General features: G+C 40.0%; 6 protein-coding genes, 1 long non-coding RNA gene, 1 other non-coding gene and 1 pseudogene across 11 annotated transcripts; 6 read left to right on the top strand and 3 right to left on the bottom strand.

Moving 5' to 3' along the window:
- Positions 1–18,735: 18,735 nt before the first annotated feature.
- LOC134217789 (uncharacterized) lies at positions 18,736–20,862 on the top strand. The gene has a single exon (XM_062696607.1). The coding sequence runs from the start codon at positions 18,869–18,871 to the stop codon at positions 20,783–20,785; it is 1,917 nt and encodes a 638-aa protein (XP_062552591.1). The 5' UTR covers positions 18,736–18,868; the 3' UTR covers positions 20,786–20,862.
- Positions 20,863–28,901: 8,039 nt separating this feature from the next.
- On the bottom strand, positions 28,902–45,023 carry LOC134217788 (uricase-like). Of its 3 annotated transcripts, none has more exons than XM_062696604.1 (4): positions 44,876–45,023; positions 29,876–30,166; positions 29,537–29,815; positions 28,902–29,469 (listed from the first exon to the last, which is right to left on the bottom strand). In XM_062696604.1, the coding sequence occupies exons 2-4, from the start codon at positions 30,075–30,077 to the stop codon at positions 28,973–28,975; spliced, it is 978 nt and encodes a 325-aa protein (XP_062552588.1). In that variant the 5' UTR covers positions 30,078–30,166; positions 44,876–45,023; the 3' UTR covers positions 28,902–28,972. The 3 variants fall into 3 exon arrangements, with proteins under 3 accessions (XP_062552588.1, XP_062552590.1, XP_062552589.1); XM_062696606.1 differs by having other exon boundaries at positions 44,833–44,968; XM_062696605.1 differs by having other exon boundaries at positions 44,781–44,929.
- A 12,053-nt stretch (positions 45,024–57,076) lies between these two features.
- On the bottom strand, positions 57,077–73,339 carry LOC134217787 (F-actin-capping protein subunit beta-like). Its single transcript, XM_062696603.1, is given in 5 exon segments — positions 57,077–57,427; positions 57,491–57,761; positions 72,511–72,860; positions 72,863–73,094; positions 73,201–73,339. Coding segments are annotated over 4 exon segments (825 nt in total). The 5' UTR covers positions 73,204–73,339; the 3' UTR covers positions 57,077–57,427; positions 57,491–57,521.
- A 6,674-nt stretch (positions 73,340–80,013) lies between these two features.
- LOC134213470 (bromodomain-containing protein 7-like) lies at positions 80,014–98,869 on the top strand. Its single transcript, XM_062692551.1, is given in 6 exon segments — positions 80,014–80,217; positions 80,270–81,182; positions 81,316–82,532; positions 82,535–82,594; positions 98,337–98,441; positions 98,527–98,869. Coding segments are annotated over 6 exon segments (2,553 nt in total). The 5' UTR covers positions 80,014–80,165; the 3' UTR covers positions 98,733–98,869.
- Positions 98,870–151,067: 52,198 nt separating this feature from the next.
- LOC134217786 (uncharacterized) lies at positions 151,068–276,800 on the top strand. The gene is made up of 3 exons (XR_009981164.1): positions 151,068–152,011; positions 215,966–215,983; positions 276,664–276,800. It is a non-coding gene; the product is annotated as an uncharacterized LOC134217786 (long non-coding RNA).
- Positions 276,801–277,788: 988 nt separating this feature from the next.
- LOC134217785 (uncharacterized) lies at positions 277,789–522,316 on the top strand. Of its 2 annotated transcripts, XM_062696600.1 has the most exons (7): positions 344,478–344,617; positions 358,054–358,345; positions 426,987–427,723; positions 453,924–454,090; positions 512,885–513,021; positions 513,088–513,264; positions 521,669–522,316. In XM_062696600.1, the coding sequence occupies exons 3-7, from the start codon at positions 427,577–427,579 to the stop codon at positions 521,785–521,787; spliced, it is 747 nt and encodes a 248-aa protein (XP_062552584.1). In that variant the 5' UTR covers positions 344,478–344,617; positions 358,054–358,345; positions 426,987–427,576; the 3' UTR covers positions 521,788–522,316. The 2 variants fall into 2 exon arrangements, with proteins under 2 accessions (XP_062552585.1, XP_062552584.1); XM_062696601.1 differs by lacking the exons at positions 344,478–344,617; positions 358,054–358,345; positions 426,987–427,723 and adding an exon at positions 277,789–277,894.
- On the bottom strand, positions 336,937–337,729 carry LOC134216717 (uncharacterized; annotated as a pseudogene).
- On the top strand, positions 410,413–410,487 carry Trnaa-agc (transfer RNA alanine (anticodon AGC)). The gene has a single exon. It is a non-coding gene; the product is annotated as a tRNA-Ala (tRNA).
- On the top strand, positions 433,569–434,493 carry LOC134216709 (uncharacterized). Its single transcript, XM_062695541.1, has 2 exons — positions 433,569–433,701; positions 433,789–434,493. The coding sequence occupies exons 1-2, from the start codon at positions 433,672–433,674 to the stop codon at positions 434,491–434,493; spliced, it is 735 nt and encodes a 244-aa protein (XP_062551525.1). The 5' UTR covers positions 433,569–433,671.
- Positions 522,317–576,716: the final 54,400 nt, after the last annotated feature.

The following is a 576,716-nucleotide window of genomic DNA, read 5'->3' as shown; positions in this document are numbered from 1 at the left end:
CGACGTAGAATCTTGCCCAATTGTTTCGTATTGAAAATTGGCCCAATCGGACTATGGATTTCGAAGTTATGGCCAAAATTCATTTTTTACATAAGAAACACGTACAAAATTCTCACTCATTTCTCAGGCACTTATCTTTAACGGATTGTCTCGCAACAAGTTGCATTCGACGCGGAATCTTGTCTCATTGTTTCGTATTGAAAATTGGCCCAATCGGACTATGGGTTTCGGAATTATGGCCAAAATATATTTTTTTTATAAGAAAAATTCTCACTCACTAGGCACTTACTCTTAGCTGATTTACTCGCATCGGTTATGGCCAAAATTCATTTTTGCCTTTCTCGTATTTCTCGTACTTTTTATAGGAGGCCCGGAGACCCATAGTGTTATATACCAATCGACTCAGTTCGACGAATTGAGGTGATGTCTGTGTGTTTATGTGTGTGTGTATATGGGTGTGTGTCTGTTCACAAAAAATGTCACTCATTTTTCAGGCACTTATCCTTAACCGATTTTCCGCAACAGATTGCATTCGACACACAATCCTATCCCATTGTTTCCTGTTGAAAATTGGCCGGATCGGACTATGGGCTCGGAAGTTATGGCCAAAATACATTTTTCAATAGAAAAATCGCGAAAAAATGTCACTCATTTTAGGCACTTATCGTAACTGATTTGCTCGCAAACAAGTTGCATTTGACGCGGAATCTTGTACCATTGTTTCGTATTGAAAATTGGCTCAATCGGTCTATGGGCTTCCAAATTATGGCCAAAATACATTTTTTACAAGAAAAGATCTCACTCACTTTTTACACAGATAACAGACATCCAGGCTAGAACAAATTTTACTCAAAAAGCTGTGTAAATCAAAGTACATTAGAATACTGACTGTGGCAATACGTCGTTTGGTGGCGCTAGGTGTCATTCATGGCGTCATGCGTACTAGCTGTCATATTTCATCAAACAAACATTGCGCGCCAAAATGATACCAAACATGCCTCTTCCAGCACATGATAACTGTTGATGTTTATTTTTCATGCACTATGGAACCAACAAGGTGAAAAAACAAACTCTGCAAAACGCATTTTCGTACCTTCAAACAACCTTATTCAATTGCCAAGTAAAGTTTCTGCTACTAATGCCACTTCTCATATTGTTTAATAAATAAATGCTTATAATAGTATTTTCAGATTGCGATTAGTTAAAATTGTTAACTACTGTCAAAGAGAGATAGTGTTCCAAATAATTGTCTACTGCCGGAAATGCTAATTATATTCTTACTTATACACAACCTGAATTGAATAACTAAACGGGACATGAAAAATTGAAGAATCATGAATATACTTGAGCACAAAGTATGGCCTTTTCATCCTTTTAGTGCTTCGCAGCTGGCTGTTACGATGACTGTGGCCTAATGGAAAGGATGGTAAAGATTCAGAAGAAGTAACAATAATGAAAATACAAACAAAGGCGGTAGCTGCTGTTCACAAAGTTTGACAAAGTTTAACGAAACATCTCAGGGAACATCTATAAATTCCATAACGTGGCCTGAAGTGTGAAAATTTATACAAAAATTCTAGATACCTAATTCATATACAAAGTGTAACATAGGAGAGAGGAGGTGTCATATATGATCGTTTTGGCGTTATGTAATTAATGGACCTTCCCTCATCACAAAACGAACTATGCGCTCCATGATGGCAGAGAAATCGCATGCGTAGTGTGAGAAAGAAACATCACATATGGAATTGAAAACAGAGTGAGGAGGAGGATCTGTTGTTTATGTCTATGGTCTATTTTGACAGCTTCTTGATGAGAGAAACTATGCGAAGCCAGCGCCTCCACGTGATTGCCACTTGTGTTGCGTTTCAAAATGTCCGTTAAATTCCTTACACACGATTGAGAACGGACTTGTATGTCTGTTCTCTGTGCTTTTTAGGCTCTTACTCTTAGCCGAAACACATACAAAATTCTCACTCATTTTTCAAGCACTTCTCTTTAACGGACTTACTCGTAGCAAGTTGCATTCATTCGGAATCTTGTTCCATTGTTTCGAATTGAAAATTTGCGGAATCGGACTATGGGATTTGGAATTATGTCCAAAAAACATTTTTATTTTCAAAAAAAAATCTCACTCGTTTTTAGGAACTAACCTTCAGCCGATTTACTCGCAACAAGCTGCATTCGACGCAGATTTCGGTCCCATTGTTTTCTATCTAAAATTGACCGGATCGGACTATGGGCTCAGAAGTTATGGCCAAAATACTTTTTTTTCATGCCAAAAGTGCTTAGAAATTACTCACTTGAAAAAAACGAGAAAGGCACCATCACCGCTAGGTGGATTAATCTGGGTTTTGTATTAATTAATTAGCATTGCCACTACCTTTTTGATTTTTTTTTTCTGTATTTCAATATTTCCGAAATGCAATGTCCGATCGGGCCAATTTTCAATAGCAAACAATGGGACTGCATTGCCCGTCGAATGCAACTTGTTGCGAGTAAATCAGGTAATGCAAAACTCCAAATGATTTGTCTACAGATTTTGTACACATACACACATACAGACATCACCTCAGTTCGTCGAGCTGAGTCGATTGGTATATAACACTATGGGTCTCCGGGCTTTCTATCAAAAGTTATGTAATCGTATAGCCTTTCGGTACAACCTTGTTGTACGAGAAAGGCAAAAAAGTTAATAAATATCTTGTCTCCTCATTATTTTGAAAGATGAAGATTTTAATTTTTGCCTTTCTCGTATACCGTAATCCGGTGAAACATTGATCATTTTTTTATATTGTTTTGTAAATATTTTCTCCGTCAGTTGCTTTTTCATACTTTTAAAACGAATACTGCTACATACCTATGTAAAACATATAAGGCTGTTATTCTTGATTATTCAACAATTTTAAACTTGTTTTTTTTTTAAATGTTTTTTTTTTCAATTCATTCATTAAAATTATTAAAATCGTTTCGTAACCCATCAATCGTTTCGATCATTTTCTAGTTTAAATTATATTGTAATCCCTGATTAATTCGGCGGGCTTGGTAGTCATATGGCTACTGCTTCTGCCTCATACGCAGGAGGTCGTGGGTTCAATCCCAGGTCCGTTGCCATTCTCCTACTTTGTATCTTTCTCTTTATTTCTCATGTTCTAGCAATCGCTAGAACTGGAAATGGACTTCTATACCGTTTCCACTACTATTCCAATACCTTCAACTTGAGTATTCTAACAGTAATCTGCTAGAATTGGAAATGAACTAATAGAGCTCGTTTCCTACATCCAATTAGAAATTCCATCAGTTACCTTCTCCTATCTATCACATTGGCAGCTCGTTAGCCAAGACGGAGCTCTGCCTCTAACCTAACCTAGAAATTCCCACAAATTCCGCATGAACTCGTGGCAAGTGCAGAGGTATATTCAGCTTACAGTGGGCGAGTGATTGCATCATCATTTCCTCCCCTTCCCTACATTGATTTGCATCCTGACGTGGCAGGCGCCAGTATGACTAACAAATGAGATCACCAGTACTTGTACATTAAAGATGCGTGCTAGTCCCAAGCAAACATCTGTTGGTTCTCCGTGCAAGAACAGCTGATCTGGTCATAATGGAGTAGCAACTACGAGCAGTCAATCAAGCTCAAGCTCAAGCTATTGTAATCCCTGATTAATTCACCTAACGGTGTGGGTGCCTTTCTCGTGCAATAAACCAAAAAAGGAGTGGATTGTTTCAGCGTGTTTATGTAGAAACCCAAATTAATCCATCTAGTGGTGATGTTGCCTTTATCGTTCAAAATATATCGAGAATAGTTCATTTGGGAGATCTAAACAGCACAAATTGGAATAATTCTTCTTCTTCTATAGACTTCCAAAACTCATTACAGAGTCAGTCTCAATTTGAACATGTTTAAAATCGGGCCATCACCGCAATTGTTTTTGCTATTAGAGACCGAGAATACCTCTGCATCTCCACAATTACCACGGGAAGGAAGTAGTGTTAGTTGGGTGGGGTAATCAGTAACATAGATCGGGATTCACCATGGAAAGTGATGTGACCTATGCAACCTACACAGCAGTATTAGCATTTCCTTAACTTGTTCAATTGTTCATTCCTCGCGAGAATAAACAATCAATCGCTCAAAGTGAGCGATTGTTCATTTGAATTTCGGATTAGGCGCCCGCGCCATATTTTTTTTAACGTAAGCAAAATAAAAAAGAAACGGGATTAAAATTGAAAATAATTGATAGTAATCGGAAAGCTAATGTCATTCAGCAACCCTTATTTTATCTCTATTTGAGGTTAAATAAGAATGTAAATTTACGTTCATTTTACATGCCGTTTATTTTGCATTACTTTCGCGCGCGTGTGTGTGTCGCTTGCCGTGACCAGTATACCGTAATCAGGATCTCACTGGTATTAATCCTGATGTGCCGGTTGGCACTCGTGTTGGGCTTGTGCGCTTTGAGCGGCACACGGTCGCTTCCCAGTTCATATAAAATCGCACATGGTGCAATACAGGATGCTAAATTGCAGACTATATATAAATGTGGAGAAGTACTCCTATTGCCTGCACTTCGGCATCCTACACGACACCATATACGTTCATGTGTTGACTTGGTTTGATTGGGCCTGCTTATAGACACATGCAGCTTTTTGTAAAGGTTTAACATAGCCCACTGTCAAACCCCACCACATCCTAGGCAGGCCCCCTAACTCGCAGTGGCCATGGGGAGGGGTCGTCAAGCCCTTGGACATAGTCCCTGCTGCCCCTTCTAAACGGGCAAAAGGTCGAAAGGGACAAAAAGTCGATCGTGACAAAAGGTCGAAAGAAACAAAAGATCAATTATACCAGAAGGTTAAACGGTCGGAATAGACAAGAAACTGAAACGGAAAATCAATCTCGTACCAAAGTTGCCCAGAGTTGGCAAAAACTCTGCTTTTGTTTTTTACAATTTTGGATCTTTTGTCCCTTCGACCTTTTGTCTTTTCGAACTTCTATCATTCGACCTTTTGTTCTTTAGAACTTTTGTCTTTCGATCTTTTGTTATAGATTCACATTTTATAAAACCAAACATTCTTGGTATGTATAAGGAATTGTGACAAACTATATCCTATTCAAATTTTCATTCGGCTAATTTTCTAACATCAATGATAGTATAATAGTAAACGCGTAGAAAATTATATCACCTCATAATTTTCCCTAAAAACTATAAACGATTATTATTGAAGAATTCGTTTAAAGATAACTCATTCTTCTTATTGGCAATACATCCCCACACTGGGACAGAGCCGCCTCGCAGCTTAGTGTTCATTAAGCACTTCCACAGTTATTAAGGTGACACGAGAAGCACAAACAATCATTAAATCGTCATCATTTCATCATTGAGTGCTTAATTTTTTTTTTCTTGAACAAATATGATTTTGGAAAAGTATCACCGGCGCGTGCTTACTCGCAATCTACTTGCTGATACATTTACAGTTACATCAAACTACTGAAAACCGAAATACGCTGCTTCAAAATTACGAGGTGGCAATGCTAGAAAGAGACAAAAGATCCGAAAATTGTCTAGACCGGCACCGGGAATCGAACCCAGCCACCCTCAGCATGGTCTTACTTTGTGGCCACGCGTCTTACCGCACGGCTAAGGAGATAACTCATACTACGGGCGTATATGCTCACAAGCCTATTCACGGTTGCACGTGAGGAGCTATTAGTAGATAGAATTGGGTTAAGCAGGAAATTAACCGGGTGACGAGATATTTTGAACTGCTCTGGTTAAAGCATGCCAACAAAACCAAATTAAAATTTTGATAGAAAATTTAACTTGACTGCTACTGATGCCATCCATGCGAGTGATTTTTGCAGCGTTCCATCCGCGCGCCGGAGCTTCCTCGGAGATGACTGGGTCCTGGTACTAGTTCACTGGATCCCAACAAGCCCAAGCGAAATCTGCCTAGGGGACGTGGCGGAAGTTTGACAGTGGGACAAAAAAACCACAGGTCTATAAACAGCTCTGTACAAGCGACCCGTGCCGCTTCCAAAGCACTTCAGCCCCATCAACAGGAGTACCAACCGGCACATTAGGATCGATACCAGTAAGCTGCCGTAATCTGAAAATATGGCGTATGCGCCATTTTACAGCATACATGTTTTCCATTTTTCTGTTAAAGAGTACGATGAGCACTACTCGTTAACACCATTTTTGGAAAATGGCGTATACGTCACTTTGCCAGATTACGGCAGTAAGGTCCTAATTACGATATACTGGTCACGGCTTACGACAACGGATATAATCTGGATAGTGGATTGGAAACGATGACATTGGGCTGACGGTCGTGCTGTTCTACTCTCTGAGTAAGGAAGGGTGACACCGGCTTGAAATGGCGAGTGGGCCAACAGTACGGCCACCTCCGTCCCGGTAAAAAAAACTAGCAGTCCTCCGAATACGTTCAATACTCGTCCACCAATTCTATTGGTGAGTACTAGGCTCGTTTGAGATTTTCCCGATTGCGCGATCGGTTCTGAACACGGCCATATAAGTGCGTCCATGTCAACCCTCACTGGACCTCACTGCTTGCAAAAGATAATCCATGGATCATAAGCGACTGACGTACGCGACTACGCGGGTGGAGATAACGGTTTGGAGGGGAGACCCTATAGAATGAATAATTCAACAAATCACGCAGAAGCAGAAGCAGGAGCAAAAGGAGCAGAAGAAGCAGGAACAACTGCAGCTGCAGGAGCAACGGCCAGGGCAGAGCGAGGTGGACAAGCCCCCACAAAACCGGAAAATAGGGGCCGCGAAGAGATTGGTGGAGGAACTGCACAATTTCGTGGATGGGAGGAACAACGTCCATAAGGAGATTAAGGACATGGTTCACAGGATCCGTAAGGCGTTAGTATCGGCAGTGAACGAATTCGATACAGCAACGCTGAGGGCCGATGTAGCGGAGCGCGCATTGATACAAACTAAGGCACATGCTGTTGCAGTTCCGCCGGAGCAGGGAGGTATCGAGACATTTCCGTTTTATCCTAAGAAGCAGGGGAAAAAGAAACTGCTCGGGGTGGAGAGTACACCAGCCTGCATGACTCCCAAATGGGCAAGGCAAGACACGGGCGAATGCTGTCGCCGTCGGAAGGACAGACGCTGCTCCACAGGGAGAAGGATGGAGTACCGTAGTAGGTCAGAAGGCGAAGAGAAAGAAACAGCTGAAGCGAAAAGAAGCAAGGAATATGGAGCAGAACGGAAAAGAAAATCCTCCACCTCGTAAAAAGACGACGAAGGGGGAAGCTGTGCTAGTAAAGGCTAACGACGCTACGACGCAACCCAAAAAGGTACACATTTATTGCTGCTACTTGCTGCGCCGGAAAAATACCATTCCTAAAGGGAAAATCCACGGCAAATGGTGCTATTTTCATTCACCGGAAATTATGGGAACTGGCTGTTTTGCCCCATTTACTCCTAAAAATCATATTTTTCTATGACAGCTACAATTTAAAATCGATTGCGGCTAACTATTTCTATGTTTTCTGATGCTAATTAAGTAGAAAATACTAATGGTATCTATTCCGACCTTATACCATGACTGGAAGTGGCCGTTTTGCCCCATTTACCCCTGGAATCGTATTTTTCTATGACAGCTACAATTTAAAATCATATTCGGCTGACTATTTCTTTGTTTTTATGCTAGTTTAGTGGAAAATACAAATGGTATAAATTCCGGCCATGAAAAATGACTGCAAGTGGCTATTTTGCCCCATTTACCCACGAAAATCGATTTATAATTATATAGCTATAATTTAAAATCGATTTTGACTAACTGTTTCTATGTTTTCTGATGCTAATTTAGTAGAAAAATAGTGTAAAATATACCGACTCTATACCATGACTGAAGGGGCCGTTTTGTCCCATTTACCCCTGGAATTGTATTTTTCTATGACAGCTACCATTTCAAATACGGCTGATTATTTCTATGTTTTTTATGCTAATTTAGTGGAAAATACGAATGGTATAAATTTCGGCCTTGGAAAATGACTGGAAGTGGCCATTTTGCCCCATTTACCTTTGATTTTTTTTCTGGCAGTTACAATTAAAAATTGATTGTGGCTAATTATTTCTATGTTTTCTGATGCTAATTTCGGTCTTGAATCATGACTTATACCAGGACTGGAAGGGGTCGTTTTGCCCCATTTACCCCCTGGAATCGTATTTTTCTATGACAACTACAATTTGAAATCGATTTACGCTAACGATTTCTTTGTTTTCTGATGCTAATTTAGTAGAAAATACAAAAAATGGTATAAATTCCGGCCTAGGTAATGACTGGAAGTGGCCATTTTTCCCCATCAGTGGCGTAGCCACGGGGGTGGTTTTGGACATAAATCCCCCCCCCCCCCCAAATTTTAAGAAGAAATTTGGGCCTGAAACTGTGCCCCATTATACCCCGAATTTATTTTTATGACTGTGACAATTTCAAGTCGATTGTAGCTAACTATTTCTATGTTTTCTGATGCTAATTTGAAAGAAAATACAATTGTCATATATTTCGGCCTTAAATCATGACTGGAAGTGGCCGTTTTGCCCCATTTACTTCTTAAAATCTATTGCGGCTAGCTAATTCTATGTTTTCTGATGCTTAAAGTAGCCTCACACCTCAGGAAGATTTTTCCGCTTTTTTAAATTAAATTAATTTATTTAATTAAATGGAACTAGTAACGCGCAATCTATTTCAAATAGTAGCTGAGCTAGAAAAATGATTATTAGAGGCAAATGGGGCAAAACGGCCACTTGTAGTCAAGTGGCTGGAATATGTAACAACCGTATTTTCTTACTAATTTGTAGAAATAGAAATAGAAAACATAGAAATACCTAGCCGCAATTGATTTTAAATCGTGGCGGTCATACAAAAAATGTTTTTTTTTTAAATGATGGCCATTTTTAGTCACGATTCCAGGTATGTAGTTCCTACTGAATTTGCATTAAGAATCATATAAATAATTAGCCAAAAACGAGTTTAAGTCTTAGCGATAATATGATAAATTGACTTTTAAAGGTCAAGGGGACAAAACAGCCATTGCTAGTGACAGTTCAAGGCCGGATTACCTATATACAATTTAGACCATTCGTATTTTCTACTAAATACGCATCTAAAAACACAGAAATCGTTATTCGAAATTGATTTTAAATTGAAGCTTTCATAGAAAAACTACGATTTTCGAGGGAGAATGGGGCAAAAAAGCCACTTTCAATTATGATCCAAGGCCGGAATTTATGCCATTCGTATTTTCTACAAAATTAGCATCAGAAACATTCAATTCATTCAATTCAGCCGCAATTCATTTTAAATTGTAGCTTATAGAAAAATACGATTTCAGGGGTAACTGGGGCAAAACAGCCACTTCCAGTCATGGTTTAAAGTCGGAATAGATACCACTCGTATTTGGTACTTAATTAGCATCAGAAAACATAGAAATAGTTAGCCGCAATCGACTTTAAATTGTGGGTGTCATAGAAAAAATATGATTTTTAAGAGTAAATGGGGCAAAACGGCCAGTTCCCATAATTTCCGGCGCATAAAAATAGCACCATTCGATTTGACGTGGATTTTTCCTTTAGGAAAGGTATTTTTCCGGCGCAGCAAGTAGCCGCAATAAATAGGTACCTTTTTGGGTCTGATTTTCCCCACTGTGCGACGTATGCAACGCTTCTCAAAAAAGTTAGAGAAGATCCTGATGAGTTGAGGGGCTTGGGCGAAAATGTGATAAAGACCAGGCGCACACAAACCGGAGAGATGCTCTTCGATTTAAAGAAGGGCCCTGTGGTTCATAGCTCGGTTATGCAGGAGCGCATTGCGAAATCATTGGGCTCAGAGGCGGAAGTAAAAGCCTTAACTCCAGAGATGGTGATTTTGTGCAGACACGGTGTGTTTGTCCGAAGAGGCTTATTTTCAAAAAGTCAGTGTCTCTAAAACACTCACTACACGAAAGTAAAAGTTTTTCTCTTTCACGTAGGTGCATTTTTAAAATGTTCTATCGGGGGTCATTTTTCCATACATTTTGGAGGGGGGTCCATTGATAGTCCATCGACTATCATTTGAGATTTCTATAGAGTTTGCACCAAAAATAGTGAAAAAAATAAAAATTGTTCTAGATCCCCCGATAGAACATTTTAGTTTACCCACTATATGAAAGAGGAGAGCATATACTTTCACGAGGTGGGTGTTTCAGAGATACTGATTTTTGAAAAATAATGTTTCCCCATAGAGACAACGTGCAGAGACCTAGACGAGATCACGCCGGAAGAAGAGCTGCGGGGTGCACTACAGGCGCAATGCAATCTAGGCGAGGTGCAAATGTCGATCCGGATTAGGAAGTCGTACGGAGGCACATAGACAGCGCTGATTCGTCTGCCAGTAACCGCTGCTCATAAGGCACTGGAAGTAGACAAACTGACGTTTGGATGGTTGAAATGCCCATTGAAACCCGCCTCAGAAATGAACAAATCTGCGGAGAGATGCTTCAAGTGTTTGGGCTTTGGACACCAGGTAGGAGCTTGTGAAGGTCCAGACAGATCTAGCATGTGCTGGAAATGTGGGGAAACAGGTCATCTTGCGAGAGACTGCACGCAATGACCATCAGATGGGTGGCTACAAATGCTCAGCCTACAAGAGGGCGATCGTAGGCCAGCAGTAGTGAAGATAATTCAGATTAATCTGAATCATTGTGAAACCGCACAGCAGCTGTTATGGCAGTCTACAGCAGAAACGATGTGCGATGTCGCGATAATTGCAGAGCCGTATCGAATTCCCTGATAACGGCAACTGGGTGACAGTTAGGACGTGTTTAGCTGCGATACAGGTTATGGGCAAATTCCCTATTCAAGGAGTGGTGGAGAGTTCATGCGCAGGCTTCGTGATTGCCAAAATCAACGGCATCTTCCTATGCAGCTGCTATGGACCTCCAAGGTGGACCGTGGAGCAGTTCAGCCAGATATTGATTAACCGATTGGAACCGATAAGCTGATCGGACGAAGGCCGGAAGTCATAGGAGGTGACTTCAATGCCTGGGTCGTGGAATGGGGCAGTCGACTGACCAACACAAGAGAATATATCCAGCAGGAAGCTCTAGCGAAGCTAGATGTAAGATTGTGTAATGAAGGCTCGGTGAGCACACACAGCGACCACCAGGCGATACGCTACCGTATTGGCCAACGAAATCCTGGTGCAACACGAAGAAGGATAACCAGTGAACGGAGGTGGAAAACGGAAGCCAAAGATCTATTCGTTGAGAAACTTCGACCGGACAGCAGTACCGAGATCATTGATGCGGCCGAGCTAACAAGAAGCATGGTAAGGGCTTGCGACGCTACAATGCCACGAAAACTAGAACCGAGAAGCAATCGTCGGAACCAGAGAGAGGAACGCAATGCGGTGTCCCGGGAAGCTAGGACCGCATTGAAAAGGGGCTATACAACTTAGCAAATCAGACTGCTACAAGGAGCTGTGCTGAGAAGCAGACGCCAACTCCTGGGGGGACGCGTATTGGGTCGTGATGGCGAAGATCAAAGGCCCATCGACGCCAGCAGAAATGTGCCCGGACAAATTGAAGGCAATTGTGGAGGGTCGTTTCCCGATACATAATCCGACCATGTGGCCGCCAAAACCGTACGACGAAGAACACGGGGAAAAATACGGTAGAATCAACCGGATTCAACACATCAACAATATTTTTGCATTGATTTATGAATAATAATATTTATTATGGATACAACCACAAATAGGATTGAATCAACCATACGCGATAAGAAAATTATTTTGAACTCTTTAGTGGAATGTCTTCACTTGTCATAAGAAGAGTTTATACATTATTCCACTTAATTGTTCTTGACAGATACGTATTTCGGTTCAACAGGCGTAAGGCCGTCTTCAAAGTCGAGTCAAGTACAAGACACTGAAGACGGCCTTACTGTTGAGGTCGAAATACGTATCTGTCAAGATACAATTAAGTGGTGGAATTCAATGGGATTGTATAAACTCGTCTTATGACAAGTGCATACGCGATAGTTGATTCAACTCTCGAATATATTTGTTTCAACTATGCTTTCCAGCTGTCACTGTCAAATAATACATCAGAAAACAACAATATTCATAGTTGTTTTTACATTCGAAAATGCTGTGAAACTACTTTATCGACAATATAATGACAACAACAAAAGAGGAAAAAGTGACAGAAGCAGAATCGAACTAGTTACATGGGGAGTGAGAGTCATCCCCTTTACCTCTGCACCGTGCTTACTTCTTGTAGACGGGATGATATATGTTGATCAGTATATACAGTTTTTACAAATCATGAAATGGTTGTCCAAAAGAACGATATTATTATTGTTTCAATCATGCGATACATGATTGAAACAACAATAAGGTTCAATTGAATAAAGCATGTGAACATGCTGAAACAAAAACATTGAAGATTGAAACAACAATATCCGTGATGTTTGATGCAACAATCGGAATAGTTGTTTCAATCTTGCAAGATTCTTCTGCGTGAAGGAGAAGCAAACCCCGTAGATCGACAAGTGTCTTGCAGAAGCGACTAAATGCCTGAAAGCGAAGAAAGCCCCCGGTCCTGATGGAATACCGAACGTTGCGTTAAAAGCTGCGACCCTGGCATACCCGGACATATTCAGGAAGGCGCTGCAAAAGTGCCTGGACGAAGACAATTTTCCAGAAATATGGAAGATCCAAAGCTGGTGTTGCTGCCTAAGCCAGGAACGTCACCCGGCAATCCGGTCCCATACAGACCTATATGCCTGTTAGACACGCTCGGAACGCTCATTGAGAGAATCATCCTCAATAGGCGAAGCGATCACTGAAGCACTTGGGAGTGATGATTGACGATCGGCTGAATTTCAACAGCCACGTTGACTACGCCTGTGAAAAGTCGGCGAAGGTAATGAACGCAATAGCGAGGATCATGCCAAATGTAGGCGGACCAAGAACCAGCACGAGGCGTCTGCTAGCTAATGTGCTAGATGACGAGATGGCAACAAGAGTGGGACAGTACGGAGAAAGGGAGGTGGACCCACCGGCTTATCCCAAACCTGTCGGTGTGGATGAACAGAAAGCATGGTGAAGTGAACTTTCACCTGACGCAGTTTCTGTCGGGTCACGGATGCTTCCGGAAGTACTTACATCGGTTTGGACATACTAATTCTCCGTTATGTCCAGAGTGTGATAATGTTGAAGAGACGTGGTATTCGATTGCCCAAGGTTTGCGGAAGTACGTAGAGGAATACCTGTCCTAAAGGCGGACAACATTGCAGAGCGAATGTGTCACGAAGAAGGCACGTGGAATGTGGTCAGCAGAGTCCTGACGTAAATACTGTCAGAGTTGCAGCGTAGATGGAGAAGTGACAAGCGAATAAGCGTAGTCTCGGGGGAAATCCAGTTTGAGTCCAGTGAGCAGTGTTTGGCCTCGAGTCGTCGAGGCGCCGGCGAACAGGAAGTCTTCTGCCAACCGGAATCGTCGGACCGACCTTGGCACTCGAACAGTCAACCTGCTGAAGAAAGAAGAAGAAAGCGCTTCGGGTATGTTGGGCACCGCCAGTGCGGACGTCATCCACCACCGGAACTGTCGGACCACCTCTGCAACCCGAAGACGAAGTAGGCGCAATACGCGATATCGAGATGTAGATAGAATACTCAAATGTATGTAGATTAAAGGGACCAAGGAAACCATCGACATAGGGAAAGATATCGAGATGTAGAACATCGAGATGTAGAGAGTCGACTGTTTATAGAATATTGAGATGTGGAGATATTGATAGTAATAAATTGATACTGATTTTGCGGGCAGCAGGGACTATGTCCAAGGGCTTGACGATCTCTCCCCAGGCCATCTGCGAGTTGTGGGGCTTGCTTAGGATGTGGTGGGGTTTGACAGTGGGCCCTGTTAAACCTCTATAAAAAGCTGCATGTATCCGCAAGTAGGCCCCACCAAAGCGACCGTGTGCCGCTCAAAGCGCGCAAGCCCAAGTCCTGGTGTTAGGTGGGACGCTAAACAGCCCTGACACGACGGCCCTCCGACGAGATAGGAGGTTTGCGCAGGCCCAATAAGCCGCCTGGAAAACCTAACATTACGAACAATATAAGAGATAATGCGATATAATCGGCAAAGACCTAGGCGACGAATAAAGGATCACGATTGGAAGCTTGGAACATGGAACTGCAAGTCGCTAGGTTTCGCAGGTTGCGACAGGATGATCTACGCAACTTCAACGTCGTGGCGCTGCAGGAGATTTGCTGGACAGGACAGAAAGTGTGGAAAAGCGGCTATCCTATCGAGCGGCTACCTTCTACCAAAGCTGTGGCACCACCAACGAGCTGGGAACCGGCTTCATCGTGCTGAGTAAGATGCGCCATCGTGTGATTGGGTGGCAGCCAATCAACGCAAAGGATGTGCAAGCTGAGGATAAAAGGCCGTTTCTTCAACTATAGCATCATCAACGTGCACTGCCCACACGAAGGGAGACCCGACGACGAGAAAGGAGCGTTCTACGCACAGCTGGTGCAGACATACGATGAATGCCCACTGCGGGACGTCAAAATCGTCATCGGTGACATGAACGCTCAGGTAGGAAGGAGGAATGTATAGACCGGTCATCGGACCGGATAGTCTGCACACCGTATCGAATGACAACGGCCAACGATGCATAAACTTCGCAGCCTCCCGCGGAATGGTAGTCCGAAGCACCTTCTTTCCCCGCAAAAATATCCACAAGGCCACATGGAGATCACCTAACCAAGAAACGGAAAACCAAATCGACCACGTTCTAATCGACGGTAAATTCTTCTCCGACATCACGAACGTCCGCACTTACCGCAGTGCGAATATTGAATCCGACCACTACCTCGTTGCAGTATGCCTGCGCTCAAAACTCTCGACGGTGTACAACACGCGTCGAAGTCGGACGCCGCGGCTTAGCATTGGGCGGCTACAAGACGGTAGACTAGCCCAAGAATAAGCGCAGCAGCTGGATGTGGCACTCCCAACGGAAGATCAGCTAGGCGCAGCGTCTCTTGAAGATGGCTGGAGAGATATTCGATTCGCCATTGGTAGCACCGCAACCGCTGCATGGTGCCCCCGGATCAGAGAAACGACTGGTATGACGGCGAATGTGAGCAGTTAGTAGAAAAGAAGAATGCAGCATGGGCGAGATTGCAGCAACACCGCACGAGGGCGAACGAGGCACGATATAAACAGGCGCGGAACAGACAAAACTCGATTTTCCGGAGGAAAAAGCGTCAGCAGGAAGATTGAGACCGTTAAGAGATGGAGCAACTGTACCGCGCTAATAACACACGAAAGTTCTATGAGAAGTTGAACCGTTCACGTAAGGGCCACGTGCCACAGTCCGATATGTGTAAGGACATAAACGGGAACCTTCTTACGAACGAGCGTGAGGTGATCCAAAGGTGGCGGCAGCACTACGAAGAGCACCTGAATGGCGATGTAGCAGACGAATATGGCGGTATGGTGATGGACCTGGGGGAACGCGCGCAGGATATAATTCTACTGGCTCCGGATCTTCAGGAAATCAGGAGGAGATTGGCCGGCTGAAGAACAACAAAACCCCTGGAGTTGACCAACTACCAGGAGAGCTATTTAAACACGGTGGTGAGGCACTGGCTAGAGCGCTGCACTGGGTCATTACCAAGATTTGGGAGGAGGAAGTTTTGCCGCAGGAGGGGATGGAAGGTGTCGTGTGTCCCATCTACAGAAAGGGCGATAAGCTGGATTGTAGCAACTACCGCGCAATCACATTGCTGAACGCCGCCAACAAGGTACTCTCCCAAATTTTATGCCGTCGACTAGCACCAATTGCAAGAGAGCTCGTGGAGTAATACAAGGCTGGTTTTATGGGCGAAGCTCCACCACGCAGGGACCAGGTGTTCGTCATTCGCCAAGAAATGCAGACTGCAGAAATGCTGCGAATACAACGTGCCCACGCATCTATTCATCGACTTCAAAGCCGATGATACAATCGATCGGGACCAGCTATGGCAGCTAACGAACACGGATTTCCGGATAAACTGACACGGTTGATCAAAGCGACGATGGATCGGGTGATGTGCGTAGTTCGAGTTTCAGGGGCATTCTCGAGTCCCTTCGAAACCCGCAGAGGGTTACGGCAAGGTGATGGTATTTCGTGTCTGCTATTCAACATCGCTTTGGAAGGGGTAATACGAAGAGCATGGATTAACACGAGTGGTACACAATAAGTCCGTCCTGCTATTTGGCTCCGCCGACGACATAGATATTATGGCACGTAACTTTGAGAAGATGGAGGAAGCCTACATCAGACTGAAGAGGGAAGCCAAGCGGATCGGACTAGTCATCAACACGTCGAAGACGAAGTACATGATAGGAAGAGGTTCAAGAGAAGACAATGTAAGCCACCCACCGCGAGTTTGCATCGGTGGTGACAAAATCGAGGTGGTAGAAGAATTTGTGTACTTGGGCTCACTGGTGACTGCCAAAAATGATACCAGCAGAGAAATTCGGAGACGCATAGTGGCTGGAAGTCGTACATAGTTTGGACTCCGCAAGACGCTCCGATCGAATAGAGTTCGCCGCCGTACCAAACTGACTATCTACAAAACGCTCATTAGACCGGTAGTCCTCTACGGACACGAGACCTGGACGATGCTCGTGGAGGACCAACGCGCACTGGGAGTTTTCGAAAGGAAAGTGCTGCGTACCATCTCTGGTGGGGTGCAGATGGCGGACGGTACGTGGAGGAGGCGAATGAACCACGAGTTGCATCAGCTGTTGGGAGAACCATCCATCGTTCACACCGCGAAAATCGGACGACTGCGGTGGGCCGGGCACGTAGCCAGAATGTCGGACAGTAACCCGGTGAAAATGGTTCTCGACAACGATCCGACGGGCACAAGAAGGCGAGGTGCGCAGCGGGCAAGGTGGATCGACCAGGTGGAAGATGACTTGCGGGCCCTCCGTAGACTGCGTGGTTGGCGACGAGTAGCCATGGACCGAGCCGAATGGAGAAGACTCTTATATACCGCACAGGCCACTTCGGCCTTAGTCTGAATAAATAAATAAACGATACTGATTTTCGACGGTCATGAAACCATTTGTCCATCTTCCGTTGAACGAGAGAGGGCATTCTCAGCAGCATGCAACATTGCCTACAAAATCCTAACTCAACAAGCAATGATTTTAACATTTAAAATTTGTCAACAAATACTGTTTTTCACCCAAAAGTCCAAAGCTGTTACCGGTATTGACTCCACCAAATACCGAATACCGGTATTTGTCAAAAATGGCCAATACCGACCACCCTTATCGAGTGTATTGAGAAAGGCATCATCCCCGCTAGGCCAAATCATCTGGGTTTTCAACATTAAAAATCTAGATTTTGAAACAAAAAGTATGGATCAACCAAGAAAATAAGATTATTTATCACACAATTATACACGACACGACACGAACTTAATTTATTTGTTATTAAATGTGTTTTTATTGATTTTTTGGCAGCTTGCTGTGTGTTAAAAAAATAATGATAGATTTTTTTTTCAAATTTTGGCGAAAAATAAATTCAAATTAAAGGCCGATGTCCACGTAGCGGTTTTGTTTTAAGCTACGTGGGTATCGACCCTAAGCCGATGGTTATATCACTAAGCAGCGAATTTAGTCAAGATTAACTCACAGAAAGAAATTGTATTAACAAAAAGTAGTACTGTCTAAGACAAGTTTAGTTCATTCCATTTAATTCCACTACGTTTTGTTTTTTTTTTACAGATACGTATTTCGACCTCAACTGTGAGGCCGTCTTCAGTGTCTCGTACTTGACTCGACAAGTCGAAAGTACTAAACTCGTCTTAGACAATTGAAGACATTCCACTAAAAGAGCTTAAATAATTTATCTCAGAAAATAATAATTTATTCATCTCTTGAAAATGGTTAACCCTTTCCATCCCACGACATTTTTCAAAGATATCAATAGGAAGGAATCACTTTTTAGAAAAATGCTAGAACAAAAGTTGTGTAGCATAACAGAAATTAGTAGAAAACGAAATAAAAGTTGTTGATTGTAAATTAATGGTTACTTGATTGTTTTTAATAGTTTCAATATTTTAACACAAAATATTATATTATATAAGCTATCCAGTTAAACTAAAAGTTGAGTAAAATATTGCTTTTTGTTGTTAAAACAAGGTGCAAAATAGGATGAAGCTCTACAGCTACCATGGGAAAGAAAAGGTCAAATTGATTAATGATACCCCGGCGTTCAAATTCTCCCCAGATCACGGTACATTTATGAGTCATGGCACATTACCGTTGAGTAAAATTCAAGAATAAACTATCTTATTTTCTTTTTTATGACACACCTATGTCCTACCAGGTGCTTGTCCCTACTTCCCCAATCCATGCATTTAAGTCTGAATCTTTTCTCAACGCCATACGCATCACGCGTCATCATCGGTTTCAGGGGAACTTCATCACACTTCAGAGCTGACACTGAACTAAATAAGTGTACCCATTACCCGGCAGAAATGTTGACTATTGTTGCTTTCGTCATAGAAGGATGGTTCGTATGTTTTGTTTAACCTTCCGTCACATGTTCCGTCCCACCCTCATAAGCTATCCGGTCTTAAACGGTCTTAAATATTGATCAACAAGTTGAAAAGTTTTGCATTCATCTTTCACCCATCGACCGGTGCCGAACAAGTCGTCGTGGGGTGTACGCACAGCATAATGGAAAAAGTTTAATCTGTTCAATAGCCGGTGAAGTCACCTCGACAACAATCGTTTCGCTTGTCTCACGTGGTAGCAGAATTGGAAGATATGAATATGGCGAGCAGGAAGACAATTAAAAAATTGCTAACTTTATGTATGTTGAAGTTGGTTGTTGAATTTGTGCGGTGTAATAAAGAAGACTTTCAAATGATTAACCAGTACGAAGAAATGGAGAAACACGAAAATTATTCACGAATTAGTTGGTACGTTGCAAGTGAGCGCAGTACGGTAGAATGCGGTGGAGTTTTCAAAAGACTGCAGAATGAAATATTATCGCCTGGATATCCTGATAAATACGGAGAAGAGCTACGCTGCGAGTATACCTTCAAGTCACCGTTTGTTTGTAGCAGTCAATACCATTTCCAGTTCTTGGATTTTGCGTTGGAGCCTTCCAGAAATTGTTACAAGGATCGCTTAGTGATTGGGGATGAGGAAATTCTTTGTGGAACCGTGTTGGGTTCGAAGATATATAACTCAACGGATGGAATTCTGAAGATAAAGTTTGTGACTGATGGATGGGGTAGTGATAGAGGATTTAGGCTTCTCGTTACAAGACAGCCATGTGAAGATCAAGAAGCAACAGAATCATCAACTAGTTACAATGTTTATACCACGATACAAGTGGCTGAAGAAACAACGGATCCTCCTTTAAGCGAAGTCGAAGATCAACAAACAAAAAATAAAACATTCAAAGTCAGTAGCCGTCAAGATATTCCGCCAGAATTCAATCCAAGTGGCAATGGTTATCTTCCTCCATCCGGAAGCACCGCTCCTCCTTTCTATCCTTCTACAAATGTGTGTCCAACGTTTTGCAATCCTTACCAAAATTGTTATCCGTATAATCCAGGAACCAACTATCCCACATATCCGTCATATTCTTCAAACGTACCCGGTACAATAACTCCCGTTTATCCTAGCTACCCAGGAAACAGCTATCCTACGTATCCGTCATATCCCAATAATCCTACACCAATATCACCTACATATCCTAACAACTACCCCACTAGTCCCGTTTATCCAGGAACTATAACTCCCACATATCCTAATCCAACCTGCCAATACACTCCATGTACCTCCGTAAATCCAATCAACCCCAATTACCCCGGGTATCCGACATACCCAAATAACCCTAATAATGGAGGGGGAACTAATTCCATCGGAGGTGCACCTCCTGGGTATCAGCCTAACGTCCAAGATCCAGAAATTGAGCTTGCGGAAAATGTTTCCTCCAGTAAACCCGAGCGCCAGGACATCCCGGTTCCACCATACCTACCCCCCACGCAGCCAGGTATTGCTCAATGCTGCCGCAACGTGTTTAACCAAAGACGCTTCTACTTGGTTAGTTCGAACTTTCCCAGCTATGAAACATACAACAGGGATTGCGCCTACCAAATCTATCGATACTCGCCCAACACATGCCGATTGGTTATCAGCTTCAAATACTTCCTGCTGGGAGATGATCGCCTGAACTGTGCCGAAGCTTTCTTAGAAATCGACGGACGCCGCGTTTGTGGTTGTCGTTCCGGAATGGTCTACACAACCCAATGGAACAATGCTCCCAAGTTTATCCGCGTTCGAACCACTCGAAATCGTTTCACGAATGTTCAAGGCTTCGTGTTGGATATCTCTCAAGAGAGCTGCCCCTACCGATACGTCCGAAGTGAGCCTTCGGTCCAGGATCGTTCCGACAATTTCCACGCACAGCAGCTAACTCCGGTGAACGTCACCACAGTCCAGACCAATTCCAGTACAACGTACAGTTATTATTACTTTAACATGGAACCATCGGTTAAACTAGGACAAACCAAAGCAGCTTCCACCATACGGAGTAATCCTGAGGGCCCATCATCTAGATTCTTTTATCCGTCCAGCGGGCAGCCATACGCAGCATGTCAATTCAATGCACTCGATTGGCTCAGGTTAAAGGTGGAATCTCTCTGGGTTGCAAAACCGCTTTGCTATTAGGATTTAAATCAACAGTAACACAAATAAATTATATAATAAGTGTACATAAAATAAAAATGTATTCTAGTGATAGGGAACACCAAGAGTTTTCAGTACACAGAAATAATTCCGAAAGCCATAACGTCATGTACGCCGTAAACTTGGTACATACTAACTACTGCGGTATGATACTTCGTTTTAAATGTTCCTCGTCTTAAATCTAAATTCGAACATCTTGAACGGATTTTAAACAAAGTTTCTAAATCCGTTCAGCAGTTTCCACAACACCAAGTGGATCTGTGGAAAACTTTTCGCTTCACGGAAAAGTTTACTGCTTACTTGGGCGGGAATCGAACCCGCACTTCACAGCATAATAAAAGTGTATAGACGACGCCGTGCACGAAGTCCTCATAGTCGAACATGAAAGTGGAACAATTTGCGTTGAGCAGGTGAAACGGAAGAAAACCACGTCTACTTCAAAAACCCAGCTGATCAACCTGAATTTCGGCGACTTTTTTTTTTGTCATACGTAAAAATATGTTTTGCCATCGCCATGTGCCTTTTGATCTGCTTCTGCTGTCTTAGCGTTTTCAACCAAACTAATGTGTAGATTTTGCATAGTACAGGTTTTGGGTTTACGTCGTGTTAGAGCAACAGTGAACGATATAGAATAATGTTATTTTATTGCACTTTAATAATTGGAGCGACGTATAGGGTAAGATTTTATCTAAAATTGGAAATTATTTTGAAGGACATTTGTTGAAATGTCTCAATATTAGAAATTCTATTCTTCATACAACATGGCTGGTCCAAAAAATTGTTTGTAAATAAAAAAATGTTCTTTCGACAAAGTTTTGAATTCCTGTTCATAAGTGGATATAGACACTTGTGATTTTTGTAAGTTAATTTTGATCTAGCAGAAACCCTAAATATTTAGCTTTGCTAGACCAATTAATTGGAGGCCCAATCATAGTGACAATATGTCTGCTAGAAGGTTTCAAAATAGAAGCTCTCGGCTTATGTGGGAAAATTATAAGCTGAGTTTTGGAAGCATTCGGGAAAATTTTCTATTTTGGCAAGTAAGTGGAAAAAATATCTAAACTTTTTTATGATCTTCTACTAATGACACGAAGGATTCGTCCTTTGGCGAAAAGGGTGTGGTAAAGTAAGTCAGAAGTAAAAATTATAAATAATATGGGCCCCAGTATGCTGCCTTGGGGAACATCCCAAGCAAAGCTTGAGAGCAGCACTTATTTTGGTTTTTGTTTTCGATTTCAAAAACAGTTAGAGGTGGTTAGAGGCTTCAAAACATATGGGTTCTTTGGGAAAGTTGACCTTAAATAGGTCAAAGAATCGACTGAGAGAACAAAACGAGATACAATTTATGACGGGAAAGATCAATTACATATTCCCAGACCAGCGATCAATTTAATTTGTGTAACAAAAAAAACTTAAACAACGGAAAAAATACTATTCCCGAAATTCAATAATATGCAATTAATTAACTTGATGATAGTAATTCTCAATATATTAGCAATATATTTTGACAAATTCGTTAGTTTTATTTTCTGAATGCTTGACACAATTTCTACGTACTTTTTTGGTTCCTATTTTAAGTGAAAACTACAAGAATGGCGCAAAGCATGATATCTACATTGTGTTTGCTCAGAAGCGAGTACTCACAGTTTACGCTTGAGTAATGAGTGAGAAATTTTTACTCATTATTAATATTTATTTATTCAGACTAAGGCCGAAGTGGCTTGTGCGGTATATCTATCGGTATATAGTCTTCTCCATTCGGCTCGATCCAAGGCTACACTTCGCCAACCACGCAGTCTACGGAGGGTCCGCAAGTCATCTTCCACCTGATCGATCCACCTAGCCCGCTGCACACCTCGCCTTCTTGTGCCCGTCGGATCGTTGTCGAGAACCATTTTCACCGGGTTACTGTCCGATATTCTGGCTACGTGCCCGGCCCACCGCAGTCGTCCGATTTTCGCGGTGTGAACGATGGATGGTTCTCCCAGCAGCTCATGCAACTCGTGGTTCATTCGCCTCCTCTACGTACCGTCCGCCATCTACACCCCACCATAGATGGTACGCAGCACTTTCCTTTAAAAAACTCCAAGTGCGCGTTGGACCTCCACGAGCATCGTCCAGGTCTCGTGTCCGTAGAGGACTACCGGTCTAATAAGCGTTTTGTAGATAGTCAGTTTGATACGACGGCGTACTCTATTCGATCGGAGCGTCTTGCGGAGTCCAAAGTACGTACGATTTCCAGCCACTATGCGTCTCCGAATTTCTCTGCTGGTATCATTTTCGGCAGTCGCCAGAGAGCCCAAGTACACAAGCTCTTCTACCATCTCGATTTTCCCTTGTCATAAGACGAGTTTGTACAATCCCATTGAATTCCACCACTTAATTGTATCTTGACAGATACGTATTTCGACCTCAACAGTAAGGCCGTCTTCAGTGTCTCGTACTTGACTCGAATACGAGTCGAGTCGAATTCGAAAACTCGTCTTATGACAAGTGAAGACACAAAAGCTCAAAATAATTTTCTTAACAAAATCTCGATTTTGTCACCACTGATGCAAACTCGCGGTGGGTGGCTCACATTGTCTTCTTTTGAACCTCTTCCTATCATGTACTTTGTCTTCGACGTGTTGATGACTAGTCCGATTCGCTTAGCTTCCCTCTTCAGCCTGATGTAGGCATCCTCCATCTTCTCAAAGTTACGTGCCATAATATCGATGTCGTCGGCGAAGCCAAATAGCTGGACGGACTTATTGAAAATTTGACCACTCGTGTTAATCCCTGCTTTTCGTATTACCCCTTCCAAAGCGATGTTGCACAGCAGACACGAAAGATCATAATTTTGCTGTAACCCTCTGCGCGTTTCAAAGGACTCACGAATGCCCCTGAAACTCGAATTACGCACATCACCCAATCCATCCCCCCTTTAATCAACCCTGTCACTTTATCCGGAAATCCGTGTTCGTCAGCTGCCATAGCTGGTCCCAATCTATCGTATCATATGCGGATTTGAAGTCGATGAATAGATGATGCGTGGGCACGTTGTATTCGCGGCATTTCTGCACTACTTGGCGAATGGCGCACACCTGGTCCGTGGTGGAGCGATCGCCCATAAAACCCGCCTGGTACTTCCCCACAAACTCTCTTGCAATTAGTGCAAGTCGACGGCATAAAATTTGGGAGAGTACCTTGAAGGCGGCGTTCAGCAGTGTGATTGTGCGGTAGTTGCTACAATCCAGCTTATCGCCAGCATATCTACTCCTGCGGCAAAACTTCCAGTGCCTCAACACCGTGTTTAAATAGCTCTCCTGGTAGTTGGTTAACCACAGGGGCTTTGTTGTTCTTCAGCCGGCCAATCTCTTCCAGGATTTCCTAGAGATTCGGAACCGGTAAAATTATGTCCTGCGAGGGTTCTCCCAGGTTCATCACCATACCGTCATCTTCGTCTGCCACATCACCATTCAGGTGCTCTTCGTAGTGCTGCCGCCACCTTTGGATCACCTCACGCTCGTTCGTAAGAAGGTTCCCGTTTATGTCCTTACACATATCAGGCTGTGGCACGTGGCCCTTACGTGAACGGTTCAACTTCTCATAGAACTTTCGTGTGTTATTAGCGCGGTACGTCTCTTCACGGTCTCGATCTTCCTGCTCGCGCTTTTTCCTTCGGAAAATCATGTTTGGCTGTTCCGCGCCCGTTTATATCGTGCGTCTGTTGCTCTCGTGCGGTGTTGCAGCAATCTTGCCCATGCTGCATTCTTTTTCTCAACTAACTGCTCACATTCGCTGTCATACCAGTCGTTTCTCTGATCCGGGAGCACCGTGCTTAGTGCAGCGGTTGCGGTGCTTCCAAAGGCGGATCGAATATCTCTCCAGCCATCTTCAAGAGACGCTGCGCCTAGCTGCTCTTCCGTTGGAAGTGCCACTTCCAGCTACTGCGTGTAGTCTTGGGCTAGTCTACCGTCTTGTATCTGGCCAATGTTAAGCCGCGGCGTTCGACTACGACGCGTGTTGTACATCGTCGAGAATTGTGAGCGCAGGCATACTGCAACGAGGTAGTGGTCGGATTCAATATTCGCACTGCGGTAAGTGCGGACCGTTTTTTGGTTAGATGATCTCCATGTGGCTTTGTGGATATTTTTGCGGGGAAAGAAGGTGCTTCGGACTGCCATTTCGCGGGAAGCTGAGAAGCAGGCTATCCGGTCCGATGGCCGGTCTATACATTTCCTCTCTTCCTACCTGTGCGTTCATGTCGCCGATTACGATTTTGACGTCTCGCAGTGGACATCCATCGTATGTCTGCTCCAGCTTTGCATGGAACGCTTCTTTCTCGTCGTCTGGTCTCCCGCAAACCTCCTGTCTCGTCGGAGAGCCGTCGTGTCAGGTCTGTTTTGTGTCCCACCTGACACCAGGACTTGGGCTTGTGAGCTTTGGGCGGCACACGGTCGCTTTGATGGGGCCTACTTGCGGATACATTCAACTATTTATATGAGTTCAACAAGGCCCACTGTCAAACCCCACCACAATCTGGGCAAGCCCTACAACTCGCAGATGGCCTGGGGACGGATCGTCAAGCCCTTGAACATAGTCCCTGCTTTACTCATATAAGTGAGATTCTCAACACTGTTCGTAACTCTTAATAATTGATGAGTGGTTGAATGCCTATGGCGAAAACCAAATTGCTCATCAGAAATTGCTTCGTTGCTCAGAATTGTCATTTTTATGAACCATCATTCTATGTAAAATAATCTTTTCAAATAGTTTGCTAATTGAAGAAAGCAACCCGGGTAGAAGAAAAAAGAAAAGAATAACAAATTTTACCATTAATATTCAGCCAAACCGCACCAAGCGGCTTTTTGACTAACTTTTGATATTTTGTTCGTATCAGGAAAACGGAAATCGTTTCTCATCAGGTCATACGTATATTTGTTGTAGGATATCCTCAGTTATGGGATTGAAAGATATCCGATACGATTTGCGATCCATTAAAGCTGTTAAACGGAAGCTTGGGCAGACAAATGAGATATTTTTTTGTTGGTCCTTGGTGCGATTTGGCAGAACCCCGACCATATGAATAACAGAATAGCAAAATCTGATATGTATTAGTTTGTTTGACAGCTATATTTAACTAAAATAACTAAAATAATAGCAAAAATTGTTCGAGCGATTAGCTCAAAAATAACTCATTTTACCATTATAAAGGTAAACCAATAGCAAAATATTTACAGAAAAGGAAGTATCGAAATCAAGTATTATTTATATGTCGAAAATGCAAATGATAAATAAATAACAAACTTTGCTATGATTGCATAATGTGTTCTTCATTTGTTGTTGGTTAGGATGCTATTTTATGTTTTGCATGATTAGCATAGGTATAACAAAACCTGATATCACAGCAAAAAAATGTTGTTATTTGTTTGTTATTCACATCTACCCGGAAACTGATTGGGCGATAACTTGAAGCCTCAGCTGAATTTTTGTCCGGCTTTTAAATTGGAACAGCTTTGGTGTTTTTCCATTTATCTGGGAAGTGTGCCAATTGCAAACATTTGTTAAATAAATTAACCAAAAAGGATGAAGAGCTCTCAGGAAGTTTTGATAAGTATTCGCAATTTGTTAATAAAATTTTATAAATTTTAGTTTCATTTAAATTATAAAAGCGGTGGAATTGGCTTTTTAAGTTTTTTTTAAAGAATTTTCGTTATTTTCCAAAAAAAAACTTTTAAACTGGGATTCAACATTGAGACATTTTTCTCAAAGTTGGTATTTTTCAGAATAGCGAAACGTTTTATAATTTCATTTTGCAAATCTCGTCAAATAACTTTTGTGCCTCACATTTTTAAGACGGATCAGTAGCTGAAGATCGTCGCCAATAAGAATGGAGAATTTAATTTCACATTAGGAATTATTTAGTAAAAGGGTGTTTTTTTTATATTAAAACTAAATTGATTGATGCTAATCGGAGTAAGAAGGTGGGTAATTTTAAGATTGTGTTGAATGGCACCGTCAGAGGCCTCAAATGAGCCTAAACCACGTAATGGTCAGAATCGTTATTACGGTGAGATTTAGATACACATTTTACGTTTAATTCACTCACTCACTCACTCATCCTGAGCATTTTACGTTACGGTTATCAAATAATTTCCGGTCGTTTCAACCATAAATACTCGACATTAACATGTTAATGACAATATATGAAACATGCTTTTCTTGAAATCTTCTTAAACTACTGCATTATATGTCAACATTTTAACAGACTTGGATTTTGCTCAAGAAAAAGGTCGATTTTTAATACTATGTCCGCACTACAGCCTAAATAACATGTTATTCAAATTACCGACAAAAGAAAGCTCATCAATAGATAGCCGAATAACATGTTACAAGGCCCTAGTGCGAACATAGTATAAAGGTGACATAACTTAACAACACATTCCAAACATACATTGTAATTTGTTCAATAACCGTATCACAAACTATTGCAACTGAATATAAGATTGTTCATTCGCAGTTTTTAACCTAACCTAAGGGGCCCTCCTTAGCCGTGCGGTAAGACACGCGGCTACAAAGCAAGACCATGCTGAGGGTGGCTGGGTTCGATTCCCGGTGCCGGTCTAGACAATTTTCGGTTTGGAAATTATCTCGACTTCCCTGGGCATAAAAGTATCATCGTGTTAGCCTCATGATGTACGAATGCAGAAATGGTAACTTGGCTTAGAAACCTAACCGTTAACAACTGTGGAAGTGCTTAATGAACACTAAGCTGCGAGGTGGCTCTGTCCCAGTGTTGGGATGTAATGCCAATAAGAAAACGTCGCAGCATGCTGTTGAATGCTGTTGTCGACCGTAAGGGGAAAATTCCATGCACAGTTTGTAATTATGCGATTATTTCAACGCTATACAACCAGATATTTCACAAGCATGAATGTTTTTGCCTTAGAAAGCTAATATTGTTTATGTCTCACCCACTGAAGGCTTCTAAAATAAATAAACGTACTGTTTTCGATTTTTGGGTAAAAAATCAACACTTCGTATAAGTGAGTTCAGTGCGTGATCTCTCATGTTTCGGACAGCAGAACGATCGCGTGGTCGGACGAAATATTGTGTTCTGCATTGCGCGGCCGGTAATAAAATTAATCAGTTCAGTGCATGATCTCTCTTGTTTCGGACAGCAGAACGATCGCGTGGTCGGACGAAATATTGTGTTCTGCATTGCGCGGCCGGTAATAAAATTAATCAGTTCAGTGCATGATCTCTCTTGTTTCGGACAGCAGAACGATCGCGCGGTTGGACGAAATATTGTGTTCTGCATTGCGCGGCCGGCCGCAGGAGGTCGTGGGTTCAATCCCAGGTCCGTTCCATTCTCCTATTTTGTATCTTTCTCTTTATTTCTCTTGTTCTAGCAATTGCTAGAACTGGAAATGGACTTCCATACCGTTTCCATTACTATCCCTATTCCTTCAACTTAAGTATTCTAACAGTAATCTGCTAGAATTGGAAATGAACTATAGAGCTCGTTTCCTACATCCAATTAGATAATTCCATCAGTTACCTTCTCCTACCTATCACATTGGCAGCTCGTTAACCAAGACGGACCTCTGCCTCTCCAACCTAATCCAGAAATTCCAACAAATTCCGCATGAACTCGTGGCAAGTGCAGAGGTATATTCGGCTTGCAGTGGGCGAGTGATTGCATCATCATTTCCTCCCCCTTCCCTACATTGACTTGCATTCTGACGTGGCAGGCGCCAATATGACCTTACAAATGAGATCACCAGTACTTGTACATTGAAGATGTGTGCTAGTCCCAAGCAAACATCTGTTGGTTCCCTGTGCAAGAACAGCTGATCTGGTCATAATGGAGTAGCAACTACGAGCAGTCAATCAAGCTCAAGCTCAAGCTCAAAAAATCAACACTTCGTATAAGTAGATACATTTCTTTCTTGGTTTCAAACGATATAGTTACTTCAGTATCTAGATTTCCATTGGTATTAATATCACTGCATAATAGACTTGAAAAAAAAGTTAGGGGCGAAACACACAACTAAGCCCACACCCTAATGCAGTTTAACGGATGTCCCATTAATAAAATAAAACTTCATTAAAGTAAAATTCTTCATTACAATTACTTCGAGATTTATTCCATTTTTAGTTTTCTTATGTACGCACTTAAAAAACCTACAGCTTGCTTTTGTGAACCGACTTGCGGTCCAATTGAGCATAAATGATACCTGCGGGCTTGTCCACCGGCAAGAAGACGATTTCTTCCTTCAGCTCCTCCCCCTGCACCAGCTTGGGAAACTTACTGAAGTCGAAGTTTAAGTAGTGCTTATTGGGCATAGTCATATCGATGGAGGACACCTCCGGGATGCTTTCCAGTACCAGTTTCTCCGCCAGGTAGAGCGTATTCTGCACACTGGGCGAGAAAATGCCCTTCTCTGTTTCGCCCGCGAAAGTGTTGAGAATGCATTGCTTCACCTTGTTCCAGCAGAAATCGAAATCCACTCCCGTCACGGTGGAGTACTGCCAGGAAGAACGAACCACGGTGCTGAAGATGCGGTCATGCTGATCCGGCAACGAACGGTACTCGTCGTTGACGAAGTTAACGAAGGCCGATTGGGTCGTTTTGAGCACACGTAAGTCGGTTAGACCGCTGATAACTGTGGGTGTCGTATCTAAATGGGGCATAAAGATAAGGATTTGAGATGCGACTCAATTTGTTGAAGTGATCCAAATACCTACCTCCTCGCTTTTGTGTAACGTCGCAGTACCGGATGGCAGTGGGGTTAAATACGAACGCATGATTGTGTAAATCCTGGTAAGGTCCCTTTCCGAAGCCCATACGGGACCACGGATATTCATCAATATGAATCGAAACTTCATTTACGTGTGAGTATTTGTTCAAGAAGTGATCGCACAGCAGAATGCCAAACTCCTCCGGTGTTTTGAGTCCATGCTTACGAGCCAATAGGTACACTGTATTTTTCTGAGAATCCGTAGCTATAATGTCGCTATTGTCACCTAAAACCAAATACTTTCATAAGATCTTGATTCGTACATTTCACTCAAAACCTGCAATACCTTGAAGATAGTCCTTCTGGCTGGACAGCTTCAGTTTAGTTCCCACCTCGAATTCCTTGATACTGTGAACCAACCCATTGCGTACCACGTGCAGTACTTTAACGCTGTCCTTTCCATACCCGTAGTTGCTAATCTGGAAGTGGTCTGGTACTTTTTGGAATCCAGCGTCACGTGATTGCTCGACTAACTTTCTGGACATCATCTTGAACGGCGGTGCGTCAACAGTTTCCTGCTACACTAGTTGTTATGCGCGCTCTTCCGATACGTCAGCAAATTCTTGTATAAATTCAACTACAAAAAATAGATTGGAAAATACTGGTTCAAGTTTGCAGAGTAAACACAAATATTTTTCTTGTTAGGATTACAGTCGTTACAAACAACAAGTTCAAATATATAATAAACATATTTTTCCCATCAATGGTCGCAAAAATACGTGTGTAGCCATCTCATAGTAACTGATGCGTATGTTTAACAACGGAATTAATCATATTAATATTTACAATTAAGGAAGACTGGTGATCATCATGCGTACGGCCACACCCATTGGTGTCTGCTCTAGATGATAATCGCTCTACATGGAGACCGAGATTTCATAGGTAGGACAACACCTGTTTACAGTAACGTAGAACTGATTTCTGAATTGATCATTGAGTAATATGGCTGATGCAATTCCTTATCAATTGGAACTTACGACTCACAAACGTAATATTTACAATTCTAGTGATATGTCTACCGCGCCAAATGATCGAGTTCTATAGAAAAAGCCGTTATGGAGGTCAAAGCGCCGCGCCGTGCTAGTTTATTGGCTTTCATTGCATTTATTATATGAAAGTGAATGAGATGTTCTTACTAAACCGGTTTTCCACAGGCGAGTGACAAACTAGCCAGATCTGGTTCATGGGTTTGAGTGCAATAATTCATCACCGCTCCGAGTAGCGGGGTTTGGAAATAATTCTTCAATTTTGTACAGAACTTCCAAATTTTAGAGGTACCAGTGAGTTTAAGAACATATACAAAATTTGGCATAAAACCATCGCCTCAAGTGGAGCGGGTGGAAAAAATGGAAATTTGGATAAGCTCTTATGTTCCTGCTGCTGCTTCTTCATCAATATAACTAACATTCCTACTGGAACTTGGCCTGCTTTTCAATTAAGTATTCAAATGTTGGTCATTCAAGAAGATCCTTTATATGTTTATATGATATGTTTGAAGATATGTTTCAAGAAATCAACGGCAACTTTGCGATTACAGAAAACAGTTTTATCCGAATAAGATCTTGGAACACTATTAAAAATACTGCTGTTGTTGACTTCGACTGTAGTGTTGATTTTTGAGGTTTTTCGATTGTGCAGAAATTACTTTGCCATCTAAGGACAACCACATTGACTACGCATCGATTTTGAGCGCAGTTTGGCAGTATTTTTAAATTTTGAGTTTTTACGGCTATGCAGTCTGATTTAATAAAACAAATTTTTAAATTTTGTCCAACGTTCCGACATAGGGTTCGATATCTTCTTCAGGGAAGACATGTTTTCCCAAACAAGGTAGGCTCGTAAGAAAAATTACACTTCAAGAGTGACGCTACCCTTCAGGGGGCACCAAAATCAATGCTTGCTCTATAATTAATAGAAAAAAAAATAGTTAGGGGCCATGTAATAACCAAACTGACTATGAATTGATCCAAAAGTCTATGAGAATACGGTAAAGAGCTAACAAACAATATTTCTTTATTTCCTCATCAACATTTTATATGAAATGGTTTTTAGTTTTGATTACTATTCCCGATTTTCAGGAACCTCCATGATAGGCGAATAAAATCTGAGAGTATCTTATTTAAAAAGTTATTTGGCAATCATGAAATTTAATACCTACATTGTAATTGGTGAATTTTTGGTCACTATTACGGCCACTATTACAAGGGACTCCCGGAATCGTTATGATGATGAAGAGGGTTCGATTGATGTTGGTATACCGGAGCTACTTCTAACGGCGTTGCAGTCTTGGATAATCAAAATGAATGTTTTGGATTTCCCCATCGGCTCTGTCTCGAGTCTTCTTCAAGGGGATAATTTTACAAGATCGTTTGTAGAATTCTTCCCTTGAAGAAAAATCCAAATAAAGTTGAAACGTCGAAGAAAGTCTAAATTATTCGTTTTGATTATCCAAGACTGCACCGCCGTTAGAAGTTTCTCCGGGAATAACAGCAATAAAGATTGAATAGTGAAGAAATGATTAAGCATTTCCAAGTGGTTTCCTTCAAGGACTACATTAATTACAAACCGATTGACCAAATTCCGAAGGGCCCTTTTCCCCCCGTTACTGATTCCAGGTATAAGGGAGGGTTTTTTTTAAGAATTGAGATAAATTTGCTTCATCGGCATTTCCATCGATGGATTTCAGTAACTCTTAAGTACCGTCAACTGGGGGGGGAGATGATCATTTTTAAGACAAAACATGCAATAACAATGTGTGTTTACATTTTAAATCGAAACAAATAGTTTCAAAACATGTACTGCTATACGTTGCAATAATCAACAACTTTAGTTTTCTGAAATGCAGTCGCATTTATTAAATTAAATTAAATTATCACACATTTTTTGAGTAATCTGGTTTGGGGTGAAGTTGATCAAGACAGCTCTACTAAAATCATTATGACCTAGTAGTCAAAATACACTAGGTTATTTGTATGAATGTTGAATTTACTACGTAAAGAAGTCTACGAAGTCAATATTTGAAACGAAAATAGCGTCATTTATGACTATCTCTCTTTCTTCCACAAAATACATTTTCATGATTATAATCGAAAAACTCGGATTTCTACCTAGCGGTAACATTACTTGAACGGAGAATATTGTTGACTACCGTTTCATAAAAAAATTGTCACTTTTGACTGACACATCAAATGATCATCTTCACCTCAATGATCATCTTCCCCCCAGTTGACGGTATTTGCTTTGTTAGAATAATAAGTGGTGCAATAAAATTGATTACAGAAGAATATCCGTAATGCCTATCTGTGTTCATTGCGGATTTTCCTTTTTTTGAATTATTTTGATTAAAAAACATGTGTAGATGAGGAGCCTAACATGTAGTTTTTCAAAATTCTAACCCTACGTATTTAAAAGTTTTCAACATAATATTATCACTGTTAATAACATTTTAAAAGCATTTTAAAATATACTTCCTATATTTAACCATGTTGAAAAACAGTGATTTCACGCACACTTCCGTCGCCGCTAGATGGTAACAGCGCGGCTGCGTCAAAGCGAATTCTCTTCGGTTTCAGCATGTGTACTCCAACATGTGATCTAGAGTTGGATTTTTTCTTTACCCTCCTGCTTTCAATGGCGCTTTCGAGCATCGACCAAACCACATCAGAACTAGTTGCATTTAGTTGACCCAACTAGTTATGTACATAAGTGCTTCCAAACCATGAACAGACCCAAACCAGAATTGAATTTTTCAACAACTCTAATTAATCCATCAAACGGGCTTGGTAGTCATATGGCTACTGCTTCTGCCTCATACGCAGGAGGTCGTAAATTCAATCCCAGGTCCGTTCCATAATCCTACTTTGTATCTTAATCTATATTTCTCCTGTTCTAGCAATCGCTAGAACTGGAAATGGACTTTCATACCGTTTCCATTTCTATACTATACCTTCAACTTGACTATTCTAGTGAAACTGCTAGAATTGGAAATGAACGAAAAAGATCGTTTCCTCTATCCAATAAGAAATTCTATCAGTTGCTTTCTCCTATCTGTCACCATTAGCAGCTCGTTAACCAAGACGAACCTCTGCCCCTCGAACCTAACCCAAAAATTCCAACAAATTCCGCATGAACTCGTGGCAAGTGCAGAGGTATATTCGGCTTGCAGTGGGCGAGTGATTGCATCATCATTTCCTCCCCCTTCCCTACATTGACTTGCATTCTGACGTGGCAGGCGCCAGTGTGATCTAACAAATGAGATCACCAGTACTTGTACATTGAAGATGAGTACTAGTCCCAAGCAAACATCTGTTGGTTCTCTGTGCAAGAACAGCTGATCTGGTCATAATGGAGTAGCAACTACGGGCAGTCAATCAAGCTCAAGCTCAACTCTAATTAATCCATCAAGGTCAAACCACTTACCAAGCCACGTCAGATTAAAAAAAAGTTTTTTGAGTTTGCGTAAATTTTTCTGACCGCTTCAATAATTTTCGATCATAAATCCTCTATATTACAAAAACCATAAAGGATATACAGGGGATGGACAAAATAATTAGGATAGGCAAATTTTAGGTAAAATTAGATGTGTTGTAACTACCTTAGTTATCATCCGATTTTGACAATTCAGGCATGCCTGAACTAGAAAATTAATGCAGTTTGACGGTATGTCCATGGAACTGACTATGGTCCCCGGATTCCGGAGATATTCCGGTTTTTTCGGAGGTAGGTTCAAAACCGTAAATTTGAGGTGGATATTAGGAGAAGTTGTAGTTAAAAATTGAATAATATTAGTAACCACAAATGAAGTAGGGCTCTTGCTGATTGGAACCATATATTGAGATTTGGAATCGGACCAGAATCAAGTGAGATATGGCCATTTCTTTAAAATCGGTTCCGATCGATACTTATCAAAGGGGTCAGGCCACAACTTCATTTGAATCTCGCTTTTTGATAGATCGTCCACTATGATTTTATTCTAGAAGGCCTCTAATGTGTCGAAAATGAAAAACCAATTGAATAAACGGACCCTGAAGTCGCTGGGATGTCCCCGGGGAACCTGTGAATAGGGACATTTAAGTTTTAGCACCAAAATAAGTCATTCGACGGCTCTTTTTTCATGGTTTTCGATCAGGAAGCGAAGTATGAATAGAAAATGGTCCATTGACGTCTCTGACCGCTTCCAGGATCTACGGATTGGCCCCGGGGAACCTGCGGAAGGGGACATTTTAGTTTTACCAAAAAAACAGTCGTTCGACGGCTCTTTTTTCATGGTTTTCGATCAGGAAGCGAAGTATGAATAGAAAATGGTCCATTGACGGCTCTGACCGCTTCGGATTGGCCCCGGGGAACCTGTGGAAGGGGACATTTTAGTTTTACCAAAAAAAAAACAGTCGTTCAACGGCTCTTTTTCATGGTTTTCGATCAGGAAGCAAAGTTTGAATATAAAATGGTCAATTTACGGTTCTGACCGCTTCCAGGATCTACGGATTGGCCCTGGGAACCTGTGGAAGCGGACATTTTAGTTCTACCACCAAAACCAGTTATTCGACGGCTCTTTTTCATGGTTTTCGATCAGAAAGCGAAGTATGAACATAAAATGGTCCATTGATGGCTCTGACCGCTTCCAGGATCTACGGATTGGCCCCGGGGAACCTGTGGAAGGGGACATTTAAGTTTTACCAACAAAATCAGACATTCGACGGCGCTTTTGTCATGGTTTTCGATCAGGAAGCGAAGTATGAATATAAAAGGGACCATTGACGGCTCTGACCGCTTCCAGGATCTACGGATTGGCCCCGGGGAACCTGTGGAAGGGGACATTTTAGTTTTACCAAAAAAAAAACAGTCGTTCGACGGCTCTTTTTTCATGGTTTTCGATCAGGAAGCGAAGTATGAATAGAAAATGGTCCATTGACGGCTCTAACCGCTTCCAGGATCTACGGATTGGCCCCGGGGAACCTGTGGAAGGGGACATTTTAGTTTTACCAAAAAAAAACAGTCGTTCGACGGCTCTTTTTTCATGGTTTTCGATCAGGAAGCGAAGTATGAATATAAAATTGTAAATTTACGGTTCTGACCGCTTCCAGGATCTACGGATTGGCCCCGGGGAACCTGTGGAAGGGGACACTTAAGTTTAAGCACCACAACCAGTCATTCTAAGGCTCTTTTTTCATGGTTTTCGATCAGAAAGCGAAGTATGAATATAAAATGGTCCATTGATGGCTCTGACCGCTTCCAGGATCTACGGATTGGCCCCGGGGAACCTGTAAGCATCATAACCAGTCATTCGACGTCTCTTTTCTAGTGGTTTCGATTAGGAATCGAGAAATGAATATAAAAGCGACCATTGAGGGCTTTGACCGCTTTCTGGACCTACAGATTGACCCAGGAAACCTGTGGAAGAGGACATTTTAGTGTTAGCACCAAAACTAGTCATACAACGGCTCTGTTTTCATGGCTTTGGATCAGGAAGCGAAGTATGAAATAGGCAGGTTCCTTATGAGCTATTCGTAGGTCCAGAAAACGGTCAGAGCCGTCAATGGTCCATTTCTTGTTCATGCTTCACATTCTGATTGAAATCCATGAAAAAAGAGCCGTCCAATGATTGGTTTTTGTGCTAAACCTAAAATGTCCCTTTCCACAGTTCCCCGGGGGCAATCCGTAAGTCCAGGAAGCGGTCAGATCCATTAATGGTCCAATTTATACTCATACTTCGCTTTCTGATCAAAAATCACGAAAAAAAAGCCGTCGAGATGAAGGTTTTGGTGCTGCAACTTAAATGTTCTTTTCCACTGGTTTTCCGGCGGGAATCTGTAGGTCCTGAGAGCGGCCTGAGAGTCATCAATGGTCAATTTTATATTAATGCTTTGCTTATATTAAAAACGAGCTGTCGAATGATTGATTTTGGTGTAAAAACTAAAATGTCCCCTTCCATAGGTTCCTCGGGGGAAACCAGTAGGTCCTGGAAGCGGTCAAAGCTGTCAATGGACCATTTTATCACAGACAAACAGACGTAACACTTCTCATTTTAACATCGTACACGTGTACAACGGTTGATTTGAAATACATCTATGCTACGCGATTGTGCCAAGAGAGGCGCTAGTGTTCAATCGCTTTGACATTTGATTAGTGTATATGCTGCTGAATGTTTTCTGTGTTGATGACGATGATGATGATGATTGATATAGATGTATGCGTTAGGAGCAAACGTCAAATGGTAAATAATCATGTCCGGCTGTGTTTTTCGCGATTCTGATAACAGATGGCAGTAGTGTTTTCCGAAAAGCGAATGACGATAATTTTTCAAACAGTTTGTATGAAGAGTTACGTCTGTTTGTCTGTGATTTCATATTCATACTTTGCTTCCTGATCGAAAACCATGAAAAAAGAGCCGTCGAACGATCGGTTTTGGTGGTAAAACTAAAATGTCCCCTTCCACAGGTTCCTCGGGGCCAATCCATAGATCCTGGAATCGGTCAGAGCCGTCAATGGACCATTTTATATTCATACTTCGCTTCCTGATCGAAAACCATGAAAAAAGAGTCGTCGAACGACCGGTTTTGGTGGTAAAACTAAAATGTCCCATTCCACAGGTTCCCTGGGCCAATCCTTGGGTCCTGGAAGCGGCCAGAGCCGTCAATGGTCCATTTTATTTTCGTTCTTCGCTTCCTGATCGATAACCATGAATGAAGAGCTGTCGAATGGGTAGTTTTTGTGCTAAAACTAAAATGTCTTCTTCCACAGGTTCCTCGGGGCCAATCCGTAGATCCTGGAATCGGTCAGAACCGTAAATTGACCATTTCATATTCATACTTCGCTTCCTGATCGAAAACCATGAAAAAAGAGCCGTCGAATGACTGATTTTGGTGCTAAAACTTAAATGTCCCCATTCACAGGTTCCCCGGGGACATCCCAGCGACTCCAGGATCCGTTTATTCAATTGGTTTTTTATTCTGGACACATTGGAGCACTTCTAGAATAAAATCATAGTGGCCGATCTATCAAAAAGCGAGATTCAAATGAAGTTGTGGCCTGACTCCTTTGATAAGTATCGATCGGAACCGATTTTAAAGAAATGGCCATATCTCACTTGATTCTGGTCCGATTCCAAATCTCAATATGTGGTTCCAATCAGCAAGAGCCCTACTTCATTTGTGGTTACTAATATTATTCAATTTTTAACCACAACTTCTCCTAATATCCACCTCAAATTTATGGTTTTGAACCTACCTTCAAAAAACCCGGAATATCTCCGGAATCCGGTGCCCATAGTCGGTTCCATGGACATACCGTCAAACTGCATTAATTTTCTAGTTCGGGCATGCCTGAATTGTCAAAATCGGATGATAACTAAGATAGTTACAACACATCTAATTTTACCCTAAATTTGCCTATCCTAATTATTTTGTCCATCCCCTGTATTCATTTAATGCATCACGCAAAAATAGTAATTTCGAGCTCCCCTCCTCTCAACCACTTGGTCACGCTATTTGTTTTATACAACTTTTATTTTTATTTTTTAAAGCTTCCCAAACCTTAAGTGAACACCTATACATTTGTTTTCGTGATTTAAGTAAATTAAGTAATTTAAAGTATGTATGTTGAAATTTGTATAATACATTCACTAACACGGTTAACGCTTGAACTGTAATTTTAGGTTTCGCGAAAAGTTGATTTTTGCATCCATAAAATTAATTCTTACTTGCATCAATTCTCGCTTAACTTTTCAAAAGGACCTAAGAAACATTTTTTTCATGATTTAATTTGAATAGCGCAATCAACAGAAAAACATGTTAGCTTTTGATTGCAGTACATATTCAAATTAATTCATGAAAAAAATGTTACTTAGGTCCTTTTGAAAAGTTAAGCGAGAATTGTCCCTTTTTCAAGTGAATTTATATCACAGGTGACCATTATAATACAATTGAACTAATCCCATTCCATTTATAGTGGTTTGTACCAAGAAAGCAAATAATTCAAACAATTTACACTTGGTGATGATGATGATGATGATGATGATGATGATGGTCCCGCCACATACCCCTGCAAAGGTTTGAGCTGGACGAGTTATCTTTAAGATAATTAAATAAGATCAATGTAATCGGTAGGGGCCCTCCTTAGCCGTGCGGTAAGACGCGCGGCTACAAAGCAAGACCATGCTGAGGGTGGCTGGGTTCGATTCCCGGTGCCGGTCTAGGCAATTTTCGGATTGGAAATTGTCTCGACTTCCCTGGGCATAAACGTATCATCGTGCTAGCCTCATGATATACGAATGCAAAAATGGTAACCTGGCTTAGAAACCTCGCAGTTAATAACTGTGGAAGTGCTTAATGAACACTAAGCTGCGAGGCGGCTCTGTCCCAGTGTGGGGATGTAATGCCAATAAGAAGAAGAATCGGTTTTGCAAACAAACGATCCGATTGTATATACAGATATAAAATCCAAAATAAAATTCTATTACCCCAGGTATCAAACACTGTGGGGGAAGTGGATAATGTTCTAATTACTCAATTCTTTTCTTCCCTCTAGGGTTTAAATCGATAGCTGTGAATCCTAATATATTCCTCTTTGTTATCATTGAGAATTCAGTAGTGATTGGACTAATATAAATGAGAAAATGCCTGATTAATCCACCTATCGGTACTGATGCCTTTTACATGTTTTACATGTGAAAAAAATGTATAAGAAAGTTAAAAATAGCACTGATAGGTAAATATATTCTATAATTCTCATTAATTTTTATTCATAACAAGTTTCGCCGTTGAATGCAATTTTTTTGCGAACAAATTGGTTAAGGACAAGTGCTTAAGATTAGCTGATAATTTTGTACGTGCTATGTGCACACACATACATACATACGCACATACACAGACATCATCTCAATTCGTTTAACTAAGATGATTAGTTTATAACCCTGTAAGTCCCATACTTCCTTTAAAACGTTCATCTTTGGGGCGAACATATAGATTTTACGTACACTTAGTGTTCGAGAAGGCAAAACCAGCCCTTCCCTAGCTATTACAAGAATTCCTTGAGGATATATTCCGTTTAGATAATTCCACAAAAGATACTCACAGCAATTATCGTATTGATTTTAGTTACATGTAACTACTCATCACTATTGAAGTTCAGGGTAACATGGGGTTTCCACTTACCCCATCCCACTAGGGTAAGTGGAAAAACAACTCCTAATTTTAAAATCTATTCCCATAACTTTCAAGCCACCAAAATGGTATGAATCACCGCACAGTTGGGGCAAAATTGACTGTTTTTGATAGCCCATTTTGATTGAACGCATTTAGATTATTTAAACTGGTTTTACACTAATTCAAACATGCATCTATCGATTTTTCCTTTTCCACTTCTCCCAGTGTACCTTATATTAATCAATTTGGTCCCACTATGCCATACTTATTTAAGTGTATTGTAGAAAGTGGTCAAATTGGTCCAAAATGCCTCCCTATCCTATATGGTATTTCGATGTACCAATATCAACCGAAACACCGAATTATTTCAACATAGACACAAACTTTACAAAACTAGCTACATAACAAAATGATCTCCTACTCAAAATAACTAGACTCTTGACATTCATTTAAAATTTGGTGGTACATGAAGCTGACGTAGGACTACGTCGCTGCACTTAATGGATGGTATTTGTAATTATAGCTTGTATGTCTTTATGGACATTTATATTCCTCTACTTTTAAAATCTCAAACTATTCAACAACTATCGATGAAAAATAATCAAAAATCAATATTTTAAAAGAAAAGGTATATAAAAGTGTTGTTGGGTCTCCAGTTAGCCTTCCAAGTAAAGGCGTAGGATTGCTAATCCAGAAATGGCGAGTTCGATTCTTCGTCCGGTCTGCAATGTTTTCGAGTGGGAAACATTCTCGACCTCCTGTACTCGCCACACAAGATACTTACTCATGCAATGGCGGGCATAGGAAAGCTTTCAATTAGTAACTGAGGAAATGCTAGTAGAATACTACCAAGAAACTGAGGCGTTTTACAAGGTAGGTTTATGTTGGCCTTTTGTACCGGAAATTCCGGGTTTCAGGAACTTGTTCCGTAGCCATCAAATGGCCAGTTTTACACTACCAAGAAACTTTGACATTTTCTTAACTACTCATAAGAAGATCTAAGAAGATTCATGTGTCGGGAGCCTTTAACTTCTTTTATGGTTTTATTTTGGTCTTTTGTACTGAAAATTTCGGGTTCCCGGAACCCGTTCCGTGGCCATCGAATAACCAGTTTTACCCTACCAAGAAGCTAACTAGCGTTTTCTTTACTCATGAATTTGTGAGAAGTTTGAGCTGTCGGTAGACCGAGTTATTCCGTGATTCTATGTTGGCCTTTTATACCGTATATTGCGGGTTTCTGGAACCTGTTCGGTGATCATCAATTTATGTCGATTTGGCTATTGTTGTCAACCATTCACATTGACCATTCATTACTTATACTAAAACACTGAACATTTGTTCAAAAAATTACTTATGCCACACTTCAAAACTCCCCCCTCTAAAAGAGGTAGCGTCATCCTGAGCATTACCCCGTCTACTCTCTGGAACTACTATTCCCCTTGGTCACAGTTGAAACCGCTTGCATTTTAGTTGAAAATTTACCGAGAATGAGCTGTTCTGAGTAGTCAAGATTCGTCCCGGCAGTTTAAAGGTTAAAATAAGTTTGTTGATAACTACAGTGATATTGAACGAATTGACAATAAAAGGAGGGTGCCCACAACCGAGTTTAGCAGCATTTTAGCAGAAAAATTGCAAGCTAAAATGTTGATGGCAATCGATATTGAATCTCAAAAAAGAATCAACTTACTGTCTGAATACGCATTACAACTCAATTTTTCAGTTAAATCCATTGGCGTAAATAAAGGGGAACTTAGCCCTCCATAGAAAAAAATGCTCCCCTAGGATTTGAAAAGTTAGTTAGCAGTGATTTCAATTTTCAACATATAGCATAATCAATTACTGAAGAAGTTTGAAGACAAAAGGGTTATCTCCCATGTTCACATTATCATAATGAAATGAGTGGTAGACAAATCAGCTTGTTTCTCATTTATGATAAAGATTCCTATGTGGGAGTGAAGTTACACTTCGTGTTAATTATGAAAATGCAATATCTAATTGATTTGAAAGCATCAAAGCAAGCTTCATATGAACAACAACGGAGAGCCACCAAATTATCAAACAAAGCAATCATGGCATTTCGCGAGCAGTCAAAGACATAGTCAACCATCGCGGACTGGAGTGACAGTTTATCAGCAGACTTTCGTTTGCCTAGCAGTATGATAATCTCCTCAGTTCCCACCAGCATTCGAGAAGAGTTCTCATCAGAATCCGAGAGGAATTACCATCAGAATCCGAGAAGAAATTTCATTGGAATCCCTGAAGAATTCGTTCCAGAACCATCGAAGTATTCCAACCGGAATGCAGAAGAATTCACACTGGATACCGTTTGGTGTCGTTGCGAATCTGTTAGGGATACCCTTCATAATCCATGGAGGTTTTTCTTCAGAATTTCGCGTTGATTTTCTTCGAAATTCCTCCGGAGTCGTATGAAAATTTGTTTCGGAATCATTCGGATATTTATTTCGGAATTCCTAGGCATTTTGTTTCAACGGTTTGCTTCGGAATCCCTTGAATATATAATTCGGAGTATCTCGACGTTTTTCCTCGGAATCCCTCAACGATTTGCTTCGGAATCCTCGACGCTCGGAATCCTTTTGAAGATTTGCTTCAAAACCCCTTGACGAATTGCTTCGAAATCATTCGACGATTCGCTTCAGAATGGCTTACTTCGGAATTCCTCAAAGATTTAGTTTGGACACCCTAGACGAATTTCTTCGGAATCATTCGACGATTTGCTTCGAAATCCTTCGATGATTTGCCGCGTAATCCTTCGAAAATTTGATTCGGAATCAACGATTTGCTTCAACATCCCTGGAGGATTCCCTTTGGAATCACTGGAGGATTATTTTGAAGTCCCTCGACTATTTGCTTCGGTATCCTTCGACGATTTGCTTCTACATCCCTGGAACATTACCTACGAAATCCTTGGAGCATTTATGTTGGAATTCCAGGAGGACTGCCGACGAAATCTCTGGAACATTCCCGTTGAAACTCCTGGGACATTCCCGTCGGAGTTCCGGGAAAATTTCAGCCACAACTCCAGGAGGATTCCATTTGAAATCTCTAGAAGATTCACATTAAAATCCATGAAATATTCCCGTCCGATTATCTGAAACATTCCCGTCCGAATCCCTGGAGGATTCCCGTCGACATCCCGAGAGGATTTGGAATTCAAGGAACATTGCGACCGCTACAACACTTAGATGCAATAGCCATACGCTATCAATTTGAGTCGTTGTAGAAATCATTCGTACCAAATCGTAAGCTCAGGAAAAACCTTCTGCTATAGTGGAGTTCTAGCAAATGGACTTTCGTTGGTTTCAGCCCCTATGACGATGAACGGAATTACCCGCAGTGTCCCTATCCCAAAATTGAATGCAACATTGTCTTCATCCTCTGCCAATAGTGACAAATACAATATAACTAGTCTCTTTTGTTGCCTGTTTTTAGCATTTTTCAGCGACAATTGCACTCCTTTCAGAGAACTATTGATATGAACTGCAGAATGTTTCGGTAAAACTTGAAAGCCAGAAATAGATTGAGGATCGAATGAATAGAATTCACAAATCTGCAGGACGTTTTGGAGAACCTGAGAAGTGGTGTACGTAAGTCCTGGTAGTCCTGTCAAAGATTAATAACTATATGACATTGAAGTGCGAATCCCGGAACGGCTAGCTTGTTTCTTGGTTCTTACGTTTAAAATACTTAGCTAACTACACTCCGTAGTACGATGCGGCTAAGATTGTCATGTGGAAAAAAATCTCAATCTGAACACAGTGAATCACTCTGCTTGCTATACAAAAAACAAATCCCCATTGTAGTATATGAAGCCTTTAATTATCTACTGAAGAATGCTAATAAATGTAATAAGTTGAAAGGCAGACCAACTTCTAGTTGGTCTATTGGAACAAAAGCTACTAGAATGCTCGGAATTGAAGGACGAGCGCTTTGGAAATATGGCCGGCACCTCACTTGGCACAAATCTCGAAAAATAGTCATTGATAACACGCTTGATAAACATGTTTTCCGCTTCGGCTGTCTCATGTTTTCTAGGATTTGTAGTTCTACAATCGTTTTTTAAATGAAATCATGGGGATTCTTAATATGTTTCCAGAAAATAAATTTAAAAAAATCATAGATCCATGGTCTAACTCTATGTTACCCAATGCCAGATTGATGTAAAAATCATTCAAAATCTTAGCGTTGCAGTCCTTTTGCGAGCTTATGTATGTCGATACGTTGTATGTTTCAATCCTCATTTTAGTGATCAGGTACTCATTACAATGTTTCGTTCAATCGATGCCAATAATCCAATCGGTAAATGCTCAGTGTTAACATTGCGGTGGGGCGGGTTTGATTCCCGGTCTAGTTGAGGAGATCTTTCTGCTTCTCTGATCATACATGAGCTATAGGCTCAGTTCGTCAGTACAAGCTTTTGTAATAATAGTAAAAGGGAAAATCCACAAAGTGCGTCAAGCAAAAATGATCAATTTTCAACCTTAAGCTTTTTGTATTGAATTTCTAAAAAAAATGGAATGTATCGTTGAAACTTATTAAAAACTCTCAGCAGTGATGTTCTTAATGACCGGACCCAAAAAGTTCATAGAAGAAGCAGAAATCGATGATGGATTTTTTTAACTTTTCAATGATGATGAAACATGTGCACGTTAGGATTGCATTTTGAACCATCATAATACACGGGATAATACTCTAATTGCGTTTCGTCTACTGCAATTACTGTGATAAGCAGTTCATCTTATTTTCACCTTAAATATTGTTTATCATATACACACTTCTACAATTCTAGCCTTTGTCGAATGGAATGTTTTCACGTCCCTAATTCATTTTGATAAGGAGCAGTTTTAATCGGTTCAGAGCATGTTTATTGCTCTGCGTTAATCACAAGCCACATGTCATCACTGATCCACCATTCATTCAAATACCGTTTGTCACGTATACCACAATTCCACATATTTTAGGACATTTTTATCAGCTTTAAGCATGCTCATTGGACGTCAACGATCAATTTTCTTCTGATTCTTTATTCACCCTTCCTCATAACTTCAAAACTCCATTCAGTTGACCTTCGCTTTAACTGTACCTTCATCAGGTTTGCTCCTATCTTAACATTTCAATTCACTTACACTTTCCACTCTTCGTCCTATTCGTTTTCTTTCAATTCACCACTTTCTTCCTTGCTTCTTGAGATTCGGACTACCCGCTTGAGCAACGTTCCCGTCAACGGCTACAACTGGACTGCTGCATCCCGTTCGTCATCTTAAATTCTTAACGAGCTCGCGGCAGCTCTCATTCGGACCAACAGCATTCAACGCATATCAGCATCAGTTCATCCGTTACCACACTTTTGTGGACCGGCAATGATTACGGCGATGGGCGCATTGCCGTGCGCAGCAGCATCCCGCCCCATCTCGTCCTCATCTTATAGTGCCTTCGCTACCATAATCACAACAAAACTGCCCCCCTCCTCCCCTTGCCTAACTTGTTGTCCGGCGGGGTCCGATCAAGTATGTGCGCAATCTTCCCTTTTTTGAAGAGCGGAGCGCTGATCAACAATCTTCGTGACGTGAGATGGTTTGGTAGTTGCTACGTCTGCAACATCTATCAGCTTGAATTTGTTCAAGGGATTTCATCAGTGGAAAGGATTAGAATCGGTTTATGCTGGATTTGATGTTATCAATGTTCAACCTGCTTTAGGAAACAAGCATCGTTCGTAGAAAAAGATTGTGCAACAAATGGGATGTTTTGTATGCAACCACAGTAATGATCACCATTTATAAGGTTAAGAACAGTAGTGAAGCGGATCTGCAGAAGTGAAAGAGACAATAAATAAATTAACTTATTATTATATGTTTTATTTTAGGCAAATATAATTAGGAGGGCATGTTAGAACACGCACGTTTCAGACAGGCATATGGAGTAAAATCTTTCTAGGTCGTGATACGCATATCTATACAGTGTACAACAGTAATGATAAAAAAATTATTTTGAGCTTTTAGTGTAATGTCCTCACTGTTTCGTACTATCCCAATTAATTCCACCACTTGATTGTACCCGACTGAGGTCGAAATACGTATCTGTAAAAGATACAATCAAGTGATAGAATATCTAAAGCGAAAATGATGCTATATCTATAAGAAAGACCCTATTTGGTATAACCGACAAATTAAGAACTTAAGAACTCGCAAGCCTAAGGCACACAAAATTTACAAAAATCATAAAAGTAATAAAAATATGTTACTTTATTTGGACCTCTGCAACCTCATCTATGCCCCAAAGAACGATAAGTCCAATGACGGGAAGTATGAGTTCTATAATTTTACCTTCAGTGGCTCTGACCGTTATAAATTTAATGGCCATGACCATAATGTTCTTCATATTTTACCAATCTATTTACGACACTTTTGCTACATCGTACAGAAATTGTACGCTAGAGCTTGGGCTAGTTTTACTTGTCAAGAAACTAATCAATAACTTCAATGAATGAAATGAAATTAAAATAATTATAACAAAAATAATAAATAAAACATTTATTGGAGGGGCGAGGGAGATCTACTGATGCTACTTTGAATTTCTCTGCTTGTATAGTCACCAGTGAGCTCAAGTACATGAATTTTTCAACCACCGATACAAACTCGTGGTGGAAGGCTTATATTGTTCTCTCTTTAGCCTCCTCCTATCATGTACTCCGTCTTCAACGTACTGATGATTAGTCCGATCCGCTTTGCTTCCCTTTTCAGTCCGATGTAGGTTTCCTCCATCTTGGTAAAAGTTACGTGGCGTGATATCAATGTCGTCGACGAAAACAAATAGCTGAACGGACTTCGTGAAAACCGTCAATCCCTGCCCTTCGTATATCCTTCATCAAAACCGATGTTGAAAGCAGGCACGAAAGACCATCACCTTGCCGTAACCCTCTGCGCGTTTCGAAGGGACTCGAGAATGCCCTTGAAACTAGAACTACGAACATCACTCGATCCATCGTCGCCTTGATCAACCGTTTATGTATTATATATTTATCAGTTTATCCGGAAATCCGTTTTCGTACAATTGCTGCCATAGCTGTTCCCAATCGATTGTATCATATGCGACTTTATAGACGATGATGTGTGAGCACGCTGTAATCGCGGCATTTCTGTAATAACTGTCGTACGGCGAACACATAAACAAATAAACAAATAATCAAATATGACACCTTCCATCCACTCTTGCGGCAGAACCTCATCCTCCCAAACCTTGGTAGTTACTCAGTGCAGCGCTCTAGCCAGTGCATGTCCAAGTGTCCACCGTGTTTAAACAGCTCTCCTGGTAGTTGGACTGGACCTGGAAATCGAGTTCTGTCCGCGCCCGTTTGTATCGTGCCTCGTTCGATTTGTGATTCAGTCTGCAGTGATGATCTCCAGGTGTACCGATACGGAAGGCTGTGTTGGAAGCAGGTGCTGCGAATGGCCATATTCTTGACGGCGGCGAAATCAATTAGTCGTAGGCCGTTTTCGTTCGTCAACCGGTGAGCGCTGAACTTTCCAATAGTCGGTCTAAGCTCCTCCTCTTGGCCAACCTGAGCGTTCAAATCTCCTATGATGATTTTGACGTCGTGGCTTGAGCAGCTGTCGTACTCACGTTCCAGCTTATCATCATCAGTGCTTCCGGAGTTTGGTCGTTGTTTATGCTGAAGTTGAAGAACCGACCTTGATCCTCAACCTGCACATTCTTTCATTGATCGGCCACCACCCGATCACGCGCCTGTGCATATCGCCCATCACTATAAAAGCTGTTCCCAGCTCGTGTGTGTTGCCGCAGTTCTGGTAGATGGTATGATTACCTCTAAACGTTCGCGCCATTGATCCCTTCCAACAAACCTCCTGCAGCGCTACGATGCCGAATCCACGATCCTTGAGCACAACGGCGAGTATGCGTGTGTTCCCGATGAAGTTGAGAGATTCGCAGTTCCACGAACTGAGTTTCCAATCGCTAGTCCCTTTTCGTCGCAGTGGTCATCGCCGATGGTTGCCGGTCCGCAACGAATAATCAACAAGAGAGTACTTGTTGATTATTCGTTGCGTTTTTTTTTTTGGTTGCCTTGCAGGGACTGACACCAAACCCCCTAAATTTCCGGACCATTCCTCCTTATTTCCGGTGGACCATGGTGCACAGTTTCATTTAGAGTCCCTAGCTGGCACTCGGACGATGATGAGCCGCCCCTAACATGGAGTACAGACGCAGTTGTGAGCCGCTCCTAACATGGAATAAAGATGCTCAGTAAGCTTTGCACCTCTGGGGAAAAGCAAACCTCCCATTCCCTGTCAGCATACGACCATAGTTCCCACCAGGGTTGGTTACCCGATCTTCTCTAAGGATGCTTGTATCCCGGCCAGCCCCACGAGGAGGTAGGGATAGGAGTTTATTTGTTTATTTGTATCAATCCAAATGACAAATGATAGTCTTATTGCAGGGCTGGTAGCGATCAATGCTGCTCAAAATAGTGACTTTAGTGATCAACGTTGACGAAAAAAGAGACCAAATAGTGACCTTCGTTCGTAGAAAAAGTGACCAAATAGTGACTTTCAGTTCGTGACAAGAGAAACTCAAGGTCGCAATGTACGATTTAAATCAAGGCAAAATCTTGCATGATTCGATATCCAAATGACTCACCTTAGGATTTTTTGTATTTTCGCCTTGATTGATAAATGAGTGAAATGAAGCAATTTTGCATGACAGACTTAAGCTCTTTTAAAATAAGATATGGAATAATTTAGCCAGTAACACTTATTGATGTAGAAAAAATGTTCAAAACATACTTGATTATGAAGTTAATAACTAGGCAGTGAGTAAAAAGTTGTTATACAGAACAATGTTTTTAATTGAAACAATAATTTCTCAGTAAGTTCTACACTATCGTAGGGAACAATGTTTTTCCAACAACCTCTGTATGTGAAAATGCTTTTTTACGACTGAAAATCATGTAAATAATTGATAAGTATCGAATTCCTTCAACTCACAAAGCTTATAAATCTAAAATAGATCTAATTTCTGGTTTGAAAAACTTTTAAAAATTGAAAAAAAATTGATGTTCAGAAAATAAGACTGTTTATAACAATTCTGTATGAGAACTTACCAAAACCTATATAAGAACTGGGAATATGTAAAATTAATAGACTCTTATACAAAAAATAAGAATCTAGCATTTTCGCATATACTAGCTCTTATACAGGTTTTGGTAGGTTTTTACAGAGAATTGTTAAAAAATCTAACAATCACCGGTTGGGTGTATAGTAACAAATTCCATTTTTTTTTTAGTTTAAAGGATCGATGTCAGATACAGAGATAAACTTTTGAAGCTCCTCTAAAATAAATACCGTGGGGCATCGAAATCCGTTCACTTAAGCACCTTACTATGAAAAAGTCATTAGAAAATAGGAATTGAATGTAAATGAAACGTTCGTCATTGACACAGGATCAAGAAGGCTTCTACTTTTGAAGTGTTTCACATTTACTCATTAAAAATTACGAAAAACATGATAAAATAATGAATAAAATCAACTACTCCTGACTCGAAATCCGTCCACCGTGGACGGATTTCGAATCAAAGGATCAAAATCCGTACAGCTATTTTTTAACTAAATATTTAAACTGAAGCAGTCTGATTGACTAAACTACCACTGTAAATAGTTCGATACGCACCTTGAGAAGCGATCCCTTCGATTTGTATTCCGCTTATCTTATGTAATGATTGGCAGTTAGCAATTAAAACATAGTTACTTTTGGTGCAATTATGCTCTACCCAAAAACAAAATGGCAGTAAAAACTCCGCGTTTGGTGGGCGGCTTTTTTTTTGATTTTTGTTGTTTTAATTTCATAGCCTTCTTTCCATTTCTATGGCCTAAAAGCTTACTGCCAAGTATCTGAACAGGATAAGATAAATTATTCCTACATTAATTACCTTTATCCCCCTTTGATTTATTGATATCTCATGAGGTGGACGGATTTCGGTGCTGTACGGATTTCGGTCCCGCACGGTAAGGGATTTCTTATACTTTATCTAAGAATTTTAGTAAACAATAATTTCTAAATGAGAGACTTAAACACGTTAAATTTTAGCATAAATTCGTGCCGGAGGCCAAAGAATCATTTTTAAACCTAAATAATTTGTTTAGGCTTTCAAAATTCTTTAAACATAAGTTTCTTAGGAATATGGAACGATTGTTTAAATGTAAAATTAAAAAATATTCAAAATTTCACAGTTATTTCATTGAAAATTTCAAAGTTTAGGCAATTTTAAATGTAAAAACTATCATCAGAATATATTTTGCGAAATCCTCAAGTACTGATAGTTTGATCATTTCAGCAGTTCCTCGCTCACCATTTGTTTTATTTGAAACACCAGGAAGTTCATGTAGAATTAAAAAGATTATATCTGAATAGTTAGATTATGGAGATTATTGATTAGAAAAACATTTTTTACATGTTAGAAAATCAGAAAGGTCTGCAGTTAGGCTCTCGAATATGTTTGGATTCTCGATCGCATTCTGCTTACCCCACAGTATAAATATTCATAAATAGTGACATAGAATCCGTCCATTAAATTATTATTGACATAACCGAGTTAACAGGCTGGCCAAGTTTTTTTAAAGACTGGAGCACCGTCTTCAAACAGTGGTCGTACATACTGAACACTTAAAACCTAACAACGGACAGGACACATAACACCCAGTGGACCGGTGGAGATCACGAAAAGTTTCCTCCTTTCGGGGTGGGAATCGAACCCACGCTCTATAGACCGTGCGTCTAGACGATTGACGTCGCTAACCGCCGACTTTCGGGTTAATAAGCTGTAGGAGTTATTTTTTCATACATCGATCAGTTTGTTGTAAAGCAAGTTTATCAATAAGTACACAAAGCGGTACAATATTTGAAATATCTTTGCCATGCTAGTTGGAGTACCCCACGAAACTTGGATTAAGAACCCCAACTTTTAATTTTGATCAAAATAGTTGAAAATAGTGACTTTTTACGAGAAAAAGTGACTTTAGTGACTTGAGCTCGAAAAAAGAGACTTTTTAGTGACCTACCCGAAAAAAGTGACCAAGTCACTAAAAAGTGACCCGCTACCAGGCCTGTTATTGAATCATTAATCAACTAACTTAATAGACTAACTCTTTTACATCGAATCATCACATCTAATTACATAAACCAACATTGAAAAACAATTACTAACATCAAAATTTAAACTAGTAGAACAGCATCATATCAATTTAAAAAGACAAACATCTTAATGTAAAACAAAAAAAAATCTTTTCCGCTATCTATCCGTTAAACCATTAGTAAACTGGTTTCCATGTTCTAACGCGTAAGCTCACAAATTCTATTAACTTCATTCCGGATGGCCACGTAGATGAATTCAAAGATACAGTTTTCCATCGGACGTTTAAAACTATTTTTAATGAGGTATAATTAAGACTTTTCACATCAACCCATCTTGGCACTACTTTGAAAACGTTAACTATTTCATCATTTCCAATTCCGATAGATTTGCGAACCCCCGCATAGTTTTGAACTATTAATGTACCCTCTCTCATATAATTCACAGCCATTAGAAACAATACTTGTTCAAAAGTACATATAATCCATCGCAACTATACGTCGACACTACCCTTAATTGTTTGAACAGTAAGACAAATGTTATTTGACCATTTTACAATATGACGAAAGGGCGATTAAGTTATGTTACTATAAAAAATTGATCGTTTTCTCGAACAAAATTTTTCACGTACAATACAACAGAAGGTTTGCATATAATCTTGTCTCAAGAGTTGGAACAGTAAGCCTAATTTTGATGTTATTATGAAACCATATTTGGAGAATTTATACAATGTACAACTTGCGTTTAATTTTTGTCTTAGATTTTTTTTTCATTTTCTTTCGTTGTACATATAATATTTAATACTTACGTTTGTATCGCATATTTGTATTTTATTCCAATAATTTTATTTGGATTGAAATATGATTGCATCCTGGTTCAAACAAAATTCGCATGGATTCTGGTTTATGTAGGCGCGAGGTTGTGAAAGGAGTCATCTACCGGTTTGCTCCTAAGCCTGCCGCCATGATTTTCAAACAACTCTCTAGAAAATAATAGAGTATTTAAGGATTGATAATATGAGTTTCAAAGTTCTCCTTACCTCAATACTATTTTGTCCATTGTAAGAACTTCCGTGGTGACCGAATATGTTTATGGGAAACCGCTGGTGGATTCTCATGAACGGTTCGAGTCCAATTCACCAACAATGTTTTGCTTCTGAGGAATAGAAACGAAATAGTCTTAAAGACACGTTAACTTAATTCATTACTTGTTATACTTACACCTGGTTTTGATTTATTCATCCAATTTTTAAACTTTACACAAGCCACTTGTCATGAGACGAGTTTGTGCAATCCCATTTAATTCCACCACTTAATTTTACCTTGACAGATACGTATTTCAACAAGTTCAACGAGTTCAACAAACAATATTGTTGATTCAACTAAGCAAAATTTCTATGCGTGTATAAGGTTTAGACAAACAGAAATTCATTGTTATGATTCATTGTTCAGATTTAATATATTGTAGTCAGATGGATTAGCACTAAAGAAATGTTAAACAAATCCGTTAAAACACAATACCGTTTGAAGGATAATTATTTATTTATGTATTCAGACTAAGGCCGAAGTGGCCTGTGCGGTATATAAGAGTCTTCTTAATTCGGCCCGGTCCATGGCGACACGTCGCCAACCACGCAGTCTACGGAGGGTCCGCAAGTCATCTTTCACCTGATCGATCCACCTTGCCCGCTGCGCATCACGCCTTCTTGTGCCCGTCGGATCGTTGTCAAGAACCATTTTCACCGGGTTACTGTCCGACATTCTGGCTACGTGCCCGGCCCACCGCAGTCGTCCGATTTTCGCGGTGTGAACGATGGATGGTTCTCATGCAACTCGTGGTTCATTCGCCTCCTCCACGAACCGTCCGCCATCTGCACCCCACCATAGATCGCACGCAGCACTTTCCTTTCGAAAACTCCAAGTGCGCTTGACCCTCCACGAGCATCGTACAGGTCTCGTGTCCGTAGAGGACTACCGGTCTAATGAACGTTTTGTTGATTGTCAGTTTGTTACGGCGGCGAACTCTATTTGATCGGCGCGTCTTGCGGAGTCCAAAGTATGTACGATTTCCAGCTACTATGCGTCTCCGAATTTCTCTGCTGGTATCATTTTCGGCAGTCACCAGTGACCCCAAGTACACAAATTCTTCTACCACCTCGATTTCGTCACCACCGATGCAAACTCGAGGTTGGTAGCTCACATTGTCTTCTCTTGAACCTCTTCCTATCATGTACTTCGTCTTCGACGTGTTGATGACTAGTCCGAACCGCTTAGCTTCCCTCTTCAGCCTGATGTAGGCTTCCTCCATCTTCTCAAAGTTACGTGCCATGATGTCTATGTCGTCGGCGAAGCTGGACGGACTTATTGAAAATTGTACCACTCGTATTAATCCCTGCTCTTCGTATTACCCCTTCGAAGTGATGTTGGATAGCAGCCACGAAAGACCATCACCTTGCCGTAACCCTCTGCGCGTTTCGAAGGGACTCGAGAATGCCCCTGAAACTCGAACTACGCACATCACCCGATCCATCGTCGCTTTGATCGACCGTGTCAGTTTATCCGGAAATCCGTGTTCGTGCATTAGCTGCCATAGCTGGTCCCGATCGATTGTATCATATGCGGCTTTGAAGTCGATGAATAGATGATGTGTGGGCACGTTGTATTCGCGGCATTTCTGCAGTACTTGGCGAAGAACGAACACCTGGTCCGTGGTGGAGCGTTCGCCCATAAAACCCGCCTGGTACTGCCCCACGAACTCCCTTGCAATTGGTGCTAGTCGACGGCATACAATTTGGGAGAGAACCTTGTAGGCGCTTTTTCCTCCGGAAAATCGAGTTTTGTCTTTTCCGCGCCCGTTAATATCGTGCCTCGTTCGCCCTCGTGCGGTGTTGCAGCAATCTCGCCCATGCTGCATTCTTCTTTTCCACTAACTGCTAACATTCCCCGTCATACCAGTCGTTTCTCTGATCCAAGGGGAACCGTGCCAAGTGCAGCGGTTGCGGTGCTTCTTCTTCTTCTTCTTATTGGCATTACATCCCCACACTGGGACAGAGCCGCCTCGCAGCTTAGTGTTTATTAAGCACTTCCACAGTTATTAACTGCGAGGTTTTTAAGCCAGGTTACCATTTTTGCATTCGTATATCATGAGGCTAACACGATGATACTTTCATGCCCAGGGAAGTCGAAACAATTTCCAATCCGAAAATTGCCTAGACCGGCACCGGGAATCGACCCAGCCACCCTCAGCATGGTCTAGCTTTGTAGCCGCGAGGTAAGACTCGCGGCTAAGGAGGGCCCCTAGTTGCGGTGCTACCAATGGCGGATCGAATATCTCTCAAACCATCTTCAAGAGACGCTGCGCCTAGCTGCTCTTCCATTGGGAGAGCCACTTTCAGCTGCTGCGCGTATCCTTGGGCTAGTCTACCGGCTTGTAGCCGACCAATGTTAATCCGCGGCGTTCGACTTCGACACGTGTTGTACACCGTCGAGAATTTTGAGCGCAGGCATATTGCAATGAGGTAGTGGTCGGATTCAATATTCGCACTGTGGTAAGTGGGTGGGCGGGCATTCGTGATGTTGGAGAAGAATTTACCGTCGATTAGAACGTGATCGATTTGGTCTTCCATTTCTTGGTAAGCTACCAAATTGTAGCTGTTCCACGCCCGTTTATATCGTGCTTCGTGCGCTCTCGTGCGGTATTGCAGCAATCTCGCCCATTCTTCTTCTCAACTAACTGATCACATTCGCCGTCATACCAGTCGTTCCTCTGATCCGGGGGTACTGTGCCTAGTGCAGCGGTTGCAGTGCTTCCTAGGGCGGATCGAATATCTCTCCAGCCATCTTGAGGATGAACTGCGCCTAGCTGCTCTTCCTTTGGGAGTGCCACTTCTAGCTGCTGCGCGTAGTCTTGGGCTAGTCTACCGGCTTGTAGCCGCCCAATGTTTAGCCGCAGCGTCCGACCATTCCGCGGGAGGCAACGAAGTTTATGCATCGTTGACCGTTGTCATTCGATACGGTGTGCAGACTATCCGACCCGATGACCGGTCTATAATTTCCTCCCTTCCTACCTGTGCATTCATGTCGCCGATGACGATTTTGACGTCCCGCAGTGGGCATCCATCGTATGTCTGCTCCAGCTGTGCGTAGAACGCTTCTTTCTCGTCGTCGGGTCTTCCTTCGTGTGGGCAGTGCACGTTGATGATGCTATAGTTGAAGAAACGGCCTTTTATCCTCAGCTTGCTTATCCTTGCGTTGATTGGCTGCCACCCAATCACACGTTGGCGCATCTTACCCAGCACTATGAAGCCGGTTCCCAGATCGTTGGTGGTGCCACAGCTTTGGTAGAAGGTAGTCGCTCGATGCCCGCTTTTCCACACTTTCAGTCCTGTCCAGCAAATCTCCTGCAGCGCCACAACGTCGAAGTTGCGGGGATGTAATTTATCGTAGATCATCCTGTCGCAACCTGCGAAACCTAGCGACTTGCAGTTCCACTTGCACTTGCACTTGCGGCACACGGTCGCTTTTGTGGGGCCTACTTGCAGATTCATGCAGCTTTTTATAGGAATTTAACAGGCCCACTGTTAAACCCCGCCACATCCTAGGCAAGCCCCATAACTCGCAGATGGCCTGGGGAGGTGTCGTCAAGCCCTTGGACATAGTTCCTGCTAAAAAGCATAACTGGTTCATTCTACTCTACTCTCCTCCTTCAATTTAACCTGATTTAGAAGAAACAAAGACTGACCATGTATGGATCGCATAGCTGCACTTATGCACGTTTTCAAATTTTCCTCATTACAAAGAAATGATGAATGGGTTGGCCCTGATTACAAAAGCAAAAAGGGGCGCACACCTATTACGTAAGGGCTCATAGAAAGAGAGGTATTTGTCATGTTCTTATGATCCATACAAACAAAAAATATTCCGAAAGAAAAAAGAGGTTGAAAAGGTTGAAAATCGCAGAAAAATCTCTTACGTAATAAGTGTACGGCCCCAAACAGTTGGGTAAATATGTGTGTAGGGTATGTACCACGTTCAACAGAACATTGTTATTTGGAGCCATTTATGAATCATGGCAAAAACACTTTTCAATTGTTTTAGATCCTTTGATTCGTGTACAACCACGATATAAAAGTAGAGTGTCTTAATTTTTGTTTGGTTTGTTCCAGTAATATGCCTACTAAATTTTTGCAAATATTTTTCTGGAGAGGCTGCTCGAACAGAAAATGTTCTGCATGGTATACTTTGCAGCTACGCCGCTTACCGCTCAGGAAAACAAATTACATTCATATTTTAATTTTTTGTTTTCAAAATGATTAGTTTTACACATCGTTTATTAGGCATGAGCACTTTTTATAATAATAAAATCTAGAGCCACTAAAAGGGAACGTCCACAAAATAGGTAACGCTTAGAGCGGGAGGGGGGGTTGAGTGAAGTGTGACGTTACATACAAAATTTTCAGAAGCTTCATACAAAAAGTGTGACATAGGGGGAGGGGGTTAAAAAAGTCCAATTTTTGCGTTACGTTATTAATGGATCTTCCCAAAGGTCCAATGATATATGTAGTAGAAAAACACATTAGATTTTATGGAATGCTGAAAACGAAAGTCGTAACCCTTTTTCAATGGTTACATTGGGTCACGGAATCAGGTCATTAAATTATCTAAATAATTACTTGCGAGATTGCTCCCGCATTATCATAGATTAAACAATTTATTCTAGACAGTGATATGATCCCGCACAATTTCTATCCAGCGATTGGGCAGTTGATGTGGAAAAACATTTCCCAGAAAAAACTGGTCTCAGAGTTACGTACCCGGTAACTTGTTGCAACTTAAATCCAAATGGGATTGCATCCTCCCACGAAGCGCGCGATCGTCATTATACACAAGAACTTACTGTTTTTGTTTGGGTTGGAATGATTAAGGCTTACCGCTTACTAATGCTCACAATCATGAACAACCTTAGTTTGGTACGACATGGGAACTACGTGAAAGGCTCCCATCTTCGAGAACGGGAAAGGGGGTAGGGTCAGCCACAAATTACGGGAAGGCGGATACGAAAACTGTAAACAAGCGTTAGATTGAAACCCAGCAGGATATCACAACAATTACAGACCCAAATATCAGAACTAGCTCCCCGAAGATGCAAAGAGTATGAGAAATTTTCACATACAAAACAAGATAAATAGTTAAACGGGTTGATTAAATCATATATTTATTAAATTTCGATTTCTAGAAAAAAAAATCATGGAAGCTATTTGTGCAAACAAACTAAATCAAGGTAAAAGTATACAAAAAAAAACACTACGTCCATACTTCACTTGTTAGGATTCAAAAAATAAGCTTGAAAAAACCTGAAGTTTTTCTATACTTAACACCATTAAAATATTGTTTATTTACTAAACTTAGCATTACAAACATCGTCATACGCCTGCATTTCTAAGATATTGTTCTTTTTTAGTAAGAGTTTCTCGGTGATTCCGCTTTTAGTCAAGCGAGCAACAGCACAGCAACAGCATCAAAATATATTGTTGTAAGCCCTGAAATAGGTGATAAATTAGTTTAATTACTGAATAGTACTTTCAAGTTGCCAGCTCTCCTACCATGACGATGACTTCAGTTGGCCTGCGTAACTCAGTTTTCCCCCTTGCCGGTTCGTCGTAAAAGTGCCGCCGCGAGTTCCTTCTTCATAGACGCCTGCTGGTTCGTGTCGGCCAACTTTTGAATGCTCCTCAGTCCGTTGACGATGTCCTTGGTCTTGCCGAAGTAAATCTCGTTCAACGTGTTGCGAATTTTGTTTTCCATGTCCTCCACGAGGCGCCCAATGTTGGCGATATGCGGACTGCTTTCGCTGACTGGTGCGTCTTGCTCAATCTGAAACGGGAGAGCGGAGAATGTTTGAAATACAGTCGCATCGGTTTCTATATAGCTGAAATGCACGAAATCAAAAGAAAATATTGCTAATGTCATTCCTATACTGCCAGTGGACGCATAATTGTCCCATGTATATAGGGAATCCCAGCAAACATAGGACAATTATCCGTCCACCGGTAGTAAACCTGTGACCGACATCTAGTTTGCATCGGCCTAGCAATCAAAGTACTGGTAATATAAATGAATATAAAAAAAAACATTTTAAAAAGAAAAAAAATATAAAAATATAAATAATTTTCTTCTGTCACCGCCCCCTCGATTTATTGCACTATTTGAGGAAGAATTCAAAATATGCTTGAAAAAATAAATAAAATATTTAGATTTCGCTAAAAATTGCTAAAGAAAACTGATTAGTTTTACGATTTTATCAATTTATCAATTTTTTTTATTTACCACCTTCTTCATATCCAGGTGGGTTTATGGGCAAACGCTCCACCACGGACCAGGTGTTCGCCATTTGCCAAGTACTGCAGAAATGCCGCAAATACAACGTCCCCACGCATCATCTATTCATCGACTTCAAAGCCGCATATGATACAATCGATCGGGACCAGCTGTGGCAGCTAATGCACGAACACAGATATCCGGATAAACTGACACGGTTGATCAAAGTGACGATGGATCGGGTGATGTGCGTAGTTCGAGTTTCAGGGGCATTCTTGAGTCCCTTCGAAACGCGCAGAGGGTTACGGCAAGGTGATGGTCTTTCGTGTCTGCTATTCAACATCGCTTTGAAAGGGGTAATACGAAGAGCAGGGATTAACACGAGTCGTACAATTTTCAATAAGTTTTCGACAACAAACCCCCCCTCACCAACCCCCTCCCCCCCCCAAACCAATTTTCAGGCTACGCCATTGCGTCCAGCTATTTGCTTTCGCCGACGACATTGGTATTATGGCACGTAACTTTGATATGATGGAGACGCATGGTGCATTCGTTCATCAACTCCCTATGGTGGGTGATTGATTTCTGCCTTGCAAAGTAGGAAATGGTTTTTGATGAAACATTACTTACATTCGCTTACAACTCTACAGTTCAGGTATTTATTTAAAGTTCATTACTTGTACTTTGTTATGCGTATGAGATTGACTTCCACAATTTGCCCCTTGTCAAGTTGAAGTTGTCATATTTGATATGACAAAAAAATCCAATAAAACCGTCATATGTTTTTTATTTTCAAAGTTTTCAAGTCACAATAGCCACCACCACGGCGTGTTTTAATATTATCTAAAACATTCTAAAACATGTAAAAAATGTAGAAATGAAAATGAAAAAGATATGATGAAAAACCCATTTTAAAGGGGTTGTCAGCATAAAACAATCTCAATAACAGAATTACGAACTTGATGTTTTCGACAAAGTTTTTTAGGAGAACTTTTGCTACAACTTTTATAAAGAATCAAACCTTATATGTTCTGAAGTGGAAAAAATAAATTTTTCATCTCACTTTAAGGAGATTGATCAGTAAGCTGAAGACCTCCAAAAAAGCACATGACGTTCCTGATTAAATGTCTCGAAGACATCATTACGCTCAATTGCGTAACAAAAGTACTATTAAATAAACGCGCTCAAAACACGATTTTAGCCACTGTGGGGTGGAAGTCGAGTGCAATCGGTTCCGGCGAATCAGTCCATCTCGTAAGTGCATCGCAAGCTTCTTCTTCCATAGCACTACATTCCAACTGAAACTTGGCCTGCTTTTCAACTTAACAATCTATTAGCATTTCTTTAGCTATTAATTGAAAGCTTTCTATGTCTGCCTTTGCATCTTTGCCATCTTGTGTCGCAAAGTCAATGGATACACTATGTCGAGAATGTTTCCCACCCGGAAACATCCTAGGATCCGATCAAGAATCGATCTCGCCATCTCTGGATTCTGCGCCATTGTTCGTAAGGCTGACTGGAAACCTCAAGCCAGCATAGACGTCAAGTTATTGCAACTTAGAGGGCTTTTAGCTGATGCCTGACGTCTATTGTTGCCAGTTCTGGTAAACTTTCTTCGGCTCGTTTTTGCTGATTTCTAGGTGTCCGTAGGAGTAAATGCCAATTCCGACGCAACTCACTTGAAGGAATAATAATTTGTATCAATAAACTGTCAAACTTCTTTGTCGCGTCGTGCTGCATCGCATCAACGCTGACTTCCTCCATAGGATAACCTGCCCACCAAACGCCGTTAACAGCCCAGCTTTTACGATGGGCTTTTCTGTAATGATGCACCGAGCTTTATGACTGACTTAGTGCTTCATCAGCTTCATAAATAGTAATAGCAGCAAGCTGACTTTCAACATATCGATGTTGAACTTGCTAACAACCACTCAGATCATGTGTTCCCAAAGTGTGGGCCGCGACTTCCAGGGAGGTCGTGGGCTGATCAATGATGGGTTGCGAAAGACGAATCTTGATTCATACTTTTGTACTTATTTTGTCCCGCAAATCTATCACAGCCATTAGATTTGGATCTATGTAGTAAATAGAGATATATAAAATTTGAGATTTTTTCAAATACAATGAAATCCTCAATCTAATTCCAATAAAAATCCAAGCCACATTCAATCCAATTCTAATCAACATCCAAACCTAATCCAATCTAAATTCAATCCAAATCCAATTCAAATCCATTCCAATCAAGTCCAACTCCAACCAAAATCTAATCCAAATCCTATCTAAATCAGTTCGAATTTCAAATAATTTTCAATCCATTCAAAGTAATATAATGGTGGGATATGAAGCAATGCATAATGGTTTGTCCAATCTAACGCGAACTCATTTTTATCCAAATTCTAAAAGCCAATGTGAGAGGGTCGCAAGCAATATGCGATTCCACTAGGTGGGTCGCATGTACAAATAGTTAGAGAACATTTGGCCTAGGATATGATATTTATCTAAAATTTCGCGGAGATATCATACTTAAATGAGATAGCATAAGTATATACCTAAATGTTAGACTTATGTTAACCAGTACTATTAGCCAATAACTCCAAACTTATGACTTTGGGAATGCTAGCAACATTTTTGAGCTTCGTGAATATTGAATATCTCATCCAACGGGTAATTCCGCTACGACTACTTAGTCAGTAAACTACAAAATAAACTTCGAGATAATATATTAAGCCTTCCAAACAACTTTGTAGCATACGATAGATCTCCATATCTCTCCGATTCCGTTAGCAACTAGCTTAACTGGTAGTCTCATGTACACTAAAGTCGTACAGCCAAGTTGTACATTTCAAACAAAATCAATGCTTCCATGACCCACCTTGGGATTTTCTAGATTTTCAACCCTTTTCTCGGCTGTCTCCTAGGCGCGCCTTGTGGTATTGCAAACCACAAACCATTTTCCAGAGATCTCCCGCGCTTTGTAATTTTCCAATTTCCAAGCCACAATCCATTTTCCAGCGGTCATCCGGACGCACTTTTTGATTTTCCAAACCACAATCCATTTTCGAGCGTTGTTCCAGACAAGCTTTGTGATTTTCCAAACCATAATTCATTTTCCAGCGGTCTTCCAGAAACTTTTTGTGATTTTTCAAACCACAATCCATTTTCCAGCGGTTTTCCAAACGCGCTTTGCGATTTTCCGAACCACAATCCATTTTCCAGCGGTCTTCCAGATGCAATTTGTGATTTTCCAAACCACAATCCATTTTCCAGCGATCTTCCAGACACACTTTGTGATTTTCCAAACCACAATCCATTTTCTAGCGGTCTTCCAGACGCGCTTTGTGATTTTCCGAACCACAATCCATTTTCCAGCGGTCTTCCAGACGCGCTTCGGGATTTTCCAAACCACAATCCATTTTCTAGCGGTCTTCCAGACGCGCTTTGTATTTGCCAAACCAAAATCCATTTTCCAGCGGTCTTCCAGACGCGCTTTGTGATTTTCCAAACCACAATCCTTTTTCCAGCGGTCTTCCAGACGCTTTGTGATTTTCCGAACCACCATCCATTTTCCAGCGGTCTTCCAGACACGCTTTGTGATTTTCTAAACCACAATCCATTATCCAGCGGTTTTCCAGACGCGCTTTGCGATTTTCCGAACCACAATCCATTTTCCAGCGATCTTCCAGACACACTTTGTGATTTTCCGAACCACAATCCATTTCCCAGCGGTCTTCCAGACACGCTTTGTGATTTTCTAAACCACAATCCATTATCCAGCGGTTTTCCAGACGCGCTTTGCGATTTTCCGAACCACAATCCATTTTCCAGCGATCTTCCAGACACACTTTGTGATTTTCCAAACCACAATCCATTTTCTAGCGGTCTTCCAGACACGCTTTGTGATTTTCTAAACCACGACGTGCTTTGTGATTTTCCAAACCACAATCCATTTTCCAGCGATCTTCCAGACGTGCTTCATGATTTTCCAAACCACAATCCATTTTCCAGCGGTCTTCCAGACACGCTTTGTGATTTTCTAAACCACAACCCATTATCCAGCGGTTTTCCAGACGCGCTTTGCGATTTTCCGAACCACAATCCATTTTCCAGCGATCTTCCAGACGCGCTTTGTGATTTTCCAAATCACAACCCGTTTTCCAGCGGTCTTCCAGACGCTTTGTGATTTTCCTAACCACAATCCATTTTCCAGCGGTCTTCCAGACGTGCTTCGTGATTTTCCAAACCACAATCCATTTTCCAGCGGTCTTCCAGACACGCTTTGTGATTTTCTAAACCACAATCTATTGTCCAGCGGTCTCCCAGACCCGCTTTGTGATTTTCTAAATCACAATCCATTATCCAATGATTTTCCAAACGCGTTTTGTGATTTTTCAAATCACAATCCTTTTTCAAGCGGTTTTCCAAACACGCATTATGATTTTCAAAACCACAATCCATTATCCAGCGGTTTTTCAAACGAGCTTTGAGATTTTCCAAACCAAAATCCATTTCCAGCGGTCTTACAGATCCGCTTTGTGATTTTTTAAACCACAATGCATTCTCCAGCGGTTTTCCAGACATCCTTTGTGATTTTCCAAACCGCAATTCATTCTCCAGCGGTCTTCCAGACGTGCTTCGTGATTTTCAAAACCACAATCCGTTTTCCATCGGGCGTCCAGGCGCGGTTTGTGATTTTCCAATCCACAATCCAATTTCTAGCGGTCTTCCAGACATGCTTTGTGATTTTCTAAACCACAATCCATTATCCAGCGGTTTTCCAGACGCGCTTTGCGATTTTCCGAACCACAATCCATTTTCCAGCGATCTTCCAGACACACTTTGTGATTTTCCAAACCACAATCCATTTTCCAGCGGTCTTCCAGACGCGCTTTGTGATTTTCCAAACCACAATCCTTTTTCCAGCGGTCTTCCAGACGCTTTGTGATTTTCCGAACCACAATCCATTTTCCAGCGGTCTTCCAGACGTGCTTCGTGATTTTCCAAACCACAATCCATCTTCCAGCGCTCTTCCAGCCACTCTTTGTGTTTTTCGAAACCAAAATCCATTTTACATCAGTTTTCCAGACGTGCTTTGCGATTTTCCGAACCACAATCCATTATCCAGCGGTTTTCCAGACGCGCTTTGCGATTTTCCGAACCACAATCCATTTTCCAGCGATCTTCCAGACACACTTTGTGATTTTCCAAACCACAATCCATTTTCCAGCGGTCTTCCAGACGCGCTTTGTGATTTTCAAACCACAATCCTTTTTCCAGCGGTCTTCCAGACGCTTTGTGATTTTCCGAACCACAATCCATTTTCCAGCGGTCTTCCAGACGTGCTTCGTGATTTTCCAAACCACAATCCATTTTCCAGCGGTCTTCCAGACACGCTTTGTGATTTTCTAAACCACAATCCATTATCCAGCGGTTTTCCAGACGCGCTTTGCGATTTTCCGAACCACAATCCATTTTCCAGCGATCTTCCAGACACACTTTGTGATTTTCTAAACCTACTACTATAATCGCAGCTTACTGCTCTTTAATCAATTTTGCAGCGGTCTTCCAGACACACTTTGTGATTTTCTAAACCACAATCCATTATCCAGCGGTTTTCCAGACGCGCTTTGCGATTTTCCGAACCACAATCCATTTTCCAGCGATCTTCCAGACACACTTTGTGATTTTCCAAACCACAATCCATTTTCCAGCGGTCTTCCAGACGCGCTTTGTGATTTTCCAAACCACAATCCTTTTTCCAGCGGTCTTCCAGACGCTTTGTGATTTTCCGAACCACAATCCATTTTCCAGCGGTCTTCCAGACGTGCTTCGTGATTTTCCAAACCACAATCCATTTTCCAGCGGTCTTCCAGACACGCTTTGTGATTTTCTAAACCACAATCCATTATCCAGCGGTTTTCCAGACGCGCTTTGCGATTTTCCGAACCACAATCCATTTTCCAGCGGTCTTCCAGATGCAATTTGTGATTTTCCAAACCACAATCCATTTTCCAGCGATCTTCCAGACACACTTTGTGATTTTCCAAACCACAATCCATTTTCTAGCGGTCCTCCAGACGCGCTTTGTGATTTTCCAAACCACAATCCATTTTCCAGCGGTCTTCCAGACGCGCTTCGGGATTTTCCAAACCACAATCCATTTTGGAGCGTTCTTCCAGACGCGCTTTGTATTTGCCAAACCACAATCCATTTTCCAGCGGTCTTCCAGACGCGCTTTGTGATTTTCAAACCACAATCCTTTTTCCAGCGGTCTTCCAGACGCTTTGTGATTTTCCGAACCACCATCCATTTTCCAGCGGTCTTCCAGACACGCTTTGTGATTTTCTAAACCACAATCCATTATCCAGCGGTTTTCCAGACGCGCTTTGCGATTTTCCGAACCACAATCCATTTTCCAGCGATCTTCCAGACACACTTTGTGATTTTCCGAACCACAATCCATTTTCCAGCGGTCTTCCAGACACGCTTTGTGATTTTCTAAACCACAATCCATTATCCAGCGGTTTTCCAGACGCGCTTTGCGATTTTCCGAACCACAATCCATTTTCCAGCGGTAGTCCCAACGCACTTTGTGATTTCCCAAACCACAATCCATTTTCCAGCGGTCGTCCAGACGCGCTTTGTGATTTTCCAAACCACAATCCATTTTTCAGCGGTTTCTAAACGCGATTTGTGATTTTCCAAACCACAACCCATTTGTCAGGGCTCGTCCAGACGAGCTTTATGATTTTCCAAACCACAATCCATTTTCCAGCAGTCTCCCAGACACGCTTTGTGATTTTCCGAACCACAATCCATTTTCCAGCGGTTTTCCAGACGCGCTTTGTGATTTTCCGAACCACAATCCATTTTCCAGCAGTCTTCCAGACGCGCTTTGTGATTTTCCTAACCACAATCCATTTTCCAGCGGTTTTCCAGACGCGCTTTGTGATTTTCCTAACCACAGTCCATTTTACAGCGGTCTCCCAGCCGCTTTGTGATTTTCCGAACCACAATCCATTTTCCAGCGGTCTTCCAGACGCGCTTTGTGATTTTCCAAACCACAATCCATTTTCTAGCGGTCTTCCAGACATGCTTTGTGATTTTCTAAACCACAATCCATTTTCCAGCGGTGTTCCAGACGCGCTTTGCGATTTTCCGAACCACAATCCATTTTCCAGCGATCTTCCAGACACACTTTGTGATTTTCCAAACCACAATCAATTTTGCAGCGGTCTTCCAGACACACTTTGTGATTTTCTAAACCACAATCTATTATCCAGCGGTTTTCCAGACGCGCTTTGCGATTTTCCGAACCACAATCCATTTTCCAGCGATCTTCCAGACACACTTTGTGATTTTCCAAACCACAATCCATTTTCCAGCGGTCTTCCAGACGCGCTTTGTGATTTTCCAAACCACAATCCTTTTTCCAGCGGTCTTCCAGACGCTTTGTGATTTTCCGAACCACAATCTATTTTCCAGCGGTCTTCCAGACGTGCTTTGTGATTTTATAAACCACAATCCATTTTCCAGCGGTCTTCCAGACACACTTTGTGATTTTCTAAACCTCAATCCATTTGGCAGCGTTTTACCAGACGCGCTTTGCGATTTTCCGAACCACAATCCATTATCCAGCGGTCTTCCAGACGTGCTTCGTGATTTTCCAAACCACAATCCATTTTCCAGCGGTCTTCCAGACACACTTTGTGATTTTCTAAACCACAATCCATTATCCAGCGGTTTTCCAGACGCGCTTTGCGATTTTCCGAACCACAATCCATTTTCCAGCGGTCTTCCAGACGTGCTTCGTGATTTTCCAAACCACAATCCATTTTCCAGCGGTCTTCCAGACACACTTTGTGATTTTCTAAACCACAATCCATTTGGCAGCGGTTTTCCAGACGCGCTTTGCGATTTTCCGAACCACAATCCATTTTCCAGCGATCTTCCAGACACACTTTGTGATTTTCCAAACCACAATCCATTTTCCAGCGGTCTTCCAGACGCGCTTTGTGATTTTCCAAACCACAATCCTTTTTCCAGCGGTCTTCCAGACGCTTTGTGATTTTCCGAACCACAATCCATTTTCCAGCGGTCTTCCAGACGTGCTTCGTGATTTTCCAAACCACAATCCATTTTCCAGCGGTCTTCCAGACACGCTTTGTGATTTTCTAAACCACAATCCATTCTCCAGCGGTTTTCCAGACGCGCTTTGCGATTTTCCGAACCACAATCCATTTTCCAGCGATCTTCCAGACACACTTTGTGATTTTCTAAACCTACTACTATAATCGCAGCTTACTGCTCTTTAATCAATTTTGCAGCGGTCTTCCAGACACACTTTGTGATTTTCTAAACCACAATCCATTATCCAGCGGTTTTCCAGACGCGCTTTGCGATTTTCCGAACCACAATCCATTTTCCAGCGATCTTCCAGACACACTTTGTGATTTTCCAAACCACAATCCATTTTCCAGCGGTCTTCCAGACGCGCTTTGTGATTTTCCAAACCACAATCCTTTTTCCAGCGGTCTTCCAGACGCTTTGTGATTTTCCGAACCACAATCCATTTTCCAGCGGTCTTCCAGACGTGCTTCGTGATTTTCCAAACCACAATCCATTTTCCAGCGGTCTTCCAGACACGCTTTGTGATTTTCTAAACCACAATCCATTATCCAGCGGTTTTCCAGACGCGCTTTGCGATTTTCCGAACCACAATCCATTTTCCAGCGATCTTCCAGACACACTTTGTGATTTTCCAAACCACAATCAATTTTGCAGCGGTCTTCCAGACACACTTTGTGATTTTCTAAACCACAATCCATTATCCAGCGGTTTTCCAGACGCGCTTTGCGATTTTCCGAACCACAATCCATTTTTCAGCGGTCATCCCGACGCGTTTTGTTATTTTACAAACCACAATCCATTTTCCAGCGGTCTTCCAGACGCTTTGTGATTTTCTATTGGTAGTGCGCAATAAGAACGACTTGTTCGATTGACATTTGAACACAAAGTGAAGTTTATTTAATATTACAATTACATAGCCTACTACTATAGTCGCAGCTTACTGCTCTTTAATACTCCTCCTTAAGCCGGCGTCATTAATTGAGCAAACCCATGGCTTCTCGATTACGCTCAAGTTTGATTCTCTGTAATGGTTTCGTCAGACAATCGGCAACTTGATCTTCTGTTTTCACATAATTGATAAATATAATTTTCCTGTCTAATGCATCACGGATGTAATGGTGCCGGATATCTATATGTTTCGTTCGGGGTGTGTATTCACCATTCCGGGCAATGCACATGGTACTTTGATTGTCACAGCGCAGCTCGATGGGATAATGTTGGCCAAACTGCGACACTAAGCCTCCCCACCATGCCGCCTCTTGTACCGCTGCCGACAGAGCCATGTACTCCGCCTCGCATGTTGACAATGAAACGGTGGGCTCACGGGATTTGGGATCCCACTTCCTTCGTTTTTGTTTTGGTACAAACGCCATTGCTTTGGTTCCAAAAATTCTTACATGGGACATATTCGGCTTTCTACCACACCAGGTCTCTTCAGGAGTAGTATTATGCCCTTGAGTTGGTGACCGATTCAACAAATATACCGCCGTCGAAACTGCTTCCGCCCAGAAAGCTTTTTGGTAGTCCTGCTTCGAATAGCATGCACCGAGCACGCTCAACAATCGATCGGTTCGCTCGTTCAGCCATGCCATTCTGCTCCGGGGTGTAATCATTAGTTCTTTGATGCCGTATACCGTACTGTTTCAAATAATTTTCGAAATCACGGTTCACGTATTCTTTTCCGTTATCGGTTCGCAATATTTTGAGTTTTGAACCGGAATGCCTCTCTGCCATCACGTGGAATTCTTTGAACACCTTTAATACATTTTCCGCAGATTTTGTTTTTAGGAAATAAACCCACATGCGCCGAGATTATTGTTGTTCTACGAACACTATGTAGTATCGACTACCTCCTAGGGAACTCACCTCCATTGGACCGCATACGTCGGAATGAACAACAGCGAGTTTTTCAGCAGCACGAGAGCCTTGCTTGTTAAATGGATGCCGACTCTGCTTTCCCATGGGACAGATTTTACAGTTGCCATGGTTACCACTGTTGATTTTCACGCCATCTACCATTCCATTGGCTAGTAGCCGAACGCTCTTGATGTTCAAGTGGCCCAATCTCCGATGCCAAACCTCCAAGCTTCCAGATGCCGAACAAGCTAACACGCTTCTCGAAACCTGTTTATGCTGTTCCAGTTTGAAGAGATTGTTATCATGGATACCTGTGGCAATAATATCGCCGTCCACATCGACCACTCTGCATCCGTCGTTGGTGAAAATCACAGTGTGCCCATTCTTGACAATTTGGCTAACAGACAAAAGATTTGCAATGAGTTCCGGTAACAGTTGAACCTCCTTCACCGGAATTGCCTTGAGCATCGCTGAACCTGTTGCTTTCACCTTCATGCTTCCTCCGTTTGCTGCTACAACTGTGCCGGAAGAATGCTTGATGTTCCCCAGCAACGCTTGATTCCGCGTCATGTGTACGCTTGCGCCAGAATCAAAACACCATTCGTCGTCCGCAGAATTGAACGTGGAAAGAACTGTGCAGAATGCGTCGCTTTTTGATGTAGTTTTGCATTCTTTAGCGATGTGTCCATACTTATGGCATTTTCTGCACTTTGGACCTTTGGGGTGGTCAGATTTCTTCACTGGCTTACCATTGCGTTTTGCTTCTTTTGTAACCAGCGCCGAATCCACAGATGGCACCTGGTCTTCTTGAAGCAGCTTTGCCTTGATAGCATATTCTGTAATTGGCGTATCTGAGTTATCGAGGGCCATGATCATGGGACGATACTCGTCAGGAAGCCCAGCCAGTAATAACGTTCCAACCCACACGTCTGAAATCGCGAATCCAATACCGTCCAATTGATGTGCCGTCATCACGATTTGATTCACATAATCGGCCATGGACTCACACGACGACAGCTCCGTCTTGATCAACTTATGCAGCAGCCCGACTCGTCTGGTCAGGCCCGTGTCCTCGAAAGCTTGCTCCAACTTTGACCAAACTTCGGTAGCTGTTCCTGCTTCCCGGACATGGATGTAATTTACCGGGTCCAGAAGTAGAATAATTTTTGCCCGCGCTTTCCTATCTTTTCCAGCATCTATAGCTTCGTCTGCTTGCAACTTCGGCTTCACCGCACACCATAAGTCTTCGAGCTCCAGATACGTTTGAACGGCAAACTTCCAGGTGGCCCAATTTTCTCGTCCGATGAGGCGTTCAATACCGGGAAGGCTTGAAATTGGCTGGACTTGACTACCACTTGATGCCATGTCTAATACTTGATAGAAAAGCTTGAAAAAATGTTCAAGAACTTCTAGAATCTTCTATAGAACGTCTATAAGAACGACTTGTTCGATTGACATTTGAACACAAAGTGAAGTTTATTTAATATTACAATTACACAGCCTACTACTATAGTCGCAGCTTACTGCTCTTTAATATTTTCGGAACCACAATCTATTTTCCAGCGGTCTTCCAGACGCGCTTCGTGATTTTCCAAACCACAACCCACTTTCCCGCGGTCTTCTTGACACGCTTTGTGATTTTCCAAACCACAACCCAGCGGTCTTCCAGACACGCTTTGTGATTTTCTAAACCACAATCCATTATCCAGCGGTTTTCCGGACGCGCTTTGTGCTTTTCCGAACCACAATCCATTTTTCAGTGGTCTTCCAGACGCGCTTTGTGATTTTCCAAACCACAATCCTTTTCCCAGCGGTCTTCCAGACGCTTTGTGATTTTCCGAACCACAATCCATTTTCCAGCGGTCTTCCAGATGCGCTTTGTAATTTTCCAAACCACAATCCTTTTCCCAGCGGTCTTCCAGACGCTTTGTGATTTTCCGAACCACAATCCATTATCCAGCGGTTTTCCAGACGCGCTTTGTGATTTTCCGAATCACAATCCATTTTCCAGCGGTCTTCCAGACACACTTTGTGATTTTCCAAACCACAATCCATTTTGCAGCGGTCTTCCAGACACGCTTTGTAACTTTCCAAACCACAATCCATTTTGCAGCGGTCTTCCAGACACGCTTTGTAATTCTCTAAACCACAATCCATTTTCCAGCGGTCTTCCAGACGCGCTTTGTGATTTTCCGAACCACAATTAATTTTCCAGCGGTCTTCCAGACGCGCTTTGTGATTTTCCGAACCACAATTAATTTTCCAGCGGTCTTCCAGACGCTTTGTGATTTTCCGAATCACAATCCATTTTCCAGCGGTCTTGCAGACGCGCTTTGTGATTTTCCAAACCACAATCCATTTTCCAGCGGTGTTCCAGACGTGCTTTGTGATTTTCCAAACCACAATTCATTTTCCAGCGGTCTTCAAGACGCCCTTTGTGATTTTCCGAACCACAATCCATTTTCCAGCGGTCTTCCAGACGCGCTTTGTGATTTTCCAAACCACAATTAATTTTCCAGCGGTCTTCCAGACGCGCTTTGTGATTTTCCGAACCACAATTAATTTTCCAGCGGTCTTCCAGACGCTTTGTGATTTTCCGAACCACAATCCATTTTCCAACGGTCTTCCAGACACGCTTTGTGATTTTCCAAACCACAATCCATTTTTCAGCGTTCTTCCAGACGCGCTTTGTAGCAATACAAACTCATTGCCTTGTGTTTTTTTAATCATCAAATATTTTAACACATTAGCACATGAACAAATTGTATTCAACTCACCTTTGAAATCAGGATCGCCAAAATGTGTGGCCCCAAATGGCCGGAGCGAATTGTTATGACAGCAACTCTCCGTGGGTGCGTGTGCACGCCACGGAGGTCTGACCAGAAGAGGCCGAGTCATGGCTTGCTGCGCACTGATCGACACGCTGAGGTGTTAATGTATAATCGCACGCTGATGGTGACTTACTCAAACCCCACAGAGTTAACAACTTGCACGTACAAGTTAGGTACTATCAACGACTTTCTGTATGGGCCTAATATGCAAGCGAAGATTACTTCTATTTAGGTAATCAAGGTCACGTTTGATAAAACAGTTGCAAAGTTCCTTCAATTTTTTTTAAAGGCGAAGTAATCGGATAATGACTACGGCGGAGATTTCTATGACCGTGACGTTTATTATGAACACGAAAAAAAAACTTATGTTTCGTCGGTCATGCGAACTTCTGCCATGGCTAAGACACCTTAAAAGCAGCAGTGTAAAAACTAAGGCTAATATAGGGACGAGGATGCCGACCTTGGTATATAATTCTTTGATAGGTACTTTTTTTAATGCAACATACAAAAAAATCAAACGTCGATTTATCTAATCTGGTAGTGCACCACGCCTATACAGGTAGTAAGCCTAGGCTACCTAGTTGTGCCGTAGGTGGTTTGCGTGGATGTGCCAACAGATTTGATAAATCACCGTTAGAATATCTGTTTACAAAACCCCATCGTCGTCGTTTTGAACAAAATTATCAGATAGTGTTTCCATTTCAGCCTCATTTATAAACTTTTAAAGCGAATCGTGATTTGTCTAACACTTTGAGTGCTTCTGGTTGTAGATTTTTTGAGAGTAGCCATTGGTCAAGTAATTACAGTGCATGTATTATTCATCGCGAAGGGAAGCAAAAATTTTTATTTGGAATTCGGCGGATCAACAAACAAATGGGATCTAACATAGTTTAGATATACCACCGGGCATTTATGCTGTGATTTTTTTTATCTCGTTGATGGACAACAAAGGTGATTGATTTACCGTTTGAAGGATCGTGTGTTAGTGCTGCGAGTCGCTTCGGCCGTCCAAAACGCAATCCTCAACTGTTTGCATATGCCACCGGTCATGCATGGTGAGGAGTGTTCATGCTCGGTTCATAAACACTTCGAACGATCTGGTATCGTTGTGCTTTGTACGGTCAAAAAGTAAATCAATTGATAATCCGTCCTGTGGTTTTTGAGGAGACGCAAATGTAAACATAGTCTTCAAATATCAAAATTCACCTAGTATTCCTTTCCTCTTTTTCTAACTAGCTACAAGAACGTGACAGGCTCCGTTATTGAACATTTGAATATTTGTCACTGAAACTGAGAATGCTTGATCATTCAGTTGATTTTTTGTGGAATTTCACTGATTCTGGTAAATCATGGAGTAGCACTATTAGTGTTAGTGGAGTAGTCAGTCAAAGCTTGTAGATTTTTTTGGCTTACTACTCTTAGAATAATCGTTTTAGCTCGCCAGCCTCTCCCACTTAACATCCTCTATATACCCCAAAACAGAACCTTACCTGTCTGGTCAGACTTCCCCCAAGGTTGATGGTTCCCGATCCTTGCTTGTGGGTCTGCAGCCACAGCATCGCCGTCGACGTCAGCTTATAATGGGCCGTTCTGCCGGAGCTTTTCTCCTGCACCTCCACCACGTGAATCGAATCCCAGCATCCTTTGGTTTTCTGGTGCCCTTCTCCGGCCTTCTTGATAAGAATCACTCCGGCGAAGCCGTGATCCAAATCCCACAGATAAGCGGACGACACGCCTCCCTCGTAGTACATTTCGCGGTACTGATCGAACGCATGATTCGCCTCGATTTCCAACTTCCGCAGCCGTTCCGATGGCATCGAACCATCCTCCAGCGGGGATCGTAGGTATTCGTCCAGGGGCAACGGTATGAGTCACCATCTCGGTTGTAATCACAAAGCAAATAGTCTTTTCCCGTTTCCTTATCTTTCGCTATTTTCAAAGGCTGATCCACAGATGTCAACAAGTCTTCGCACAGAGCTGGGGCCAGGTCTATCAGATCGATTAAGTTCTTTTCAATTTGCTGGGGAGGAAGTCGTCTCATCAAATCTAATGCACAATCCATTTGCTGTTCCGTCTGAAATTACGATAAGCGCAGGAGAAAAGGTAAATTTGTGACGAACTGGGCGTGACGTTTCCTAATATCAAAATAAGGTTTCTTATCAGGAATCGTTTGCACTTACCATTTTCTAGTTTCTTTTGGAGAAAACCTATCACTGGAAACAAAATTGAACGCAATTGAGCAAATTTTACAATCGTGCGCACTTGAAAACAGACGAAATTGATGATAAATTCAATATTTTCACGAGCAAAATGAAAGTTATTCGTGATGCCGTGACAAACTGGAAAAATAGGGTTACCAATTCTTTTCTGTCTAAATTTTGACGTTTGTACTTAAATCCGACAGATTCCGGGATGCCAGATGTTTTGATTCCGTATGATATACACGCTCATTTGCATCTAATAAAAACCATGAGCGAAACATTTTCTCGGATCATTTATTATGCACACCAAATTTTTTTCGTCGAAAATCAGCATAATTTTGCTGAATTTTGCCGAGCTGAATGATCAGCAAACATTTCAACAAAAACAAATTACTGAAAATTTCAGTGAGCTGAACTGTCATTACCTCCGACTACAGTCGCGATTTGCTGGTTGGGCCAGGACCTCGGCCCAACTAACGAAGTCGGTTTTTTTAGTTGGGTCAACTGACAGCCATTTGAACACGTGTATTTCGACTTGAACATCACAAATGATGTCCAGTTCGGTTACTTTTTAGTTGGGCCATGGCCCTACCAGCGGAGGCCCAACTAAAAAGTGACCCAAGTATTAAGATCCCAACCAGCGAATCCCGACTGTACTATCTACTGAATATTCAGCTAATTCAAAAAGTTTACTGAATATTCAGTTGGTTTGACCTATGCAGGATTTGACAGCATTATGCTGATAATATTCAGCAAAATGGATCAAATTGCTGATATTATCAGTATTTTAACCACGAATGAATTGTTTACAAAATAAAATTTGTTTTTTCTTTTCATGATTTTTTATTTGTCGGGAAATAAGAAGGAAATAAACGATATTGAATTAATAATCATCTTATGGTGTCTATCTTTGAATAACTTTTTTCTGGCATGGTCCAAATGGCATGACGCGATGTCCTCTTCAATTTGTTTTAATTGCCTGAAAAATATTTAAAATTGATTTTTAATTTGATTGATGATACTATGTGATAATATGCTTCACTTATTAAAATATATGCAATCCCAAGCAACCAAAAGCTCAGATTTTTCTTAAATTCGTTCCTAACCGAACCAATTGGTTCACTTTTGGTTCATATTGAGTACCAAGCCCCTTAACGGAACTTCAAAGTTCACTTCTCTGCTCCCACCATACAAAAAGTTACTTAAAATGCGAGCTGAATAAGCCAAAACATCCCATCTTATCCGTACTTTTGGTTGCTTGGGATGTGCTTCACTAGTTTAAAAACATGCAATACTTACAGGATTAATGTTGTAAAATACGGAATACGAGATAACAACAATTATCAGACCTTTGAAAGCTAAACTCAAAATGGGTGCTTTTTTAAGAATGACAGTTGATGGGATATGCTGAGAAATCAGTAAATTGGAAAAATTTGCTGATTTTTTGTAAATACAAATTAAATTGCTGACATTCAGTAAACTTCAAAATTGCTGGTTGCTTTTCAGCAAAGTACTTTTTAAGAAATTGGTGTGTATGATTTGACAGCTTGGTACCCAACATGTTCCGGACAGCAGAACAAAGGGAACCGAAGCGACAATCTTTATCTAGTAACTAAAATATCCTTTAGTGAAAGGAACAACTAGTGGCACGCTGCGCTGATCTGCGCCACCTTAGTAAAGTCTACCTCATTGACTTCAGACAGTAGTCGTAATAAAGCTTCCTTCTTATTGTAGGGTGCTGTCAATGCGATACACCGCGCGGCTTTTGTAATGTTCCCAAAAGCGCATTTGCATTAAGATTCCACGCGGCGTTTCCCATTCGAAAGGAACAACCGCACCCTAGGAAACGCCGCAATGGTATCTCCCCATAAGAATCGAGTATACGGACAGCAAAAAGTGCGGTGCGTCGTTTCCTCTGGGGAGCGCCGCATGTACTTTTGGGCAAATGCGTTAATATTAGGTTCTGCAGCATGACGTCACGAATGAATTCGGTCCTCGTGAAATGAAAATTTTTGACAGTTCAGTAGTACTTTCCACTGACTCCGACAAGAGTTGAGTTCGTGATTGGTTGGCTGCCCCTGAGTCCAACAAGAAGTACTACTAAACTGTCACCAGATTGAGGTTATATCAAGACAAAATTTTCAAAACGACTTATCTGCTTTTGTAAACAAAGATTCAAACGACGATTTGGCGAATCTGATAGCTCTCCCACGCAAACCAACATCATTAATAGGTAGGTGAAAGTTTCCGCTACCTGTTGATGATGTTGATTTGCGTGGGAGAGCTATCAGATTCGTCAAATCGTCGTTTGAATCTTTGTTTACAAAAGCAGATAAGTTGTTTTGAAAATTTTGTCTTTATATACAGTCGCTGCAGAACCTAATTAAGTGGTTAGAAGCAGAATGAACAATTTATTCTAGAAGTCATATTTTTCTACATATGTCAAGAATAAGCATTGCCTACTAGGCACTAAATAGAATTGTAGTTGCCGCGTTGCTGCGCTCCATCATGACGGGATGCTATATCTTGGAGTTTAGTAGAGTCACTGCCTAGCTTCCATCACTCCTCCTCAACGGATGAACTCCACCTGCTTCCCTTCCCTGGTCAGGGGCTTTATCAGCATATCGACCACCATTTCATCTGTAGAACAGTACTGCATCCGGATCATCCCATCCCCCTTTAGTTGGTACACGAAATGGTATTTTGTGTCCACGTGTTTGAGCGGTTGGTGGGACGTCCGGACCAGACATTGGAAGCGTGAGTGAAGCGGACGAACATTGATCTAATTCAATCATAGCATCCTACGCCAGCGAGTGAATAGCCTTGCTCAGATACCAAACAACGATTATGAGCGATCGTTGCTGCGTAACCAACGAGCAACAGAGTTCGCCAAGCCAAACTTGGTATGGTACGCTTGTAGCTAATGAAATAAAACTAAAACATCAAAACACATCAGGTGTTCTGCTTTATTCACTCTACTTGCAAGTTGCTGGGATGGAGGAGAGAAAGTATCAAAGCCTCCCATGCAATGTATCAGAGTTCCATTCTCATAGCGGACTAAATTTTCCTAATGTCTGAAAATATTTTTCTAACAGCGTGTGGCAACAACACTCATTGTTAGGTTACCAGGTGATTTGCCTCGCTCAGTTGTCTCCCATTGGTGAGCGATGAAGATCTTTGAACTTTGAATCAACGAACCCCAAATTTCAACGATCTAGAAAGCATCAGCGATTAGGCCACAGTAGAGCATCAAGTTGGCATGAATTTAGTCGATTTTTACTCATGATCTGATTTTTTTCAATGCCTGGTCCGGACTCCAATTGTTTTATACAAGACTGGTTGTCTTCATGGATTACTATCGGCTTGGCTGTTTTCACCTTGAAATCCGCTAGTAAACGATCAATCCATAGTAGTTCTTGGCAACCTTCTGCGACCGCTATGAACTCCGCCTCCGTACTGCTGAGGGCAATGCACGTTTGCTTTCGAGATCCCCAGTATATTGGTCCACCGCCAAACAGGAGTAAGTACCCGGAGTTGGACTTACGACTTTTCGCATCACTGGCCCAATCTGCATCAACGTACATCTCCAGGTCGGAATCAGATTTTCCCAAAACGAGTTCATGGTCCATATGGTAAACTTGAGGTAGCGGTAGTACACTGCTAGAAAAAACATTTTGATTTTCATAAGTTCTGCCTTATGAAACCCTATGAATTCATTATATTTTAATTCCATAAGGTACCAATGGAAACCATAAGTTTGCCTTATGAAATTCATAGCTGTTTATTGTGTAAAATTATCATAAGGCTTTCTTATGAAGAAGCCTTGTTCATTTCAACGTTCATTCTACTGACAGCTGCCAAATAAAAATGGCGTGCTTCCACCAACATTTTTATTGAAGCGAATCTCTTTTATTACGTTCTCGAAGTATCTACACAAACGTACTGAACAAAACTGAAGTGATCATTTCACAATTATCAATTGTTATTTCTGGCTAAATAATTCATTAAAGTGCACCGAGTGTACCACATCTTGAATAACAATCAACTGTAGTGTGCTGCCAGTACAGGATCCAGCGATCAATTTGAAGACACGCTTGAAGTTGCTTTCAACCTGCCTGATCGATGATTTCCCACGTCATCAGTGTGAGTATGTATTGATTAGACTCCCAACAACTTTATAATAATCAATTGTTGAATTTTCTAATATCCATTTCAGTGAAATTATGATCAACCTGCACTACCAGAACTCAAGGATGGCCAACTATTTATCTGGAAGCAACAGCCTGGGTCATGAATCAATTGGATCGAAATTCCTCCGAAAATAAAAACAACTCTATGAGTCACGCTGCTATGCCTTTTCTCCACGGTTTAGAATGTCCTCTACTTTGCCAAGTTTGCACACAGGCTCCAGGCGTTCAGTTCCTTAGTCATATAGTGCGAGTTGCATACGCTAAATCCGAACAGACAATACGAGAAAGTGACTTCTGTCAGGTTGCGGAGAAAATCGCCAAGGTAATATCTTGTCATCTTTTTAAATGCATCTTCTTCTTCTTATTGGCCCATCCCCACACTGGGGCAGAGCCGCCTCGCAGCTTAGTGCGAGCTTAGTCTTCATTAAGCACTTCCACAGTCCACGAGGTTTCTAAACCAGGTTACCATTTTTGCATTCGTATCCAGCTTTTCGCGCATGGTAATGGCGGCTCTGTGGGTTTAAAAGTGTATCCGTCCCTGTACTTCTTTGACATCTGGCTTGGGTTTGACATTTCGTTTTCCTCCTGTTCCAGGATGAGGGGAGAGGGTATTCGAAATGTCAAACCCAAGTCAGATGTCAAAGAAGTACAGGGACGGATACACTTTTAAAATCATAGAGCCGCCATTACTGAGCGCGAAAAGCTGGATTACCATGAGGCTAGCACGATGATACTTGTATGCCCAGGGAAGTCAAGACAATTTCCAATCCGAAAAATGCCTAGACCGGCACCGGGAATCGAACCCAGTCACCCTCAGCATGGTCTTGCTTCGTAGCCGAGCGTCTTACCGCACGGTTATAGAGGGCCCCATACATATATAAAAAAACTACATAGCCTTACATAACTAAATACAATCTTTTCATTATTTAGATCGGGAAAAAAAAAATGTTGTTGCAACGGACTGCATCATCAGTACCTTAAGCTTGTCGTCGTTGAATAGCAGCAGCAGCTCGGACGATATCAAGAAGGAAACTCTGGTACAGCAACCGTTCGCTAACTGGGCTAAAACACCAGCCCAGTTAACGAACGCCGCTTTTTAACTGGGCTGACGAGGGAATTCGCGATGCATTGTTGTGATCGTGTTTTACATGAAGCTTAAAAAATATGCCATTCAGAGTCCCCTCGTCACCGAGTCTTTGTTGTTGTTTTTTGACGGATAACTGCTTTTTAACTGGGCTTTGGCCAAGTTCGATCCCCTATCCTCACCAGCAAAAGATGTTCCGGACAGCGACGACAGCGACAATCTTTATCTGGTAATTAAAATATCTTTTGTCAAAACTCAAATGAGTCCGCTTCGGTGTAAAATTTCAACCACGATGGGAAAATAACCATAAAACAGTCAAATTTTACCTAAAAGTTAAACGAAACGGTGGAATGGTTCACAGACTAAGTTGGTGCACCTAGGGATCCTACATCAGAGATATGCGAAAGCGGCCATCTTGAGCCAATCGAGCATTGAGAACTGTCAAAGTCTGAGCCAAATGAACATCGTTATTGTTGCAGATCGAAAGGTATTGCGATTTTGGTGAAATAGATTTTATGAAAAGTTTTATCGAATGAACTATTTGTTTTGCTTTCGTAAGTAAAAGTAGTCTAGTTGATGCCTTATATCGTGTTCATTCGTATTGCTCTTTAATTTTAGCGAAAATGCACTGCTAGAGGATAGACAAAATAATCAAAAAGTGTCTTCGAATGTAAAGTCATGTGCAAGCCTAAACATTTTTCACTGCGGCAAGTGCTGGCAGCGTTTGTTTACGAAAATAACAGCGTTGCTAAATCGTCTGGAAAAGTATTCGCACATCTCTTAATATAGGATCCCTAGGTGCACCGTGAAACTCATCAACCCAAAATGAAGTTCAAAAAACTCAAAATTAAGTACAATTCACTTAATTTGGACCGTTGGTGGGGGAACCCAATTTTGAGTTGGATGGCCCAACTCGGATTTGAGTAGTTTCCGTTTGATCCCGTGTGAAAAAGTACCGAAAAATAAAGTTGTTTTCACCTAATGTTAAGTTCACATAAGTATAAACAACCTAAATTTGAGTTCAACCCCTTTAACCTAGCGTTGGTTTCCCCCATCGAATAGCTATCGTTGGGTGGTTTCTTTCTCTGTTTGTGATATCAAAGGATTGAATGAAAGAGATGTCAGATCGAAAACAACTCAAAATTTGGGTTGTTTGATCTACCCGTGTGCCGTATACGCCGACAATATTTTCCGGCCTTCCGAAAACCTTGCGAAAACTACCGATTTTTTTTACAGTTAAGGCTGCCTTACACCTCGGGAAAATTTTCCGCCGGATTTTGATCCCCGTGCATTTTAAATGGGGCCGGGATTTTGATTTTCCGTGCCCAAATCCCGAAAACATCGCATATGCAAAAATGCATGGAGAAAAAATCCGCGGATCAAATTCCCGAGGTGTGAGGCTACCTTTAAGCTATAGCTATAGCTATACCAATTTATCAAAATAAATATTATCTGGCCACCCTTGTGGGTAAATTGTGACGTCTGTCTGTTCTCACACCATGTTTACGTTTAGCTCTGTCAAAATTGTGCTGTCGGAGTCGGATGATTAGAAGCGAAGCGGTGTCGCATCATTTTTGTGTACAGGCGTTTCGTGAAATTTGCGTGATTAAAATTTAATTTAATCAAATTTTCGTCACGTTAGTGCATTTTCGTATCGTATCGGGTTAGTAATGGGGTCCAAGAAACACAAAAAGCATAAATCTGAGAGGAAAGAACGCGAAGGTAAGGATACTCGAACTTTTGGCTACTGTTTTCATTTCGGCTTTTTTTTTAGAGAAAGCCAATATGCTGTTGGATCGCCCACCAAGTTTAAAGCTAATCCTGAAAGTAAGCGGAAATAATTCCACTCCAGAACATGGCAATGATTCGCCGGCGTACGGAATTCAGCAAGATGTTAGCAATCCGGCTTTCTCCGGTGAATATTCCGGCGAGCGTCACAAGAAGTCTAAGAAGAAGAAAAAGAAGAAGGACCGTGAGAAGAAACACAAACATCACAAGGAGAAACGCCGACACCGAGATGATTCGAGTCAGGAGGATTTTAACAGCGTTGGTGATGAAAGTTCTCAGGCACCACCGGAAGGGAGTGGATTTTACATTCCTCCGGTGGCGACGACACCACCAATCAGTATGGGAAGCCCCGCGTCACAACCGGTAACGAAGCCGTTCATTCCAATAAAGAGTCCAGAGCCGGACATTTTTCAAATTGCGCAACCAGCGACACCGGCAACTCCGGCCACGCCGGCTACGCCAGCAACTATGATGAGAGAGGAAATCAACGCACCCAGTTCTGTAACAACGGAAGAACCCATCCCAAGCCCTGTCTCAATGCATTCCCTGTCACGACCGGGTAGCAAAATGGATTTCCACGATACCAATTCCAATCAGGCGCCGAAAACGCCCGGATCGGATTGCAGCGGTCGGGAGCCAAGAACTTGTGTGCTGAAACTGAAGCAAAGTCGTTCGCCGTTGGCTCGATTGTTGGATCATCTGTTGAAGGCACTGGAGAAACGTGATCCGCACCAGTTCTTTGCCTGGCCGGTGACCGACGACATAGCCCCGGGCTATTCAACGATTATAACGAGACCGATGGATTTTAGCACCATCAGGCAGAAGATCGACGACAATGAGTACACGTCGGTGTCTGAGTTCAGCGACGATTTTAAACTGATGTGCGAGAATGCTATTAGGTAATAATGTGTAACAAAATGCTGTACTACATTTAGGTTTACTAATTTGATTTCCTTAACACTGTTAAGGTTGATTTCGACCATATTATTATTTGTTTTTCTCTTATCTGACAATATTTTCAAATTGTTACAGGTATAACCATTCTGAGACAGTTTATCATAAAGCAGCTAAAAAACTACTTCACGTTGGAGCACGTCTGCTGCAGTCTGAGAATTTGATGCGTTCGCTTCGACCGTTGATGACTTTCATGCGTGAACTAACGTCGAAGGAGCTCGGATTCGAACTTCCTGCTTCGACGGATGGTATGGATAGCGAGCATCACACGATAGATTCGGCAGACGAAGCAGTTGCCGCGGCCGTCGACGAAGGACTTAATGCACAGATTAACGCTCAACTCGAAGAGGAGGAAAAACGGAAACAGATTCGATTAGAAAACAATCCGTCATCGAAGTTCGAACCATTTGTCGATGATTTAACGGCGGAAGAAGTACTGCAACAGGTACAAAGTGCGGCGCTGAATGCCAGGACGAAACTAATGAAGAAAAGATCGGCCAACAAGTTGGGCTTCTTGCGGCAGGCCAGGGATGGTACCACTTCGATGAATATTATTCTGGATAATGAAAACAATGCTCCTGAGAAGGTTGTTTCGCTGGAAGCTTACACTGGGAAACTTCAGTATGGCACAGCCTTGCTGCAAGGATTCCGAGAAGATCGGAGGAACTTCGCCAAAACCGTCAAACCACTGAGCTACGGAGCATTCAGTTCTTTTGCTCCAATTTTAGATTCTCGTTTCTCTAACCTCTCGAAAGAAGAATCTGAAATGGTGTTGAATACTTACGGTGATGAGACCGGTGCCGACTATGCGGAAAGTATAATGCGCTTCTCTAAAGATAGCCCATATGCGGGCGGAATCGCCCACAGTTTGTTGGACATCCTCACCGACAGAGAACACCGGACAACCTTCGGCACGCTGTACGAATCAGATATGCAAAGCCAGGAGAAGGATGCCGTAAAGCACACTTTCCCTGAACCGGCCGAACAGGAGGCAAAGCGACAGAAGTTGTCCGAAGTTAAAATCGACTTCGATAGTCTCCGCTCGCTGTCCAGCCTGGGGTTGGACGTCCAGTTTCTGGACGATCTCGAGCTGCAATTGGAGTGCGCCAAAATGACCAGCTCGTTGCAACAATCGTTGAACGACAACTCGGGTCTGATCCAGAAACTGCACCAGATTCAAACGGATCGTCTGTCTGCTCCGCTTCCGGCGCATTTGTCCTTTGTGCAACGGGCTGGCGAAAATGAAATTGATTTAGCAGCCCAGATCACCAACAATTTAGCGCACATTGCCAAACAGCGCCGCCGGTGGCTATTGCGTCCGCTCACGGGTTGCGAAAAGCGATGGGATTGAGTAGCGGTAAGTATTGTTATTGATTTGGAAATTTTCTCGACTTCCCTGTTCATAAAAGTATCATCGTATTAGCCTCATAATATACTAATGCAAAATGGCATAGAAATGATGATGATGATGGTCCCGGCCAGTGTTGTAAAATGTCATTTGCATTCGTTTGTATAATTTTCCCAGAACTTGTTTCAGAAGGTAGCTATCAATTCATGTTGTATGACGAACTTATAGCGGTTAAATGGGCCTACAACTTTGTCTAACGAGACTTTGCTGTAAATTTGTAATCTGGGGCGTGGGAGGCAAAATGTCATTCAAATGACATTATGTCAAATGACACGTGACATTTTGGAGAGTTTTCACTCTCCAGCCTTTGATGTTATACTTAGAGCAATGTACCCTTGGACAAAAATATAACCCTACTCAAGCGTTATGAGTACATTCAAAATTATGGAAGAAATTTTGCTTCTAAAGAAAGTTATGAGCAAATTAGTCAAATGACATGCAGATGACATTTTACAAGCCTGGTCCCGGCACATACCCCTACAAAGGCTTGAGCCAGACGATATTAATTGAATTTAATGTAATGACAATTTAATCAGATTTTCAAAGAACAAAAACGATCTGATTATTATCACAGGTATGAATTACATAACTATCCAAGTAACTATCCATTACTAGACAGCAAAAAAAATGTTAATTACAAAAAAACAGTAACAACTGTTGTTTTCATCTTCAGATTCTCATAAGCATCGGTAGTGATACTTCGAGTTTCGATTTCAAAAGTTCCACCAAGTAGGGTGGAGAACTATTTGGGTAGCACCCCCTATTCCCGTCAGCAACGTTCATTACTCGAGCTCATTACAATCGAATTGCTTGTTTTTTTAGTAGGTACATGGTTAGTTTCTGTCGATATCTAGTAGACCTCTTCATGTTTTCAAAAAGTATCAAAAATTCAATAGGTCAGCCCAGTATCACAATTCTTATGCTAAAATAAGTCTCCTGTCAAATTTTCAGCTAATTCGGATAAAATTTCGAGGTGGCTCAAGTCAATTGAGTGTTTTTGGGCAATTTTGGAAAAAATCTAACAAGAGATATACAGCAACCGTTCGCTAACTGGGCTAAAACACCAGTCCAGTTAACGAACGCCGCTTTTTAACTGGGCTGACGAGGGAATTCGCGATGCATTGTTGTGATCGTGTTTTACATTAAGCTTAAAGAATATTCCATTCAGAATCCCCTCGTCACCGAGTCTTTGTTGTTGTTTTTTGACGGATAACTGCTTTTTAACTGGGCTTTGGCCCAGTTAGCGAACGCCCAGTTAAAAAACAGTCCAGTTAAAAGGCGCCCAGTTAGCGAACTGTTGCTGTACTGCCGTCATACGCATATCTGTCCCATGTTTGCTGGGATTTCCTATGTACATGGGACAATTATGCGTAGAACGGCAGTATAAACGTCGAAAACTATCGCAGCAACCTCTATACGGAAGATTTTGGTGTGTTCTACAAGCACATAACATATAGGCATCTTTCCCGTGGAATGTGGTCCTTCGATGATTTTGGAACGCTAGCGAACCTAGCGGTGGAAGTCAAGCTTCACTGAACAACGCACATAAGACAGAGCAGCATCGCATGCTTTGCTTTCTCTTTCTGTCGCACTGGATATACGGGAGTGCCGTTCGTTGATTGTTGATATACAAAGAGCCTACTTTGAAATTTGCAGTTTGTTCTATGATGTCTATCTGTTTTGTGCTACAAGTCTTGTGAACATTGCGATTCGTTTCGTTCACGTTTTGACCACGTTAAAGTGATTTTCAAGCTTTTAAGTGCATAAAAATACTGTTTCCCCCAAAAGTCGTTGTTCTACAAAATTCTTGAGTTCATGACAAACTATTGTTAATTTATTTTATTATAGTTCTTTTTTCCTGAAATTTGAGTAATATAATTGCCCATGTGCGATTTACCGTTAAATTCTTAAAAAACAGAAGCTGAACATTTGTCCTAAATTTTCACGCTGAGATTTCTTCAAGCAAGTTGTTCGAACAAAACATAAATTGAATCATATGATATTTGATGCCTACAACAAACGACTTCCAAATTTTGTTAATTTTATCATATGTCTGCATGCTTTTAACATTGAGTGCATCTTAGTGAAATCGAAGCTTCTTTGTTTGGTCAACTTGTTTGAAGAAATCTCAGCGTGCAAATTTAAGAATTTAACGGTAAATCGCACATGGGCAATTATATTACTCAAATTTCCAGGGAAAAAAGAGGAACTATAATAAAATAAATTAACAATAGTTTGTCCTAAACTCAAGAATTTTGTAGAATAACGACTTTTGGGGGAAACATTATTTTTATGCACTTAAAAGCTTGAAAATCACTTTAACATGGACAAAACGTGAACGAAACGAATCGCAATGTTCACAAGACTTGTAGAACACACCAAAATCTTCCGTATAGAGGTTGTTGCGATAGTTTTCGACGTTTATATCTCTTGTTAGATTTTTTCCAAAATTGAAAATAGCCCAAAAACACTAAATTGACTTGAGCCACCTCGAAATTTTATTCGAATTAGCTGAAAATTTGACAGGAGACTTATGTTAGCATAAGAATTGAGAATGATACATTATATTTTAAAAATTAAGTAAAAACATAATATTTTATTTATTTTATTTTTTTTTATTTTATTGATGAATAAGGGGGCCGGGGGCCAAGTCACCGATGTGAATTTGAAATTCATATCGTCCATGATACACCAGGGACTAAAGGATAAGGCTTTACAACATCTTTACCCATGGGGGTTTTAAGTTTTACGGGATATACTGCTATATGGGCAGGTTGGGAGGTTTTTATGATAAATATTAAAGCTGTGGAGAGATGTCGGTTATAATATTTGATTATATGTATTAACTTTGATTTCAATTATAAATCACAAAGAGTTTCCCTTATATTTTGGGCGGTTAAACAAATGTGTTTGTTAGTATGTCGTGTTGATATCTAAATTCTTCCAGTTAGAGTTGTCTGATGTTACAAATTTTAGTTGTCCAGCAAGGTAACCCTTACAAATCCTTACTCCTAAATGATCAGACTATTCGTCATTACAGTCTGCTGTTAAGGCCTGATCTAAACAGTTCCTATAAAAAAGTCTCTTTCAATATTGTTCGGAGTATTCAGTGTGAGTGGTATTGTTTCGAAGTAGTTTTCTCATCAATAGCGTTTAAGTAATGTCCCCATCAAACAAAAAGAAGCTTTAAAAGTTTGTTCAAAATCTTTATTTTCAATTGCGAATCAGTGTTAATACAATTATGTTGATGTGTATGGTATAGGAATTTCGATACATCTCGTTAAATTTGAATTGCTGACTATATTTCAAATAAACACCTTTCATGAAAACGTATTTTGAAACTAAAATATCGTAGTACAATTTGATGAATATCAATAATTGTCCAAAGTTTTGAAAATTATTTAGTGAAAGCAGTCGAAACTGAATCGAAAAAGCCAAAATGGGCCACAGTTCAGAACCGTTCATCAAACAATCTTCAAAAATTTGAGCCTGCTATTTTAACAACTACATATTTTGAAGAACCATGTTCCAAGGAAACGCCTGATACTATTTTTGTGGACTTATGACGGACTTGCATAGCATCATCATTGTCTCGGAACTAGATTCAGTCAGTAAAAATGTCAAACCATATCGTGAGCTTCCATTTGATGATGGGCTTAAAAAGACATTGATTGATCCTCCTCACGACCTTAGGTGGTCAAACTATTAGTCATGTAGAGAAAAGGATAGTGGATGAAAGCATCATATGGTCTACTCTCATGCACATAGGTGGCTAAGGTCTCAATTAAACGTGACTCTATCTCTTGTTTTACCTAGCGCTGATCATGAGTTCATTCCCTATCGGTCATTTACTGTGTTATAAGGTAGTCAACTAATTTTATTTGTCTTTCAGAATACACTTAGTCACGTCTCCTATCTCCTTCAATCTTTCTTTACATTGGAGTATGTATTATTTTTCATAACCTGAAAAATGAAGAGCGAAACAGGTTTGTTTATACGTTGATCCATGCAGTGAAAGTAAGAGTAAAATAACAAAGATTACTGAGAAGAAATAACGGATACAATCACCATATATAATGCAAAATTAGTAAATCTACAGTATCTACTTTCACTACTTACTGTATACTTAACTATGAACTACAATTGGTGCAATGGATGATCGTTTGCTTCCCAGTCTTTTGTGTTAGTATTTTGTTAGTTAAGACTGGTACTAGACCCTGCCGGAACCTCCGCAGCATATACTCAAGAAAATGTTGTTAGATCATGCGACACCTTCTCTAAGTATGCAAGGAGGTATGATATATCAAGTGTTTAATTATTTTCTATATATTGGCAAAAAATACTCGACGGGTTTCTGTTAAATTGAAATGTTACCGGGTTTAAAGTACGGACTTCAGTACTGCTTAATAGTGTAACCATACTCGGATGCAATTAAATTCATCTCGTTTTTGTCGTTTTTGTCGTGATGCTGGGCTGATCGATTGAATTTTCGATACTTTTTGAAAACATGAAGAGGTCCATTATCTAGTGATGTACAAAAAATCAAGCCATTTGGTTGGAACACTGTCGAGTTATTAACGTTGCGGACGGGAATAGGGGGTGCTGCCCAAATGGTTCCGCTCCCTATCGCGTTTCATGTTTTCACCAAGGATGTTAACGATCATTCAGTAATTCTCGTTAGATCATTTAGTAGTTTGTCAATAACACATTCCAGAAGCTGAATTTCAAAATATGTTGTATGGTGGACTTCTAGTGCGAAGGTTTTTCTACAACTTTGCCTAATGGTTCGTTATTAGAATTCAACTAATAACGGAGTTAGAGCGTTAGTTGCAGTAACTCAAACTAAATGATTGGAATTTTGTTATCATTTAGTCTAAGTTACTGAAACTATAGCTATAACTCCGTTACTAGTGGAATTCAAACAACGAACCATTAGGCAGAGTTGTAGAAAACCTTCGCACTAGAAGTCCACCATACAACATATTTTGAAATTCAGCTTCTGGAATGTGTTATTGACAAACTACTAAATGATCGAACGCAAATTACTGAATGATTGAGTTTTCTACAAGAATTCGTCACGTTCATCACTCGTAAGCATCAGAACAATTTATAATCTAAGTCATCAACAAAACTTAAACTTGTGTTACTGCTCCGTCATTTAAAAATTTTCGGTATCAACCGAAAATTCTACCAGATAGCTGTTTACTAAGAATCTATGACAAAAGGTCGAAAAGACAAAAGGTCGAAAGGACAAAAGGTCGAAAAGGACAAAAAAGATTGTCGCTTCGGTTTCCTTTGTTCTGCTGTCCGGAACATGTTGGGTACCAAATCGTATGGATTTTCCTTCTTTGACGTTTAGCTCCCCTATCCTCGCCAGCAAAAGATGTTCCGGACAGCGACGACAGCGACAATCTTTATCTGGTAACTAAAATATCTTTTCCAAAAACGCGTTTACGTTTTGTTTCCGTGTTTGGCGGTAATGGGGAGGTTCCTTCATCAGTGGTGCCACCTGGAAAAGTTTAGAGAAAAAGTAGAGCCATGGAAATTTGACATGGCATGATATAGAAAATGGGAATTGAAATGTCTCTAGAACGTTAAAGATTTTTTTTTGTCAAACAATTAGTTTGTGGAGTTAGAAATTCAGCAATCTCAAGCATTAACTGCTTATTCGAAAAAAATATAAAAATCAAGATATCATGTCTATTTTATGTTTTTAAAATTCGAACCCCGTAAACCAAGATTTTTTTGAGAAACGTCTTTAATTTTTGTTTTATAACAAAAATATACTCCATTTTCTATACCACACCGTGTGAAATTTCAATGATTCAACTTTTTCTCTCGATGACAGCTGGTGGTCTTCTCCTCCCCTATGCAAAAGGTAAACAACATTGACGCTTGTCAACGCGCCCCAATTAGCGAATGGCATTCGCTAGTTGGGGTGAGGTCGTGCCCCGATTAGCGAACGATCACTGTGTTATCTGTTTAGATGTAATAACTAGATAAATAAAATGAAAAAATGAATGAACATTGTATTTACGCGAGACAGAGTTGTCTATACAGTTGGCAAAACAATTGCTCGTTAGTTTTTCACTATTTTTAAGAAATAAATAAGATTCATTTAATTAGTGCAAATAATTGATGGATATCTAGGTTTTGTAAATGTCACTTCGATCTGTCAAAATAAAGCACGCCGCAGCCACGCAGACGCATGCATTGATAATGCACCGGCATGTAATATACGCCGGTGTATTTGATGTGCGGCATGCATCATTTTGACAGATCGAAGTGACATTTAGAAAACTCAAATATCCATCCATTGGTTGTACTCACTGTTTAAGTCTCATTTAATTTTTAAAAATTATGAAAAATAAAAGAGCAGAGTTTTGTCCTTTCGACCTTTTGTCCATTTTGACCATTTGTCCCTTCGATATTTTGTCTTTTGACGTTTTGTATATCGACCTTTTGTCCTTCCACCTTTTGACTTTCGACCGTTTGTCCCTAACCCGTTTACTAATCCGAAATATCATTCAAACAGTTGAAAATACGCAAGTCTGTACATAAATTAAAAAAAAAATCATTCATATCTGATTTGCGCGCGCGAGATTCAAACTTTTGTAGACTACACAAAAAAGCCTAATATGACGCAGAACATTTTGGGTTGAAAAAAGCGTTCGAATGTTGCAATGTTCAGGTTAAAACTAACTTTTTGTATTTTGCTATTATTTTCATTATGTAATACAAAAATACTTCCACATTCACATAGTATGAGTAGTATTTAAAGGTTCCAATTGATTTTTAACCTTAGTTATATGTAGTTTTCTAGAAATCAAAGTGAGCGTTTTGACCAGGCGCTATACCGTCTCACGCTATGTTTAAAGGCAACTATTATGCAAAGTGAATTCACCTTGGATGTTAAACCGGTCGATAATAGTTTTTGATCTCTAGATCTGTGTGGATTAAAATATTTCATCGGTGAAATTTTGACTTTTTTACTATTTTTCTTCCAATATTTGTTTTATTAGGCCCAATTGTTTAATTTAAAACTCCACAGAGCCAAAGACTGTCTGCTATGAACTGCTACTGCTACTGTATGAACTGTAATAAATTTGTAAAACGAAGTTGAAAAATGTAGCGTCCCGTCTGATCACATTCATCTAAAGGCATCACAACAGATCATAGTTAGGTTAATTCACGAATTCTCCCTTGTTTTACCGAGAACTAAAGTAGTATTGTTATAGCCACTGGCGGAGCCAGCTATTGTTATTTGGCGGGGCACCACTTGGCGCAAGAACAATAGACTATGAAAACAATAGTGTGATTGCATCGTGTGGTGCCCCACCTCTGTCTCCGCCAGTTGTTATAGCGTATTTTTATAATAGATCCTCTAGACAAATGATCGTTATGTGGCGAGTTATTTGACAGCCTTATGTACTCTATTATTTACTGTGCTTTATCTCTCCTAAAGATGTTTTAGTGGCCACGCAAAATTGTCCAATAATGACCAAATGTTATCATTTTTTCACAGCAGAAAGCCATACATATCCTAAATGATCTTTACTGATAAAAATATCAACATTCCACCACAATTTCAGGATATTTGGATTTTAAGTTATTGCCTCAATATGAGGAGACTTGAAAATAGTGACTTTTAGATATCATAAAACGGAGATCAAGTCTCCCCAATTTTGAAGATTGCATGCGCTGTCGAATTTCATAGCAAAAATCGTTCATGAATACGCACAGCAAGTCGGAGAAAATCTGAGTATTTTGGAGGAAAAATATGTAAAAGTTCAGAGAGCGTTCAATCGGTCGAGCGTCGGAGGTCGAGCGTTCAATCCCAGGATAATTGTACATGAATCTTCATATTTTTTGTTTCGTTTTCTACCAAAACAATCCGTACTGTCGTTCTTTTCGCACTAAAAATTCCAAACACTTCCGCGTCATCTATGACAAATCGTAGAGCTCTCTGCATCTTCCTTAACCCTTATGCGGCCGACGGGGTCCCGTGTTCCTTTTTCAACTTCAAGTGGTGAGGTTTCAATGAATTTTTATAGCTGAAAGCTGAAACTCGGTGACATCTAAGAACTCCATAAAATGTAGCATCTGTGAGAAAATCACGTTGATACAGTGAGGAGGGACGTGGGGAGGGGCATCTGATTTTTTTACCACGTGGATGGCCGACAGGGTACCCGTGTTCCACTAAATTGATATTTTCATAACTTTAACAATTTTCAACCGATTTAGATAATTTTGACAGTTTTGGAAACAGAAACTCATATACTTTTTGCCCATTGTCAAGGTTTACAGCTTTTGTCCATGGTTATACAAGAAATCTTTGAAGTAATGCTTAGAAGTCTACACACGTAACCGAAGGACTATCAACCAGTTTCAAATATATTACATGCTCATTGCGCTTCTTAGAATAGTCGGTGTTCACAGTATATATTCTGGGTCTCCAAAAACCCCTGGAGTAAGGCCTCAGTCATCCAACAAATCCCTGGAATAAGATCTTATGGTCTGCTAACGTAACCAAAGGTCTATCGTGCAAATTCAAAAACGATACATGCTCTTTATGGTGCTTAGCATATAATGCTTTCACAGTATATGTTCCGGGTCATCCAATGACCTCTTCTTAAAACATGTTTGTATTCCAAGTAGTTCCTGTTGTTGTCGTGGGTTCCAGGTAGTCTACGGACTCCACACAGTCAATGTCTTCGAATCAATCTCCGTAATGGAGGCAGTTATCGAAGAATAAACAAGTTTTGTGACCCCTTCTTGGCATATGTTTGTATTCCAAGTAGTTCTTGTTGTTGTCGTGGGCTCTAAGTAGTCTACGATCTCCATTGATTCAAGGTCGGAGGAACATTCACCGTAATGGATGCAGTTATTGAAGAATAAACAAGTTTTGTGACCCATTCTTGGCATATGTTTGTTTTTCATGTAGTTCTTGTTGTTGTCGCGAGTTCCAGGTAGTTTACGAACTCCATACAGTCAAGGTCTCAAACAATCTCCGTAATGGAGGCGTTTATCGAAGAATAAACAAGTTGTGTGACCCCTTCTTGGTATATGTGTGTATTTCAAGTAGTTCTTGTTGTTGTCGTGGACTCCAGGTAGTCTACGAATTCCATAGAGTCAAGGTCTGGGGATCGACCTCGGTAACGGAGGCAGTTATTGAAGAATAAACAAGTTTTGTGACCCCTTCTTGATATATGTTTGTATTCCAAGTAGTTCTTGTTGTTGTCGTTGGCTCCAGGTAGTCTACGAACTCCATAGATTCAAGGTCTGTGGATCAACCTCCGTAATGGAGGCAGTTATTGAAAAATAAACAAGTTGCGTGACCCCTTCTTGGTATATGTGAGTATTCCAAGTAGTTCTTGTTGTTGTCGAGGACTCCATAGGGTCAAGGTATGGGGTTCGACCTTGGTAATGGAGGCAGTTATTGAAGAATAAACAAGTTGTGTGACGCAGTCATGGTATTTGTTTGTATTCTAAGTAGTTCTTGTTGTTGTCATTGGTTCCAGGTAGTCTACGAACTCCATAGATTCAAGGTCTGTGGATCAACCTCCGTAATGGAGGCAGTTATTGAATAATAATCAAGTTGCATGACCCTTTCTTGGTATATGTTTGTATTCCATGTAGTTCTTGTTGTCGTGAGTTCCAGGTAGTCTACGAACTTCATACAGTCAAAATCTTCGGATCAATCTCCGTAATGGAGGCAGTTATCAAAGAATAAACAAGTTGCGTGCCCCTTTCTTGGTATATGTTTGTATTCCAAGTAGTTCTTGTTGTTGTCGTGGGATCCAGGTAGTCTACGAACTCCATAGAGTCAAGGTCGATGGATCAACCTCCGTAACGGATGCAGTTATTGAAGAACAACTGGGAGGGATGGAAGGTAGCGGTTTTCCTCCAATACCTTTCCCGAACTTAATCTATCACATGTTGTGCATATGCATAATCGAGTTTCAGACATAGTAATTAATTTTCACTCCGGGTGGCTCAATACCCAGAACATAGGCAATTAACTTTGAATGTATTGAACTCGAAAGGCGATCTCTCTTCGCTTATGTGGTCGGGTTGGGATCTGACGACCAACTGGCACAATCTCACATAACCCTACTTCATCGAGCGCCGTTGGTGATGAAGCAAGTGTGTAGGAGCCAGATAATACTAAATACTCATCCTACTTGGTTGGCATTGTACAAAAACATATATGAGAGAGTTAGTTCTGAAAATGTATGGCGAGGGTTCGGCTACATGCCCAGTGCTGTGAATTTGGTTTCATCAGTTCCCGCTAAGCTGCGGAGGACGACGGAGGTTCTTCGTAGCTTAGTAGGGAAAACACCTGTCTAGCGTACTGGTTTCGTGGGATCAAACCCCACCGAAGTTCTGTAGATCAATCTCCGTAATGGAGGCAGTTATCGAAGATTAAACAAGTTTTGTGACCCCATCTTGGTATATGTTTGTATTCCAAGTAGTTCTTGGTCTTGAGCTCCAGGTAGTCTATGAAATAGAGTCTAGGTCGATGGATCAACCTTGTTAATGGAGGCAGTTATTTGAAAATAAACAAGTTGTGAGACCCCTTCTTGGTATATGTTTGTATTTTAAGTAGTTGTTTTCATTGTCGTGGGCTCCGTAATGAGGGCAAGGCAAAATACGTGAATGGAATCCGTATTTTTTTGTCGAAGGGACTTACAAACTTATTAACAGGTACTCATAAATGATTCATAATAAGCTACAGGCAGTGAAAGTTATTTCTTGAAAATCTTTATTGTTTGCGGCAAATTGGGTCGAAAACGTGATAAAATCGGGTTAGGCAAAATCAGGTAGACAAAATCTGGGAGTGACAAAATCGGGTCAACCTCATCTGAGTGAATGTACGCATTCCTAGTACAGTAGCCGTTCGATAACTGCAACGCACTCTAGACGTCAAACGGTTGTCAATCGACGTCAGATGCAATAAAAGTGCATCTAAATGTGCAGCGCAATGCAGCTGTCATTGAGTCTGACATCGGTTTGAAGTTTAGCGGTCCGATAACTGTAAAACTATCGAATTGCAGCTAGAAAGCATTGCAGTTAAATGGCTTGCAGTTATCGAACGTCTGCTGTAGTTTTTGTTTTTGCCATGGTACTAGGTAGTCTATGAACTCCATATAGGAATGATCTGCAGATCAACCCACGAACGGAAGGCTATTGGTATATGTTTGCATTTCAAGTAGTTCAAGTTGTTGTCATTAGCTCTGGGCAGTTATTGAAGAATAAACAAGATGTGAAACCTCATCTTGATATATTAGCATCTCCAAGTAGTTAGTGTTGTCTTGTTGTTGTTGGTTCCAGGTAGTATACGAACATCATTCATATCACTAATATGAAGTTGTCTATTCTTTAGAAATGCAAAATGTAAATAAATTGGAACGATACAACTTCACGCCGACAACGTGAGGGAAAAAACGGGCTAATATCGCAAAGATCATGTACCATATTAAAATTAGATTAAGGACACTCCTCACGGAATCCAAGTTTCAAAGTGCTCGCGTTTTCGGGGGCACACCAATCGATACGGAGGCGGCGCAAGGAGTGACCTTAAAGACCCTCTAGATATTCGTGTAAGCCTAGAAGTCTTACTCCATAAATTTCTAGGATGACCATTAGCATATGCCATGAACGCATTTTATTCATGGACCCCAAAGGCATGTACCAAATTTAAAACAGGCTGATATATCTCTGGTGTAGATCCTAATGCCTTACTTCAGGGTTTTCTTGGATGACCATGAACATTTGAAATGGGTGCATTCTACTCTACGTACCATAAAGGGCAGGTATAACTATTCAAATAGACCGAAAGAACTCTGGTTACGCGTGAAGTTCTTGAGGATTGTTCAAGTGTTCTCTTGGATACACATGAACATATGCAATGAAAGCGGTATATTATATGTACCACAAAGGGCATATGCCACTTTTGAAACAATCCGAAAGGTATCTGGTTACGTGTGAAGATCATGAGGCCTATTCTAGCATTTTCTTGGAAGACCATAAGCATATGCAATGGACGTATTCTATTCTGTGTACCACAAAGGGCATGTACCACTTTTGAAACAAGCCAAAAAATCTCTGGGTACCCAGATTTAAAGGCCTATTTCAGGGTTTTCTTGGATGACCATGAACCTATGTAATGGACGCAAACTATTCTATGTACCACAAAGGGCATGAAACACTTCATGCAAAAACAAAATATGAAAGATCTTTGGTTACGCGTGTAGATCTTAAGGCCTTTTCCAGGGTTTTCTTGGATGACCATGAACATATGCAATAAAGGCGTTCTATTCTATGTACCACAAAGGGCATGTACCAGTTTTGAAACAATCTAAAAGATCTCTGGTTACGCGTGTAGACCTGAAGGCCTTTAACAGGGTTTTCTTGGATGACCATGAACATATGCAATGAAGGCGCCAGAGGACTTATCCGAGAGATTTCTTCGATAGCGCAGAACATATGTAGTGATCACATTTGATTTCAAGATGCGCAAAGAGCATGTACCACTTTTGAGACAAGTCCATAGACCCATGGTTACGAGTGTAGACCTTAAGGCCTTACTCCAGAGATTTCTCGGATGACTCGGAACATATACTGTGAACGCATTCTATGCTAAGTACCACAACGAGCATGTACCGTATTTGAATTTGCATAATAGGCCTTTGGTTACGCGAGTAGATCTTTAGGCTTTACTCCAGAGATTTCTCGGATGACTAAGACCTCATGTCAGGGATTTTTGCATTACCCGAAGCATATACTGTGAACACCTTCAATTCTAAGAAGCGCAAAGAGCTTGTAGCATATTTTAAACTGGTTGAATGGCCTTTGGTTACGCGTGTAGACTCTTAAGCTTTACTTCAAAGATTTCTTGTATAGCCATGGACATAAGCTGTAAACCTTGACAATGGGCAAAAAGTATATGAGTTTCTGTTTCCAAAACTGTCAAAATTATCCAAATCGGTTGAAAATTGTTGAAGTTATGAGAATATCAATTTATGGGAACACGGGTACCCTGTCGGCCATCCACGTGTGTTTTTTTTGTTGGCCGCATAAGGGTTAAAAGCACCAGTCTAGCGTACTGATGGTCGTGGGTTCGAGTCCCATCGAAGGAAAAGTGATTACCTCTAATACATTTTTCAAATGAAAATCTTCCATATAATGTAGGGGAAGGTAGTCGGTTGTCGGCACCCTTTTGTTTTTGGTCCATAACTTTCGTCCAATTGCACAATGTGGTGATATTTGTATACCAATGGAAGCCAATAGGCATAGCTAATTTTGTTTGTTTCACGTCTAGCTTTCTATTGGTATAAAAATGTACACATAATACCAACTAGAAGCAGTTATTGTTAAGTTGTGGACAAAATTCAAAAGGGTGCCCACAACCGAAACTCCTCCCCTACATTATACACATTTTATCAAGATTTTAAAAATTGTTAGTTTTGCTAACAAGTTGGCTTATAGCCTGAAATTAGGAAATGAACTAATGATTTCCCCTGATAATCATCTGGGTGCCGACAACCGAAATAAGTGACCCTTTTGAAAATGAAAATAATAGTTAAATTGCGATCGCTACGGGGGTGCCGACAACCGACCACCTTCCCCTATATCAGCGGCTCTCAACCTTTTTCTTGAGAGGTACCCCTTCGAAATTTTCCATTAATTGATGTACCCCCTTTGTTTATTGCTGTAAATAGAAATAAGCTTAACTTCTAAGATATATGAAAAATGGCTCTCCAAAAAAATTTCAATTTTCATTTTCCATGAAACTTTCCAATTCAAATTAAGTTCATACATCGAGCTTCCTACAGAACTTTTTTGACTATTGAAGACTTCCGGGCCTCTTGAAAGCAGCATTAACGCTTCTCAAAAAACAAAAACTTCCGAGCTTCTTGAAGAGAGGCTCCCGAGCCCGAGGTTTCCGAGTAAGGAGGCTTCTAAGCATCTTGAAGGACTCCTCTGAACCGCTTGAAAGTATGTTTCCAAGCCTTTTGGAAAAAGAACTCCAAGCCTCTTTTTGAAAGGTCTTCAGAGCCTCTTAAAAGGAGGCTTCCGAATTACTTGAAAAAAGAAGAAAAGGAAAAATAAAGCTATCTCAGTCTTATAAAACAATTAAACGATCAGCGTTTTACTTTTCCCGACGTTTCAATCATCGATGTGGTTTTTTCCAAAGATGCACGTGGAGGACCAACGCGCACTGGGAGTTTTCTAAAGGAAAGTGCTGCGTACCATCTGTGGTGAGGTTCAGATGGCGGACGGTACGTGGAAGAGGCGAATGAACCACGAGCTGCATCAGCTGTTGGGTGAACCATCTACTATTCACACCGCAAAATCGAAAGACTGCGATTGGCCGGGCACGTAGCCAGAATGTCGGACAGTAATCTGGTAAAAATGGTTCTCGACAACGATCCGACGAGAACAACAAGGCGAGGTGCACAGCGGGCAAGGTGGATCGATAAGGTGGATGATATTTTACGGACCCTCCGCAGACTGCGTGGTTGGCGAAGTGCAGTCATGGATCGATACCATGGAAAAGAAAGTTTTATGAAAAAAGCTTGAAAGGGGCTTCCGGGGCACTTGAAAGGAAGCTTCCGAGCCTCTTGAAAGGAGGCTTCCGAACCTCTTGAAAGGAGATTTCCGAGCCTCTTGAGAGGAGAGTTCCGAGCCTCGAAGTGCAGTCATGGACCGAGCTGAATGGAGAAGACTTTTGTGTACTGCACAGGCCACTCCGACCTTAACAGTGTGATAATAAATAAATAGAGATTGAGATAGCCGAAACCTGTACATAATAAACTATTTCCAGTCGTCTCCAATACCATGGAAAATAAAATTTTAAGAAAAAAAGCTTAAAAGGGGCTTCCGGGGCACTTGAAAAGAGGCCTGCTGATACACCTAAAAAACAAATCTGATATTTATTATATAACATCCTGGCATATACATTTCTGTAAGCTTTTAATACAGATATTGTATTAAAATAATACAAATCTTTCAGATTTCAATACAACAATTGTATTAAAACCTTCCGGAATTGTATATGCCAAATTATTATAAAGTTTCTTTAAGGTTCCTTTGCAGAACTGTATTAAAATCTGCCATCCGCTGAATAGGAGTAGGAGCCTTCCGACCCTCTTGAAAAGACCCTTTCGAAGCTTTTAAAAGAAGGAGAAAAGGAAAAATAAAGTTTAAAGAAAAAGCCTAAAAGAAGGCTTCTGGACCCATTAAAAGGTGCCTTTCAACAGTTTCTGAACCTCTTAAAATAAGGCTTTCGGGTCACTTGAAAGGAGCCTTCCTGGTTTTGATTAAAATTGTAATTCATCCGCCATTACACATTTTTGTCCGAGGTACCCAAAGGGGCCCGGCGAAGGTACCCCCAGGGGTACATGTACCCCAGTTTGAGAACCGCTGCCCTACATATTTACATCTGAGTTTTCAGAACATTGTAAATTATTGTACAAGTTTAATACCCGGAACATAGGCAATTAACTTTGATTGAACTGAATGTAAATCTGTGGTAAATCTATTTCTAGGAGAACATTTAAAGTGAAAGTTTGAAGTATAAATCACGCAGATATCACCTTATTATCGCATTTTCATTAATTTAAATATTGTCCTACTACATGTTATGTTTGCATTCTAATTATACCACAATCATTCTCTTTTACAGTTGGCTTGGAAATGTTTCAAGTCCCTCCGGCTGGCATGGCGCATTCACAAGGACCTGCGGTACCTCCGCAGCATAATATTAATATGCATGGCGCACCGAATAATGGTAAATATCTTCTCTCCTACCAGTCATTGTAATGATAAATCATGAATTGTAAATCCAGCCTTTCAACATCTTGTTATTCCTTCAGCCGACATCATCGATACAACCCCGATGGACATGGAGCTGGAACCGGAGACGATTTCTCACCACCATCCCCATCACCATCCGAACCCCAATCCATCTCAGGTGGACATTGACAGTGAACTTCGGGAGTTACTCAACACCACCAGCTCAAATGGGGACGCCGGCGGTGCAGGACCGGACACAAGCATCGAACAGATGTTGATGGATTAGATATGCATGCGTCCTCGCATCAATTTAAGAGAACAGGATTTCTATTTTAATTGTGTTATGTCACACAACCAACTTTATATCCATTTCTATCTCCTTGAATAAAATAAAATTGGATTACCTAATTGCAAAAATGTGTAGCAGCAGTGTTCGTTTCTATGACCAAAACTCCAATTATCGTCATCATATAACAAGCATAACAATGCATTTCTGCTAATCTGATTATGGTAAGCAAACCTTGATCCTAGAGCGGGAGCCAGTGCACGAGCCCGCACTTGGCAGAGATTCCACAAATTGTGCGATAATCTTCTCTGGGTTTTGATGCTGCTCTGGTAGTCGTGTTCGACATGCATCATCACCCGGCCCACCACTCTGCTCGTCTGGTGCGTTTGCGCTTCCCGCCAATCCTTGAACTTGATCTTGCATCACTGCCAAGCTGCCGTCGTTGAATGCGTGTCGAAGCCTTCAGTCATCGTCGTTTTGAATTGCAGTTGAAGAAAGTCGTTATCGCTTCTGTAATCCTCCAGTGTGACATGAAATCGAGCGATAAAAGCCATAAAACGGGCGGGTTCACGGGACGTAAAATATCGAGAAGCAACTCAGTCAAACGACGAAAGTTTGAACGAACAAATTAAAGGTCAGAAAGTTGTACGATATTAAAATTGTTTTCTGTTCGTCTTTTCGATTTCTTGTTTTCACACCTTTCGTCAGAAAGTAGTAAAAGTCACATGGTCGTGTGCAATAATGAACCGTGAGAGACGAATATTTCGTCTGGGAGAAAAGAATTGCGTGTACGTTAAGGTTTTACACAGTGTTAAGCATTATAAATTACATCGCAACAACTAATCGCCGCTACATCTTAACACATATTGCGCTACTAATGAAGTGGATGCTAAAGGTTATGTGGTGGAAACCATTAGCAGCGTGTGATAAAATCGAAATAAAACATTACTTTTACGATTCATAACAGTGGCGACGCGGGATAACCGTGGGTGGATATGCGAGGTTTTTATGGATCTCGAAAGCAATTGACAAACTTTAAGAACGAGGTCGTAAATGATGCTTTTGTTAGACCAAGGAAAGTTGAATTTTTGATAGTCAGTCAGCCAGTCCATCAGTTGAACGATATATGAACCGTTGCTACAAAAAGTGGTACGTAAACCATTTTTGTTATTTTCGATTTCGAGTTTATTTTTTACATAAACGGCATCTAGTAAGTTATGAAACAGAGAAAATGTAATCTTTGATGATGATGATGTGCGCCGTTTCAAAAATCGTCGGTGGTGGCATTTGTCATACTATCTATTCGGAATAAAGTTAGTACGCTTAAAATACTGTAGTTGGATTTTTCTCCAAATACAGGCAAATTACTCAACCTCGGAAGTAGTGCACTGGATTCGCCTAAAGATGCGCTAAACAACGCATCAATTAGTTTAACAGATAAAACTTCGGAAGAAAGCTCGGTTCGGTCCCGACTTTTGAATTCTAATTTGGTGCCACGCCGACAATAATTTTAGTAGGCGGCGACGGCGTTTTCGGCGTCACGCCGAAAACCATTTCAGCCGACGGCGGCGTGAATCGGCGTGGCGTTTTTTTATTGCTTTCATTTCTTTAATATTTTCTTTTCTTGATTTTCCCGGACCAATTTCAAGACATTACAGGGAGAATCTTTTGAATTTTGCTTCGATATAAAAGTTCGATGAAAATCCGGTCGGGAACTCCGTGGAATTCTTCGGAATTTACATGAGAAATTGTTCTAAATTTTTTTAGGAAAATGTTCAGAATATGCACGAAAAATTCTTTTGAATTTCTGTTGAGAATTCTTCAAAATATCCACGGGAAACTCCAAATTTTTTGACGGGAAAGTCCCTGCAGTTTTCACGAGAAATTATCAGTAGTTTCCACGGAAAACTCTTAATAGTTGTGTGGATATCAGAGAAATATTTTGGTAAACGGAAAATGGTTCGAAATTTCTTTGAAACATTCTTTGGAATTTCCACGGAGATTGCACTAAAATTTCTGCGTGAAATTTGATTTTTTTTTACGGAAAAAAGATATTTGGTCCGAACATTTTTCTTGTCATTTGGCCGAACAGGTCATAGGTCTAAAATGTCATTTTATTAAGACCAGTCCAGTGCGGCCGTTTAATTTTTCGAAAACGGTTTGTCCGAAAGCGACATACAGCCGAAAAGGATATTTGGCAAAAGTGTGCCAAACAAATAGTTTATACCCTTACACGTCAAACGGCGTTTTCACCGTTTGGGTGAAATGGTCGTTTGGCCTAAAATGTCGTTTGATAGAAAGGGTCGGAAACAGTGATTTAGCCCGAAAATGTCCTTTTCGCTAAACAACCATTTGGCCAAAATGACATTTTCGGCCAAAAAAAAATGTTATTTTGCCAAATTAATCAGTTCCGCCAAATGACACTTTATGCTGAGTTTCATTTCGGCCAAATGGCCCTTTGTGCCAAACGAGCATTTTGATCAAACGGAATTTTCAGCTAAATGAGCTATTCATACATTTTCAGCAAAAGGAAATGTTCGACCGAACGACATTTTCGGCTGTATGTCTCTTTTGACCAAATTACATTTTTGGCCAAAAACTTTGCGCTTCGCCCATATTGTTTGTTTGGCCAAATGACATATTCAGCCAAGCAACAATTGACTCTCTGTTAAACAATCTATCTACGTCAAAAAAAAATCCAAGAGAAATTCTATGGATTTCAGACGGAAATCCATCGGAGGTTTTATTGCTAGTTCGTCTTAGGTTTTACGTAGAGCTTTTAGAAATTCCAACGGAAAATTGTAAAGAATTGTAAAGAGGCTAACATGGTGATACTTTTATGTCCAGGGAAGTCGAGAAAATTTTGAATTAGAAAATTTTCTAGAATGAGCCGGGAGTCGAACTCAGCCCCAGTCAGTAAGGTCTTTCTTTGTAGCCGCGCATCTTACCTCACGGCCAAGGAGGGATCTATGACCCAATTTAACGGCGCTTGCTTTCAAGTTATCCTTCAAAATGTTCAAATAAATGAAACGATTCAAAGAACTATTGATAAACCTTACGTCTGATGCCGTTTGCACTGAAAGCAACCCAAAGTATAACATGACCACCTCACCGTTACTCAGTCGGTGAACATTTTGTTGGTTCCAATCCTTTAACCTTCCTAATGCATTAGAAGATTTCAACACAATCACAAAAACTCAAATTTCAACCGACTTTAGATCTTTAGGTACCAAACGAAAGCTCATGGGGTGATTCATCCAAATTGACCACTCTAGTCACCGCCCGGGGAACCTGTACTAAAGAAGTACTATTGAGCTCCTCAATTTTGCACCAAATTTTCGAGTCTCGTTTCATGAAACATAAAATTGCTTGCAAATATGTGCTCTGATGATCCAAACTGTATTTGCTGTCTTGTATATGCTATTTCTGGGGAAATGTCCCTCCAGTGGTCATCGGAGAGCCCTCTGGAAGATCCGGAACTTCCGTGAAAGTGGCCAATTCTAAAAGTTAATCCCAGAGCTTAGAATTTTTCGTAATCATTTTTTCTGGCAAATTGAGGGTGCAATCAATAATAAATGTCTTCTGTGACCTCCAAATGCCCCAGAAATGGTTCTCCGAAAGATCCGGAACATCCATAAAATGACCAATTCCGAAAGTTCATCCCAGAGCTTCGCGATTTTTTGGTAACCATTCATTATGGAAAATTGTGGATGCAATCAATAGTAAAAGTCTTCTGTGGCACCCAAATGTCCCAGAAACGGTCCCCCGGAAGATCCGGAACATTCGTAAAAGTGGCCAATTCCAAAAGTTTATCTCAGAGCTTCGCGATTTTTTGGTAACCATTCATTCTGGCAAATTGTGGGTGCAATCAATACTGAAGTCTTCAGTGACCTACAAATGCCCCAGGAACGGTCATCCGGATATTCCGGAAAATCCGTAAAAATGGCCAGTTCCAAAAATTCATCCCAGCGCTTCGCGATTTTTTCGAAACCATTCATACCGGCGAATTATGTATGTAATCAATAGTGAAAGTGCTCTGAGACCAAATGCACCCAAAACGGTGCTTCGGAAGATTCGGAACATCCATAAAAATGGTCAATTCCAAAATTTCATCCCAGAGATTCACTTTATTTCGTAATCATCCATCCTGATGAAAAATGGATGCAATCAGTAGTGAAAGTTTTCCGTGATCCCAAAAAGCTCTCGAAACGGTCATCCGAATGATCCGGACCATACGTAAAAGTGGCCAATTTCAAAAATACATTTCAGTGCTTCGCAATTTATTCATAACCAAATTTCCTGTGCAATCAATTGTGCAAGTCTTCTGCGACCCGCAAACGCTCCCGAAAGAGGACGATAACACAAAATAATTCCAAAGCATTGCTATTTTATTCGTAATTATCCCTACGCGCAAATTGTGTACGCAATAAATTATGTCTTCTGAGATGACCACAAACGGCCTCCGGGAAATCCGAAACATCCGTAAAATAGGTTAACCCTAAAAGTTGATCCCAGAGCTGAGCATTTTTGTTAGCATTCATGTAGTTATGGTATATTATATGCGGAGTAAATAGTGAAAGTCCTCTGTGACCTACCAAAAGTTAATCACATTCGATTTTTAAGAAAACATTGTTAAAGGCTCCAGTTCTCCGGGAAATTTGGGACATTTGCTAAAATTATTAATTCCTGAAGTTTATCCCAGAGCCCCACATTTTATTTCGAAAACATCCATATCGAGGAAGTGATTGTGCAATCAATATTTGGAATTATCTATGACGTCTGAATGTCCACAAAATCGTCCTCCGGGAGATCAGGAAATCAGTGAAAATGGTCAATTCCATATGTTCATCCCACAGCTTTGCTTATTTTCGCTTTCTTTAATATGGGTAAATTATGTATTTTTTTTTGTTGGGGCGTAGAACCACTGCGTCCACTTTTGTGGTATACCCCTGATTACTCTTAACTATGTATTCGCATCTTGTAGGTTGATCACCATTTGTCAAGTAAACAACCTAAGACGCGTCTTTTCCCAGTCCGGTATAATTGAGTTAATAAAACCCACTACCTTTCCAGGATTTGCAGTCCAAATATCTCCTGATTGCATAAAGCCACTATTTAGAAATTTAGATCTACCCTTGTACAATGCATCGCAACTGCAAAGCAGATGTTCCGAGGTTTCACGTTCCATGTTACAGAAACGACAGATATCATTCTGAATCTGGCCAATATTTTTCAAGTGATATCTGCTCGGGCAGTGTCCGGTTATTAGGCCAGTGAAGGTGCAAAGAGCTCTCTTGCTGAGCTCCAAGAGCTTTTCGGTTACTTTAGCATTGTTAATTATAAATCTCTTTGATTGAGCACACTTTTCGGCAACCAACCAGTTGGTCATCAACCTTTGTGCTTCCCAGGATTTCAATTCCATTTTTATAGTACAGTATGATATACCGCAGAAAGGTTCTGGGCCAATAAACTGTGTGTTTGAACCTCGTTTTGCAAGCTCGTCTGCCTTTTCATTACCTTCAATGCCACAGTGTCCTGGAACCCAGTACAGATTTACGGAGTTCTCTTGGCACACTTTTCGCAATGAAAGAATGCAGTCCCAGACAAGTTTTGATGTACATTTAAAGCTACTCAATGCTTTGAGTGCCGCTTGACTATCTGTGAAGATACAAATATTTGCATATCTATATTTCTTCTCTACACAGATATTAGCACATTTCATTATAGCAAAAATCTCCGCTTGGAACACCGTTGGATAGTTTTCTATTGCCACTGAGATCGATATTCCAGGACCGAAGATTTCTGCTCCCGTTTTCGTTGCTGTTTTTGAGCCATCTGTGTAGAATTTTATGGAACCGTCTCGAACAGTGGGACCTCCGACTTCCCAGTCCATAATTGATGGCTCACGTATGTAATAAGGAATGTCATAGTTCTCCACAGGTTTCATCCAGTCTCCACTCATATTCATCACTGGCCCATATTGAAAATTTTGTGAGATACTCAAGTGGCCCACTAAATCGCCTGACTTGAATAACTTCAATCGTTTAAGTTTTTGCATATTCTTTTCCGCTTCTAACTGCACGAATTCATTCAATGGTAGCAGATTTAGAATTGCATCTAACGCTTTTGAAGGAGTGCTACGCATCGCTCCCGTTATAGCAATGGACACTAACCTTTGCAGTTTTGTCAGCTTCAGACTTTTACTATTGATTGCACGTACAATTTGTCAGTGTCAGTGTCAATGGATGCTTACGAAAAAACCGCAAACTCTGGGATGGGCTTTTGGAATTGGCCATTTTACGGATGTTCCGGATCTTCCGAAGAACCATTTCTGGGGCATTTGGGGGTCACAGAAGACATTTACTATTGATTGCACCCACAAGTTGCCAGAATGAATAATTATGAAAAAATCGCGAAGCCTTGGGATAAACTTTTAGAATTGGCCATTTTACGGATGTTCCGGAGAACCGTTTCTGGGGCATTTGGAGGTCACAGAAGACATTCACTATTGACTTCACCCCCAATTTGACAGAATGAATGGTTACGAAAAAATCGCGGAGCTCTGGGATTAACTTTCAGAATTGGCCACTTTTACGGAAGTTCCGGATCTTCCAGAGGGCTCTCCGATGACCGCTGGAGGGATAAATTTTCCCAGAAATAGCATATACAAGATAGCAAATACAGTTTGGATCATCAGAGCACATATTTGAATTTTATGTTTCATAACACGAGACTCGAAAATTTGGTGCCAAATTGAGAAGCTCAAACAGAACCTCTTTAGTGCAGGTTTACTGGGGACTAGAGTGGTCAATTTGGATGAACCACCACATGAGCTTTTTCTAGGAGCCTACAGCTTTCGTTTGGTGCCTAAAGATCGAAAATCGGTTGAAATTTGAGTTTTTGTGATCGTGATGAAATCTTGGGTCCAAATGGACCCCAATGCACAATGTGTCACTTTTTTGTGGCACCTCTCCTAGATGTCGCTGGAAGCTGATTTTCTCAGAGAATCTTAGTTTCCGAAAGTTAGGAAAAGTCAGAATTTTTCAGATTTTTATCTCGTTGCGTTACAAAGTTACAGCGTTGTTTTAGGTGTGCTTGGGTCGAAATGGACCCCAATGCACTAGGAAGGTTAACTGGTTTATGTCATTCTCGAACCAGTCCATCGGTCTCGAAATAGTTAAATTTTCTCTCATCCATGAATATGACATTCTGCTGGAACTTTTGCGGCTCAGTCATACGTTTTTGAGTATACTTCAGTCGCTTCATCATATTATTGGCAAATATGATATTCTTCCGCTGAATTACGAAATCGTGGTGTAAGCACAGTTTAGGGGCACTATTCTACGGATTTTGCCTAATTTCGTGAAGAAGAATGTGAACTTCGTCTTACGGCCAGTGTAGGAAATAGCATCAAGTGGGGGATGTAATGAAGTGTTTTTAAAATAAATCTAATAGATTTTAGTTCTTCAGTTTTAGACATTAGGCGATGGCAATTCTTTCGCCTTATAACGCCTTACCAGTCTTTGTTTATTTTAACGCTACGTACAATTGGCTTAAAAAAACAACGTGGACATCGGGCCTTAGTAAGAAAGGAGCACTCAATACAGATTTCGCCAAGGGCGCAGAAGATCCACGCTGCGGCTCTTATTGGTCTTTAATAAAAGAAAACTCCGTAACATGTAAAGTGAGAATAGCTTTCTGGTCCCAAGAAGACACTTCAATTGGTGAGCTGCGCATATTTCATGCTTCTCGGCCAATCACGACTGCAATTTTTGATGGGGTTGAACAGAATTAAAATTTTTAAAAGTTTACCGATAATAATAAAAAAAGTTTCAAAAAAACTGGCGTTTTGGTGGAGAGTTTTCTAGTCGATTGGTACATACATTGAAAATATTATACACTGAAAATATTATACATAATCTGAGGTTGTGAACCATTCCGTTTATTACTCGAGCGTATTACAACCGAATTACTTGTTTTTTAGTACATGGTTAGTTTCTGTCGATATCTACACGGAAGAAATAAACTACCCAATAGTGAGTTTAATTCACCCAACCTCGAACATCCGTACGGGAAGCCAAAAATGAGTAAGTAGGGTCGAAGTAGTTTGCCTTTACTCCCATGTTAAAAAAGTACCCAACGGAAAATTTATTTACCCAAATGTAAGTTTAATTCACCTAATTTAGACCTCTGGTAATAAAACTCAAAATTGGCTTCCCGTATTGAACTGGCGTCGTTGGATTGTTTGGCTCTTTTGTTTTTGACAACAACGTTTTTGCCCAAATGGTCCCGCTCCCTACATGGTCCCCAATTTTGAAATTTTTATTTTGCACTTTTGCACCAACTCTTCCTCTTAAACGTAATTTACGTCAAAATTGCAGAACGATTTGCTCAAGCAAATGTGAATCACTCGGAAGAAGCATATGAGGAAGATTTAAAAACTTTTCTCAAACATTCTAAAAGCAATTTCATTAGAATCTGTCATCTGTTAAATCGCAATAAATCAGTTCACGTTCACAATCAACAAAGTTATGTTTTACTTCTAACTTTCACAGCTTAAGTCTTCTTTTTAGTTTTACTAGGGCGGGAATCGAGTCCATACTCCATATTCTTTTTCATCAATGGCTCTGTACTAGAACTAGGCCTGTTTTAACAAATTAGTGTTATATTGACATTTCCACTGTTAACGTTTTTCTAAGCCCTGCAATTGCATGAATGTGTATCTGGGTGGCAATAAGTACAATCCAAATACTGTACCCAGGGCGCCGAGAAAGTTTCTTAAGGCTAACTGGAGACCATCAGTTGATTGCGTTTTAAATCTGTAACTTGCACTTTTTGAAATCCATTTTTTCACGACTTTTCAAAAAAGATTTATTACGTGTTCTCTGTAATATTTTATACGATTACTCACGGGCAATGCATTTGCGACTTCATGGACTACCAAATAACACAAAGTTTGCATAAATTGCGTTGAAAAGTAAAAAGTTATCAAGGAATTGCCTTAGGGAGGGCATATTATACCGTCTTACCCTATGTCGGTTACTTGAGGGCGCAACCAATTATACTTGCATCAACAGCAGGTGAGTTCAATTAGGGAATCCGTCACCGGTTGTTACGGTTATTGCCTGACAAGCACCGCAACCCAACTTTGCAGACATTCGATTGTGTTCCTGAACAATGCAACAAAAGTGTGAAACTTTATCCATTAGGAATCCAAGTTGCTCCTTTTCTCGGTTGCAAACTGTGTATGTTAAATGCATGCATATAATAGAACCAAAGTGTCACTCAAGAAAATTACATCAAGTTGTTTTCTTCACGATTGGCGGGGAAGAGGGGTGATGTGTAGAATAAGAGCAGATATAGTTATGTGAAACAACAAGGTGTTGCCAACAAGATGGGAACACGTGCAGAGTAAACCATGGGAACAGGTGCTTTCAAGCGTTTCTGTCTCGTTTGTTATTCTTGGATTCAAATACCTTTATAACATATCGTTTTACGTGGAACTACACAAAACAATTATCTAAAACTTCATTGAATTGCTGGAATTTGTCGGAATCAGTTTCCTGGTATGAATTTGCTTGATTCCGCTTTAAATGAAAGGGATGTCGCGAATCAAATTTCCAATATCGTAAATACCATCATCAATTATCACCAAAACCATTTCCATTAACTTTACTTTCCACGAATCCAACAAACGACAACTTCATTACAAACCGACAATTTCAGAATTTATCGCCCCGTAATCTCCACTAATTACCGACCCAATAGAGATTGCATGGAAGAAACGTCTCCCAACAAACTAACATCCCACGTGGAGCACATACCGAATAAACTGTAAACTCGTTTCGATTTGTTCGCTAGCTGTTCGCCGCTCCGTTTCCATCGAGCTGTCCAATATTTCACCGAAAAAGTTCAATTTGTGCAGGTTGCCGTTTTTAACCTCCCTCTACCCCAAAAGTTCAAGCATGGCGGCATGCTTGCCAACAGTTTCATTTATTTGCTCGCCTTACAATCTTACATCATCGATGTAATGCTTGTTGCATGGACGGTCCTGCACACAACTCCGACCAACGACCAACAAATGGTTGTCCATCGTGTAGCATCTCGTATTCATTTCACTTACCCAAACATCACACCGCACCACATCCAATCGTCGTTTTTGCTGCAAACGTCGTTGAAATTGTGTGCTGGACCCGCTGGACCCTGTAGGCATGCTTTGTTGTTGGGAAAATGGTTCATGATGCAGATTGTGGGCTTGTGCTCGTGGGAGACTATCTTTACGGGATTAATGCAGACATTATGAAAATGCAATTTATAATAGGTTTTTAATTAAGAAAAGATCAATTCAGCTTCATGGCCCATGTGCATCGGCGCGGCGACCGCTTTTTCTCAATGCATACCTGCTTTTTTAACGCTTCTGGCGTGTGGCGTTGAAATACGTGGGCATTTACCCTAACACACAAGGGAGCAATTCGCACAAATTCGTAGGTGGTACAATATAAGAGTAGCATCAGTTCTCCGTTACCACAGATATTGATTTGGGACTGATCAATATCTCCTAAATGGATGAAATGCACTCTTCTATAGTCGAAATCTGTCCTGGCCACGTCCTTGCGATTGCCTTATTAAGAAAGATGCAGAGAGCTAAACGACCTCTCATAAATGCCACGGAACGGACTAATTCAAACTAGGAAAGCGATGAGCCTGAAATTGAACCCACGACCTCCTGCTCGTAATGTAGCTCGTAATGACTTTAAGTTGCCTCCAAAATCTTGCAACATATTCCTAGAAATCAAAAAAAAATTCAAAGATTAGAACAGCAACAACAATCTTTGCAAGATTCAACTAAACAGAAAAAGGCTACTTATGCAGTAGAACATCTACAATAGACTGGCCTAGCTTATTAGTAGTACCTCCGTCACTCATTCGATCTGGAAATTGGTTCTGATTGCTCGATTGAGCTCAGAATTGCAGAAAGGGCAGTTGGTATGTTACAGAACAATTTCACAGAATATACCAACTACCCTTTCTGCAATTCTGAGCTCAATCGAGCAATCAGAACCGGTTTCCAGATCGAATGAGTGACGGAGGTGTATTTTCCTATATATTTTAACTGAAATCCCCATACAAACTTCAAATCAAATGCGCCAGCTTATGCAACAAGCGATTGGGCTGAGATTTTGAGAGATTTACTTTCTCACCAAAAGACGCAATCCTGAGGGGTGCCCCGTGGAGTTCGACAACTTTTTGTTTCCTGGGCTAATCTAATCAACAACAACAACAGTCCCAGCCAGACGTGACCAATAATGCAATCATGGACCTGTTTGCTGAGCGTCCAGCCTCCTGAATTGAGCAACGAAGTTCAATCGAAAAATGACTATTTCTCTGGTGGTTGGCGGATGCTGGATAATAAATGGTGTTGGAGGCTGGACTGGTCGACATACTACAAGAAGCTAAATAGGCGAAAGCTCCAAGAAAAAGCCGTTGATAAGGCTAGACAACGGAGGAAACGAAGAAAACAACAATACGCAAGACAAAGACATATGGGTAAAGACAAGGAACTACTGACTATTGCTAAAGTTAAATTTGCCAGTTCATCTCTATCACCGACCATCCTATTTCTGGTCTATCGGTTCCGAAACTAATTAATTATAGAAAGGGTGAAACTATTAAACCATATCGAGCAGAACCAGCAATTCAAAAAGAATAACATCAACCAGAAAACCATCAACAATCACAAAGCCAACAACAATAGCAATAGCCAGCACAACTTTCTTGCAGCTGTGAAAGCCGACTTCAAGTGGATATCGAGCACCCTCCTCTCCTGGACCCAATGCGACCACCTACACGGAAGAAAAAAAGTACCCAAAATTGAGTATTTTTAAACTTTTGAGTTATTTTTTCTCTTCTCTTTCATCCACTCTTTCTTTTGTTGTCAAAAACAAAAGAGCTAAGCAATCCAACGAAGCCAGTTCAATACAGGAAGCCAACTTTGAGTTTTATTACCTGAGGTCGAGATTGAGTGAATTAAACTTACATTTGGGTAAATCTTCCGTTGGGTACTTTTTTAACATGGGAGTAACGGCAAACTACTTCGACCCTACTTACTCAATTTTGGCTTCCCGTACGGATGTTCGAGGTTGGGTGAATTAAACTCACCATTTGTCTAGTTTATTTCTTCCGTGTATAGTCAGACTCACCGAGCAATCTGCGTCTGGTGATTGGCGGTTTTTTAAAAGCAGGAATACGGGACCAAAGAGACTTACAACTACTGCGTCAAATTTTCCTGGGTGTACACGAGGATCAAGGAACATCTCGTAACGACGCATTGGCAGACCTTCCATCACACCGTGCGTTCCTATCCAGAGAACGCACTCAACAACTTCAACAACGTACACACGGTCAAGAAATTTGACCAACATTGACTCCACCTCTCTTTTATTCAAACATCTACTCCTCACTACTTTCTCACCCAAGTCCTTGAGCTCCGGGTTTTCTCTCACTTTCCTTAAGATTGCTGCATACGTCGTCCTATCGCTCGCTTCGATTATCAGGGCGACCCCCTTGACCCTCTCCCGAGGAGATCGACGTTTTTCTTTCTTCTTCTGTTCCTTCTTCTTTTTCACAGTCACCTTCTGCTTCTTCCTCTTCTCTCACTGGCTTTCCACGGTTTGCCAAGCACCGTTCTTGATGCCATCCTTTAGTACGCTAGCAGAATCGCGCACGTTCCGCTACTTCTTCGTGACTTCCTGCTCTCCTGGCGAGTCCCTGCTCCGCTTCTCCGTGCTAGTATTTTGGATGCTCATTGGTGTATGCTGTATGCTCCGCTCTCTCTTTTCAGCTGCTTCAGCTCTTCTTTTGAGCGCGTTCTGTTCGTGCTCGGAAGCTTTAATGGCGGATTTGATGCTCGTCACTAGAACCTTTATCTTAGTGTGTTTGTCCTTCACGAAGTCATAAAGGTCGTTGACTCGCTTCCGCACCTCCATCAGGTTGGACCTCCCAAGTTGTAGTTCCTCCTGAATAACACTACTCGCCGACTCTATTCTCGGATCCTAGCTCCTGTTGGCCTGCCTGGTTCTCAGAAGTCTTGGCCATACTGCTGGTACTTGCTACTGCTGCCTGCGCCATCACTGGAGATCGCTGCAGCTCCCCACTTTTTGCGAAATCATTCGCTCCGCGTGCTCCTTCGTTGTTTTTTGTATTCGTTTCCATGTAAAAAGGCCCCCCTCCGAGCCGTTATCTCTACCTGTTGTAGATAGTCGCCTTTGTGATCCAATGGGTGCCTTTGTAAACAGTGATGCTAATGCAAGGGCTGACGCAAGTATAAACCAAAAGTTTTCTAAGAATTAAGGGCCCAGTCTAAGAACAGTCTAATCTTTTGAAGCTCTCTATATTTGACTTTAAAAATCTTGTTTTAGTCAAATCAGAGTTGGAAGTCATTGCATTATTAAGCCGGAAAGTCAGTTATGGGCCCATGTATAACTCGCCCAGGCCTGGTAGCAAAGGTATTATCCCTGTTCAAAGAGCACTCTGGAAAGATATTATCATTTGAGCATTTGATGATGATCCTGATAGCCAGCACGGTTCGGGGTTTGTTCACGTTGCGAGGGCGTTGCTACAACAAAACCAGTGGAAAAATTTTTCTCCATGGCGAACATTGCACTTTGTTTACTGAGCAGATAGATAACTAAGATCGATATCCCAGCATATCATCAGTATCTTTGCTTAGAAGATCGAATGATGGGATAAATTGCAATGCCTGGTCTAGTCACTAAAAAGTCAACACAAAGTCGTATATGATCGTATGAAGATGCAATAGTGGAGGCGATATACGTTCATATGGGAAAGTACATATATGGCATCCACTTTAGCATCTTATGTGATATCATATATGATCTTGTGTTGACTGGGTCGCTATTTGCATACAAAAAGGAACACTATCTCTCTTCGACAGTAGCTAACAATTTTAGGTAATCGAAATCTGAACATGACTTTGCAGACTTTGTTTTTTTGCCTTTTTGGTTCCATACTCAAGTAACAATTTCCATGCTTCTTGGATTTATCTAATTCTTATTGCGGACTTATGACAGCAATCTGATTGCTTAGTTTTATTAGCGCTCTTATTGCTATCAATAAACATCCCATAAATCTGCTGAAAAAAGCTTCAAACTCAATGCCTATTGACCATATGAACAGATCTATGGTAGTGATGAAGAGCGTTAAAAATCAATTTTCAACGCTCGAATAAAGCTACAATTTTTGGTCATAATGTGGTCAAATGAATTACCCCATAAAAATGTTTGTATTGCGAAGAGTTTATGACGGTGTTTTATACAAGCAAAATTTTCTGGTCAAATTCCATGATGGCCATATTGAAAACCGAAAAGCATTTCGCAGTCAATGAAACATATTACTGAAATGCATGATTTTACGAAATTTTCACTGCTTATCATACTTTTTTCGATAAATAATTTTATTAATTAATAGTTTGGGCAAAAATACTAATCGATTTGAAAGACATCCTAGATGTTGTGGAAATCAATATTTTTTATTTATTTCCCTGAACTACGTTATATTGCCAGCGCGTGGTGTTCAACCTTATTTTTTCACAACATTTGACCATAAAATCGGAAGCGCACTTCTTTTCAATGGTACTGAATCGAAAAAACAACCTTAAATAAAGTATTATTTTGTTGTCATCATCATAATTTTCATCAACAATCCATTTTGTTATTATTTTTCTGCAAAGATTTGTTTCTCTTTTTTTAAAGCAACATTTTGACAGCTGCCGCAGCCAAATTCCCTTTTTCGCGAGTGGTTTAAAAAGGGTTTCTAAATGCTCTTATAATAGGTTTATAGTGGTTATCTGGAGAGGGCCACTTGGCAATATCTTACTCTTATAGTGGTCATTAGAAGGTTGCCGTGTATTACTCGGTTTTATTGTTAGATCTTATAAATTGATCTTGAAAACCATTCTTAGAGCGGAATAAAACATGAAATCAAGACAAAATTTTCAAAACGACTTATCTGCTTTTGTAAAAAAAGATTCAAACGACGATTTGACGAATGTGATAGCTCTCCCACGCAAACCAACACCATCAACAGGTAGCGGAAAAATTCACCTACCTATTGATTGTGTTGATTCGCGTAGGGGAGCTATTAGATTCGTCAAATCGTCACTTGAATCTATGTTTACAAAAGCAGATAAGTCGTTTTGAAAATTTTGTCTTGAAATGTTACTTGGGTAGTGCATGAAAAATAAACATCAATAGTTACCACGTGCTGGAAGAGGCGGCAAGCATTGTATCATTTTGGCGCTCAATTTTCGTTTGATGAAATGTGACAGCTAGTACGCATGACGCCATGAATGACACCTAGCGCCACCAAACGACGTATTGCCACAGCCAGTATTCTAACGTACTTTGGTTTACAAAGCTTTTTGAGTAAAATTTGTTCTAGCCTGTTGCCTTATCCTGTCTGTTATCTGTGTTAGGGGCCATCCAGAAACCACGTGGTCATATTTTTGAAGATTTTCAAACCCCCCTCCCCCCATGGGGTCTATCGTGGTCATTTGGCAGACCCCCTCCCCCTCCTTATGACCACGAGGTTTTTTTCAAGTACAAAAAATAAAAAAAAAACTCAATAAACTAAAACATGTGGTTAATCCGATCAATTTTGAAGATAGACAAGTTCAACTGATTCAAAATCAAACTAAGCTCAGCATGGAAATTATAAATTTTTGGTATTTAACCCTTTCAGGAAGATTTTTTTTACATGGATTTAACGTACATATTTAGGGTTTTCCACTTGATCTTGCCAAAACTAGTATAAAAAGAACTGAAAAGTCGTACTTTTTTCGGGTGTAATAGGCCAAACTGCTCTGAAGTACATATCCTCGAAAATCATGTAAAGAAACAAAATGTCCTAAGACATGATATTACGGAGTATTGAAATGACCCGATCAACCAAGTTCTGAACGATGTATCCGTGCATCGCTAATGTGATTTCATTTATTACTCAGCCTAAAAAAAATTAAAAAATTTCCATAACAATTAGGAAATTTCCAATAAAGCAATCATGGTGGATGACTCATGGAAATGGAGTCACGTGGAAGCCAATGATGACATACTAAAAATATTTTATCGGTCACTCTGATGGTTCTTTCGAATAAATTTCCAAGGAACTTCTATTCGGATCCTTCGGTTTATCCAATTAACCAACTTATGAATGATGTATGATATAATAGCTCAGAAGGTTCATTGGGTTGATATGACTTTAATTATTATTTATACAAGCTACTACAGACACTTTAGGTTATACAAAACGTCCTGGAAGTCGTAATGTTTGAACTACTTAATCATTCAAGTCCGTGAACCCAGTGCTTATAAGGCCCTACAAAAAAGTTTGCGAACAAACCTCATTGTCATTGTGCAACTTAATGTTGACTCAAGATGATTTTGGGTACCTTGTCTCTTGGATATCATGTTAATGGAAACTAGGATCATATGCTTATTGCATCGGATTGGGTATATACCGATGATGAGGACATTGCAAATGTCTTGATTGATCTGGTAGATATCGTGGGCTGAACTTGAGAGCATTTTGGAGTACCTTGAACATCTCGTATTCCTGAATATTAATCACTGGCTTAACGTTCAGGATGACCCATCTTATCTGAGTGTTCAGAATGATTCAAACATTTCAACTTCATTTGCATGCTTAGAATCGAAATCTTCCCAAGGTTTCAGATATCTGAGTTTTCAGGGTCAGTCGAATTTAAGCTCCCATATTTTTCCTGTAATGCCAATATCTAGATGAACAATTTTGCTGAAGAAAATGGTGGCATAGCTTGCTGAAGAAAATGGTGGCATTTTATAGACAATCTAAAACGCTGGGCATATATGACCCATCCGTCCAGAAAGGGTTGAGATTAGTTTTGGAATTCAATTTCAATCGTTATTATAACACTATTTTTTAACCTAGATTGTTTTAGGAATTAGAGTGTTTTTTTTCTGGAACATTGCCACTTTTTTCATATCGCAGGAATCTCCTTAGTTCTAAGACCCTTTATGAATTTAAAAAGCATTTTATTTAGAATTTCATGTTGATTTTTTAAATGCAAGCTGTCTTAACCTTTTACATACGCACTACTAGAATTTTGTGTATTTAGAAAATTTAGGTGCATTATTAAATATTTCGATCAGTTATCCCAATTGTTCAATATCATAAAAAACTAGGCTTCTTAAGCCTAAATTATTGTCTACATTTATTGCTTGGATTAATTTTAAATTCCAATATCTTCTGAATTTTCAATAATAATTATTGTGAAGTTGCAAGGGAAACCCTTCGGAATATTGACGAGAAACTCTTCGGAGTCTCCACGGAAAAATCTTTAGAATTTCAACGACATTTTTTTCTGTGGAAGAATTCCGAAAAATGTCGATAGAAATTTCAAAGAACTAGAACAATCCGTAGAAGGATCCGAAATGCATATTTACGATGAAAACTCCAATAAACATCAAATTCCGAAGAATTTCCAGTATAAATTAGAAAAAAATTCCAGCTTACTTTTTTTTACAGAATCTCTCAAAAAAATTTCAAAATCCTAGGCAAGATTTATTTTTTGAAGACCCAAAGATTCTTTTGGAGATAATCCATAGACTCTTCTGTGGAAATTTCAAATAATGCCTCGAAAAAATAATTCTTGAGAAATTTAAAAAAAAGTGATAGAATTCAGAAAAAGCATAAATGTATTCCGGATTTTTTTTTTTGAAAAAATATGAAAAAAAAAATATCCAAAAAACAAAATGCAACGGAATATCAAAGTGTTTCATTGGCATTGTTTAATATTTTAATATTTAATAATTATTTTAATAAATTTTTAATATTTAATAATTTATATTAAATTATTAAATATTAAAAATTTATTAAAATAATTATTAAATATTAAAATATTAAACAGCCAATGCCACATGAAACACATGGAAATTCAGAAGAATATTTCTTGAAAAATGTAGAAGTCTTCTTCTTCTTCTTCTTCTTCTATGGCTCCACATTCCAACTGGAAGTTGGTCTACGTTTCAACTTAGTATATTCTATTAGCATTTCCTCAGTTATAAATTGAATGTTTTAATATGTCAGCCGTTGCACGATTATATATCTTGTGTAACAAGTACATACGATTGATACACTATACCTAGGATGTCGAGAATGTTTCCCACCCGAAAACACCCGGATTGGCAATCCTACGCCTTTGTTCACAAGGCTAACTGGAGACTGAACATTTTGAAGTGCACTCCTTAAAATGTTTCGAAAAACGAAAAAAGAACTTGTCGAAGGAATTCATTAGAATGTTAAAAAATATATAAAAATACGAACATGTTTTTCCACCGAAAATTATATGTATTTCCCACGGGACTGTTTTGAATTTTAAGACAGAATTTACATAGAATTTTTATCGGAGTTTTAAGGAAAATTTACGGAACTTACTCTGGAGATGTTTTGGTTTTATTTTCATTAACAATTTGTAGCAAAATTTCCAAGCAAAATTTTTCAGAGGGAATTGTTCATTCTGAATGCCAACACTTTATCAGGATTGTATGAAGTAATGTCAAAGTTTTTACAGGAAATTTTTACTGGATTTTTCCTGAATATCCACAAGAAATTCTTTTGAAGTTTTTTTCTCAAGATTTTTTCTTGGATTATTGTAAAAACATGAACATTTTTCAAAATTGTAGCTGCAGTCCGCTGATGCAAAAGTATCGGCGGCGTGATGCCAAAAACCATCTGCGGCGAATTTTTTTGTGGAAATTGAGACTGAATCGCAACCTGTTTTTTCGTTTATTTTTTTTATGGAAATAGGATCTAAGGCTAAGATGGTCAAATAACGCAGATATGCATCGGCGTTGCGACCGACGCTGCGTTACCGGTTTTTATCGATGCACACCTATGTCTTTTTAACGCTGACATCGGTATCGGCATCGGTCCTAAGATGCGTTTTGCGTTTAATGATTAAATCATTAAATTTTAATGATTTGTATTTTTGCCTTTCTCATATACTAAGTATACGTAAAGGCTATATGATCACTCCAAAACCAAACTTTTGATAGAAGGCTCGGAGACCCATAGTGTTATATACCAATCGACTCAGCTCGACGAATTGAGGTGATGTCTGTTTGTGTGTATGTATGTATGTGTGTGTGTGTGTGTATGTGTACAAATTTTGTAGACACACTTTTTGGAACTTAGCATTACCCGATTTACTCGCAACAAGTTGCATTCGACGGGGAATGCGGTCCCATTGTTTGCTATTGAAAATCGGCCAGATCGGACATTGCATTTCGGAATTATGTATTGAAAAAAAAAATTTAAAATGGAAAAAAAAAATTTTATAGGTATGGTGGGAATACATACAGTCGACTCTCCACATCTCGATGTTCTATATCTCGATATCTCTCCCTATGTCGATGGTTTCCTCAGTCCCTTCAATCTACATACATTTGGGCTTTCTACATCTCGATAATCTCCCTATCTCGATATCTCTCTATCTCGATGGGTTCTGATCATATTTTGCTCAGGATTCACTCTCCTTATGTCGATATGGTCAGATTTTTGGGCTACTAGACCATCTTTGGACAATAACAAACACATCAACAACAAGAAACGACATTAAATGAAAAAAATGTTACTTAGGTCCTTTTGAAAAGTTAAGCGAGATTTGTTTTGTTGTCGTTTTTCATAGCAACGATCTTTTTTGGATCTAGCACCCATTTCAATTTTCCTTCCATTCCTCGATCTCTCCCTATCTCGATGGTCCCTTCAATATCGAGATGTGGAGAGGCGACTGTAGTAATTAATGCAAAAACATGCAAAATGATAGAAAATATGCGATCTGTCCCCCCGAAAAGTGCTTTTTTGACCTTTCCTATGTGATATTTTCAGTCAATTTTACGATGCACGAGAAAGGCATTATCGCCGCTAGGTGGATTAATCTGGGTTTTTACACCGCTATTGTTATTCACCAAAAGTTTTTCGTGTAAAAACCACGTGGTTCGAGAGCAACACCCCTCCCCATGTGGCTTATCGTGGTCATTTTCCAACCTCCCTCCTCCCCATATATGACCACGTGGTTTCTGAAGCCCCATATTATGTTTTTTGTCGCCTTATAAAATAGAGCTTGCCGAATCTTTTGTGCCACTCCAAGTTTTCGTTGCTTGGCAGATTGAGGCTCACGTATATTGTTGCCATTCAATATTGCAATTCTGTACGACTTTTGTATGATTTAGTATTTTAGTTCAATTTCTTTTGCTCATATTTTTCCTCCCTCGTTTGTCTTTGGAATGGCCATTATTGGAATTTTCACAAAATCGTTCGATTACGGTGTGAGCGGAAACCTTGAGGACGATTTTACTGAAAAGAGACATGCATCAATATAGGATTTCGTTTTTACCATCTATTCCGAAGGAATATGCTGCACTCGACCGATTTCTACTAAATTACCGAAAACAAAGCTCAAAGCATGATAGATTTTTTTAATTTTCCATTCCAATTCCAAAACAAGCACATAATAATTTGGCACGGCAAATGCTGGGTAAAGCGTACCATTGGTACTTCGCGTACCTGAAGGAATAAAATAGACCCCATCTCGCGGTCCTTACCTCTTACCCAGCAACTCCTATCCCTACCTCCCCGCGGTGCTGGCCGGGATACGAGCAACCTTAGGGAAGATCGGGTAACCAACCCCGGTGGGAACTATGGTCGTATGCTGACAGGGAAGGGGAGTTTGCTCCTTCCCGGAGGCGCAAATCTTACTGAGCGTCTGTTCTCCATGTTAGAAGCGGCTCACAACAGCGTCTGTTCTCCATGTCAGGCGGCTGATCATCGTCCGAGTGCCAGCGAGGGACTCTAAGTGAAACTGTGCACCATGGTCCACCGGAAATAAGGAGGAATGGTCCTCCGGAAATTTAGGGGTTTGGTGTCAGGCCCTGCAAGCCAGCCTTTAAAAATCATAAGCAACGAACAATCAACAAGAGAGTACGGACCGGAACCATCGGCGAAGACCACTGCGACGAAAAGGGACTAGCGATTGGAAACTCGGTTCGTGGAACTGCAAATCTCTCAACTTCATCGGGAGCACACGCATACTCGCCGATGTGCTCAAGGACCGTGGATTCGGCATCGTAGCGCTGCAGGAGGTTTGTTGGAAGGGATCAATGGTGCGAACGTTTAGAGGTAATCATACCATCTACCAGAGCTGCGGCAGCACACACGAGCTGGGAACAGCTTTCATAGTGATGGGCGACATGCAAAGGCGCGTGATCGGGTGGTGGCCGATCAACGAGAGAATGTGCAGGTTGAGGATCAAAGGCCGGTTCTTCAACTTCAGCATAATCAACGTCCATAGCCCACACTCCGGAAGCACTGATGATGATAGACGCATTCTACGCGCAGCTGGAACGTGAGTACGACAGCTGCCTGCCACGACGTCAAAACCATCATAGGAGATTTGAACGCCTAGGTAGGCCAAGAGGAGGAGTTTAGACCGACTATTGGGAAGTTCAGCGCTCACCGGCTTACGAACGAAAACGGCCTACGACTAATTGATTTCGCCGCCTCCAAGAATATGGCCATTCGTAGCACCTACTTCCAACACAGCCTCCCGTATCGGTACACCTGGAGATCGCCACTGCAGACAGAATCACAAATCGACCACGTTCTGATTGATGGACGGCACTTCTCCGACATTATCGACGTCAGGACTTATCGTGGCGCTAACATCGACTCTGACCACTATCTGGTGATGGTTAAACTGCGCCCAAAACTATCCGTCATCAACAATGTTCGGTACCGACGACCGCCGCGGTACGACCTAGAGCGACTGAAGCAACCTGATGTCGCCACTGCATACGCGCAGCATCTCGAGGCAGCGTTGCCGGAAGAGGGTGAGCTCGATGGGGCCCCTCTTGAGGACTGCTGGAATACAGTCAAAGCAGCCATTAACGACGCAGCGGAGAACAACGTCGGGTATATGGGTCGAAGTCGACGGAACGATTGGTTCGACGAAGAGTGCAGACAGATTCTGAGGAGAAGGACGCAGCGCGGGCGGTCGCGCTGCAGCAAGGTACCCGGCAGAGCGTGGAACGTTATAGACGGAAGCGGAGACAGCAGACCCGCCTTTTTCAGGAGAAGAAACGCCTGGAAGAAGCGGAGTGCGAGGAGATGGAACAGCTGTGCTGTTCTCAAGATACACGCAAGTTCTATCAGAAGCTCAACGCATCCTGCAAAGGCTTCGTGCCGCGAGCCGAAATGTGCCGGGATAAGGATGGGAGCATCTTGACGGACGAACGTGGTGATCGAAAGGTGGAAGCAGCACTACGAGGAACATCTGAATGGCGCTGAGAGTACAGGCAATGAAAGTCAAGGCAGCGGAGGAGATGACTACGTCAGTTCAGCGGACGATGGAAGCCAACCAGCCCCACCTTGAGGGAAGTTAAGGATGCCATTCAACAGCTAAAGACCAATAAAGCAGCTGGTAAGGATGGTATCGGAGCTGAGCTCATCAAGATGGGCCCGGAAAATCTGGCCACTTGCTCGCACAAACTGATAGGCAGAATCTGGGAAACGAACAGCTACCGGAGGAGTGGAAGGAAGGTTATATGCCCCATCTACAAGAAAGGTGACAAACTGGAGGTGAGAACTTTCGAGCGATCACCATCCTTAATGCCGCCTACAAAGTGATATCCCAGATCATCTTCCGTCGTCTGTCAACATTAGTGAACGAGTTCGTGGGAAGTTATCAAGCCGGCTTCGTTGACGGCCGCGCTCGACAACGGACCAGATCTTTACTGTACGGCAAATCCTTCAAAAATGCCGTGAATACCAGGTCCCAACGCACCATCTGTTCGTTGATTTCAAGGCGGCATACGACAGTATAGACCGCGTAGAGCTATGGAAAATTATGGACGAGAACAGCTTCCTGGAAAGCTTACCAGACTGATCAAAGCAACGGTGGATGGTGTGCAAAACTGTGTGAAGATCTCGGCGAACACTCCAGTTCGTTCGAATCGCGCCGAGGACTAAGACAAAGGTGATGGACTTTCGTGCCTGTTGTTCAACATTGCGCTAGAAGGTGTCATGCGGAGAGCCGGATGTAACAGCCGGGGAACGATTTTCAACAGATCCAGTCAATTTATTTGCTTCGCGGATGACATGGACATTGTCGGCCGAACATTTGCAAAGGTGGCAGAACTGTACACCCGCCTGAAACGTGAAGCAACAAAAGTTGGACTGGTGGTGAATGCGTCAAAGACAAAGTACATGCTTGTGGGTGGAACCGAGCGCGAAAGGGTCCGCCTGGGAAGCAGTGTTACGATAGACGGGGATACCTTCGAGGTGGTCGAGGAATTTGTCTACCTCGAATCCTTGCTAACGGCTGACAACAACGTTAGTCGTGAAATACGAAGGCGCATCATCTGTGGAAGTCGGGCCTACTACGGGCTCCAGAAGAAACTGCGGTCGAAAAAGATTCGCCACTGCACCAAATGTGGCATGTACAAGACGTTATTAGGACCGGTAGTCCTCTACGGACATGAAACATGGACAATGCTCGAGGAGGACTTGCAAGCACTCGGAGTATTTGAGAAACGGGTGCTTAGGACCATCTTTGACGGTGTGCAAGAAGACGGTGTGTGGCGGCGAAGAATGAAACCATGAGCTCGCCCAGCTCTACGGCGAACCCAGTATCCAGAAGGTAGCTAAAGCCGGAAGGGTACGATGGGCAGGGCATGTTGCAAGAATGCCGGACAGCAACCCTGCAAAGATGGTGTTCGCTTCCGATCCGGCAGGTACGAGACGATGTGGAGCGCAGCGAGCGAGATGGGCAGACCAGGTGCAGAACGACTTGGCGAGCGTGGGGCGTATTCGAGGATGGAGAGATGCGGCCTCGAACCGTGTATTGTGGCGTCAAATTGTTGATTCAGTGTTATCTGTATAGATGTAGACTAAATAAATGAAAATGAAATGAACATACTAATTTAGCATTTTGAAGTAAAACGAGCATCCATCGTTGTTTTATTTCCATTTAATATGTATCCTGAGAGATAGGTGTATAGCCCGTCACAGCCTTTCAGTTCATTTAACAAGATAAATAAGTGAAATTAGAAAATAAATTACGATACAGTATCAGGCTCAGCATCTCACTACACTACACCACCATCACAAACCACCATTCAAACTGCTCTCAGCTTTGTCACAATTGCATGTTAAACCAAGAGGAATGAATTGACTCTCGCCAATCTCGGAAATTGATTCCATAGTAACACCTCATAAAAATGTGAACGTCGTCGTGATCGTCTGTCATGCTGTCTCCAGCTGAACCATAGCGTAATTTTCTGTGTTCTGTCGCATCCTGGAACTAGTAGAAAGCTCCAACCATGGTTGTCGAAATGAGAAACACATAAAAATACGAACTCCCATTCGTCTTAGTGATACAAATACATGAACTGGAAAGCGGATCGTAGGGTGGACAAAGTAGATGCAGATGGACAGCCATAAACCGTGACCACTTGCACAGTAACTGACCTGCGGGATTGTACGGTTTTGTTCCGTTACTGCTGAACACACTGATTTATATCGGTTAGGAAAACGGAAGAATCAGCCAACCCACAAAAAAGTGCCTGATTCTGTTCGGGTTTGGGAAAACTTTGTTTGGGGGAGGATAATAAAATTCACTGCACTGATGGAAGAAATGTGGAGCGGGGTTATAGTGCTAAAAGCGAAGAGTAAGGAATCCAGCAGGAAAGATTTATCTGTATTCTGGTCTGGAAGTGAAACGAACTGCAGCTGCAACTCAGCAGAGCACGCGAAGAAATAAAATAGGGACGAAAGGGAAGAATTTGACACCAGACTCGGAGCATACACAAAAAAATCTTAAATTGTTAAATCCACTTTCGTGTGGTTGAAGCTTTCTTTAATGCAGCAATGCATAAAATATTTCAATTTAACAAAATATAATGGATCAATAAGAAGGTAGGTACTTATTTTTTATTTCAAAACGATACGGCCTACTTTCAATTGAATGCTTTTTGTATTATATGACTTATGTTTTCGATTCTATCGTATGTATCAGATTTTGGAAATGAACTACCATGCGTTTCCATGGATTATATTATGTAGAAAAGATGCATTTACACGCTCGCAGAAATCATGCCTACCTACTAATAATAGTAATCTATACCTAAAAACTAAAACTGTGGGTGGCTTTTATAAAAGATATTTTAGTTAGCAGATAAACATTGTCGCTGTCGTCGCTGTCCGGAACATCTTTTGCTGGCGAGGATAGGGGATCTAAATGTCAATGAAGGAAAAATACATACGATTTGACAGTTAGGTACCACACATGTTTCGGACAGCAGAACAATGGGAACCGAAGCGACAATCTTTATCTGGTAGCTAAAATATCTTTTGCTTTTATCCAGAAGCTTGGATCACGGTGGCGCGTTTTCTTTGTTTCATAAACCAAACAGGATTAATTTCAATTTGGGTGGAATAGTTTCAACACGTAGCAGAAGTGCCAAATCCAGATAATCTTTCGATTTTGCAAATTAATCTGATTTACTCACAAGCATACCTACTAAAACTAATAGAAAAATATTGCCTACAGATTGTTCAGGGAGCATATTTTGAAGTGTTCCTATCATGTTTCTATTCTATGATGCGTTCACATTTCACATTTCCAATACTTTTTAAAGCAGTTTTATTACCATTTTTTTTTTCATAATATGTAGTTAAACAAACTCGAGACTCCACTTGTCATAGGACGAGTTGGTGCTGTTCCATTATTTAGATTTGAGATTGCAATTCCCCAGAATATCAATCGTGGAAAGAACGGTATCATTGGTCGTAGCATCAAGTTTCTTCCCGGAAGGAATGAAAGATATTACTAGAGCAAACCCCCGCGTCTGGCATTCTTTAGTCCTGCCATTGTTGCACCTACATTGATATTCCGGAGAAGAACCGAGCGCCGAACAAGCAGAAGCAAGATGCTTGTGTCTATATGCTTTGATTAAGGTTTCGATTTCAAATTCAATTCGATGGTTTTGCTCGTGGATTAAGTTCCAAATTGTTGATTAACTGCCACCATCATCGTTGCTTGCGATGATGGATGTTGGTGGAGGAGTTTGTGCGATGGGACAAGTCGACCCATAAAACCGATATTGCTTGCGGTTCACTGCACTCGCCTTGCTGCCGAGATTGCGAATCGTTCCAATAGTGGTGGTGATGGATTCTACGTTAGCTCGTACAGAAGTTGGTGGTACTCTACCAGAATCCAATGGAAATGGCATACATTTGTTCAAATATTCAGACTTCTGAGTTTTCAAGTCGTTTTTAATGCATATAAAGGAATGTGTAGAAAAGGTCAGAATTTCCATTAGACAAAAACGCCAAAAAATCACCAACGTGCTGGAATCGCAAATGTTTTACTTTTTTTCATTATTAACGTGAAAAGTTTAGATTTTTTGTATCTGTATTGAAAAATAAGAATTTTACATAATTTCGAGAACTGTAATGCCCAGGACGAACATTAAATTAAATAAACCAAGTACCTCGGAGCTTTTGCTTGGAATTTTCACTAAAACCAAGAGGAATAGTTATACTTTATGTACATGCAAACCCTCCCCTCCGCACCTTCCCCTTTTTTATGGTTCTGAAAGGTAGGTGGCCCAAAAGTGCAGTTTTTGGCAATTATGTATAGAACTGGTAATGTCTGACGATTTAATGGTCCGTTTATCAGCCCGTTTAAAAAGGCTCTTCAATATAATTCAATTGTATGAGATTTATGCAAATGATGTAATAAGAACTATCATAGAACCTACAATAATCCAACATGTCCATATAAGTCACTAGAGCCCTTGCGAATGCTTTGCCATTCAGATAAGTCCAACGCAGATGTTCTAGGGTCTCCAAATTGTCCAGGAGTTGAGTTCAATTGGTCTACCAGGTCAACTACGCGTGGTCTCAAACCGATAGCCACCCATAAGAGGCCTTGTGAATGGTTCACTATTCAAGAAAGTCCAAGCAGATATTCTAGGGTCTCCAAATTGTCCGGGAGTTGAGTTCAACAGGTCTATCAGGCCAACTACGCCCAATATTATACCGCTAGCAACCCAGCTTGTCCATATAAGTCCTGACAGCTTTTATGAATACTTTACAATTCAAATAAGTCCAACGCTGATGTTCTAGGGTCTACAAATTGTCCGGCAGTTGAGTTCAATTGGTCTACCAGGTCAACTACGCCTGTTATCAAACCGATAGAAACCCAGGTTGTCCATATAAGTTCCTAAAGCTCATGTGAATGCATTCAAATAAGTCCAACGCAGATGTTCTATGGTCTTCCAATTGTACGGGAGTTGAGTTAAATTGATCTACCAGATCAACTACGCATGGCATAGAGACCCTAGAACATCTGCGCTCGATTTGTTTGAATGGTGAAGCATTCACAAGGGCTCTATGGACTTATATGGACACGCTGGGTTGCTAACGGTTTGTTTATTTTTCATTTATTTAGCTTACATCTAAACATATAACACTGAATAAACAATTTGACGCCACAATACACGGTTCGAGGCCGCATCTCTCCATCCTCGAATGCGCCCCACGCTCGCCAAATCGTTTTGCACCTGGACTGCCCATCTTGCTCGCTCTGCTCCACGTTTTTTTCCATGGTTTTGAAAAAGTGGACATTGTATTATCGGCGAAACTATTGATTGCAGACTTTGACGTATTTTGGATGGTGTCTTGAATTTTAGAGGACTTTATAGGAGTAAGAAAACTGACTTAAAAGGTGCACCCTGAGATTTTTTTTATTTTTTGATAAATTTGTTTATATTGCATGGAGAAATTGTAGAAATGACAATTTCAAGACACTTTGTCGAAGACACCAAGTTTTCATCTCTGAAGTGGAAAAAGTTATAAGGATGCAAAGTTAGTAACCCCTTAAAATTATGTTTTTATCTTTATCTTTTTTATTTAAATTTTGACATTTTTACAATGTTCTACAAAGTTTAAGGTGCTTAATGAAACTTGGTGGGCATAAAGATATGGTATTTCTAAGCCACTCTGCATACTTAGTTTTTCAAATTGTCAAGAGTAACATTTGATGAGGGCCTAATTTTTTTCATGGATTTTTTATAAATCGATGTAACTCTAAAATGACAAGACCTACAAAAAGTGTTGTATGGCGAACTGTCGTGAAATTCCCAGAAGTTTTTTGGAAAAACATCCAAAAAATAAAATACCGATTTCTACACTAAAAAAAATAGTTTTAAAAATTAAAATCAATATTACAAAAAAACCTCATCTCAGAAATCGATGAAATTTTTTCTGCAGATAGGTATTTTAATTATCTAACTTTTCTGGGAATAATGTTCCTGTGACATATTTAAGGAAAAAAAGTTTTTCTAACAAAAACTTCTTTCATGTCCATATTGAGCGAAAATTTATCAGCGTGTTTTATGCCTACAGCGCCAATTATAGGTTCAGCAGCCTATCATCAACCAACGACACATTTTGGACGCATAAAAATTTGTTTGGGAAGCAATTTAGCATAATCTAACATAATTGTGGACCAACATTTGAAAAGGGTTTATGTTTAATTTGACTTTTTGTATCGAAGTAACTTAAAAACAATTACAAAAAAATAATTAAATTGAAAACGGGCAATGTTGCCGAAACAAAACTGAAGTGATATTTATTTGTAATAATGGAAAATAAGATGTTATTTTTCAGCAAAAGCTAACCACTGAACGGTGTAATTTAGAAACCGTTATAAAGCCTGTAGATGATTTTTTATCTCTCTGAAAATTATTCATTCATTATCCAAAATGCTGCTCAAGGTTGGAATAATTCCCAGGCAACAATACATCCATTCGAAGTTTACTTTAAAAGAAACGGTTGATTAGAAAACGTTAGCTTTATTAATCAGAAGTAATGACCCATGACACAAAAGCTGTTCACTTATTCATTTCAAAATTAATTGACTTTTTGAAACAGTCGATCGATTTTACAAAAATTACTTTTGTGTCTGGGTGAGCTGCAGCACATTTTGAAAATAAAAGGAACTTTGCAAGTCTGTGTAATTTAAATTCAAAACATAACTTAGAAGCAGAATGGCACTTTTTACAACATCGCACGGAAAAGGCCCTTGCGAAGCTATTGGTGGCACTCTCAAACGAATGGCAAAACGAGCAACTCTTGCCAAAGATTATGGAAATACTATCAAGACTCCTCGGGAGTTGTACGAATGGGCGAATGGGCACGTTTTCAATCAAACAAAAATATCCCTATATTACATTTCTGTTTTATCACGAATGAGCAATACCGCCATCGGGGGTGGCAATGGGTCTGGGGGTGAGAATGGGTAATCGCTCTTACCGCGAGCATGGAGGGCGTAGAGCAAAATCGTCCAAAAGGTCTCTTATATTTTTGTCTTCTTGTCCTCAGATACATCCATTCTACAAGCATCCTAAGTAGTCGAAACAGTGACCCTTTCTCACCCCCATTTGACCCATTGCCACCCTGACGATGGTACTCAACAAGAGTTTGATGAACTTTTCAAAAAAGCAAAAACTATAATTGGCACACAAAAGCTTCATTCTTTTTTACCAATCGCTCATAATAAAATCCTGGCTAGAAATATTCCAACTCAGATGAATACCCAAAAGTTTTTGAATTGTTCGACTAAGTTTACAAATTAATGAGTATTCAAGTAGAAATAAGAATTAAAATGTAGTAACAAATAAAATTGAATTTTTTTTTTAAATGCGGAAAATTTATTATTCTTTAAATGTGTGTTTACCGGAAATCCCCCTAATGAAATTACCTACCGAGCTTCATCGTTTGGAATCAAAATGTTTATCTGATAAAAAAAATGGACCTCCATTTTTTTTTCTAAGCCAATTTTAATCTTTACATTCATTAATTTATTTTCTCGGTGAACGAAACGCTCTTATTACGTTTCTTATGTTTCAGACTTCATAGTTCAGACAAATTTACAATAGTCCATCAAACATCACAATTTTGTAAATCTGGTTATTTGTGTGTAACATTGATATAAGCAATCTAGGAAAATATACGCCCTTTTCAAATGTTGGTCCACATTAATGTTAGATTATGCTAAATTGCTTCCCAAACAAATTTTTTCAATTATCACCGACGCTTCTCAGGTTATTATTATTGTACACGACACAATGAACCTGTATCGATCCATTTTTTGACGTATGATTAATGTGTTTAAAAATTATGTAGGTGTGTATGGATAAATATAATTTAGAAAAGGATCGAGCTTACCGAAGTCGTGAAGTTTGCATCTAGCCATATCTTCCCTGTATCAAACCTTTGAAATATTTCCGTTTATACTGTTGCTCCCATCGCTCAGGCTCGTCAGTTCGTTCACGGGGAATCCTCATACCTAGATCCAATTGCCCGTCACCGTAGATTCAGAAACATCCACAATGTAACCCACGTGAATGAAATAGATCTGCTGGATCATCCTGTCGAACTGCGTCAACTCTTTTGATGGTATTGTCTTGAGCAACTTGTGTACGAAGGGTAGAGTCCGCTTTCCACAATCGATGAAAATGAGCTGAGTTCATTGGCCAATTTGGATTTTTATTCAAAGAACTCCGGCTGATGAGTGATGGATGGAGAATTTGCATAGGAATTTTTACCATTAGCAAAAAATCCCGAAAACTGTTTCACTGCTAGATGGATTCCGATTCTAGTAACGGATGTATTCCGTTAGGTGTCGAAATAGATTCCAGCAAACATAGGGATCAGTGCTCTGCCTGGTAACTTCTATGAATGCAGAGCCCGCACTTTAGTTGCCACTACATTTTGCTTGCTTTTCCAAAATCAAAACTTCACAACTCAATACAGAAGAAAAGGTTAAAAAAAATATGACGGATGAAAAAACACTTCCGTTTCCAGCCAAGGCTTACTCGATTCTTAAAATTTAAAAAAAAAACTTAAAACTTTTTACTTCTGAACACAATATTTTTGTTGAATTTAATCTGCAATATCTATTTATTTGTTTCACATGATTTTTTTTTTACGAATTTGATGAATTCGTATACTGCCGCATATGGTCAATGGGATCCATATACAGATGTACTCGAGATGTTAGCGGCAGTATAACCGGTAATTAATTCAGTACTCAAGTCAACAATTTGTTTTGTTGAGTTGGAAATTCTAGTCTTGGCGCAAGATTTTTTCTATTTCCGAATTATTCTCTTTCTGGAATTTAATTTGTGGTAAATTATAAGATATTTTTTGAAATCCTTACATTAATGTTAATCGTTTACTTCAAGTCAAGTCATGTTTCTTGAAAGATCGAATGTGACAGAATTACATGAGTGATCAATGTCAAGTGTTAGTACTTTCTATTGAAAACCTAAGTAATCCTTAGGTATAATAATTCCGTTATAACTAAATTTATTACTTAAAATCACCCTAATATAGATTTAAAATGGGTATATCTTTGTGATAGAGTGATATAATGTTTTCGATAAGTTATGTTTGGACGAAGATAAACTAGTCGCATGGTGTCACTAGTCAGTTTGATAGCAGATAATACGTAAGTAATAACATTTCTTGATGATTTTTTCTTCCGTTTCTTCATTTTCACTCCTAATTCACTTTTCGCGAAACTGTGGTAAGCAATTTCAATAAATTGTGTTTTGACGAAAAAAAAAACGCTCCCAAGCACGGAAAATATGGAGATGTTGTAAGTAAAAATTTAGTATAATTTTAACGTCTTGAGTTTTCGCTTGATTTTCATCGCTTTTGTTTCTTTTTCTTTGTCTCGTTCCAGAGAGCGAGTAATGGCGCTTAAACTCTAGGTTTATATGTACACTGATATACATAAGTATTCGTCATGCTTTCTGTTAGTAATCTATCTGAATTTATGCGAATACTTTTGCCCATCAGTGTATAAGCTTGCGGCACTAGACTAAAAACTATGTCCCATCCCAAGACGTCGAGGACCCATGGAGTGTACATTAATCTTCTTAGCAAAGTCACTCCCAACGATTCGTCAATCATCTTTCCCCTTGAATGTGAAACGGTTGGTACGGCTGTCCCCGTTTCTTCCTTTCGTAGATTCAAAACTCTTCGTTGATCATGTTATTTATTACTAAATAATCTGATTGCCGGGCAGTTCTGGATTTTCTCCCAAATTCAAGCCTGCACGGTGGGCCTGGCCGTTTTAATACTTGTGTCATATTTATGATATGCTGCAAATATTAATGCAGACAAGAAAATGCTCGGGAATACAACCGACATTTCCAGGATGCTTTTCAATACTGGCTGTGCATGTGCTAAGACAAGACAAGACAAGACAATTGCTTCCCAAACAAATTTTTATACTTCCAAAATGTGTCGTTGGTTGATAATAGGCTGCTGAACCTATAATTGGCGCTGTAGGCATAAAACACGCTGATAAATTTTCACTAATATGGACATGAAAAAGTTTTTATGGAAAAACTTTTTTTTCTTGAATATGTCACAGGAACATTATTCCCAGAAAAGTTAGATAATTAAAATACCTATCTGCAAAAAAAAATTCATCGATTTCTGAGATGAGGTTTTTTTTTGTAATATTGATTTTAATTTTTAAAACTAATTTTTTTCAGTGTATAAATCGGTATTTTATTTTTTGGATATTTTTCCAATAAACTTCTGGTAATTTCACGACAGTCCGCCATACAACACTTTTTTGTAGGTCTTGTCATTTTAGAGTTACATCGATTTATAAAAAATCCATGAAAAAAAATTAGGCCCTCATCAAATGTTACTCTTGACAATTTTTGAAAAACTAAGTATGCAGAGTGGCTTTTGGCTTAGCTCGGGCGACGAATCAAAATAGACCGTCCAGAAGATCCAGCTGTGAATAAATCGTTCGTTGAAGTTCTAAGTATTCGGGTAGTTGATGTTTTGAAAGGTGGCAGCGTAGAAGATAGTTGGGCAGTGAAGAATGCTTTTATCGAAATCTGCAAGAAAATAATGAATTACAGATGTAACCCGACGGAAGATTGAGGAGCGTAGCGTAGTAGCAAACGTAGTGGCAAAGTAGGGAAGGGAAGAATCAGAGAAATAAAGTAGAGTCCGTCAACGGTATGTTTCCTGTAAGTGGGAGTCGGGTGCTGCTGCAGACAGAACAGGAGGGCATTGGTGGACTTCCTGACCGATGAAGAAAGGATGGCTGCAGCAACCGGAGGTTATTGCCTCATTTGCTCTTTGGCTTGGACAGCTGAAGTGTTGGTTCGAGAACTTCGAACAGCGTCTTCAAGTCTCAGCCAGTGTTCTTCAAAAACCAGCCATTCGAGGCATACAATTTGAAGTATTGGCTAATGATCACGAAACGCTATATTAAAGCCTGTCCACGTTAAATTTCGGACACTTGATTTGTCCAATTGATTTGTCGCCCTTTTTATCAATTTGGGCGTGTTCAAAATATATGAAAGCAGCACATAAAGCAGTAAATGTCATCTAAATTGATCGTCTCAGTGGTTTGCGGAAATTTTCAAAAATTTCACAAATTTCATCCATTTGCTTCAAAAATATACATGTTTATTTCCAAAATGGTAATATGTTTGAATCAAACATATTTATTTTTAAAACCAAATTAAATCTCTGTTTGTTTTATACATTCACTAGTGCCCACTAGTCGAGCCCCTCGCTCGCTCTTGCAAAAGTAAACAAACACTCGAGTTCGGATCGGATCCGATCGGAAGCAACAGAGGAGTAGAACCAAGAGTAGAAGCAGATGTTTTCTTGCTTCCAAATAAATGATAAGGATGTTTTTCAGGTACAGAAAGGTAAGTAAATGAAATATGAACGTATGGAAATGTGAAATCTGGTAGTCAAATGCTACCAGAATATGAAAATTGGTAGAATTGATAACAAAATATTATGAGTGGTCGAACCAAAACAATAATATCCATGTTTGCTTCAAACATTTAGCTGGTTGAAACAACTTGAAACGCACATTTGATTCAAAAAAAGTTTTCGTTCGCTTCAAATGCAACAAACAAATGATTCAAACATATTTATGCTTGATGCCAGAACAAACTGAATTTATGTTTGGATTCACCTAGAATATGTTTGTTCTTAACGTAGTTTTTTCTGCGTGTGTAATAGGTGTCTGAAATTTAACGTGGACAGGCTTTAGTACTGCGACGCTCATTTATGCTGAGTGAGCTCAAAGGGCTGACCATTTGCTTTTTGCGGCGTCTCACCATCAAAGTCAGCAGGACCATGTGGTTGAGCGTCAACGAGAAGAGCCCCCAAACTTTGTAGTAGCCGGACAATCGGAAGATTTAACCATCTTGACAATCTGATATCAGCAGATAGCGAAATCTGGATCGACATGGAACCACGAGCTGGGGATAACTTTGCGAGTTATCGACATATTTAGAAACCATACCGAATGTACCACTCGATCTTGAAACGTGTTGATAAGGCAAAGATAACGCAGATGATGTTTAAAATTTTCAATTCGGACGACTATTCAGCTGGATAGCGTGTGCCGAGCAACATGAAAACCATCAAATAACGATAACAGAGCATTGGTGGAAATGGGTAAATGGGTGATCTGATAGGATATAGAATATTTATACAGATAGATATGTATGCTGTTATTTTCATTTGAAATACTCTTGGTGACAAATGTATGGTCTATAAATGACTATTTTGTACCAAGATAAAAACAGTGATGCACATGTTCAAAATTTAAAAAATGGGCGAAAAAAATTTTTTCGCCCCCTCAATATTTTTGGGAAGTTGAAGGGGGGGGGGGTGACACAAAATAAATTTAATATTTGTATCGGCCTTACTTACAAATGGTCAAATAATTTGCTGAACTGGTGAACCGGATCTTTAAAAAAATCATCCAATCACTCACTTCAGAGATCCGGATTATTTTAACGGTTCCAGATCTGAACGCCCATCTCTAGTCCTTATTTCCGGACGATGATCAGTCGCCCCTAACATGCAGAACAGACGCTGCTGTGAGCCGATCCTGACATAGAGAACAGACGCTCAGTAAAATTTGTACCTCCGGAGAGGAGCAAACGCCCCCCTCCCCCTTCTTCCCTGTCAGCATACGACCATAGTTCCCACCGGGGTTGGTTACCCAATCTTCCCTAAGGTTGCTCGTATCCCTGCCAGCACCACGGGGAGGTAGGGATAGGAGTTGCTGGGTAAGAGGCTAAGGACCGCGAGATGGGGTCTATTTTATTCTTTCAGGTGCCGTGCCAATGCCAATTTGCCGAGCAAATTTCTAACAAATCCTATTGAGACGCCAGTAAACATGCTGGACTTCTTGATATTCGAGAAAAAAAATCAGCAAACATTGAGACAGACTTTTTTTGTTTTGTTATTTTCGGAAATCCTACGACATTTTAAGATTTTTTATGTCATGAGGGCTGAGCGTCGATGAACATTATTTGTAATATTCAAGTCCTCTACAGATGTGTTGAAAGAGCTGTCTGATAGGCCAACAAAGCAAAAATATGTAGTAGATTTTTGTGTTTTGACTGTAAAATAGTCCCTCTAGAATATTTCATTAGTTACGCCAATGCATAGGACCATCCTTAGCTCAGCCAAAAATGCGGGCCTATAGGGTTGTTATATGCAAACAAAAAAAAATTCAGTAAATTTGATTCATGGAAAATGCTCCAAATTTTTTAACTTTCGTGTGATACATATACATAAATATACGTGCCTATAAAAAAAGATCGAACAAATGTGCCTTCAACATCATGCTTGGAACACCGCTCTGACTTGTAACGCACGCAAATTCAATTTTCCTTTTCCATCGCGGGACTCCCCGCGGTCACAGAGTCATAATTAGGTTGACAAATAGCTAAACATAGACGCTATCCAATTAACTTACTACGCGAAGGACTCAAGCGGCAGTTCACTGTTTCTTCCTTCGTCTACAATATTGTGGTGACTTCGGGCGTTATTGTTTCACTCAGCTCGGGAAAGAACCTCCTATAAGTGGATGTCTTCGCTGCTTGTTCTTCTCGCCGCATTCATAAGATTTTGATTGATTTCTACTCAATTCCATCAATCACAGCTTCCGCAACCGTCGTCGATCGACAATGGGTGACGTGACGGCTCTATACATAAAGTGCGAGTGGGCGGGTGGATATTTGAAACGACCGACCCATACCGCCTTGGTGACAGACCGGGCGCGCTGGGACCGTTTGTACATGCAAGTGAAGGTTCAACCGCTCACAGCCTCTCGATAACACGTTTTCGTGGTTAACCTTTATCATTTTCACCGAGCGAACGCGTTTTTCACATTGCTCCTCAGACTGCAACTGGCTTTCGGTTGGCTGGCGGCCTGATATGAATGGTAACGTGAATTTGTTTATTAGGGTGAGCTATCAAATAGATTGTTGCAATGGAGAGCAGCGCGGTACTTATGGTTGAAGACAAATATCGTAAATATCAAAAACTGATGAAATTCTGTTGCTGGATAACTACAAAACAATGTAAAAAGGCGTCCCATTTTCTCATTCTAGGGTGGCTTCTGGTAGATGATATGTGGACTGTTTTTCAAAAGAGTTGTAGCATTAAGGCTCCCCCAGTCCTAAGCGATTTCATCGTCGCGACGGTGACAACTAGTCGCCGCGATTATATCGTTGGGTCTTCTTCTTCTTCTTCTTCTCAATAATAACTCTAAATTTCAACTGGAATTTGGCCTGTCTTCAAATTAAGGGTTCTGTTAGCATTACCTCAGGTATTAACTGAAAGCTTTTATATACCCGCCATTGCTTAGAATGGCATAGTTGAGATTGTATAAAACGTGGGTGGCTATACAATGTTCATTTTATTCCTATACAGTAGCTGTTTCCGACAGGGAAATCAAATTTTCTCAGTAGCTGATTTATTTTCAGCAACGCTAAACTGTAATTTATTTTGTTTTGTAAATTACAATAATTATTTGATTATCTAATTTACTTACAAATAAACTGGTTTCCTTTCTACATCTGCTTTTCGATCATTTTTTGTTTGAGTGTTGAGGTATGGTTCAACTACCCTTTCTCTTTATTGGTGGAATTGATCGTCACACTGCTACTCAAATATAATTTGTCAATTATGAATCAATATTCTTGCACTTTCCAGGTTCTACTTACGATCTACACAGAAGGGACAGGGAATCAACCTAATTTGCCGTCAGTAGTTACACACTTAAAATAAATTGTTGAATTCGGTAAAATTTTCCGAAATTCAGCAGTCTCTGTTCGGTAAATAATTTTACTGATTTTCGGTGATTTTGACAGTTGAACAATGGGAAAAATTACAAAAAATCTGTAAAATAATTACCAAACAGATCTGCTGTTGAGATTTCGGTAAAATTTACCGAATACTGTGAAATGAGTTAAGTGTGTACTCTCCGATTAGATACTAAGAGTTTCACCATATCTGCGGTTAAATATTTATAAATTGTTTATTTGTTATTGGGTATTTAATCTTTCTTTTCAGTTTCTACCCACTGGTATTCAAATCTCAACTGTTCCGACATTTTTTCCTGCTGATCGTAACATCCGGTATTTCCTTATTTACCGAATTTCCAACGCCACTAAATTCACCATACTTCGTCTCTGAACCGTCCGCTATTCGAATCCTTTATCACCACCACCACAATGCCTCGCCTCCAGGCTTCCTGTTCTTCTTATCGACCACGAATACCAGGTCGTCTTCGTCAATCGGCTTCTGTTCGTCGAATTATAGAAGATACTCCCGGACTCCATCTTTCCCACATTTTGTCTGTCAGAAGCTGGGACCGCTTGTAAACGGTCGGCAGAACCCGTGGAAAACTTCTCCACCTCCAAGTCAGCACCCGGCATCATTCCCTGTAAGAAATGGTTCGGCGTCAGTGCTTCTGCTTCGTCAGAGTTTTGCGGCAAGTAGGTCAACGGATGCGTGTTGATCATGTCCTCCGCCTCTGCCAGAGTTGTCGCCAAGATCTCATCGTTGAGCACCGCCCGTCATCGAGCGGCCCTCATCGCCTCTTTCACCGACTGCACCATCCGCTCCCAGACACCTCCCATGTGTTGGTTTGCCAGCCTCCCATCCATGCGCAATACACCTTCGTCGTCCAATGCCGGTGAGCTTTTGTAGATTTGGCTCCTTTTCTTGATGGTTTCCAGACGCGCTCCCGGCCGTCGTTTTAAATTGTTAGTTAACGTGCTTATCTCTTTCGAAAAGCTATCCCATTGAGCCTGCCACCACAGAATCGCCTTCGCCTTCTGGAGTTCTTCGCGCCGAAGAGGCGCTTTGACGGATTCGTAGTTTATTGCCTTCGTCTTCATCAGCTGCTGCTGCTTTGCTGTAGCCTGTGCAGTAACTATCGGCTTTTATACCACAAAAGTTCAACTCAATGGACACAGTGGTTCTACGCCCCAACAAAAAAAAAACTATCGACTCACCTCGTTTCTTTCGCCGACAGTTGGCGGTTAAGCGTACTACGGTCGCTGTCACTCGGAGTAGCTCGCCCTGTGGAATAAAACGACACCCCGAGCTTCTTCGTTGGTCTCTTCAAATACTTTTTCACGCGTTGGCCACAGTTCTTACAGCCGATATAGGACGAGGGTCCTCACTTTGTAACGGTGGACCTTGACCCCACTTCGTCAGCACGTCTGCGATGTTCAGATTGGTCGGAATCTATCGCCAGTCAGCCACCTTTGTCAGCTTCTGAATCTCGTCGCCTCGAAATGTAACGAACAAGGATGTTAACGATCATTCGGTAATTTGCATTCGATCATTTAGTAGTTTGTCAATAACACATTCCAGAAGCTGAATTTCAAAATATGTTGTATGGTGGACTTCTAGTGCGAAGGTTTTTCTACAACTCTGCCTAATGGTTCGTTGTTTGAATTTCATTAGTAACGGAGTTATAGCTATAGTTTCAGTAACTTAGACTAAATGATAACAAAATTCCAATCATTTAGCTTAAGTTACTGCAACTAGCGCTCTAACTCCGTTATTAGTTTAATTCTAATAACGAACCATTAGGCAAAGTTGTAGAAAAACCTTTGCACTAGAAGTACACCATACAACATATTTTGAAATTTAGCTTCTGGAATGTGTTATTGACAAACTATAGTATATAACTATACTAAATGATCGAACGCAAATTACTGAATGATCGTTAACATCCTTGGTAACGAATTACTTGTAACGATGTTGATCCGAGTAGAGACAACTGCACACGATGCAGGAATCCGTCCAGAAAACTGTGCGGGCAATCTGGTACGAGTGCAGGATCAGAATTGTCTGACTCATTCGCGCCCCCAGATCGGCACCCATCGGGGAATCGACTGCTGCTTGATAGGGGTCACTTTGGCCCGGGACATTATCAGGTTGCAGCGGACCTCGCCCTCAATAACAGCTCACAAATAAGCCACGCTACCGTATCCGTGTTCGCTGACATCGGTGAAGATGTGAACTTCCAGCGCATCTGACAACAGAATTCCCAGGAATTCTCGTCGATTTCTTCATTCCACCCACAGTTGGAGCGCCAGAGATGCTGGATGATGATTTTGCCGTAGATGGTGAATGGCGGCAGCAACCCTAGGAGATCGAAAAATCCAATCGCACAACTTGCGATAAGTCGTTTTGTTGATCGCTTTCCTTCTGGCAGGTACGACTGCAACTCTTCACGATGCATCGATGAGAACGAAAACTCATCTGCATACGGGTCCCAAATCGCTCCCAAAACTCTCTCTTTCGATGTTTGCTTGTCCTGGCAGAAGTGTACAGGCGCTGCCGGCTTTTCCTCTCCCAGACTTTATAGAAACGCAGGCTAATTGTACACTCAGTTCCGGCGCCCGGTGTACGCAACTTCCTGAACTCCGCGTAGCGTCGCAGCCGATGGTTCGTTCCACGACAGTTGTTCCACTGGCATCCGCTACAATTTCCATCGGGAAATCCATCAGCGTCCAATGCGTCGTCTCTTCTCGACCCTCCCGATAGTAGACTCACTCGCGCTTTTCCCGATCCGGCAGCTTAGCGACCAACAATTTGATTAGAAGCGGATTCACGAGGTGTTTCCGCAGATCGGCTGCCTCAAGATGGCCGCATAATTGCTGCACCGTATTCCCAAAAGGGACAAAGCTCCGGAGGTTGTCCGGCTTAGGAGGTCCAACCTATTGACCTTGTCCAACAAACTCTCGAGCGATTGCTCCGGGCGACCATAATGCCGACGCAATTTTTCTAGGACCCTTGGGATCGACTCCGGAAGTAGTAGCTGGCCCGACACTAGCTCGAGTGCATCACCTTCGAAACATTTGGTAAATGTCTTTGATTTTTTCTGTCATCAGTTTTTCGTGTTTTTTATAGCCACAAGCATCGTAGAACAATGGCCACTGAGGTGTTTTTTCCGAGAACTTTGGGAGCATATATGGTCGGGGTTCAGCCAAACCGCACCAAGCGGCTTTTCGACTGTCTTGTGATATTTTGTTCGTACAAGGAGACCGGAAATAGTTTCATATCAATTTAAGCATACATTTGCAGTAGGATATTCTCAGTTATAGGGTTGAGGCAGGTTCGTTGCGATTTGCGATCAATTAAATCTGCCAAACGAAAAATTGAGCAGAAAAATCGATAATGGCACTTGGTGTGATTTGGCTGAACCCCGACCATATGTCAGTTCCTTTCTTGTGGCCAGCTGGGCCTTCGTCAGTCCGGTCAGCTGTTTTCCTAGAGCCCATCTTGGCTTTCTTTCACCACCCGCTTCTTGATCTTCCGCGTATCACGCCATTTGGATCCCTTCTCCAGTGGTGACTCGGAGCTCCGTTTCGATGATTCCGTTTTTTCTTCCTCATCGGCATCCTCGTCCTCGTTTTCAGTGTCGTCGTCGTTTTATTCCAGCATTTTGACGTGCTTCTGGGTAAGCTTCCACACATTTTGTAGGATTTTGCTGGAATTTCCCGCTCGCTTCAGATTTTGACGACTTATGCGCCTTGGAAGATCCACCAAAAGATCCACCATCTCCTTGTCCATGGTCGCCATTTGCTGCTCGCCTTCTGGCTCGCCTACATTCGATCCATCTGCTCCTTCTTTTTCTGAAGCATCTCGGCTTGCCAGGCCCTCTGCTCTTCTTCTTTGGCACGTATTTTGAGCTCCATTTTCCCCTTCTTCCGCTCTAGGGCACGCTGCATCTCTTTCTCCTTCTTCCAGAGCTGCATCTTCACCTCCAATTCCTCCATCTGCCGCTTCTGCTGCTCCTCCAGCTCACGCACTTTTGCTTCCACACTAGAAGAAACCAATTGGGCATTCGTGCTGGATTTGTCGGATTCATATGCGCTCTTCCGGCTACGGGTCTGATGCTTCTTGACGATCTTCTTCCTTTGGGATTCCTTAGCCATCTCGTGACAGGCCTCGCTTGGGCAGAACCACTTTTTCGGCAAATTGCCCTCGACGATAACAACACAACGAGAATGGAACCATCCCGAACAACCGTCATACCGCATATTTCGCATGGCGTTTCCGTGAGATTTAGGACCGTTTTGTCATTCACGGTTTTGGGACCGGATTGCATGTTGCTACACTACAAACACTACAAACTGACTGAATACTATTTATTTTAGTTTATTTTTAAGTATGTTCCCGACAGGAAAACCAAATTTTCTGAGCTGCTGATTTATTTCAAGCAACACTTAACTGTAATTTAATTTGTTTTGTATATTAAAATAATAATTTGCATTTCTAATTTACTTACAAATAAACAACTGGTTTTCGATCCTTTATTGTTTTAATGTTGAAGTAAGGTTCAACTACCCAGCCTCTTGATTGGCGGTTTTGATTTTCATACTGAAATATAATTTGTCAATTATGAATCAATATTCTTGCACTTTCCAGGTTCTACTTACGATCTACACAGAAGGGACAGGGAGTCAACCTAATTTGCCGTCTGTAGTTACTCCGATTAGATACTAGGAGTTTCACCGTATCTGCAGGTTGTGTGGCCCAATTCCGCCGAATGAGCTATCCGTTGGTGTGATCGCTAGTGTGATATTTTATCGAGCGTGCAACTCTGTTACCCGACGAGGAAAGAGGCGAAGTCATGGCATGCTATTCATTGGTCAATGTTTGTTGCCGAACCGTTATACGGATGATATTTGCATATCTGTCATCAATGCACGATTTCCACAACTATTTACATCGCTTTTTTTTAAATTACAGTCAAGTCTAATTTTAAAATCCAGTATCCAATATCCGTATTCAATTCCCATATTCAAATACATCCTAATTTAAATTTGAATCATTGCGTTCTGTTCGTCCACCGCATTAACGTTTCTTTGGCGCGAACAATCCGCCCCTCTTCTACACAACCTTTACTATCAAAAGCTGCAACAATCCGATATTCTTCCAAAGCACCTTCGACAACGCAAGCAGAAAACCGATAAGAACAACAAATCATTCAATCTGGTACATTACAAATGAACATTACAAATGAAAACCTACTCAAGAGCTCTTACTCCTACTCCTACTACAGAGTTCTTCCGACATCTTAGCTCGTTTAAGTCAAACCGATGAGAAAACAAATAACTTATTTCGGCGCTCACGCTTCCAGAGCGTCTTCGACGTCACAAGCCAAAACTAATGGGCAAATCATTCAATCTTCAAATTCATTCATTCTTCCAGAGCGTCTTCGACATCACAAGTCGAAATCGATGACCAAATCATTCAATCCGACGCTCTTCCAGAACGTCTTCTACATCACAAGTTGAAACCGATGACCAAATCATTCAATCCGATGCTCTTCCAGAACGTCTTCTACATCACAAGTTGAAATCGATGACCAAATCATTCAATTCGACGCTCTTCGACATCACAAGTCGAAACCGATGAGAAATTAATTCACTCCGACGCTCTTCCAGGGCGTCTTCGACATTACTAGTCGAAACCGATGAGAAAACAAATAGTTTATTCCGGCGCTCTTCCATTACGCTCGACATCACAAGTCGAAACCGAAGAAAAAACTCTAAGGTGCAGCCCAATCGGGTTGTACGCAAACGTGACGTTGAACTACGTAGCTGTATGTAATGTACAGGTTTTCGACTATTCAGTGCGATTAGACTAAAGCTGTGCGTTTATCCTATGCTCCTGAGATTGATTTGAAAAAGAAGATAAAAATAAAAAAATCAAATAATCGAGGATGAACAACACTCTCAAGCGTTCATATATCCAAATTATCAATTGATAAAAACTCGCTAGAGAGTAAGAATCGTTCGATAATTGTATCTCGATTCGAAGCATTGGTAAATGCCACTGGCGGAGACAGAGGTGGGGCACCACACGATGCAATCACACCATTGTTCTCATAGGCTATTGTTCTTGCGCCAAGTGGTGCCCCACCCAATAGCTGGCGACGCCAGTGGTAAATGCTACTTTTGAACTTATTTTCCTACATAACACCAAAACACAATGCCAAACATCCGATTGAACTTCATTATTGACAATCAATTGGTATTAGTTAGGTTTACATAAATGATAATCGATTTCAAAATTTGAAAAGCACAACCCTGGCTGATAGTGTACGACGCAAACTGGAACAGAGACTAAGCACCCGTCACTAAGTCAGTCTAAACCCCTGGTGGCTCATTACAGAAAAACCCATTGCGATAGACCTGTGCGCCGCCGCGCCGCGCCGCCGCCGCCGGTGGTTTTACTCACGCCGCCGCCGCCGGCGATTTCGGATCGGCGCGCCGCCGATCATAATTTTGCCACGCCGATGACTAATCGCAATAAAAAAAATCAATTAACTTGAGTCGAGTAAAATAAGAGACATTGAAGATGGCCTTACAAAGACGAAATACGTATTTGTAAGACAATACAACGTGGTGGATTTGATTGGAATAGTACTAAACTCGTGTTATGATTGTTGTTGTTAGTTAGTTGTTAGAATGTTGTTGAGGTGGAACTCGTCAGAATTCAATTTCAAATCTACCTCAAGTGATGGTGCCTCTAAGACAGTGTGGTGACAAACATTGGATAATGAATTGGTTGGTTAATTAGTTGTGAATTTGAATTAGGCTGTATCTAGTAGATTTAATCTACTAAGTAGAATAATAAAAAAAATGTTGAAATGCTCTTTGGAATTCGTCTAAGCCAAAGCCTCATTCAGTCAGGCACCTAAATCTGTAGGCAGTTTTGTCCTACACTTTGTGAAAAAAATCTGCTCTTTGATTTTAAACCATCCAAACGATTTTACAATCTTTACTAAGTAAGTGCAACTAATAGAAGGCTATTTGAATTTACTAAATGCCCATCGTTTAGATGGAGTGAAATCAAAGAGCAGAATTTCTTTCACAGAGTGTAAGACAACACTGTCTGTAGGTGAATCACAAATTATGTTTGTTGTGGCACATAAGCTTTTGTGAAGACTTGAATACATCCCCAAAGCGCCAAAACCACTTAGTATATTTCCTAGTAAATTCCTCCAGTTATTCCTCCGAAAAGTTTCAATAAAAAACCTTGGAAAATTATTTTATGTATTCTTCCGGAAATGTCTTACAAAATTTCTCCGAAAATTCTTTCAGCAATTCCATTACGGATTTCTTCCGAAAATCCTCCACGAATTTCTTCAGAAAATTCTTTATGGAATAATACAAATGGCATACAAAAAAAAAAGTTTCAGTAATTTCTACGAAAATGTTGTTAAGAATTCCTTAGGAAAATCGTTAAGGAATTCCTTCGGAAGTTTCTTTAGCGATTCCTCCGGATATTTCTTAATAAATTTCTCAAGAAATTCCATTTGTAGTTTCGTCAAAAACTGCTTAGCAACTCTGCAATTTTTTAAAGAATACCTTCTCATGAATTTCTTCGGCAACTATTCCATGAATTCTTTAAATTATTTCTTCCAGATATTGCATAATGGATTTCTTTAAAATTTCCCTAAAGGAATTTCTTCCAGCAATTCCTTTAAAACATTCTCCTTCATGGGTTCTTTACGAAATTCTTTCAGTAATACCTTCGATTTTTCAGTGTTAGTTGTTTAATTTATTTGTTTTATTTTTCAAAACTCAATTAGCAACTCCACCGAAAACTATTTCATTATCTAATAAATTTTCAAGGAAATCCTGGAAGAAATCTAAGAAGGAATCCTGGAGGCTTTTCGAGGAAACTTTAAAGAAATCTCTGGTGCAATATCCAAAGGAATTCTTGGTGGAGTTTTTTTTAGATTATTCAAGGAAATTTTTTCAAGAGCTCTTAAATGAATTTTTGGAGAAGTTTTTGAAGAAATTTGTGCAAGAATTTCAAAATGTATTTCCGGAGGCATTTCTAAAAGAGAACTTGAATGGATTTTCGAAAATAATTCCTGTTTGAACTACTTTAAGAGATTTTGAAAGTATTTCTAAACAACTTCCTACAAACCACGCAGGCCGAATTTTCACATTTTCAAACCCACTCCCCTTCCCCTAGTAGACTTTTCCAAAGCCCTCCCCATCCCCTTGAAGCCTACGTAGACTTTTTAAATTTAACAAAATGTCATAGGGGAAAGATGAGGTTTGTTCTATTATTGGCAGGGAGGTTTTTGTCGATCAAATTTTATGAAATTTGGCCACAATGTTCTTTGATATGCAATGTTTAGGCCAAATTTGAGCATAGTCAGACATAAAAAACCCCCTGCCAATAATAGAACAAAACCTGCCAAAGCCGTCATTCCCCCTATGTGATTTGAAAAGAATTGGAAATCAACCACGTTTTCAGCAATTCAGATATACAAATCCATTTTCAAATCCATTGTACACACTACAGTAAAATTCAAATTTCAAACCTGACAAAATCAAACTGAACAAAATCCAACTCAATATCAATTATAAATTCAAAACGAAATCAAATTCATTCCTCTCTCCATAGCTCCTGAAACCAAATCTCGAAGCCAAATAATTTAATTTCTGTTGGATTTGATTCTTCTTAGAGGTGTGCGCCACCGGCACTTGCATAGGCGCACCACTGCTTGAAATCTGTCACGCATCTGAATTATAATTCTTCATGCCGGTTCAAATTTGTAGAAAACCCAAGAATTTTCAGAATTTCGAAAAATTTCGAGTTGAAATTCCGAGAACGTCAAGTCTACATTCCAAAAAGTTTGTCGTAGAATTTCCGTAGAATTTCCAGATTGATAACCTTCAAAGTTTCCAGGTAATACGCCAAAGAACTCTCCCTGATAATTCCGATATTTTTCTTGAAAATTCCATTCCATTGAAATCTCAAGAATTTCTGAATTCCAAAAGTTTTCCCGTTAAAATGTCGAGTAATTTTCCGTGAAAATTTTGAATTATTTCCCGTTGAAACCATGCTAAAGGTTTCCTACGATATTTTGACATTTCTCTTGCAAAGTAGGAGTGATTTCCTGAAGAAATTAAAAAAAAATCCTATGGACATTCCAAAGAGTTTTCCACGTAATTTTCAGTGGAAATTATGGAGGATTTCAGTTGAATTTGTGTTGAATTTATTGTAAAAAAATAGAATAAATTTTCATGAAAATTACAAATACTTTCTTACAAGAATTGCAATAATTTTTTTGTGAAAACTCAAAGAGTTTTTGGTGGGAAATTCAAATAATTTCTCCTGAAAGTTTTCAACAATTTCATTTCCATCGCTAATTCCAAAGAATTTTCATTAGAACTGCCGAAGAATTTGCCGTTAAATTTCGAAGAATTTAGCTTATATGTATGTCCAAAGAATTCCTCGCGAAAATTCCAAGAATTTCAGAAATTAAGAAAAAAAATTCCCGTGACTTCCCAGAAAATCTTCAGTGGAAATTCTGAAGAATTTCTCACGGAAATTTCGTAGAATTCCCCTTACAAGTTCCAAAGAATGCCTTTTGGAAATTCCAAAGACTTCTTCTTGGATATTCCAAAATGCTTCCTTTGTAAATTCTAAATAATTTTTCGTCGAAGCGCGACATAATTCCCCGTGGAAATTCTAAAGAATCACTTGAACTTTCTAAAGAAGTTCCTGTCGAAAATCAAAAGATATTTTAAAATCTACAATGTAATTAATGTAATCCAAGCGGAAATTTTGAATTTTTTTCGAATTTTTGTGTAGAATACTTTGGAAAATTTTCCTGCTCAACACAGAAGAATATGCTGTTGAAATCATGATATTTTTAAGACGTAGTTCAGACTATTACTTCAGTGAAATCCATAAGAGATTCGAGAGATTATTTCGGTAAAGTCTTGCAAAAACACGGAAAAATCGAAATTTTAGATTTCCCAGATTTTTTTGTAATTCTCCAAAAATCATATGGAGATTCGTCCAGGAATTCCCTCGGATACTACGTCAAGAAGTTCTACAAAACTCCTCCGTATACGAATTCCAGAAAGTCTTTCGGCTATATTCTATCAGCTATATTCTGAAATTTCTTTCAGGAATTAGTTCGGAAAAGTTCCTTCAGAAATTTGTTTAAGAAAACGTCAGGAAAATCGTTAAGGTGTTTTCCCGAAAATTCCTCAAGAAATTCTTCTATACGAAATTTCCTTAAGAATTCCTGAACAAGTTCCTGAAGGAATATCCGTAGAAATCCCTGCAGGTTTTTTCAAAGTAACTCCTGAAGAAACTTCTGACAGTCTTAGATATCTCCGTTCAGAAATTCGGATATACCTTCTGAAAATGAAAAAAAATATCTACAGAGAATGTTTTAGGAGTTCCTTAGGAAATTGTTTCAAAATTCCAAAAAAATCTCTAGAAACTCCTTCAGAAATTTATTAACAGATTACTTCGGAAATTTCTGTCAGCTTCGGAGTTTTGCTTTGGAATTTCTTTGTAAATCAATTTGATATTCCTTCGGATTTTTTTTAGTAATTCCTCTAGGAATTCCTTAGCAAGTTCCTTGAGAATAATTGTTCCTGAAATGAATAATTATGAGAATAATTGTTCCTCCAAAAGCTCTGTACACATCGTTGATTCCTCCAGTCGTCCTGTACGGCCATGAATCATGGACGTTAAAAGATGCAGATAATCAAATTCTCAAAGTGTTTGAGTTGAAAATACTGTGATCAGTACTTGGCAGCGTGGTGGAAAATGGTAAATGGAGCAGACGAATAAATGAACCACGAACTCGGAGACGAGCCAGCCTCGGGCTGAAAGTCTCTTTAATAAAGACAAAAAAAAATTAACCACGAGTTAAACCAAGTATACAAAAATGCAGACATAGGCAGGTTGATAAAATAAGACAGATTACAGTGGGTTGGACATGTAGTGCGTATGCAGAAAGAGAGACCAGCAAAAGAACTTGAAGAGAACCTGGAACAGGACGTTGGCTCTGGGGTGTGCAATCGAGGAAGATGCGGAAGCAGCCGCTGATGCATTTTGGATATACTGTTAGGAATTCCTTCGAAATGTCTGGGGATTTGCTCAAAATTTTGTTAAAAGGTTCCTACTACACTTTCCAACACTGCTTCAGGAATTTTCTCGGAAAGTCCTTTAGAAAATTCTCTTAGGAATTCCATCAGAAAATAGCTCGTTCTTTAATAAATTTCCGAATGAATTCCTGCAGGAATATTTTATGTCTTACTAAAGGAATTTCCCAAAAAAAAATCTGAATGGATTATTCTTTCTAAAATAGAAAAATTCTGCAGACATTGTCATAGGATTTTACGAAGGAATTCCTAATGAAATTTATTGAGAAAAGCCTGTAAGAATTTAAAAAAATCATAGTTTCCTCCAAAAATTCTCTCAGAAACTCCACCAAGAGCTTTGTTGACATATTTAGGCGAATTTCAGGAAAATATTAGATTTTTTCTGAAACTTTGTTATTTTGAGATCAAAACGACTGAAGTGTATCTAAATCCTAAATTGGAAATAACTTTTGAAAAAAGTTATTACCTATTTTTTCTATGACTCCGAAATCTAATTCTTAACACTTAGGGGTCACGAAAAAGTGAAGCAGGATTTATTGTTAAAATTTGATTAATCAAAATCAAAGAGTAACAAAATAGTGGTAATTCAAATAACATTTTGAAATCAGGTATTTATTAGTATCGGCGGCAATTGACTATTTTGAATGTGCTGTTTGATGATCGGCAAACGCAGAATATTGCAATTTTAATCCACTGAAGTCGGTTTTTATACGGGCGATTCCTACCGTGTGAATCAAACCGCGTTAATCCAAAAATCCACGGTAAAATTGATTTTTTCATCCACGCCGGTTCACGCCGCCGCCGCCGCCGCCGATAAAAGTCAACGGCGCGCCGCCGTGACGCCGCCGCCGCCGGGGCAAAAGTGACCATCACGCCGCCGCCGCCGATGATATGACCGGCGCACAGGTCTACATTGCGAAAGCTGGGCTGTCAACGGCGTTTGGTGGTCATCCTATGGAGGAAGTCAGAGTAGACGCGACAAAGAAGTTTAGCAGTTTATTGATAATAATAATTATTCCTTCACGTGAGTGCGTCGGACCTAGCGTTTACTCTGGCAGACACCTACGAATCAGCAAAAACGAGCCGAAGAAAGTTTACCAGAACGCAATCATTGCAGCAGCGAAGAAGATTTCGAGCCCCTCTACTGGCATCAATAGACGTAAGCAAGAAGCTGCCGTCAAACGCCCCCAAGCTTTCGAGAGAAAACGCACGTTTAAGTTAGCAGAAACGAACTGCACCAGCTAAAAGCCCTGCAATGGTGGACATAAAAAGCTTTTAATTAATAACTAAAGAAATGCCAATAGATTACTAAGTTGAAAAGCAGGCACAGTTCCAGTTGGAATGTATTGCTATGGAAGAAGAAGCTTGCGATGCACTTACAAGATTGACTGAATCACCGAAACCGAGTGCTAAGCTGTTAGCAAGTTTTTAATAGAAAATATTATCATACATTGATATTGTAATACACTAGAGTCGGTTTTTACGCAGGGGATATGAGCCGCGTAGATGAAAACAACGTAAAAAACCGCGTAAATTCGAAAATATGTCTGGATGAACCACGGAAGTCCAGAAATTCGAGTGAAAAAAAATCGCATAAAAAACAATTCCTGTAAAAATAACCGCGTAAAAAACAACTTCAGTGTACATTGGGTATGAAGCGTTGACTCTTCCTTGATCGAGTGGTCCAAGAAAATTGAAAAACCATCGAGAAACGGCTAAGCTTAATAACGTTCAAAGTTCTATCATATTTTCGTGACGTTTTTCAGTTTTTTTTTGCAATCGTAAAGTGTACCCCAATATAGTAAAGACAGACGTAGTTCTACGTCAAAATGTCCCAATCACGCCCACAGGGTACTTACAAAACAATAATTTCCAACCTGGCAGGATCGCCAAATCTGGGGCCCAATTCCGCCGAATGAGCTATCCGTTGGTGTGATCTCTAGTGTGCTGTGAGCTGTCTGATCGAGCGTGCAACTCCGTTCGTTGCCTGACGAGGAAAGAGGTGAAGTCATAGCCTGCTATAGACGAATCCAAGTAAAAATAAGAAGACACACGACGGTGTTAACTTTGACAGATCCTACAGCGCTATGCTGCGTTCTGAACTGTATGATAGAAACATTCCAAATATGTACTTCAGAACTTTTTCCGTATCGTACATCAATCAGATTTTAATTACATTTTGTCTAGAATTTATTAAAAGCATTTTAAAATGATCTTCATTTGCTGCGCTGAAGGATCTGTCAAAGTCAACACCGTCGTGTGTATTCTTTTTTATTTTACATGGATTCGTGTATTCACTGGTAAATGTTGGTAACCAAACCGTTATATCGATGATATTTGCATATCTGTCTTCAATGCACACTGGAAGTGGATTACTATTATTATTATTTATTCAACTAAGGAAGTGGAAGGAAGTGGAAGTGGATTACCCATTCTATAATATATCTCACCCTCACACAGGTAAGTATTAACAAATTGTTTATTTGTTATTGACTATTTCATTTTTCTTTTCAGGGTCTACTCACTGGTATTCAAATCTTAACTGTCCAACACTTTTTCCTGCTGATCGTAATCAATTAATTTCGAATACAATTCCACCAACATTTTCATTTTGCTTATTCGATAATAATCTTTACATTGAACTACGATGGCGAAGTTTGTTTATTTTTGCTCATCTCGACACTACCTACACTATCTACCATCACCATTGTATCTCTTCTCTTCGCATATCTTGCACTACTACTACTAGGCGCAAGCTGTTGTGTTGTTGTGGCTGTTAATGCGTCGTCGTAACAGCAGCAGTTGTATACCTGGCCACGTCCTTACAATCATGGAAGGAAGGGAAGGAATGCAAGTTCAACATTTACTAGTGAAGAGAAGGAGGCTCATCCGAGTAGCACACATGTTGAAAATTAGTTGCCGCAACTTACACCTGTGTTCAGAATTATAGCAGCGGAAGCCGTTTTCATACAAAATGGTCAACTTTGACAGACTGTAACTTTGTAACCCCGATGACCGATTGAGCTGAAATTTTGGCAGTGAACTACAAATATATTGAAATTTACACATATTAAATATCATTTTTTTAATGACGCGTTTAAAAATTACGCACTAGGTCAATTTGTTCAAAATAATAGCTGGCCAGATTGAACTATGTGCTAGGATGTTATGGCCAAAATACTATTTTGTACATGAACCAGGTGGATTAATCAGGGTTTTTCAATAACTAATTATTTTGTTTATCAAATTCATCTAAAAGCGTAAAAATTTACGCATGTTGCATCGAGAAATATCCAAAACAAAAAAGTGGGGATCATGTGTATCCAGTTTCCTCTATGCGTTCGAGAGATTACTGATTACTTAGCCGTCGAAAAGGCACAATCCAAAAAAATCTAACAATATATTCATGCTTTATTGACTGAAAAGTGAAGGACATTGTTCTATCGGATTGAATAAATCTTAGCTATGTTTTATTCATGTGGCATTTGCATGCGTTTACAATGTTCTTTCTCATCTTCTTTAGCAATAGAAGCTCCTTCTAATTTATTCTTATCTCACGCATCCCTGACGTTCATTCTTATCTCACGCACTGACCCACCCTAACTCCCGCTTCTCCCCAGCATCAGCATCCGCATCCTGTCCTGACGCGGAACCAACAACCCCAGTATACCAACCCAAGTGCGCCAACTTTCACCTACCGCAACCTCCCATGATGATGGTAACGACTTTGACTATGGCGGTGTGACTACCAACCGGACTGCTGCTGCTGCTTCCATTGCCATGGCTGGTTGTCGTTCCGCGCGCCGGCTTCAAACTTTATTGGAATGCTGCGACCACCCGATGAAGGCATGGCAAAGGACTTCTATTCAGTGCTGCGCTGGAACTCGTCGGAAGCGGACGTTTTTACTTTTTGCGACATCGTGTGGGGTTTTATCCTCGAGCCCAGAACCGTTCATAAAACGTGCGAGGATGTGTGTTGACTGTTGTTGGGACGTCGCCGCCGTCGCGTGAATCCGTTTTGGTGTGAACAATCCCCGTAAGCCGAGTTGGACAATTGTTCATCCATAGCAGGGCAACGCCGCCAGGACGGTGGATAAGGCGAAGACGGCGAGCGCCAGAACCGTGGAAAAGTGTCATCTTTATGGAAAATCGCGCCGTCAGCGGTTTTAAGTGGCGCGCAAAATCATAATAAAAGGCGTGCGAATGTGCAGAGAACGCGGGTACGGGGATTGCCTTTTCTGATTTTTTCCTGGCCTTGATTTCGGACGAAACTGCAGCCATAAAAAAGACATTCAACGTGTGATCGCCGTTTCGATTGTCCACCCGAAAGAAGGAAAAACGGACAACAATGGGTGGTAGCACTGGGCGTGGGAAGGTTCAGTCATAATATCTCTTTGAGAGGGCGCATCAACAGTGGAATTAACAGTCAAGAAAAAAAAAACGATTTTTCGGCTGACATCCAGTTCAACAAAGGATTAGTACAATAGCTCGCAATGGTACAAAAAGTGAGGGATGAATGTGGAGGTTCCGATTGAGAAGTGTTATCCTAAGTGGTTGAGAGAAGCGGAAGAAGTTTTACTTTCACGCACTGATGGAAGAGCTCGGCACAAATCGCTCGAGAAGCTGTTAAATGGGTCGGGAAAATCGTTGCCGGAGAATAGTGCTGCGGGGAAGTGAGCTCTAGACGGTAATAGTAAACCCTCGGGGTGATTGATTTGAGTTTGTGTTTTGAGTTATGGACTAGAAGCTTACCGGTGATGGAATGGTGAAAGCGTGAAGTAAGATGGATATGGGAAGTGCACGTAATTGAGATCAGCATTCTACAACTTCCAAGAGGTAAGTTTTGATGGCGAATTCAGAATCTTGTTATAAATTATGGCGATGACAATTTCATGTGAAATTGTTTCGCAAGGATATTCGACATAAGAAGTTTTATTTTGTTTGTCTTAATTCATTGGCTTCAAAGCAAAACCATGGTTAGGGAGGTGGATTCGACTACCCGTATATAGTTAAGAAAATTAATTTGAGCTTTTTATTGGAATGTCTTCACTTGCCATAAGACGAGTTTGTACAATCCCATTTAATTCCACCACTTAATTGTACCTTGCCAGATACTTGTTTCGACCTCGACAGCAACGTCGTCTTCAGTGTCTCGTACTTGACTCGAATTAAATGGGATGGTACAAACTCGTCTTATGACAAGTACCCGTATATAATTTTTCGAATTGGAAACTTTCCCGACTTCTTTGGGCACAGAATATGAGACACATTAATCTAAAAACGGAAACCCTTGTTCGTTTTAAATGATTGAGTAAATAAACACAAAATTAAAAGCTGGGAAAAACCTTGTTTTTGGGGCATGCGATGCCAGAAAAAAAAATAAAAATATGGTTTTTACTAATTTAAATTTAGTAAAAATTAAGTCGGAGGTATTTAGTTTGCCTAGGGCCGAAAATCTCGTTAATAAAGACAAATAATAATAATAATTTAGTTAATATTATAAGATATTAATATATATAACTAGTACAACCAAACACAATCTCTCGCAAACTGCAAAATAGAATTTCAATAGGATATTTGGTCTGGAGACTCATAGTGAAAAGTCAGTCCATGTTGAGTTTCGGTCACTTACATAATATCCAATTTACTGATATTTCATCGAGTAAGCGTTTTAAAAATATTTTTACCGACTGCTCGCTCAGTCATACAGTTTCACAATTTTACAGACGTTGGACAAAGTCTAACCCGAAGGAACTGGGTATCAAATATGAATCTAAAATTGAGGACCGTCACAAAATCATGTTAGATTTTGGACGTTAATAGAGCCTTTATCTTTTTATGGATTTTAGATATTTATATATCAATGGACTTGGAAACTATCCAGCAATTTGTCAATTTCTTTGAAACTAACGATTATTTATGATAAACTATTGAAAGCTTCGGTATCGTACCCAGTGAAAATTTCAAAACCAACCAATCCTGTTCATGCATTCCCAACACAGACATCAGATCGATGTATGTAACGGGCTTTTTGGTCCACCGCTAGATTTTCTTTGTGTACAAAAGAAGCTGTGTCTGCCACGCGCATCGAATCGAACGGACTGCACCGGCCCGGACCGAAACGAAGCAATGCATGGCATCAAAGCTGACGGAGGCAAGGAAGCGAAAATAAGACGAGGACGAGTCATTGGCCGTAATTTTGTTTACCACATGCCAGAGATGATAGGTGGACATTACAGTAATTTGTGTGATAACGGTTTGTGACACCAAGTTTAGCGAGAAGGTTTGCAGAGAAAATTTTTCTTCATAGTCCAAACCAACCGTGAGTAGCAGAATCATGAGCGCGCGTCAGAGGAAAATGCTGCAATAATTAATGCGCATGAATGGCATCAGTAGCAGTCAAGTGAGATAGAACCGCTCTCCGCGGAATCTAGAAAAACTGGCTAGCGTGCGCGAAAAAGCAGCTTTACTGTGTTAAATGAAGTAAGCCTTTAAGTCCCGCTCGTTTAGTTTCCATTAGGCGTGCAAATACTATGGGCACCCATGACGAATAACGAAGGGGCGGCGTTATTTGGCTTACTATATAAGATACGCACGAAAGCCATTTTATTCCATCCGTGATTCCGCGGAGAGTGATTCCATCCTAGCTTCGGTTTTGTTGCTGTTTGTGGCGTATTATTGAAGATAAATTGGTTATTTCCAGGACCACTATTTTTGTAGAAGAGAAGGTTGAGTCGAGACAAACTTTCTTAAAAGTGCAAGTTTTCTACAAAGTGCAAAGTGCACTCATAATCGCTTGGCGTCGGTAGAAAGCTTCCGTCGGTTGCAGGGTCATGAACTAACGAGCGCGCGTATGCGGGAGACGCTGCAAATATTAATTCGTATGGATGGCAGTAAGGTGAAATTTTCTCTCGAGATTTTGTTTTGTTGTTGTTTGTTTTTGGGAAGACAAATCATTTAAAATAAATCGGTTATTTTCAAGACCATGGGTTGTTATATAGCAAATGACTGAGCTCGACGAACTGAGCAAATGTCTGTCTGTCCGTGTGTATGCATGTATGTGTGTGTGTATGTGCGCACAGTTGCCCTAAAAAACATTAGCCAATTTTCAACCCATTATCTCGTAACAAATTGCATTCGACAGAGCATAAACGTAGTTGATCACTGTTGAATTTCTTAACGATTGCGCATCGAAAAAAATCTAAATATTAAAACTAAATTTCATAACTAATATAGTGATTAAGTTATAATATGGGAAACATGTTTCTGATATTTGTCGTCGTGAGTTTGGTCTAACTTGAAACATACAACCAAACAGACGGTTATTCGATGAGAATCGACAGGAATATACAGGAATAGAGAATAACAGAATAACATAGAGAATAACAGTATCATCGCGTCGAAATGTAAGTTAAATATAAAAAACTCGATGTGAAATTGTAAGATTAGGTAGCCGTTCAATAAATATTAAAAATGTGCAACTAATTTGATGCCATTCAACCAATTTGAACTAGAATCAAAATACACGAAGATGAAGTAGAGGAATACAGCTGTCATTAAAGTATTTCAGTAATAAACTATAAAGGAAGATTGTTGTGCGGTAAGACGCGCGGCTACAAAGCAAGACCATGCTGAGGGTGGCTGGGTTCGATTCCCGGGGCCGGTCTAGGCAATTTTCGGATTGGAAATAGTCTCGACTTCCCTGGGCATAAAAGTATCATCGTGTTAGCCTCATGATATACGAATGCAAAAATGGTAACTTGGCTTAGAAACCTCGCAGTTAATAACTGTGCTTAATGAACACTAAGCTGCGAGGTGGCTCTGTCCCAGTGTGGGGATTTTAAGTATTTCCTCCAGGATATTCTTCGGAAATTCTTTTAGAAAAGCCATATGGAATTTCTTCTGAAATTCGTGCAGGAACTATTCCGGAAATTTTGTTGGAAGAAATTTTCCGAGTATATATTAAAGAATAAGACAGGAAATACTAAAGGAATTTTCGGAAGAGTTTCTAAAGGAAATTCAAAGAAAATTCAGATTAAATTTACGGAAGAACTCAAAGTAATTTCCGAATGATACTAAAAGAACTTATGAAAGAATTTCAAAAGTGATTCCCGAATTTTTTTTAAAGAAATATCCGAAGTTCTCAAGGAATTTCCAATTAAATATCCGGAGGATTGTTCGAAGGAATTAAAGAAAATCGAAAAAATTTCTGGATGAAGATCTGAAGAAATTTCGTATAAACTACAATAATTTCTTCCTAGAGTTTCTTAGTGAAAGAATTTTTTTTAAAGATATTAAAAAATTCCTGAAATAATTGCTGAAGCAATTTCTAAAATAAAATAGTAGGACTTCCTAAGCCAATTTCCGCAGCCATTCTTTAAGCCATTTTTAAAAGAAATCAGAAAGAAATTTCTGAAGGAATTCTTCTAAGGAAATTCAGGCAGATTTTCCTGAAGCAATTTCCTTGGGTATTTCCGCAGAATTTTTCGTAGGAATCCGACCAAATTTCTAAATTGTACAATAATTTGGTAAGGAATTTCCGAAGAAATCTCATGAGGAATAGACGCAGGGGGGTCACCTAGCGTAGTTGGCTACACGTTCGCCTCATAAGCGAATGGTCATGGGTTCGATTCCCAGCCCCTCCACCAAACCGACACGGCTGCCTGATGACGACTGACGAAACTGTTCTTCTCGGAGGCATTCCTGCAACGTTCTTCGATTAATGGCAACCGAACAAAGCAACGATCACTGGATTCATCACATGGACAAATGAACACAATGGACTCACGACGTTATGGACTGGCAACGACAACGAATTATGGACATCTAAAAATAGATTCTGTGTAGACTCTGTACATGGAAGAAAAAAAGTACCTAGCGTTGAGTTTTTTAAACTTATTCTTGAGTTATTTTTTCTCTTCTCTTTCTGGAACACCATAAAGAATTTCTGAAAGTATTGCTAAAGGAATTTCTGAATGAAATCGAGGAGGGGTTTCTAAAGGAATTGTTTGGCAAATTTTTAAAAGAAGTTTCAAAAGAATTCCATAAGACATTTTTGAAGGTATTTCTTGATTGACTTGCGTAGGATTTTTGAAGAAATTCCTTGTGGAGAGAGAAAAAAATCACGATGGAATCTTTAAGGAATTTTCGAATTTATGCCTGAAAGAATTTCTGGGTGACTTACCGAAACAATTCCTGCGGGATGATTTTTCGAACGAGCCTAAATTATGAAATATCACCTGAATAATTATTGAAGAAATTTCCGAAGCAGCTCCTGAAGTAAATTTCTAAGGCATCCTCAAGAATATCCACAGAAATATGATGATGGATCAACAGGAATCGCGATATTTTTGTTTTATTTTGGCAATTTTTATTTCCATATTGACAACATAGTTTTGTTTTACTGCTGTCTTAATTGTTTAGACTTCCCGGAGGGATTTCTGGCAGATTACCATAGGGATTTGTTTGGAAATTCCATTGGAAATTCTTTCGAAGATTCTTTTAATAATTCATTAGGAAATTTCTTCAACAATTCCGATAGAAATTCTTGTTTCAAAAACAAAATTCTTCCTGAAATATTTCTTCTAAAATTGCTCCAGTAAATCATTCAGACATTCTTTCGGGAAATCTTCCAGGGATAATTAATTAAATTTTCCCTGTAGTTCATTTGAATATTCCTTCAGGGATTCTTTTGTAAAAGTTGTAAACCCTTGTAGGGGTATGTGGCAGGACCATCATCATCATCATCATCCTAAGAAATCCGGAAAATTATGGAAGAATGAAAAAGGAAATTTCAAAAGAATTCTTGTAGGAGTTTCTAGAAGAAATTTCTTAGGATTTCCTGAAAAAAAATCTTAAGAAATTTATAAAGAATTCTCGAAGAAATTCCCAATGAAATTTATGAAGGATTCCTAAAAGAAAGTCTAAAGGATTTTCTGAAGAGCTTCCCGAAAGAAAGCGCAACAAAATTTCGAAAAAAATCGAAAGGAATCTCCGAATGTCTAAAGGAATTTCTGTAAATATTGCTAAATAAAGGAAATAGCCGAAAGAATACCTGAAGAATTGTCGAAAGAATTCCTGGAGGAAGATCTGAATAAATTCCTGAGGGAAATTTTAATGGAACTTCCAGATTTTCTGCTTAGAGTTTCCAAAGCTATTTCTTGGGAAAGAATTTCCTAAAAGAAGGATTTTCCGAAATTTTCTTATAATTGCTTCTTTGAATTTTCGAATATTATGAGGAATATCAAAAGAAATTACTGAATTATCTCTGAAGCAATTTCCGGAGGATTTTCAGAAGAAATCTCAAAAAATTCTGAAAGAATTCTTGGAGAAATTTTTGCAGAAATTTAAGAATGTCGGAAATTCCTACAGAATTTCATGTCAATTCCATCTGGAAATTCCTTTGATAATTCTTCTAGAAAATCCTTTGGAAATTCCCCTAAAAATTCCTTTGGAAATTTCTTCGGAAATACATGTGGAAATTTTTTTTGAGAATTCCTTCAGGAATACCTACGGAAATTGTTTTAGACATACATTCGGAATTTGTTTTTAAAGGAATTCAGAAATTCCCTCGAAAAAGCTTGTGGAGATCTCCGTTAGAATTTTTAAAAGAATTTCTTCCGAAATTCTTCAAGAGATTCATTCGGTAAATCATTCGGTAATCCTTTTAGAAATTTGTAATTTACATTGGAAATTTGTTTGGAATTCCTACGGAAAACCCATCGGAAATTCCTTAAAGAATACCTACGGAAATTGTTTCAGGAAAGCCTTCCAAAATTTCTTTAGAAGAATTCTTTATATGAATTTCTTCATGATTTCCTTTCGAAATTGCTTTAAGAATTCCAGACGAAATTGAATAAGGAACTCATTTCAATTTTTAAATGAATTACATCAGCAATTATTGCAGTTTTTTTAAACAAACTCTTCCAGTAATTTCCGTAAATCTAGGAAGAAATTCTTGGAATTCCTTTGAAATTCCTCTTAGGAATATCTTCATAATTTTACCCAGGAATTCTTGTGAAATATCCTTCAGGAATTCCTTCGGACATTCCGCCAGTCGTAGCGTCCAAAAAAGCGTTGTTCAATGTAATCCAGTTGACGATGCCGCAGCTTTCTGAGTCCTACTTCACAATTATTGTTTAGTTTCAGCTGCTTCCAAAAACAATTCAAGTTCTTAATGGCTTTCTCGAATTTGTCCTGTGGCTAACTTCTTGCCGTTATTTTCCAACAAAGCTACATCTCCCTAACATGGTAGTGACACTGTTATCTCCATCTCATTGAACATAGGTACATATATAGGCTGACCAGATCATGCCGGTGAAAAAACGGGACAAACGCACTTGCAAAACGGGACATGTCAAAAAACCTTGTGACAAAATTCAAGAGCTGTGGAAATTTCAAAATGTGTAAGCCTTATTTAACTCCTCAAAGGGGCGCGGAAAAACCCCAAAGGAACAAAAAAATACGCAATTATCAAAATATAAAAAAAAAGTGGAATTTTTAAATTTTATTTTTAGCTCACTCGTCAACATGCATTAAGGAAAAAAGTCGCAGCAAGCATTTGTGCGTGAACGGTCGCAGTTTGTTTCTGCTGCCATATTTTTTAAAGTTTTTCGGCCGATTATCAACCATTCAGCAAACCACACAAACCGAATTGATGGACATGTGACAAGGAAGGATTAGAAGCTAGAAATTCAACGTGCTATCTGGACGCAAATCCAGACGCCGTTGCAAGTCGCCTGGAGGAAGCAGTGCCCATGAAGATGATCTGCAAGCTGACGGCCATCGTTTTGTATCGAGACTTCCCTATCGTGTTCGAAGACATATTCGGATTTGCGCGTGGTATCGAAGACGGGATGTCGGTTCGGAGGATGTTTCTCGATTCAAATGGCTGAGTGACACCATTTTGCAGTTACTTCGAAGCTGCTAATAACGAAAGGACAAATTACATTGGTGAGCCAGTTCCAGTTATTCTATTTTAGCGTAAAACACAACTCCAATGTGGAAGCATTATGTATTACATAATGGAAATAAATAATGATTACATTTAAAGTTTAACGTTCGATTGCGCAGCGTTTCGGAGCGACGCATTATTATTTGCAAAACTTGCAATGAATCACTTAGTTAGACAATAAATAAGATTTCATCAACCACTTCCTTCTTTAAGAATGTTCCGTTCCCAAAAATACATTTAACTGGTCATATTGCCTCAATGTAGGAAGAAAGGCATATCCTTCAACTAGAATAATATGCTTCATATCCAGTAGCAGATGTCACTTCTGGAGCATATAATCTGTGATTGTTATTTGGGACATAATCCGCTAGAGATAATTGAAACCAAATTATTCATGACTTCTTAAATGCTTTATTACGCGTTCTTTATAAAATTTCAATTTGAAAACTCACAATGCATGTTCGACTATCAAATAACACATCTATTGCGTAAATTACATTGAAAAGTTATATGACATTAAGATATTGCCATAAGAGGGGGCGGCGAATTACACCATCTTACTCTATTATGTTTATTATGCTTCATAACTTAAATCATAAATACGCACAGGGCATCGTCTGCTACTATTGCCGCGGATATTGTGGGAGTCCCAGATATCCGGTTCACGCTTTAGTAAGCAACGGTGGCTCTTATCGACCTTCTATTCCCTGAGTAGTTAGTGCGAATAAGGGCGTCCTTGTGATGTTTTGCTGTACCTGTTATGAACAACTAGTAGATCCCATTACCTACACTTCCAGAGGTTCCTTACTTCATAAAAGTGATTCCTTTTTATAGTACTAGTCTTCATAGGGCACCATTACGAAACATGCGATATGATCAAATTATTCGTAGTACTACTTGATCAACACCCCCAGCTGGGTGAGGGATAGAGGATGACTCTCTCTCTCTCTCTCTCTCTCTCTCTCTCTCTCACACACACACACACACACACACACACACACACACACACACACACACACACACACACACACACACACACACACACACACACACACACACACATCACGATGAAGATACGTGGAATGTGGTAAGCAGAGTCGTGAGGCAAATATTGTCAGAGCTGCAGCGTAGATGGAGAAGGGACCAGCAAACAAGCGTCGGCTCGGAGGAAAATCCAGCATAGTGAGCAGTGTTGGCCTCGGGTCGTCGGGGCGCCGGTGAACCGGAAGTTTTCTGCCAACCGGAATCGTCGGACCGACTTCGGCACTCGTTCAGTCAACCTGCTGAAGAAAGAAGAAGGAAGTGCTTCGGGTATGTAGGGCACCGCCAGTGCGGACGTTATCCACCACCGGAACTGTCGGACCACCTCTGCAACCCGAAGACGAAGTCGGTGCAATGCGCGAAAGCGTCCCCTGCGATAGCCGCCGGTAGTCGGGGCACCATCAGTGCGGAAGTTTCCTTCTCCGGAACTGGTGGACCACCCTCGACGCCGGGGGAGTCAGGAGGATTCGAGTGAGGAAGTTTGCGGCACGACCGCCGAGGGATCGAGACGACGTAGCAGTAGATCTCAGCAAGCCAGTCGGCGAACTAGCCTAAGCTAGGGGCCGGAATTTTAGAAGAAGTGCATGAGCTCAGCCCCCGAAGTAGTCGCAGCATCCAGTGGTCCTGGGGATCGAGGCAAGGAGGATAAAGGGACCCGGTTTATCCGGGAGGCACATTTTTAGCAGGTCGGGAGGAGCCCATCCCTGTTCGCCTTCGAGCATAGTGTGGATGCTCGAGGTGTCTGTCGCGCAGATTTTTGATGGCCTTTAACCCTTGTAAAAAAAAAAGAAAAAAAAAACACACACACACCCACACAAACACACACACACACACAAACACACACACACACACAAACACACACACACACACACACACACACACACACACACTCGTCAATATGCATTAAGGATTTTATCACTGATAAATATTAAAATCTTTTCCACTTCTGAACAATTGAAAATAACAAAAAATAGTCAAAGTACCCTGCCTTTAGCCGGTCTGAGCATTAGAAAGATAAGAAAAAATCATTTTAAGAAAATTAAATGTCAAAAGAGAAATGCGAAAAGAGCAGTAGGGTAGGATTAATAATTTTTACTTTTTACTTACTTATGGATCCTGTACACCGCCGGTGGTGCAAAGGGCCGACTTGAAAGATCTCCATCCTGAGGATTAATAATTCCTCGTGCTAAAACCCTTTTTCATGAATATAATTGATGGAAAATCTGCGGATAAGAATAACAAGAATCTCAACAATGAAAGAAAATTATTAGAAAATTTAAATGCCTTCAGAATAAGCAAAAAAAGTCATTGAAATGGAGCTGTATGTAAAAAACTCACGTTGTCACCTGTTGTCATTAACTGTTAAAAACCTTAAGAAAAGTTGATCCATGCAAAATACATAACGGCATAGATAAATAGCATCAAAACCAACACCAATAATATTGCCGATTTCACCAATTTGAAGAGTTATGTGTAGATTGTGATTTGCCCGCTTCTTTTTCTCATACTCACTCTCATTTCGGGTTGATCGATTTTTGTTACTGAAATTTACCCAATTATAACCCATTACTCGTTAGTCACACGTAAGCGTCCCTAGTAGCACACATGTTCTAGGTCGCTTGCCGTAACTGATATTCGACCGAATTTGGTCACCATCAAGTTGCTGTAACCAGATTCGATAGAAATGTGCTACTTGGGGTATACACTAAATCGATTCCCGCCATGATTTGACGTCTATTTGTTTTCAGATTGAGCACTCACACACAAATATTATTCACGGAAAATCAAACTTTTATGAGTGTATTGAGTGTGAGAAAAAGATGACTGTGAGAAAAAAAATCTCGCAAAACTCTTATAAAGTGCAAAAAGCGCAATATAACTTCCCACCCTTTTTTATGGGTTTTCTATGTATTTGATTTTAGATTCCTGCCTAAAATATTGAATTTGTTTGAATAATATGGATCTCTTTGAAAAAATCAATGAAAAAACGGGACAAATTGAGGATTTTTTAGATTACGACGGGACAGCACAATAAGGTCTAAAAAACGGGACTGTTCCGTTAAATACGGTACGTATGGTCAGCCCAAAACATATATTAATCTCATCGCCAAACAAAGAAATACAGCACCAATTTCGTCGCTTCTTTTTGTCAACACGCGTGCTCACTGCTGAAAAAAATCACAAAAATAATAAACAAACCAAATTTCTTTCCATTGTTTTGTTTTTGATGGGATGAACATCGGAGCCATGCGATGAATTTCAGGAACAGTTCCCCTACATCAGTTCCACCACTGGCCTTTTTTACTGACAAGAGATTTTTACGAACTAAGGTACCCCGGGGCAAGTGAAAATACGGGGTAAGTGGGTACTATGGCTGCCAATTAATCGGTGAACGTTTTTAATGGTAACAATGTTCTAGAAAGATGAAGCAGAATTATCAACGAATTCGGATGACACAAAAAAAATTGGAATCAAAACCATTTGCGGCACCATACTAATCGTATTGTTTAATCATGACTTTAAACTACCGGCAAAATATATCTCTTTTATTTTAATTCAATGGATTTTCAACAAAATAGACGTTCCTTAATTCGTCATTGATGTAGAAAGTGAATATTTTGAACAATTAAATAATTGTGTGACATCAGAAACGATTGAAGAGTTTTAATTAAAGCCAAATTCTGCAATTTTCACTTTCCCTTGAGTTTTAACATACATGGGGCAAGTGGGGCATATTTGAACAACATTTTCGATAGGGCCATTTTACCTGTTTTTAGATTGTTGTCTTGTGAAAAATAACTTCGAGACTCATATAGCATGTGGATCTGAATCAAATGCAGTTGATATCGTTGGTTTAGTTGTTAAGAAGTAGTGTACAGTTGGTTTACCAAATGTGTATTTTACTTTCTGAAAATTATCTCCCTCATGGAAAAGAGCAATGGTTATATCTATGCAAAATTTTCCGTTTACAGTGCAAACAATCTACTTATTCTACAATAGGTCAACAGGTTTTGTCTTGTGTTTTGTTATTTTTAAACTTCGCATCAGATTAACAGATTTTAAGATAAATAAAGTGCTTAAGACATAAATTGGTTATTTTGTTCTATTACAAATTTACAACACCGCCTGAATAAAAACGTTCCTTTTGAGGTTCTAATTTATGTAATAATTTGTGTTAAACAGAGAAATATTTATTCGAAAAGTGAACAAAGATTTGCTTATCTCTTCCATCTTACATATTTGGTAAGAAAGTAAGCTAATGTAAAGCCAGACAACAGACAATTAAACGGTAAACCGGCTGTTGCCTTGATTTTATATCTGCTGACATTGTAATCCCTTTCTTTTGCCAAAAACAAAAGTCTGACAAGCAATAAACCTCCATCCATGATCTGGAATACTACGACTCAGAAATTACATGGGCATTATATCTACATTTTTCAAATTAGTTTCGTTCGACAGTATAGAGCAGAATAGGTCCCACTTGCCCCATTTGAAGGGGTAAGTGGGTCCAACAGGTAAATTTATTTAAGTCACTACCAATATTTTTATAACTGAATAAATTGCTTACAACACGTCTACACTTCAACAACGGAAGCATATAATGATGTATCCGTGGTTAATGTCCAGAAATACCTTGTTTTCTAAGTATGCTTTGGCGATTTTGCTGAACTAGCGTTTTTTTAGGTCCCACATGCCCCGGGGTACCATATGGGATATAGAGCACAGAGCACAATGGTGCAATGCTTGCCCTTTTTTTAGCGACCTTTATCTACATTCGATGGGTCATTTTCTTTCAAAGTAGCAAACATGGTCTTGTCCTTGTCGCTAACAATGTGGTCACTGCACACGGAATGCATTTTTAAAGTGATCCGCGTAGGTTTTATTTCTGCAACAATTGCTTAGGCCATGAAACTTATACAATCTTTCTTTTTCTACGACAATGCTTTTTCACGTGTCAACGACGTCAATACTCCAATACTTGGGGCACTTGCCGACAAACTTCTGGAATTTTCATTTTGAATCATCAAGTTCTTGTTGGAATGTAGAGCCATTAAATAAGTAGTTTTAATCTTATTATGGCATTCATGGAACTTTTTTTTCTTCATCCGAGGCAAAGAATTTATATTTTTGTAATGTATAATTGGTTGGGCTACAGCTAAAGTAGTCCCGTATTTCTCAGTTTCCGTACAAGTCCGTCAGCAGACACCGCAACTTTTATGAGACAAAAGTTAAACGAACGATGGTATAATAATTCAACTGTAACGATTTTCATGGGCATTCACGTAACAGTTTACTAACATTACCAGCTGATGCCTTCTTAAAATTGCGTAGATAACATTCACATTTTTAGGGATGTTAGCCATGGATCAGAGAATTACATTTGCAATTAGGAAATAGTAGGAGAAGAATACAGCGAAGGTGAGATTGCTGAAGAGCCGCACGAGGGCGAATGGTTTCCGGAAATAAAAACGCCAGCAGGAAGTTCGAGAGGAGCAATTATACCGCGCTAATAACACATGAGAGTTTTGTAAAGAAATAAACCATTGACGAAAGGGCTACGTGCCACAGCCTGACATGTGTACGCACCCAAACGGAAATCGTCACACACACGCGTGTATACACGACGTGATGCAAAGATATGGGGATTTACCTGGAAGGACACGCGCAGGTCATAAGTTTCCCAACCCCGTGAGTTTGTATCGCGCGGTGGTGACGAAGTCGAGGTGGTTGATGAGTTTGTGTACTTAGGCTCACATGTGACCGTTGACAGTGATACTAACAGAGATATTCCGACACACGTTGTAGCAGTCAATCAGCCAATCGTACGCACTTTGATCCGCAAAGACACTTCGATCGATTGACCCACTGCAAAACGTTCATCAGATCGATAATGTTCTACAAACACGAAATCTTAACCATGCTCGTATATAGGGGTCTAATGGGCCACTTGGAGTCTTGGAAAGAAAAGCTCTGCGAATCATAATGGGGCAATATAGAAGACTGTACGTGGAGGAGGACATGACATGCAGCAGCTGTCATCCATCGTTTACACCGAGAATTTCGGAAAGCTACGATGAACTAGGTACGTAATAAGAATGTCCAGAATTTCAGACAATAACCCAGTGAAAATGTTTCTCAATAGTGATTCACAGGCTAAAGATGGAGGCGCGTGGTTCATCGTAGGTTAGTGTCGCAGAGTACACACTAAGTGGGAAATTGCAATTTCTCACACCTTCGATAATCGAGACTGCCATTTCAGTACTTTTCCAAATAACCTACTTAATTACAGGTTCGGAAAAGAAAATTATTTTAAGCTTTCAGTGAAATGTCTTTACTTGTCATAAGACGAGTTTGTACAGTACCATTTGATTCCACCACTTTATTGCACCTATGACAGTTACTTATTTCGACCTCAACAGTAAGGCCCAGTTTCGATCTGTCGAGTCAAATACGAGACACTGAAGCTTTTAGCTAGTTAGTGATAGGCCATAACACAATAAAAATAACAAAAACGACGTCTTTGAAATTTCATTGGGGAAGCAAGGTAGTGAAGGAATTTAAAGCAACAAGAATTTGTATTTCTTTTGAATTTTTATTCAATCATACCTATCATTGAAACTAGATCCTAATCAAATGTACTCAATATTCAATTTATTCATATTCGTGGGCCTGAAAACCAATTATTGGTGCGGCGAAATGAATATTCGTTGAACCTATTAATTATTCCAAAAGTGTGAATTTCGTTTATCCCTATTGACATAATGCCCGTCACTGACAGTTCCCGCGCAATGTTTTCCACACCGAAATATTCCCCATTAATATTCAACAATTAATTCCGACAGCGTTTCGGCTAGTATCTATAAATTACTTCTGTCGAGTTTCCGCGTGAAATAAGCTGAGTAATAACCAGACACCGAAAGGATGTTTACCAACCATTCCGCTAAAGTATGCCATGTCATCAGACTTGTTTGGCGAAATTAGCCTCTCTTCCTTCCATTAATACTAAACTGATGGAGACCTTTGTTGCCGAAAGGAACAACGGCAATGGTCTATGTACAACCACAACTCGTCGGGTGGCGCTCGAACCGGACCACCACCCGTGGTCGTCCGAGCCAATCCTGGGGAAAGGGTTGGAATTAATGCGCTGAGATGATTCTCTACCACCACCGGTCTCGGTACCTCGGTAAGGACACAAGGCGTAAGTCCAAATTTTATCCATCCCCGCTAAAATCAGTGAATGAGAAATGAACGAAAAGGTCAAAGCTATGGGTAGCAGAAGAATAATTTCGCTTCAGAATGCTGCTTCCCAGGGCAACACTTTGGGATGGCACATCACAAAGGATGTATTAGCAGGGTCGGTTGTACATCATATATTAGGAATATTTAGTTTTGTTTCTACGAACACTTATTTTTATAAAACACTGAGTAGAATATCTCCGGTTGTGGGCCAACCATAATAATTTTTAACACTTGAAAGATACGACAAATCTGAGCAATGTCAAACTTGTAGTTTGACAGTATAAATAAAGAAAATAAAATAAAATAATAATAAATAGGAAAAATAAGCAAATAGAATGGGTAGAAACAGAAAGAAGAAGTAGCAAACCCGAGCAAAGCCGGGCACATAGAGCTAGTAGAATAATATTTTCTCATAATAATAAGAGTGCATAACTAATTAACGATTTGCCATTACTGTCTTCACGCTATTAGTCAATTTTACGCATATTCACGTTTTCATTAGATACAAAAATCCTAATTAATTCACCTTATAGTCTTTCTCGTCTTGAGCAGTGTTGGTAAAAACTCAAATTTCTCAAATCTCATCCGCGATTCAAATCAAGTGCGAGGTAAACCTCATTCCGCTACCAATGATAATGGTCTGTGACTTGTAACCTTTGCTGCTGCTAGAGGGATGGCAATAAACAGTACCTATTTCGCACGTAAGAATATCCGCAAACACACCTGGCAACATCCGAGTGGAGACACTTGCTCACAGATAGACCCAGGGATTGAATCCTAAAGAGAAAGAGCAAGTCTCTCACTTATCATCTCTGTACACTGCCAAAAATATGTATATAAGATATATGTGTCGCCGTTATAAATTTTGGCAATAGCTCCACCCTAATATAATTGATAAAGAACCACACATCTTTATATATAAAAATGAAATGGTCTGTGTTCGTATCCGCATAACTCAAAAACGGCTGGATGGATTTTCTTCATTTCTCCAGCAAATATGTTCGTAATCCTTTCCGACGGGTTTATATAATATTTCTTCATGCTAAAATCAAGGGTAAAGTTGACTAAACAATGAAAAACTAAAATTAAGTATCGTATGGAAATTTTGCATGGGCACTTCACAGCACGCATTTTCGCCTACTATGCAGGACAACGTCTGCCGGGTCGACTAGTAAATTATATAATTGCTTATTCGAGACCACACATAAAGTTTATTTGGGTATATATATTCTATTAGTAGTTCGCGTGGAGAATGGTTATGTGTGCTCTGATATACATCATAAGTTAAATCTATGGATATTTGCCAATTAATATGTGTGGATTTTTAGTAGTGTAGGGGAAGTGGGGGTAGCACGCCCATAGGGGTTAAAACGCGCCACCCCTGAATAAGGTTAAATATCCCCATTTTGATTATTTTCAATAGTCTATACGATAAAGCAATGAAAAATATTGCCATTGGATACATATATTTCATGATTTTTCTCTAGTTATACATGAAAAACTCGAAAAAACGATTTTTGCGTGTTTTGATGCAATTCTAGCTCGGTGGAATTTAGTCTTTCTGTCGCTGTTATACATTGATAAATTAATAATTGAGCCATGAGCCATGCTGCTTACTCGTGTTCTTTATGTTCCACACGAAATCGTCGTCAAAAATGGTTTTAAAACGATTTTATGGGCCTTCAAACTTCTGAGGTCGGTGTGGGGCATTACGCCCATGCTCATTTCGTATGACCGAAACAGCTGAAACATTCGGTTAATTGCCTTAATGTAGGCAATTAAAATGAAAATCAGTACGATAAGCACATGCGCGTTTTAACCCATCCACTGGCGCATCTCACCCCGCATGGTTTCAAAATCATTTTTTTCGGGTGCTTTTTTAAAATCAAATTTCTGTGCAATAAAATGGACAATTAGATATCTGTTATCGGTAGTCAGTCGCAGATATGCTGTTCTTCAGTATGCGCTGATGAAAACTGGCTGAAATGGTGGTTTTCATTGATAAAAATGGCATTTTCCTTAACGTGGGCGTCCTACCCCCAGTTCCCCTATACATAAACGATATGTAGCATACCGCGAGAAACTTTTTATAGATAGATAGAGAACTGATTCGGGATGTTATAGGGACACGGCAGGTATTTCCGTCCATCGTCGTAGGGGCTATAACCAACGAAAGCAACGTACATTTGCTAGAACTCCACTATAGCAGAACGTTTCTCCTGAGCCTACGATTTGGTACGTATGAGTTTTACAAAAGCGTCTCTTTTATTGGTTTTCGAGACTATGACGAACAGATGAAAATACCTGCCGTGTCCCTACCCCATGACAAATTTCTTTTAGAAAGCTCCAAATGCGGGGAGCACTGGCTCTGACGATGCATTTCAACTTGTTCTACACAGCTGTGCAGTAACCAACACGAAAGGAGCGAAAACAAAGCGAGAATCGCCATTTTTCTGTGGGCGGCTGCCTAGCTGATTTTGTTTTTACGGACTTGTATTGGGTAAGACGGTATAATGCGCCCCACCTGGCCAAAACGCCCCTCTTTGATTTCTAGAAAACTATAACTAACTAAGGGTCAAAATCAGTTGGTACCTATAAATATTTGTAAAACCATCGTACTATGTGAATGTGGAAGTATTTTTGTATTACATAATGAAAATAATAGCAAAATACAAAAAGTGACAGTTTTGATGTAACTTTTCGTGTTTGTTTGTTCAACATTCTGGAGCGACGCTAGCATACTGTCCGCAAAACTTGCACGGGAACACTCAGTTGGGCAACAAAATAACTTTTCTCAGTGGTTAATATGATATAAAATTGCTTCCATCTTCAAAAACGTAACGATTTTCGAAAATATGTTTTACTGGCCAAAACGCCCCAGTGTAGGCAGGACGATATGCCCTTACCAACTGGACACAAGCGCGGCGAGCTTGCAGCAGTTGCATCCAAATTGTATGGAAATTATTGAAATGTAATTAAAACCTGATTAAATGGACTTATGTTGGTTTTTTAATGTCGAGCACATAAGGATTTGTAACCTTTTTATTATGGGATTGATGAAATACTGATGAAGGGCTATGGAACGTCTTTGGCTAAGGTGGGGCGTATTGCCCAGGCACCTTTTGAAAACCATTTTTAAACGACTTTTCAAAAAAGCATTATTACGTGTTATCTGTAATGTTTTTATATGACTACTCACGGGCAATGCATTTGCGACTTCTTGCACTACCAAATAACACAAAGTTTGCATAAATTGCGATGAAAAGCAAAAAGTTATCAAGGGTTTGCCTTAGGGGGGGCATATTATACCGTCTTACCCTACAAGTTTGATAAATTTGTTATGGCTTGGTATGATTAGGAACAGTTCAGTACATTCAAAGTTAATTGCCTATATGCCGGGTATTAAGCCACCCGGAGTGGAAATTAATTAGGGACACGGCAGGTATTTCCGTTCATCGTCGTAGGGGCTAAAACCAACGAAAGCATCGTACACCGCAACTTAGTGGGTACTGATGAAACCAAATTCCCAGCACCAGGTATACCAGCCGATATTAGGAAATCTGGCGTGCAGAGGAACGGCACTATCATCACACGGTTGCATAAGCTCCTGGGCTTTGAGGACGACATTGACCTTAATGGAATCGATCACAAAACAGTAGTGAAGGCTTTTGTCCCAATGAAGGGGGAGACGGCGAGGATAGCCTTAACCATTAACTCTACCAAGACAAAGTACATGGTAGCGGGTAGAGATAGAGGTAGACCTAGTGATGTTGGTGCTGAGGAAGCACTTGATGAGGATGTGTTTGAAGTTGTTGAAGAATTTGTTTACCTTGGAACGCTTGTGACATGTGATAATGACGTTTCCTGTGAAGTGAAAAGACGTATTGCTGCTGCGAATAGGGCCTTTTACGGATTACGTAACCAGCTTAGGTCCCGCAGCATGCAAACGGAAACGAAATTTGCTTTACACAAAACTCTGATTCTACCAGTGGCCCTTTATGAACATGAAGCATTAATCCATCGAGAAGTCGAGTCAAGTACGAGACACTGAAGACGGCCTTACTGTTGAGGTCGAAATACGTATCTGTAAAGATACAATTAAGTGGTGGAATTCAATGGGATTGTTACAAACTCGTCTTATGACAAGTGATTAATTTTTAATTAGATTTGAACAAGCATTGAAGTTAAATATGATAATAAATATAATAATATGATCCACATCAAACACTTTTTGAAATCTGAACAACTAAAAATTGTAAAAAAAAAATCAAAGTATCCCGTCTAAAGGCGGTCTTGGGCGTTAGAGGGTTACTAGTTGATATCAAAATGAAACACAAACGTTCACAAATCACAAACGCAAGTTTGAGCAATTCCATACACCTCCCTACTTTACAGCGGAACGTAACGGTTTCTGATAATAATAATAATGAATGCTTTATATTCGTTTAAAGTTACCTAAAAACTAATTTTGTAAACAAAAATGTATCATCTTTTGAGCACATTAAAATAAAATAACTGTCATTAGAAGATGTTATGCCTAAATGATATATTTCGAATGATCATTTTGATGAAAATGAGTGAATAAGTGGCGTGTAAAAGTAAAAATCAATTGTGGTGAATTAAATTTGTTGACGGGAATGGCCGCAATTGTGCAATAGTCTTACTTCTCATTTACAATTTCTCATTTTTTGCTTCTCATAATAAGAAGTGAGAATTAAGAAGTAAGAAATGAATCGTGAGACTCTTTCCCATTTCTCAAATACTCATTCCAATATCTAACTGTCTCACTTCTCACTTCTTACTGTGAAAAATGAGAAGTGCGAAGTGGAAAGTAAGAAATGAGAAGTGAGAAATAAGGTTTTAGACGTCGGAGTGAAGAAGTGAAGTGATTGAATGAACTTCTCACTTCTTATTTCTTACTTGTTACTTCTCATTTCTCGTTATTACTTCTAACCGAGAGAAGTGTACAATGAAAAGTTTTTAGTGGAAAGTGAAATTCTCATAATACGCAAGAAGAAATAATTTAGAAGTGACAAGTGAAAATGTTAGAAGTAAGAAATGAGAAGCAATTTTGGCTTAAATTAAAATGTGATAAATATTTATCTTGTTTTTCAACACACTAGAATAGCGTCACGGGGATGAAACAACAACATACTTCAAAGTAATTAGTACACAACATTTCACACCAAGATTTATTTACTGTGATTATTTCATCATTTGTTTTTATCTGCTCTGCATCTAATCACTTAAATGTTTTTTTTTGTAAAACAATATATTTGGCTTTATCTGAAATTAATCTTAATCTGTTAAATGACCTTGTTGGAATGTTTTCTTGATCAAATAATCTGTTTAACCTGTTTAATCTGTTCGGCAAATGACATTTTCGGCCGTAAGACCCTTTTGGCCGATTGATATTTTCAGTCATTTGACTTATTCGACTGAACAACATTTTCGACCTTATAATCTGTTTAGCTTAATGGCAATTTCAACCGTTCAGCTAAATGGCTTCTTTGGCCAAACGTCTTAGTCGGTCAAATAATTAGCGGCTTAGTGACCGGAATTCAGCTAGCTGACTTTAGACCTGACGTGTTGTTCGATCAAGTGGCATTCGGCCAAATGGTTTTCAGATGGATAGTTTTCAGCCAAACGATCCTTCTCCCAATCCTCTAAAAACCAATTTACTTTTAATAATGAGCCTTATCAACTCCTAACAGCAACCAAACGATAATACGAATCCTGGGAAGGAACTTCACTTGAATGCAGCTGCCTCCCACGACTGCCACTGCTTAATGTCTGAAGTACGAATTGCGATTTTATTTTCATAAAATTTTCTGCAATTCGCATTCCACACGCAAAGTTGTTTTGCACTTTGCAGAACACTTTGAGAGGTATTCAAATTACACAAACATAGGGACTGCAGACAATCAATTTTCATTCATTACTAGCAGACCCGACGAACTTCGTGTCGCCTAAAATTGAATTATTCTCTGATTAAATCTCGAATTATGAAGAAATTGGTGTTTCATTTGTATGGGAGCCCCCCTTTCCAAAGCGGGGAGGGGTCTCAAACCATCTTAAGAACCTTCCCCGGCCCCAAAAACCTCTGCATACAAATTTTCATGCCGGTCGGTTCAGTAGTTTCCGAGTCTATAAGGTTCAGACAGACAGAAATTCATTTTTATGTATATAAGATGGTCCTGAAACTACTATCAGCAATCTTGCGATTAGATTTCACTAAAAGCTCGTGCCATCCATCGCTCATTTACTTCACCACCACCTAACATGTGTGACGCAGAAAGTGTATTTGGGGATTTTTTTTAGCGCGCGCTCCTGCTGCTCTACGTGCATTTTTTCATTGCTGTGATTTCATAATTCAAGACAAAATTTTCAAAACGACTTATCTGCTTTTGTAAACAAAGATTCAAACGACGATTTGGCGGATCTGATAGCTCTCCCACGCAAACCAACACCACCAATAGGAAGGTGAAGGTTCCGCTACCTGTTGATAGTGTTAGTTTGCGTGGGAGAGCTATCAGATCCGTCAAATCGTCGTTTGAATCTTTGTTTACAAAAGCAGATAAGTCGTTTTGAAAATTTTGTCTTGAATTAATGTTGAATATTTTTGTATAATCCATATTCACTTCAAGAAATAAACCAGCCTTGGACTAAAAATCTCCTAAATAAAGATATAAAAAAATGTCGCTTGTCTGTCCGCACATTCTGTTGAAATGGGAAAAGTTTACGTCGAACTGAGAAGATGACTTCATTCCAACTCCCACATTAAAATGTTATTCATCCAGCTTCTTCACAAATTATGTCACATTTAAAAGAGGAGATAATCTTTCTTATTATTTCTTATTGATGCGATTCTAGATTTCATAAACTGATATTATTAAATCGTTTCCAAACGACCTCGAACCATCCCTGACTAATGGTCCATTTTTTGTATGCTCCATCCTTAATGCGAGAAAAGTTTGCTCTTTTACTGAACCGACTAGTCAGTGCGATCCACATTTCGTGAAATGAACCGCTAAGGAAAGACACGAAATTTATGTCTACGAATGTAATTTTATCATTCATTCAAAAGAAAGGACAATCGAGAAATTCCCACACACAGACAGACAATCTCCATTTCGGCTGGTTTTGGGTGGCATTATCAATTCAACCACAGTTCAAATTATCTCGATTGTCTTCGGGCCATTCTGATATGCGTTTTGTTCGGCTGCCCGATGCCCATTCTCATCCGTTGACCGTAAGAGATTGCTCCCTGCGGGTCCGAAAACTATCTTCATCCGTTCCAGTGGCAGGACGAGGGGCATAAAAAGTTTGCACCATGTGTTAAACGATATTAAATTATACATAATCTTGTCCGGAAGTGAACGCTCACATTTGCACTGAATTCCATACTGATTTGATGCTCGTTCGTGCTGCATGAGTTAGAAACGAAGTCCTTCGGGCAGTCAGGATGCTAGGAGTAAGTGATAGTGCTTCCCGGGTGCTGAAAAGTCGTAACTTTTGCGAGATTGCTTAATTTGGTTATATTGTAAACTGAGTCTGGGTTCTATGGAAATGAGAAGGTTACACAGTTATTTGGGAATTAGTTTGGTTCAAGTTCCTTAGAGTGCACTGATGTTGAACAAATATCAAGAGGAAATGGAAATTTGAACGACCTGTTTGGAGCAAGTGTTTCGCTACAATTAGCATACAGGTCGACAGTGGAACAACTTTTTTGCGAGCACTAAGCTTATATGTATGAAAGTTTATACACGGTGATTCATATAGAACGCAGACAATTTTTGTTACTTTGGTAATTGAAACTAGAAGTTGTAGCGATGGTGAAGGGTGTTTAAGGCCAATTGTTCAATTATCTTGGATCCAGTATCTTGAAATAATCTGCTCAAAATGGGTACCTAGTACGGTGTACTGTTTTAATTTTTCACGTTGAAATGTGTAAATCGTTCAAATCGTGTAAATCCAGAAGATCCGGTATTCTTGTTCCACATTTTTACACAAAAGTTGAATGCGAACATTAAACATGTAATATCTATTTTTATGCATATTTAATTTTATTTTTCAATTTTCAGAAAAAATGCTAATTCCTCGATATTGATTGATAGGGGTGAATATGCCCCATTTGATACCTTAACGTTCAACATCACCTGATTCACTTTTTACGTTCTTTTTACAATTTTCACACTCATGGTGCAATGATGATGCTCAAATTTCTCGCTCACGTCCTTCTATTCCAAATTAGTTACAGTAAGTAAGAATCCGAGTATGTCCTTCGTCGATAAAGCGAGGTTGTACATTCATGTGAGTCATATGCTTGCGAAGTCGGTATGACCCGGCGGCACTAATAAACTGAATTGCTATCAAGTAGCACGCATAAAGAAAGACTCCTGAAACGGTCCCCGTGGGATATGTAAGCAGAAGTGTAGATATAGTAGACGTGCCGTGCCGGGTGCTGTTGATTAGCATTAAGGGTATGCGATAACACACTTTTTCCTAACGAAACGAAACGAAACGAAATTTAAAATGTCTATGTTGATTCGGACCGAAACGAAACGAAATATAGATTTCTTTCGAGACTTCGAAACGAAACGAAATCAAGGTTCATTTAATTCGAAATTTTTCGAAACGAAACGAAATTTTAATTTTTTTTCCGCGGAATTTTTATTAATTTCATCTAATTTCAGTTTTTCAAAGTCGAATAACTGTTTTGCGTCCAAAAGAGTTATAATAACAGAAGAGGCAATCTGTGATAAATCGCCACATTCTCGCCGCATATACCATTGGCGATAAGGCAATACCCCAGCATTTGTGCCGCTTTCAAAGGAATTCATCGTGGAGCGTGTGCTCCCGAATCTGATCAATTTTATATCAGTTTTATATCAGTAAGTATATAAAAATAAAGAAATTGTGGGATTTTTCATATACGGATTCAAATTCCGTTTAAAACCTTAGTTCACCTAAGAATTATAACTTTTAGCTGAAGCATACTTCATATTGTCTTGTCAGCGTGGTTTTACAGTATTGACTCAGTCAAAATTAGAAAATGAATGCTTAGATTTTTTTTTATTTGAGTATCCCCAATTATGTATCCTCATCTGCCAGGCGTATACGCAGATAGAGAATTGATATTACTAGACCAAAATTTGAAAAGGGCATTCAGCCAAAATTTATTCCTTTTTATTCTTCGTCTACATATATAGCATACATTTGCTCACTAGAAGAATCCTGTGCACCTTTCTAAAATGGACAAAGATATGTATTTCAGATTGAATTTCAAAGACTCATAGTCTTATATATAATCAGCTCGACAAACTAAGCTATTGTCTGTGTGTTCTTGGCATATGAGAACAGCTGTTATGGTCAGTATGAGCTGAAAGCAATCATAAGTAAAGAACTTCCTTTAAGCAATTTTAATGATCTTTCAACTCGTTCTGGTTTTTTTTGACGTAGGACTACGTCTGTGTTTTCTATATTGGGGTACACTTTACGATTGCGAAAATCGGGGACCGTCACGAAAATATGATAGACTTTAAACTTTAATATCTAAGCCGTTTCTCGATGGATTTTCAATTTTTTTGGACCATTCGATCAAGGATGAGTCAACGCTTCTTTGTATTTATTTGAAAATACTGATTTTCAACTATTTATTATCGATAATTGATAAAAAGTTTAGAAATAGGTAAACTAACCAATCACGTACATGCATCACTAGTACAGACATCAAAAATCAATCACTTGCGGGTTTGGATCTAATCCTCAGTTTGAACAAGATTTCACGCAGAGCAGACGCATAAAAGCGATCGTAGCGGAGCGGACACAGCATCATGGAGGCGCTAATAACATTTTCAAAGAAAATCCATCGCATTGGTGGTGGTGCTCGATGTGTTGCTGCAGATCATTCAATCTCAACGAACCAGAATTTCAAGAAAAGATTGACCATAAAATAGCACTGTGGCGATCCAGCACCAAATTATCAAAATTTATTACAAATTGTGGTGTCAGTTAGTTGGAAAGGAACATTGAGAAAAAAAAATTGGTTCTTCTCAGAACCAACATTTTATAAAAAAAAAGAGTTAATTGCGAAAATGGACTGTTTCGGTGGCATCGGGTTTGGCGTGGTAGCTTGGTTGCTGTTAGTGATCCCATCCATTAAAATCATCTCCCTCCGACGCGCTATCAAATTAGCTATTTACGATTGAGTTTTGAACTTTGAAGAAAGTTTATTTCGAATCAACTTTCTTTTGTATAAAATCCATGAAAACTATCTACCTACAGCAACTACCCATTAGTGAACGTCGCTTGGACAGACATCATCTCCCTCCGACGCGCTATCAAATTCGCTATTTACGATTGATCTCATACCCAAATTCAGAATCTTTCGAGAAAGTTTCATTGGATTCTTAGAATTCATAATTCTCCGAACGAGTTCGTTGTTCAGGAAACCCGATCGAACTGGCTCGCGCGCGGAAAGCCGCTTTCTTATATCTAATGAAGTAATCCCATTAGCCCAGCCCATTCATTAATCGTTATGAGTGCACATTATATTTACACTATATCAGCTCACAAAGGGTGGGGCTTACGGGTTTAATTTATTAAATACAAGAAAGCTGCTGTTCGATGCGCGCGAGCCATTTTGATCGAGATTCCACAGAAGGCGGTTCGACATCGGATGCAGCGAAGCGGACACAGCAGCACGAAGTGGGTGGCAGTGTGGCAATGCTGCAAATTTACACAAGCGATTGGATGCAGTTAGTGATTGGAATGGGAATTGGGAAAAGAAAATCGGTTCTTCTCAGGACCAACATTTAACGAAAAGGAAGAGGTAATTGCGAAAATGGACTGTTTCGGTGGCATCGGGTTTGGCGTGGTAGTTTGGTTGCTGTTAGTGATCCCATCCATTAAAATTCACTACATCATCTCCCTCCGATGCGCTATCAAATTCGCTATTTACGATTGAGTTTTGAATTTTGAAGAAAGTTTATTTCGGATAGTCGGATCAACTTTCTTTTGTATAGAATCAATAAAATCGCCACATTTGTGAAAACTATCTACCTACAGCAACTACCCATAAGTGAACGTCGCTTGAATAGACAGATGCCAAGAGATAATGTTTGGTAATATGAAGAAACTTTGTCTTGAGTCGAATTTCTGTTGTCATTCCTCGCAACAATACGCATCTTAGATAAACAACATCTCATAACCAAATTCAGAATCTTTCGAGAAAGTTTCATTGGATTCTTAGAATTCATAATTCTCCGAACGGTCCGTTGTCTCAGGAAACCCGATCGAACTGGCTCGCGCGCTGGTAAAGCCGCTTTCTTATATCTAATGAACTAATCCCATTAGCCCCGCCCTTCATTAATCGTTATGAGTGCACATTATATTTACACTATATCAGCTCACAAAGGGCGGGGCTTACGGGTTTAATTTATTAAATACAAGAAAGCTGCTGTTTGAGGCGCGCGAGCCATTTTGATCGAGATTCCACAGAAGGCGGTTCGACATCCGATGCAGCGAAGCGGACACAGCAGCACGAAGTGGGTGGCAGTGTGGCAATGCTGCAAATTTACACAAGCGATTGGATGCAGTTAGTGATTGGAATGGGAATTGGGAAAAGAAAATCGGTTCTTCTCAGGACCAACATTTTACGAAAAGGAAGACCTCTTCCTTCCTTGCGAAAATGGACTGTTTCGGTGGCATTTGGTTTGGCGTGGTAGCTTGGTTGCTGTTAGTGATCCCATTCATTAAAATTCACTACATCATCTCCCTCCGACGCGCTATCAAATTCGCTATTTACGATTGATCTCATAACCAAGTTCAGGATCTTTCGAGAAAGTTTAATTGGATTCTTAGAATTCATAATTCTCCGAACGGTCCGTTGGCTGTGAATCCCGATCGAAATGGCTCGCGCGCCGTAAAAGCAGCTTTCTTATATCTAATGAGGTAATTCCGTTAGCCCCGCCCCTTAATTAATCCTTATGAGTGCACATTACATTACCACTCATATCAGATCACAAAGAGGCGGGGCTTACGGGTTTAATTTATTTAATACAAGAAAGCTGCTGTTAGGCGCGCGCGAGCCATTTTGATCGGAATTCTACAGAAGGCGGTTCGACATTCGATGCTGCGAAGCGGACACAGCAGCACGAAGTGGGTGGCAGTGTGGCAATGCGGAAAATTTATTTCAAATTTTAGAGGCTGAGCGAAAAATCATCAGGTGGCGGTCGGACAGTTTCAACGTAAGGTGCCGGCAAGCGTTTGGATGCAGTTAGTTATTAGAAAGTCGCATTGGGAAATGAAAAATGGTTCTTCTTAGGACCAACATTTTATGATAAGAAAGAGGTTATTGCGAAAATGAATTGTTTCTGTGGGATCGGGTTTGGCGTGGTAGCTTGGTTGCTGTTAGTGATTCCATCCATTCAAATTTACTGCATCATCTCCCTCCGATGCGCTATCAAGTTTGCTAGTTACGATTGAGTTTTGCACTTTGAAGAAAGTTCATATCGGATTGTCGGATCAACCTTTTGTATAAAGGCCTTTTTGGAGGACATCATCCTCAAAAATTTACGAAATAAAGGAGAAATAAGCAGTGGCGTGAAACCAAACGGAAATATTTTTATTAGCAACGTTTGGTTTTCGCTCGCGATGTAAGCGTACGTGGCAAAGTAAGGATTGTGATGTCCCCGACTGGAAGCCAGTCGAGTGGCTTTAGCGGCCGATGAGTCATGTTAATTCCACGGTTAGAGACTCAAAGTCCATCCAACTGGGAGCAACTAATCGACTTCTTGATTGAGTTGGCCTCCGAGCAGTTTGCTCAATGTTAATAAAACGAGACAAATTATTATGGCAAATACAATCATTTTCGAATAGCTACGTAGTCCTACGTCACCTTTGCGTACAACCCGATTGGGCTGCACCTTTGAGTTTTTATTGCAAATTCCGAGCGAAGATCTAGAAATGCCCACAAATCTGCAATGTTCCTTACATATTGTGCAAATATTCAAAGAGAGCTTATTAGCTTGATTAACTATACACGTCGTAGTTGCTAATCATGATTGGACGAGAAAAAGCAAATATGCACAGCTCACCAATTAAATAATATTCTTGGAATACAAAAAAGTTATAGTCATATTATATATAGTCAATTTAGGATTAGGAGAGGAAAATTAGTTTAACACTCATTGTTATAAGAGACCGAGAAATGCTCTGCATCTCCGTGAGCGCTACGGGAAAGGAATCGTTGGTTACTTGAGAAGGTAATTCATGTGAAACCCCTTGTTAAGCGACAAAATATTTATTACATACGAATTCGTTAAGAATTAATGCTTGACGACTGTGGGTATATAACGGAACGTGTAGTTTTCTGGCTTTAGCAGTCTTCTAACGCAGCAAAAATAAGTCGAAAGACGCATTGTGAATTGAAAATCAACTATTTCAGGACCAGCATTTTATGAAAAGAAAGGGTTGACAGCAAACAATGGCGTCGGTTGCATTCCCGCAGTACTAAAGGAAGTTTCCGTCAGTAAGAAAATCACAAACGCTCGTCGGAGAGCAACGCTGCAGAAACGTTGGCGTCAGTAGCAGTCAAGTGATATTCTCTTTCAAAATTTTATTTCTGTTTGTAATTGGAAAGGAACATTATTGAAAACAAATCGTTTTTTTCTCAGATACACTAGAGGAGGTTGAGCCGAAACGAACATATTTCAAAGTGCAAATCATAATCGCTTGGCGACGCTGCAGAAGTTTTTTCTCCATGGATGGCAAATCATCTGACGTTGATGTCAGAGTAGACAAAAGAAATTTTCTTTCATTGTCGGTTCGTCTCAGAACCATCATTTCACAGGGAGTTTAGTGTGAGTGACGAATTTTCTGTCGTCAGATTTCAGAATAGCTTTATGGGATTAGAAACCCAACAAACATTGGAGGCTGATAAAGAGCTTATTTCGCCACAATTTGGCTTGTTCAGCTTAAAAACTAGCTTATTCAACTTAAATTGTTGTTGAGTAGTAAGACGCCTGTGGAGTTTTATCCATCCGAAAAAATCCAATTTCTTTCTCATTTAAATTTTTATTACCTCTTCTTGAAAACTCAAGATTTTGCCTACACGCTTAAAATGAATTACATATTTTTGTGTTCCGTTCACACAAAACGGGCCTCTCCTGGAACAACTCATATTACGAGTAACTACCATGTTACTCATTTTTGTGTGACCGATGGCCGACGATTTTCGGTGAGTTCATTTCACACAGCGAGAGCAGTCGGAAACCGGACCTAACCTGAATTGTATGACTTCAAATTAATGCTAAAGGAAACCAACTTTTCCATACTTGTTCGGAGGCTTCTCCAATCGTTTCGATCAACAAAACAAAGTGCGATGATTGTATTCGCACATTTTGTTGTTTCGCCATCGAAGCAAAAAGAAAAACCTCCGAAAAAGTTCGAATCCTTGCGGTACATTCTGCACACGTTCACAATCATAGCGACCCGAAGGGACTTTGACAGTTCGAGGCAAACTCACTTACACATATCATGCGTATGTGAGACAGTACACAGTAGACTGGCCCAGATTTGTATGGGGAGAAAAAAATGTTGTCGAATTCCACGGGGCACCTCCCAGAAATGTGTCTTTGGGTGAAAAAATCAATCTCTGAAAATTTCAGCTCAATCGCTTGTTGCATAAGCTGGCGCATTTGATTTGAAGTTTGTATGGGGATTTCAGCCAAAATGTATAGGAAAATACACCTCCGTCACTCATTCGTTTTGGAAATTGGTTCTGATTGCTCGATTGACCTCAGAATTGCAAAAACGGCAGTTGGTATGCTACAGAACAACTTCACAGAACATTGCATGATGATTAAATAAACTTTTATATGATTTTCGGCTGATTTATTAGGAGCTGATTTGTGTATTTTTGGGTTTTTTGATCGAATCGCATCAGCCGAAACCTATATAAAAGTTCATTTAATCATCATACAATGTTCTGTGAAATTGTTCTGTAGCATACCAACTGCCGTTTTTGCAATTCTGAGGTCAATCGAGCAATCAAAACCAATTTCCAGATCGAATGAGTGACGGAGGTGTATTTTCCTATACATTTTGGCTGAAATCCCCATACAAACTTCAAATCAAATGCGCCAGCTTATGCAACAAGCGATTGAGCTGAAATTTTCAGAGATTGATTTTCTCACCCAAAGACACAATCCTGGGGGGTGCCCCGTGAAATTAGGCCACTTTTCGTTTCCTGGGCCAGTCTAGTACACAGCGACTGCTCGTGTTTCACACAAAATTTTCAATCATTGTGAGAGTCGGTCAAGGCGTCACTGTGATGTGTGAAAATTATTCATGCGATGTGTACTTGACTTTAAGCGTGTATCTGGAATCTCTCGTACACATATTACGTAAGCACTTATGGGGGGAGTGGGGGCCGGTCAATATCTTATACTCCATATAAATAAAAAATCATTTGTATGAAAAAAATCTTACATGGGGGGAGGGGGGATCGAAAAACCCAGAAAAATTGCTTATGTAATAAGTGTACGACCCCTTATTGATTTTCTGGAATTAGCAGAAAAATCCCCCAATCACCATTCAAAACTACAGAAATAAATGCTTTCAAAATATCTGGATCGATTCAGACATATGATACGTAGTATTTGGCTCTCACTTTTTCGAAAGGTTTATTTTGATAATTCTTTCAGAAAGGCCATGCATCTTTTTTATTATTATTATTATTGTTTATTGAAATCATGTAACTTAAAACATTTATCTTTTTTAACGTATTAAACGCTGAATTCATTGCCGTATTCTTAAAACTACACCCAAAAAATAAATCTGACAATTATTGTAAAAATCTGGGCATATACAATTCTGTAAGCTTTTTATACAAATATTGTATTAAAATAATACAAATCTGTATTATTTTAATACAATTTTTGTATAAAAAGCTTACAGAATTGTATATGCCCAATTATTATACAGTTTCTGTAAGGTTCTTATGCAGAACTGTATTAAAATCTGTCATCCCCTGGTTGGGTGTATCTGTTCTACTGCAAGCTACGTAGGAGTTCTCTCTTGAAGTTTGCATTAGAATTATTCAATTTAATAAAATTGGGTAAACTGTTCAAGTAAACAACGACTCTGACGAAAAAGGATTGACTATAGTACGCAGAGTTATGCTGTGGTACTCTAAAACTTTTTGTACAAGTTCCTCTCATGGGTACGAGCTTGTCAAAAAGGTATACTGGAGATGAAATAACTTTCAATTAATCTAGCAGCTGGGGTGGAAAAGTTGTATAAAGAAATTAGTTTATTGATCAGCTTGCTATGTACCACACGATCAAAGGCTTAGCAAAATCGATCAGCAAAAGAATGGTGACTCCATTTTTATCGATAGATTTTGCTATGTCGTCATGTGCTTCCAACAATGCCGTCTCAGTACTATGTTGATTTCTAAATCCTGACTTTATAGGATTAAGGTAATTCATTTTGCTAATATAATCAGTAATTCGATTTGTCAGTATTTTCTCTAAAATTTCAGATAAGGTAGACAATAAACTAATTGGCCTTAGGTTCGAATTTGTATTCACATTTGCTTTTTTATTGATTGCGATGACCTTAGCACGTTTCCATTCTGTAGGGAACTTATTTGTTGTTATTATTGAATTAAAAAGGTGCTCTAATAGAGGCAGGGCATATGGAAGGGCAGGGTTTATTCATCTTTAAGAACTATGAACACGCTAGGTTTAATTAAATATATTCGCAAAGCTCTGTAAAAACTTTTAAATATTTAAAGATTAAATACTTGCTGAGAAAACCAATTTTAAATCAGGATTTTTTTTAGAAATATGCCGATAAGCTAAGCACCCTGTGTTCCTTAAACAATGTGTCCAACATTTTGTGCTGTGTCAATATTAAGACCATACAGACAGTTCAGTATACCACTAGAACTTTCTTTATCCAATCAAAATTTTAGAAATTATATTTGTTTTCTTTGTCTGTTGCTTCTATTATTTATTCAATCAGCTTTGCACCAGCATGGAACCACTGTAGTTACGCCAATGGTAGTTAGCGTTAATAGGAAAATTTGTATAACCTAAAGTTTTGAAAACAACTTTACGCTTTTGTTGAGCGGCGCAGCCAAAATGTTTGATAATATAAAATATGGTTTAAGTTTAAATTTGTTTCGAAATTCCGCGGAATTCCGTTAAATTTCGTTAGAAGCTGTTTTTTTGTAGCGAAATTTTTGTAATTTTACGAAACGAAACGAAATCAAGAAATCAGATTTCGCCATGCTCAAATTCCGCGAAATTCCGCGGAATTTCGTTTCGAACCACCTGAAACGAAATTTTCCGAAATACCGCATATGCTTAATTAGCATTATACGCACGGTTGCGCCCGTCTAGCGATGCCGACTGAAACTAAATCGTCCTTTGTGCAAACGCTTAGTTAGAATCTGGTCGACATTATTGTAGGCGAAACGCGTCATAATATGATAGTTACGTTTAGCAGCGGGAACCAAACGGTGCACTTGGTAGGTGAGAACGAGCCAAATTGCCTCGCCACTGAGATCTTTTACTAATGAAGCCGAATAGTATTAGCATAGCATTAAGGGAGCTGAAGTCGGGGCTAGCTGGCTCCGTTTGTGCTGTTGAAATAAAGACAGCAGCTAGAGGTAAAGTGTATCGAAGGATTCGGTGCAGACTGGAAAAAACGGTAAAAATTAATCCAAAGGGTTAAAAAGACAGGATCACCCTTGAGTAAAAAAGAGGTGATTCAGTGGTTACAAAGCCTATATCGATGTAATTTTAAATTCGTAATATGGTGTCATAAAGTTTTAAAGGGTGCAAAAGATTTTAAAACATGGAGTAACACCCAGAGACTTTAATAAGTGTCTAGCAATTCAAACAGGATTTTAGCATCTCATAGAAACTTGAAGCGTTTATCAAAGAATAGACCCATAATGTTATATTCTCGATTAGCTCGACGAATTAAGGTGATATCTGTCATGTGTGTATGTATGTACGTGTGGGTGTATGTGTATAGGGGTACAAAGTTTAGTAAACACACTTTTTGGAACTTAGCATTGGCCGAATTACAGGTTTCAATCAACGGGGAATCCGGTGCCATTGTTTGCTATTGAAAATCGACCAGATCGGACTATGGGATCAGAAGATATGGCCAAAATACTATTTCTTATGCGCAAAACGCGCTAAAAAACACTCGCTCACCCATCAGTAGCAATCACGTGTGTTTGCCATCCATTGTTCATCGGTTGTTCATATTGTTTTTCGATCGCCTTTCATATTCGTTAACAACGTTTACCCAAATCTTGGTACAAATTTCACCGTTCGTAACACTGAATCAGGAATTTGACGTCGTAATGCACGATTTGAGGCAACATCCCTCCGAATCTGAATATTTGCAGGGTTGCTTTCCGGCATTCTTGCAGCATGTCCTGCCCATCATATTCTTCGAGCATTTGCCATTTTCTGAATATTGAGTTCGTCGTAGAGTTGGACGAGCATATTTGAACTTCGGGAGTTCCCGAAGAATATTCCGGAAGAATTCTTGGTAGAACTTCTTGAGGAACTTCCAAAGACACTTCTGGAGAAGCTTTCGAAGAATTAATGCACTAAATAAGTTCATACCGCCTCACGCGTAACGCCGCCAGCGACGGCTGAAAATAACCTATTACGTGGTTAATTTCGCTCTAAACGTACAGAATCTATATGTAATGTATACATAAAACAGAATTTCTGTCTGTCTGAACCTTATAGACTCGAAAACTACTGAACTGATCGGCGTGAAAATTTGTATGCAGAGGTTTCTGGGGTCGGGGAAGGTTCTTAAGATGGTTTGAGATCCCTCCCAGCTTTGGAAAGGGGGGCTCCCGTACAAATGAAACACTAATTTCATCATAACTCGAGAAATAACTAAGCAAATGGAACCAAATCTGGCATGTGGAGGTTTAGGAAGGGAAGATATGCTTCTGTGTTGGTTCTCTTTGTATGGTGGGCTCCCATACAAATGAAACAGAAATTTCTGCATAACTCGAGAACTAATCAGGGAATAAATCAATTTTAGGCGGTGTCAGGCCATTTGGCCGAATGCCGTTTGGCCGAATAGAAAAAAAATGACCTCAGTTTACGAGTAGTCCTTTTTCCTACTTCCTTCTTCTTTCATCTTCTTTCATCTTCTTTCTTCTTCTTTCTTCTTCTTTCTTCCTTCTTCCTTCTTTCTTTTTATTTCTTCCTTCTTTATTCTTTTTTCCATCCTCTATCTTATTTCTTCCTTTCTCCTCCTTCCCTCTTCATTATTCCTTCTTCCTTCTTTCTTTTTTCTTTTTTCTTCTTCCTTCTCCCTTCTTCCTTCTTCCTTCTTCCTTCATTCTTCTTCCTTCTTTCTTTTCCCTTCTTCCTTCTTCCTTCTTCTTTCTACCTTCTTCATTCTTCCTTCTTCCTTCTTCCTTTTTCCTTCTTCCTTTTTCCTTCTTCCTTCTTCTTTCTTCCTTCTTCCTTCTTCCTTTTCTTTTTCCATCTTCTTTCTTCCTTCTTCGTTCGTCCTTCTTCCCTCTTCCTTCTTCCTTTTTCCTTCTTCCTTTTCCTTCTTCCTTCATCCTTGTTCTTTCCTCCAATTTCCTTCTTCCTCCTTTTTTCTTCCTTCTTGCTTCTCACTACTCTCTTCGCACTTCGTAAGGAAACGTATTATAATTATTCGGCCAAATGACCCTTTCGGCCAAATGGCATTCGGCCAAACGGCATTCGGCCAAATAACCATAAACCATTTTAGGCTAAACGAAGTTCGTCGGGTCTGCTAGTAATATAATAAAGTTAGAAAAACTATCATTATAATATCTTTTTACAATGAAATAGTCTTGCAAACAAAATGTTTAGAAAGTCGCTCAAATAAAGACTAGAAAAAAGGAAAACAAAATGTTAACAAGTTTCCTCCCATCTGTAAATGTGCGAATGAAGTATAGACTTAGTACTATCTAGAAGTGAGTAAATGGTTGGAAAATAAACGCAATTATACCAAGCAAAATTTTGTTCTCTCTATTCTTCACGAACTGTGGAAGTAAATGAACAAAAAATAGTTGTTAAATAAATGTCGCCCAAAGGGTTGAAATTTTCAACATGAAAATTAAAGTTTTCTTCACATAATACCTAGTTGTTTGAGAAATTGCAGAAACTGTGAAATTTTTTGGTCAACATGAAAATTTTACATATTCTGAATCCTTAATCCAAAATATGAAAAATTTTATGTTTATCCTTTTTTTTCTTTGTAATAGTTTTTTTTTTGTGAAAACTCATATGTAAAGATATTGATTTGAAAAATGTTTTGGAGGTAACCACTTTCCCTTCGATGGGACTCTAACCCACGACCCTCAGTACGCTAGACTGATGTTTTTAACCAACTAAGCTACGAAGGACCTCCGCCTGTACTGATCAAGTGGCTTATACAACCTCATTTGATCAGTACAGTTGCTGATGAAGAATGTGTGTAGCCGCCAGACATTCTAAATACTCACGCTCCTCTAATGTGAACGTGTACTTCATTCCATTCCTCCCTGAGGCATTCCTCCGATAATTCCTCCAGGAATTCTTTCGGAAGTTCCGCAAGTAATTCTTCCGGAAGTTCTTCCAGAAACTCCTCCAGGAATTTCTCCGGAATTTCCTCCAGGAACTCCTCCGGAAGTTCCTTCAGGAACTCCTCCATTAATTCCTCCAGGAATTTCTTCGAAAAACTTCCTGCTTCCTGGAGGAACTTCCGTAGGAATTTCTGTGTTAGCTTCTGGTGAAACTCGTGAAGGAACTTCCGGGAGAATTCCTGGAGGATTTTGCGGAGGATTTCTTTGAAAAACTTCCGGTAGAACTCCTCCAGGAACTTCCGGAAGAGCTCCTCCACTTCCAGAGGAATTCATCAAGAAACATCCGGAGGAATTCCTGAAGAAACTACACTACTACCACTAGTTGAAGAATTGCCTTGGTTTTCCATTTTGGTCCCACGAGTTGCTCGGGAAAAGAGGTCCACCACGGCAGAGCCCAGCATGACGCGGTAAGGGACAATTACTGTGGAGGGTGCCCAGGTACCCACAGGCTCCGTTAAAGGCCTAGCTTATTATTTCACCCCCCTGGCCATGCATCCCCTCGGCACGGGTCGCTTGACGCCTTGGGATTAGGGGTTAGGGACGATGGTCCCGGTCTAACTCGCAGTGGCCATGGGGAGGGGTCGTCAAGCCCTTGGACAAAGTCCCTGCTGCCCCGAAGAAACTTCCGGAGGAGTTTTTAAAGGAACCTCTGCAGGAATAGATCAAGGAGCGTCCTGGGGAATTTCTCAAGGAACTTCCGGTAGAATTCTTAAAGGAACTTTCGAAGGAATTCTTCAAGGAACCTCCAAAGGAATGCCTCTAGGAAGTTCCGGAAAAATTCCCCAAGGAAATTCCATAGAAATTCCTCAAAGAACTTCCAGAGGAATTCTTCAAGATACAAGAATTCAAGAAACAATCCTTGGAAGATTTACTGAAGTAATTTCTGGCAGTATTCCAGAAGAAAATTCTGAAATGCACGAAAGAGTTTTTGGAAGAATTTCAAAAGAAATTCTGGATATTATTTAAGAAAGAATTCTATTCGTTATCCCTAAAATATAGTTTTCCGCCAATTCTTAGCGGATTTAGTGAACGGGTTACAAGGCAATTTCCAAACTAATTACATTCACCAACCTAATTTAGGACACAATCCGTGAGGAAAACCCTGAATGAACTTCTGAATAACTTTTTAAAACTGAATCAGGACAACAGTTCCGGATTAACTTCATTTAAAACTACAATAACAAATATAACAAAATTCCCGAAAAAAAAAGAATTTCAACGCGCATTTTATTTAAACGAACGGACAGTTTAACACACTACACAGTGCGAACCCGACAGCTTTGGGGTTGGAACTAGAGTGAACTTAGTACCAACTGTAACTGTCTATGACGTCCACACGTCTTGGCAGTGGACGTCCTCACGCCCCAAACTAGCTCACCTCTAATTCTCAGGGTCGACGCTTTAACCAGCTCGAAGGGACACACTTGAACACAACGAACAGAGGAAGACCTTAATGGACCAACGGACAGTCATGCACTCTTTTGACCAATTGAGAAAAGCTTGAAGTACATTTTTGTTTTTGTTTTATTTAAAGTTCATGTTAATTTTAGTTTGTTTGTGTTCTTAAATGCTAGGGTTAGTTTTGGTTAATTGTATAGTTGCGGCCGATCGATAGGTTGGAGCTCATAGTGGCATGCAGAACTTACGCCACGGGACGGAAGTACGGGAAGGTGTCCGTACATACCTGGAATAATCTCGACCGGTTGCCGGGGTCAAGGTATATTCGCGCTGGGGCCACCAACAGGGTCGGCCGGGGTACTGGTCGGTTTCTTGACACGGCGAATCTCGGCGAATCGACCTGAGCTGGTATGACCCAAGGGAGCGGGCCGCCGTGACCAGACTGGTTCTATTAAGGTTGGGCTTGGCTGCGAAGTTCTCGAGGGTAATCAGGAGCGCTGTCGAATTTCAGGCGGGGTATGCCACTCCACGCGATATTTTCCAAAATTGGGACTCCGTCGGTTGGACGCGTTGACGGACGAGAACGATGGACCGTGGAAAGGACACACGGTGCAGCTCACTAGCGGAAATCCGGGGAAGCGGGTCTGCCACCCCACACAGAATACATTCTTCGGAATTAGATCTCCGTCGGTTGGACGCGTTGGCGAACGGGCTCGAGGGACCCTGGGAAAGATACGGTGCAGCTCACTGGCTGGCGTAGCCTAGCGGGAATCCGAAGAAGCGGGTCTGCCACCCCACGCGGTATTGGCTCGGATTTGGTCAGAATAGGTTGGACTCGGCGACGGACGAGCACGAGGGACCGCGGAAAAGACACACGGTGGGGCTCGCTTTGCTTGGATGTACAGCACTGGAACAAAATTCCGCGTGGTGGGGAGTATACGGACCTCGTGGAGCGGCGGATTCGGCAGAGCTGGAGCCGGATTCGATTGGTTCTGTCGGCCACAGTTGCACGTCCTTAACGGAGGTTTTTCGAGCTAGCGGTTCGGCGGGGTTGGGTACACCAAAACCCTGGTACTATCCAGAACGACCGATCGAGCCGGAGTTATTCACCAAATCCCAATTCAAAAGTTGTTCCAAAAAAAAAGGAGGTTCGCGGATACACGACCGTTTTGCTTCACGTTCCAACTTGCAATCCCTCACCGTCCCAAAGTCGTGCTTCTTCCTTCTTTCTTTTCGTTTTTTTTTCTTCGTTCTTCGCTCCGGATCTAGGTATCACTTGTCGAAAATTTCGCCCTCGCTAGAGCCCGGAGCCAATGTTGTTCTTTTAGTATGTTAGTTTTTTCTACATTTCTGAAGGGTTCTACATGCGAAGATTCACATATAAGTTCAAATATTAGTCCGTAGAAGTGGATGGCTGTTGAATTGGTCTATTGTTATCGTGGACGGTAACACAACCTGAGCGAATAAAAATACACTTTGACAGCACTTAGGTTGGAACTGGTTCCAACCTAGGTTGGAACTTTTTTAAAACGAATTCGACATAAGTCTCGCCCAAAATTAATTGAGACGATGAAGTATTCAGAAGGGGCAAATGTAATCGCAGACCAAACGTCAAGACTTTTGTTTTTCAAACGTTCCAAATACGATAGACGGGGACACCTTCTAGGTTGTCGAGGAACTCGTCCACCTCGGATTCTTGCTAACGGCTGATGACAATGTTAGTCGTGAAATATGAAGGCGCATCATCTGTGGAAGTCGGGCCTACTACGGGCTCCAGAAGAAACTGCGGTCAAAAAAGTTTCGCCACCGCACCAAATGTGTCATGTACAAGACGCTAATAAGACCGGTTGCCCTCTACGGACATGAAACATGGACAATGCTCGACTTGCAAGAACTCGGAGTATTCGAGTATTCGTGCTTAGGACCATCTTTGGCGCTGTGCAAGAAGATGGTTTGTGGCGGCGAAGAATGAACCATGAGCTCGCCCAACTCTACGGCGAATCCAGTATCCAGAAGATAGCTAAAGCCGGAAGGGTACGATGGGCAGGACATGTTGCAAGAATGCCGGACAGCAACCCTGCAAAGATGGTGTTCGCTTCCGAACCGGCAGGTACGAGACGGCGTGGAGCGCCTCGAACCGTGTATTGTGGCGTCAAATTGTTGATTCAGTGTTATCTATTTAGATGTAGACTAAATAAATGAAATGAAATGAATGAACGTTCCAAATTCGGAACCATTTGCTTGATTAGTTCTCGAGTTATGCAGAAATATGTGTTTCATTTGTATATGAGCCCCCATCTGCACTTCGGAGCGGGTAGGGGTCTCGAATAAACTCAGAAAAATATCTTGCCCTCAAATACCTTCACACGCTAAATTTGGTTCCATTTGCTTGATTTGCTCTCGGGTTATGCAGAAAATTTTGTCATAATCGTATGGGAGTACCCTCTTATAGATCGGGGAGAGGTCTTGAACCATCATAGAAGCTTTCCTTGTCATCAAAAACCTCCGCATGCCACATTTAATTCCTTTTGCTAGAGTTATGTATGTAGAAATTTGTGTTTCATTTGTATGGGAGCCCTTCCCTTTTATACAAATGAGCCATCTTAAGAACCTTCACCGGCCCGGGTTCGGTAGTTTCCGAGTCTCAGACAGACGAATATTACTTTTTATGAAGAAGGAGAAGAAGAAGAAGAAAAAGAAGAAGAAAAAGAAGAAGTTGATGAAGAATAAGAAGAAGAAAAAGACGACGAAGAAGACTAACAGAACCCTGCGTTGCTCACTATAGTTCGGTTATGTACGATCCTTCTAGATTCAGTGAGCAAATCTTGAAAAAAATTGATCAAAGGAATTGCAAATTTATTTTTATAATAGAGATTTATTGTCGACCATTACATCTTGCCACGGTGTTACAAAAGAGAAAACTCTGATCAGTTCAGAAAGGGCGTAACAAACATTTTTCTTCCTTCTGATTCTTTGTCCACACGCCCTTTTCAAATATTGGTCTAGATATGCAAAGAATAATGACTAGTCGATAAATTAATATTCCATTATTCACGAGTTAGAAGTGGTAATAAACACAAAAATAAAGCAGATATTTCCGGATTGGCTTTCAGTCACGGGTAATAGCGTTGACAGTTTTACTTCATCGCCGATGTTTCGATCCGGGATGGGATCTTCTTCAGGGCTCGATGGCAGTCAATTAGTTAATTACCGCTACTTTCTTACGGAGATTTGTCCTGTTCAGTTTGGTGTATAATGTTTCTGGCCTCATTGACAAAAATATAGATCACTTTTCGAATTTGTTCACTATCTTTTGTCACACACTATAGTCAACGCTATTACCCGTGACTGAAAGCCAATCCGAAAATTAAGTTACAAATTTCACAGTTGTAATCCACTAGCAATAAAGCAGATATTGCACACTTCCATGCGCTATCACGGAATAAAAATTGGTTTTTTAATCTCAAAACCTCCCATGCAGACTTCCTAGTTCTCACATCCTCTTGTAGACCGCTACAAAACCATGTCACGGCTAGTTAGCCCAGTTTTATTGAAATCATTTAAACCTGATATGCGTTCGAGTTCAGGAGCAACGATTTTATAATACACTTCAAGTCTCACATAAAACATGCTTTATAAAACCTCCTCCAGACTTGGTGGCTTTGAGAACCAACATATATAAGAAGGATTAGGAACAACAAGGGCTGCAAAATGGCGGGATGACATCAAGGAAGGAGCGCCAAACATAGCTCTGGTCCCCACAAGTTCCTATCTCACGCTTCCACGGGTCGTCCGATGACAAAAGACCGCCAGGTAAGGGTTGTATGCTTAGCTGGTAGTGCAGCCTGGGCACTGTTGTCCTTCTGACATCAACTAGAGTGAGAAGGAACGCCTCAAGTGTTTGTTCACCTGGAGGTGCGGCTCAAACAGCGTCTGCTTGGTACCCAGCGGCTGTTTAATGAAATGCTGTATCGCGTCAGCTATACCTAATGTGGCAGCCCTACCAGTGCGATGTAGGTAACGCGACCCCGGTGAGGTAGCTTACTGAAGCCTCTCAAATACCACGAAAAATGGAGATAGAAGTGAACGTTATTTTTGGCAACCGACCCAGAAACGATATAAGGACTATGATTGGAAACTCGGTACCTGGAATGCCAGGACCCTAAATGAACCTGGACGAGTGAGCCTTCTGGCTCGTGAACTGCAGAAGGTTGGAGTGAACGTGGCCGCTATTCAAGAAGTCCGATGGCCCAGATCCGGAGAACGTGAATTCCGAGACGAGTACCACACGACCAATACTGCATTCAAGTATATCATCTATCACAGCGGCGGTGGAATAACAGAGCATGAAGTTGGTTTCTTAGTGATGGGCAAGCAGATGAAGCGAGTGGAAACCCATTAGCGAACGAATCTGTGTATTGAGGATACGGGGCAAATTCTTCAATAACAGCGACGTGAAGGACACATTTTATGAATGTCTTGATAAAGCCTATGGAGAGTGCCCAAAGCATGACGTGAAAATTGTTATCGGAGACGCTAACGCTCAGGTCGGTAGAGAGAACTTTTTCCGTCCCATAATCGGTAGAGAGAGCCTTCACTCCGCTACCAATGACAACAGCCTTCTTCTTCTTCTTCTTCTTATTGGCATTACATCCCCACACTGGGACAGAGCCGCCTCGCAGCTTAGTGTTCATTAAGCACTTCCACAGTTATTAACTGCGAGGTTTCTAAGCCATAGGTTACCATTTTTGCATTCGTATATCATGAGGCTAACACGATGATACTTTTATATGCCCAGGAAAGTCGAGACAATTTCCAAGCCGAAAATTGCCTAGACCGGCACCGGGAATCGAACCCAGCCACCCTCAGCATGGTCTTGCTTTGTAGCCGCGCGTCTTACCGCACGGCTAAGGAGGGCCCCAACAGCCTACGGCTAGTAAATTTTGCTGCTGCCAGAGGGATGGCCATCAGTAGCACCTACTTTACACGAAATAATATCCGAAAGCACACCTAGAGACACCCAAATGGTGAAACTTGCAACCAGATAGACCATGTTTTGGTGGATGGGCTCCATTTCTCGGATGTTATCGATGTGCGGACATTCAGAGGCCCGAACATTGACTCCGATCACTACCTCGTTGTCAGTAAAATTCGATCACGGTTGTCAACTGTATAGAACGAAAGATCACAGCGAACGATGCGTTACAATATCCAGCGATTGTCGGCGGAAGGAGTATCGGCTGAGTACCGCCAGAAGCTCGACGAACGGATAAGTGCAATCAACGAAAAACGAACCCACCGCAGGAAGAAAAAAGAGTACGAAGAACAAGTTGTTATTGAGGCGCAGGAAAAAATGGAGCAGAACGATATGCGGAGGTTCTATGAGTCTGTCAATGGCGTGCGGAGAAAGACAGTGCAGATAGATAAAACAGAAGTGGCTGACACTTCGAGACTTTGTTGAATAGAGGAAGTGACGGTGCATCGGTGAGCAGAATAAATATTAGCGACGATGGACAAACTGTGGAGTCGCCTACACTAGATGAGGTTAAAAAAGCCGGTAAAGAGCTGAAAAACAATAAGGCTGCGGGGAAGGACCATCTTCGGCTGAACTTCTCAAACGTGGCAGTGAACAGCTTTATAAAGTTCTGCACCATCTTCTTCTTCTTCTTCTTCTTATTGGCATTACATCCCCACACTGGGACAGAGCCGCCTCGCAGCTTAGTGTTCATTAAGCACTTCCACAGTTATTAACTGCAAGTTTTCTAAGCCAGGTTACCATTTTTGCATTCGTATATCATGAGGCTAACACGATGATACTTTTATGCCCAGGGAAGTCGAGACAATTTCCAATCCGAAAATTGCCTAGACCGGCACCGGGAATCGAACCCAGCCACCCTCAGCAAGGGACGGGAATGGTTGACATTTCTTTTTACCATTCTTTCTTCTATGCAAAAAAATAAAAACAAAACCACGGCAGCCACAGCAGCAGCCACGCCAAGCAGACGACAGTCAGCACATGCTTTAACCATTTTCTCTCCCACAATTAATGTTTTCGTACAATAATTTCACAGCGTATAACCGTTTTTGGTGGGAAATATTCATTTCATTACTACTTGCTTGATTTAGAGACAAGAACGAATAAATCAGTACCTACTGATAGCACTCCTTCTAGGCTTTGCGCCACAGGTAATTGAACTCGATTCTGTGCTGTTTGCGCTGCGCACGAGCCGAAACAAAAAATCTCACGCAAATGTTGACCGCGCGCCGGCACGACTCTAACGTAGCAGCAGGCAAACAGTTTGCTTCATCGGAAAAATAAATGTCACGATGTTTTTGGCAAACTGTTTCGGCTTGTTTGGCGCAAGAAATTTGACTGAAAAAAATATAAACATTCGCATAATCAAAGTGTTTTAATGTACATTTTCCAACACTGCTCAGCATGGTCTTGCTTTATAGCCACGCGGCTAAGGAGGGCCCATATTATGTCGAAAATATGGAAAGACGAGGAAATGCCTGCTAGCTGGTTTGACGGGCCTCATTTGACCTTTCTTTAAGAAAGGGCACAGAATGAAGTGCACCAATTACCGAGGAATAACCCTCCTTAATTCGGCGTACAAAATTATGTCCCGTATTCTGTTCAACAGATTGAGACCGTTTGAAGAGTCCTTCGTCGGCGAATTCCAAGCAGGTTTTCGTGAGGGCCGATCAACGACGGATCAAATGTTTACCCTAAGACAAATCCTTGATAAATTCCGGGAGTACAACTTGCAGACACACCATCTGTTTATCGATTTCAAGGCGGTGTACGATTCAGTGAATCGGAATGAATTATGGCAAATTGAGCTTGAACATGGTTTTCCGGCGAAACTGATACGGCTGATTCGTATAACGTTGGACTGATCGAAATCAAGTGTAAAGGTTGCGGATGAAATATCGACGTCATTTGTTACCTTAGATGGATTAAAGCAGGGTGATGCACTCTTGGATCTACTGTTCAATATAGCGCTCGAGAGAGCGATTAGAAGAGCTAGTGTGCAAAGAAGCGGTACCATTATCACAAGATCGCATATGCTCCTGGGATTTGCGGACGATATCGATATTATCGGGATTGATCGCCGTGCCGTGGAAGAGGCTTTTGTGCCTTTTAAGAGGGAAACAGCGAGGAGGACTATCGATCAATACCAGCAAAACGAAGTACATGGTCGCTGGCAATCAACGTGGGCTCATTAGTGGTGGTGGTAGCGAAATGGTGCTAGATGGTGAAAAATTTGAAGTGGTAGAAGAATTTGTGTATCTTGGAACATTAGTGGCGTACGATAATTATGTTACTTGCGAGGTGAAAAGGCGTATTACAGCTGCAAATAGGGCTTATTACGGACTTCGTAACCAGCTTAAGTCCCGTAGTCTGCAAACAAAACAAAACTCGTGCTGTATACTACTCTGATTCTTCCGGTGGCTCTATACGGCCATGAAACATGGACGTTAAAGGAGGCTGATCGGAGAGCTTTCGGAGTGTTTGAGGTGCTGTGGATAATACTCGGCGGTAAACAGGAGAACGGTATCTGGCGGCGTCGCATGAATCACGAAATGTACCAGGTGTATAAAGGGCTGGATATTATTAAGCTTATACAACACGGCAGACTACGGTGGGCTGGTCACGTTGTTCGTATGCCGGAAGAACGTCAAGTGAAGATAATATTTAGTAGATAACCCGGAAGAGGCCGCAGGCTTCGTGGAAGGCCACGTACACGATGGCTTTTTGCAGTTGAAGAGGACCTGACGGCTGAGGATCGAGTCCAGTGGCGTAGGTTCATCGAAGAGCTGTAGCCCATCAAGTATCAAGTAAGTATTTAACATTAACTCTCTAGAGCCCAAGACCGCCTTTAGACGGGGTATTTTGATTAGAATTTGTAATTTTCAATTGATCAGATTTCGATTTTTTTTATGTTATAAATATTATAAAATATTATAAAAATATATTGAAAATTGAGTAATATTTTGCTCCTCCGTGTTTTTGCTCGTATGCCTTTAAAGAGTGAAATATGTCTAGTTTAGTATTTTGCTACAATTTACATTATTCAATAGAAGGTTATAGTTGAGAATGTTACACTTTAAATAATTTATCCAACTCGCAAAATAAAAAAATAACCCTGAAATTTTAAAAATTGCAATAAGTCAGCATTGAATAAGAATTTTCAAACTCTAGATATGTTGAAAAATCAAAAAAAATTAATAGATTCAAGAAATAAAAAACTTGAAAATCAAAAATCTAAAAAAATCAAAGTATGAAATGGAAAAATCGCGAAATAAAAAATGTGACTGCCCAAACCGTGTTTAGATCGATTTTAGAGAGCAAAATAGTGTCAAAACAAAAATTTGGGTTGTTGGGGTTAATTAACATTTTGTATGGTAAAATTATATTAAAAAGCAGGTTTTTGTAAACTGTATGGTTTTGGAGTGAGCCATTTTTTTTTGAAAAAGAAACTAGAAAAAAGATTTCAGTTGAGGTAAAATATTTTGTGCATGTCTCTATTATCTGTTTGTACTGGTAAAGACTTCTTAATTATTGTTGTCTAATGACTTCAGGATTCTGTAAATTCAGGTTTTCCGACCTGTCGTTATTTTGAATCCCTATCCTCATTCTATATAGTATTTCTTAGCGAGCTTCTGCCTACTCTCACGAACAATATAATAAAGAATGAAATTTATATCATAGCCGGCTTACCCAGCTTTATCTCTGCCTAATACATTCTCAGCAAAACACGGGTGCTAATGAGATGAGAGCCGTCGTAAGAATCGTTCTCATTTTCAACGTTGCTAGCTTTGATCACTATATAAACCAAGGACAATCCCCAGACAGTGCAAATTAAAGGCACAAAGAAATTAGACCCAAGATTGTAAGCCTAGAAGTCGGGACACTGAACCCACTGACCACCAAAATCAATTTCAACCCCATAGGGACCAAAAATCCATTAAATTCTTGATTGCTTTGTATCCTGTTTCGATCGGCGCGGCCCAGCGGCGGCGGTGTTGTGTATCGCAAAGTTTAGCCTACTCAAGCGTCGACTTATTAAATTTATTTGATCAACTTGGCGAAAACGCACTTCCGTTTCGATTACAAATTTGGAATGGAAAGGATGGAGTTTCTCCATTCAATAATAATCAACTATAAAGGACGGGAATAACTCTATGCAGGCATGTTTTGAGAAAATTCTCATGAAGATACTTCTAATTAACAAGCTAGACGTGAAGTAGCAAATCGTCGTATATTTAAGTTGGAATTGAAATTGTTTGCCAGAATGAACATAGTGAAAGCTGTATTAACTTGACAAGTAAGTTTTGACGAATTTTGCTAGATCGCGTGTTTAATTGACATGTTGGCTTTTAAAATCAATTACTTCGACCAAAATATTTATAGATTGTTACATTAAATGAAAGGAAATCCAATTTTATAATGAATTCAAATGAAAGCTGTAGTTTGCAAAATCATTTAATCACTCTACTATTTCAAGTCATGGCTTGGGATTGACATTCCATTTTCTTCCAGGGAATGGGAAAAAAATTAAAAAATGTAGAGTGGTAAGTTAATTTCCGACCTACGGAGGGCGCAATTATCGTGCGTTAAAAACTGAATATGTACGAAAAAATATCCATCTCAACCCCTACCTTTTATTTTACCTCCATTGAAGCGGTGTTAAAAAACGTAACATCACCATAACATGCCGGAAACTTCTGCGCGTTTCAATGAGAATTGAGAACTTTTTACAGCCAAATTAAAAAAACTAAATCAGAATGAAACCTGAAGCATACACCAAAATCTAAAAAACATAACCAATACCAAAGTCAAAATGGCGAATAGAAAAATAAAATAAAAACCAATCACAAAATCAAAACCAACACCCAAACCAAAACTAACTCAAGTCAAATTTGAAACGAAAACAAAAGTGAAAAATTAAAATAAATTTAAATCGAAACCTTCCGCATATTTTTTGTGGACCTGTGCTCTTCAATCAAAGCATAGAAAAGTTTATTTGCCTTTAGCTTTTCAACGAAAACACACATGTTGTACCTAACACTCTAGTTGCTCGGTTTCTCAGTAGAGCACTTCAGGTAAGCAAATAAGTTTTTTTCACGGGTTTTCTGTGTGAGCGATTGTCAAATTTTCCTTTACGTTCAATAGATATATGTAAATTTTGAAGTTTTCTTTTTTCTTCAGAATGGGAATTCAATTTTGAGTCTTCCAGCAGAGATGTACAAAGAAAAGGAATCTTAATCTGTGTAAATAAGGTTTCTTTTATCAAACAGCAGTTACGTAGTATAACTTTTTTGCAATTGTGCTTCGTATTCTTCACGCCCCTGTCGTTACATCATCCATCAAAGGAAAGTACAGATACAATTTTGGTTAGTTTTTGTTGGGTTCGACATCAAAGCTCTAGTTCAGTACGGATAATCGTTAGTATGCCGAGTAATCTATTTTTGGAATAAAAAACCCTCGAAAAAGAGCAACCACCGTTCCAATTGTGCTGTTTCAAGTGCATGTACTCGACGAAAAATTAAATGTTAAATAGATCCAGTTTTCTTGGTAATTAACAAGATGAGCCCAGTTTCCTTTAGAACCACAAATTGGACTTGTAATTGACACCTGCTGGGCATCTTAGGCGAAATTAAAACACAATCACTCTTAGCATTAATCACCACAAGTGCTCATTACGACCCATCAAGGTGAATCATGCGCTTCGTTGATCATTCTTTTATAATTTTTTTTTCGGGCAGGGGAAGTCCCAATCCATTTTTAACGTTTATCCAGTCATTATCCTTCTCCACAGCTCCATTACTTCGTTGCAAGTCTTGGCGATGGGTCTGTTAATTAAGCACGACCGAAAAAAAATCCTTCTAGGCGGCACCTTAAGTTCGCGATACTGTGTAGGTAAGTCACGCTTCAATTATGGGAGTTCCTTTCTGAAACACGTCAACATAAATGATCGCCTGACGCAGGATATGGAAATCCACAATGCGATAACTGGCACGAATTGTTCGGCTAATATTCAGCACCGTTCTGATGTAGATTAGGCGTTCAAATTGAGACAAAACAAATGGGCACTGGTTTTCCTTTTTAGCTTCGAGGGGAAAGCATGTTCGTGCTTTTGAATGATTTATTTGCTGTGTTCAATTTTTCGATGGAATACATGGTTTGGCATTTATTGTTTTTATTTGCCTTTCTCGTGAACCAAGGTGTACTGTACCGAGAAGCAATATTATTACTTCAAGAAAAAGTTTTTCATTGGATGCCCGGAGGACCTAGTGTCAGCTTGACGAATGGATGTGATGTTTGTCTTTGCATGTGTCTGTAACAATCATGTACTCAAAAACATAAGTAAGTTGAATTTCATAATAAAACAGGGCGACAACTTCCTTTAGGTGGTTTATTCAAGATTGTGTGCATGATTCAGTAAACGTTATTTACACCACTCGCAAGTAGGAATGTATTCTCGCACTATAACCATGGAAAATAAAAGTACGAAGAAAAACCTAGCCCAATAAATTATCTTCTGTCGTGCAGTTAGTGGCGGATCTTTATCACATTATGGAACTATGGGGAGCTAAGTTAGTGAGTGAGTTATGGCGGTGGTTTAATGCCAATGACTCCCGTAGAACAAAGAAAATTTAGGTTTTGTGAAAGTTGGGTATATTCCTTCACTAATTACTTGATATTACTGGCAGCGAACACGTGGAATAATTTCTGGAAGTATGAAGTTTTTTTTTCTGTATTTAATTGACTCCAGAAGAATTTGTTATTAGGTCAGTTACGAGCCATTGTATTAAAAACAGAGGCAAATATTGACATCACTATGAAGGGAAGGTAGAATAGTAAGGTAGAGTGAAATTTCAAAACCCAAAAAACATATCTATCGTCATTTTCTGCAATGCATTAAAATAAGTCCAATAACCAAATCAAATTGCTTCTGAATTTCAAATGAAAATTTCTTTACAATTCCTAAAACAAATCTTTTGAAGTTCTGTCGAGTTTTCAAGAGATTTATTTTTATTTAGTTAAGATAATTCTACTGAATTTGATCCGAATAGGAAACAATGGGAGGATTTCCCCAACTTGGTGAGTCCGGCACAATCCGCTGCCAAACTATGGGGCAGAGTCTATACTCTCTGTGGCAAACAGAGATCAGCATTTACCTCGATTTTCAATATTGAACAATCTCCGAACCTCTGGAGGACTTTTCCAGATGAGTGACGGCAACATTTTGTGATACCGATCCCGAGGTACACCGTCCCCACCCGGGACACATCCAACTACATGCCAATCTCGCTGAGCTCATGTACCTCTAGGATAGTAAAGAAAAGTAAAGAAAATCTTATTCGATTGCCTAGAAGACCATACCAGGACACGTCTAGTTCTTCTGCGACTTTTCGAATGGGGATTTCCGGGTAACATCCTTACCTTTAACCTCAAATTCCTTTTGGGAGCTTTAAGATCCTTTCAGGAAGAAGTGGGTAAACCCCAGGGGCTGGTTTTGGTGGTGTAATGTTGACTTTCGGTGCCACCATGTAAAGTAGATCTTCGTTACGCCAATATGCAGAAAGGATGGTGTGATAATCACTAATTGAACCGTTTGTTTGAGAAACTGCATATGTAACATTTTTGGCCAAAATGAGATTTTTATATATTCTGAATCCTCTTCCAAAAATACGTATTCTGGCAAAAAACACGAAAAAAAAGTTTGTTCAGGAATGTATGAAATTTTTTTCGTTTGTTTGAGAAACTACATATGTCCACGCACTTTGAAGAGCAATTGTGGAGTACTGCTTACAGTTTTTACACGGAAAGTGCCCCAGGGTGGTGAGTTTTGCCGAAAACTATTGGTCTGTATCGAAGAAATCGGAAGGTTCGGTGCCAGTTTGTCCAAAAACAGATTTGTTGTTTTCTCGAAATTGTGTAAAATGGACTTATGCAGTTTCTCAAACAAATGATTCATTTACAATTAAAGACCGGATAGGCACTTGATCCGAAGAACAAAACTGAACTGATTTATTCTGGCCGTACGCTTTACATCGTTGCAATAGATTTGCAAATGTAAGCGTTGAGATGTGAACGATCGCACATTATCGCGATTCTAGAATTTGTCCGTAAATGCATTACACATTCCCATGCCGCCATGGATGGGGTTTTCCCAACTACCCAACATATACTAACCTGAATACCTGTTTGGCATCAGCGCCAACCAAGCATTCCACGTATCAGCCTTATCAGTTCCGTCGGAAAACCATGTTCAGACATTATCCGCCATAGCTCATCTCTTTTCAATGAATCGTACGCTGCTTTGAAATCAATGAACAGTTGGTGAGTCTGCAAGTTGTACTCCCGGAACGTATCAAGGATCATCCCCAGGCAAATCATCTGATCCGTCGTTGATCGGCCCTCATGAAAACTCGCCTAGTATTCGCCAACGAAGGATGGATCTTAGTCTGTCAAACAGAATACGCGACAGCATTTTGTAAGCCGAGTTCAGAGGGGGATCCCTCTGTAATTGGCACACGATATTCTATGCCTTTGCTTATAGATTGGGCATAGATTGATGCAGCTGCTTACTTCCAAGTTTGAAAAGTTTGACCCGGATTTCGTCCTTCTCAATATATTTACTGTTTTTCAGCTCATTCAGATCCTTTTTATTCTTATCCAGCGTTGGTGGTTCCACAACTTGACTTTGTGTTGTTTTTTCGACTTTAATGTTACCAAATTAGTTTTTAAAAATAGGATTAAGTCAAACAATCAGTCTGTGCAATTTACAAGTTGAAGACCATGTACAATAAATAAATGTCTATCCTGCTATTTGATACACCTTCGTTCAACTTTTTTTTTATTTCTGTGAATTCTGAAATGAATTCAGTTCTTCACTTGTCATGGTATCGTCACTACAAAGGAAGCAACTGGCAGGGGATGAGGTGAACCTCAGGTCCAACCTAGGGATCTTTCGCAAGCCAATGTACAAGCCAAATACAGTACTGTCCAATTAACAAAGCAAATTAAACTACAAACTTAAAAAAAAATACATTAAAATTAGTTGAAAGTTTAATACTGGACGAAAAAGCGAGACAAAGACGTAGATCACGATTGTATTCTACGGTGCGGTGGGGAGTCCGATGTACCAGCGCCCCTATCCAGAGCATCACTGGAGCTTTGTTCGTCCGATGCCGTCATCGAATGCCGAAGTGGGTCCAAAGGTTCCGATTGGGGTGTAGCTTCCGGTCTTATAGTGCTCCTGATGTGCGAATCGGACATCGGTACATGGGTTGCAGTAGTGAGGTTTGTTTTTGGCACGTTGGAAGCGGCAGCAGGCGGAATGTGTACGTTCGAATTGAAGATATGGTTAGGTTTTCGCGGAAAGTCCACCACTCTTCATATTGATGGTTTTTGGGGCATTCTTGGTTTTTTGGGCTGAGGTGTTTGTTAGACTCCTTTTGGGGGTGTAGGACAAGCGAGTGCCGACTCCAATACTGAGAGGAGAATTTTGGCCTTGGTGCCATCTTCCTTATTTCTTGTTTTGACTTAGGGAGAGTAGAAAACATCCTGCTCAGGAGATACTTTGGATGAGTTGATGTTGTGGCTTTGCGAAGTCTGGGGAGCGGCGGAAATAGTGGCAAAATCACCATTCATGGCTACGACGGATGCAGAGGAGCTAGAAAGAGACTTAGATGGTTGAGCAGCGGTTGAAGTGAAATCAGATTGCGTGTGGTCGTGACTCTGGGAGGAGGCATATCGGCTGTTTTGTTGCCTTTTTAAAAGATCATTCTCAATCCTCAAAGTCTGGACTTCGAGCCATTGGAGCTCTAGCACGAAAAGCATGGCTCTCATTTTTTTTAGAATAGCAGAAACGTCTTCTGCTGCTAGTAATTGCTGAGTAGGCAGGTTTGTGGAGATCTGATTTCTTTGTGTGATTTCGGCGTATGACCCTTCTACCCTTCTCCCCGCTGGAGGATTCTTCTCAGCCTCTCGGTAGGTGCAGTTGTAGTCGACCTTTATTTTCTGCTCTTCTAAGGGGCTGTCCACAAACCACGTAGACCGAAATTTCACTTTTTCAAACCTCCCCCGTCCCCCCTAGTAGACTTTCGTAGACTTTTCCGAAACCCCTCCCCCCCTTGAAGTCTACGTAGACTTTACCATATTTTACAAAACATCATATATGATTGGAAAAATATGGAAAACAACCACGTTTTAAGCAAATCAGCTATTCAATTTCCATGTAAACATTACAACAAAATTCGAATTTCAAAAATAACAAAATCAAACTGAACAAAATCCAACAAAACAAAAATCAAATTGAAACTAAATCAAATTTATTCCTCTGTCCATAACTCCTGAAATCAAATCTCAAAGCCAATTAATTTAATTACTGTTAAATTCAATTCCTCCTAGAGGTGTGCGACAATTTGCATCGGCACGCCACTGATAAAATCTGTCACGCATCTGACCTATAATTCTCAATGCCGCACAGTGGCTAAACTCGGGTTTCTAGCGGGTTTATTTAATAGTTCCTTTATTATGCAATTGACGTAATGGTGTCTTTAAGACATTCAATTAGTAAATTAATGCGCTTCTTTGGAGGAATTCAGCTTACTGATCAATCCCCTTAAAAGTGAGATGTTAAATTATTTTTTTCCACTTCACAACATAGGTTTGATTCTTTATAAAAGTTGTAGCAAAAGCTCTCCTCAAAAATTTTGTCGAAGACACCAAGTTCGTAGTTCCGTTACTTTTGGAGATGTTTTACGTTTTATGCTGACAACCACTTAAAATGGGGTTTTTATCATATCTTTTTCATTTTCATTTCTACATTTTTCGCATGCTCTAAAAAGTTTTGGATAATATTAGAATACGCCGTTGGGTGGCTATTGTGACTTAAAAACTTAAAAAATAAAAGTTTTTTACCTGCTACTTGACACTGGGCAAATCGTGGCAGTCAATCTCATATGCATAACAAAGTACAAGTAATAAACTTAAAATTAATACCTTAACTGTAGAGTTGTCAGCGAATGTAAGGAATGTTTCATCAAAAACCATTTCCCAAGGATGTTAACGATCATTCAGTAATTTGCGTTCGATCATTTAGTAGTTTGTCAATAACACATTTCAGAAGTTGAATTTCAAATCATGTTGTATGGTGAACTTCTAGTGCGAAGGTTTTTCTACAACTTTGCCTAATGGTTCGTTATTAGAACTCAACTAATAACGGAGCTAGAGCGCTAGTTGCAGTAACTTAAACTAAATGATTGGAATTTTGTTATAATTTAGTCTAAGTTACTGAAACGATAGCTATAACTCCGTTACTAGTGGAATTCAAACAACGAACCATTAGGCAGAGTTGTAGAAAAACCTTCGCACTAGAAGTCCACCATACAACATATTTTGAAATACAGCTTCTGGAATGTGTTATGGACAAACTACTAAATGATCAAACGCATATTACTGAATGATCGTTAACATCCTTGCCATTTCCTACTATGTAAGGTAGGAATCAATAACTCCTCACAAGGAGTTTATGAACCAATGCACCATGCGCCTCCATGCTTATACATCGAACATGTTCAAAACTTGTTGGCATAAAAAGCAATATATCTCCGAAAGTAATGAAATAACGAACCTGGTGTCTTCGACAAAGTTTTTCAGGAGAACTTTAGCTTCAACTCTCGCGAAGACATATACCTTCCATGTTGTAAAGTGGTAACAAATGTTTTTTATTAGACTTTTAAGGGGATTGATCATAAGGCGAGGACGACATTACGCTAAATCACATAATAAAGGTACTATTAAATAAACGCGCTAAACACGATTTTAGTCACTGTGCGCCTGTTCAAAATTGTAAAAACCGAAAAATAATATTAAAATACGCCGAATTCAGTAAAATTTCGAGTTGAAATTCCGAGAATGTCAAGTCTACATTCCAATAAGTTTCATGTAAATTTCGTAAAATTTCCCAATTGATAGCCCAAAGAACTCTCCGTGATAATTCCGATGCTTTTCTTGAAAATTCCCTGCAATATCCCGCTGAATAATTATGTGTTGAAATCATAAGATTTTTCATCTAAATTCAACAAGGTTCCCTGTAAAAAAACTCCGTGAAAATTTAGAATTATTTCCCGAGATAATTTTAAGTTCAAACGGATATTCCGAAATATTTCCCGTGGAAATTTAAAATGGTTTCCTACGATATTTTATATTTTTCTCTTTCAAATTCGAAGCTATTTATTAAGGAAATTCAAATAAATCTTTTGGGCATACCGAAGAATATTTTATGAATAATTTTTGGTGGAAATTGTGGAGAATTTTCAGTTGAAATTTTTGTGAACTTCTCGTAAAAAAACGAATGAATTTTCATGAAAATTAGAAAGGCTTTTTAAAAAAAAATTGCAAATTTGTTTTTTTGTTGAAACTCAAACTGTTTTTGATGGGAGATTCAAATAATTTCTCGTGGAAGTTTTCAACAATTTATTTAGAAATTCCGAAAATATTCCATCGATAATTCCAAAGAATTTGCGTTAGAACTGCCAAAAAAAATTAGGAAAAATTTCCCACGGGCATTTCGAATAATTTTGTTTATATGTCCAAATAATTCCTTGGGAAAATCCCGAATAATTTCCAAAATTAAAAAAAAGAAATTTCGGAGAATTCCCTTTACAAGTTTCAAAGAATAACTTTTGGGCATTCCAAAGACTTTTTATTGGATATTCCAAAATGCTTCTATTGTAAATTCCAAAAAACAAATCCGTTGAAGTAAGACATAATTTCCATAGTTTGTAAAGAAGCTCCTGCCGAAAATCAAAAGAAATTCTAGTAGAATCAGCAGTAAAATCCAAGTGAAGTTTTTGAAAAAAAATCGAATGTTTTTATAGAATACTTTGAAAAATTTTCTTGTTCAACACACCTGTTCAAAAACTTTCCTGGTGAAATTCATAACATTTGTATGGAGAAACTCAAGAGATTATTTCGGTAAAGTCTTGCAAAAAAAAACCGGAAAATCCTAAAAATATCAACCTTGTGAACTCCGCACAAAGCTGCTGTGTAAATCTATTTAAAAAAAAAATTAAAATAAAAAAGTCTACGTAGACTTTTGGTAACCCTCTCGTCCCCTCTCGTAGACTATCGTAGACTTTTTCGAAACCCCTCCCCCCCTCAAGAGTCTACGTGGTTTATGGACAGCCCCTAAGCTCAGTAGCTAGAGATGCCATGCTATTCGCTGTTGCATTTTCTGCAAAAACTCGGAAGATCACACCTCCTATCTTCTGCGAATAGGTGAATACCCAAGACGGGCTTTGATGTGGCCAAAATACCAGCAGCCAAAGCACTGCATTGCAAAGGGATAGTAGGGTCGGCTTGGGAACTTCAAGAAACCGAAGTAGATGTATTCCGGTCTTGAGGTTCCGCAAATGGTGCGTAGCAGCGGGGGTGTTAGTCCTTCCAACCAACCTTCTTTGAGATACGATGTACCTCGTTAACACCTTGTTCGTCCAGTTTGCACACAATTCTTCAGTGTCATAGTCGATAACATCCCGACAATAAACAATGCATTTGACCCGGTTGTGAACCGGGTGGGGAATGATCTGAACCGCAGAACCATCGTCTAGCTTTTCCATCTTCAACAGCTTTTCGAAGTGACCTTGAGAACGTAGGTCCTGCCTCCAGTATATGGGAAGGCTGAGCCAATATTTCCGCCAAGGAACCGGTGTATGGACTTAAGGGTGGCTCAAAAAACACTTTTTCAAATTTATTGATGGGCCGCCATTTTATTCGGTTCTATTTGATGCCCTGATGATCTGGACAAAATTTCAGCCAAATCGTTCAATGTTTGGGCGGTGCTAAACTCGTTGAAAGTTTTTATGAAAAAATGTATGCAGACACATCAAAAAACAGTGATTTGCAGTTGAGCGGCAAAATTTACGATCAAGAACCATGATACTCATTCAGTTCTTGTAGAATTAAATACATAATGTTATGCTGAAAACCGCGAGAAGATTTGAGTTCATAAGGCAAAAATATTAGCATTTTACTGGAGTGTTGTAAGGGTGAATTTATTTCTTTTCAAAGGTAAAAGAAACGAAATTTGCTCAAACCCCACTTCAGAAAAATGCTAATAACGGGCAAACTCTAATTTTCTCACGGTTTTTTGCATAACATTCTGTATTAAATTCTTCAAGATCTGAATGAGTATCATAGTTGGTCGGGGTTCAGCCAAAGCACACCAAGCGCCAACGAAAAATTACCCATTTTTCTGCTCAAACTTTCGTTTAGCAGCTTTAATTAGTCGCAAATCGTATCGGATATCCCTCAGCCCCATAACTGAGGATATCCTACTGCAAATCTACGCTTAATTTTGCATGAAACTATTTCCGTTGTCTTTGAACGAACAAAATATCACAAGTCAGCCGAAAAGGCGCTTTGTGCGGTTTGGTCGAACCCCGACCAGTTCTTCATCGTAAGTTGTGCCGTCCAACTGCAATTCACTGTTTTTGGATGTTTCTGCATACATTTTTGCATATAAACTTCCAACGAGTTCAGCACCGCCCAAACGTTGACCGATTTGGCTGAAATTTTGTCCAGAGCATCAGGGCATCAAATACAACTGAATACGAAGGCGGCCTATCAAAAGAAATGAAAAAAGTTTTTCCCATACTAATTTGACCCACCCTAATGGACTTCTAGATCATAAAGTGAGCTATTGGGAGGAATCTCCCAACAATACCTTGGAGACGCAATACCATCAGATCGCCGCGAACATCGCTGGGATCCATAAACACGGGAAATGTTCGTCCTGTATGGCTCCCGTCGATTTTCCTGGAATGTGGAAAATTTCGATAGAGAGGTCCTCTCCCAGGGAGAGCCTCCAGACCTAGCAGATATCCTGAAACCCCAAGAAATGACCCAAAAGTTGGGAGTGATAAATAATCAAAGCCTTGTACCTCTTTTCCGACGTTGCGATGGTGCGATGAAAATACCCGAATCGGTCCAGAGATGGCAAAATTCGGAAAACGCCCTAACTTTTGTTCGTCGTAATTTGGCGACTACAGCAAATACGACCTTCGAATTTTGACCTGTACGGAGCGCACCTTTAGGAGAACCGATCCGAGGAGTGTTAAGGGGTTATGATAACCGAAGGAGGGGGGGGGGGGGGGGGCGAAGTTTGGCGAGAAGATTCATGTTCAAATTTTGTAGAAAGGAGGAGGGATGGGTTAAGTGTCCCACAGAATTTGAGTGAGGGAAGAGAAATTACAGTTCAGTACAGTATTTAGTTTTAGTACCCCCCCAACCCGCGTGGGGAGGGTGTTAAACCGTAGTTTGTCCGCCTCTCGGTGAGGGAAAACCGGCTTTACGGTTTCAAAACGCGAGTGACGAAAATTTGCGCAAGTATCACACCGTATCTAACGGTAACCCCGTGATCTACCCGTAACCAACTTAATAAAACGCACACAAATTTACACAAATACAACAAAATAATCATTCAGCGATATAAAAGCGTTCGCACGATAACAATGCTCGGTGCTATGGCCGTGCGACAAATATTCGAAGTGCTCTTCCACCTGGCTGCCACCATAGTTGCCTGTCAGCAAATTCCCTTATAGGGGAGCGTATACGCTCATTGCACATGGCGGGCACTTTCTTGCGCGTTATTGACAATCGAATAAAACCTCCGCATATCGTTTCTATCTGTATTCTCCTTATCACATTCATGGGCGTAGCCTTGATTTCGAGTAGGGGGGGGGGGTCTTCTAAATTGTCAATTTTTAGTAGTTTTATAAAAACACATGAATATTCGTGTTCGGCACTATTTCCTTCTAAATTCCAAAAACTTTGACACCAAATTCACAACCAACAGTAAGGGCTGGATCACAATAGCACGTTGCGCGTCGGCGTTGAAGTCAGCGATTTGTACTAAAATGCAACGCCAATGAACTTGACGCACTTACGACCAAAATGCAACGTTCACGCTGTGCGTTTATTTATCAACAATAATGATTAAAACAATAATGATATTAAAAAATGCATGATTTATTGAACAGATATTTGTAATTATTTAAATTTATTTAAAATTATTAACGTACCACCAATTTCATCCAATTTATACATAAATTATACCTCAAATGAAATTATCAATGGAATTTTCAGAGGAATTTCTAGATTAATTATCGAAGAGATCCTGAAAGAACTCCAGTGGAAACTTCAAGATATTCACCGGGAGATCCTGCAGGAGTTTCCTCGGAAATTCCTCCGGGAGTTCCTCTGGGAATTCTTCCAGGAGTTCCACCTCCAGTTCCTCCAAGAATTCCTCCAGAATTTCCTCTGAGAATTATTCCGGTAGTTCTATCGGCAGTTCCTATGGGGGTTCCGCAGAATTTCTCCAGAATTTCCTTCGGGAATTTATTCTGGCTATCTTTCTGGAATTAATTTAGTCTTCTTCAGGAATTCATTAAGAAATTCCTCTAGAAGTTCCTCCGACAATTTATCTGGGAGCTCCTCAGGGAATTCTCCGGGAGGTCCTCTGATGATGATGATAATCCAGCTACATACCCCTACAAAGGTTTCAGCTAGACGAGATTTATCTATAAGATGAATTCTCCAAAATCTTTTTGGAGAATTCTTCTTCACAAGTTTCTTCTTTCGAAACGAGCCAGCCTTGGGCTGAAAGTCTCGATAATAAAGACATTAAAAAAAGTTTCTTCACAAATTCTTCCAGGAGTTACTTCGAGAATTCCTCCGAGAGCTCCTCCGGGAGTTCCACCGGCAATACCTCCGGGTGTTCTTCTGCAAATTCCTCCGGGAGTTCCACCAGTAGTTCTTCCAGAAAATCATTCAGGCTTTTTTCAAAAAATCATTTAGACTTACTTCGGAAATTTAGCTGGAAATTCCTCCCGAAGTTCTTCCGATAGTTTCTCTGGGAGTTCCTCAGGGTGGTCCTCTAGTTATTATTCTAGGAGTTCCTCCTGAAATTCCTCCGGGAGTTCCTCTGGCAGTTCATTCGGGAATTCCTCCGGAAATTTTCCTGTAATTCTTCAAGAAATTTCTCCACAAATTCCACCGGCAGTTCTCGAAAGAACTTACGAATGAACTCTCAAATGAACTTCCGTAAGAATTCCAGGAGAAACTCTTGGAAGAATTCTTAGAGGACCTCCCGGAGGAACTCCCAGAGAAATTCTCGGAGGAGCTTCTGGAGGAATTTGTAGATAAATTCCTAAAGAAAGCCTAAATGAATTCCTGAAAGAAAGCCTGAATAAATTCCTGGAGGAACTACTGGTGGAATTCCCGAAGGAATTTTCAGAGGAACAGCCGGTGGAATACCCGGAGTTGAATTTCTTGAGGAACTTCCGAAATCCCATTTCCCGCGAAATTTCTGCCAAATATCCTCCAGGAATTCCTTGTGAAGTTCCTGGAAGGATTTCCGGAGGAATTCTTGGAAAAACTCCCACAAGAAGTTCCGGAGGAATTCCCTCAAGGAAGTTCTGATATAATTATTGGTGAAGTTACTGAAGGAATTTCCGGAGAAAAATCGAAGGAATTCCAGAAAAAATACCAGGAAAAATTAATGGAGTAGTAAGTATTCGCAGATGATTTGCTGAAGAAATTACCGGATGAAGTCCCGGGAGTTTGTGCAGAAGAAATTCCTGGAAGAACTCTAGGAGGAACTCTCAAATTAATTTCCGAATAAAATTCTGGAGAAAATTCCGTGTAAAGTTCGGAAAGAATTCCAGGACGGTTCCGCGGAAAAACCTGAAGGAATTCCTGGAGAATTACCTGAAGGAATTCCCGAAAAAATACCTGGAATAATTTCCGGGGAAATACCTGGACGAATTCCTGGAGAAATTCCTAAAGAAATTTCTACAGGAATTCTTGAAAGATATTCTAAAGTAATTGCGAAAAGAATTTCAGAATGAAATCATAGAGGATTTCGCTGTATAATTTATGGAGGTATTCCCGGAAAAAATCCTGGAAGTTATCCCGGAGGTATTAAAGGAAGAGTTCTTATAGGTATTCCCGGAGAAGTTCTTAGAAGAATTTCCGAAAGAAATTTCTTATAGATTTACAAGTGAAATTATGGAGCAAAATCGGAGGATTTCCGTCATAAATTTCTGAAGAAACTTCTGGAGGAATTATGGGAGGAAGTTCCGTATATATTCTTGATGGAACTCTCGAATGCATTCCTGAAGGATTTTTTTGAAAGAATAGCCTAAGAAATGTCTAGAAGTAAAACTTGGAGCGAAGAATAGAAATCTTCAAGGAATTCCTCATAAATTTCCTAAAAAAAATTAGTGAGGGGTTTCTGAATAATTTTTATCAGGAATTACAATTATATGACAAGGTTTTTTCAACGATTTTCAGATGAACTTGTGCCCAACTTTCCGGAGGAATAGGTAAAGTTCTCGGGGGAGCTTCTAGAAGGATTTCTGGTAGAAACATATTATTTTGTAGAAGGTAGAGACAAGGAAAATATCACATCAAGTATATGAAATCCTTAAGGAGAAAACGAGATAACGACAAAGTAGATAAAACAAAAAAAAGCGATTCGTGAATTTCTTAGTGAAGACCTAGAAAGTCTTAGGGAAGTCACTAGATAAGATTTAAAACTAGGTTGGATTATAAATTATGTATGGATCTGCCCCCTGCCCCCCTCTGGCTACGCCCTCACACTCTTATCGTGCCGCCTTTTCTTTCTGTGGTGGGTTCATTTCTTTCAGGTACTTGCTATATTGTACCGTTTTCCAATGCATCGAGTACCAGTTCGGAATCCTCGGGATCCACTGCTCGGAATTCACGTTTTTCGGTTTTAAGGCATCGTGTTTTCTAGATTGCTGCCGGACTCTCACCGACCTTCTTCAGCTCACGATCTACGAACCCAACACAATCGTTGTCCTCTATTCATTACCGGGTCTGTTGCCGTTGAATCCATCCATTTGCTCTACTTTTACCTGTAGAAACTTCGGTAGGCTACTATACCAGGGTTGCGCTACCTACATCGAGGGGAAGGGTCGTTTGGCCAAAACCCGTTTGCCCGAAAGCCGATTGCCACTAGGCCGAACAAACCATTAAATCGAAACCCATCTGGTCGAAAGTCATTTGGCGGAATGGGTTATACAGCTGAATAGATCATTTCGGCCGAACGGATCATTTGGACGAATAGGTCATTTGGCAGAAAAGGTCATTCGGCCGAGCAAGTCATTCGGCCGGATAGATTATTTGTTCAAATGTGTTTTGTTATTTGGCCAAATAGGTCATTTGACATATCTGACTACTCACTACTCAATGATCATTTCTTACTTCTCACTGCAAAAGTAAGAAATAAGGAGTTGGAAATTATGAGTGAGATAAGAGGCGCCTCCCTTCTTACTTTGCTCTTCCCACTTTTCACAGTGACGTCTCTCTTCTCACTTCGCACTACTTATTTCTCACTTCTTACTATGAAAAGTGAGAGGTGCGAAGTAAGAAATGAGACGTTTCACTACTCACTTCGCACTTTTTACTTTTCACAGTGAGAAGTGAGAAATTATTTGTGCAAAGTGCGAAAAGAGACGTCTCATTTCTCATTGTGAAAATTGAGAAGTGCGAAGTAAGTAGTAAGGAGAACACAGTGAGAAATGAGAAATGAGACGTCACCTCATTTTCACTTATCACTTCTCACTGTGACAAGTGGAAAGAGCAAAAGAAGAAGAAAGTTGTCTCTCTTCCCAATGAGAAGTGAGAAATGATGATTGAGAAGTGAGAAGTGAGAAGTGAGACGTCAAATGATAAATTTGGCCAAATGACATATTCGGCTGAACGATCTATTCGGGCGAATGTCTTGTTCGGCCAAATGACTTATCCGGCCAAATGACCTATTCGGCTAAATAACCTATTCGGCTAAATGACCTATTGGGCAAATGACTTTCGGCCTAATAGACTGTTCGGTAAAATGGTATATTCGGCCAAGCAACTTTCGGCCAAGTGTCATTTGGCCGAATGATTTTCGACCAAACGTCCCTCTCCCCAATTTATCGACCTGTCATTACACGGAATAAAAGAAAACAGGTTGAAAATTGCATCAAAATCGGTAAAGTATCATCAAAATACCTAATCTTTTTCTGTGCTTTGCACCAATACCTGCGGTAGTGTTTCTTTAGTTGCGAGTCCCGTATGAAGCAGCAACATAAAATTTCCATAGAGAATTAGAAATTTTCCATAAAAATTAGATAATTTCCAATAATGAAATCAGGTTATTAACAACACATAAGTATAAAGTTCCTACATAATGCAAAATAATATATATAATGCAAAATTTCTATGAACAAAATTTTCCACAAAATGTTTTTTTCCCATATTTATTTAATTTTTTATTGAAAAAAAGTATTAATTTTGTGTAAAATTTTGTAATTGTTTTTGCTATTTGTTTTTACTAAATACTTAATCAAATTTTCCATGAACAATAAACGCTTTTAAAGAAGAAGTCATCTATGGGATTCGCATCTAAGTATAGGAACACGAATCAAAAAATATTTCAACTATTGGAACACTACAGCAATAGTTGGAGGTACCATTTTAGGCAACAATGATGGGTTCTGTTGCAATTGGGTCAATCTTCGTTTGAAGTATATTTGATGAGCTTTCGAATACACATTAAAGGTAAGTGAAATTAAATACCGACTTGGTGTAAGCGAAGAAATAGTGGTTGAATTTTCTTAATTTCTCCACTATTGGGTCTTTTACTCTATTGACAATAAAAGCGAGTAGATGTAGTCGAGTCTATCACTATCTAGGATTCTTTCACGAACTGACTGTGTATGTGTAGACTAGACTAAAAATATAGTTAAGGAGTAAAATACATCTTTCCTCATAAACCTGCATTCTGAACCATAGTTCAATAATGAAATTTTATTATTCTAGCTTGGAAAGATCCAACAGGATCATAAATATCCCCTTTTTTGCTATCAAATTTAATGTTCATTTGGCATTCATTCTATATACGAAATAATTTACAATCAACACTGACCAATGCCAGGTTCATCATCATTTTTCTCACGTACTACGGACTCCCATTCAGAAGAATGAGGCTGGATATATAAGCCCCTGTTTATATTTTGAATCCTCCTGATGGCTTTGACCTTCATTATCCTTTTCATCATTCAAGCTTTTCAAACAACAGAAACTGCTCTGCATAACAGAACCAAACAACTCACCTAGGTCAACAAATTCGGGTTGCTGTTTATAGCTTCCCCCAACCGCAGTTCCCAGTCATTCGCTGCGGACGATGCTGTTTACGAGCAACCTCTGAATCTCAGTACCAGGTGCACCGATAAACAGCCTCAGAAGTAGCGCATTGCTAAAGACGAAATTCTGCCATGTCGAGGGCAATAATGGGATGGGATGGGCTGCATTCAAGTATCGTCGTACACACATCGGACGTAAAATCGCCGTCATTTTGCAGCTTATAGCTCTGCGCAATAACAAGCTCAGTTTATATCTCGTTAGGCGACCGTTGGGACGTTTTGGCGGACGTTGGAACATTGTAGGTGTATGAGGGAGTGCTTAGCTATCAATATGCAATTGATGTTGACAAATTCGAAGGCATAAATCTGACTCCGGATTATATTGCCGTGGTATCTGCTTGCTGCAAAATATGGCACAGCTATCGAACTGCAAACAATTTCATCAACGAGAGACGGCATCAATTGCCGCGCCGTTTCTCCTGTGTTTGCAGATGTTAGATGACTGCGTCCTTTTATTAGGACTGTAAACTTTTACTCTCATCACAAAGGCTCGTTTTGCTAGAGCTCTTGCTTCATAAAGAACCAGAAGAAATCCAAACTCCAAAGAGAAACCAATATTCAATCATGCGGAAAAGATTAGACGTAATTGTATTATGTTTCCTATGATCCAACAATCCGAACTTGAGTCAATTTGTTCCACTGAAAAATGAAGCTATCATATAACGAAAATGGATGCTGAAGAACGTCTATAAAAGCAGTGTACTGTGAAAGTGATGCCAAAACTTATAAGATTTCAGAGGGATTGGAAAATTTCTCGAATACATTCAAGCCAAAAATAAGTGTCACAAATCACATAGGTAGTTCACATTATGTCATATTTGAATGCCAATATTATCGCTCTTAATTTAAAGATTTCACATCTGAATTTACTGATCAACTTTGGAATACTTTTAAATTTGTTTGTGGTTAACGATTTTCAAGAGCGTACTATTGGTAAAGTCAACAGCTGAGCCATTTTACCTGGTACAAATCTCCTTTTATAGCTACTTTAATTTATGCCGCAATCACCAAGTTTTCCAATTAGAAGTTCTGAATTATATTATGCCAAATATCGAAGCTTCATCGAAATGTAACTGAAATAACAAAATCCATTTAGAAATAGCATTGACTCGAACTTCTTGTATACTTGCGTTCTTCATATTATACAACATTTTTCAACTTTTTCATCATCCCAATAATGTATTCATTTCTGCTCTTTTTTCAGTTTTCGGAATATCAGTCGGTAAGAGAGCAATCTAGTGGACCATACCGAACCATTTTAGATTCCATCTTTTTATGACTCATATATCAGAATGTGGCCAACGTTTATCGGACTGATAGCATTTTATGGCTGTGCCATACGACGGCCCGTACCCTTATCACCACAAAACACAGAGGTTTGTTTTTCTTCCGCACTCCGGCTCCAAACCATTCATGATGAAGATGATGACGATAAAAGCCATCACATGCAACAGCAAGCAGAATTTTTTCCATTCCAAAAAGATAGTTTTTCTTTCCGTTTCCGGTTTCCCTTCTGTGTGCGGGCGTGCGTCTTTGTTTAGCATTTCCTCTGCCTCCGACGCGGCGGCGTTCGTTGAAAACAAAACAGTTTTGCTGAGGTGGAAAAGTACCATGCTGCCACACGCTTCGTTTGCACCCAACCTTTCCGTTCGTGGCGGGTTGAGGGTGGTGATAAACGTGCCCATAGCGTGAAGCAGGCAGAATAACAAAGGTTCAAAATGCTCTAGTCCTGCAATAAAGAAGTTTGTTATCCTAAAAGAAAAACGATTGTTGCTACACATATTTCCATTCTGGAATTTCGAATTTCTCGGCCAAAAATTCTCTTTTAATAATTCATGTTTGCCTTGTTCGTTCTTGTAAGAAAGGCTATATAGTGGATTATTTCAAAGCAAGGTTTTTGATTTCAAAGAATCGTACTGCTACGTGTTAAAATGAGTTAAAGGGAATTTGTGTTTGTAAAGAAATGGGAGTTTACCCATTTTCAAAATGGTCTTTTTACATTGAGCTTGATTTATGGAATAGATCGTATAAATCACATTATTATTTTAATCAGTTGAAAATTTTTTTATTTCAAAGCAAGGTTTTTGATTCCAAAGAATCGTATTGCTATACGCAAACGTGTTAAAATGAGTTAAAGGGAATTTGTGTTTGTAAAGAAATGGGAGTTTACCCATTTTCAAAATGGTCTTTTTACATGGAGCTTGATTTATGGAATAGATCGTATAAATCACATTATTATTTTAATCAGTTGAAAATTTTTATTTGGCGATTACTTTTTTGTTTTCATTAAATATTTTCATCTTTTTATAGTGTATTCACTTGGCTGCCGCATTAAGTGGAGCAAACATTTTCTCGTCGGATTCCCTTGGTCGCTGTAATGAAATCCAGTACGCGACCATTTAAGCTTCATGAAGAAAAAAAAGGGGAACAGTGGCTGCGTGACGATACTTTCACACTATTATTTTGATATTTATGCAGTTATGGCGCGAGCAGTTATTAGGTACCAAGCAATAGCTTTGCGTGCTGAAAAACAAAAAGAAATATTCTCCGGCATAAATATGCGCTCCCTCCGCCGGCATTGCGATGCGAGCGCAGGATTGTTTGTCGGTACGAAAAATGGAAAAAGTACGTGGTAATTAAAATATAGAGTTGAGCAATAAAATCCAGACCAATGACTTCACTTGATGACTATGGTGTTCGAGCCATGCAAAGCGAACTGTACACCACTTTAAATTCTAATATGCTTGGGGTGGTGGATGACGATGGCGTACGTTAGTGGTGTGCTGCTCGTCTGATGTTCCGATATAAATCACAGAGAAAGCTTACACCCATGTTTTAGGATAAAGCTTGATTAATTGTAGTACCTTTTCGTTATTTTTCATTTTTATGTGTTCCACATAGGCTTAAAGTCTTTTGTAACGTGAAATGTGTCAAAATAATTCAAGTAAATTGGGAGGATGTATTACGTTGTTTTCTCTGCATGGTAGACGCTGTCTAAATTTACTGTAGATAAGCACTGTAATGTAATGTGCTTTCCATATATTAATATATGAAGCAGTTGAGCCCTGTTGATAATTTGTAACATCTGTACATATGTCAAGTAAGTACTTGCGCAGTATTTTCCGCTCAAACACTCCGAGAATTCAATAGTCTGCATCTTTTATCGTCCATGCTTCATGGCCCTACAGGTCGACTAGGTTTTTTCGTGTCTGTAGGCCTGCAGGACTATAGCCACAACACGTCTTTTCATTTCGCGGCCAACGTCATTATCACATGTAACGAGTGTTCTAAGATACACTCCCGGTCAAAAGTTTGTGTTCACCCTCGAAAAATATAGGCAAAAGTTTTTGGTCGTATTTTCGCCGTCTTATATCCGATTTCGGGTTGTGTTAACTCGATACAAAAAATACGAGTAGATCTTGCACCGTAGGTATTTTAAACTAACACTTTTAAATTTTTTATGTACTAATACAGCGGTTCTCAACCTTTTTCTTGAGAGGTACCCCTTCGAACTTTTGCATTAATTGAGTGAAAGTAGGTTTCACTCCCGAAAGTAGGTTTCCAATCCTCTTGAAAACATAGTTCCGAGCATTTGAAGGGAAGCTCCTTTCAGCTTTTGAATCCCTTTAAAGTAAGCTTCCGCGCCTCTTTATTAGAGGCTTCTGAGCCTCTTGTAGATAGGCTTTCGAGCCTCTTGAAGGCGGTTTTCAAGCTACTTAAAAGGAAGCTTCCTTTGCATCATGAAAGGACGCTTATGAGTCTCTTTATAGTATGCTTCCAAGCCTATTGAAAAAAGAAAGTTTCTTGAAAGGAGGCTGCCGAACCACTTTAAAGTAGACTTCCGAGCTTCTTGAAAGCAGGCTTACGAGCCTCTTGAAAGAAGGCAACCTAACCACTTTAAAGGAGGCTTCTGAACCTCTTGAAAAGAGGCTTCCGATCCTCTTGAAAGAAGGCTTCCAAGCCTCTTGAAAGGATCTTGAAAGGAGGCTTTTGAGCCTCTAGAAAAGAAGGCTTTTGAGCTTCTTGAAAGAAGGCTTTCCGAGCCTCTTGAAAGAAGGCTTCCGAGTCTCTTGAAAGATGGCTTTCGAGCCTCGTGAAAGAAGGCTTTCGAGTCTCTAGAAAGAAGAATACCGAGCCTCTTTAAAGAAGCTATTCAAGCCTCTTGAAAGGAGGCTTCGGGCCTCTTGGAAGGATGCTTTTGAGCCTCTTGAAAGGAGACTTCCGAGCCTCTTGAAAGGAGGCTTCCAAGCCTCTTGAAAGGAGGCTTCCGAGCCTCTTGAAAGAAGGCTTCCGAGCCTCTTGAAAGGAGGCTTCCGAGCCTCTTTCATTTATTTCATTTATTTCATTTCTTGAGGGGAATATAGATGTTATTGCGAACTCTGCCTACTGAACTTGTGTTCTTTAAAAGGTGTTGTTCTTACTTAACTAAAATCCTAAAACTATATAAGCTTAATGGATAGTATTATTAACATCAAAAAATATTAGACCTCTATCAAATTCACAGAGTTATTAACTATGTAACTTTTAAGATTACGCTTGAACACGAAAACGGATGGAGCACTTTTCACGAGCTCGGGAATTTTATTATACACATGTGGCCCAGTATTGGAAAATCTACGCCTTCCTATTTCTGTTCGAATCCAACCCGTTGAAGCTGATCCGCATATCTTGTACGATGTCGATGTTGGGCACTTCCAAACGACCAGTTGTGGAGGGTACCAGAATCGTTGATAATTTTGTACATGCAGATGCCGACTTGAAGCATGTATATCCCTGATATAGGTGGTACCGTATGATATGGCAGACGGAACAAGTCGCGTGTCGGGAAACGATATGGTAAGTTGAATATAGCTTTGAGGCAGCGGTTCTGTTGAATCTGAAGCGGTTTCAAGTGACCCTTGGTACATGAACCCCAAGCAGCAATGCCGTATTGGTAGCGGGTGTGTATAAATGAGTTGTATATTTTCATTAGCACATGAGTTGGAGCAAACTGGGATAGTTTTCGTAGTACTCCACAGGGAAGCGCACTTAGAGATAATCACCTGCGTATGCACGTTCCAGTTAAGTCGATCGTCGATATGTATTCCCAGATATTCGTATTCGGGTACTTTTTCAATTATTGTATCGTTGACAACCAGATTTGGACAAGTTTCTCTATCTTTCTTAAGCAAACTGAAGATCATCATCTTAGTTTTCCTTAGATTAAGTGCTAGAAGGTTATTCTCTAAATAGGCTGAGATCAGAATCATATCTTGCCTCATATCTTGAACTACTTTCACAGCTTGTGGACCTTTATACGAAATTGCCGTATCGTCGGCAAACAGTCTCGGCTTCCCCTTTAGTCGTAGTTTAGAGATGTCATTGATATATGTGAGGAAAAATAGAGGCCCTATGTTGCTGCCTTGGGGTACTCCACAGGTTACCGGACATTCCTTACTTTTAACTCCGTCTATCATAACTCGTTGACTTCGGTTAGTCAAATAGCTCTTTAGAAGCACAAGAGGAGCACCACGTATGCCATACGCGTACAGTTTTTCAACAGCATACTATGATTTATTATATCAAAAGCTTTTGATAAATCTAAAAAGACACTCCCAATACAATTTTTCTGATCCATAGAACACGCGATTTCATCCACTAACTCCAAAACTGCCATCTCGGTGGAAGCTCATTGTCGAAATCCATCATTCTAGTGTACTCGAAGAGTTTTTGAGTCGATTACAAAGTACCTTCTCGAAGACCTTGTTTATTGCAGGTAAGACTGAGATGGGTCTGTAATTTGTAGCATCCATGGGATCACCTCCTTTGAATACGGGATATACTAAAGATCGTTTAAGGCATGCTGGATAATCCGTCACACATATGCTATCGTTGATGCAAGCTGCTAATATAGAGGACAGAAGTGCCGAATGTTGTTTCAAAGCTGCTACTGGAAATCCATCAACCCCGGTTGCCTTAGATACGTCTAGACTGTTGATTATCGACAAGACCTCGATTTCTGATGTTGGTTCCAGGAAAAAGGAAGAATTACAATTCTCCATAGTGCTGAACTGAACAGAGTGCTAGATAGATTTTCACCAACCGATGAAAAGAAGTCATTGAAGGCATCGCCAACTCTTGCCGGATCTATTAGTTCATCACCGTTAGCTATAAGTGAAATCGATTTACACTTATTAGCTTTATTCCCAATCAACTCGTTGATTCTTGACCACAGAGCTTTAGGGTTATCAGCGGATAAGATTCTCCTATAGTAGGCTGCTTTGGCACGTTTCTTACAATTCGCTAGATTTTTATTTGCACGGTCCAACATATTTTCTAAAGGTTGATCTTGCCGATTGCGTTTCCATCGCTGATACAATTTGTTGGAAACACGACTCAGTTCCCATATTTCCAGGTTGAACCAGGGACAGCAGTTATTTTTAACTTTAATTTCAACGGACCTACTGTTTGATTGCAATTGACGAAGATGCAAGTATTGCTTAGTGATTGCTAATTTATTTATTTATTTATTCACTAATATACGATCATTGGGTGACAGTGATCTAAAGTCGAATGTGTTTAGGAACGTGTGAAACAGTTCATCCAGTCGCTTGAAGTTCGTGTTGACTTTTGTAAAAGATTGAGAAGATCTGCGGATTTTAGTTTGGTACAATGTAAGAATGTACTGATGATCACTCAAGTTGCTATCCAAAGTATAATTAGAAACCAGATGGGACTGCTCAGCATTAACAATGACATGGTCCAAGATATTGTTACTGCTGGGACGAGTAATTTCAGTATTGGTAATCATCATATTGTACGACGCCAGCAGTTGCAGATACGTTTGGACTCCTCGAGAAGAAGTATTGTTGATTGGCAAGTTCATATCCCCCAGTATGAAATGCGTAGATTTTTATCAGTTAGAGATAAAATATTATCCATCCGATCAATAAAACGACTGAACTCGTAATCTGGAGGTCAGTAGAATCCATGTACAAAGACATCGCTAGGCTTGATTATTAGTTTCAAACCAATATAGTGGCACCCAAAATCCATTGAGGTGGCAATTTCAATGAACTCCAGTTTCTTGTTGACAAAAATAGAAAGCCCTCCAGACGAAGATGCACGACATAAGTGTACGCAGTTATATCCTTGGATGTTATAAAATTTAGATCGGTCCTCCTTAATCCAAGTTTCACCAACTAGCAGCACATCCACCGCCACAGGCAGCATTCGTAGAAATTCACATAGCGTATCAAATTTTTCGAAGCGATTCAGACCACGAGCATTTATTTGAAGCAAGCATAATCCTTCAAATGAATTTTGTAATGTTATGCCGTCTGTCGATTCCAGATAAAAGTTTTTCGACTTATTAACCTCCATAATTATAGTTTATATGCTCAATGAACTGCTATTATTATAAGTTTGCTCTAGATGCCTTCAAGAAGCTTATTCAGGTCTTCTCTTGATTTTATTGCAATTGGTTTCGAATGATCGTAGTGTTTAATTAGTATTACTCCGTTTCGACCTGGCCATACGTAGCGAATATTCAAGGTGGTTTGATGTTGTTTAATGGTCCGAAGTATCTCCAGCGGCAAAGGCGACAGATCTTCTCGGATTATAACTTTATGAGTCCAACCCATTGGCCATTGGTCCCTTGTATCATGGATACTGTTAAAGGTCCAAAGATCTTTTTGGCTTGCAAAAAAATTTCTTTCACCTGAACATCCTTGAAGGTAATTCTAATAGGATTACTGCCTTTTTTAGTGGAAGAGACTCGTGTACAAGTCGCAACGTTGCGTCTATCCAGATCATACCCTATAGTCTTACAGGTTTTTGACACGAGATCAAGGGTGTTTTCATTGGGAACTCGAGGAACTCCTAATAGGATAGCATTCGAGGACATTTCAGTTCGTAATCGAGAATCGATTTCAACTTCTTGTCGATGAACTACATTGGAAACAAGTTCCGTTTTATCCTTCAATGCCTTTATCGAAAGTTTTAGAAAATCATTCTCAGCCTTCATTGTTTTTTGTCATTTCAAATTTCAATTTGTCGAGTTGACAAATGAGATCGTCGAATTTAGCAGATGAAAATTCTTGACCAGTAACGATTTTATCCACCAATTTTGTCGAATGAAGTTCCAGCATAGAAGAAAAGATAGCTGGCAACTCTGGAACGCTAATATTTGATTTCGAATCCATAGCTTGATGTTCGCTAACAGAGGCGCTGATTCTGACGTAAACAGATATGACCGGTCTGTTGTTTAGTCAAATACCACGAAGCGGTTCCTACTTACATACATATAGGTTTCTCCGTCCGCGATCAAGCTTGCATGTATGGAGATTCACACTATATCAGAGGTGTTATGATGCGGATGATGCGCCTTCGATGAATTTGATGAGTGCTATGACGTCGTCTCTCGTTGTTCGCGCTGGTAATCAACACATATAATAATGCGGCAAATGTTTGCACAGGGATCCGATGGGGTTGCAGGGCAGCAGGGAGAATTGAAAACACCAGCAGGACAGGATAACTTTATTTCATCCAGATAGTTACAATCTCGGTACAGTTCGGGTATGTATGTTTCAGCCGTGTCAGCATTACAGATGAATGCATGGAATGGACAGCAGAGCGTAAATAGTGGGTACATAATCTATTGCGAGGAGCAGCATAGCAGCGTTTGTTGGTAGTGGTGGCAGCGGTGGCAACAGGCAGCAGATATGGCAGCGGAGAGCAACAGCAGCAGCAACGATTTTGCAAATGGAATTATTCCTTCAAATTGACTCACAATTTGGCAGCATAATAAGCTCAGCAGAGGTGGCGGGTGCAGCAGAGTAATCTAACGGTGGTGATGATAATAATCTTTGATGATAACACAGCAAATTATTGTTGAAGAACGGAGGAACTCTTAGGTGGCAACCAGAGCACAAACACAAGCACAACAAGTGGAGGCTTCCGAGCCTCTTGAAAGGAGGCTTCCGAGCCTCTTGAAAGGAGGCTTCCGAGCCTCTTGAAAGGCGGCTTCCGAGCCTCTTGAAAGGAGGGTTCCGAGCCTCTTGAAAGGAGGGTTCCGAGCCTCTTGAAAGGAGGCTTCCGAGCCTCTTGAAAGGAGGCTTCCGAGCCTCTTGAAAGGAGGCTTCTGAGCCTTTTGAAAGGAGGCTTCTGAGCCTCTTGAAAGGAGGCTTCTGAGCCTCTTGAAAGGAGGCTTCTGAGCCTCTTGAAAGGAGGCTTCTGAGCCTCTTGAAAGGAGGCTTCTGAGCCTCTTGAAAGGTGGCTTCTGAGCCTCTTGAAAGGAGGCTTCTAAGTCTCTTAGAAGAAGGCTTCCTAGCCTCTTCAAAGAAAGCTTCCAAGCCTCTTGAAGGATCTTGAAAGGAGGCTTTTGAGCCTTGAGAAAAGAAGGCTTTTGAACTTCTTGAAATGAGGCTTCCGAGCCTCTTGAAAGAAGGCTTCTGAGCCTCTAGAAAGGAGGCTTCCGAGACTCTTGAAAGGAGGCTTGAGCCTCTTGAAAGGAGGCTTGAGCCTCTTGAAGGAGGCTGAGGCCTCTTGAAGAGGCTTCTGAGCTCTTGAAAGGAGGCTTGAGCCTCTTGAAAGGAGGCTTCTGAGCCTCTTGAAAGGAGGCTTCTGAGCCTCTTGAAAGGAGGCTTCCAGGCCTCTTGAAAGGAGGCTTGAGCTCTTGAAAGGAGGCCTGAGCCTCTTGAAAGGAGGCTTCCGGCTCTTGAAAGGAGGCTTCCTGAGCCTCTTGAAAGGAGGCTTCCTGAGCCTCTTGAAAGGAGGCTTCTGAGCCTCTTGAAAGGAGGCTTCCAGGCCTCTTGAAAGGAGGCTTCCGAGCCTCTTGAAAGGAGGCTTCTGAGCCTCTTGAAAGGAGGCTTTGAGCCTCTTGAAAGGAGGCTTCTGAGCCTCTTGAAAGGAGGCTTCTGAGCCTCTTGAAAGGAGGCTTCTGAGCCTCTTGAAAGGAGGCTTCTGAGCCTCTTGAAGGAGGCTTCCAGGCCTCTTGAAAGGAGGCTTGAGCCTTTCGAAAGGAGGCTTCTGAGCCTCTTGAAAGGAGGCTTCTGAGCCTCTTGAAAGGAGGCTTCTGAGCCTCTTGAAAGGAGGCTTCTGAGCCTCTTGAAAGGAGGCCTGAGCCTCTTGAAAGGAGGCTTCCGAGCCTCTTGAAAGAAGGCTTCCGAGCCTCTTGAAAGGAGGCTTCCGAGCCTCTTGAAAGGAGGCTTCCGAGCCTCTTGAAAGGAGGCTTCCGAGCCTCTTGAAAGGAGGCTACCGAGCCTCTTGAAAGGAGGCTACCGAGCCTCTGGAAAGGAGGCTTCTGAAGTGCTACCGAGCCTCTTGAAAGGAGGCCTTCGAGCTGCTTGGAAAAGGCTTCCGAGAGGCGTAGAAGGATGCTTCTAATCCTCTTGCAACGAAGCAACCGCAGCCGCAGTTCCGCAGCCCTTCACACATTGTCCTGGTTGTGGAAGGCAGGATCCAATTGCGATTTATTGATCGCATTGCATATTATGTACAAAATATTTTTTTGAAATAGAAAATATGCAATTATCAAAACTTTATCAATGAGTTTGATTGGAATTGTAATACGTCCGCCATTACGCATGAGAACCGCTGTACTAACATATTACATTAAGATACATATTTATATTTATGTTTTAAAAATATGTTAATTTTTCTCAAAATTGAGCCCACAAAATTCGAAATGAAAAGTGAAATGGAAACCAATTTTAATCATCTTTGAGAGGCATTGATGATTTTTCGGTGGAAAAATTTGGCTTTATTTTTCAAAATCAAAATGTTTACTCAAGTGCATAGTATGCAACGACCAAAAGTTTGGATTCACTGTTCTGATATGTCTATCTTGTATTTCATTTTGAAGTTCTTGATGCAATAGTTGTTGTTGCTTTTCTGTTTCTACGATGCTTGACTGAAGCTGAGCTATTTTCAGCCGAAAAACTGTTTTTCTTCTAGGTTACCGGTTGCTTGACCTTAGCGATAATCTTCAATCTGCTGCAATGTGTAGCAAATCTTCTCTAAATCTTTTGGCGTTGTCCAAAATCATGGGATCCGAGATTTACGATAATCTAAATGTGTAGTGTGGCAGTCTTGATTTTAATGATCACAGATAGAAAAATCCACTGAAATTTACGCTAAAAATCATGCACATAAATGGAACGCCATTATTAGCGTAATTCCAGACGGGATATAGCCTAGATGTATACAATATTTGACATGAATCGTCAATATTATTCTGCCTCGCTCATTAGCAATTCACATCACGCAACCGTTGCAACCGTTGGGGGCCTCATACAGCATCCGATGCATCGCCTTGTCGCACGCCGCCTCGCAAGATAGAAGTCGCTCGCACAATGTCACAGTGATTGTAAAACAATTCACCGAAAACCATTTCGCCGAATTCATTTTCGCGGGTGAATAATTCGCGGAATAACATTTGGCGGTATGTAACCTTTCGCGGTACGGCATTTGGCGGATTGTATCATTTCGCCGAATGACTTTACAATTATTACCTGCTAGGTTCCTCAGCCAAGTGACCATTTTTTTTTGCATTCGTATAACACGAGATTAACACGTTGAAACTTTTATTCCCATAAAATCGAGAAAATTGCTAATCGATGATAATCAATGTGTTTCGCCTTATATCGGGCAGACGCATCCATTCAAATAAGGCATTATCTTTCCCCTTTGCTTTATACCGGACCAGTGGCGTAGCCACGGGGGTGGTTTTGGGGTTAAAACCCCTCCCAAAGACAACATTTTTGTAAGAAATTTTTTTTTTCGAAAAAAAAATGTTCAGAAAACCCCCCCCAGACCAATTTTCTGGCTACGCCACTGTACCGGACATATGCGTTAATTGATAGAAGGGACTACCTCCTTTCTTTTCTTCATATCGAGCAAACGTGTCCATTTGAAGAAAGCATTCTTTTCTCACTTTGCCTTATACCGACCTTCTTTCATTGCTTTAAATTACAATTCAAAAGAATTTAGACCGGATTGCATGTAACTAAGCAGAATTCAGTAAATATTTTAATGATAATTATTCTCACTGAATTCCGCCAAAGACATTCCGCGGCATGACTTTCGATGAAAAGGTTGCATTCCGCGAAGTGTCTTTCGGATAAAAGGTGCATTCCGCGAAATGTGTTTCGGAGTTTTGGTACATACCGCGGAATATCGCACCGCGAAAAAAAATTCCGCGGAACATTTTTCGGCGAAATAGTATTGAGATTCTCACGTCCGAATGTGTGAGTGTCGATAAAAGGAAAACAAACACTCCTAGATGGTGCAACTCAGCAAAGATTGGGTAAAAATGAGTATATTTCCATATATTTTTTGACTCTTTTGAAATCATTGTGATGACCCGATCATTTTTGAGGTTATGAGCGGAAGGAAAACAAACATGTTTTTACACATGACGAATTGCACATTAGTGTGCGAGCGTTAAACGTCACTCATCTCTATACAACCGTCACAGTCGGTGCACTGTTTTCTCTTGGCCCACTGCCTGCAACAATCTGTGTCGCACCAGTCCATGTCGCAAAGTTGCCGTCGATACGCCGAATGTATCCGTGAGTACGTTACGTTGTCGCACTATTGCACCGATCAATTCCTTAGTTTGTGGCGCGCCTTCACTGTGCTTGACCCCGCGCCACCACTCGCTCTCACAGCCGGCAATTGTTTCCTTCGACGAGATAGTGAGCAGTGTGCTTGCCATGCGATCCGATCGATAAGAGGGTCATCCCTTGTGCCGATGCACTAATCGTTTGAAACTGCAAATAAAAGACCTTCTGTCGAAGGGCCATCGAATTATGCTTAATATCTTTTGCCGATTTGCCGGAAAGGGAAGATCCCGGCTTCGACACAAGCTGCTTCTGCTGGTGTGGAGGGAAGGAGACCGGAAGCTAGTCGGACGTATTTATTAAAGACTGGGGAAAGCACGCTGATGAGGTCCCTTCTTGCAGCAGCGGTCAACTCTAGACCATACAGCAGGCGACTATCGATGGTGGCTTGGCCTATGTTTAGCCTGGTGTGCCGATTGTTGGTACGATGTTTAGTGGCCAGAGTTTTCATAAGGCTGATTCGCGGTTTGCAGGCCACCTTCACAGCCCGGAAGTGTGGTAGGAAGGTGAGCCGTCCACTTGCGACTGTGCCACAATAGCCATGCGCTTCGATTGTCGACTATACTGAAGGTGCGACTTGTATAGTTGCGAGTGTGTGCGGTAAGGGTATGCGATAACACACTTTTTCCTAACGAAACGAAACGAAACGAAATTTAAAATGTCTGGGTTGATTCGGTTCAAAACGAAACGAAATAAAGATTTCTTTCGATATTTCGAAACGATACGAAATCAAGGTTCATTAAATTCGAAATTTTTCGAAACGAAACGAAATTTTAATTTTTTTTCCGCGGAATTTTTTAAATTGTTTTCACATTATGTACGCAATTCTGATTTCACTTTTTCGAAGTCGAATAACTGTTTTGCGACCAAAAGAGTTACAATAACAGTAAAGGCAATCTGTGATAAATCGCCACATTTTCGCCGCATATACCATTGGCGATGGTATATGTTTCTCAAGATACACGCAAGTTCTACCAGAAGCTCAACGCATCCCGCAAAGGCTTCGTGCCGCGAGCCGAAATGTGCCGGGATAAGGATGGGAGCATCTTGACGGACGAACGTGTGGTGATCGAAAGGTTGAAGCAGCACTACGAGGAACATTTGAATGGCGCTGAGAGTACAGACAGTGAAAGTCAAGGCAGCGGAGGAGATGACTACGTCAGTTCAGCGGACGATGGAAGCCAACCAGCCCCCACCTTGAGGGAAGTTAAGGATGCCATCCAACAGCTAAAGACCAATAAATCAGCTGGTAAGGATGGTGTCGGATTTGAGCTCATCACGATGGCCCCGGAAAAGCTGGCCACTTGCCTGCACAAACTGATAGTCAGAATCTGGGAAACTGAACAGCTACCGGAGGAGTGGAAGGAAGGGGTTATATGTCCCATCTACACGAAAGGCGACAAGCTGGAGTGTGAGAACTTTCGAGCGATCACCATCCTTAATGCCGCCTACAAAGTGATATCCCAGATCATCTTCCGTCATCTGTCACCATTAGTGAATGAGTTCGTGGGAAGTTATCAAGCCGGCTTCGTTGACGCCCGCTCGACAACGGACCAGATCTTTACTGTACGGCAAATCCTTCAAAAATGCCGTGAATACCAGGTTCCAACGCATCATCTGTTCGTTGATTTCAAGGCGGCATACGACAGTATAGACCGCGTAGAGCTATGGAAAATTATGGACGAGAACAGCTTCCTGGGAAGCATACCAGACTGATCAAAGCAACGGTTGATGGTGTGCAAAACTGTGTGAAAATTTCGGGCGAACACTCCAGTTCGTTCGAATCGCGCCGGGGACTAAGACAAGCTGATGGACTTTCGTGCCTGTTGTTCAACATTGCGCTAGAAGGTGTCATGCGGAGAGCCGGGGTACGATTTTCAACAGATCCAGTCAATTTATTTGTTTCGTGGATGACATGGACATTGTCGGCCGAACATTTGCAAAGGTGGCAGAACTGTACACCCGCCTGAAACGTGAAGCAACAAAAGTTGGACTGGTGGTGAATGCGCCAAAGACAAAGTACATGCTTGTGGGCGGGACCGAGCGCGACAGGGCCCGCCTGGGAAACAGTGTTACGATAGACGGGGATACCTTCGAGGTGGTCGAGGAATTCGTCTACCTCGGATCCTTGCTAACGGCTGACAACAACGTTAGTCGTGAAATACGAAGGCGCATCATCTGTGGAAGTCGGGCCTACTACGGGCTCCAGAAGAAACTGCGGTCAAAAAAGATTCGCCACCGCACCAAATGTGTCATGTACAAGACGTTAATAAGACCGGTAGTCCTCTATGGACATGAAACATGGACAATAATCGAGGAGGACTTGCAAGCACTCGGAGTATTCAAGAGACGGGTGCTTAGGGCAATCTTTGGCGGTGTGCAAGAAGACGGTGTGTGGCGGCGAAGAATGAACCACGAGCTCGCCCAGCTCTACGGCGAACCCAGTATCCATAAGGTAGCTAAAGCCGGATGGGTACGATGGACAGGGCATGTTGCAAGAATGCCGGACAGCAACCCTGCAAAGATGGTGTTCGCTTCCGATCCGGCAGGTACGAGACGACGTGGAGCGCAGCGAGCGAGATGGGCAGACCAGGTGCAGAACGACTTGGCGAGCGTGGGGCGTATTCGAGGATGGAGAGATGCGGCCTCGAACCGTGTTTTGTGGCGTCAAATTGTTGATTCAGTGTTATCTGTTTAGATGTATACTAAATAAATGAATGACCATTGACGATAAGACAATACCCCTGCATTTGTGCCGCTTTCAAGAAATTCATCGTGGAGCGTGTGTTACCGAATCTGATCAATTTTATATCAGTAAGTATATAAAAATAAAGAAATTGTGGGATTTTTCATATACTGATTCAAATTTCGTTTAAAACCTTAGTTCACTTAAGAATTGTGTAATTACCCAAGTAACATTTTTAGATTTATGATTTACTGCAAGAGTATTTGAATCCTACAACAATAAAACCATAGTCAAGGCATTTTATTCTTCATCGCTTACACCACAACCTCTTGAAGAGTAGTATTTGCCTAGTTGGCCCACTCTTGAAATGGTTTTGAAGGGTGAATGCAAGACGGGTTTCAAGATCGGAATATGACTGAACACGAATACGAATCAGGCACCAAAAACCTTTCGTAATATATTTGTAAACCATTATAAAAGATAGTTGGCACCATTTAAAACCCTTTTTAAGCCATTTTATCTTGATCCCTGCGGAGATCTCTAGATCTAGCTTTATGCAAACATTCACATGAAGTAATAAAATACGTTCAGTCCCTATTCTGCATTTTATTTTTGCAAATTCCGTGCGAAGATCTAGAAATGCTCACAAATCTGCAATGTTCCTTACATACAGCGCCGTAGCGTGCCAGGTGCGTTGGCCAGGTTGGCCTCCGCTATGGGCGCCAGTCTTTAGGGGGCGCCGAAATCAAGGATTTGGGATGAAAAGTTAGCAACAAGATTGTCTTCTTTTTTGTTGCTGACAAAATTTTTCGGATTTTTCGGATCTTTGTCGATCTTCATCTCCGACAAAAACAAAGCTTTGTCGTTGGTTCTCTTTTGTCGCTTGTTTCGCATGCTTTACTTACTTACTTACGGATCCTGTACACCTCCGGTGGTGCAAAGGGCCGATTTGAAAGATCTCCATCCTGAGCGTTGCCCGGCTATCGCTTTAACCTGTTGCCAGGTTAGATTTCGGTCGACTTCTTTTATTTCTTTATTGAGGCTTCGCCGCCATGAGCCTCTGGGTCTGCCTCTGCTGCGATGTCCCGCTGGGTTCCAGTCTAATGCTTGTTTACAGATTTCGTTTCCGCCCCTACGTAGAGTGTGGCCGACCCAGCCCCACTTCCGATCCCGAATTTCTGTTGCTATCGGCCTCTGGTGACAACGACGATGGAGCTCATTGTTTGAGATCCAGTTGTGAGGCCACCAGGCCGAATTATATACCGCAGGCATCTGTTAATGAACACCTGCAGCCGTTGAGTGTTCTCCACTGATACACACCATGTTTCGCTAGCGTATAACAGCACAGATTTCACGTTAGAGTTGAAAATTCGTATTTTGGTGCGTTCACTTATCTGCCTGTTTTTCCAGATATTTCTTAAACTCGCAAAGGCAGCCCTTGCTTTCTTGATCCGTGCGCCTATGTCGATCTTGGTACCGCCGTCCGACGCCATTTGGCTACCAAGATATTGGAAGCTTTCAACATTCTCCACTGGTTGCCCGGCTACTGTGAAACTGGAAGGAGTCGCCGTGTTTACATCCAACGATTTGGTTTTGTTGACGTTGATGACTAAACCTGCCGAAGAGGAGCGCTCAGCAAGGTCGTTGAGCTTACTCTGCATATCAGAGCGCCGTTGCGCGAGGAGTGCAACGTCATCAGCCAATTCGAAGTCGTTTAGATGCTCCATGGTTATAGGCTGCCATAACAGCCCGCGGTTTGGTTCACGGTCAATCGCACCTACCAGAATCTCATCGATTACGATGAGGAACAGTAACAGTGATAGGATACATCCTTGCCTCACACCAGCTACGACCCGGATAGGGTCGGACAGGACCCCATTGTGCAGCACTCTACACGAAAAGGCCTCGTACTGTGCTTCGATGAGGCCGATGATTTTCTCAGGAACTCCCTTGCGTCTCAGGGCGCCCCACATATTCTCGTGATTGAGACGGTCGAAAGCTTTTTCGTAGTCAATGAATACCAAGTAAAGGGACTCTTGGAATTCGTTGACCTGCTCCAGAATGATGCGGAGCGTGACAATATGGTCCACACAGGATCTTCCGGCACGGAATCCGGCTTGCTGCCGCCGGAGAGTCGCATCGATCTTCTCCTGAATCCGGGCTAGGATAATTTTGCACAGAACTTTGAGAACGGTACACAGCAACATAATGCCTCGCCAGTTATCGCATACAGTCAGGTCACCCTTTTGGGCACCTTTACTAAGATACCTTGCATCCAGTCGACCGGGAAAGTTGCGGTGTCCCAGATATTATGAAATAAACGATGCAGTAGTTGAGCGGATGTCATGGGGTCAGCTTTGAGCATCTCGGCTGATATGCGGTCGACCCCTGGGGCTTTATTCGATTTCATGCTTTGGATGGCTGTTTGAATCTCTAGCAGTGATGGAGCTTCGGTATTGACGCGTGTTATACGTCGGATCCTAGGCAGACCATGCCGAGGTGGTGATGGCCTGGCTGGCACTTGAAAAAGTTGTTCGAAGTGCTCGAACCAGCGTTTCAGCTGGTCAGTTGGGTCGGTCAATAACTGATCATTCGCGTCTTTCACAGGCATCGTTGCATTCAACTTCGCCCCGCTTAAGCGTCGTGAGATATCGTAGAGGAGGCGAATGTCCCCGGTTGCGGCGGCTCTCTCTCCTTCGTCGGCCAGAGAGTCTGCCCACGCTCGCTTGTCCCGTCGACATGAGCGTTTTACTTCCTTCTCAAGAGCCGCGTATCGTTGGCGGGCTAGAACTTTGGCTCCTCTGGTTTTTGATCGCTCTATCGCGGCTTTGGCTTCTCTTCGCTCCTCTATCTTCCTCCAGGTCTCATCGGTGATCCATTGTTTTCTCTGGGTGCGTAGCTCGCCCAGATTGTTCTCGCTGGTGGCGATGAAGGCATTCTTGATGGCGGTCCATTGGTCTTCCACGCTGCCACCTTCCGGAATATCTGCAGCACGCGTCTCCAGTTCTTCAACGAAGGACCGTTTCACCGTGGCATCTTCCAGTCGGCGTGTGTTGAATCGTCGTCCAACTCTGTCCTCCTGCCGACGAATCCGCGCAATGCGCAGGCGTATTTCGCCGATGAGGAGGTGATGATCAGACGCGATATCGGCACTACGTTTATTCCGTACATCAAGAAGGCTCCGTTTCCATTTTCGGCTGATGCAGATGTGGTCGATTTGATTTTCTGTAAAGCCGTCACGGGAGACCCACGTGACCTTGTGAACCGGTCGATGAGGGAAGAGCGATCCCCCGATCACCATGTCGTTATTACCACAAAATTCTGCGAACAGCTCTCCGTTTTCGCTCATTTCTCCGAGACCATGGCGTCCCATAATGCCCTCATGGTTCGAGTTATCGGATCCGATCTTCGCATTGAAGTCGCCCAAACAGATCTTGATATCACCCTTCGGAATTCTATCTACGACGGCATTGAGTTGACTGTAAAAGTTCTCTTTGTCTTGCAGATCGGCAGCATCGGTTGGCGCATAACATTGGATTATAGTAAGGTTTCGGACCCGTGTTCTAAATCTGGCAACGATTATCCTTTCACTTATAGGTTCCCACTTCATAAGCGCAGAGTGTGCCTGAGCGCTTAGTAGGAAGCCAACTCCGCGTTGCCGGGGAGCGTGTTCACCTCGTAAACCAGAGTATAGCAGAACTTGTCCCGACGGCGTTCTGTGTTCTCCAAAGTTTGGCCAACGGACTTCACTCAGTCCCAGGATCTCAAGCTTCATGCGGCGTGCCTCATTGGCAAGTTGTGCCAATTTACCCTGCTGGGCTAGGGTTAAAACGTTCCATGTTCCTATTCGTGTCCGTTGTTTCGCGCTAAGAGTCGTCGCCGTAAAATCAGTCCGTATTCTTTCATTATCGGATTCTCGAACAAATTGATGTTTCGGGAACAGTAGGTTGTTGGCCCAAGGTTCCCTATCCACCGGGATGGGGCTGCCATCTTAGGTATAGCTTCCGGGGAATAGCATTTCATACTCAGCCGCTGGATGCCAGAACAGACGCTGTTGGAGCCGCACCTCCTTGGTGGACAGACGCTCGATCAGTCGGGTCAAATTTGTTTAAAGTCCTACCCAACACCAGGACTAGGCTAGTGCGCTTTGAGCGGCACACGGTCGCTTTGATAGGGCCTGCTTGGGGTCGAACCCCACCACATCCTAGGCAGACCCCACAGGACGCACCCTCTCACTCTAGCTGATGTCAGAAGGACAACAGTGCCCAGGCTGCACTACCAGCTAAGTACGCAACCCTTAGCTGGCGGTCAATTGTCATCGGAAGACCCGTGGAAGCGTGAGTATTGGAACTTGTGAGGACCAGAGCTATGTTAGGCGCCCCTTCCCGGATGTCAACTCACCATTTCGCAGCCCCTTGTTTCACATGCGCATTCAAAAAAAATGATTCCCTGGTCCTGAGTTAAATTTTCCTTCATCCAAACAGATCCGTTGGCGAATTTGACCACCAACCAATCTACACACCATACAGTTATTTTTGATTTAATTTGTCCTAACTGGGTCCAACTAGACCCAGCAGTGCGTAGGCTCTGAAAAAAACCTTAACATTTTAAATGAACTTCCAGCACGGCTCTAGAAGGTCGCTTAAATAACTTGTGAAATAATCAAAAAAAGTATCACCAAATGGAAACAAATCTTAGATGGACATTCTGCAATTCAAATGAACTTCAGGAACAAAAGTTCTTGTCAGTATTGAATGATGTTTAAAGCATCTTTAAACCACTAAACCTTCTTATTTTACTGTTGATGCATTTCAAATTGTCTAATTGTTGTTAAATTTTCCCATTTTTATAATCAAAAGAGATTTCGCCAAGGGCGCTAGCAGTCCACGCTACGGCTCTGCTTACATATTGTGCAAATAGTCAAAGAAGAATTTATTAGCTTGATTAACTGTACACATCGTAGTTGCTAATAATGATTGGCCGAGAAACAGCCAATATGCACAGCTCATCAAATAAATAATATTCTTGGGATACAAAAAAGTTATTCTTATTGTATACTTGCTTCGGTGTTTCCAATTCATGACCAATAATGATGCTGGTCACATGCTTATAGTCAACTACATACGAATATGTTGACTAAGAATGAGGTTATGTAGTAAGCGTTAATAGGAATATTGTATAACCTAAAGTTTTGAAAACAACTTCACGATTATGTTTAGCGGCGCAGCCAAAATTTTTGATAATATAAAGTATGGTTTAAGTTCAAATTTGTTTCGATATTCCGCGGAATTCCGTTAAATTTCGTTTGAAGCTAGTTTTTTCTAGCGAAATTTTTGTAATTTTACGAAACGAAACGAAATCAAGAAATCAGATTTCGCCATGCTCAAATTCCGCGAAATTCCGCGGAATTTCGTTTCGAACCACCTGAAACGAAATTTTTCGAAATACCGCATATGCTTAGTGTGCGGTTTTGCGAATTGGTAGCTTTTATGGAACGATGCGCGAAATGGAACAAGGGATGCTGCGATCTTCATTAATCTGCTTACGGTTTGCACTCTAAGAAATTTATTTCACATTTTGTCGGCATAATCTCGAATATTTGTAACAAGAGTTTATGATCAGTTCGATTCCTTTAGTCTCCCATTTGAAAGAGACGAAAGTCTCTTCCAGTGTACTATGGTCCAGGATACAGATCTACGCGGAAAAATGCATTTTTCGACAAAACCTTATTTTTCAGAAAAAAAATGTTGTTCTACAAATATGTTTGAAAAAGTAAAGCTATTATTATTGTGCTATCAGAAATTAGGGATGCCCATTATATAAAAAATAAAAATTATTTTTTCTATTTAAGGGAATACTGACATGTAACGTTCTACAAAGTTGTAGCGTAGCTTATTCCAAAAAATTTTGCTAAACACTTTTTTAAAACTCCCAAGTCTTACCGTACGCCTGAGGAGAGCCCACATTTGGATTGGGGCGTCCCTAAAAAAACAGTATTTTTGATCAACTTTTTTTACTGTAGATTTTTCAGAAAAGTCGTCTTCGGGTGACTTTAAAAGCTAGAAATAACATATCTCCAATTTTTTGCCATACCTAATAAAGAATACGAGTTGCTCTTTCAAACGCCGTGCAGTAATGTTTTTTTTGGTTTGCCCCAATCGGAAACATTAACTTTTTTTTTTAAATGTTATTTTGACAGAAAAACGATTAAAACTTTTGATCGGCAAAAGATATTGAGCATATTTATACATCTATGCAACTTTTGAGCTCTGAAAGTCACATGAAAACGACATTTCCAAAAAATCAAAAACAAAATCAAAGTATAAGAAAAATAATGTTTTTTTAGGGACACCTTAAATAAAGTAAGTAAAATTGCTCTAAATCAGCTATAGAAAGCTATAGAGCTATAGAAAAAGATAGTTTCTGTAGATTGATATGTAGAACATTACATGTAAGTATTCCGTTAAAAGATTTTTTTCTGTTCGAATGGACATCTTATTCTTTACAAATCCGAACAGCATTTTTTTCCTAAAAAATAAATTTTTGGCGTAAAATGCATCTTTCCGCACAAAACTGTATCCTGATGTTGATGCCATTCGCAAAACCAAGGACTTGTTAATGATGGTTCCGTTTCTTTGCACACCAGATCTTCGAATTGCACCTTTCAGAGCCATGTTGAATATTAGATCGGAGAACGCATCACCCTGCTTCAATCCATCTAACGACACGAACGAATCGGATGTCTCATGCTTGATTTGGATCCATTCAGCGTCGCATGAATCCGCCTAATAAGCTTCGCCGCAAAGCCATGTTCTAGCATTATATGCCACACTTCGTTCCGTTTCATGACCAATAGATGATGAATCCACAAGTTGTAAAAGAATCCGCAAGGATTTGTCGTAGAGTAAACATCTGGTCCGTTGTTGATCGTCCTTCTCGAAAACCGCTTTGGTATTCACCGACAAAGGTCTCCCCAAACGGACGCAGTCTGCTAAACAGAATTCGGGAGATTACCTTGTATGAGGTATTCAGGAGTATATCTCGATAATTAACACAATCGAATCTGTGCCCTTTCTTGTAGATAGGACATATGAGGCCATCAAGCCAGCTCGAAGGTATTCTTCTCCTTTCCTAATCATTTCCATCACTTGGTGGATCTTTTCGTTCAGATCGGCCGGCGGCCTATCGTTCTTTGGCTCACGAACAGCCTATTTCACTTCGTCTAGCGTTGGTGGCTTCACTGTTCGTCTATCATCTTCATTCCTGATTCTGTTTGTTTCCACTTTATGTGATTGTCCGTTCAACAATAACACAAAGTTTTCCTTCCACCTAGCAGCCACCCCTGCTCGGTCGATCGACAGATTTCCAGAGCTGGCATTTTCCATCCCTGGCTTTTCTTGCGCTTGTTGTTGTCGTTTTGTAGAACTTCCGTGGATCGTTGCTGGCAAAGCTTCCCTCTGCCACCGCCGGTGGAGTTTTTTCTCGGCTGGCCTAAGTTCTTTATATCGTTCTCTATTTGGCTTCTGGCCTGGTTTTTCTCATCTGTCGCTCTTTGGCACTCCACATCAAACCAACCTTTCCGTTGGTTTCCTTGTGTGGGACCTCGTGGACTTGTTGTCTCAATGCGTTCAAATTTTATCCAGTTGGGTGTACTTTGATTCATTCGTCGAGCTTATGAGCAAAATGCTCCGCAATGCCCTCGCCCGACAGTAGCTGTACGAAATCAACTCCTTGCTCCGCCTTCTCGCCGCCACTGTAACAGATTATTATTATTATTTAATCAGACTAAGGCCGAAGTGGCCTGTGCGGTATATAAGAGTCTTCTCCATTCGGCTCGGTCCATGGCTACACGTCGCCAACCACGCAGTTTACGAAGGGTCCGCAAGTCATCTTCCACCTGATCGATCCACCTTGCCCGCTGCGCACCTCGCCTTCTTGTGCCCGTCGGATCGTTGTCGAAAACCATTTTCACCGGGTTACTGTCCGACATTCTGGCTACGTGCCCGGCCCATCGCAGTCGTCCGTTTTCGCGGTGTGAACGATGGATGGTTCTCCCAACAGCTGATGCAATTCGTGGTTCATTCGCCTCCTCCACGTACCGTCCGCCATCTGCACCCCACCATAGATGGTACGCAGCACTTTCCTTTCGAAAACTCCAAGTGCGCGTTGGTCCTCCACGAGCATCGTCCAGGTCTCGTGTCCGTAGAGGACTACCGGTCTAATAAGCGTTTTGTAGATTGTCAGTTTGGTACGGCGGCGAACTCTATTCGATCGGAGCGTCTTGCGGAGTCCAAAGTACGTACGATTTCCAGCCACTATGCGTCTCCGAATTTCTCTGCTGGTGTCATTTTCGGCAGTCACCAGTGAGCCCAAGTACACAAATTCTTCTACCACCTCGATTTCGTCACCACCGATGCAAACTCGCGGTGGGTGGCTCACATTGTCTTCTCTTGAACCTCTTCCTATCATGTACTTCGTCTTCGACGTGTTGATGACTAGTCCGATCCGCTTAGCTTCCCTCTTCAGTCTGATGTAGGCTTCCTCCATCTTCTCAAAGTTACGTGCCATAATATCTATGTCGTCGGCGAAACCAAATAGCTGGACGGACTTATTGAAAATTGTACCACTCGTGTAAATCCCTGCTCTTCGTATTACCCCTTCCAAAGCGATGTTGAATAGCAAACACGAAAGACCATCACCTTGCCGTAACCCTCTGCGGGTTTCGAAGGGACTCGAGAATGCCCCTGAAACTCGAACTACGCACATCACCCGATCCATCGTCGCTTTGATCAACCGTGTCAGTTTATCCGGAAAACCGTGTTCGTGCATTAGCTGCCATAGCTGGTCCCGATCGATTGTATCATATGCGGCTTTGAAGTCGATGAATAGATGATGTGTGGGCACGTTGTATTCGCGGCATTTCTGCAGTACTTGGCGAATGGCGAACACCTGGTCCGTGGTGGAGCGTTCGCCCATAAAACCCGCCTGGTACTGCCCCACGAACTCCCTTGCAGTTGGTGCTAGTCGACGGCATAAAATTTGGGAGAGTACCTTGTAGGCGGCGTTCAGCAATGTGATTGCGCGGTAGTTGCTACAATCCAGCTTATCGCCCTTTTTGTAGATGGGACACACGACACCTTCCATCCACTCCTGCGGCAAAACTTCCTCCTCCCAAATCTTGGTAATGACCCAGTGCAGCGCTCTAGCCAGTGCCTCACCACCGCACAGTGGCTAAAATCGTGTTTTTAGCGCGTTTATTTAATAATATCTTTATTATGTGATTGAGCGTTATGGCGTCTTCGAGACATTTTATCAGTAAGTCGACGCGCTTCTTTAGAGGTATTCATCCTTATGATCAATCCCCCTAAAAGTGATATGAAAAATTTATTTTTTGCACTTCACAACATATAAAGTTGGATTCTTCATAAAAGTTGTAGCAGAAGTTCTCCTGAAAAACTTTGTCGAATACACCAAGTTCGTAACTTCAATACTTTTGGAGATTTATTGATTTTTATGCGAACAAGTTTTGAGCATGTTCGATGTATAAGCATACAAGCACATGGAGACGCATGGTGCATTAGTTCATCAACTCTTTGAAGGGTGATTGATTTCTACCTTGCATAGTAGGAAATGGTTTTTGATGAAACATTCCTTACATTCGCTTACAACTCTACAGTTCAGGTATTATTTTAAAGTTCATTACTTGTACTTTGTTATGCGTATGAGATTGACTGCCACAATTTGCCTCTTGTCAAGTTGCAGTTCTATCAAATATGACTAAAAATCCAATAAAACTGTTATAAGTTTTTAAGTCACAATAGCCACCAAACAGCGTATTTTAATATTATCTGAAACTTTATAGAACATGCATAAAATGTAGAAATTAAAGTGAAAAAGATATGATGAAAAAACACATTTTAAGGGGTTGTCTGCATAGAACGTAAAAAAATCCAAAAGTAACGGAATTACGAACTTGATGCCTTCGACAAAGTTTTTCAGGAGAACTTCTGCTACAACTTTTTGAAGAATCAAACCTTATATGTTGTGAAGTGGAAAAAATAAATTTTTCATTTCACTTTTAGGGGGATTGATCATTAAACTGAATACCTCCAAAGAATCGCATGAACTTACTGATAAAATGTCTCGAAGACATCATTACGCTAAATTGCATAATAAAGATACTATTAATTAAACGCGCTCAAAACGCGATTTTAGCCACTGTGCACCGTGTTTAAATAGCTCTCCTGGTAGTTGGTCAACCCCAGGGGCTTTGTTGTTCTTGAGCCGGCCAATCTCCTCCTGGATTTCCTGGAGATCCGGAGCCGGTAGAATTATGTCCTGCGCGCGTTCTCCCAGGTCCATCACCATACCGCCATCTTCGTCTGCCACATCGCCATTCAGGTGTTCTTCGTAGTGCTGCCGCCACCTTTGGATCACCTCACGCTCGTTCGTAAGAAGGTTCCCGTTTATGTCCTTACACATATCAGGCTGTGGCACGTGGCCCTTACGTGAACGGTTTAACTTCTCATAGAACTTTCGTGTGTTATTAGCGCGGTACAGTTGCTCCGTTTCTTCACGGTCTCGATCTTCCTGCTGGCGCTTTTTCCTCCGGAAAATCGAGTTTTGTCTGTTCCGCGCCTGTTTATTTCGTGCCTCGTTCGCCCTCGTGCGGTGTTGCAGCAATCTCGCCCATGCTGCATTCTTCTCTTCCACTAACTGCTCACATTCGCCGTCATACCAGTCGTTTCTCTGATCCGGGGGCACCGTGCCAAGTGCAGCGGTTGCGGTGCTACCAATGGCGGATCGAATATCTCTCCAGCCATCTTCAAGAGACGCTGCGCCTAGCTGCTCTGCCGTTCGGAGTGCCACTTCCAGCTGCAGCGCGTATCCTTTGGCTAGTCTACCGTCTTGTATCCGCCCAATGTTAGGCCGCGACGTTCGACTTCGACGCGTGTTGTACACCGTCGAGAGTTGTGAGCGCAGGCATACTGCAACGAGGTGGTGGTCGGATTCAATATTCGCACTGCGGTAAGTGCGGACTGTCGATTAGAACGTGGTCAATTTGGTTTTCCGTTTCTTGGTTAGGTGATCTTCGGACTACCATTCCGCGGGAGGCTGCAAAGTTTATGCATCGTTGGCCGTTATCATTCGATACGGCGTGCAGACTATCCGGTCCGATGACCGATCTATACATTTCCTCGCTTCCTACCTGTGCGTTCATGTCACCGATTACTATTTTGACGTCCCGCAGTGGTATCCGTCGTATGTCTGCTCCAGCTGTGCGTAGAACGCTTCTTTCTCGTCGTCGGGTCTCCTTCGTGTGGGCAGTGCACGTTGATGATGCTATAGTTGAAGAAACGGCCTTTAATCCTCAGCTTGCACATCCTTGCGTTGATTGGCTGCCACCCAATCACGCGTTGGCGCATCTTACCCAGCACTATGAAGCCGGTTCCCAGCTCGTTGGTGGTGCCACAGCTTTGGTAGAAGGTAGCCGCTCGATGCCCGCTTTTCCACACTTTCTGTCCTGTCCAGCAAATCTCCTGCAGCGCCACGACATCGAAGTTGCAGGGATGTAATTCATCGTAGATCATCCTGTCGCAACCTGCGAAACCTAGCGACTTGCAATTCCATGTTCCAAGCTTCCAATCGTGATCCTGTATTCGTCGCCTAGGTCTTTGCCGATTATATCGAGTCGCATTATCTCTTATATTGTTCGTAATGATTGGTTTTCTAGGCGGCTTATTGGGCCTGCGCAAACCTCCTGTCTCGTCGGAGGACCGTCATGTCAGGGCTGTTTAGCGTACCACCTAACATGAGGACTTGGGCTTGTGCGCTTTGAGCGGCACACGGTCGCTTTGGTGGGGCCTACTTGCAGATACATGCAGCTTTTTATAGAAGTTTAACAGGGCCCACTGTCAAACCCCACCACATCCTAGCCCCACAACTCGCAGATGGCGTGGGGAGGGATCGTCAAGCCCTTGGACATAGTCCCTGCTGCTGTAGCAGATGTGATACTTGAATACGCAATGGGCTTAAATGCGCGGAATTCCTGATATTCTGTTCCTCGCCATCGAACCTTCTGAAAAACTGCAACCTCTACCTTAATTTTTTGTAGCTCTCGAGCAAAGAGGGCAAATTTTGCAGGTTCCAAGAGGGTCTTAACTTTCCAAGTACCGAGTTTCCAATCAGTTTCCGTTGAACATTGTTGTGTCCTTTATCGATCCTGTATTTTTGATTACATTTTTCGGGGTTGATTGTTGGTTTTTCGGTATGTCGCTTTACCAGGGTTGCGATACGTAGCCACGTGATGGGAATGCCATCTTAGGAATAGCTGACGTGACACCGCATTTGTCGTCCAGCCGCCGCTACGGGTCAGATGCTGCTTTGGGCCGCCCCTAACATGGTGAACAGACGCCTATGCAGGTTTGATTTACAACATTTACAATTTACAACATGCAAGGTATACCGTTTTGACTCAAATCCCGAACATGACTCATTACCGAACACTGGCGTTTTAGCACCCTCAAACTAAATTTTCATCGGTTTCCGCACTGATGATCAAGATTACAAACGAATTCAAGATCCTAAGGAGGAAATTACACAAAAAAAAGCCAGAATGGTCATTTAAACGCGATTGTTCGGAATTTGAGTCATGTTCGGAATTTGAGTCAAAAAGCTTTGAACATGTTCTACGTATAAAAGAATATGGAGACACATGGTACGCTAGCTCATTAACTCCTTGTGGTGGGACATTGGTTTTGCTTTGCATAGTACGAAATGTTTTTTGAAGAAACATTCCTTACATTCGCTTACAACTCTACATTTTAAAGTTCATTAGGTACTTGTGCTTTGTTATACGTTTGCGATTAACTGTCACAGTTTGCCCGTTGTCAAGTTGCAGTTAAATCAAATATGACTAAAAATACAATAAAACTGTTACACCTTATTTTTTTTCCAAGTTTTAATGTCGCAATAGCCACCAAACGGCTCATTTTGAACATGCAAAAATGTGGAAATGAAAATGAAAAAGATATGATGAAAACCCCATTTTTAAGGGGTTGTCAGCATAAAACGTAAAAAATCTCCAAAAGGAACAGAATTACGAACTTGGTGTCTTTGACAACATTTTCAGGATAACTTTTGCTACAATTTTTATGAAGAATCATACCTTATATATTGTGAAGTGGAAAAATTATTGTTTGATCTCACTTTTAGGGGGATTGATCAGTAAGCTGAATGTCTCGAAGACACCATTACTCTAAAGCACATAATAAAGGTATTATTAAATAAACGCGCTAAAACACGATTTTAGCCACTGTGCGATCTTTTAGAGTTATTGAAAAAATATCGTTCATTTTATTATTAAAATAAATATACAAAAATACTATGATGAATTTTTTGCATTGATTAATGCAACAAATGTAAATCAAGTGCTATATTGGATCTTTGTTAAAAGATTGTTTTCATTATCTTCCAATGCATCGAGGGAGGCATCATCACTGCTAAATGCAAAATGGTGCCCATAGCCAAATCTCTTCCCCTACTCATGAAACTACTCATGTGAACTTGATTTACCATCCAATTGTTTCGTAGGAGAATTGACGACACATAACTTTTTCTTGGTTTTCACCTACATATTATTTGCCGTAATAGTACATCACTAGCCCTCGCCCCCACGAAGGAGGAAGAGTGCGTGTGAACCTGGATCATGCGTGTCTCGAATAGGTACATGAATCAAGCCCAACGTCTGATATTTTTTCCAACCCTCTTCATTATATCGGTAAACCGATGTCTAATATACCGTTTATGAGCGAACAAGAACACGTACCACACATTAATCTTCTGCATTCATGGTTACCTCCTCCACCTGACGATACTTTTTCTTCATGATAGAAGCTCAGAAATGTCATCGCAGCTACTTGGTTTCGCAATTTCTCTTCATTTCATAAACACCATTAAGATGGATTTATCACTATCTTCAACAATTTTTATGCTTGCGTATAGATAGCTTTATGCAAACACATTTGGACCTGTTCATATATTACGTAGCAAAATAAGGGGTGGGGGCTGTTTGATTTTTATTGGAGAAGATGCTCTTGAAAACAACATTTTCTGAGACAACATCATTCGAAGAGCTGAGATCAACAATGAATCTACTTACACTTGTTGGATTTTCCGTTGAAAAGTAATCAAGACGATGACTAAGCTTGGATGGTCAAAAGCCGTGTCATGGTGGCGTGATACATGAAACCTACCACCACCCGCTTAGTTATGCATTTTTATCTAGTCAAAGTCAAAAAGCGTTCTACTTGAACTGTCTGATATAATGCTACGCTGTGTGTATGTTCCATAATTTACATACAGCATACACTTATCAACTTGAAAAGCGGTGGAAAACTGAAAGAGTTCTGAAAGCTTTCTTGGTGTTGCTTTGCTGCTACTTCATGGATCCGGTAGGATACAGTGATGGCAGTCATACGTAATGTTCTTTGTTGATGTTGTTGGTCGTGGCTGCCACGAGTGCTGCTAAGGTTGACAGATGAAAGCGTCTCCTGCTCCAGCCGGTTGGATGCCGCTGTAATTCTTGACGTGAGCGCACGATAAAGCTAGAGGAATCATTTCACAATAAGTGCTGCACTATATGAACCAGGTGAGGCATCTAACGAAGTTGCGTACTAAGATGGTTGGCTTCCGGTGCTGCCGTTTCGAGCAGAGATGTAAATGGGTTGGCAAATTTATGTCGACGTTATTGCAGTTAAACGAGCGGAAATTAGGTTAATTTATTCGTAAAGTTTTACTTAAGGTTCAAATGGACAGGGGTGCTCGAACTTTCTAAGACTTCAAATCTTTAAGATAATTGATGGCAGGATAAGGGGGAAAAGTGAGGAAAAAAGGATAGGAGAAAAAACAAAGACAATTAGTAATTTTTTTGAACGTCCTCGTTTTACGCTGATTTCATGGGTTCTGACACCCTCAAAATTTACTGCCTTGACTAGGGATCCTACATTCAGAGATATGCGAAAGCGGCAATCTTGAGCCAAATGAACATTGTAATCGTTGCGGATTGAGATGTATTGCGATTGTAATAAAAAAGATTTAACGAAAAGTTTTGTCGAATAAACAAATTGTTTTACAATGGCAAGAAGAAATAGTCTAGTTTATAAATGGTAATATGTTCATTTGTGTTGCACTTTTATTTTAGTGATAATGCATTGTTGGACGTTAGATAACAAAATCTAAAGGTGCCATCATACGCAAAGTCATGTTCGAGCTCCAACATTTTGTGCCGCGGCGTTTGGCAGCGTGCTGGTAGCTTTACGAAAGCAACAGCGTTGCTAAATCGTCAGGAAAAGTATTCGCACATCTTAATATAGGATCCCTAGCGTTGACCAATCTGGAACTCCATATGTTTCGATAACTTGAAAAACCAGCCCTAGCCTTCTTGAACCGTGTTATTGAAAGTTACCGACTTTCTTCACTGTTTGCCAGACTACTGTAGGGTTGGAGGAGTTGTTCGTGAGGACATGTGGACGATTGCAAATAGTGAGAGGTAAAAAATAAGAAGTGAGAAGTGAGAAGCTAGGGAAGAAAGATGTGATCTGTGTGTAGAAAGAAGTGGGTAGTAATAAGTAGGATGTAAGACGTTTCGTTTATTTGTAGCATTTCTCACTTCTCATTTATCATATCTCACTGCTCATATCTTACTCTCCATTTTTCTTTTTTGACTTCTCACAGCGTGAAATCAGATGTTAGAACGCAGATTTTAGACATATGATGGCTCACTTCTCACTTCCAACTTCAGTATTCCACCTGCTCACTTCTCCTGCTCATTTCGCATCGGCCATCGGCTAAATGGTTTCTTCAGTCAAATGTTTTACTTTCAATAGTCGACCAATTAGTTTTAAGCCTAATAATCGTTTTGGATAGGTGACTTTCGACCTACCGTGTTATTCGCAAGGGGCTGCCACTTGTTTTCCACCACCACAGTTCGACCCGTAGCCAATTCCGCACTGACAGCCATAAGCCATAATAATCACTGGAAGAAAAGAGATAGATGCGTTCCACGGTGACAAGCGACAAGCAGATAAAAGACTGCATTTAGACTATATACTAAAACAACCAAAATATCAGACCCATAGTTATTCGGTCAAGTAGCAGTAGAGGTCTCCAATAGCCTTGCGAGTAAAGGCGTAGGATTGCCAATCCGGAGATGGCGAATTCGATTCTCGGTCCGGACTAGGATGTTTTCGGGTTGGAAACTTTTTCGACATACTGGGCATAGTGTATGCATTTTGCTTGCCACACAAGATACATACTTATGCAATAGCGGGCATAGAAAAGTAAATAACTGAGGAAATGCTAATAGAATACTAAGTTGAAAAGCAGGGCAAGTTCCAGTTAGAGTGTAGAGCCATTGAAGACAAGAGAAAGAGAGCATTTGGTTAAATGATTTTCAAATCATTATTGATTTATTGAAAATTTATCGGTGAGTTACATCAAAGTAAAGAGGGACGTTAGGATGGACGTTTGTGGGTGGACATTAGGCAAAATAACAGCGAATTCAACAATGCCGTTCTTACAACTGGCCCTCAGTTAAAATTTCTATTTCTGTCCGCTTCATACTCGTCGCTCGCTTGCGACACCTATTCATACTGTTTTTTATTGTTGCGCTTCCTCTTTACTTTGAGCTTTAGATGTTGTACTCACCGATAAATGCCAATGAATCAATAATGATTGAGTCATGTACGGTGATCAAAAAAACTTTCCCGAATCAAATGACTTTCGGCCGAATGACTTTGCTGTTGAACGATCATTTCTTCTTATGTATTGCGTAAAAAATGTTCAAGATTTATATGGTTTGAAGGGATCCAGATATATGCCTCCAGTTGGTGCTCCGGAATCAGTTCTGACCAACAGTAAATTTGACCAGAACTTCCTTTTTTGGCTTTCTTTTTCCTTTTTTGGTGCACGAAAATGACGTTTATTTCGTCTCTGTTTCGGTAGATTTGAATATAGGGATAATATAGGGATAAGCATAGCATAGCATAGCATAGCATATGTGATTGTACAAATCGTGGGTGGCTATACAATGCTCAATTGAGCAATCTACTGTATATTGTCGCAAATTAGTACTTGGGATTAGTACCTTTTCCTATACAGTAGCAGTTGTATACCTGGCCACGTCCTTACAATCACGGAAGGAAGGGAAGGAATGTTAGTTCAACATCTACTAAAAATAAGATGCAGGGAACCCATACTACCTTCATAGATGACTCGGGAAGGAAAATTTGTGTTAGTGGGAAAGGTGAATAATAGGCAGCTCTATTCGACAATATAGAGCGTTTGTCAATAACAGTATATGCTGTAAAAATAATAAAATATGTTCATTAATTTACTTACGTACCATCCTAAGGAAAAACAAAACAAAACACAGAATTTCGGCAAATCACGCTATCGTTCTGCTGTCCGAAACAAGAGCCAACTCGCACTGAACTCTTGAATATAGGGATAATATTAGAACCAAAAATCATGGTAACACTTGTTTCAGAAATGGCTAACAACAGGTTTCTTTGAAGTGAACCTTTGAGAATCGGCCCCAAAATGGCCAGTTCAAGGCCCGATGCCCACGTAGCATCTTTTCAACGCTGCGTGCACACGGCGTTAAAAGGACGCATGTGTGTATCGGGAAAAAGCGGTAACGCAGCGTCGCCGCATCGATGCACATCTGCGTTTTTTCAACGCCACGTGCCCGCAGCGTTGAAAAAACGCTACGTGGGCATCGGCCGAAAGATTTTCGATCCATATTAGCAATAGGAATATCAAACTTCAACATTTCGCAAGACAAGTGGAATTATGACATCCGGATATGATTCTGGGCCTTTGGCCACCTTTGGCCACCTTTGGGTCAGTTCCTTGACGAAACATCAAAATCGGCTATTTTCGAAATGTCACAAACTATGGCAATATGGACATCAACTTCAGAACTTTGCAAGACAAGAAGGATTAAGACATCCGGATATGGTTTTGAGGACATTTTCTACCCTGGGGTCAGTTCCAAGTCCCTTGAGGAATCATTAAAATCGGCCAGAAGAATCCTTCTTGTCTTGCAAAATGCTGAAGTATGATACCCATATTGCCATAGTTTGTGACATTTCGAGAACGCCCGTTTTTGATGCTTCCTCAAGTTCCTCGTAACTGACCCCATGGTGGCCAAAGTCCTAAGAATCATATCCGGATGTCATAATTACACTTCTCTTGCAAAATGCTGAAGTTTGATACCCATATTGCTAATATGGAGCGAAAATCTTGAACTGGCCATTTTGGGGCCGGTCCCCAAAGGGTCTTTTCAAAGAAACCAGTTGTTGGCCATGTCTGGAACGGGTATCACCATGATTTTGGGTTTTGATATAATCCCTGTAGGGTGTCCTAGAAAGTATAAGTACAATTAAAAAAAATAGCATTACGACTTTTTGAAAATATTTTTTTATTCTTTCGCTATTATGTTCTGTACTATGCTTTACTGCCATTTAGCATCATTTATACGAGATCCTTTTAATCGTACGCCAAGGAGTAGGATTTTGATCAGATGGCATTCAATAGCTTCTGCAGTCTGCACGGACCGGTTGTCAACGATTTAGACTTCATTTTTAATATTTTACAAAAAAAATATGACGTACACATAAACTGTTATTGTATCGATCGCTACAAATGGATTTGAGAACATTCCACACTTACAAATTGCTTACAAAATCATTGCTTTTTTTCAGAATTTTCCTAAATAAACTTGCTTATCAACATCGTCAATATTTTACCAACACGGATCATGTTGAACTGGTCCCGTAGAAGCGTCTTATAATCGTATTTCACCTATAGTTCATCATCATCATCACCTTGCATGCCCTTGCCACGATTTTCCACACAAAAGGTTATCGTTTAACTTATGGGCCAGATTCTAACCTATATATAACATATATGCGGCAAGTTATTGACTTTTTTCTTCTTCTGCTTCCGTAGTTCATTTTGTGTCTTGTTTGGTACACTTTATTCTTCGACGTTTTCAGATTTTTCCAAATCTTGACAGACGAACAATTTCAAAGGGAAAATATTGAACAATTTTCCAATCGAGCAAATAGCTCATATAGACCGATTTACTTACAGATTTTTTCTTGTCCTGAAATGAAAACTCCTCACCATACTTCCGAATCGCTTTGCAAACTACTCTGATGCTCTTATCTTCTATTTTCGCAATCTGACTGATGAATGTTGGACATAGTGCACCATTCGTGCAAGGTCTGTTTGCTGTTTGTTTTAAGAAAAAAGCTTCGCATTTCCATAAAAGCTTTTGAATCACAGAGCTACAGATCATAAGCTAAACAATGATGTTCAGTAATTACCTGTTATTTAAATTTCATCAGAAAGAAATAGGAGCGCATCGAAATCGTGCTTATACTTTCTGTACAAATTTTCTGAAATGGTATAAACAGAGACGAAATAAACGTCAGTTTCTTGGACCAAGGAAGTTGTAGTCAAATTTACTGCATCTGACTCAGTGACCCACCGGAATAACTTCGGATAGGTGGTCACATCACAAGTCCCAACATGTATTCTCAATTCTGGGATCCGTACGGGCAGAAAAGTGATAAAACCAAGTCAATAAGACATAAAATGACGAAATGGCAGCAATTTGATTTTTTTTTTCTTTCACTCAGGCCGATACGGGTTAAAAAGATGAAATGTGCGTACAACTAATAGCATTGTTGATGTTGGACATAAGACATATAAAACGAACTTCAAAACGACTTCCTTTGTGGACTTTCCCGGAAATGGCCAGAGGTAGTCTCGATACGTAGAAAATATAGGCCTACATTTTTTCGTGCAGAATCATGAAGTTTGATGTGTCGCATGTTATGTTTTTTTTTTTTAGATTAGATTCAAGTCTCCGGAATCTGTTTCGAGATGTTTCCTTTAAATCCAAAGGGGATAAAATTGATAATAGAACTACGAGCCGCGGGACCGACTCCAAAGTTCACAAAACTGGCCATCATGCTTCCAAATTCGTTCAGAGGCATCGCAAATTAGTTTTTGTCTTTTTCGTGCAACAAAGTTGTACTGAAAGGCTATCATTTCACTCCGAAAACGAACTTTTTATATAAGCGTCGGAGACCCATAGTGTTATATACCAATCGACTCAGCTCGACGAGCTGATCAAATGTCTGTCTGTCCGTGTGTATATGTGTGTGTATGTGTGTGCACAAAAGCTAAGAAAAACATTAGACAACTTTTCATACAGTAATCCTTAACCGATTTTCTCGCAACAAGTTGCATTCGAAAGGTGGTAAAGCCTAGTGGATCACTATTGAATTTTATAACGATCAACAGTTGCGTTTAAAAGTTATTAAGAAAATGGTAAATCGAACTATATTAGCTTCATATTAGGTTGGTGTCCTGGCTAAATGCGCGAAAGGCAGTATCACTACTCGGTGGATTAAGTTGGTTTTTTTTTATATGATACACGGGTTTGAAAAGATGATGTTTGTACGAATAACAAGCAAAAAAAATAAAAATGTCATAAATGGCAACCCGACATACTTCATTGAAATTCCGTATAATTCCGAAACCGTTGAACCGACATATCCAATCGATCGCCCCTTTTAAACTATGATAATTTTCGGTTTGTTTCTGAAAATTTTAAACAAATTGAACAAAAATTGAATGAGTGCAAAAACATCATCAAAAATATTAAATTATGCGGATACGAGCACAGACCATTTTGTTCAGATAGTTATGAGTTAAACCCCATGTCAGTTTACATTTCAGAGTAAAAAAAATGTGTATGGTCAGCTCAAGGGTAAGCTACCTGAAGAGATAGCAGTCGAACAAGATTTCAAAATTAAATAACGAAGTGAACGGCGAGATAAAATAGATATTGCGTGGGCTTAGTAAACTAAATCAACAGAACGAAATAACATATTTATGGGAAATAGAAATGCAAAAAAAAACAACAAACAATGGATTCCGAAACACCAAAGATACCGACAGACACAACGTATCGCATCTGAAGGGAAGTGCTGAATACGTGACAGCACACTAAGGGGTAACTGGACCAAAATCCTGGCCAAAATTATATTTCGGCTTTTTCTGGTAGTTTTTGCATTTATGATGCAAAAACACAGTAACAATCGATTTTCGAACATTTTTACAGGTGCAAATTCACCTACCAGTGATAAATGACCTTTCTTGATATGATCAAAAATGAAATTAGAAACTGATACAGAAGCGACAGCTCCATGACAGTTCATTCTTTCACTCACTTTTGTCCTTAATTCGCGTTGGAAACGTGAAAAATGAAAAATCTCGCGTAGCATTTGATAAGGGCCTATTACAGAAATGTAAACATTAATCGATTCAAAACAAAACATTAGATTTTCAGCTCCCATTTCACAAGTTTATTATATTTTTAGCAGCGAAAGCTACCCAAAACGTACAATCAACACTGATTACTCACCCATAACATCAGTTGCATCGGAAAATTTGGAATTGATTAAACAAAAGTCTGGCTACTGTTTTTGCACCCTTATGGGTCGTTCATAAACTTTTTGCTCAAATCATCTTCATCTTACAATAACATAGAATCGATTATTTTTGGAGAGGAAATGTTTCTTTCTATTTCCTGTTTGGGTCCTATATACAAGGTTGCCTCAAGTGGTTACTTCACTTCACAGTTTTTTTTTTCAATCGGCTCCGTAACGCCCTACAGCATTTGAGCCTACCAAATGACCGAATGAATAACAAAAAACAGAGTATGTTACTATTGTATTCAATCATGTCTATGTGTCAAATGCCTCGAAAACCAGAAAAAGTTATCTGCGGAATTTTTCTGCCTATGTACTGTTGAAAACAATGGCGGAAAATATGAAAACAACCTATTTTGAAATTACTCGCAAATTCGTTTGCGGGCGAGTGCGGATGATCTTTAACCCGCAATGGAAAGATGAAAGCCTATATTTTCATGTGTGTACAATCTCGTAGCGGAATACGAGGGAGTACTTCTACTTTTTTAATAATGAAGTTTGTTAAAAAATGTCAAAAACTCCATGTTATTTATGATTATGAAATAATATCTTAATGTTAAATATAATTCATTTCAACTCATGGAGATCCTAGGGCAGTCTATAAATGATGTTTTGTGTACTATAAACCTAACATTATATTTGTTGTTTAGATTAGTCAGCAGTGGTAACTGATCTTTGTCTTACGGCACGCTAAAAACCATCAAATTAACATGATTTTTGATAGGTTGTCATTAATACTAATAAGGAACAAACGTAAAAATTTCAATGACACATAATGGAGATAATATTGAAGAGTATTCTAAAAATATAATACTATGCAAAGGTTCGAAAAACGAGAAAGGGTTTTTGGCCAGCCATTTGTTCTAGCTACTCCACCGTGCAGCACATCATATTCAGGTGCTGTTACGATTTCGTATTTCCAGTACAGCATCAATTTGACGAGTTTGTGCAAAACGGGAAAAATAATTTCGTAATTGATTTTGACCCCGCTTACCAACGATAACTTCCAGCTTCTCCTGCCATATCTGTCCTGTATCTGCAGTGGATATCCTGTTTACTGACTGCCTATTTGCGCCATTTTGCACCACGTAGCAATCTGTTTAGCTCCGTTCGGTTCGCTTGATTCGTTCGGATGCTGTCGATTTTGGCATCACACGTCCGCCGTTCCTGTCTCACTGGGGTAGAAATTATATCGAGTTCCTGTTGGTGTGCGGTGGGTGAATTAAAGTTGATTTCCCATCGAATATACGATCGTCAATAGTATAACCAATAAACCATAGATACCCAAATCCAGATAGGATGGGATGAGCATGAGGACAAGAGGGATCGATCGTGATGAGTTGTTGTTATCGTGAAAATTGACTCCGACATTCATTCCATTTCATCACTCGCCAGTGCCCTGCCTATGCTGTTATGAATGGGAGAATCGGCTGGCAATGATAAATTGATAATACAACTGTAAGGTTTCCTGTTGGCAATGGACGAGGGTAGAATTGCTCCCGAGAGGGGCCTTTAGGTCGAATGTCGTTGAAAAAAAGTTCATTGCACTAAGGAAGTGACATAATTACAAAATATTTCTATTTACTAATTAGTCTAATATTATGTTCAATAATTGGGATTGTAGCTGGGTAACCAGTTTTCAAGCGACTTAACATAGCATAACACCAGTAAAACCATACCATCTTCTTCTTCTCTTTTGCTGGCACAACGTCCCCTACTGCGACAAAATCCTAAAAAATCAATGTTCCTAAAATATGTTTCAAGTTGATCATTTTTGCACCCGGAGGCTAGCACGATAATATTCTTACACCCAAGAATACGAAAAGTTTCTCAACCTGAAAATATCTTTGGCTGGATCGAATCCAGCCACTTCAGCATAATCTTGCTTTGTATCCGCGCATCTTACCGATACACTACGAAAGTTCCCATACCATACAGATGTCTAAATTATAGATCGCCGTCAACCCTATTCAATTGCCATAGCGGCAGGGAACCAATTTCCCATCGCCATTTGTTAAACGGAAAACTTTTCCTATTGCTCTCTGACAGTTTGTTAAGCGATGTTCACCGCAGAGACAGTCAGTAATTCAGCTCATTCCTATCCGTAGCCCGTTACCAGTTGTTTCCCAGTTGTTCCCAGCCCCCATCGTACATCCTCAGATAGTGAATTCAGCACAGTGGCATAGCGGAAATGTTACAAATTACAATGTGATGAAATGCATCAATTTGTACTTTTCCTCGCCGCAGCGCGCCAGTCGAGAGCTGGGTATTCCGGGTTCATCACTTCCCATTGCTCAACAGAACGCCTCTGGTGGTGGCAGGGTGACGATGAAAACGAATGCTTTTTTTTCTCGCACAGTTACTTCCTCGAGGGTAATCTGTGAAAAGTGCGGTTTAAAGGAAGCGAATTTCACGGCCATAGATCTCCCCGAAGCCGACAATACTGACAGTGGGAATCCTCTTGTGACTGTAACAAATTTCCTTTAATTTGCATTCATATCCGGGATTGTAGAAATTCCTGTAGACGGCTGGGCAAGAGCCATTAGTGGCGGGTAGAAATCTTATCTTTTTTTGCCTTTTTCGTCCGACTTTGTTGTGTCGGAAAGCTGTAAGATCACTCCCAGTAGAAATTCTGAAAAGAAGCCAAGATGGCTGAGTGCTATAGCCAACGCCAGATATTTAGATTAAACGCACATATTTTTTCATGATTCTACTTTTTTCTTTAAACGACAACATCTATTCACCGCGAGTTGGATTAATCCGAGTTTTTTTTTTCATTTATCCAACCACAGACAGAGCTAAACGAAGCGAATAGAATAAATTTCGAGTTTTTCATGGTCAAAGAAAAAGATGGAGAAGGCAAGAAGATGGGGTGTGACTTTGTTTCAACTTTAAATGGGGAACGTAAAAATGAAGTTATCCTGTGACATCTCGATTGACCTCTCTCGAGCATATTAGAATGAATTGGGTTTGGAACTTATCCTAACTTGGAAATAATTCGTGAGGGCTTCGACTGGAGTATAAGTATTAGATGCTAATGGTGCTTCAAATCTTGTGAGCATCATGTTTTGTTCAAGACGGCACTTTATGTGACAGACGTGCATGTTTTTTATCACAACAACCCAATGTAAGAAGCAAACCAAAATGATAAATTTAACATGCAATGTACTGACCGTACCCTTTAGGCAAGATTCGGGTAACATATTTAGCATTAGCATTAGCATTGTTACGGTGTAATTCGTAGATTGGACACTAGTGATACTCATGTTTTACTTTTGAGATCCTTATCTAGATTGCTATCAGAAATCAAGAAAGGGAGTGGTCCTTGATTCCAGTCTTAAACAAAAATAACAAAAGCATGAGGATTACTACTCCTGGCCACGCCCATCTTCACCGTAACTAGGGAGAGGAAGGAAGTGTTGATGTAGTACATACTTAACGAGAGGCCACCGACTTTGCGACACCCTCATAAGTACCACGGAGTTGGATAATGAGGAAGGTAATCGTTGGGTCAAGATTTGCCTGTAGCTGGCAATGTAACCGTGGTAGATCTTACCCCGTAACACACCACGTAAAGGTGTCTACCCAGCATTACGGGTCGATTCGGGTAACATATTTAGTTGATCACAAATGCTGTATGGCGCCTCTAGCGTTCTAATCGAAACGTTGGCAATTGTTGAAAATTGCCATCATTGGCATGACTGAAAGCCGAAGCCAGCTTATTAACTTTTTTTTTCTATTTCTTTATTACTAAGACTTTGAGCCCAAGGCTGGCTCGTCTCGACCCTATTAACATGGAAATAATACCTCAATGAACATATGCATTAACTACCAAAGTTTTCCTATATTTTCGATAATAATCAAAACTTTTCTTTTTGCCTTTCTCGCACGCCCACGTTACTATAGCTACCCACTAGCTTCAAACCTCGTAACTAGCTATCCAATCCACTACTTTTACAATCCCTCGTTAGAAGTGGGGTGTCTCATGTCTCGCTAATCATTTCTTACCTTTCACTTCTCACTGTGAAAAGTAAGTAGACGTCTCACTTCTCACTTCGCATTTCTCACAGTGAGAAATGAGAAATGAAGAGTGAGATGAGAGACGTATCTTTTCTCACTTCGCTCTTATCATCTCTCACTTCTCACTTACAATTATGAAAAGTGAGAAGTGCGAAGTGAGTAGTGAAATGATGCACTTCTCACTTCTCACTGTGTGGTGTGAAGTGAAAAGTAGGGCGTCCCACTACTTACTTCGCACTTCTCATTTTACACGGTGTGAGAAATGATTAGTGCGAAGTGAGAAAAGAGAGTATCTATCGGGTTGAATCAATCTTATTTTATTTATGCAATTTACTGTAATAAATTATGTAATTTCATTAATTCATTAATTTATTTAGTCTACATCTAAACAGATATCACTGAATCAATAATTTGACGCCACAATACACGGTTCGAGGCCGCATCTCTTCATCCTCGAATACGCCCCACGCTCGCCAAGTCGTTTTGCACCTGTTCTGCCCATCTCGCTCGCTGCGCTACACGCCGTCTCGTACCTGCCGGATCGGATGCGAACACCGCCTTTGCAGGGTTGCTGTCCGGAATTCTTGCAATATGTCCTGCCCATCGTACCCTTCCGGCTTTAGCTACCTTCTGGATACTGGGTTCTCCGTAGGGTTGGGCGAGCTCGTGGTTCATTCTTCGCCGCCACACACCGTCTTCTTGCACACCGCCTAAGATGGTCCTAAGCACCCGTCTCTTGAATACTCCGAGTGCTTGCAAGTCCTCCTCGAGCATTGTCCATGTTTCATGTCTGTAGAGGACAACCGGTCGTATTAGCGTCTTGTACATGACACATTTGGTGCGGTGGCGAATCTTTTTTGACCGCAGTTTCTTCTGGAGCCCGTAGTAGGCCCGACTTCCACAGATGATGCGCCTTCGTATTTCACGACTAACGTTGTTGTCAGCCGTTAGCAAGGATCCGAGGTAAACGAATTCCTCGACCACCTCGAAGGTATCCCCGTCTATCGTAACACTGCTTCCCAGGCGGGCCCTGTCGCGCTCGGTCCCGCCCACAAGCATGTACTTTGTCTTTGACGCATTCACCACCAGTCCAACTTTTGTTGCTTCACGTTTCAGGCGGGTGTACAGTTCTGCCACCTTTGCAAATGTTCGGCCGACAATGTCCAGGTCATCCGCGAAGCAAATAAGTTGACTGGATCTGTTGAAAATCGTACCCCGGCTGTTACACCCGGCTCTCCGCATGACACCTTCTAGCACAATGTTGAACAACAGGCACGAAAGTCCATCACCTTGTCTTAGTCCCCGGCGCGATTCGAACGAACTGGAGTGTTCGCCCGAAATCTTCACACAGTTTTGCACACCATCCACCGTTGCTTTGATCAGTCTGGTAAGCTTCCCAGGGAAGCTGTTCTCGTCCATAATTTTCCATAGCTCTACGCGGTCTATACTGTCGTATGCCGCCTTGAAATCAACGAACAGATGGTGCGTTGGGACCTGGTATTCACGGCATTTTTGAAGGATTTGCCGTACAGTAAAGATCTGGTCGGTTGTCGAGCGGCCGTCAACGAAGCCGGCTTGATAACTTCCCACGAACTCGTTTACTAATGGTGACAGACGACGGAAGATGATCTGGGATATCACTTTGTAGGCGGCATTAAGGATGGTGATCGCTCGAAAGTTCTCACACTCCAGTTTGTCGCCTTTCTTGTAGATGGGGCATATAACCAAAAGATATTTTAGTTACTAGATAAAGATTGTCGCTTCGGTTCCCTTTGTTCTGCTGTCCGAAACATGTGTGGTACATACCTGTCAATTCGTATGGATTTTCCTTCTTTGACATTTAGCTCCCCTATCCAGCAAAAGATGTTCCGGACAGCGACGACAGCCCCTTCCTTCCACTCCTCCGGTAGCTGTTCGGTTTCCCAGATTCTGACTATCAGTTTGTGCAGGCAAGTGGCCAGCTTTTCCGGGCCCATCTTGATGAGCTCAGCTCCGATACCATCCTTACCAGCTGCTTTATTGGTCTTTAGCTGTTGAATGGCATCCTTAACTTCCCTCAAGGTGGGGGCTGGTTGGCTTCCATCGTCCGCTGAACTGACGTAGTCATCTCCTCCGCTGCCTTGACTTTCACTGCCTGTACTCTCAGCGCCATTCAGATGTTCCTCGTAGTGCTGCTTCCACCTTTCGATCACCACACGTTCGTCCGTCAAGATGCTCCCATCCTTATCCCGGCACATTTCGGCTCGCGGCACGAAGCCTTTGCGGTATGCGTTGAGCTTCTGATAGAACTTGCGTGTATCTTGAGAACGGCACAGCTGTTCCATCTCCTCGCACTCCGCTTCTTCCAGGCGGCGTTTCTTCTCCTGAAAAAGGCGAGTCTGCTGTCTCCGCTTCCGTCTATAACGTTCCACGTTCTGCCGGGTACCTTGCTGCAGCGCGACCGCCCGCGCTGCGTCCTTCTCCTCCAGAATATGTCTGCACTCTTCGTCGAACCAATCGTTCCGTCGACTTCAACCCATATACCCGACGTTGTTCTCCACTGCGTCGTTAATGGCTGCTTTAACTGTACTCCAGCAGTCCTCAAGAGGGGCCCCATCGAGCTCACCCTCTTCCGGCAACGTTGCCTCGAGATGCTGCGCGTATGCAGTGGCGTCATCAGGTTGCTTCAGTCGCTCTAGGTTGTACCGCGGCGGCCGGCGGTACCGCACATTGTTGATGACGTACAGTTTTGGGCGCAGTTTTACCACCATCAGATAGTAGTCAGAGTCGATGTTATGTCCTGAAGTCGATAATGTCGGAGAAGTACCGTCCATCAATCAGAACGTGGTCGATTTGTGATTCTGTCTGCAGTGGTGATCTCCAGGTGTACCGATACGGGAGGCTGTGTTGGAAGTAGGTGCTACGAATAATGGCCATATTCTTGGGAGCGGCGAAATCAATTAGTCGTAGGCCGTTTTCGTTCGTCAGCCAGTGAGCGCTGAACTTTCCAATAGTCGGTCTAAACTCCTCCTCTTGGCCAACCTGAGCGTTCAAATCTCCTATGATGATTTTGACGTCGTGGCTTGGGCACGGTCCTTGAGCACATCGGCGAGTATGCGTGTGCTCCCGATGAAGTTGAGAGATTTGCAGTTCCACGAACCGAGTTTCCAATCGCTAGTCCCTTTTCGTCGCAGTGGTCTTCGCCGATGGTTCCGGTCCGTACTCTCTTGTTGATTGTTCGTTGCTTATGATTTTTAAAGGCTTGCAGGGCCTGACACCAAACCCCCTACATTTCCGGAGGACCATTCCACCTTATTTCCGGTGGACCATGGTGCACAGTTTCACTTAGAGTCCCTCGCTGGCACTCGGACGATGATCAGCCGCCCCTAACATGGAGAACAGACGCTGTTGTGAGCCGATCCTGACATGGAGAACAGACGCTCAATAAGATTTGCACCTCCGGAAGAGCAAACCCCCTTCCCTGTCAGCATACGACCATAGTTCCCACCGGGTTGGTTACCCGATCTTCCCTAAGGTTGCTCGTATCCCGGCCAGCACCGCGGGGAGGTAGGGATAGGAGTTGCTGGGTAAGAGGCTAAGGACCGCGAGATGGGGTCTATTTTATTCCTTCGGGTACGCGAAGTACCAATGGTACGCTTTTCCCAGCATTTGCCGTGCCTTCCTATTTCCATATGGGACAAATATGCGATTCACGGCAGTACATTCCATAGGGCAATGCATGAACTCGGTCCTCGCCAAATAAACTTTTTTGACAGTTCAGTAGTACGTTCAACTGACTCCGACGAGGACTCCGACAAGAGTCGAGTTCGTGATTGGTTGGCTGAGGTATTATTAATCTGTCACCAGATTGAGGTTACGTACAGACGCTGCAGAACCTAGTTGTTTCGTCGGTGACGCGCGAATGCAAAATTTAGACATAAGATTCGTTCGCGAACCGTTCGCGGTGCTTACTACGATCGAACTCCTGAAAGTCCCAAACGGCAAATCGGTCAAAACGACACTGTTGTTTCATAAGGGCCAATGTCGCAAACGTAAACAATGCCTTTTCCTGCAAATTTCTCAACAACTAGGACCGCTCCCAGCTAACAACCACTTGGAACTGGTGGCGCTCCGCGTCTTCTATCGAATGGAAGTGGAAAATAGCGCCAGAAGTCTCTAATCTTCCTGAAATCAGCAAAAGAAGTCAATGTTTACGTTTGCGACTTTCGCCCTTTTGAAACAACAATGTCGAAAAAGCGTTTTTAAAGTGTGATTTCTTCAGAGAAGTTGTTTGTCACTTAATTTCGATGAACCTAGTTGAAAAAATTCTTAATTCCAGAGCCTGCTGTGATGATTTATTTGCACGTATAAACCTTATGTGTTATGGCAAAAACCATTCGAAAATACTTATACTCTTCATTATGCCATCTAATGAATGATCCCATATCAAAAAGCTAATAACATTCATAAGTTAATGAAAAGTATAAGTTTCGGAATGTATGTGACTAATGCGATGTATAAGTTTTTTCTTATACATATTATTAAGCGCCTGCTTTGGCAAAAAAGTATTAGAAATCTTAATAATAAATAACATAAAATTTTTTTACGTGTGCTTATTTTGAAGAGAAAATGAAATTTGATCAGTAATTGTACTTTGTCAACACATTCACTGATTATCATTATTCAAAATCAAGGATAATGACAAAATACACGATTCGTGACGTTGATCCGGTTAGAAACAATATTTCTGGCGATTAATCACGGGGCAAATTTATAGAATTTTCCACATATGTCGTTTATGCGATGGGGAAAAGTAGGACAGGCGTTTTGATCGGCAATGGACAGAAAAACTCATGTCCCTTCATACAGATATTATACCAAAGACACGATTTACGATGATTTAAAAAAAATGAATTTAACTGAAGATCATTTCAAATGCTAATAAAAAAAACCTCCTAATGGTTTTCGATTAGTCAGGGTGGTAAATAATAAATCAACATGATACAATAAACAAAGTTAAAATACGCATCGCTCTTGTTGAAAAGTTATACAAGTACTGATGAAATTTTATTATTGCCCCTTTGGAGGTTAAAGTAAATTGCATCGACCTAGAGGAAAATGGAGAAAGGTTAAATATGTAAATATTGTATGGATAACTCTTAGTCCATGATTTGTTATACTAAATGAATGGATACTAGTATTTTTAGACTTTCCATTAAGCGCAACTTTCAAGCAACAAACACACGTGATGCGACTGTCTCCATCGCTTAGTGAATGCAATTCTATCGACGTAACGCCACCAGTCCCCAGCATTACATTACAGAGACAGTCGTGTCGTTTGTGTTTGGGAGAACCTTTCGGAATTAAGGTGACTCGGGGAGGCACTACACACCGTGTTATTTTTCCTATCTTTTGTCTCTTTGTAGCATTATCACCTCGTAATTTTGCAGCGGCGTATTTCGGGTTTCAGTTGTTTGATGTAACTGTAAAGGTATCAGCATGTAAATTGCGAGTAAGCACGCTCCGGTGATAGTTTTTCAAAATCATATTTGTTGTAGAAAAAAAGTTAAGCGTTCAATGATGAAAATGATGACGATTTGATGGTTGTTCATGCTTCCCGTATCACCTTAACATTCATGTTTCTTTCTCCTTTAGGAACCTTTTCTAGCTAATCGGTAAGATGTGAGAATGAAAGAAACATAGTACTGATGGCAGTTGAGTTAGATTTCCGGTCCTATAAAAACGATTTGGAAATGCATTCCCGACTTTTTATACATGAACTATATGAAGCGGTAATTTGGTTAAGAAACCTCGCAGTTAATAACATATGGAAGTGCTCAAAGAGCACAAAGCTACGGGGCAGCATCACCCTAGTAAGGGATGAAAAATGTCGAATTTGGCGAACATTTTTTCAAAGTCATTTTTATTTCACGAACTTTGTTTCACCTAAAATTGATTCATTCTCTGCTTAGTTTTCGGGTTATGCAGAAATTTCTGTTTCATTTATATGGGAGCCCCCCCCTTCCAAAGGAGGGAGGGGTCTCGAACCATCTTAAGAACCTTCCCGGCCAAAAATACTAGTTTTCACGCCGATCGGTTCAGTAGTTTCGGAGTCTATAAGGTTCAGACAGACAGAAATTCATTTTTATTCTTTCAATATACTTTTATAGTTCTTGAATGATACTGCCAATGATTTACAGAACAACTAAGACGTAATAATAAATAAAATACTGTCAGTCTGGAAGTACGCAAATGAATACAGTTGGTTACTACGTCCATAATTTGAACTGTAGATTTGTATCATTGAAATAAAGTTTCTGTAACTTCAGCTGGAAACAGTTCTGGAAATATATAAATAGACTCAGAAGCTATCAGGCAATTCCATGAAATGCACCTTGGAGGAAAACTATAAAACTCTGATAGCAGCCAACAATACTAACCGAATATCACGCTTCAACCATCGTTTTTTCATAGTACTTTTATGGCTATAATTAATATGAACTAAACCTGTGTACCTTCATCATCCATCGCATCCAAATCACATCCTCTGATACAAATCGCAAATAGACAACGAGACCGAGATCGATTATCTTCGTTGTCGTATTTGGATACCAATCTGCCATCGGTTCTCGCAAATCATCCATGGTGAGGGGTGGGATAGAAGCGTGCTTCTCGGGATGATACCCGCCACAGCTTCGAGTTCCGCATGACGAGCTTACCGGGGATCCCACCTTCGCTTCTTTTGGCTTGGAAACTAGTCTCGGCTACATAAACTGTGCATCATGCACGGTGGTGTGGTTCATTCACATCAAGTATTTATACATGTATTCACCACATCCACGTTCCCACGGAACACGCCATGGTTGAGAATTTTCGAAGGATATGGATCATCAATAGAGTGATTCAAATTTAAACTTTTTCGCTTGTTTGTGTTTTAAGTAATGTGATTGATTGCACGCCATTCAAAGTTCACATGAAATTTGTTTTAAAGGGGTCTTAGTCCTTGATTTGCCGAGAAAACATTTCCCCATGCATCTCATGAAATAAATCAACACGGTGGTTGTGTATACATATAGAAACATCAGCCAAATATCTTGTAATTCATCATGGCTTTACTAATTTGATATCAAAGAAAAATATATTAAGCTCTTTTAGTGAAATCGACCCGAGACAAGTACGAGACACTGAAAACGACCACACAGTTGTGGTAGAAATACGTATCTGCAAAGATATCGAAAATAATTGGTGGAATTAAATGGAGAGTACTTAATTCGTCTTAGACGGTTGATATCAAAGTTCAGAACATTTGATCCTAAAATCTCTTGGCAGTAATAAAATAAAACCATGTGTATATGAATTTTCGTTATTCTTCTTCATCTCCAATGGCTCGACATTCCAACTGGAACTTGGTCTGCTTTTCAACTTAGTATTCTATCAGTATTTCCTCAGTTATTTATGGGAAGCTTTTGCATGCACGCCACTGCATGAGTATGTACACTATGTCCAGGGAGTCGAGAATGTTTCCAACCCAAAAACATCGAATACCAAACCGAGAATCGAAATCGCGATCTCCGGATTGGCAATCGCAAGCCTACTGGAGACCCCAGAAGTTTTTTTTTATTATTACGTCTTTATTCAAGAGACCTTTCAAAATTTGAATAAAACTTGATTTATTGATTGCAGTGAAACATTTTCCGGCGACTAAAACACGTACTGTCAACTAACATTCTTCAAAAAATGTAGTATAAAATCGAAATAGCAGTTTATTTTTGCAGGGTTGCTGGAACAAACATTGTTTTTCACATATATTAAGCAACCGTGTTATTATTTTTAGATGTACCTACATAATCATAAAAATTGATGATATTTGAGAGCATCAAACATAAAATTGTTATCACTCTAATCTCCGAATTCCCGGCGGAACAAGAATGATCCAGTTGATGGGAGAAAAATTCAGCTACGGGATGATGAGAAAAATCGTTCCTGTCGAATGGAAAATAAACAACGTCACCCCCGGAGAATAAGATTGATGGTTTTGCCGGGATAAAATGGGAGAAAATATTCCCCATCTTGGCAAACGTATCAAGTTAAACTTGGATTTGCCGTGAGCTCTGTCCTGTGCTTCATGTATGCGCTCTGCTCCATCTATCTTATGTGGTGAGCTGATATTCCTTAAACGTTGTATTCGCAAACTAACGATAGACGAAAAATTTTAAACCCATGATGCCTCCTTAAATAGGTTGTCAATGATGAATCTCATGCTGGATTCTGATAAATTGTAGGTATCTCATACAGGGGATGTCCAAAATAACTGGGATAGGCAAATTTTGGGCATAATTAGATGTGTTGTAACTATGTCAAATATTATCCGATTTGGACAATTCAGGAATGCCTGAACTAGAAATTTAATGTAGTTTCACCATATGTTCATGAAACCGACCATGGCCATCGGATACCGGAGATATTCCGGGTTTTTCGAAGGTAGGTTCAGAACCGTAAATTTGTGGTGGGTATTAGGATAAGTGGTGGTTAGAAACAGAATAATATTAGTAACCACAAATAAAGTATGGGTGTTTCTGATTGGAACCATATGTTGAAATTGGAAATCGGACCAGTATCAAGTGAGATATGGCCATTTGCTTAGAATCGGTGCCGATCGGGAGTTTTAAAAGGGAACAGGCCACAAATTCATTTGAATCAAGCTTTTTGACCGATCTTCCATTATGATTACATTCCAGAAACCTTCTGTCACGTCTAGAATGAAAAACCAACCAAAAAGACGGATTCTGAAGTCGCTGGGGTGCCCCCGGGGAACCCGTAGAGGGGACATTTCAGTTTTGGCACCAAAGCTAGCCATTCGACGGTTCGTTTTTCACGGTTTTCTATCAGGAAGCGAGGTATGAGTATAAAATGGACCATTGATGGCTATGACCGCTTCCGGGACCTACGGATTGTCCCCGGGGAACCCGTAGAAGGGGACATTCCAGTTTTAGCGCCAAAACTGGTCGTTCGACGGATCGTTTTTCATGGTTTTCTATCAGGAAGTGAGGTATGAGTATAAAATGAACAATTGATGACTTTGACCGCTTCCGGGACCTATGGGTTGTCCCCGGGGAACCCGTAGAAGGGGACATTCCAGTTTTAGCGCCAAAACTGGTCATTCGACGGTTCGTTTTTCATGGTTTTCTATCAGGAAGCGAGGTATGAGTATAAAATGGACAATTGATGGCTTTGACCGCTTCCGGGACCTACGGATTGTCCCCGGGGAACCCGTAGAAGGGGACATTCCAGTTTTAGCGCCAAAACTGGTCATTCGACGGTTCGTTTTTCATGGTTTTCTATCAGGAAGCGAGGTATGAGTATAAAATGGACAATTGATGACTTTGACCGCTTCCGGGACCTACGGATTGTCCCCGGGGAACCCGTAGAAGGGGACATTCCAGTTTTAGCGCCAAAACTGGTCATTCGACAATTTGTTTTTCATGGTTTTCTATCAGGAAGCAAGGAATGCGTATAAAATGGACAATTGATGGCTTTGACCGCTTCCGGGACCTACGGATTGTCCCCAGGGAACCCGTAGATGGGGACATTTCTGTTTTAGCGCCAAAACTGGTGATTCGACGGTTCGTTTTTCATGGTTTTCTATCAGGAAGTGCGATATGAGTATAAATGGACAATTGATGACTTTGACCGCTTCCGAGATCTACGCATTGTCCTCGGGGAACCCGTAGAAGCGGACACTTCTGTTTTAGCGCGAAAACTGGTCGTTCGACGGTCCGGTTTTCATTGATTTCTATCAGGAAGCGAGGTATGAGTATTTTTTTTTTATTGACTTTAATAATGAGGTTTTCGGCCCTTGACCGGTTCACCTCATGAGGTATGAGTATGAAATGGACCATTGACGGCTTTGACCGCTTCCGGGACCTACGGATTGTTCCCGGGGAACCCGTAGAAGGGGACATTCCAGTTTTAGTGCCAAAAGTGGCCATTCGACGGTTCGTTTACCATCGTTTTCTATCAGGAAGCGAGGTATGCGTATGAAATGGACAATTGACGGCTTTGACCGTTTTCGGGACCTATGAATTGTCCGTGGGGAACCCGTAGACATTTCCGTAGGGGACCTTTCTGTTTTAGCGTCAACACTTGTCATTCGACGGTTCGTTTTTCATGGTTTTCTATCAGAAAGCGAGGTATGAGTATAAAATGGACAATTGACGGCTTTGACCGTTTCCGGGACCTACGGATTTGTTCCCTGGGAACCGTCGAATGACCAATTTTGGCGTTAAAACTGGAATGGCCCCTTCCTACACGATCCCCCGGGTACATTCCGTAGGTCCTGGAAGCGGCCAAAGCCGTCAATGGTCCATTCTATATCAATACCTTGCTTCCTGATAGAAAAACCATGAAAAACGAACCGTCGAACGACCAGTTTTGGCGCTAAAACAGAAGTGTCCGTAAGTCCCGGAAGCGGTAAAAGCCGTCAATGGTCCATTTTATACGCATTCCTCGCTTCCTGATAGAAAACCATGAAAAAAGAACCGTCGATTAACCAGTTTTGACGCTAAAACTGGAATGTCCTCTTCTACGGGTTTTCCGGGGACAATCCGTAGGTCCCGGAAGCGGTCAAACCATCAATTGTCCATTTAATACTCATACCTCATTTCCTGATAGAAAACCATGAAAAACGAACCGTCGAATGACCAGTTTTGGCGCTAAAACAGAAAAGTCCCTTCTATGGGTTCCCTGGGGACAATCGGTCCCGGAAGCGGTCAAAGCCGTCAATGGTCCTTTTTATACTCATACCTTGCTTCCTGATAGAAAACCATGATAAACGAACCGTCGAACGACCAGTTTTGGCGCTAAAATAGAAGTGTCCCCATCTACGGGTTCTCCGGGGACAATCCGTAGGTCCCGGAAGCGGTCAAAGTCGTCAATGGTCCATTTCATACTCATACCTCGCATCCTGATAGAAAACCATGAAAAACGATCCGTCGAATGACCAGTTTTGGCGCTTAAACTGGAATGTCCCCTTCTACGGGTTCCCCGGGGACAATCCGTAGGTCCCGGAAGCGGTCATAGCCATCAATGGTCCATTTTATACTCATACCTCGCTTCCTGATAGAAAAACGTGAAAAACGAACCGTCGAACGACTAACTTTGGTGCCAAAACTGAAATGTCCCCTCTACGGGTTCCCCGGGGGCACCCCAGCGACTTCAGAATCCGTCTTTTTGGTTGTTTTTTTCATTCTAGACGTGACAGAAGACTTCTGGAATGTAATCATAATGGAAGATCGGTCAAAAAGCTTGATTCAAATGAATTTGTGGCCTGGTCCCTTTTAAAACTCCAGATCTGCACCGATTCTAAACAAATGGCCATATCTCACTTGATACTGGTCCGATTTCAAATTTCAACATATGGTTCAAATCAGAAAGAGGCCTACTTTATTTGTGGTTACTAATATTATTCTGTTTCTTATCCTCCACTTATCCTAATACCCACCACAAATTTACGGTTCTGGACCTACGTTCGAAAAACCCGGAATATCTCCGGTATCCAATGGCCATGGTCGGTTCCATGAACATATGGTGAAATTACATTAAATTTCTAGTTCAGGCATCCCTGAATTGTCCAAATCGGATAATATTTGACATAGTTACAACACATCTAATTATGCCCAAAATTTGCCTATCCCAGTTATTTTGGACATCCCCTGTACAATAAAACTGCTTACTGCTCAAGCTATATTATATTAATCATACTTGAGCTTCTGTTACAGTGTAACTAATAGAACAATGTTTTTATTTTCTGAATGCATTTTAAATTTGTCAAAATACGACACACTGATGCTGTGTGTAAAATAGTCAATTGTATTGTTAGTATATTTGTTCCGCATGGCAAATTGGAATGAAAACAATAACCGACGCCTAAAATCGCACATTTTGCTAACTCCAACTCCTATAACATAAACTTCAATAAAGACAACACTCGGAACTGATACCCACGTTACATCAAGTCCAACAATCACTGCTGCCTCGACGCTCGGATGAAAACTTCCTGACAGCAAATTTTCACGCACCACAAATCTCGAATAACTTTTCCTGGGCGTACAGAAAGAAACTTTGCATCCCACAATTTATCCCTCGTATTCTAATCGCCGTGTCGAGTCTCTGCACTTCGCCGCTCGACATTGAGTTGAGCGGGGTAATGGTTCCCGGATGGCACCTCGCCCTTTTCCCTATTCGGTGCGGAACATGACCCTGGGCACGGTTTGACTAACTGTTCGCATACAGAACGGTGGAGCTTTCCCCGAGTGGAGTATAATTTGCGCTCTTTTCTGCACATGCTTACACAACAATAGGACCGGGACAGACAGGACTGCCTGGCGGCAGCCGTCAGTCGTATAAAAAAGCAGTTTAAAGCCAATTTAGATGCAAATGTATAAAGTCGAAAACTTTCCGGGTCATAACTTGGAGAGCTCTCAACATGATACGGTTGAAGTGCGATTAAAATAAGAGAGAAAAACACGCGTGTCAAGCGTGACCCTTGACGGTAGGCAGAGTGAAGAATGTATTGGCCTGTTGGGAAATGTAGACTAAGTTAGCATCTAGTTTTGTTCGGAGTTGTAAAAAGGTTGCATATGTCACAAAAACAGGCTGAAGATTGAGCATACTATTTAACTTCATCTTATTTTCCACATAATATGATTTTTGTTCGGTATTATTGCATGCGTGCTAGAGATAAATATACGGTATTTCGTAAAACTTTGTTTTAGTTGATATGAAATGAAATTCATCGGAATTTGAGAATGACGAAAACTGATATCTTAATTTCGTTTAGTTTTGTTGAATTTCAAAAATTTCATCACCTTTAATTATTTCTCTAGACGAGCTCGGTGGTCTAGTGGCTACCGCTTCTGCCTTGTAAGCAGGAGGTCATGGGTTCAATTTCAGGCTCGTCCCTTTCCTACTTTGTGCTATCTAAGTTCTTTCTGTATTTCACGTTCTACCAAAACGATTCCTACTGTTATAATCTTCCACACAATCCCAAAACCTCCCGTGGCACCTATGAGAGATCGTAGAGTTCTCTGCATCTTTCTTAAGTAGGTGTCCAACTAACCATCCTTCCCCTTCCTCAGCATTCGCAAGGACGTGGCCAGGACAGATCTCGACTATTGGAAGGTGCATTGCTTTCATCTAAGAGATAATGATTAGTCCCAAATCAATATCTGTGGTAACGGATGAAAGTGATGCTACTCTCATACAATAGTCTTGGCTTGTACCACCTACGAATTTGTGCGAAATACTCAATGCTAATGCTAAAGCTAACTTTAATTATTTCTCTACATAATGAAGCAAAGTTCAACAGAGATTCAAGATAAAAATAAAAAATATATCAAATAGTTTTAGCGTTTTAGCGTTCGAGATATCAGTGTCAGAAACAGTGTTGTAAATAAATAAGTAAATGAAATTGTTTCAAGCGAATTATTCTGGACAAATAGGAGATTCTGCATGTCTAAAACAATGTATTCTCTTTATCTTACATACTTATAATATGCAGCCTATCTAATTTTATGTTTGTGTTGTGTTTCTGTGTTCATGCTACAGAAAGCATGGAAATAAAACAGTGAAGACGATCGAATTCAAAATTAAAGCATATTCTTCGGGAGATTCTCAATACTTTTTCTGACCACCGTGATTCTCCAGACCTGTTATCAAACGTTTTGATGTCTAAACAATTATTCAATGTTTCCTCAGGTATCAAGCTTCAAGTCAATTGAACTCCTTATTAAAAGTTATTCACATTTTTTCAAGAATCTGTTATGCGATTGTGAACAGATCTAGGACGATGGCGCCATCTACTTATTTTGCATCGACAGTTTTTGCCAATTGATTGCTATTTGAATCTGCATTCACGTGCTCGCCCGTGATTCCATGGAGAGCGAATTCAACATCTTCGGCAGCGATAACCCTTTGGAGTCTCTGTCGCTATTACCACCACAGCTACTACTGTTGGCACGCAAGCTGAAATAAAGAAAAGCATCCGCCATGAAGCTAGTCGAAACCCCCAGCGGCTCAGGATGAAAAAGCACTTCGGCAAATTTAGAACGCTGTTTGGTAGCCATCCTAATAGAGGAGAAGTTAGTGTACAAGGGAAGCTAGACGCGACCACGCGATACGACACGACGCGACAGGGAAATTTGACAGTTCATTGGTAATAATTGTTATTCCTTAACATAAGTCACGTCAAAGGGAGCGGGCCATTTGGCATAAAGTCATTTGGCATAAGGTCATTTGGCATAATTGTGACCAGCGTCAAAAGTGAGGGTCTTTTGGCATAACGGACATTTGGCATAATTTTTCTTTGCGTTCGCTAAATGGTGACTAAGTTGTGCGGGAAACAATCGGAATAGTAATTATAACACCCGTCGATAACAATATTAAAAAGACATTATCCTCTCGTGGAAAGAATGCTTTTGCAATGCAATGCTAAAGTAGGCGCATGCGCGGATTAGAGTAATGGTGGATGTAATCCCTACTTTAAAAGTAGGCATGTGGCCGTAGGGGAAGAGGCCCCAAAACGCCCCCCCGGGGCAAAACGACTTTCGGGTATTCACTTATATTTACCATGTTTGAGATAGCCTTTATGAAACTAGACGTGAAATTATGTAGGTTAGGCGAAAAAAGTGTCAAAATAATAGATAGGAATGTAGAAAAAATAGAAATTTTCCACATTTTGATGAAACATCTAACATTTCGGCGAGGCAAAACGCCCTTGTGAAACTATTCTACACTGTACTCGCGTCTCCACGCACTGTCCATACCAGAATGCTGATATGCCGACGCATGGTACGTTGTTCCCTAGATGCTTCCGGCTAAAAGGCGTTTTGCCTCATGAATTTTCCGGCAACGAAATATCACAACTTTGTTGAAATGTGAATATTATCAATATGATTTGGATTTTTCTAATTTTAATATGGCATAAGCTAGCTATATTGTTTATTTGTTGCATGAGGTAGAAACACCCATGAAAATCGTTACAGCTAAGGCATAAAAACAATCTATGCTTAGCTAGGGCATATTGCCCCTCCTTCCCCTAATAAGTCAATGATGGATCTGATGCCTCCCTCGGAAGTAATTCTGCCGTTTTGTTTTTTCGTTCTTCCGGAAAATGTCTACCATCAGTCTAAATTTATCAGAAAATACTTTATCTACGCTAAACAATACATAAAATATCCCTTTCGCTTTCACAGTTTGAAAGTATGCTAAATGTCCGCTATGCCAAATGACCCACTCTTTTCTTGCAGTTCAAAATTATGCCAAATGGCCTTTATGCCAAATGACCTTATACCAAATGGCGTCATGCCAAATGGCGTCATGCCAAATGTCAAACGTGCATTTACTCTGGCCAGACACCTAAGAAGCAGCAAAACAAACCAAGGAAAGTCTCACAGGACGCATCCACTGCAGTAGCGAAGAAGATTTCGAGTACCTCCCCTGCACTATAAGGCGGCTTCATACAAGCAGTTGGTCGAAAATATTTTCACGTCATTTCTTTAATATTTTACACTTATTTCGAAGCTTAATGTCTAAAATATGTAAAAAGCATGTTTTGCGGTCATTTGATGTTTATTTCATTATGGCGCAGACTTAAAGAATTTAAACTAGAAAACTATGTATTGCTCTATGTTATACAGATGTTCTAATTCGCTCAAAGACTCCATGGAATACAAACATTTGCATCTAGAGGCGTAAATAATTATCTTTGTTGAATATTTCAGTTGGTACAAACTCTTAACTCTAAAACATGAAGATAGAGAGAATACAATCAAAAGCTCCATGACAGCTTCACGACCTCCATGTAATAAAGGCTTTAAATGCACAAGTATACGGCAACAACATTTATTTATTCACTAGCTGATCCGTCGAACTTCGTCTCGCCCAAAATTGATAAGTTTGCAGAAATGTTTTTTTGCCTTCCTACTTTTTTTGGAAGACTGTTTCGATTCTCCAGAATGTTTTTTTTTTTCATTTTTTCCGGCTTTACGAGTAATAACTAACTACCGTGAAGCTGAAGATTTTGCTGCAAATTTGACCATAGTTCAGATATATCTTGCAGTTCATTATACCAAAATTTCAGTCAAAAATGATTTTTTGGCAGACATTCATTGTTTAAAAATATTTTCAAAACTACAGTTTTCCTTTTGGAACCAGCAGTTGACCTGGTAGATCAAATAATCCGGTTTCCAAAAATATTTGGAGAACCTTGAACAACTGCATTCAACTGCAAATTCAGTTGTTCTAGGTCCTCCGAAATTTTCATTTATTCATTATCAGCGCCGTAGCCTGTGGTGGGGTGGGCCGGGTTGGCCCCGCTAAGGGTGCCAGGCCTTAGGGGGCGCCGAAATTCTGAATTGCGCTATGGGAAATATAATTTGTGTGATTTATAGCCTACTTTTTTAAAGTCGATTGCTTTGATTGAAAGTTTCAAATTTATTCAAATAGTTCTTGCTTTTATTCAGTACTTGCAGACCCGACGAACTTCGTTTCGCCTAAAATTGATTTATTTTCCGCTTAGTTCTCCAGTGATTCAGAAATTTCTGTTTCATTTGTATGGGAGCCCCACTTTTCAAAGGAAGGAGGGGTCTCAAATCATCTTAAGTACCTTCCCCGGCCCCAAAAACCTCTGCATACAAATTTTCACGCCGATCGGTTCAGTAGTTTCGGAGTCTATAAGGTTCAGACAGACAGAAATTCATTTTTTTGTATATGGAATAGATCTTCGTTTATTATTCTAATGCAATATGCTACTACCACAGGAAATAATCACAAATTATTCAACCGTCTAAGACGAGTTTAGTACTTTCTGAATTCTAAATTACTGAATTCGATTGACTTGCCAAAAGTTGAACTTGTTCAACTTTCTTTCGTTCGAGTCAGTTGAATGAAGGTGTTTAGACGTTCAATTCAAGCGACTTGTTGAATTTACTTGTCATGTCTAAACTTAGCATTAGACTAATTTCAAAAATAATAACTGATATTTGTATCAGACCGGCAGGCTCAGGAAGCATGTTCTCCTTAACATGGGAGATTTGTGTCATCGCCTTTACCTGACAGAAATGGATGTGAAAAAAAAAGAAAGTAGCAGGAAATGCAAATGGAACTTGAATACGAGAATCTCCATCGAGAGATTTTAGTAATGATGGGAACGGACCTATTTTAATGTTGAAATTTACTGGTCTAACTAAATAAACCAGTGTCAACTACCGATAGACCCATTCCAGAAATGTACGTATCTTGATCCGAGTTGGTTGGGAGTAGGTTTTTTTATACGACTTGGTCATCGCTATTGCTACCTTCTACCACCACCTACACCTACACCTAAGACGTCAGTTTTCCAGTTTGTTTGCTTCTCGTGCAGTTCTACGATTCTGTATATTTTTGTAACATGTTAAACCGCTTTAGAATTACTTATTGTAACCTTATTTAATGGATGGATTTTTCTTCATCAGTAGGTCCAAAGTAGGGTTTTTCTTGATGTAATTAGGTTCGATAATGATCCAATCACCGACCGGTGCACTTGAGAGTTAGATCTTTTTTCTCTAGCTAGATCTAGTTCCTCAATTCACAACCAGAAAGTCTGGATTTTTTTGTGGGTCCACGCACTACTGGATCTAGTTTTTTTTTATTATTTGCTTAGGTTTATTAAATCTTCAAGAAAATTGTTAAAATTTCTAGAAATGTTCTGGTCTTTAAATAATCCTTACTTCCTCCCTATTGGAACATATGCCGGTTATGGAGGCTTAAGGTCACTCCTGACGGAATCCAAGTTTGAAAGTGCTCGCGTTTTCGGGGGCACACCACTCGATACGGAAGCAAGTACCTATAACTTCTGCTTTGGACATATGTAAATAGGCATCATTCGCATGGGATAGTCTACATTGTAAAATTATAGAATATTATTCTAGTGCGAAGGTTTTTCTACAACTTTGCCTAACAGGTCGATGTTTGAATTCAACTTAAAACGGAGCTATAGCTCTAGTACCAGTAACTTATCCTAAATAATAACAAAATTTTAACCTTTTAGTAAAAGTTACTGCTACTAGAGCTATAGCTCCTTTAATAGTGAAGTTCATACAACAAACTGTTAGAGCAGAGTTATAGATAAACCTCTTACACTAGAAGTCCAAAATACAACACTTATTGAAATTTAACCTCTGGAATGAGTTATGAACAAAATACTAAATGATCGATAACATCATTGCTTTCAAATAATGAGCATCTTTAGAAACATAACGAACTACTTAGCTAGTAGATGAAACTGAAAACTAAAAAAAACCAATCTCAGGTGAAAGAATAATGAGAATCGTCCAAAAGACGCCCGAAAACTAGCTATTTGAACTTGAAGTTCGCACGATTTTCTAATGGCGGTATTTAAAATGTTTCAAAATAATATACTTCCCAACATATATGTAGGTTCAACTTTTGCTTAATACAAGTTGTCATTCAAATGTTAGTATATTTGTACAATTATTTAATTAACAGATGTGATGGAATTCGCTCACCAAGTTTATTCACATAAAATTTATGCACCAATGTACAAATGTACCATGCGTCTCCATCTCCCCGTATTTAAAAATGATTATGCACATTTTCAATATTCCTGCCTATCCTGCCGCTTGGAAGGCCAACATTCTCTTGAAAAGCACCCATGAGGAGATAAATATTTCGAAGGTTGTAATAACATTGTGTTTCAACTTCTATGAAAATAAAATACGTATTTGATTTTACGGTGACAAAAAATCACAAGCGACGAACCCCCCGTATTTTGTGAAGGAAAAACCTCGGAAGTTCCGTAATCAATCAGCCAATCTTCCATCGATTTCTGAGATCGTAAATTAGGGGAAATATGAAACTAAAAAACATCACTGAGGTACTGGCCCACCCGATTTCCTAATTTGGTAACACAAGTTTTGCCACAAAATCAAATGCGACTGAATCCAATAAACATTAAGAGACATAAAAATACTTGATCAGAAAATTTTTACTGTGGGGCATCGAAATATGAACAACTTACCACTTGAGTAAATGTTTAAGTCTATAGAAAATACAAATTGAATGCCAATAAAACGTTCGTCGTTAATACAGGCTCAAGAGGGTCTCTATATTTGCAACGTTCTACATTTACGCATTGAAAGTTACGAAAGCCTGAGTAAAATCCAAGGTAAAATCAATACCTCCTGAATTGAAATCCATCCATCTTGTACTAATAATAATCTAACAGATTATAGTGGAAGTAAATGTATTAGTGAAGTCTTTTGATCCAAGAAATGTTATTTGATAGTTAATTATAGTCTCAGTTGTTAATTCCTTCGTTCCCAAAATATTGGTCTTCTTCCAAATAATATATCGTTTTTTGATAGTTTCTCCCACGTGTCATCAGACTTGTCTGTGCTGACAGCATTTACCAAATCCATGACACTAAAACGGTTCGCAAGCTGCAAAAAGTGGCCATTTGCGGTGAGTCGACAAAAAGGGTTAACTTTGAGGCTTCGTCTCCCGTCTGCTTCGTTTAATGCTTCGTCCAAGTGTTTTAGTCGATAATCGATATGTCAACTGTGATTGCACCGTCCTGACAGATGACAAGCCCCTTCTATTGAGTCGAGTAGCTATGCGACGGACAGCACGAAGGGACATTTGGATGAAGTAAGGCATTGTGTCAGCTTGCTTCATTTTTTTTGGTGCTGGAGGAGAGCTGACTGGCAGCTGGCATGCCATCAACAGACTCTATACTATCATGTCATTGATGACTGTCTTCTTTCAGCATCGTTTGTCGTCGTCATCGTTAACGACACTGCGGATGAGGTAGGTGCGCTATACGTTAAACGATTTCCAATCGCAGCAGGGCAATTGGTTTTGCTCCTCGGAGAATCGGGGCTGGGACCAATCTTTCGATACCACTCGACCGTTTGAGTGAATTTGATTCGACTTTTTAGTGACGTTTGAACATTTTTCCCATGTGGCCGTTCAAGATAAGTCTAAACGATTCGTTCATATTAAAACACCACCATCGACGAAACGTTGAGTTGTCTTTTCCCATGTGATGTATAAAATCATCAATGCAATAAACTGTGTAGCGAGCAATTAGAGTAGCAATTCCCAAGAAAATCAAACTAACTTTTCAAATTTTTCAACTGTTCCATTTTATCGTACCGTCGTCGGGGGTCAAATGGGGGTGGGAATGGGTCACTGTTTCAAATACTTAGAATGCTTGTAGAATGGATTGAATGTATCTGAGGGCAAAAAGACTAAAATATTACAGACCTTTTTGAACGGTTTTGCTCTACGACCTCCAGGCTTCCGGTGAGAGCGATAACCCATTCTCACCCCCAGAACCATTGTTACCCCCGATACCGGTACTCCAAAGAGTTTTTAAGAATCTATATATTCACTGCAGTAAAGAGGTTTTGATAGATATCATATTCTTATTGTCTCAGCTCGACAAATTGAGGTGACGTCTGGCTTGTGCGCAAAGAAAGCATCAATTTTATGTCCTTATTCTTAACTGATTTGCTAAGGATTTAACAATTACTGCAAGAAATTTTAAAGTCGAACTTTAACGTAATTTACAGTCTTCATACAATTCCATTTCTAAACATAGTTCCATATAGTTAACATCGAAACGTTGAGTTTATTTACAATGAAGAAAACTTACTATGCAATATTTATATTCCGCTTGAATTTACATTGATAAAACATTTTGATATAAATCACCCGATAATTTGATTTTACTTATGCTCCATTGTGGTTGGCTGCTGTTTTTGTGGAACAAGCAAGAGCGGATATCATGAAGTGGTAGAGCAAGAAAATAAATTCTGATCCGATTTCACCCCGGATGAAATTCACGGACTAACTCCCATCCAATTTCATCCTCATAATTCCAGCACGTTCTCCCACTCATTGATCAGTCAACCGTTCCGTTGAACAAATTCAATAATGCAACATTCTTCTTTTCTCTTTCTTATCCCTCCCGGTTTCTTTCCAGATCAGCACTTTTACACCTATCCAATTTTCTGCCAGAACATAAAAATTAAGTTCCTCCTGGTACCGGTGCAACAGTCGGTGAAGGCAGCTGTTGGAAGGTAGCATATTTCCCACATCTGTTACATGCATTGAGAGTACAAGACGAATATCAGGAGCAGCCGCGAACACATAATATAATAAAGTTGAAAGCATAATTTCAAACTGTTTTGAAAAGAAGTTATTTTAATTTAACCTTTTAACCTTTTCATAGATCAAGCATAAGAAATGAATTGTGCGAATTAGTCGAAGAAATAAGCATTTTTATAAGCATTATTGATATCACTTCAGTTTTATATCTTTTTCCATGCAGAATTTATTTTTGTCAAAAATGACAACAATCATTTTTTTAAATTTTTTATGAAATTTCAAAATATTTTTTAACGGTCCGATGATTTTAATACTTTTTTGGTTGCTTCTCGTGAAAAAGGTTTGACTTTAAACAAGGTTCTGTCTATGATATGTTAATTTTATTTCTACATAATTTATGTGTTGCTTATCCCATAATTTTAGTATTCACAGTTTGGGAGTTTTCAATAAAAAGAACTGCTTCGTAATGTGACGTTTGTATTTTTGGTCATTTTCTGGGTGCATCTGCCAGTTTTGGAAAGCTGCAAAAAAATCAAAGAAAAAGGTGAAAATCCAATTGAATTAAAGTATGCAATCCTGGTGTTTGAGCTTCGGTGATGCGGGGTGCTCAATGTGACCAGAATAAAATATTCAGTTACATACATCTATATAGGAGAACCATTGAGTGAGGGGTGTGAAGTGTAAGTGTCTCCACCGTTCAGGCAGCTCTAGGCGGGTGTGAACGAAGAACGTGCTCTAGTGAAAATATTTGATTTATTCGACAAGCGGAGAAATTTGCACAAATATCCGATCCATTGTGTCCAGTGTGGTAGCTGTGTGCCGATCCCTTTTATTCCGGAAGGCGGAAGCTTTGGGAGATTTGTCTGCGTTTTTTTTTCATCCCGTGTTTTAAGTTGCTGGAAGCGATAAAAAGGGCGAGAAGTATATTGTGTGGGAGCACCTCGTGTTTAAATTTGCTTTTGGAGCAGTCAGCTGCCAGAATGCTGCAGGTAACGGCAGATCGGATGTCCGGACGACGGAGCAGCTCCATCGGGTGCCGCTCGATTATCGGCCGAAGGACGTCGATGTACATCAACCAGACCCAGCACGACCGGGATCCCTTCAAGGTAAGTGTTCAGTGGGCGAGGAGCTATATGGTAGGGCTTATAGAGGTAGAGTTGAATTTATGAAATGCCTTCTTTCTCAATAAAGGGATATGAGTTCAGATTTATGTGAAACGAATAATGGATTGTTATGCTAATGGTGCATTAGATTGAATTTATTCCATGGTTGAGGCTGGGTTTAAGGAAGAGATAACATTTTCCAAAAATTAAAAGAAATTTGAAAAGTGTTTTAAACAGGTTGTGAAATTGAAACAATTATTCATGCTATCGAATTCCACAACGCAACAAGATTTTGTCCTCATGACCAAATAATTTGTCCCTATAGTGAATTTTTGTTCGCTGAATCCGTGTTTGACTCCAGATTTGCTCATATACTATATTTGGATACACCTCAATGAATATCGTAGAATAAATTATATTGACCATTTAGGAACGGCCTTCGTTAAGCCTACAAAAAGAATTATCAGTCAATCAAAGTCCAAAATGGTTCACACACGTCTTATGTTCCAAAATGTGCTGAGTTTATCATAGTAAGTGTGTGACCCCAAATGGCCGGAGTGAAATGTGATGACAGCAGCTCTCCGTGAGCAGGGATGGGAAACATCAAATTTTCACTTGTCATAAGATGAGTTTATACAATCCCATTTAATTCCACCACTTAATTGTATCTTGACAGATACGTATTTCGACCTCAACAGTAAGGCCGTCTTCGGTGTCTCGTACTTGACTCGACTTGATCAAACTCACCCGCGATTTTACTTTTAAATTATCAAGTGATAAAAACTCGCCAGCGAATAATAATCGTTTGAAAATTGTATCTTGATTTGAATTTACCGTTTCATTTTGAATTCTTTTTCCTTACTTCCATGCAACCATAACGCCAAATAGAAGTTATAACGGGACTGTTGACAATTAGCTGATGTGAGTGAAGATTAATGATTGAATGAAAATTCTGCGTTTATTATCGTTTGAGTACAAAATTTGAGAAGTTGTCGCCGGCGACAACTCGCCTACTGTTTTCACGTGAAAAGTTTTCACATGAAAATTGAAATCATGATTGTCTGATAATGATTAACTGTCCGTGAGTGCGTGTGTATGCCACGGATTTCAGACTAGAAGAGGCCAAGCCATGGCTTGCTGCTCACCGATTAACACGCTGAGGTGTTAATATATAATCACACTCAAACCCACATTACCCTTCCTCTCTCATAAAAAAAACTAGATGGGTTGTGTACAAAACAAAAATATTAGTTTGTATACATGACACAATCGCAAAATTTTAACCAAAAATAATGCGAAATAAATAATGCGAAATGTAACATACTTACATTACAAACAGATCGTAATCTGTTCTCAGCATAAACATTTTCTTCAACCACCGCCGACGGCCATCACAGATGTTACTTGGACCGCTACCGGCGAAGACATCGTCTCAAGTCAATTCAGAAAGCTGCTTTCTCGCGCGCGTTTGCGGTTTTGCTGGAAATCATCGTGCGGTCGTCATCAGCATCGGCAGTGCTTTCAAAATTGTAGTAAAGCGGGATTATCGGCAGGGAGTGGAAAATGAGAGAGAACATTGCACTTGCACAAATTTGCTGTCACCGGCGACGGCCGCAACTGGCAAAAAATTCTCTCAATGCCCCTTTCCACTCACCACTGATAGTTTCCAATATGGTAAACAAAACCTTCTTCTTCATAAAGTGATGCCTTTGCAATCACTCTCAGTACGCGAGCAAATTTCGCTTTAGTATTGCTCCCACCGATCTTGCTGACAAAGGCTGCACGATTATTTACAGAAAATCGGATTTGCAACAACCGCCAATTACGCGAGAGAACACCACTGATATCGATGCTGGGACCGCTTTCCGAAGAATCTCAAACTAATCGGCTTGGTTGCTGGTTGAAATGCTGGGAACGCTTTGGACCGTTCTCTGCGAAATCTCGAACTAAATGGTTCGCGCGCGCGGAAAAGCTGCCTTCTTGTATCTAATGAAGTAAGCTCATTAGCTCCGCCCATTCGTTAATTGTAATGAGTGCACATAAAATTTGCACCCATAGGAGCTAATGAGCTCACAGCAGCTCTCCCGCGCGCGAGCCATTTTGTCCGAGATTCCACGGAGAACGGTTCCTGCATAGGCATCAGTAGCAGTGGTCCGAGTCTGTTGCGTACGACGGATTGCGGTTCCAGCATCGGCATCGGCGTGTTGCTGAAAAATCATCGTCGCGTGGCCTTCATCAGCAGTACTCAAGTGGAATTTTCTTTAAATCGTGGTGAATCATCAAGTGGCTATCGCAACAATCGTCAGCAGATCTGTATCGAGGAACATAAACCAGTCCTTTTCAGGATCAGCATTTCAAATGGAAGACAATGAATGTGTGACGAATATTATTTACACAATGAAGAAGAGAAATATATCTATCAGCTGAGGGTATTAAAACGAATATTGGTGTCGAAAACTCTCCGTACGACTTGACCAAAGTAAAATTACACTGCGGCCCGTGGGCTGCACCTTTGTTTTGCTTTGATCGTTTCGTACGGAGTGAATTTATCACCAATATCCATTTTATTACCCTTAGCAGATAGATTTGAAAGCTTTCGACAAAGTACCAATTTGTATGGTCGAAGTTCATATTTATTGAGTGAGAAGCAAATTGAGGAAAAAAACGCCCAAAGTGCTGAGCACCACTGATTTACAGGAACAGAACATTTGGGATTACTATTGTGGTAGCATCAGTGATGGCCGTCGGCGGTGGCTTCGGCAGTAAATTTAATCGCCGCGGTGTAGCGTCTGTAACCATTTTGCGTTGGACAGTGAAACTTTATAGCTAGATTGTGCTTAATATTTGGAAAGGCGCATCCTTGGGTATATTTTTCTGTTGCATCTCTCTGATGACGGCCGTCACAGATTTATCTGCGTTGTTAGCGATCCCAAAGGCATCAGTGATGGCCATCGACGGAGGTTGTTATAGAAAATCTATTAACCGCGGTAGCGTCTATAGCTATTCAACGGTTAAAGGTTGAATTTTCTCTTCAGATTCGGAGAATCGTTTGTTGCTGTCAATGGTAGTGAAAGCGCATCGAACCGCGTATATCGCTTCTTTTCATGACCCCCACTATGAACGGAACATAGTTGATTTTTCTTAAAATTTGAAAGTGCCGATCATTGCGTCGATAGCGTTCCCAGCAGCGTCAGAGCTGTCGGCGGTGGCTGCAGCAACAAAAAAATTGCCGCACTGTCGTCTGTAGCGTAGTAGTATAAGGGGAAATCTTTTCGTAAATTCAAACACTGTTGCTGCCACGACCGCCATAGATGACACCGAAGCGAAAAAAATTCTTCCGTCAACGTCACCAAGCCGTTGTTACTGGGACCGCTTCCAGAAGGATCCACGTTCCAGCTGAGCGAATCGCTCGCCGTGAAATCTAGAACGAAAATGACGTACTCGCGCAAGACACGGCTTGCGGTAGGCCAAAGGGTGCCGTACCTTACATTAATATGGCGTCCGTGTTGGGGATGCATGAACGGGATTGATTGGTTCTGAAGTATGTGTCGTGCGTGAAGAATTCAAAGCTTCAATAGTTTGACGATGGATAAAATACTAATGGTCTTATAAAGGTTTAACGGTATATTCGTGTCACAGAAAAATGGACGCAACACAGATTTCCTAAAACGATCAAAAAAGCTCTTTTAGATTCTGGTGTTGAAATTCACTGTGTAGAACTCATTAAACTAACAAAGGAAGGTAGAACAGATTCAATCAGCGTTATATTGTGACATCAACGAACTGGAATTTTATTTATTTGAAATTTCATTACGATTTCTTATATAATTATAAACAGGCATTGTGGCAAGGAGTTGTTCAGCACACTATTCATCCAACACGTTATGGTTAAATCTATAATTCGCTTTTATTATGTGGTAATGTCAAAATTATAAATTTTGAACGCCTTCCCTTTTCACTGCGTAACGCTTTTTATATGATAGATGATTTTTTTTTCTTGAATGAGGCGCAACGTTAAGATATAACCCTCCACCCAAACATCCACTCCACAACCCTCGTCGCCAAATTCAATTAAGGTGGTTATACAACAAAGCCACAAATCGGCCATCTTGGAAACCACGTGCTTTTTCTTGTGATTTTTCAAGAGCACGAATTGAGAGAACCACAATGTCCATGGGGATGGAACATTCGTAGATCGTTTGCTTACTTGTGCTAAACAATCGACTTCAATTTCAGCATTGTACGAAAATTATTACGCTAGATTTGATCTTTTGATGATAGGAGTAGAAAATCGTGTGGTGAATTTGAAATTCACCACATGGCTTGATTGTATAATCACCTTAAAGTGGCATTATTGAGTAACTTAGATGAAAATTGAAAAAAAAAGTTTAACGTAAAACCTGAATAATCCTCCAAACGGTAATGTTGTCTTTCTCGTGCATTATGAGAAAATGTATTTTGGTCATAACTTTTGTGCTCATAGTCCGATCCAGCCTACTTTCAATAAGGAATAATGGAACAACATTCCCTGACGAATAAAGCTTGTTGCGAGTAAATCGGTTCAGGGTAGGTGCCTAAAAAAGTGTTAAGAATATTTTTGTTCACACACATACAGACATTCACACACCCATATAGCTTCTATGTAAAAAATTCATGTATTTTACAAAATGGCGAATTTAGGCAGAATTTTATTCAAGGTCCTCAAAGCTTAAGAGTTCAATAGTGAAGTGCATGTTGTTTTATTGCGTAGTACCAAACTGTTTTGTTCGTTAAATATTGCGTAAAATATGTTTTTACAAAACTACTTAAAATTAAATTCTGGAAGGGGCTATTATTACATTATATAGCCTTTTGCATAGATCTGTTTAATAGCTTTTAACGATATATAAATATGTTACTTTTGAGACAATAATATGGAAAAGCTGCCGGTTTTCTTAAAAAAATCGCAAAAATGTTATTTCTAGGAGGGGCACTTGGAACGACCCCACCCTTCCCTAAAAAATCTAAAAAAAAATAACAAACCGCCCTGATACTAAAAACATAGGTCACGCTTAAATCGAAAATTGGCCTTTTGGTAATTTTGGCCACTCCTTTATATGGGGCTGTCCTATTGTGCATGTATCCGAGCTTTCCCCTTTGACATAATTTACATCAAAAAGGCAAAACCAAAATCCTTAAGCATATGACGCAATGGTTTCCTATATTATTTGCGGAAGACGAAGTTGAACATTTACCTTGTTGCATTTGAGAAACTATATAGTTCCTTTAAAAACTGAACTACAAAATAAACTTGTCTTAATATCGTTGTTTACAATCGCAGAAGATCGAAGTTATGTTAATCTATCTATCTATCTTCTATCTTCTATCTTTTCTTCTTTATATATATATATATATATATAAAACTCAATGTTTGTATGTTTGTATGTATGTTTGTATGTATGTTCCAGCATAACTTCTGAACCCATTTACCGATTTTAACCAAATTTGGAACACACATTCTTTATCTTAAGGAGACGACGATAGGGGGGTTAGGCATGCTCTTTGGAAAAGGGGGAGGGTGTGAGGGGAGGGGTATTGCTTAGTTATCGATCAACTCAGTGAAAATTCTGAACCCCTTGGCCGATTTCAACCAAATTTGGAACACATATACTTTATCTTACAGAGGGAACGATAGGGTGGTTGAGCATGCTCTTTGGAAAAGGGGGAGGGTGTGGGGGGAGGGGTATTGCTTAGTTATCGATCAACTCAGTGTAAATTCTGAACCCCTTGACCGATTTCAACCAAATTTGAAACACAAATTCTTTATCTAACAGAGGGAACGATAGGGGGGTTAAGCATGCTCTTTGGAAAAGGGGGAGGATGTGAAGGGAGGGGTATTGCTTAGTTATCGATCAACTCAGTGTAAATTCTGAACCCCTTGGCCGATTTCAACCAAATTTGGAACACAAATTCTTTATCTTAAGGAGGGGACGATAGGGGGTTGAGCATGCTCTTTGGAAAAGGGGGAGGGTATGGGGGAGGGGTATTGCCTAATTATCGATCCATGCAGTGTAAATTCTGAACCCCTAGGCCGATTTCGACCAAATTTGGAACACAAATTTCTTTATCTTAAGAAGGGGAAGATAGGTGTTAAGCGTGCTCTTTGGAAAAGGGAGAGGGTTTGGGGGGAGGGGTATTGTTCAGTTTCAACTCAGTGTAAATTCTGAACCCCTTGGCCGATTTCAACCAAATTTGGAACATAAATTCTTTTTCTTAAGGAGACGACGATAGGGGGTTAAGCATGCTCTTTGGAAAAGAGGGAGAGTGTGGAGGGAGGGGTATTGCTTAGTTATCAATCAACTCAGTGAAAATTCTGAACCCCTTGACCGATTTCAATCATATTCGGAACACAAATTCTTTGTCATAAGGAGGCGACGATAGGAGGTTAGGGATGCTCTTCACAAAAGAGGGAGGGTGGGGGGAGGGGTATTGTTTAGCAATCGATCAACTCAATGTAAATCCTGAGCCTTATGACCGATTTAAACCAAATTTGTACAAAATATTGTGTGTCCTAAGGAAGCGATTTTAGTGGATGTGGTTAAGTAATTTTAAAAGGGGGAGGGTGTGATAGAGGGGTATTGTTTAGTTATCAATCAATTCAGCATGACTTCTAAACCCATTTATCGATGTCCACTAAATTTGGAACCCATATTATCTGTCTATATCAGACTGGGTAGGAGTGCCATAGCTTAATGAGAGAGAGGGTATATTCATTAAACGAACAGTTTAGAATACCTTTTTATCGCATAGGTCAATTCAAACCAAACACGTAATACCTACCCAAAGGAAAATATTATAGAGATGCTGGAAGGGACTTTTGGGATGGAATGTATTGGGATTGGGTATTGTTTAGAAAACGACTTAATTCATAATCCCTTTATTTAGAACATCCGAGGTTCTTTGACATTGTACAATGCTCCGAAAACAAATTGCCCGAATTCCTTAAAAACAGCAAATCCTCGACAATAACATTTTCCAGGTAATAACATTTCCCCAAAAATGATATTTCCCGAAAACGATACTTCGCTATACACATATCCCAGAATATGACATTTCGCTGAAAATGACATATCCCTGAATGAAGCAGGCCATTAACATAACACTATTTGGCCTAAGGTCATTCGACATGAAGGACATTTGGGATAATTATGAACAGCATCAGAAAAATCTTGCATAGAAAGCAAGCATTTGCTGGGTATAAAACAATGATAATTATTGTTCATCGGAATAATGGTATGCCCAGTGAAAAGCAATGATTAATGTGTTTCCTTCTGAATGGTGGGTGTGATCCCTTCTTTAAAAATATGCGTTGCCCGGAATATGGCATCGATGAATGTTTTTCCTTCTTTAGAAATAGACGTTGGCCTATCCGTGGGTTTGAAATCCCTTCTTCAAAATCAGTCAATGTTTCCAAAACCTTTCTTTCAATCAAATGATAAAGTATGAATAAGTAAACACAATTACCCTGTTGACCAATTGGTTTTATCATTTCCGATTGTAAAAAAAACTGCAAACCAAACTGGCAATTCCGAGCAAGGCCGGGTACATAAAGCTAGTGTTAAACTAAAGAAGAACCAGCGTTATGATATTGACCTTTCAAGAAACATTAGGAAATCCAGCAATAATCTAAATATTTTATTCCGTTCATTTCATTCAACTGCTCTCAGCCTCGTGTATAGTAACACCATCAAGTTGAGCTTGAGCTTGATTGACTGCTCGTAGTTGCTACTCCATTATGACCAGATCAGCTGTTCTTGCACAGGGAACCAACAGATGTTTGCTTGGGACTAGCACACATCTTCAATGTACAAGTACTGGTGATCTCATTTGTTAGGTCGTACTGACGCCTGCCACGTCAGAATGCAAGTCAATGTAGCGAAGGGGGAGGAAATGATGATGCAATCACTCGCCCACTGCAAGCCGAATATACCTCTGCACTTGCCACGAGTTCATGCGGAATTTGTTGGAATTTCTGGGTTAGGTTGGAGAGGCAGAGGTCCGTCTTGGTTAACGAACTGCCAATGTGGTAGATAGGAGAAGGTAACTGATGGAATTTCTAATTGGATGTAGGAAACGAGCTCTATAAGTTCATTTCCAATTCTAGCAGATTACTGTTAGAATACTCAAGTTGAAGGTATAGGAAAAGTAATGGAAACTGTATGGAAGTCCATTTCCAGTTCTAGCGATTGCTAGAACATGAGAAATAAAGAGAAAGATACAAAGTAGGAGAATGGAACGGACCTGGGGATTGAACCCACGACCTCCTGCGTATGAGGCAGAAGCAGTAGTCATATGACTACCAAGCCCGCATACATGCAGCTAGTATACCATATAAAAAAATAACCATCAGGGCACCCGATTGAAGCGATTTGTATAGGAAGTGTGAAATCGCCAACTTCCTGTTATTAACATCTCGTGGATAAAGGGCGGGCTCTTCTCCCCATCTATTGGGTCAATCTGGGAAACGAGGGCTAGATAATATTACTGTATGTACGATCTTTCTTCTGGAAGGAGATTCTATATTGATTCCGTGGATTCGCATAAGTGTTTCTGCTTATGGTACCACCCCACTCATTTTTGGCCCTTCACACAGGAGTTTGATGAAATACATACAATAGTATAATCATGATCAAATCGTTTGTCAGACATGGCCAGTGCTATCGGCAGGTGCCTTGCTACAATAGATGGTAGTATCATCATCATCATCATCATCATACAGGAGTTTGAAGAAATACAGAGATCAAAGTAGGACGCGAAAAAAATCGGATGCAAAAATTTCATCATGCGTCATTTTTTTCTCGTTTTTTGTGAAAAAAAATCAAACTCCAATTTCCAAAAGATTCATGAACCTCAACTTTTGGGTACCCTTTGGAGAGATGCTGCTAGAAGACATCAACAACGGATTCCCTGTCGAAATGGTAGATTTTTCGAAGAATGCAGCCTGCACACCAGTCAATCAGCAAGTTCAACATCACTGGCAGCTCAAGTTCTGTTCCGACGACGTTCTGTTCCGGAAGACGGTGTGAAGGTCGTAAAGCCTTCTGCCTTACTTTCGGGTACAACAATGATGCCTCTAATTTTTACCCGATGGTAGATTCAAAGTTTTTCCGAATTCAAATTCAAGATTCTAATAAGTTTAATTCAAGCTAATTTAACAGGAATCATGAGGAAGGTATGTGAAGCATTCATTAGCAGATTTCGAGCCTATAGTGGATTATGACTACTATTTTGTGTTTTGGATGATGGTATCTACCTTCATCAGCAGATGATGCAGATGCAGATCATAAAAATATACTTGACGTACACAGTGAGTGGGAGGCTTGGTGGGTGGTAAGTGCCGTTGAGACTCTGGAAGGTGAGTATTACTTTCGGTTTATCATTAACATTTACATTGAACTATACCAGTGTGTGTCTATTTAAACAGAAGTTAATGCTGAAAAAGAAGTGACAATATTAGAATATCAGTGTCTTTAATAATCGTCTATGGCTTGACATTTTTTTTCAGTTTACATTGCTTTAAATTACATATCAAATTACCGTCGAACGAAGTGACATTCTTCTCGAGTTAGATGAAATTATAAGTGCAAAAAGTATGTTTTTCCATAGTTTGAATGCATGTTGTTGCCTATTATTTAGAAAAAAAAAATAGCAGGGGGTGTCTCCGTTTGTGGAGCTACTAGCGTTTTTTGCTTATAACATTTTTCAAATCAATATTATGTAATGATATGAACATCAATGGAAGCCTGGTGACCTTAGCTAACATTGAAATAACCATATGGTTTCACACAATCAGAAAAAATCGCAGCTGTTTAGGCCGTTACAAATATTTAATTGACTTTTTGTCCTACTGGTCTCCGAAAGGTCAAGGGGGGGATAATAAAAAATAAATAATAAAATGAAAAAAATAAAAAAAACTCCTCGGATTTGTTAAAGAATGTTTTGAAAATCCTCAAATATATCCGAATTTTATTTTGTTGCCCCCTCAAAATATTATTTTTTGGCAAAAAAATCCGAGGGGAAGGGAGACAAAATGGATTTTTAATATTTGTATCGCCTTTATATAAAATTTTTTTTTTTGGCAAAAAAATGTTTAGTTTTCAGAAAAAAATATATATATATATATATATAAATTATACATTCAAATTTGATTTTAAACATAAACACTCATGTTATTATATTTGATACTGCCTTCTATCTTCTCATATCATCTTTTCAGCATTTAGAATTATGTTGTTCAACCAATCAATCAAAGGAAATGGGTTCGTTTCCCTGATTTTAACCAGAATATTCTTCGACGGATGGTTTTCCATTTCCTAGTAACAATTGGTTTCAAAACATACTTGTTGGGTGTAGTCTTTCACGGCAGAACACTTATTGACAGCAGGAATTCTTCGACCAGCTTCAATGCTGTAAATTTATTCCATTAAATATAATCAAACTAATTACTAATTACAAAATATTTCTTACATTATAGTATTCTCCGTATTTTTCCGAAGGACAATCTTCCCAACACTCATCACTTTTCTTCCAATTTCCACTCCTTCAGTGTTGCCAGTTTCACCGAAATATTCTTCTGAACAATACTGGTGATGAAGAAAAGATTTCGATTTTTTGGTGAGAAAATTCCATTGCATATATTATCATTTTACATTACATCTATTTGAAACTATATGCTTATATAAAAAAACCATCAGGGCACCCGATTGAAGCGATTTGGATAGAAGAGTGGAATCGCCAACTTCCTATTGTTAACATCTCGTGGATAAAGGGCGGGCTCTTCTCCCCATCTATTGGGTCAATATGGGAAAAGAGGACTAGATTATATTATTGTATGTACGAACTTTCTTCTGGAAAGAGATTCTGTATTTATCCCGTGGCTTCGCATGTGTCTTTGATTGTGGAACCACCCCACCCATTTTTGGCCATTCATGCAGGAATTTAATGAAATACAAACAATAGTATAATCATGATCAAATCGTTTGTTAGATATGGCCAGTGCTATCGGCAGGTGCCTTGCTACAATAGATGGTAGTATCATCATCATCATTATGAATCCTGCAATAAATGGTGGTATTCATCATAAAAACATAGATAGAAAAGAAAAGGAGGACCAAGAAGAAAATAAACTCTGGTTTGATAGTAAATATTTAATTGTCAAAATCCTACTACATATGCGGTTGCCCCTGTCTATCAAAATCGTCAGATAGCGACAAAAGAGATTATAAACTACAGAGAAAGATTGCAAAGAAGTGTCGTTATTGTCGTTGTCCGGAATATCTTTTGCAGTATGGGATGTCTGGTAGCAAAATGTCATTGCAAAATCCACACGGTTTGAGAATTCTGTACTCTTGAACCCGGCTAACCTCACGCTACCACACTGGCTATGACCTAAATACTATTTTTATAATCTACGAGAAAGACAACAGTACCGCTAATTGGATTGAACAGGGTTTTTATATACTATTCTTAACAAAGCATTCGTCAAACTGCAGAACATTTTGATATGTTTTGGTACACCACTCCTATAGGAGTATAAGTGCATAGGAGTATACTTTTGGCATCATCACCATCAGTTCGATTCATCCTTCCATTTGCTGTAATCCACCCTAACATTTGCATTATTACTGATTTCCAAATTTATGAAGGGACAAAATATTCCTAACCAATAATATCTGATATAGATATGCATATTTGTTGTTGAATTTAGTTTGAAGTAGTAAATCTAATTTCCACTGATTAAAGGAGATGTTACATCTTTAAAGGACATCTTAAATTGGTTTGCGCAGCGATTGCAGGTATCAGAACCCAACAGTCACAATAAAGTTCAGCAGAGTGTCATTTCTCCTCCCTTGATTAGCTCAAAACAGGCTGAATCGTGGAAAATGGAAACTCAGTCGGTACACAATTCCCGCACGGCCGACAACAACTCCCCAATGGCGAAAAAAGTTTTCTCGCATTTCGCCGGTGCGGCAGCTTCATCGCTGCTTGATGATCGAACAGAAAGTCTCAAAATCTCCCATCGATGCGGAACGCTGCAGAATAGGTATGAATAGGTAGATCTATGGCGTAACTTTTGGCTCGGAACGACTGGCAGCTTTGGGACCTTGCTGGCATTAATACTCTGTCTGATATGAAGTGTAAGAACCGTCGACGACGCACAATAGGACAGCATATAAAGGAGTGGCCAAAACTACCAAAAGGCCAATTTTCGATTTGAGCGAGTAAAATGTGATGAATACACAGCTTATAACCTATATTTTTATAATCAGGACGGTTTTTATTTTTTAGATTTTTTTGGGAGGGGTGGGGGGCGTTCAAACTAGCCCCTCCTAGAAATATAATTTTACGTTTTTGGGAAAACGGACTGTTTCGCCATATTTTCGTCTCAAAAGTAACATATTTATATATCGTTACAAAGCTCTTAAACAGATCTATGCAATAGGCTTGATAATGTAATAATAGCTCCGTCCAGAATTTAGTTTTAAGTAGTTTTGTGAAAGCATATTTTACGCAGTTTTTAACGAACAAAACAGTTTGGTACCCCGCAATACCCCGCAGTAAAACATCATGCACTATACTTTTGAACGTTTAAGCTTTGAGGACCATGAATAAAATTCTGCTCGAATTCACAACTTTGTAAGATACATGATTTTTTTAAAATGCCTATTTTTGCCTTTCTCGTGTACTAAGTATACGTAGAAGCTCCAAAAGCATTAAAAAGAACGACCAAACACTCATAGTGTTGTATACCGATCGTCTCAGTTCGACGAATTGAGGTGATGTCTGTGTGTACGTGTATGTTAATGTCTGTATGTGTGAGAGCAAAAATTATCTTAACTATTTTTTAGGCACTTACACTCAACCGATTTACTCGCAACGAGTTTCATTCGTCAGAGAACGTTGTTCCATTGCTCCCTATTAGAAATAGGCTGGATCGGACTATGGGCTCAAAAGTTATGGCCAAAATACATTTTCTTATAATGTACGAGAAAGATAACATTACCGCTAGGGGGATTAATCAGGTGTTTTGGTAAACTTCTTCTTTTTCAATTTTCATCTGAGTTACTCAATAATGCCACTTCAATTGAAAATGGTGACGAACACAATTTACATAACATTTGAAGGGGGAGGGTTATGTCTTAACGTTGCGCCTAATTCAAGAAAAAATCAACTAACACATAAAAAGCGTCACGCAGTAGAAGGGAAGGGGTTCAAAATTTACAATTTTGACCTTTCTACATAATAGAAGCGAATTATAGATTTAACCATAACGTGTCATAAAGTGGTGGATGAGTAGTGTGTTAAATAACTCCTTGTCACAATACGTTTTTATATTTATGAAAGAAATCTTATGGAAATATCAAATAAATGAAATTCCATTTCGTTGATGTCAGAATATGACGCTAATTGAATCTGTTCTACTCTCCTTTGCTGGTTTAATAAGTTTTATTCAGTGAATTTTCAACACCAGAAGCTAATAGTGCTTTTTGATCATTTTAGGAAAACTGTGTTGCGTCCATTTGTCTGTGACACGAATATACAGTAAAACCCTTTATATGACCAGTAGTATTTTATCCAGCATCAAGCGGGGTTATTGCAAGCCAAAAAAAGTGACAAAATTCCGTTGGTTTTGTAGAATATGACTAAAATCGATACTATGCCAAAAATTGGTCCCATACCCCATTAAAGGCTCGAACAAAATATTTTTCGTTTCTATCTATGTTTTTATGATTAATACCACCATTTATTGCAGGATTCATAATTTTGGCCAAAAATACCTCCTTTTTCCTATTGTGCGACGACAGCGACGAAGCGACGACGGTAGTCGGGGCACGTGATGGCTTGGCATAGCACAAACAGGATGAAATAAGCAGATCAAGGTGCGAAAAGACAAACAAAAGATAGCTTCCGGTTTTCCAATCGTTGATTGTTGTTTCTGTTGGTGTTGCGAGTGTTTGTGATTCCAGACCAAGAGGCAATAACAATAAATTTATCTAGCAACTGTAAGCCATTCCCGAGTTTAGCTCTTCGAACAAAATGGCAATTGAGGCTTCAAATTATAGGATGATCCAGTGTTCTTCCTTCTATAATGGAGGCGTAAGTTTTCTTTTGTTTAAGGTTCCAGATGAAACAGTTCTCCTCTCCTGGCTTCGACAACATTTTCCTTTCCTACAGTGGTGGAACGTACGCCCATAAAAGATGTTATTGAATATGGAAATATGAAAATGTTGAAAATAAAACAAAATGACTCACTTAATGATGAAAATTTCAAAGCTTGTGGAAAAAATCAATAAATGTTAAATTTATTAAAAGAAATGTCTTCTGATATTTGATAACTCCAATCATTAAGTTAATCTAGTCTGCTGTGATGGAATATTGAAAAATAATGAAAATTATAGACATACACAGAAATAAACATACAGCTTTTAGAAAACTAGGCGCGAATTTCCACAAGACTAAAAAAGAACGAGAAAAACACATAATTTTGGAACTAAATCAAAAAATTCATCGTGAATGTTAAAAAAATCAACCAGAATACCAATTTTGATGGAGACTCATGTTGTTGTGTCAGATAGTTTATATCAATATTTTTTTAAGAACTTTAAATTCATGCTATAATCAACTTCTTCAATTTCAATCTAGTTCAATCGTAGTATAACGACAGGGAAAACGATGTAATGTTAAATAGTTATTAGACATAATTTATTAAGTCACCATGTAGATCGAAAATAGATTCTCGCTTCACTCTCTGCTAGATGCATCGCTCGGATTTCAACCATCGACACATCAACTATAGCATTGGACCATGATTGACAAACTGCAATTGAATTTATTTAAATTCATTCTATTTGATTACACTGACTGGACGAGAGCGCAGATCCGGCCGTGCTGATTCCTGGATTCCAAAAAACAGACAGCATGTCGTCCAACGATTGCAGGCATTGCATGCCGTACAAATAAATGCGAATTGCTGACGATTGCTTCCGCTTCAAACGGAAATAATTTATTTTGTTGATTCCGGGTAGGAAGTAGAACGTAATAATAATCACAAATAAGTCGAGAGCGGACTAATCTGCACAAGTCGGACTAAACGAATGAACGCCTCCGAGTAATCCAATGAAAAAGCACGCGATAATGCCCAGATTTACGATTTAAATTTTCATCTTGAAGCTGTGGTTATGTTTCCGCTTGTTTTCATATAGGAGGAGAGGTACAAACAAGCACCATTTAGTTTATTTTGGAAATATTTCCTTTTTCGATAAAATCTGTTGCAGCGTGTTTAGCGGCATGTCTTCAAAAGTATGATCCCTCCCTTATTTGGATCTGATGCGATTCAAACACAATACAATGAAGACGACTAACTACATTTTTCTACTTATAGTTGATTAAACATTGGAATATTGAGAATTTGATACAAATTTGCATAGCTCTACTTTTTTTTTGCCAAACTCTCCTACAAAACAACTTGGTGATCTCATCGGATTGTAATTCCCATCTGTATTCTCATCAATGAAGCGCATTCAATCCGCTTCTTGTATAATCCCCGGAGATGGCATCCAATCATCGTTTTCCCCATCAGCAACAACATCATTTGCTGTTGCTTCTCCCTTTTCGAAGACATTTTTCATTGTTCGGAAGCTAAATGTCTCAGAATAGGAAAATTAAAACATCATCCATCATTTTTCGCTTCAAACGTGATCGCTATTCCTATGTATATATTTTGTTTTATTTTCCGCATCGCCATATTTTGGCGCCCTTCTGTTTTTCCTGAACCATTTACCAATCGTCAAATTATATTTCACCCCGGTTTATTTGCTTATCTGTCCTGACGTATTTTCCAACTTTTGCGTCGGATTGTTTGTTTGTTTCGAGAGAGACAGAGATGCAAACCCCATGATGGAACGCAGACACCCAGCCAGCCAGCGACGATGACGAGGACGATGGATTGAGCAGCTCCGGGACCGTAAAACAAATTCACTTGGATTAATCTAGTGGAAGAGAAAAAAAATTGCTCAACTGAGTGCTTTTTTTTCAGCCTTCTGCTTTCCATTCCACCACCACATTCTCTGCCTTTGGTAAACAATTCGTTAGCTTTTTTGGAGTGGAGTTTTTTTTTGCGTATTCATATGTGATGATTTTTATATCAGTTGGCATATGGTTACTGGATGAATTAAATTTTCCTAACTGAATAAAACTTGCCAAACGGGAAAAATGCATAATAATGCTTTATCTTTCAAAGAGTATTGATAATTCGAATTATTAAATCAGAGGGCTACTGCCAACCATCGTTTGCTGCGATCACGAACTTAGACGCGTCGTCTACTGGTCAGGGATGCCAGATACAATTTTTATAAGTCTGTATCAATCTCAGCTCAGCAAAATGTCTGTATTTGTCTGTATGGAGTTAAGAAGGTACAAAAATTAGAAAATTAATAAAAAATCTTGATTAATTATTTTTAGAGCGTCTTAAAATCTTGCTTTTCAACAACGTAGAACATCGAGGTCTCAATAATTAAAAAGTTAGTGAGTCGAGTCCAGTATGAGATACTGAAGACAAGTAAGATTGAGATACAAATACGTATGTTGGAAGTTACTGTAAAGTTACAATCAAGTGGTGGAAATAAATGGGATAATACTATCTCGTCTTATGACGAGTGAAGATATTCCACTACAAAACTCTGAATAATGTTATCAATATGTATGTTGTTACATTAGCATAAATTGACAATATTAACGCGATTTTCCAAATAAAAATCCGTTGGGAAGTCCAAAAGAGTTCGGTTCGGAGGAGAGGCACAGAAGGAATAAATCCATTTGGAAACCTAAGGAACGGAACGGACATCTTTTGGGTTAACAAACGGAGAACCTTTGGACTTTCGTACTTTTTTGGGCTTCCGAACGGAACTCTTTTTGCGCTCAAAATCCTTTTGGCTTCCAAACGAAATCTTTTTAGGCTTCGGAATCCCAAAAGGATATCCCTTGTACAGAAAAAAAATCCATTCAGAAGCCCTGATGGCTTTTCCATCTTCCTATCCTTTCTTTCGGAAGTCTAAAAGGAATTCGTTTGAAAGTAAAGTCCAAAATAATTTCGTTCAGAAATCCAAAAAGGTTCCGTTCGGAAATCCAAAAGAATTCTGTTTTGGAAGCCCAAAAAAGTTGTGTTCATAGAATTCCTTCCACAATCCCAAACAATTTCGTTCGGATATCAAGATAAAGACCTTATTTTGGGTTTACAAACCGAGATTTTCTGGTTTTCTTAACGGATCTTTTTTGGCTTTCAGGATGAACTCTTTTGGGTTTTCCATTCGCTTCCTAAAAAAATCCTTTTGGAGCTTCGGTAATAGGAATCTCTTGTCCAGAAGCGAACAAAGATTCCGTTCAGAAGTATTTCTTTCGAAAGTCCAAAAGGATTCCGTTTGGAAGACCGTTCGGAATTCTAAAATGATTTTGTTCAGAATCCCATCAGAATTCCGTTCAGAAGTCCAAAAAGATTTTTTTTGAAAGCCCAGAGTGATTTCTTCCGAAAGCCCAAAAGATTTTCGTTCAGAAACTTCACATAATTCACATAATTCTGTACGGAAATCCATTCGAACGGATATCTTTTGTGTACCGTAATGGAATTATTTAGGTTTTCGAACGGGATCATTTTGGGCTTCAGAATGGATTAATTTTGGGCTTCTGAATGGAATCTTTTTAGTTTTTCGAAAGGAATCAAACAATCTTTCCGTTTGCAATTCTAAAAAAATTCTGTTTGGAACCCAAAAGGAATCCCGTTCAGAAGTCTAAAACGCTCCGATCGGAATTCCAAAATGATACTAGGAAACCTTATAGCACTCCGTACGAAATCCCCATAACAATTTTGTTTGAAAACCCAAAATTGTTTGATTGGAAAGCCCAACAGGATTCTGCAAACCCGCATAATAAAAACCAACACGTTATATGGTCAGAATCAGAATTATTAGTTACTTTGCAACCTATTAGATTTTATTTATATACCTTAGCTTAGTGATCTTCAGTGTGTAAATACTTGTGATCCAATTCAGTGTAAGGTAATACTGGCGCCGGCCGTGTCCGAGTGCTGATAAACCGAGGATTGGGAAGGAATTTGATGTAATGAAACTCGATTGAATGAAAACCAAGAAGTCATCTGCACTCTCCCGAGTTAGCAGTAGTCAGGAGAGGTTTATCTTAGGGATCGTGATCTGTGTGGTGAACTATCTGCAAAACTACATTAGATAGTAGTACTTTTTTTGATTGTCCAAATGGTCATTCTCGGAATGCCATTTGGCGACTCTCGGTTAAGATTCATTAGCAATTATCCTAAATTACATTATTACATGTTAATAGTTTTTTTCCCATCCGATCCTAGGTATCTTATCTCTTTTTGAGTGCGATATAGAGAGATAAGGCTCGGTGAGAGTTAATGCCTTCGTTAAAAAAACGTGTATGCTTGGTATGAGGCGAAACAGGAGATAACTTCTTCTTAAAAATTGCGTCTATTCGGAAAAGCTGAAGAGGGAGATAATTTCTTCTTATAATGATATTGCCTGCCCCAGGAGGAGTATATTTATTCCTAGATCATCACTTCTATCCGGTATACAGCGAAGGGAGAACTCTCGGACAATCTTGTTCTCCCTCTCCAGAGGTGAGTCAGCCTAGGGCTGCAAGCCTCTTTAATAAAGAAATAAAAAAAAACTCTCGGACAACTTCTTCTTCTTCTTCTTCTTCTTATTGGCATTACAGCTCCACACTGGGATAGAGCCGCCTCGCAGCTTAGTGTTCATTAAGCACTTCCACAGTTATTAACTGCGAGGTTTCTAAGCCAGGTTACCATTTTTGCATTCGTATATCATGAGACTAACACGATGATACTTTTATGCCCAGGGAAGTCGAGACAATTTCCAATCCGAAAATTGTCTAGACCGGCACCGGGAATCGAACCCAGCCACCCTCAGCATGGTCTTGCTTTGTAGCCGCGCGTCTTACCGCAAGGCTAAGGAGGGTCTCGGACAACTTGAAGAACCTTAAACATCTGCGTTGGACTTTTTGAATTCTGAAACATTGAGACGAGACGAGCTCGTTTCCGGCATCCAATAAGAATATACACCGCCCTTTCATTACTATCACATTGGCAACCCGTTAACCAAGACGAACCTCTGCCATAAAACCTAACCCCAGATTCCAATAAAATTCCGCAGGAACTCGTGGCGAGTGCAGTGGTGTACTCGGCTTGCAGTGGGCGAGTGACTGCATCATCAATTCCTTCCCATCCCCGAAGACCGTGAGGACGTGGCCAGCGCCGTTATCGACCATCCAAAAATACTTAAGCTCTCGGACTGTGCACATTGATGTTGGAGAGCAAATCCCATGCTTCCATCCATTGGTTCCCTGTGCAATTGCGATTGTTCTGGTCGATCACGGAGTAGCAACTACGAAATACACGGTCATCATGCTCATGCTCATCCTCATTAATAATAATCTAACCGGATGACTTGAAATACTCGTAAAGTTAAAAAGTCTTCGTAAAACAAAAATCATGCGGAATATTTTAGTTGGGATACCAATACTTTCACGCAAAAGTCTGCTGGCTGCAATGCAGCAATATGGGTCAAGATCGATGAACAGAAATCAAAAATCGGTTTTGACGTCATTTTAAAATTCAATATGGCGGACTAAAATTAATGCTAATAGCTATTTCGTGAGGATCTCAGCAATAAAATCATGCAATATGGATGAATATCAATCGATATCGACTATTATATCGATATTTGACGCCATGTTGGATTCCAAGATGGTCGACCAAAATTCAAGTTTGGCCGACCAAATCACAACTTCGTACAAATCTCAATAATGAAACCATGCAATATGGGTTAATCGAGATGGATGAACAGAATCGAAAAATCGATATTTGACGCCATTTTGGAATCCAGATGGTCGACCAAAATTCAAGTTTAAAGCAGTTTCGTGGTGATCTCAACAAAGAAACTATGCAATTGTCTGTCAATTGGTTTTAGGGATTTACAAAGATTAAAAAAAAAATCTACGTGGTTTTTCAAAAAGGGCGGAAAACACGTAAAACACACGAAAAATCGGTTTTCAGTGAAGTCGTTTTTTACGCGGTTTTTGGGATTTACGCGGAACGTATCCCCCGCGTAAAAACCGACTGCAGTGTACATGGCTTTCAAAATGTAAAAAAAAGCCCTGGTTACGGGTTAAGAATGCATGGGGGAAAAGCCGTATGGCCGAATACCACTAGGCCGAAAGTTGTTTGGCTGAATATACCATTTGGCCAAACAGACAATTAGGCCGCAAGTCATTTGGCCAAAAGAGTCATTTGCCCGAAAAGGTCATTTGGCCGTAAAGGACTTTTGGCCGAATAGGACATTTGGTCGAATAGGACATTTGGCCGAAAGGGTTATTTGGCCGAAATGGTTATTGGGCCGAAAGGGTCAATTGGCCGTAGACAGAATGTAAAATAATCGAAATTTTTTGGTGACGTCCACCTTTCTTCACTTGTCAGCTCACTTTCAGGCACATTCATAGTCGGCTGTAGACTATCAATATTCAGTTGAATTTTGGTCATTGAATATTTATGCACATTCTATGATAAATTATCTCAAATCTGAACACGTTTTTATCGAGTAAAGTAATTTATCGCATAGAACAAAATCCGATTTGCATCCGCGAGGCACTTTCAAGTGTATGTTAATTATGTTTTTTACTGCACATAGTAAGCACTGGCTATATAGTCATTTGGCTATATAGAACATTTGGCCCAATAGGTCATTTGAAAAAGAGTGATAGAGTGTGAAAAGTGAGACGTGTCACTTCTCACTGTGAAAAGGGAGTAGTAAGACGTCTCCTTACTCACTTTTCACAACGAGATGTGAGAAATGAGGAGTGAGAAGTGAGACGTCTCATTTCTCACACCTCATTTCCAACTTTTTAAAGGACATGTTCGGTAAAATGTCCCTTTCGGCCGTATGACCCTTTCGGCCAAATGTCCTGTTCGGCCAAATGTCTTATGCGGCTTAATAACCAATTCGGCCAAATGTCACATTGGGTCGTATGACCCTTTAGGCCAAATGACTAACGGTTTGTTCGGCATAATGGTATTCGGCCAAATGGCTTTCGGCCGAATGGGTTTCGGACAAACGACCCTTCTCCCCATTTGGACGAATGTCGTTTGGCCGAATGCTATTTGGCCGATTAATTGAAAAATTAACCTTAGAACATGAGTAGTGAAGAGTGAGAGATGAGGAGTGAGTAATGAAAAGTAGGAAGTGAGAAGTGAAATATGGAAGAGTAAAGTGAACTGAGAACTTCTTCCTTCTGACTTCTTCCTTCTTCCCTCCTCCTTTTTTTCTTTCGTTTCCAAGGGCGTAGCCAGGGTGGAAAGATTGAACGGGTACTGAAATGAATTCCCTCAAACATGTGCACTTTACGATCCAATCATATACAGAAATGGGTGGTTGAAATTCAAAAGATTAGGGCATCCAGGATCAATAATATATGAAAGTTCAAAACAACTCGAAACATTTCGGGCTAAAAAAATCTCCTTGAAATCCTTCTAGAAGCTCCCCTTAGAACTTCTGAATTCCTCCGGAAAGTTATCCACAAATTCCTCTGAAAATCGTTCGAAAATCCTTCTCATGTAATTGTAATTCCTCCTTATCTAGAAACCCCCCACTAATTTTTTTTAGGAAATTCACGAGGAAATTCCTTGAAGATTTCTTTTCTTCTCTCCAAGATTTACTTCTAGATATTTTTTCGGCTATTCTCTCTTCAGGAAGAATCCGGCATTTCCTTCAGGCATGCATTCGAGAGTTCCGTCAAGAATACATACGGAATTTCTTCCCAAAATTCTACCAGAAGTTTCTTCAAAAATTTATGACGGAAATCCTCCGATTTAGCTCCATAATTTCACTTGTAAATCTATAAGAAATTCCTTCGGAAATTCTTCTAGGAACTTCTCCGGGCATTCCTCTCGGAACTCTTCCTTTAATTCCTCCGGGATTACTTCCAGGAAATTTTCCGGGAATACCTCCAAACATTCAATAGCGAAATCATCTAGCATTCCAATCTGGAATTCTTTTCGCAATTACTTCAGAATATCCTTCAAGAAATCCTCTAGAAATATCTTCATGAATTTCTCCTGGAATTCGTCCAAGTATTTCCCCAGAAATTCTTACAGGTATTTTTTCGGGAGTTTCTTCAGGTACTTCTCCAGGAATTCCTTCAGGAATTTCTCCGGGAGATTTTCCGCGGAAGTGTACTAGAATTCCTTCCGGACTTCACTCGGAATTTACTCGGATATCTGCCAAGAGTTCTTCCAGAAATTTCTTCGGAACAATCCGCAGGGATTTTCTTCAGCAATTCATCTGGGAATACTTTCAGGATTTCATCTGGGAATTTCTGCATTAATTCCTCCTGGTATTTTCTGGGAATTCCTTCAGATATTTTTTCGGAAATTCCTTTAGGAACTTCTCTAAGAATTATTTCAGGACTTCCATTAGGGAATTCCTCCGGAAGTGCTTGTGGAATTTCCTCCGGGAGTTCTTCCAGGAGTTTTTCCAAGAAATACTCCGATAATACCTCCAGGAACTTTCAGGGAATTCCTGGACGATATTTGGCAGGAATTTCACGGGAAATGGGATTTCGAGTTCCTTCAGAAATATTTTTCTCTTCCTCTAGGGTATTCCACCAGATGTTCCTCTGAAGTTTCACCAGTAGTTCCTTCCTAATCAGGCTTTCTTCCAGGAAATCATTTAGCATTTCTTTAGGCATTTATCTACAAATTCCTCCAGAAGTTCATCGGAGAATTTCTTTCGGAATTCCTCCGGGAGCTTCTTTTAAGAATTCTTCCAGGAGTTCCTCCTGGAATTCTTACGGAAGTTCCTTTGGGAGTTCATCCTAGAATTCTTACGAGAGTTCCTCCAGGATTTCTTCCGGAAATTCTTCCTGTAGTTGTTCAATAAATTCCTCCAGCAGTTCCATCGGCAGTTCCTCCGAGAATTTCTCTGATAATTTCTCCGAAATTCCTATAGAAAATCCCCAGGAGTTCCTCCGAAATTACTCTGGAGTTCCTCCGGGAGTTCCTTTTCAGAGAAACACCCGGTGTTGCGTACACCCTAGCTGATACACGGCACCTACATTGCCTCTTTGCCTTAATAGTGAAGTTGACTGCTGTACTTGTTGCGAATGACATCCAAATGTTTATGATAGTTGACAAGCTATTATCGAGGAATGAAATCATTGTATTCTATAGTGGATTAAACCTGAGTGTATGTAGTTAAGAGTGGCGACACTGTCAGAATTGGAACAAAATTCATCTGTCATTCCCATACAAAATCGTGTTCCAAACGAGCAGGAGACCTGTCAAATGCGGCATATGTCGCCACTCTTAATTACATACACTCTGGATTAAACGTTAAATTTGTTACTTTCGTTGGATACATAGTCAGTTATAATCAGTTTTGGTGATATACTTATGCTATTTAAATCTAAACCTGCACAGAAGAAGTGAGAATGCAGTGATCATAATGTAGAGTCAAAGCTCTTTAGAATAACCTTTCAGATTCTTATAACGGCTTTATTAGCAGCAACTTTATAGAAGAATTTGGGCCTGTATTCATAGTCTAGGGATGTTTGAATTCAATTACACAAAATAAGGAAAACTTACAAACGTAAGTACAAGAATGCTAAGCTAATTACATCGAATCCAAACTAGAGCTTTATTATAGGAAAATTTTAATCGCTGCGTTTACCGCCGCGACAATAAACAACGATTAAAATTACGGAACTCTCTTTTCTTCTCGTTGCGTTCGCAACACCCGGAGAAACTGCCAGTGAAACTCCTGGAGGGATTTTCGTAGAAACTGCTGGTGGATCTCCCTGGGGAATTCCCGAAGGAACTGCCGGAGGAGCTCCCGTAAGAACTCCCGGAGGAATTTCAGGAGGAACTCCTAGAAGAATTCCTAGAGGACCTCCCGGATGAGCTCCCAGAGAAACTATCGGAAGAACTTCGGGAGGAATTTCCAGCTTAATTTCTGAAGAAAGCCTATATAATTTCCTGGAATAGCTTCTGGTGGAACTCCCGGAGGAATTTCCGGAGAAACTCCCGGATGAATTGCTGGTGGAATTCCCGGAGGAACTCTCGAAGGAATTTTCTGGAAGAATTTCGGGAGAATTTTCAAAGGTACCCCGGGGAAACTACCAGAAGCATTCTCGGAAACAAGAGAATTCATCTTATAGACAAATCTCGTCTAGCTGAAACCTTTGTTGGGGTTTGTAGCTGGACCATCATTATCATCAGAGGACCTCCCGGAGAATTCCCTGAGGAGCTCGCAGAGACATTCTCGGAGGAGCTTCTGGTGGAAAATCTATATAAACTCCTGAAGAAGCCTAAATAAATTCCAAATCTGCCGAAATTCCCGGAAGAATTTTCAGAGGAACTGCCGATAGAACTACCGGAATAATTCTCGAAGGAAATCCTAGAGAAATTCTTGGTGGAAATGCCGGTGGAACTCCTGGAAGAATTCCAGGAGGAATTTTCGGAGAAACTCCTGGAGGATCTCCCAGTGGAAATCTTGAAGTTTCCACCGGAATTCTTCCAGGATTTCATTGCGAATTAATCTAGGAATTCCTCCGAAAATTCCATTGTTGATTTCATTTTCGGTATAATTTCTGTATAAATTTCCGGTGGAATTCCTGGAGAAATTCTTTGAAATTTTTACAAGAAATTATTCGAAACAATTCACGGAAAATTTTATAGAATTTACACAAGAAATTCGAAGATTTTTCGTGAAATTCACAGGAATGTTTACTGGCAATTCTGCGGAATTTCCACGGAATATTCTATTTCTTAAAAATTATGGGAAACAGCAGGAAATTATTTGAATTATTGCAGGGAATTCTGCAGAACTTATAAAGAAGTTCGTGAAGGTTTTCTTGGAGTAAATAATGATGGAATTTTCGGATCAATTCCCGGCAAAATTTATGGTGGAATTCCTGAAGACACTGCCGAAGAAGCTGATGGATGCATTCCTAAAAAATCCCTGATAGAATTTTGGATAGAATGGAGAAAGCTTGCATATTGATTTTTCTGCCTATTTTATAATAAATATTATTTCAGAGAGGATTTGTTTAGAAATTCAGATGTATGGTTTTAGTTTTCTTAAACTTATGGAAGAATGCGGGATTTTTAAAATAATTATTATAGCCGATTTTATATTCTTTCTGAATACCAAGTTCGTTAATATTTTTCTCACTTTATTTAAAAATATCTGATGATCAATAAATCACGCATTTCTAAATCCATTATTGTTTTAATCATTATTGTTTCGATTTGGTTTGGATTTGGTTTCATGTGTTAATATTCATGTGTTTTTATAAAATATAGTAGTTTTAACTACAATTTAGAAGACCAAAAAAGTTGGCCCCCCTTCTCGAAATCCTGGCTACGCCCATGTTCGTTTTCCTTCTTCTCCTTTTTTCTTCTTGCTTCTTTCTTCTCTCTCCTTTCTTCTTTTTTGTTTATTCTTTATTCAGATATGATCTTGCTTTGTATTGCTTGCTGCTCGCCACCTCACTTATCACATCCCAATTCGTACCAGTAACTTCACACTAATCATTTTTTGATTTGTCACTTCTTACTTCTTGCTTCCCACTACAAACACTTCTTACCTCTTACTACTCACTGCTCACTTCTCACTACACACACTTAATAACACACGTAACACGGCATTCGGCCAAACGGCGTTCAATCAAATGCCTTTCGGCCAAATGGCATTCGGCCAAATATCCCTAAACCGTTAGTCTAGTCTAAAGGACCCCAAATTAATCAGATATTAGAATAATTTAACTAGTTTACAAATGAAAGAAATTTTTAATTTCTCAAATTGATTTACAACTGTTCATTCTTTGATTTACAACTGTTCAGTTCTTTGACCTCTGACTGTAAGGTTACTTAATTGATTAGGATGTTCAACTATTTTTCGCCATACTTAAATAATATCCAATTGATTCTTATTTCTCATCAGAATTTGGGAAGGTTACCCTAAAGAATTATCGTTAAATCTATAATTGGTCGAAGTCAGGTGGAAACCGGAATGTCCATATTACTTGGACTTAATATCCTGCAACAACAAGTTTGATACTTTGCCGAACACATGATCAGGGTTCTACTGAACCGCACCAAACGGCTTCTTGACTGACTTGTGATAATTTGTTCACAAAAGGAAAACGGAAATCATTGCATATCAATTCATTAGTCTACAATAAAAAGTTTGTAGTTCTGTAGCAGTTTTTAGTTTGCAAACCTCGTACATTTTGATAATAAATACGTGAATCGTTGTTTCAGAATCGCTGGTTCTTGTTTTGTACCATAGACAATACAATGCTTTTTTGACGTAAACTACGTCTAAGGGGAAGACTCGGATACAGGGTGACAAATGAAAATTTTCAAATTCGAGACCGTCACGAAATCATGTAAGATTTCAAACGTTAATAGCTCCTTTATCTTTCAATGGATTTTCGAGATTTTATTATCAATCGAATCGGAAACTCTCCAGCAATTTTTTAAGCCCATTGGATCTATTGATTATCAACCTAAAAACATTGAAAATTCTAATTCTTTACCAACCCAATAAAATTTCAGAGTTTCGTTACGACCGCCGGCTGCGGTTGGTTCTTGCGCTCTACTTTTGTGCGGTGATTCGCACAAAAAGTAGGCTACAATAGAACCAGAGCAATGACTACGGTCGGAGCAAAAAAAGTAGTGTGTATGAAAAAGTGCTACAGATGCTGGACATGTTCATGTCAGCAAGAGGTGATTATTAAAATTGATAATCAATTTTATACAAGGTTATCTTACTATTTAGGCAGCACCCCTTACAATAACACTTCAAAAGCATTCAATCGCCATTTCATAGGCAATTAACTATGAGATGTATTAATCGAGTCGAATAACATTCGGAGAAAGGCATCATCTCCACTGCGGAATAATAAATTTGGGGTTTTTAATGAAAATCTTAAATTGTCATATCCAACCATTTTCATATAGTGAGTTACGTCAATTTTGATCGAAACATAAATGGATTGGTGTGCGATCGAACATGATTTACGGAAATACTATACACATTACACGCGGCAAAACGTTTACCAAAACGAACCTCGCTACCTTCCGACCCAATATATCCAACATCCTATTGGTTGTAATTTGACTAAGCACACACGCGCGGTTTGAAATTTGTATGAGAATTACTATGCAAACAGTAATTTTTTTGGAAAACCGTTTTGCAACGTTGCTCATTAATATCTAAAAATATATGAGAACGTTGACAACATGGAAAATTTAGCAAGTGAATGAATCGTCTTTGCGAAACAATTTGCTGCTTGCAAGAAAAATTATTAAGGAAATACTAAATCGTGGAAAATTTAATAGAGCACGTAAAAGAATAACATATCCATAATGAGCATTTTTCTTCTTTTTCTTCTTCTTATTGGCATTACATCCCCACACTGGGACAGAGCCGTCTAGCAGTTTAGTATTCATTAAGCACTTCCTCAGTTATTAACTGCGAGGTTTCTAAGCCAGGTTACCATTTTTGCATTCGTATATCATGAGGCTAGCACGATGATACTTTTATGCCCAGGGAAGTCCAGACAATTTTCCAATTCTTGCTTTGTAGCCGCGCGTCTTACCGCACGGCTAAGGAGGGCCCTTCAGCATGAGCATTTTTATTTTCTTTATAACTTTGCTAACAAAAATCCGATCGGTTCGCAACAACAACCGTCTTACAGATTTAGAAATATTCTACAAAGTCTTCGGGTTGATTATATTTAGGGGGAGATCCTCAAGTTCCGGCCACATAAGCCATCTAACAACAAAAAACTCTAACTATCCGGATTATGTTTCTTTTTATACCTTACCAGCAGAACGTATCCTGCGTTGCTCGGGTTTTCACGTTTAATGTAATTTTCTGCGTTGATTGCGACGCCGTACTCTAGATAATTTTTCGAGCGATCGAATTAGGCTTTATCCAAACTCGCCTTAATATTGTATTATGACAATTTTCCCAACTTTTCCTTTGAAATTTACTAACCTTCTACATATAGAAACACAGCTGATCCCAATACGAATCGATTAGTGAGGAAATCTCGCAAATCGGTCATCCTATTCGTGAGTAATATTGTCTCAAAGGAAAATAGATAGAAGAAAGATACACAAAATAAGACCATTGACCATTGATGATTCATACAAACTATATTTGGTCATTCGAACACGTTCTGCGACGATGAGTTTTGGTGAAAAATTTCACGGTTCAGAAAATTGTCTCCTAGTAATGGACACTATTGCATCATGTTCAAATGTGACTAAGTTCCTGTACATGACTAAAGACATCATTCAGAATAGTAATATTTTTCACGTGCTTTAAGTTGTAAATACTAAAAATTGTTAGTGGAGCTTATTTGACTCTTCAGCTAAATTTTTTACATCCTAATCCAAATTCCCACCTTTTTCAATGTCCTCTTCAATTTTTGTTTCTGCTAATTTCTGTGGCTTTCTCTGCAAGAAGAAACAATTGAATTGAAGTAATTGTAACAAAACAGGTGTGAAGAATTTTTATTCAACTTCAAATTTTGTACAAAATTTATCACATGAAGATCTGATATTCCTTGCCGTTAGAAGCCTTTTAATAGCTTCCTTTGTACTTAATAAGATGAAGGAGGGTCCTCTGCAAGTAGTATCGTTTTAAGAAGTGTCCGATATTGGGAGGTGTCCGGCGCTGGGGGATCTCCCCCTAAATAGTTAATGATCCGCCTCACGAAACGGTCTTTCACAGACGGGGCGATTTCTATAGTAATTTCCATACAAACTTCCAACGGCTCGTACTCAGTTAAATTATAACCAATTCAGTTGAAAATTTTGGAGGTTCATCAAAACAGCAAATGTTAACGTTCAAGCATAGATGAGCGCAAAAGTCAAAATTTCAATCCCTCTAGGCTCTAACCAAAATAATTATCTTATGATCTGTTTTACGTAGTTTACGTCGGGCGGTCGTATCTTGTATATAACCCTTCTGATTTTTTAAATAACTCTTAACGATAGATAAGATATAAAACATGCTGTAAAATAATAAGTTGAATGAAACTGTACACATACATTTATTTTTTACTAGCAGACCCGACGAACTTCGTTTCGCCTAAAATTGATTTATTTTCTGATTAGATCTCGAGTTATGAAGAAATTGGTGTTTCATTTGTATGGGAGCCCCCCTTTCCAAAGCGGGGAGGGGTCTCGAACTTTGTAAATTTTGTAAGTAAAACCTCCACATACAAATTTTCACGTCGATCGGTTCAGTAGTTTCCGAGTCTATAAGGCACAGACAAACAGAAATTCATTTTTATGTATATAGATTTGTAGTGAAAATTTTATGTAACATGCGTCTCCATGTGTTCTAATGATGATATGTAGTATAAAAACCTGGGTAGCTGAATAACAAAACATAATATGGACAAAAATTTGCACCGAAATATTCTTCAACTATCAATTTTCTGATCTCTTATAGCAATCAAATCCTCATTTTGCTGTCTCATCACGTTTCTTATTATCGAGCTTTGTTCGTCTTTACTCAACAAACTCAAGGTCTCAATGTTGTGTTTAAACAATATTGGGATTTCACTAATCAATCAAATGATGGCAATAACTTTTCCAACTGCCATTGTGGCTCATGACGAGTATCCCGAAAATTTAAAATTTTCGGGCAATGTCGACCATCACTTTCCTTGAACTCTGCATATTCAAATTTCTATAGCTGTCAACCTTGAATCGAAACGATGTTGACAAAGTAAAAAATAAACCTAACTTACACTTCAAACTAAGTGACGATGGAATGCTACGTTGTGAATGGAAAAAGTTTGGCCATTTCCTGAAATGCGTCCCGTTCCAAAGGATGTTAGTTTCAGGCTGTTGTTTGCAAAGAAAGTGGCTAAGGGAATATCATCAATCATTGGCAACACTGAGAGAGGGAGGTGTTAACTTGGACGTGTTGAAAATGTTATGAATAATCTTCCTGGTGTTGCTTAAGAAATATTGATGAATTTACAACTCATAAATCATTCAAATTAAAGTTGCTTCAAAGCCCAAACAGTTTCCGTTCAATTCAATTAAAAGGGATTATCCTTTCAAAAAGTTAACAATGTTACTAATCCTGGTCATTCTTAAATACCAACTCCTGCTTCACTATCCGGAGATTTCGTTTCCGCAATCGGAATCACTGAAGAAAACGAATCAGAACAAAAAAAAACTTTATTCCAATGAACGTGCTACCATGTTCGTACACGAAACAACATCCAGCAGCAGCAATGAAAGATACTATGGCAGAAGTGAGTGTGTGTGATCTAACTAAGAGCCGGATATAAAAGCTGGGATTTTCATCGGGTGGACTGGCTGCTCTCAAGTATGGTGCTGGCTGCCTTCCACACACAGTATCACCAATCCAACCCCTGAACAAAGCTCCTGTCTATTTCTTTTGTGCAGGCGTTGAGATGGAAAAGCATGTTCTTTTATTTTCCATATCTACGCAAAAGTAATACATATCCCCATTAATGTAGTTGTTGTCAAGAGTGGAATAATTGTTAGTTTTATTCACAAAAAGAAAATTGTGAAAAAATTTTCCATGCAGATATATTGTATGAAAAAACGAAATAAATTACACTTGTAAAATTGAATCTAGATCTGAAGTCAAGAATCTAGCCAAAAAATACAGATTTTGCAAATTGGTTTATATTGAACTGATAATAAAATTAGCTTCCACTGTTTGGGAAGAAGAAGAAGTTTGGGAGTAACTTTTTAAGCAATTATCGAAGCTGTTCTAAGAGGTCTAAAAAGCATTACGCAACGCAATTAGATTAATTTTTAAACATTCAGAAAGCTCTGTACTATTTCCGATTTACTAGAGTAATATTAATAATTTCGATAAATCTAATGTTTAGACAACATGTACCACTCTGCCTTTCAATGAGTTTTTTTTATGTATAATAACAAGCTGTGATGTGGTGCATCGAGGGCAGAATGGCAGATTACAGGAAATACACAGAACAAACATATTTGCTCAGATAGAGGAAATGTAAATTTAATTATGGTTCTATATGATCCGTAGAAAGGAGCAAATATTTCTTTCGAAATAACAATGGCATCCGGTTTCTCTGGTTCGTCAAGCATGCAAATTGGCGCATTTCTAGGAGCTGATCAACTGGAACGATTCATCTGAGATTGGGATTAAGATTCTTCCATCAACTTTCGGCACGTGGTGATAAAATCCCATTTCACTTGTCAATTGTGCGGTTTAAACTTTTTCCATCAGCTTGACTAAGACCTATCACCAGTCAACTGATTAAATATGCTTTTCGACGTTACTGATAGGTCAAAGAATGCCGCAGTCGAATACTTTGTTATGTAAGACAAATTTTAGATAGACACCGACCGGTGCTGTTACGAAATAATGGCAGGCCCTTTCTGTATTTAATGCGAGACTAGATCCATCTTCGTGATATAAGAGACCCCGGTGAAACTTTGTTCAAAGTGGATTCTTCCGTTGTTTGTTGAGAGGATTGTCGAGAAATAAAAACCATCGCTCACCAAACTCAAATACAGCTCAAGATGCGTGAGGATAGGGGCTGAAACTTTAACATCTTCCTTCTGTCATGACCAAATATTTTTACTTCGGGAAATTTGCTGGCCATGTGTGAGAATCAAACAGAAAATCGAGCTCTCCGAACAATTTTTTTCTGGCTAGTATAATCGAAGCTTCGGAAAAGTTTTTGACACGGGTAGATAGATCGGAAAACAGTTTGTGTATGATAAAAAGGATTTACATGATGTCGCTTACAAAATGATTCGATTTCAGCATTAATTACCATTCGAGTGGACCAAACGATTTTACATTTGTGAAAGGAAACTAAGATATTCCAGCCGAATACCCTTCAATCAAACTTAAAAACAAAGTATCCGGTCGGCTTTTTACAGGAAAATAAGCTCTGTCAGTATCACTCTCTGTCGCTATATTTCCTTTTACCACTCCATCCATGGTAATAGCACATCCTCATCGGCAAACACAACGGACGAGGACCAATTTCTTTTCACCTAGTTATCATTTTCCAGCCTGACTACCACTTTATCTTCAACCTTTTCCAAATATACCCGTATGAAGTCACTTTGTTCAGGTAAACAAACTCCAAAGAATTCCAGTCGAAGGAGGAAAAGGGTACTTGTATCAATTACACCCATCCCCCGCATAGACCGCACATTTTTTGCGTGTGCTCGCTCGTGCTGTCTGCAGCTGACGATCCTACTCCAGGGAAGAGTGCAGCAGGTGTAGTAGCATTCCTGCGGTTTGCCAAAGAATGAAGATGACTCTTTCACCGAAGGAAAAACAGAGTCTATGGGAGAATGATGCAAAACGTTAGCATGTGGGTGCAAATCTACTGTTCAATATTATTAGATATTTGTGGAAATTTCCTCAACTTCCTGGAAACAATACCGTCGACGAGGGTGACAAGGGGTCAAATGGGGCGAGAATAAGTCACTGTTTCAACAGCTTAGAACGCTTGTAGAATAGATTGAATGTATCTGAGGACAAGAAGACTAAATTATAAGAGACGATTTTGCCGGTACCGGTATTTTTGGCTATTTCAGTCATTATGATAAGCTAAAATGGGTTTTGCGTCAACTATCCGACGTTTTGGTGTGTATTACATCTTATTCAGCCTCTAAATCCCTGAAGAAGGTGTAATAAACACCGAAACGTTGGATAGTTGTCGCAAAACCCGTTTTAGCTTATCAAAAAGACTGAAAGAGCCGAAAAATACCGTCGTCAAAGGACTTAATCACAGCAGGTAATCCGTTCCACAGTGGAATCCCGTAGGCCAGCAGGTTTTTATTTTGACTTGTGGAGTGCATAGGTAGTACATACGTTCTTGCATGCTCCATGTTCCAACGTTGAAGATGTTGCAGTATGTATCCGGGAAGCATCGTGTCCCAGGCTTGACGGAAGAAACAGCAAATTCGAAGTCGGTAGTTGTCGGGTAGATCATGGCCCAGTACTACATTGCGGACCGCTGCAGTAGTGTCGAACCGATTCATTTTGAAGGCGAATCGACGATTTAAAACACTTATGCAGCCTCTCCTTCAACTCCATAGTAAGTCACAGTAAGTATTACAGTTAGCACAGAAATAATTTTAAAAATATTTTAAAATACTCTAATGCGGCAGGGACCTTGGGGACCAGAATAAGCATGGTCATATCACACCACCCTGAAGCACAGAAATAATTTTCAAAAATATTTGAAAATATTCTAATGCAGCAGAGAGCATTAGTGACCAGAATAAGCTTGCAGGATGGTCATACCACACCACTATGCAGCACAGAAATTATGTTCAAAAATATTTAAAAATATTCTAATGCAGCAGGGACCTTGGAGGCAAAAAAAGGATTGACTTGCCACACCAATCTGCAGCAAAGAAATTGTTCTTAGAAATATTTAAAAATACTTTAATGCAGCAGGGATTTTGAAGATCAGAATAAGCTTCCAGGATGGTCATCGAGGCACAGTACGAGGCCTTCTCGTGTAGAGTGCTGCACAATGGGGTCTTTTCCGACCCTATCCGGGTCGTAGCTGGTATGAGGCAAGGATGTACTCTATCACCGTTACTGTTCCTCATCGTAATCGACGAGATTCTGATAGATGCGATTGACCGTGAACCAAACCGCGTGCTTTTATGGCAGCCTATAACCATGGAGCACCTAAACGACTTCGAATTGGCTGATGATGTTGCACTCCTCGCGCAATGGCGCTCTGATATGCAGAGTAAGCTCAACGACCTTGCCGAGCGCTCCTCTTCGGTAGGTTTAGTCATCAACGTCAACAAAATCGTTGGATGTAAACACGATGACTCCTCCCAGTTTCACAGTAGCCGGGCAACCAGTAGATAATGTTGAAAGCTTTGGGATCGGATGTGGGGCTGGGTCGGCCACACTCTACGTAGGGGCGGAAAGGAAATCTGTAAACAAGCATTAGACTGGAACCCAGCGGGACATCGCAGCAGAGGCAGACCCAGAGGCTCAAGGCGGCGAAGCCTCAATAAAGAAATAAAAGAAGTGGACCGAAATCTAACCTGGCAACAGGTTAAAGCGATAGCCGGGCAACGCTCAGGATGGAGATCTTTTTTAAGTTGACCCTTTGCACCACCGGAGGTGTACAGGATCCATAAGTAAGTTAGTAAGATGGTCATATCACACCAACCTGCAGCACAGAAATTGTTCTTAAGAATATTTAAAAATACTTTCATAATAAAATATTCTGGTCCCCCAAAGGTCCCTGCTGCATTATTTTTTTGACCCTTCCTTCGGAAGTGTCTATAATTTCACTTTGTATGAGTTACGCAGGTGTGTTACGTATTGATCTATCAAGAAATCTCATGAATTATTAAATAAAATGTATGGTATTTTAAACAAATTCACTTTGACATTGAAAATATAGTTATAACAAATAATATGACATGGAAATGTGCCTATTTTTCTGATTTGTTTCAAAGAAACAAATGATTTTAATTTAGGAACATATATGTAGAAGCATGTACAAGAAAATCTTCTCAGAAAAGCAAAAAACGTAAAAATTGAAAGGGATTTCAAAAATTTCTTCACTGGAAGCTAAAAAGCAAATGTGAGCATGTTTTGAGACACTAATAGATCACTTGTATGCATGTATGTGTGCGTATGTGTGCAAATTCTGAAATTTACTACCATAAAAATCTAGCTCATTTTTAAGGTATTGAATAAGTTTAGTTTTACCAAATTAGGCATCCATAAGGCGAAATGTATGTTATTATTGAACGCTATTGAGTTTCGCTCAGATCAATGACTGATTTAGTTAGTTCTGGATTAATTAATATCGAGGTCTCTGGAAATTACGAGTACAATATATGAAACCACTGTTACGATAGTTACTAACCATGTCACAATAGTTATTCAATCTGACGAGCGCCTTGTAGATAGGCAGCATGTAGTACAGTACGTTATCATTCGTTAAGTTGTTACTCAACCCATGACATCCGCCTTTGGCTAGGCAATTATTTTGTCACTTTCACGGTAAATCACCGTGGGAAGCTGAGTAGTTTTATCTCGGTTTAAATACTGGAGTCTGGAAAAAAATCCTTATAACTAAGGAAGGGTCAAAATCTCACTGTAGGTGGATTAATATGGGTTTTTTTAAATATTTTTAAGAACAATTTCTGTTCTGCAGGGTGGTGTGGTATGACTATCCTGCAAGCTTATTCTTGTCACCCAAGCTGTCTGTTGCATAAAAGTATTTTAAATTATTTTTAAGAACAATTTCTGTGCTGCTTGTGCTGCTCCACCCTAATGGTATGCCATCCTGCAAGCTTATTCTGGCTCCCAAGCTCCCTTCTGCATTAGAATATTTTTAAATATTTTTGGAATTTTTTTTTCTTTGCTGCAGGGTTGTGTGGTATGACCATCCTGCAAGCTTATTCTGATCACTAAAGCTCTCTGCTGCATTAGAATATTTTTAAATATTTTTGAAAATTATTTCTGTGCTTCAGGGTGGTGTGGTATGACCATCCTGCAAGCTTATTCTGTTCCCCAAATTCCCTGCTTAGACTGGCCCAGGAAACAAAAGGTTGTCGAATTCTACGGGCACCCCCTGGATTTTACCTTTGGGTAAGAAAATCTATCTCTGAAAATTTCAGCTCAATCGCTTGTTGCATAAGCTGGCGCATTTGATTTGAAGTTTGTATGGTGGTTTCTGCCAAAATGCATAGGAAAATACACCTCCGTCATTCTTTCGTTCAGAAAATTGTTTCGGTATGCCCGATTGATTGAGCTCAAAATTGCAACAAAGGCAGTTGATATGTTAAAGATCAATTCCATAGAATCGTTGGTCAGATGGCCCTTCAAAAAATAATTTGGTAAATCGTACATAACTTTTGATAGAAAAAACATACACCTGAGATTTTCGGACACAATGCACAATATAAGCTAAGCTTTCCATCGATGTATTGATATTCAAAATCGGTGGTTGCGAATCTGGTGGCAAAATGGGTTTTAAAAAGAAATTCAAGATGGCGGCCAAATTCAATATGGCTGCTCATGTTTTTATTATTGCAAATTGAGGATACACTCTTCCTCTTTCCTACGATATGCTGATCTCTATGATCGATTGAGAAATGTTGGAGTCATGACAGTTTTGGTGAGTCAAAAATTGACAAAAATCGATGTGTCCATTTAAATGATTTCGTGTATAACTAACGATGGGTTCATCTTTCTGAAGAATTTAACTCAGATCCTTAATATACTCGCCGAAAGCTTTGGAATGAATATAAATGTATGCATTTTTAAGACCCTCGTACAAATAGTGGCCCGGTTTCAGCGAGAATTACTCAAGTGCGCTTTAAGCGGCACACTTAGGTAGGGCATACTTGCGGATATATTTGCACCTTTTAAAATCAAGTTTTACACAACTTATAGTGGTCAGGGGGCATGTGCCGTCAAGCTTTGTTGCCCGGAAGATATATGCCACCGGATATATAGACACCTGAAGAAAATTCAAATAGGAAAGCATATCACACCATTCTCCCTTTACTAAAAAGAACACACCGCAACAACGCAACGGCAATGTGGGCATAGTCTTTGCACCCATATCCTACTTTTTCGTTTTCCTGAAACGTACAACTTTGTCAATGGAGATTGCGCTACTGGAATGTGCCATTTGGTTTTGCTCGAGAGTTCTTTGCTAGAAAAAGGACTGGTTGAGGATCAAGCAAAATAGCAGAAAAATGTTTTCCTTGGTATAAGCAAATGCATGTGAAATGAAATCTTTGGTGGGACTGATCCATAGGACCATTTTATGTTTGTATGTGGTTGCTTTCGTCGACAATCGAATTTGCCCAATGGAAGTTTGTTTACCTCTTAAGCGAGGTTCAGCAAAAGCTTTATAAACCTGGGAAACAGGTACCCATGATCTGTTGGGAGTTTGCAAATGATTTCTTTTGCTTGAAAACTTTCTCAGTCAGAAGAACACAATTTGCTAAACAATTTTGCGAGAATTGAAAAATTGTATGTCGCACCAAAGTTGTTTTCAATTTATCTCTCCAAAAATATATTTTCCATAATTGTGAACATAACGGACGATGTCTCAATTTAGCAGACTACTCAGATAATTAGAAAAGCGTTAGCACTTTGGTATCGATTAACGGACAGTATGGTTAAAGATTTTTCTTGTCATGACACACATATCAGTGAGGATTAAAAAGTGGTGGAATTGTATAGAATAGTACTAATTCGTGGCATTACAAATAAAAGCTTGTAACATGGTGAAAGGGTGATAAACTTAAGTACAAAAAAAAGTCACAAATAGGACATAAAAAGGCATGAGCTCGGATTGCATAATAATAAATTTTTCGTTGATGGATAATGTGAATTTTGATTTTCCGAGTGGCTTTCAGTCATGAATAATATTGTTGACAATTTTATTTAATCGCCGACGTTAAATATAGCGGTAATTAACTAATTGACTGCCATCTAGCCCTGAAGAAGGTCCTATCCCGGTTCGAAACGTCGGCGATGAAATAAAATTATCAACTCTACTATTCACGACTGAAAGCTTCTCCGAAAATTGAACTAATATTTTTTTTCGGTAGTCGAAAATCCTAACAATAAGTGCATCAGTATCTGCCTAACGGTAAGACCAAGATGAGTACAGTAGTAGGTGCTCCAACCTGCCAAGTTTGGAATTCAGAATATGAAGAATCTTCGATACAAAAGCCCTAAACAACTCAATTCTTAGATTTAGCAACTTAAAACTTTATGGCGATTCTATTTTGTTGCCTATACCAGAGCTTCCCAAACCTTTGGGTATGCGACCCACCTAGCAAAATTCTATATGTCTCGCGACCCACCTATGAAAAAATGCATTTTACCAAGTAGTATTAAGCATTAATTGAATCAAAATGTCATCTGTTTCCACTTCTTCCACATAAAAAATATTCACGTTACCTTACATGTACAAATGCAAAAAATGACGATGGTATTGTTTGTCAAAATGTTAGCGTTTTTATTTTACTTCATTAAGGGGACAGCTTTAAGGCATAAATATTTAAATAAAATAGCGTGGTTATGGATATCTATATACATAAAAATGAATTTCTGTTTGTCTGAACCTTATAGACTCGGAAACTACTGAACCAATCGGCGTGAAAATTAGTGTGCATCGGTTTTTGGGGCCGATGAAGTTTCTTAAGATGGTTCGAGACCCCTCCCCGCTTTGGAAAGAGAGGCTCCCATACAAATTGAACATCAATTTGTTCTTAACTCGAGAATTAATCAAGCAAATGGAATCAAATCTAACATGTGGAGGAATTGAAAGGGAAAATATGTTTCTGTAGTGGTTCGAAACCCTCCCCTTCTGGAAAGGGAGTCTCCCATACAAATGAAAAGAAATCTCTGCAATTTTGGGCGGAACAAAGTTGGTCGGGCCTGCTAGTTTAAAATAAAATGCGTTTTGAACTTGAAATAATGTTGCTGAAAAAATGATCAAAAGGTTCGGCATTCGAGCTGCAATTAATATTTGTTCTGTGCGACCCACCAACAATCTGCTCGCGACCCCCTGGGGGTCGGGACCCAGTTTGGGAAACCATGGCCTATACAATACTATGCCCAAGATGAATACACAGCTAGGAGTTTGAATCTGACCAATTTATGGACGAGAAGAAGGCGGGGGTGAAAAATTCATTTTCAGTGCAAAACGAAAACAAATCGGCTGGCTCTCCCATACTAAAATCCAAGATGGCTGAATCGTGAATTTGGTAGATTGGAACACCTAGTGGTGTATTCATCTTGGGTAAGACTGTATACTGTTCCAGGAATTATAAGCACAGTAACAAGTATTCGGCAAATTAAACTGTATGTAATATTCTATGAGAATTTCAATGCATCCTATAAATAACATCTATTTAATAGATGTGATTCATACTTTTCGAATATTTTGTGTCGAATTTAGAAAATATTTAGCTGCTATTTTTGGTCAGCAAATTTGTTTTGTACAAACTGAGCATTTCTCGGTCAGGTCTAGACAATTTTCCTGACAACCTTGGCACAGAGTTTTTATCATTCAGTTAGCGCTCAACTACCGAGCCAAGCGGTCGATGTTTTCGAACAAGCGAATCTCGGGAGTCGTTCACAGACTATTCAGTACGTTTTTTGTTGGTTTAATTCACCGTCGCTGCAAGTGTCGCATTCGCCGCGTCGCATTGTCCGCGCGATGCCGCGTCGCGAAAATACGTTTCGCGTCGACTATTCGCAATTCCCAAAATTACTCTCCCATGATGAAATTCATAAATTCATCGGGGAAGAATTGGGGCTCACGCGCGAGAATGTTCTTCTCCTACAGCCAAGCAGGCGGCTTGGCTGTACCTTCGTAGAGGTCACTAGCCTCGAACTTGCAGAGGCAATCGTGCAACAGCATGACAACAAACACGAATACATCTACGACCGAAAGGCTTACAAGCTACGTATACTGATGGAGGATGGAGCAGTGGAAGTGAGCCTGTTCGACCTTTCCAATGATGTCTCGAACGAGCAGATAGCTGAATTCCTCTCCGAGTACGGCGAGGTTCTCAACATTCGCGACCTGCTGTGGGATGAACGGTCCCGATTCAGCGGAATCAAAACCGGAGTTCGTATCGCTCGGATGATAGTGAAAAAGAATATCCCATCTCTCGTAACGATTCGTGGGGAAGACACATCGGTCGGCTACAAGGGGCAGCGGCAGACGTGTTTACATTGTAAAGAATACGTACACGTCGGCATTCCGTGTGTTCAAAACAAAACTGTTGGTGCAGAAGCTCGTAGCAGACCAATCATACGCTAACGTCGCTAAACAGCCGGCGCTGCCAAAGAAACCGGCCAAAACAAACAACTCTTTACCGCAAGTACAGGAGACACAATCTCATTCCGCAGCAATCCAGCCTGCAAAACCAATGGCTCCCCCTACTGCACCAATTATCCACCGCAGTCGGCCAACAGAAGCGCAGCCATCTAGAAAGATAGACGGCAACGAAACTGACAACTCGCAAGCATCAAATGACTCTATCAGCCGGCGTTTACGTAGCAGACGATCACCCCCTGGGAAGAAAATGCGACACAGCGACGAAGCCGCTTTCGAACACGCACGAGCTGTCGGAGACGACGTACAGCAACAATAGAGCACATCAGCGTAAACATCGGAGCCATCAACATCAACACAATAACCAACACTACCAAGATCAACGCTCTACGAAACTTCATACGAACGACTGAATTGGACATAATATTCTTGCAAGAAGTAGAAAATAATCAGCTTTCCCTCCCCGGTTATAACGCGGTGTGCAATATCGATTATGCAAGAAGAGGAACGGCAATCGCTCTCAAGGAACATATAAAGTTCACACACGTCGAAAAAATTCTGGATGGAAGACTTCTTGCCTTGCGAGTACAAAACACAACCCTGTGTAATGTGTATGCCCCATCGGGATCTGCTCTCCGAGCCGAAAGAGAGCGTTTCTATAACAGCACCGTTGCCTAGGGGAAGTGGGGGTAGCACGCCCATAGGGGTTAAAACGCGCCACCCCTGAATAAGGTTAAATATCCCCATTTTGATTATTTTCAATAGTCTATACGATAAAGCAATGAAAAATATTGCCATTGGATACATACATTTCATGATTTTTCTCTAGTTATACATGAAAAACTCGAAAAAACGATTTTTGCGTGTTTTGATGCAATTCTAGCTCGGTGGAATTTAGTCTTTCTGTCGCTGTTATACATTGATAAATTAATAATTGAGCCATGAGCCATGCTGCTTACTCGTGTTCTTTATGTTCCACACGAAATCGTCGTCAAAAATGGTTTTAAAACGATTTTATGGGCCTTCAAACTTCTGAGGTCGGTGTGGGGCATTACGCCCATGCTCATTTCGTATGACCGAAACAGCTGAAACATTCGGTTAATTGCCTTAATGTAGGCAATTAAAATGAAAATCAGTACGATAAGCACATGCGCGTTTTAACCCATCCACTATCTCACCCCGCATGGTTTCAAAATCATTTTTTTTCGGGTGCTTTTTAAAAATCAAATTTCTGTGCAATAAAATGGACAATTAGATATCTGTTATCGGTAGTCAGTCGCAGATATGCTGTTCTTCAGTATGCGCTGATGAAAACTGGCTGAAATGGTGGTTTTCATTGATAAAAATGGCATTTTTCTTAACGTGGGCGTCCTACCCCCAGTTCCCCTACTATCTACGGCATCGTACCGACAACGTCATCCTCGGAGGCGATTTTAATTGTGTTATTCGGCAGTGCGATGCGACGGGTGCGAATTCCAGTCCAGCACTTCAATCCACTGTTCAACAGCTTCGGCTAACCGATGTGTGGCAATGTCTCCGATCGCGCGAGACGGGTTACACATATATAACTCACAACTCTTCATCCAGGCTTGATCGAATATACGTCAGCACTAGCCTTCGGGAACATCTGAGAGAAACAGCTGTTCATGTCTGCTGCTTCACGGACCACAAAGCTGTAACTGTTAGAGTATGTCTTCCCATTCCCGACAGAGCACCAGGCCGTGGCTTTTGGTCCCTACGTCCACATCTCTTGACCCCCGAAAACATCGAAGAGCTTCAAATAAATTGGCAATATTGGACCCGACAGAGACGCAATTATCGTTCATGGATGGATTGGTGGATATCATTCGCCAAGCATAAGATCAAATCTTTTTTTCGGTGGAAATCGAAACTTGCTTTCGATGCTTTCCACCATGAGCAACAACGTCTCTACGTACAACTACGTCTCTCGCGTATGATGGCTATCATCACAACCGTGCCATGCTTGCCACCATAAACCGTGTGAAAGCAGAAATGCTTTCTCATCAGCGTCGCTTCTCTGAGATGTTTGTCCGGATCAATGAAACTCTGATTGCTGGTGAGCCACTATCCACGTACCAGCTAGGAGAACGCACAAGAAGAAAGACCATAATCGAGCAGCTACGAACGAACGAACGAGACGAGGAAATCAATGATCCTGGTGCTATCCGAAATCATATGGTGCAGTATTTCTCCGATCTCTACGCACGAGAGGATTTAGCAGAAGCAGAAGAAGAAGAAAATACTTTTCGATGCGAGAGAATAATTCCCGCCGAGGATGATACAAACGCAGCCTGCATGAGCGAAATCTCAACAACCGATATTCTCTTAGCAATCCGAACGAGCTCTTCCAAAAATCGCCTGGACCCGACGGACTGCCAAAGGAATTTTATCTACGATCGTTCGATGTGATTCACCTGAGCTAAACTTAATTATGATTGAGGCTCTCAATTCAAACTTCCCAACACAATTCGTCGACGGAGTAATCGTGTTGGTCAAAAACGCGATGCAGGAGATACTGCTCGATCATACAGGCCGATCAGCTTGGTAAATTTTGATTATAAAATTCTATCAAGAATACTGAAGAGACGACTTGAAATGTATTTCGTACCCACAACATTCTAACCGGCTCACAGAAGTGCTCTAATGCCGGAATAACATTTTTCAAGCGACTCTCACTTTAAAAGATAAAATTGCTCAGCTGAAAGCAAACGGTAGAACAGCCAAGCTGATCGGCTTTGATCTAGATCACGCTTTCGATCGGGTAGACCATAACTTTCTGTTTAACACAATGCGTGATCTTGGTTTCGATGCAGGGATGGTAAATCTACTATCTCGTATAGCAAACTCGTCCTCATCTCGTCTGCTTATAAATGGATTTTATCTGCTCCTTTTCCGATACAGCGATCGGTCCGTCAAGGGATCCGCTCTCGATGCACCTGTTTGTTTTATACCTGCATCCCTTCTAAAACAGCTGGAACGTGTGGATGGCGATTTAATTGTCGCATACGCCGACGATATCAGTGCAATAGTAAGCAGTGTGGTGCAGTTAAACTCAATGAGAGATTTATTCAGGCGTTTTGGAAAAATATCAGGAGCACGCCTCAATGAATTAAAAACGACATCAATCAACGTAGGCTTGATAAATAATCCCCCGACCGTTACGTGGCTAAGAACAGAGAATAAAATCAAAATTCTTGGTGTTGTTTTTACCAACTCAGTCGTTGAAATGGTGAAACTAAACTGGGATACGCTTGTCACAAACTTCACTCGGCAAGTATGGCTCCATTCTCAGCGAAATCTGTCGCTTCATCAGAAAGTTACACTTCTGAACACCTTCATATCATCTAGGATGTGGTACATTTCCGCCCAATTGGCTCCAACTGCAGCTCATGTGGCGAAAGTGACGGCTACTATGAGACGATACCTCTTCCGCGGAGTACCTGCAACGGTTCCAATGCATCAACTTGCACGCAGCAAGGAAAACGGCGGTGTCGGATTGCAGCTTCCAAAGATTAAAAGCACCTCCTTGCTGCTTAACAGGCACATGCGCGAACTGGATATCATGCCTTATTATAAATCCTGTGTAAATGCCGCAAATCCACTCAACCCAAATTCTCTCTCTGATCTTCCTTGCCTAAAAGCTCTCATAAATAATTACCCTATTATACCCTTCCAAATCCGTCAAAACCCCTGCGCCAGCCATCTGCATCGTTTTTTCATCGAGCGTATGACAGACACGCCAAAAGTAGAAACTGATAATCCAAACTACAACTGGATTCGAATTTGGAAAAACATTTCAATCCCTGATCTTCTGCCTTCCCATAGAAGTATTCTCTACATGTGGGTAAATCAGAAAGTGCCACATCGTCGACTGCTCTTCAGGATGCAACGAACGAACGGAGAACAGTGTACAAACTGTGTGGGGAACATAGAAACAATACAACACAAATTCTTTCAGTACATTCAAAGTTAATTGCCTATATGCCGGGTATTAAGCCACCCGAGTGGAATTTCAGGTTACCTGAAATCTCGCAATACATTAGCAGATGAAGTTTCAATGGCGATGTTTATTATCGCAATTCAGGATGAGTATTTAATATTGTCGCGCTCCTACACACCTGTTTGCTTCATCAGCAACGGCGCTCAATGAAGTAGGGTTGTGAGGTTGTGCCAGTTTGGTCGTCAGACCACCCTACCCTACTTCATTGAGCGCCGTTGCTGATGAAGCAAGTGTGTAGGAGCCGGACAATATTAAATACTCATCCTACTTGGTTGACATTGTGTACAAAATACATTTGAGATAGTTAGTTCTGAAAATGTATTGCGAGAGATCGGCTGGTACCTGGTGCTGGGAATTTGGTTTCATCAGTACCTGCTAAGCTGCGGTGGACGACGGAGGTCCTTCGTAGCTTAGTAGGGAAAGCACCTGTCATGCGAACTGGGGTCGGGATCAAACCCCACCGAAGGGGCGGTTACCTCCAATACCTTTTCCGAACTAAATCTATCACATGTTGTACATATGCATAATCAAGTTTCAGACATAGTAACAAATTCTTTGCTTGTCCAAGAGTAATCGACGCTTATCGCCTACTGAAACGAAAGTTGCATGAGATAACAGGCGGCCAGTGTTTCAACCATGAAAATCTGATGCGGCCCACACTGTATCGTCTTCGAAAGATGACGAAAGTATCACTATTAAATTATTTAGTGAATTATATTAGTTTTATTGATAGAAGCAATGGAGGAATAGATACTGATGAACTGAATTTCATTCTTGATGTCGGAGTTTAAACAATTACCTATTTGTAAATAGTTTTATAATCATAAATCGACAAATAAACGTATTAAAAAAAAATCATTGTGTAAACTGCATGATAAATGAATGCATGTATGATAGCTTGGCTCACAAACTCCGCAGTTAATAACTATAGAACTTCTAAATGAATACTGGTTAGGGAAGATCCATAAAGTACGTCACGCAAAAATGGGCGATTTTCAACCCCCCCTCCCCCTTCGTCACACATTTTGTATTAATCCTCTAAAAATTTTATATGAGTCGTCACGTTGCTCGGAACCCCCCCTCCCCCCTAAAAGCGTGACGTACTTTGTGGATGGCCCCTTAAAAGCAAGGAAGATATACAATTGAATAAAATTAAGTTTGTATTGCATCAAAGTGCTGTAGCGTTTGATAAGTAGTCAGCAAAAATCAATCGCTCAACCAATAGAGAAGCCCTTCTTTTTCATTGAAAAAGGAATCACAATTATAAGCAAATACACACCCCAAATCATTTGAATAATCTTCATTATCACTTTAAATGCTGCCAAGAAATCAGTTTCCATTTCAGACAAGCTCTATCATCCATAAGTAGGGTTACATCTCCGAGACTTCTGTAACCTTTTCGATTCTGTTAAAGAATTTATAGCAAGACAATAAAATTGCTTTCAAGAATATTATTTTTGTGGACTCTTTTATTAGGCCCTGCAACTAGAAAAGCCTAAACTGAGGATTCTACGGACCATCCCTTGTTCTCCATGCCCATAAATCATTCCTACCACTCCCCTAATGCAAAGTTATAGAATGTGGTATCATAGGGTTTCGACTAATATTCCCATCCGAAGTCGCAATTTCGTCCCACCAAAGCTCATAGAGTGTCGAAACGCAATAGCATATTTCCGAAATAGTCCTTTTCCCTATCCCCTCCGGCGACAGCAATAAGTTGTTCCGAGAACCGAAAAAAATGTATCTCTCCACTGTTCCCAACACCACATCTCAATTACCCACAACCACACGACCGCGCCAACCACCGACAAATAAGAAAATCCTTCAGCATTGTCATGAACTTGTTATTTTTCATTTCTGGCACGGCATCGCGTCTCGTTCAAAGTGGGACAGTGGGTACATATCTCAAACAGCTCGAGCCCCATCTTGAGACATCCTAATGAATGCCACTGCTAGCACCGTCTTCGCTTGGACTGATTTCAAAACGAATGCCTTGGAATCAATTTTCTTTAGCGCAAACATTTCCAATCCCCAAATGGCGAGACGACAACGGAGCAGCACGGTCCCTTGATTGGGAAAATCTCTTTTTCGATGAAGGTCGCTCTACCGAATAATCAATACGGCGGAATGTCTAACCCTTGGAATCTGATTAAGGTGCCTTTTATGGCAGTATCTGTTTAATTTGGAAATAGTATTCATTTCGAGATTCCGTTGCGAATTAAATTATTCACAATCATCGTGTTGGAGGTATGTAACAGTGTTTCAACAGCTCAAAGCAAAAGCACATTGCAGAATACAAAGTAGTTTGCAAACAGGAAACCGTGCCAATGTGACTGTATTGTTGTTTCCAAAGTTGGCCGGATGTAATCAAAAAGCTTTTTCAAATCCGGCAGATGACCGCAATAAACAAAGGGGTGGCAGATGGGATCGAAAAACAAGAGATAAACTTATGAAAACAGTGCTTCATTGCAATCCGTTTCCGAAATTTGACTCATAAAATTGAAGTACTTCCAACTTGTTTTCGTGGTGCCACAAATGTGACTTGAATTTGTCGGCCAACTCCTCTTTCGCGTTTCTCGTACACGAGCTCGACGAGTAAGGTGATGTCTTGCTGGATCATTAGGCCGAAGGCTATTGGGCCGAACTGTCATTAGGTTGAATTGTAATTATACCGAACGGTCATTAACCGTAAAGTGGGAAGTGAGATGGGAGAAGTGAGAAAACTGAAGTGAGAAATGAGATATGAGAAGTGGGGACGTAAGAAATGAGTAGTTTGTAGTGAGAAGTGAGATGTGAGAAGTGAGGAATAAGAAGTGAAAAGTTAAAAATGAAAAGTGTATGTATGACGTGAGAAGTGATAAGGGAATGGTGAGTAGTGAGAAGTAATAAAATGGAAAGTGAGAATTCAGAAGTTGAAATCAGGAAGTGAGAAGGGGAAAGCAGAAGAAAGAAAGAAGAAGGGAGAAGGATTAAGGAAAAAGTAATTAGGAAGAAGGAAAAGAGTAGAAAAAAGGAAGAAGAAAGAAGGAAAATGCCAGATGGAAGAAGAACGAAAAAAGAAGAAGAAGAACAGAAACAAAAGAAGGAAGAAGGAAAAGGGAATAAAGAAGATGATGAAGAAGAAGAAAGAGTAAAGTAGAAAGAAGACATAAATAGAAAGGGGCAAAAGGAAAAAAGAAAAGAAAAACACCGTAGGAAAAAGAAAGAAGAAGGAAAAAGTGAGAAGGATTAATTAAAACCTAGAATAATTCACCAAGCGGTGATGGTGCATTTCTCGTGTATTATCAAACTAGTAACAAGAAAAGCACAAAAGCACAAAAATTGAACTTAAAGGTGATAGATCTAGGTATTTCAATCAATTCACACTTATTTGCGTTCATTTGAATGCATCGTAGCAGTTTTTGAAAAAAAATCCGATTTTGATTTGTTTTTCCAAGGGAGGACCTTTGGGATAAATGAAAAAAAAAACAATGTTAACTCCGGGCCAATTTTCAATAGCGAAAAATTAGGAAGGTTTCCGCGTCGAATGCCACCTGTTGCGAGCAAATGGAATGAGGCTAAGTAAAAAAAAGTTTGTCTCACAATTTTTTGCACACACACGTACATACATACATACACACATGCAGACATCACCTCTATCCGTCGAGCTAAGTCGATTGGTATATAACACTATGGGCCTCCGAGCCTTCTATCAAACGTTCGGTTTTTGAGTGGTCCTATAGCCTTTACGTATACTTACACCCAAAAAACAAATCTGACAATTATTGTATAAAATCTGGGCATATACAATTCTGTAATCTTCCGAAATTGTATATGCCCAATTATTATACAGTTTCTGTAAGGTTCTTATGCAGAACTGTATTAAAATCTGCCATCCGCTGGTTGGGTGAGTATACGTGAAAGGCAAAACGAGAAAAGAAGAAGGAAGAGGAAGAAAGGAAAATGGGAGAGCTGACTTCTCACTTATCACTTCTCATTCGGCTTAGTGACCTTCGGCCTAATGGCCTTATACTGTCATCGTGTGTTTGTTCGGGTGGGTATTAGACCTCTTCATGTTTTCCAAAAGTATCAAAAAATCAACCGGTCAGCCCAGAATCACAATTCTTATGCTAAAATAAGCCTTCTGTCAAATTTTCAGGTAATTCAGATAAAAATTCGAGGTGGCCCAAGTCGATTTAGTGCGTAAGTCAAGTCAAAAACAAGGAACTGAAGATGGCTTTACTGTTTAGGTCGAAATACGAATCTGTATTTATTATCAAGTGACGGAATTGAATGTGATGGAACTAACTCGATTTATAACAAGCTTAATTGTGAATTATTTGATCGTACAAAATGAAATTGCTAACAGAACAATAAGTTGACAAACAGGTCAAGTTCCAATTGAAATGTTGAGTCATTGAAGGAAAAGAATAATAAACGAAAAATGAAATTGTTCAGCAGACCCTACACATCACGTTTACCTGATCGAGTGCAGAGGCGTAGAACGTGCTATGGCTTTCAGGCGATTTTTTAATCTAAAATATTACAACTGACTAGCTAAAATAATGTAGTCTTTATCCCATACTAGCAGACCCGGCGAACTTCGTTTTGCCTTAAATTGATTTATTCTCTAATTAGTTCTCGTTTTAGTTTCATTTGTATGGGAGCCCCTTTTTTCAAAGCGAACCATCTTAAGAACCATCCCCTGCCAGACAAACCTCTGCATGCAAATTTTCACGGATCGGTTCAGTAGTTTCTGAGTCTATAAGGTTCAAACAGACCGAAGTTCATTTTATGTATATAGAAGAAGAAGAAGAAGAAGAAGATTAATCGGTAAAAAATTGGTATGACGAAAATGGACTTTTCAAAACATCTGACCATAAATGAGATTACCACTGAGTTGATTTAATCATATGCTTATGGTTTTTCGCGCTACGGTGCTAAGTGCCTTCTAATACTGGTCAATCAAGTACAAGCTCAAACAAGGGACTTTAAGGACAAGCATCTCGGAAACCAAAACAAAATGCACTCGCGTTTTCAAGGGCACACCACTCCATACGAAAGCATTGCACAACTGTCATTTTCATTATTCCACGCATGCTGTGACGCAGCAAAGCTGGAATAATAAAAACAAAAGTTGTCCGTTGCCTCCGTATGGAGTGGTGTGCCCTTGAAAACGTGAGTGAATTTAGTTTTGGATTCTGTGATGCTTGTCCTTAACAGAGCCATTCTACTTTTTATAGTAGATGCAAAACCAATCGACTTCACTGCAGACGGTTTTCAACCCTTCATGGCAAAACTTTCAAGACAAACTTGAAAGTGGATTACTGTGTTTTTCTTGATTAAATTTGATATGTGGCGGTATGATTGGTTTCTTTCAATCTACCATAACACAATCTGACTATAAATGTATAGCAAGTATGGAACCATTATACTTGTAGCGGTAGTAAATATAATAAAAATGTCACAGTAAAATTATCAATTTCTATTGCTAGGATGAAAGTATCATTAATTACAATAAACAGCAGAGAGCAATAAACCGCCTCCTGATATTTCTTTCTAAACGGTTTTTTATTCCCATTTTCTGGAAAACAGAAAAGAGCGATGGGCCATTCTCTTTCCCTAGTTATCTTCGATGCTGGTAACTCAAATATTTTGGGATGATTCCAAAATGCTATTGAGCCATAAAAGTAAATTGAACTTCTTTGGGAACTATTCTACTGCTTTGTCTATCAAATTTTCTGCCACCCGTCATTTCACACAGCATATTCAGGCGAACACACTCATGTTACACCGAAACAGTACTAAAGTTGCAATCAATCGAGTGAATCCTCGTTTTCCAATCAAGGATCGAGCAGATTAAGCACAATTTGCGAAGACACAAAAATAACCATAACCATAACCGAGGGGAGAACGGTTTAGTTCACACCCACGTGCCACGGCAACACTGCGCTAGCGAATAGCCACACTATAACGACAGTGTCAATGGCCTCACTTGGTCATTATTGTTAGGGATGATATCGTTATTTGTATACACTAGCCACGAACAGTGGAGCATAAAACGCATAACCCACATCACGCGTCACGCTCAATGGCGCCCGCCCAGACGGCAATCCAATATATTGCGATTAGGTTGAACTTGTTGAGTTTTTTTATTAGTAACCAAATGTTCGATTTAACTGGCTGTTCTACAAATTGTTGTAAGATACGATAATTCGAAATGGAAAAGGTTTATCAAGTCGCACTCGATAAATCTTAGCATTCCAATCATCCAACCAGAATGACGCTACATTGCATTGGCACTAGCCAAAGCGAAAGTTTCTCAACGCAAGCACGCTTATCCCACAGGGGGAGAAACGCTTTCCGTGGATGGATGCAAGCCGGCCAGTAGGTCATTATCACAGCCCATGGGAACTCACAGTAACATCGAGTAGACTTTTCCAAGAGAGTAAGAGAGAGAACATTCTCGCATTGGAAGCAGTATCTCTTCCGGAAAGGAGGGGAAAATCGATGAAAGCTTCGTGTGAGTGTACAGAACAGCTGTTGGAAGCTTTTCGAATTCGTCGATTCGAACGCATGGTTGTAGGGAGAAACTAAATAAAAATGAGAGGTTTATAAAGTGTAAAAAGTTCAAACTGTTTAACTTCGCACTTTTCATCTTTCGTGGCTCTGTTGAAACCTGCCGTTCTACAAATATTCTCATTGCAAACCCTGAGTTAAAAAAGTCATCACAGTTAAATGCTACCAATATGTAAAAATAGGATTTTATACACAGAGCAAAGGAATCAAATCGCATAGGTAGGTTTTGATGGCTTGGATGTTAGATATGTCTTACTGTTTCTCAAGGAAAATATTGATTGAATGAAAACGTTGAGTTATTGAGATGACTAATCCTCTCGTAAATACATAGGAGAACATAGAATACCGATGTGGATATTGAATGTTGAATCTCGCAAGCTTGCGCCCAAATAAGATAAGAATCTTAGACAAACGCAAAATCTCAGGTAACAGATATTAGGATTGGTATGCGATACATGTGAAAACATCCGCAGCCGGTGATTCAATCAATTGCTAATCAATTGCCTCCGTATGGTTTAGTAGATGGCAGTAGTTAGTCAACGTATGTATATCAATTCAAAAGGTTAACATAATTTTCAATAAAATTGGTTCTACACTTTTATTTGTGGTTAACTTATGAATTATGTGAATTGGATCCACAAGGAATAAATATGAAATTTCCGTAAATAATGCAAAAAAAAACAAATTCACCTGCTATAAGACGACTTTAGAATTATTCCATTTATTTTCCATCTCGTTGTTGTACGATACATTAGTTAAATCGGTCATGCAAAGTTCAAATGTCAGAGACAGCAACATACAAATTTTCATAAAGAATACGAAAATCTCTATAAATAAGGAAATTGATAATAAAGAAATAAACGTAGCAGCAATAAAAAATATAAAATTTTTCCAAATAGTGCAAAGTTTCCATTAACAAAAACAAATTGTCCAAAAACTGGAAATATGATAACATTTTTAAATGTAAAAATTGCAATTTAAAAAAAATAATTTTCCATAAAGAAATCAAAATCAAAATTGGTTGGTTAAAGCACGTACAGCGTACTGAGGGTCGTGGGTTCGAGTCCCATCGAAGGGAAAGTGGTTACATATTCACATATCAGTTTTCACAACATTGTAAATTAATGTCCAGTCGGGTGGTTTAGTCCCCGAAATATAGGCAATTAACTTTGATTGAACTGAACTTGAGTGGCGTGCTCTTGCCTACGCAATGCGGTCGGGTTTGAGCTTGATGAACGACTGGCAAAAAGCTCACACAACCTCACTTGATCAGTACAGTTGCTGATGAAGAATGTGTGTAGCCGTGTGTAGAAGTGTTGGCTCGACAAATGGATTGCGAGTGATTAGACTATGCGTCCAACTTGGGAATTTCGAGCTCATTCAGTAGCTGCTAGGTTGCAAAAACTGACGGAGGTCCTTCGTAGCTTAGTTTGTTAAAGCACCAGTCTAGCGTACTGAGGGTCGTGGGTTTGAGGCGCACCGAAGGGAAAGTGTTTATCTCCAATACATTTTTCAAATTAATATCTTCCACATAATGTACATATTCACATATGAATATTCAACGTTATTGTTTTTTCTATTTTTCATATATAAATATCCATATATAAAGCTATTCATTGATTCTTTTGTGGAAATTTGTTATTTTCTTTGCCGAAATTTTATTTTTGTAGAAAAAATATTTATTTTGCAAAATATGTTGTTTTTTATTTTTTTTTGCCTAATTTTATTTGCTAATTATCTAATACATGCATTCATCTCTTAGACTAGGTGTTCCGTGTTTTCTTAACACTATCATCCTTATTTGCTATGTTACTTTTTAGTTATTATTACACTTACATTACATTATTTCAATTGCCTCTGGCAGTTAGGATTTTTCCTCTGGTTTAATTGAACCATGTAGGAACTACAATGTTTTCTACTTAAACTAAACTTAACCTAATTTAAACTAAGGGTATAAGGAGCTAATCGTTGCAATAGAAGATTGCAACGATTTTTGTCTAAAATTGGAAATTATTTTGTTAGACATTTGTTGCAATGTCTCAATATTAGAAATTCTATGAAGTTCATTGGTACTATACCACGGAGGCAACTTCAGAAACATTTTCAAAATTTTATTTTGAATCTTCTGAAGTTCCTTCTTTCTGGTATTGCAGCAACTAGTCCATATTGGCACAGCATACAACATGGCAGGTCTAAAAATTTGTTTGTAAATCAAAAGTTTGTTCTTAAGACAAAGTTTTGATTTTCTGTTTATAAGTGGATATAGACACTTAATATATTTATTACATTTGGCTTGAAGGCCTTCAATGTGATTTTTAAAAGTTAATTTTTGATCTAGCAGAAGTCCTAAATATTTAGCTTCGCTAGACCAATTAATTGGAACCTCATTCATAGTGACAATATGTCTGCTAGAAGGTTTCAAATAAGAAGCTCTCGGCTTATGTGGGAAAATTATAAGCTGAGTTTTGGAAGCATTCGGGGAAATTTTACATTTTTGCAAGTAAGTGGAGAAAATATCCAAACTTTTTTGCAATCTACTACAAATGACACGAAGGCTTCGCCCTTTGGCTGAGAGACCTGTGTCATCTGCAAACAAAGATTTTTGACACCCTGGTGGTAAATCAGGTAAGTCAGAAGTAAAAATGTTACACAATATGGGCCCCAGTATGCTGCCTTGGGGGACACCAGCCCTTACAGGTAATCTATCAGATTTAGAATTCTGATAGTTTACCTGCAGTGAGCGATCTGATAAATAATTTTGGATCAGTTTAATGATGTACAGAGGAAAATTAAAATTCATCAATTTTACAATCAAACCTTCATGCCAAACACTGTCAAATGCTTTCTCTATATCAAGAAGAGCAACTCCAGTCGAATATCCTTCAGATTTGTTGAGCCTAATTAAATTCGTTACTCTTAATAACTGATGGGTGGTTGAATGCCCATGGCGAAAACCAAATTGCTCATCAGCAAAAATAGAATTGTCATTAATATGAACCATCATTCTATTTAAAATAATCTTTTCAAACAGTTTGCTTATTGAAGAAAGCAAACTGATTGGGCGATAACTAGAAGCCTCAGCTGGATTTTTGTCCGGCTTCAAAATAGGAACAACTTTGGCGTTTTTCCATTTATCTGGGAAGTATGCCAATTGAGAACATTTGATAAATATATATACCAAAAAGGATGAAGAGCTCTCAGGAAGTTTTTTGATAAGTATGTAGAATATACCATCATCACCCGGGGCTTTCATATTTTTAAATTTTCTAGTAATAGATCTCACTTCATCCAAATTAGTTCCCAACGAAGGGTCAAAAACATTATCTTGGTTGAGAATGTCTTCGAAGCTTCGTGTAACCTGATCCTCAATTGGACTAGTGAGACCTAGACTAAAATTATGGGCACTCTCGAACTGCTGAGCAAGTTTTTGAGCCTTTTCGCCATTTGTTAATAAAATTTTATTTCCTTCTTTAAGCGCTGGAATTGGCTTTTGAGGTTTTTTAAGAATTTTTGTTAATTTCCAAAAGGGTTTCGAACTGGGATCCAACCTCGAGACATTATTCTCAAAGTTGGTATTTCTCAGAATTACGAAACGTTTTTTAATTTCATTTTGCAAATCTCGCCAAATAACTTTCAACGCGGGATCGCGAGTTCTTTGGTATTGCCTTCTTCTCACATTTTCAAGACGGATCAGTAGCTGAAGATCGTCGTCAATAATAATGGAGTTGAATTTAACTTCACATTTCGGAATTGCAATGCCTCTGGCTTCGACAATTAAATTTGTCAAAGATACGAGAGCATTATCAATATCACTTTTGGTATCGAGAGGAATATCAACATCAAAATTCCTATCGATATACGTTTTAGAGAATCCCAATCAGCTCTATGATAACTAAAAGTAGAGCTGATTGGATTATAAATGGCTTCCTGTGAGATTTCAAACGTCACAGGAAGGTGATCAGAGTCAAAGTCAGCATGAGTTACCAATTGGCCACACAGCTGACTTGAATCCGTTAAAACTAAATCAATTGTAGAAGGATTTCGACTGGAAGAAAAACAAGTAGGGCCATTGGGATATTGAATAGTATAATATCCCGCAGAACAATCTTCAAATAAAATTTTGCCGTTGGAATTGCTTTGAGCATTATTCCATGAACGGTGTTTGGCATTGAAGTCACCAATTACGAAGAATTTTGATTTGTTGCGAGTCAGAATTTGAAGATCAGCTTTCAACAAATTCTTCTGCATTGCATTGAAAAGGCAAATAGGCTGCAATGAAGGAAAATTGACCAAAATTTGATAAGAAAATTATTTTGAGCTTTTTAGTGGAATGTTTTCACCTGTCATAAGACGAGTTTAAACAATCCCATTGAATTCCACCACTTAATTGTATCCTGACAGATACGTATTTCGACCTCAACAGTAAGGCCGTCTTCAGTGTCTTGTACTTGACTCGAGCCAAGTACAAGACACTGAAGACGGCCTTACTGTTGAGGTCGAAATACGTATCTGTCAGGATACAATTAAGTGGTGGAATTCAATGGGATTGTTTAAACTCGTCTTATGACAGGGGACCAAAATTTGTTTCAACAGAAACTCCCAAGGTTTCAAAAACTTTGGTTTCAAACGAAGAAAATAATTTATGTTTGATACGTCTATTAATGACAATGGCGACACAGGCGCTGTCAAGACGATCATTTCTGTAGATAAAATAATTTGGATCTCTTTTAATGGAGAGTCCTGGTTTTAAATAGGTTTCTGTTATAATGGCAATATGCACATTATGAACTGTTAGGAAGTTGAATAATTCAGCGGGCATTCCAATTTAGAACTTTCACACAATTATTTGGATCCATTAAAACGGAGTCCGATAACAATTTTTTGTGTGTACTTTATACCAACCTGAACAGCTTCTGGTATGGTATTTGCTTTGAACATTGCATCAATCATGTGATGCAATTGTTCAGTTAAAAAATCAAAATCGGAAGCTACCTGAATCGGCAACATGACCGTTATTTTCCGTTGGGACATGGGTATAAACCTCACTTTGAGAAGAGAAATTTTGTCTACCAGCAGCGATGTTTGCATACGCAGGTACATTGGAAAAATTGGAATTTACTGAAGTGCTTGCTACCCGTTGGCGAGCGGCAAAATTTGTTTGTGAATTGTGGTGGGTATGAATTGCTCGACCGGTAACCGGTTTCGAAATTTGAGCGTTTGAAAAATTTCTACCCGTCGAATCTGGGATCCGATTGGAATTTCCGTCATCAATTTTGCACGGGAATTCAAAACTTTTGCGTGAAGGGCATTCCCAGAAATTGGATTTATGATTGCCCCCACAATTTGCGCACTTAAATTTATTGAATCTTCTCTCACAGGACATGCGTCCTTGGCGTGAGAGGTTCCACCCCAAATCATGCCTTTAGCATCCATGTGACCATGTTTGGTTCCATGACCCCACTTCTGGCCCTTACGGCACTGGGTGAGGTTTTGAAATTTCCCCAGGCCTGCGGAAATGTTCCCATGTAACACGGACATGAGACATAATACAGGCCTTTTCCAAACTTTTCATATTATTTAGTTCACTTTTGTTAAAATGAACTAAATAAAATTCTTGAGAAATGCCTCTCTGGGAAGTACCAGAGTGGGATTTCTTTTTCATCTTAATTACTTGGACTGGTGAAAATCCAAGTAATTGAGAAATTTCAATTTTAATCTCATCCAGTGATTTGTCATCACTGGGGAGACCTTTCAAGACGACTTTGAACAATCGCTCAGTTTTGTCGTCGTTTTGTTAAATACTGAAGAAGACGTTTGCGATCGTCAAAGGATCCCGGCAAAACGCGGCAGTCACCCTTCCTAGCAATCTGAAATGAAACCTTGATCCCCTGAAGGTTACTCAAGATTTCATTCCGAAAGCCAGAAAACTCAGCAACAGATACCACAATTGGCGGAATCCTTTGCTTTTTCGCATGAATCGAATCACCTGGGCTAAAGGTAGATTCCATTTGCTCAATTTCATCATTAATCAAATCGAACTGATTGCTCAGTTCGATAGGAGAAGAAACAATGTCAACATTAGATTTAGAAGGAATATCTGAAGTCTCCAGCTTCCTTCTATTTTTTCCGCGCTTAGGCAGGACGGTCTTGAAACCTTGTTTCTTTGAAGGAAGTGGAGAATTCAGAGACTCCCCCTTCCTCTTGTTTTTGTTAATACTCATTGCTGAGCGTGGAGACGTGACCTTCTAAGAGGTTTTTTCCCAGAACGGTGTGCCTGCAGGATTACCATCGATTGTCGGAATTTTACTTCCGCAAACGGGTCCAACGTATCGTAACGGGATCAGTGGGTACAAATAGCGCTGAGAAGCACTGTTGAAATTAAAATAGCTTCGGGTAGTATTAATAACTTCCTTCCGCAAAGAGAGAAAGAACCGCACAGCACGAAAGCACGATGCGGTCTGATATGTTGTAATTCTTTATTGCTAATATTCAACTTTGGCATTTTTTTCAATGGAACATTTGTATTTCCTTATGGATAATAGGTACTTTGTTATGGAATTTTTTTCATTATTTACGGAAATTTCAATGCCTCTGGCACGAGAGCCTTGCGTGGGCAATTCAACTGATGTGTCATAAAATGTTTCAGCAAATTTGAATTTAATTCGACTTCTGACTGAGTAAGTTTCTAATTGAATGATTTCTTTATCATTTTCAGGTATGCCTCAACTCACGTTTGTCCTACATTACAAATATGGTAAGCAAAAGAAAACACATTGGCTATGTATTAATAATTTGTACATTGTATTATGAACAGAGTGCCATGGAAAGCAGCTCCAATTGTATTTAAACCATTTGTTCTCTAAAGTGAAATGGTGTCGGGCCATTTGGCAGAATGCCGTTTGGCCGAATTGTTGAAAACAATCCTTAGATTGTGAGAAAAAAAGTGAGTAATAAGACGTGAAAATTGAGAAGCGAGAAGTGAGAAGTGAAAATTGTGGAATTATTCATTATTGCCTTCTTTCTACTTCTTTTCTCTCCCTTCTTTCTCCTTACATCTTATTTCTTCTTTCCTTATTCTTCCTTCTTCCTTCTGCCTTCTTCCTTATTTCTTCTTTCTTCTGCCTTCTTCATTCTTCCTTCTTTATTCTTCTTTCTTACTACATCCTTCTTCCTTCTTCCTTCTTTCTTCTTCCTTCTTCCTTCTTCCTTCCTCCTTCGTCCTTCTTCCTTCTTTATTCTTCCTGGTTCCTTCTTCCTTCTTCGTTCTCCCTTCTTCACTCTTTCTTCTTCCTTCATATTTCTTCCTTCTTTCTTCTTCCTTCTTCCTTATTTCTTCCACCTTCTTCATTCTTCTTTCTTCCTTTGTCCTTTTTCCTTATTTCTTCTTCCTTCTTCCTTCTTCCTTCGAACATCTTACTTTTTACTTCACTTAATAAGGAAACAAATTTTAACCATTCGGCCAAATGACGTTCGGCCAAATGATCCTTTCGGCAAAACGGCATTCGGCCAAACGACATTTTGCCAAACGGCATTCGGCCAAATGACCCTAAACCAGTAAAATAAAACATTTTTAGTTTATATTGTATTGCTTCTTGCTTTCGTTAATAGACTTTTCGACAAACTGTCTACTATGACAAACAATTTTCACACTGCCAAAATTGGCATTTTGATAATGACAGCAGCTGTGAATATTAAGGTCACTCCTGACGGAATCCAAGTTCCAAAGTGTTCGCGTTTTCGGGGGCACATCACTCGATTCAGAGGCGGCACACAACTGTCATTTTTGTTGATTAAGCTTTGCTGCGTCGCAGCATGCGTGAAATATTAAAAATGACAGTTGTGCGTTGCTTCCGTATCGAGTGGTGTGCCCCCCAAAACGCGAGCACCTTTAAACTTGGATTCCGTCAGGAGTGACCTTAACAAAAACAAATTGGATCATTGTTATGTATTTATCTGATGGGTACAAGAAATCAACCACAAATTGAATCCGTTCTAGTTCCCAATGGCAGCAATAATTGATTCCGTGAAGAAATGTCGTGCATAGTCTAGTACGGTGTACAATGCGCTTTATGGATATTACTTTATAGGTATCCTACGAAGTAAACTCGCGGTCATTTACGGAAAACACAAGACAACGTTTAGTAACTGGATTACTGCATATGAAAGGAATGGATCTTACGGGGGAAAGCACAATGCAAATGTGACTCGAAAGTTTAGAGCTTACAAACGTAACTGGCTGGTAGATCTATATAAACGAAGACCTCTGCTCTACCTGGACGAAGCTGGAAAATTATTCGAGGAACAGTTCCATATGAAAATATCAGCGACATCCATCTGTCGCATAATTCACAGTGAAGGATTAACGTGGAAGTGTATTGAAAGAAGAGCACTGTAGGTTAGACAAGACGATCTATACATATTTTTCATGGAATTGAACTCACTACCATGGGATTATTCGAATTTATTGTTTTGGATGAAGTCTCATTTGATAACCGCGGTATGCTTCGAAACCGAGGGTATGTTGAGAAGGGATGGCATTTACGTGTTGTCCTTCTTTAGCTCTGAACAAGTGAGCTAGATGCTGTGGGGGATGATTCTTAAGTGTCTCTCGCAAGTGAGCCGTTATGGATGGAATTTGCCCAGAATGACCACGCCAGTCCATGTGCATCGAGATAGCTGTCATGCATGCTTCTCAGCTCACTTGTTATTCTATGACAGCCTGTGTTGTGGCTGCACCCGATCGATCACGATCAGAAGGATCAACTAAACTTTCTTTCAATGAGTTCCAAATCGTACGGTTGCTGACAGATAAGGAGTAAACATGCAGGAGATGTGTTATTTCTTTATTCCGCCAGCTGTGCAACAAACTGTCTCTTTCTATAACCCGGTCTAACGTGTAGTGCCTACGACCTGACTGGAAGAGCACAAATTTCCCGAACTCTTCTTCTGCTCCCCACGCTGGACAAGTTGTTCCGTCTGTCTTTACAATGAAAATTACCTCACGATACAGATGCTCCTCAGCAAGAATCCAAACCTTGTGTTTGAAACTTGCAGTGGTATTAGCCGAAATTTGCCATCGTACGATATATGATCCGGATTGGCCTTTGAACTGACGTTTATACACCGAGAACACAGAGAACATATCCAAAAATGTCGCCTTCCGAATCATCAGCACCAGCGTCACTTGCATGTTCCATTTCGCTGGTACTGTTGCTTAAGGGATCCATCAGTAACTGGGTACTGCAGGCATCAGGGAATCAGGCATTTGGGATTGCTTCGTCCATCGTGCATTCCTTGATACGTAGTTTTCTTTCCTGTTCAATTGGATTTTCAACAAAAATACACTAATAAGCGATTTAATTCACAGGATAGTTTTAATAATAATGAATAAATACTTACATAACAACAACAAAATCAATCGCAATAATAAAAACGCAGATAATATTTGGTCAATTCCAGCAATACAGATTTCTGTATTCAGTGTTTTTGAATCACAATTAAGTTCCATCAATATAGCCTTTATTGTATACAGGTGGGAACATCCCTAATAACATTTTGGTTTTATGCTGATTTTATAACACTCTTGAAGAGTAAAGTATGGTCTTCAAGAGGGTTATAAAACTTAAAATGTTATGATATTATGTTGGGACAATATTTTCTGAGCAGGGGTCTAATCGGACGTAAAATTTGCAATAGAGTAAGAGGAACTTTTTGATATGTATTTCTATTGTAATCATCAGTCGTCTGCAGGGTAGATTCGGGTATCAAAAGAGTCTTGGAGTTTTATCTATCATTAACTATTTAGCAACTTTGGAGGCCAAATAGTCAAGATCAATGATCAAACTTAGAACTTCACAACAATAATCAATTATTTAATTAACAGATATGATAGGATTTGCTCAACACGTTTAGCCAAAAGAAGTTTTAGGGTTCCCCCAAACACACACGACGTGACCGTCGCGACGCGATTCTATCGCTTGGCGACAGCGATTATGTCGCCATTGGTATGGAAGCGTAAATAGAAAATTGCCTGCAGTGACTCAGCGATAGAATCGCGGCGACTAGTTGTCGCCGTCGTGGCGATGAAATCGCTTAGGTCTGGGGGAGCCTTTAATGCCCTAATCTTAGTAACACAGGTCAAAAGCACCATGCGTCTCCATATGCGAGCGCCAGCACGCCTTGCGGCGAAAGATTGCAACAGGTGTTTGTTGATGCGACAATTGATAGTCACCATGTATTGATTGGAACTGTTTACATCCCGTCTGACCGCAGTAACGATGCGGCTTTATTATACGAGCATGTGGCTTACGATCGTGAACTGTGTGAAAACGATTCATATAATGACCGGAGCTTGATCTGTGGTGATTGCAACCAACCCCTCCTTCAATGGGCACGTCGTACGGGCGGTAATGTTTGCTAAAAAAACGTATCTATTCCCTCATCAAGTGCGGCTCAAATTGATGGAATGAACTTCTTAAACTTAACTCAAGAAAACTGGCATCGTAATCTGGGACGGGACTTGCAAAGAGAAAAAATGTAACTTCAACTGCAACCAGCAAGCGCTGTCACGAATTGTCAGATGCAACCAGCACCTTTTTTGTGTGAAAGTATTGATATCCCTCAAAAACTATTCCGAATGATTTTGTTTTACGAGTACTTTTTCACTTTGAAAAGTATTCTAGAATAGCCGGACAACTTAATATAGAACAGTTATGAATACGTGTTTTATTCCCGATAGGAAAATCTTTATAAAAATAAGTTTACAAATCCATAAATTGCAAAAACTTTTATTCTGCTCAGCAGATTCTATCCGGGATTTAGGTGAAACACTCAAGGAAATAGTTGATAATCGATGATCAACTGTGATGAAAAGAAGACCAAGTGTCAAAACAAGGAAAAAGAAGCCGTCTTTGCAGGTCTCGTCTCAGATCGTAATCAGCATGATCGTATTTTGAATCTAGTCTTCTGCTCGAACAGTTTCAAATCCAACATCAACACGGCGACCGTTTCACTGTTGCCTATCGACTTGCACCACCCTCTGTTAGAAATGATTTTTCCTATTCAACGTATTTTCCACTCTAACGACATCCATCCTGTGGATTTGGAACCGGTTCCCGATTGCTATATGATCGATTGTGCTGCGTTATTTGATTATGTCCGTGCCTTTGATTTAGGCTACCTGAGTGATTGCCAAGATATTCATGATATGGCGGACAGTTTCTGTAGTATCGTTCAACAATGACTGCAGCTAGTAGAAGCATAAGTCATTGAAAGTTAGTGGCGCTGTAGTCATTTGAATTATGTTGCCAAATTTAATTAATAAGCTTCAATTGGTCATAATTTATGTATCATGTTGAAGTGCATGTTTGGTTTCATCATCAACATACTTTGGCTGCCAGATCGAAGTAACCTAAATGTTTGTCACGCGAACAGGAACGACATTGGCAATTTTATACTTTTGAAACAACTCTGCAACTAAACGTGCCTCCAAAACGTCGTCCACTTTCGCTCATCTGGAGTACACCTTTTCTTCGGAACTTGAACGTGTTTAAAATGCCAGTTCGCCATTTTGTTTTGCATCAGTATTCGAGCCAGTGCAAGCAAACGGACGCCAAAGTTAAGGCTCTATGAACCGTAAATAATCCGATAATGACGATGATTTTATTCGAATACGCACTAACACTAATCAAGTTTTGAACTAAATTCAATATTTTGGGGCGATTTGCCGACTTACCTTCATCATTGCATATTCAAAACATTTTCATATTAATTTTTCACTTACCCAAACTAACAATTACTGAGGAATTGCTGGAAAAACGCTGAAAACTGCTTTTTTCCTGGGCCAACATTCGCATACTAACTCCGAAAGTTCGGAGCAAACACATACACACTCTCTTTATTTTTCACTTGATCTTTTTTCCATTGTTTCCTTGATTTTATCACTCCTAAAACATATTCACTAACCGACATTCACATTTTTCTTCAATCTTGACTACCAATTAATTCACTTCACGTCCAAAAACTAACGAAAACTGCTTTCCAAAAATCGAAGTGAGAGACAAATTTGACGACCGTATTGTGAATGCAATAAAATGCGGAAGACTCAAATTCACTAGCGCAATATGTGAAATAGTGAGTTCAAAATCTACGCGGTGCAACTTCATTCAATCCGAACAATACAACGTATACGCCAGCCAACACGCAAACAAAGGTGTGCATACACAAGAAAATAATCATCTCTTCGCCGTTGCCAGATTTATTTTTTGGAAAAAATCATAACTTTTTCTCGGATTGAACAAATAAACCAGAAATAAATTTTTAAACAAGTCTGGCAACATTATGCATCAGCTGGCATATTTTTAACACCCCCATTTCCACCCACCCCAGTTGTAAACAAAATTTGTTTATCGCTGCTGCGCTTTTCCGTACCAATTGCATCACTATTACAAACAAGCGATACAGTCATTAATTTTCAAAACATTGTGATGGAGTCTTGAGCCTTAAGCCTGCATCATTAAATGTACCTCTGGACCATCTCAATTTTACAACATTCGTGGTTACTCCTGAAATGATTATCGCTGCTGCCAAAAAGTTGAAAAGCTCCTTCTCTTTTAATCCTTATGGCATCCCATCTGTTGGGTTCTGCCATTGTGCTGCTGTTTCGCTGAGCCACTTTCCTCAATTTTTAATCGATCATTGGACGACGGCATTTTTTCGGATATCTGGAAGCAATCCTATATGTTTCCGGTCTACAAAAATAGTGATAGAAAGGATGTCAAGAGCTATCGTGAAACAACCAACTTGTTTGCAGCGTCAAAGTTATTCGAAATAATTGTCAGTGATGTTATTCTTACCCAATCGAAGAACTACATCTCTACCGATCAGCATGGTTTTATGCCAAGTAGATCAGTCACTACGAACCTCCTTAACTTCACTCACACTTGTATTACTGCCAGGATCAAATTTAGGCGGAAGGGGGCCCCGGGGCCGACAGTTTGTGGTGCCCCAAAATGTACAAAAAAGGTTGGTTTTGGTACATAATATTTGTGCGGAGAAATCGACTCTCCTCGGTTACTCGGGCTACTGGATATTCGTGTAATTCAGCGACCTCTTCGACAACGATCACTGCTGCAAAATCGATTTCATCGTACGTTATTTGCAAATAACGAACTAGTCTCTGCAATGATTGAGGAGCTTTTGACTTTTGCGAACCCCCCGAACGTTTTTAAATTATGGTTAAGAGGTCACTACTATTGTAACCGTTAGTTTCAGTTTCATTCATTAAGACTAAGTTGTCAGATGAATTATAACTAAATAAATAAATAAAATGCTCGTAGGGATAAAACAAGAAGGTTGAGATAGTTGATGCATAAGTATTAGAGGCCCCATACACGCTTCGACATGTTCTACAACTTCGACTCTGCCCTCAGGAAAGTTGGTTCTGTCGGAGTAGTCAGACACAAGTCAGTAGACACATGAGTACTAGAACGCTAGTAGCGCTGTAGTCATTCAAATTATCTTGCCAAATTATGCTTCAACAAGCTACAATTATCCATAATTTATGCATCATGTTGTAGTGCATGTTTGGTTTAATCACCAACATCGGTTTGACACTAAGTCTTGTAGTACCGGTGCTTTGGCTGTCAGGTCGAAGTATCCTAAATGTTCGTCACGTGAACAGGAACGACATAACCTGGATACCTGGTTGGCTAAAAGGTCGATACACCTATGCCTGGCATATAGTAGATCTCCATAATCGTCGGTCTTGGGCGATGTTCCTCCAGTTTCCCCGAACGCTTAGGGTCCCCAGGCTCGATTCCACCGCCTGCAGCCAGCGTGTTCGTAGCCATCCACGAAGTTGCCGGCCTCTATCTGGTTCTCTGTTGAATATTGTTTTCGCTATTCTTTCTTCCGACATTCGCACTAAGTGACCAGCCCACTGAAGTCTGCCGTATTTTATACGATTTACAATATTTTCTTCTTTGTATACTTGATACAGCTCATGATTCATGCGTCTGCGCCACACACCATTTTCTAGTTTCCCTCCGAGTATTGTACGCAGCACTTTTCGCTCGAAAATCCCGGAAGCTCTCCGGTCCGCCTTTTTTAACGTCCATGCTTCATGTCCATAAGGGGGCCACTGGTAGAATCAGAGTTTTGTATACAGCAAATTACTTTTCCGTCTGCATGTTGTGGGACCTCAGCTGGTTACGTAATCCGTAAAAGGCCCTATTCGGAGTCTTTCAGATCGCTAATGGTTTGATGTTTTGATCAACATGTTTAATTCAAGGAGGTATTTTATGTGTCAGATGTCCTCGTTTCTCATCAAAGTAGCCCAATTTCAAAACTTAAGAACATTCGAGATATCGTTCAAACTCAAACTAATCATGTCGATCACAATAGCTATATGAGATAACGTTGGCGTTGCATCACGTCTACTCTAAGATGAATAAAAACAGGTGATGCAGTATGTCAATTTTATGTAACAGCCGTCTTGGATTTTTGTATGAAACAACCACCGAGTTTGTTTACGTTTTTCACTGAAAATCGTTGTTCGTTTTATCGTTGTTCGTTATCTAATAAGAGCGATTTCTACAAACCCTGATAATGATATAGGCTAGATGTACCAGTTGTGGCTATAGCACCAGTTGTCGCACTAGTATTTTATATGTCAAATGGCCAATCAAATCACCGCAAACCAAGTTCATATCGATAAAACATATTCATATGATACGATAACACCTTTGATCTCCTCCAAAACAAGCGAAACCTAATAGTAAAAATTGATTTTGCTTAATTTTTGACGTCCTTTGCACCAGTTATCGCACTAGTGGTCCCTATTTGGCCAATCCCATAAGAAAACAATGGAATTTCTTAAGATTAGATTTAGAGACTAACAGTAAGATCGTGGGAAATGACGCGTCTCGGAAAACGGCAGATATTCCGTGAACTATTCGAGATATTTCCATTCGAAAGAAATTCAACTTGCAAAAAAGAGCTAACCGCGGTGGAGGTTGGTACTCGGATTCTGATGTTTTTTTTCGCAAACGTGACCTTTAAGAGGTATTATTGTGTAGGGGTTATCACGCCTAACTAGATAGTAGGAGGTAGAAAGGAATTTGATGAGCCGAAGTGTATGGAAGTGTAAACTTTGGACCGAGACTAAGCATAATCTCGACTTCATGTGGTAATGTTAAAGTGGTGGCATTGTGAATGGCTTAACATTACCACATGAAGTCGAGATTATGCTTAGTCTCGGTCCAAAGTTTGCACTTCCATACACTTCGGCTTATCAAGTTTCTTTCTATCACGTCATTGCCGATAGTAGGAGGTTCGAGTCCCTCCAAGACACGTGGATTCTTTTTTGCATATTTCATATCAATTTGTCCATTTCGAAACATGTGCAGTCCAACTTTAAATGTGTACTTCAACGCATTCCTCAAAAATATTGTTTCCTAGAAAGTTGTAGTTATCACTGCTCGGGTGCAACTACAAAATCTCGCACCGATTTCAATTATCCTTTGCTTTACTACACACATCAGCATCGTTATCAACTCTCGCCATCATCATTACCTGATGTTTTTGTCCGCCAGTGAAGCCCACAAGAACAGAAGTAAATGCAAACTCAAAACAAACCACCTGCTCCACTTCGGGAAAACTCCAGCTCTCCTTTCATTTATCCCTTTTCTCTGTGGAGAGTCATCAGAATCCTTTCTCTCTCCACCAGTAAGAGAAAAATATCCTTTTGGCCAACCACCTTTCGCTAACGATGATCATGGTGATACTGACGATGATGATGATGACTCCCACCGGGAGCCTCGTGCATACGAACCAGCTGACTAACGACGGTCAACCTGTCGCGGCGAAGGCCCACCAAACGCCGACTACTCCGCAGGTTGCAACCGACGCTGGCTCCGGCAGTTAATTCCGGTGCTTCGTGCGAAACTGAGGCTCTTCGAAGCTGTAGCCCACTTGCGAAACGAGCGCGCGTGTGTACCGACCTCGGACGTGGTAGGCGGAAGCGTTCCGAAATCTCGGGATTGGATTAAAGTGCCACCGTTGTTGGTCGTTCGTCCGGATTCCGGGAAAGGTGCGAGCAAGACGTGACTGACTGACAACAGCGTGATTATAAATAGATTAATGTGCGTTGTTTTGTGTGTGCAGAAAATTGCCACTGCAGAGCCTCGGTGGGCTGCAAGGGTCTTGTTGGGCGAACCCGATCGGAGCACTGTGACAAATGAGTGCATGCTGATGGATTGGAAGAATAATGTCAAAGTTGAGATGATTGGTTCACTTGGAAAACACTCTTAAAAGGGTTTGCGAAAAGTCTTAAAAGGGTTTGCGAAGGGATCGAATGAATGACCTATAGTTTTTAAATTGGACCGAATCATATTTTATTATATTAAACAGTTTCCTATTTAATTAGATTAGAATTTAATTAGAAGTAAATGAACGGATCGTGCACAAAGTCAAAATGTGAAAGTCGCAGAAAAATTAAAATCATTTGAAAAAATATGAATCTGGTATGTTTTTTAAAATATTGTTGCCACCAAAATGATTTAAAAACGCCATTACTTAGTTCGGGATATAAATTCTACCATGAGCAAATTAACTTAGCTTAGACTGACTACATGGTTGCTATTGGATTATTGATCTGAGCTATGATGGCACCGGTCAAGTTCTTAGAGTTAGTGGGAAAGGAGAGAACTGTTAGTGTGTTGTTTTTGTTGCCAATGAAGACCGAGAATACCTTTGAATCCCTACAATACCACAGACAGAAAGTTTTGTTAGCTGGATGGAATAGCATAGATCCTTGGTTCATCTTGGAAAGTGATATGACGGCAGTGACTAGACCACTAAGCACGTCTAGAGAGTCCATTTCCCGAGATACGGGATATAAAATATCGCTTGTCTCGAGATATCCCGGCATCCCAAGATTTTTTATTCAATATGAAGCATAATAAATCTTGATAAGGATTCTTTTCAATAATGAAAATTTGTAACAGAAAACAATTCAGCATACACGTGCATTTGTGTTTGAATTTAGTTTCAGATGATAATAATATAATAGAAAAAATTCCGCGAGCTTATGAAGAGATTTGCAATTCATATTTATTTGTATATACAAACTAGCGAAAAATACCCAGCTTTGCCTGGGAGTTGCAAATGTCACAATGTTCTTTGTGGCACCGCACTCTAGATCAATTTCCGTGCGTTTGTTTTGTTTTCCTCAAGAGCTGATCCAAAATTGTGTTTTAATGATTTTTTTTTACATTTCGTCAAATTTACTCAACTTTTTGTACAAACTTTATATACAAAACCTTGACGATTCCAAAACGAATCGATCAGGGTAAAAATCTTGCAAATCGGTCAACCAGTTCGCGAGTTAAATCGTCAGGAAGGAAATCTCAACTCATTTTTATTATATAGAAGAAGATTAAGTTTTTTATATATTAGAATACCCATCCCAAAAAGTAGCTAGAACATCTATAAGGAAATTTATTTAATCAAAAGTTCGATTTTTCCTGTAAATTTTATTTGATATCAGTTATGTAGGTAGGTTTTAATTCACTCGCGACTTACAGAAGTATCATCATAGTAATGATTGTTTCCAAAAATAACCCGACCAGTAAATGGTAACAGATTTATAACAAATCTTGTTTTCTTTAACTAAATATGTTTTCAACTGAACGAAAATAGTACTCGATGTGTTACCTGAAAAGTGATGAAAATAACTAAAATTATTACAAATTATGTTATTGAAAAGAACAAAGTTTTCACTGGTTGTGTTACAAGTATTGCTATTACACGTCTGAGCCTGTAAAATAAACGCAATATTAAAGTATTGCTATTCATAATTATTAAATCACATTGTGTTACAATCGTCAACACGGAATATTCTTTTCATCATTCGGGACAGAGGATTTATAACAAAATTATTGCAGATTTTGTTTTTTGTAACAAATATTATTATTGTGATTTTATTTTGTTGGTCGGGAACCCGGGGAGAAGCCATGAACAGAGTAACAAAACATGATGGGGACTTGATTGATATAAGAAATAAAACAACAGGCAACAATATCACAAATTTGATCCGAAATATCATTCAAATATGGAAAAATGCTATGGATAAGGACAAACTAATGGCACATGATGTGGACTACTTCTTACAAATAGCATAACTTGATCTCCTCATAATATTTTATTGCAAAATATTGATATTGTCGTCTGATATTTTATCTCTTATATCAATCCTGTCTGCTGTCTCATTTTGCTAAATCTCCATAACAAAATTTGTTAGATACTTGCAGTGCAGGATGTTGTAAAAATATCTTAATTTCTATCAAAAATTCCACTCCTTGAAACAAAAAGCTTTCACCTTTTGTTACAATTTTATCACAAAAATAACGCTGGACGGGCTTGGTAGTCATATGGCTACCTCATACGCAGGATATCGTGGGTTCAATCCCAGGTCCGTTCCATTCTCCTACTTTGCATCTTTCTCTATATTTCTCATGTTCAAGCAATCATCCCATAAGAAATTATATCATCTGCTTTCTCCTATCTGTCACATTAGCAGCTCGTTAACCAAGACGAACCTCTGCTACTCGAACCTAACCCAAAAATTCCAAGAAATTCCGCATGAACTCGTGGCAAATGCAGAGATATATTCGGCTTGCAGTGGGCGAGTGATTGCATCATCATTTCCTCCGCCTTCCCTACATTGACTAGCATTCTGACGTGGCAGGCGCCAGTGTGACCTAACAAATGAGATCACCAGTACTTGTACATTTAAGATGAGTGCTAGTCCCAAGCAAACATCTGTTGGTTCTCCGTGCAAGAACGTCAATCACGTTCCAGCTCAAGCTCAATTTTATCACAAAAATAACATATTTTATTAAAAATTTAGTACAGAATCGGATACAAAATATATTGTTTACTGTGCAGTTGGAAATTTTTAAAGGAACATGGAACTAAGCGCATTGCAAATTAGGCAACCTTTCCCAATTGTATCAGCGTATTGTGATCTCTATGGCTATGAGACTTTGCTGCATCAATTTTTTTTTCAACACCAAGAGCTTTTTTTTTAAATCATATTATGTTAAAATATTGTTACACCATTTGAACGATAATGTGTACTACGAACAAAATTTTATAAAAATAAGTTACAAACAGCACATTGCGTTGAAATTGTGTTCAGTTTCTGCTATGTTCTTCTAGTCGGGGAGATATGGCCCATTTCAGTGAAATCAAAGTGGTCATAGATAAACTTTATTATTTAATTATTTAAATATGGGTATCAAATTTCAAGGTTTTTAGGAATATTTGCATTCATTTAGTCAACTTTTTGCGTACAAATTCTCGCTCGTTGAGTACCCATTTAGACTTGAAGCCTTGATTTTATGGAGTTCATAGACTACTAATAACCCATGACAACATGTAATACCCCAGACCCCAGTCAACACAAATTAATCGTTGATCTGTTTTTTTATTCGCATGAGGTTCACCAATATAACAGTATTTCAACTCCATATGTGTGGAATAAACAAACAGAAGGGAAATACAAACCAGAATAAAAATGATATTGTGTGTATTCAATTAAAATGTGCGTAGTAATCCGTTTTTACGGGATTTTTTTATTCCTTCTAAAAATTATCTTTATTTCGATTTTTTTAAACTTCCTAAAGATTTCTTCCAGTAATTTCAATAGTATGTGTTCGAACGGAAATATATGGGCCTTGGATAATTCATTTGGAATTTGTTCGAAAATTTTCCCATTGATTGTTTAAGTAGTTCTTCCAAAAATCGTACGAGTTTTCTTTATAGAATTCCTTCGTGAATTCTTTCCGCATTTCTTTAGGGAATTCTGTCAAATTCCTTCTTCCTTAAATTGTTGTATGCATTCCATTGCGAATTCGTTCAGGAATTTCTTATAGAAATCTTTCAGGCATTCCATCATATTATTTTCCAAGAATATCTTCGGTAATTTTTCCTTTGATCTTCTAGAAATATCTCTGGAACTTTTCCAGGACTTTCTTTAGGAATTCCTCCAGGAATTTATCTGGAAGCTCCTCCAGATATTCCTCTAGAAGTTCATTCACAAAATACTCCGGAGGTTCCGGCAAAAGTTTCCCAAAGAGTTCCTCCAGAAATTCATCCTGACATTCTTCCTGGAATTCCTCCGGAACCAGGAATTTCTCCGGAAGTCCATCCACAAATTCCTTCGAAAGTTTCTGCAAAAATTCCTTTGGAATTTCTTGCAGAAATTCATCCTGCAGTTTCTCCCGGTATTCCTCCGGAAGTTCATCCACAAGTTCTTTCGGAAGTTCCTGCATAAATTCCCCAGGAAGTCCTTCCAGAAAGTCCCCAGGAAGTTTCCAAGAAATTCATTCTGAAGTAACTCCAGGAATTCCTTCGGAAGTTCCTCCAGGAATTCCTTCGGAAGTTCCTCCAGCAATTCCTTCGGAAGTTCCTCCAGGATTTCCTTCGGAAGTTCCTCCAGGAATTCCTTCGGAAGTTCCTCCAGAAATTCCTTCGGAAGTTCCTCCAGGAATTCCTTTGGAAGTTCCTTCAGGAATTCCTCCAGTTCCTCCAGGAACTCCTTCGAATGTTCCCCCAGGAATTGCTTCGGAAGTTCCTCCAGGAATTGCTTTGGAAGTTCCTCCAGGAACTCCTTCGGAAGTTTCTCCAGGAATTTATTTGGAAGTTCCTCCAGGAATGCCTTCGGTAGTTCTTCCAGGAATTTCTTCGGTAGTTTCTCCAGGAATTCCTTCGGAATTTCCTCCAGGAATTCCTTCGGAATTTCCTCCAGGAATTTATTTGGAAGTTCCTCCAGAAATTCCTTCGGTAGTTCTTCCAGGAATTTCTTCGGTAGTTTCTCCAAGAATTCCTTCGGATTTTCCTCCAGAAATTTCTTTGGAAGTTCCTTCAGGAATTTCTTTGGAAGTTCCTCCAAGTATTCTTCCGGAAGTTCCTCCAGGATTCTTTCGGAAGTTCTTCCAGGAATTCTCCCGAAATTCCTTCAAGAATTTCCTTCAGGTATTTCCAAAATTCTTCCAGGAATCTCCAAGAGGTTTTCTGTAGCAACTTCCGGGTTAATTCATTTTCAGAGGAATTTTCATAGGAACTTCCGGAAGAATTTTTGAAGGAATTTCCGGAGGGATTTTTGAAAGAACTTCCAGATTCTGTAAAAGAACTTCCAGTAAATTTTTTTAAGAAACTTTGGATCCTTCTTAAGGCACTCTCGATGGAATTCCTGAAGCAATTTCAGAAGGAAATTGCTACAGAATACTTGGCGGAGCTTCCGGATGAATCCTGAAAGAACTTCCGGAGTAATTTCTGAAAATTTCTTTAATGAACTTCAACAGAAATTCCCGAAGGAACTTAGAAAGGATTAACTATCAGAATTTCCTAAGGAATTCGATCTTTAGAAGGAACTACTCATGAGGAGTTACCAGAAAATGCTTTTGATAGCAATTCCATGATTTTCATTACAAGTTTTTGAATGATTTTCAGAAAAAAAAAACTCTTGCAAGAATATTGATTGGTATTTCAGGAGGAATTCTTAGATGATTTTCTGTAGAATCCGGGGTACATATCTTTGTCCAAAAGTAAATATCGCAATTTGCAACAATCGGTGCACACAAATGCTCACAACTGCCCACAAAAACGCGGGGCACACAAAAATATCCAATGACATATAGAACTGAATAGGAAAATCGACATTTCTTCAAACAAAGCCATCTGTGAAACAAACAAAAAATCGGACTGTATTATTCACGATTCCGTCGAATCCGGGTGAGATTCCACACCTCAGAGGGAGATGCCGCACTAGGGAAATGTTTGAGAAATGGGATTAGGAATATTTTTTTGCGATAAATGATATTTTTCAGTAAAGCATTATCATTTATATTTGTATTTCAACCCAAAAACAAACAAATTTATCGCGTGAACAATTTCTCATTTCTACTGTGTAACAATACACAGTCGAGCATATTAGGCTTTTATTTTTCAGTTTTTTTTTCTCACAATCAATTACACAAATCGTCAAAAATTGCACATATAGCCATTTTCTATATTCATGACCTTTTTTCAACTTGCCTAGAATTTTAAGATGGCCTTATATTATTCGATGCAATGTTTTTTCTTTCCTGGTTTTCTTTCGTAGTGTAACTGCTCTTTTTTCATATCATGTACCCATATTAATATCAATCGAAAACGAAGGAATGGGGCGCAAATTGATCTGTTTCTCATTATTGTGATGTTTTTAGTATAGTGGGCGCACATGATAATAATAAATAACGACAGAGATTAAATCGAAATCGTTCCTTGTGCAAATATCTTTAATTTTGGAGCATGTTATTAAGAAAGGAACAAATATCCTAGGACGTCTGAATTTTCTGGGCAGAATTCTCCTCCTAATCCCTTGCAATATCTTGGTCTTCGTATTTCACATGATTTTCCCACTTAAAAATAATATCTCATTGAAGTGCTGATAGTAGGCAGGTGCGGCATATCACCCTGATTTTTTCGCGGCATCTGTACCGATTGTAAGGGATAGACGCCACATCACTATAATTTTTACTAAAAACCATAAACTGCTTAAAAACATAACCTACAAGCTTTTTAGAGGATCTAAATAGTGAAATAAACATATGAATTCGTTGAATTTTTCACGAAACCGTACGAAGAATCTTTATTAAAAATAACGTTGGAAATTATACGGCCTCCGTGGCCTCCGCGGCATAAATAAAAGTGTGTAACAGTTATATTGCTTTTTAAGCTTATAAGAATGAGCAGTTACTACTTATGTTTTTGTTTTTGCTACAAAAGACACGCTTTCACATACATTTGCGTCAATAAATCAAGTCTGTTCTACCACATCTCTGAAGTGTGGCATCTATACCGCCGCGGCATCTTACCCGGATTTACCCTACGTTTTTTTAAATCAGAGCTTGGGTTGGCACGTTGGCACTGGCACAGGTTTGAAAAGGAATTCGACATTGATCTACAAAAAAACTCTGGAATTAATTCAAATTTGTCTCATACAAATGGTTTTCAAAAATTTGAGCTCCTAAGGCACAAAAAGAGAAGGAGTGTAAAAAGAGGCATCGTAAAAAGAGAAAGCGTAAAAAGTGGTTTTACAGTATAACTTAAAATAAAACTTCGTCAAGTCTGACAACACTATGTACTAGCTGACATATTTTTACCACACCATTCCCAAGTAGCACACTTGTCACATATCAGTCACTGTGACTCATATGTCACAATGGAATTGCTAAAACCAAATCGATCTGAACTGTGCTACTAGTTGGCGTTTCCACTTACCACACTTTTTCATCACTTTTTTGAGCTATTTAGTTGCATTACCAACATCAGATAACATCATTAATTTTCAAAACAGCATGATAGAGTCTTGAACCTTAAATCAAGCTCAACTGATGTTATTTAATATTTTTAATAGTCTATGTCAACAAAAATGATATTTTTGTGTATGAAACAATGTAAGACATGTTTGGGCTGAGTAACTTCTGTTGATAAAAAACAACATTCCAGAACGAATGAACTATCAGCCTAAAACGTCGGATCGAATATTATGGCTTTGGTCCAATTCTCGAATTAAAGTCATATTAATATTAAAAGTGACAGTTCAATAATTTTCATAATTTGTTGCAAAACAAGAATACTTTTGACAGATTTCGAATATTTTTTTTTAGATATTTCATTGGTATTGCTAGCCATTATTATAACCGGGTGATATTGTAATTTTCGTACTGTCAATATTAAGTTTAATCGTCGTTACGGAAATTTTAGGCGTTGGCGTTAGCGGCGATTACCGCGGCGGAGTGATTCAGCGTGGCTATATTTTTAGAACATTTGATTCTATGACATTTTTTTATTACTTCCAGAATTTTTATTTTTCATATTTTTTTTTCGAGGATGCGTTTTTTAAATTTCCTCATGACATTCTTCCAAATATCATGAGAATCAAATTTGGAATTTTCTCGGCATTCTTTCGATGATTCCTCGGGATATTTTTCGGAGCTTCCTTAGAAAATCCTTCGTAATTACTTTTGGAAATTCTTTGCTACTTCCTTGGGAAATTTTTCGGAATTCTGGAGATTCTTCTGAATATTCCACAGAATTTCGTAGGAAAAATCTTTGAAATATCCTTGAGAAATTCTTCAAAACTTCCCCAATAAGTTTTTATAAATATCCGCGAGATATTATTATGAATATCCTCATGAAATCCTTCATAATTTCCAGAACATTTTTTTTTAATTTTGTGCGGGAAATTCTTCTAAACTTTCATTCAATATCTTTCCCAATTTCAAATTTTTACGTTGAATTAATAATCAAAATAATTGTTATATCCATGCATGATCGGATCATTTATGCTGATTCTATAGCCAACGATGTTATCGATCATTTAGTAGTTTATCAATAACTCATTCCAAAGTTGTATTTGAAAATGTGTTGTATGGTGGAGTTCTAGTGCAAAGGTTTCTCTACAACTCTACCTAATGATTCGTTGTTTGAATTTCAATAGTAATGGAGTTATAGCTACAGTTTCAGTAACACAGACTAAAAAATAACAAAATTCCAATCATTTAGTTTAGGTTACTGCAACTAACGCTATAGCTCCGTCATTAGTTGAATTATAATAATGAACCATTGGGCGGAGTTGAGCTTGAGCTTGAGCTTGATTGACTGCTCGTAGTTGCTACTCCATTATGACCAGATCAGCTGTTCTTGCACAGGGAACTAACAGATGTTTGCTTGGGACTAGCACACATCTTCAATGTACAAGTACTGGTGATCTCCTTTGTTAGATCATACTGGCGCCTGCCACGTCAGAATGCAAGTCAATGTAGGAAAGGGGGAGGAAATGATGATGCAATCACTCGCCCACTGCAAGCCGATTATACCTCTGCACTTGCCACGAGTTCATGCGGAATTTGTTGGAATTTTTGGATTAGGTTCGAGGAGCAGAGGTCCGTCTTAGTTAACGAGCTGCCAATGTGATAGATAGGAGAAGGCAATTTATGGAATTTCTAATTGGATGTAGGAAATGAGCTCTATAGTTCATTTCCAATTCTAGCAGATTACTGTTAGAATACTGAAGTTGAAGGTATAGGAATAGTAATGGAAACGGTATGAAAGTCCATTTCCAGTTCTAGCGATTGCTAGAACATTAGAAATAGAGATAAAAATACAAAGAAAGATAATGGATCAGACCTGGGATTGAACCCATGACATCCTGCGTATGATGCAGAAGCAGTAGCCATATAACTACCAAGCCCGCTAATAATGAACCAATTGGCGGAGTTGTAGAAAAACCTTCGCACTAGAAGCCCACGATAACCATACAACACGTTTTGGAATTCAGCTTCTGGAATGAGTTATTGAGAAACTACTAATTGATCGAACGCAAATTTCTAAATGATCGATAACATCCTGGTATAGCTTCATATATTAGAAAGGTCCAAGCACCACAAGTTTTCGTACACTCTGTAGCCTAGTACCTACCACTTTTGTCTCTGATTGTGATCAAACATCGCGATCGAACGAAGTTGGTATAAATATTCGTGACGTTTCTAGGTTACGCAACTGGATACGTTTTGGAGAAAAACAAGACTCCAGTTTGTAGACGAAGTTACGAACGGAATATCGCACTGCGATTCAATAGCGGTATAGCCCAGCTTATTTTGGCTGGAATACAACACGTTGAGAACCGTTTTGGAAATTCTTGGAGAAATTCCTGGAGAAAATAATCAGATATTTCTGAAAATATTTCCCAAAATTTCTGAAAAAAAACTCTTTAGAGGTGAATGAAAAAATCTTTAAATTTCCCGGACAAATTCCAGGGTTATAGGGTTATAGGAAAAAAAATCTACAATTCCCGGAGGTGTTCTTCGGGATTTTTGAAAGAATTCTTTTGGGTTTCCGGAGAATTTCCCCAAGATTTCTAAAATTTCCAGAGAAATGCTCAAGAGCTTATTGAAATATACTAGAATTTTCAAAGGAATTCTCCAGAAGCACATAACATATGTGTAACTCGGGTAGCAAAAGTTGTACCCTTATAACACTTTATATTTGTTATACGGAACATCGAAACGTCAGAAGATAGTATAACAGTATTTGATCTAACAAGGGGTCACGCGACTTATATTGTATATCTGAATACGATTCGTGTTGGAATTATACAAAAGATTTTCCTAGTGGCGTTAGGTGTTTAGGAGCTGAAATAGTTTTTTTATAATTAATTGGAGATTTGGGTAAACAATATTAAAGTAGAAAAGAAAGGAGTTTAGGGTATGTAACAGATTTTAATATTGATATTGATTCGACAAACTCGAACAAAATCCATTCGTACGCCACGCACGGGCTCTTAACCAGTAAACGATGAATTTGTTTGATGTTTGGTTGAAATATGTATGAAGGTTAAATACTTCAAACTTCCATTTACTTCCGCCATATTCACTTCTAAATGGAAGTTTGGAAGAATGGAAGTTTGAAGTATTTTAACCTTGTAACATTTTCCCCTAAGACGCTCAAGATTAATTATTTCATGAAATATTATGTTTTTATTCGAAAACTGTATCAAATGCTCATTCATTGCTTTGAGCATATTTATTATCCACATTTTTCAAACATTTCCCATGTGTGCCGTCTCTCCCAGTGGTGTGGCAGCGCACCCGAGTTTGACTTTTTTCTAACATTTATGTAACCGACTTTTTGTCTTTCAAAAGTTTTCTACACTATGTTTCCTTAAACTATCAATAACAACAAGTAGAGTTTCATTTATCGGATTATTTTGAAGAAATATTGATTTTTAAAAAGGTGATGCCTCACCTGGAATTACCCTCAGTTAAATGTTCAATGCACAGTTTTGGTGTTTTCTGTTTCTGTTTTTACATGTCGTTGAAATTGCTCTACTTTTGGTATAGAGTATTTGGAATACTATCAACCCAAAAGCAATGTTCTAAAAAGTAAAAGAAGGGCATGACAAGAGATGACGTTAATATCGTACATCGTAATTACCTATTCAGATTACGTGCTTCATGACATGATAAAGATAATTTGATTTCAATGTTGAACCATCACATTTTCATTTAATATGATATCCGAATTGGAATCACCTCACAGTTGCGATGCTCTCCTGCATTATGGAACGTACACACGGTCAAGCAGTTTGACCAACATTGACTCCACCTCCCGTTTATTCAAACATCCATCAAGTTTTACCAACCGCGGCACGAACAATCAATTTATTCGACCAACAATATCACACACGAACGACCGAAACGCCAACTTTGAGCACCAACCATCAAAAAATATATGGGGGTTTGTGCAACTTCACTACAAATGCTCAAAACATGTTCAGCAAACCTTGACTCCACCCTCGACAACTCAAACCAAAATCAAACCGTTTTAATTTTTTCCAACTGAGCCGCCAACTGTCAAATGGTTGTTCGAACCAGGGTTCGAACAACTTCACACGTTCAAACAAAGCAGCAACCGAAACGTTTTCTTGGGGGCGGAGTCAATGTTCGTCAAACTGCTTGACTGGTGTGTACGTTGCATTATGATAAGCGAGTTTGCTTTCGTACGATTGATAATTTATAATGTTGCTTCTAATCTATCTATTTTGTGATTGTTACGCATAGTAGACAAACATTGGTGTATCCCTCATCATCCTTTCGAAAAAACCGAAGACTGCGTATATAAAGATTCGTTCCCAATGTAGAACAGTCCTAAGGAATATACTTTTCAACACATGTTGAATAAAATCTAGATTTTACCATGCTGACTCAAAAATATTATATCAATTTTGAAGGAATTTTATTTTCGTATGATAAATAAGTTAAAATGGATAAAAGACGAGCATTTCATCAAAAATCGCCTGAAAATAGAAGTTAACCCTACAAATAAATCAAATTAGATTTCATCAAATATAAATTCAAGCATAATTTTTCATAACGACGTATGTAACAAAAGTAAACAAAACGGGGTTTTTAATACAACGTGACAATCACACGTGGCTTTATATAATACGCATCGATTTTACTGATTTCAGATCTTAAAATTCTTTAATTCAATCTTTTTGTGAATCGACGTATGTAAAATTTCTATTTTGAAGTCTCACTGTTACATACGTCGCTTTAACATATGGGAACTAAGAGCGACCTATGTAACAAAAAAAGCAAAACAAAACAAAACTGCAGTTGCGTCAATCGTGCACTATGGAAAACCGACCAATGTACACCGATGTACGTGTAGCATACCGGTGTATGTATAATTTTATCGTTTTTCACAGTGAATTTGAATGAACTGAAGCTTTACTGTGAAGCACGCTTATTACGATGTCTTGTAATGATGCATGCCAGCGGAAAAAGTATTGAAAAAAAGATTTAGTTTTAAAACAGTTTTAGAAAAGTTTTGCCAACTTTCAGCAAAGGATTTCTCGAATCCTCCATATTTGTTACATACGTCGTTATGAAAATTATGCTTGAATTGGTTAGTAACAGCATAGGAGAGACCTTCTTTTGGATGCAATCCGTCATTTTTAAAAATAAATAAATATCATTATACTTTGGCTACAGATCTTGCTCTTTGTAGTCTTGGAAAAAAGTGTTATAATTTTCTGATCATATGGTATTTGTTTACACTTGAAAATGACAGAACGATGTTCCCGTTCCCAATTATAACAGTTTTGGCTCATCTAAAGGGGGTCAACTTTTGGATTGGATTTTGTTCGAAGATCCACTTATGTTATGTGCCAGAAGTCTCGGAATAATTCTCCAAAGTCATGTAGGTATAGGAGAAGGTCCCTTGAGAATTACATTCCAATTTTTAAAACAATCTTTTTAGCCCTCTATCCAAGAAATTTTCGTTTTCGCTCTGAAGAACTATTTTTCTTTTAAAAACAGAACTAAGCAAGCTTTGGGCAATAAAAATGATCGATTCGTGATTTTATCGATTTCACAATTCGAAATTTTGGAATTTCGTTTTCCCTGCTTTTTATTACTAAAATTATTTCTAGAATCCTTTTCAATTGCTGATTTTTTGACGCTATTTACGATTCAATAATATTCTCTACCTTATTCATAGCAAATTTATTACCGTCTCAGAATTCTATTAAAGTCGATAATATACTCAGCCACACGCACTAGGATGAGCAAAAAACGAATCACTGAGATTATCAGCTCCCGGGATTTATGCTTACTTTTATTCTTAACAACATTGGTGTTGGCTTCTTAATAACAGCTAAATACGTGTAGAATAATACGCTTAATATTGTTATTGATTGCCTTTATTGAACCTAACAAATATATTAGCAACTGCCTGAAATAAGCACATCACTTAAAGAAAGAGTTGCAAGGATGTCAAAAAAGGCGTTTGTGCCAGTTCTAGCTCTTATTAGACATAATCCGTCGATTTAAAGCCCAAACCAATTTTCCAACAGCTTAATCCATCAACATGATACTCATTATTACATCCTGCTAATCGGGAGGAATCCTATCCCGGCACACTGAATGAACAGTGACGATGGTTTTTGGTTCTTTTCCCGCAGTAAGATATCAGAAGCACACTATCTCAGATTTATGGTGATTAACTGGATTGCGGATGACGTGACGGATAGCGATTAGTGAGCGAGCGACGCTGTTAGCGAATCTACGCAACGATATCTGTTTGAAGTAGTAATTTATATTAGCCAAACGACGCGCCGGTGTGCCGGTTGATGTTGTTGGCTGTACAGTGGGGGTGTGTGCTGTTGTATACCAATCGAGTAAAAGTTGAGAAAGAACCAGAAAAGTTCGGAACTGGATTATCTCACATGTGATCAACGTTGGGCGATGCAGCCGGTAAGCAAACATATCCCCTTTACCTTAATCGCTTCTCTCACGGAGAAAATGGTGTTCGTCGTCGATGGCACACACTGGGTGGGGAGGGATGCGTCAGTAGAATTCAATTACCACAAGTCACCCCACTTGAGAGGGTCGTGCACGAGAAAGCGAAAAGTGAAAGTGTTATCCAATAACGTTGATTGGCTTCTGATAGGAACGCGGTGCAACAGTCGTCGTCGTCGTCGTCGTCGCAATCGTCGTTATGAGGATAAAAGCACCACAGGAAACGGAATTGTCGATGGATGGAATAAAGGGCACAATATTTCAACCTGATCACGCAGTTTCCGCAGCTAATAAATATTTCAAAGAGGATTTTACGGTGCCTCGAATGCTGTGGAAATTTGTGCAAAACGAATCGTCACATGCGTCTCTTTCCCTTCTGGGTATGGTTTTTCGTATTTCGTTTCAATGTGTTTGACAGCTCCTAACGGCAGAAATTCGACAGCAATCATGATATGAAGATATACACCTGGCTATAGGCAGCAGGATCTGGGAAAGCTTTTGAGAAAAGCTATAAAATATTTATATGCATCATTGAGTCAGTTATTAGGAAATTTTATTGAAGTGTTCGAGAGACTAATGTTTTGGGTTTCATTTTTTCTTTATGTTCACCGAGGTGGAAAGAAAGGGCTATACATATATGCTATAGAAGGCCCTGAAACCCCCAGTCTTATTTACCACTTGACTCAACCGCAGACGAAATGAGGTGATTTTTGACTGTGTGCGTAGGTGCGCGTGTATATGTGTATTAAGATGGTTAAAAAAATAGATTTTACTATGAGGAAATATCATATAAACCCGTGGGAAACTATAACAAACCAAACTGCTGAGGGAATGGAGAAAATCCATCCAGCCGTTTTTGAGTTATGCGGATACGAACACAGACCATTTCATTTTTATTATATAGATTTAGGAGAACTGTTCCGTTTCTATCTCACTGAACGTATATTCATCTCATCGTAAAATAAAGAAATACAGCACCAATCTCGTCGTTTCTTTTTGCTAACATGCGTGCTCACTGCTGAAAAAATCACAAAAATTAGAAACAAACCAAATTTCTTTTCATTGCTCTGTTTTTGATGAGATGGAAAGAGGAGCTATGCGATGAAGTGCCGAACTACTTGTAAGTTGTATTCAACGGGGAATCCTACCTCATCATGTTAAAAATGAATTACTCAAAAATGAGTCGAATCCGACTCATTTTCACCAAAAACGGGACTACTCAAAAATTTAGTAAACGATACTTCAATAAAATGATGATGTCGTGAATCTTAAGCATTGCATTATGTCATTCCTTATACGACTGATGGGAAACAATTTTACCTATTTATCTGAGTGAATTTAACGTCGAACAGATTCCTAGTTTGAGCACATTAGTAATTTTATTGAAGTATATTTCACTCAAATTTTCAATAGTCTCGTTTCCGAAGAAAATATTTAAAATCAAATTTTGAGTAGTTCATTTTTAGCGTGCATAACGGACTCAAACGCTATGGCCAAAACACTATCCACATCTCACTTCTCACGAGAAATGAAAAATTATTCTCACTTTTTACTTCTCGCTTTTCACAGTCAGAAGTAAGAAGAGATGTAATTAGTGAGACGTCTCGTGCTATGTGACCATAAGACATAAAATTTGTTTTTAAAATGCTTATTAAAATCAAGTATTAAATAAACGTAAACTATTTCAGGGTGTCCTGGAGATCAGAGCATGCGATCAACCATGTCCTGAATGATATATCCGAACATTGCGCTCAACATCCCAGCGAGTCCTATGAGTACTTAGTATTTGTTCAGATTCCCCGAAAGGTCCATGAATGCAAATATGCAATCTACTCGATCAAGCAAGTCATGAACGATGTACTTACTTGATGGGCTACAGCTCTTCGACGAACCTACGCCGAATGGAGTATCCTTCTCCACTGGTCTCGATCCTGGCCCAATCGTTTCCAGTTGCCCTGAACATTGAGCGCTCTCAGGTCCTCTTCAACTGCAAAAAGCCATCGTGTACGCGGCCTTCCACGAAGCCTGCGGCCTCTTCCGGGTTCTCTACTAAATATTATCTTCGCTTGACGTTCTTCTGGCATACGAACAACGTGACCAGCCCACCGTAGTCTGCCGTGGGCTGAACGATGAACGATGTATCCAAAGACTAATTAAGACGTCACTGTTGAGCTCTTTTGAGGGACCACTTCTGGTACTGCATTTGGTCCCTCGTTACCCAAGTTTGATGTTTTATTGAATACCTTGCCTTTCATCGACTTTGCCATGCAGTAGCCAATCACGGGACTGACACTTGTATCCCACCACCACAGTACATTCCGTAGCCAACATTAAAAATTCCGCACTGACAGCCATAAGAATAATCGCGGGATGGAAAGAGATGGGTGCGTTCCACGGTGACAGTTTCATAAACGGCAAGCAGAAGAAAAGAGACGTCATGTATACTACGAAAACACAACCAAAACATCAGACCCGTGTAGCCAATGGCAACGTGACAAAGTTTGAAACGAGACAGTTGCGATTGTTTTGGTTGTTGGCAGAGGCGTCGCGTCCGCATGTGCAACCTGTGCACTGCACATGTTGCAATTTTATCCCCAACATTTAAACTCTAGATAGATTTCTTGTCTTTCTAATCCAAGCATGTATTTGAACTATGAGCATTTGATGTTTCATGCAGATTTGACTATTTGACTGTAACGGAATGTATGCATGACTTTTTATAGGCGGCATGTGATGTGAGGCACTGAGGCAACCAAATGCTGGGATGGGGACGCGTTATATTTTTCTCTACGATACCAAACCGACCCACCGACACCACATATAGACTAACGCAAAATTAACTCCCCCAAGAAATTATGACGTTTGAGCGGGTCGCATAATGAACGCAAAATGAACTTTTGTTCGAGAAGACGACCCGCTCAAATGCCAAAATTCATCAGGTGAGTGAATTTGAACTCCTGCACAGGTCTATTGTATCAACACGGAACTTTCAGCCGAGAACGGCTTGTCATGCATCATACACGCATTATTTTGTATGTGGATCATCTGCTCTAACCGCAATCGGCGATGTATAGGTAGTCAAAGCGTTCCTCGCAGGCAGGGCACGGGGCAGCAGGACAGCAGGGACAGCATGATGTCCAAGGGCTTGACGACCCCTCCAGCTGTCTGCGAGTCAGGAGAACTGCCTAGGGCGTGGTGGGATTTAGCAGTGGGCTCTGCTAAAATCCTCCCAAAAACCACAAGTGCCCGTAAGCGGACTCTATCAAAGCGACTGTGTGCCGCTTTAAAGCACAAGCCCAGGGAGGAGTGCCAACTGGCATGTGGAGTGTCCCCTACTTCGGTAGGGTAGTGCGTGAGCTGCTTCGGCAGGAGTGAGTGATCTGTTTGTGCTGAGGCAGGAGTGTCATAGCGAGTCGCCGCCGCTATGGCAGCCTCGAAGCGCAGCAGAAGTCTGAGTATGGACTGCACATGCTAAAGGCAAGCGTGACGTAGCGTTGCTACCGCTATCGACACCTCGAGGCATGGCAGTGGAGTGTTAGAGTGAGTTGGGGGTGTCCCTACTTCGGTAGGGTAGCGCGTGAGCTGCTTCGGCAGGAGTGAGTGATCTGGTTGTGCTGAGGCAGGAGTGTCATAGCGCGTCACCGCTATTGTCACCTCGAAGCGCAGCAGAAGTCTGAGTATGGACTGCACATGCTGAGGTAGGAGTCGAGGGACCTATCGACACCTCGAGGCATGGCAGTGGAATGTTAGGAGTGAGCACCCGAAAAGGGTCACATGGAGCGAATGGTCTTTGGAGAAGCTGCTTCGGCGGCAGGGTAGCAGTGGGTTGTACCCACACACCTACAGTTTTGCACATGTGGTGCATGGGGAGTGTCCCTGCTTCGGCAGGGTAGCGTGTGGTCTGCTTCGGCAGTGGTGTGATTGATCTGCTCGTGCTGAGGCAGGAGTGTCGTAGCGCAATATCTGTAGGCCCAGGCAGTTACCGCTATTGACACCTCGAGGCATGGCAGCGGAGCGTCCGGAGAGCATCCAAGTAAGACTCAAATGGAGTGAATGGTGTGCGAGCACCCAAGTCAGTCTCGCGTGGGACGAGTGCCTGTGTGAGCGATAATGAGCGAGTACGCAGTACTGCCGTCCCCCAGAAGTAGTACTGCGAGGTAGTTCCTGGGGAAACGATGGTGGAGCCCAAGGGAGTTTAGTCAGGTATTACCGGTATGGTCGAGTCCGACACTCCAGTACACTTCCGTGTGGTAGTTTGGCAACTACAATGCACGTGTACTGGGTTAGTGTAAATGCATTCTCCTTGTAAAAAAAAAAAAAAACGCAGGGCACGGTTTGGTGCCTATCGAGAACCGCTTCAAACAGCGCATGCGCGATTCGGTGAAGAGAGCGCGATCGGAACAAAATCGAAAGAGAAGAGTAAAGCGCGAGCATTTCTGCTTCCTCAAAGCGTTCCATGACGAAAGTTCCGCTTTGTATAAGCAACGCGAAGCAAAAGCGCTTTTGATATTTGATGTTAAATGGGATGGCCTGTTTACATATCCACTAATTCTGACGACAATGTACGCGACATTAGCTCAATTTAAAAAGAAATTGTCATCTGCTAATAAGCGCAATAAAGCCCGTTTACAAATACGCCTATTATATTAGACTAGTTTATTTGTGGACGCAACAACGCCCGTGGCAAGCGTTTATTTTTATTTTTAAGAGTCTTTTCTGCATTTAAAAAAAAATCAAAATTTTCAACATCTGTTTTCTGTGATTTTTTCATCAAATGCTGTGTCTGGTTCTCTAAAGTTGTCACTGGCTTTGTTTTCTGCATCCGATAGTAAAAAAAAGAATTGAAGTGTCAAATATTTTATTTTTTTGTTAGAATTTCCCCGCGGGTTGTATGACATTCGCCAGAAAGTCATTTGCCAGAAGGCCTTTTGCCAGAATCAATTTGCCAGAATGGACCATTCCCCAGAAAGTCGTTTGCCAGAATGCACCATTCCCCAGAAAGCCATTCGCCAGAATGTACCATTCTCCAGAATGGACCATTCCCCAGAATTGGTCATCACCTATTGCCATGCACGCGTTTGCCCTGTATGCGCAAAAACTCTTAACGCCATGAGCTTTTGGCATAACTATGAACAGCGTTAAAAGAGAAAGTCATTTGGCATAAGGGACATTTTATAATTTTGCTTTGTTGTTGTCGATAATAGAATTGAGAATACCTAATCTGTACATAAAACGTATAAGCCGAGTATAGCAGCTTGCCTAGATTGAGCCAAAAATTGCGGACGTGATCATTTCTTTCAAATAGGTGTTTGCGGATTAAGGCAATGGTGGGTGCGATCCCTTCTTTCAAAATAAGTGCTTACCCGGATTAAGGTAATGGTGGATGTGACTCCTTCTTTAAAGCAATCGCTTGCCGGGATTAAGGCAAGTATCGACTTCCCTGGGCATGAAAGTATCATCGTGTCAGCCTCATGATATACGAATGCAAAAATGGTAACTTGACTTAGAAACCTCACGGTTAATAACTGTGGAAGTACTGAATGAACACTAAGCTGCGAGGCGGCTATGTCCCAGTGGGATGTAATGCCAATGAAGAAGAAGATGTTTTCCCTTCTTTAAACGTAGGTGGTTGCCCGTGTCCGTGTTTGAATATGTCAATTGTGCATATGATTCCTTCTTTAGAAATAGACATTTTGCCTAGACTTGTAGATATAACTTCTTCAATGAAAGCAAATGGCGTCTAGTATGACTTAAAATGATATTATCCAATTGTAGATATGATTTAATTTTTGAAATAAAGTCTGCGTCTGGAATGAGATGAAGAAATATGATATCCATTCGTAAACAGTTTGTTTGTATTAGACAAATATGATTTTTTTTATATATAGGATCTATCTTTCTGAAAATTGTCTAATATGTTGAATAATCCCTTTTATGAAAATTAATTATACAGCAAATCCCTTCATTACTAAATAATGCCAAATCCATTTTTTTTTTCTATTCTTTAGCCATCAATAATTATTGGAATTTCCAGTTTTACTATTTCTGGGGAATGGTACATTCTGGCAAATTACATTCTGGCAAATGGTCTATTCTGGGGAATGGCTTTCTGGCATATGGTCCATTCTGGTAAATGGGTTTCTGGCAAAAACCATTCTGGCAAATTGATTCTGGCAAATGATTTTCTGGCAAATGTCATACAATCTCCCCGCGTGCTACGTCTGGTTGGCTAGTCACCGGACAGACAAACAGGGCTATTATATATATGACTTTGAAGTATCCGACAATATTAACATATTGTAAACAGACATTTCATCTTCTGATGTAAATCTATATTGTCGCAGAATTAGCGAATATGAAACAGGTCAACATTTTTAAAGAAATTTATTTTAAAGTTTTTTTCGAGAAATCCAATATATTTAGTTAGGAAGGGGGTAAGTTAAATGCCAATGGTCCACACAAATTTATGATTTTTTTTTATGAGCAAGATTCCATGCTGATGGACACAACATCGACATCTGTCCAGTCCAGAATATTGATATAAATTGTAAATAGAATAATTATTAATTGAGAAGAGTAAGGACTATGAACTTCATTGTTCTCTTTATTGTACAGACATTATTATTCTGATATGACATGCTAATTACAAATTACTATTAGAGCCTTTGCATGATTGATATATTCCAATTTCCTTTTCTGTATTTAAAACTTCGTCTCATTTTACTCAATAATAGAATTGAAATAGAACTCAAATTAGAATTGAAAGTGCCAGCTCAATAATTTCCGAATAGATATATGTATTGTTTATTTGTCACATTAGAAACGATTCTGATGATAGTAATTTTTAATTTTACTTAAATCTCTTTGAAGCTAAGTTAAGTTTGAGTTTGAGAGAAAAACGCGCTGGAAAATTATTTGTTTATCATTTCAGGTCCCTTTTATGTGTTTTTCTCGAAATATTAAAATAGTGCACAGGTTGAAGAATTGATCACGCGACGCCTCTGGTTGTTGGTATGTTGCACATAAGAATATCAACTGGAAATTCACAGGAAATTTATGTTGAGCAGATGAATACTCATCTACTGTTATATCTGTTAATATTCAAACCTATGTCTGTTGTAGTACGATATAAAGTAATTTACTCTAGCGAGTTTATACAAAAAAATCCAACTTAATTCACAGAGTAGTGTTACTTAACGCAAACTTTACAAAACGCAAACCAGGCGATGAGATACCTCTACCTAGATAGGAGTAAAGATCAAACGCGCTCTTTCGTGAGGGATGAGTACTCAAGCCAGAGGTAGTGCAACAGAAGCCAGCAAGGATGTTATCGATCATTTAGTAATTCGCGTTCGATCATTTAGTAGTTTGTCAATAACTTATTCCAAAAGCTGAACTTCAAAATGTGTTGTATGGTGGACTTCTAGTACGAAGGTTTTTGTGCAACTCTGCCTAATTATTCGTTGTTAGAATTCAACTAATAACGGAGTTGTAGCGCTAGTTGCGGTTACTTAAACTAAATGATTGAAATTTTGTTATTATTTAGTCCAAGTTACTTTAACTATGGCTATAACTTTGTTACTAGTGGAATTCAAACAACGAACCATAAGGCAGAGTTGCAGAAAAACCTTAGCACTAGAAGTTCACCATATAACACATTTTCAAATTCAGCTTTTGGAATGAGTTATTGAAAAACTACTAAATGATCGAACGCGAATTACTAAATGATCGATAACATCCTTGGAAGCCAGAACGATTTAGTCTTGTGGCTTAGTTATGATAGACGTATTTTAGTTATTTTTTGGCATGATTTTTTTCCGCAGCCAGGGTTTTCTTGGGGACATCGGGTTTGATCTGTCTGTCGGCTGCCACATCGCTATGGTCACCTGCAAGTGGTATTCCGCTTGATTCCCCTGTCCGTAGCCAGCATTCTTGTTCGGCAACCGCAGACCGCAGTGCGACCCGGCCCCGATATAGCATGATCGGATCTCCGCTCGGCCACTTGTCGGACGCAATTGCATGTACGGTAACCTGGTCGCCGATTACTTTCTGGTATCATCACCATCCGGCCACGAGATGGCTGCATTCTCATCTGGCCTCTGGAATTTTGAGTAGTTCCACTTTTTACGAAAATTGAGTAAGATTTCCGTGAGAAAAAAAAGAGACGGCAATACAATTTCACTCAGTCTCTGAGTGATTTGAAACGGGCGTGTAGAAACACATGAAGAAGTACTAGTTACTCAGATCTGTACTTGAACCAAGGTGGTAACATAATGCTTTGTGATAATGCGGTTGTTCAAATCTCTACTCTGGTACTCAATGAGCACTTGTATGGGACATGAACGTCTTAATTAGTTTTTGATGTATCCGCTCAGCGCTAAATATCCCAGTAGATCCATCTTGCTGACAGGAATCCACTAATTCCTTTCAAAAGCTACAGCGAACCCTCAATGTGTCGACTCGTAGAAGCAAAATATGCTGCACTAAAAATGTTTTCTTGGTTGCTCTGATGGTCTTTTTTTAACAATATTCCATGGAACTTCTCTTTCACACCTCGATATATACTTGAGTAAATGAACCTTGCATTTGCGGCTCATGGAGGGTTCACTGTATTACAGACTCTTTTTGGTTCTTCAAAACGTCCTGGAGCTCAGATTATTCGATTCATCCAATAATTCAACTTATGAATGATAATCCAGAAGGTCCATTGAGTTGACATGACTGCAATTATTACTTAATCAATATACTACACTGTCCATGATTTCATAGTTGACGTATCAACCATTCGAAATTTCAGCGAATTTAATTTATTACGCGTTTACTAGGATAATTGAACTACTGCAACATCGATACGTTGCTTGTTTCAAGCCTCATTTAACCCGTTTCATTCTGACCTTCTTCTTCTCCTTATTGGCATTACATCCCCACACTGGGGGACAGAGCCGCCTCGCAGCTTAGCGTTCATTAAGCACTTCCACAGTTATTAACTGCGAGGTTTCTAAGCCAGGATACCATTTTTGCATTCGTATATCATGAGGCTAACACAATGATACTTTTATGCCCAGGGAAGTCGAGACAATTTCCAATCCGAAAATTGACTAGACCGGCACCAAGAATCGAACCCAGCCATCCTCTTGCTTTGTAGCCGCGCGTCTTACCGCACGGCTAAAGAGGGCCCCCGAAAATGAAAATTGAAATAACCCGTTTAGACTCATTTTTCGTTCGATTGCCATGAAATTTTCAGGGAAGAAGCGTCATCATGTCTATTTTTGGTATATAACTTGATTTGACCATGGTGCCAATCCGGCCGGATTTATTAAGGGGAGGGGGGGGTCATGTCGCAAGATGGATTTCGGAGCCAATCGAAATTTGACCGCTTCCCTGAGAGAACCAGGTTCCCGGGAACACTCCCCGACGTGGCCAATGTGTCCAAAATCTCTCAAAAATTCATGTATTGTGCTTGTCTTTCAAAATCATGGAGTTGGACATGTCGCAAAATGAGTTTCGATGCAAATCGAAATTTGTCCGGTCCGCTGAGGGAATCAGGCTCCCGGGAACACTTCCGGATGTAGCAAATTTGTCAAAAACCTCTCAAAAACTCATCTATTGAGCTTGTCTTTCAAAATCAATGGCGCCGGAGTGGGTGGGACAGGTAGGACATGTCCTACGCATGAATTTTCCTGGTGGGACAGTCAAAGCATTGTCCTACCCATGATTCTGGTAAGAACATATGAAGAAGAAGAAGATCATATTGGATGGCAAGAATTTGTGTGTTAGCAGAAGATGATTTTAAAGTTAATCAGAGTCCAAACAATAATCATAGAGGTTTTGGTATCCTAAAGCAATAGACTACTGATTGATTGTTGTTTAGGACTTCAGGCACTTTAAAATCCCTAAAGCGCTCAAAGATGTCTATGTTTTACAGAGGTGAAATAGATGTTGCTGAAATCTGCAAATGCGAATAAGCGATTAATTAAATATTTTAGACGTTATGATTAAGTACGATTGAATGGATTATTCAAAGCCCACGGAAAAAGACTTCTTCAAACCTCAAAAGGTCTATTGAAATCTGAGGAACCAGAAACACACCGAAGACCGCTCTTAAAGGGTTCTGAGCTCCGAAAACAGATTCTTCGAGACGAGCCAGCCTCGGACTGAAAGTCTCGGTAATCTATATCAGCGGTTCTCAACCTGGGGTACATGTACCCCTGGCCCCAGGGGGTACCTAGGACAAGAATGAGTAGTGGCGGCTCTACAGCCGCATCTCCACATCTCGATAATGAAGCATCGATATAAGGAGAGGAAGGAAAATTGAAAGAGGTTCAAGATCGATAAAAGCTCGTTGCAATGAAAAACGATAACAAAACAAATGTCATCTCTTATTTTGGTTGTGTTTGTTATTGTTAATAACTGGTCTAGTAGAAAAATATATTAAGCTCTTTTAGTGAAATGTATTAAACCGTCTAAGACGAATTAATGGACAGTACTTAATTCGTCTTAGACGGTTTTTTGGTCTAGTAGTCTAGAAATTCGAATATATCGACATAGGAATTGAGAATCCTGAACAAAATATGACCAGAAGATATCGAGATAGAGAAGTTAGCGAGATGTAGAAAGCCCAAATGTATGTAGATTGAAGCGAGGATTGAAGGGACCGATAAAACCATCGACATAGGGAAAGACATCGAGAAATAGAACATCGTAATGTAGAGAGTCGACTGAATTACAATTCCAATCAAACTTATTGATAAAGTTTGATAATTGTGATTTTTTTTATTTCAAGTCTTGTACATAATAGTAAATCAAAGCCTATTGAATCCTGTTCTCCAAAACGAGCACAGTGTATAAAGGGCGATAAAAAGATCAAAAGGGCAAAACGTCGAATGAACAAATTAAAAAAAAATCAATGCAATCAATCTATTCGCTTCTGAACTAAAATCTAGAGTCTGATGGTACGAAAGTCTCCATTTGAAAGGCATAGATGTTTTTTTTTAGAAAAGTTCAGTTGCTTCGTTGCAAGAGAATTAGAAGAATCGTTCTATGCTTCTCGGAAGCCTCCTTTCAAGAGACTGGGAAGCCTCCTTCAAGAGGCTCCGGAGCCTTTTTCAAGAGGCTTGGAGACTACTTTTAAGAGGTTCAGTAGCTTAGAAACGTACTTTCAAGATACTTAGAAGCCTTTAAAGAGGCTCGAAATCCGCTTTCAAGAGGCTCTGAAGCCTTCCTTCAAGAGGCTCGGAAGCCTTTTCTCAAGAGGATCAGAAGCCTCCTATTAAGAGGCTATGAAGTCCCTTTGTCAGGGCTCGAAAGCCGGCTTCAAAAGGGTCGGAGGCCTCCCTTCAACAGGCTTGGAATCCTTCCTTCAAGAGGCGCGGAAGCCTCCATTGAAGAGGCTAGGAATTCTTTTACCAGAACTCTTTCCCATTTCCTATTTGTCCTACCCACGACTCGGAACGTGGATGCGCCTCTGTTCAAAATCATGGAGTTTGATATGTCGCTAGATTGGTTTCGGTTTTAATCGAAATTTGTCCTTTTCCCTGAGGGAACCAGGCTCCCGGGAACACTTCCGGACGTGGCCAATGTGTCCAAAATCTCTCAAAAAATCATGTTTTGTGCTTGTCTTTTAAAATCATGGAGTTTGAAATGTCGCAAGATGGATTTCGGTGCTAATCGAAATTTGTCCGGTTCCCTGAGGGAATCAGGTTTCCGGGAACACTTCCGGCCTGGACCAATGTATCCAAAACCTTTCAAAAACTCATCGATTGAGCTTGTCTTTCAAAATCATGGAGTTTGATATGTCGCAAAATGGGTCTCGGTGCTAATCGAAATTTGACCGCTTCCCTGAGGGAACCAGGTTCCCGGGAACATTTACGAACGTGGCCAATGTGTCCAAAACTTCTCAAAAACTCATCTATTGAGATTGTCTTCCAAACCCATGAAGTTTGATTTGTCGCAAGACTGGGTTTTACACCACTTGAAAAGTATTCACTACCCCAGGGAACCAGGTTCCCGGAACATCCGGAACCATGTCCAGGTGATTCAATTGTATCAAAACTAACTTCTGATGTTGGGCAATGATGATTGACCACGTTTGCATCAACATTCGGTGCACTTTTGTTCATTTATCAATGGTTTTAATAAAAAATGACCTGTTTTTGACTGCACCTGACCCAGGACCAGGGCTGGCATACTCCTCAGAGTAGTCGAAATGTGCGTGTCTTTTGGACTCCTCAAAAAGACCGGAGAGAGTGTGTTTCGATTACCGCTCATCTTTTCTCTTCCTCAACGCAGTGAGGCCTCTTTGTGTTTTTACTGTGCAGCGAATGCATTTGTCAGACACGAAGAGTTGAGGATAAATGATGAAATAAACACACCGTGTTCCTCATTGAGTTTTGATATAACGGTGAATCGAACAAAATGCAAGTAAACATTGCTAAAGTTTAACGAAGCTGTTAATACTTTTCATGCGTAATAAGATGTTTTTGTTTTGATTGCTTTTTGGATGTCTGTTGGCAAATTGTTACTGACAATTTCTAAATACAATTTCCGTCAGGTAATCTCAGGTAATGAAATCGAAACAAAAACAGAAAACATGGAACTTATATAAAGTTCCATTATTTCATTTCAGTGCTATATTTTTTCTTGATGCATTATGCCCAAAATACTCCTGCTCTGATAACGGGTTTTTGTGTGTTTGCCGTCGAAGTATTGATTCACCCTTATTATTTGAACGTCACCCTAGGTGAACGACCCCTAACCGCTTTTATCTAAATTCCTTCTAGAATTATTGAGAAGCGTTTTCAAAATTCCACCGTTTGCTTTCCCGTGCCATTCCTTTCGAATATCATATTTTGGCTTCTTCTTCTTCTTCTTTGTGCAACCCTTATTTGCCAATGTTATACTTTTTAGCATGGAGCGCCAAACTTCATCAAACATATTTCTGCGAGCATCATGGAAAACAATATCATTTTAAAGAATATTGCACCAAGTGGCACAACTTTGTGTTGGCACAACTCTCACCAGAATAATTCTCTCACTCTTCGTCTTCGTCCTCACTCATCGTGTTGGCTTTGTTACACGATGAGGATCAGCGTCACTCTCTGTGTTGTGTATTAAAATCTCCTCATTGTGCACAGTGTGTGAGGAAATGCCAGCTCTGCCCAGGACCCCCCCCCCCCTTAATAAATCCAGTCGGATTGGCACCATGGTCAAATCAATCATGTCATGTACCAAAAAATAAACATGATGACGCTACTTCCCTGCAAATTTCATGGCAATCAAACGAAAAATGAGCCCACACGGGTTATTTCAATTTTGATTTCTAGGTCAGACCGAAACGGGTTAAGTGCTTACGGGTTGAAATGTTTTAAATTTGCGATGTTGATCCCTAAATTATTCGAAATACATGCGAAAATGCAATGGTTGCTACGTCAACTATGGAATCATGGGCAGTACAGACCTTTTTGATTCGCCTAAACATCAAGTAATACATATTTAATTTACCCAATCTTCCAGGTCCATTCCTTCCACGCCCCAACAAAAAAGTCCGCGGCTGCATTCAAATAGAAAAGGCATTGTGTATCTGTAGGATATCTTGGGTTGAGCTCGAGAACGTTTTGGAGTACCTTGGACATCTCGTAGTCTAGCAAGTTGGTTTACTTGATGTACTTATGCTTATGTAATCGGTTTGGATATATGCCGATGATGAGGACCATTGAAAACAAAGCAATGTTGTTTCATATTTTTGTGATTTCAGCAGTGAGCACGCATGTTAGCGAAATGAAGCAGCGAGATTGGTACTATATTTCTTTCTTTCGCGATGAGATTATTATATGTTTAGTAAGATGAAAATGGGAACAGTTCCCCTACAAACAATACACCTAGATTGGGTTTTGACGCCTTTTGAAGTGACGTAATTTTTGGGTGAGTGAGCGAAGTGATGCGATTTCGCCTAAAAAACTTAACCGCGATGTATGACCTGTAGAAACGCAAGCGAGTGCTGGCCTCGATGACTGAGATTTGAGTATGATTCTTCCAACACGTCCTTATGGAATGAAGTAAAGTTGGCAACAAACAACCACGTGTTCTATGTGTTTGTGCTGCCGCTCGGTGTTGCACTGAATCTATACTATTTCTTCGAATGACATTACGTCGAAGAGACATTTAGTCCACTAGAGATGTAGGACATTTGGTCTAAAGGACACTACGTCGAATGGGCAATTAGTCGAATGGACATTTAGTGAAATCAAATTATAGAATTTAGAATCTTCGTACATTTGGTCGATTGGACATTTGGTCGAAGGCGGATTTTCGAATGAATAATCTTGATACATTTAGTCGAATGGATATTTGAAAGAAAGAAACTAGTCAAAAATAATGAAATAGTATACGAGAAAGGCAAAAATAATTTATTCATTGCGGTATTTCAAAAAGTAACATAACTATTGCTCCAATATTGTCCAAAGAATGGCCCATAAAAAGAATAAATAATTGAAAAACGGTGAATATTCTCGACAGGATATTGACTTTGGCGAACCTTTCTAACCAATTACGATAAATCTATACCACCTGGTCAAAAGATATTAATCCAATAGACCAAAGCAAAATGAACTACCCTAAGAAATTCTGATGTTTGAGCGGGTCGTATAATAAACGTCGAATAGTTCTTAAGTCATATGACCATTTCGTCGAAATTAAATCTTCAATAACCACCGAATTATGGTTGAAAGTGAATTTTATTCCAAACTAATTATGACAGGAAAATAAAATTTACATAAAGAATCAGAAGTTTTCCATAAAAAAATAGGAAATTGCCAATAAAGAAATCAGAGTATGAGCAATAACCGAACCCAAACTTTTGGCCGATGCATACCATGCACTTGAGTAAACATTTTGATTTTTTTTAATAAAACAAGATTTTTTCGCCGAAATTTTATCAATGCATCTCAAAGATGATTAAAATTGGGTTCCGTTCCACTTTTTATTTCGAAATTTTGTGGGCTCAATTTTGAAAAAAATCCACATATGAATTGTTAGTTTAAAATACTTAAGATGCAAGATCTACTCATATTCTTTGTATTGAGCTAACAATTCCCGAAATTGGATGAAATACGGCGAAAATACGGCCAAAAACTTGTGCCTATATTTTTCGAGGGTGAACCCAAACTTTTAGCCAGGAGTGTAGTTCTTCTGAAGCCTATACAGATTTTTTTTCCAAATCATTCGAGCTCATAGATACTATGAATCTTTGTTCTGTATCAAATCATCTTTTGATCGAGTTTTAGAACTTTTATGTTCAGAAATCCTTACCAGTCAATTCCCAAACATCCTTAAAACTATTGAAGTTTCTTTCTAGATCCTTTTTATAAATGCATTCGAATCAGCACACGGTGCTTAGTATAGTCAAATATTAGACAGATCTTTTATTATTAAAAAACATAAAAATTACGAACAACTACAAACATATTACAAACAGGTTTGAAATACGTTGGAACATAATATTAGCAGGACATGCAAGGATTTGCCTGAAGCCTGAAGCCAGTATACGTAACGGGAAAAATCATATCTCGCGCTTACGATCATAGGGGCGTAACTGCATTGATCGATTTCTCTTCATCGATGTTTTCTACTTATGAATGGATTTCATGGTTCGGGGCGATAAAGGATAGTTGCAGCTTGAACCTATCCTTGCCTGCCTTGCTTGCCTCTGCTGCGATGTCCCACTGAGTTTCAGTCTAATGCTTGTTTACAGATTTCATTTCCACCCCTATGTAAGGTGTGGCCGACCCAGCTCCACTCCCGATCCCGAGTTTCTGTTGCATCGGCCTCTGGTGACAACGACGATGAAGCTCGTTGTTTGAGATCCTTTTGTGAGGCCTTGTCCCATCGACATGAGGAGCGTTCCACTTCCTTCTCCAGAGCCGAGTATCGTTGAGAACTTTTGCACAAAACGAAAATAAATTAGCACTTTTAAAAGCAAAAATTTGCAATCTTAAAAGCTGATTTTTCGATAAAAAAAAATCAAAATGTTCCACAAAAAAAAATCATAATTTCCATAAATAAATCAATATTAGCAATACAAAATTACAAAATTTTCCACAAAATATTTTACTCTAAAAAAATTGAAAATTTTCCACAAAAGAGATGATTTGAATATGACGTCCACTACTTTTTCAGAGTTATAGACCCCCTCTCCCTCTCCTGTCACGTTTTTTAGTATACCGAGTGTACGCACTGTCACAAAATCTTGACCCTGCTCCCTCTAACTATGGACGTCCTTTTTGAACAACCTAATCAATATAGAGCAATAAAAAATAAGAAAATTTCCATAAAAAATACAAAAAAGCAATAAAGTTGATCAAATTTTCCAGCAATAAAATTGATCAAAGTTTCCATGAACTTTAAACAATTTTAAAGAAGGGTCATCTATGGAAAAATTCTCAGTTTTATTGCTTTTTACCCTTCCTCCATCCTAAGAAGGGTATAAAGATCGATTGAAAACCGAATTTTTATATGAGGCTCGGAGACCCAAGTCGTATATACCAATCAACTCAGCTCGACGAACTGAGCACATGTATGTATGTGTGTGTGTGTGTGCGTGTGTGTGTGTGTGCGTATGTGTGTGCGTTACAAAAATGTCACATCAAGATCTCAGCCGTCCGTACAAGTTTAATTTTTTTTGCAATCGGACTTTTGGTTCCAGAGATATGTGAGAAATACGAACATGAAGTGTATTTTCAGAAAACTAACAAAATAATGTCACATGAATATCTCAGCCGTCTGTGAACCAATTTGCATGATTTTATCTTTAAACGAAAGCTATGACTTTGCTATTGAACCCATTGTATTTTGTTTTTGCAATTAGATATTGGGTTCCGGAGATATCTCTGAAATACGAACATAAAGCATTAGACGTATCAACTTCACACATTGGTAAAATATGTCCCATCAAGATCTCAGTCGTCCTTGGACCGATTTGTGCGATTTTATCTTCAAACGAAATCTATGTTTTTGTCATTGGACCCATTGATTTTTTTCTGCAATCGGAAATTCGGTTTCAGAGATATCTGTGAAATACGAATATGAGACATATTTACTACTAATGAAGAATTGTCACACCAATATCTCAGCCGTCTATGATCCGATTTGAACTCTTTTGGGCTTAAACAGAAGCTGTAATATTGCCATTTAAGGCGGCAAATCAAATCTGCAGTCTTTTTGTATTTTTTAAAAAATGTTAAATTTCCAGAAATATCCCTTTTTGCCTTTCTCGTACAACAAAGTTGTACCAGAAAGGCTTTCATTTCACTCCCAAAACGTACTTTTTATAGAGCGCTTGTAGACCCATAGTATTATATACCATTCGATTCAGCTCGACAAACTGAGCAAATGTCTGTCTGTCCGTGTGTGTGTCCGTGTGTGTGTGTGTGCGTATGTGTGTGCACATTGAAACATTAGCCAATTTTTCTAGTACTAAACCTGAAACGATTTTGCTACAACAAGTTGCATTCGATGGGGAATGTTTTCTTCTTGTTCACTATTGAGTTTCATAATGATGGCACTTCTCAAAAAATAGTAAATATTCAAAGAGATATGAGACATCATTATTTCGTAACAAATAAGCTATCGATTTTCTAGGTTATATTCTCCCAAGACACAATTTATTCGAAACCGGCACACTGACAGCATAGAATACACAGCTTACACGGAAGAAAAAACTTCACAAAGAAACATAGAAACCCATTAATGAGTTGAAAAGTACCTATTTTAAGATTTCATGTATACACTGAAAATTCTCGTTTATTTTTTCAAAATGACCTAAGAAACATATTTTCATGAATGAATTTTAATATTGCGATCAACAGACCAATATGATAGCTTTTGATTGCAGTACACCAATTAATTCATGAATAAAAGGTGACATATGTTCTTTTTAAAAGTTAAGCGTCATTTCTACCATTTCTTTCCCCTATGGGCCGATGTGAGCAGTGAGAAGTGAAAAGTGAGACGTGAGAAGTGCGAAGTGAGGAGTGAAAAGTAAGAAGTAAGAAATGAAAATGAGAAATGAAAAATCACCAGATGATCCGAAATGAAAACAAAATGTTTTTCCAAATTTAATCTAGACTATCCTTTGAAAAGAGCTGAAATTTTTTGCTAATATTTTCAAATGGATATAATAGAAAAACGACGCATCCCACAAAAAGTGTTGTATGGGTGACCATCGCAAAATCAGTCAAACTTTCTAGTGAAAATATCGGAAACAATCCAAATTGAGCCCTACACTGAAAAAATCAGTTTAAAATTTTAAAGTCGATTTGCGAAAAAACGCCCTTTTTATTTAAATGAAATTTTGTCTCAAGATAGGTGATTATGTTCCCTACCAACCGTCCATACATCGCAAGCTGGGCACTCTTAAGGAAAAAAGTTTTTCTAACAAAACTTTTTCTTGTCGGAATTATTTTCAGTGTATTTTCATCTGAAATTAAACCAATGAAAGCCATCGTTATAGAACCCCAAGCAAATCTATTTTTATGATACATTGTCTAATTTAGCCACTAAATATAGTTTGTTTTTAAATTAAGAGTAATATTAAGAAGGGGTTTATATCTTCAAAAAAAATATTATATTCCATTATTAGCTTCTTTAGTTGCGACCAGTTACTACCAAAACATTGTACTCTGCCTGACTGTACAGGAATACTTAATATGAGTATATTATGTATACATATGTTAAATCCACCCTTAAAGACACTGAAAAATCAATTCCGTCAAGAGAAAGTTTTTGTTAGAAAATTTTTTTCCTTCAAAGTGCCCAGCTTGCGATGTATGGACGGTTGGTAGGGAACATAATCACCTATCTTGAGACAAAATTTCGTCCAAATCGAAAAGGGCGTTTTTTGCAAATCGACTTTTAATTTTTAAATCGATTTTTTTAGTGTAGGTTCAATTTTGAGTTTTTCAAAAGTTTTATTAGAAAGTTTGACTGATTTTGCGATAGTCACCCATACAACACTTTTTGTAGGAAGGTTCTTTTTTCCATTATATCCATTTCAAAAAAATCAGTAAAAACAAGTTTGACCCTTTTCAAAAGATAGTCTGAATCAAATTTGAATAAACTAAGTATGCACTTTTCTTTTAACTGCACCTCTTAAATATTGACCAATAAATTTACAAAAAGTCAACTTAAACAATCAGAACACTTGCAAGTTCCCAAAAAGTTCTATTTTGGCTTTACGCATTTTATTACATTTCCCGCATAACTTTTCAAAAGGACCTAAGTAATTTTTTTTCATGAATTCTCGCTTAACTTTTCAAAAGGACGTAAGTAACATTTTTTTTCATGAATTAATTTGAATACTGCAATCAATATTGTGATTCTCGAGATATTATAGCATTTTGCTCATTCACCTCTGCTCTGCTCTACCTCGCTTAGTTGTGCGCCGCTAAGGTATTGTGTCATATTATGGTACTTTACTCAATTTAAGTGTAGAATATTACATCACAAATTAAACATAATTGCACTACTAATATCCACTTAAACAATATCCCGAACGCAACACAGGCGAAAGAAAAGCAAAAAACTAGTAAACCTCGAACAATTTCACTTAAAAATATCTTTTCGTAAAGGGACGACAATATGCTACATACCTTACAAGCGAATGTGGAAAAGCTTACCGAAAGCTCACATCTATTTGACATTGGTTTATTTACTTTTTGCATGGCGCACAACTCGGCGCATGGGACCCGGCGCGTAACTGGTGAGCCAGTATGCTAATTTTAGAAAAGAATCGCAATAGCTTTCATGTTGTTCTGTTGATTGCAGTACTCAAATTAATTCATGAAAAAAATGTTACTTAGGTCCTTTTGATAAATTATGCGAGATCTATAGTACAGCAGAAAGTCCATTGCTGATAAACGTTCATTTCGAACAATACACCGCAGATTGCTGGTTAATTTTTTTTTGACATATACTTTGTCTCGCTCAAACCAACAGCGAATAATCTAGCGACTACTTTAACGAACTATTTAAGGAACAGCTACTTTAACCGACCGTGTCCATTTAGCAAGTACGGTGTTGAACATAATCTGGAGATTAAAATAACACTTAATAAAGTTTAAAAAAACTTAGCATGTAACCGCACAATATTGAGTAAAACAAATTAAAGGGTGTAGCATTTCTGCATGCGGTGAATAAATTTCGCACCGTGTATATAACTGACAGCATGAATGTTTGTGTTGCTTCTTTCGTGCTTTATTGATGATGCTAACCTCTCAAGCAAAGTTTTCCAAAGCTTCAAATGTGGAACACGAAAACTAATGGACGAACACACACGCGCTAGAGACCCGAAGCCGATGACTTCATCCGCCTCAACACAGCTGTAAAAGTTTCGTCGTTGGAAATAAAAATCGCATACCTACGTACATGCTTTCTCGTGCGCTCGTTACGTTTGCTGCCATTTTGTTTCATGCTTTGGAAGGAAAGAAGAGGCGTGTCATTAAGGCTAACTGCTTTTTGGTTTGGGTGGTTTGGTTGGTTTGGGTGGAATGATGGTGTAGTTTGGGCATATGGGTGATTTGAACATAACGTTCGTTTTCATACACCTCCTTATTTCCATATTATGCGGCTTTTTTTTTCATTTATATTTATGTGAATTGTTGGTTTCATTTTCACAAATGTACTTGTACAATTATTACACAAAGGGATGCAAAATCAATGTATGACATACAACTATGTAGTATGATTGAACTTTAATATTACATTGGTGAAAAAACACTACGTGGGAATCAGGAAAGTTGGAAACATATCGAATTTTAATCCATATGTATTTTTCAAAACGCGCCGTTGCGCTAATCATTGTATTTACTATCGCTAATCATTGTACTACCGCACGATCGCATATTTGTAACATATGCATTTTTTCCTTTCTCGTACAACAAAGTTGTACCGAAAGGCTATATGATTGCTAAAAAAAACTTGATAGAAGGCCCGGAGACCCATATACCGATCGACTCAGCTCGACAAACTGAGGTGACGTCTGTTTTTTTGTGTATGTGTGTGTATGTGTACAAATTTTGTAGGCACACTTTTTAGAGCTTAGAATTATCCGATTTACTCGCAACAAGTTGCATTGGACGGGGAATTGTTTGCTATTGGATATGGGCCCGATCATTGCTTTTCGGAATTATTGAAAAACATTGTTTTTCCCCAAAGGTCCCCTTGAAAATTCAAAGAACAATTTTTTTGAATGGTGGCAAGGCAAAAATATTAAAAATGATCGAAAAAATGTGATCTATTCCCCTAAAGAGCTTTTTTGACCTATCTAATGTGATTTTTTCAATATATTTTATAATGCACGAGAAAGGCATCATCACTGCTAGGTGGATTAATCTGGGTTTTTATTTTGAAATCGACAAAAGCATGATAATATCAGTTATTTTATATTCAATTGAAGGTCATATGCATAGAAATTGTAATTTGCACTGGGCACACACAACCATTCAAAAGTATAAGAAGGGTTGCGTTCACTGTAGGTGGATTAATTCGGGTTTTTATATTTCTTTACGGAAATTTTCACTTTTTTTATTTTGTGGAAAAATTATTTGTTTTGTGGAAAATTTTGTAATTTTTTATTGCTAATATTGATTTGTTTATGGAAATTTTGTATTTTTTCCGTGGAACATTTTGATTTCTGTATGAAAAATTATTCTTCTATAATTGAAATGTTTGCTTTTGAAAGTGTCAATTTTTTTTTTGTTTTGTGGAAAATTCTTAATTGTTGCACTATTTGTGGAAATTTTATATTTATTCATTGCTCATACCCTGATTATTTTATTGGCAATAACATTTTTCTTTTGAAAAATTTTCTAATTTTTTAGTGGAAGTTTTTATTTTAGTCACTAATTATTGTTTAAATATTAAGTGAAAGGAAGAGTATCAATGAAAAGAATGAGAAAACCATTTTCATTCGACCATATGTCTCTTCAACTAAACGTCCTTTCCACGAAATGTCATTTGACCAAAAGGGCGGGTTTCTGTCAAATCGCACCAAGAGCCAAACAAAAAAATTCTATTTTTCTGCCCAAGCTTTTGTTTGGCATATTCAATTGATCACAAATTGTATCGGATATTTCTCAACCTTATAGCTGAGGATAACCTACAATAAATATAGGTATGATTTGATATGAAATGATTTCCGTTTCTCTTTCATGAAAAAATATAACACGTCAGTTAAAAATCCGCTTGGTCCCTGGTGCTTGTCATTCGATTAAGGTGGTTATACAACAAGGCAACAAATCAGCCATCTTGGAAACCACGTGCTTTTTCTAGTGATTTTTCAAGAGCACGAATTGAGAGAACCACAACGCCAATGGGGATGAAACCTCCGTAGATCGTTTGCTTACTCGTGCTTAACAATCGACTTCAATTTCAGCATTGTACGAAAATTATTACGCTTGATTTGAACTTTTGATAAAAGGAGTAGAAAACCGTGTGGTGAATTTAAAATTCACCACATGGCTTGATTGTATAATCACCTTAACGGGCTGAAATTCGCCTTTTAACATTCGACTATATTTCAATTCGACTAAATGTCCTATCGACTAACTGTCTTTCGACCAAACGTCATTCGACAAAATTTCATTTGACGAAATGTCCCAAAGCCGTTATTTTCCCAATACTTCATCGTAGTCGGCATTGGGGCTTTTCGTTGATTGACATTTAAGGTGATTGCCAATAAAATAATCAGGGTATGAGCAATGAATAAATATAAAATTTCCACAAATAGTGCAACAATTAAGAATTTTCCACAAAACATAAAAAAATTGACACTTTCAAAAGCAAACATTTCAATTATAGAAGAATAATTTTTCATACAAAAATACAAAAAATACAAAATTTCCATGAACAAATCAATATTAGCAATAAAAAGTTACAACATTTTCCACAAAACGAATAATTTTTCCACAAAATAAAAGGGTAATAAAAAGGTAATTTAGTAAAATCTATAATTCGTCAATAGATTTTAGAGGAATTCAATGGGCTTGATGAAGATCAATCAATAGCGGAAGAAAAGAATACGGAAGCTACTGAGGATTTTTCACCTGAGCTAACGGAAACTTCCGAAGACTCTGATGGATTATACAAAAAAATAAGATCCTACAGAAATAGTCAAATATTAGGAACTGATGGTGAAATACCCTTTATTCTATTTTTCGTCACAAGCTCAAAAAATCATTGGTTTTTGTTCAATGTTATTTTGCCAATACTTCATCGTAGTCGGCTTTGGGGCATTTCGTTGATTGACATTTAGTCGAATGACATTTTGAAAGGACGCTTAGTCGAAGGGGCATATGGTCGAATAGAAATGGTTTCCTTATTTCACAAAGAAACAGACGTCTCACTTGGAACAAAATACAATCAAAATCATCGTCACGGAAACATTGTCGCTCATTGCTAAAATCACTGTGTGTGGCCAAGCGGCAATCAGATGACGCTGCAATCGCCATCGGTAGCTAATTGACCACATCTTCTTCTTCTTCTTATTGGCATTACATCCCCACACTGGGACAGAGCCGCCTCGCAGCTCAGTGTTCATTAAGCACTTCCACAGTTATTAACTGCGAGGTTTCTAAACCAGGTTACCATTTTTGCATTCGTATATCATAAAGGCTAACACGATGATACTTTTATGCCCAGGGAAGTCGAGATAATTTCCAATCCGGAAATTGCATAGATCGGCACCGGGAATCGAACCCAGCCACCCTCAGCATGGTCTTGCTTTGTAGCCGCGCGTCTTACCGCACGGCTAAGGAGCCCCCAGGGATTGACCACATACAAAAATTAAAATTGACTTAATGGTGATTGATGGAACATGTGTTGAGTGAGACGTCTGTTTCTCTGTGCTTATTCTTTTCATTGATACTCTTTCTTTCAATCAATATTTATACAATAATTTGCTCAGTATAAAATTCGCCGAAAATTTAATTTTGACGAAATCATCTATTTGGTGTTCGGTGGCTCATGTGCATGTATTGCGCTTTGCTCCAGTCGAAACAAGCGCGATCTTCCATAGTTTGCAGTAGCTATCGGGCTAATAAGTACAGAGTACTGGTCGTCCAAAACGCGATTCTCCTCAGTTTTTCCACCGAGCGTGCATAGTTTAACCTTTTTCTCGTGGCGAGACAGCGAATTATTGTTATTTCTCATCCCATAGATCGCATCACTTACCGAAGTGAATTCTGATAAATTATCCTTTGTAATTAAAACGATATCCGATCCCAAGACAATCGGGGAGATGCAGAGGTATACGCGGTCTCGAATAGCAACGAGAGTCGGACTAATAATTCTTCCCTTCCTATAGGACCGTAAGGATGTGGCCGTAATTGACTTTAAATATTTGAGCTCCCGGAACGTGTACATTGAAAATGGGTAGCTAATCCCAAGCCCCATTCATTGCGTTCTCTGTACAATTTAGCAAGTTCAGTCAATCACGGAGTAGCAACTACAAATTATGCGGTCATAATGCTCATACTCATGCAAGTGTCATTTGACGATACATCATTCGATTAAATATCTTTTGACCCGGGGTATAGATTCATCGTAGTCGGTTAGAAGAGTTCGCCAAAGTCAATAGCCAGTCAGGAATATTCACCGTTTTCCTATTATTTATAATGTTAATGAATCCATCATTCTTTGGACAATATTGAATCATTCATATATATCATATAATTTTGAATTATGATTGACTTAAGTCGATTTCTTTCAAATTATAATTTGACTACACGTACCAAGATTATTCATTCGAAAAGCCGCTTTCGACCAAATATCCTTTTGACCGAACGTCATTCGACGAAATGTACGAATATTCTTCACTCTAAAACCTGATTTCGATTAAATCTCCTTTCGACCAAACGTCATTCGATCAAATGATCCACGTCTCTAGTGCACCAGAAATTCATTTTCGACTAAATGTCCCTTAGACCAAATATCCATTCGACGAAATGTCCTTTCCACCAAATGTCATTCGACGAAATGGTATAGATTCCACACCGTCGATGGTGTGAGGACAGTAAAGTATGGGAACCCAACGTTGAGTAATCTAATGTTTACAAAAGTTAGGTAAAATTTACTAAACTTTTAGTTAGTTTCTATTCAAAATAAAGTGAATTTTACTTATTAAAAAAAATATTTTGTGTCCTTACACTAAACCCCCGATTTGAGTAAAAAGTACCTAATATTAGGTACTTTTTTCTAACCATGTTGATTTCCCGTCGACTTAGTGGGGACGCATGGCTCTTTTTGACGAGCTAATAGGAATTGAACATCTTAATTCTTAACAGCACTTGCACTTGGAGATATCATTGCTAAATATCTGAGAGCAAATATCAAATATAAAATATAATATAAATAATATTCCCAATAAGAATAAGTTACGACGAATTGCAAAAATTAAAATAAAAGGTTGATGCGCGAATAACGAGAAAAAAACTCATCTCTTACAATGAACTTTGGAATGTGAGTTGTCTGCACTGAAATACATTGCTTCCTTTTGCAGATATCTTATAAAAATTACAAAAGATCCACCAGAAAATGTACTGCATGTCCCAATTTAATCCTATGGAACCAAGAAGGTATTCTATGAATTCATTTTTGTGCACTTGGGTTTTATTTTTTCTTCTTTCCCGGCTAAAACCCTCGTCACTTTTGAAGCTATCCAACAGCTGACCATCTGGTTGACAAATTCCTCCATCCGATTTCCCTTTAAAAATCAATTAGGTAAAGCTTCCCAATCTCCATCGGAGATAGCTCTACAGCTGAGTAGCCGTCTAATGATGATTGATACGTCTGGGAAGCCTGTCTTGGATTGGCTTTTGACCAGTCACGGTGAATTTCGGTCGTCATTTTTCCGAGGAAGTAAAATGAAGCTTTTCCACCCGGCCGGTTTTTACTAATTTGCCTTCAAACCCCGCAAACCAACCAGTCGGTGGAGATTATTGACCGATTTGAATAATTCACAGCGTAAACAAACGGAAAAAGGAGACTTGTCAGCTAATTAATTTCCTGCAGTATACCAAACGGTGAGCGCGACGAGGATGTCTGCTTCTGTGGCCAGTTTTTATACTTCTCGCTTGAGAAGAATTAAATCGTTCTGGTGAGAGTAGGATTGTTGGGCGATAAAGTTTTTCATTTATTATGGAAAGCTGAATTAATTTCGTCACATTTGGCTGACTCTCCGATATTCCGTCGTTGGGTATCATAGCAGCATATTTCTCAAGACTTCTTCATATGTCCCATGGGTTAAATACTTTTGTTTGAGTACAATCAAAACTGAAATTATATTTTCTGTCTAGTTATTATTAAGTTTTTATGATATTTATATCGCATTCGCAAGCTATTAAAAATGTTGAACTCCATTCAAAATTAAATCAAGCGCTCATGAAATTGCGGATATGACTCAAACGAGTTTTGTCATTCTTAATAACATATTTATCTGCCTTCAAGCGTGATAACCAACCATTTGACCGAGATTTGATGTTTTCTAGAAGAAAGCTTATTTCGTTTTTCTCGGAAGACAACCAGATTTCGTTAGCAAATTTTTCGCTCCAACGCGTTTTCGTTACCACCATGCCTTTGATACTTCGTGGATATAGAAAAAGCAATGGTTCGAGTTTGTTCCGACGACATCATTCACACCAATCACACCACAATGAAAGGACGTAATGGCGACGAAATACTTTGTGATGGTACTCTGCTTGGACGGTACGAAATCGAAGAGTGTAATAAAGCGTAAACCTCGCATTCGTCGTAATCAATTTGATCTCACGGACCGGAGATGATGGGAATGACGACGGAAATGGACTTCCATTTATTAGGATCTTTTTAAGCGGATAGTAGGGATTCGATGCTACTGGTTGATAAGCACATCCGCCATCCAGCAATGCTAGTGGCGAGATCGTTTAAAGTTTGCTAGAGTGGAATAAGTGAATTTTCATTCACATTATCTTCGTATTTATATGTTAGTCTTATTTTTCTATCTAAATTTAATCGAGGCTAGAGATTTCAACTATGAACAATTTATTTTAATTGCTAAGCAGCTCAAACAATATATCACATGTACGACATATATAAATAAAAATAATATCATGGATAAAATATGCGTAGAGCAATAGATCATTCCTTGCGGTTGTATTAGTCAAAGTATAATTTGGTTTTATTTATCAAAGACTGGTCGTAGTCGTTGAACTAAAGCTTTTCTTTTTATTCAGACGAACTTCCAGCATTCTTAGAAAAAGGTGAGTTCCTGAACTTCGGGTGCCATGTACCCCAAGCATGCAAAGATCGTTCGTAACACCGGGGAATGTCGAAAGGTGAACATAAACACGTAGAGCGACACATCAGCAACTGAGAGAATTCCTGCAAGCATCGGGTCAATTTCCCGCGTTTTCCACCATGTGCCATGGTTGAACGAAACTTCTTTTCCGTTGGGAAATGTCTGCGGAACGTGAGCAGGTAAAACTTTGTAAACGCTTCATGCCCTGGAACTGTGTCTAGGAGTTGAAGTTTTTGCGTTATGATATTTTTTTCTGTCGTGCTTGTGGAGGAAAACTTTCCATCCAGTACAAAGTAGGTAAAACCAATTGGTGAGTGAAAAAAGTGTGCAGTTGGCACACCTCATGGAGTCGAAATCGGAACGATTGTTATTGAGCTTTTCATACACATGAGCCAATTCGTGGAGGAAACACCATCAGGCGATACGGATCTAATATCAAAGACCTGCGGCACTTTGAGCAGCGTGATAAAGTTTCGCTAAACTCAATTTCATACGTCGTTCTTGCTTTCAGTGAGCTTCGGAAAGGATAGTCAAGTTTCTCACAGAAAAAGATTTCAGATTGAGTGGAATTATTTATGAGCTTACTAAAGTACTTGGAACAAAGAAGACTTTTAAGATGCGAAGGTGGAATGGAAACATTGATTCCTATTACTATCGTCTTTAAGAGTCTAGAAATATATCGATCTCGAGTGTAATCTTAACGCATGAATATTGATTTTAGCAATAATTGCGATCAATAAATGAACCTATAAGCATTCAGCATAGATTCTTTGGAGTATGCTAATACTTTTCTTTTACGGGAAAATCAGAAAATATAGAAGCAAATTAAAGAATACAAACATTTTAAAAATTTTGCAAACGTAAGTCGTGTATAAAGAAAATTTACCAAAGACTGTTTATCATAGCATTTTACAACGAAACTCAATAAGCCTTATTTAAAAAGTAAAAAAGGCAAAACAATCATTTGAGTTATCGGTGCCACCGATTCGGTGGTACAAAAAAGACAAAAAAAATCATAGAAAATTTAAAAAAGAAGTTTTTGTTGAAACTGTTAACTGTTAACGAAAATTACTTTGATTTCTATGTGGAGAATATAAATATTTTCGGTTGTAGGTCAATGCCCAGAAGACCAATCCCCAGAATCAGTTCCCCATAATGGTATTTCCCAGACTTCCATTTCCCAGAACGACCAATTCTCCAGAATGATATTCCCAAGAATGCACCATTTCCCAGAAAATAAATCCTCAGAATGACCCATTCCCCAGAAAAAAAGCCCCCGAATGACCCATTCCCCAGAAACCGAAAACCCAGAATGACCCGTTCCCCAGAAAAAGGTATCAGTCTAAAAAACTATGTCTTTCACTGTCATTTCTATAGATTAAAAATACTAGATACTATATTTCTATTCAAAAATACTTATATTGAAGCACGCATTTGCCCGGAATAAGGTAAAACGACATATGCTGCCTTCTTTAAGTGACACTCCTCACGGAATCCAAGTTTCAAAGTGCTCGCGTTTTCGGAGACACACCACTCGATACGGAGGCGGCGCACAACTGTTATTTTTGTTGATTTAGCTTTACTGCGTCGCAGCATGCGTGAAAGAATAAAAATGACAGTCGTGCGTTGCTTCCGTATCGAGTAGTGTGCCCCCTAAAACGCGAGCACTTTGAAACTTGGATTCCGTGAGGGTGACCTTAAAGCACGCCCGGAATGGAGCCCATTTGATTTGTTTGTTAAGGCTCACATATAATACATTCATTGTTCATTGTTCACATTGGAGGAAGCCCTTATGACATAAAGCCGTTCGGCATAATGCCATTTGGCATAATCGTTGAAAAAAGTATCAAATGTAATGGGTCGTAAGAATATATGATTTCCATTTTTAGAAGTATATATTTACCTGGAATAAGACAAAAGAGTAGATGACTCCTTCTTTAAAAGTATGCGTTTGCCCAGAAAAAGGCAAACGAGTAGATACCTACTTCTTCAAAAGTATGCAATTGCCCGGGATGAGGCAAACGATTAGATGACTCCTTCTTTAAAAGTACGCATTTGCCCGGGATGAAGCAATAGAGTAGATGATTCTTTCTTTAAAAGTACGCATTTGCCCGGAATAGGACAAAATAGTAGATGGCTCTTTCTTTAAAATTGTAACAAACAAATTACGCATTTGTCCGGGATGAAGCAAAAGCGTAGATGACTCCTTCTTTAAAAGTATTTGCCCTGAAAAAGGCAAAAAAGTAAATGACCCCTTCAAAAGTACGTATTTTTCCGAATGATCCATTTTTCAAAAGATCGCAAAACTCGAAACGTACATGATTTCATTTCTACGCATACGAACCGAATAAGACAAATGAGCTGATGATTCCATCTTTTAAATCAAACGATTTCTCCTTATAACGAGAAAGCATGCACGCATTTGGTTGGATGAAATCTAATGAGTAGATAATTCCTCCATTCAAAGTACGCAAAAAAACTTTAAAAAATCTCATTTTTCAGGAATAAGGCAAATTAGCACATCATTACTTCATTTAATGGCCCCTGGCCATTCAACTCGGTATGCCAAATGGCATTATGACAAACGGACTTATGCCAAACAGCATTCTGCGGAAAGGCATTATGCCACTAAGGATAGCCCCGTTCATATTTAGTATTCATACAAACATTTTTTGTGGTATTTAGTCTAATCTAGGAAATGGTGCATTCTGGGGTATGGTATTCTGGGGATTAGGACATTCTGGGGAATGTCTTTCGGGGGATGGCGGCATTCTAGGGAATGTCTTTCGAAGGAGGGGGCATTCTGAGGAATGTCTTTCTGGGGATTGTGATATTCTGTGGAATGGTTTTCTGGGGAGTAGTGCATTCAGGGGAATTAATTTCTGGGGAATCACTTTCTGGGCAATGGATTTCTGGGGTATGACATATGTACAATCATATTTTCGTAACATATTCCTAAGAATTATTGATGAAATTTTCCGACAGTTTACCGTGGAAATTCCAGAAAAAACACAGAATATCCCATTAAATTTTAAAGAAAATTCTATGGGGAAATTTTTTCGCGAAATTTCAGAAGAATTTTTCGGGGCAATAAATTTGAATTTGTATTTGTGATTTCGCAGAACATAAATCATAACATATTTCTAGCAGCAGCTATGCTTTTCATAAGCTTCTAAAAGACAAAAGGATCGAATGAAAGTCAGCAGGATTTTATTACAAGACTTTTATAGTGCGTGCATCGTAAAACCCTAAACATGGGCACACCATTTGTGCATCGTATTCGGCTAGCCATAAATTGATCAATGACCATCCATCTAAAATAATCTTTACCAATATTGCACGGTCTACGAAGGAGCATCATGTGAAACAACCTACAACGCAATGCCGAATGAAAACCTGAAATTTATGGATTTCTGCCAATCCCACAGTTGGGGCCCGGCAGAATCGATCAAAATTGGGACCGTAGCCAGTGGCAACGGCATCATCAACGGGCGTTTACAGCGCTCCCCGGTCAATAGCAGTCAGTACCGTACCTACGCATTATGGACCGCTAAAAAAGAGAGAACAAGATTTTCGAATCCCCACTGCGTGGCTACGTGGGACCATTTGTGTCACATGACGACACTTTTATATTCATCTTATTTTTTTTTGTGTGCCGTCATACTTCAGACGACGAAGATGGTACATGGCAAAAAAACACGTCGAAATCGATTCCCATTGCTCCCCATCATGTGGAGTTTGTTGGCTTTAAAGGTAGATAGCACATTGAGACGCCAGCTGCAGGCTTTGAATCAGTAACGATGTTTTCACGAGGGATTAACTGCTTTCAAACTTTCAAATCCCTGCGAGAATTGGTTGCTGAATAGAGCTTCATTTCGGTCGACAGTCTTCTTCTGGCAGCATGGTGTTTTTCAACCATAAATTTGGGCGTTCGGTTGAATATCCTACAAAACCGTAAATAAGCAAAAGCTGCTGATAATCTTCAATTTTTCAAATTTATAAATTTAAGTTTACCTGAAGTGAAACAACAAACAAAGCTAGTTGACCATCTCAGAATTGAAACAAATCCTAATAATATTGATAACATTCGATGATCCTTTGTTGCCGGAATACTTATTGGAGACAAAAACACCTTCGGGTGCCAGCTATTAAGGAATATTAGTACAATTTTCCCTAAAAGCTGGCAGCTTCCATGGTGTCTATGATGTCTTCTATATATAACTGAGGCGAATAACACATGAAAGCGTGTGGAGGTGTGCGCCGCCGCCGACATTTTTGCATCGGAGCGCCGCCATTTCAAATTTGTTACGCCGATTCTAATTTGAAGAATTCCGCTGAATTTTCTGTGGGAGCTCCGAATATTCAATAGAATTTTCGTTGGATTGATCCCAGCATTATGTATTTTGAAACTCCAGAGAAACTAAGAAAAACTTCGAGTGGGAATTTTGAAGGATTTCGGAATTTCTCATTGAAATAGAATTTTTGAACGGAAAAAGTCATTAGATAGAAAGCTATTTGGCCGAAGTTGTTTTGTCGAATATGTCGTTTGATCGAACAGACCATTTGGTCGAAAACCATCTAGCTATTTGGTCATTTGGTCAAACAGTTCCTTTGGCTGCAAAAATCGGTTGGCTCAATATCTCAGTTGATTGAAAAAAAAAACATTTTTAGCTGAGATGGACATTCGGTGTGTGTCGTTCGATTGAAGCGGTCAATACTAAATACTCATCCTATTTGGTTGGCATGTGTACAAAAATACATATGGGAGAGTTAGTTCTGAAAATGTATTGCGAGAGATCAACTTGTACCTGGTGCCGGGAATTTGGTTTCGTCAGTACCCGCTAAGCTGCGGTGGACGACGGAGGTCTTTCGTAGCTTAGTAGGGAAAGTACCTGTCATGCGAACTGGGGTCGTGGGATCAAAGCCCACCGAATGGGCGGTTACCCTCCAATACATTTTCCGAACTAAATCTATCACATGTTGTACATATGCATAATCAAGTGTCAGACAAAAAAAGTCGTTTATCCGAAGCACAACAAACCAATTTTATAGCCGTCTTGGGTTTATGAAACTATAAAACTGTTATCACTGTATATGCCTTGGTGTTTCATCAATACCAAACCAATAACGATGTCGGCCACGTTCTCACAGTCAATTTAGGAATTTAGGAGAGGAAGTTAAAAAAAATTATTATAGTGACTGCATAATAATTTCCTGCCAATCCTCGATGATCGTAAGGACGTGATTAAGCTGGTACCCTAATTGACCATTGAAAAATTTAGGTTGAAATGCAACTCCCATGTTTCATCCATTCGTTCCCTGTGAATTTACGATTGTTCTGGTCAATCACGGAGTAGCAACTACGAAATGTATGGTCATGAAGCTCAAGTTCCAGCTCAAATGATTATTCCGACCAAACGGCAGTTTCAGCCGAATGACCTGTGAGGGCAAACAACTTTTTCGGTCAAATGACATGTTTGGGCTTGGTAGTCATATGGCTACTGCTTCTGCCTCATACGCAGGAGGTCGTGGGTTCAATCCCAGGTCCGTTCTTTTCTCCTACTTTGTATCTTTCTCTATATTTCTCATGTTCTAGCAATCGCTAGAACTGGAAATGGACTTCCATACCGTTTCCATTACTATTCCTATACCTTCAACTTCAGTATTCTAACAGTAATCTGCTAGAATTGGAAATGAACTGTAGAGCTCGTTTCCTACATCCAATTAGAAATGCATCAGTTGCCTTCTCCTATCTATCACATTGGCAGCTCGTTAACCAAGACGGACCTCTGCCTCTCCAACATAACGCAAAAATTCCAACAAATTCCGCATGAACTCGTGGCAAGTGCAGAGGTATATTCGGCTTGCAGTGGGCGAGTGATTGCATCATCGTTTCCTCCCCCTTCCCTACATTGACTTGCATTCTGACGTGGCAGGCGCCAGTATGACATAGCAAATGAGATCACCAGTACTTATACATTGAAGATGTGTGCTAGTCCCAAGCAAACATCTGTTGGTTCCCTGTGCAAGAACAGCTGATCTGGTCATAATGGAGTAGCAACTACGAGCAGTCAATCAAGCTCAAGCTCAAGCTCAAATGTCATGTTCGGTCAACCCATTTTCGACCTGATAACCGTTTCGAACAAGCGTTTCATCTGGCCGAATGGATGGCCAGATTACATTCGGCGGACAAATGGCTTTCCGTCAAATGACTTTCGGCTAAACGACCAAAAGGACCATTTGGACGAAGGTTGTTGGCCGCTTGTTGCATAAGCTAGCGCATTTGATTTGAAGTTTGCATGGGGGTTTTAACTCAAATTCATGTCCGATTGAGCTCAGAATTGCAACAAAGGCAGTTGATATGCTAAAGTTAAATTCCGGCTGATTTATTATGAATTTGGTTATGTGCTTTAAAATTCATTGATTGCCATGAAAAACGTGCACATGTTATCAAAGGTGGCTGAGATATGTGATTTGTCGCGCGTGCGTTTTCATATGTTTGGATGCGCCCCAAAACACACATCACAGGCATCTTTGATTACATGAGTATGTTTTTCATGTCAATCAATAATTTATTGGAATTCAACCAAAAACTATGTAAATCTTCAATTAATCATCGAATAATATTCTGTGGAATTGATCTTTAACATATCAACTACCTTTGTTGCAATTCTGAGCTCAATCGGGCATACTGAACCAATTTTTTGAACGAAAGAGTGACGGAGGTGTATTTTCCTATGTATTTGAGCTGGAACCCCCATGCAAACTTAAGTTCAAATGCGCCAGCTTATGCAACAAGCGATTGAGCTGAAAATTTCAGAGATTGATTTTATCATCCAAAAGCACAATCCTGAGGGGTGCCCCTTAGAATTCGACAACTTTTTTTCCTCTCTATACAATCTAGTGGACATTCTTGACCATATTACTCTTTCAGAAATTCAACATTTGGAAGCAGTTTATTTACAATTGTGTTTTATATACAAACATGTAGCCCTTGAAGAATCCTTGAACTTTTTCTAACTGGTCATTGAGAGCCGTATTAGTGTCAAATGATATAAATGTCATGACATTCCATGACATTTTTTATTTTCGTTCTCATGCCTCACACTTTGAATTTAGAACAATGATCTGTTTGACAAAGTTCTAGGATCCTTTAAGCATTACATCTGAATCAAAAAATCTGAATTGTAGATATCTTATGAAAACAGAATGAGAATGGCAATCTCATGACATTTCTTTGACATTTACATCACTGTCTGGAAGTATGACCGGATGTGCCAAATGACATTTTCGGCCAAATAACCCTTTCTGTCAAACGACCATTTCGGCAAAACGGCATTTTCGGTCTGTTAGGGTTAACAGCTGTCGCTTTGGCCAAATTAAATTTTTCGGCCAAACCGTTTTCGATGTATAACCGTGTCGCCCAAACATTCAGCCAAATGCAAATCGGCTAGATGGCTTTCGGCTTAACGTGCTATTCTGCTAAATGTCTTTCCGCCGAATATTATCGGCCAACCAGCCCTTCTCCTTTTTTAATAATATCTCATTGGATTCCCGAAGAATTTCCTCTAGGCAATGTAAAGCGTTTCCCGTAGAAATCCAAAGAATTTCCTTTAAAATTCCGGAAAAAATCCGTTGAAATACAGTTTTCCATGAAAATTTATAAAATTCCAATAAATTTGGAACAAATTCAAAATGGAAATTCCAAACAATTAGAAGATTTCAAACAAGCTTGATTTGGAAGCTCTGAAAAATTTTCGTGTAAATTCCAGGGAACTTCTCGAGACAATTTCAAAGAGATTCCTGTGAAAACTCCTTAGAGTATCCAGCGGATATTCCTGAAGAATATATGTTTCTAGATATTTTTAGAAGGATACACAATAGAAACTCAGCGGGAACTTTCCGTGGATAAAACATTTTCCTGCAGAAATTTAGTAGAATTTTCCGTGAAAGTTCTGAAGATTTTCTTATGTAAATTTCGAAGAATTTCTTTGAGAATTCAAAAACCTTTGAAATTCCAAAGAATTCTCGAAACTTCAAAGTAGTTCCGCGGAAAATCTGAAAATAATTTCCAAATAAATATTTTGTAAAATCTTTGAGAATTACATCATAAATATCATAAAAATGTTGACAAACGCTGCCGCCGTTGATTTTCGTACCAATGCACACGTCTAGTGCGTGGTATACCAAAGGTTATAGTGTCGCAAGAGGGTAGTTTCCTCGTCAATTCTTTAGATACTTCATGACAAATATGGAGTTTTCAATTTTTATTCGGTGCCATTATTTTGATACATGTTTGCATAACCTACATAATTTGAGAAGTACCACAAAAGTCGTTTTGTCTCAGAAAAAGGGGCCGAATGTAGGATACGACGCACCATAGGGATATAAAGTTCAGTCTATCAGCTTAGGGTCGATTCTAATGTGGCGCAGACAAGATTCACATTCATATGGGAATTACCATGAGAAAAAAATAAAAATATATAGTTTTTAATCTTTTTCTATATAGGTATAAAAATAAGTTTGCTTTGGGGCAATTTAACTCACGAACGGGGTGACCGATTTTCAAGATTTCCTCACTGATTGATTCGTCTTGGGATCAGTTATTATTATTATTTATTCAGACTAAGGCCGAAGTGGCCTGTGCGGTATATAAGAGTTCTCTCCATTCGTCTCGGTCCATGGTTACACGTCACCAACCATGCAGTCTACGTAGGGTCCGCAAGTCATCTTCCACCTGATCGATCCATCTTGCCCGCTGCGCACCTCGCCTTCTTGTGCCCGTCGGATCGTTGTCGAGAACCATTTTCACCGGGCTATTGTCCGACATTCTGGCTACGTGCCCAGCCCACCGCAGTCGTTCGATTTTCGCGGTGTGAACGATGGATGGTTCTCCCAACAGCTGATGCAACTCGTGGTTCATTCGCCTCCTCCACGTACCGTCCGCCATCTGCACCCCACCATAGATGGTACGCAGCACTTTCCTTTCGACAACTCCGAGTGCGCGTTGGTGCGTGTCCGTAGAGGAAAGAGGACTACCGGTCTAATGAGCGATTTGTAGATTGTCAGTTTGGTAAGTTGGGATCAGTTGTGTTTATATATACCAAGATTTCATCAATTAGGCATAGACAGTTGGAAAATTGTTGAAATACAACGCCTTTTGAGTTCTCAAGCAAGCCATCAAGCTCGAACTGAAATCGATCTAGAGTGCGACGCTGTAATCAACTAAATGATTGACAGATCAAAAATAAAACCCGAGCGAGATCGGGCAGGTTCACCTAGTGATTTATAATTCGTTGCTTTAATTACCTACTCATGTTGAATGAAGTTGCGATTTTAATACGCACCAAAATAATTTCAACTGCCCTCTATCCTTTTGGCTCAAATCCCGAACATGACTCATATTCCGAACACTACACTGGCGTTTTAGCGCCCTAAAACGTTCATTAGTTTTCCGCACTGAAGATCAAGATTACCAACCTCCTGTGGAGAAAATTACACGAATAAAGTCAAAATAGCCGTTTAAAAGCGAGTGTTGGGAATATGCGGCATATTCGGAACTTGAGTCAAAACGGTAATAGTTTAGCAGAGCAGAGTATTCAATGAGCAAAGTTTACAATTTTGAATTTGAATATGGACTAGGAGTATTGTTGGCCGACAAAAACTAAAATCCTCCCGGAGACCACTAGGCCTAAAGTGTTTGCGGAATATTTTATTTAGCCGAACAAGCCATTAGGCCGTAACTCTTTTGGCCAAAAGACATTAGATCGGATAAGCCATACGGCAGATAATGTCGTATGGCCGAACAGGTTATATGGCTGCATCTCTCATTCGACTTTTTTTTATTTTTTTTTTTATTTATTGTCGTCAATCAATTTTGTAGACCTAGTTACATTGGTAGCCTTAACTGATAATAGTTCTTTGAAATATTATATAATGTTCTTATGTTCTAATAGAGTGCCATTAACTTAAGATACGTGGAAAGAAGTGTTTTAGTTGCATTTTTGACATAGTTAAATCAATATTATTACAATATTTATTAAAGTGAGCATCATCTGATTCAAAGGTCCATATTTGGCATAGTTTGTGCGATGATAGTTTACGGAGAATATTTGTCGATATCGCAGTTGTCGTGACGGTATAGAAAGGTTCAGTTCTGATAATAGCTGTGGGGAATCAATTCTTTGGGAGACAATATTGTTTATAAAAGATACCATGGCATAGTCACGACGTACTTTCAGTGTTTGAATATCAATAACCTTGCTACGAGCTACATATGGTGGCAATGAAAATACGACCCATCCTAACTTACGAAGTGCATATAATAAAAATTGTTTTTGAACTGACTCTGTTCTATCTAGAGATGGGCAGAACGGATCACTTCGTTGAACGGATGAGATTTAGTTCATTCAGTCTAATGATCCGGATCTTTCATACGGATCGGATCTTTAGATCAAAACATAAGGAGAATGCAAAATGGTGAAACGGGTGTCATTCAGGACCACACTTCTGACCCGTACAGATAATAATTTCACTCCTCACAAGCGAATAAACCATGTATAGAGAATAGAGGTGAGCCTGCATAGGGCTGAAAAAATCTCAAATAAAGACAAAAAATATATAGAGAACCTACAATAAACATTTAATTTTGTCATTCGATTACAAAATGTTAGATAGTTTACTGATCTGGTGAACCGGATCTTTCAAAAAGTGAGCCTCGAATCATTCACTCACTTCAAAGATCCGGATCATTTAAACGGTTCCGGATCTTAAAGCCCATCTCTAATTCTATCTGCATGTATAGTTGAGAAAGGGGATCAAACTATGCTACAATATTCTAAAATTGGCCTTACGTAAGCAGTATATAATGTCTTTATGGTGTATGGTTCCAGGAAATTGTAACAAAATCGTTTTATGAAACTTAATATGTTATTGGCTTTGCTTAAAATAGTGTTATAATGATCAGTGAAAGGGAGTTTTGAACCCAATATTACTCCCAGCCCCAGGTCTCTTACTCTATCACACCTTCCTACACTTTGATTGTCAAAACTGATATTTACGCTAGGTACGTTTCGTTTTCTACTAAAGGTTATTAAATTGCACTTCTTGATATTTAATTGTAGAAGGCTTTTGTTACACCATGTATGGAATACCAGTATTTCGGCTTTGAATATTACGATATCCTCGGCAATTTTAATTTTCAGAGACAGTTCCATGTCATCTGCGTAAATTAAGACTTTCAAATTATTAAGAACGAAGGGGAGATCATTCACAAATAATATGAAAAGTAATGGTCCTAAATGAGATCCTTGCGGAACTCCAGAAGAAGCTTTTATAGAGTCTGATGTTTTTGTTTTGAATCTTACTATTTGAACACGACCGGTTAAATACGAGTCAAGCCATTGAAGAAGTTTAGGTTGAATTCCCATCTTCTGTAATTTGAATAGAAGCATGGGTATATCAACGCGATTAAATAATTTGCTGAAATCTTTGTATAAGGCTTCTACATGATGACCCTCATCCATAGCTTCTAAAGAATAATTAACAAATTCTGTTAAATTTGTGGCAGTTGAACGACCTTTGTAAAAGCCGCTGCATAGAAGTGATTCGATTTTTAATTTGGACGAACATTTTTTCATTAACAATTGCTTCGAACAATTTAGGTATGCACGATATAAGGGCAATACCGCGGTAGTTACGGACGTTTGATTTTGCACCCGATTTAAATATTGGAACTAGAAATGAATTTCTCCATGTTTTAGGGAAACATCCAGATTCCAGCGACTTGTTGAAAATCCAGAACAATGGGGATGTGAGTTCAATTGCTAGAGTTTTAATAAACACTGGAGGTATCACATCAGGCCCAGAGCCCTTAGATGCATCCAGATGTTTCAAGGCATAACTAATGTCATGCACGTTTATGTGATTGACGCCAACGTCATTTGAGAACTCTGGGTAAAATAAAAAGTCACGATCTCTGTCTGTTTCTGAGTGTGTGGTGTATACTTCTTGAAAAAATCAGCAAACAGATTACATATTTCCTCAGAATTGTTGCCTATTCTACCATCTGTGCTATAAAATGTGCTATAAAATATTTCTGTCGCTTTATCTACATTCGATTCGTTCCTTAAAACTGCTTGCCAGTTGATATTCTTCAATTTTTGTTTAATGTTCTCATAGTTGGCTGATTGATAGTCGAGGGTTTCTTCAAACTCACACTCGATGGGTATATCATTAACGTATACGAACAAAGAAAATTCTATTGCTATGTGAAATGCTTCATTTCTCCACTGAAAGGAACATACGTCAGAAAATGTCTAGCGGCCGAACTGGTTCATTCATTTCATTTATTTAGTCTACATCTAAACAGATATCACTGAATCAACAATTTGACGCCACAATACACGGTTCGAGGCCGCATCTCTCCATCTTCGAATACGCCCCATGTTCGCCAAGTCGTTTTGCACTTGGTCTGCCCGTCTCGATCGCTGCGCTCCACGCCTTCTTGTACTTGCCGGATTGGAAGCGAACACCATCTTTGCAAGGTTGCTGTCCGGCATTCTTGCAACATGCCCTGCCCATCGTACCCTTCCGGCTTTAGCTACCTTCTGGATACTGGGTTCTGGGCTGGGCGAGCTCATGGTTCATTTTTCGCCGCCACACACCGTCTTCTTGCACACCGCCAAAGATGGTCCTAAGCACCCGTCTCTCGAATACTCCGAGTGCTTGCAAGTCCTCCTCGAGCATTGTCCATGTTTCATGTCCGTAGAGGACAACCGGTCTTATTAACGTCTTGTACATGACACATTTGGTGCGGTGGCGAATCTTTTTTTGATCGAAGTATCTTTTGGACCCCGTAGTAGGCCCGACTTCCACAGATGATGCGATTTCGTATTTCACGACTGACATTGTTATCAGCCGTTAGCAAGGATCCGAGGTAGACGGATTCCTCGACCACCTCGAAGGTATCCCCGTCTATCGTAACACTGCTTCCCAGGCGGGCCCTGTCGCGCTTGGTTCCGCCTACAAGCATGTGATTGTCTTTGACGCATTCACCACCAGTCCAACTTTTGTTGCTTCACGTTTCAGGCGGGTGTACAGTTCTGTCACCTTTGCAAATGTTCGGCCGACAATGTCCATGTCATCCGCGAAACAAATAAATTGACTGGATCTGTTGAAAATCGTACCCCGGCTGTTACACCCGGCTCTCCGCATGACATTTTCTAGCGCAATGTTGAACAACAGGCACGAAAGTCCATCACCTTGTCTTAGTCCCTGGCGTGATTCGAACGAACTGGAGTGTTCGTCCGAAATCTTCACACAGTTTTGCACACCATCCACCGTTGCTTTGATCAGTCTGGTAAGCTTCCCAGGGAAGCTGTTCTCGTTCATAATTTTCCATAGCTCTACGCGGTCTATACTGTCGTATGCCGCCTTGAAATCAACGAACAGATGATGCGTTGGGACCTGGTATTCACGGCATTTTTGGAGTATTTGCTGTACAGTAAAGATCTGGTCCGTTGTCGAGCGGTCGTCAACGAAGCCGGCTTGATAACTTCCTACGAACTCATTCACTAATGGTGACAGACGACGGGAGATGATCTGGGATATCACTTTGTAGGCGGCATTAAGGATGGTGATCGCTCGAAAGTTCTCACACTCCAGCTTGTCGCCTTTCTTGTAGATGGGGCATATAACCCCTTCCTTCCACTCCTCTGGTAGCTGTTCAGTTTCCCAGGTTCTGACTATCAGTTTGTGCAGGCAAGTGGCTAGCTTTTCCGGGCCCATCCTGATGAGCTCAGCTCCGAAACCATCCTTACCAGCTGTTTTATTGGTCTTTAGCTGTTGGATGGCATCCTTAACTTCCCTCAAAGTGGGGGCTGGTTGGCTTCCATCGTCCGCTGAACTGACGTAGTCGTCTCCTCCGCTGCCTTGACTTTCACTGCCTGTACTCTCAGCGCCAATCAAATGTTCCTCGTAGTGCTGCTTCCACCTTTCGATCACCACACGTTCGTCCGTCAAGATGCTCCCATCCTTATCCCGGCACATTTCGGCTCGCGACACGAAGCCTTTGCGGGATGCGTTGAGCTTCTGGTAGAACTTGCGTGTTTCTTGAGAACAGCACAGCTGTTCCATCTCCTCGCACTCCGCTTCTTCCAGGCGGCGTTTCTTCTCCTAAAAAAGGCGGGTCTGCTGTCTCCGCTTCCGTCTATCACACTCCACGTTCTGCCGGGTACCTTGCTGCAGCGCGAACGCCCGCGCTGCGTCCTTCTCCTCCAGAATCTGTCTGCACTCTTCGTCGAACCAATCGTTCCGTCGACTTCGTCCCACATACCCGCTGTATTCCAGCAGTCCTCAAGAGGGGCCCCATCGAGCTCACCCTCTTCCGGCAACGCTGCCGCGAGATGCTGCTCGTATGCAGTGGCGACATCAGGTTGCTTTAGTCGCTCTAGGTCGTACCGCGGCGGTCGTCGGTACCGAACATTGTTGATGACGGATAGTTTTGGGCGCAGTTTCACCATCACCAGATAGTGGTCAGAGTCGATGTTAGCGCCACGATATGTCCTGACGTCGATAATGTCGGAGAAGTGCCATCCATCAATCAGAACGTGGTCGATTTGTGATTCTGTCTGCAGTGGTGATCTCCAAGTGTACCGATACGGAAGGCTGTGTTGGAAGTAGGTGCTGCGAATGGCCATATTATTGGAGGCAGCGAAATCAATTAGTCGTAGGCCGTTTTCGTTCGTCAGCCGGTGTGCGCTGAACTTCCCAATAGTCGGTCTAACTCCTCCTCTTGGCTAACCTGAGCGTTCAAATCTCCTATGATGATTTTGACGTCGTGGCTTGGGCAGCTATCGTACTCACGTTCCAACTGCGCGTAGAATGCGTCCTTATCATCACCAGTGCTTCCGAAGTGTGGGCTAAGGACGTTGATTATGCTGGCCTTTGATCCTCAACCTGCACATTCTTTCATTGATCGGCCACCACCCGATCACGCGCCTTTGCATATCGCTCATCACTATAAAAGCTGTTCCCAGCTCGTGTGTGTTGCCGCAGCTTGTAACTGCTAGTGACGTCCGCCGTCTATGCAGTGGACGTCCAAACGTCCCAAACTAGCTCACCTTTGGGGTTCTCAGGGTTGCCTTACCTGCTCAAGGGATTCACGAGGGAATAGCAGAAAGAGGACAAGACAACGACGCACTTACATGCATAGGGATAGCGTATGAAAGAAATTTACCGTTCAAATACATTTTTATATAATTTATTTTTTCCAATTCATAGTGCCAGGAGTGGGTTAGTAAACAGGGATAAGGAATGGATGCGGCCGATTAAAACGTAGGGGCCCATTGGCGACATGCGCGCGGGTGACGTACCTTGGACGACTGTTCATTATCGCCGATAGCCGGCTGGGCTGCTATTTGGGCACGAAGGCTAGGGTGGTGGGGTTCGACGAGCGGGTTGGCCTGCTGGCGGGATCGGATTTCGGCTTCACGAAGTGAACAGCCGGCGTGGCCGAAAGGTTGACCACGATGATGAGGGCTTTGCTGTTTGTCGAGGCTTCTTCTCGGCGGGTATTCGAGGCGGCGGCTTCTTCTCGTTGGTTTGACTACCGGCGAGGCCGGATTCTGGCTTCGCGAAGTGAACAGCCGGGGTGGCCGAAAGGTTGAACACGATGACGAGGGCCTTGCTACTTGTCGAGGCTTCTTCTCGGCGGTACCCGACCGTGGATTCGTGGCGAGAACAGCCGGCGGGGCCGCAGTCGGACAAACACGAGGACGAGGGTTCTGCAATTTGCCAACGATTCTGCTTCTCGGGTTGGCTTTCGGCGGTACCGAGGCTTCTTCTTCTCGACGGGTTCGCTGTCGACGGGACCGGATCGTGGCTTCGTGGAGAAAACGGCCGGCGTGGCCGTAGTTATAAAACTCGGGTACGAGGGCTTTCTACTCGCCAAGGCTTCTTCTCGGCGAGTCCGGATCATAGATTTGCGGAGGAAACAGCCGGCGTGGCCGCAATGGACAAGCACGAGGACGAGGGCTCTGCGATTTTGTAGACGGGACCGGATCGTTGCTCGTAGAGGGAACAGCCGGCGTGGCCGTAGTGGTAAAACACGAGGGCGAGGGCTTAGCTACTTGTCGAGGCTTCTTCTCGGCAAACTCGGCACCACTTAACGACGCGCAAGGGTTTCTTTGTCGGTCCTGCACCTTTCCGGGAATTTAACCCTTCGATGATTGTAAGCCACTCACGAACACTGTCTGCACTACTTGGCCAAATCACACGATCTCAGTACCACGTGAGTATGGATCACTGCCTTCTACGGGAATCTTCTTAATTTGCAGGTCTTTACTCGACGGCTTTCTGATCACGACTCCCCGCTCAGTTCATCGCTACCTCTTCGGATCCCCGATTTTTTCGATTATCTCCTACCCCATTCATTGTCGGCTTCGGCAGCGGATATGGTGTTGCCTTTTTTCTTGTTGAATCAGGCGAAAAGTGGGAAGGGGGATAGGACAGATTTGCACTCTAAATATCAAAGTAGGCCAAATGCCTAGAAATTATTCCCTAGAATTTTAACGGTATGCAACTGTGCCGATGTTTGCTCGTTGGTACCATTTTCGGTAACAAGCTCTGGTAGATGGTATGATCACCTCTAAACGTTCGCACCATTGATCCCTTCCAACAAACCTCCTGCAGCGCTACGATGCCGAATCCACGGTCCTTGAGCACATCGGCGAGTATGCGTGTGCTCCCGATGAAGTTGAGAGATTTGCAGTTCCACGAACCGAGTTTCCAATCGCTAGTCCCTTTTCGTCGCAGTGGACTTCGCCGATGGTTCCGGTCCGTACTCTCTTGTTGATTGTTCGTTGCTTATGATTTTTTAAAGGCTGGCTTGCAGGGCCTGACACCAAACCCCTTAATTTCCGGAGGACCATTCCTCCTTATTTCCGGTGGACCATGGTGCACAGTTTCACTTAGAGTCCCTCGCTGGCACTCGGACGATGATCAGCCGCACCTAGCATGGAGAACAAACGCTGTTGTGAGCCGATCCTGACAAGGAGAACAGACGCTCAATAAGATTTGCACCTCCGGAGAGGAGCAAACCCCCCCTTCCATGTCAGCATACGACCATAGTTCCCACCGGGGTTGGTTACCTGATCTTCCCTAAGGTTGCTCGTATCCCGGCCAGCACCGCGAGAGGTAGGGATAGGAGTTGCTGGGTAAGAGGCTAAGGACCGCGAGATGGGGTCTGTTTTAATCCTTCAGGTACGCGAAGTACCAATGGTACGCTTTACCCAGCATTTGCCGTGCCGTGTACAAAAATTCATATGAGAGAGTTGGTTCTGAAAATGTATTGCGAGAGATCGGCTGGTACCTGGTGCTGGGAATTTGGTTTCATCAGTACCCGCTAAGCTGCGGTGGACGACGGAGGTCCTTCGTTTTCGTAGCTTAGTAGGGAAAGCACCTGTCATGCGAACTGGGGTCGTGGGATCAAAGCTCACCGAAGGGGCGGTTACCCTCCAATATCATTTCCGAACTAAATCTATCACATGTTGTACATATGCATAATCAAGTTTCAGACATAGTAATTAATTTCCACACCGGGTGGCTTAATACCCGGCATATAGGCAATTAACTTTGAATGTACTGATATTTTTTAGATTTCCAAGATGAAATTAAAGTTTATGGAAAATTTTGCGTTTTGAAGGCAGTTTTTACACAAAAATTTCTAATATCTTTGCATTGAAATTTTACTGTAGCCTTAGTCAAATACAGCAAACTCCAAATTATCATTATTGCAGATTTACTATACATTCAGCATAACCCATCAATTTTCTTCTAAATTGCATCAATCTTCCCATCATACACCAAATTGAACATCACAGTAACCTACCTACCTAGTGGCAAAGGAAAAGCATCGTCGAAGCCAAGGTGAATAATAAGAATAATAATAAGAACCCTGGTCGAAGCCTTTGCAAAACTCAGGTTACTGTCTCTGATGATGCACGGTGGTGTTGCTGAGCCAAATGGGTAACCAGAATTCAGACAAGATTTTACGCACGTATTTCTTTAATGTTCCATCGTAAACTAATGATCCAATCAAACTTTTGAATAATTGCAACCGTTGCTTTTATCGCAACAATTTTGCTCGCATTCCATCAAAATTTCAAACAATTTATCGTTACTCGACAAAATACAAATAGTGACATAAAACAATAATAATTGTGGCAATTATTTTGACTATTCACCCCGCAGTGTACCGCGTTGATCGCAAACGAGCAGAACGAATCACACCAGCACCGACTGACTGACTGACTGACTGACTGACTGCTGCTGTCGCTGTTATTGCGGTGACGGATGGTTCACATTTGTTGTCAAATTTATCAAAAAATGTTTCCATCTGCCGCCTTCCTGGTACAATCCGGGTCTTGCTTTTTTGCTCGATTTCGCAACACCAGTTAGGAAAACCGACAGCAACTGACGCAGCAACGTGACTTTAACTGAGGATGCGAATCACATTTTGATGGCACTGATTGTGGTGACAGTGGTATACTTACAATACGAAGAAGATTACTGATAGATATTCGAGACATTTTACTAATCGAGGTTAACCAACTTTTCGATTGTATTGTTTTAGTTAATTTCTGAACGTTCACGAGAAGCTGTGAAGCTTACTGTGAGTGAACCCTCAACACCGAAATTGAGAACCTCTTCCAATGCCACGCTGCTGCAGACGGTGATGTGTTCTTTCCGCCGAACACAAGTCTCGAATCGTTTCCGATCAAATTGTGGCATCGAGCTGTGGCAAGGCGTGAGTGAATTCAAATTGCCAATTAAGTACGACAATATTTTGATTAGATTCCCTTGTCTGCGCTGATGTTCATGCTTCAGACACTCGGTGAACCGGAAACCCGCACCACCGTACTATTTGCGAAGGTAAATTGCTTTGCGTGTGCAGTCGAAACCTGACCGATGGAAAGGTTCACTTCGAGTGATTGCGTGAACCGGAAACAAGTACTTTCAATTGAAATTGCATGGGGATTTAGGTTTTGATACAGATTGACGCAACTTTATTCTATGAAAATCATAGAGAGAGATACCCCAAATCAAGGATTTATACTTTCTTATTATACATAAGGCTTAATCCATGAACATTACCTAAATTCAATTAAAAATATGGCAAAATAATTCGTTGGAGCTGAATCAAATAGTATTTGAAACTTGCGCGCAAGTATAATAAAATTTTGCTAGATTTTTCTGTTCTGTGCGACAAAGGAATAAAAATTAAACAATAACTTACATTGAACCAATTGAACCTAGACCAATTTTCTGGCTACGCCAGAATGCGGTCCTAATAGGGTGGAATGCGGTCCTAATAAGTCCAATGCACCGAAAACTACATGAACTTATAAGTACAGAACAAACATCTAGTTTAGATGGGTTTTGTGTTTTGTGGATTCTTAAAAAAAAAATATTTAAAGCTCTTTTTAGTGGAAAGTATTCAACCGTCTAAGACGAATTTAGTATTTTCCATTTAATTCCACTACAGTTTTGTTATCTTTGCAGATACGTATCTCGACATTAACATTAACTTAGACATCGACCATTAATAAATCCCATTCATAAAATCTCGGTTCATTTAAACTTGAAAGTAATTGAAAAAAAATTGGAAGGAATCAATATATGAATGAGAACAGACAGGCCTGCACGCTTCAATGTTCCCAACATTCGCAGCTAACTTCGTTTAAAGCAACGCAAAAAAATCGTAAACAATTTTTCTCTCCAATTTATCTTTTTTGGGTCAAACCATGAAGCAATCAACGGAAAAGGAATTCCTCGTTGTCCCATTAAAAATGCGAAGCAATTTGATGAAAACGGAAAATGAAAAAACGGCATTAAATGAGCCCTAGAAAAAGTATTCATTTCATTTCGTGGTCGGTCAGTGTGTGGGGATGCAGACGGTCAATTTTTCTTTCCATCGTCAGTCATACTTCCCTAGCAGAAATCTTATTTCCCAGAACACGGATTAATCGTAAGTATGTACGAGTACGTTAAACGTTTTGAATTGCTATCTAATTATCAAGTATCCACCTATTTACGCCATTGAATAACGAACATCTTCATTCCCCGACAACTCGTTTAATTCTCCCTAACTGCTCATCTTGGCGCAAGATAGAACCTTGCGATGGAGAGGGAAACATTTCCAGCACTGCGCAATTTACGGCTTTTCCACGATCCTGATTCAATTAATGAGGATTGTTTTTTATTTTTTATTTTGCTATGGTAATGATGCTTCCGGTTAGCAAGAAGTTGCGATTCTTATACCCGTTCGACGGTTGATCCAGCTTAAAAGAGCCGAACTTTTTTGATGAATCATCTTCCAGGGCACTTTTCAACGTCTTTTCGAATAAATCACAAAGTTGAAGTTTCGCTGCCGGCGATTTCGGCAGCACTTGGAAATAGTTATTTGAAGTGGTGTGAACTTAAGTCTAAAAAATGATAGCGATTTAATTACTAGGTAGTAGGGAAACTGTTCCAATTTCTACCACACATAACACCCAATCACGGGGATACCTTCGAGGTGGTCGAGAAATTCGTCTACCTCGGATCCTTGCTAACGGCTGATAACAATGTCAGTCGTGAAATACGAAGGCGCATCATCTGTGTAGTAGTCGGGCCCTACTACGGGCTCCAGAAGAAACTGCGGACAAAAAAGATTCGCCACCGCACCAAATGTGTCATGTACAAGACGTTAATAAGACCGGTTGTCCTCTACGGACATGAAACATGGACAATGCTCGAGGAGGACTTGCAAGCATTCGGAGTATTCGAGAGACGGGTGCTTAGGACCATCTTTGGCGGTGTGCAAGAAGACGGTGTGTGGCGGCGAAGAATGAACCATGAGCTCGCCCAACTCTACGGCGAACCCAGTATCCAGAAGGTAGCTAAAGCCGGAAGGGTACGATGGGCAGGACATGTTGCAAGAATGCTGGACACAACCCTGCAAAGATGGTGTTCGCTTCCGATCCGGCAGGTACGAGACGACGTGGAGCGCAGCGAGCGAGATGGGCAGACCAGGTGCAAAGCGACTTGGCGAGCGTGGGGCGTAATCGAGGATGGAGAGATGCGGCCTCGGATTGTGGCGTCAAATTGTTGATTCAGTGTTATCTGTTTAGATGTAGACTAAATAAATGAAATGAATGAACAGGCCTGGACTATTGTATGATAGTGGCATCTCTTACATCCGTTACCACAGATATTTATTTGGGATTATTCATTTGGAATTCCAAATAAAAGGATCAAAATCCGTCCAGCTATTTTTTTTAATTAAATATTTAAATTAAACAGACTGATTGACTACACAACTACTGTAAATAATTCAATAAGCACCTTGAGCAGCGATTCCTTTAACTTTCATTCCGCTTAAGATTCGCAAGATGCACTCAAAATACAGTTACTTTTAGTACAATTATGTTCCACACGAAAAAAAAACGGCGCAAGATATTCCGCGTTTCATGGGTGACGATTTGTTTGAAATATTTGTTCCGTGATAGGTCATGGAAGTGTGCAATATCTGCTTTATTGCCTTTCTCGTATACTAAGTATACGTAAATGCTATATGTTCACTCCAAAAACAAACTTTTTATAGAAAGCTCGGAGACCCATAGTGTTATATACCAATCGACTCAGCTCGACGAATTGAGGTGATGTCTGTGTGTGTGTGCGTGTGTGTGTGTGTGTGTATGTGTGTGTGTATGTGCGCACCAAAAGAGCAAAAAGTCTCGCTCACTTTTTTTGTACTTCCCCTTGACCGATTTCTTTGCAACAGGTTGCATTTGACGCAGTATTCTGCCCCATTGTTTCCTATTGAAAATTGGCCAGATCGGACTATGGGCTTTGGAGTTATGGCCAAAATACTTTTTCTCATAAAAAAGCGCGTAAAAAAGCCTCGCTCACTTTTTTTGTACTTACCCTTGACCGATTTCTTTGCAACAGGTTGCATTTGACGCAGTATTCTGTCCCTTTATTTCCTATTGAAAATTGGCCGAATCGGACTATGGGCTTGGGAGTTATGGCCAAAATACTTTTTCTCATAAAAAAGCGCGTAAAAAAGTCTCGCTCACTTTTTTTGTACTTACCCTTGACCGATTTCTTCGCAACAGGTTGCATTCAACGCAGTATACTGCCCCATTGTTTCCTATTGAAAATTGGCCAGATCGGACTATGGGCTTGGGAGTTATGGCCAAAATACTTTTTCACATAAAAAAGCGCGTAAAAAAGTCTCGCTCACTTTTTTTGTACTTACCCTTGACCGATTTCTTCGCAACAGGTTGCATTTGACGCAGTATTCTGTCCCTTTATTTTCTATTGAAAAGTGGCCGAATCGGACTATGGACTTGGGAGTTGTGACCAAAATACTTTTTCTCATAAAAAAGCGCGTAAAAAAGTCTCGCTCACTTTTTTTGTACTTACCCCTGACCGATTTCTTCGCAACAGGTTGCATTTGACGCAGTATTCTGCCCCATTGTTTCCTATTGAAAATTGGCCAGATCGGACTATGGGCTTGGGAGTTATGGCCAAAATACTTTTTCTCATAAAAAAGCGCGTTCAAAAGTCTAGCTCACTTTTAATGCACTTACCCTAAACGGATTCCCTCACAACAGGCTGCATTCAACGCAGTATTCTGCCCCATTGTTTCCTATTGAAAATTGGACGGATCGGACAATGGGCTTGGTAGTTATGGCCAAAATACTTTTTCTCGTAAAAAAGCGCGTAAAAAAGTCTAGCTCACTTTTAATGCACTTACCCTAAACCGGTTGAACAGGTTGCATTCGACGCAGAATCTTGTCCCATTATTTCCTATTGAAAATTGGCCCGATCGGACGATGGGCTCAGAAGTAATGCCCAAAATACTTTTTTTTACCGCACGAGAAAGGCATCATCACCGCTAGGTGGATTAATCTGGTTTTTTTTTGTGTATATTTTCACTTTCAACTCGGCGAGTTATAGAAGTATGATTAATTTATCGACTAGTCACTGTTTTTCGCATGTATCTATTAAAATAACTTAGAAATAACAATTTTCCAACGCAGACTACCTATCTAATACAGTCGCCTCTCTACATCTCGTTATCGAAGGCACCATCGAAATAAGGAAAGAACGAAGAATAGGAGGAAAATTGAAATGTATACTAGATTGAAAAAAAAACTTGTTGCCCCCTGACGAAAAAATAAATGAAAATGAAATTAAATTAAAAACGACACAAAACAAATATCATATCTTGTTTTGCCTTTTTTATTGTAGAAAGATCTTTCTACCTGTAGCCCACGAATTTGAATATATCGACATAAGAAGAGAGAATCCTGAACAAAATATGACCAGAATACATCGAGATAGATCTTCTTTCTTCTTATCTCTGCAATACCAGTAGCCTGCAACGATCATCGTAGGACGGCAGATTCTGCGGATCACGCCAAGGATGGTTCCGGGGTGCCTACCTGACAAACTTTCTTCGAATATCCTCAAATCTTAAATCCACGACGTCTGAAATGGACACCATACGACGGAACACGATTCCAGTAAAGAGCGAACTAGTGCACAGCATAATGACCGGAGGCATAGAGGATCAAGAAACTCGCTAGTCCATGGATTCCCAAACTGTGGGTCGCGATCCTGATCAATGGAGGGTCGCAAGAATCAAATTCTTGAATTTTTATTTTGTACCACAAATCTATTCCAGCTATTAGATTTCGATCTAAGTAAAGAATGGGTGACTAGAGAACAACAAATTTTACAAAGTCGATGGCCTTCTTGTTTTATCTGAGTAAGAAGAGAATATGAATACTGGAAAGAGGGAGAAATTTTGGTAAATACAATGAAATCCTACACAATCTAAATCTAACCCAAATCCACTCCAAATCTATTCGAAATACATTTAAAAAAATCCCAATCATATCCAACCCAAATCCAATCTTAATCCAATCCTTATACAATCCAAATCAATACAAAACCAATTCAAGTCTGTTCAAAATCCAATCCAAATTAATTCAGTTCAATCAAAGGTAATTGCCTATTTCCGGGATTAAACCACCCGACTTGGACGTTAATTTACAATGTTATGAAAACTCATATGTGAATATGTACGTTATGTGGAAGATATTGATTTGGAAAATGTATTGGAGGTAACCACTTTCCCTTCGATGGGACTCGAACCCATGACCCTACAGTACGCTAGACTGGTGCTTTAACCAACTAAGCTACGAAGGACCTCCGTCGGCCTTCGCAACCTAGCGGCTACTGAACGAGCTCGAGATTCCCAAATTGGACGCATAGTCAAATCACTCGCAATCCATTTCTCAAGCCAATACTTCCACATGTGTATTGTACACGTCCACATTAGAGGAGCGTGAGTATTTAGAATGTCTGGCGGCTATACACATTCTTCATCAGCAACGGTACTGATCAAGTGAGGTTGTGTAAGCTATTTGCCAGTCGGTCGTCAAGCTCAGACCCGACCGCATTGCGTAGGCAAGAGCACGCAACTCAAGTTCAGTTCAATCAAAGGTAATTGCCTATTTGCCTATTTGCCTAGTGACCTCACAATTGCTTGAGAAATGGATTGCGAGTGATTTGACTATGCGTCCAATTTGGGAATCTCGAGCTCGTTCAGTAGCCGCTAGGTTGCGAAGGCCGACGGAGGTCCTTCGTAGCTTAGTTGGTTAAAGCACCAGTCTAGCGTACTGTAGGGTCATGGGTTCGAGTCCCATCGAAGGAAAAGTGGTTACCTCCAATACATTTTCCAAATCAATATCTTCCACATAACGTACATATCCAAATTAATTGTTAGTCCAATCTATGCCCAATTCAAATGCAAACCAAATTCAATCCAAATCCAATTAAAAACCAACTCCAATCCAATTTGAATCCTATCCCAATTCTATCAAAACCAAATATAATCCAAACAAAACCCAATCCAAACCAAATCGTATCCAAACCAAACCCAATCTAAATCCAATTATTATAATTCACTCAACATAAAGCGAACTAATTTTTATTCAATTTCCAAATATCAATGCATTTGGAACCTGAGACCTAGCAAGCAATATGGGATTCAGCTAGGTGGGTCGCATTTCTAAAAAGATTGGGAACCTCTGCGCTAGTCAGTTTGAAGATAAAACCCAATGGGCTGTTGGCCTTGGTTATAATGTTTTCATAGTTGAGTCGGTATGAAAAAGCTTGATCAAGGATGACTCCTAGGTCACGAATATGATCCGCGCGCTCGAGATGCTGATTTATGGTAGTATAGTTAAATTCGATTGGTCGTAGCTTCCGGTGAAATGTTAGGACGTTGCATTTTACAATACTAAGAGAGCACCATTGAACGAAAACATTCAACAGCTCTTGCAACAGACAGTAGTCTTGGATGCTGTTGACCACAATGAAAATTTTCACTTTCACGTCATCTGTATAACATAACCGATAACCTGGGAGTAATAGCCTGGACAGTTCGTTGATGAAGGTTAAAAATAGCGGTGGGCCTAGGTTGCATCCTTGAGGAACGCCGGACTTATTTGAGACGAATACCGATTTTAACGCTCAGCTCACTGTTGGTAAAATAGGACTCAAACCGGTCAGAAGAAATCCCCAGTTTGTCCAATTTTGCTAGAAATATCTTGTGATCCACTCGGTCAAATGCTGATTTTAAATCGGTATATACAGCGTCGATTTGAGATCCTGCATAAATATTTTGTATTTAAAAAGACGAAAAATTCTTAAGGTAGTAGTAGCTCTAGATGATGATCTCAAAGACTTTTGAGATAGCGCATAACGATGTTATTCCACTATAGTTTTCTACATTTTGTTTGTCCCCCTTTTTGCCTTTCGCGTATACTAAGTATACGTAAAAGCTATAGGATCACTCCAAAACCGAACTTTTGATATAAGACCCATAGTGTTATATTCCAATCGACTCAGCTCGACGAATTTTTTTTTCAAAAACTGGTGCAATGCATTTAAATGAACGCAAATAAATGTAAATTGACGGAAATAGCTGAAATCTCCCTAAAGTGCAATTTTGTTTTATAATACATGAGAAAGGTACCATCATCGCTAGGTGGATTATTCTGGGTTTCGCTGCAAGCTTTTTTAACTACGTCATTGGATGGGATGAGATTTTTGAAAGCCCGTTTGAAATGTGAAAACAATCGTTTTCAAGAAACATTTGAACCGGTAAGTCATTTTCTTTGCGTTTGGAGTTGACAAACCTCTAGAATTGTTTGGGGTTTTGCCGAAGATTTTCTTGCGCCTTGTGTACCTTTAGTATAACAGCATACTGTAAATCCGGTAGTTGTTGCCTACATTGTTAAATTGATTCTTGACATATGGACATCGTTTTCTGCAATACTTCCGAGCATCACGAGGCTTGAGAGTGGGCCTATGGACTGAAACATAATCAAACAAGGTGCTAGTTATCAGTTGTGCGAACAGAGTAATGCCGTCATCTACGTTACAAGATGCTTTCAAAATGTCCCAATCAATTTGGCGAAGTGCTTCGCTCAGCCCGAAGAAATTTGTTTTTCAAAAATTCAAATCATATCCACTTGGCATATTTTCAAAAAACAAGCAATGCTTCCATTTGTACGAAACATTGCTTCCATTGACTTTAACGGTAAGAGCAGGATGATCAAGATCAAGAAAAATCAACGGTTTAAGGTGACACGGGAAGCACGAACAATCATCAAATCGTCATCATTGAATGCTTCATTTTTTATCTACAATAAATATGATTTTGAAAAAGTATCACCGGCGCGTGCTTCTTCCTTCTTCCTCGTTTGTCGGGTGAAGATCACTGCGTCCAGATTTTAGGACTATTGTGATATACCCTTTTGCTGTGAAATACGCAAGTTATCTCAGTAACATGTTTGTCACTGAGATACCTTGGTATCGACTGAACTCAAGACCATCTATTATTGATGAATAGAGATCCTGAGTTACAGTATGTGACTCCCCCATTCTGGCGAGACTAGCTTTATGAAGCCAACCACATCCTTGGGGGATAAGATCCATATGTCAGCAGGCCCTAAAAAGGGCTTGCTGAGAACTTTGAACCTACGTTGGGTGAGTGCACTGCAATAGCAGAGAATGTGTTCTGATGTTTCTCTCTCCTCGTCACAGAAGCGGCAATTTGAGGTTTGGATTGCTCCGATCTTTTGTAGATGGTATCTGCAGGGGCAGTGTCCAGTTATTAGACCGGTGTAGATGTTGAGATCCCTTTTGTGGAGACCTAATAGTTGTTGGGTTTTCGTGGGGTTAATCGTTACGAGCCTTTTGGATTGGCTCGTATGGGAAGTGCATTCAGTTTGATGTGATTTGACTGACCATATATTTGTTCAGTTCCATTTTTACAGAGCAGTCTGAGATCCCGCAGAAGGGCTCAGGGCCAATGAACCTTTCATTAGATCCATTCCTGGCTAGCTCGTCAGCAATCTCGTTTCCCTCTAGACCCGTATGTCCTGGGATCCAATATAGGTAGACTCGATTGCGTATGGATAAGTTTTTCAAAGCCAGAATGCATTCCCACACTAGCTTTGAGTTACAAGTGTAGTTATTAAGCGACTTAAGTGCCGCTTGGCTGTCAGAGAAAATACATATTTTTGCAAATCTATACTTTCTCCTCAGGCATAATAACACGCATTCTAATATTGCATATATTTCCGCCTGAAATACTGTGGGCCACTGTCCTAAGTGGACAGACATTTTTGTTTTAGGGCCATAGATTCCGAATCCTGTCAGATTATTCATTTTCGAACCATCTGTGAAGAAATTTATAGAGCCTGTTGGAGCGCTGGGTCCACCTCCTTCCCACTCCTGGCGGGAAGGAATGAACACATCGTAAGGTAAGTCATAATTGACTTCCGTTTCCATCCAGTCACTACAAACTCCTATTGCGGGATTTATGGCAAATTCATTTAATATGCTGAGGTGACCCGTAAGGTCTCCCGACAGCAGTGTTTTTGTTCTCTTTAAGCTTAGAGCACTTTTTTCCGCTTCCAGCTTTATGAATTGATCTAACCGGGGCAGGTGAAGCATTGCGTCTAGGGCCAAAGTGGGTGTACTACGAACTGCACCAGTGATGGCTATGCAAGCGGTGCGTTGGATTTTGTTGAGCTTAGCCCTTGCAGCAGCCTCATTAGTTTTAGGCCACCAGACAAGGGAAGCGTAAGTTGTCCTGGGACGGACAATGGTTTTATATATCCACATGATCATACTTGGTTTTAGGCCCCATCTTTTACCAAGGGTTTTTGAACAAACCCAAAGTGTATTGAGACCTTTCTGCACAACTGATTGGAGATGAGAGTTCCAATTAGGCTTTGCGTCGAGTATGACACCTAGATATTTTACTTCACTTGAATAAACTAATTGTGTTTGATTCAAGAAAAGGGGTTTCAGTTGTACCTTTCTCCGTTTGGTGAAAGGGATAATGGAAGTTTTTGTAGGATTTATGCCTAGTTGATACTTTTGACACCAGGAAAAAAGTGTGATTAAGGGCAGATTGCATTCTTTCCACGATAACACTTTCGAATTTGCCTCGTACAATAATGACAACGTCATCAGCATATCCAACCACTTCGAAGCCTCTTCTCTCTAAGCTGTCTAGAAGCTCATCCACCACCAGTGACCACAACAAAGGAGAAAGCACTCCGCCTTGCGGACACCCCCTTGTTGCTTTAACAGTGATGTATGAACCGCTAAGCTCAGAGGAGATTTTCCGATTAGCTAGCATAGCATGTACCCAGCTAACAATGCATGGGTCGAATTTTCTCCTCAACATTGCTGACCCTATAGACGAATAAGAAGCGTTATCGAATGCGCCCTCAATATCAAGAAATGCTACAAGAGCAATTTCTTTTGCATTAAGTGTTTTTTCGATTTTTTGAACTACCGTATGTAGTGCCGAGATCGTAGATTTTCCACTTTGATAAGCGAATTGGTTTTTTGACAAAGGCATTGCTTTCATAAATTTGTGATTTATGTACTCGCATAGTACCTTTTCCATAATTTTGAGCATTACAGAGGATAAACTTATCGGCCTGAATGCTTTGGGGTTGGTTTTATTTCTCTTGCCTGCCTTCGGAATGAAGACAGCCCGGATTTGACGCCAATCGTTAGGAATGTGCCCCAAAATCAGACTCGCCTTAAAAATCTCAACCAAGGGTGGAACCAGTGTTTTCTCCTCTTTTTGGATCAGCGCTGGAAATATTCCATCCATGCCAGGAGACTTAAATGGCTCGAAAGATCTCACAGCCCTCTCAACCCTGGCCCGAGTGAAAGCTTCCTTTGCAACCTTTATTTGCAACCCATGATTGGATCTCTTGTGGATCTGAGACAGCAATTCCAGTGCCTTGGTCGCCGATGCTCGACTCAGGGATTGAATCAGGGAAGTGGATCTTTAACAATTCGCTCAGTGTATCGCTAGGCTCTACAGTGAGCGAACCATCCGTCTTTCGGAGGCTACCCACACCATTGGAGTGGTCTTTTGAAAGAGTTTTTTGGAGTCTGGCCACTACGGGTGTATTCTCTATGCTTTCACACATTAGAATCCACGATTTCCGTTTGGCTGACCTTATTTCTTTGTTGTAGTTCGTCAGGGCCTTTCTGTATAGGCTCCAATCGCCGGTTCGCTTAGCACGATTGAACTCCCTACGCGCAGTTTTCCTAAGCTTCTCAAGAGTTTTATTCCACCATGGAACGTCTCTACTCGAACTAGTTGATTTAGTTGGACAGCTCTCTTGGTAGGCGTTAAGGATTTTGTTTTTAATGGATTTGGACGCATCTTCCAATTGTGTTATGGACTTGATGTGACTTTCTATGATGTACTCTTCGGATCGTAGGATAGCTGAGTAGGATTCCCAATCAGTTTTCTTAGGATCTTTAAACGTTTTTTCCATCGTTAGACCCCCTTCCCATTCGAAGCGCGTGCTTACTCGCAATCTACATGCTGATACATTTACAGTTATATCAAACAACTTAGAACCGAAATACGCCGCTCCAAAGTTACTAGGTGACAATGCTGGAAAGAGACAAAAGATAGGAAAAATAACACGATGTGTAGTGCTTCCCCGAGTCACCTTAATAAATTTGAATAGTTTACATTGGCTTACGAGACGAGCCAGCCTAGGGCTGAAAGTCTCGCTAATAAAGACAAAAAAAAAGTTCATATTGGTGCAATAAAGAATCACTAATAAGTGTGAGATCGAGAATTCTTCCATTTCTTTTCACAATTCCATTGATTTGATTCAAACCATTGAGACTAAAACCATCAAGAAGGGCGGCGCATTGATTAGATATGTTAATGTACAGACGATTTCGTGTCGTGTCGTGGTCCCAAACAAGTGCAGATTGGTTGTAATCGCCAAATAGAGTAGCATGACCCTGTATTCCAAGATTGTTTTGAATGGATTGCATGGAATCGATCATCAAATCATCAACTTTCAACCGCAATCACCGAACATTCGGTTGAATTTCGGCTAAATAGCGTTAATAAGTTATGAGCCTGATAAAGGTGGCAGCAATATTTGGGCAACAGGTACACCAGAAGTAGTTGACTTAGCACTTTGAGCTGCTGTGTTCAATAACAAATTTGGCATATTCTTTGAGTTGTGATCCACCGACGCTGAATGAAAAGGTCAATTACCTCTCATACAGATTTTTCGAGAGAAATCTGAAGTACTGATCCTTAATTCTGTATCGGGAGTTCAAGTTTATATAATTTTACCATTATGTGGTATGACACCATCTAAATTCAATAGAATATAATGTTCTAAGATTTCATGTTCTGTTGCATAGTATATGGAACATTTAATTTAAAAAATATATTGGGGTTGATTACTATGCAGATCTTTTCATGTTTAATTTGTTTTCTATAATTGGTTTTCTTCACAAGAGAAAGTGAACCGAATCGATGGACATCAAGAGCGAAAGCTCACTAAGCTGATGGAGACGCATGGTCATTATTGTGGTTCGATTGCTAATGGGTCAAAAAAAACTTGAATGAAATAATGCTACAAACCAATATCACAAGAACAAATGCGGGAAGGTGACGTTTTTGTTCCTTACGTTCTATATAAAAATAAACTAACTTGTATGAGTAAAACGATACAATGTAAGGGATGGGTAGTTGAAAAGTCTAAAAAAATACTTGATACGTTACAAAAATTACACAATAGGTGAATTTTGCGGGGAAACTTAGCTGAAAACCAACAATATTGGATGAAAACTATTTTATTTCATAGCCGTATATTTCCATTTTAAATAAACTATGGTAATTGATCACCTTGGCTTGGCTTGCACAGCACTTGCTTCGAAAATTAATCAAATTTTATTATCCTCTTGGTGAGACTCTAACCCACATTTTGTATTGCTTTATTTTTATTATTATTTTTTATATTTGTTACAAGTATAAATTCACAATCTTTTACCTAGATATAAGCATAAACCATCTTCACGCAAAAATAGATACGAATTATACACCGTTTTTCCCTTACGAACAAAGTATCACAAAAAGTGTGTGGTGGGGTTTCGCCAAAACCCGAACACATGAAATAGAAAATTTCTGCAACGTTCATACAACTGTACAACTGTCAACTGAGCAGAGTCCACCCAAAAGCACAATAAATTGAGATGCCTAAATTAGGCTTTTTACAGTTGTTTACTGCCTTGCGTACGTATCCTTATAAGCTCTTTGTTTAGTGCCAAGCGCTGTAATGTAGAGGAGAAAGGTGCAAAACGTTCCAATGGAAAAAAATGGCCCAATTCATAAAATCACCCATATAATCGTTTGTAATACACTTCCGAGTGATTACAATTCAATTACAATTACAATACAATTGAGATTCTTTTTTTATTTTAGACGAAAATCAACAATCTGTAATTCTTTCAACTAAAATATCATCCAAACACACGTGACGCGACAACCGCGACTTGTTTGGCGACTGCGGTTCTGTCACCGTTGGTATGGAAGCATACATGGAATATTGTCTGCAGGGACTCAAAGATAGAATTGTGGTGGCTAGTTGTCGCCGTCGCACAGTGGCTAAAATCGTGTTTTTAGCGCGTTCATTTGATAGTACATTCATTATACAATTAAGCGTAATGGTGTCTTCGAGACATTTTATCAGTAGGTATATGAGCTTCTTTGGAGGTATTCAGCTTACTAATCAATTCCCCTGAAAGTAAGATGATTATTTTGCACTTCACCACATATAAGGTTTGATTCTTAATAAAAGTTGTAGCAATAGTTCTCCTGAAAAATGTTGTCGAGGACAACAAGGCTGTGAACCATTCCACCGATTCGTTTAACTTTTAGTTAAAGTTTGACAGTTCGATGGTTATTTCTCATGCTCCGGATCATGTTTAGATTTGACAGTTCGATAGTGACGAAATTGGCATTTTGCTCCGAATAACTATCAATCTGTTAAGAAAATTCTTTTGAGCTTTTTACTGGAATGTCTTCACTTGTCATAAGACGAGTTTGTACAATCCCATTTAAATCCATTTTTTTGACAGATACGTATTTCGACCTCAACAGTAAGGTCGTCTTCAGTGTCTCGTACTTGACTCGACTTTCAATCTGTCAAAACTCAAATGGGTCGGCTTCGGGGTAACATTTCAGCAACTATGGGATAGTAACCATCGATCTGTCAAATTTCAACTAAAAATTAAACGAATCGGCGGAATGGTTCACTGACCCAGTTCCTAATTCCGTTACTTCTGGAGATTTTTACGTTTTATGCTGACAGTCCCTTAAAACAGCTTTTTAATTTGTCATTTTTAGCATTCTTTAGAAAGTTTTAGGTTATATTTAAGTACGCTGCTTAGTGATTGTTGCGACTTAAAAACTTGAAAAATAAAAAGTTATAACAGTTTTATTAGATTTTTTGGTCATATTCGATTTAACTGCTTGTGACAAGCGAACTGTGACAGTCAACCTCAACTAAAAAACTAACATTTTTGAATGTTGATCACAATCTGGAGATCTATCACGACCTGTAACTGCACAGTAAACAATATATTTTGTATCTGATTCTATTATAAACTTCTAACAAAATATGTTATTTTTTTGAATAAAATTGTAACACAATTTGATAGTTTTTTTGTTTCGAGTAGTGTAATTTTTGATAGAAATTTAGATATTTTAACAACATCATGCACCATATTTCTAACAAATTTTGCTATAAAAATTTTGTATAACATAATAACATATGATGATATAATTTTGATATAACCTTCTAGTCGGGTACGTTTGTATACTTAGTACGTCGAACAAGATCGAAGCTTGTTGGCATAAAAAGCAAGAAATCTTCAAAAGTAATGAAACTACGAACTTGGTGTTGCCGACAAAATTTTTCAGGAAAATTTTTGCTACTACTCTAGTGAAGAAATAAACCTTGTATGTTGTAAAGAGGAAAAAAAATATCTCACTTTTTGGGGGATTGATCATACGGCTGAATACCTCCAAAGAAGCGCATCGACTTACTGATCAATTGTCTCGAAGATGCCATTACGCTAAATCACATAATAAAAGTACTATTAAATAAACGCGCTAAAAAAAACGATTTTAGCCACCATGCGTCGCGGCGCTTTGCTCTGGGGGAGCCAAATTATCGACATATTTGAAATACTTTAAAAAGTAATAAAACTATTTATATTGAGTGAGAGTTAGAAGATAATTGTGATATATAGCTAGTTTTCTAAATTATGTATCTGCACGTTGATATGATTCAGAATTCCAATTAATAATAGTTGAATCATCGAAAAAGTCTAAGGGGACCATTTCGAACCATACTCCTCTAACTGTAAAAGACAAGCATTAGAGTAAAACCATTACCAGAACATGCTTGACTAATATCTCTTGTGTTGTAGCAGCACTACACAGCATCGCTGGAATTTTCGTGCCTATAAGCATCGTATACCATAAACATCGTTGCCTGAGTCATCTGTAGTGTGTTATTGTTTGATATATTGTGACTATAATGTGGCCAAACTTGTTTGAGTTTTAATAATGTTAACCAAGCACTCTAGCTTTGATAATGTTAATATGGCACTAAACAAAATAAGCTTATCGATTATTAGAAGGATTTCGTAGTTGAGCCGAGATACATTTTAATGAGATTCCATTACTTTAAAAAAGGATGATGTTTTCCTAATTGAACATTCAATCTGCACGTATAACGCAATCCATAATTTATTGAAATGCTTGAATTGTTGTGTAATTTGAGTTTGCCCCTCCACCGACTTCAAGAAAGTACATTTCATAGTCCTTCAACTTCAGTGTCCTGGAATCACTAAATGAATACAAAATAGCTATAAGGTGACTTGATAAAATTTAATATGAAACATTTTCTAAATTTACTAGGAGATTTATCTAAATCATTTTACTATTATTGTATTTAACACTAGCAGACCCGACGAACTTCGTTTCGCCTAAAATTGATTTATTCTCTGCTTAGTTCTCGAGTTATGCAGAACTTTCTGTTTCATTTGTATGGGAGCTCCCCTTTTCAAAGGAGGGAGAGGTCTCGAACCATCTTAAGAACCTTCCCCGGCACCAAAAATATCTACATACAAATTTCCACGCCGATTGGTTCAGTAGTTTCAGAGTCTATAAGGTTCAGACAGACAGAAATTCATTTTTATGTATATAAGATAGATTGGCTGCTGTTTGGTATTTAATTTCAAAGGTTCGGAATATTAGGAATAGAGTTCAGTATTTGAGACAAAGTGTGGCGAAAGAATATCATGATCGTTGATAATTACAATCAATAAAATATAATTTTAATGTGACTGTCCGGAAGTACAATTTTTCAATTACCAATGGTAGCAATTAATCTATTATTATATTGAAATTTATGTGTTATGAAGACCTTCTGAGATAAAATGTTCTTCAGTTTTCGTTTTATGAATCAAAAAGAAAATCATTTTAATATCATTATCCGCTAGAAAATAAAATCAATTGAGTTGAGAGGGACAATCAATGGCATGTTAAATCAGTTGATCGAGTAACATCAGTACATCACAATTGGTTATTGTGTTAAAAGTTAAGATTTTGTGACAGTACATATACTAGGTATAAAAAAAAGCGTGACAGAGGGGGGAGGGGGGGTCTAAAAATCTCAAAAAGTAGTGGACGTCATATTTGAATCGCCCCAAGTAAAATTGTCAATAAAACCACAATGCAATGGTTAGATTCTTTATTAAATAAGAGAAAGGCTGTACTTGATAACTAATTTGATTTTCAATAATTTATTTCAACTTTCACTATTGGGCTGACATTCTTTCAGCGTCTAAACATACAAAAAAGTTTCCTTTGTTCCCCTGCAGAGGCTCGTTCTCGATGGATTCAAAGTTCAAATTCTTCCCGCCAATCGCCACCCCGTGTCTGGATTAAACGATAGTAAATCAGACTTGCGGCAGACTGGCAGGTATCTGTTTCGTGAAAAGCCTTGGCAGACTTTCCATGTTCAGTAACCGGGCAGTGCAATGTGGTGTGGTTTCGGCGGTGCTTGATAATGATAAATCGAGTTCAGGTCCCCAATTCAGGCTGTACAGTGTCACCGGCCACGCAACCGGCCGCCTATCCGACAGCAGAAATCCGTTCGTGCCGACAAAGAGCGTGAGCCGCAACTCAATGTTGAAAGTTTCATTCGACTGACAAAGCGCCAAATCGAAACATTAGGGTGGTCTTAAATACATAGGATGGAAAAATACTTGACGGCTGTGGGCATAAATATCATTTCTCTTGTTAGATGTCACGAATAAACAAAAATTTCTTTTTTTCTCTCTAACTTTTCAATTGACCCTTTGTGCTTTGGATATTTGTGTAGGAGAGATGCGAAGTGTCAAAGGACTTACATAGGATTGCTCAAGTACATAATTTAGCACCAAGTGGTGCTTCTGGCTGTCGGTGAACAAGTGGGTGCTAGTTTCGAAAGAGGATAAAGGTAACTAGCATGCCATTGAATGCGAACGAAAACGACATCGGCCGTTGAAAGGCTGTGGTAGAGGGTATAATACCAGCAAAATAAATGTTTCTGCTAGGGAGCATGTGGCCGTGTGGTGTTACCACATGGATGACATCCAAGATTTATGGTGAAAACGGAGATATATTTCACCAGATGGGATTAGTGTACGCTAGCATATCGGTTACCAAATGTGCATAAGTTGCTTGAAATATTTTTAAGCAGAAGATTTAAAAACATCATCATGTGCTGGACTAGTAATAAAAAAGCTTGACGTTGTGTTTTATTAAGAAAATTATTTTGAGCTTTTTAGTGGAATGTCTTCACTTGTCATAAGACGAGTTTTTACAATCCCATTGAATTCCACCACTTAATTGTATCTTGACGTATACGACCTCAACAGTTTTCGCTCCACATTTCATGTGATTCCTACTACTCGTTACTCACAATCATTATCAAACTTGTATACAGACATGAGCATGAGCATGAGTATGATGACCGTGCATTTCGTAGTTGCTACTCCGTGATCGACCAGAACAATCGCAATAGCACAGGGAACCAATGAATGGAGAGCATTGGATTTGCTCTCCATCCTCAATGTGCACAGTCCGAGAGCTCTAGTATTTTGGATGGTCGATAACGGCGCTGGCCACGTCCTCACAGTCATCGTGAATGGGAAGGAATTGATGATGCAGCCACTCGTCCACTGCAAGCCGAGAACATATCTGCACTCCCACGAATTCCTGCGGAATTTTATTGGAATCGGGGTTAAGTTTTATGGCAGAGATTCGTCTAGTCTTACGGGTTGCCAATGTGATAGTAATGGAAGGGTGGTGTATATTCTAGTTGGATGCCGAAACGAGCTTTTTTGCTCATTTCGAATTGTAACAGTTACCTGCTAGAACTAATCAAGTTATAAGTATAGCAGGGTTCGGATTTCTCACTCACTCACGCGACAACTGATCACTCCACCATGCATTTTATCCGGATAAATTACAGTGCGATAAACTCCGGCACAAGCGATGGTGCGAAAAATTGTTATCCTTCTTCCCATGTTTCGCGAAAATCAAATGCTGCTTACTTTGCCTCTCCAAGCTGATTGAATCTGACCATGCGCCACGATAAGTAGAAGGTTCAATACAGCAGTTTTTCCCCTCGCTTTCAATCAATTCATGTGGTGGTGTGGTTATAGTGGGCGCTCTGAACATTTTAAAATTGTTTTGGGTTCGAATCCCGTTGCGGTCCTAAATTTTTGTAAATATGCTTGTAAAATTTATCTGGAGAGGCGACGAGAAGGAAAATTTGTGGATTAAAATTAAATTATCCGGCGATCCGGCGCTCACGAATTTATCACCCGCTATTCTATCCGGATAAAAATGTTGTGTGAGAATACTTCCTCACAGGGGGACCATGAAAAATCACACTCCGCTTAATGGATTAATCGTAGGTTTTTATTCATATGAGTGAGAATTCCGAAGCCTGAAGTATAGGGATAGCCCATTTCCAGTTCTAGCGCTTGTTAGAACATGAGAAACATATGAAAAGATACAAAGTAGGATGAATGGAACGGGCCTGGGATTGAACCCACGACCTCCTGCGTATGAGGCAGAAGCGGTAGACATATGACCACCAAGCCCGTTCAATTTATCAAACTTGTATACAAGTGCGAAAAAACAGAATCGTATAGGAAGCCCCCACCGAGAAGTTATTATTCTCGTTTTCTTGCTCAGTTTGTGTTAGGGACCGCACAGCTTTGTAGAACTAGTTTGGAGCTTTTTAAAAAATATATATTGCGGATCTTTTGAAAATTTTCCATTTTGCGGATTCCGTAAAGTTCTTCCGCAGCTGTCAAAGTTCTTCCGCAAGCTTGAAAACCTTTGAAACACTGAAACAAAAAGCAGATATTTGGTGTTGTCATCGTAGTATGCCATGCGAAACGACAGAGAAAATGTATGAAGTGACAGCTGCGGTAGATTATAAATTGAACCGGAAAAGGGAAAGCTTTCTCTGGAACAGCAGAACAGCAGGTATAGCACCCAGAATCAGTTCTTTATCATGACAGCTTGGGAAAAAAAATCTCTCGCGGTATGCTACATATCGTATATGTATACAGAGATGATCAGTAAGAGACTTTTTCATTCACTTTTGAATTCAATCTCTGCTCACAATATAAGTTTTTTTTAATTTTTCGGCCAGACGGCATTCGACCAAACGGCATTCGGCCAAATGGCCAGACATCGTATATACTGTACATGTGAGCTGAAAATGCTTTGGGAAATTACTTCGACTTAGAGAATATCGAGTAAGAGAGGTATCGACTTACGGAGGTAACGCAGTATGCAAAATTCAAGGGACTTTAAATTTCATCGAGTAGGAGAATATCGAGTTAGAGAGAGTTCACTGTATGTGCTTTTTTTTAACGTAGGTAATGGAAATCTGCAACCAGACACCTGGGGAGGCGAACCCAGGTAGTGTGGGGATGGGATCACCACTCCCGACCAACTAAAACCAACTCCTTCCTCTCCAGTCATTCCCCCGGCCCGCAATTAAGCAATACTTCGGGGGATGACTATTGGGCATTGCGCCCCCTCCATGACGTACACAAGTGCACATATGCGCCTCAACTCTTCGACACTCCCCATGCAACACATTTGCACAAGACATACTGGCACCACATGTGCCCCAACACTCACCTGCCTTTGCCGCTTGAATGACTGCAAGAGGAACGACAGGTACCCTGCAGGGGGTACCCCATGCCGCCATCTCACAACATAGACAGTCCTCACTCAGTATGGTGCTCACCCCGTCCTGCAACAGAATGGCACCACTTGTCTACCAAGCCGGTGGCGACCCTAGGTTGGTGGCTCCTATGCCCCTCCTACTACGAGGCAGACCCTTTCATGTCTCCTATTTCTGAGGTGCCGCAGAGGCATCAACCCCCCGACACTCCTGCCAGTCATAGCGAGACTTTCGTGTCCCCTACTTCTGAGGTGCCGCAGAGGTATCTGCTCCCCGACACTACTTCCAGGCCTAGCGAGACTTCACTCATTCCGTCCCTGACAGCCGAATCACACTACTGCCTAAGCAGCCACTCTGACCATATGTACCATGCGAGTCTGACTTGTGTGCTCGCTCATACATTCAGTCCCAATCGCTTGCACCACTTGTGCACCACTCTCTTGACATTCTGTCACTCACTCAGTGGGGGTTGTAATACCCCCATCTCCCATTTTTATCCACTCTATGCACCTCCTGTGCATCGTTTGGGCGTGGAGCACCCAGCACGTCACACGTGCCTAACACTCACCTACCTGGGCTGACATTTCGAAGCCCAGATAGTCCTCAGCCAGTGTGGTGGTCTCCCCATCCTGCAACGGAGTGGCACCACTTACCTTACATGTCTCCGATTTCTGAGGTGCCGCAGAAGCATCAACCCCCCGACACTCCTGCCAGTCGCAGCGGGACTTTCGTGTCCCCTACTTCTGAGGTGCCGCAGAGGTATCTGCCCCCCGACACTCCTGCCAGGCCTCACCAGACTTCAGTCATTCTAACACTACCGACCATGTGTACCATGCGAGTCTTACTTGTGTGCTCACCCATACACTCGGTCCCTCACTCTATGGGGGTATTACGAGTAATACCCCCAACTCCCATTCGCTTACACCACATGTGCACCACTTGGGGGTGTGTGGGTACCACCCACTGCCACCCGCTTGCCGAAGCAGCCCTCACTCTGTGGAACCTCCACAGGCTCCGATAACGACCTGGCTAATTGTTTCACCCCCCATGTCATTCATCCCTCCGGCACGGGTCGCCTGACACCTTGGGATTCGGGGTTAGGGGCTTGTATGCTTTAAGCGGCACACGGTCGCTTGATAGGGTCTGCTTGCGGATACTTGTGGTTTTTGGGAGGGAATTAACAGAGCTCCCTGTTAACCCCACCACCTCCTAGGCAGAACCCTGACCTACAGACAGCTGGGGAGGGGTCGTCAAGCCCTTGGACATAGTCCCTGCTGCCCCCAGTTCACTGTATGTGTGTGTGCGCAAAAAGTATCACTCTTCTTTTTGGGATCATCCTATTCCTATATTTGAATGTTCGTAACAGGTAGCATTCGACGCAAAATCCAGTCCCATTGTTTTTTTTATATATATCTTTATTTGTGCGCTGAAGTCCCATTGTTTCGTATCGAAAATTGGCCGAATCAGAAATTATGGCCAAAATACTATTTTTTACAATGCACGACAAAGGAACTATTACCGCCAGGTGGATTTTTTATGACATGCCCGTTCCTTGCTCACTGCTGAAAAACAGTCATAAAAATGAGTAACAAAACAATTTACGATCCAACATTTAATTTTCGATTGTTATTGATTTCGATTGTTATTGGTACCTATACCATGTAATGAAGTCAAGAGAGCAGTCACTTTATGTTGTGAATCATAGTTAAGCGATAATAGCAAATAGGTATTTCTATTATTTACATTTATATATTAATCAACACAACATATCATTTATTTGGCGCGCTTGGCACTTGAGCGCTAGAGAATTCAATCAGGAGCAACTGCCCCTAATAACCTGTTTCCTTCGTGTAATTTCACCATCCAGAATGTTAACAGCGGAATCTTTCGTATCCAGCAGAACCAACGACCACCGGACTGGCAAACCACTTACGGGGAATATCCCCATTCCGGCATCATCAGGCTATAATCCTTGTCCACACGGAATCCTAGTTGCAGCAGCAGCAGCTGCGGTTAGACTTGGCATGGCCAAACGGCCAAGTCGATCCGGTCGGTGGTAGGTAGTTGCTGTAAGTGCACAAGCTGTTCCGAACACAGGCAGAGCTAAAGCAACACAGTCCGGTCCCCAGAAGCATATAATGCTTTGGTTTTATGGTCGAGCTTCGTTCGATGTATAAAATTCAGGAGCAGTTCTGCTCATCAGTGGCACAACACTGCGCTCATTCAGAAGCCAATCACAAGTCCTTGGAAGAGCCGAACCGATCGTATATGTGCAAGACCGCACTAGTAGGGAATCAATTGGTCAAAAATAATGAAGATTGCTCTCTGAAACGCCACCAATTTGGAAGATTTTAGATATCTTTATGGTCAATAGTAGATGACGACGACGGCGACGAAATATTCGAACAGTTCAGAGAAATGATTTTATGGGGCATTCCCATAGTGGGCCATCCCGACGAAACACCACAGATTTTACCGACATTAGTTCCCATTTGCCATTTTCCTGTTTTCTTTACAGTTGCAGTAGCAGTAGCAGGGACCATATCGTGGTCCACCTAATGTGTATTAAAGAGTGTGTTCACGTGGGAGTGAGTGTTGCTGGCCCGAGCCAATCCCAAGTCCGTGGAATGCTGCTGAAGTGCTGAGGCCGTGTGAAATGTTGTGATGTTGTTTATTGAATATAGTGGCCTAGCAAAGCCGACGGCGGCGTCATCGTCGTTCTGCAGCAGAGCGATTCCTGCAGTAATCGTCAGCAATCTTCAAAAGGAGTAGAAGAAAATTAGTTCAGTGAAAAGTGAAATCAAATTTTCAAAGGCTGCAGAACAAGCACGGGAAACGCGAATACAATGGAGTATCCGTTGAAAGCTAGAATCTTGAGCTGAAAGCTAAAGCCATAGCTTGAGTGTGTGTGCTTTTTATTTGTTTTCTTCGATGATGGTTTGGGGTTTCACAATATAATGGGAAGAAAGGCGAATCGCTCATTGGAAAATGTGATTGAGTGGGGTGAAATGGCTTTTAGAGCTAGTTACAAACATTGGTCCCATTGTAGTCTCTGCTACCTTTGGTTTAAAAAGGTACAGTGAAGAAGTGTTCAATCTGTTGCCTTTCATGTGGAGGAATTGTAACTGCAACGTTGCTGTTTTCGAAAATAAAAGGAAAAACGAAGGGAACAAGCCAAGCATATCATTGGAAATTATGTTAGCCTTACATCACATGACGCCGGGGGAAGTGACGCAGATATCGAATTTGCACACAGTGAGTATATCAATAATAAAATTTCTATCAATGATTAACTATATTCGTACGTTTGCGAGTCATCCTGACCGGAAATGGGAACTATCCTCCGAAGCATGTTATTTTTTACCTTTTACCAAACACACGAAAACGTTATCCAAACCACAATTAATCCACAACTCCGCAACCGAAACGATCGCAAATTGCTGTGTGACACAACTAATCTAGCTCTAAAGCGTATATTTCTCTTCGTGACCGAAACCAATGTGGAAGCACGACAGCCTTGCACACCACAATTATTGCGGTTTTGGAGGTCTGTATTATTCGATCTCAAAACGCATTGCGGTCCCCAACAAATGGCTCATAACCAAGTAGCAACGTTTGTTCCACTACGAACAAACATATCTACACTAATTGTTTTCCACATTTCTCCACTAATTGTCACGTTTCGGTGTGTCGCTGGAATTATTTTGTGGTTCCTACCGAAAGCACGTTGTTTGTAGATTTAAGGTACAATGGAAATCATTTATCTTCCTTCTGTAAGGTAAAATTTCCAATTTCTAGAAAACATTTCAAATAAAAAGTAAATAAAGCTATTGATAAATATACGTTTAAAACAATGCTCCATAAAAGTTTCAATTACTCTATTAAATATGTCTTTCTGCTTGCCTTCGCCTAGAATTTTTCTCATTTTATGGTCATGGATAGTTTTGATAGAGAAAATTGCCTGTCATAAGACGAGTTTAAACAATCCCATTGAATTCCACCACTTAATTGTATCCTGACAGATACGTATTTCGACCTCAACAGTAAGGCCGTCTTCAGTGTCTTGTACTTGACTCGACTCGAGTCGAGTCAAGTACAAGACACTGAAGACGGCCTTACTGTTGAGGTCGAAATACGTATCTGTCAGGATACAATTAAGTGGTGGAATTCAATGGGATTGTTTAAACTCGTCTTATGACAGGTGAAAACATTCCACTAAAAAGCTCAAAATAATTTTCTTATAAGAGAAAATTGTCCATATGAAAATTCTATTTCTTGCAAGCTTCAGCTTTTCGCAGCACGTCGTGCTTCTAAGCCACGAAAATCCTCTAAGCTCAATGGGGCCTTCTATTTCATAGTAAGCTAATTTTCAACTACAAACAGAAACTTTTACATTCTTCCAAGAATAATTGATGATTTAACAATAATTGTTCGGTGTTTTGGAGGGATTCTGAAATTTCGTGAATTTTTATTATTTTATGTTAATAACCTTCATCTGCATTTACGTCATGTTTCATCTGTGGCCATTGTACCCAATTCTAAGCAAACCAATGGCACTGTTGTAATGCGCTATTATACTGGTGCGATGTCTAGGAAAACTTTGTTCTGTAGTTATATATGTGTAATATGGACAAAGTGGAAACGATTCAAGACTGACGAAAGCTACTATTGGAACGTTGAAGAGATTATCGCAGTTTGTTATGCTGAATTATTCAGTAAGTAATTTATATTGCTTTCGAGCAAGGGGTAAAAATGGAACAAATTCGATTACATTCTCTGTGACACGTGTTCATTGGTTTACCTTCATGCCTATTATGTAGCCACATGGCCGATAGTAAATATAGATTACGAACGCGTATAGAAACTAATAAAGTAATGAATGTAAATCATTCTCACTTTTCTAAGGTCAGTAGTCTTACCCTAGCAGCACACATATTCCACATAGGTTACTGCAACCCATATTTGACCAGATTTAGTCACAATCAAGTTGCTGCAACCAGATTTGTCTGCCTTGTGCTGCTCGGGTAGTGTCAAAGTACACGCCGAACTAGTCCAATGCCATTGAATGGCATCTATTGTCGATTCGATGGAGTTCCTGATCTTTTATTCATAAAACATCGGAAGGAATCGAGGACCATGACAAGATCCCGCTATTTGAATCATTTGCAAAGAATCAATAATCCCAGCTGAGGTAATCTCAGCACGAGTGATTCTGAGCTAAATCTACGATGGATTCTGAAAAGAATTCGTGAAGCATTCTGGAAAGAATTCTTGAGGCATTCTGAGCAGAATCATTGAAGGGTTCTTAGAAGGATCCTTGAAAGAGTTTCGAAAAGAATTCCTGATGGAACAGAAACATTGAAGAATGCTGAGCAGAATCCTCGGAAGACTATGAGCAGAATCCTTGGAAGGTTTCTTGGCAGAATTTTTCAAGATTCTCACCAGAATCCCTGAAGAATTTTGAGCAAAATCTCTGAAGGATTCGGTACAGTACTAATGAAACATTCTGAGCAAAATTCATTAAGAATCCTTAGCAAAATTTGTGAGGCATTCTAACCAGAATCTTTGAAAGAGTTTAATCAATTGCGCTGTTATTTTAGTTTAGCTACTCTTTCCCGTATCGGTTACTGTTTTCGGCTATCAATTTGGTTGCTGTACTCTTTAAAAGTGACATTTGACGTTTGGTAGTCAATCAAATGGTAGCGCTCTTACCACGCTACCAATTGTGATCACCTTTGGTCAGTTGCGCTACTGTTTGAGCAGCGTGTTTATTAGCGACTGCGCTGCCAAACGACTAATACTTACGCCCGTTGATGCTACTCTTAGAATAATCATAAAAAAGATTCTGAGAAAAAATCATGAACGATTCTGAATAGAAACGTGGAAGAATACTGAGCAGTAACCTCGAAGGAATCTTCGCTTTCGATAATAAACAAAATCACTAACGAATATCGATTCGACATTCTTCATACCTTGCCTTCAAGGTATTTTGAAGGATTCGGCTCTACTGGAACTTGGCCTGCTTTTTAACTTGGTATTCTATTAGCATTTCCTCAGTTATTAGTTGAAAGCTTTCCTATGCCCGCCATTGCATGAGTATGTATCTTATGTGGCTAGTACAATGGATACAGGGTGTCGAGAAAGTTACCAACCCTAAAACTTCCAAGACCGGACCGAAAATCGAACTCGCCATCTCCGGATTGGCAATCCTACGCCTTTGCTCTGGAGACCCGAATTCATCAAATATTCTAATTAAGGATTAGGATTAAGGATTCTTGGCAAAATCTGTTGATATTTTTTCCTATTTTTCCTAATTGTTCTTATAACTTATAACTTTCAAATGATTTACAAAAATTGAAGAAAAAGTTAGTCCCGATTCCTACCAAAATTATTCTTGTCCTCAAGCTAAACAAAACGCATACGGGATTCGTCCACGGCCACTGTCGATATTCATCAAAAAGTGAAAAAGTGAATAAAAAAAAGTGAATCATTACATGTACGTGAAATCGGAATTCGGAGCTCGATTCGTTGGATCATCGACACTTTTCGGTGGTCATTCGTCCATTATTGAAGCAGCTCCCCGCTGCTGATGCAGTAAAGTCGAACGGCTTTCATCACACGCAGTTCTTAGCTGTACCCAATTTAACCCGGCACACGCTAAATCTGTTAATGAGCACACTCCACAATATTGAGGCAGCTGGATATGTCAGAAGGAGTCCAACTAGAGAAGTAAAATCTGAAATCTGCTCAAATCCATCCAGTGCTCAAGCATTTTGCAAAAATATCTGAAACGAACCCATCAACTGAAACGTTTCCCCTGCTAACTAAAGCATCTAAGGTGCTAAACCAACCTCTGAAGCCGGCAAATGAAAACCTTCCAACGATAATGATTCTTTGCTGTGAACCCCACGAATACTTTCGCAGCTGCCAAATGTGCCGCTATTGGGAATTGCCATTAAAGTTCCATACAGAAGCAAAGGAGGATAAGTACTGCAATACTACAGAACATCATGCGGTCTCTTATGGATATCACTGGTTCTTCCAAATTGAAGGAGTGGACAGCTTGATGAAGAGCTTGGACGAACGTGGACGAACTAATTTGGTGAGCACGTTCCAGTACTTTTTCTTTATTCCTATCATTGATTCATCGATTTGTAATTTCATAAAATCTAACACTAAATACGTACAGGGCATCGTTTGCTTCTATTGCCGCGGATATTGTGGGAATCCCAGGTATCCGGTTCACGCTTTAGATAGCAACGGTGGCTCTTCTCGACCTTCTACTCCCTGAGTAGTTAGTACGAATAAGGGCGTCCTTGTGAAGTTTTGCTGTACCTGTTATGAACCACTGGTACATCCCATCCCCCGTACTACCTGAAGAAACCTTTCTTTCTTCAGATGTACATCCTTTTTGTGGTACAGGCATACCTCGATAGTACGTACCCTCGATAGTGCGTACCCTCGATAGTGCGTACCCTCGATAGTACGTACCCTCGATTGTACGTACATTTTACCTCGATAGTACGTACATAAATTTTTTTTATTTCGTTCAATTTTCTGTACGATTTTAGTAAAAATTTGAATGTGCTTTGATCATGGCACATGCAGAGGTCCTTCATATGTTACGTAATAATTTCATAACTGAATTAAACACCATCGTGAGCTTATAACGAATTTAGTAGCAAATCTTTGAAAAAGCAATAATTGAAATTTTATGAGTATGATTTTCTTAGAAATCAGATTAGCTATCCACTTTATTGAACAATTATTATGTTTATGAATTATTTTATCTATCAAGGAAATTAGTTCCAGCTCTAAAACCCTTCCCCATGCATTAGTTTACCTGATAGACCAGAAAATATTTCCCCGAGGAGTAAATTAATTCCATCATGGGAATGGTGATTCATAAAATTGAATTTTCGGCAAGATATTTTACTGTTTAATTAAGTTTACATTTAGTTTAGTTCCATTCCATCCACTATCCACCACTATTTTTTTTATTAAGAAACAAATACAGGGGTTAGACAAAAAGGTTGAGATAGGTAAAATTATGTCGAAATTCAAATCATCATAACTTTGCGTACAATAATCCGATTTTGATGAAATCAGGACCATCAGAACCGGACGCTTTTCTAGTATACTGCCCCTGCGAAACCTGGAATTGGTCCTTGGCCACCGGAGATGTTTCGGGTTTTCCGAAGGTATGTTCAAAATGCATTTTTCCACTGCTTGTCATTTTATGTGACGTTTACTTTCATCATGTTTTATGCTTTCTCCAAAAACTAGATGAATCGACGGTTGTCGTGCAGTGTTTGTGAAGCGTGTGCTCAATCGAAATTGATTATTTCAAGTGTTTAAAACGTGCAAAAATAGAGTGTATATCTTTAATGTGATTAGATTATCACATTCTAATCAAAGTTGTTGCAGATTTGTGAAAATATTTGCGTAGAACGGAAATATGTTCAATTAATCGGTGCATCTTACTTTCCACGATCTTAGATATGGTGATGGCGATAGTGGTGTTCACAAAATGTATACAGATAAGTATCTCACATATATAGTTATCACTCACATTTGTAAGTAAAATACTACGATGCATCTCTTCTATTAGCTTTGGATATATTAATGCCTACAATCAAATGCATAACATAAAATTATACTATAGATGATCATGTTTATCTCGCCAGATAAAAATGAATCTTACGTGAAGTGACCATGTAGAAATGATGTTGGGGATGAGATGCTACATGCATTCTTTGCGTAGCCTAATCTCGTAGGAACATTTCGTTGAAAGGTCTCTCAAAAGTTTCATGTTTTAGTATGGTAATCCTCTCGGAAGATAGTAAGTACTTCAACTACTGCATGTCTCGTATACCATTAAACGACGTCATATATGATTACCATCTGCATAAAGACACACATCGTTATGATTCAAATATACCCTTATAAACTAAACTGCGCACACTTCTGAAATGTTCAACTGTATCTATTACAATATTTCTGTATAATCCATTCTATGAAGGGAACAATACACACGCACTGTTTGTGTTTTATCTATCCCTTGTGGCATAAAGCAGCATCTTTTGCCTTCCATGTCAAATAGATAATTATTTGCTATCTATCGGCTTCACCATTAGCTCATTAGTGCATTGTTTAATCTATAATAAAACAATTCTATATTAGTACAGTTTTTGCATCTCCTTATGGAACAAAAAAATATGTCGAGTGATCCGGTAAGTTAATTACATATAGCTCATCAGTTTTCATTAATTTATCTTTACTAGAGTAACTATAATTTTGAACAAATTTATCTTCAATAGAACAACGAAATGGCTCTCGAGTACGCGCTTCTTGCATCACCAGAGGCTGATTCAATTGTCCAGGAGGCCGCGGAAAATATTGGCATGGCATTGAATACGGGAAGCAAGCGACCAGCAAACTCCCCAACCAACGGTGATGACAAGCGCCAACGTGTGGCCATTCGCAATCAGTTAAAATTGATGATCCGTCGGGAGAACGCTGACGTCGATGATGAATATTTTCACAAGCTTAGTGGCGAAATCTTCTATAGACAAGGATGTTTGACTAGCGAATTTCTTCCAACGTTCTACAATTCGGGGCACACAAATGGCATCGGGTGGTTCTGTGCGTGCGACGAAAGCAGTTTAACATGGTTGAAATCCACCTTGGATGACATCAAAAGGATTAGTGAAATCAAAGACTTTATTGTTATGCCTTATGCACCCATTCCACAGTTACGACGCACTATTTTTTCAATTCCTCACTTTGAAAAATTTGAAAAGGGAGGAAATGAAAAAGTTATGACTATGATAACTCGTTTAAATCGAAACTTCGACACAAAATTCTGGAAAGTGGCAACGATGTTGCCACCTGCAAACGGGATGCGTTCTATTATAATGAATATTGACGAAGAATCCGTAGTGAAGCTGGCTAAGCAAGGCAATAAGCTTTTCTATGGCCTTTCGCAAGTTTTTGTAAAGGTTTATCCCAAACATAATGATTAAAGCAGTGTCTATGATTATTTATGAATGAATCAATAAACGATAATTAGAATCAATTTCTCTACCTTTATTCATGATTGTAAATCACATGAGCTTACAAAGTATTTTTAAACCTGATTGGAAACCTATATGGAAATCAAATGAATAGTACTCAGTAACGAATTCAACAGTGACTTCCAATTTCATTCTTCCCAGTGTATCTCAATTCGTCTGTCGATAGAATTTTCGTTTTGAGTGTGCTGTTAAGAACAAAATTTGGAATCTAAATAACTACTAGAACTTTCATCTCAATCAAGTATGCATGCTTTATGCAATTGCTATCTTATTTGTCGAGTTTATATAGCTGCCTGTGTTAGTGAGATTTATCGGTTTATATTTCATTTTTTTACCAGATGTCTATCTTTAATATCTATATCTACACTTGATCTTTTTAATAAATAATTAAGTTGCCAATCTCCTTACCCGACCCTACTTCCCTTCCTGTTTTTTCCCACGGGTAGATGATGAGATAGGCTTTTAAAATGGCGAGGCACAAATCTCCCATCTAGAGGGGAACGTGCCACCTGAGCTTCCGGGTGTTCTGCGAAAGTGACATTTGTTCAGGGTGTATGGCCAATCCCGTACCGATTTTACGAAAATGCCCATATCTTTGCGTATACCAAACAAATTTTCGATCTGCAGCCAGCATTGGTCAGCTTATTAGTTCTAGTTTCCAGGGAGAGTATAAAACATGATGGCAGTGAACGTCAGATAAAACGATAAGCAAAAGAAAAATGCTTTTTTAACATATCCTCGGAAAACCCGGAACATCTCCGGTGGTCAAGGGCCAATCTGAGGGTTTGCATGGGGACAGTATACTAGAAGAGTTTCCGCGTCCGAAGGTCCTGGTTTCATCGAAATCGGATCATTGTACGCAAAGTTATGCTGGTTTGAACTTCGACAAAATTTTGCCTATCTTAACCTTCTTGTCTAACCCCTGTAAGCTGCGTTACTAAAATGAGGAAAAATTTTGGCCGAATATTTCCTCTGAGACGTCTTACTGGGATTTCCGCAGAAGTTTATCCTGGAACAGTAGTTTCTCCCAAGGGTTCTTCCTGGGATACCTTGGTAGTTTGGTCGAAAATTCCATACATGATTTAACTTGATATTATATCTAGACCTGTTCGCCGATTGAAATTTTATCGATGGTGAGGCGTGATAGATCATTTTCAGCCAGTGCCAGTGGCGTGGTGGTGATTGGCGGCGGCGTGAGTCAGCGTGAATCAATTTCGTTTATTACAAGTTTTCCGGAATTTATCTGGATGTTCCTCCAGGAATTCCGAAAGTTTCTCCGGGAATTCCTACGGCAGTTTTTCCAGATCTTTCTCTGAAAGTTCCCACAGGAATTCCTCCGGAAATTCTTCTAGAAATTTCTCCGTGAATTTTTACGAAATTCCTCCGAACATCCATTTTAAATTATAGCCAAATATTTCTCCGTCAATCCTTCCAAATATACCCTCTAAATTCCATTTTTTGTCAGTAATTTCTTCAGCAATCCACTTGAGGAATTCTCTTAGAAATTTCCACATCCCCTTTCCTAGAACTTCCACCAGAAAGCATTCACAAATTCCCATGTAAACTCCTTCGGGCGTTCTCTCTGGAGTTACTCCAGAAATTCCACCAAGTTCTCTCTATTTATTACTTCGAGGTCTTTCTGGAAATTCTCATTAGACTTCTTCAGAAACTCACGTGGAAGCCCATGATACTCACGCCCCGGGAATTCTTCCGGAAATTCCTCCAAGAACTCTCCCGGAAAATTGCTCCCGTTTTTTCTTCGGGAATCCTCTTGGAAATTCTTTGCAAAATTCGTCTGCAAATTCATCTGGCTATAAAAATTAAATTTCGTCAAAGAGTGTAATTGTGCCTACCAGAAATGCCATACTCGCGCGAACCTAATGCCGGCATTTTTTCTAGCGCTTGATTTGCTCGCGAGTACGGGCAAAGCAAAGAAAAAAAAGCAGGGCAGTATTTTTTCGAGAGTAAAATTCACGATCGCGAGTATTTGTAGTTACTTCGAATAACATGGATAAATTTCACTTAACATAAACTCAGTAACAATGAACAAATGTGTTCTTGCTCGGACATCCGTGAGAATCATGTTCCGAGGTTGGTTTATGACATTTTGAAAATTAACCCGAATGACTCACGAAGCTCCACGAACATTTTTCGGGGTTCGCTTTTCTGATCTCTCTGCGAGTAGTAGGTGGGCAAAAAAAAGCAAAACAAGTGTTCGCGTGTACTTTGAATGGCCTACTTCTTGATTTGTGAACAAGGTTTACAGATTTACACCACTAGTCAAAACTCTTTTGGGATTTACCTACAAAAATTCCCCTTGAAATTCCTCTGGAAATTATTTATGGGATTCTCCCGGCAGATCCTGCAGCCATTCTCAAAATTTCATTTTTCTCAAAAAACATTTTCTCAACGGCACTTCGCTTAAAGTTTTAATAAAAAATCATCCAAAATGCCCTTCAATATTTTCTGAGAATTTTTTTCCAGGCAATATCTTGAAACAATAACCCCGAAAATTCTTCGGAAACTCTCCCATTTTTTATTCCAGAAATTCCTCCATATATTCTCCCAAAAAATCCGCCAAAAATTTCCCCGGAAATAACTACGAGAATTTCTTCAGAAATCTCTTTTAAAGTTCCTCTGAAAAGTTCTTCAAGAATTATCCAGAAATTCGTTTCGGAGTTCTCACAGAATTTTCTCAAATTATTATTATTCTGCACAAAATTCCTTCAATAACTGCTCCGGGAAGTTCCTTTTTCAGGATGAATAGGAGTATCGAAAGGATTTCCTGAAGAATTTTCTAAGGTAATTTTTGAAAAAAAATTGCGATGTATTTCTTGGTTTGAGTTTGAGTTTCGAAAAATCTTGATGGAATCACCTATGGATTTTCTGGAGATATTCTCGAAAAAAAATCCTAGAAGCACATCTGAAACAAATCTAGGAGAAATTTGAAAATAAGATTTTTATTCAATTAATATCCTAAGGAATTTTCAGAGGAAAATATTTATGAATGTCAAAACAAATTTCAAATAAAGTTTTGAAATAATTTCAAACTAAAATACGAAAAAATTCTAGTAGAATTTCAGAGGGTGTTCTTGGAGTAATTCCTTAGTTTCCTGAAGAACAAACCCACATTTTCAGAAAAAAAAGTATCTTTATGTTTGGCCGAGAATGTGTTGAATAGTGGCCATGTTACCAAAAATTATCCCACGTCGCACTTTTTGGCCAGAGATCCACGCTAGATGCAGTTTGTGAGTAGATCAACATCCAATGATTTAGATTTAAATACTTTATCGACAAACACCACCTCAATTCATCAAGCTGATATCGATCAAGTATATAAAAGTCGGTCCTCCAGGCCTCTTATCACAAAATCGCTTTTGGAGTTTATAGCCTTTTCGTTACACATTGTTGTACGAGAAAGGCATAAACGATTCTACAGACGAGCAAATTAAAATAACCGTCGTCGGGGTCAAATGGGGGTGAGAATGGGTCACTATTTCAAGTACTTAGAATGCTTGTTGAATAGTTTGAATGTATCTGAGGGCAAGAAGACTAAAATATAAGAGACCTTTTGAACCATTTGGCTATCCGACCTCCAGGCTGCCGGTGAGAGCGATGACCCATTCTCACCCCCAGACCCATTCTCACCCCCCAGACCAATTGTCACCCCCGATGGCGGAACTTAGAAAGTTAGAAATCAGTTTTTTTGTTATCTTTATACTCATCTTAGTATAATGTACTTATGTATATAATTACGAATCATAATGAAGGTTCCTTCAAATCAACGCGATGCGTTTGTTGCTATAGCTGACAGTTTGTCGCTTTGGTAGGGAAGCGTCAATGTAGCCAATCGAATCGCAACGACAGTGACAGTTCAGGACAACCTTAAAGCTTTTCATTTACATAAAATCTATAGGTGGAATCCATAAAATACGTCACGTAAAAATGTTGTGATCAACCCCCAATCGTCACTTTTTGTAGTAACATGCATAATTATGCATGATGTGTAACATATCTTTAAAACGTCATGAATATCACGTAATTTATGGATGTTCCGAAGCATTAACATACAATATTTCATAAAAACAATAGCCTCACATTTACAAGGACGATAATTTTGCGCAATGCTACATGTAGACATTATTTCAAGAAAAATCTGAGTCATGCTGGTCCGTTGTGTACTATATCAAATATAAATTTGCTTAGAATACAGAGCCTTCTATCGAAATTTTGGCTTTCGAGCGGTTTTATAAACATTACACCACTCCCAAATAAATAGAAAGGCAAAAACAATTTTTTTTTGTTCGGTATTTTTTTGCTTCGATAGTACGTACGCTTCGATAGTACGTACACTAAAATTACGGAGGTGTACGTACTATCAAGGTATGCCTGTACTAGTCTTCGTAACAAAAAGGGCACCATTACGGAGCATGAGATCTGATCAAATTATTCGTATTACTAATTGACCAACGCCCCCGGATGGGTGACGGATAGAGGAAGACCCACACACACAGGATTCTTGGCAAAATCTGTTAATCATGGATCATGTATAAAATTTCTGAGGCATTCTGAGCGGAATCTTTGGAAGAATGTGAAAAGAGTCCTTGACGTAATCTGAGAATAATCCTTGAGAGTTTCTGGGCCAAATTCTTGAAGAATTTTGAGCAGAGTTTTTTTTTTATTATGAGTAGGATTCTGAGTTTAAAATTTGGAGGATTTCAAGCAAATACCTTGATAAATTTGGACTATAATGCTTGAATGATTAGGATTGGATTGTAAAGGATTCTGCGCAAAATTCCCGGAATCTTTGAAGAATTATTTTCAATAACCTTAGAGGATTCAAAGCAGATATCTTGAAAGAGGCAGAATGCTTGAACAATTATAAGTAGAATGCTTAAAGCAACATAATCTCAACGGATTCCTTGGGAGATTTTGAGCTTATTTTTCGAAGGATTCTGAGCGAATCCTTAGAGGGTTCTTATGTAGCTTTGACTCCAACAAAGAATCACCCAACAAAGCTCGATGTCCTTGCACTTTAGAATCCTCCTTACAACTGCCAGCAGTAATGGCTGTACATGCATAGAGTGCGCAAAGGCATTCATAGACTGATCCATGTTATAAACTGATTCATACCAGACAGTTTTCAGCTGATTCTTCGATGGAATCTAAGCTAAATCTTTGGAATATGAGCGGAATCTTTTGGAATATGAGCAGAATCCTTACATATTTCTGTGCTTAATCCTTGGAGACTTCTGAGCGGAAGAAATGGAGAAATCTGACCGGATTTCTTTCAGGATTCGCAGCAGAATCCTTGGAGGGTTCAAAGCAAAATCTTTGGAGGCTTTAGAGCGTAATTTTGAAGGTTTCTGTGCGGAAACTTTGAGGGAATCTGAGCGAAATCCAAAGAAGAATTCGAGCGGAATCTGTGGGAGAACCTAAGCGATATCCCTGGAGAAATCTGAACGGAATCCTTAGAGAAATCTGAATGGAATTCTTGGAGAGATCTGAGCGAAATTATTTGAGAAATCTGAGCGAAATCTTTGGAGGTCTTTTCGTGGAGAAATCTGAGCGAAATATTTGAATGAAACTGAGCAGAACCCTTGAAGAAAAATCTTTGAAAGAATCTGTGCGGAATACTTGGAGGAATATGAGCGGAAACGTTGAAGGAATCCTATTGAATATTTTGGTGGATTCTGAGCCAAGTCTTTGGCGAATTCAGGGCAGAGTCCTTATATGGTTCTCAGCATATTCTTTGAAGGAATCTGAGCCAAATCCTTGGATAGTTTTGAGTGGAATCTTTGGAAGAATATGAGCAGCATTCTTGCAGGTTTCCGTGCTTAATCATTGGAGACTTACCTAGAACCTAGAAGGATAATAAGCGAAATGCTTGGAGGATTCTTATCAGATTCCTTGGAGGCTTCAGAGCGGAAATCTCGGAGGTTTCTGTGTGTAACCCTTGGAAGAATCTGAGCAGATTCCAAATAGGAATTAAAGTGGAATGCTTGCTTGTTTCCGTACGAAATCCTTGGACAATACGAAGTGAAATACTTGGCAGAATCTGAATGGAATTCTTGGAGAAACCTTAGCAAAATCCTTGGAGGATTCCAAGTGGAATTTTTTGAAAATCTGGGCGGATTTTTTGGAAAAACCTGAGTTGAATCTTTGGAGGATTCTAAATGGAACCCTTGGAAGAAGCTGAAGAAGCTGGAATAATCCGAGCGGATTATGTAGAAGGTCCAGAACGGAGTTCTGAGAGGATTCTGAGGAGAATCTGTAGAGGATTCTTAACCAAATCATTGAAGAATTCTGAGCATAATCTATAGAGGAGTTAGAGCCGATTCCTTACGGGTTTTCGTACAGAGGCACCTGAGCGGAATCCTTGGAGGAATCTGAGCGTATTCCTTGTAGGAATCTGAACGATAATCCAAGAAGAAATCAGAGAGGAATCGGAGCCTAATTTCAGAAATAATCTGAGCGGAAGTTGAAGACGATCCTGAACGGAGTCCTTGGAAAAATCTTCGGAGGAAGCTGTGCGGAATCCTTGGAGAATTCTATTTGGAGGAATCTGAGCAGAATTCTTGGAGGAATCATAGTGGAACCCTTGGAAGAAGCTGATCGGAATCCTAGGAAAAATCTGGGTGGATTGGTTGGAAGAATCTGAGCGGATTTTTTTGAAGAATTCTTAGCAAAGTCCCTGGAGGATTAAGAGGAGAACCCTTGAAGGTTTTTAGCGGGGTTTCCGGAGGTTTTTTGTGCTGAATCTTTAGAGGAATATGAGCGGAATCCTTCGAGGAATGTGAGCGGAATCGTTGGAGGAATTTGTGCAAAATCCTTGGAAGAATCAAAGTGGAATTTGAAGTAGATCATGAGTGGAGTCTTTGGATGAAGCTGTGTGGAATTCTTGGAGAAAACTGAGCAGAGTTCATGGAGGAATCTGAGCGGAGCCCTTGGAAGAAACTGAGCGGGATCCTTGGAGAAATCTGGGCGGATTCATTGGAAGAATCCGAGCGGGATTCCTGAAAGAATCTGAGCGAATTTTTTGGATGATACTAGGTACTAGGCAATCTCTGCACAGATTCCGCCCAGTATTTTGCTCAGAAAACTTCAAGATTTCTTATTCGAATCCTATAATGATTCCGTAGAAAATCCTCCACGGATTCCGCTCAGAAGACTCTAATAATTTTGCTTACATTCCTTAAAGAATTCCATTCTGCTTAGAATCCTGCAAGGATTCTGCTCTGAACCCTCAGTGAATTCGGCTCAGTATCCTCAAAGGATTGTGCTCAGAAAACTCCAAGAATTAGATCCAAGATTAGAAATCTCCAATGAATACGCTCAAAATCCTCAAAGATTTCTGCTATGCATTCTCCAAGGAATCCGCTCAAATTCCTCCGAGGAGTTCGTACAAAAACATCCAGAAAATCTGCTCAAAAGCCACCAAGGATTCTGCTCTGAATCCTCCAGGGATTCCGTTCTGAGCCCGTTAAGGATTCTGCTTTGCTTCCTCCCAGGATTGTGCTCAGATGCCTTCAAGGATTTCGTACGGAAACCTGCAAGGATTCGGCAAAGATTCCTCCGAAGATTATTTAAAGAATCCTCCAAGAACTCCACTCAGGGCCTTCTATAAACTCCGCTCAGTTTCTTCTAGGGATTCGGTTCTGCTCACATTCCTTCAATAATTATTATTATATTATCAAGATTCCTCTAAGGATTCCACTTATATTCCTCCAAAGATTTAGCACAGAAATCTCCCAAAACCCCGCTTAAATACCTAGAATGATTCTGCTATTAATCCTCCTGGGACCTTGAGATTCTTTGAAATATTCTGACCAGAAGGATTCTGAGCCAAATGTTCAAAGTATTCTGGGCAGAATTCTTAAAGGATGCTGAACAGAATCTTCAAACGATTTTGAGAAGAATCCTGGGCCGAACCCGTAGATGATTCTGATACTCAGAAATTGATATCAATGATGATATGGCCTACGCAACTTTTTTTTTTACATAAGGCCTTGGGTTGAACCTACGACCTCCTACTTATAACACAGAAGCTGTAGTAATTAGACCACCGAGCATGCGGAGATGTCCTACACATTTTTGAACAATCAAATAAAATTCATTCAGTGAATGCAACTAATAAATAGATATTTGAGTTTTCGAAATGTTACTTCAATCTGACAAAATGGTGCAAAATGAAATCTTACAATATTGTTATTTGTTAATACAGTATCTGTATAAGAAGCTCACATTTCTTGTATTAAAACTTTGCAGAATTGTATATGCCAAGATTTTATGCAATAATTGTATTTTGGGTGTGGTAGCAATCTATGCCTGAAATACGCACAGGCAGAGGTTTTCATTAAATATTAAGTATCGAAAATAAAATTGAAGAAAATAACTGGAACGTGCTCACCACTTGATAAACAGATTTATTCGACACAAACAGTAAACCAGCCTTAGTCGATAGTGACGAATTTTAAAAACTCCAAACGTGCGCTAGCTCAATAACGAAAGTTCCAGCTACTCGAAACAGAAACATACAAATTTGCGCGAAAAAACAAAACGAACTTCTCGACCGATGCGATGTGTGTTTGTTCGTACGTCGCCCACCCATTATTGGTGGGAAAAATTGGTTGAAAAGTGTACGACTTAGCAAAAGCTGCTGCAAAAGTCTATATTTTTTTTCGTAACGCGATCATTTTTCTACTTGCGATATGTCATATGCTATGTAAAAATCTAGCTTTTTATGAGGCATGAAGGGATTGAAAAAATCTTTTACGTATTGAGTACGCCCTTCTTTTGGAATAATGCTATGGTAAGAGTGTTTTTCTCTGTAATTAAATTCAAAAGAATGCATCTGCCTGAAATACGACTATGATGTATGAAAAACCTTTTTTACAAGGAGGCGTTTGCCCGGAATAATCCTAAGTAATGTCTAGCTTTCGTCAACCCGGTTAAGGTACTGTTCTTATGTTCGCATAAAATGTAAATTGAATCTGTATTATCATAAATGCTGAAATAGATAACGCTGTTGTTCTGTGAGATCATCTTTAAATCCTAGGAGAAACGTACACTGTTTAAATAATTCCCTATCGTATCGGCAACATCATGACATACTATCCATGATACCACGCCATGAAGCTGTCGCTAGTTAATACGTTTATTTTCCCCATATCTGCTAATCCCTATGGGGAATCCCACAAGAGATGAAGAATCTCCTATGTTCTCACACGCGTGCTTATCTTTGTGAACGATTCAGTCTGACCGCACTTCCCCTTCACGGATATCTATACCGTTATACTACCAGTCACGAGAAGTGTCATTCTGCACATGTCATTCTAAGCACAACCTGAAGAGACTGTCCCAGCAGACGGGCTAGGATGTAGAAATAAAAAAACAAGCCCCAGTAGAAGGTGGAACCGACTACGTTCATCCATCAGACATCAGCGCAGCAAACCGTATGTGACTTGTTTTTGTTCAATCCTAACCAAGCTGGATGGCAATTACATCCGGCTGCACTGGCTGAATGACTAGACATCACCACCCGCCATGTGTGCGCTCTATCTGCTGGAATTCCACGTGTGGCCAGAAGGGATGTCACCCGTTGAGTGTGGCGAGGGCGTCGTTTTCGCGACGAGAAAGATTAAGGATGAAAAGCCAACACACGATATCGTTGTGAATCGAGAGGAGCGTGCAATCTATGCAGCGGGTAGTGGAGGAAGAGTTGGTATCCTCGGGAAACAGGAATAGAAGCTTGAACTAACAGTCAGCAGCAGGCGACAAAAGGCAGCAGGATTTTAATTAGATTTTGATGTTTTGTCTCATCTGTATTCTGCAGTGGTTGTTTTCACAGCTTCGGGTGTTAATTTAAGCGCTGTCACTGGACTGGGAGGGGGTACGAAACAGTGGAAACCTTAGAGCTTTAAGAAATAATTTAAAGCTGCTTTTTGAAAACTAGATTCGATTTCTCAGCACAAGTAATAGCAACAGTACCTAATCATAAAGCAATTGTAGGTGATAGGCATGACTTCGTCCATAGAAACTTTTTCAAAAATAATATCAAGCAATATTGATCACGCCGAAACATATGCTTTATACAACGTTCAACAACATAAATGTAATACTATTAGTTTCATTTGAGTATCTTGGAAAATTAATGTATTTTTTAAACACGTCAAGCATATATATATATATATTTGAACACCACCGTAAAAAATCCCAAAAGCGGAACAACCAACGTTAGTACGATCGTAATCATTAGTTCAATCATTATCAATATATCTTTGATTGAGTTCAGTCTATATCAATTCGACACCACAGCAATACAAATGTCATTAGCTAAGTGTTGCTCCATTAGCAACAATATATTTGCAAACCCATCGATCCTACAGCTGCCGAACAGTTCAGCTCAGCATTAGAACCTCGCACGTGATATGGCAACCGCAAATGTCACGCACGTATACAGACAAATACGCTTCATATTCAACTAATCTTCGACGGCCAGGATTTAATTATGTAAATGATTGCATTCGCTAGCCACGTCACGTCACCGAGATAAATTGTCCGCACACATCGGCTAGCTGGCCGGGACCCAGCGGCTGTTGCTAGTTGCGGTCGGATAGCCCCGTTGTTGGTGGCATGCAGATGAGTTGATCCAGTTTATATGCCGCAGCCTATTATGTAGACCTTATGCGAAGGGTGACAATATTAGCCTCGATGAAGTGATTATAAAGGTTTTACGCACTGCTGTTGCTTAAATGTTGCGTTGATGATCACAACATGCGATTTGTCAATGCACCAACGGGGTCAGTCATATGCAAATTCAAACTTTATTGAATGGGAACAGTAGAAGCTTAGTTCGGAAAAGGTGGAAACAATTTTAACTTTTTATTTATTAGGAATCGCTTCACGCGTTTATCGCTGTTTTTGCTCCAGTTCGGTTTTCAAATGAGCACTCAACATGATTTTTCAACTTTTTCGATTTTTCTGCCTTTCCATTGTTTGCTATTGAAAGTTAGTTCGATAGCTCATTGCGATACGGAAATATTGCCACCATCAAACAACATCAACGAACATACCTGGATTCGAACCATTGACCTCCGGAATGGAAAGCACTTGCTATACCATAAAGCCAACGGAACACATAATATGAACACTTTTCATCGAATTGGATACGTGTTTATCGTATTTCGAAAAGCCATAAAGTTTAAAGGGTTTATAGGGTAACGGTTCCAATGCTGGAAGTACTAGTAAATGCACAAAAGAAAACGTATTCAAAATATCAATAATATTTTAATATAAATATTTTTTTTCATTTAAATATAAATAAACTTTTCATTCTGAAATTGGATTTATTCTATTTAATAAACTGTTGAAAATTGCTTACTTTGCCATAGGTAGGGGAACAGTTCGCCATTTCATCCCATAGCTCCTATTCCAATCCTATCAAAAACAAAGCAATGGAAAGGAATTTGGTTTGTTTATTATTTTTGTGATTTTTTTCAGCTGTGAGCACGCATGTTGACAAAAAGAAACGACGTATTTGGTGCCGTATTTCTTCGTTTAGCGATGAGATGGATATATGTATAGTGAGATGGAGATCGGAACATTTCCCTATTTGTTCCTTCAACGAACAAAAGTAAGTAAAAGTAGCTGCACTGTAGATAGATGCGAGAGAGTCATTTAAATTAAGAAAACATATTGTATGAAATTAGCTTTTCGAGCGAATTTTAAGGACAATTTTGGTATAACAGCATCATTACATCATAACGCATCAACTAAAGCAAACGTTAAATGTATAATATGGGAAAATATTATTAAGAACCAACGATATTCACAAAGGGTACGGGTGCCCTTGAAATGAAAATGACTAATAAGTGTTTGGTTGGGTAACTAGCTTTGGGACAGATCGTCGAACCTTTAGTCCAATGGATGTTTAGTCGAATGAACATTTAGTCGAATGGACATTCAGTCCAATGTTGAAAACGATTTTCAGCTAAATAGATCGGTAATGGGTATTTTTTTAAATAATAATCAGACATTGTTTTTTATTTAAATTTGTAATCTACAAGATGAACTTATTGGAGAAATTTTACAGACTTGAAGAAGTTCAATCAGCAGCGGAAGAAACGAATATGGAAGCTAATAAGGATTTACGCCTGAGTAAACTTCTGGAGACCCTGGTGAACTATAGAAAAAATGAATGACCACTTTTATAACAACAGCAAGTATTGTCATGGAAAAATGTGAAGAAAGAGCCGTCGCACGACATTTTTCGGAGAAAAATCGAAATTGTCCCCTTTACAGGTGCCCTGGGGACATTTGAAAGCTTCCTGGGGATGTCCGTATGGAAGACTAACCTTCCGAAAAATCGCTATGAGACTCGTTATAAGTGTGGCAATATTGTTTTATACTGTTTGATATTGGTTCCATGGAGAAAAATTGAGTAACTGGCGAAACACTCCAAACACCAGTTTGCTGGTACCCCAAGGGAATCTGGAATAATTCCGGAACCATCCAGAAATTCCGAAAAACTTAATGTGCTGCAAAACTAGAATGAAAATTGGACCTTGTGTCCAAATTTCATCAAGATTGGCCAAAAATAAAAAAGTTATGATTTTTTCAAAATCAAAAATCGCTTTTTCAAAGAACTTGGCCTTTTGGGTGTTAAAGAAGCCATTAAACCATCTTTCAAGAGGCCCGGAAACCTTTTAAGGTTTTTCTTGCTGTTTCCTTTTCTCCTTCTTTTAAAAGGCTCGGGCGGCCCTTTTTCAAGAAGCACAGAAAGCTCCTTTCAAAAGGCTCGGGTGTCTTCTTTCAAGAGGCCCGTAAGCTTTCTCTTAAGCGTTTCCCTTTAAATTTTCTTTCCGCTTGGCTTCCCTCTTCAGTCTGATGTAGGCTTCCTCCATCTTCTCAAAATTACGTGCTATAATATCTATGTCGTCGGCGAAGCCAAATAGCTGGAAGGACTTATTGAAAATTGTACCACTCGTGTTAATCCTTGCTCTTCGTATTACCCCTTCCAAAGCGATGTTGAATAGCAGACACGAAAGACCATCACCTTGCCGTAACCCTCTGCGGGTTTCGAAGGGACTCAAGAATGCCCCTGAAACTCGAACTACGCACATCACCTGATCCATCGTCGCTTTGATCAACCGTGTCAGTTTATCCGGAAATTCGTTTTCGTGCATTAGCTGCCATAGCTGGTCCCGATCGATTGTATCATATGCGGCTTTGAAGTCGATGAATAGATGATGTGTGGGCACGTTGTATTCGCGGCATTTCTGCAGTACTTGGCGAATGGCGAACACCTGGTCCGTGGTGGAGCGTTCGCCCATAAAACCCGCCTGGTACTGCCCCACGAACTCCCTTGCAGTTGGTGCTAGTCGACGGCATAAAATTTGAGAGAGTACCTTGTAGGCGGCGTTCAGCAATGTGATTGCGCGGTAGTTGCTACAATCCAGCTTATCGCCCTTTTTGTAGATGGGACACACGACACCTTCCATCCACTCCTGCGGCAAAACTTCCTCTTCCCAAATCTTGGTATTGACCCAGTGCAGCGCTCTAGCCAGTGCCTCACCACCGTGTTTAAATAGCTCTGCTGGTAGTTGGTCAATCCCAGGGGCTTTGTAGTTCTTCAGCCGGCCAATCTCCTCCTGGATTTCTTGATGATGATGATGATGATGATGGTCCCGCCACATACCCCTACAAAGGTTTGAGCAAAACGATTTATCTTTAAGATAGTTAATTGAATTTAATATTTCAACAATTTAATCAGATTTGCAGATTTGCCGGTTCTTGGAGATCTGGAGCCGGTAGAATTATGTCCTGCGCGCGGTCTCCCAGGTCCATCACCATACCGCCATCTTCGTCTGCCACATCCCCATTCAGGTGCTCTTCGTTGTGCTGCCGCCACCTTTGGATCACCTCACGCTCGTTCGTAAGTCCTTACACATATCAGGCTGTGGCACGTGGCCCTTACGTGAACGGTTCAACTTCTCATAGAACTTTCGTGTGTTCTTAGTGCGGTACAGTTGCTCCGTCTCTTCACGGTCTCGATCTTCCTGCTGACGCTTTTTCCTCCGGAAAATCGAGTTTTGTCTGTTCCGCGCCTGTTTATATCGTGCCTCGTTCGCCCTCCTGCGGTGTTGCAGCAATTTCGCCCATGCTGCATTCTTCTCTTCTACTAACTGCTCACATTCGCCGTCATACCATTCGTTTCTCTGATCCGGGGGCACCGTGCCAAGTGCAGCGGTTGCGGTGCTACCAATGGCGGATCGAATATCTCTCCAGCCATCTTCAAGAGACGCTGCGCCTAGCTGCTCTTCCGTTGGGAGTGCCACTTCCAGCTGCTGCGCGTCTTCTTGGGCTAGTCTACCGTCTTGTAGCCGCCCAATATTAAGCCGCGGCGTCCGACTTCGACGCGTGTTGTACACCGTCGAGAGTTTTGAGCGCAGGCATACTGCAGCGAGGTACTGGTCGGATTCAATATTCGCACTGCGGTAAGTGCGGACGTTCGTGATGTCGGAGAAGAATTTACCGTCGATTAGAACGTGGTCGATTTGGTTTTCCGTTTCTTGGTTAGGTGATCTCCATGTGGCCTTGTGGATATTTTTGCGAGGAAAGAAGGTGCTTCGGACTACCATTCCGCGGGAAGCTGCGAAGTTTATGCATCGTTGGCCGTTGTCATTCGATACGGTGTGCAGACTATCCGGTCCGATGACCGGTCTATACATTTCCTCCCTTCCTACCTGCGCGTTCATGTCACCGATGACGATTTTGACGTCTCGCAGTGGGCATCCATCGTATGTCTGCTCCAGCTGTGCGTAGAACGCTTCTTTCTCGTCGTCGGGTCTCCCTTCGTGTGGGCAGTGCACGTTGATGATGCTATAGTTGAAGAAACGCAACTGTCGCAACCTGCGAAACCTAGCGACTTGCAGTTCCATGTTCCAAGCTTCCAATCGTGATCCTTTATTCGTCGCCTAGGTCTTTGCCGATTATATCGAGTCGCATTATCTCTTATATTGTTCGTAATTATTAGTTTTCCAGGCGGCTTATTGGGCCTGCGCAAACCTCCTGTCTCGCCGGAGGGCCATCGTGTCAGGGCTGTTTAGTGTCCCACATAACACCAGGACTTGGGCTTGTGCGCTTTGAGCGGCACATGGTCGCTTTGGCGGAGCCTACTTGCGGATACATGCAGCTTTTTATAGAGGTTTAACAGGGCCCACTGTAAAACCCCACCACATCCTAGGCAGGCGCCACAACTCGCAGATGGCCTGGAGAGGGATCGTCAAGCCCTTGGACATAGTCCCTGCTGCCCCCAAGCTGCTCAGAAGCCTCCATTTAACCCTCAAAGACCCAGGACGAACGGATTTTTTTTTTCAAATGGCTCGCATTCAGCACCTGATCGTCGGAATTCCTTGTGGTTTCGTTTGTGCGTAATGGAAATAGCTATATTTTTTTAGACCGAAATTCCTGTTCAGGTCCGAGTTATTGCTAAAAATAAGTGTGCGCGGGGGTCTTTTCCCTGTAATTCGAAAGCAACTCAATGTTCTGGCCATGTTTACGTCCGGAATTTACAAATCAATCATCAAACCATTTCAAAAACATATTTGACAAGAATTCTAGTTGATTTCGATAGTTTCATCATTTGAATAGGACATGGTTGACTAAATTCAGGGCTGGATTCAGGGGTCACAATGGTATACTGTGGGCTACAAAACCAATTACAATGAAACATGCCTGCGGGAATTGACATGCAGCTATGCAAGCTTTACAAATCAGGAGTTTTTAAATTTCCATTTTCAATTGAATGTGATCTTCTGCAATTCTTACCAGGGCCGGAATCAGGGGTCACCACCAATTTCAATGAATATGGTCATGCGACTGCTCAAACTTCATGAAAACACATCAGGAGCTCAATGAATTCTGTTTGCAATTGAAATTGAGTTTCTAAAATTTCGACCAGGGTCGGATTCAGAAGTCAAAATGGGGAAAGCTGGGACATAACACCAATTACAATAAAACTGGGCACGCGACTGCTCAAACTTCAAGAAAACACACCAGGAGTACAATTAGTTCTATTTCAGAACGTCGGCTCAGGAGGCACGTTCCCCTCAATTTGGGAGATTTGTGCCATCGCCTTCACTGGCCTTTCTCATCATTTACCTGACGGAAAAGGAAGTGGAAAGGGGAAAGGAAGAGGAAGTGCAGTTGGAAAGGAGAATGGAACAGGTTTCTGGAGAAGGAGGATACAATCAATAATACATACATACAATGCATTTTGTAAAACGCAATGAATCGCGAAGCATAAAATATCTGGATAAGTCACCAAATGCAAATGCATATGATATACCATTTATAGGAAAGCCAATTATGTAGACTCACACGCATTCAGCTAGGGACTAAAGAGAGGTGTCACAAAAACACGAAAGTCAAAGACGAAACACAGAGTGCACTGTGAAAAACGCATAATGTGAATCCATATAGGTGAGAGACACAAAGTACATTGTGAAAAACGCATAATGCGAATCTACATTGGTGACAATTTGAGAAAAACTAAGTAAAACACATATTCATAACCCCATTCTTATTGAACCTCACGTTGAGATTGAACAAGTATAGCCGAAGCCGAACGTCATGGACGAAACACAGAGTGCACTGTGAAAAACGCATAATGCGAATCCATATAGGTGACAATTTGTTGAAAAACTAAGTAAAAAAACATATTCATAACCCCACCCTTATTTAACCTCAAGTTGAGATTAAACAAGCCGAAGCCGAACGTCAAAGACGAAACACAGAGTACACTGTGAAAAACGCATAATGCGAATCCATATAGGTGAGAGACACAAAGTACATTATAAAAAAACGCATAATGCGAATCCATATAGGTGATAATTTGTTGAAAACTAATTAAAACACATATTCATAACTCCACTCTTATTTAACCTCACGTTGAGATTGAATAAGAGTAGCCGATTATCTCGGAGAAGCAAAAAGTCAACTACGCCAACTACGGTTAGCGCAGCGAGGGCTAAATACTGTGAAGGGGGCCCTGGTGCTTCACAGGCTCCGTTTTTCACAGGTTATTAGACCCCCCTAACCATTTATTCGTAGGCACGGTAAGCATAAAGCCGCATCACACCGAGAATTAGGGGTCACCTGGAACAGGCAATCCGTAATGTTATTCTTAGCCAGATAACCAGGTGCCGACACCACACGGCTATCTAGGCTGTTCGTGGAGAGAAGTTGACATTGACTTTACGTCAACTCTCAATGTGGTCGTACAGCCAATCAAAACACATCAGGGGCACAATTAGTTCTGTTCTCAAACTTCAAGAAAACACATCAGTAACTCAATGAATTCGGTTTGCAATTGAAATTTACCTTCTGAAATTTCGACCAGGGTCGGATTCAGGGGTCAAAATGATGAGAGCTGGGGACATAAAACCAATTACAATGAAACTGGGCATGCGACTGCTCAAACTTCATGAAAACACATCAGAGGCTCAAAGAATGCTATTGAAAATTTAAATTGATCTTCTGCATATATGTGTGTATATAAACGGATGCGGATCTCGAAATTATTCCGATATTCCACAGAAAATGCGTTTGAATTTATAATTACTTATGGGTCATGTATATCCGGCGTGGTGCTAAGGGCCGAATTGAAAGGTTTCCATCCTGGGCGATTTTCAGCTATCGCCTTAATCAGAAGAGATTACTTTTTGACAACTCAACTAGAAGTTCAACTGTTACACAAATAATTTCAATCCTTTAATTATGGCAAATACTACATTTTGTCACCTAAATACATACAATTAAAGCACACACACGAGAAAGCATTCGATTTCAAACGTATAATCAGTATCCAACATGACGTGTCTGTAACTAAATACTGTTAACAACTTCGACTAGTTCCTCAGTGAAAGCTTGTTTAAAACAGGGCAAATACCAATAATTAGCGAAAATGCTTTCCCTGCACCATGTGCCTATTTGTTGCATTCAACAAAATGAAAAGCGTGTGCGGAAGGAAAGTAAACTCAATTCGAATTATTACATTATGTATGTATTTGAACGGCTTCATTAGGTACTGAAAATGGAAAATAATGACCAGCACAATTTTGTATACCCGGTGAATTTATTCCTGTTAAAGGGAGTCCATGATAATATGTACATTTTGCAGTAATTCAGACATAAATGTGGTGTGCTGCTTCATGGAAGTGTTATACCTTTTTGCATATGATCAGTAATTCAGATTTTTGCAATAATGCTACCCAAGCAAATTGATTTACTTTCGATGGAATCAATATTCGAAAATTGTTGTCTTTTCGTACTTTCAGAAATTGTACTGCAGTAAACGAGTTGAAGCACGGGTCAAATTGTCCACATATTTGTAGCTGCATCATTGAACGAGATTTATTATTTCCAAACCATTAAATCGTGGTATGCCTTTTTTATTACTTACGGTGAAATAACCTTCTGGAGGGTTTCACATATGATACGGTGAGGCTCGAATTTGCTATTAGTACGTGCCTATATGCTGGTTACATCAGATCGGATATATGATTTAACTCGCTACCTAATTACATTTCTTTCACATGTTCATGGCAAGCAAATTCCATACACTTCGTGCTCACTCCATAAATATAATAATCCCTGAAGAGCTCTGACTGTACAGTTCAAAAATTTGAACGTACTTTACATTGTTTGAAATTCTAAATGCAATTAATGTAGCATAACAAAACCTGTCTGTATAAGCGCCATTTTATTATGTGGAATTTAATAACTATAATTCCCAACACGATATTTCCATTTCCGTTTCCAGCACCACTTGTAGTTTTAATTAAACGCCATCGGCCAGAGATTGCCTCCCCCTAGCGAGCTCCTTCAACAGCAGGTTAACCTAAATATGAGCAACATCAACATCATGAAACCATAAAGTTAGCCGATCCACCATCAGCGCTGGCAGCGGATTCCGAAATGTTTGCGCCGTGTTCGAGCTTTCAATTTACCTCATCCAACAGCAACAACGGTTCGGTTCGCTGTTCTATGCTCTCGTGTGGTTTACATTGTATTTCCACTAATAAAAGCTACCCAAGCGGAGTATCTGTAGCATATTCGAATGCAGGCTGATGATGGTTGGCTTTATCCGCCGTGCACGAAATGCTACTCCACATGCACTGCACTCCACAATAGATGCTAATGAAAACATGCAAGTTTTACATCTAGCGAATTCAACTTTTGCTGCATGGTAAATCAATTCAAATCACATTACGTATCATGTATACATACCTAGCTTTAGTAAGATTTATTGGGTCTTTGAAGCAGCTACATAATATAACTAATTTGCTTTCATCATCTTTTCTCGCTAATTACAGCTTATCCTGGAAATCAACAGCGAAGTGGCACTGTTCAGAGATCTGCTTATACACGTCGGTCAGGCACGGGACTGTCCGGAACTACGTGAAAAGATCCGGAAATTGCGACGATCCTGCGTGGAAGCATGCAAACACACCTCCGCGCTAATACTTCCGCAGATTCGGCAGTGAGTATTTCAGTACATGTTAACTATACTTTATGTAATCTTTCTCCTGGTATGAGCTCACCTTTGGTCGAGAGCTGCACTTAAGGTTCAACCGGGGATTATGTATTTTTTTTTTCTTGCCAACGTCCTTCGCTTCGCTCTTCAACTGCGTACTGTGTAATTTATAGCTGACAAACCCCTTTTTAGTAGGAACTAAAATAATGAAAAACAAATATGGACCCAGTACACCGGCGTAGAAACTTAAAGCTTTTCCGTCAATGGAAATGTCAACGAGTTGTGCATATACAAGTCACATTACACATAAAGGGAATGTGCTCTCTCGGCATGTAAAAAAGTGCAAAGAGGGGCAAATTATTCTTATGAGCACTCAAATAATGTTTAATCATTTGCTACAAACATTGCTGACTATTTTCTAACACTTTCAGTGCATTAGGGCAGCGGTTCTCAACCTGGGGTACATGGACCCTTGTGGGTACTTCTTCACTGAGCCCAAGGGTAACTTGGACAGAAATGCTTAATTGCGGATGTATTACCATGCAAATAAAAAATGTTGATACAGTTTTGATAATTGTGTAAGTTTTGATTCCTTTGTATTGTACATAATATGCTTCAATAAATCAAAACCTATAGAGATCTGTCCACTACAACGTCACAGTGTATGAAGAGTTTTGGGACAAACGATCAAAAGGACAAAACGTTGAATGATCTAAATCTGGAATTCAGAAAGATCTAAGTAGCTCAGTAGCTTCGATGCAAGAGGTTTGAAAGCCTCCTTCCAGACAGCTTGTAAGCCACCTTGCAAGCAGCTCAAAAGGCTCGGTAGCCTCCTTTCAAGAGCCTCGGAACTCTTTTTTTTTTTTTTTTCAAGGGAAACGAGAGCCTTTTTTTAAGTGACTCGGAAGCCTTTTTTCAAGTGACTCGGAAGCTTCCATTCAAGAGGCTCGAAAGCCTCCTTTCAAGAGGCTCGGAAGCCTCCATTCAATAGGCGCCTCCTTTCAAGAGGCTCGGAAGTCTTCTTCCAAGAGGCGTGGAAGCCTCCTTTCAAGAAGCGCGGAAGCCTCCTTTTAAAAGGATCGGAAGCTTTCTTTCATGAGGCTAGGGAGCCTCGGAAGCCTCTTTTCAAGTGGCTTGGAACCCATTAAAAGTCCTAAAAGTCTTATAGGAAGCTTGATGTATTAACTTAATTTAAATTGCAAAGTTTTGCAGAATAATGAAGACTCAAGACAACTTTGAAGACCATATATTTCGTTAGTTTTCAGGTCGTTTTTTATATATTTTTATATATTTAAAGAGAATAGTAGATATACCTCATTGAATGTAGAAGTTCGAATGGGTACTTCTGAAGGCTGAAACCCGCCGAATAAGGGGAAATCCCCAACATAAACTTCATACCTGGGGTGGCCTTGTGCATCTCGAATCGAATCACTCGATTCGTACGTTTTTGCATTCGTTTCGAACAAATTGCGGCATTATGTATTTCGTTCGACTTCATTCAGTCGCAGTACAAGATTTCGAATGATGCTGTACTAGCTCAATCGAGTATGTTCTGTCAAACGAAATGTAAACAGAGAGAATTGAGATTCTCACGTCCAAATGTGTGAGTGGCGATAAAAGGAAAACAAACACTCCTAGATGGTGCTACTCAGCAAAGTTTGGGTAAAAATGAGTATATTTCCATATATTTTTTGACTCCTTCGCAACCATTGTGATGACTCGATCAATTTTGAGGTTATGAGCAGAAGGAAAACAAACATGTATTTACACATGCCGAATTGCACATCAGTGTGCGAGCGTTAAACGTCACTCATCTCTATAAGAGATAGCTGTCTCCGTGTTTAGTATGCCGCCCGCTGGAGAGACAACCTTCAGCGCATGGCGAATGTGAGTAAACAGAGAAAATAAAAGTAATTTCAGCTGCGTGTAGCATGTTGCCTGTTGGAAAGGCATCCTTCAGGGCATGAGTTGGCATGTAATTTATAAACAAGCTAATTGTGCTCAATGACTATAAAAAGGAATATTATTTAGTGCTGTTCAATGAGAGCTTATAGTAGCTCGAAGTTTCTCCCTGTCCTGCTCATGCCCATTTGTTGACAAAAAAGAACGAGCAGGACGGGAACAACTTCGAGCTACTTCGAGCTGCTCATTGGACAGCATTTTTATTGAGCAGTTGCAATCGATTAAAATATTATGCCGATACGATATGTTTTGTAAATTGAGATATTGTTACGACACAAATTATAAGTTTTATGTTTATTCGAGTTTATGCCACAGATCCAATTTTGAGCTAAATAATTTAAAGCTAAAGAAGGATTCCACAATAAATTACTTTGTGTTTTAGTTAAATGCACTTGGGTTATCTCTTCCGCGTTTTTTATTTAACTCAACTATTTTTACGTACACACGAATATACAAGTTTTTACGCAGATTTTCCCCATCGATTTTTTACGCGGTTTATCGAAATCGGCATGAAATACATGAAAACTGCAAAAAAAGATTTTAGTTGAAGTTGTTTTCACGCTGATTTCGTGATAATTAGATATTGCATATTGTCTGGAAACTATGAAAGTAGGTATACTAATGACATTCTTTCCTTCAAGATACAATAATGAAACATTTATTCTCTTCCCGTAGAGAAATAATAACAAATATAATTAAAAACTTTCAGCAAGAAATGACTCTCGAACAACATTCGAAAGCTATAAAGGTGACGAGTGTTTTTCATTCGACTTGAGTCGTTTTCCAGTGTGCTATCGAGTATCCATAATGTCAAAACATCTCGTTATTCTTGTACCTCCTCGAGCATACTCGAACGATGAGTCGTTTTCGAGATCGAATCGAAAGCCGTAATGCCAAACATGTTCGACTCGATAGAATTACGTTCGAATCGAGATGCACAATGCCACTCCTGGTTACAGCATCGTTACACCTTTGCCTGGTGTTTTATAGGGCTCCATAATTATCGATCTTGGGCGATGTTCCGCCAGTTTTCCTAAACGTTTAGGTTCCCCAGATCTGATTTCACTATGTGGTAGCCTTCTACGAAGTCTATTGTCGTGCGTTCGATTCCAATGATGTCGATGTCGTCCGCAAGGATCAGGATCATATACTACCAAGGAGATTATGACATGTGTGTGCACGCTAGATGATCTGTTCGCTTCCTCGAATGTAATGTTGAACAGTAAATCCGAGAGCGCATCACTCTCACATCCATCTAAGGTCTCAACCGAAGATGACACTTTATTTCGAGCTCTCGGCATTTAGCAAAGATCATCCACAGACTACACATCTGATCCATCGTTGAGCTGCCCTCAAACGGTCTCAGGGGCACACGTCCGAAAATGTCGTTCGGCTGAACAGTTCCTTTGGCTGAAAAAGTCGGTTGGCCAAATATCTCAGTTGACTGTATGTGCTATTTGGCCGAAATGGTCGTTTGGCAGAAATGATGATTTGGCCGGAATGGATATTTAGCCAAAAGTGTCGTTCGGCTGTAGGACATTTTCGGCCCAAATTGCTCTTTCTACCAAACGGCGTTTTAGACCCAATAATCTCTTCGGTAAAAGAAAAGATTCAGCCAAACGACCATTTCGGCCAACAGCATGATGTCAACAAAATGATAAAGCAAAGTACTTTTTCGGCCATATTACCAGTTCAGCCTAACGTCTCTTTAGGCTGAATTTTCGACCTAAAATACGTTTGGGACAAACGTTCAATTCGGTCAAATGTAATTTGGCTACATTACATTCGACTTAACGCATTGACGCGTTGCCGTACTATTTATTAGCCCGGACGCACAGTGGTTCCCCATAGGCCATTAATCCAAAATATATTTTTTTCTAAATTCAACAAGTTATTCCTTAACTGCTTAACTCCAGTTGAATAAACTACGTGAAAATGTTTGCATACTTCATAATACCAATGTTTCCTCTTTAATTTCCCTCTTGAAGCTACCTCTAAGTAAATATATACACTTCCTGGTTGTACAAGCTAATGGTAAACAAATAACGTCACTATGTTTGTTGAACGAATACACAATTTTCTTCTGAATTTTGTTTTCTTCATTCGCCAAGAAAGTATGTTGCCACTCCAACTTCCCTTCAGAAACATTTCCTGAGTGTATATTTACATATTCAGTTGTCATCTAAAGGCTATTTCAACTGCGACCGTCTGCAACCAAGCAAATGGTAAACAAACAACTTTACAATGTTAAGAAAATTATTTTGAGCTTTTTAGTGGATTTTTTACTAATATCAGCTAATTGTCCTGTTATATCATCTTATATATCAGCGTTATGGTTTCATAGTAGTAAGTAAAAAGAATTCAAATCAGCTGGAGACGAGCCAGCCTCGGGCTGAAAGTCTCCTTAATAAAGACAATAAAAAAAGGCGAGTTTTTATCACGTGATAATTTAAAAGTAAGACCGCGGGTGAGTTTTGATCACCCTCGATTGTTTGAAAATTGTTTTTTTTTTTCATCCCTGAATCTGGACAAAACTTTTGTTCAAATATTCAATTCAGCCCAAAGAAATTCGACTAGAAGACTTTCGGCATAACGTGTTATTCAACCAAATGGCATTCATCCGAATGAATTATTATCAAAACATACACCCTGCATAAGACGAGTGTAGTGCTATTGACTTTGTATTCCAATTCAAATACCAAATTTAGAGGTTTAGCTCGAACTAGCAACCGAGTCGGTCGTGTTTTCACGTGTGGTTATCGAGTGTTATTTTTCAGCGTGTGTTCGGTTGGTTGTCACCCATTTCAGGCAAATCGGACGACGGGCATTCCGCCCCATCTCCCGACGAGTGTGTCGGATGACTAGTGTTCCGCCCCTCATTTCGACAACTGCTGTGACGGTTGTTTTTGGCGCGTGAGCTTACGTTCCTTTGGCGGTCGGTGCTACGCCCCATCTCCCGGTATCAGTGCGCTGGGCCCCGTGACGTCATCTAGTGGGGACGCCACCAGTTTCGGCTGGTAGGACGCGGTTTTTCGGACGGTTGGACGTGCTTATTAAAAACGGGGATAGGGGAAGAGGTTTCAAAATAGTGTATGAGAGAAGGTCGGAAAAACCGAAAATTTCCACATTTTGAAGAAACATCTAGCATTTTGGCGAGGCAAAACGCCCTAGTGGCACTAACCTACAATGTACTTGCGTCTCCACGAACTATCCATACCAGAATGTTGATTCGCCGACGCGTGGTGCTTTGTTCCCTAGGAGCCAGCTAAAAAACGTTTTGCTTCATGAGTTTTCCGGCAACAGAATATCACCACTTTTTTTAATGTGAATATTATCAATATGATTGAGATTTTTGACAATTTTTGAATGGCATCAACTAGCTATCTTGTTTAACTGTTGCATAATGTAAAAATACCCATAAAGCAGTGTTTGCTTAGCTAGGGCATATTGCCCCCCCCTTCCCCTAAACGCTTTTTCCGTGGCCAGCACCGCTCAAAAATTGGGTGTCGCTGGTGGCGGTGGGACGCATCTGATGACCCCGGAACTGGACCGATCGTCCAGTGGCGACCGGAGACGACGAGTGCGCGTTTCTCAAAATGTTTCTCTCGAACATTCCTCCAGTTCGGTGGAGACGCACGGTATTTTTCGCCCCATATATCCAACATCACAGTGATTTCTCGTGGAAGTGCAGATGACTCGTCGGCTTCTATCAAAGCGAGTATCACGTCAACAATTTCCTACCTATTCCTCAATTGACCTGCATTCGGAAACGGCCGGCGCTGGTATTGCTTATTTTTGGGTCACCAGTTCTTACACATTGAAGATGTTGTTAGTCCCAAACTTCATCTGTTGGTTCTCTGTGTAATTACAGCTGACAATAACGGAGTAGCAACCGTGGGCGGTCAGTCATGCTCATGCAAATGGCATTTATCAGAATAGCTTCCGGTCAAACGATCAATTTTCCTGATGTATTTTGTAAAAACCATTGAAGACTGACATGGCTCCGCATATACAGTAGGGTGGCTCAAAAAACACTTTTTCAAATTTTTTGATGGGCCGCCCTCTTATTCGGTTCTATTTGATGCCCTGATGCTCTGGACAAAATTTCAGCCAAATCGGTCAACGTTTGGGCGGTGCTAAACTCGTTGAAAGTTTATATAGAAAAATGTATGCAGAAATATCCAAAAACAGTGATTTGCAGTTAGACGGTACAATTTACGATCAAGAACCATGATACTCATTCAGTTCTTGTAGAATTAAATACAGAATGTTATGCTGAAAACTGCGAGAAGATTAGAGTTTTTCAGGCAAAGATATTAGCATTTTACTGGAGTGTTGTAGGGGTGAATTTATTTCTTTTCAAAGGTAAAAGAAACGAAATTTGCTCAAACCCCACTTCAGAGAAATGCTAATAACTTAGCCGGGAAAACTCTAATCTTCTCGCGGTTTTCTGCATAGCATTCTGTATTAAATTCTTCAAGATCTGAATGAGTATCATAGTTCTTCATCGTAAGTTGTGCCGTCCAACTGCAATTCACTGTTTTTGGATGTTTCTGCATACATTTTTGCATATAAACTTCCAACGAGTTTAGCATCGCCCAAACGTTGACCGATTTGGCTGAAATTTTGTCCAGAGCATCAGGACATCAAATAGAACCGAATAAGAGGGCGGCCCATCAAAAAAATTGAAAAAAGTTTTTCCCATACTAATTTGAGCCACCCTAATATACAGGGACTACATTCGGGCGTACATTATTTTGTAAACAAACATTGTTTCATAGATTCCGTATATTATATTTCACGCGCTCAGGATCATAGAGGCGTAACTATATTAATCGCTTTCTTTTCATCGATGTTTTGTTTTCATCAATGTAGCGAATTTCAACAGTTTACCTTAGATTTTATGGTTCGGGGCGATAAAGGATAGTTGCAGCTTCCACCACAAGCAACAATCATGGTTATAACTTTTAATTCAGTTGAGTTATTAACGGAAGAAAAAATCCATGAAGAGAAATCGATCAATACAGTTACGCCCCTATGATCCTAAGCGCGAGAAATGTTTCTCTACAAAATTCACTCCCTTATGCGATAGAGAAAAGCTAACGGATAGTGGGTATACAACCCGTGGTATTCTCAGGAAATGCTTGCTTTAAGAATTCGCTTTCCAATGTTTGTTTCCAAAATCATATGCGTCCTAATCGTAAAGTGGTACCGGTTTGTCCCCAGTTAATGCCTCGGAACTTATTCCAGGTGCCCAAAACTAACCAACAAGGTTTGAAATTCATTTAGGAGCAAACGTGTGTTTGATTTTTTCTCGATCTGATTTTGGAAAATCGAAATTCTGTGCGTTAACTATCACACTCTCTTCGTACTGTCTTTTCTTTCTGTGGCGAATTCATTTCTCTGTACTTGCTGCACTGTATTGTTTCCCGTTGAATCGCATTGCTGTGCAGTAGACCTCTTCATGTTTTCACAAAAGTATCAAAAATGCAACCGGTCAGCCCAGAATCACAATTCTTATGCTAAAATAAACCTCCTGTAAAATGTTCAGCTAATTCGGATAAAATTTCCAAGTGGGTGGCTTAAGTCGATTTAGTGTTTTTGGGCTATTTTCGGTTTTCAAAAAAATACAACAAGAGAAATAATCGCCAAAAACTACTGCAACAAGTGATTTGCGAGCTTTTAAGTGCAAAAAAAAACTGTTTCTTCTAAAAGTCATTGTTCTCCAAAAATTTTGAATTTATGACAAATCATTGCTAATTTAATAAATGTCATAGATTTGCACGTTAGGATTTCTTCAAACAAGTTTTTCGAACAAAGAAGCTTTAATTTCACTTGTTACTACGATGTACTAAATGGTAAAAGCATATAGACATATGGTGAAACGAACCAGACCCGGTGCAATGTGTACAACCATACACGACCATCGATGATTCTTCAAATGATGAACATCGATCGCTAGAACTAATTAAGAATTAGCCGAATAAAAAATATGCGTACCGTTGCCTCCGTTTTTGCCAGTCTCGGTAACAGTGACTTTCATTCACTGCCCGAGCCATCCTCAGAAAGGATGTACGGCAAAGACGGACGCTACGATAATTTAATTATTCTCAAATGGCCCTCGCATACTTCACCTTTCGAACCATTTTCACACTCGTCGCAACCTAGCGATAACTTTCAGATTCCGTTTCCTTCCCATCTGCTTTCGCACACACGCTGCTCCCTTCCTCTATACGAGCAGCATCGAGACCGATATGCCAGTAAAATTTAATAGTAGGTATTCAACTTCACTGATGTATGACAGTCCTTAAATTATTGTTGTTATTGATACACAATCGATTTTTTGGAGTGCTGTCAAAAATCGACTTTTAAAATATTCGGGGGAATTTGATCACTTGCTTTGATAAAATTAGAAAAGTGCTCTCAGATTTTTTTTTTAAATACTTTTCCGTCAAAACACGCGGAATTTTTTAATTTCTGTGCGTATACATGAACGATTTTTGTTATTGATTTTTGACAGCACATGCAATTTTAAAATTTGGGGAGACTTGGTTCCCTTTCTATGATATCAACGCAATAAATATTTTTTTTCCTGCCAACTCTTCATCTAATCTGTCAAACCTATAAAAAATTAGAAGCCTGAGAACAAATTTATATATTTTTAAATTTTTTCGCCAAATTTTTGTATGGGTGATTAATGGGGGATCAAGTGTCCCCATATTGAGGCAATAACTTCAAATCCAAATATCCTAAAGCTTTGATGGAATGTTGACATTTTCATCAGTATACATCATTAAGCATATTTATGGCTTTGTGCTGTGAGAAAACGAAAGCATTTGGTCATTGTTATGGAAAAAATGGAGAAAATATTTTAAGCTCTTTTTAGTGGAATGTATTCAACCGTCTAAGACGAGTTTAGTACTTTCCATTTAATTCCACTAAGTTTTGTTATCTTTGCAGATACGTATTTCGACCTCAACTGTGAGGTCGTCTTCAGTGTCTTGTACTTGACTCGACTTCTACACAAGTCGGTTGATGAAAAAATTTAAGGAGGGGAAAACATACAAACCGCCCTGTAGAATAACCCTCGAGGACTCGCGCCGTTTTAAAAAGTACAACACTGCCTGAAAAAGCTCGCTTGTCGTACACAACGGAGGCGAGACTACATAAGTGATTCAAGACTAAGCGAGTCCCGGAAGGATAAATAAGGTTGTCAATCCAGAAAGTAACTCACCACATAAACTGCCGCTAACCGCAAGTCAGACTTATCTGTATATGACTTATCTGATAAGTCTGACTTACGGTTAGCGGCAGTAAAGGTCAAAGAATCTATACTAAAAAATACGCTAGAGCAAAACTACTTTAGTTCTCGATAAAACAGGTGATCAAGTCTCCTCACCTTCCCTTACACTTCTTGCGCTATTGTAATATTTGTAAAGTATTGTTATATTATTTCATGAATTCTAAACGCTGGAAGATCGTTATTCGAACCAGTTTGAACTAAATTTCAGATTGTATTAGTTTTTATACTTAAAATAATTAATAAAAAATCAATTGGACATTGTCTTAATGTCCGAATTTTAACGTGTACAAGCCTTACTATCCATGTGGGTCATAGTATCCATGTTTGGATTTGTATGCAATTAAGTATGTGCCGACGCATGATATGCATATTTGAAAATACATGGATTTTTGCCATAAAATATGTGTCGATTTTCCTGAGTGCTCTGTTAGCAGCAAAAGTTAAAAGTCACAAACTATTATCAACGGTAGCGAAATAATTCTGCTCCAATGACAGTATGAAAAATGGTTTCTTTCCCAATATGTGGCTTTGCGCCTTTGATAACAATTTTTAAATGATGTTTCTGGTCTTTTCGTAGGTCTTATCGAGGCTCTCATAGAACGCATCGTTCACGTCATCTAATCTAATCTAATCGAACACAAACGCATCCAGTACAAAGAAAGCATCCTGGAAAATCATTGAGTTAGATGACACCCAATAAATTTTCTTGTCAATATTGAGGTTTACAGCATATCACTGATATGACATAAACGTCAAAGCGGCCAGGCCCACTGCGTGTGATGATTCTTCGAGATGCATCATGTTTAAGTAGTCACTTCAACTTGATACATATCACGAATTTATAGGGGTTGAAGGATGCGTGGACATATCGTACCATACACACCGCGTTCTTTTCAAGTTCTTATTTTGGTTGTTGTATATACATATGAAGTAAAATGAATAACAATATGATAAGAAATTAAATCAAACTTGATATATTATGCTGTCCCTAATTCTCAATACGCAGATTCGGTGGCTTATTTGCTTTCACCGGAAAATTGCTTTATTTAACTTTATTTGCTTCCCGATCATCATGAAACCAAATCCACGATCGACTCTGTCGCCGCCGCTACAGTAGATGTGGTACTTGAATAAAGTGTTTGCGTTGGGACTCACCAATTGGAGTTCACGTTCTTTGGTTTTGGACCAGCGTCTCCTGGGTTGCTGCCGCACTCACATCGACCTTCTGCAGCTCACGACCCAGAAACCCAACGATGCGGATTCATTTAACCTTTTGTCTGTGCTCTGGGGTCAATATGACCCCAGGCCACTTTGAGTGGCTGCCATTTTTTTAGTTTTCAACCGATTCTCCCAATTTTTGGTAGTTTGGTAAAACTCGCCGAGATCTGTCGCCTAGGTGCAAATTCGCTTGAAAAATCTTGAAAATATGCGCTATAGTGAACTTTAAAAAAAAAACTTACGTTGTCTGTGCTCTGGGGTCAAATTGACCACAAATTGAAATTGCTATAACTTTTTTAATGTTTGGCTAATTTTGGATTTTTGGGGCTGTTTCAAAAGATAATTTAATCATCTTTCAGGACGTTACCTAAGATTTATCATAAATAGGCGGGTACTTCGCGGGTAGGTGTTTTCGTCAAAAAAGATACAAAATCAGTGATTTTTCCCGCTTATGTCACTTATATCTGAAAATCCTACCCATTTTGAACTGCACCTTTTCAAAAAGGTTGTGCAGCAAGGCGTGTGCTTTGAAATGAGGCATTGATTAATTTAGAGCTTGGTCGTTAGGTGGCGGTATATTTGAATTCATTAATTTAGACTACTCCAGTAATTCCGATATATGGAATTTTCCTCATTGTAAATATTCTTATCGCACAAATTTGAAATTTGTGAAGATGACGTCTTTAACATAGCTCGTCTGGTGGGAATGGACTGTGATGTGACGGAATAAATAATTAGGAAATTTACAAATAGGCGGCGCTAGCGTACTTGCAATATTCTTGCATATATGAAATATTGCTTTAGCTTGAGATCTCTCATACCTACACCCAAGTTGTATTCGGCAACATTGTTTAGGATAGCACTACAAATCGGTACTCAATATAATAAGCACTTCTTCCAATTTTTAAATTTGTGCTATAAGAATATTTACACTGAGGAGAATTCTATATATCGGAATATCTTAAGTAGTCTAAAATAATGAATTCAAATATACAACCACCTGGCGGCCGAGTTCTAAACTTATCAACGCCTCATGCCAAAGCACATGCCTTCCTGCATAACCTTTTTAAAAAAGGTGCAGTTCAAAATGCGTAGGATTTTCGGATATAAGTAAAATAATCATGAAAAATCACTGTTTTTGTACCCTTGTTCACTAAAACCCCTCCCCGCGATGTACCCGCCCACCTATAGTCAATCTTTGGTAACGATTAAATTATCTTTCGAAACAGCCCCAAAAATCCAAAATTGGTCAAACATTAGAAAAGCTATAGCCGTTTCAATTTGGGGTCAATGTGACCCCAGAGCACAGACAACGTAAGTTTTTTTGAGCACAGACAGAAAGTTAAAGTTAAAGGTTCCAAGTTTCTATTTTCCAATCGTTGTCGATTATTCGCTGTCGGATCTGTTGCCTTTGAATCTGTTCGATGTCTTTACTTTTGTTTTTCTTGGAAACTTTGGTAGTTTACCTTACCAGAATTGCGCTAATACTCTGTGAACATTGAGATTAGATATTTTGACACTTGATTGACGTTACTTAAGATGATGTGAATTACATAGTCAAGTAAGTAAAGACATTTCAGCGTCAAAATATCTAATTCAAAATGTTCATAGAGTAGGACGGCCTATCAATAAGCAAAAGTACTCCGCTGAAAAACTTAAACCAATTGTGGTCATCACTGATAGTATAGAGATACATGGAACTTTTCTTCTTTAAACTAATTACAATACACAACATCAAACCCCATGCTTCTTTAACGCTTTTCCTCCCCAACTCATACCTTTCCTAGGGACCAGTCCATCAATATTAAACTAAGTTTTTCGCCGCACTGCGCACTCAGCAGGAGAGCTTCACGAGAAGAACTTCCTTGAGCAGTCACTTTAGAATGAGGCCACACGTGGCACAAGAATGTCGAGAACTTCATTCCTGCGCACCCACACGTAGGAACAAAACTTTTGAAGCAAAATGCTAACTTTGTGCTGGGCGTTGTAATTTGCTAACTTTGCCGCTCGTGCTGCCTATCGGAAGGGCAAGGAAATTTGCTTTTCGCCTAATTAGAATGGCGACAGTGGAAGGCTGGAGATATACTTCATATAATTTGGTCAGCATGACTGAGTTCCATGAATTGATTAAAGAAGCTAAAGTATTCGAGATCGTAAGCTGTCGAATTTAGGGGCCCTCCTTAGCCGTGCGGAAAGACGCGCGGCTACAAAGCAAGACCATGCTGAGGGTGGCTGGGTTCGATTCCCGGTAATGATCAAGGCAATTTTCGGATTGGAAATTGTCTCGACTTCCCTGGGCATTAGGTATCATCGTGTTAGCCTCATGATATACGAATGCAAAATGGTAACTTGGCTAAGAAACCTCGCAGTTAATAACTGTGGGAATGCTTAATGAACACTAAGCTGCGAGGCGGCTCTGTCCCAGTTTAGGGATGTAATGCCAATAAGAAGAAGAAGAAGCTGTCTATACTTTCTTTTGAGCTTTTTGAGCCTTGAGATGGCGTTATGAAATATGTCGAAAATGCCTTAATATTAAATCTGACCAGTCAATAAAAAAGCATTTGAAAGAATGTTCTTCTTTTTCTCGTGTTGTATTCCATTCGTAGAACTTGGATAATGTCACGATCTCAACGTTCAACATGCTCAATAATTCATCACGAAATCACAACCAATATCCATGCACATCCGCTGAATGCCACAAACCTTCCCGTGATGTACCGTCCTCGTCTTTACCCTTTCCATGAAACCCAGCGAACTTCTACACTAACCAATCGGATGCGTCTGATGTTGATAAATTGATTTCTTTCCTGCTGCTGACAGGCACGGATTCCCCGCAAAAACATTACCACAAACCATTTTGGGGCAGTGGGAACAGCAACTAGAACAGCGAACAATTGTTCTTCGATTGGGACAGTTTCCCTGGTCCAACTTCATTTCCCACATCGATGACTGAATTTGTCACATAATATTAATTATTTCGATTCCGGCTGCGCTCTACCACCTGTGTCCGTTTCCGTTGGCTTGGGATGTTGGTTGAGTTCTGATACCATAGTTTTTTTTTCTGTAATAGGTGTTATTATTGGACGTATGGTATAAAAAAAATAGAAACTTCAGTAATCTATTATAACTTTTTTTATATCTTCATTAAATAGACTTTCTGGCTCCAAGGCTGGCTCGTTTCGTTAATTATGATTCTGACGCGATATTCAAATCTAAAATTAAGAGAAAAAAAATCCATAGCGATTATTATTACTATGTATGCCTCCCTTTTATTGTTTTAGCATTTTTTGACTAGTTTGTATTGCATATAAGTTTTTTTATATTAGCTGCTTGAGGTTATTCAGAATAAATAGGATTTGAACTTTTTGGATAAAGGATAAACATTGTATTTTAGGGAAATACAAAATATTTTTAAATGCATCTATATGAAAGCTAGCTTTGAGGTCTTTGGAAAACAATGTATAAAACAAAACAGTACTTGTAATCGTTAACAATCCGGAGCTACATCCGGAGGGCTTTCTATTCAGAATACTTGATTAATCTGTGTACCAGTTCTGAGTCTCCTTGCTTCTACTATCGTACTGCTGCATTTTCAGCATTTTAGACTTTTTTCTGTTTTCACAACACACATAGTGTTCCATACATGTACGGACGTCATAAATCCTCTTCTGCTGAATATGTTGGAACGCATATTATGTGACATTCTGAAAATAGGGTAAGGTGATACAAATTAAACTCAGATAAACAATCCTTGAGATTCTTTAAAAGTACCTGGAAAACGAAACTGGTATTCTTTAATGGATTGCTCGAAATGAGTTAATCACAGCGTTCAGATTGAATTTCATTCATTCATATTACAATATTATTGAATAAATAACTATGCTCACATTATACCTTTCCATCCCTCTATAAGGGAGAAAAAAACGAATAATATAAAAAAACAACAACCTGTACAAGAAGACATAGCTTGCTGTACATCCCCTCACCATATTCACCGTAGACAATCGACTGTGAAAGGTTGGCATTGGTGATTCGGAATGGGAAGAACCTACGTTCAGTTTGGTCATGTCCAATCGGATGGGAAAAGCTGTTGCTTGCTAAAAATGCAGCCAGCCCAAAAAAAATGTTGCTATCTTGTGAATTTCCAACCGGCTGCTGTCCGACAGCTTGTCCGAGAACGTGTTACAAGTGCTGCAGGGAATGCGCAAAAAAAAATGGATCGTGCAGGGAAAAGAGTATTTGGGTGCGTGATGGGTCTTTTATGAAGATATGTAACTCCTGATAGACGAGATGCTATTCCAAATTGTGTTCGTGTTTTGTCTGGTTCACGTCCAATTTGGAATTATGATGCTTTAGGAAATGTGAAAAATTTCACAATGGTCATTAATAAAAAGAAACGTGAGTAGAGTTAGTTTAATATTGATGGCATTGTGAATGGTTTTTAAGGTAATAAACATTCAATTAAAATATTCAACAAATGATGAAGATCATTTAGTCAAAATTTGGCTCATTCGTCAATACCTCATTCCAGAAGCTGAATATATATTTTTTATGTGTTGAAAATGAGATCATTTAGTACAAGCTACAGTAAATACCAATCTTACTCAGTAACTAGTGGAATTCGGACACCTGAAAACTCGATTTGCGCATATGCACATCATGTAAAAGATTCAGTTCAAAAAATGGCATTGCAACCATGTCCTACGGTGGGATTTGGATCAACGACCCAGTATGCTAGACAGGTGCTTTCTCTACTAAGGCATAGGATTGCCAATCCGGATGTCTCAGTTGACGATGGATTTTCTATTTAATCGAAGTCTTTGATTGAAGAAGAGAAATTATTTACAATCGATAAGTGGTTCAATGTCTGACTCCATACACCTCGATTAGGGTGGCTCAAATTAGTATGGGAAAAACTTGTTTCAATTTGTTTGATGGGCCGCGCTCTTATTCCGTTCTATTTGATGCCCTGATGCTCTGGACAAAATTTCAGCTAAATCGGTTAACGTTTGGGCGGTGCTAAACTCGTTGGAAGTTTATATGCAAAAATGAATGGAGAAACATCCAAAAACAGTGAATTGCAGTTGGACGGCGCAACTTATGAAGAAGAACTATGATACTCATTCAGATCTTGAAGAATTTAATACAGAATGTTATGCAGGAAACCGCGAGAAGATTAGAGTTTGCCCGGCTAAGTTATTAGCATTTCTCTGAAGTGGGGTTTGAGCAAATTTCGTTTCTTTTACCTTTGAAAAGAAATAAATTCACCCCTACAACACTCCAGTAAAATGCTAATATCTTTGCCTAATAAACTCTAATCTTCTCGTCAACATAACATTCTGTATTTAACTAAGAACTGAATGAGTATCATTGTTCTAGATCGTAAAATGTGCCGTCTAACTGCAAATCACTGTTTTTGGATGTTTCTGCATACATTTTTACATATAAACTTCCAACGAGTTTCCAAACGTTGACCGTTGAAATTTTGTCCAGAGCATCAGGGCACCAAATAGAACCGAATAAGAAGGCGGCCCATCAAAAAATTGTAGGACAAATTAAGGACTGGCAAGCGCAATAATTGGCTAACAACGAAATTTCAATCGCGTGGCATCAGTTTTTGACTTCCATTTCTCGCGTTAAATTTCGAAAAGGAGATTCGCTTCTGTTTTTATTGCCCAGAACTTGTGATAGTTTTTTTTTTAATTTTTTTAGTATTGTTCGCTTTAATCACTTGACAATGAGAGATTTGTTTGGGTTCTTGAATTACTTGTTAGCGTTTGAATTAAATATCATTGGGGCAGTAACAAGCTTGTTGATGTATACTATAATAAATAATAAATGTTTAGCTTGTTTCATAGAGAGCAATCGATTTGGTAAATCTACCAGTCCCAAAGTGAATCCATACTACTTACAAGATGGATCAAATCCTCAGTTTGACCGAAATTTCACGATCAGAATTGCTAGAGGTCATCGGTGGTGGTTTCTGCCACTGCTAATTAACTGCAATGATGGCGTCGATAAAGGTGTCAGTCTCTGAAGATACTTGTCATATTATTTTCATACGATCAAATTTCTTATGGGAATTTTTCATGTTGCAAATGTTGCCGGTAATTTCCTAAAAGTATAAAACAACCAGATGATAATCTCAAAAAAAATTCTTTGGAGTCTCACAATAGACGAACAAATATTAACCTTCTTCGGATATTAGAAAAAACTTACGAATAAGATGTTGGGGTCATATTGACCCAGAAATGTAAATGCTTATAAAACAGTCAAATTATAACCGAATTGCAAAGTTTATATACCGTTCGAAAGATAAACTCATCAATTTTGTGGCTATGTGGTGATATGCTGGTTCTGGAGACAATGGCCACCGGGAAACGACTTCCACGGGGACCTTGTCGGTCATATAAGGGAACATAAAAATCGCTCCATATATGCCATTCGATCGCTAATTCTTCATAGATTCTCTTAAAACGGTAATGTATGGTCCATGAGAGGGCTTCCGATGAAAGTGGCCACTCCTGGTACATGCAAAGGTGCCCAGGGAACCCACAGGAGGGACATTTCCGTTTTAGCACCAAAAATATGCCGTGCGGCGGCTCTTTCGTCATGATTTTCCACCAAACAGATGGTTATGCGCTTGAGATCGATAAGTGACCGCATTGGCCACTCCTGGTACATGCAAGGTGCCCCGGGAAACCCGCAGGAGGGGACATTTCCGTTTTAGCACCAAAATATGCCGTGCGGCGGCTCTTTCGTCATGATTTTCCACCAAACAGATGGTTATGCGCTTGAGATCGATAAGTGACCACATTGGCCACTCCTGATAGATGCAAGGTGCCCCCGGGGAACCCGCAGGAGGGGAAATTTCCGTTTTAGCACCAAAATATGCCGTGCGGCGGCTCTTTTGTCATGATTCTCTACCAAATAGATGATAATGCGCTTGAAATCGATAAAAGACCACATTGGCCACTCCTGGTACATGCAAGGTGCCCCCGGGGAATCCGCAGGAGGGGACATTTCCGTTTTAGCACCAAAATATACCGTGCGGCGGCTCTGTCGTCATGATTTTCTACAAAATATATGATAATGCGCTTAAAATCGCTAAGTGACCACATTGGCCACTCTTGGAGCATATGAAGTGATCCCGTGGAACCCGTAGAAGGGGACATTTCCGTTTTAACACCAAAATATGTCGTGCGATAGCTCGTTCGTCATGATTTTCCACAAAATAGATGATTATGTGCTCGAAATCGATAATTGACCACATTGGCCACTTTTGGAACCTATGAGGTGTCCTTGGGGAACCCGTAGAAAGGAATTAACCCGTAAAAGGGGACATTTCCGTTTTAACTCCAAAATATGCCATGCGGTGGCTCATGCGTCATGATTTTCCACAAAATAGATGATTATGCGCTCGAAATCGATAATTGACCACATTGGCCACTCTTGGAGCCTATGAGGTGCCCTCGGGAAACCCGTAAAAGAGGAAATTTCCGTTTTAAAACCAAAATATGTCGTGTAGCGGCTCTTTTATCATGATTTTCCACCAAACAGATGGTCATGCGCTTGAAATCGATAAATGATCGCATTGGTCACTCCTTGTATATGCAAGGTGCCCCCGGGGAACCCGTAGGAGAGGACATTTCCGTTCTGGAACCAAAACGTGCGGTGCTGCGGCTCTTTCATCCTGATTTTCCACAAAATAGATGATTATGCGCTCTAAATCGATAAGTGACCACATTGGCCACTATTGGAGCCTATGAGGTGCCCTCGGGGAATCCGTAAAAGAGGACATTTTCGTTTTAACACCAAAATATGTCATGCGGCAGCTCTTTCGTCATGATTTTCCACAAAATAGATGATTATGCGCTTGAAATCGATAATTGACCACATTGGCCGCTCTTGGAGTCTACCAGGGGCCCCAGGGAACCCGTAGAATGGGATATTTCCGTTTTAACACCGAAATATGCCGAGCGGCGACTCTTTCGGTGTGTTTTCCCACCAAAGAGATGGTTATTCGCTCGAAATCAATAAGTGATCACATTGGCCACTCTTGAACCACATTGGCTACATTTAAAACCCATGAGGCTCCCTCGGAGAACAAGTAGAAGATGACATTTCCGTTTAACACCGAAATATGTCGTGCGGCGGCTCTTTCGTCATGATTTTCCACAAAATAGATGATTATGCGCTTGAAATCGATAAAAGACCACATTGGCCACTCTTGGAACCAATGAGATGCCCACGGGGAACCCGTAGATGGTGACATTTCCGTTTTTATACCGAAATGAATATGTGACCACATTTTCCAATTTGGAACCTATGAAGTACCGCCGTGGAGCTCATAGAAGAGGACATTGCCGTTCTTACTCTTACTCTTACTTAGGGCCGATGCCCACGTAGCGTGTTTTTAAGCTGCGTGCACGCCGCGTCCACGCAAGGTATCCGGCATCAAATGTAGTAGTGCACACGTTTACGTGTGCATTACTCCATTGATGCTGGGTACCTGCGTGAACGCGGCGTGCAAGCAGCGTAAAAAACTTTTACGTGGACATCGGCCCTTAAATACATGTGCAGCGGCTCTTTCACTATAATTTTCCATCAAATAGTTGGTAATGCTCTTGAAATATAATATCAACCCGAGGGAACCCCAGGCCCAATTTCGGTAATTGTGGAGTGCCTTGAAGAATTCATTGAAATTGTCTGTGCACACAAAATCTAACTCACTTTTGAGGAACTTTTCCTCAACCGAATTGCTCGCAGTAAATAGCATTCGACGAAAATCCTGCCCTATTGTTTCCTATTGAAAATTGGCCAGATCGGACTATAGGCTCCGAAGTTATGGCCAAAATACTAATTTCAGCAGCTACATGGGAAAATCACTTTTCTGGCACTTATGCTCATCCGATTGGCTTGCAATAAGTTGCGTTCAGCAGAAAGTTTTGCAAATGAACAAATATGAAAAATAAGAGCTATCTACCTATTAGTGTTATATTAGACTTTTCTTATATATTTCTCAACCCTTTTGAAAGAACGATAAAGGCACCATCACCACTAGGTAGATTAATCTTTTTTTGCCTTTCTCGTACAACAAAGTTGTACCGAAAGGCTATATGATTGCTTCAAAAAAGAACTTTTGATAGAAGGGTTGGAGACCCATAGTGTTATATACCGATCAACTCAGCTCGACGAACTGAGGTGATGTCTGTATGTGTGTATGTATGTATGTATGTGTGTGTGTGTACAAATTTTGTAGACACACATTTTGGAACTTAGCATTATCCGATTTACTCGCAACAAGTTGTATTCAACGGGGAATGCGGTTCCATTGTTTGCTATTGAAAATTGGCTTGATCGGACATTGCATTTCGGAATTATTGAAAAATCATTGTTTTTTCCCAAGGGGGGACCCTTGGAAAAAAAATTAAAACCATAAATTTTTTTCCGAAAATGATGGCGATGCATTTTAACTAATGCAAAAACATGCAAAATGATCGAAAAAATGTGATCTATTCTCCTAAAGAGCTTTTTTGACCTTTCTAATGTGATTCTTTTAAGATATTTTATAATGCACGAGAAAGGCATCATCACTGCTAGGTGGATTAATCTGGGTTTTTTTCTATCAAATAGGTCATTCATTCTGAACTTAATATCTACAACCTACAAGGTACCCGCAGGAGTCTCACAGAAAGAGAGATTTTTTTATATCAAAATGTTGCGTTTTCATATCATTGTCCACGGCGATCGGTGAAAACCTCAAACTTCTATGAGTCGATATTGAAGGGACCATCGACTAATGGTAATATCGAGATGCGGAATAGAAAATCCTTGGAGAGCTGTTCGAAGGAATCATCACAGTAGCCCAGAAACTATTTTTTAATTTGACTCAGTATACTCAATTTCAAATGAAGAACAATTTCAAGCGCATAACCAGCTTTTTGAAGACTTGTGGCCAGGGTAGACAATGATAGACGAAGATAGAGCTGCCGCAAGCGGCACAGTACATTTGATATAACCATGAAAATGTCCTCTCCTACGGGTTCGCAGGGCATCTCAAAGGTTCCAAGAGTAGACAATATCACTCATCAACTCCAAGCACATGACCATCTGTATAGTAGAAAATAACAAAGAAAGAGCCACCGCACGGCATATTTTGTTGTTAAAATGGAAATAGGTTCTAAGGGTGGACAATATGTCAATAATCGATTTCGAGGGCACCTATTTGGAGGAAAATCACGACGAAAGAGCCGACGAATGACATATGGTGGTGTAAAAATGGAAATGCCATCTTCTACGTGTTCTCCGAGGGAGCCTCATAGGTTTCAAATTTAGCCAATGTGGTCACTTATCGATTTCGAGCGCACGTCCATCTGTTCGATAGGAAAACACCAAAAAAGCCGCCGCACGGCTTACATTGGTGTAAAAATGGAAATGTCCTCTTCTACGGGTTCCCTGGGGCCTCCTCATAGGTTCCAGGCGTTGCCAATGTGGTCACTTATCGATTTCAAGCGCATAATCATCTGTTTGGTGGAAAATCATGACAAAAGAGCCGCCGCTCGGCATATTTTGGTGCTAAAACGGAAATGTCCTCTCATACGGAATACCCGGGGGCACCTTGCTTGTGCCAGGAGTGGCCAATGTGGTCATTTATCGATTTCAAGCGCATAACCAAACCATCTGTTTGGTGGAAAATCATGACAAAAGAGCCGCCGCACGGCATATTTTGGTGCTAAAACGGAAATGTCCACTCCTGCGGGTTCCCCGGGGCGCCTTGCATGTACCAGGAGTGGCCAATGTGGTAATTTATCGATTTCAAGCGCATAACGAAACCATCTGTTTGGTGGAAAATCATGACAAAAGAGCCGCCGCACGGCATATTTTGGTGCTAAAACGGGAATGTCCCCTCCTGCGGGTTCCCCGGGGGCACCTTGCATGTATCAGGAGTGGCCAATGTGGTCATTTATCGATTTCAAGCGCATAACCATACCATCTGGTTGGTGGAAAATCATGACAAAAGAGCCGCCGCACGACATATTTTGGTGCTGAAACGGAAATGTCCCCTCCTGCGGGTTCCCCGGGGGCACCTTGCATGTATCAGGAGTGGCCAATGTGGTCATTTATCGATTTCAAGCGCATAGCCATCTGTTTGGTGGAAAATCATGACAAAAGAGCCGCCGCACGACATATTTTGGTGCTAAAACGGAAATGTCCCCTCCTGCGGGTTCCCCGGGGGCACCTTGCATGTACCAGGAGTGGCCAATGTGGTCTTTTATTGATTTCAAGCGTATTATCATCTATTTTATGGAAAATCATGACGACAGAGCTGCCGCACGGTATATTTTGGTGCTAAAACGGGAATGTCCCCTCCTGCGGGTTCCCCGGGGGCACTTTGCATGTACCAGGAGTGGCCAATGTGGTCACTTATCGATTTCAAGCGCATAACCATCTGTTTGGTGGAAAATCATGACAAAAGAGCCGCCACACGGCATAATTTGGTGCTAAAACGGAAATATCCTCTCCTGCGGGTTCCCCGGGGCGCCTTGCATGCACCAGGAGTGGCCAATGTGGTCTTTTATCGATTTCAAGCGCATTATCATCTATTTGGTAGAGAATCATGACAAAAGAGCCGCCGCACGGTATATTTTGGTGCTAAAACGGAAATGTCCCCTCCTGCGGGTTCCCCGGGGGCACTTTGCATGTACCAGGAGTGGCCAATGTGGTCTTTTATCGATTTCAAGCGCATTATCATCTATTTTGTGGAAAATCATGACGACTGAGCCGCCGCACGGTATATTTTGGTGCTAAAACGGAAATGTCCCCTCCTGCGGGTTCCCCGGGGGCACCTTGCATGTACCAGGAGTGGCTACTTTCGTCGGAAGTCCTCTCATGGACCAGACATTACCGTTTTAAGAGAATATATGAAAAATTAGAGATCGAATGGAATATATGGAGCGATTTTTATGCTCCCCTTATATGACCGACAAGGTCCCCGTGGAAGTCGTTTCCCGGTGGCAATTGTCTCCAGAACCAGCATATCACCACAAAGCCACAAAATTGATGAGTTTATCTTTAGAACGGTATATAAACTTTGTAATTCGGTTATAATTTGACTGCTTTATAAGCATTTACATTTCTGGGTCAATATGACCCTAACATCTTATTCGTAATTTTTTTTGTGGGGTCGTTCCTGTTGCACCTTAAAATGCTTTTTTCATATCAGATGCTTCATTTCCACAAAATATTAAAAGTCAAGAAATTTCAGAACGATCGGATTATCAAGTAAAAAGTTATTCTATTTTAAAGTTTCGTTTTGGGTCATATTGACCCCAACATCTTACTAAGGTTAAATAAATTTTCTCTCTAATGATATTTTGATTTTTGAGAACACTTCTTTAAGTTGAATAATTTAATAGAATGTGAAATTCAAAGTTACAAATTCTAAGTTTATTTCAAATACCTGCAATATTCTCAATTCAAAGCCAAAGCTAACTGCAACAAATTTTATTCTCAAGCTTGATAAATATGCTTCAAGCTACACTGTGTTAAATTTTTATTCAAATTCGTAAAAGTAATGATTTATGTCTTAGGTGACATAAAAAAATTAGATCTGGTACGGGTTAAAAAGTTCACAAAAGGGGCGATTGGCCCCTTTTTGTCCAAATGAGAAGCATCTATTCTTCATTACAAGGATTGAAAGGATTTGATCAATATGCTGCCGTAATCTGGCAAAGTGACGCATACGCCATTTTCCAAAAATGGTGTTAACGAGTAGTACTCATCGTACTCTTTAACAGAAAAAAGGAAAACATGTATGTTGTAAAATGGCGCATACGTCACTTTTTCAGATTACGGTAGTATGGAGCCGCATGGTACTTCAGGTACACAGCAAAAAGTAATGGAAATTCAACGATATCAAAAAGCAGCTACTTCCAACAATCAGGTATCAGAACGTCAGCTCCAAGGGCACGTTCACCTCAATTTGAGCAAGGAGAAGGAATGTGGATGAGAGAAAAAATGGAAAGTTTGGGAATGGGACCCTTAAAGAGAGCATACAACGCACAAGCGTACTCACAACGGCTTATGAACAAAAGAATATTTTGAAGGTTCAGGTTTCTAAAGTCAATCACCAAGTAAGTGTTTACCAAATACTTGAAAATGCAATTGTTTTTAAACTGTACATAGTTACATATCATCCATAATCAGATTCACAAACTATCGCAGTCAAATGATTCAACTCGTTGAATATTTGTCATGTGATAGTATAGTTGGTAATGACTTGACAGATAATTTTGTTCAAACTGATTAGCTAAATAGCTTGCTCTTGAATATACAATTTTGTTTGACGACATGATTCCAAACTACTCCAATGCCTTTTGTGCTGAGTGATAACCCAAAAGATAATCAAAAGCTTCATCCAACACTTAGATATTAGCTGGCTCAGAACATATAAGGTCATGTGATGCTCCTGCGTCGAGCGTCTGTTCACCAGGAGGCATGGCTCAAACAGCGTCTTCCTAGTACCCAGTGGCTGATTAACGAAATGCTGTATCGCGTCAGCTATACCTAAGGTAGCAGCCTCGCCAGCGCGATGCAGGTAACGCGATCCCGGTAAGCTGGCTTACTGAAGTCTTTCAAATACCAAATGAAGATAGAAGAAAAGGAGAACGTTATTTTTGGCAACCGACCCGGCCACGGCATAAAACTATGATTTGAAACTCTGTACCTGGAAGTAGATGCTCCAGTGCGATCTAACTTATCAGCCAATTCGTTTCCAGCTATGAAAGAATGATCCACGGGCGGAACCAGCCTTGCCAGCTGCCTGTCTGGCGAAGCCGGAAGAAATCCTAAAACAGGGATCTCGTGTCCAGCGCAGCCGCCTGCTGGCGCCGCATCTCGCGGAGGCGAATAAAAAATTGTGACTAACCCTTAGCTACCGTCCGCGTGTCCAACACCAGAGCCTCGCCGGAAAGAGCCTCCAAGATTGAATCAGGCACCGTTCCCGTTAGCCCTCTGACGTCTCCGTGTCCAACGCCTACGTGTCCAACACAACAGCCGGGTAAACTACGTGACGAAGCCTCGAGCTCCCCCCCCCCTTACGTGTCCAACACAGTAGCCGTTACTAGGGAGAGTAAGGAAGTGTTGATGTAGTACTTACTTAACGAGAGGCCACCGACTTAGCGACACCCTCATAAGTACCACGGAGTTGGATAATGAGGAAGGTATTCGTTGGGTCAGGATTTTCTTGTAGCTGGCAATGTAACCGTGGTAGATCTTACCCCGTAACACACCACGTAAAGGTGTCTACCCAGCATTACGGGTAAGCTGCTCTCGGTGAATCATTGCATTTGCCAAAAAGGTGTGCCCGGATTCCGTCCCAATACAAGGGTTCGTGCGTGACGTAATACGCGGTCGAAGTGAAATGGATAGTCCCTTTTTGATGGTCGAATTCTCGCTTGCTCTCCTTTCTTGTAACAATTCTGCCCCTGGAATGGATGGTATTAAGTTCAACCTACTTAGAAACCTCCCAGACGTCGCGAAGAGGCGATTGTTGAACTTATACAATCGATTCCTGGAAAGCAACATCGTTCCAGATGAATGGAGACAGGTATGAGTGATCGCCATAAGGAAACCGGAGAAACCTGTGTCGGATCACAATTCGTATCGGCCAATCGCGATGTTATCGTGTATACGGGAGCTGTTTGAGAAGATGATTCTTAATCTGCTCGACAAATGGGTTGAATCGAACGGCTTTCTATCAGATACTCAATTTGGATTCCGCAGAGGCAAGGGAACGAACGACTGTCTTGTGCTGCTTACTACAGAGATCCAACTGGCCTATTCTCAAAAAGCGCAAATGGGTTCAGTTTTCTTGGACATTAAGGGAGCTTTTGACTCAGTTTGCGTTGACGTACTTTCAGACAAACTCCTCGAGTGTGGGCTTTCACCAATATTGAACAACTATTTGTATAACTTGTTGTCTGAGAAACATATGAGCTTTTCTCATGGAAACTCGACAACTTCAAGAATTAGTTACATGGGTCTCCCCCAGGGCTCATGCATAAGCCCCCTTCTTTACAACTTTTACGTCAGAGATATCGATGGATGTCTCATGGAAAATTGCACGCTTAGACAGCTTGCGGATGACGCCGTTGTCTCCTTTACAGGAACAGGGGTGGACTATCTGGAAAAACCATTGCTAAACATTTTAGACAATTTGTCTACTTGGGCCATTCGGCTAGGTATCGAATTCTCTCCGGAGAAAGCTGAGCTGATTGTCTTTTCTAGGAAGCATAAGCCAGCAGAATTAAAGCTTCATATTGGGGGTAAGAAAATCGCTCAAAGTCTTTCTCATAAATGATAAGGGGTCTGGTTCGACTCGAAAGGCACCTGGGGAATGCATATTAGACATCTGTATCAGAAATGCCAACAACGTATCACCTTCATGCGTACAATAACTGGAACATGGTGGGGAGCCCACCCGGAAAATCTGATAAAGCTTTATCGTACAACGATTCTGTCGGTCATCGGATACGGTAGTTTTTGTTTCCAATCCGCCGCGAAAACTCACATTTTGAAGCTCGAACGTATTCAATATCGTTGTCTCCGTATCGCTTTAGGCTGTATGAACTCGACGCATACAATGAGTTTGGAGGTACTCGCGGGAGTACTCCCTTTATCAGATCGTTTCGCGGAATTGTCGTTCAGGCTCCTCATTCGGTGTGAGGTCTAAACCCATTGGTAATTCAGAATTTTGAGAAGCTAATCGAACGAAACTTCCAATCCAAATTTATGACATTGTACTATTGTTACATGAGCCTGGAGATTGGCTCTTCTGCGAATATTTCCAATCGTGGTTGCTTCTTAGACTCCTCCAATTCTACTGTAGTTTTTCATCTGACCATGAGACAAGAGATCCGTGAAATACCAGATCCGCACCGATCGGAGTGCATACCACTAATTTTTGCAAGCAAGTACAGCCATGTCAGTTGCGACAAAAGGTTTTTCACCGACGGGTCAAAAACAAATGAATCTACTGGTTTTGGTGTTTTTAATTATTTTCATAGCGCCGCTCTTAAACTTCAAAACCCTTGTTCCGTATATGTCGCAGAGTTAGCGGCTATACACTATGCATTAGAGCGAATAGCCTCTCTTCCCTCTGATAAATATTTCATTCTTACGGATAGTCTCAGTTCTCTAGAGGCTATTCGTTCAATGAGGCCGGTACAGCACTCACCGTATTTCCTGGGTGAAATACGAACTATATTGAGTGCTCTATCGAATCGCTTTTACACTATAACCTTGGTATGGGTCCCTTCTCATTGCTCAATTCCAGGTAATGAGAAAGCAGATTCACTTGCCAAGGTGGGCGCTATGGAAGGCGATATATATGAGCGCAAAATCGCCTTTAACGAATTTTTCACAATTGCACGTCAACACACTTTGATCAGTTGGCAACGAAAATGGGATGAAGGAGATTTGGGTAGATGGTTACATTCCATTCTCCCACAAGTATCGAAGAAACCTTGGTTCAAGGGATTGGCAATTAGTCGAGATTTTATCAAGGTAATGTGTCGACTAATGTCCAATCACTACTCTTTAAACGCACATTCCTATCGAATAGGACTTATAGACAGCAATCGATGCGACTGTGGTGCAGGTTACCAAGACATCAACCACGTTGTCTGGAGTTGTCCCAAATACGACGTTGCCAGGTCCGATATATGTGCATCCCTTCGGGCCCGAGGGAAACCAGATAAGGTAGACTTTAGATATGTGCTGGGTAAGCTTGATCTAGAGTACATGGCCATCGTGCATAACTTCTTAAAACGAATCAATGTTTTGTCTGACCCCCCTGTCTATTGTAAGGTCATGTCCACCTCGTCCCCACCCGCTCCACCAGGAAAAAAAGTTTGTCGCAATCGCAACAACGCTACCTAGGCCCAATCCCATGTCCTATTTTTTTAAATTTCTTGTGCTCCTTAACCTCGACCAAGCCGCGAGCTTTTCGGCTCCCCAAAACTAATATTATGAAATAAGACGCAAATCATGATTGTAACTAAAAATCAAAGATATAACGGCTCCGTTATGCCTAATGGCGCTTGAGCCTTAAAATAAAGACAAGTTAAAAAAAACCAATGGAATACGAAGGATTTTCTGGAACTTTTCATCTTCTGGAGTATCTAGCAGCAGATCATCGGGTATTTCATCCATGGTATTTTATTTATCCTCGGAAACCACCGCAGCTTTGCCTGCTGTTCGCGATGAGCATGGATTTGACTAGTTTCTCCGAAAAGGGTCGGCATTGCGGTGCACTGGACACAGAATCAGTAAGTCTGTGAGTTGGACGGGAAAGGTAAGAATAGAATAAGGTTTGATACGAAAGGCATTTGGTCAGGGTTCAGCGAAACCGCACCAAGCACCTTTTTGACTGACTTGTGATATTTTGTTCGTAGAATGAAAACGATAATGAATTCATATCTATTTATTCGTACATTTGCTATTGGATAGGGTGGAAGAATATCCGATACGTTTTGTGATTAGTTGGATCTGCTACCTACAAGAAAAATTGTGCAAGAAAATGGGTAATTTTTTATTATACGGAGCTGTTGTAAATAAATGTGGTTTATTTTAACGTCTTATGGGTTTTTTCTTGTTTCTCATCGCCTTTGTTTCCTTTTCTCGTTCAAGAGAGCGAGTAGTGGCGCTTGAACCTAGTCTCATATGTACGCTGAAGAACATAAGTATTTGTTATGTTTCCATAGTTCTCATTATGAGTTCATAAATAACTTTTGTCCATCAGTGTATAAGCCAGGCCAATAGATAGATGTCCAAAACTGTGTCGCATCCCAAGATGTTGTGGTCCTAAGTAGTGAACAGTAATCATTTTAGCTAAGTCAATCTCAGCGATTCATCAACCATCAACTAATCATGTAAACGGAGTGGTTGGTACGAGATGTCCCCGTTTTATGCCTTAATTATGAAATCAAGTACATATTGATTCTTGAAACATTGAAAACATCACTGCGAAATGCAAGGAAAAAATATAACCCTTGAGAACGATATAAGTGTATCGAATTACGTTGCTTCCAACTTTTATTGAGTACCTAATTTTTGAGCATTGAACACAACATTCTCATCAATCCCCCGGAATACAAATAATAAGACTTGAATGCTTTTTAAAAACCGGTCATTTCAACAAAGAATGGGATTAGGCCAAAAAGGTCCGCAACGTAGAGGCTTCAACAGTCAGCCCGGCGAACACTTTATCCTTTTCCCCGTTGGGGAGGATTTCGTACGGCTTTCGCTACATTCCAATGGGATCAATCCACGGGAAAGAAAAAGAAATGAACCAAACATCAACGCCATAAATTCCAATCAATGGAAATGGAAAACAGCCTCGTCGGCTGTTGATCACCGACCGGTTGCGTGGCGAGCGAAGATGGAAACAAAAGTTCAGTCCCAATCCGCCGGATGAAAAAATAAGCAAGAATGGCTTCATGATAGAGAAACCATGAATGGAGTGAGACCAAAGATAAGGAGGGGCACATTGATTATTTCGTAGTTAAAGAAAAGTCCCGTAAAAAAGGAATTGGAAAAGCTAAGTCGAAAATAGTGAATAATTTCTGTATACGCTGAAGAGTTAAATTTGAATTTTAAAAAATCCTGCTTAGTACACCTTTCCCAAGGCCGCCACTGTGCTCGGTCACCTGTCTGACAAAGAATCGAAACGAAACATAAATTTTGATTCGAAAGAGGAAATCCTTTCTCGTACCGGAGATGGTGATTACTTCCCCTCGTGAAGAAGGTTTTTCCTAGTTTGAGTTATTCTTTGTGGTTTCGTGAGACAGCGTCGATGACGACGGTATGCAAATTGCTGCAGATATAGGCTGATCGAAATAGAATATGTATTGTAAAATGTATATTTAGGAAAAATATGCAAAATATTGCCCTTCAGCAATGTTCACTTAAAACACACAGGTTATTGAGATGAAACTAAAATGGAATTATTGACTAAAATTGTGAATTCAAAATTCACATCAAACCCATTATCGTTTTCAATCTCTTAACACAAGTTATTGAAGAAATAAGATAACATAAACATCAATCAGTCAGCAGAATTTGAGATTGCTCATGGAAAACCAATAAATTGTTGCCCGACCCTATCAAAATTGAATTCACTCAAGTAAGACAAAAAAGTTTCGGTCTGCGAATAACTAAACAATGCAGAACAAAGTTAGTAACCCATCCATTAGCTCCACTTCCGTTAGCCAACTATTACAGGGATAGTTAATGCCCGCGGTACATTTATCTTCCAATTTTCTCGCTTCCCGGTGTAGTTCTAATCCATTGACACAGGACGTGGTAACGGCAATGTAATTCTATTTAGATAATCATTCCTAATGTAAGCCCGTAATTTCCCCCCAGCACGCAATCCAGTCACAGCGGGTTCCACTGATATGAGTCTAAGTGTTGGCTACAATGACTGAGCAGAATGACTTCATAATGACGAACTATCCCGAGCCTAATGAACACGCAAACTCATTGTGTGCCTTCATTGCACACATTGAATCATTAGAAGATTTAACGAGCTAAGCCATATGATGTCATTTCTGTCTATCTTTTAGTGAATGCTCTATTTTGGCTCTGTGACAATTTCGAAGTTCACTAAATTCATCTAGAATTCCAAGGAAAAAGTTTGAAACAATATTCTGATCAAAGCAACTATTATATGGCAGTTTCAAAAATGTGATACTGATTAGGACATTGAATTTTATTACACTCCTGACTGAGCCCAAATACGTCCATTTAAAAATAAATATTTTCTAAGAACTATGTTTGTGTTAAAATTATGTTTAAGCCAATACATATGTTTTATTTGTGTTATTTTATACGAATGAGAGACTGAGTCGCATTTATATTGGTAGATCATTATTAACGTGAATTTCGCGAGAAAGCTTATGCCAAGCACTTGCAGCAAAACGAGCCCCCAAGGCAGATACTTAACCTCACTGGGCCAAGAGCTCTCCTTGCTTCTGTTTTTGTTTACAGAAGTGCTTTAGACATGCGAGGGTCACTTTTTCCGGTAAAAACATGAAAGCGTCGCCCACTTAAGAACATACACACAGTCAGGTTGTTTCACTCTCTCAACAACCTCAGCGCAATTACATCCTACCCAGCTTATGTCTTAGCGAGGCAGCTCTGACGTGGTATGTTATTAGGATGGAAATCTAGGGGAAAGTTGTAAATACTTAGAAAGCTGGAACTTGAGCCAAAATGATTTTCCAAACAAAACGTCAAGAACTGTACTTCAGACAATATTCGGCTAAAATTCAATTAAATCGTATATACGAAGAGTGAACCCAAACTTATGACTGGTTTACCATATAATGGATGAACCCAAACTTTTGGCCGATGCATACCATGCACTTGAGTAAACATTTTGATTTTTAAAAATAAAACAAGATTTTTTCGCTAAAGTTTTATCAATGCAAGGGCAATGTAGCTCCTATTTCCATCCCATCAAAAACAAAGCAATGAAAAGGAATTTGATTTGTTTTTTACTTTTGTGTTTTTTTTTACAGCAGTGAGCACGCATGTTAGCAAAAAGAAGAGACAAGCTTGGTGCTGTATTGCTCTGTTTTACGATGAGATAAATATATGTTCAGTAAGATGGAAAATGGAACAGTTCCCCTATCTCAAAGATAATTAAAATCGGATTCCGTTCCACTTTTTATTTTGAAATTTTGTAGGCTCAACTTTGAGAAAAAATGACATATTTTTACATAAATATAAGAAAAATGTGTAACTAATGTAATATTTTAGCACATTAAAAAATTAAAATTGTTAGTTTAAAATACCTACGATGCTAGATCTACTCATATTCTTTGTATTGAGAGAGAACCCAAACTTTGGGAGTGTACATGTGTAGATTCCCAAACAAACGAAAAATTCTCCGTACATTCCCAAACAAGTTTTTCTTTTTTCGTTTGTTTTGCAAGAATACGTATTTTTGGACGAGAGTCCAGAATATATAAAAATCTCATTTTGGTTAAAAATGTCACATATGCAGTTTTTTAAATGAACAGTTCATTTGGACTTTGATAAGACAATCTTAAGGTTTCCAACTAAACATGTGTGTAATTTGAAATAAAACTCGGTTGCTTGTTGAGATTTACACATATTTTCATTTTTATATACACACAAAACACGCTTAAAAAGCCCTCACAGTTCAACAGAATGTTCTTCTTCCGAGAAGGAAACCCGTTTGACCATAATATAATTTTCATTTTGTGGGCTAAAACTATTATACGACTGAGTTCCGGAAATTGCCCATTCATAAAGCTCCTTTGCAGTTCTAACTTGTGTAACTGTCTGTGACGTCCACACGTCTTGGCAGTGGACGTCCTCACGCCCCAAACTAGCTCACCTCTAATTCTCAGGGTCGACGTTTAACCAGCTCGAGGGGACAAACTAGAACACCACTAAGCGGACAGAGGAAGACCTTAATGGACCACTGGACAGTCATGCACCTTATGAACAAATAAGAAAAGCTTGAGATACATTTTACTTTTTTTTATTGAAGAACATGTTAGTGAAAAAGGTAGCTTTAGTTCATATGAATAGGGTTAGTTAAGGTTAGTATAGCTGTTACGGCTGATTGATGGGTTGGGGTCCATAGTGGCATGCTTGATATACCTCACATGATGGAGGTACGAAATCTTGTCCGTACATACCTTCGATGACTCGGGCTATATCGGGGCTGGGAGGCTTCACCAAACACTGACGTCGCTTCGGGTTGATGCAACAGAGTTCTTCGGGAATGTCAGGGGTACGTTGCCAGCGTAGGGTACCGGTCGGCTTTGCGGCCCAGCGAGACTCAAATGGACAGGCTCGTACTGGGCAGGCTCGGGTCGACACCGGGGCTAGAGGGATCGCTGATTCACTTTTCGGTGCTTCCGAGCGAGAATACGTTCCGGCACTCGGTCTTGACTGGTTGGACACGATGCTACTTCCGCCTCGGATGGATACGTTTGCTCGAGGGTAATTCGTACCGCGTGGCTAACTTCTCGACGACGGTGCCAAGGGGGGGGGCAAATCTTGCTACGTTCGGGCGATGAGATCAGTCTCTCCGGAACTCCGGGAGATGGATTTGGCAAGCCTGAAGACGGGCCGGACTGGGTCGACTTCGGTCGACTGGCACGTGCTCTTCTTCTACACCCCAGATGGCCGTCCTCAATCACTGGTTTTCACTAGGCGCAGTTTTTCTTGGGCGCACACACAATTGGCCCACCTTTCCGGAACTTCGTCGATCTCCCCGTGGCTTTCACTAGCGATTCACAAAGCTCCAGCTTTCGTTTTTGAAAATTTTACGACTATTCTTTTTCCTCCTCAATCCTCAATCGTTCTCCTCCCTCGGCCCAACGTCAAGCCCGTCTTTCAACGTTCGGGATTTTTTCTTCGTTTTTCGCCCGGATCTAGTTGGATCTTGATGGAGATTTTGCCCTAGATAGAGCCCGGAGCCGCGTTCGTTTTTTTAGTACCTTTAGTTCTGATAGAATTCTGAAGGGATTTTATTCTTAGATATTTTAAATGATTGTTCATTGGAGCGAGTGGCTGAATGAATTGTCCATTGTTATCGCGGACGGTAACACTTGATGTCCCTGCAAAAGTGCAAACTTACTTTAGCAGCATTCCTTTCTAAGATTCCGCCCAAAGCAATACATAAACCGTGGCAAAAAAGTTCCAATCCGCATCTATACCAAACTCTTTTTTCGTGTGACACAAATTCCTATCCTCATCCTATTTTTGTACTGACTGCCTGATCAGAACTGCCATCAGAAAAAAAGTGAGTTTTCTTAAGGCCCAATAATTTACTTTTGTTAAAGTTTACTAAATTAAATACGAATAAACAAACTGCAACGTGGTTGTGCTTGGTAAACTCCGCGATTGCAGTGAACTAGAAAAATTTTAAATATGAAGTATGACCAATGACCATCCTTATAATAAATAGCTAACGAATGAATAGTGCACTATGACACATTATGATATCAAACAGCTCTTTAATAAGTTTGATTAAAGTCTTTGAGAAACCATGGTAGTCTAGAATCGGAAATTGAAATAAGTGTAGATAATATGACTATATTATAGTCACCATAAATCAAGTCCGGTAACAAAAAAATAAAATAAATCAATGGAGACACATGGTAGCTTAGGCCCATGGCTATGGCACAAAAAACCCAAAAACCTAATAATTTAAAAAAATATATATCTCAAAAACTCTAAAAGAAACAAAACTATCAATTTTAATGATATTCTGTGACCCACTAGATCTGGGGTGACATTGTGCATCTCGAATCGAATCACTCGATTCGTAAGTTTTTGGATTCGTTTCGAAAAAATTGCGGCATTATGTATTTCGTTCGACTTCATTCAGTCGCAGTACAAGATTTCGAATAGTGCTGTACTAGTTCAATCGAGTATGTTCTGTCAAACGAAATGTAAACAGAGAGAATAAGAGATAGCTGTCTCCGTGTTTAGTATGCCGCCCGCTGGAGAGACAACCTTCAGCGCATGGCGAATGTGAGTAAACAGAGAGAACAAGAGTAATTTCATCTGCGTGTAGCATGAATTGGCAGTTAATTTATAAACAAGCAAATTGTACTCAATGACTATAAAAAGCAATATTATTTATGGAGCAGTTGCAACCGATTTAAACATTATGCCGATACGACATGTTTTGTAAATTGAGATATTGTTATACGGCACAAATTATTAATTTTATGTTCATAATTGAAACAGATTTTACGACCGTGATTGTGGTGAATGATTTGTTTATCGGCTTTATCGGTCATTTCTACTCAAAGTATGAGGGAGTAGATAATCGAAAGATAATTGAAAATCATTAGATTGAAAGCCATTCGCTAGGGCGCTCTATCGCTTCATACTTGTTCGCGCCCTAGCGAATGGCTTTCAATCTAATGATTTTCAATTATCTTTCGATTATCTACTCCCTCATACTTTGAGTAGAAATGACCGATAAAGCCGATAAACAAATCATTAATTTTATGTTAATTCGAGTTTATGCCACAGATCCAATTTACAGCTTAATAATTTAAAGCTAAAGAAGTAGGTATTCGATAATAAATTAATTTGATGCTTCCTGTGTTAAATTTAAATGCACTTGGGTAATCTCATGCGCGTTTTTTTATTTAACTCATTTATTTTTACGTAGATTTTGTAATATATACGTATTCACGTAGATTTTCCTCATAGATTTTTCACGCGATTTATCGAAATCGTCAAGAAATACGTGAAAACCCGATTTTAGTTGAAGTCGTTTTACGCGGATTTCAGGATAATTAGAGATTGCATATTGTCTGGAAACTATGAAAGTAGGTATTCTTATGACATTCTTTTCCTCAAGAGACAATAATAAAACATTTATTCTCCTCTCGTAGAGAAATAATAACAAATATAATTAAAAACTTTCAGCAAGAAGTAACTCTCGAACAACATTCGAAATCTATAAAGGTGACGAGTGTTTTTCATTCGACTTGAGTCGTTTTTCAGTGTGCTATCGAGTTTCCATAATGCCAAAATATCTCGTTATTCTTGTACCTCCTCGAGCATACTCGAACGATGAGTCGTTTTCGAGATCGAATCGAAACCCGTAATGCCAAACATGTTCGACTCGATAGAATTACGTTCGAATCGAGATGCACAATGCCACCCCTGGTTTTTATAGCATCGCTGCATTATTATTGTAAACTTCGGGGTGTGTACCGCAATTCTTCACTGTTTTTTGGTATCTGATTTTACTTATCATTAAGAATTGAGGCTCCGTGAAGTGTTAGACACGTCTCAGTGTAGCAAATAAACGAAATGTAATAACATATCACTGCATCTCGTCTTAACTTATACGCCATCTTTGAACTTTAGTACACCCTAAAGGGTCATGGTCAAGTGTTGGGATTAAATGGGATAGTACGATCACGTCTTATGACACGTGAAGACATTCCACTAAAAGCGCAAAATAATCTTTTTTTATTAAAATATGCCATCCGCGCGCTGGTTGGGTGTATGGCTTAAAATAACACTAGATTTAAAATTAACCGCAAAGGCGCTTTTTTCTTTGATTTTTAATTTTGAAATTGAAAAAAAAGTTTTGTTTATGTAATGTAAAGTTAAATCAAGCGTAGCTTTTCTACACCTATTGAACGTGCATTAGAGCATTATTTACCTTGGAACGCTTGTGACATGTGATGATACCATTTCTCGTCCCGTTAAACATGGACTTTACCATACCGAACCGGGAACCTTCGGGGCTTTCGAGCAAAAAGTGCTATGTACAATACTCGAAGGAAACTAGACGCATGAATCGCGAGCTATATCAAGTGTACAAATAAAATATTGTGAATCGTATGAAGTACGGCAGACTTCAGTGAGCTGGTCACTTAGTGCGGCAGAAAGAATAGCTGGAACAATATTCAACAGAGAACTGGATCGAGGCCGGTAACCGCTGGTTTCACACGGTGGAATTGGACCTGGGGACCCTAAACGTTCGGGGAAACCCAAACATCGCCCAAGATTAACAATTATGGAGGTATCAACCAATCAGGTATCCATGTAGGTATATCCCGAGTAGACGAAAATAGCTCAATAATATCAAATGTTGATAAGATATCAAAATGAGATATGGACGTGATTGATATAAGAGATAAAAGATCAGACGATAATATCAATATTTTGCACTGAAATATCATAAAAAGATCAAGCTATGCTATTTGTAAGAAGTGATCAATAACATGTGCCATTAGTTTGTTCTTATCCATAGCATATCTTAATATTTAAATGATATTTCGGTGCAAATTTTGATATTGTTGCCTGTTCTTTTATCTCTTATATCAATCAAGTCCATATCATGTTTTGTTATTCTGTTCATAGCTTCTGCCCGGGATATGATGACAGAAATTTCAAATTTCGTCTTCTTGCATAACGCCAAAGATGGTCCTAAGCACCCGTCTCTCGAACACTCCGAGTGCTTGTTGCAAGTCCTCCTCAAACATGGTCCAAGTTTCATGTCCACAGAGGACTGTCGGTCTCATAAGCGTTTTGTACATGACTTATTTGATGTGTTGGTGAATCTTTTTAGATACTGTACCCCGTTTAGGATAAAGTCGTTTGGTATAATGTCATTTGGCATAAAGTTGTTTGGCATAATGGCCGTTTGGCATAATGGTCGTTTGGTATAAGGTCATTTTTCATAATTGTTATTTGAGATGTGTAATGGATAAGTAAGATTTGTTGAGCCATTCAGTTACGTGGTTTCCTTCATATGGGCAATACATGATAATTGGGAACGTAATTGTACGGCGGACAAATCTATATACATAAAAATGAATTTCTGTCTGTCTGAACCTTATAGACTCCGAAACTACTGGACCGATCAGCGTGAAAATTTGTATGCAGAGGTTTTTGGGGCCGGGGAAGGTTCTTAAGATGGTTCGAGACCCCTCCCTCCTTTGGAAAGGGGGGCTCCCATACAAATGAGACAGAAATTTCTGCATAACTCGATCACAAATCAGAGAAAAAAATCAATTTTAGGCGATACGAAGTTCGTCGGGTCTGCTAGTTAAGAATAAAGAAGCTTCCTATCAAAACGGGAACATTTGAAATGTTGATGCACCTACCAGCAAGATAGATCAGCATTAAATTAAATTGACATTGGTGGCTTGTTTTGTTTTTCATGTAAGGGCAAGCCAGAAAACTTGCCCATTTCTCCCTTTTATAAGCAAACGGTTTCTAAGAAAGGATCATATCTCCTCTTGCATTGAATTAAGTGATCCGAATACTTGAATTGAAAGAAGAAGTCATATCCGCTCTGGCTTCTGCTGGGCAAATGCACCGTTTAAAAGAAGGGAAATGTCTTCCCGTGTCTTAAACCAAGCAACTTCCTGAATTGAAAGAAGGAACCATTTCGATAATAACAAATAGAAATTTATTTATAATTCAAGGGAATGATTATTACTTGTTTTACAAGTTATTCAATAGCAGAGAGACTCCAGTCGAGTAAATTACACAATTATTAAAAGATGTTTTATTGTTGATCCGTACTTATTTTTCGATCCGATAGTCCTTTTACAAAGTTCACCATGCTGGACTTGCGATTTGTTTCATCAAATTAGAATAGTTCTAGATCCAAAAACTCCCGTTACATATCATGTGCTTCCTTTGAAGACTGTTAAAACTGAGATGAGAATTTTGCAGGACGTTCTCATGCGCAAAGCAGGGAGCTGCTTCAGACGACTCGCGAACATGCATTTAAACAGAATAAAGGCGTAGAAGAGTTGCTTCTGAAGTTCGCCGGCGTTAAACCTTACAAGAAGGCATATGACAAGAAGGGTATGGCGACAAGACACTAGAATGAGAGAATCTCTTCTGTTCGTCGAATATGCTTGTTTCTCCCATGGCCAGGAACAGGCATACACAGAAAAAAATGTTGCGAGGGTTATTTTAAGAATACGCACCTACGATTTTCAGCAGATAACAAACTCGTTTGATTTTACCATGCGCCAGTAAAAATCAACCGTGGTCCTTGCGGAATGTTGTTACACAAACTGAAAGGCGTAGTCTACGAAATAGTAACTTTTACCATGGATTTTTTTCTGTGTAGTTTCGTTATACCTTACAAACGCGATCATTCAAAGGAGGTGTTATTTCTTCAGTTCGCCTCATACCGGGCAAACGCGTTTTTAATACCAAGCATTTTCAATTCGTTTCGCCCTCAACCGGGCAAATGTGTTCATTTGAAAAAGGCATTACCTCCTTCGTTTGGATTATACTGGACAAATGCATTCATTTAAAGAAGGCATTACCTCCTATGTTTGCCATAAACCGTTACCGTTCATTTAAAGAAGGCATTATTTCCACTGTACACCTATGTTAATAGAAAGGAGGTGTTATCTCCTCACTTACACCATTTCTTAGGATATAACTTTTCCAGGCAATAGGGTAAGGGAGGTATTATGGACCACCAGTTCGACGGCTCATATTTTGGACCACTAAGTGCAAAATACTCTTGGTGGTTTCCCGTAAGGGTGGTCCAAAATACATCCTTTACCCTAATGGCGTAGAATGATAATTTAAGTTAATTAGACGAAAAGTCATAAACGTTTCTCAAAGTAACTCTAAGTAGTAAGGGAACGGCTCCGGTTTCCATCTCACTGAACATATTTCCCAAATAAGCTTAAAACTACAGTCGATCGCTGCAAGTCTCCTAAATAAAGACAAAAAAAAACATTCGATCGATATAGAAAACTGAACATATATTCATCTCATCGCAAAACAAATAAATACAGCACTAATCGCTTCGCTTCTTTTTGGTAACATGCGTGCTCACTGCTGAAAAAATCACAACAATAAGAAACAAATAGAATTCCTTTTCATTGTTTTGTTTTTGATGGGATGAATATCAAAGTGCCGAACCGATACCCTATATACTTATATTCTAAATAAATTATTTTCAAAGATTTTCATTTTACGATTAATCGGTATTTGTGGGAGTTGAAAATAGTAATAGTGGAAAACTACAGATTGTATTCAGGGTAATGGATCTCGGGGTAGTGTCCTATTCGGGGTAATGGCTTTCGGGGTACTGTCCCATTCAAGGTAGTGGCCTTCGGGGTAATGGCATTTGGGGTACAGGGGAGGAGCCACCATTTCCTCTCTTGACTTCTGCCGGGCGAATGCATTTTCTGAATTAGGGGATCGTGTATTCCTTTGCCTTAAACCGAGCAAACGCCTGAATTGAATAAAGGAACTACACTCAGCAAACTGGACTATCGAAATTCATAACTGGCGCCTTATGATCCTCGACTGATTATTCCACCAACATTGCTTCTAATACGCTGTTACCTTCCCGAGTATCCAAGAGTCGATGAGCGTGTGGTCTACATACCGGCCTCCCGACCTTGACGTCCATGGTTCGAACCCAGTTAAATGAAAATCATCATTTATAAGTCAACATATTGAAATTCATACCAATTCCTTGTGGCAAATTTTCATAAGGCGTCCATCCATTTTCCTCAGTGTTTGTCATCTTTTACCTTTTGCCGACGATATAAAAAAAACTTTTGTCGAGCAAATGCATCCTCTGAATGAAGGAATCTCATCTTCCCTTGCCTCTAACCGAGTAAATACTTGAATTGAATAAAGGAACCATATCATCTTTCGCCCTCTACTGGACCTACTGCCATCCTCTGAAATAAGGGATCATATCTTCCCTCCCATTAAACTGAGCAAATGCCTGATTTGAAAACAGGAAGCATATCGTTTTTCTCATCTGCCGGGACAATGTATCCTTTTAAAATGGAACCATATCTTCTCTGATGCAACTGTCGGGAAGATGCATCCCATTAAAGAAGGGATCATATCCTCCTTTGCCTTAAACCAAGCAAATGCCTCAATTAAACAAATGGATAAAATCTTCCCAGGGCTTCGCAGAAAATGCATCCTTTAAAAGAAGAAATTATATCGTCCCTTTCCTTAAACTGAATAAATGCATACTTTGAGAATATGGACCATACATATTCTTCCTTCTGTTATGCCTGACAAACGCATTATTTGAAACAAAAAAAGGAATTGTATCTTCTTCTGTCATATGCCTGAAAAATGCATCCTTTGAAAAAAAAGCACATACTTTTTAGACCTATAAACTACAAAGTATGCTATTAAAGAGATAAAAATATCTCATGTAGAAATAACTTTATTTGCTTTTCCTTGCGTTTTTGTGCAAAATTGTTTTTGCTATTGAGCACTTACAATTTTGCTATTTGACTTTCCGTATTTTGTAATTTGTTTTAGTCTACGACTATCTTGCTGCTCACCCAGAGGTAAAAAGATTTTAAGTGAAATAAACATATAATAAAAAGTCTACCAAGGTTCCTTCGAGCAGTGATGTGATAGAATATAATCTTTAATTCAAAATAATCAATTTAAAACATATCTTTTATAATGTTCAAGTGACAATCATTATAAATAATTGAACATATTATGCATAAGTTTCGAAATTAATGATTACACAACTATTATGCCAAATGACCATTATGCCAAACGGCCATTATGTCAAACAGCCGTTATACCAAACGACCTTCATGCCAAACGACTTTCGTGCCAAACGGCGTTATGTCCAACGACTTTATGCCAAATGACCTACCACTCTTTTTTGACTGTGGTTTCTTCTGGAGCCCATAGTAGGCCCGACTTCCACAGATGATTTATTTATTTATTTATCATCAGACTAAGGCCGGAGTGGCCTGTGCTGCACATAAAAGACTTCTCCATTCAGCTCGGTTCAAGGCTGCACTTCGTCAACCACGCAGTCTGCGGAGGGTCCGCAAGTCGTCCTCCACCTGATCGATCCACCTTGCCCGCTGTTCACCTCGCCTTCTTGTTCCCGTCGGATCGTTGTCGAGAACCATTTTCACCGGATTACTGTCCGACATTCTGGCTACGTGCCCGGCCCACCGCAGTCTTCCGATTTTCGCGGTGTGAACGATGGATGGTTCTCCCAACAGCTGATGCAATTCGTGGTTCATTCGCCTCCTCCACGTACCGTCCGCCATCTGCACCCCACCATAGATGGTACGCAACACTTTCCTTTCGAAAACTCCCAGTGCGCGTTGGTCCTCCACGAGCATCGTCCAGGTCTCGAGTCCGTAGAGAACTACCGGTCTTATAAGCGTTTTGTAGATAGTCAGTTTGGTACGGCGGCGAACTCTATTCGATCGGAGCGTCTTGCGGAGTCCAAAGTACGTACGATTTCCAGCCACTATGCGTCTCCGAATTTCTTTGCTGGTATCGTTATCGGCGGTCACCAGTGAGCCCAAGTACACGAATTCTTCAACCACCTCGATTTCGTCACCACCGATAGAAACTCGTGGTGGGTGGCTCACATTGACCTCTCTTGAGCCTCTTCCTATCATGTACTTCGTCTTCAACGTGTTGATGACTAGTCCAATCCGTTTAGCTTCGCTTTTCCATGTTCCAAGCTTCCAATCGTGATCCTTTATTCGTCGCCTAGGTCGTTGCCGATTGTATCGAGTCGTATTATCTTCTATGTTGTTCGTAATGGTTGTTTTTAAAGGCGGCTTATTGGGCCTGCGCAAACCTCCTGTCTCGTCGGAGGGCCGTCGTGTCAGGGCTGTTTAGCGTCCCACCTAACACCAGGACTTGGGCTTGTGCGCTTTGAGCGGCACACGGTCGCTTTGGCGGAGCCTACTTGCGGATTCATGCAGCTTTTTATAGAGGTTTAACAGGGCCCACAGATGATGCACCTTCGTATTTCACGACTAACATTATTATCAGCCGTTAGCAAGGATCCGAGGTAGAAAAATACATCGACTACCTCGAATGTATCCTCGTCTATCGTAACACTGCTTCCCAGGCGGGCCCTGTCACGCTTAGTTCCGTCACAAGCATGTGATTTGTCTTCGATGAATTCACCACCAGTCCAACTTTTGTTGCTTCACGTTTCAGGCGGGTAAACAGTCCTGCCACCTTTGCAAATGTTCGGCCGACAATGTCCACATCATCCGCGAAACAAATAAATTGACTGGATCTGTTGAAAATCGTTACGCTCTGATACCTTCTAGCGCAATGTTGAACAACAGGCACGAAAGTCCTTCACCATGTCTTAGTCCCCGGCGCGATTCGAACGAACTGGGGTGTTTGCCCGAAAGTTTTGCACACCATCCACCGTTGCTTTGACCAGTCTGGTAAGTTTCCCTGGGAATAGACCCTATGCCCGAAAATGTCGCTTGCCCGAACAGGTCGAAAAAGTCGTTTGGCCGACTAGGTTATTTGGACAAAAATGCCGTTTGGCGAAAACGGAAAACGGTGAGAAATGAAAAATGAGGAGTGAAAAGGCTAAACGACCGTTTCCTAATTTTCGGCCTGTAACTTTTGAACGGAGTGTATTATGAACATCGGGTAAAGTTTGTTTATCATAAAGAAGACAATCCAAAAAATTTACAAGCCCAAACAAAATTTGCAATTTGCAGTATGTACAAACCCTTTGAAAAGGCAGATGTTAGATATAATGGATTATCCTAGCAGCACAACCATCAGACACACTGCTAGTAGCCTCGACTGCCTCCGGCTGACGTAAATGTGTGCATTGTTCATCGTACAGACTACACACAGTTTAATAGAGAATATGTGATGCCCGTATTAGTTGACAACAAATAAATGAAGAAATGATCGAAAAAAAGAAGATTGTTAGTGACTTTTGTTTCATCAATTTCAGATAACATCCTAAATATCTGTCTCCAAAGATTGTTTCGTTTTTGCCTTTATCGTATACTAAGTACACGTGAAGGCTATGATCACTCCAAACCCAAACTTTTGATAAAAGGCTCAGAGACCTATGTGTTATACACCAATCAACTCAGTTCGACGAATTGAGTTGATGTCTGTTATGTGTGTATGTACAGTGACCTGCATAATAAAAAGCCCACTTGCCGTTTTTCATACAAAATGGTCAACTTTGGAGATCTAGATCTCCATGGTGTGTGAACCAATTTAGCTGAAAATTTGAACAGAGCTCAGATTTAACTTGAATTTAACCGCACCTTCGGCCATATTGATTCATAGAGTAAAAAAATATCGCGGTAATACCAATTGATGGCAAAAAAAATGATTTTATAATATCTTAGAAACTACAACTCTTAGTGTACAAGTATATTCTGCAAACTTTTTTGCATTGCCAAAATTCGTGTTTTTGCTGAATAAGCCATCAGTTTACAACCTATAGAATTCAAGATATTTAAAAAATAAATTTTTGCCAAAAAAATCATTTTGGTATTCCGCAATAATTGTTTACCCTATGAATAAATATGGTCGAAACTCAGGTGCGGTAGAATTCAAGTTATATCTGAGCTCTGCTCATATTTTCAGCAAAATTGGTTCACACGCAACCGAGATCTAGATCTCCAAAGTTGATTATTTTGTATGAAAAACGGCAAGTGGGCTTTTTATTATGCCGGTCACTGTATGTATGTATGTGCATGTACACAAAATTTGGTAGACACACCTTTTGGAACTCGGCATCTACCAAATTTCTCGCAACAAGCTTCATTCGACGGGGAATCTTGTCCCATTGTTCGCTATTGAACATTGGCCAAATTGGACTATGGGGTCAGAAGTTATGGTCAAAATACTATTGTTTTTGCCCGATGAACGCACCAACATCGCTAGGTGGATTAATCAGGATTTTTCACATTGATTTTGCATTCGTGGTTATCGGGTCGGAGTTTTTTGACGAGATTACTTGCGGTTTTTGGGAGCCTAGTCTCAATAATGTAAATTGAGTAAATGTCACTAATAAACAACATTAAACTTCTACAGCACCGCATAGAGCCTAGGAACACATTTTTGCAAACCTTTGTAGATTTTGCGCATACTGAGCAGCACGGGCACGAGCATGAACATGAGCACGAGCATGACCATGATGGCCGTGCATTTCCAGAGTTTCCCTTCCTTATTGACCAGAATAACCGCAATTCCACAGGGAACCAATGGATGTAAGCATGAGATTTGCTCTCCAACCTCACTTGGAGCAGTCCGAGAGCTAAAACACTTTAATTGATCACTAACGGCGCTGGCAACGTCTTCACGGTCTATCGGAGATGGGAAGGAATTGATGATGCCCAATGCAGGTCGAGAATACCTCTCCACTTGCCACGAATTCATGCGGAATTTTATTGAAATCTGGTTAGGTTCTATGTCAGAGGTTCGTCTTGGTTAACGGGTTGCTAATGTGATAGTAATGAAAGGGTGGTTGTAATCAAATTGGATGCCGATACGAGCTTTCGACCATTTCGAAATCTAACAGTTATGTGCTAATGTCGTTCCTGTTCGCGTGGGACTAGCATCTACACACTTAAATTGAGAATTTCGTCTCGGTAATATTTTTCACTTATTTTACCCGGTAATTATAAAATCGAACCGAGAGGTCAGTTAATATTGAAGAATTTACTGATTTTTGTAATACGTTTTACCGGCTTCTCAGTAAATGTAATACGATTTGCAGGATATCGATAAAATAGATAACCAAGTTGCCCTGTTGAACAAAATCTGCTTGTAGCTGTCAAAAATACAAAAACTATTAATGGTGTGGCAGAAAATAATGCGAAAATGTTTAAACTTGAATATTGGTTTAATTCGAGTAGCTAGTGACTAATTTCTGTTGAAAGTATATTTATTTATGTTTACTTTCAAATGCTGCACCGAGAGATTGTAATTGTTTTATTGTAAATTTCTAAAAATGTACGCAAAAGAATTGGTTACTAGTTTGTTGCTCGCCTAGAAGACCGAATGAAATTACTAAGGCGGTAGGATGTATTTTCGCCTCAGTTTATCGCCTTAAAACGTATCTGCAGGATAGGTCTTAGCAGCGGAAGCCGGGAAGTGGACGTCAATGGCTTGCACGTATGTCAAACGTGATCAAATCGGCTCGTGGAAAAATTATTCGCAACCTGGTGCGTTCTATCAAAAAAAATTGCCAAGGAAGTCAAAATTTCGGAGAAATCCACGCGAGATCCATCAAAGAAGACTTGCATGTGCCTTCCAGAGCTTGAGTGATACGCCAGTGAAAGCTTTTCAGGGTCGATGCTGACGCCAACGAAGAAAATTGTGGATGTTCTGGAGAAAATGAAGTTTAAATTCCAAACCAATCCGGCTGATGTCATGATGTTTGGCTTGGTGGCCACAACGGTTTGTTGTCATTTATGTTGGGTTTAAAATCAATACCGAATTATTTATCGGTATTTTAAAAGACCAAGTGCTTCCCTGAGTGAAAACCAAATTCTCCGATGATCATAACGTTGCCATGTCACAGGTCCAATCGACCCAACAAATGCTGAAAAACAAAATGAAATTTTGGGCGAAAGATTTGTGGCCCCCTAGCAGTCCTGATCTTAATCCGTAGGGTTATACGATTGGGTCGTATGTTGAAGCAAGAGCCTGTAAACCATCCCACCCTTGTGTGAAAACCCTAACATGCACATGGCAGTTGATGTCGGAGGACTAGGTTCGAACGGGGTGTTTTAGCTCCGGCGTCATCTTGAAGATATTATTAATATAAAAAGCACACATTCAGTAAATTTGTTTGAAAGGACCTCATAATGATAACTGGGATTTGAAATAAATAGAACCAGATTTCGCATTATTTTCTGCCGCACCCTGTACAGTGGTTGGTTTCCTACCCGCCACTGCCGTATCCAGGCGCTAACGTATATGTAAAAATAGCCAACATGAGTTAACCACCTGAAGTTTGTATGGCAAAAGACATCTAACGAGGGTTTTCTCGACAGCAGGAACTTCTCACGAAAAAATTTCTGGTACCAGTATATAGGAAGGTGTCCGCTACTACGCCTATGAAATATTTTTTCGATTGAGGTGCTTATTTTCGAGATAATAAACTTTAGATGCCTTTCGCCATACTGATATCCGAAAGTTAGCTGCTAGTGTAAAGCTCAAAGTAGGCGATTCATTGAAATTTCAGCACGTTTGCCACATTCGTTGAGTTTGGTCCGCCCACGAACCAAGATCAGAGTAAGCCAATATGCACCATCAACCCGACCGATCAAGCACCGAATGCAATGGATCGGAACGATAACGGAAACAACATGATTTGGCATAAAATACATAAAGGCTAAATCTCAAATCATGTCGTTATTGTTGCCGTTACGTTCCATTGTGTTGAGTTAATGAGGACTTTATCAGGATACATTTATAATCATTATCACCGACTCAGTCGGGTTTGTTTAAACCACTGTGGAAATAACTATTTATATAAATAAACATATTTCGAACAAACATGCTTTTCTTTTATTTTTCTAATCAATGAAATTTCAAAAATACTGAATTATATTTTTCTCAGTAATATTTATTACTGAGGTCTGTATTCTTTTTACAAATTACGCAGTATTTTTTACCGAGCAATCAGTAGTTTTTACAGATTATCTCAGTAATATTTGACATTTAATCATCGAGAGTGCAAACCGAGAACTCGGTAAATTGTTAATCTTTTTTACTGAGTGGACTACCGAAAGCTCAGCTGTTGAAAAATCGGTAATTCGTTTACCGAGGCCGTTAAAAGAAATTAATTGTGTAGGTTACTTCGACCTGGCAGCCAAAGTACCGGTACTAGAGGTGTCAACCGATGTTGTTAATGAAACCCAACATGCACTACAACATACATGAATTTCTGTCTGTCTGAACGTTATAGACTCGGTATCGGAAACTAAAGCCTGTCCACGTTAAATCTCGGACACCTATCTTTCAATGCGAATTTTAAAAAAATTCTCAAGCCACTGACACGATCCATTTTCATAACAGATGAATCTCTACACTTCATGTGATGCTTTCAGCATGTTTTAGCTCTCGTCCAAATTAATGAAATGGCGATAAATCACATGTATATTATCCAAGTGTGCGTAGTTCGAGTTTCAGGGGCATTCTCGAGCCCCTTCGAAACCCGCAGAGGGTTACGGCAAGGTGATGGTCTTTCGTGTCTGCTATTCAACGTCGCTTTGGAAGGGGTAATACGAAGAGCAGGGATTAACACGAGTGGCACAATTTTCAATAAGTCCGTCCAGCTATTTGGCTTCGCCGACGACATAGATATTATGGCACGTAACTTTGAGAAGATGGAGGAAGCCTACATCAGACTGAAGAGGGAAGCCAAGCAGATCGGACTAGTCATTAACACGTCGAAGACGAAGTACATGATAGGAAGAGGTTCAAGAGAAGACAATGTGAGCCACCCACCGCGAGTTGGCATCGGTGGTGATGAAATCGAGGTGGTAGAAGAATTTGTGTACTTGGGCTCACTGGTGACTGCCGAAAATGATACCAGCAGAGAAATTCGGAGGCGTATAGTGGCTGGAAATCGTGCATACTTTGGACTCCGCAAGACGCTTCGATCGAATAGAGTTCGCCGCCGTACCAAACTGACCATCTACAAAACGCTCATTAGACCGGTAGTCCTCTACGGACACGAGACCTGGACGATGCTCGTGGAGGACCAACGCGCACTCGGAGTTTTCGAAAGGAAAGTGCTGCGTACCATCTATGGTGGGGTGCAGATGGCGGACGGTACATGGAGGAGGCGAATGAACCACGAGTTGCATCAGCTGTTGGGAGAACCATCCATCGTTCACACCGCGAAAATCGGACGACTGCGGTGGGCCGGGCACGTAGCCAGAATGTCGGACAATAACCAGGTGAAAATGGTTCTCGACAACGATCCGACGGGCACAAGAAGGCGAGGTGCGCAGCGGGCAAGGTGGATCGATCAGGTGGAAGATGACTTGCGGACCCTCCGTAGACTGCGTGGCTGGCGACGTGTTGCCATGGACCGAGCCGAATGGAGAAGACTCTTACATACCGCACAGGCCACTTCGGCCTTAGTCTGAAATAATAATAATAATAATATTATCCAAGTGTCCGAAAATTAACGTGGACAGACTTTACTGAACCGATTGGCGTAAAAATTTGTATGCAGAGGTTTTCGGAACCGGGGAAGGTTCTTAAGATTTTGGTAGGGTTTGGGTGACCGTGAACTTTTATATCATTAATTTGTTGATATTTTTCGGTGAAAACTAAACACACACTTTGCATAATTTTGCATAACGTTACGGTGGTGGTGAACGTTTGATTAATTGCAAGTGGGTAGAAGAAAATTGTATTTTGTATTTTTTTTAATGAAAATTGTTAACTTTGTTTCAATAAATTTTAGATCTGATGATGGCTGAAAAGCAGTAGGCCGAAACGTTATGCAAAATTATGCAAAGTGTGAGTTTAGTTTTCACCGAAAAATATCAACAAATTAACGATATAATGGTTCTTAAGATGGTTCGAGACCCCTCCCCACTTTGGAAATAGGGGCTCCCATACAAATGAAACTCCAATTTCTTCATAACTCGAGATATAAGCAGAGAATAAATTAATTTTAGGTGAAACAAAGTTTGTCGGGTCTGCTAGTGATGCATAAATGATGGTCAACTGAAGCTTGTTGAAGCATAATTTGGCAAAATAATTTAAATTACTACAGCTTCAAGAACATTCTAGTACTTATGCTTCTACTTTGAGGACACACATAGAATTGCTGAATCGCACTCAAAAATTTACGGTAGCTTCTGAGCATTAAAATCTTTAATATCAGTTGCTATGTGTTATGGTACATTTCCTTGTATTGTCCATTTAAAAAAAAGTATCTTATATCTATCGTCTAAGGTCTATTTATTTGAGCAAAGCATCAACATTGACAAACGAAAAAACCGCAGAGAATATCTCGTGCATGGCTACTCAACCCTACTGCTCCAAAGTGCTATTATAGACTAGATAAGAGCCATTTGTACAAGTCGTCGTTATCTTTGTTTGCTAAATGAGGTCCTACACTAATGAGGGTTTTGAGAAATGTGGCGCAAAAGTGCTGTTATGGAAATGTCCATAAATTACGTAACAAGTGGGAAGGAGAATATGGGGAGGGGTGTCAAAAGGCCGTGGTGTTGAAAATAGTCAATTTTTGCGTTGCAAAATTATCTTTCCTACGACATAATGAAAAATAATGCCGATTCAGATACGCCGTCCCACAATATTTGCCCTTGAATAAAAAAGATTAATTCTGTATCTTGAAATATAAATGGTACGGCATCACCTGTATAACAGCAATACTGAATGCATTACTATCATTCAATACGATTTTCAGAGAAAGGCCATATATCAAGACTCATAAAAATGCGTTGCCTAACTTCATTAAACCACATTCGAATGAGATGTTCGTTCCTTGGAAACACCGTTCGGACTGGCTTCCTAACATCACAATAAAGAATTTTCCTCTGCCGTATCTTGGATGGTGCTCTGTTTCACCGGCTGTTGATGGTTGGCGATAACGACGACGAAAGCTCATTGCACGTTCTGCTCATTAAACCTAACATCAGGAGGCCATCATCGGCGGAGTGGATGAGAATGTTCCCCATCGTGCTGAAAGTTCCCAACCCAGATGGAAAACTGGAACCTGGGCACCAGCAGCGACACAGACGGATGTGATTCATTCATAAAACATGCCTCGCGGTGAAATAATGATCATCACACGGCACACGGATCGCGTCGTCAGCTACTTCCCGTTGGGAAGCAGCTAGACGATGGACGACGACGAGCGAAGGTGAAAAGCATGTCACCGTGCTGCAGTAGGCTGAACTTTAAACTGGAAAGCTTAGGATGATGGAATCATTAGGCAGGGAGATGCTGAAGTATTATTACGGGAGCACATGACTTCAAAGTGTAAATAGCCAAGGGGGCTTGGTTCGATTCACATAAAAAGGAACAATACTAGCTAGCGTTTGTGTAGTCGTGAATGAAGCCATTTCACTTACTACCAATTGATATATGTACGAGAAAGGAATGATGTTGGATTAATATTTGTCATTGGTATTTATTAGGCTTCAATTCCACTGGGCTACAATTGTGCTGCCACACTCTCTTTGATGTATACTAATTCTATTTACTATGCGTAAATGAGTCAAAAGACCACATACATTTAGTTGGAATAAGTTCTGAACGGAAAAGGTATATGCGTCAAACTCGTGTTTTCGTATTTTCGTGAAACATTAGTATTTAACGGTATAACTTTGTTGGATTATCTCTGTTGCATCATTTACTATATAAACTTACTTGAGTCCGATCTAAAAAAAAACTCGTTAATGATCGAACCGTGAGTTGCAAGTGCACTGTTGAGTGTTGATGTTTCCTTTCTAAATGATGGCATTGGTATCCGATAGTACCAGCTACAGATCCGCCTCTATTTTGTTGTTCCTACGTTTCCACTGTGCTTGTGCCGCCGGAAGAGTGCAATGCAATGCAATTTAATTATCCTTTATTCCATTTGCTGCAGGTTTTTTCCCTTTCGTTCATTGAACGGTTTTTCATTTCCAACATTAAGAGCATCACCTTCAGTACAGTCGAGTCCGTCGCCGCAACGTGTCGAGTGGCACTCTCTTCGGTGTGGGACGCTTCCGGTCTTTATATTTCATTTCCGAAAAAGATTCTTGAGGGCCGATGGTTGTTTTTCCGTGCACTCCTCTGCTCATTGCACTCTTAGTCCTAGTGGCAAGACTCCTGGTATCTTGGAAGCTCCACTGCTCCGCTGTGATGGGTGGAGTTTGATAAATTAAGTTTTCCTCAGCCTATGTCGGGGGCCGGTCAGCCGGGAAACATCTTCGCCTCGCCTCCGGCTCAGAAACAGATGTTTACTAGTGGGCGACGGTGGGGGATGCCTACATCACACAGAAGAACCAGTTCGTAGAACGGTCGTTATAAGCATCAAGAGCGTTGCACAGTTACACCAGAGATCTCAATCTTACAAATATTGCATAAAATCTTGACATATACAATAAATGTAAGTTTCATAATCAGATATTGTATTAAAATAGTTGTTAGATTTCAATACAATAGTTGTATAAAAATCCTCTGAAATTTTATATGTCAAAAATTTATACAGTTCCGGTAAGGTTCTGTACAGAACTGTATTAAAATCTACCATCCGCTTGTTGGGTTATTAACTCAACTTATTTTTTATTAGTTTCGTTTTTGGCAACCTGAATCAAAATTTCCATCAAACGAATTTTCTGTTGACATAATTTTCAGAATTCGACCTCGCGAATCACTGTGCATTCAATTGAATGAAATTCTCTGAAAATTTACGTGTTCTTTGCGTCTTACAATCTCTTCTATTGTTCTACAATAGCCTGAAGCGCCAGTCAGTAGAGTGCTGGAAAGGTCCTCCTGGTTGTTTTCTGCAGATATTTTTTCGACTCCTTGGGGCCATGTGTTTACAGCTGAGTGTTGCTCGTTGATGTCGTCGGTTGTGGAAGGAGAATAACAGAGAAAGGAAAGTTTAAAATTGATTTAAGAGTGTAGCACTGCTCTCAGGGCGTAATGATGACCGATGTTTTCTTTGTTGGACATGGCAGATCTGAAAGGGCTCATTTTTCAAGAAAGGATGTATTGGAGGTGGAAACTAATTAAGATAATTTGATCTAGTGGCAGAACAAATAGGGTAATTGTTTAATTTTAGAACGTGTATAGGAAAAATCACTTGCTTCTCGCAGCAACGCAGACTTGATTTCTGGATGCCACGATGCCCCGTTAGCACCTACATATTACGAACGGCCAGATAAGTCACATCCATTTTCTTGCGGCATCTTGCTGTCGTTTGCCTTTGAATATTCGTTGTCTACAAATATGTGATGGTTTAAAAAACACAAGGCAACTTGGTTTGTATTGCCACAGACCGCTGGAAAATGGATTGTGGATTGGAAAATCATAAAACGCGTCTGGACGACCCCTGGAAAACGGATTGTGGTTTGCAAAATCACAACGTGTGTCTGGAAAACTGCTGGAAAATGGATTGTGATTAAGAAAATCACAAAGCGCGTCTCTACCCATTCGGCCAATCAACCCCTGATCTCCCTATTAAACAAATTACTTCATTATTTCACCATAATAGAAAAAGTTGTATTTTTATTTATGGTTTAACACGGTTCAAATAACAACCCCATTTTTCAATTCATATTCAATTCAACACCGCTTTGAATTATCCAGATGAAAGAATACGATGAAGCTGCGATTTTAATGCATTTTGCACCCTCCCTCACTGTTTTACCCTTAACACTCCAGTAAGAACTTATTTGTTTTATAATATATCTTTCATATCAAACCTGTGTTGCAGAGTTATTATCATTAAATAAGTCCGACACAAATATTAAAAAATATTTATTTCTGCTCATGTCAACAACACCCCCCCCCCCCCCGGTTTTTTTTGCATAAAATAAAAATTGGAGAGGGTAACAAAAAAAATCGAATGATTTTGAAGATTTTTTTTTTTACCAAACCCGAGAAGTTTTTTGATTTTTTAAATTTTAATATTTATCCCCTCTTGACCTTTCAGAAACCACTAAAACATTCATTCATTTATTTAGTCCACATCTAAACAGATAACACTGAATCAACAATTTGACGCCACAATACACGGTTCGAGGCCTCATCTCTCCATCCTCGAATACGCCCCACGTTCGCCAAGTCGTTTTGCACCTGGTCTGCCCATCTCGCTCGTTGCGCTCCACGCCGTCTCGTACATGCCGGATCGGAAGCGAACACCATCACCGTTGCTGTCCGGCATTTTTGCAACATGTACCCTTCCGGCTTTAGCTACCTTCTGGATACTGCCGTAGAGCTGGGTGAGCTCGTGGTTCATTCTTCGCCGCTACACACCGTCTTCTTGCACGCCGCCAAAGATGGTCCTAAGCACCCGTCTCTCGAATACTCCAAGTGCTTGCAAATCCTCCTCGAGCATTGTCCATGTTTCGTGTCCGTAGAGGACTAACGGTTTTATCAGCGTCTTGTTCATAACACATTTGGTGCGGTGGCGAATCTTTTTGACGGCAGTTTCTTCTGGAGCCCGTAGTAGGTCCGACTTCCACAGATGATTCGCCTTCGTATTTCACGACTAACATTGTTATCAGACGTTAGCAAAGATCCGAGGTAGACGAATTCCTCGACCACCTCGAAGGTATCCCCGTCTATCGTAACAATTCTTCCCAGGCGGGCCCTGTCGCGCTCGGTTCCGCCCACAAGCATGTACTTTGTCTTTGACGCATTCACCACCATTCCAACTTTTGCTGCTTCACGTTTCAGGCGGGTGTACAGTTCTACCACCTTTCCAAATGTTCGGCCGACAATGTCCATGTCATCCGCGAAACAAATAAATTGACTGGAATGTTATAAATCGTACCCCGGCTCTCCCGGCTCTGACACCTTCTAGCGCAATGTTGAACACCAGGCACGAAAGTCCATCACCTTGTCTTTGTCTCGGGCGCGATTTGAACGAAGTGTGGAGTGTTCGCCAGAAATCTTCACACAGTTTTGCACACCATCCTCCATTGCTTTAATCAGTCTGGTAAGCTTACCAGGAAAGCTGTTCTCGTCCATAATTTTCCATAGCTCTACGAGGTCTATACTGTCGTGTGCCGCCTTGAAATCAACGAACAGATGGTGCGTTGGGACCTGGTAATCACGGCATTTTTGAAGAATTTGCCGTACAGTAAAGATCTGGTCCGTTGTCGAGCGGCCATCAACGAAGCCGGCTTGATAACTTCCCACGAACTCATTCACTAATGGTGACAGACGACGGAAGATGATCTGGGATATCACTTTGTATGCGGCAATAAGGATGGTGATCGCTCGAAAGTTCTCACACTTCAGCTTTTCGCCTTATTTATAGATAGAGCATATAGCCCCTTCCTTCCACTCCTCCGGTAGCTGTTCAGTTTCCCAGATTCTGACTATCAATTTGTGCAGGCAAGTGGCTAGCTTTTCCGGGCCCATCTTGATGAGCTCAGCTCCGATACCATCCTTACCAGCTTACCAGTGAATAGTGGAAGTTAATGGAAGAATAATAGTCTTTTAACCTTACTAGCTGCTTTATTGGTCTTTAGCTTTTTTTTTTTTTTGGACTTTATTAGAGTGATTTTTAAGTTTGACAAAGTTCATCACTTAGATGGTCTTTAGCTGTTGGATGGCATCCTTAACTTCCCTCAAGGGTGGGGCTGGTTGGTTTCCATCGTCAGCTGAACTGACGTAGTCATCTCCTCCGCTGCCTTGACTTTTACTGCCTGTACTCTCAGCGCTATTCAAATGTTCCTCGTAGTGCTGCTTCCACCTTTTGATCACCACACGTTCGTCCGTCAAGATGCCCCCATCCTTATCCCGGCATATTCCGGCTCGCGGCACGAAGCCTTTGCGGGATCCGTTGAGCTTCTAATAGAACTTGCGTGTTTCTTGAGAACGGCACAGCTGTTCCATCTCCTCGCACTCCGCTTCTTCCAGGCATTTCTTCTCCTGAAAAAGGTGGGTCCGCTTCCGTCTATAACGATCCACGTTCTGCCGGGTACCTTGCTGCAGCGCGACCGCTGCGTCCTTCTTCTCCAGAATATGTCTGCACTCTTCGTCGAACCAATCGTTCCGTGGACTTTGTCCCGAATCTATACCATTTCGTCGAATGACATTTAGTCGAAGGGAAATTTGGTCGAAAATGATTTTTAAATCCACTAGAGACGCAGGACATTTGGTCGAATGACGTTTAGTCGAAAGGACACTACGTCGAATGGATATTTAGTCGAAATCAGATTTTAGAATGAAGAATCGTACATTTCTTCGTACATTTGGTCGAAAGCGTACATTTAATCCAATGACGTTCCGTCAAATGGCTATTTAAAAGCAAAGAACTTTAGTCAAAAATAATTTAAAAATAAATGATTTATTGTGGTGTTTATAAATGTCACATAATGATTGCTCCAATATTGTCTAAAGAATGATGGGTTCATAAAAAGAATAAATAATACGAAAATATTCCCGACTGGATTTTGACTTTGGCGAACCCCTCTAACCGACTACGATGAATCTATACCACCTGGTCAAAAGAAATTCAGTCGAATGATGTTTTGTCATTAGACATGACGTCGAATAGATTAGGTCATATGACCATTTGATCGGAATTAATTTTTCGGCCAATAATTAACGAATTATGGCTGGAAGAAAATTTTATTCTGAACTAATTATTGTATGAATATTGAGTGAAAGAAAGAGTTTCAATGAAAAGAATAAGAAAACCATTTCCATTTGACCAAATGTCCCTTAGACTAAACGTCCTTTCGACAAAATGTCATTTGACCAAATGTCATAAGACTAAATGTTCCAAAGCCGACTACGATGAAGTATTGGTAAAATAACATTTATATCATTGGTTTTTGATTATGTGCCGAAAAGTAGAAGAGAGGGTATTTTAGCATCAGTACCTAACATGGTGCTATTTTTGTAGGTTTTTAATGTTTCTATAATTCACCAGGGTCTCCAGAAGTTTCTGTTAGCTCAGGTGAGAAATCCTCATTGGCATCCGCATTCGTTTCTTTCGCTGCTGATTGAACTTCCTCGCGTCCACTGAATTCCTCTAATCAGTTTATCCATGTATCTTGTGGATTATTTATTCAAATCTACCCAAAAATCTATTGACGAATTATCCATTTGACTAATTACCTATTACCATTTGAATAATTAGTTAAATGGATAATGGTGTCAACAATAAACAATAAACAATAAACATTCGACTAAATGTCCATTCGACTAAATGTCCATTTGACTGAATTTCCATTCGACTAAATGTCCCTTCGCACAAATGTACTTTCGACTAAAAGTCATTCGACTAAACGTCATTCGATGAAATGTCATTCGACGAACTGTCCCAAAGCCCTTTGTCCCATATACCCGACGTTGTTCTCCGCTCCGTCGTTAATGGCTGCTTTGACTGTATTCCAGCAGTCCTCAAGAGGAGCCCCATCGAGCTCACCCTCTTCCGGCTACGCTGCCTCGAGATATTGCGCGTATGCAGTGGCGACATCAGGTTGTTTCAGTCGCTCTAGGTCGTACCGCAGCGGTCGTCGGTACCGAACATTGTTGATGACGGATAGTTTTGGGCGCAGTTTAACTATCACCAGATAGTGGTCAGAGTCGATGTTAGCGCCACGATATGTCCTGACGTCGATAATGTCGGAGAAGTGCCGTCCATCAATCAGAAAGTGGTCGATTTGTGATTCTGTCTGCAGTGGTGATCTCCAGGTGTACCGATACGGGAGGCTGTGTTGGAAGTAGGTGCTGCGATTGGCCATACTCTTGGAGACGGCGAAATCAATTAGTCGTAGGCCGTTTTTCGTTCGTCAGCCGGTGAGCACTGAACTTTCCAATAGTCGGTCTCAACTCCTCCTCTTGGCCAACCTGAGCGTTCAAATCTCCTATGATGATTTTGACGTCGTGGCTTGGGCAGCTGTAGTACTCACGTTCCAGCTGCGCGTAGAATTCGTCCTTATCATCATCAGTGCTATCGGAGTGTGGGCTATGGACGTTGATTAAGCTGAAGTTGAAGAACCGGCCTTTGATCATCCAACCTGCACATTCTTTCATTGATCGGCCACCACCAGATCACACACCTTTGTATATCGCCCATCACTATGAAAGCTATTCACAGCTCGTGTGTGTTGCGCAGCTCTGGTAGATAGTATGATCACCTCTAAACGTTCGCACCATTGATCCCTTCTAACAAACCTCCTGCAGCGCTACGATGCCGAATCCACGGTCCTTGAGCACATCGGCGAGTATTCGTGTGCTCCCGATGAAGTTGAGAAATTTGCAGTTCCACGAACCGAGTTTCCAACAGCTAGTCCCTTTTCGTCGCAGTGGTCTTCGCCGACGGTTCCGGTCCATACTCCTTGTTGATTGTTCGTTGCTTATGTTATTTTAAAGGCTGGCTTGCAGGGCCTGACACCAAACCCCCTAAATTTCCGGAGGACCATTCCTCCTTATTCCCGGTGGACCATGGTGCACAGTTTCACTCAGAGTCCCTCGCTGGCACTCGGACGATGATCAGCCGCCCCTAACATGGAGAACAGACGCTGTTGTGAGCCGATCCTGACATGGAGAACAGACGCTCAGTAAGATTTGCACCTCCGGAGAGGAGCAACCCCTCCTTCCTTGTCAGCATACGACCATAGTTCCCACCGGGGTTGGTTACCCGATCTTCCCTAAGGTTGCTCGTATCCCGGCCAGCACCACGGGGAGGTAGGGATAGGAGTTGCTGGGTAAGATGCTAAGGACCGCGAGATGGGGTCTATTTTATTCCTTCAGGTACGCAAAATACCAATGGTACGCTTTACCCAGCACTTGCCGTTAAGGCACTACTTTAATTAAATAATTTTAACACCGTAATAAGTAATCTAACATCTAACTGAAGCAATAATAATTATAAAACTTTTCCCTTGATTCAGTTCAGAAGTAACCCTTAATTAAGTTACACCGATACTAATACCGGGTATCAATTGTGCAAATATAGAACGCCCATCGCGGCAATGCTTTGGCGCCTGGTAAATAAAAGCAACCATCAAATTATGTCCTTTTGATGTTCTCGTTTCTAACCGCCTTCAACAAACGTAAGGCGGTACTAAATGAATGAGATTGTAGGCGGGCACCACCAAGAGGCAATGGCTAGTAGCATAACAAGGTATGCTAGTGAAGGAAGTATATTAGAATAAAGTCCTCGAGCATGATGGACTTAATTATTTCGATGTTGTTTCCAACACATCATCACGATTACAATAGGGCCAAATCATTTGTATTCCCTGGATGAATATGAAAAAAAACAGGATCTTGGTGCGACTCTCTATCTCTCTATTTATTCTATCGCTTCTATAATAATTCTATATAAAAGTAACAATAAAATGCATATTAGCTAAAATAACTAAAGTGCTTAATCTTTTTAATTTCCCGCGAAATGAACTTATTATGATATTATATAACATCTGTGAATAATTCTGAAAAATATGCATATTTTGGCAACTTATGTGTATTAATTAGAGCATGAAATTTTATTTAAATAAACATGATTTTCTGCAAACTATTAATAATTTTAATCAAATACATAGTGATTTGTATGGGCCTGATATCTTTGCATCGAGTTTTCTTTTTTCGTTTTTCAAATTAAAGTCTCCAATGTATGGAATTAACACCGTGGAATGTTCCACGATTCAATGATGATGCCTACCCAAATTAATATTCCTAAGCTGCGATGAAAGCATGATAAGCCAAGCCTTCCATCATGCAAATTCAAAAACTGAAACCAAATTTTGATTGCTTTACGCTAACTAGGTAGATGGCTCCCCGCGCACAAAGTTCAGGGTTAATATCTCCCCCCTTGACAACGGTAACGGGAAGATCCACTGGTGGTACTCATCCATCAGTTTGAAATATTCATGCGACGCTCCACGTTGTCGGCGGTTCCGTGCTGAACGAAGGCGCCGAATATGTTCGGTTCACCCTCCAATCTAAAACCAACTAACAAACGGTTACGGTTAGCAAGCTTAAATTGTTCGGTTAATAATAGATGAGGCCACCGCAAGGAAGTACGGTTGTAGCCAGAATAAGGAAACGACCGTCGTTTCCCCTTAGTTGCCAACTTGAATTGGTTGATGAGAGCAAACGTTCAACCAAAGAGCAGAGCTTCCGACTCGCAAGTTATCGAGCTTGTTTTTGGGACCGGTAGGTTTTAGTAGGTGCTAATGAATGGGTCAGCAGAAGGATTTATTTCAAATGTAAACTATGCAATTGATTAGGTATTTGATGATGATATTAATTTCTGCTTTCAGGGCCCTCGCCGAAGGAATTCTGGCGGACAACCCCCACCTGGTGCTGCTTTTCTACCTATCACAACTGTTTCTTAGAGAACTTATTAAAAGCCACCGACTGGTGCAGGTCATTCCTATGGATATGTCCGGATATTATGGTGAGTGTTATTAACTAGGAAACACGTAATAATGTGAAGCTTGATATCAGCGCATTAATACTACAGAAAACCGAGCTGGTCCATCTAATCTTGGGAACGTGATAAGTCAGATACTGCTGTGTAAGCAGATTACTCCCGATTTCAACCAGGAGGAACTCTGCAGTATAACCAAAGACTCGCAGGAGATTGCACGGATATTGCAGGACCTGCAGGAGTTCATGCCACAACAAGAAACGTATTTAGGTAAGTATTTAAAAATGGTGTCACGCCATTTTGTGCCATTTTAGGGAGAACATTTCACAGACTGAATATTACTTGGACTATCTTGGACTATCGAGAATCTTATTATTATTATTTATCTTTATTAACGAGATTTTCGGCCCTTGGCCGGCTCATCTCGTGGCAATAAAGACTATTTCTACATTCAGATTTCACAACTTTTATAATCACAAAGCAAACATTTTTTTACCGAGCCATTTCTCGCCGTGGTTCTTGATTATTGGGCAAAATTTATCACTGGGTTGAAACTCAGAGCAAAATCACAGTTGAACATTACTAGAAGAAGCTAATAAGAGGTTATAACTAATAAAAGGAAAATGCACACCAAGACAGTGGCGTGGACATAACCAGCCCCCCCAGAGAAAAAAAATTTAAAAGGAATTTTTTTTGTCAAAAAAAAGTTCAGAAAACCAACCAACTCCCCCCCGATAATCATTCGGCATAAATGTTAATAGAATTGTGCGAATGGTATTCAACCATAAGGATAGAGAAGGTTCCTGTAAAAACGGAAAATATTTCAATTATTGACACATGTACTAGCAAGATAAATCAACTTCAACTAATTTTACATTGCCAGCTAAGAAAATCATTAAACTTATTTAGTAGAATGCCTTCACCTGTCATAAGACGAGTTTAGTACTATTTCATTTAATTCCACCACGTTGTAATGTCGAGTCAAGTATGCGACATTAAAGACGGCCTTACCTTACAGTTGAGGTCAAAATAGGTATCTGTATAGATAATAACGTGTTAGAATTAAATGGAAAACTCACCTTAAGACAGGTCTCCCTTTACATAGAATAAAAATTATTCTTATTCGCTCATGCGTTATGAAACGTTTATCTCATACTCATACTCATACATTATACATAATGACATTACTTCTATTTGTCGAGCTTATTCTACAGGCATATAATACTATGGAACTGAGCCAAGACTGATAAATGCTTAAAACTAGCATGAAAAATGCCCACCAACGTCGTATGTCCAAATGAGAGACTCCCTTCCATTACGCTCTTTTTCGCTTATATCTAAGCTACTTTTGAATTTATTGCAATATTTTCATTTCAGTATACTAGACAAAGCAATTTTCTTCAGATCTTTGCTGAAAAATCCTATGTGAATGTTAGTATGGCTTTGTAATAATCGAAAGAGAAAGTAAACAAAGAAAGCCTCTCTTTTGGACATACGACGTTTTCAAAAATCACGAGAGAAAAGTAAGGAATGATAGAAAGGGGAAATGCATGTTCCATATCCTACCTTACCTACCTACCTTATGAGCAAATGCATTCTTCAGAATAAGAAATCATATCTCCCCTTGCCTTAAACCGAGAAAACGCCTGAATTGAGAGAAGGAAATATATCCTCTCTTGCCTTCCGCCAGGTAAATGCATCCCTCAAAGAAGGTATTATATATCCCCTTGCCTAAAAGCGAGCAAATGAGTGAATTGAAAAAAGAAATTATATCCTCTCTTGCCTTCTGCAGGGCAAATGCATCCTTCGAAAGAAAGGATCATATCTTCCCTTGATCGAATTGATTGAAAGAACCATATCGTCTACTAATATTTCCAGTTACGTTATTTTATGCTACCGAACGATGGGAATGACGTTTTTTTTGTGTGGTCGAAACTTCAGTTTAACAAACCTACAAGAATGATATCCTTAAAATATATGACTGGGTAAAAATAAAACTGGGGTGAAAAGGAAACATTTTGGTCGAAATTCATATTAGCATATTTTTGCTTTAAATCATTCGATTTCCATAGAACGGACGCAATTTTTTTTTCTATTTGACTCCTAGCTTCTTGCTTATCTTGTAGCTTATCTTTTTTCGAGCGCACACATTTTACGAAGGTCGAGAAAAGCACCATCACCGCTAGGTGGATTAAATGTGTCTTTTTTTTTCATATTAATATTATTTTTTACTGTTTGGCCGTTTTCACTGTTTGGCCGGTTGCATCGAGCGCCCGACCAAGCGTACGCAGCTATATAGCCTCGCAGCTATGTAGCCTCGGGCTTCTTCTTCAGCTTCCTTTGGAGCTTCTTGTCGCTCAGGGTAGTCGGCCGCTCGGAACCGGTCTTTCTCCCGATACTCTGATGGTTGTCTAATAGTGCCAAGATGTTGTAGATTGCGGCGTCCATAAAGTGTCGCAAGATGTCCGTTTTCGACGCGGCGGGGTGTCGTTCTTTGAACGCGCACACTTCTGAATGGAGCTGCTTCACTGTTTTTGTACAGTTTTTTTCATGGTTAGAGTTCCTCTGATTGGCGATTGATAATGCATGAAGAAGAAGAAGCAGAAAGATGATATTTAAAGATATTCGCACAAGAAACTATACAGAGACATTTTTAAAACTCTTATAAAAATTCTAGAAGCGATTTAATTAAAATCGGTAAGTAGTACGGAGTTGGACTTTTCTTATACTGTACATCAAGTGTGATATCACAAAATAAAATTTAAAATCAAAACCTTGCTACTGCATAAAGTCCAGCCTACCGTTTTTTATTAAATTGCTTCTAGAATTTTTGAGAAGAGTTTCAAAAATTTCTCCTTGCAAATATTTTTAAATATGACGAATTTCGCGCCAACCCTTATATGGGGATGGCAGCACCATCTCAGAATCGAATGAAACTTGGTGGGCATAAAGATATGGTATTTCTAAGCCATTCTGCATACTTAGTTTTTCAAAAAATGTCAAAAGTAACATAAAAAGTAACAAAAACGATGTAACTCTAAAATGACTAGACCTACAAAAAAGTGTTTTATGGCGGACTGTCGTGAAATTCCCTGAAGTTTTTTGGAAAAATATCAGAAAAAAAAACCGATTTCTACACTGAAAAAAATTTGTTTTAAAAATTAAAATCGATATTACAAAAACACCTCATCTCAGAAATCGATGAAATTTTTGCTGCAGATATGTATTTTAATTATCTAACTTTTCTGGGAATAATGTTCCTGTGACATATTCAAGAAAAAAAAAGTTTTTCTAACAAAAACTTTTTTCATGTCCATATTGAGTGAAAATTTATCAGCGTGTTTTATGCCTACAGCGCGAAAAATATAGGTTACGCAGCCTATCATCAACCAACGACACATTTTGGACGTATAAAAGTATAAAAGCAATTTAGCACAATCTAGCATAATTGTGGACCAACATTTGAAAAGGGTTTATATTTTCTTCGATTTTTTGTATCGAAGAAACACTTTTTTTCCTTAAATATGTAACAGGAACATTATTCCCAGAAAAGTTAGATAATTGAAATACCTATCTGCAGAAAAAAATTATTCGATTTCTGAGATGAGGTTTTTTGTAATATCGATTTTAATTTTTAAAACTTTTTTTTTTTCAGTGTAGAAATCGTTTTTTTTTTACTTTTTGGATATTTTTCCAAAAAACTTCAGGGAATTTCACGACAGTCCGCCATACAACACTTTTTTGTAGGTCTTGTCATTTGAGTGATTTTTTTTTAAATCAATGAAAAAAATTAGACCCTCATCAAATGTTTCTCTTGACATTTTTTGAAAAACTAAGTATGCAGAGTGGCTTAGTTATATCATATCTTTGTGCCCACCAAGTTTCATTCGATTCTGAGATTGTGCTGCCAACCGCTGGTAGAGTTGGCGAGAAATTCGTTTATAATCTTTCTGCCTCTTTCTGCCAAGACTGGCCCAGCTTAGTATGGGGAGAAAAAATGTGGTCGAATTCCACAGGGCACCCCCCGGATTGTGTCTTTGGGTGAAAAAATCAATCTCTCAAAATTTCAGCTCAATCGCTCGTTGCATAAGCTGGCGCATTTGATTTAAAGTTTGTATGGGGATTTCAACCAAAATGTATAGGAAAATACATCTCCGTCACTCATTCGATCTGGAAATTGGTTCTGATTGCTCGAATGAGCTCAGACTTGCCAAAAGAGCAGTTGGTATGTTACAGAACAATTTCACAGAATGTTGTACGATGATTAAATGAACTTTTACTCAGCTTTCTGCTGATTTATTAGGAGCTTAATTGTGTATTTTTGGATTTTTTGATCGAATCGTATCAACCGAATATATATAAAAGTTCATTTAATCATCATACAATGTTCGGTGAAATTGTTCTGTAGCATACCAACAGCCGTTTTTGCAATTCTGGGCTGAATCGAGCAATCAGAACCAGTTTCCAGATCGAATGAGTGACGGAGGTGTATTTTCCTATACATTTTGGCTGAAATCCTCATACAAACTTGAAATCAAATGCGCCAGCTTATGCAACAAGCGATTGAGCTGGGCCAGTCTTCATGCATAATCAAAGCGCCAATAGAGATGTAAAAGTTTGTCTGCTGACTCATGGGCTACTATGATTGATGCTGCATGGTAGTTTCACGGGGAGAGTGATTTGCTTGTAGTATAGGAAGTTTTTTTACAACGACAATGAATGCCGTCGGTTGATCAAAGGACACAGTAGTTTCAACTAGAAATACTAGAATAAAAGATCGGCGAAGACGCCATCTTGTTTCCAATCGAACCGTCTAAAGCGGTTCCAATTCGACTTGTTTACTTTTAGCTTCCATAAGAAGCAAGCAAAAAGTTCAAGTGCTGCCAGTATAATTTAAGCGATTTCATGCATTTTCATACGTTGTCATTTTGTCAGTTTTTCACTCCGCCGGTCTCTGGTTATAGGGTTGCTAGTTTCAACAACATATCAGGAGTATTCACCTCACGGCATAGGTTGCTGCGTATCTTTTTATAGAAATGTTTCTTAGGAGATTTGAAATATGTCTCTTGTGATTGTGTATGAAACATTTCAATCATCAGATACGCAGCTGCTCACGCTGTTAAGTGAATACCCTTATTGTAATGTGTCGTCTTGTGCACCTTTTGTCGGACAATAAGCTTACTGTCTAAGGTCAAGCCAAGTCTAATTAGCCCATTCTACTGTCGTGCCATTGAGAGTGATTTTGTCTGAAGAACATGTTTGAGGAATTTTGAGTGGGGAAAGAGGAAGACCTGGGTCACTGCCGCGTGGAATCAGATCATCCAACTAGTCGAACCCTGTCAGGATATCCAGGCTTAGTTGGAGTTTTGCCACTAGCTCTCTGATCAATCTACCTTTGTGGACGAAAGAACTGTCGTCTGCAAACCGAGACAGAATGTCCCCTTGGAGGATACTACACTGGGGGAAGCCCGGGGTCATATCGTGCGCATTGGAACTCACTCCGCTTATTTGGAATGGAATGTCATCGCCGACCGAGAGTTGTTGATGATTTTCAGGTAACTGGGAAGATTGTAGCGTTGAAGTTTAAACATCAGACCATCATGCCAAATATTGTCGAACACCTTTTTGACATCGAGTAAGGCTATGGCGGAGGTTTTAGAGACGATCTTGTTCCGTCAAGTAGCCAGCGGGTAATCACCTTTTCAAGTAGCTTTGATACCCCGAAAGAAAGCTGATGAGATGATAACTTTTGGGCGAGAGAGTATTCTTAGCAGGTTCCGGATAGAGATGACTTTGGCTGACTTCCAGGACAATGGGAAGTAGCTGAGACGGAGACACGAAAGCGAAAGGTGCTTGAAAAATGGAGCACTCATGTGTTTGAGTTCGAGATTCAGAATGTTGTTCACATGGTCGTTAACGGCTGCTTCGTGTGGAATGACGATGTTTTGTCCAAGATTTTTTCATTCCTTTCTTTATTTATTAGGCACTCTGTTTTACTTAACCGCTACTGTGCCGATATTTACTGTGATATTCTGCTGTACAGAATCTACACAGAATCTATCATTGTTGTTCTTGCCAGTCCATCGCATCGTCCATTGTGTGCGTTGTCCATGTAGTGCATCCAATGATCGTTGAATTGTTCGGATGCCTTTTATCCGGGTAACGTTGGAGGAATGCCTCCGAGAAGAACAAATTGTCAGTCGTCATCAGGCAGCCTTGACGGTGGAGCGCGTACCCCAAAACGCCACCGCATGGGATGCGCATCCGGCGACTGACGAGGGTTTGGTGGAGGGGCTGGGAATCCAACCCATGATCATTCGCCTGTAAGGCGAACGTGTAGCCAACTACGCTGCGCTACGGGACCCCCTATGTCCAAGATTGTGTGATCTGACAAAGTAACGACTTATTTCGGCAGAGTTTTCAAGCGATCCTTAGAGCCATTGTTGTCTAATGTGATCAAAGGATCAAATAAGAAGATCAATGGTTAATGCGTTGCTTACATGTCGAGTGTCGAGTCAAAGACTAATTAAGACGTCACTGTAGAGCTCTTTCGAGGGACCACTTCTAGTACTGCATTTGGTCCCTCGGTACCCAAGTTTGACATTTCAGAGATTCCCCCATTTTTGATCTACCTTGCGATGAATTCGCATCAGTTGTAGTCGATGGCAACGACGACTAATTGTTTGAATCCAAATAGTTTGTTTGTTTTGCTTGTAGAAAATTTCGTTTAAAATATTCTGTAATATTAAATGAATTTGCTATACAATTTCGTCGGAACAATGTTACAACTATTATACAGGATTTCTCATGGAAAATTATGCATGATCTGTGGTTTTCAACAAATATATGCATGGTATATTATAATTACAGTACTTCAAAACAAAATAGCCCATTGAAAAGAGGAATGGCAAAATTTGTCTTAGTAAACACTCAAACTACAAGACGCAGTCTTAAAAAAAACCATTGATTGGTCTGATATCTGTACAGAGAAAAAGCGGTCTTTCATGTTCAAACTATACCAACCCATACTAAGCTTCGAAAGCATCCTAATGTAATGACATTAAGTCAATCAATCTACAATATAACTATTGTTGCTAAAGCTTTCTTAGGTTATATACATGTCTACAATATGTGGAAACATTTTAAAGGTTTTCCCAACACATTTAATTACAACTGGAAACATTTCACACTTCAACGACTTTTCTTTTCGAGTCACACACGGCTATAAGGTTTCCGTGCTAAAGGTTCCAAATGTTAATCAAAATACCAGAGTAACCGTTCCGGCTTCCCGATCGATGTGATCTCATTTGGATGCGCGATATGCGCATTATGTTTTGACTTTCCAAACATTTACCAAATCGCCTTGGCAACTATGATGAAGTTAAGGTCACTCCTGACGGAATCCAAGTTTCAAAGTGCTCGTGTTTTCGGGGGCACACCACTCGATACGGAAGCAACGCACAAACTGTCATTTTTGTTGATTTAGTTTTGCTGCGTCGCAGCATGCGTGAAAAAATAAAAATGACAGTTGTGCGTTGCTTCCGTATCGAGTGGTGTGCCCCCGAAAACGCGAGCACTTTGAAACATGGATTCCGTCAGGAGTGACCTTAGGATGAAGTAATAGTTGCTTAGTTTTTTATAGAGCAAGGTGATTTCAGATGGGGGTATGATAATTTCTATGCTAGTACTGCATGAGCACAAAAAAACTGGGCAGTTGTATGGGACATGAACGTCTTAATTAGTCTTTGGTCGAGTGGCACATGTTGTTCACGGGCCTGGGAAAGCACCTCTTGGCTAGCGTGGAGCTGTTCGTCGATTTCCTCCGGTGTTACGCACGCACCTTGCACCAAGTCGACTCGATGATAGTTTCGCCGGGATTTCTGATGCCGATTTACTTTCGGGATTCCGTATTTACTTTCGCCACCATCAGGTAGTGAGATGTGGCCATTCATGTTTGTGCTGTATACGTCGAATGTTGCATGGACTCCGGACTGACTCAGCCGTGAGGGGGAATAAGGACTCAGGATCGTGTAGTGGCCTTCCACTATATCATTTTTCTAAAGAGTGCCGTTAAAATGATATTTCGCGTATTCATGCCTTCCTGGCAGACCCCGTTTGCGTTTCCCATATTTAAAAGCTTCCTTGAATTCAATGCTTTGCTACAAAAACAGTTTTAGGAAATTTTTCTCGTTTTATCAAGCATGAATATAAAAGGCATACTCAAAAGCTATAAATATTAAGACTACAGAAATACGTTCACTGAGATAAAAAATATTAACGTTTTAAATCATTTAACACATCGTAACGCGGAAGATTTAGACATTTTTAAAATATACCTTCATAAGAAAAAGAGACGTAAGTCCTACGTCAAACATGTAGAAATTTATTTAAAAAAATATTGATTGTAATATTCGTTATTGATAGTCTGCCATGCTTGTGACAATTGTGAAAGCTAGATACATAAGTAAATCGGACTGAGTGTAAACGAATCGAAAATCTAATTAAATTAACTCTTGAAACCTCTTGAAATCCACATGCCGACAAATTGGCAGCTTTCAACGATATTTACATACCTTCGGAAACATTTACATATCCTTTGCATAATTTACAACATGATCACTTAATTGATAAGAGTTCTCATGATAATGAACACATTTTTCTCTTCCTTCCACAGAGCGCACGATTGCTCTAACGACCGAAATCAACGGACCATGGCCGGCGAAACGACGACGGGGTTCGCTCTACAAAAATATGGGCCTTCTGTGCTGTGTCTCGCGACCTAACTACCTATGAATATAGGTGGTTGCAGTTTTCAGCAATCACTTCCAACAACACCCAGCCTCCCACCCTGGAGCGGGGCAGCACTGGAACACGTCGGGGTCATCAGCTATTGCTCCCTACACCACTTTGTCATAGGATCTTATCTAGTGGATGACATCGTCGTCACCACACCGTAGTCAACCACCAGCTGCACATTGTCGTTGTCGCGACTTGAATAAAACCACAAACCATCACCATACCAATAGACAGATGGCAGAGAGAAGACCACCAAATTCCAGTACCTTTAGATAAGTTTATTTTTCTATGTGTGTTATTTCTATATAGAACGAATAGAGGATGTTAGTAAAAGAAAACTATAATATATACGGCTCATAATACGGTAGAAATATCTCATGAGCAATTCTGAAACGGCAAACAAATTCATAAAAAATCTTTAAAAGAATAGAGGATAGCAATAGTTTCTTAACAAAGCTCAACAAACAACTATTGTAGCTATGGGAAAACAAAACAAATGGAATCAGCTATTGAATAATTATGAAGTGAATGATGAGTTGGTATCCCCTGTTCAAAATTTCAATTTAGCTTATTCACCTACATTATTGCATTATTACAGCACCTATAACAGCGGTTCTCAACGTTTTTCTTGAGAGGTACCTCTATGAACTATTACAGTCATTGAGGTACCTCCCATTTTTTCGTTGTAAATGAAAATACGCATAAAAACTGACCTGAAAACTAACGGGAGATAGGCAATCCAAAAAGTTGCCTGATTTTTTTTGAATGCTTATTAATTTCATGCATCAAGCTTCCTATAAGATTTTGAAGACTTTTCGAGGCTTCCGAGGTACGGAAGGTGAACGGTGAACGGAAGTTTCCAAGCTTTTGAATAGGAGGAGGAGGGAGGCTTCCGAGCCTCTTGAAAGGAGGCTTCCGAGCCTCTTGAAAGGAGGCTTCCGAGCCTCTTGAAAGGAGGCTTCCGAGCCTCTTGAAAGGAGGCTTTGCGAGCCTCTTGAAAGGAGGCTTTGCGAGCCTCTTGAAAGGAGGCTTTGCGAGCCTCTTGAAAGGAGGCTTTGCGAGCCTCTTGAAAGGAGGCTTCCGAGCCTCTTGAAAGGAGGCTTCTGAGCCTCTTGAAAGGAGGCTTGAGCCTCTTGAAAGGAGGCTTCTGAGCCTCTTGAAAGGAGGCTCCTGAGCCTCTTGAAAGGAGGATTCTGAGCCTGTTGAAAGGAGGCTTCTGAGCCTCTTGAAAGCAGGCTTTCCTGAGCTCTTGAAAGGAGGCTTCTGAGCCTCTTGAAAGGAGGCTTCTGAGCCTCTTGAAAGGAGGCTTCCAGAGCCTCTTGAAAGGAGGCTTCTGAGCCTCTTGAAAGGAGGCTTCTGAGCCTCTTGAAAGGAGGCTTCCAGAGCCTCTTGAAAGGAGGCTTTGAGGCCTCTTGAAAGGAGGCTTCTGAGCCTCTTGAAAGGAGGCTTCTGAGCTCTTGAAAGGAGGCTTTGAGCCTCTTGAAAGGAGGCTTCTGAGCCTCTTGAAAGGAGGCTTCTGAGGCCTCTTGAAAGGAGGCTTCCTGAGCCTCTTGAAAGGAGGCTTCCGAGCCTCTTGAAAGGAGGCTCTGAGCCTCTTGAAAGGAGGCTTCTGAGCCTCTTGAAAGGAGGCTTCTGAGCCTCTTGAAAGGAGGCTTCTGAGCCTTTCGAAAGGAGGCTTCCTGAGCTCTTGAAAGGAGGCTTCTGAGCCTCTTGAAAGGAGGCTTCTGAGCCTCTTGAAAGGAGGCTTCTGAGCCTCTTGAAAGGAGGCTTCTGAGCCTCTTGAAAGGAGGCTTCGAGCCTCTTGAAAGGAGGCCTCCTTCTCTCTCTTGAAAGGAGGCTTCCGAGCCTCTTGAAAGGAGGCTTCCGAGCCTCTTGAAAGGAGGCTTCCGAGCCTCTTGAAAGGAGGCTTCCGAGCCTCTTGAAAGGAGGCTTCCGAGCCTCTTGAAAGGAGGCTTCCGAGCCTCTTGAAAAGAGGCTTCCGAGCCTCTTGAAAAAAGGCTTCCGAGCCTCTTGAAAGGAGGCTTCCGAGCCTTATGAAAGGAGGCTTCCGAGGTACCCTCTATGGTACATGTACCCCAGATTGAGAACCGCTGACCTATAACATCTAAAGAAATTAATAAAATTGTGCTCACCTATAAACACCTGGAGTGTAGACAAAGCTCGCTGAAAATCCGCAAGATCTATCCCATTTATAGGACGCTGAGATAATAAAAGTCAAGTTTTATTTTTCCCTATAGGAAGTTTGCGCTAAAATAGGTTTCAGAATTTTTCAGGAGATTTCTACTTTACAATGGGTTATTCATACTGATGGCTCAAATGGAAGCAAAAGCTGCACCTGCCGGCAAAGCTTCCACAGCATCCTATTGATCCATGGCTGAAACGTGTAATCGAAAAGTAAAAGCATAGTCGGTTTAATTGAGGTACTGATACTGACTGACCAGCATCGTTCTTCATTTTTGTACCACATAGAACCCAGACCGTTTGAACGAAAAAATAGCACCCGATGAAAATCGATGATGATCCGTTCCTGATGACACCGACATCCACGGGGATTAAAGGCAATTGGTTCCGAAATTGGATCGGATTAGCGGCAGGGATAATGGGAAAAGAGGTCACAAAGAGAGATATTTATACCATGCTGGACGAATGCTGCCAAGTACCACTACCAAGCGGTGAGTTCAGTTCCGAGGAAGGTTCCCAAACTAATCATGACATTAATTAAGAATGGTTGACCACACACCGTGGACACAGCGGGACGAAAAAGATAATTATGGCAATGACACCCACTGGGAAAGGGTGGTCGCGGTCGGTCGGTGTGGAAACTGCGGTTAATGGTTCTGCTGGGGTCCTTTCTGCTAGTGTCATGGGAACATGTGCTTCTCAGAAGTGGCGAAACATGTGGAGTATTGTGTAATTAAAACAAGCTCGGCGAATTATGGCCATGGGTGGCCAGTCTTTTGCAGCACACGACAAGCTATCGAAAGTGGAAAACTGGGTCAGCTGAACTTGTTAATCGCCCGTGTGATTTATATGATAGCTGGTCATATTTGCAGTTGAATCATATTATTCGGTTCGTTCACATGCAAAGTAAACCCATAGAACGGATTGTCGAGATCTGACGAGAGAGCAAAATTGGGAATTGACAACATAGAACCAGCTTTGAAAGTATGGTTGTCGGGACTCCGCTGAGCCGCGTCGAATGTTTTGTGAAGCGAGGCTTGTAAAACAAATATGAAAACTCAATTAGAAGTGTTGAATTAATGTGTGATAATATTTACAATAAATCTATATTCAAATGTTTATTGTAAATTAACTTAGTATTGATTTATTAATACTAACAAATAAATCAGCCATTATTTTGAAAGCAGCGTGATGGCATATTTCAAAGCACAAGTTCAAGCTATTATTGTAAGGGTCTGTCTCATTTGGAGAATGGAACTTAAAAGGGACAGTTCGAAAATAAAAAAAAATCACCCGGTCATAAGAATAGTTGGTGCTCCCCAGCAAATCCAATAAGACATTGATGAAAAATGATTCGATATCTGGCAAAAGTAATCTTGCTCTGCTAGCAGGCTCATTCGATAATTATTGAAATGTCACTTTTAAGTTTAATTTGAATTTAATTCTTCAAATGAGACAGGCCCTCAGTCATCTTACGCTAGCCGGGTAAGAACTAGAAGTTAATAACATGGATCGATAAACATGTTACATCTTCTGGTACAGATCAGTATCCTCAAAGTTCAACCAACGTTCAAAAATAATCATTTAAAAAAAAATGGCATAATCAAAAAATATTTAAAATTAACGGTTAAGGTAAAAACTTTAGAAATGTACGACAAACATCACAGAAATGATAATAATATTATGTACAAAAGCAATAATATTATACATATTTCAAAAGCGAAACATTCGACAAGAAACATCATTTAATTAAACATACCACAAAAAGTGTAGATCATCTATAGATTCATAACAATATGATAAGTACTGAACTATGATAAGGGAATCTTGAAGAATCGATAACATATGCATACGTTTACAATAATAAAAATAATAACGAATTATTGTAATGAACCATTTGGTGGTTCGAAAGTATGGCGCACTTAATTGAGCATATATGTGTTGCATGAAAAAAAAACTCAACTAGAAATTATGAACTCCAGTCACACATATTCAAATCACGCTTTTTAATCCAGTAGATCATAGAGGCCACCAGAATGTGAATGTTGTTTGGTTCTTTATAACTGTTCGCTTTAAGTGCGTTCGAAAACAGCACGTTTCGAATCTCAGTTAAACATTCTTTGTGTTTAGAAAAGTGCACATGAACAGCTATTAGCATACAATAACTCACAGTGAATATTTAATCACATTAAAGTAACCTGGAAAAGGTCGAAGCGAATGAAAAATCGTTAAATTTTAGTAATAACTGTGATATAGATGTCCTAATTGTCAATTCAAAGGCGACATTTCCAGGCAATTCAATTTAATTTCAATCGTCAGAAAACTTGATTGTTTCTGTATAGAATGCCTGAGATACAGATAAATCGAGAAGATATATGAATACAGATAATTTTTGAAAAATATATTTGTCGTTGAATGGTTATTGGGATACTTTGACGAAGAAAAGTAAATTTAAATATGTTAATGAATTGATTAGATTTTATCTTTAAAACATAATTTTGTTCAAAACTCTATTATAAATAAAACACCAACTATTTAGTTCGATCTCCGATAGAGATATGCGAAAATAACGTAGGAAAGATCTATTTTTACACTGAAGACGAAATAAACTTATCTCTTATTTCGAGGACCAATTGTTTATGATATTGTACTTACACAACATAGTTACCAAATATAAAACAAATCAAACAAACCGTTTAGTCTGAACGCAGTAGACGAGTAAAAAACATTTACAGTTAGAATTCATAATAACTGTTAGTCAATTTCAATTCATTTCAAAGCGAATACCTTTGGGACTATTTTTTCGTAGGCAGCACACTTACTGAAAACCAACACAAAGCTACACAAACGAACAAGGCAAAATCAAATTATTCCACACGATAATCAAAACACAAATAAAAAGAACAAACAGAAATTCAAATGCTTTATGCAGATCAAATCAAACACAACACACACATCAAATGCTAGAGATACTCAGAAAAATGTATATTAAAATCAAAATAAAATTAAAAATGAAACACACATTTAAAAGTACGTTCTGATGATGACTTTTGATGACCTTTCCCACCGCTGTAGCTCACACATTCCCAGTCAACGAGAAAATCAAAAAAAAAAGTCTCTTATCGCGCCGACATAAATTAAAACATACAGCACGTGAGAACATATGACGTTTCACACCTAATTGAATATGACAATGTTTCCCATATATTGCGGGGCTGCCATAGCGCTGAACCAATTAAAGAATGTCACGAATCCGGTCAATCGGGCTAATCAATTGGATACCTGGCAACGTTTCCCGCGATCGGGAGTGCTGGCCGGCCGAGTGATTGATAAGCAGCCCTAGCCGGACAAGCCGATAGCTTTGGGGCACGAGGGATGAAATTATAATTAATGGCGGCCGGAAGGTAAATATATATCATAGATTTAATTTCGCATGCATCATTTATCGGAGGGTTAAAGGTGATGTGTGTGAGTATTTAATTTGATTTGTTAGGTACGGGGCAATGCGGCAAGATTAATACGCATAATTACGCTATGATGTTAATAATTATAAAAAGGCAAATGTGGGACAATTTACGCATTGGTAATATTAATTAAAAAATATTGGAAGCAGAACAACTTCGGTGGTACTTCCTATCTTCGTCCTCGAGTTTTTCATTACTCAGCCTATCCATAATTGAAAAGCTTCATATTTTGTTCATCACTAGCATCCTACAGACAGTAAGGAACATGTTTATGTATTCATTTTCAGACTAAGGTCGTAGTCCCGTTACGCTGGGATATGGATACTCTGAAGTAGTGCGTAACGGTGTAAATCCGGTCATATCGCCAGGCTCGGTACAACACTGAAGCTGACAATATGACGTCCCTAACCCCGAATCCCAAGGTGTCAGGCGACCCGTGCTGAGGGGATGAATGGCCTGGGGGGTAAAACAATTAGCCAGGCAGTTAACGGAGCCTGTAATGCTGGGTAGACACTTTTCGTGTTGCATTACGGAGTAAGATCTACCACACTGTGCTCTAGTTCTTACTATTCATGTTAATACTTATGAGTGATGATCGGAGGAGTATGAAACGACTATAATTTGCTTTTAGATGACCCATTTTTTGCGCCTTGGATGGAGTCAATGGAGTAAATTGTAAAAACGTAACTCAATCTTAGGCTGGTCTTCGAAGCCGACGACATGAATCTCCAAGGTCCAGAGCGCTGATTAAATAGGAAAAAATCGGATACGAATTTGGTGGATCTGTTGAACCCTCTGACTGATTAGAGCTCTGTGTAGAGGTGAGATTCGGAAATGCCAAACGCAATGAAATCAGATCTCTATACAAAAACGAATTCGGAACTCATAAGAAGAACCAAAAACATGTTTGAACTTCAGTACCGATGCATGGCCAAAATCAGTATTACCCCACTTATTGTTGAGCCGAAACTGATTGAGGGGCACGCCTATGAGAGTTGGTATAAGTTATTTTTCGAAGGGTATAAATAGCGGTACCTTAATCTAAAGAGGCCTTACATTAAGCTTGAGATATATGAATAAAAAATGACGACTTTATTTCTTCTCAATAGAAATGGAGCAGAAAGACATGCACTAAACAAATGACACGGGTATACTACAAAAGTTCAATGAAAGGTCGGAGTGCACAAGACTCTTCTCTGTGCCGCTTGGTCAATAGCAGCATGTTGCATGCCTTCCACCTGATTGATCCACTTTTCTCGCTGCGCACCTCGCCTTCCGTTCGTTGTCGAGAACCATTTTCAGCTAAGCAAACACTGCTTTATTGTCTTACTTGTAACGCTATTCATGGGTATTTTTACATTATGCAACAGTTAAACAAAAATCTCAATCATATTAATAATATTCACATTTCAAAAAAGTGGTGATATTCTGTTGCCGGAAAATTCATGAGGCAAAACACCTTTTAGCTGGCAGCTCCTAGGGATCAAAGCACCACGCGTCGGCGAATCAGCATTCTAATATGGATAGTGCGTGGAGACGCAAGTACATTGCACAATGGTCCGATTCAGTTATTTAGCGGGAAAAAACTATTTTCCTCCGTTTTCGTTCTATTTAGACACTTGGTGTCTTCAGTGAAGTTGTTTATTATAAAATATTGCTTCTTCGGATAAAAAGTTCGATAGGGTGGTCCTTATCGTTTCTCAAAACTGAAATTAAACTTTTTTATTTCGGGTTTTTTGTGGATGACCTCTTCAGCAAACTTGCAGTAAACATTATTTGATGCCGAAGACACCTTGTGTCTAGCACATAAATTGAGTTCAGTAAATGAAATTTTGGATTTTAACCTAGGGTGGCCCCAAAAAATCAGTTTTTCTATTCTAACTATTTTGTTTTGAGTTTTACGAGAATGCGGTCTTCAGAAGAAATGAAGAGCAAGTGATGGTGCATATTTTTGCTGAACACATCATGTTTATAAGTCTTACCATTTAAAAGTTATATGCAATTCATACCAAAAAACTATGCAATCTCAAAATGCCTATATCTCATGGAGATGGTTCGATTAATTTTTTTTGAAGGTGTTATCTGAAAGGGCACATATATAGTAAAATTACGGGAACGTATTTTTTTTAAATTGAATAAATCGACTTTGAAAATTTCTTCGAAAAAACTTAAATTTACTTGAATTTTATATATTCAAATTATAAATGAACTATCTTTGGTAAAAGAAAATAGAAAATAAAAAAAAGAGCCTAACATTACTAACATTATCTAACATACTGTTAGATCACACATCTAAGTGAGAAATTCTTCGGGTAGATTTGATATGATAACTTGAGACAGTACATTACCACATATGTAAATTACAAAACAAATTCATTTATAATCTTTTGGAAATCCGTTACAAAAATATTAAACAATCAAATGTTTAGCATTATCAGGCAAATCCAAAGTACTGCATTTTTTTCCGGTAGCTTAAAGAAATTACCGGATCAGATGTTATCATGAGCCTTTTAAAAATATCCTCAATATTGGTCAATCTGTTGAATTTGCGGGCGTGATTCTCCCTGAACTTTCGGATGCTTTTATTTCTACTTTCTTGGGCTTCTTCGCTCAACATGCCTATCGGAAGAATGGCATGTTTCAAAATTGTGGAATCATGGACCAACAGTTTATGTGTTGTTGGCGAAAGCGGATAGGGTGACCAACTTGATTTGGACCCCTACACATTTTGAACACTCCTGGCAACATTTTTCTTATTTTTGAACTAAAAACATTGCCGCTGCTAATTCCCAATTGGCTTCAGGAAATTAACATTGTTCAGCATCACTGGTTTCCCGTGCGAAAAAGCGATGTTTAGATGAAATTTCGAGGAAATTAATTTGTTCAAGAAGGCGAGCGTTACAATGCGTTACGCTTAAAAGTATACATCACTGAAAATCTCAGAACGTACACAATAAGTTTTTGTCGAAATTGTGAATTTAAAACGCAGGAATCTTCTCATTGATGCATGCCAATCGAAAGATAAGACTTGGCTTCGGCTCAATTGACCAGGGTAAATTAGAAATTCGACTTTGCAGAGACTAAATTGGGGGTGTCCAAAATGTGTACACTTGGGGGTCCAAAATATGTTGCACTGTCCAAAACGAAGAATATTTTCATTTCAGAAAATGGCAAATTTCACTGATTTATCAATAACTGAAGCTCATTTCGAATTTCTATTTTATAAATAAGACTTTCATCTTTGAAATGGTGTCATTTCCGCCCATATCGAACCTATATTTCAATAGATATAATCATATAATGGGATGCACTTCCTCTAGGGGTCCAAAATAGGACAGTTACCCTACATGTTTAGTGTAGTACCTGATTTTCGGCAAATAAAGCACGCCTGTGAATGCGTGTTTGTGAAGTCGTTTATAACTTTAGTGTCCATCATGCAGAAAATAAAAGTAGTTTTCACGGCGATGCAATAGTCGCCGATTGTACACATTGTCGGTTTCAGGTTATTTATTTGTAATTTAACGTCTTCAACTTAAATCTTTACTTTCTTTCTGAAAAATCATCTCTATCGGACGACAAAGAGAAACTGAGGATGGTGATTCATTAATCCATATGATTTTCTCTGAAATCGGACGACTACGGTGGGCCGGGCACGTAGCCAGAATGTCAGACAGTAACCCGGTGAAAATGGTTCTCGACAACGATCGGACGGGCACAAGAAGGCGAGGTGCGCAGCGGGCAAGGTGGATCTATCAGGTGGAAGATGACTCCGTAGACTGCGTGGCTGGCGACGTGTAGCCATGGACCGAGCCGAATGGAGAAGACTCTTGTATACTGCACAGGCCACTTCGGCCTTAGTCTGATTAAATAATAATAATCGGATATGTATTTTTAGTTTAAATTTGAACTTTTGACGAAGGTAATTTACTCATAATTTTAATATATAGTGAAATACTAGTAAATTTAATTTTTTTCGTAGAAATTTTCAAAGTCGATTAATTCAATTTAAAAAAACGTTCCGTAATTTTACAGTAAAAGTTACTATATATGTGCCCTTTCAGATAACACCTTCAAAAAAAATTAATCGAACCATCTCCATGAGTTATTGGCATTTGGAGATTATATAGTTTTTTGGTATAAATTGCATATAACTTTTAAATGGTAAGACTTATAAACATGATGTGTTCAGCAAAAATATGCACCATCACTTGCTCTTTATGTCTTCTTCTGAAGACCGCATTCTCGTAAAACTCAAAACAAAAAGTTAGAATAGAAAAACTGATTTTTTTGGGGCCACCCTAGGTTAAAATCGAAAATTTCGTTTACTGAACTCAATTTATGTGCTAGACACAAGGTGTCTTCGGCAAAGTTGCATCAAATAATGTTTACTGCAAGTTTGCTAAATAGGTCATCCACAAAAAACCCGAAATAAAAAAGTTTAATTTCAGTTTGAGAAACGATAAGGACCACCCTATCGAACTTTTTGTCCGAAGAAGCAATATTTTATTATAAACAACTTCACTGAAGACACCAAGTGTCTAAATAGAACGAAAACGGAGGAAAATAGTTTTTTCCTGCTAAATAACTGAATCGGACCATTGTGCATTGTAGGTTAGTGCCACTAGGGCGTTTTGCTTCGCCAAAATGTTAGATGTTTCTTCAAAATGTGGAAATTTTCAGTTTTTCTGACCTTCCCATACAATATTTTGAAAATTTTTTTGCCTAACCTACATAATTTTAGATCTAGTTTTGTTACGGCCATCTTAATGACGGTAAATGTGTGGGAAACCACAAAAGGCGTTTTGCCTCGGGGGGCGTTTTGGGGCCTCTTCCCCTATTTCTTAAACGACATTGGGCTGTGGTGTACGATGTGCACGATTTTTAAGCGAGTTATTTTGTTATTCATTGCGATGTAGTTTGTGATATTAAACTCCGTTTGACAGATATTCCGATTTAACTTAGGTTTGTATCACGGTTTGAAAAAAAATATCTTCCTTTTCCTTCCACTACTTTGCAAACTAGTGGAAGTAAAAGGAAGATACATTTTTTTAAAACCGTGTGACATTTTCCCCTAAGATGCTGGAAAATATTTATTAATTAGGTTTTTTTGTAGAACTATGCGATGACAACAAATGAAGCTGGAATAAACCCGTAAAATAGCCTACTTTGCGGGAAAATTTATTATTGAACTGATAAGCTTCGCACCGCAATGCAAGTTGGATGAAATTTGTATCGGTAAACGATTTGAATCATGATATCTTATGCTTTATGTGGTTGTCTGGGTACATGAGATGAATAAGAGATCAAAAAAAGAATTTTGAAAATCGGTCAACGGGCTGCTCGAGATTTAAATTGTCAGTTTCCTTCAAATATGATCTAGGTATTCGGCATGTTTATAAACATGACAGTTGTGCGTTGCTTCCGTATTGAGTGGCGTGCCTTTGAAAGCAAAAATGAACTCAATTTTGGATTCCTGGAGGCTCGTTCTTAAATCAACGGTTATGTATGTAAATTAGAGAGACTTCACTCATGTATTTTCCTCATTGCATTTTACAATATACGAGAAAGGCATTCATTATTATATTCAATCAAAGTTAATTGCCTACATCCCGATTTGGACATTAATTTACATATATATTATTATATTACAGTCCCTTCCCGATTTTGGCAACACGACCGGATTTTAATGTTGCCAAAATGGGGATGTTGCCAAAAACGGGAAAAATTCATACAAAATTTCAATTTTTTTTTGTTTGAATGATTGAAGCTAAATACTTAGAATATGTACTACAAAGTGTGCGGAGTGTGTTTAAGTGATGCACGTGCATCATAATTGACATTTTTGCGATATTATTCATAACTCGAAGATTGTAGCTAACAAAATTGAAACAAACTCAAGAATGGTAATCAAACGATAATGTAACTAATTAGCCAATTTAATAATACAAATAATAACAAAATAATAATAAATAGCGTCGGCCATGTCCTTACAAAAAATTGTAGTGATAAAAAAACGTTTATATAGTAGTCCATTGAAGTGCTGACTTCAATCTGACATCTGATATAAATTTTAGTCTACCGAAAATTCTTGTTTATATCATAATTCACTATATAAATCAAATAGCCATCCGACGGATACAAGATGACTAAATGTGCTACAAATTTCGGATTCTTATATAATGGATTTTGATAGAGGCAAACTTTCTTGTGGTGTGATTGAGAGTAAACATCTGTGCACAACTTTTGCTGACATTATGGAAAAAAAGAACGCAAGGCATAAGATGTTCCATTGGTTTAGAAAATGGTAACGGAAATCTGCATTCTGCACATTGATCAAGTGTAGTGCGAGTATGGGTTAACTACACTCGACTCACTAAAACCAAATTCCTTTGCACTAGTCGGTCTCCTAGCACTCAACCCAGAAATATTTCAGGCGGCAATGATTGATCTTTGAGCACTATGTGCACTTCGCACTACGAGTGATAGTGTAGCCAAGTGGGAGCTGGAGGACCATTTGCGGCATGCCACCTCTGACACTCGATAGCAGTCAACCTACTGGTGCTCGCTGCAGGTCATCGCACTTCAGTTCTCCATGCACTACTTTCATTATTATAACTTTGAAAAGATGGAAGAATCTTACATCAGACTGAAGAGGGAAGCAAAGCAGATCGGACTAGTGATTAATACGTTGAAGACGCAGTAGGCTCAAGAGAAGACAATGGCTATTCGACAAAATCAAGGTGGTTGAAGAATTCGTGTACTTGGGCTCACTTGACCTCCGATAACGATATCAGCAGACAAATTCAGAGACGCAACGTGGCAGGAAAGCGTAAGTACGAGATGTGGACTATGCTTGTGGAGGACCAACGCGCACTTGGAGTAAAAATGGTTCTCTACAACAGGCACAATAAGGCGAGGTGTGCAGCGATCAAGGTGGATCGATCAGGTGGAAGACGATTTACGGACCCTCCGTAGACTGCGTGACTGGCAAAGTACAGCAGTAGACGGAAACTACTGTTATGAACTGCCTCACTCAGATAGATGCCAAACAACGAGTAGGAGCGATCGTTTCTGTGATAAACAATGAGCAACACCGTCTAACACCGCCGTGGTGAGGAATCCATGTAAGCAACGATAAGATAGTCGAGAGAAAGTATCAACGCCTCCCATTTAGTGTACTAGAGTTCCAGACTCATAGAGGTCTTCATTTTTAGAATGCTTGATTGGCTTCTGCTATCAGCGCACCGGAACGACGCTCATTGTTGTGTTACCAAGTGATTTGCTTCACTCAATAGACTTCCATTGGTGAGTGTTAAAGACCATTAAACGGTAAATCATCTAACGTCCAATTTCAAAGATCTTAGGAAGCTCATAACTTGCCCCGCGGAAGAGCATCAAGTTGGCTTAGATTAACCCGATTTTTTCTCATGATCTGTTTTTTTTTCAATGCCTGCTTGAGAACCTTACGATTACATGTTACCAAACTCTTACCATTACTGTTGAACTGTTGGCAAGCATGCTGGAATCAAAAGGCTCGTTATGCAATTGACACATCAGGAAAATGGAAAAGCCAACAGTGTTCTGATATTAATCGCTAGATAATTTTTTGTAAATTTTAAACAATGAGATTCTTTGAAAAAAAATTGTTGTTTATTTTGTATATAGAAATTCAGCTGAAAAACGGATAAAATGATTAAATGACAGTTTCTCGGCGCGTAATGAGCAAAACGACTTGATGGCTAAAAAGCGCATTTAGAAAATCGAATGTGCCGATGACTAGCAATTAAACCTACTGGGATTGCTTGTTCCTGGATCACTCAAGCAGTATCGGTTGCATTGTGATGTAAACAGCGGGCTTCGCTTAATGGATGTTGTACTATGTACAACGGTGTGAGTCAGCTTATCGACGACAAAATCAGTGAGATGCCAAAAAATACGACATTCTACGGTGGGCTGACTAGATTAGGGTAGTGTGAATAGAGACATGGAAAACGTGAATAAAAAGAGCGGAAAAGTTTCAATAGACATTGTTTGCAATGAACGGTAATACGAGTGGTGGTTCATTAATTCAGTGGAAGTGCCCACTATTCGTACAGAGCCCATAATACGCATATAAACCCTAATGACATTCACTTTTGGTTTTGTTTATCTTATTAGATATTAATAAAAAGGTTTTAGCTCTAAAAAGTAATAAATTTTTTTTTTCGAGATTGTTGCCAAAATCGGGAAGAAAATGTTGCCAAAAACGGGTGTTGCCAAAATCGGGGGTAGACAAAAACGGGTGTTGCCAAAATCGGGATGGGACTGTATATCGTCTTACCGCACGGCTAAGGAGGGCCCCATTTCATTGCCTTTATTCAACTACTAGCAGACCCGACGAACTTTGTTTCGCCTAAAATTGATTCATTCTCTGCTTAGTTTCCGAGTTATGCAGAAATTTCTGTTTCATTTGTATGGGAGCCCCCCTTTCCAAAGAAGGGAGGGGTCTCGAACCATCTTAAGAACCTTCCCCGGCCCCAAAAACCTCTGTGTTGCGTACACCCTAAGCGTGACGCCGCACCTACTACTAAGACACTTCGAATAGCATACCTTTGACTGTGATATACATCTGACTATAGGATGATATCTATACATACGATGTAGCGTTGTTTAGAAGATGAAATGTGATAGGAAGAATGGAAAATAGTTGCTGTAGAAGGGTAGTCTTTGAGCGCGCAATTATCTATTGTTATTAACTAGATTACCTCAAAGTTATTTCTCAAGTATTGAACTTAAATGCAGACGGTAGTTACATGCAATTGTGAAATCATCTTACGTGAATTCTAGGCAGTTTTTGGGCTCACTAGGTAGTAGGCGCTTCATTAATTTGACCAACTTAAACTAATCATCTTAATCTAAACACAGAAAACTATATAACGATCGGCTTGGTCAGAGATCGAATTAAACTGAAACGTAGGAAACTTACAAACGTGAGTACCATATAAATATCAGCCTAAAAATGGTCCTACAATGAATTGTATACATTACAGGTAAATTTTATTCGTTCCCTTTTAATAAGTTCCAATAAACGAATTAAAGTTTCGGAAAACTGTTTCCCTTGTTGCATTCGCAACACTCTGCATACAAATTTTTGCGCCGATCGGTTCAGTAGTTTCGGAGTCTATAAGGTTCAGACAGACAGAAATTCATTTTTATGTATATAGAAGAAGATGAAGATGAAATTCAACTATGAAACTCAATAATAACATCAATACTATATTCAATACAGATTCTTTCAAGGGTCCTAATATTTTCTACCATCTGGAATTAACTTTGAAAATATATCATTAGTTTTAGATATAAATAATGATTTTCTAAAACCCAGTTTTCTCTACGAAAGTCAATATTTCAATGGTTCAATGGTTCAATGAAAATTTTCAGCAAAATCTATGGAGTCTATGCGGATTCTAGAAAAGTCCTTGGAAATTATGAGGTTTTCATCGGATTTTAACCTTTCGAGACTCGCTTAGTCCTGAATCGTTCATGCAGTCCTCCGTTGTGTACGACTAGCGTGCTTTTTTCGCCAGTGTTGTACTAGCCTAGGGCTGAAAACCTCTTGAATAAAGACAATAATAATAATTAATTGAAAATAATATTTCTACTACACTGCTTTGTAGGATTTCAAATTTAATTTGATTAATTTTGTAATGAGTCAAGTACACAGTATTGCAACAAAATCATTACTGGTTTCATGTTGTATTAAAAGCTCGACCAAAATCAAACTAAGAGTTTATTAGGTTGCAATTGTCAGGTTACAATTTGTTATATTTTGCCTTAATAAAATCTTAAAATGTTCGAAACTTTCATGATTCTTGTGCAATAATTATTGATCGTTATCACAGAAGCGTAGGGGTTTATGCCGCTGCAAATGTATGCCGCTACCAAACATCCAACACGTCATCGAGTCCTACGAAAACCATTTTAAATACAATTGAAAACGGTAGGAACAGCTCCCGATATAGTCATATCAAATTATCAGCCGAAGTATGCAAAAAACGTGACTTTCAAGTGCAGCGAACTTTGTGAGAACCGCCCTTCTCACGTTCTCACATCATGGAACATTGAACCGATCAGTTTATTCTACACGGAGTGCAGCAAAACCCGGTATTATCAACGATCTGTCCCTTCTTCTTTTTGAACTGCACTCCAGTTTGGTTTGGTCCGCGAAGCCATTAGGTTCTCCAAAACCGTAAAGGATCCAGTTGTTCATTATCGGACGAATCAGCAGGCCGTTGGTTTTAATCGCCAAGCAAAAAGGTCCCTCTTGACCAGCCAAGATGGTTAATCCAGGATCTTCCAGTTATTCAAGTTGATTTAAAGTCTTTTCGAACTTAGAGTAGTGCCAAGCATGAGTCAAGCATGAGTCAAGCATGTGTCAAGCATGTCATTCATGAGTTTTTATAAAAGTTCAGAATATGCAACATTTCCAATACAATATTTTTGTAGCTTTGCTAGTTGGCCCCCTCTCTGCTCGAAATCCTGGCTACGCCCATGACATCATCTATGGAAGTTGGGCATACTACGCGTTCCAGAATTGAACCTGTCAATTTGTCATTCTGTAAGAAAATACTTGGAAACTTTACGTCGTCGATTATTTGATGTTGAAATTTGAATTGTATTTTATCGTCTACAAATTGTTTAATAATTTAGTTTTTTTTGCCAATAATGCTGCAGTTCTCAATGAATCGCCTGCTTTGAGCATAATTACAGCGGCACACTAGGAGTTAACTTTCTGAAATCAGTGTGGCGAAAGGCATCTAAGGTTCGATTTCTCAAAATTAAGCACTTTAATCGAAAAAATATTTGGTAGTAGCAGACACCTTCCTGCATAGCTGATACCAAATAGTTTTTCATGAAAAGTTCCTACTATTGAGAAAACCTGCGTTAGATGTATTTCGCCATACATATTTCAGGTGGTTAACTCATGCTGGCTATTTGCGCATACGATAGCGCCTGGATGTGGAAGCGGCGAGTAGAAAATCAGCCACCGCCAATAATTCATTAAGAATCAAGCCAGGATTTTACTACTGTTCAGGGCACGTTGTTTTGACTCTGGAATTTAAAATGCATGCCAAGTAAACACCTCTGACTATTGGGATTTGTGGTCGATCATACTTCTTTGAATATTTCCAAGAATTGTTTGGGAATGACTTCATGCCTTCGGAAATTCCTCCAGAAATTTCTTGGAGTATTTATTCAGATGTTATTCCATAAATTAATCCAGTTATACTTTAGAGAAACGTTCCAGACATTTATTCGTGAATACCTTGAATAATCCTTCTGTCAAATTCGGTAAGCCGTCCAGAAATTCCTTCAGACATTCCATCGGGATTTTCTCCAGTTATTCTTTTAAAATGAAATCCTCCAGCAATTTCTTCAAAAAATCCTACGCAAATTAATCCAGAAAATCCTTAGGAAATTCCTCCAGGAATTTCTTTTGAATTTCTCTCGGGATATTCTCCGGAACGAGGGACGTTTTAGAGGGAGTTTTTTAGAATATTTTTTAAGGAAAACCTTGGAAAATTATGGAATTTCTCCTTCAAAAAAATTATCTTTAAATTATCTATCCTTTAGAATCCCCTTTGGAAATTACTTCGAAGTTGAATCCTGAATTTTCTTTGGAAAAATCTTACGATATTTCTTCGAAAGTTGGATGAAAGAATTCTTAGAATGTCTTCGGTACTCCTTTAAATTTTCCTCAGGGAATTCATTCAGGAAAACTTAAAAAAAATCTACGATAAATTCTTTCAAAATTACAAAAATTTAAAATTCTTTTGCAAATTGATTTAAAAATTCCTGTTACATTTCGTAATGCAGTTCGTTTAAGCAATTTCAAATTATTACTTAAATACCCCGAGTAATTATAACAAACAGCTATTGTGGAGATCCTATTCGCAGGGAGACAATCGGCTTAAGATAAGTCACCGAAATTCTTTTTAGTGTTGCGGCGGGAGGTGGCGCCCGTCCAGTCGTTTATTTTCACTAACTTCCTTATGTGATCTGATTGACAGAACGAGACTTGATAAAACCCGAAATATGTTTCCAACACGAAAACAAAACAGGGGTTCTGCATAATTCGTTCGCACGTAACAATTCCATTGCACTATGGGGAATTCTCATACAAATGGGCGGCCAAAAATATTTTTTCAATGAAAACTGTTTCTATGCAACATATTTTATGTGCAGGAATATTTAAGAACCTTTTTTTAACTCTATAGAGGGCCATCGTTAACCCTTCAAAAAATGTCACCAGCGAAAAAAAATTTTTTTAAATTTTTTTTCGGTATTTTTTTTGTTTTTTTTTTTCAATACAGCATGCATAAATGGTGAGTTGACATCGGGAAGGGCGCCCTAACATAGCTCTGGTCCTCTAGGTTCCAATACTCACGCTTCCACGGGTCTTCCGATGACAATTGACCGCCAGCTAAAGGGTTGCGTACTTAGCTGGTAGTGCAGCTCCTGGGCACTGTTGTCCTTCTGACATCAGCTAAGGTGAGAGGTGCGTACTATGGAGGTCTGCCTAGGATGTGATGAGGTTCGACAGTGGGCTCTGTTGAACTTCTATAAAAAGCTGCATGTGTCCCCAAGCAGGCCCTATCAAAGCGACCGTGTGCCGCTCAAGCCTTAGCCTAGTCCTGGTGTTGGGTGGGACTTTAAACAAATTTGACCCGACTGATCAGGCGTCTGTCCACCAAGAAGGTGCGGCTCCAACAGCGTCTGTTCTGGCATCCAGCAGCTGAGTATGAAATGCTATTCCCAGGCTATACCTAAGATGGCAGCCCCATCCCGGTGGATGAAAGGAACCTTGGGCCAACAACCTACTGTTCCCGAAAACATCAATTTGTTCGAGAATCCGATAATGAAAGAATACGGACTGATCTTACGGCGACGACTCTTAGCGCGAAACAACGGACGTAGGAACATAGGAACGTTTAACCCTAGCCCAGCAGGGCTAAATTAAGCACAACTTGCCAATGAGGGCACGCCGCATGAAGCTTGAGATCCTGGGACTGAGTGAAGTCCGTTGGCCAAACTTTGGAGAACACAGAACGCCGTCAGGACAAGTTCTGCTATACTCCTAGTTTACGAGTGAACACGCTCCCCGGCATCGCGGAGTTGGCTTCCTGCTAAGCGCTCGAGCACACTCTGCGCTTATGAAGTGGGGAACCTATAAGTGAAAGGATAATCGTTGCCAGATTTAGAACACGGGTCCGAAACCTTTTATAATCCAATGTTATGCGCCAACCGTGCTGCCGATCTGCAAGACACAGAGAACTTCTACAGTCAACTCAATGCCGTCGTAGATAGAATTCCGAAGGGTGATATCAAGATCTGTTTGGGCGACTTCAATGCGAAGATCCGGATCCGACAACTCGAACCATGAGCGCATTATGGGACGCCATGGTCTCCAGAGAAATGAGCGAAAACGGAGAGCTGTTCGCAGAATTTTGTGGTAATAACGACATGGTGATCAGGGGATCGCTCTTCCCTCATCGACCAGTTACACGGGTCACGTGGGTCTCCGTGACGGCTTTTGAAGAAATCAAATCGACCACATCTGCATCAGCCGAAAATGGAAACGGAGCCTTCTTGATGTACCGGAATAAACGTAATTGCCGATATCGCGTCTGATCATCACCTCCTCATCGGCGAAATACGCCTGCGCATTGCGCGGATTCGTCGGCAGGAGGGAAAGAGTTGGACGACGATTCAACACACGCCGACTGGAAGATGCCACGGTGAAACGGTCCTTCGTTGAAGAACTGGAGACGCGTGCCGCAGATATTTCCGGAAGGTGGCAGCGTGGAAGACCAATGGACCGCCATCAAGAATGCCTTCATCGCCACCAGCGAGAACAATCTGGGCGAACTACGCACCCAGAAAACAATGGATCACCGATGAGACCTGGAGGAAGATAGAGGAGCGAAGAAGCCAAAGCCGCGATAGAGCGATCGAAAACCAGAGGGAGCCAAAGTCTTAGCCCGTCAACGATACACGGCTCTTGAGAAGGAAGGTAAAACACTCATGTCGACGAGACAAGCGAGCGTGGGCAGACTCTCTGACCGACGAAGGAGAGAGAGCCGCCGCAACCAGGGACATTCGCCTCCCTCTACGATATCTCACGACGCTTGGCCAGGGCGAAGATGAATGCAACGATGCACTGTGAAAGACGCGAATGATCAGTTATTGACGGACCCAACGGACCAGCTGAAGCGCTGGTTCGAGCACTTCGAACAACTTTTTCAAGTGCCAACCAGGCCATCACCACCTCGGCATGATCTGCCTAGGATCCGACGTATAACACGTGTCAATACCGAAGCTCCATCACTGCTAGAGATTCAAACAGCCATCTAAAGCATGAAATCGAATAAAGCCCCAGGGGTCGACCGCATATCAGCCGAGATGCTCAAAGCTGACCCCATGCCATCCGCTCAACTACTACATCGTTTATTTCGTAATATCTGGGACACCGTAATTTTCCCGGTCGACTGGATGCAAGGTATCTTAGTGAAGGTGCCCAACTGTATGTGCCTGACTGTATGCAATAACTGGCGAGGCATTATGTTGCTGTGTACCGTTCTCAAAGTTCTGTGCAAAATTATCCTAGCCCGGATTCAGGAGAAGATCGATGCGACTCTCCGGCGGCAGCAAGCCGGATTCCGTGCCGGAAGATCCTGTGTGGACCATATTGTCACGCTCCGCATCATTCTGGAGCAGGTCAACGAATTCCAAGAGTCCCTTTACTTGGTATTCATTGACTACGAAAAAAGCTTTCGACCGTCTCAATCACGAGAATATGTGGGGCGCCCTGAGACGCAAGGGGTTCCTGAGAAAATCATCGGCCTCATCGAAGCACAGTACAGGCGGCCTTTTCGTGTGAAGTGCTGCACAATGGGGTCCTGTCCGACCTATCCGGGTCGTAGCTGGTGTGAGCAACGGGATGTATTCTATCACCGTTACTGTTCCTCATCGTAATCGATGAGATTCTGGTAGATGCGATTGACCGTGAACCAAACCGCGGGCTGTTATGGCGGCCTATAACCATGGGGCACCTAAACGACTTCGAATTGGCGGATGACGTTGCACTACTCGCGCAACGGCGCTCTGATATGCAAGTAAAGCTCAACGACCTTGCCGATCGCTCCTCCTCGGCAGGTTTAGTCATCAACGTCAACAAAACCAAATCGTTGGATATAAACACGGTGACTCCTTCCAGTTTCACAGTAGCCGGGCAACCAGTGGAGAATGTTGGCTTCCAATATCTTGGTAGCCAAATGGCGTCAGACGGCGTTACCAAAGATCGACATAGGCGCACGGATCACAAGAAAGCGAAGGGCTGCCTTTGCGAGTTTAAGAAATATCTGGAAAAACAGGCAGGCCAGATAAGTGAACGCGCAAAATACGAATTTTCAACTCTAACGTGAAATCTGCGCGCTGTTATACGCTAGCGAAACATGGTGTGTATCAGTGGAGAACACTCAACGGCTGCAGGTGTTCATTAACAGATGCCTGCGGTATATAATTCGAGGCCTGGTGGCCTCACAGCTGGATCTCAAACAACGAGCTCCATCGTCGTTGTCACCAGAGGCCGATAGCAACAGAAAGTCAGGATCGGAAGTGGGGCTGGGTCGACCACACTCTACGTAAGGCGGAAAACGAAATCTAGTAAGCAAGCATTAGACTGGAACCCAGCAGGACATCGCAGCAGAGGCAGACCCAGAGGCTCATGGCGGCGAAGCCTCAATAAAGAAATAAAAGAAGTCGACCGAAATCTAACCTGGCAACAGGTTAAAGCGATAGCCGGGCATCGCTCAGGATGGAGATCTTTCAAGTCGGCCCTTTGCACCACCGGAGGTGTACAGGATCCATAAGGTGAATCGCGTTGGAGCCCAATTTCAAATCTACATAGCACTTTTGAGGGCACATAACTTGAAAAGTAAACGACAGACAAAAGCAAAAAGTAGTTTTTCACTTTTGCTCACTTGCAGCATACATGAAAAAATGGTTTCCAGATGTGCTAACCGCCTAAATATTCACATTTGTGCGAGCAAAAACGCGAGGTGAGAGATAGCACGGCCATTGTGGCTGCCATTTTTGGACGCCGCCGTAACTCACCAGTATGCATAAAATAGCAAACAACTATATTTCAAGTAATAATGTTGTTCATTTTCTAAATCATAACGAGGTATACAGAATAAAAACCAGAGTGCGTGTTGGCTCTTGTTTCGGGACGGCAGAATGATCAGCGCGATTTGCCGAAATTTTGTGTTTTGCATTGCGCGGCCGAGTAATAAAGTTAATTAGTTCAGTGCGTGTTGGCTCTTGTTTCGGACGGCAGAACGATCGGCGCGATTTGCCGAAAATTTGTGTTTTGCATTGCGTGGCCGAGAATGTAGTCAGTTAGTTCAGTGCGTGTTGGCTCTTGTTTCGGACGGCAGAACGATCGCGCGATTTGCCGAAATTTTGTGTTTTGTTTTTGTTTTTCCCTTAGGACGGTTCGTAAGTAAATCGATGAATATATTTTATTATTTTTACAGCATATACTGTTATTGACCGTGACAAACGCTCTATATTGTCGAATAGAGCTCCCTGTTATTCACCTTTCCCACTAACACAAGTTTTCCTTCCGGACATCTATGAAGGTAGTATGGGTTCCCTGCATCTTTACTAGTAGATGTTGAACTAACATTCCTTCCCTTCCTTCCGTGATTGTAAGGACGTGTGCCAGGTATACAACTGCTACTATATAGGAAAAGGTACTAATCCCAAGTATCAATTTGCGACAATATACAGTGGATTGCTCAATTCAAGCTCTGTCCGGTAGGGGGCAGGTGTTGCGGAGGGTTCTCTTCGTCGACTTCCCCTCATTTGAATGGAGGAGGTGACAGGCAGGGGGTTTCTTTGCAGTTTATTACCCTCAGAATGCAAGTTCGCATTGTTTTCTTTCGTTCTGAGGTGATGAACCACAGAGATCTGCTGCTTGTCACTTTTGTTTAGGGAGGGGTCGATGGGAGAATCCTCTCTTGCGACTTTCGCCCTTATTCCGGATGGAGCTTGAATTATTGTATAGCTCTCACCCACGGATTTGTACAATCACATATGCTATGCTATGCTATGCTATGCTATAACGAGGTATACAGAATAAAAACCACAATTTTCAAAAAAAACTTTGATTGCAGCGTTCTCGTAAACGCGCAAATATGCGCAAGCAAATCATTCACTAGAAGCCGGTACTAGGGTTATATTTTAATCCCTCATTTACAGATCAGGGAGACATTTAGGGACATTAGGTTTGCAGGACCATTTTATAGCAAAGATAAATGATAATTAAAGCTTTTCTTCTCCAACTTTTTGACATAAAACTTCGCGTCCAAAAACAAACCAATCTATCGGAAAGCTAAAGTTTTAAACTTTGAAACGGTATATAAAACATTTTATTTGGGTAAAAATTGACTTCAAAACATACAAATCAAAGTTAGTAATGATTTTTTATTTTATCAGCTTTTTCACTTAACCAGCCCATATCTTTTGACTGAATAAACACAACGCTTCAATATTTTCCGATTCTCTTATATAGGGTATATACTTCCATATGATATATAAATTAGACAAATTGGAGATAGTAAATTTTCCGATTAATAGCCACCCTTTTCTCCATAGTGCATTGAGAGGCCTTACGGAAAATGAGTTTTCCTTAAAGAAAATGATTCAGGAATTCATTTATGTTGGTTTATGAATTCATTCAGCGATTCTTTCAGAAATAAAAAAAACCCTCCAGTAATTCCTCAAGCAGTTTCTTCAAAAATTCTAGGAAGAAATTCTAACAACTCATTAAAGAAATTTATCTTGAGAAATTTTTTCAATACTTAAATCAAGGAATTTTATCCAGGCTTCGGAACGCTTCCAGAAATTCTTTTAGAGTTTTTCATAGAAAACCCTCTAGAATATCCATATAGGAAAATTTCTTTTATGAATTCTATCAGGCATCTCTTCTAATCCAGATTTAAGAATTCCTTCGAAAATTTCATATGGAAAATTCTTTTAGTAACTTTGTTTAGGAAATTCTGTGGAATTTGCGTTAAAAACTCCTCTGAAAATTCCTTTAGGATTTCCATAGGATTTTAGGGTTACATAGTTTACTAAAGGAATTTCCGAAGTATTTTCTGGCAGAGACTTACAAAGAATTTCCAGTGGATGTCAAGTGGATGAAACAATGTCTAAGAGTGAAGAAGAAGACTCAAAAAATATTTAAGTAAATTTCCGATAAATTCCTTGAAATCTTCAGGAATACCTTTGGAAATTACTTCAGGAACTCCTTTAAGATTTTTACAGGAACTCCTGTAAGAATTCCTCTGAATATTCTGAAAATGCCTATGAAAGTTGCTTTAAGAGTTCTATCGGAAGTTTCTCCAGGATTTATCAAAATTGACGGTTTTATTTTTAGGAAAAATTGTGGCGTATATTTTGAAATTTTAAGGAAGATATTCAATTTGGCAGGTCAAGTGGTCCACATGGTTCATAAGACGAGTTTAGTACTTTCCATACAATTCCACCACGTTTTGTAATCTTTTCAGATACGAGACACTAAAGACGGCCTCACAGTTGACGTCGAAATACGTATCTGCAAAGATTACAAAACGTGATGGAAATAAAAAATGCTAAACTCGTCTTATATTTACATTAATAACCGCCAAGCAAAATGGATCATCCGACTTCTATTGACGTTACTTAGCGAAATCCATTATTGTTGAAGATTTTCCAGCGAATTTCAGCATAATTACGGACCACAGTGCATAGCGAAAGTTGTAAACAAATTTGCAATGATATCTCCTCATCATAATAAGAAAATCCAAACGAGACATAATCCAACTAAAAACTTCGAACAAATATATCAGAAAACGATAGAAAACTGGTAAATACAAGAACAAAGTTGCAGAAGCCAATGTAATTGTTATTTCTAACTAAATTATGATCAACCCTTTTATGATGTGTTGACCACCTTCTTGGTCTATATGAACTGGTCCTATTGGCAAACATAAAATAACCATCATCCTCAACTACCCGATGATGTAGTGCTAGATTCCAACTTATTCTCTATAGCCCCTGAAGCAATCGAGTGGCGCACGATGTTACTACTACGTGCCTATGTCAATTTGGCACTCCACCTGATTCGGAAGGATAAGCATCAAACATCGTCATCATCGTGCTCCTACTCGTCGTCGTCGGCCAGTTACTGTGATGTACCTGGAAAACGAGTTGTATGAATTATGACGGCATGTTTACATAATTTGCCTGTTAGCACATCAGGCTCACTCGTGCCTCTCAGCCATACAGGCTTCCACCGAAGAAAAGGCATCATTTGCGCCAACACTACAATGTTGTTTAACAAGGGGAAAGGAAGGAGCCACCCATCCAGAAGGATAAGTAAACAGCCTAGCAGCTAAACTGTTTGCATGTTTTTCCTTCTGTCGGATGAAAAAATAATCCTAAAGCCGCCCACGAGGCAGGGCAGCGTCTATATTTTTTAGAACTCCATTCAAGTAAAAATTTAACTACGAATGATGCTCATAATTTTATAGGAGCAAGACATCAGCTTTATTCAGTTTTGAGTGCTCGGTATTCCGCACCAATAATAGCTGAAGACACGAGAGGAACGATTGCCTAAACTGAACATCTTAAATGCTGTTATGCTCTCAATAACAACTACATAATAAAGTGGTATACCCAGCCAGGAAACAGAATGTCACTTTACTCGATGTTACAAAACAATTTTGTGGTTTTCTCGAGTTTTTCAGAACAAGTTTTGAAATGATAAATTGATACCAAAATTGTGAAAAAAATAGATTAATCTACCTAGCGTTGGTAATGCCTTTCTCGCGAAATGTAATAATCTGAAAAACACATATATGGGGGAACGGTTCAGCACTTCTTCTCATAGCTCCCATTTCCATCCCTTAAAAAACTGGGCACTGAAAAGGTATTTTATTTGTTTTTTAAATTTTGTGATTTTTTCAACAGTTAGAACGCATGATAGCAAAAAGAAGCGACAAGATTAGTGTTGTATTTCTTTGTTTTGCGATGAGATGAATATATGTTCAGTGAGATGGAAAATGGGACAGTTCCCCTAGTACTTTAGGGTCAAAATAGCACTTTAGGAGAATAGATTTGACTTTTTTCGTCAATTCATATCTATTTGCGGTCATTTGAATGCATTGCAGCAGTTTCTGGAAAAAAATATTCGACTTTGAATTTTTTTTTTCTGAGAGGTAGTTTCACCAGTACCCGCTAAACTGCGGAGGACGATGGAGGCCCTTCGTAGCTTAGTTGGGAAAGCACCTGTCTTGCGTACTGGTTTCCTGGGATCAAATTCAACCGAAGGGAGCGGGTTACCCTCCAATACATTTTCCGGACTAAATCTTTCACATGCTGTACATATGCATAAATCAAGTTTCAGACATGTAAATATGCTCCAAATTGATATGACTGTTCGGGACGCGTCGCTTGCACCTACTGACTGCTGATGCTGACTCGGGCGATGCCGGCCGGCGACGATCGAATTGCGACAGTCAGTTATACCAACAGAATAAAGCTGACCTTGTTGTAATCAACACGTTGTAAACATATGAGGAAACTGAGGAAACTGAGGCAATAAGACTGGTATGCACCTCACAAGACATAGTCATTGATTTCCACTCCGGGTGACTTAATACCCGGAACACAGGCGATTAACTTTGCATGTACTTAATTAATATATTCTTAGGAAATATATTTTGTTGTACCACAAGCAAACTTGAAATTACCTAAAAAAAGCCATTCTGAAGCTAGCTATTTTCCTCGGAAAATGATACTAATTGTACTACAATTGGAAGCTGTCCTAGTTTAGTTAACTGAATTCCGCTGCGTTCCATAGCAGTTTGTCAGCTAAATTCTTTTGTAGAAGCTTGGACTCGCTACAAAAAAAATGACCGTCAAATCTACGGCAGAAAAAAATGAGACCAGGTAGCAAAAATATGTTTATAAAGCACTTCTCGACGTAATTTCACTAAAGAGAATCAACTTCTTGGCCATATATACTTACAAAGGAAACGACAAGCAAGGTAGAAGGGGAAACCATAGCCTCTGGATATGAGACAGCCTGCCATCATCGTCATCGCCTTTGCCCAACCATTACATTACGGCCTAACTCCCAACAAACCCAACTCGAACCCAAGAAGCCCATCTCTTGTTTTACAATAGCTGCAAGACTTTCGGAAAGATCAACACATCTAATAAAAAAGGGTGAAGCACGACGGTGGCATAAGTGTCTATCCTTTTCCAAGGCAGGTAGACACTTCTCAGGAAAAAAGGAAATTTTCCAGTTTTCCCTTATTTTTCTTCGGTGTCTTGCTGCAGAATAACTTTTACGTAGACGAAGCTGAACTTTTCGCAGAACACAATAGACTGTGTATGTACAAGCATAAGTCGAGACCTTTGAATATCATGTAGAAACAATCAAACACAAAAGATATAATTGGCTCGGCGATTAGCACTCTTGATGCTAGTAGAAGGAAGCTGTTGAAAGTGAAGCTTGCACAGCAAAAACTACCCGGACTCAGTATCCCGAAACGAAATTTGAAAACTTCACGAACGATGTTGTTACAAACACCTCCGCTTGACTGTGCGAACGGTGTGGAGTAAACTTTGAAACTGTTCTTCGTAATTGGATTTAAGCTCCACTGTTGACTTTGTACTTGTTCCAACACTGTGGAGAATGTTCTTGTTTGAAGGTTGTAATGTTGCACAACTCACATCTCGATAGAACCAATCAGATATCGTTATATCGGAAAAGAATAGTTCTATCAACTTGTTCTGGTTATTATATTGAACTATTTGTATCAGCATGTCTTTTAACGTCGAAGTACATTATAGAACGACTGTTCTGGTTCTGCATCTGACATTTAATATTGTTTCAACAGTGAGCGTTGGTGAGATGTCAGCAAAAAAAAGTGAAGATGTGAAATGGAGCAGTTTTCGTTTATAGCAATAATTCACACAAATACCCCAGGTTCTCATCCTTCTTGCTTTATTTCGTAAAAAAAATACTTCCAAATTTTCAACGTCGTCGGCCATAGAAAGGCGAATTGTGTGCACACCTCTCGGTAATTTGATTCACTTCGCCAACAGCAGCGCCTTCGCATACCTTCCTTCACTGTCTTCGAAGGCTCCGGAGTTCGCTCGGAGGACGATGACAGCGGTGTTGTTGTAACCACAAATTAAATTTACTGCCGTAATTAAATTTTGTGCTCCATATTTTCGATCCCCTCGGTTGCCCGTTGACAAATGAAGACGCCGGAGAGCGGACTACAGGGGACCATCTTCCGTCCAGATTTTTCCCGATGTAGAGTATGATGAGGTGAAATCAACCACGTGGCGCGCATTACATAGGAAAACTGGATAGGCGGAACTAACAAGTTTAAATCTCGATTGAACTACTTCAAGCATATATTTTAAATTAGTAATTTTTAATCTTTTTGTGGTATCTAGCCGAAGCATTCTAGTGCTCATATTAACATGGTTTATTCCAAGTTTAATTTAAGTAAATCGACAATTGACCCTGACAGCTTACTTATTTTGACTCAGTTGAAAATTTATTTCATAAAATTTTATTCGTCACTCATTATGTTTTCAGGCTAATTGATCTCTACCAAGGTCTGACGTTACAAGCATAACAAACATGTTTTGAAAGGTTCACTGAAGAAGATTCTGAAGAGAGTAGTTATGGTAAATTTTTATCAGTTAGTCGTCAGTGTTACGTTTTGCCTTTCTCGTACAACAAAGTAGTACCGAAAGGCTACCATTTGACTCCGAAAACGAACTTTTTATAGAAGCATCGGAGACCCATAGTGTTATACACCAATCGACTCAGCTCGACGAACTGAGTACATGTCTGCCTGTCCGTGTGTGTATGTATGTGTGTATGTGTGTGCACAAAAGCTAAGAAAACATTAAACAAATTTTCCCATAGTAATCTTTAACCGATTTTCTCGCAACAAGTTTTATTCGATAGCGAACAAAGCCTTGTTGATCACTATTGAATTTCATAACGATCGACTGCTGCGTTTGAAAGTTATGAATAAAATGGTACATCGAACCATATAAGCCCCACATAAGGTTAGTGTCTTGACTAAATGCGAGAAAGGCAGCATCACTACTCGGTGAATTAAAATGGGTTTTTAAATTTAAAAAAGGCACGTATGGGATTTTACTGCGGTCTCCCAGAGGCCTCCGTGTGGTGCTCGTGGTGGAATGAATTTCCAAACTATTTAGTTTCCGGAGTACTGATCAAAAGATCTGGTTTCGATCAGCGGTTTCAGTCAGGGATGCCAGATGACATTTTCAAATGTCTTTCTTTAAAGTTTTAAAGTTTTAAAGTTTCTTTCTTTCGTTGGAGGGATTCAAAATTACCGTGAAGTACTAAAAGAAACATCCAGGGAATTTTCTGAGGGAACTTCTGGAGCAATTTCCTTATATAAACTTCCGATGGAGCTTCTTATTACTTATACGCATTTCTTCTGGATGGAGCTTCTAATTACTTCTGGAAGACTGCTGAAGAAATTTCCCTAGGAATTCCTGTTGGAACTTCCAAAAGATTTATTGAAGAAACTTCAGGCGAAATTTCTGAAGGAACTTAAGAAGGAATTGCTGGAGGATTTTCAGGAGGAATTCTTGGAGGAACTTGAGAAGGAATTTCTGTAGAAACTTCAGGATTATTTCCGGATGGATTTTCTGGATGAATTCCTGAAGGATTTTTCTGATGAATTGCTGAAGGATATTTCTGAGGATTTTCTGAAGGAATCTCCGGTGGAATTCCTGAAAAAAATCTGAAGAAACTTCCAGGGAGAATTCTTGAAGGAGCTTCTTGAGGTATTGCTGTAGAAATTTTCGAAAGAAAAAATTACCAAAGGAATTCAAGGAAGAATTTAACGAAAGTGTGGCAAGTTTCCTCTGAATTTTCTACTGAGTCTTTAATTGAAATTCCACCGTTTCCGTTTTTTTCTGAATTTCTTTTAAGAAGATTTTCCTGTAGAAATTTACCATGGAAATTTTCAGAAATATCCATTTGACATTTATTCAAGGGATTTATTTCAAAAGTTCAAAAGAACTTGTGGAAATTAAGATAAAATAGAGCTTGCTGACGTTTACTCATCCTTCTCTTACAAGCGCATGGATTGGATAGAATTTGTTTTGATCGGAAAACGCTTCGGAAGCATTGTCCGATGAAAACAAAATCTATCCTTTCTGTGCGCGTGCCCACTAGCGACGTGAGAAGCTTTTTTTTATCAGTTACGCCCTTTTGAAATGATGATGAATTCAGAAGGAATTTAGAAAAAAAAAACTGTTTCCAGTTCAACGGTTGAATAGATTAAATCAAATCATAGAAGAATTCAGTATACCATAAATTAGATCGGTCATTCCAATCCGATGTAATGATCGAAATACCTTTTTACAGACACGTGAAAAACGCCGCCACCGTCAAGGAAAATTCAAACGCGAATGCTGCCATTGGGAATTTTTTTTACAAGCGCACAACTTAAAGTTAAGTGCATCTGAGGACTGAAATGCGCTGCAGTTAACAACCGGCTGGTGTGAATGTATTTTTATGTTTGAGTTTCTAAGCCCGAGACAAAGACTATCATAACTTATGTTATATTTATATAATCTATATATAGAAGTCGTAGAGCTTATAAGTAAGTAATAAAATTGTATTTTCTATTCGATGGCTTATTGATTGTCTTTAAGTATCTTTAAATAAGTAGATAAGTCTTAAAATATTTTGAAAAGACATCATAATGTCTTCACGAAATAAATGTCTTCGCAGAGATTCAAATGTATTCAAATTGAAGACATGTCTTCAAATCTGGCATCTTTGGCTTCAGTCTTCAACATGCGATAGACTAGGTTGGGTGCATGCGAAGTTTGGAGTCCGAATGGAGTTAGATGATCCTTTATCTGCAGGCGACTAAACGACGAAGTGCAGCTATGAACGCAGGGGTTGATAAGTCGCTCACTAGCTCGATGGGGACCGCCTTAGTTGGGAAACAGGCGAATATGGCCACAATAATCGACACCGCAAACGGAAAACGGACGCGTTGGTGACACTCGCGCAGTGATGGGAAATGTCAAAAAAAGTCATGGCATTGCTATAACTAATTTCTTAATAACTTTTTTCAAAATTCATTTACAGTTCGGATTTTTTGATTAACATGTACTACTTAAAGGGTCCTAGAACTTTGTCGAACAGATCATCGTTCTAAATACAAAGTGTAAGCCATGAGAGCGAGATTTAAAAAATGTCACGAAATGTCATGACATTAATGTCATTTGATACTAATTCGGCTCTTACGCCGCCAATATCGTATTTAGAGTAATTACCTGTTAAAACAAATTTTCGGGTTCTTTAATAGCTACATGTTTATATGGAAAAAATAATTGTAAATTACTTGTGAGAAAAGTTATTAGCAAGTTAGTCCCATGACATCGATATGACATTTCCCGTCACTGAGTCGCGATATCGGTAGATCGGCTGTGCTCTGCTGGACTAGATGATAGGAACCAAGTGTGACTTTGGTGAAAGACGGACTTGGCAAGGTTTCTGCCGCAAAGGATCCAGAACTTCTGACGGAGAGTGGCTATGTTGTGGCCCTGCATGCAGTAGGCGACCACCGACACGAAGAGTACCGTTTGCATCCATGAACGCTTTCAGCCACTTCAACAATGATAATTTGGCGACACGTTCGCGAGAAACGATAACTCCTCAGCAAATGTTTCCTTCTGCGCTAAACGACAGAGATTATACTCAGCGTGGTACGGAAGTGGTGAGTAGGACGATGCACGATGAAATACTAACAGCTACTAATGATCAACGGAGGAAGTGATGATTCGGAAGTGCGCAACTCTATGCGCTCCTTCAATCTCTGGATGTAGCGGTCACAGAATGTAACCACACGACGTAGCTTGTTGTAGCGAGCTTAACGAGAAAACAAATCTCAACCGAAATCTGCTTAAGCGGCGCTCATTGCCAAAATCGGTGCTTTGCGCCCTACATCGGACGCTGCTGGGAAGTTCTCCTGATCGATGAGTCTTTGGTCAATATCCCTGCCACACTGAAAGCCAGGTAAGGCCGTGCAATTTGATAATGTCTGTTGAGTTGAGCCCACGCGAAATATCGTCGGCAGGCTTTTTGGAATCAGATTTGTGCCTCCACTGGTCTATGGTTGTTGTAGCCTGGGTCTTCGACACGCGATTAGCGACGAATGTTTTCCAGCGGGTTGGAACGGAAGCACAGTGCTAGAACCTAGAAGAGATATGGACTTGATTCTTACAGTCTGTACGCGATGAACGCTTTCTCGGACACCAACATCCAGCAGCAAAACCTGAAGGGGCGTGGTCTCGGCTCGCATATGTCGGTAGCCGTTGCAAACAAATCAATTATAAAATAGATGTCCCATTCAGTTTCTGTTCATTCTGTATTCAACCATTGTAATCTTAACACTAATAAAGTGAGTGAAAAAGGAAGTAGTGTTTTTTCTTCAAGAAGAAGAAGATTCCCGAGAGGCGGTGTAGCGGAAGCAAATCTGGTCAACAAGGCGACCAACGTCTTGATGCGAGCTTCGCCCGACCCGGTGAACGTGCATCTTGCAAGCGGCAAGAGGAGAATCATCTCGAACATCGCGGAGCCAAGGTGAGCGATGGCGGAGCAGAGCAAGTCGTGACGTGTGCTGGCGGTGGATCGCTGGGGGCGGATGCCGAAAAAGAGTTAATATAATTTTCTGAAGCCATTTTGGCTTTCGGCATTGCTCCTGGCGCATTCATTGCACATTTCGTCGGGTGTGGCGTTCGCAGCAGTGGTGTGTGTCGGTACAGGAAGTGCCGTGGTCGTTCAAGAGAGCCGATTGGTGGTGGTGGTTTGGTGGAGCATGACTGTCAGTGGTGGTGGCTGGTGATCGTATCAATGGTGGATACGACCGTCGGTCCGGATCGTCGTTATCGGTGGCTGTGCTAGAGGGGAACACAGCTGTCGGTTGGAATTTCTGGTAGCTGTGGTGTGTGCGTGTACAGCTATCGGTCATACGTCGTCCTACCGCTGGCGGCTTCGAGGTGGTTTGCAGCTGGTGGTACTTCCCGTCGCAGTCGGTGGCTCATCACAAGGTAAGCGTTCCCTCCTACTCCATATTGGGTGAATGTGCAACGATAGGTGGTGCTTAAGGTACGAGGGTGAGAGACTTGTATACCCAACACAGTCAGTTCCAATATTTTGTAAATAAGTATAGATTGTAGCCCCGAAAAATAGTGTTAAGTGTTATGTATAGGTATCTAAGTTATTTTCAAAAGTTCAATAGTATCACATCTTGTTTTCGTTTGTTGTGAATACTTGTTAAAAAAAATAAGAGAAATATGTGCTTGATTAGGATTTAGTGTTTCGAGATCGATTTATTCTAGAAGATAGTGATCCTCGGGTGTAGTTTGAGCGGTCGATAATATAATTATTTCCAGACATACCAGCCATACAAAAAAATAATGTAAGCATAGTGATAGTTTTGAAAAAGAAATATACAAATATTTCTTTTTCGTACCAACTCCAGGCGGATTGTAACCATCAATCGTTACAAATGAACAAATATATCGGTGAGAAGAATTTTGACTGCGATTTTCAAATGCTTGCTAACTGCCAAAGTGAAGAGGGTCGGTTCAGAACACTGTTTGCTATGGTGGATGCAACTTTGCGTGGTAGCAGCATGAAGACTTTCGTTGATAGCTGGGATGCTAGAGCTACAGCATACGGAACGGATGGGAATGTGGACGATAGCCGAAATGAGGTACCGGAAGCGAACAATGCGAAGCGGTGCTCTCTTGGTTTTCGGCAGTCAAAGTAGATAGTTCGCTTTGATGGCTGGAGAGCCTGCACTCCTTCTGAAACCGGTTGCTTTGGGCTAAATTGTGTGAGTTTTACCGTCCGTTGGACAAGTCCACGCATCACACCATCCGTCGGCCATTCCGGCGAATCGCGCCATCAGTCGGCCGAACCCTCCATCGGCAATTTGAAGAATTTCGTCATCCGTCAGCCCTTTAACCGGCCGCGCCACTCATCGGCAAACTCGCGAGTTCCGCATCGTGTCATTCGTCGGCCATTCCGGCGATCCACGCCATCAGTCGGCCGAACCCTCCATCGGCAATCCGAAGAGTTCCGTCATCCGTCTGTAACTCAAACGTAACGTTAGGATCGGACGGATATCTGCGATATCGGATACGAACGAGAGGACGATCGTCGGGATGGTGCAGTACTTACCTGTACATCTTCTCGACGTCTGCTACTATGACAATGCGTCGTGTCCGGAATCTCGTGTACATGGAGTAGAGCTCTTGCTAGACGACAAGTCCAACAAGAAGTGTGTCATTCAAGGAATAGCCGGATGTTGTCTTGCATGACGCGTTAGAAACTTCCCTGACCTCCGTGGTTGTGCTGGATTCTATGAGGACGACGTGGTGGGGAATCTAGGAGTGTTCAATCCAATCATCCACCGGCTCTGGCTGCTGCTGGATCTCTATCTAGTCGACGATCACCAATCGATCTTGATTCTCCGAGAACTTTTTCGGGATCTTCAGTCTCGAAAGACGCACGATGTACCGCCTTGCGGAATTGCGCGTCGTAGTAGCAGCCTACTGTTCTTCGCATCGACCTTCTTTGGTGGATTGAACTGGAGCCGATGGAATGGTTCCCTTATCCCAGAACTTGCGTAGAGTAGCTTCTAGTCACTCGTCGGCAGTGGAGAGGTAGCAGAATCGTGGAATACAGTGACCAGGGACCAGTGACCGCCAACCAAGTAGTGTTTCGAAAACTCACGGAAGGCCCTCACCAGGAGAAACCTTCCGTCCCGTGTGGAGTTCCCAGAACATTTCGCTACGTTTCTACGAGGTCTACGTTTCCGGGAACATTGAACTGAGGATCTGTTAGCTCGACGCTTGGTCTACGCCGAACCAACGATCGGCGTAGTTGTCTGCTCCGACGATGGCTCCTTCAGTACCAAAAACTGTCATTTCATCGATATCATTCGATTTCCCGACTCGGTGGATGCTGTGATGGCAATACTAATTTTCTGTGTTGAAGATCCAATGCCTGCGACGGATTCGCCCACTGTAGACCGGCGGCTGAAGAGATTCTTCGCCAACGGGTTGGGAATGAAATTCGTCATCGATGCCGAATCGAGGAGAGCACGAGCCTTGTACGCCATGCCTTGGTCGTGGGCTTCGACGGGCTTCGACGACATAGGTTGCTGGCGTAACTGATACCTTCGCTGGAGTGAAATCATACCGAAGCGAGTGGTGCTTCTCATGACATGTACGCCAGTTGTATTTGAAATTGCACTTCTTAGATTGATGAGCAACGATGAGGCAGTTCCAACATAGACGCTTTTGGTTAGCTAAATCTCGGCGTTGACTGACGTTCTTCCCAAGAAACACTGGACATATTCGGATGGAATGACTGTCCGAACAGAACAGCGGACAGGAGTAACTGTGAGTAGATGAGGCTGGATGCATCGACCAACACTTTCTGCTTGAGGCCTTTCTGCTGGAAGCTGGCCACCTTCGACGAGGCTAATTGATGACTGTATGGCCCGACAGAATTTTCAGTATCCGCACCCGCACTTTTAGTTCGCTTAAAACCAATTAGAAAAAAGTCAAGAATTGAATGGCAGCCACCAGCGATGACCAGCGCGCGCGTTTCGTCAGCTTGCTTTATATTGATGCCGCGGGAATCGCTCTCCAGTTTGACATGCCTTCGATCCGGCTCGAAGGACAAAATGTTTACGTAACGATTCGGCATCACTGCAAACAAATCGTTACGTATACACACGAGTAATACATTGCCGAAAATAATTATAACACCATCGTTGATTTTCATACGAAATGATCATGTTTGAGGGTATAAATCTCGATTTCTAGCGATTAAATTGAGGACATATTTTGCATCCCAGCCTAAAATAACCTAAATTTTAAATGATTGTTATTTTTATGCATGTTTACTGAAAAAGCAGGATTGTGTCGTATTTAATAATTTTTGGGGGTGTTGACATATATTGATCTCATCGCAAAAAATAGAAATACTGTACCAATTTCGTCGCTTCTTTTTGCCTACATGCGTGCTTACTGCTGGAAAAATCGTAAACATAAGAAATAAATCAAATTCTTTTTCATTGTTTTTATTTATGGGATGAACATAGGAACTATGAGATAAAGTCCAGGAGCAGTAACCCTATTTATCCGTGGCTCGCTCTCAATAACAGCTGCAGATTGCATAAACAGGTTCAAAGTGATTATACCTTTATACGCAAAAATGTAGGGTTCATTACCACTGGAAGTTTTTAGGAAAATGCGTCTCTAGTAAAATTCACTCAATGTGACCACTTGCGCTGGCCTCGGTTCAAATTATAGTCTCAAATTTAGCATAGGAAGCATAAAGATTGAATCTGAGTTTAGAGTGAAAGCGCATTTCTGCTTCACGCGCTCCACTATACTCTATGACAACTCCTCTTGAACTGGTTGCTCTGTGTCACCGGGAGAAAAAAAAGACATTCCCGTCATCATAAACTACCTTCATTAACCATTTGTCAATATGACCGCTGTAATACCACGTTATTTATTCCACGGGACTCTGCCCTTTTACATTAAGGTTGGACAAAATTCGTTGGTTTATCACTCATGATGCCTTTTTTCACGAGTTCGTAAATATCAAATGACTTGAAGGGATAACCAATTCGTCTACTCAACATCTATGGCAACTGATGTTTTTATTTCAAATGATGAAAATAAATGTGCTTTGGTTCGACGTATTAAATATGTATTAAATATGTTTCATGATGATACCAGTTAAAAGAAATCGAATGCTGACGTAGGCATTTGCGTGTGAATCCTTAGCTATAAATTGCGTGTATGACTATGTATATGTTGCATAACGCCATTAAATGACAATTATGCAATAAAATGTCTGGCAGTTTATTCATACATTTCACATTCCACTTCATATTACTCAGCGCTATGTAGGTCTTCACCTGAGCTGTCTTCACAGATGGAATATTCAGACATTCGTCATTTCTCATATTCAATAACCCAGTCAGTCTGGCGAAAGCCCCCAAGGCGCAATATACCCACATCCGTTAACCTTATTTCCTGTGCGCAACACTTTGTTCAGCATAAGTATAACTGCCAATCGATTTGATGCGGCACCGAGCATTATCATCGGAGACATCGTTACCATCAGTGTCGTCATCGTTCTGAGGAACTTCCTCCGTGTTGCTCCCCCCGTTGTGAAAGAGGATTTTATCTTTTGACTTCTATATGGTTTCGTTTTGCCCATCCCACGTGATAGCGGCGTTCCAAATCAATAAAGAATGTCATATCTCCGCCATCAGTGCTAACCATTATAATCGAATGGCAATAATAAAAGATATGAAGGAAGTGCGCTTGGGAAACTTCCTCGGCGGTTCATTCGATTGGTTGATAAAGGTGAAATGCATGATGAACCCGAGACAATTTACTATAAATTAAGCATGTATGTTGGGCAAATTTAACCAGTGAACTGTAAAATGGCGAGGGTACTTTCGCTAGGACACATATGTGGGGTCACCCAGTATTTTGCTTTTTTTATCACGTAAAACTAACGCAGTTTTGTCTTCCCCCTTGTTTTTTTTTGCCCAAAAATAATATTTTAAGGGGACAGCAAAAAAAAATCAGTACAATTTGAGGAGTTTCAAAACATTTTTTAAGAAATCCGAGGAGTTTTTAAGATTCTTTTTCATTTTGACATAATTTTTTTATTATTCCCCTCTTATTTTTTATTATCCCCACATGGATTTAGATTTTATCTTAAAAACAAACTGTCCACAAAGCTGAGTGGCTGGCCCATGATGACTTTCGTTCTTTTACTATTTATACTTAATATGGTAATAGTCAAGCATTCGTTGTACATATGACTAATGAGGGCGGTTTGCGTGTAGAAATCTTATAGAATTTGAAAAGAAAGCGAGTGTTAAGGTGACACGGGAAGCACTAACAATCATCAAATCGTCATCATTTTCATCATTGAATGCTTAACTTTTTTTCTACAACAAATATGATTTTGAAAAACTATCACCGGCGTGTGCTTACTCGCAATCTACATGCTGATACATTTACAGATACATCAAACAAGTAAAAACCGAAATATGCCGCTCCAAAGTTGCGAGGTGATAATGTTAGAAAGAGACGAAAGATAGGTGAAATAACACGATGTTTAGTGCCTCCCCGACCCGAGCAGCACAAGTCAAGTGAATTTGGTCGCAGCAACTTAATTGTGACTGAATCTGGTCATATATAAGTTGCTATGATCTATGTGGAACATGTGTGCTGCTTGGGGAACCTTAAGACCAAGTGCCACTGGATGACACTAAACGGGCCAGCTTGATGTGGGGTTGCCAATATTTATCGACATTAACTAATACCTAATTCGTAACCTAGTGTAACTTATTCTATCACGCATTAATATCAGGATTAATTTCTACGCATCAAATTCTTAGAAGGTTTGTTTTCAGTATTACTCACCTAGTGCAAGAGAGGGTTCAAACTCTGCGTTACATTGCATTTATTCCCTGATTCATTGCGTTACTATACTAATAGCAGTTTCGGGGTAGTTACGATCAAGTTTAGGGACCGTCGTCGGGGGTAACAATGGGTCAAATGGGGGTGAGAATGGGTCACTGTTTCAACTACTTAGAATGCTTGTAGAATAGATTGAATGCATCTGAGGGCAAGAAGACCAAAATATAAGAGACCTTTTTGAACGATTTTGCTCTACGACCTCCAGACTGCCGGTGAGAGCGATGACCCATTCTCGCCCCGATGGGCTAACTCGAATCGATTTGATTTATTGAATCCTGGCAACGTCTTACTTATGTGCTTCTTTAAGTATGTTTCAACTCTTAACTCTTCCAAACACAACTCTTTTAAATTAACCAAGCCTTTCTTGAGTTCAAATCCTGATGATCTACATAAACAACAAAGCGTTTTACGGAGCCTCAATCCTAATTTGAAGTTGACAATGGTACTTGAGACATAATTAAACTATTTTTATCAAATAACAGTGTTACCAGAACATCAGCAGTACTTCAAGCTGGAGGTCTGGAAGACCAACAGAGTAATTCATAGGTTTTCGAGCATGTGGGTTAGTTGGATAAGCCCCATGGGACATCATTACACCAGTATATACAAATCGCAACATTCCCAGAGTTCCTACAATATTTTTTTTGTTGGGGCGTAGAACCATTGCGTTCATTGAGTTGAACTTTTGTTGTATACCCCTGATTACTATTAACTATTCGCATCTTATGAATGAACAGTCCCAGTATGGGGATGTAATGTCAATAAGAAGAAGCATCTTCTAGGTTGATCACCATTTGTCAAGTAAACAACCTAAGACGCGTATTTTCCCAGTCCGGTATAATTGAGTTAATAAAACCCACTACCTTTCCAGGATTTGCAGTCCAAATATCTCCTGGTTGCATAAAGCCACTATTTAGAAATTTAGATCTACCCTTGTACAATGCATCACAACTGCAAAGCAGATGTTCCGAGGTTACACGTTCCATGTTACAGAAACGACAAATATCATTCTGAATCTGGCCAATATTTTTCAAGTGATATCTGCTCGGGCAGTGTCCGGTTATTAGGCCAGTAAAGGTGCAAAGAGCTCTCTTGCTGAGCTCTAAGAGCTTTTCGGTTACTTTAACATTGGGAATTATAAATCTCTTTGATTGAGCACACTTTTCGGCAACCAACCAATTGGTCATCAACCTTTGTGCTTCCCAGGGTTTTAATTCCATTTTTATGGTACAGTATGATATACCGCAGAAAGGTTCTGGGCCAATAAACTGTGTATTTGAACCTCGTTTCGCAAGCTCGTCTGCCTTTTCATTACCTCCAATGCCACAGTGCCCTGGAACCCAGTACAGATTTACAGAGTTCTCTTGGCACACCTTTCGCAATGAAAGAATGCAGTCCCAGACAAGTTTTGACGTACATTTAAAGCTACTCAACGCTTTGAGTGCCGCTTGACTATCTGTGAAAATACAAATATTTGCATATCTATGATACTCCAAACCATTCTTGAGTTCAGATATTGGAGGTCTACAAGGTCAACAAAGTGATTCGTAGGTTCTTGAGCTTGTGTGTTAGTTGGAGCAACCCCATGTGACATCATTACACCAGTATATAAAAATCATAACATTCTCAGAATATTTACGGTACTATACATGGGTTCAGATATTGGAGATCTAAAAGACCAACAAAGTGATTCATAGGTTCTGATGATTTTTTGTTAGTTGGAGAAGCATCATGAAACATCATTACACGGTTATATAAAAATCACAGTATACTCAAAACAATTACGGAATTCCAGAATTCTATAACAGAACGATGCATAGGTTCCAAAACTTGCTTGTTTATTTGTAATCTGAGACGAGACCTGCAAAGACGGCTTCTTTTTCCTTGTTTTGACACTTGCTCTTCTTTTCATCACAGTTGATCATCGATTCTCAACTGTTTCCTTGAGTGTTTCACCTAAATCCCGGGTAGAATCTTCTGAGCACAATAAAAGTGTTTGTGATTTACGGATTTGTAAACTTATTTTTATAAAGATTTTCCTATCGGAAATAAAACACGTATTCATAACTGTTCAATATTAAGCTGTCCGGCTTTTCTAGAATACTTTTCAAAGTGAAAAAGTACTCGTAAAACAAAATCATTCGGAATACTTTTTGAGGGATACCAATACTTTTACACAAAAAGGTGCTGGTTGCATCTGACAATTCGTGACAGCGCTTGCTGGTTGCAGATGAAATTACATTTTTTCCTCTTTGCAAGTCCCGTCCCAGGTTGTAATTACTCCAATGGACGTACGAAAAAAAGTGCTATTATGATCATAAATATCGTCAATAGTGTTATAGAATAAAGCATGGTCTACGAGGACCACGACGTCCCTTGATGACTGGCTGTACATGTGAATTATTGCTAATCCATAATCAGAGTAAGCGGCACCCCGAAGGCGTTGGCACTCTCATACTTACTTGCTTCATACTTATTATACAGATAATATATTTTCTACATATTACTGTATTCTCAATCAGAACTGCAATTGAGTTTAGAGCTTGAGGTTCTACAGGGGTTAGGCAAAAAGGTTGAGACAGGCAAAATTTTGTCAAAGTTAAAATCAGCATAACTTTGCGTAGTGTGATCCGATTTTTATGAAACCGGGACCATCGGACGCGGACATTCTTCTAGTATACTGTCCTCCAACCTCCGATTGGCCTTTGACCACCGGAGATGTTCCTGGTTTTCCGAGGGTATGTTAAAAATGCATTTTTTTCTTTCATGTTGAAATTTTTGTTTCTTTTGTATGGGAGCCCTTCCTTCCAGAGGGGGGGGGGTCTCGAACCCCTACCAAAACGATTCACGTTTTCAAAAACCTCCATAAACCAAATTTGGTTCCATTTACCTGATTAGTTCTCGAGTTATGGAAAAAAAAATCTGTTTCAATTCTATAGGAACCTCTCCTTTTAGAGAGGGAGAGGTGTCTAACCACCACAGAAACGTTTCTTGTCTTCAAAAACCTCCACAAACCAAATTTAGTTCCATTTGTTAGATTCATTCTCGAGTTATGAAAACAAACCTGTTTCATTTATATGGGAGCCCCTCATTCCAAAGAGGGAAGGGGTCTAAAACCACTATGCAAAGGTTTCTTGCCTTTAAAAACTTGCACACACCAAATTTCATTCGATTTGCTTGATTCTTATCTTATCTTCTTATCTTGAGTTAGCATAGCATAGCATATGTGATTGTACAAATCGTGGGTGGCTATACAATGCTCAATTGAGCAATCTACTGTATATTGTCGCAAATTGGTACTTGGGATTAGTACCTTTTCCTATACAGTAGCAGTTGTATACCTGGCCACGTCCTTACAATCACGGAAGGAAGGGAAGGAATGTTAGTTCAACATCTACTAGTGAAGATGCAGGGAACCCATACTACCTTCATAGATGAATCGGGAAGGAAAATTTGTGTTAGTGGGAAAGGTTAATAATAGGGAGCTCTATTCGACAATATAGAGCGTTTGGCAATAACAGGATATGCTGTAAAAATAATAAAATATATTCATCAATTTACTTACGAACCGTCCTAAGGAAAGACAAAACAAAACACAAAATTTCGGCAAATTGCGCGATCGTTCTGCCGTCCGAAACAAGAGCCAACACGCACTGAACTAATTATCTTTATTACCGGCCGCGCAATGCAAAACACAAAATTGCGGCAAATCGCGCGATCGTGCTGCCGTCCTAAACAAGAGCCAACACGCACTGAACTAATTAACTTTATTCATTTGCTTGATTCAGTCTTGAGTTATGCAGAAATTCGATTTCCATTTGTATGGGAGCCCCTCCTTCCTGATAGGGGTGGGGCTTCAGACTATCAATAGAATTTTTCCTTGCATCAAAAACCCCTGCCTGCAAATTTTCATGCCGTTCGGATCGGTAATTTCGAATCTGTACAGACATTTTTTTTTTGTAATTAGATGTGCGCCACCTGGTGAGAAAATTCCGAAGTAAAATCACCGACGATCCGACGTGTCACTACATGGAAAATAATTCTAATTTGCTGCCCATGACGCCATGATGAAAAATAAACGAACACTACCGCCGCCCCCATAATGGCTCGCGAAGTTTTCATAGCTTAGCCACCAAAATGCCCATTGGGTCAATCATATGGATCTAGGGAACCCGAGAAATATGCAGTGTAAGTACTGTCCTATATACAGGACACTGGGACTTTAACGCATCTGTTCTATTTTTAGGACGCTGGGATAATATGTGTTAATACTACAATAGGTTGAAAAACGCAACTCTTGAGCCTCCTTTCAACTTCCATCTTCTTTCTTCTTCACTTTTTTTCTTCTATCTTTTTTATATTTTACTACTCTCTTCTTTTATCCCTTTTTCTCTTCTTTCTTCCTTATGGCTTCATCCTCATATTTCTTACTTCTTTCTTACTTTCTTACTTCTTCCACCTTCTCTCGTCTCCCTTATTATTCTTCCTTTATTTATTATATTTTCTTTTTCTTCTTTCATCTTTCTTCTGCCTTCAGCCTTCTTTATTTCTTTAAATCACTCTGTGCGTTCACTTAGTAAACTACTACTCGTTTCCTGAAAAACACTTCTTCCCCTTTAACCAATAACATTTCTTCTACCTATAATCGACTCCTAACAGAGAACATGTGCCCCAAATTTGGTTGAAACCGGTTGAGAGGTTCGAAATTCAAGAGCTTTCTGCCTTCTTTTGTAACCCTCTATAATCGAATACTCAGGATAAAGAATATCCCTAGCAGCACAATTCAGATCGATTTGGTTGCATAAGGGTATGCGATAACACACTTTTTCCTAACGAAACGAAATTTAAAATGTCAAAACGAAACGAAATATAGATTTACTTTCGAGACTTCGAAACGATACGAAATCAAGGTTCATTAAATTCGATTTTTTGCGAAACGAAACGATTTTTTTTTTCGCGGAATTTTTATTAAATTGGTTTAACATTATGTACGCAATTCTGATTTCACTTTTTCGAAGTCAAGTAACTGTTTTGCGATCAATAGAGTTATAATAACAGAAGAGGCAGCCTGTGATAAATCACCGCATTCTCGCCGCATATACCATTGGCGATAAGGCAATATCCCAGAATATGTGCTGCTTTCAAAAAAAATCATCGTGGAGCGTATGCTCTCGAATATAATCAATTTCATATCAGTTTTATATCAGCAAGTCAGAAAAAATATAGAAATTGTGGTATTTTTCATATACGGATTCAAATTTCGTTCGTTAAATTTCACAGACTCATAGTCTTATATACAATCAGCTCAGTTATTGAGTCACTGAGTTATTGTCTGTGTGTCCTTGGCATATGAGAACAGCTGTTATGGTCAGTATGAGCTGAAAGCAATCATAAGTAAAGATCTTTCAGCAATTTTAATGATCTTTCAACTCGTTCTGGATTTTTTTTTGCAAATTCCATGCGATGATCTAGAAATGCTCACAAATCTTCAATATTCCTTACATATTGTGCAAATAGTCAAAGAAGAGCTTATTCTGTACACGTCGTAGTTGCTAATCATGATTGGACGAGAAACAGCAAATATGCACAGCTCACCAATTAAATAATATTCTTGGGATATAAAAAAGTTATTCTTATTGTATACTTGCTTCGGAGTTTCAAATTCATGGCCAATAACGATGCTGGTCACGTCCTTACAGTTAATTTAGGATTAGGGGAGGAAAATTAGTTTAACACTAATTGTTATAAAAGACCGAGGAATGCTCTGCATCTCCGTGAGCGCTACGAGAAAGAAATCGTTGGTTAGTAGAGAAGGTAATTCATGTGAAGCCCCGTCGTAAGCAACCAAATGTTTATTGTAAACGTTTTTTTTAAACAAGAAGACAAAACTGTGTTTCAAATCAATCCAACGCAAGATCAATGTGCTTCGTTTAATAAGCTTCTATAATACGATCGATTCCGCACTAAATAATTTTGTGCTCTTCGATGCAGACATTAGTTTTATCACTTCACGTTCTCCCACACTAGTTACCGTGATCAGCAACAAGGTCGATTGTACACTGGTTAAACAAATTTCTGCTACGCGAGGTAGATTTTTTTCACTAGACCAGCTGCCGTCCCATGACCATTCCCATGATTCCGCATACATATTGTACAAATAGTAAAAAATATCACAAAATAAAAATTTGAATCTTAGAAACACTGAAGACGTTTTATAAAAGAGAACTACATACGTATTTGTCGACTAAGAATGGGGTTATGTAGTAAGCGTCAATAGAAAAAAATATATAACCTAAAGTTTTGAAAACATCTAAACGATTTTGTTCAGCGGTGCAGCCAAAATTTTTGATAGCATAAAGTATGGTTTAAGTTTAAATTTGTTTAGAAATTCCGCGAAATTCCGTTAAATTTCGTATGAAGGTAGTTTTTTGTAGCAGATTTTTTGTAATTTTATGAAACGAAACGAAATCAAGAAATCAGATTTCGCCATGCCCAAATTCCGCGGAATTTCGTTTCGAACCACCTGAAACGAAATTTTTCGAAATACCGCATATGCTTATGCAGCAACTCCAATGTGAATTTGGTTGCATATGAGTCACTATGACTGGTATATGACAAGGATGCTACTCGGGATATGTTCTAAATTTGGTTTGAATCGGTCCAGAGGTTCAGAAGCTCAACACATATTCTATCGTTCATCCTTTCAATGGTAGATTCGATGTTTGGTAGTTGGTCGAACAATTTTGCTTGTACAGTGTTGACCCGATATTGTCACTCCCAGATTTTGTCTACCTTGAGCTTGAACTTGATTGACTGCCCGTAGTTGCTACTCCACTATGACCAGATCAGCTGTTCTTGCACAGAGAACCAACAGATGTTTGCTTGGGATCCCATTTGTTAGGTCACACTGGGGCCTGCCACGTCAGAATGCAAGTCAATGTAGGGAAGAGGGAGCAAATGATGATGCAATCACTCGCCCATTGCAAGCCGAATATAGCTCTGCACTTGCCACGAGTTCATGCGGAATTTTATTAGAATTTTGGGTTGACGACGGGCAGAACTTGGTTAACGAGATGCTAATGTTACAGATAGGAGAAAGCAACTGATAGAATTTCTTATTGGATGTAGGAATCGAATTTTTTTCCGTTCCGCGATTGCTAGAACATGAGAAATATATACAGAAAAAAATAATAAAAAGTAAACAGCGCGTAAAACTTGAGATGCAAAAATTTACACTATTCTACGCGGAAATGGACCTCTTCCTAGCAAGTTTGCTTACAACTTGCAAGCAATATTGACGATTCAGGCTATATCACGCGTGGAATTATGCTAATAATGGCGTTCCATTTATGTGCATGATCTTTAGCGTTAATTTCATTGGATTTTTCTATCTGTGTAGAGAAAGATACAAAGTAGGAGAATGGAACGAACCGAGGATTGAACCCATGACCTCCTGCGTATGAGGCAGAAGCAGTAGCCATATGACTACCAAGCCCGTCCCCGATTTTATCACGTTTTCGACCCGATTTTATCACGTCCCGATTTTGTCACGTTTTCCACCCGATTTTGTCACCTCAAAAAAAATTGAAAATATTAGTCTTTTTTTATATTTTCGTAGATAATACCGCAAACAACAACGGTTTTCATGAGATAACTTTTACCGTCAGTGGTTTATTATGAATGTACCTGTGACGGATTTTGTAAGCATTTTCAACAAGAAATAACGTGTACCGTTTGCCTCTCCAAGGCATAAACTGATTCATATTTGTGAAATGAACCAAAAAATCCAAAATATTTTTTTTTTCGATTTTGTCACATGACCTAGTTCATAATCCCAAAATTCACCAGAGGGTGATAAAATCGGCATATTACTGTATTTGACATTTCCGCATTATCGTCATCTGGAAATCATTGTCCACTGTGTATTTAGCTTTGGGCAATAATGTTCTCGTGACGATGTTTCTGATTGTATTTGGTTCAATGTGAAAGGTTTGTTTCTCTGCGCCTATGGTTTATTTTTTTAATTATTTAGAAAACGCATCATTTAGAATTTTAAGGTCACTCCTGACAGAATCCAAGTTTCAAAGTGCTCGCGTTTTCGGGGGCACACCACTCGATACGGAAGCAACGCAAAACTGTCATTTTGTTTCTTTACGCATGCTTCGACGCAGCAAAGCTTAATCAACAAAATGACAGTTGTCCGCCGCCTCCGTATCGAGTGGTGTGAAAACGCGAGCTACTTTGAAACTTAGATTCTGTCAGGAGTCACTCTCTGTTATAGTCGCCTTTCCACATCTCGATATTGAAGGGACCATCAAGATAGGGAGAGATCGAGGAATGGAAGGAAAATTGAAATGGGTACTAGATCCAAAAAAGCTCGTTGCTATGAAAAACGACAACAAAACAAAATTAATGTCGTTTCCTGTTGTTGATGTGTTTGTTATTGTCCAAAGATGGTCTAGTAGCCTAAAAATTTGATCATATCGACATAAGGAGAGTGAATCCTGATATGATCAGAACACATCGAGATAAAGGGGAGGTTATCGAGATGTAGAATTCCCAAATGTATGTATATTGAAGGGACCGAGGAAACCATCGACATAGGGAGAGATATCGAGATGTGGAGAGTCGACTGTATATTAAAGCATATTTTCAAACAAAAGTGGTAGAAAATCTAACCCTTTAAGGCATCTGCGAATCCGGGGAAACATTTCCCCAACCATTCATTGTCTTTTCCACCTCGCACGAACGAATGAGATTTATATACGGAAAGCTTAATTACGTTATGATTACAATTTGCATAAATCATAAGTTTTCCTTTCACTTCGCATTGTCGTTCGCCGTCAGCATGTGAGGGCTGGCGCTGAGAAATATTATCACGAGCGCCTCATTCAAGACCCGAGCTGATGGCTTGTCATCCAATGCCACCCGGTGGCGGAAAAGCTACGTGTTGTCCATGAATGAAGCAATGGGGAGCTCGAAGCGTGACAACAAAATTATTATTGTTGTAACCCAACACAAAGAACCCAACCGAGAGAATTATTCTCTGTAGCCTTTTCACCAGGCGAAGGATTTTTCTTTGTTCGACAACTCTATTCCATTCAGCTTGATACCCACAGGTCGCTCAAATCGAGTGGTTCATGCATATTGTGTCTGGTGCTTTAAGGGGATTTTCGAAGAATTTACAATCCAATTCAAACGTTTCATTCAAGCACCCAATAACCGTTTGATGTTTTCCCGATTTTGGCTTCTCGTTCAACCTGCGACAATTGGCCAGTAACTGTGGATGGTTTTCTTATCAATTTGCTAAAGGGAATCAATAGCATTTTATTTGAATGGTTTCTTCCAACACTTTGGATAACAAGATGTTTCATTCGAAAAAGGAAATAATCGACATTCCGAATGGTTATTTCAATAACCGTGAATCTGCAAGTCCGTGAGCCTGGGTCGATGAAAAAAGTACAATCACAGCGGAATAAGTGTGCTTCGATTTTCTAACGAAACACGAACTCCTGGCAAAGCACTGGCATAGATAGCACGAAAGTCCTTTAGGACACATTTCCTATTTCAAAAGGAAGGAAACATAAACCCTTCGGGAAAAATACACATACCAACGAGATAGCAGACGCAAAATAAATAAGAAGAAACCCACAGCACGCAGGAAAACGAAAAACGTAAATGGGGTTTTGGCTTCCTTTGGCACCGCCAATAAAATTCGATTGATGAAGGTACGTTTTAGCATTTGGGAAAGAATCTAAAATTTGGCATGCTAAGTATATGTAAAGGGCCTTGATTAGGTTGACACAGAATTAAGGCGGAATTTATGATATTACTGAAGGAATATTGACAGCCTAATTGAGTGTACGTCTATCAAGAGCATTAGAGAAAATTGAATACAAAAAATTATCACCTTAGTTAATAATTCAGATAACAGAACTATACTCAAATTTGAAGAGTAAATATAGGGGTGCATATGTGATAGTATGATGAATACAATCTGCTGTTTCTGAAAACTTATTCAGTTGGCCAAAATAGGAAGAATGAAGAAGAAAAAACACATTTTAAAATTTAATTCAAGCCACCAGAGTACACCATTACTGTTACTGCTGTAAAATTGTGGTAATCAAAATGACAAATGGTATTTACCATCACTACTTTATCACTATTTTTGTCAAAGTAACAATGATTATGATGTAGGGTCGCAGGCGGCAATCTCTGTGTTTGCGGTGCAGATTATGCAGATTATGCAGTGTAAATTGTCCATGTCATGTAGGCGTGCGAGAAGCATCGTGGCCCCAGATCCGAACATCTTCGGGTCCGAGGAAAGTAGCAGCGAGGAAGTGTTGGCGGGTCTTAATCTCGAATACATATCCCTTGTCCACCAATTTTGAAAGTTGCTGTTGTTAAACTGTAATCGTCGTCCATCCATCCCAGCCTCCGTAATCCATTAGGAATGTCTTCCACTTGTTGTCTACCGTTAAACCCCATTCGTATGTCTTCCTCTAGTTGCTGTCTCCCAAAAAAATGTTTGTCTCGTAACGGATGTGAATCATTGCCAAGGATTGTGTAAACATCAGCATTGTAATTAATTAGGCATCATAAATTCCCTTTCTTTTCTATTGTATAATTGTATTTCCTAACTTCGATCAAACCGCGAGTCTTTGGGTTCCCCAAAACTAACATTAGAGTATGAGAAATGAAAAATGAAAAACTGTATTCTGCTCCAACACGCTCCGTAACGCTTTACGGCAAATGCTAGTTAAAAAAGTTATTATGATGTTGTCAAATTCAGTATACATTGAAGTCGCAACTCCATTTAAATTACTTTTTGGTGTTTCAGTTGAGTGAGCCAATCACGTGCGGTGCAGATATAAGCTTATGGATCTAAATAAATCAAGCCCGCAAATATTCCAGAAACATACACTTCTTATCGTCCAATGATTCGAAGTATTATCTATGAGTATTATCTATATCAGATATCTACAGAAATAAACAGAAATATTTCTTGCAAGCATATCGATTAAAAAAATAATTTTGCCCCAGTAAATCGCACCATTAATCCACCACCGGTAACGAGATCCCATTATTAAAGGAAGCAGAAGTTATACATTCTGCATCCGGTATTGAAGCGTGCATCGTTATACCCAGCCAAGCTACATTGCTTCATCGTTGGTATTTTAATGGTGAAGAAGTCTGCAGCATCAGTAGAACATCTTCTCCCGCGAGGTATCAGCCAACCAGTCATGCAGCGTCAGCGTTGTGGCTAGAACTAGGCCATAAAACAAGCTCCCGCAAAGCAAGTGCAGTCGATGTAGCATGCATTATGTATGTCCTCTTATCCATCCATACACACTGTTAAGCATGAATAATTTTAGTGAAAGTTATCTTCTGAGATTTTATGCAAAATGAAGAATTTAATATGTATCTACTTTTTCTACTAACTAGCTATGTTTGAATTCTTAAAGCTGCTGTGCTTTTCCAATCAGCTCAAACGATAACAAATTATAGAGAATAATCAACAATCTTCTATCCCATATTCATAAAATTACGATCCTGCTTGCCTGTCTCTGACATATTTTTTTTATCAATATTTATCAATTCGGGTACCCCACAACCTTACGACAAAACAAGCAGTCAACTAAGTACACATACTAACTAGCCGAATGTTGACGGGCGGATAAACATCATTGGTCGGACGGCGTCTTTCGGTCCGACCAGTGAAAAACCATACTCCAATCTGCAAATAAACTGAACAACTTTATGAGCGTGTGCTCCTCATTTTTTTTTTGTCATGGACAAAAATCCAGCCAAGCTAAACAGAACCAAATACTGTAAAACGAGGTGAACAGGTATTGACGTGGTTGTTTAACAGGTCTATAGTGGAACCTATTTTTTAAAATTTAATACTCGAGATTGAAATGAAAACTGTTAGAGATGGTCCTTCTTGCTTAAGTTGCAAATTAGTAGATCATATGCTACTACAATATTTTCATCTTATGGGGAATCGCATTAGCATCCAATAACAAAACTGTATCACGCTTTTAGGAGCACAGATCTAAGAAAAAAAACAGTTTTTTTTTTGCTCCATTACATTACAGCATGCACGAAATAATTGTTTTCAGATGATGAAATTTGTACCGTCAAAAACGTAAGGTGAAGGTTTGGGTGGCCATTGTAGAAACCCTTTTTGGACTCTGCCGTGAATTGTCCCTAACATGCGCAGTAGGGTGGCTCAAAAAACACTTTTTCAAATTTTTTGATGGGCCACCCTCTTATTCGGTTCTATTTGATGCCATGATGCTCTGGACAAAATTTCAGCTAAATCGGTCAACGTTTGGGCGGTGCTAAACTCGTTGGAAGTTTATATGGAAAAATGTATGCAGAAACATTCAAAAACAGTGATTTGCAGTTGGACAACACAATTTACGATCAAGAACCAAGATACTCATTCAGCTCTTGAAGAATTAAATACAGAATGTTCTGCTGAAAACCGTGAGAAGATTAGAGTTTATTTCTCAAAGATATTAGCATTTTATTGCAGTGTTGTAGGGTTGAATTTATTTCTTTTCAAAGGTAAAAGAAACGAAATTTGCTCAAACCCCACTTCACAGAAATGCTAATCACTTAGCCGGGCAAACTCTAATCTTCTCGCGGTTTTTAGCATAACATTCTGTATTAAATTCTTCAAGATCTGAATGAGTATCATAGTTCTTCATCGTAAGTTATGCTGTCCAACTGCAATTCACTGTTTTTGGATGCTTCTGCATACAATTTGCATATAAACTTCCAACGGGTTTAGCACTGCCCAAACGTTGACCGATTTGCTGAAATTTTGTCCAGAGCATCATGGCATCAAATAGAACTGAATAAGAGGGCGGCCCATCAAAAATTGAAAAAAGTTTTCCCATACTAATTTGAGCCACCCTAATGCGCAGTAAGCTAAATGTCATCTAAATATATGTGTAGGATAGGAAGTGAGGAAGACCATGGAGGCGCGTGGTACCAGTTGAATTTTCATAAATACTCACGAGCATGGTGTATGGTAATGGTGGGCCACCAGCATTTTTGGCGTAATTGGTTCATTTATATTTTGGCGTCAGTAGTAAGATCTATAATTGGAGGCGTTTATTAGTCAAGCAATAACTCAACTAAAAAAATGTCTTGCAAAATTTTCTTGCAAAATCAAACACGATCTTAACGCGTTCAAACAATATTTTTTGTTTATTTTGTTTTCGTCATTGCATTAGAGATCCATTTGAAAAATTAACTTAAATTATTTTCACCGTTTACCGGGTGTTAAAAATGGAAATTTCGTAACTTTTCCAGCAAATTGAACAGATTTGCATAAACTGTTGGTAGAAATGAACCAGATTTCAAAAACCCACTGTGCCAAAGTGCTTCATGTTCATTGAGGTGTTTGTCGATATCTGCAAGAAAAGCCGAGTAACTCATCTATTCAGGATCATTGAGCTCGGGCAGTGGTTTTCATTCATCTTATAGAAATGGTGCCATTCTTTTCGAAACGAACAAAATCTTTCAAGCATGGTACCACGACTTAGTCACTGAAATTCGCAATACAATACTTGAGGAATATTGACCGTTTTCGCATATCGATTCTCTTGATAGTGATGGGTCGAATATGAGGTTATTTTTCTTACACGCTGCGGGCCTTACAAAAAAATGGAGCCGAGGGCCGCATTCCGCCCGCAGGCCGTACATTGGGCAGCCCTGGCTTACAGTATTACGAAAGTATTACGAAATTTTAGTGCATTTCATCGTTTGTAGTGAAAAGGTCACTAGGAATTATTTGGAATATTTTTTCCAAAAATTTTCCAATTCCTATGTGATAATGGATAGACTATAATTATGACATTTAGGGGGGTTTGCTAGAAAGCATTTCCAGAGTCAGAACCGAGTTTTACAACAGATCTGAATTTTTCCGATTGTATTAACAATCCTGCAGTAATTAACTTTTGACATTTTTCATAAATATCTTAAATAATTCTTAGAAAATACCTACAGTATTATTCCAACAAATTCCATTAATACTGCCAGAGCTCTTTCGAAAATTATTTCAGGAATTTCTTCGGATACCATCGGTAGTTCCATTCCCTCGGAAATTTCGTTAATAACATAGCTCAACAAGATTCTGTACCTAACACCAAATAATGTGTCCCTAGCAGATATACCTCAATAAATTTCGTAAAATCAATTATTTTGAGCATTTTAGAAAAGCCATCGTTAACCCTATAGAAAGAATTACTAGTCAATCAAGGTCCAAAATGGATCACAAACATCTAATCTTTGAAATGTGGTGCATTTTGAACAAATTAAACATAATAAGTGTGATTTATCTACAATTTTAGTAAGTTTTTAAAAGTTAAAAGTTATTAAAATTATTTAAAAACATGTTTTATTCAAGCCTTTTTCAAAGACTTGTGTACAATCCTGGTAATTATTTGTGAACGATTTTGAGAGGAAAGTAAAAAGAATTTAATATAATAATTTGTCCAAGCAAAAAATAATATGTTTTCATTGAAGTAAGTTCTATTGAATGTAAGTATGATATTGTATTTCCTCTGACGCGATAAATTTTCAATAATTGCTCAAGTGATATTGTGTATTTACTGTCAATTGAAACTCCTTTGTTATGTTCATTCGAATAAAGCAAGTACGAGAACTGTACGCAGTTCTATATATTTTGATTATTCCTGCTATTTATGATAATTCCAATATTCCTATGATAGAAATTTTGGCGGAAAATCAATTCACAAATCGATAAGTTGCATTCGATCGTTCTTGTGTATGACTGCATACATACAAGCTGAAGCGACGTTGACGGCTACGCAACAGAAACCGGAAAACGTCAACAACCTACTCGTGCGTGGGAGACTTTTTATTCGATTCGAGTTGAAAATGCTGCATGGATGTTAATCCCAATGCAATTTCTTTTATCTATGGTCAGTGTATAACAGTGAAACGAGAAAAAGTTCACTAGTTTTATCAAGCTTTGTTATGTGCTAAGACGCAAAGTAATGCGACAGAAAAAAACACTTGGGCTCCGCTCCACTTGTGTGCTGTTCAACATGTTACAGTTACCCGAGCATATGGTTAAGTCATCCGCCAATTCTGCACTCTGATATTTCTCTAATTTAAAAAAACAACGGCATGAATGAGGAAATTCACGATGTAGTTACAAAATGTTAAGTTTCAACTTATTTTCCGAATGTATTTTATACGTCAATGTGAGATGAAGCTTGAATGCTCTGGTAGGGGATCTAGTAGAGGATTTGAATTTGTTCAAATTGCAATCCGATCTGTTTCCTTGTTGATTAAAAGAAAGGAACTTTCTGGATCATCATGTTCGCACTATATTCTAGCACAACACAATTGCAACATGATAACGGATTACGTGTGGTTATTGGAAGTTGATCGATCGAAAAAAAACAACCAGAAATCGAGCAGAATAATATTTTAGGAGGAGGAGAAATGTTGAGCATAAAATGAAAAAAAAGTATATTTTATTAAAAGTCGAATGAAACATATATTTACAAACTGACTAGTATCTCTATACTTCATTCAACATTTTCATATCCCAGTTCCTCTGGCCGCATGTTGTTGAATTTTTGGTGGCTTCGAACTGGTGCTGATGGCGTTTGCATGCAAGTTTTTGAAACGGACTTGCATGGAATGTTTTTAAATTAAATTCACTGAACCTAAATTCAAGGAAAACTGAATAGAAAACAATTGTGCCGTGCAAAGCTGATGGAAATTCATTGGATCAGATGTGCTATACTGTTTCGGGCATTGATTGACCTAAAATTATGTTTATATGCTTCATGAAAGTCCTTCGAAAAATACCAGTTTCTTCAAATTAGCGGAATTAATTTAGCTATATCTCAAAATTTGGACGTGTTAGAGCATATCTGAGGACAGATTCGGATTCAGCGAGCCAAAATCTACTGAAGACACATCAATTGGTTCTGAGGACCAGTAAAAAGTAAAATTTTGTTCCCCTGTGAATTTCTCTGAAATTTCCAGCAAGAATTCTTAACGGAATTTCCAAAGGAACTCCTCAAGGCATTTCCGATATGCTTCAAATTTCTCCAAGAACTTCATTGTACATTCCTCCAAGATCTCTTTCGGAAATTCATATATGGATTTTCCCAGAATATCCTCCGAAAATAACTTCGGAGGCGAAAATAACATTTAGGCTCAATTTATGTCGTGTTTTGTTGTTATCTTTGAGAAATTTCTGAAATTATTGCTGAAGGCATAAAGTTTTTCAGAAGGAATTCTGGCAGGTGTTTCTGAAGAAATTTACGAATGAATAATTAATAATTATTCAGGAAAATTTTTCAACAATTCATTCAAAAACTCGTTAAGAAATTCTTTTAGAAAGCCTATTCAGGCTGTTCTTTGGGAATTCCTTCGAGAATTCGTTTGGATATACAAACCTCCTGAAATAAAATTTTAAATTCCTTTAAGAATTTCTCCAGAAAATCCTCCAGATATTCTTTCGAGAACTCACGTTTTTTATTCTTTTCTTTATTTGGTAGGCACTCTGTG

Source organism: Armigeres subalbatus, chromosome 2 (genome assembly GCF_024139115.2).
Source record: "Armigeres subalbatus isolate Guangzhou_Male chromosome 2, GZ_Asu_2, whole genome shotgun sequence".
Taxonomy (NCBI): domain Eukaryota; kingdom Metazoa; phylum Arthropoda; class Insecta; order Diptera; family Culicidae; genus Armigeres; species Armigeres subalbatus.
The sequence above is the reverse complement of the archived record's forward strand: the minus strand, read 5'-3'. Positions and strand labels throughout refer to the sequence as shown.

Excerpts from the sequence above, each read along its gene's own strand:
- LOC134217789 (XM_062696607.1), top strand. The coding sequence starts at position 18,869 with ATGAATATGGCGAGCAGGAAGACAATTAAAAAATTGCTAACTTTATGT.
- LOC134217785 (XM_062696600.1), top strand. The coding sequence starts at position 427,577 with ATGTGGAGGAATTGTAACTGCAACGTTGCTGTTTTCGAAAATAAAAGG. Across the intron at positions 454,091-512,884 it reads ATACTTCCGCAGATTCGGCA|GGCCCTCGCCGAAGGAATTC; the intron begins GTGAGTATTTCA and ends TTCTGCTTTCAG. Across the intron at positions 513,265-521,668 it reads ACAACAAGAAACGTATTTAG|AGCGCACGATTGCTCTAACG; the intron begins GTAAGTATTTAA and ends TTCCTTCCACAG.
- LOC134217788 (XM_062696604.1), bottom strand. The coding sequence starts at position 30,077 with ATGATGTCCAGAAAGTTAGTCGAGCAATCACGTGACGCTGGATTCCAA. Across the intron at positions 29,816-29,875 it reads CCAGAAGGACTATCTTCAAG|GTGACAATAGCGACATTATA; the intron begins GTATTGCAGGTT and ends ATTTGGTTTTAG. Across the intron at positions 29,470-29,536 it reads CGTTACACAAAAGCGAGGAG|ATACGACACCCACAGTTATC; the intron begins GTAGGTATTTGG and ends TGCCCCATTTAG.
- LOC134216709 (XM_062695541.1), top strand. The coding sequence starts at position 433,672 with ATGGAACAAAAAAATATGTCGAGTGATCCG. Across the intron at positions 433,702-433,788 it reads AAAATATGTCGAGTGATCCG|AACAACGAAATGGCTCTCGA; the intron begins GTAAGTTAATTA and ends TATCTTCAATAG.